Source organism: Mobula birostris, chromosome 1, assembly GCF_030028105.1.
Source record: "Mobula birostris isolate sMobBir1 chromosome 1, sMobBir1.hap1, whole genome shotgun sequence".
NCBI classification, from domain to species: Eukaryota; Metazoa; Chordata; class Chondrichthyes; order Myliobatiformes; family Myliobatidae; genus Mobula; species Mobula birostris.
This window is the reverse complement of record NC_092370.1, coordinates 201,525,353-202,096,920: the sequence shown is the minus strand read 5'-3', so window position 1 is coordinate 202,096,920 and position 571,568 is coordinate 201,525,353. Positions and strand designations below refer to the sequence as shown.

Below are 571,568 nucleotides of genomic sequence, written 5' to 3'. Positions count from 1 at the left end.
AAACTGCCAAACAATGCCACATTTCACAACAAGTTACGCTCCTGCCGAGTTACTAATTCACAGAACTTGACTTGATTCAGCCAAATCTTGAAGTGAAACACAAACACGTCAAAGAAAAAACAGAATCATTGTATTTGATAGGAATTTGTGATTTAACATCACCCATCACCCAGCCGTCTCTATTTCCTGAGGAGACTGAGGTCCGTTAACATCTGCCAGACGATGCTGAGGATGTTCTACGAGTCTGTGGTGGCCAGTGCTATCATGTTTGCTGTTGTGTGCTGGGGCAGCAGGCTGAGGGTAGCAGACACCAACAGAATCAACAAACTCATTCGAAGGCCAGTGATGTTTTGGGGATGGAACTGGACTCTCTGACGGTGGTGTCTGAAAAGAGGATGCTGTCTAAGTTGCATGCCATCTTCGACGATGTCTCCCATCCACTACATAATGTACTGGGTGGGCACAGGAGTACATTCAGCCAGAGACTCATCCCACGGAGATGCAGCACTGAGCGTCATAGGAAGTCATTCCTGCCTGTGGCCATCAAACTTTACAACTCCTCCCTTGGAAGGTCAGACACCCTAAACCGATAGGCTGGTCCTGGACTTAATTCATAATTTACTGGCATAATTTACATATTACTATTTAACTATTTATGGTTCTATTACTATTTATTATTTATGGAGCAACTGTAATGAAAATCAATTTCCCCCGGGTTTAATAAAGTATGACTGACTATGACTATCAAATCTGACAATGTAGTGACGGCAAGAAGTAAAAAAAAATCTCGTGAAGAATATGAGAGGAAATTATGTAAGCACGTCAATTCCAGCAAATGTATGCAAGAGTGCATCGAATATATGAGTGTATTCCTGAAATACTATGTGGGGAAATGGCAGTCTTATTGACTGGTATTAAAAAGGGACACCTTCAAGTCAGCAATCAAGTATGATCAAAATGAAATACTTTTCTTTGAAATAATCAGAATCAGGTTTAATATCACTGGCACGTCGTAAAATTTGCTGTTTCGCGACAGTAAACTGTGATTCAAGAATACTCTAAATTACAATGATATATATACTTAGTTATGCAGTGCGAATAGACAACAAAGATAGTGAGGAATGTTCTCAAAGGTGGTTTATTGTCCACTCAGAACTCTGATGGCGGAGTGGAAGAAGCTTTTTCTAAAACGCGCAGTTTTAATGTGTGTTTTAGACTCCTGTACCTCCTCCCTGATGGCAGCAATGAGAAGAGGGCAATGGCGGTTCTTAATTGTGGATGCCGCCTATTTGAGGCGTCGCCTTTTGAAGATATCCCGATGCTGGGGGTGATAATTTATATGAAAGAAGTGCAAGGCCCGCAGAGTTCCTCTTGCATTTTGTGTGCGTTGCTTGAATTTCCATCATCTGTAGTTTTCCTCGTCTTTACGACAGACCATTTACCGGACACAGCTCTGGAGCTAGCATAATGTAAAAATCTGGATCGTTTTGTTCTCAAAAAGGATGATGTGTGCTGGCATAGGTTGTGTGAACCGCGTCATCGATACGTGAAATGTTTCTTGGTGATCCATAATATACCTGACATGAAACGCACTTAGAAATACGAACTCGCAATATGATTACGCTTACTTTCATTACCTAAAGCAAATTAAGTCGTGGTTGAACCATTTGTCAGATGGGAACAATTACCAGATTCTCTGTGAGATACTGTGTTTCCGTTTACGTTTTTTAAAAGCTGACAATTGAGCAAAGTCGTGAGTAAAGCATCTTCTAAATAGGTAAGATTAGTCAACAACTGGCTATTCCTCGACATGTAGAAAAACATACAAAGCAGCACTGATGGCGATGATTGAAGGAGGCCATTCCGTCCATCGTTCCTGTGCGAGCTCTTTGAAAGTGCTAATTAAACTCAACTCCGTCCCCAAAGCCCTGCGGGGAGAAACATCACGATTAAGTAGAGCGTGGAAAGATTTAAGGGATGCCCCTCTTTCGAATTGAGAACGGCGATCGGTGTCGGCATTTTGCTTTGAAATTGCTGCAATTTAGTCTTAAATACTGCCTCGCCCCAGGATGCACTGTAGACAAACAGCCTTTTTAGAAGTAAGCGAATATTACAAAGCGCCCTGCGGTGAGCGCTTTTAGTTTTGAGCTTGTCACTAACAGATAAAAATTAGGAACCTTCCCACCACCGTGCATATTTTCTTTGCCAATTAGAGTATCCTAATTTGAATACGATCTTCAAAAAGATTTCGCCTTTGCATAGCCAGGGGATTAAAAATAATTGCGGCAAAGTCTAAATTAACTCTACTAATGGAAGAAATCTAAATTAACGAATGTATTCCAACTTCCTTTTGTAAATGGGAGGAGCAAGTGGGTTCAATAAACCATAGCCCTAAGATTGTTTCATAGTATTGCTGCATTTCGCGTGGAGTTACATTCTCCTTTTGGTTATCTAACGCAATATATGTCAGATGAATTGCATCACACATGAACACGGTAGGAAAGAATTTTAGAACGCCTTTGAGATGGCTTTATTAGAACAGCTTGTAGTCGAGCTCACCAGACATAAACGAACTACAGAAGATGGGAGGGGAGCTGGCCAAAATTGATTGGAAGGGGACACTAGCAGGGATGACGACAGAGTGCAATGGCTAGAGTTTTTGGGAGCAATTCGGAAGAGCAGTATAGATTCAACCCAAAAAAGTGCTCTAAAGTTTTGTGGCGACCAATCAACAAGGAAGCAGTGCATAAAACGAGCTACCTTTTCAAATGGGCCCACAAACAATATTTAAAAGTCAGAGCTTCTCTAAGTTTTGCGGCAACCAATCAGCCATGAGGGATTCATTAGAAAGAGAGAATACAAATAACACAACTGCAAGTGGAGCGGCTATTCCTTTGAATGTGTCAGTCTTTAGAGTAGCCTTAGCTCATCAGGCTTAGGGGAGATCAGGCTTGGGGAGGTAAAATATCTACTGACTTTCTCTTTTTGTTCTTGTTGATTCCTCAATTGTTAGGGCATAGTAGTGTAGTGACAATGGTTCCAGGGTGCCATGTTCTGTACTGTGTGTGGGGTCTGAGAAGTCTGGGAGACCTCCAGTCTCCCAGATAAACACATCTGCACGAGGTGCACCAAGTTGCAGCTCCTGAGGGAATGTATGAAGGAACTGGAGGTGCAGCTTGATGACCTTCAACCCACATAGGAGAAGGAGGAGGTGATAGATAGGAGCTACAGGGAGGTAGTCACCCCAAGGTTGCAGGAAACAGGCAACTGGGTGACTTTCAGGAGAAGGAAGGTGCAGTGTACACCTGTGGCCATTCCCTCAAGAAGAAAGTATACTACTTAGGAAACTGTTGAGGGGGAAAACAACCTACCAGCAGGGAGCCACGGTGACCAGGTCTCTGGCACTGAGTCTGGTGCTTTGGCTCAGAAGAACAGAGAGGTGAAGAGAACTGCAGTTTTGATCGGACATTCCATCGTCAGCTGAACTGAGACGAAATTCTGTGGGTGTGGTAGAGACACCCAGATGACATGTTGCCTCCCTGCTGCCAGGGAAGGGTTGGCTCAGATTGTGTCCAAGGCATTCTAAAGGGTAAGGGTGAGCAGTCAGATATCTTGGTGCATATTGGCACCAATGACAAAGGTAGATAAGGTGAGGAAGTAAGTAGGGAGATTGGTAGAGAGCTGGAAAACAGGATACCCAGGGTAATAATCTCTGGACTGCTGCCTGTGCCATGAGCCAGTGAGGGTAAGAATAGGGTGACTTGTCAGGTGAATGCATGGCTGAGGAATTGGATCTTTTTATGGATCTTTTAGATCTCTTCTGGGGAAGGTATGACCTGTACACCCAAACTCCAAGGGTCCAATATCCTCATGGGCAGGTTTGCTAGAGTTGTTTGGAAGGGTTTAACCTTATTCAGCAGGGGAATGGGAACTGAAGTAATAGTTCTGAGGCAATCTTTAGTGAGACTCCCAGTAAGGAGAGGCTGATGATAAGGCAAAATTGCAGTCAATAAGATAAGTTGCAATGTAAATGTGGACAAAATCAAAAAGGATGAATGCAGGACTGAAGGTGTTATATTTGAATGTGTGCAGTGTAGGTAATAAGGTAGATGAACTTGTAGCACAGTTACAGATTATAGGCATCAGTGAATCATGGCTGAATGAAGATTATAGGTAGGAGCTTAACGTCTGAGGATATACAGATATACGTTATATCAAAAGGACAGGCAATGTGGCAGAAGGGCCACATGGTTCTGTTGGTAAAAAATAAAATAAAATCATGAGAAAGAGGTGACATAAGGTCAGAAGATGTTGAATTGGTGAGGGTAGAGCCAAGGAACTGCAAGGTTAAAAAGACCCTGATGGGAGTTAGATACAGATGCCCAAACAGTAGTAAGGATGTGGTCTACAAATTACAATGGGAGATTGAAAATGCTTGCCAAAAGGGTAATGTTTAAAAAAAGTCATGAAGGATTTCAATATGCAGGTAGATTGGGAAAATCAGGTTGGTGTCATAAGGTGGTGGCTGGGAACGGGCCCAAGTGCAAGCCACAGACACTGAAGTACTAGAGACAGGACTAGGATACAGGGTGAGGGCTAGGACATGGACATGAAAACCAGGAACCCAGAACAGGACAGGACAAGAGAGCTAGGAGCCAGGGCTTGGTGTCCGAGCCAGAGACTGGACAAGGACTCAGAACCAGGGTCTTGCCTCTGGCTCGGCCCCTAGAACTAGGCAAGGACGTGACTTGGCTGGCTGGCAGGCAGGACGAGGCTTGGGGCAAGGCTTGGGGTCTTGAAGCTCCTCCTGGGCAGGGTGCGGATCTCCACCCAATGGAGGCAAGAGACAGGAAGGGACAGAACCCACCGCAGGGTAACGGCAATCTGGCCTGACTTACCCGACGGAGGCAAGGGACAGGAAGGGACAGAACCAACTGCAGGGTAACGGCAATCTGGCCTGCCTTACCCAGCGGAGGCAAGGGACAGGAAGGGGTCTAGGTACAGGGTGGCTCCAAAACAAGACTTCAGGCGAGACGAGGGTTATCGGCCAGACAAAGCAAGACTTCAGACAATGCAAGGCGAGACAAGAACTTTGGGTGGGGCGAGGCGAGGTGAGGCGAGGCAAGAGTTACCGGCAAGTCAAGACAAGGCTTCAGGCAAGGAAACAGGGGAAGGGATACAAGGAGTAAGGACAAGAACAATCCAGCAGCCACGCCCTGGTCTCTGGAGGTATTTATGCAGCCAGCCCCAACGAGAATCAGCTGCCTCAATTAGTGCTCAACAGGAGCCGAAACAGGGTAGACAGGAAAACCCGGAGTAAGGGTCGATGGACCGGACCGTGAACTGGAATGCGGACTTCACAGACCGGACCATGACAGTTGGTGCTGAATCCCAAGAGAGGGAAATTCTAGAATGTCAATGAGATGACTTTTTAGATTAGCTCATTGCTGGGCCCTCTAGGGGACCAGCTACTCTGGAATGGGTGATGTGCAATGAACCAGAATTAATTAGCGAGCTCAAGGTAAAAGAACCCTTAGGGGAAAATGACCATTGTATAATCAAATTCACTCCGAAATTTGAGAAGGAGAAGTTAAAGTCCGATATATCAGCAGAATGGGCAAATAAGTATCAGAGCACGACTGCGCAAGTATGTGGATGTCAGCCAGTGAGAAGAGTTTAAAAGGAAAAGTTTACTTCTTCAGTGGTTTGATCGGGGCATGACTGCGTAAGTGCTTGTACATCAGCCAGTGAGAACAGTGAGAAGAGTTTAAAGGGAGACAGCTCTATAGAGCGGGCGACAGAGTAGAGGGAGACTTAATGGTAAGACTCTTGGCTGTGTGGAGGATCAGAGGGATCTTGAGGTCCGAGTCCATAGGACACTCAAAGCTGCTGTGCAGGTTGACTCTGTACTTGAGAGAACATACAGTGCATTGGCCTTCATCAATCCTGTGTCATCGGGGGTGGGGGGGCACTGGTAGCGGACCCAAATGCAAGACAGACTCTGAAGTACAGGGATCTGGACGGGACTAGAGTTAGGGACAGGAATGGACACAGACTAGAAGTTGGGACAGGAACACAGACTTGGGCTAGGACTTTGGCTAGGAAAGCGGGACCAGGACAAGGAAATGGGAACTAGGAGCCTGGGCTTGGACTCCAAGCCAGAGACTGGACAAGGACCCAGAACCTGGGTCTTGACTCGGGCTCGGACCCCAGAACTAGGTGAGGCTTGGGTTCTTCGAGGCTCTTGGATGTGGCCAGGCTCGGCTCTTGGACCCGAATCGGTTAGGCCCTTGGGTACAGAGCCAGGACTCTTTCTTAGAGTGCAAGGCCAGGACCCTTCCTAGGACGTAGGGCTGGGATGCTTTTGCAGGGCCGGGCCCCTTCCTAGGATGCTGGGCGGGGATGCTTACTAGGATGCAGGGCCAGTGTGACTGCCAAGGTAAACTGCCGAGGAAACTGTCAGGGATTCATATGGGGAGGGGAAGAGAACAGTCCAGCCTCAGGGTAATGGCAAGGACAGCCTGACTTACCCAATGGAGGCAAGGACAGGAAAGTACAGATCCCACTGTAGGGTAACAGTAAAGACAGCCTGACTTACCCAATGGAGGCGAGGACGGGAAGAGAACAGTCCAGCCTCAGGGTAATGGCAAAGACGGCCTGACTTACCCCATGGAGGCAAGGACAGGAAAGGACAGATCCCACCATAGGGTGACAGCAAGGACAGCCTGACTTACCCCATAGAGGCAAGGACAGGAAGGGAGCTCAATCCAGGGTGGCTCCGAGTCTCAGGGCAGCCAGCAACCTTTGCTGGCTAGGGAAACAGCCAAAACCATATCTAGCTTGGAGTGGCAGACAGCCACTCAGCTGGCCCCAGGAATAGCCAAATCCATACCACGATGACTGCTCTAACTAGAGATAACAAGGCTCTATGAAGCAGTGGTCCTCCAACCAAGCCTAGAGATCACAAATGGCTGCTCTAGCCTTCCACTGGCCGGTTACTCCAAGGGGACACTGATGAGACAAACCAGCACCCATGCTTGACCGCAGGGCCACTTATATTCCCAGCCCCAAGACGAGAATCAGGTACCTATGATTAAGCCCAACTGAAACAAGGGACAGCCAGAAGACCTGGAGTCCGGAGTCTATGGACCGGACCGTGAACTGGAATGTGGACTTCATGGACCGGACCATGACATCGTGAGATTAAGTTTAAGAGCGGAGAGGTAATGTTGCTGCTATATAGGTCCCTGGTCAGACCCCACTTGGAGTATTGTGCTCAGTTCTGGTCGCTGCACTGTCAGAAGGATGTGGAAACCATAGAAAGGGTGTAGAGATTTACGAGGATGTTGCCTGGATTGGGGAGCATGCCTTATGAGAACAGGTTGAGTGAACTTGGCCTTTTTTTCCTTGGAGCGACGGAGGACAAGAGGTAACCTGATAGAGGTGTGTAAGATGATGAGAGGCATTGATTGTGTGGATAGTCAGTGGCTTTTTCCCAGGGCTGGAATGGCTAGCACGAGAGGGCACAGTTTTAAGGTGCTTGGAAGTAGGTACAGAGGAGATGTCAAGGGTAAGTTTTCTACACAGAGTGGTGAGTGCGTGGACTGGGTTGCTGGCGACGGTGGTAGAGGCGGATACTATAGGGTCTGTTAAGGGACTCCTGGACAGGTGCATGGAGCTCAGAAAAATAGAGGGCTATTGGTAACCCTCGGTAATTTCTAAGGTAAGGACATGTTCGGCACAGCTTTGTGGGCCGAAGGGCGTGTATTGTGATGTAGGTTTTCTATGTTTCTATGTGGCAGATGGAACACAGTGTAGGGAGGTTTATGGTCATGTCTTTGGTGGAAGGAACAAAAGTGTAGACTGTTTTCTAAATGGGCAGAAAATTCAAAAATCTGAGATGCGAAGAGACTTGGGATTCGTCATGCAGGATTCCCCGAAAGTAATTTGCAGGTTGAGTTGGTGGTGAGGAAGGCAAATGCAATGAAGGCAGAACTGGAATATAAAATCAAGAATGTAATGCCGGTGCTTTAGAAGGCATTGGTCAGACTGCGCTTGGAGTATTGTGAGCAGTTTTGGGTGTTGGCATTGAAGAGGTTCTCGAGAATGATCCCGGGAATGAAAGATTTAACGCACGAGGAGCGTAGATGGCTCTGGCTCTGGACGTTTAGAAGAATGATGGGGGGATTTCATTGAAACCTATCGAAAATTGAAAGGTCTGGAGAGAGTGATCGTGGAGAGGATGTTTCCAATAGTGGGGGAGTCCCGGACCAGAGGAAACAGACTCGGAATATAAGGACGTCCCAATAGAACAGAGATGAGGAATTTATTTAACCAGAGGGGGTGAATCTGTGGAATTCATATCCACAGACGGTTCGGGAGGATATATTTAAAGAGGAGGTTGACAGGTTATTGGTTATTCAAAGGTTGGAGGGAGAAGGCAGGAGACTGAGTTGAGAGGGATACCAAATCAGCCATAATGGAATGGCGGAGCTGACTCGACGGAAGGAAGGGCCTGATTCTTCTCCTTTGTCTTATTGTCTTATGTGTGGTTTCAGTACGCTTTTTAATCCTGGTTTACACCTGCACAAGTGTAAATTTCCAATGTCAAATCAATGACATTCTGGTCCAGTGTGGTAATATTCTCTTGTAGTCGAAAATAATATAATTATCTTAGTGCATAATGCATGCAAGACTAATGTGATTTCGGAAAATGAAAATGTCACTCACGGTGAAGTGCTACTCAGGCTTTTGAATTATTGTCTTCCCTTAATTATTCTGCTCGCAAATGAGATCGCACGCAGACACACACACAAAAAATCCATTTACATTGCTTTTCTACCGAGATACAATCTTGTGTTGGCTCAGCTCTCTCACTAAAGCTCATCAAGAATTTATCGGGGGGAGAGAGAAAAAACATGCCTTTGAGGTTTTTATCTTCAGTTCCATTCATGAATCTAAGATGAAAGGACCATGGGAAGGGACATGAAAAGGATCGTTTGTTCAAAGTGAGATTGCAATGGGGTTCCCGTATTGTACCCGACCGTATTCAAAGGGATTGGTGTGTAATTATGGCTTGTTACAACCAGCATATGTGTGCAGATAGACCTCACTATTTAGAAAAGATCTCGCAGAAAGTCAAAGGATTCATCAGTGTTTTGTATATAGAAAATATTTCAGGCAAAACGTCAAACTTCCTGTGTTGTTTAGATCAAACGGGGCATTCTTGGTCAGTTCCGGAATTGTTTTACATTTTACTGTCTTCGATAAGATGATCATGTCTAACATAGAGTTTATAAGATGTAGGAGCAAAATCGGGCGTTATGCTCTTCTTCCTCTTAATTTGATCAAAAATCTAGATTGTACGAATCGATGATCAACGCAGAAGGAACGCGCGATATGATACCTTGACCTGAAACCTCAGCTCCAAAGCGCTTCCGTGGATACTTAGCTGCTTCCATAACGCGCTTATTTGTTGTGTAGTTTGCGCTGTTTGTTATAATCGGCCGTGGGACACTGATCTGACATAAATCAAATTTCAGCCTTGTAGCTGCTGAATATATATATATATATTCAATTCATGTGGGTCAATAGAAAGAATTTATCCACTCTCCAACTCTATTATTAACACAAGAGATTCTGCAGATGCTGGAAATCCAGAGCATCAGATTCCTGTTGAAGGGTCTTGCCCAAAATGTCCACTGTTTATTCTTCTCAGTATGTGCTACCTGACCTGCTGAGTTCCTCTAGCATTTTGTGTGTTTTCTCAACGTTATCATTTACAAGGGATGATTGATAAGTTCGTGGCTTAAGGTAGAAGGCGTCAATTTTAGGAAACTTAGCACAATTTATAGTCCCCTCCTACATTTACACACTTAGTCCAGCGGTTGTGGAGCATACGGATCTTGGACCTCCAGAAAGTGTCCACAGCAGGGGTGATTGATAAGTTCGTGGCCTATGGTAGAGGGAGATGAGTTATACAGCTCTCGTTACATGCACATGCAGTTCAACTCTTTGAGTGGTTATGCAGAAAGTTTGAAGTTAATAACTCATCAGTTAATAACTCAGCAGGGGTGATTGATAAGTTCGTGGCCTAAGGTAGAAGGAGATGAGTTATTAACTTCAAACCTTCTGCATAATCACTCAAAGAGTTGACCTGCATGTGCATGTAACGAGAGCTGTATAACTCATCTCCTTCTACCCTAGGCCACAAACTTATCAATCACTCATCTGTGGATACTTTCTGGAGGTTCAAGATCCATATGCTCCACGACCACTGGACTAGGTGTGTAAATGTAGGAGGGGATTATGTTGAAAAATAAATGTGCTAGGTTTTCTGAAATTGACGCCTTCTACCTTAAGCCACGAACTTATCAATCACCGCTCGTACTTCACGCACAGTGTTTTTGATTTACAGATAACTCATTTACGTTCAGCTTCTATCCACCATACCCTAAAGCCTAGGACATTGTGTCAGGCAGATGCAGTTTGTTCATGGAACTCTCCTGAGCCCAAACAGCCATTCCACAACCACAGAGGGGCACATCATAAGTCTGAGCTGGCTGGACAAGAGCACTGACACAGTCCTGGATACCATTGTTCAAGAGAGATTTTAACTTTCTACATAATGATTCGGACTCCCATCCTGTCACAGACATTTAACAAATTCTATCCCATCCTGTCCTTTAACAGGATGGGATAGAGTTTGTTAAATGTGTCTACAAAAGTTTCCTTAATGAATATTTAGAGGTCCCAGCTGGAGAGAGAGTAAGGTACTGGATCTCTGTTTAGGGAACAAGACAGGGCAGGTGACAATGGTATGTGTAAGACAACACTTTTGATCTAGTGGTCGTAATTCCATTAGTTTCAAAGGAAATTATGGAGAAGGATAGGACAGTAGGTTAAGATTTTACATTTGAGAATGGCCATCAGAAAGCATCTAGCAAAGCAAAACACACAAAGTGCTGGAGGAACTCAGCAGGCCAGGCAGCATCTGTGCATCTGTATTTCCCTCGGAGTTCTATATAGACACCTTGTCTATAGAACTGAGGCAAAACAGCAGTGAGTTCTTGGGCCATATACTGTTTAGAGGAAAGGAGGTGCTTGCTGTCTTGAAGAAAATTAGGGTGGATAAGTCCTCAGAGCCTGACAAGGTGTCCCCTCAGACCTTGTGGAAGACTAGTGTAGAAAATGAAGGGGCTCTGGCAAGGTACTTAAAATGTCCTTAAACACAGTTGAGATGCCAGAGGACGAGAGGATAACTAATGTTGTTCCTATGTTCAAGAAAGGTTCTAAGAATAAACCAGGAAATTATAGGCTGGTGAGGCTGATGTCAGCAGTGGGTAAATTATTGGAAGATATTCTAAAACCAGAAATCAGAAAAGAACAATGCGGCTTTGTGGAAAACACTGGAACCAGAAATGCAATTTTCATGCTACAGATGATCTGTGAACAAGCCATTCAGATACAAAAAGACATCTACCTATGTTTTCACCCTGCCCTCAAGTTTACCTGGTCCATTTCTGACACCTCCCTCCCCTTTCTAGATCTTTCTGTCTCTATCTCTGGAGACAGCTTATCTACTGATGTCTACTATAAGCCTACTGACTCTCACAGCTATCTGGACTATTCCTCTTCTCACCCTGTCCCTTGCAAAAATGCCATCCCCTTCTCGCAATTCCTCTGTCTCCGCCGCATCTGCTCTCAGGATAAGGCTTTTCATTCCAGGACGAGGAAAATGTCCTCCTTTTTTAAAGAAAGGTGCTTCCCTTCCTCCACCATCAACTCTGCTCTCAAATGTATCTCCCCCATTTCACGCACATCTGCCCTCACTCCATCCTCCCGCCACCCCACTAGGAATAGGGTTCCCCTGGTCCTCACCTACCGCCCCACCAGCCTCCGGGTCTAACATATTATTCTCCATAACTTCCACCACCTCCAACGGGATCCCACCACAAAGCACATCTTTCCCCTCCCCCATCTCTCTGCTTTCCGCAGAGATCACTCCCTACACGACTCCCTTGTCCATTCGTCCCCCCTTTCCCTCCCCACTGATCTCCCTCCTGGCACTTATCCTTGTAAACAGAACAAGTGCTACACATGCCCTTACACTTCCTCCCTTACCACCATTCAGGGCCCCACACAGTCCTTCCAGGTGAGGCGACACTTCACCTGTGAGTCGGCTAGAGTGATATACTGCGTCCGGTGCTCCTGATGTGGCCTTACATATATTGGCGAGACCCGACGCAGACTGGGAGATCATTTTGCTGAACACCTATGCTCTGTCCGCCAGAGAAAGCAGGATCTCCCAGTGGTCACACATTTTAATTCCACATCCCATTCCCATTCTGACATGTCTATCCACGGCCTCCTCTACTGTAAAGATGAAGCCACACTCAGGTTGGAGGAACAACGCCTTATATTCTGTCTGGGTAGCCTCCAACCTGATGGCATGAACATTGACTTCTCAAACTTCCGCTAATGCCCCACCTCCCCCTCGTACCCCATCTGTTATTTATATACACACTTTCTTTCTCTTTCTCTCCTTTTTCTCCCTCTGTCCGTCTGACTATACCCCTTGCCCATCCTCTGGGTTTTCCCCCCCTCCCCCTTTTCCTTCTCCCTGGGCCTCCTGTCCCATGATCCTCTCATATCCCTTTTGCCAATCAGCTGTCCAGCTCTTGGCTCCATCCCTCCCCCTCCTGTCTTCTCCTATCATTTTGGATCTCCCTGCCCCCTCCCACTTTCAAATCTCTTACTAGCTCTTCCTTCAGTTAGTCCTGATGGAGGGTCTCGGCCTGAAACGTCGACTGTACCTCTTCCTAGAGATGCTGCCTGGCCTGCTGCATTCACCAGCAACTTTGATGTGTATTGCTTGAATTTCCAGCATCTGCAGAATTCCTCGTGTCTACCTATGTTTCATTGACTATACAAAAGCTTTTGACACTGTCAGACAGTGAGACCTTCTGGAAATGCTTCAAGATCTTGACATAGATGGGGAAGGTATATGTTTCTTAAGAAACGTATACTGGGACCAGACAGCATCCATCAGAATAGAAGGAGGAGTGAGTGAGTATGTGAGTATCATGAGAGGAGTCAGGCAAAGTTGTGTCTTTTCGCCAGACTTATTCAACCTGTATAGTGAAAATATCTTGATAAGTATCAAAGAGATCAAAGGATTCATAATTGGAGGCCATAATATAAATAACATCAGATATGCTGATGACATCATACTAATAGCTGACAACAAAGTCAACAAATTCAAATATCTTGGCAGCCTAATAACAAGTAATGGCAGGTGCGACACAGATATCAAATACAGAATAGCAATGGCGAAAGAAGCTTTCTAAAAAATGAAGACCATATTAACAGTCAGAAAGATGAGCACGTACACTAAAAACAGAATACTGCAGTGCTACATTTATTCTATCCTGACTTATGGAAGTGAATGCTGGACCATTTCTCCAGCAATGGAAAAGAGGCTAGAAGCAGCTGAATTATAGTTCTACAGGAGAATGTTAAAAATACCATGGGCCACACACACATCAAATGAAGAAGTTCTCAGAAGGGCCCAAGCAGTTCCATCACTCATAACAACAATAAGAGAAAGACAACATCATGCGGAAAGATGAACCAGAAAAACTCATGCTCTCTGGAAGGATTGAGGGGAGTAAACCTAGAGGAAGACCTCAGCTTATGTAAATCAAAAGCCTAGTCAGGTGGCTACACATCGAGGAAATGGAAGTCATCCAAAAAACGAAGGAAAGATCTATATGGAAAACCATGGTCACCAAAGTCTGCATCGGATATGGTACCCAGACAGACAGACATTCTAAGGGATCAGATTTATAAGTGCTTGCGTATACAGGACCTGCTTAGGGATAGCCAACATGACTATATGCATGGTAGGTCATATCTAGCTAATGTTATAGAGTTTTTTGAGCATATTACTAGGAAAGTTGATGCATGAAAGACAGTGGATGTTGTCCATATGGACTTCAGCAAGGCCTTTGACAATGTCCTGCATGGGAGGCTGGTCAAGCAGGTTCAGTCGCTTCACGTTCAGGATGAGTAGTAAATTGGATTCAACATTGGTTTAACAGGAGAAGCCAGGAGTGGTAGTAGATGACTGCTTCCCTGATTGGAAGCCTGTGATTATTGGTGTGCCTCAGGGATCAGTGCTGGGTCAGTTGTTGTTTGTCATAACAGTATATCAACAATCTGAGTTGAATTGACTTCATTACTTACATTTTTCATATACATGAGGAGTAAAAATCTTTACGTTACGTCTCCATCTAAATGTGCAATGTGCAATTTATAGTAATTTGTAATAAATGTACAACAGGACAGTCAATATAACATAGAAATACAATTGTATCAGCATGAGTTAATCAACGTGATGGCCTGGTGGAAGAAACTGTCCCAGAGCCTGTTGGTCCTGGCTTTTATGCTGCTGTACCCTTTCCTGGATGGTAGCAGCTAGAACAGTTTGTGGTTGGGGTGACTCTGATCCCCAATGATCCTTTGGGCCCTTTTTACACATCTGTTTTTGTAAATGTCCTGAATAGTGGGAAGCTCACATCTACAGATGCGCTAGGCTGTCTTCACCACTCTGTAGAGTCCTGCGATTGAGGGAAGTACAGTTCGCATACCAGGCAGTGATACAGGCAGTCAGGATGCTCTCAATTGTGCCCCTGTAGAAAGGTAATATGATAAACTGGATCAGCAAATTTGCAGGTGACAGCAAGAATGGCTATTAAAGCTTGCAGCAGGATCTGGACCAGCCGAAAAAAAGGAAGCTAAAACATAGCATATGGAACTTTTAGGTGTGAGGTGTTGCACTTTGGACAAACCAGGGTAGGAACCAGGACAAACCAGGATAAATGTTAGGGCACTGAAGGGTGTGGTAGAACAAAGGGATTTGGGAATTGCTTGAAAATGGCATCACAGGTAGATAGGGTAGATAGGGTTGTATAGAGAACTTTTGGCACATTGATCGTCATAAATCAAAAGTGAGTACATGAGTTGGGATGTTATGTTGAAGATGTATAATAGATGTTAGTGAGGCCAAATTTGGAGTATTGTGTGCAATTCTGGTCATCTACCTACAGGAAAGATATCAATAAGATTGAAAGGGTTCAAAGAAAATTTATAAGGATGTTGCTGAAACTTGAGGACCTGTATTATAGGGAAAGGCTGACTAGGTTGGGCCTTTTTCAATTCAATTCAAGTTTAATTGTCATTTAACCGTACATGAATACCCAGGAATACAACCAAGCAAGACAGCATTACTAAGGGGTCAAGATGCAAAATCACATTACCAACAGTCTCACACAGTAAGCACACATACGGTCACAATCACGTCATAAGAGTCCTGAAGCCCACCTCCCCTCCTCCCCCAACCCCCGTGATGATGCAGCCTGATGCATGCAAGTCAACAAACCCACACAGAATATCAGCAATATGCATGTATATATACAGTCCAGACCCCCCAGCCCGCCAACATCATCTGTTGACTAGTCCCTGACTTCCACTAGGTGAATCCGTGGTTTTGAAGCCCAGTCCTCCAATGTACAAAAGCACATATGGAATATTAATGAAAACACAACCAGACAAACGTATTTGATAGATGTATTCAAAATTACGAGGGATATAGAGAGGGTAAATGCAAACAGGCTTTTCCCACTGAGAATGGGCGAGACTAATACTAGAGGGTCATAGGTTAAAGTTGAAAGGTGAAATACTTAAGCAGAACCTGAGGGGGAACTTCTTCACTCAGAGTGTGATGTGAGCATGGAATGAGCCGTCATTGCAAGTGGTGGATGTAGGTTCATTTTCAGATTTACGAGAAGGTTGGGAGCCACATGAAGAGCTGTAGTCTAGGCAGAATAATAGTTTGGCATGGACTAGATGGGCCAAAGGGCCTGTTTCTGTGATGTAGTAATCTATGACTCTAAGTTGAAATTTTCCTTTTGTGAAACTGCATCAGTTCAATTATCAAATGAAATGCTCATGTGAACATAGAAACATAGAAAATAGATGCAAGAGTAGGCCATTCAGCCCTTCGAGCCTACACTGCCATTCAGTATGATCATGGCCAATCATCCAACTCAGAACCCTGTACCTGCCTTCTCTACATACCCCCTGATCCCTTTAGCCAAAAGGGTCATATCTAACTCCCTCTTAAATATAGCCAATGAACTGGCCTCAACTGTTTCCTGTGGCAGAGAATTCCACAGATTCACCACTCTCTGTGTAAAGGAGTTCTTCCTCATCTTGGTCCTAAAAGGCTTCCCCTTTATCCTTAAACTGTGACCTCTTGTTCTGGACTTCCCCAACATCAGGAACAATCTTCCTGCATCTAGCCTGTCCAATCCCTTTAGGACTTTATACGTTTCAATAAGATCCCCCCTCAATCTTCTAAATTCCAGCAAGTATAAGCCTAGTCGATCCAGTCTTTCATCATATGAAAGTCCTGCCATCCCAAGAATAAATCTGGTGAACCTTCTTTGTATTCCCTCTATGGCAAGAATGTCTTTCCTCAGATTAGGGGACCAAAACTGCACTCAATACTCCAGGTGTGGTCTCACCACGGCCTTGTACAACTGCTCCTGTACTCGAATCCTTTTGCTATGAATGCCAGCATACCATTCGCCTTTTTCACCGCCTGCTGTACCTGCATGCCCACTTTCAATGACTGGTGTACAATGACACCCAGGTCTCGTTGCACCTCCCCTTTTCCTAATTGGCCACCATTCAGATAATAATCTGTTTTCCTGTTCTTGCCACCAAAGTGGATAACCTCACATTTATCCACATTAAATTGCATCTGCCATGAATTTGCCCACTCACCTAACCTATCCAAGTCACCCTGCATTCTCTTAGCATCCTCCTCACAGTTAACACTGCCACCCAGCTTCGTGTCATCCACAAACTTGGAGACGCTGCATTTAATTCCCTCATCTAAGTCATTAATATATATTGTAAACAACTGGGGTCCCAGCACTGAGCCTTGCGGTACCCCACTAGTCACTGCCTGCCATTCTGGAAAGGTCCTGTTTACTGCCACTCTTTGCTTCCTGTGTGCCAACCAATTCTCTATCCGTTACAACCAAACATTAGCATATGCTTTATGTACTGTATATTTCTGTTAATAGTTGAAATGAAATGTGCTTTTCTGAAAGAGGTCCTGGAACTTTGACAGAATCTTGCCATATTTATTGTGGACACAAAGTATTTATTGCATTATTTATGAGTAATAACATTTTGGAGCATCATTATAAATAATTATCATTGAAGCAATTACCCCAAATGGTAGATTAGAAATATACAAGAAATAATGGTGGAGAGTCCATGCTTTTGTTGTTCAGTCATTAAGTCGAGTCTGACTCTTTGTGGCCTCATGGACCATAGGGTCCATAGGGATTTTTTGGCAAGATGCAGACCATCTCCCTTGAAGTCCAGTGCTGATCCCACTACACCACCAGCCGGCACTTGACCATGCTAGCCCATAATTAACTTCTGCTCATAAATCTTCACTCAACAACTGGAGATTAAGGCATTCTCATCACAGTGCCTGAAGAGGGCGCTGTTACATAAATTAAGCTGTTATGTTGAATTTATGACATTATCTTGTATTCATCATTGGGTGATAGTAGGTTTGAAAAGGAAACATGAAGTTGATTGGGACTTACAACAAGCAATTGTGTGACAAAAAGATCAACTCCAAGGATGTAATAACATTTGAGGGTTAGATCAGAAGCTCTCCTTTTTATGTGATAGAAAATTGTTAATATAAGATGATGTTCCCTAGCATGAGAGTATAGTTTTGTTCTCACTGGACTGTAACATGTATATATTGTAGATCTAGCAGACCATGTAGCCCCATAAACATATTATTAATGAAGCATCTCAAATTCCTTCACTGGAATGACTGGACTGTGAAATGACTACTGATGTAATTTTGACATTGAATTACATGAGGCGATTAAGGCAGAAAGGTTCTGAGGAGGATTGTAAGGGAGAGATTGGAAGGTGAAGATCCAGGGTGTTAATTCCAGAGTTAAGACCCTAGCCAATTTATAGCATAACCTCAAAGGTGGAGAAAAAACGCCTTGGGATGCACAGGAAGCAGAATTGCCATTGCACAGGAGTGACAAATCCTAGTCAAAGTGAGAACATGGAAACATTTTAAACAACGCTTTTGACATTGAGTTTAGAGTGAGCAGATTGTTTAACTCCCCATCACCCAACAACTGTATTAATCTGTTATTCTCTTAATCACAGGGCCATGAAAAACTGAATCCATTGCTTGTGTGGCCACTGGAGAGGTATCATGTACCAAAGAGGGAGCATCTAATCTTCTCTTTTTTGTTCCTTTTGCACTATTTGTCTTCTTCTCCACATATGCAATCTATAATTTTCCAGGTGAGCTAATGCATCACAAATTAAGGAATTATAAACAGTGTCCAATGAAGTGTTTTAAGGTTCTCCGAGAGGTTTGCCCTCTATTTACTTATTCCTTCTAATTAAGGCATAAGTGCAAGAAAATGCTAAGGCAAATTCATACCCAAGAGCTAAAGTTTTAAGGATTTCATCCTCTCCTTGGGCTGGGCAGGTCATGTCTTACTAATATTATTGAGTTTTTTGAGGAGGTGATGAAGATGATTGATGAAGGTAAGAAGGTGATGTTGTCTCCATGGACTTTAGTAAGACATTGGGCAAAGTACCCCAATGTAGGCTGATTCACAAGCCTACTATGTGAGATGGGATCCACAAAGACTGCATAGTTCAGATTCAGAATTGGCTGGGCCAAAGAAGACACAGGATAGTGGAGGAAGGGTGTTATTCTGCATTGGAAGTGCATGCCCACAGGTGTTCAGAAAGGATTTCTGCTGGTACCTCTGTTGTTTGTGTTACACACACACACATACACACAATTTTTGATGAAAAGGTAGATAGGTGGGTTAGTAAGTTTGCAGGTGACACAGTGATTGGTGGAGTTGTGGACAGTGAGGAAGGTTATTATAGGATCAGCAGGATATAGATAAGTTACAGATATGGTCAGAGACATGACAAATGGAGTTTAATCCAGGCAAGTGTGAGCTTTTGGACTTTTGAAGATCAAATATAAGGGGAAAGTATACAGTTGTACCATATACATAATTTTTTATTCCTTAGCCATACTTTAATAACTAACTTTATTTATATATAATTCTTTATAATTGTTGAATGTTGTTTTTTTATTGTATGTCATGCCCTAACCAACACACTGTAGCAAATTGCTATTACTTGTTCTGTAAATGTATATGGCCAATAAGGTCGACTCTTGATCCTTGATCCTTAATGGCAGGAAAATTAACAGCATTGATGTACAGAGAGATATTAAGGTCCAAGACCATTGCTCCCTGTAAGTGGCTGAGCAAGTAGATAGGGTGGTGAGGAAGGTGGACTGCATGCTTTTCTCTATTGGTTGGGGCACTGAGTGTAGGGATAAGGAAGTCACGGTGCAACTATTGGTTGGAGTGCATTTGAGTATTCTGGTCACCCATTATAGGAAGGTTGAGGAGTCATTGGAGAGAGTAGAGGAGGGCATTAATAAACAAAGGAATCTCGGGCACAAGTCCATCACTCTCTCAAAGTGGCAACACAAATAAATAGGATGGTAAGGAAGGCATACTTGTCTTCATTGACTGGGCCACTGTCTATAAATGTTGGCAAGTCATGTTGCAATTACATAAAACTTTGGTTAGGTCACATTTGGAGAACTGTGTGCATTTCTGGTTGCTGCACTATAAGAAGGACGTGGAGGTTTTGGAGAAGGTACAGGAGGTTCAGCACAATGGTGCATAGATTGGGATATATTATCTACAAGGAGAGAGATTAGACAGCTTGGATTGACTTCTCCAGAGCTTTGGAGGTTGAGAGTTGACTTGACAGAAGCATATAAAATAATGAGAAGCATGGATAAGATAGATAGTTAGAATATGTTTCCAGAGTGGAATTGTCAAATATCAGAGGGCATAGGTTTAAGATGAGAAGGATAAAATTTAAAGGAGATGTGCAAAGCATTTTTTTTCAACACAGTGGAGATGATAGAAGTAGATGTAATAGCAATGTCTAAGAGGCTCTTAGACACACAAACATGAACAGGCAGGGAACAGAGGGATATAGACTACGTGCAGGCAGTTGTAATTAGTTTATGGTGGCATCATGGTTGCTTGAGACTTGGCGAGCTGAAGGGCTTATTCCTGTGCTGACCTGTTCTAACAAAGGAAGAGGACCAATAAGTGTCTTACCAATGGAAGATTGCACTCCAAAAGTCCAAATTTTGGCATTGGAGCCAGAAAAAGGAGTTGCACAGAAAAATAACATCATTGGTTGAGTCACGGTAAAAAGAGTAGGGAATTGTCTGGACCAGTATCATAAAGGTCACCATTTGAACACACCAGCCTTCAAATTGGTGAATTAAGCATCTCTCACACAATATGTGTACTTGAAGAACAGTCACTAATTCAACCAATTTCTAGGCTGCTATGTAGAATTCGAAATGAAAATCTGATGACTTGCTTTGTGGAGGAGCGAACAGCCAATTAGCATTTTCAGATAAGCCTGAAGTAGAAGAGTTCAAAATCGTGGTCTATTTGGTCAATAGCATAACTTGCACACATAAAGATTTGACTGCAGGGATGAATAGGGTTACTTCAATGCTTCATCATTAAAACAAAGCAGCCTGAGAAAACTCCCAAGAGATCTATGATGTAACATGCTGGCTTGATGAATTAGTTCTCTCCTGTCCCCTGCTACATCAATACTCCTGCCTCAGAATAAATACGGCAAGAAGTAAGATTCCTATTGGAAAATATATTATGCAATCAGACTTTATTCCAGTAAATTGCTTTGAATAAAATGCCAAGAATAAAAGCAATAGTAGGGGTTAGCTGCCCAAGTATTCTGTCATGATTAAGTGGGTTTGGCAAAAAGTTGTTTTCAGTTAGACAGCTGCATTGTCAGAGGCAGATGGATATTGGGAAAGGATGGATTTAGGATGAGTTACCTGACCAAGTCTCCATCTGCTCATGACTAAACATATTTGAGATCAGTAATGGATGGTCTTTGAAGGAGAAATGATACACAGCAGATTCTGAAGTTCAGTGAAGTTCATGCTGAGGTTACTCTGCAGAATATCAGCTTCATCAGAAATTCCTTGCTTGGGAAGACAGAATTGACTTATCAGTAGTCTTGGGACCACAATTTCTGACTGTGTGCTTGACCTATTCAAATATTGATGTGACCCAGTGTTGTTCTTAATAAATCTTGGCAACAGTGCTTTTAAAAGCGTTGTGCTTTTAGGTCATTATATTCTCAGTGAAACATTGATTTAAAGGTCATAAACCAGACAGTTGACATAACTACAGTCATTTGGAAATCTTTGTCAGAGATATGAAGATAAATAGTTGCTCCCAGGAATAATATCACATGTCGAGAACTGCAAAAATGGTTTGAAATGTTTTACTTCTACATGTAAGACAGAAGGATGAAAGTTTAAATTGCAATGTTTCGATGACAGAAAATGATTAAAGCTTTATCATTGGAAAATCTTATACTGCAGTTCATTGAGTAATGTGAAGATTTGACAGAATCTGGTTAGCACTCTAATTTTCCTAATTCCTGTGGCACTGATAAGCAAATTGAATCATGATTTACCATGTAATTTATGGTGATATGGAATGTGTTAAAGGAATTCCTTTTGTCATTTTTTTCACTGGAGAATCTCACACTTAAACAGATCCAGGATGTCTGCCTTCAAATCTGCTTTAGTCCATATTCGTTATATAAACTGTCCAATCCCTCATCAGTATCACTTACCACAAGAAAGGCTATTTAAAGATTTTTTTCAGTGGGGCGTTGGGCTCACGATCTGAAGATCGTGGGTTCAAGTCTCGGCCAAGGCAGCATGTTGTGTCTTTGAGCAAGGTACTCAACCACACACTGCAACACTCACAACACGCTGGAGGAACTCAGCATGTCAGGCAGCATCCATGGAAAAGGTCGGTCGACATTTTGGGCCGGAACCCTTCGTCAGGACGGATGAAGGGTTCTGGCCTGAAACGTCGACTGATCTTTTCCACGGATGCTGCCCGACCTGCTGAGTTCCTCCAGCGTGTTGTGAGTGTTGCTTTGACGCCAGCATCTGCAGATTACTTTGTGTTAACCACACACTGCTCCAGTCCACCCAGCTGAAAATGGGTACCGGCAAAATGCCGGGGGTTAACCTCACAATAAACTGGTGTCCTACCCAGGGGGCGGGGGGAGGATGAGTCTCGTACTCTCAGTCACTTCACGCCACAGAAACTGGCATAAGCACCAGCCTGATGGGACACCAAGGCTCGGGACAGACTTTAACTTTTAACTTTAATAAGTTACATTCAGCTTATAGATAGGTATATAGATGCTTTATTGATCCAAAAGGAAATTACAGTGTCACAGTAGCATTACAAGTACACAGATATACAAATATACAAATACTAGAACAGAAGTAAGAAAAAAAAGTTACCTCAAACAGTCTAACAGGAGGGGGCCATCACTTCCCCAGCTATAGATTGACTTATATTGGAGCCTAATGGCCAAGGGTAAGAGTGAGGGTAAAAAGTGCTCTTTAGAGCAGCACAGTTGTTTTAAAGTTATTACATTAAAGCATTTTGATAAACCCTGAAATTTCATAGCAACTCATCTGCTACTGTAAACTTAGCAAAAGCCTGGCGGCACCTCAAGAGAAATGTTTTCAGCCATCCACTTTGCTTCTATAACGCATCATTTGAGTTGTATAAAGAGACCTAAGGACCTTTGCATGATTTCAAAGTCGCCATTTCAGACTGTTAGACCAAGGTTAATAGTTCTCAGATTCTAGCTGGCAATCGCCTTTTCTCTTCTGTGTGGAAAGAGTATGTGATCCCCATGTACTGCTCCCGCCTCAGCTCATCTGCACTGAGACCCGTACTCAAGTGTTTGATGTTCAGTACCTATAAAAAACACTCAGCCTCCCCCACCACCCCCAAGATTTTTATTGTTTTACAACATTAAATCACAGTAAATTTAATTTGTCTTTTTTTTTGTCACTGATCAACAGAAAAAGACACTTTCATGTCAAAGTGAAAACAGGTATCTACAAAGTGATTTAAATGAATTACAAATACAAAACACAAAATAATTGATTGCATAAATATTCATCCCCTTTAATATTACACGCCGGCTGGTGGCATAGTGGCATTAGCGCTGGACTTCAGAAGAAGGCTCCGGAGTTCGAATCCAGCCGGCTCCCTTGCACGCTTTTCATCCGCGTTGGGTTGAGTGTCAAGCTAGAAATTTGGCCTCTTAAAAATAAGAAAGCCTGCTAAAAAAACACCGTCATGACGGCGTCCCAATGACTCCACTCGGAGCTAAGGGCTTTCTTCTTCTTCTTAATATGACACACTAAATCATCACTGGAGCAGCCAGTTGGTTTTAGAAGTTACATAATTAATTAAATGGAGATCACCATGTGCAGTCAAGGTGTTTCAATTGATTGTAGTAAAAATACACCTGTATCTGTAAAGTCCAACTGCAGGTGAGTCAGTATGCTGGCAAAAACTACACTCTGAAGACAAAGGAACACTTTAAGCAACTCTGTAAAAAGTTTATTGAAAAACACAAGTCAGGAGATGGATACAAGAACATCTCCAAATTACTGAATATCCCTTGGAGTACAGTTAAATCATTCATCAAAAAATAAAAAGAATATGACACAGTTGTAAATCTGCCTAGAGCAGGCCATCCTCAAAAACTGAGTGACCGTGCAAGAAAGGGACTAGTAAGGAAGGCCACCAAGAGACCTATGACAACTCTGGAGGAGTTACAAGCTCTGGTGACTGAAATGGGAGAGACTGAGCATACAACAACTATTGCCTGGGTGCTTCACCAATAGCAACTTTATGGGAGAGTGGCAATGAGAAAGCCACTGTTGAAAAAAACCCACATGAGATCTTGGTTAGAGTTTGCTAGAAGGCATGTGGATTCTGATGTCAGATGAAAGATGGTTCTATGGTCTGATTAAACCAAAATTGAGCTTTTTGGCCATCAGAATAAACGCTATTTTTGGCATAAGCCAAACACCACACATCATCAAAAATTCACCATCCGAGGAGTCATGTGACGCAATGAAAGAGATGGCTGCTTAGAACAGTGCTCCGCGCCGGTGGTATATAATTATGCTTTAAAAATTTGCTTTCACAGTCTATTTTATCACTGTTGCAGCTCTAAAGTGTTACTCTCCATGTAAGATGCCAAAACAACTTAAAACAAAGGCTTCCGGAGATATTAAGAGGCATTTGAGGTTGCAGTGCTCTGGGCAGATGGCCTCCGATCAAAATGGCGGAGGGCCATCGTCTGAGGGAGACCAACATGAGGTGAGTCATGACTTGGCTGAATATATGTGGCTTTGAAAAAGATCTCGGATGACCTGGTAGGCCTTGAAGATATATGCCAATCTATATCATTAGTGGAGTCAAAGCTGTCATCACTGATAACCAGGCTTGCAGATGTCGAGAAGCGGGTTGACTATCTAGAAGCGGTGGATAAGGAACGAGGAGTCAACCCATTGGCTACCAAAGCGCATATTGACCAGCTAACAGATAAACTGGAGGACATGGAGAACCGTAATCAGCGCAACAATCTCCGATTCATCGGCGTTCCAGAGGGAAAAGAGGGGCAGGATATCATCGCGTTCATGGATAAACTAGTCGTGGAGCTTGTCGGCGATCGGGAGAATAAGCTTGAAATAGAACGCGCACACAGAGCACTGGGCCCTAGACCCAGTATCAGAGATAGGCCTCGGCCTGTCCTCGCAAGGTTCCTCAGGTCAAAGGATCGAGATTTTGTGCTGCAAGCGGCAAGGGTCAAGTGCAAGTTTTCCTGGGACAACAATCATGTTATGATCTTCCTGGACTTCTCCAGAACCATGCAAGTAAAACGAGGAAAGTTTAAAGAATGTAAGAAGGTGCTTCGGGGGTGGAATGTGAGCTTTGCGCTGCTTTACCCAGCCGAGCTAAGAATAGTGGCTAAGGACGGTTTCAAGTTTTTTGAGTGCCCATGTAAAGCAAGAAAATTTATTGAGGAGATGGGGGGTTTAACTACGCTAGTTAAATTCAGCAAGATGTGGGTCAGGTTGTGTTTGTTATTTTTAAAAATCTGATGGGATGTGGTATTTCTACAGGAAACACAATTATCAGCAAAGGAATCAGTAAAACTACTGGGGGGGGTTACAGATTGTGTTTTTTACAGTGCAGGGTCAACTATGAGCAAGGGTGTTATAACACTTATCAATAGGCAACTGCAGTTTAGATGTGAGAAACAGATCTAAGATGAAGCAGGGAGGATTCTTATTATTTTGGCAGAGGTACAGAAGCAAATATTATTTTAGCAAACATATGTGCACCTAATACAGAAGATGCAGGATTTTTTATAGATCTTGAAGGAAAGTTACATTCTATTGGATCTTATGATATCATACTTGGGAGAGATTTTAATTTGGTAATGGTTCCAAACATCAACCGTAGTAAGGTGTTGTCATATAGAACCTCAAAATTCACTGTGATAGTGCAAAAAATGTGTAAAGCCCTCGGGCTTGTGGATGTTTGGCGCTTTATGGATCAACCTCCAACTCTAGTGAGGAAGAAATTGATAGCTTTCTGAGGCCGTTAGGGTTACCTAAGTTGACGAAAGAACAACAACAATACCTTAATTCCACTATAACATTGGAAGAAATTATATCAGTGATTAAGACCTTACCTACTGGGAAAGCTCCTGGCCCAGATGGATTTACAGCGGAATTTTTTAAATGCTATGCGGAGGAGCTAGCTCCACTACTGCTGAATGTGTACAATGAGTCTATAGAGCGGGGTAATTTACCCCCTACTTTATCACTAGCGCTAATTACATTGATTCTGAAAGAGGGTAAAGACCTCTGTGAATGTGAGAATTATAGTCAATTTCCCTAATCCCAATAGATGTGAAAATTTTATCAAAGATCCTTGCAAACTGTTTAGACACAGTAATTACACAGTTGATACATATCAGGGATTTATCAGGGGCCGCGGCTCATCTGATAACATAAGGCGTCTTGTGTATATTATGTGGTCGGTGGCCGATAATCAGTCACCTATAGCAGCTATCTCACTTGATGCTGAAAAAAACATTTGATCGAGTGGAATGGGGCTATCTATTTAAGATTCTTCAATTTTTTTTGGATTTGGACCCATCTTTTTAAAATGGATTAGATAGTTATATAATAACCCTGAAGCAGCAGTTCAAACTAGTGGTTACATTTCACCTTACTTCTCTCTCAGAAGGGGTAGCCGACAGGGTTCCCCACTTTCCCCAATTTTGTTCTGTCTCTCTCTGGAGCCCCTGGCTGCAGCTATCAGAGAATGAGAACTTTATAGGGATATCTGTGGGAGGACAGGCTCATAAACTAATGCTTTATGCGGATGATATTTTAATATTTGTGTCGGACCCTAGTCGATCGGTGCCGTGTCTTTTTAACATTATAAAGTTTTACTCTAGATTCTCAGGTTATAAGGTTAATTGGACAAAATCGGAAGCACTACCATTGACTGCATACTCCCCTGCATCTGCTTTTTACCCAGGCCAATTTCACTGGCCAAAGAAGGGTATACAATATTTAGGTATTAATTTTCCCCCTCAACTGAAGGACTTAATAAAGGTAAATTTTGATCCATTATTGCAGAGACCCAGCTGGTGGTGTAGTGGCATCAGTGTCAGACTTCAGGTCCCGAGTTCAAATCCAGCCGGCTCCCCTGCACGCTTTCCATCCATGCCGGGTTATGAGCTGGCGATCTCTTTGGAAACTCACCCGGCAGAAGGCAATGGCAAACCACTGCTGTAACGTGCCTCGTACACGGTTCCCCACTACATCAGAGAGGCGTGGAGGGAAATCGTCCGCTAACCAGAAAAACTCTGGATGTGACGTGCCTTTCCTTCATTGCAGAGAATTTCATGTGATGTAGACAGATGGTCATCATTGTATCTGTCAATGTTGGGAAAAGTAAATGCTTCCAAAAGTTAATTATCTGTTCCAGTTGTTACCAGTTCAAATCCCATTAACATATCTTAAGCAATTTGATAAAATAATTAAGTCTTTTATTTGGAATGGTAAAGGCCCATGCTTAAACTTTAACAGATTACAATTGCCAGTTGAAGGGGTGGGGGGTGGGCTTAGGTTTGCCAAAGTTAATATACTATTACTATGCCTTTACCCTTAAGCATTTAGCACATTGATCTCTCCCTCCGGAGAGAGCGCCTCCTTGGTATAGTATTGAGTGTTCTGCTCTTCCTCCCATCCCTCCATTACAATGTTTGTCCATCAAGTTACCTCCTGAGGCAAGGTCTCACCCAATCATATCGCATATGCATTTGTTCTGGAATAAGCTAGCCAGATTATTTAAATTTAATGCATTTTTGAATGAAGCCTCAAGTATCTGGATGAATCCAAAGTTGTGTATTGATAAGTCCCCTTTCTTCTGGAGGGAATGGCAAGGGAAAGGTATAATTAAATTGAGAGATCTTTGTAATGGTGATAGTTTAAAATCTTTTAATCAATTAACCCAACAGTACGACATCTCTAGGTCACAATTTTGGAGATATCTTCAACTGCGTTATTTGCTACATACAGCTTTTGGTTCTACACAGCAACCCCCACAAGTTGCTACGATACCGTCTACTGTATTGGCTGTATATGGTCAAAGTCACGAAGCCCCAACTTATAATTCAGCTTTAACACAAATCTCCGGGGACAAATTTCTGTTTAGTTTTAAAAGAGCATGGGAAAAAGACTTGAGTGTGACTTTTGAGACAAGGGAGTGGGACAAAGTTTGCAAAAATGTCAAAACAATGTCAAGAGACCTGAGGGTGCGCCTTATTCAGTTTAAGATTCTACATCACTTTTATTGGACTCCAGCATGGTTACATAGATTAGGGTTGAAAAATATCCCTGAATGCTGGTGCTCTGAGGCGGATAAAGGGGACTTAGTACATGCTCTCTGGTCCTGTCTCAGAATTCAAGAATTTTGGATTATGATACGTAAGTATATTGGTGAAGTTTCAGGTATTTCCTTTCTGTCCTAGACTTCTTGTCTTGGGGGACACACTTGGGTTACTTGGGGATAAACACTCTCAAAATTGGATCCAGACAAGTGTAATGGTAGGAAGACAAATTATACTTAGAGGGTGGAGGGACTTGGGGGGACCATCATTTCAGGAGTGGGCCACAGAAATAGCCGAAGTGGCGGCTTTTGAACGCATGTCTTACAAACAGTTTGATAGATTGGACATCTATACACAAAAATGGGGCAAATATTTAGGTTTCCTGGGGGGAAATAGTGGTGAATGTGTGATGAAGCATATTGCTGAGCGGCAGCCTTTTATGTTATTAGAGGTCTAAATAGACACACATGGTTATTATATTGATATTTATTTCTGCCATGTTTGTTTTTTATTTTATGGATAATTTTATGTTTTGTAGGCTGTGATTTACATAATTTCAACACTGACTCAAGGGTTCGGGGGAAAATTTGCAAAAGAATTCAATAAAATTTAAATCATAAAAAAAACTCACCATCCCTGCACTGAAGCATGGTGGTGGCTGCGTCATGCTGTGAGGATGCTTCACTGCAGCAGGCCCTGGATGGCTTGTGAAAGTAGAGGGTAAAATGTGTGCAGCAAAATACAGGGAAATCCTGGAGGAAACCCTGATGCAGTCTGCAAGGGAGCTGTGACTTGGGAAAAGATTTGTTTTCCAGCAAGACAATGACCCCAAGCATAAAATCAAAGCTACACAGGAATGGTTTAAAAACAACAGAGTTAATATCCTGGACTGGCCAAGCCAGAGTCCAGACCTCAATCCAATTGAGAATTTGTGGGTGGACTGGAAAAGGGCTGTTCACTCATGATCCCCGTGCAATCTGACAGAGCTTGAGCAGTTTTGTAAAGAAGAATGGGGATAAATTACAGTGCCTAGATGTACAAAGCTGACAAAGATTTTTCCACACAGACTCAAGGCTATAATTGCTGCCAAAGGTGCCTCTACTAAATACTGACTTGAAGGGGTGAATACTTGTGCAATCAATTATTTTGTGTTTTATATTTGTAATTAATTTAGATCACTTTGTAGAGATTTGTTTTCACCTTGACATGAAAGAGTCTTTTTCTGTTGATCAGTGTAAAAAAAAGTCAAATTAAATTCACTGTCATTCAATGTTGTGAAACAATAAAACATGAAAACTTCAAGGGTGTGAATACACTTTATAGGCACTGTATCTAGACTGAACTATAGTATTCCAATGAATTCCCAGTTAGCCTTGTTCATTCTGCTGTCAATAAACTTGAAGTCATTCCGATTTCTGCTTCCCATGACTAAATTTAATCCAAGTCTCCTTTAATAATCGCCTCTGTGTTTAATAATCTATTACGGATTCCAGTTGAAGCAACATATCTATTTTAGCTGCCTTCCTGCTTTAGGATCAAGTTGGATTTCAGGTTTTGCATCATTAATGCTGGTAACAGAATTGTCAGAACTGAAGCAAACTAACCCTTTCGTGCAATCCAAATGAGTCACAGAGAATGACTAATTTGCATGTTAGAAATCGATTACACCAACAAGTGTTACACAAACTAGGGCAGCCCAGTAGTGCAGCTTATAGTTATTAAAACTTTGAAGTAGAATTAGGCCATTAAGCCCATTGAGTCTGCTCCACCACTCCATCAAGTTTGATTTATTATCCCCCTCAAACCCATTCTCCTGCCTTCTCCCTGTAGCCTTTGACGCCATGATTAATCAGGAATATATCAAGTTCCGCCTTAAATACCCCCAATGACTTGGCCTCCACAGCCATATGTGGCAATAAGTTTACAGATTCACCACCCTCTGGCTAAAGAAATTTTTCGTCATCTCTGTTCTAAATGGATATGCCTCTGTTCTGATGTTGCGCTGTCTAGCTTTAGACTCTCCCACCATAGCAACCGTCCTCTCCACATCTACTCTATCTAGGCCTTTCAATATTCTATTGGTTTCAATAAGATCCCCCCCCCCCAATTCTTCTAAACTCCAGCAAGTTCAGGCCCAGAGCCATCAAATGCTCCTCCGAATGCAGCGATCCACATCGACGGGTTTACTATACACCATCAGGATAGATCTACAGAGTCTCTCAAAAGCAGAGGTGAGGAGTATGCCTCATGATCAACTCTTCTTGGTGCACAAATATATCAGTGCTGTCCCAATTCTGCTCACCAGACCTGGAATATCTCACAGTAAAGTGCCGTCCTTTTTACCTACCACAGGAGTTCTCTGGGGTCATTTTGGTAACAGTTTACATTCCACCTCAGGCCAATGTCAAGTAGACTTTAGATGATCTGAGCAATGGGATCAACATGCACGAAACAGCGCACCCTAACACCTTCACCATCGTATTGGGAGATTTTAACCAGGCCAGTCTGAAAAAAATCACTAAGCAACTACCATCAACAGATCACTTGCAATACCAGAGGAAACAACACACTGGACCATTGCTACACCACCATCAAGAATACCTACCGTGCTATTCCACGCCCTCACTTTGGAAAGTCTGATCACCTGGCTGTACTTCTACTCCCTGAGTATAGGCAGAGACTGAAGACTGCAGCACTAGCAGTGAGGACCAAGAAGGTTTGGACAAGGGAAGCACAGGAGTGCCTACAGGACTGCTTTGAATCAGTGGGCTGGACTGTATTCGGGGATTCATCTTTGAATCTGGATGAGTATGCTGCAGTTGTTACCGACTTCATTAAAACTTGTGTGGATGAGTGTGTGCCGACAAAGACTTACTGTACATTCCTAAACCAAAAGCCATGGATGAACCAGGAGGAACATCACCTGCTGAAGGCTAGATCTGTGGCATTCAAGTCTGCCAACTCAGGCCTGTACCAGGAAACCAGGAATGTTTGCAGAGAGCTATTGCAAGGGTGAAGGGACAATTTCGAATGAGGTTGGAGGCAACATTGGATGCACAGTAACTCTGGCAGGGCCTGCAAGACATTACTTCCTACAAAGTGAAACCCAATATCATGAATGGCAGCGATGCTTCACTACCAGATGAACTCAACTCCTTCTATGCCCGCTTCGAAAGGGAGAACACAACTACAGCTGTGAAGATCCCTGCTGCACCTGATGACCCTGTGACCTCTGTTTCAGAGGCTGATGTTAGGTTGTCTTTAAAGAGAGTGAACCCTCGCAAGGCAGAAGGTCCCGATGGAGTACCTGGTAAGGCTCTGAAAACCTGTGCCAACCAACTGGTGGGAGTATTCAAGGACATTTTCAACCTCTCACTGCTACGGGCAGAAGTTCCCACTTGCTTCAAAAGGGCAACAATTATACCAGTGCCTAAGAAGAATAATGCAGGCTGCCTTAATGACTATCACCTGGTAGCACTCACATCAACAGTGATGAAATGCTTTGGGAAGATGGTTATGACTAAGACTGAACTCCTGTCTCAGCAAGGACCTGGGCCCATTGCAATTTGCCTATCGCCACAATAGGTCAATGGCAGATGCAATCTCAATGGCTCTCCACACGGCTTTAGACCACCTGGACAACACAAAACACCTATGTCAGGATGCTGTTCATCGACTGTAGCTCAGCATTTAATACCATCATTCACACAATCCTGATTGAGAAAGTTGCAGAACCTGGGCCTCTGTACCTCCCTCTGCAATTGGATCCTCGATTTCCTAACTGGAAGACCACAATCTGTGCGGATTGGTGATAACATATCCTCCTCGCTGACGATCAACACTGGTGCACCTCGGGGTGTGTGCTTAGCCCACTGCTCTACTCTCTAAATACATGTGGCTGTGTGGCTAGGATAGCTCAAATAGCATCTATAAATTTACTGTCGATACAACCACTGTTGGTAGAATCTCAGGTGGTGACGAGAGGCCGTACAGGATTGAGATATACCAACTAGTGGATTGATGCGGCAGCAACAACATGGCACTCAACGTCAGTAAGACAAAAGAGCTGACTGTGAACTTCAGGAAGGGTAAGACGAAGGAACACATACCATTCCTCATAGAGGGATCAGAAGTGGGGAGAGTGAGCAGTTTCAAGTTCCTAGGTGTCAAGATCTCTGAGGACCTAACCTGGTCCCAACATATCAATGTAGTTATAAAGAAGACAAGACAGCGGCTATACTTTATTAGGAGTTTGAAGAGATTTGGCATGTCAACAAATACACTCAAAAACTTCTATTGTTGTACCGTGGAGAACATTCTGACAGGCTGCATCACTGTCTGGTATGGGGGGTGGGGGGGCTACTGCACAGGACCAAAAGAAGCTGCAGAAGGTTGTAAATCTAGTCAGCTCCATCTCGGGTACTCATCTAGAAAGCCCAGGACATCTTTCGGGAGCAGTGTCTCAGAAAGGCAGAGTCCATTATTAAGGATCTCTAGCACCCAGGGCATGCCCTTTTCTCACTGTTACCATCAGGTAGGAGGTACAGAAGCCTGAAGGCACACACTCAGCGATTCAGGAACAGCTTCTTCCCCTGGGGGAGATGCGTTTAAGAGCAGAGTCTCGCAATTCCTCCGTCTCCGCCGCATCTGCTCTCAGGATGAGGCTTTTCATTCCAGGATGAGGGAGATGTCTTCCTTTTTTAAAGAAAGGGGCTTCCCTTCCTCCACTATCAACTCTGCTCTTAAACGCATCTCTCCCATTTCACGTACATCTGCTCTCACTCCATCCTCTCGCCACCCCACTAGGAATAGGGTTCCCCTGGTCCTCACCTACCACCCCACCAGCCTCCAGGTCCAACATATTATTCTCCGTAACTTCCGCCACCTCCAACGGGATCCCACCACTAAGCACATCTTTCCCTCCCCGCCTCTCTCTGCATTCCGCAGGGATCGCTCTCTACACAACTCCCTTGTCCATTCGTCCCCCCCAACCCTCCCCACTGATCTCCCTCCTGGCACTTATCCGTGTAAGCGGAACAAGTGCTACACATGCCCTTACACTTCCTCCCTTACCACCATTCAGGGCCCCAAACAGTCCTTCCAGGTGAGGCAACACTTCACCTGTGAGTCGACTGGGGTGATATACTGCGTCCGGTGCTCCCGATGTGGCCTTTTATATATTGGCGAGACCCGACGCAGACTGGGAGACTGCTTTGCTGAACATCTACGCTCTGTCCGCCAGAGAAAGCAGGATCTCCCAGTGGCCACACATTTTAATTCCACATCCCATTCCCGTTCTGACATGTCCATCCACGGCCTCCTCTACTGTAAAGATGAAGCCACACTCAGGTTGGAGGAACAACACCTTATATTCCGTCTAGGTAGCCTCCAACCTGATGGCATGAACATCGACTTCTCTAACTTCCGCTAAGGCCCCACCTCCCCCTCGTACCCCATCTGTTACTCATTTTTATGCACACATTCTTTCTCTCACTCTCCTTTTTCTCCCTCTGTCCCTCTGAATATACCTCTTGCCCATCCTCTGGGTCCCCCCCCCTTGTCTTTCTTCCCGGACCTCCTGTCCCATGATCCTCTCATATCCCCTTTTGCCTATCACCTGTCCAGCTCTTGGCTCTATCCCTCCCCCTCCTGTCTTCTCCTATCATTTTGGATCTCCTCCTCTCCCTCCAACTTTCAAATCCCTTACTCACTCTTCCTTCAGTTAGTCCTGACGAAGGGTCTTGGCCTGAAACGTCGACTGCACCTCTTCCTACAGATGCTGCCTGGCCTGCTGCGTTCACCAGCAACTTTGATGTGTGTTGCTTGAATTTCCAGCATCTGCAGAATTTCTGTTGTTAACTAGTTGACTATACAGTAAGTAATTTCCTTACTGGTTTCCTAATCCACTTAACTAATTTATTTTAAATCCAGAGTGAAAACAGATATAACCAATGCTCTCATGCTTCTTTTGAACTCCTTTCCATTACAGACTCAGAGAATTTTCATTTATTATGCCTTTAAGAAGCATATGAGCCCTTAAATAAAATTCAGACCTTTTAATATTTAAATGGAAATAGTAGCTCCACATAGAAATGAAAAGTGTAAAATAGATTCACTACTTATGCTTGCTTCTGGATAAAAGGAAAACCAGGAATTGCAAGTTCATTTACATGAAGTTTGAACACTGCCAACTTTGTCTAAATGACGATCAGTTTTAAATTGGAAAATAATTTTACTGAACATAGAAACATAGAAAACCTACAGCACAGTACAGGCCCTTTGGCCCACAAAGCTGTGCCAAACATGTTCTTACCTTAGAAATTACCTAGGCTTACCCGTAGCCCTCTATTTTTCTGAGCTCCATGTACCTGTCCAGGAGTCTCTTAAAAGACCCTATCGTATCTGCCTCCACCACCGTTGCCAGCAGCCCGTTCCATGCACTCACCACTCTCTACGTAAAAAACTTACCCCTGACATCTCATCTGTACCTACCTCCAAGCACCTTAGAACTGTGTTCTCTAGTGTTAGCCATTTCAGCCCTGGGAAAAAGCCTCTGACTATCCACACGATCAATGCCTCTCATCATCTTATACACCTTTATCAGGTCACCTCTCATCCTTAAGGAAAAAAGGCATGTGTGTATGATTTTTTAAAAATTTAATGAAGGAAACAATTATGTTAGCATTGAGAATATTTATGTTCATCAGGATCTAAGGATTCAATAAATGTATATTTCTGAAAGAATATTCTGATAAAATGGGCAATCCATAGAGTCATACAGCATGGAAGCAGATCCTTCAGTAGATCAAGTACCCATATATACAACCTCATTTTATTCTCCGATATTTCACAGATAAAATTCCATAATGCTGAATTTATGTATTCAGTTTCCTTTATCAGTTTTTTTTCTACAGCCACCAGATGAACATGGAAGTTCGTATTTACTTTTATTAAAACTAGCTCCTGATTATTCTTCCTGATATCACGATAGGAAAATTTGTGGTGTTTGTCAAGCAGCATTTTCAAAATAACTTGAAAGAAGTCTTGTTAGACGGTTTATAGAAAATACCAAGCATGCAGATACTGATCATCAATGATGCATGTCCGTATAATGGAGCTGGTTTTCATCTGTACTGCCTGAATGAAAATGTTAAAGACTGTAAAACCCACACATTGCATAAGCTGTAGTTTAACAGCCATTGGACATAAATCATTACTTATCAAGTATCAAAGTAAAAGCACCTGTTTACTGCAACGTGGAACCGATACAATGCATAGGTTCTGGGCTGTATCCAGACTCTGATTGAGAAATCACTAGTGCTTATTACATGATGTGGAATCTCTTCCATACAGAGAATATGGAGTTGAAGTCTGATTGTACTGAGGGACACCTGCTGCTACTCTTTTGCTGACAAATATCATGTTTTACTTTGCTTATCTTTATGATAAGGTAAGTATAGATATCACTATCAATTGTACATGAATTCCTTGTCAGAGCTCAGCAGGGATCTGAATTACTAATTAAGCAGAGTACAGAGTCAAGATGTGAGCCTAACTGTCCTTTATTTTAACCTGTTTATAATGCAGGTGGTAGTAAAGATCTCTGAGAAGAAATTTGTGAAGTTGGTTCACCCAGGCTGCCTTGTAATGATAAATAGGGAAACACACTAAACTACCATGTGATAGTCAAGATAATCATCATTTTACCTTTGACTCCCTTTCCCTTCCAGGAATAATTGCTTTTATCTTTTATGTGCACTTGCCAGATGCACAAAGATTGGAAACTAGTTCAAAACCATCTGAGTGAGTTATCAGGTAATTAAATTTTGAATGTGGTCAAGTTGGGGGTTGGGTGGGACTTTTCGAATTGAAAAAGTTAACAATTGATATCCTCAATGTTAGCAAATGATTTTTAATATGTTTCATTATGCATTCACACGTCATGACCATTGGTGGCAGGGTATCTTTGGGCTTCTCTCTTTCTCTATGCTTCTGAAAGGAACTAACATTTATTTTTTATGTTACATTCAACTTTTCAAACCAGCAGAATGTGTGATTTGAAAAAAAAAATTCAGAGGTGTGCTTTACAATTAGGTAGTTATTTTTAAAAGAGTAATAACTATTATCAAAGTGAAGATTAGCTGGTCTCTATTTAAAGTTCAAAGTTCTTCAAGGCATTTATCACGTTCATTGTGTAACTAAACGCCTTTGTTTTCTAAAGCATTTATTTGCCTTGAAGGTGTAATACACAAATTGAATATAATACTTCAGCCAAAGTAAAAAAAATCGTAATTAACATAACACGTTGGACTATTATGCTCCCATTTATAAGGCCTGGAACCTCACATGCATTAATGTCTGCTCGAGGAGTTGAGGGCAATTAACATAACAGCTTCAGAGATGTGTTCAGCATTGCTCCCAGATCTTTCTTCTTGCAGATGTATTAGATATTGTAACACTTGGTATGGGAGAATACACAGGTATGATCAGTAAATTTGCAGATGGCATGAAAATTGCTGTTGATTTGGATAGTGAGAAAGGTTTTCTAAGGTTGCAGAGGATATAAATCATTCAGTAAGTTGGATGGAGCATTGGCAGATGGTTAATTGTGACATGAGTGTGGTGGTGTATTTTAGGACACCAACCAGCCGTACGGCATGTACAACAAATAGTGGAGTGCTATGGAATATTGATAAACACAGAAACCTAGGGGTCCAAATCCATTGTTCGCTTAAAATGGAAAGGGAGGTTAAATAAGTGTGTTGAAGAATGAATATGGTCAGGGCATAGAATACAGAGTATAATATTATGTTGCAACTTAACGAAACACTTATTAAACTGCACTTGGGCTACTCTGTACAGAGGTGGTCAACTCAATGTGTGAAGGATTTCATTACACTGGAGGGAGTCACAAGGAGGTTCACCAGGATGTTGCCCGGATAGAGAGACTTTAATTATGTGCTATGCACGAGTGTATATTTGCACAAGTGCAATGAAAAGCATACTTGCAATAACATCATGGACACAGCAGTACAAACAGCAAGCAGTATTTACAAATCAAGCATTACTTAAACATAAATTATACATGTCTATAAGAAAGAACACAATTTTAGTGCAAAATGATCATCGTGTTGCTCAACTGTAGTGATTAGGGTTTTGTAGGTTGCTTCAAGAAATGAACAATTGAAGGGAAGTAGCTATTCTTGAACCTGTTGCTATGGGATTTCAGGCCTCTGTACTCCTTGCCCAATGACGACTGCAAGATGATGGCTCGTCCTGGGTGGTGGGGATCCTTGACGACAGGTGTTGCTTTCTTGAGACAGCACCTCCTGTAGATACTGCCGCTGGAGAGGACGGATTTGCCTGTGATGTACTGGGCAGAGCTCTCCACCCTCTATTGCTTCTTACATTCCTGTGCATTCAAGTTACTAGTCCAGATCACCTTGAAACCAGTCAGGATACTTCAGCCACGCATCTGTAGAAGTTTGTAAGCTGAAACTCCTTAACTTCCTCAGCAAATAAAGACTCTACTGCACTTGCCCTGTGATTACATCTTTGTGCTGGGCCCAGGACAGGTCATCTGGTATTTTAACACACAGGAATTTAAAGCTACTGACTCTTTCCACTGCCAATCTGATCCTCCCCCCATACAGACTGTTCAAGTTCAAGTTTATTGTCATTCAACCGCACCATTATATACCGCAAAATGAAACAATGTTCCTCTGGACGAAAGTGCATAAAACTCACACACAACTTCAGTAATATAACCACACATAAATTAATAAATAACAAGGTTCATTTATGGCACAAGTTAAAGAGTAAATAGTGAACATTACTGGCACTTCATTAAGGCATCCGTTAGTCTTGCGAGACCATGGATTTGCGCCTGGAAAGTCTTCACTCTCCAGGGCGCAGGCCTGGGCAAGGTTGTATGGAAGACCAGCAGTTGCCCATGCTGCAAGTCTCCCCTCTCCACGACACCAATGTTGTCCAAGGGAAGGGAATTAGGACCCGTACAGCTTGGCACCAGTGTCGTCGCAGAGCAATGTGTGATTAAGTGTCTTGCTCAAGGACACAACACGTTCCCTCAGCTGGGGCTCGAACTCACGACCTTCAGGTAGCTGGTCCAATGCCTTAACCACTTGGCCACGTGCTCACATCATGCGTGATGAGATTAGTGTGGTGGTAGGGAGCTCAGTAGTCTCACGGGCTTCTCCTCATCCTAACAGTAACATATCCTGATGTGTCCGTCTGAAGTCAACAACCAGCTCTTTGGTTTCATGGAGGATGAGTGAGAGGCTATTGCTGCAACGCCGCCCAACCAGGTGTCCTACCTCTCTTCGAAAGGCTGACTCATTTCCACCTGCCATTCATCGACACAACGGGAGTGTTTTCGGTGAACTTGAAGCCTGGGGTGCTGTGCTCAGCCACAGAGTTGTGTGTATAGAGAGCAGAGCAGGGGACTAAGCACACAGTCATGAGGTACATTGGTGTTGATGTTTAGTGAGAAGGTGATACGGTCAGCCCTCACTGATTGAAGTTGGCCGATAAGGATGCTGCAGAGGGAGGTAGGAGGCACAGGTCTTGAAACTTGATGACAGATTTGAACGGGATGACTGTGTTGAGTGCCGAACTGTAGTCAATGAACAGTAGCCTGATGTATGAGTTCCTGTTGTCCAGAAGATCCAGAGCAGGGGGAAGAACCTGAGAGATCACACCTGCTGTTGACCTGTTGTGGAGGTAGGCAAATCACAGCAGAACCAGATAATCTCTGAGATAGGAGTTGATTTGTGCCATATCATGCTCTCAAAGAACTTCATTATGGTTGGTTGTTCTGCACAAGTCTCTATTATGCAGCCAGGTACACCATCTGGACCAGACGCCTTTCACGGATTCACACTCCTGTAGGATGTCCTGACCCTGATGTAAGCCTCAGAGACAGAAATTGCAGGCTCACCTGGAGATATGGGGCTCATGTGGGCATGTTACATGGCAGTGTGCTCAGTCACAGTGGACTCTCCAGATCTAAACACAGATGTAATTTTCTGTCCTTTGCCTGTTTTTGTAATTGCAAGACACTGCTGGATACTGAGAACATCAAATGGTGCAGGACTGTCCCTCTGGTGAGCTGCCAATGGCTGTTGAGCTGGATTTGTTAAGTACCATGTTGCTGCCGACTGCAGCCATCCAGGGAGGAAAGCGCCAGAGGCTGTGCACGGAGACGGCGCACTATCCAATAAACGGTGCGAAAGATCTTCTTGGACGTTTTTCTTGTGGTTGCAAGATCCTATTTGACATTGGCAATGGAGAATACTGCAAGCCCGGTTCACCATTTCATTGATGAGGCCGACAACGGTTGGGGGGGGGGAAGTGGCTGCATGGCCTCAGTTATTGCATGGATCAGGCCCGCGTGCCACCAAGTCGACTACTGCATCTGCCCAGGGGAGGAGACGTCGCTGGTGGTGTGGGAGAGAGCTGGGTCCTCTCACTGGTGCTGCCCCCCAGTGTCTACTCAGTGGAAAATAAGCTGGATTGCATTCGTCTGCGACTGCACTGGCATATGACGAGGACTGCTGTGTGCATGTTCTTGTGGAAACGTTTCTACAGGACAACATCTCATGCACCATCAGTCTACAGGCCATGACACTGATGGACCTAGGCTGTATTTTTTTATTTTGTGACTGTGTAGCGATGTGCTACACACAGAGCTAGAAATAACGACACGCAGTCTGTAAGTTGCACTCGGGACTAGTTTAATCAATCTTCGTGGCACTGGCTTTTACGCAGTTCCGTTCCTGCCCTCTCTGGGTGGAAATGACGTCAGAGGTGCATTACAAAAGTCTCTTCCCATGCGCAGGCTTTCTCCCCTTGCTGGTGAAGAAGGCCCAGTGCCATTTTGGGGCTGGCCTCTCTGCTGACGTTTGCGCCATTTTGTGAGCCGGTTCACCTGCGTAGAAAGTTGGTCACCACATAACCGCCCCCCAGAACCGGCGATACACCTCCCAATGTCCACAGTCTGGATCAGTCTTTGTTTGGGCGGTCTGCCTCTGCGCCGCGGTGCCTGAACCTCGACCGGCTGCGCCAAGTCCACATGGGCCGGTTTGAGTCGGTCCACCATGAGAACCTTCTCTTCCCCCCCAGTGTCCAGAACGTACATGGATCCGTTGTTCCTGATCACCTTGAACGGCCCCTCGTACGGCCGCTGTAGCGGTGCCTAGTGTGCACCCCTTCACACAAATACAAACTTACATTTCTGCAGGTCTTTGGGTACGCAGGTCGGGATCTGTCCGTGCTGTGAAGTCGGTACAGGGGTCAGGTTGCCGAGCCTTTCGCGTAGTCTGTCCAGGACTGCTGTGGGTTCTTCCTCTTGCCCCCTTGGGGCTGGTATGAACTCTTCTGGGACAACCAGGGGTGCGCCGTACACCAACTCGGCCGACGAGGTGTGCAGATCCTCTTTGGGCGCCGTGTGGATTCCGAGCGGGACCCAGGGAAGCTCGTCCACCCAGTTAGGCCCTTTCAGGCGGGCCATGAGAATTGACTTCAGGTGACGGTGGAAGCGTTCCACTAGTCCGTTCGACTGTGGGTGGTAGACAGTTGTGTGGTGTAGCTGCGTTCCCAACAGGCTGGCCACAGCCGACCACAGGCTGGAGGTGGACTGGGCTCCCCTGTCGGAGGTAATGCGGACCGGTACCCCGAAGCCGGCTACCCAGGTTGCGATCAGTGCTTGGGCGCAGGATTCAGAGGTGGTGTCGGTGAGCGGGACCGCCTCTGGCCATCTGGTGAACCAGTCTACCATAGTTAGGAGGTACCACGCTCCTCGCGACACTGGCAGGGGCCCCACGATATCCACATGGATGTGGTCGAACCTCCGGCGGGTGGGATCGAACTGCTGCGGTGGAGCCTTGGTGTGCCGCTGCACCTTGGCTGTTTGGCACTGCATGCACGTTTTGGCCCATTCGCTGACCTGTTTGCGAAGTCTGTGCCACACGAACTTGCTGGAGACCATCCGGACAGTTGTCCTGATAGATGGGTGCGCCACGCCATGTATGGAGTTGAAAACTCGCTGCCGCCAGGCTGCCGGGAAGATGGGGCGAGGTTGGCCGGTAGCCACATCACACAGGGGGTCCTCTCACCTGGGCCTACGAGGAAGTCTTGCAGCTGCAAACCCGAGACTGCGGTCCTGTAGCTGGGCATCTCGTCTGCCTGCTGCGCCTCCGCCAGTGCTGCATAGTCCACCCCCGGGACAGGGCCTGGACAGCTGGTCTGGAGAGTGCGTCCGCCACAACATTGTCCCTTCCCGAGACATGCTGGATGTCCGTCGTGTACTTGGAGATGTAGGACACATGTCGCAGCTGGTGGGCCAACCAGGGATCAGACACCTTCGTGAACGTGAAGGTCAACCGTTTGTGGTCCATGAATGCGGTGAACGGCCTGCCTTCTAAGAAATATCTGAAACGCCGGATTGCCAGATATAGTGCCAACAACTCCCAGTCGAAGGCATTGTATTTGTGTTCGGGTGGCCGTAGGCGCCTGCTGAAGAATGCCAAGGGATGCCAGCGCCCCTCGATGAGTTGCTCCAGCAGCCCACCGACTGCTGTGTTGGATGCGTCCAATGTGAGGGCGGTTGGAACATCCGTTCTGGGGTGCACCAGCATCACAGTGTCTGCCAAGGCTTCCTTGGCTTTAATGAAAGTGGCCGCGGTCTCTTTGTCCCAGGTAATGTCCTTGGCTTTACCCAACATCAGAGTGAACAAAGGGCGCATGATATGGGCTGCTGAGGGGAGGAAGTGGTGGTAGAAGTTCACCATACCAACAAACTCCTGTAGGCCTTTGACTGTATTGGGCCGGGCGAAGCGGCAGATCGCGTCTACCTTAGCGGCCAGAGGTGTTGCCCCGTCTTTGGTAATCCTGTGGCCTAGGAAGTCGATGGTGTCGCATCCAAACTGGTATTTGGCCGGGTTGATCGTGAGGCCAAAATCACTCAGGCGGGAGTAGAGCTGGCGGAGGTGGGACAGATGCTCTTGACGACTACTGCTGGCTATGAGGATGTCGTCCAAATAGATGAATGCAAAGTCCAGATCGTGTCCCACCACGTCCATTAACCGCTGGAATGTCTGTGCGGCATTCTTTAGACCGAACGGCATTCGGAGGAATTCGAACAGGCTGAACGGGGTGATGAGTGCAGTTTTGGGGATGTCTTCAGGGTGTACCGGGATTTGATGGTATCCCCAGACGAGGTCTATTTTGGAAAAGACGCTTGCCCCATGCAGGTTTGCTGCAAAGTCCTGTATGTGCGGCACGGAGTAGCAGTCTGGAGTTGTATCCTCGTTCAGTCTGCGGTAGTCGCCGCATGGTCTCCAGCCCCTGGCTGCTTTGGTCACCATGTGCAGGGGGGAGGCCCATGGGCTGTCCGACCGCCGTACGATCCCCAATTCCTCCATCCTCTTGAACTCCTCCTTCGCCAGGCGGAGCTCGTCCGGGGGGAGCCTTTGTGCACAGGCGTGGAGCGGTGGTCTCTGGGTCAGAATGTGGTGCTGTACTCCGTGTCTGGGCATGGCTGCTGTGAACTGCAGTGCCAGAGCCGATGGAAAGTCCACCAGGATTCCGGTGAATTCGTTGTCAGACAGCATGGTGGAGTCCAGGTGTGGGGCCGGCAACTTGTCTTCACCCAGAGAGAACATCTGGAAAGTCTTGGCATGGACCAGTCTTTTCGCTTGCAAGTCGACCAGCAGGCTGTGAGCTCGCAAGAAGTCCGCCCCCAGGAGTGGATGGGCCACGGCGGCCAGTGTGAAGTCCCACGTGAATCGGCTGGCGCCGAACTGCAGCTGCACTGTGTGGGTGCCATAGGTCTGTATTGTACTGCCATTTGCGGCCCTCAGGATGGGTCCTGGCTCCCTGTTGTGGGTGTCGTACCCCGTCGGGGGTAAGACACTGATTTCCGCTCCAGTGTCGACCAAGAAGCGGCGTCCTGACTGTTTGTCCCAGATGTACAAGAGGCTGTCCTGGTGGCCAGCCACCGTAGCCATTAGTAGCGGCTGGCCCTGGCGTTTTCTGGGAACTTGCAGGGCGGGCGACAACAGCGGGCTTCTGTGCCCCACCGCTGGTGGTAGGAACACCATTGTTCATTGGCCTCCTCACTCCTGCCTCTGGGTTGTGTGCGCTCCGTTGCCGGGCCTGGTCTGGCCTGCTGTTAGGCGCGTGGCTTGGTAATCTGTCCAATGGACACCCTGCTCTCCCTCTTGGCTTTCCACAGCACGTCTGCCCAGGCCGCCACTTTCTGGGGGTCACTGAAATCTGCATCGGCCAGCAGCTGATGTATGTCCTCGGGCAGTTGCTCTAGGAAAACCTGCTCAAACATGAGGCAGGGCTTGTGTCCTTCAGCCAGAGCCAGCATCTCATTCATTAATGCTGACGGAGGCCTGTCTCCCAAACTGTCCAGGTGCAGCAAGTGGGCACCTCACTCATGCTGTGAGAGGCCAAAGGTCCCTATGGGCAGCGCTTTGAATGCTGCATATTTGCCTTCTTCCACGGGTGACTGTATGAAATCCTCAACCAGGGCGGTTGTCTCCCAGTCAAGGTAGCTCACCACATAATAGTAACGCATGGAATCAGAAGATATCTGCCGAATCTGGAACTGGGTATCTGCTTGGTCAAACCACACGCGTGGTTGCGGCGTCCAGAAAGTTGGCAGTTTTAGCGAAACTGCGTGAACAGATGAAGAGTCGATCATCTTTGGTCCAAATTCCGTTTGGACTGTCGGGGTCACCAATGTAGCGATGTGCTACACACAGAGCTAGAAATAATGACACGCAGTCTGTAAGTTGCACTCGAGACTAGTTTATTCAAACTTCGCGGCACTGGCTTTTACGTAGTTCCCTTCCCGCCCTCTCCGGGCGGAAATGACGTCAGAGGTGCATTACAAAAGTCTCTTCCCGCGCGCAGGCTTTCTTCCCCTTGCTGGTGAAGAAGGCCCAGCGCCATTTTGGGGCTGGCCTCTCTGCCGACACGTGCGCCATTTTGTGAGCCGGTTCGCCTGCGTAGAAAGTGGGTCACCACACCTGTATATTTTCCTGCTATCATAACTGTATGTGCTGTGTGAAATGTATGATTGCTAGTACTGTGTTTTGCACCTTGGCCCTGGAGAAACACTGTCACATTTGGCTGTATTCATGTGTATGGTTGAATGACAATTACACTTGAACTCGATAATTCTCCTTATCTAAGGCATTGAGCTCATCTGAGAGTGATGGGTCATTGTCATTTCGGCTACCCAATCTCACCCTGTGGGAAGTCATATTGTGCAAACCCTGCCACAGCTGCTGATCGTTCATCTGCCATTCCAGTTGAGTCCAGTTTTGCTTCTTTGTGCTCACAGTGGTCTTCCAGAGGTTATACCTGGACTACTTTTATGATTCTGGGTCGCCAACCCTAAAAGCCCAGATTTAGCCCTCAGCAGATTCTGAATCTCCTTGTTCATCCAAAGCTTGTGGTAGGGCAAGACTGAGAATGTTTTTGAAGGCAGACATTCATCCATGTATTTTCAGAGTGGCTGACGGCTGATGCATATTTAGCATGGAGTGAGAGTGGATAGGCTGGGCTTGTTTTACCTGGAGCAAAGCAGAAGACTGAAAAGGGACCTGATGATTAGGTTTAGGAGAGACATAGATAGGACCTAAGGGTGGCAGGATGGAGATACATCTCTACCAAAAGCGGTCTAAGGTGCTCCTTGCCTTGCTAGCCTGCAGGTCACCCTTGGGCAAGGGGTAGCTCCTGCTTAGCTTGCCCGACCAGGGTTACATGAAGCCATGTGAGCAGGTGGTGAATGGTCACATGAGCAGCTAATGCATAAAAAAAAGTCCTCATTATGTGATCACTGACGTCAGGCAGGAAATCTCTGAAGAGTATTGGTAATGACTGGCATCACCTGTTTTGTAAAGACACTGCCCAGAAGAAGGCAATGGCAAACCACTTCTGTAGAGAAAATTACTAAGAACAATCATGGCCATGAGACCATGATCGCCTACATCATATGACATGGCTCATAATGATGAGGATGATAAGATAGCGTATATACTGTAGTCAAACTCCTTCCCCCATGGTAGGGGTTATAACAAGCTGAAGATTCAAGATGAGAGAAAGGAGATATGAATGGGATATGAGGGGGAAGTTTTTGCAATTCAGAAATTAGTTGATATGTGGAATGAAGCCAAAGGATGTGAAGTATGCAGATGAAATAACTCCACTTAGGGGACACCTAGACAGACACTTAAAAAGGCATAGAAAGTCCTGATCTAATGCAGGCAAATGGGATGAGCATAAGTGTTGGCAAGGACATGGTGGGCCATTTCTGTAATATACAATTTGAAACAGGTCATGGAGTTTTAAAATTAGTGATTTGAGAGGATGGAAGCAATAGATGGATAACATTGAACAACACTGAGAAAGTTGGACCTTGGGACAATGAAGGAAAACTATATATAAAATATTACAAGAAATATTTAGCAAACCATCTGTTAAGTAAGGGAGCTCAACTCAAGATCAACTCATCAAAGCTGGATTTGAAATAACAGTGGCAAGATCGATAGATAGAAAAGCAGTTTCTCAGAGCATTGACAAGAGCCACAAATGGTAGCTTTAATTTACTAATATTGTAATGTTAGGAAAAAACATAAAAGATCCCGATTAACATTGGTCTATACTAGAAATATGGACTAGGAAATCTGAGCACCCATAGCTGCTTCCCCATTGTTGGGGTAGAAAGTAAAGAAAGAATTTGTTGCATGGAGAAGCCTCTTTTAACCCTACTAAAGGTATGGAGACGTACAGCAGGCTGAAGTAAATTTTATGCCAGTTTTAAGAAGGAACGCTCAGAAGTGTGCAAACTACATTTCACCTCACTGTAATAAAGCAGCTTTGGTTGCATTAGAACATGAATAGTACAGCACAGTACAGGGCTTCGACCCACAATGTTGCACCATCCTTTCAACCTTCTCTAAGATCAATCTAACCCCCTTGAACCTGTCTAAAAGTCTCTTAAATGTCCTTAATGCAGGGGTTGGGAACCCCTGCCCTAATGTATCAGCATCCACCACCAGCCCAGGTAGTACACTCCAGACAGACACCAATCTGTGTGAAAAAAAACTTCCTCTGACATTCTCCCAATACCAATCAACTTAATATTATCCCCTCCCATAGTTGCTATTGCGCCCCCCCCCCGTAAGAGACGCTTGCTGTCCACTCTGTCTATATCTCTTATCATGTTATACACCTCTTATGCTCCTAGCTCACTCGGCCTTTCCTCATAAGACATCCTCTATAATCCACGATTGTTTCAAAAGAGTTTCAGCTAAAAGAAAAAAATAATAATCATACAAGATTACAGTTTAAGATTTTAAAGAAATGGTGTCAAGTCCACATTAGCAACATCTTCATCACCATTTCCAACAGATGGAGCACTATCTGCCAAACATACTCTAATGCTGTTCACGCTGCACGTTAATTCAGAACATAATTTGTAGTCTCATTCGGATACCAGCAGAAACAACACTGCTAACTAGATAATGGTCAGTACTGGACAGTTATGCTTACATTTTTAAGTTATAATGTATGTTTTGGTGAATAAATTTTTTAGCTTTAAGTGGTTTCTACTTAAGTATTTTTAGATCTCTTTTTAAACTCTTTCACATCTGAATGCAGTTCTAAAAATGTTGAAATAGGTATAACACCAGTAGGAAGAGGGGATTGAACGGCTTGTGTCTGCTGGCCCTAGCACACTGCTTGTCTTTCTAATCTCACATAGAATGATAAAGCTGTTCGGCCCACCAAGTCTGTGCCAACCATACTATTCTCCCCTCATTCCCACCATTCAGTTTCCCCAAACTCTTACACAATTGAGAGCATTCAGAGTGGGCAATTATCCTAAAAATCTGCACGTCTCTGGGACATAGGAGGAAATGATGGCGACTGGAGAAAACCCGCATTATCACAGGGAAGATAAACAAACTTCTACAAATGGCACCACAGGTCAAGATTGAATCCCAGTTTCTGGAGCCACGAGATGGCAGTTCTAATATTTACTCCACTATCATCTTTTGTTGGCTTTCAGCGACTTTTGCACAAGTACGTCTAGACCTCTTTAAACTCATACTCTCAACACTTTTTTTTAGTGTGCATGCGCCGGTTGTGCATGCAGCCTGGTACAGCCAATCCGATCTATTCTTACTTTTTTCTTCATACCTTTTAATTTACGTTACTTTTTTGTATTTTTTCCCTCATGGTAACACGTTGAAGCTGCACCCTCTCTAACATGCTGGTAGAGAGAGTTTTATTTGGGTTTTCTTTAGCGCTGGAAATGGTTACATCCCGACACATGGGACAGAAACAAGGTCGCATTGTATATTCCACGGACCAGCAAAGACCAGCCAGCTTAGCGAACAGAGCGGTGGACAACCCTGCTGAAATCCGGAGGAAAACACACAGTGCAGTGAGAGCGGTAAGCGTAAAGGAATTGGGTGCTTACTGTTCTGGCTAACAACGGATGGTGCAAGCCGGGGTATATTACGATCGAGGAACGTGTTTGCAGACTGGATACTGAACTTTTTACTGTTGGACTTCGGCCACATTCCACCATGATACAACACTTGGTGGCACGGGAGGTCATTCCTGCCTGTGGCCATCGAACGTGCAGGTCTTTCCGTGGAGGGTCAGACACCCTGAGCCAATAGACTGGTCCTGGACTTATTTTCCATCTGACATAGTTTGCATTTTGGTGTTTGATTGTTGGGGTTTTTGTATTGCTATATTTACGCTCTATTCTTGGTTGGTGCGGCTGTAACGAAACCAAATTTCCCTCGGGATTAATAAAGTATATCTATCTATCTATCTTTAAAAAAACCTTTCATTCCTTCCCTTTTCCATGTGTCAAAGACATAGGTAATCTTTGGTAAGCAGTTAAAGCACTAGGAAGATACCATCAGAAATGTCTCCCTAGAATTTCCAAACTTACTGGCAAGATCGTAAACCAATGTCAATTTCCTCTCCCGAACTAACATTGGGAACACTTTTCCTAAATCTTCCTCACCAGATTTCCAAAGCAGGCACTTGATTCAGAGCTAAAAGCCAGTCCCTGTGCTGTTCTCTTCTATGTTCTGTATGTCATGGAACTAGAAAAGCACCAAGCCACAAGAGTTTCAAAAGGTTCCCCTGTTCGAAGGTTCACAGTCATTTATTATCAAAGCATGTACCCCTATACAACTCTGAGATTTGTCTTCTCCAGATAGCCCCAAAACAAAGAAAGAAGTTGAAGGTTGTTTAGAGAGAAACATCAAACTCACACCACCCTCTGTACAAAAGAGAATGGCATCCTGAACATCAAATCCCCCAAAGCCCCCCTCCCCTTATACAAAATGGAACAGAAGCATAAACATCAACACCCCCCCCCCAAAAATTCCTCCCCCACACAAAAAACTAACAGAACATCAGGTGTTCAGACAGGAACACCTAGCAGCCATGTGCAAGAAACGGAGGAATCTTCCTTTAACTCAATCAGCTCTCTCACCTGCCCCCATGAAGCTCCATTTAGTCCAAACATGGTGGAAAATCACCTCAGATCCCACAGAACTGTAGTGGAAACCCCAATGGGCTAACTAATGAAGTGGCTGTATATGAAACCCACGAGTACTTTTTGACTAGTTCTCCTCTAGTTCGATCAGATTACTTGCCCCATTGTCATGTTCTTTTGCCTTATACTACCATCTCTTGTATTGAATGTCATGATTTCTCACCTATTGAAGAATTTTTTGAACTCCTCATTATCTAAAGTCCCTTTACCCTGAGTTTTTTGAGGAGGTGGGTGAGGTAGAGTTGCAGATGTTGTACACAAGGATTTTAGCAAGGCTAGGGTCCCTCATGGGAGACTTTTCCAGAAGATTAAGATGCATGAGATCCATGGACATTTGGATACAGAACTGGCTTGCCCATAGAAGATGAAGGGTAGTGGTCTAGGCTGGATATCTGAGATTAGTGCTGTTCAGCAGGGATCTGTGCTAGGACCTCTGCTTTTTGTGAAATATGTATAAATGACCTGGATAAAATGTAGATGGACGGGTTAGGAAATCTGCAGATGATCTGAAGATTGTTGGTGTTTGGATGACACTAAAGACTGGGAAAGAATACAAGTGGATATAGATCAGTTGCAGATGTGCACAGAGAAATGGTCAAAAATGAAGTGTTGCACCTTGGTAGGTCAAATGCAATGAGGGCAAGATCCTTTACAGTGTTGGTGAACAGAGGGATCTTAGAGTCTAAATTCCACAACAAAATAGTGCCTATGAACCATGGCAAAATGTTGTGGGGTGCTTATAAATCTTCTAAATATACCTCTTCTGAATTACTCTCACTGAAGTTTTCAGTCTGTAATATCCCTTCGAGTGCTGTCGCAAGAAAGCAGCGTCCATCAGCAAGGACCCCCACCAGCCAGGCCATGCTCTCTTCTCACCGCTGCCATCAGGAAGAAGGTACAGGAGTCTCTAGTCCCACACTCTGGAACAGTTACAAACCCGCAACCATCAGGTTTTTGAACCAATGGGGATAACTCCTCTCAACTTCACTCACCCCATCACTGAACTGCTCCCGCAACCTATGGACTCATTTCGAGGACTCTTTATTTCATGTTCTTCTTATTTATTGTACATATATTTATTACTACTATTTCTTTTTTTCTTTTGTATTTGCAGTTTGTTGTCTTTTGCACACTGGTTATTTATACATCCTGTTAGGGGCGGTCTTTCATTGATTCTATTATATACCTTAGATTAGCTGTGTATGCCCACAAGAAAAGGAATCTCATTATTGTACAGTTCTGTGCAAAAGTCTTATGCACTCTAGATTTTTATGTAAATTTTGTTTTAGATGTGTATGTTTTGTCATCTGCATTAGTGTGTCAGGAGAAAGAACAAATTTTAGATTTCCATGCAATCATTTTCCAAAAAAATTGCAGATTACAGAGAAATATTTGTATTTAGTTAAAGTAAGTAACATATTAAGTTTCGTCGGCCATTATCCTCTGTCTTCTATGGGCAAGCCAGTTCTGAATCCAAACGGCCAATTCACTACGGATCCTATGCAGCTTAATCTTCTGGATTAGCCTCCCACGAAGGACCTTGTCAAATGCTTTACTAAAGTCCATGCAGACGATATCCACAGCTCTACCTTTATCCACCACCCTCAGCAACTTGCCAAAAAGCTCAATCAAGTAAGTGAGACATGACCTGCCCAACACAAAACCATGCTGCACTACCCAGGCCATGCCCTGTTCTCATCAGGGAAGGAGGTACAGAAGCCTGAAGGCACACATTTAATGATTCAGGAACAGCTTCTTTCCCTCTGCCATCCCATTCCTGAATGGACGTTAAAACCACAACACTACCTTATTACTTATTATTTCTGTTTTGTTTAATTTAACTGTTTGGTACACATACAGTGTATTTGATATACATACTTAATGTAATTCACAGATTTTTCTATATTATTATGCATTGCATTGTACTGCAGCCACAAAGTTAACAAATTTCATTACATGTGCCAGTGATATTAAACCTGATTCTACTTCTGGCTATCTCTAATTAGGCCATGGTTTTCCAAAAGCTCATAAATCTTACCTCTAAGAATTCTCTCCAGTAACTTCCCTATCGCTGATGTGAATCTCCCCAGTCTATAATTTTCAGTATTATCCCTGGTTCCTTTCTTGAGTAATGGGAAAATATTAACTACTCACTTGTCCTCCAGGACCTCGCCCATGGCTAAAAAGGACATGAAGATGTTGGCCAAGGACCCAGCAATCTCTTCTCTTGCTTCTCTCAATAACCTGGAGTATAATCCATTAGGCCCTGGGTACTTCTGCACCTACTGCTCTTTAAGATTTGCAGGGGGATGGGAACCAGAGTGCCAGAGCTGACAGTGTGGCTGGGGTGAAAATAAATGATGTTAGAAGTTCTAGCAAATCCGCTAATAGAAAGGTTGTGAGTGGTGGTAAAAATCTTCTGAGGTGTATATATTTCAATGCTAGGAGTATAGCGGGGAAGGCAGATGAGTTGAGGGCATGGATTGACACGTGGAATTATGACGTTATAGCAATTAGTGAAACTTGGCTACAGGAGGGGCAGGACTGGCAGCTTAATATTCCAGGGTTCCGATGTTTTAGATGTGATCGAGGCAGAGGAATGAAAGGTGGGGGAGTAGCATTGCTTGTCAGGGAAAATGTTACAGCAGTGCTCAGGCAGGACAGATTAGAGGGCTTGTCTACTGAGTCCTTATGGGTGGAGCTGAGAAACAGGAAAGGTATGGCCACATTAGTGGGATTGTATTACAGACCACCCAATAGTCAACGAGAATTGGAAGAGCAAATCTGCAGAGAGATAGCAGGCAACTGCAGGAAACATAAAGTTGTGGTGGTAGGGGATTTTAATTTTCCATATATTGATTGGGACTACCATGCTGTTAGGGGTCTAGATGGTTTAGAGTTTGTAAAATGTGTTCAGGAAAGTTTTCTAAATCAATATATAGAGAGACCAACTAGAGGGGATGCAATATTGGATTTCCTGTTAGGAAATGAGTTAGGACAAGAGACGGAAGTCTGTGTAGGGGAGTACTTTGGTTCCAGTGATCATAACACCATTAGTTTCAACTTGATCATGGAAAAGGATAGATTTGGTCCTAGGGTTGAGGTTCTGAACTGGAAGAAGGCCAAATTTGAAGAAATGGGAAAGGATCTAAAAAGCATGAATTGGGACAGGTTGTTCTCTGGCAAAGATGAGATCGGTAGGTGGGAAGCCTTCAAAGGAGAAATTTTGAGAGTGCAGAGTTTGTATGTTCCTGTCAGGATTAAAAGCAAAGTGAATAGGAATAAGGAACCTTGGTTCTCAAGGGATATTGCAACTCTGATAAAGAAGAAGAGGGAGTTGTATGACATGTATAGGAAACAGGGAATAAATAAGGTGCTTGAGGAGTATAAGAAGTGCAAGAAAATACTTAAGAAAGAAATCAGGAGGGCTAAAAGAAGACATGAGGTTGCCTTGGCAGTCAACGTGAAGGATAATCCAAAGAGCTTTTACAGGTGTATTAAGAGCAAAAGGATTGTAAGGGATAAAATTTGTCCTCTTGAAGACCAGAGTGGTCGGCTATGTGCGGAACCAAAGGAAATGGGGGAGATCTTAAATAGGTTTTTTGTGTCTGTATTTAGTAAGGAAACTGGCATGAACTCTATGGAATTAAGGGAAACAAGTAGTGAGATCATGGAAACTGTACAGATTGAAAAGGAGGAGGTGCCTGCTGTCTTGAGGAAAATTAAAGTGGATAAATCCCCGGGACCTGACAGGGTGTTCCCTCGGACCTTGAAGGAGACTAGTGTTGAAATTGCAGGGGCCCTGGAAGAAATATTTAAAATGTCGCTGTCTACAGGTGAGGTGCCTGAGGATTGGAGAGTGGCTCATGTTGTTCCGTTGTTTAAAAAAGGATCAAAAAGTAATCTGGGAAATTATAGGCCGGTAAGTTTAACGTCGGTAGTAGGTAAGTTATTGGAGGGAGTACTAAGAGACAGAATCTACAAGCATTTGGATAGACAGGGACTTATTAGGGAGAGTCAACATGGCTTTGTGCGTGGTAGGTCATGTTTGATCAATCTATTGGAGTTTTTCGAGGAGGTTACCAGGAAAGTGGATGAAGCGAAGGCAGTGGATATTGTTTACATGGACTTCAGTAAGGCCTTTGACAAGGTCCCGCATGGGAGGTTAGTTAGGAAAATTCATTCACTAAGTATACATGGAGAGGTGGTAAATTGGATTAGACATTGGCTCAATGGAAAAAGCCAAAGAGTGGTAGTAGGGAATTGCTTCTCTGAGTGGAGGCCTGTGACTAGTGGTGTGCCACAGGGATCAGTGCTGGGTCCATTGTTATTTGTCATCTATATCAATGATCTGGATGATAATGTGGTAAATTGGATCAGCAAATTTGCTGATGATACAAAGATTGGAGGTGTAGTAGACAGTGAGGAAGGTTTTCAGAGCCTGCAGAGGGACTTGGACCAGCTGGAAAAATGGGCTGAAAAATGGCAGATGGAGTTTAATACAGACAAGTGTGAGGTATTGCACGTTGGAAGGACAAACCAAGATAGAACATACAGGGTTAATGGTAAAGCACTGAGGAGTGCAGTAGGACAGAGGAATCTGGGAATACAGGTACAAAATTCCATAAAAGTGGTGTCACAGGTAGATAGGGTCGTAAAGAGAGCTTTTGGTACATTGGCCTTTATTAATCAAAGTATTGAGTATAAGAGCTGGAATGTTATGATGAGGTTGTATAAGGCATTGGTGAGGCCGAATCTGGAGTATTGTGTTCAGTTTTGGTCACCAAATTACAGGAAGGATATAAATAAGGTTGAAAGAGTCCAGAGAAGGTTTACAAGGATGTTGCTGGAACTTGAGAAACTCAGTTACAGAGAAAGGTTGAATAGGTGAGGACTTTATTCCCTGGAGCGTAGAAGAATGAGGGGAGATTTGATAGAGGTATATAAAATTATGATGGGTATAGATAGAGTGAATGCAAGCAGGCTTTTTCCACTGAGGCAAGGGGAGAAAAAAATCAGAGGACATGGGTTAAGGGTGAGGGGGAAAAAGTTTAAAGGGAACATGGAGGGGGGGCTTCTTCACACAGAGAGTGGTGGGAGTATGGAATGAGCTGCCAGACAAGGTGGTAAATGCGGGTTCTTTTTTAACATTTAAGAATAAATTGGACAGATACATGGTGTATGGAGGGATATGGTCCATGTGCAGGTCAGTGGGACTAGGCAGAAAATGGTTCAGCACAGCCAAGAAGGTCCAGAAGGGCTGTTTCTGTGCTGTAGTTTTTCTATGGTTTCTATGATTTCTAAGAGACTAAGAGTCCAAATACTACTTCCTCCTTTGCTTCAAAATCCCCTTGTGTATTAATACCACTGACACTGATTTCCCAGCCTTCACATTTTTTCCCTTGGTAAACACTGACGTAAAGATTCATTAAGGACCTCAGCACATCCTCCATACCTAAGCAAATGTTCCCCCCTTTATTTCTGAGTGGCGCCACACCCTCCCTAGTTACCCTCTTGCTCTTGGTGTATGTACAGAATGCCTTGGAGCTCTCTCTTTAATCCTACTTACCAAGGGCTTTTCACGGCCCCTCCTGGCTTTCCTAATTCTCTTTTTAAGTTCTTTTTCTGGCTTGTTTATAATCCTCAGGGGCGCTCAAGTTCAGCAGGTTGCTTCCTGGACAGGAGGGAGAAATTGGATAGTGCGGACTTGTTTTCCGCAGAGCAAAGGAAGCTCAGGAGTGGCCTGATAGAAGCATGTAAGATTGTGCATTATAAGCCATATGGCCAAAATCAAATTCAGGAGAGCATAGACTTATGGGTTTTAAACGAGAGCTTAGAGGCTACATATTTTTACATGAAGGGTGGCTGATAACCAGATTGCATTGCCAGAGGAGAGAATGGAAACAGACAAATTCATGATGTTTAAGAGATATTTAGATTAAAACAAGCAAGGCATAGAAGGATACAATTCTAATGTAGCAAATGGGTTTATTGTAGATGTCAGCATGGTCCTGGCGGGCAGAAAGGCCCGTGACTCGCCCTCTTTTATAGCGTCTCCAATATTTTTCTTTTGTCTGTTTTGGCGGAGGCGTGGAGGTGCAACTTCACTTTTGCAACAGATCTGGGTTCGTTTTCATTCTGTGCATACCAGGGGAGTGTTTATGCAGTTGCTGATGAAATTGGTCCTGCTGGGTGGGTCACACTTTTTGTTATATTTTGCATTGCCAGGTTTTATGCTGATGTGAGTGCACAACCTCGCTGAACAGCTAAACATGAATACATTTTAAAAGTTCACACAGTCAGTTCTGATCCCTTGGTATCTTGAAGGTTAACTTTGAAATATGCATGGATTTGCTTCTGATCGCCGTTTTTTATCAATCATGAACATGCAGCATTCTGAGAGTCAGCCTTAAATTCATTTTGTTCCCCTTCCTAACGAACAACAAATAGTAACGGAGAAGTTTCACCAGTGGTTAACATAGCATATTTCATGTTATGGTTAGCTTATAACTATTTTGAAATGTAGTAATAATTTTGTAACCAAATGATTTGAAATTGTTTACATTCGGACCGTTATTATAAATATTTTCCTACGTACCAAAGTTCAGTTATTTGGAAGTTATGGACTTTTATGCTTAAGGTAGATCCCGATAGCCTCCTTGGTGCGCGATACGTAATCTTGAGAAATCAAAAAACTGCACATGTTGAACATCCGAAACAAAATAAAAATAAAAATGCTGGAAAGGCTCAGGGGGTCAAGACGCATCCGTGAAAAGTGCGGGGAGTATTTCAGGAAGGCTTGAATGCTTCATTCTCTTTCTCTGTCCGTAGATGTTACTGATCTGCTGAGTGTTCTCAAGTTCATTATCATTCAACCATATCGCCTCCGGACCAAGGTGCACAACGCTGTACGTATAACTCACACACAACACAAAGGTCATACTACTACAAACAACTAAACTCGTAACAGAGATCCATTTTCTTTACAACTTGAAGAGTAAACAATATAAAGCTCCTGGCACTTCATGTGTGTTGAGACCTCGGTAATGGCAAGGAATTCAGTTGTTTCGCCGCCTGGGTTGCGGACAAAGAAGCTGTTTCCCGCCCTGACAATGCTTGCTCGAATGCTACGGCACTTTCTGCCTGATGGTAGGGGTTCAAAGTGGTTGTTAAAGAGGCAGAGATCGTTGACGTCGCTAAGGGACATACGTACGCAGCGCTCCCGACAAATAGCATTTTCATGTTAGCTTCAAATGCGCTCCTATGCTTAGGAATACTAACGTTTCAGTGCGGACAGTAATTAAATATAGGAGATAATTTTGTAAAATGGGTGAGGCAGTGCAATTTGGGATAGTACAATGCCCGGGTCATCTATGGCTTGAAATGTAACGAATGCGGATGTGGAAATCGTCTAATTTTAAAGCATGAGATTCTTGGAGCAAACAATGAACCAATCAAATGGGTGAACTGATATCTCAGGAATGTCCCACTGCGCAAGGTCTGGTTTAAAGGTGGGTACCCCTGCTCTTCATCCGGCAGCTGGGGCAGATTACCAAAGTGAAGCAGTATACAAGTGATTACCAAAGTGAAGCAGTATTCATTCGCTCCAGTAAGTATGAGGAATGCATTCACAGGAATCAGAGCACTCTGGCTTTAGAAAGCAACGTCCCAGAGCATTCTGCTGGTGTTAATTTTGGCTACGAAACAGCATTGTAGTTTTAAATTGTCCGGGAGCGATTGTCTGTTCCCACAGCGGAGGCGCTTACGTCTGGAAGCAAAGTTGGACTCCGGAGCAGCTGCGGCTGGGCAGAGCTGCGCTCACTGCGTTTCCGAGGCACTGGTACCGGTCAGCGGCTGCAGCTCGAGTCGGACTTCGGTGGCATTGGCCCCTAATTTCCTGGGCGTGAGCATCACCGGACAGCTAGGAAGTCGGTGTGAAGGATGTCGTCTTGTGGTAACTTCAGCAGCGTGCAGAAAGGTAGCAGCGTAAAGAGCAGCCTTCTACTGTTCACTGCGGGGCTGATCGGCAACATCATCGCGCTGGTGATACTCTGGAAGCACAAGAGGGAGAGCAAGGGGCAGGTGTCCGTCTTCTACATTCTCGTCACTGAGCTGGTGGTGACAGATCTACTAGGAAAGTGCCTGATTAGCCCAATAGTGTTCGTGTCCTACGCTACCAACCGTACATTGACAGCCCTGGCAGAACACGACAGCCTGTGTCTCTACTTCTCTGTCGCCATGTCCTTCTTCGGCTTGGCCTCGATGTTCTTCTTGTTTGCCATGGCAGTGGAGTGCTGGCTCTCTATAAGTCACCCTTTCTTGTATCAGAAGTACTTCACCAAGCGCCGAGTGGTCATCATTTTCCCCGCCGTGTACTTCTGCTGTCTGTTCATTTGTTTAATGCCTTTGCTGGGACTAGGCAGCATCAAACAGTACTGCCCGGGGACCTGGTGTTTCTTTGACATGACCAATAACAACAAGTCCTTCTCCGTGCTTTACGCGACTCTCATGGCGATCCTCATCGCCGCCGTGCTAGTGTGCAATAGTTCCGTGGCCATAACTTTAACCAAAATGTACCGGAGGCACAAGGAAATGGGCAGCAGCCGCGTGAAGCACTTCGAACGGCACCAGGAGCTGGACAACCTCGTCCTGTTGGTTCTCATGAACGTTATTTTCCTCATCTGTTCTCTGCCTCTCACGGTAAGTTGCCCCTTCCAGTCACACTTCTCTCCCGCCCTATCCCCACCAGCGCACCGTTCCCCTTCGCCTCTCACCGCCCCCTTCTAGTTTAAAAAACGTGGATCAAACGAAAGTAATACACTTAATACAAGCAAGCTCGTGTTTCTTCAGTAGCAGTTCTGCCGTTTGCAGAAGATCCCTTGACTTTTCCGTGGCGGATACATTTAGTATAGCCTCATGTTAATAGATGGAATAGGCTTAACTGCAATATTTGACTGGCCTCCAAGCTTGCAAATGCAGCAAAAAGTAGGAAGACTTGAGAATGACGCAAACTGGCGAAATGAGCTGCGTGAATTTAACCAGTGGTGCATTTTGGCGCGTAAAGAAAGGCAGCTTCAGCTAAATGCCGAAATGTTGAAAAGGTGCGCAGGTCACTCTTTGCAAGTGACAGGACAAGTTGAAATACGTCAAATGGGTACGCTGCTTGTTTCGTATAAGTATGGATGAAGAGGTTAAAACGTCTATATTAAAACATTGGTTACAGCTAAGCTGAAGTATATCGAAGTATTTGAAATATTTTGTTAAAGGTTTCAAGGAAGGTAGATATATACTAGCAATGAAAATTAAATTATCCTAAGACCCCAGAGAAATGAAAATTGTCCTTATTTGAATAGAATTAAATGAAGATTGAATGATGAGTTTCAACAGGTTCTGATGGGGCAAACAAGAGGAAACCCTTTCCAGTAACTAAAAAGTAAATAAGAGTAACCAACGCAGACAGATTTAAGATAAGTAGACAAAGTCTAAAGCACTTAAGGCATAATTTGATATGGTCTGGTTCGCTTTGTTTGAAAAGATTAAAAACACATTCCATATGGACGAAGATTTAAAGGAGGAAATTCGCAGTTAAATGAGTATCACCTGCCAACTTTATTAACACTAAGTGTCATAACCTTCAGATTTTCTTTGTATATGCTTAAAATGTAAACGACTTCAAGCTAATCCATTAACCAAACATTATAAGGCAAGTGAAACCTTCTCCCATAACGGAGATTAGCACGAGTGACTAATACAATCAAAATTTATTTTCTAGGCTTCAATATTTGTACAAAATCTCCAAATGCACTTTAGTCATCACTTTGCTGGTGCCGTGTAATGAACTGATTGAAAATTTCTGTTCTTAACCTTTGAAAAATAATGCACGGTATAAACGAAAGATCTCGTTTTCCGCTCATTTGGAATTTGTTGCAAACATTTTTTAATAGAAAGAATTTGCTTAATGCGTTAGAACCAAATATTCCAAAGTCAAACAGCGTTTGCACATAGGAATTAAAATTTCTAGAGACTCGACCCTAAATGTTGACAATTCCTTTCGTCCATGGTGCTCGGACCGCTGAGTTCCTCCGGCAGTTTGTTTCCACCCCCAGAATCCTGCATCTGCAGTCACTTTTGTCTCCAAAATCTCCTAATAAAGGTGTTGGAACCATTGGAACAAAACTTGGGGTTAAAGTACTGAAGAATTGACTTGATTTCTGACTGGGGAAAGATGTATCGGCAGTTCGTACCTAACTCCAAATTCAATAGCAGATTTTCTTATTCGTAGAACAGAAACGTTAACTAATTATTCCAGAATTATATATTATTTTCATTAGTGTAAGTATAGCTGCGAAATCAACGCACTTTAATACCATCATAACTACGATTTGGAAATCAGAAACAAAAATCAACCCACACCACAATGACACATTTTGACTCGAATATCCAAACAGTTAACTCTGACATTTAAAAAATAGGCTCAAAACGCCCTGAACCAATTCAGTGAAAACAAATCTGGCACATTCCTCTCTAGCCAAGTATGAATACCTCTTGCTACATCGCAGGGTTAATCAAAGCAAGGAATCTAACCATTGTTACTGCATTGAATCTGCACACGCCTTTGACGCAAGCGACAACTGTATCGGTGTTTGGGATTGATTAGCAAGAGCAAATTAAAGGAAGGAAGGGTAAAGGGGTTAAGGAACCAGTGCAGCCACCCATATATCATCCATATATCAGTTTGGATATGATGATCTAACAGAGCAAAGTCACAGTGGTCGGGTCTCTGGCACTGAGACTGGTTCTCTGATCAGAAGGGAAGAGGCGGGCGGGGGAGAGAAGAGGCAAGCTGTGGTGATAGGGGATTCGTTAGTTAGGGGATGGTGGAGGGGAAGAAGCTGTCCCTAAAACACTAAATATATGTCATCAGGCTCCTGTACCTCCCTAATGATAGCAATGAGAAGAGTGCATGTTTAGTCTGACATCGATAGTTCGAAAGTTATTGGAGTCGATCCTCGAGGTGCATAACAAGATAGGCCCAAGCCAGCATGGTTTCATGAAGGGAAGATCCTGCCTCACCAACCTATGGAATTTTTTGAGGTAATCTCAAATAAGATTGATAAGAGAGAGGCTGTGGATGTTGTGTATTTGGATTTTCAAAAGGCCTTCGATAAGGTGCCGCATAAGAGGCGGCTTAATAAGATGAGAGCCCATGGAATTACAGGAAAGATATTGAAATGGGTGGAGCATTGGCTGATAGGCAGAAAACAAAGGGTGGGAATAAAGGGATCCTATTCTGATTGGTTGCCGGTTACTAGTGGTGTTCCGCAGGGGTCGGTGTTGGGACCGCTTCTTTTTACAATGTATATCGATGATTTGGATTATGGATTAAATGGTTTTGTGGCTATGTTTGCAGATGACACCAAGATAGGTAGAGGAGCAGGAAGTGTCGAAGAAATGGAAAGGTTGCAGAGAGACGTGGTCAGTTTAGGAGAGTGGGCAAAGAAATGGCAGATGAGATACAACGTTGACAAATGTACGGTTGTACATTTCGGAAGAAGAAATAATCGGGCAGATTATTATTTAGATGGGGAGAAAATTCAAAAATCGGAAGAGCAAAGGGACTTGGGGGTCCTCGTGCAGGATACTCTAAAGGTTAACCACCAAGTTGGATTGGCGGTAAGGAAAGCGAATGCTATGTTGGCATTCATTTCAAGAGGAATAGTGTATGGGAATAAGGAGGTGTTGATGAGGCTCTATGGGGCATTGGTGAGACCTCATTTGGAATACTGTGTGCAGTTTTGGGGAAATTGGAACTAGATGGGAGAATAGTTTAGCTCATGGTGGAGTGGCAGAGCAGACTTGATGGGCCGAATGCCCTACTTCTGCTCCTTTGTCTTGTGATCTTGTGATCTTGTGATCTTGTGATGTCCTAGATGAAGGATGTCCTTAATTACGGGTGCCGCCGTTTTGAGGTTTCACCTTTTGAAGATGATCTTGATGCTGATGAGACGAGTGCCCATGATGGAGCTGGCAAAGTTTGCAACCCTCGGCAGTTTTTTTCAGATCTTGTGCAACGATCCCTCCATACCAGTTGATGATGCAATCAGTCGGAATGTTCTCCACGATATATCTCCAGAAATTTGCCAGAAAAATGTATCAATATCTTCTGCCCTTCTACGCCCTATAAACACAAGACTTTGCACTCCATTTTTCCCCATTATCTCCAAAGGAACTCCTTCTCAGTGCAGATCCTTTCCCCCATTCTCCATACCTATTTGCCGATGTACGTGCGTTTCAAAATCTCTGCGCAGTGTGAGGCACTCCCCCAGGAAGGCAACCGCCAAGGTACAAGTTGGAAGGTACTGCTCCCAGCAGTAGTATGTATGAAAGCCACTCAGGGACCACATTCACTCGGTAAAGGGCAAGAGGTCAAAAGGGTAGCACCTCAGTGATCCCTGAGATCTACCCACCTTGTGGTCAAAAAGCAAAGTTTTGCAGGATTGGACCATCAGCCGATTGTGTCAACTGATGTCCAACAGGTAAATTATAAATGCAGGATTTTTTATTATGCCTCATGAATATTCAAATCCTTCAGAGGCACTGTATCACCTTTCACATTTTATTGTCATTTTTTTCTAAAACGCCTCAAAGGCTTTAGGTTAATTATTAACATCCTTCTGTGACTGTGGAATAAGCAACCCACTTAAAATTAAGAAATTTAAATTTACTTCCAAGCAAATTCAATTCCTGTAGTTTAATGAAGTATGAGAAAAACAGCAAACAGCAGTTATTTCTGGATGTTGTCAGAAATAATTGTATGATTAATATGTTCTACATCTGTGTTGACATAATCATAGCCTTTGGATGTGTCAGAAGTTTGCTAACTCACTCAGAGTAATTGGTCGGCATAAAACCCATGCATGTGTTACTTCTCAAAAGCAGGTGTTAAAATCATTAATATAATTCACAATAATAAAATAAAATACTAATCTTCTTTGCATGTCCCACTCAACTGTCAATACACTTAACATGAAATATGTTGTTGATGTTAAGCAACAACTTTGTTAAGATCACATGTCATGATCAGTATTCATGTTGGCTCAGTTCTTTATTTTCATTAATGTCATTATGAAAACACATCTTTGTGTAAATTGGCTAGATAGTTGTCCAATAAGAGAGAGAGGCAGAAGAAAGGAAACTATTGGCCAGTTACTCTGACCTCAGTGGTTGGGAAAATGTTGAAGTTGATTATTAAGGTTGAGGTCTCAGGATACTTGGGGGCACATGATAAAACAAGTCGTATTCAGCATAGTTTCCCCAAGGGAGAATCTTGCCTGAAAAATCGGTTGAAAATCTTTGAAGAAGTAACAAGCAGGATAGACAAGGGAGAATCAGTTGATGTTGTGCACTTGGATTTTCAGAAAGCCTTTAATAAGGTGCCACACAAGAGGCTGCTTAACAAGCTGGGAGCCCATGGTATTGATTCCAGCATGGATAAAGCAGTGGCTGACTGGCAGGAGGCAAAGTGTGGGAATAAAAGGAGCCTTTTCTGGTTGGCTGCTGGTGACAAGTGGTGCTGGGACCGATTCTATTTGGGTTATACAGTGGCATGCAAAAGTTTGGGCACCCCGGTCAAAACTTCCGTTACTGTGAATAGCTAAGCGAGTAAAAGATGAACTAATTTCCAAAAGGTATAAAGTTAAAGATGACACATTTCTTTAATATTTTAAGCAAGAAAACTTTTTTATTTCCATCTTTTACAGTTTCAAAATAACAAAAAATGAAAAGAGCCTAAAGCAAAAGTTTGGGCACCCTGCATGGCAGTACTTAGTAACACCTCCTTTGGCAAGTATCACAGCTTGTAAACGCTTTCTGTAGCCAGCTAAGAGTCTTTCAATTCTTGTTTGGGGGATTTTCGCCTGTTCTTCCTTGCAAAAGGCCAAAAAGCTCTATTTATCTTCATCAGTCCACAGGACTTGTTTCCAAAATGCATCAGGCTTATTTAGATGTTCGTTTGCAAACTTCTGATGCTGAATTTTGTGGTGAGGATGCAGGAAAAGTTTTCTTCTGATGACTCTTCCATGAAGGTCATATTTGTGCAGGTGTCGCTGCACCGTAGAACAGTGCACCACCACTCCAGAGTCTGTTAAATCTTCCTGAAGGTCCTTTGCAGTCAAATGGAGGTTTTGATTTGCCTTTCTAGCCATCCTATGTGCAGTTCTCTCAAAGTGCACAACATCAACCGATTCTCCCTTGTCTATCCTGCTTGTTATTTCTTCAAAGATTTTCAACCGATTTTTCAGGCAAGATTCTCCCTTGGGGAAACTATGCTGAATACGACTTGTTTTATCATGTGCCCCCAAGTATCCTGAGACCTCAACCTTAATAATCAACTTCAACATTTTCCCAATCACTGAGGTCAGAGTAACTGGCCAATAGTTTCCTTTCTTCTGCCTCTCTCCCTTCTTGAAGAGTGGACAACTATCTAGCCAACTTACACAAAGATGTGTTTTCATAATGACGTTAATGAAAATAAAGGACTGAGCCAAAATGAATACTTGCTTAGCTATTCGCAGTAACAGAAATTTTGACTGGGGTGCCCAAACTTTTGCATGCCACTGAATATCAATGATTTGAATGATGGAATTGATGGCTTCATTGCAAAGTTTGCAGATGATATGAAGCTAGGTGGAGGGAGGGGCTGGTGGTTTGAGGAAGTAGAGAGGCTACAGAAGGCCTTAGACAGATTAGGAGAAAGGGCAAAGAAATGGCAGATAGAATGTAGTGCTGGGAAATGTATGGTCATGCACCTTGGTAGAAGAAATGAAATGGTTGACTATTTTCTTAATGGAGAGAAAATTCAAAAATCTGAGGTGCACAAGGGCACCCAGGAGACCTTGTTCAGGGTTCTCTAAAGGTTAATTTGCAGTTTGAGTCTGTGGTGAGGAAGGCAAAGGTGGGCATTCATTTCAAGAGGATTAGAATATAAAAGCAAAGATTTAACGTTGAGGCTTTATAAAGCACTGGTGAGGCCTCACTTGTATTGTGAACAGTTTTGGGCCTCTGTCTAAGAAAGGATATGATGATATTGGTGAGGGTACAATGGAAGTTTATGAAAATGATTCTGGAATTGAAAAACTTACCATCAGAGGAATGTTTGATGGCTCTGGACCTGTTCTCACTGGAATTCTGAAGAACGAAGAATGACCTCATTGAAACCAATCAAATGTTGAAAGGCCTTGATAGAGTGGATGTGCAGAGGATGCTTTCTGTGGTGGGAGAACCTAAGACCAGAGCATCTCCTCAGAATAGAGAAGCTTCCTTTTAGAACAGAGATGACAGGTAATTTCTTTAGCCACAGAGTGGTGAATGTGTGGGATTTGTAGCCACAGGCTGCTGTGGAGGCCAAGTCGTTGAGCATACTTAATCTATAGAAGCCCTTGAGATTCTCCTTCACTTTGTCTACTGGAACAACCACATCCTTTTTTTTAAAAGTCCTCCTGAATTTCTTCTTAAGTGTTGTCTTGCATTTCTTGCATTCTTCAAGTACTTCATTTGCTCCTTCCTGTCTATACCTGCTATGCACCTCCTTCTTCTACTTAACCAGGCCACTATATTTCTCAAAAACCAAGATTCCCTAAATCTGTTGTCCTTGCCTTTTAATTCTGACAGGAACATACAGACGCTATACTCTCAAAATTAAGTCATCCCGCATGCCAAGTATACCTTTGCCAGAAAACGACCAGCCTCAATCCACACTTGTCAGATCCTTTCTGATACCATTTCAATGAACCTTCCTCGCATCTAGGTTCTCAATCCGAGGGCCAGACCTATCCTTCTCCATAATTGCCTTGTAACTAATGGCAAAGTTCTCTAGATGCAAAATTTTCCCCTACACAAACCTCTGTCACCTGCTCTGTCTCATTCCCTAATAGAAGATCTAGTGTATCTGATTAGATGCATTACAAACACATTTCAATCTATCCGAAACAGCTGCTGTTTTATAAGCACGTAGGAGCAAGGAGGATCCTTTGATTTAATGATATTGGAACTACACTACACAGAGGATTATTACAGTTTATTGACTTTTTCAACTTCCTCATCAGAGGTGAGATTATCTGTGCATTTAGTCAGTTCATTCTGAAGAAATTAGTGGCATATGCATCTGGCACACAGCTGTTCAAAGCTGGACTAGATAAGCTAGATGGCCAGCAGATGGAAAATCATGTGATGAAGTGTAAAGCAGAAGATGGAATTTACAATTAAGTTGGCTCAGTTACTGTAAATATCATTGGCAGCAATAAAAGTTGCTGGAGTAGATTTGAGATCCTGTAAACTTATTTTAAAGAGTTTGGAAATAAGTTTTTTAAAACAAGACCCCAAAAGTAGTCTTTTCCGGATTATTCGTGGTGTCACACACCAGGGAGGTTATAGGAACGGGAGAATAGACCAATTGAATACATGTCAGACAGACTTTGCAAGGGGGAGGGATATATATTTCTGGGACACTGGAACCAGTTCTGATGAAGGTGGTATCTGGACGAGAGCAAGTAGCTTTCCCCGGGAAGAACTCAGATTAATGCCCCAGGAACAGTGTTGTCTAGGCTTTCTGGAAAGGGTTGAAACAGAAGCACCTGGGGTAAGGAAAGCAGTACAGAAGGAAAGTCAAAAGGGGAACTAGGATCGAAACAAAGGACAGGAAGGATGTTACAAAACTAGAAGATAGAGAAATTGAGACAATCTGTTGTATGTAAGCAGACCAAAGAGCTCCAAGGATGTCAGCTGGCTCTCTAAACCGTTTCAGTCATAAAATGTTTCAAAATACTGATGATCTAAAAAAATGAACAAGGAGATACTGAGACAATTAATCATTCTGGTCCATTTGAGAATCCAGTCCCAAAATGATATAGACGACTCTCAACTGGATTAGTAACCTATTCAGATCAATAGGGGTGGTTAATATACATCAGAATTTTGAGCCATGTCCACAATCCAAGAATAAGTAAAATAGCAACACGCATAAAAGTTGCTGGTGAACGCAGCAGGCCAGGCAGCACCTCTAGGAAGAGGTACAGTCGACGTTTCGGGCCGAGACCCTTCGTCAGGACTAACTGAAAGAAGAAATAGTGAGAGATTTGAAAGTGGGAAAGGGAAGGGGAGAACTGAAATGATAGGAGAAGACAGGAGAGGGAAGGAATGAAGCTAAGAGCTGGGAAGTTGATTGGCAAAAGGGATATGAGAGGATATGGGAGGCCTAGGGAGAAAAAGGAGGAGGGGGGAAGCCCAAATGATGGGCAAGGAGTATAGTGAGAAGGACAGAAGGAGAAAAAGGAGAGAGAGAAAAATATATATAATAATAAAAGATAAATAAATAACGGATGGGGTATGAAGGGGAGGTGGGGCATTAACAGAAGTTAGAGAAGACAATGTTCATGCCATCAGGTTGGAGGCTACTCAGATGGAATATAAGGTGTTGTTCTTCCAACCTGAGTGTGGCTTCATCTTGACAGTAGGGGAGGCCGTGGATAGACATATCAGAATGGGAATGGGACGTGGGATTAAAATGTGTGGCCACTGGGATACCCTGCTTTCTCTGGCGGACAGAGTGTAGGTGTTCAGTGAAATGGTCTCCCAGTCTGCGTCAGGTCTCGCCAATATATAGAAGGCCGCATTGGGAGCACCGGACGCAGTATATCACACCAGCCAATTCACAGGCGAAGTGTTGCCTCACCCGGAAGGACTGTCTGGGGCCCTGAATGGTGGTGAGGGAGGAAGTGTAAGGGCATGTGTAGTACTTGTTCCGCTTACAAGGATAAGTGCCGGGAGGGAGATCGGTGGGGAGGGATGGGGTTACGAATGGACAAAGGAGTCGTGTAGGGAGCGATCCCTGCGGCTTTCTACAGAGGGGGCTAAGGGAAAGATGTGTTTAGTGGTGGGATCCTGTTGGAGGTGGCAAAAGTTATGGAGAATTATATGTTGGACCCGGAGGCTGGTGGGGTGGTAGGTGAAGACAAGGGGAACCCTATTCCTAGTAGGGTGGCGGGAGGATGGAGTGAGAGCAGATGTACGTGAAATGGGGGAGATGCGTTTGAGAGCAGAGTTGATAGTGGAGGAAGGGAAGCCCCTTTCTTTAAAAAAGGAGGACATCTCCCTCATCCTGGAATGAAAAGCCTCATCCTGAGAGCAGATGCAGCGGAGACAGAGGAATTGCGAGAAGAGGGTGGCATTTTTGCAAGAGACAGGGCGAGAAGAGGAATAGTCCAGGTAGCTGTGAGAGTCTGTAGGCTTATAAACATAGAACATAGAATAGTACAGCACAGTACAGGCCCTTTGGCCCACAATGTTGTGCCGACCCTCAAACCCTGCCTCCCATATAAGCCCCCACCTTAAATTCCTCCATATACCTGTCTAGTAGTCTCTTAAACTTCACTAGTGTATCTGCCTCCACCACTGACTCAGGCAGTGCATTCCACGCACCAACCACTCTCTGAGTGAAAAAGCTTCCTCTAATATCCCCCTTGAACTTCCCACCCCTTACCTTAAAGCCATGTCCTATTGTATTGAGCAGTGGTGCCCTGGGGAAGAGGTGCTGGCTGCCCACTCTATCTATTCCTCTTATTATCTTGTACACCTCTATCATGTCTCCTCTCATCCTCCTTCTCTCCAAAGAGTAAAGCCCTAGCTCCTTTAATCTCTGATCATAATGCATACTTTCTAAACCAGGCAGCATCCTGGTAAATCTTCTCTGTACCCTTTCCAATGTTTCCACATCCTTCCTATAGTGAGGTGACCAGAAATGGACACAGTACTCCAAGTGTAGCCTAACCAGAGTTTTATAGAGCTGCATCATTACATCGCGACTCTTAAACTCTATCCCTCGACTTATGAAAGCTAACACCCCATAAGCTTTCTTAACTACCCTATCCACCTGTGAGGCAACTTTCAGGGATCTGTGGACATGTACCCCCAGATCCCTCTGCTCCTCCACACTACCAAGTATCCTGCCATTTACTTTGTACTCTGCCTTGGAGTTTGTCCTTCCAAAGTGTACCACCTCACACTTCTCCGGGTTGAACTCCATCTGCCACTTCTCAGCCCACTTCTGCATCCTATCAATGTCTCTCTGCAATCTTTGACAATCCCCTACACTATCTACAACACCACCAACCTTTGTGTCATCTGCAAACTTGCCAACCCACCCTTCTACCCCCACATCCAGTCCGTTAATAAAAATCACGCAAAGTAGAGGTCCCAGAACAGATCTGTATGGGACACCACTAGTCACAATCCTCCAATCTGAATGTACTCCCTCCACCACCACCCTCTGCCTTCTGCAGGCAAGCCAATTCTGAATCTACCTGGCCAAACTTCCCTGGATCCCATGCCTTCTGACTTTCTGAATAAGCCTACCATGTGCAACCTTGTCAAATGCCTTACTAAAATCCATATAGATCACATCTACTGCACTACCCTCATCTACATGCCTGGTCACCTCCTCAAAGAACCCTATCAGGCTTGTTAGACACAATCTCCCCTTCACAAAGCCATGCTGTCTGTCCCTGATCAGACCATGATTCTCTAAGTGCCAAGAGATCCTACCTCTAAGAATTTTTTTCCAACAGCTTTCCCACCACAGACGTAAGGCTCACTGGTCTATAATTACCCGGACTATCCCTACTACCTTTTTTGAACAAGGGGACAACATTCGCCTCCCTCCAATCCTCCCGTACCATTCTGTGGACAATGAGGACATAAAGACCCTAGCCGGAGGCTCAGCAATCTCTTCCCTCACCTCGTGCAGCAGTCTGGGGAATATTCTGTCAGGCCCCGGGGACTTACCCGTCCTAATGTATTTTAACAACTCCAATACCTCCTCTCCCTCAATATCAACATGCTCCAGAACATCAACCTCACTCATATTGTCCTCCCCATCATCAAGTTCCCTCTCATTGGTGAATACCGAAGAGAAGTATTCATTGAGGACCTCGCTCACTTCCACAGCCTCCAGGCACATCTTCCCACCTTTATCTCTAATCAGTCCTACCTTCACTCCTGTCATCCTTTTGTTCTTCACATAATTGAAGAATGCCTTGGGGTTTTCCTTTACCCTACTCGCCAAGGCCTTCTCATGCCCCCTTCTTGCTCTTCTCAGCCTCTTTCTTGCTTCCCTATATTCCTCAATAGACCCATCTGATCCTTGCTTCCTAAACCTCATATATGCTGCCTTCTTCCATCTGACTAGATTTTCCACCTCACTTGTCCGCCATGGTTCCTTCACCCTACCATTCTTTATCTTCCTCACCGGGACAAATTTATCCCGCAAGAGATCTCTAAACATCGACCATATGTCCATAGTACATTTCCCTGCAAAAACATCATCCCAATTCACACCCGCAAGTTCTAGCCTTATAGCCTCATAATTTGCCCTTCCCCCAATTAAAAATTTTCCTGTCCTCTCTGATTCTATCCTTCTCCATGATAATGCTAAAGGCCAGGGAGCGGTGGTCACTGTCCCCCAGATGCTCACCCACTGAGAGATTTGTGACCTGACCCGGTTCATTACCTAATACTAGATCTAGTATGGCATTCCCCCTAGTCAGCCTGTCCACATACTGTAACAGGAGTCCGTCCTGGACACACTTAACAAACTCTGCCCCATCTAAACCCTTGGAACTAATCAGGTGCCAATCAATATTAGGGAAGTTAAAGTCACCCATGATAACAACCTTGTTATTTCTGCACCTTTCCAAAATCTGCCTCCCAATCTGCTCCTCTGTATCTCTGCTGCTACCAGGGAGCCTATAGAATACCCCCAATAGAGTAACTGCTCCCTTCCTGTTCCTGACTTCCACCCATACTGACTCAAAAGATGATCCTGCTACATTACCCACCCTTTCTGTAGCTGTAATGGTATCCCTGACCAGTAATGCCACCCCTCCTCCCCTTTTTCCGCCTTCTCTATCCCTTTTAAGCACTGAAATCCAGGAATGTTGAGAATCCATTCCTGCCCTGGTGCCAGCCAAGTCTCTGTAATGGCCACTACATCATAATTCCATGTATGTCTCCAAGCTCTCAGTTCATTACCTTTGTTCCTGATGCTTCTTGCATTGAGGTACACACATTTCAGTCCTTCTACCATACTGTCTTTACACGGTTTATTCTGCTTCTCTTTGCTCAAAGCCTCTCTGTATGTTAGATCTGGCTTTACTCCATGCACTACTTTCACTGCTCTATCGCCCTGGGTCCCATCCCCCTTGCAAATTAGTTTAAACCCTCCCGAACCATGCTAGCAACCTACCTGCAAGGATATTGCTCCCCCTCCAGTTCAGGTGCAACCCATCCAATCTGTACAGGTCCCACCTTCCCCAGAAGAGATCCCAATGATCTGAAAACCTAAAACCCTGCTCCCTGCACCAACTCCTCAACCACGCATTCAACTGCCATCTCCTACAATTCTTACCATCACTGTCACGTAGCACTGGCAGCATTCCTGAGAACACCACCCTTGAGGTCCTGTTCTTCAGCCTTCTGCCGATTTCCCAAAACTCACACTTCAGGACCTCATCCCTCTTCCTGCCTATGTCGTTGGTCCCAACATGTATCACGACTTCCGGTTGCTTTCCCTCTCGTAGCAGGATGTTGTGCACCTGGTCAGAGACATCCCGGACCCTGGCACCCGGGAGGCAACAAACCATGTCTACTGATGTAGACATCAGTAGGGAATAAGTAAAATAGGACCTTTTTAATTGGTACTATCTCAAGACTTTAAATAGACTTTAATGCTTAATCCAATAAGGGCATATATGGCAACGAGTGAATTATCTATTTTTGTGAGAATGTGTATCCATGTAAAATGTTTATTAAGTAACTTGTCTACTTATGCTATGAAGTTTGAGTTTAGTTCAACTGGAACGAATAGTTGAAAACAAACCAACAATAAGAAATTGCATTATTATTAGGCAGTAGTTAGAGACAGAAGTGGCCAGTGGATATAAAGTACTTTCTTTGCGATTGTGTTGAAGAAATTTAACACAGAGACTATCATCCAGGAACTGGAGGAGAATGATAGCAGAGTTTCCTCAATAGGTGTCAGTTCCACCCTAACACATTGCTGATTATACTCTGCCGCTGAGAAATGTTCCCATATCATGTGAATAAAAATCACTACTTTAAAACATACAAAGTCCACTTATGCTCTATCTAAAGCTTGGAGGAAATAGCATCTTGACAACCTAATCCAAGGGAGGAGGGGTATATAAATATTTGGTGTAATAGAAGAGAATTCTCAGACAGAACAAATCAGTACTTTGAAAAAAAACTATAGTCAAATACTAACTGTTGACCACTGCAGCTCATCTGGAAGGAACTTTAAAGTTTCATTGCAGCTACTCAGGGTGTGTTTACAACGACAATACAGATAATCTAATTGAGCATTTGTAATTGGAATGGGACAGCTCTACTCACTTTATACTTAGAACTGTGAGGCTAAGTTCAGCTCCAATGCCGTATTTAAGTTATCTGACAACACCTCTGTTGTTGGCTGAATCGAAGGTGGTGACAAATCAGATTATGGGTGGGAGAATGAAAGTCTGGCTGAAGGCGTCAGAACAACAACCTCCCACTCACTGCCAGCAAAACCAAAGAGCTGATATTGATTCAGTTTGTCCAGCGTTTTTTTTTGCTCTAAACTTCAATATCTACTGTCTCTTGTGGCTTTATTTTTCTCATACCTCTCTCAATTATTGTTATAGGAGAAGTGGATGTTTTCAGGATTTTTCCCTTTATTAGTGGGCGAATGGAAATTCAAGGGAATTGGGCTGAAGAGGTCTTCCCATGAATCCTCATCTTTAAATATAACTATCAACAAATTTCACTGCCCACCTGATGCATATAAATAAGAAAATCATCTGACTTGTCATGTTTTTTCCCTGAAGAAATTGGAACACATATACTGTTTGGGTGTGACCAGGATGTATCATCATTTTAGACACATTGCTGTTCCAGTTAAAATATTGTGGTGATCCAATTTCATATTCTTATGTCAGAATTGAAAAGGAATGAGTAATTTTATATGAATCAAAAATACAAAAGCAATATGGAGAACAGCAATATCATGAGCCAATGATGTGCTTAGTTCTCATTTTAAATGTACATTGTACCGGCAATATTGCAATTTTGCACATCACTGTGCAATCTCCTTGACTGAGGTCACATCAGGATTCAGTTATGTGCAGTCCAGAGCCTAGAGAATAATTCTGTGCTGAACGAGAATAGAGAAAGGTGCAGGGACGGTCAGCAAAAAATCTTCAAAGTACGGAGGAGGTTCAATGAAATAATTTGCTGTCGTTGTTGCTAGCTTGAACAAAGCAAAATTTTTTGGACCAATGCCATTTTACTTGAATTCACTTCTCCCAGAATTGTCACCTTTCATGAAAACTTTGTTTGCTACAGTTACAATGTAATATGACTTAATTGAACATATTGTAATAGCAGACTTTCTCGTGTTTCAGCTTTATATAAACTACTGTTCAGACTTAGGCATAGAAGGATGTAGAACGGTACAGCACAGTACAGGCGATTTATGTGCAAACCTATGTCAACCTACTCCATGGTCAATCTAACCATTTGCTCCTACCCTGCCAATAGCTCTCCATTTTTTCTTATGGCCGTGTCTCTCTAATGTATCAGCCTCTACCACCACCCCTGGCAGTGCAATCCAGGCACTGTGCACTTGCTGTGTAAAAAAAATAAAACTTTGACATCCCCCCTAAACTTTCCTCCACTCACCTTAAACAGATCTTCTCTGGTAATCACCATTGTCATCCAGAGACCAAGGTGCTGGCTGGCCACTCTATCTACAGTTCTCATAAACTTATACACCTCTATTAAGATGCCTCTTATCCTCTGTCGCTCCAAAGAAAACAGCCCGAGTTCACTCAACCTTTCCTTAAGTCTTTCCTATCTATGTGTCATTCATTGTAGGTTTAATTCTTACTTTCCTAAATTACTGTGTGTTATATATGTGTAATGTTTACTTCTGTGCTTTACACCTAAGGACCAGAGAAACATTATCTTGTTTGGTGGTACACATATATGTAGTTAAATGACAATAAACTTGACGACTTGATGTACTTTATATGTTCTGTAATCCAGGCCTAATCCTGCTAAATCTTCTCTAAATTGCAACCCCCTCTAAAGCTTCATCGTGTTTCCTTATATGAGACATCCAGTCTACTCAGGAATTCCTAGGCCTATTTTGTTTAGTGTCTTCACTCAAAAAGATTTGTGCCACTCCTACTGTCTGTTCAAATTGCAAACATTGAAGTGCGAAGAAGTATTTACAATTGAAACCCCACCCAGCCCCACAACCTTGTATTTTACCTAGCTCACATCCACTTTACTCTTTTGAAATTGACAGAAGATCAGATTGTAAACATAGCCTGTAACTAAAGTGAGCTGCAAGTTTAGAAACAAATTCTCATGTATAGCAGGAGCACTGTAGACTTAGTCTCAGCTGAATTTTTAAGCTGTAAATAGTGTGCCTGAAAACTAAACATGGTATTTCTGTTTCTGTGGGTTTGAATAAATTAACAGTGTAATATTACAGATCAGCGCAAAGCACCAAATAAATTGCTTTCAGTTTGAAACTGGTTTTTCCAGTATGAAATCATTGATAGAAGTTTGCTATGTGCAGCATATCTAAGCAAAGGTATTCTAAGATAAAAATAAAGAAGTCAGAGCTATTTTTGCATGAGCGCACAGCAACTGGTATCATAGAAACGCAAACACAAGGAAATCTGCATATGCTGGAATTTCAAGCAACATACATCAAAGTTGCTGGTGAATGCAGCAGGCCAGGCAGCATCTCTAGGAAGAGGTATAGTCGACATTTCAGGCCGAGACCTTTTGTCAGGACTAGAAAGTTCATAGAAAGTTTATTTCCCTGGTTTTGATTGTGTGATATAGGTGATACTGTTTAGAATAGGAGAACAGGAGAATAACCTAAAATGTTTAGGTTAAAAATCATGGTTGATAAATTTTGCTGTGATCTGCAATGAGTTAATTAACATGAATTACTCCTGGACTGCAGTTTCATTGCATTTTTAAATCAATTTTTCAATTGACTAAATACATAAATAGCTTTTAACAATGAAAATTCTCAACGCAAAAGGATGAAAGAAAGTTGAAAATTTTCTGCAAGCAAGGTAATTGATTCAGGTTAGTAGTTTATATTAAGCCCACAAAGGGCAGAATTTTTGTGAACCTAAGGTATTAAGGGGTCTGGAGCTAAGTACAGCTAATGAGGATGATCGTGGTATCATTGAAGATGAAACTCTTGGCTGACTTCTTTGCTCAAATAAAACAGAGGAAAACACAAATATAACACCATGGTAGAAGAAAAGTATTGTTCTGAGATGAGGTTGCATAATAGTTAATGTACCAAAACCCTTTTAACACTATGGAATGAAGATTTATTTCATTTTAGCAAGATTGAAAGTAAACTAAAACACTGCAAACATCTTTGGAATCCACGGTGTTTACAACCATGCATTTTGTTTAGTTATTTCTATTAACATGTTGCAGAATCCTTTTCTACCACCTCTGATAAATAGCATTCTCTTTAAGACATTTCTTCTTGCATAATATTGTGAATGTCTAAAATCTATCAATCTTCTTAAATATTTTAGATTCGTGCATATATTGGTGCATTTGCTCCTGATGGCAAAGATGAAGAAGATTTGATTGCCCTAAAGTGTGCTTCGGTGAATTCGATTGTTGATCCATGGGTTTTCATAATTTTCAGAACATCTGTTTTCCGGAAACTACTTTTTGTATGTTTCAAACATACTTCCACAAGGATGAACTTACAGTCAGTGCCTGCTGTTGAAAATTAAAACACTGTTCTTGATAGTGGAATTATTTTATTGCCTTGCTATTTCTTTGATTTTTCAAGTTAAAATAAAAATGGAGGCTCTTCAAAAGTGGAAGAACAACGAACACTCAACAAAATTCCATAGTAATGGGCATTGCTTTTAAAGTTGGTAAAGACATTCCCAATAACTTTAAAGCTCTTAAAGTTGTGAAAGGCGTTACTCAAACTGGAGCAGAGAAAACTAAGATTAATTTATGCAGTTGTAACATTCTATCTGTAAGTTGCAACCTATTATTATTAAATGTTTCTATGTACCTATATATTCATAATGTTTGCATGCTTGTTAATGATTGTCTCTGGCTAAAGTATGAATCTATACAATTTCAATAATAATATGTTTAATGGACAATTTTTGTCTGTGTTCCAACTTGTCAGAATTGCTTTAAATCTGGATAAATCCCAATTTCAATTTGTCTAGTTCTGTTTGCTGACTTAATAATACACCTGAGATAGATATTTCAATCTATTTGGAGTTTTCACAGGACTCTAAAGGCATTTAGTGGGCACTAAAAATAATGTAAGTGCACCAGCAATGTTCTGCAAGATTTTTCAGATTTGAATCTTGTGATAGTGGGCTTAAAACTAAACATTAATGTGGTGTTGTGGAGCATTAGCATCACCATAATATGTCAACTCACGGTCTGGCACATGTATTGATATCAAGCCAGTGTATCATTCCAGCCTCAATGAACACACAGGCATGCTTGGAGCAGTACCATAAACACCTCAAACTGAGGTTGCAGTACAGGAGCTCACACATGCTAAGCTGCAAACACAGCATGCAAAAGACAGAGATAACCAATCCGACAACCAAAGGATCAGATCAAACATTGCAGTCCTGCCACATCTAATCATGAAACACGATGAACAATTAAACACCTAAAAGGAGAAGGAGCATCTAAAAATACTCCTATTCTCTGTGATGGCGTGGCCCTCCCTCTGAATGCTACGATATTCATAACCACTTTTTGCCGGAAGAGCTGTGGAAACTTGACCAGCTGTGTCCTGTTCGCGAAAGCAGAACTAATCAAAGCTGGCTATTTATATTTAAACCTATGCCTGTGCTTATTCCAATGAAAAGGTGGATTTGTAAGTTCACAGGCAATGGAGGCATTGTGAATATTGCTCTTGCCACTGTATGTAAAGAGTTTGTACGTTCTGTCAGTGACCTCGTGCATTTCCTCTGCATGCTCTGATTTCCTCCACATCCCAAAGATGTACAGATTAGCAAGTTAATTGATCATATGGGTGAAATTGGCAACGTGGGCTCATTTGGCTGGAAGGGCCTATTACCGTGTTGCGTCCCTAAAATAACAACAAAAAATTAAAAATAGATCACTTGGATGAAGAAATGACAAACAGAATTTGATCCAATCAAGGTGAGTGTGAGGTGTTGCACTTTGGAAGATCAATTGTAAAGGGACAGTACAGAGTTAATGGCAGGGTCCTTAACAACATTGATGTACAGAGGATCTAGTAAGCAGTCAATAGCTCCCTGAAAGTAGCTGCACAGGCTTATGGGGTGGTAAAGAAAGGCATTAGTCAGGCATTGAGTTCAAGAATCAGGATGTTATGTTGCAACTGTTTAGGTTACATTTGGTGTATTGCAATCAATTCTAGCTTCCCCTTTACAGGGAGGCATTGGAGAAAGTGCAGAAGCAGTTTACCAGAATGCTGCCTGGATTCAAGGGAATGTGCTCCAAGAAGAGATTGGACAATGCTGGGTTGTTTTCACTGGAGCAAGAGGTTGAGAACCTGATAGAAGGTGTAGGTAGACAGCCAGTAACTTTTTTCCAAGAGTCAAAATGTCTACTATTAAGCTGCATGTATTTAGGTTGAGAGGGGATCAGTTCAGAGGAGGTGTGCAGGGGCAAGATTTTTAATATAGAATGTAGTAGGCACCTTGAATGCACTGCCACAGGTGCTGGTAGAGATGAATACAACAGAGGCATCTTAGATGGGATACATGAATATGCAGAGAATGGAGGGATATGGACACTGTGAAGGCAGAAGAAATTAGTTACCTATTTAGTTTCGAGTTCAATTAGTTTGGCACAATATTTGTGAGGCAAAGAGCCAGTTGCTGTGCTTCATCGTTGGATGGTCTATTCTCTATTTTGAATTGCATTGGAGCAGAGATACCCGGCAGATGAATTGGTGACAAGATGAGGGGTAATGTCTTTGATCTTCCTTATTTTTAACCATGTTATTGACTTATCCAGGAAGATGCCAGACAAGTAATCTGGTAACAAGTAGTTAGTGGAGAAGACAAAACAAAAACTAGCTGATATAAATATTAGTGCTAAGAGAGTTGAATAAGGTCAGTTTGAATCTGAAACATGTCCAACCACTGGATCAACTTCTCATATAATTAGACTCTGTTATTTGACCATAATCATTTAAAATACTTCTAAGGAATATTTTAAAGATCATCATCTCTACAGGTACATTTCTCCATTAATATCATAAATAAGATTTCCCTGACAATCAATCTGAGAATCATTTGGAAATTTGAAGTTCCCAAATATAAAATCCAGAATAAACTATATCACATTGTAACACATTATAATTACATCATACATTATAATTACATTACGTATTATAATCATTTGGTTATGAATTTTAGAAATTAATGTAAACTTGGTGTAAAAGAACTGCTTTTATTTTGCAAAACCGGACCTTATTTACCTATTCCAAAAAATGGCTCCTAATGCTAATGTTAACCTCTAGGGGGTGCAGGAGAATTAATTTACGTTAACATTTCTTTCATCCTCAATCTGACGAACATGCTGTTTAACCATGAACAACGTAATAAATATACAATAAATTATAAAATAACAGTGGATTTTTCATGAAATTATTTTATATGATCTCTTGATTGTTTCAGCTGCAGTTAAGAAAGCCATAATATTTGTGTGAGAAGTGTTTGATCTCTCATTTGCTCTGGATTTTAATAAATCTGGTTTCATTCTCTGTACACTTTTGAAAATGTTTAGTTTCATTGGTGGCAGAAATGTGAGATTATCTATTTTGGTGAATAAAATATAATTTCAGTTATGAACATTTTTTTTCCAATTTTCAGTATCCATACCCTTGTTTCTTTCTCTTCCACCAATCCAGCCAGATTCATCTTTTCAATTGCTTTCCTTCACTTCCCCTCCATCACCAAGTTACCAAGACTCATTACAGTTACCTATCTGCCATATTTGGTTCCACCTATTACCTGCCAGTTTCTATCTCTATCTTTTCACTACCATCTCCCGCGATGCTCCATGTGCCTCTGCTTTTTCTTCAGTTGGTATTTGATTCTTTTCAACAACCAGTTTTCATTTCAACATCAACCCATCCATAGCATTTGGCAGCTTTGGGCCTGTACTCACTGGAATTTAGAAGAATGCAGGGGGATTTCATTGAAACCTACTGAATGTTGAAAGGACTAGATAATGTGGATGTGGAAAGCATGTTTCCTATGGTGGGAGTATCCAGAACTAGAGGGCACAGCCTCAAAATTGAGGGATGACCTTTCAGAACAGAGGTAAGGAGGAATTTTTTTTTTAGCCAGAGAGTAGTGAATCTGCGGAATGCTCTGCCACAGACTGCGGTGGAGACCAAGTCCATGGGCATATTTAAGACAGAACTTGATAGTTTCCTGATCGGTCAGGACATCAAAGGATATGGTGAGAAGGCAGGTGTATGGGGTTGAGTGGGATCTGGGTTCAGTCATGATGAAATGGCAGAACAGACGCGACAGGCTGAATGGCCTAATTCTGCCCCTATGTTTTATGGTCCTGCTTCCCCATTTGGCTCCATGTGCCCATCCATGCGCCCCAACTGGTTCCACCATTTACCTTCCAGCCTGTATCTCACTGCTTCTTCACACTTCTGTACACTGCTTATCTTCCCTTTGCATTCTGACTGATAAGGTCAGCGTGTTGAACACCACCCTGGCTCGATAATATGAAGCAGGGGGTGATGTTTGAAGGCTGATTCTCTCATTGGAGACCTATGACTTGTAGGCGCCCAGGGGTTAATAGTTCAACAGTTCCATTTAATATCAGAGAAATGTATACAATATACATCCTGAAATTCTTCATCATGAATACTGTGTACAAGTCTGGACACTCTGCCTAAGGAAGGATTACAGGTGTAATTGACAAAGTGCAGCAAGGGTTCTACAGACTTGAGATTATGGATTTGTTACCTGAAGAGATATGAATCAAATTGGGCCTATACTCTCTTGACCTAAATGAATGAGAGGTGAGCTCTTCGAGATGTTTTATTTCAAAAGCTTCCTTTACCAGGTGATCCCAGAAGCCATTGGCACAGCACAGTAGTTTTGTACCTTCAAAGTCAATCCTATGGCCATTGCGAATGCAGTGTTCTGCTATTGCTGATTTCTCCGGGTATCCCAAATGGATACACCTCCTGTGCTCCTTGATGTGGGTTTCCACTGAGCATCTCGCCTGGCCAATATACACTGCTCTGCTTTCACAGAGAATCCTGTAAGCGCTAATTGTCCTGAGTCCCAGGTCATCTTTGACCTGCATAAGCTGTGATTTGAGTTTCCATATGAGTTTGTGGATGGTATTAAGCTGGTATCCCCTCTGGATACTGATGATCTTGCCAGAAACTATGGAAACGTAGGAAAGACAGGCAGTAGTGATGGGTTCCTCCACGTTGTTAGGTTTCCTGGTTTTAATGTCGGCCCTTTATTAGCAAGTTTATTAGTGAAGAAGTGACTTGAGGAGGTGTGTGCATTTAGAGTTGGACTTCAGTTAGGACTCTCAGTCTTTCTCCAGGCATTTCCATGATTTCACCCCCCCCCCACCCCACACACACAAATCTCCACTGATAACTGAATAATTTTAAGAATATTCAGCAGGTTTCAATGCCAGGTCTTCACCATTCACCTTGCTCCCTCAAACTCACCTCCTGATGCTGAGCAGGCTGTCTCAGCAGAAGCCTCACCTTTATATCCCTGTGCCCTCTCCTCATGGAGTTCCAAGCCTATCATGATGTTGAGCTCTTCTTCAGTTGCCTCTGCTTCTGTGTCTCTTTCTTTGGCAAGGAGTCTCACCCCCCCCCCCACCATCACAACCTTTCCTTCATCATCAGATCCCAATCATCAACACTGTTTGCATGGATTTTGAAAATAATCTTATTTTGACCATTTTTAACATTGTTAACAGCACTGTGATTTGCAGTAACAACTTACATCAAGTTTAAATTGTAATTACTCAAAATTCCCCCTCCCTCTTTCTTTCTCCCTAGGCCTCCCAACCCATGATCCTCTCATATCCCTTTTGCCAATCACCTGTCCAAATCTTGGCTCCATCCCTCCCCCTCCTGTCTTCTCCTATCATTTCGGATCTCCCCCTCCCCCTCCCACTTTCAAATCTCTTACTAGCTCTTCTTTCAGTTCGTCCTGACGAAGGGTCTCTGCCCGAAACGTCGACTGTACCTCTTCCTAGAGATGCTGCCTGGCCTGCTGCGTTCACCAGCAACTTTGATGTGTGTTGCTTGAATTTCCAGCATCTGCAGAATTCCTGTTGTTTGCATTTCTCCAGAGAATAAGGTTGTACATTGGTAGGTCTGACAGAAAACACACCTGCATTGTCAAAGAGTGTGCAAAATTTTGGCAAGAACCTTAACAGCTTAGAGCCTATTTAAATCAGAATAGTTGGTAAACCTTATTTAAACTTTGGATTCAAATATGTGGCCAACATTTTAGGAGAATGTTGCAAAATGTTGGAGGAGCTCAGCAAGCCAGGTAGCACCTATGGAGAGGAACAAACAGCTGACGCTTTGCGCCGAGACCTTTCATCAGGCCTTTCAATATTTGATAGGTTTCAATGAGAATCCACACCCCACCCCCCAGCTCTTCTAACCTTCAGAGAGTACAGATCTAGAGCCTTCAAACACTCCTCATACATTAACCCTTTCATTCCCAGGATCATTCTAGTGATCATTGTCAATGCCATCATGTTCTTTGTTAGATGTAGGGCCCAAAATTGCTCACAATATTGCACAGGTGGTCTGACCAATGCTTTACAAAGCCTTAGCATTGCATCCTTACTCTTATATTCCATTCCTCCTGAAATGAATGCTAACATTATAATTGCCTTCCTTACTACTGACTCAACCTATGAGTTAATGCATTCGGAGTCCTAAGTCCTTTGCATTTCCAATTTCTGAATTTGCTCCCCATTTAAAAAAGAGTCTATGCCTTTATTCTTTCTACCAAATTTCATGACCATACACTTCCCTACATTGCCACTTCTTTGTCTATTCTGTTAATTTGTCCATCCTTCCATAGATTTCCTGCTTCCTCAAAAATACCTGCCCCTATCTTTGTATCATCCACAAACTTGGCCTCAAGTCCATCAGTTCAGTCACCTATCTCATTAACATATAATGTGAAGTGGACCCAACACCAACCCCTGTAGTTGCTCCACTGGTCATTAACAGCTGACCAGAAAAGGCCCCGTTTATTCCCATTCTTTGCCTTCTGACAGTCAGCCAATCTTCTCTCCATGTTGGTATCTTTTCTATAATACTTTGGGCTCTTTTATTTATTAGCAGCTTCTAGTCCAACACTTTGTCAAAGATCTTCTGAAATCCAAGTAAACAAGATCCATTGACTCCTTTGTCTATCCTGTTTGTTATTTCCTCAAAGGATTCTGACATTTTTGCCAGGCAGGATTTCCCCTTAAGGAAACCATGCCAACTTCAACCTATTTTATCATGTGCCCCATACCTCCAAACTTCATCCTTAATAATGAACTCTGACAGCTTGCCAACCACTCAAGTCAGGCCAACTGGCCAATAGTTTCCTGTTTTTGCCTCCTTCCCTTCTTAAAGCATGGAGTGACATTTGCAATTTTCCAGAACAATGGAACCATTGCAGAAGCAAGAATCGAATGATTCTGGAAAGATCATTCTCAGAATCAGGTTTCATATGTTGTGAAATTTGTTGTTTTTGCAACAGCAGTACAATGCAATACATAATAGTAGAGAGAAAACCAGAAAACATGCATTTTTTTATATATATATATACACACACACAGTTGAAGTCAGAAGTTTACATACACCTTAGCCAAATACACTTAAACTCAGTTTTTCACAATTCCTGACATTTAATCCTAGAAAACATCCCCTGTCTTAGGTCAGTTAGGATCACTACTTTATTTTAAGAATGTGAAATGTCAGAATAATAGTAGAGAGAATGATTTATTTCAGTTTTTATTTCTTTCCTCACTTTCCCAGTGGGTCAGAAGTTTGCATATACTTTGTTAGTATTTGGTAGCATTGCCTTTAATTTGTATACCTTGGGTCAAATGTTTTGGGTTGCCTTCCACAAGCTTCTCACAGTAAGTTGCTGGAATTTTGTTCCATTCCTCAAGACAGAACTGGTGTAACTGAGTCAGGTTTGTAGGCATCCTTGCTCGCACATGCTTTTTCAGTTCTGCCTACAAATTTTCTATTGGATTGAGGTCAGAAAATGATGTCAAGTCTGGTTCATCCTTGGGACTAATTTCCAAATGCCTGAAGGTACCATGTTCATCTGTACAAACAACAGTACGCAAGTATAAACACCATGGCACCACACAGCCGTCATATCGCCCAGGAAGGAGACGCATTCACTCTCCTAGAGGTGAATGTACTTTTGACGCGAAAAGTGCAAGTCAATCCCAGAACAACAGCGAAGGACCTTGTGAAGATGCTGAAGGAAACAGGTAGACAGGTATCTATATCCACAGTAAAACGAGTCCTATATCGACACAGCCTGAAAGGCTGCTCAGCAAGGAAGAAGCCACTGCTCCAAAACCGCCATAAAAACGCCAGACTACAGTTTGCAAGTGCACATGGGGACAAAGACCTTACTTTTTGGAGAAATGTCCTCTGCTCTGATGAAACAAAAATTGAACTGTTTGGCCATAATGACCATTGTCATGTTTGGAGGAAAAATGGTGAGGCTTGCAAGCCGAATAACACCATCCCAACTGTGAAGCATGAGGGCGGTAGCATCATGTTATGGGGGTGCTTTGCTGCAGGAGGGACTGGTGCACTTCACAAAATAGATGGCATCATGAGGAAGGAAGATTATGTGGATATATTGAAGCAATATCTCAAGACATCAGCCGGGAAGTTAAAGCTCAGTCGCAAATGGGTCTTCCAAATGGACAAAGACCCCAAGCATACCTCCAAAGTTGTGGCAAAATTGCTTAAGGATAACAAAGTCAAGGTGTTGGAGTGGCCATCACAAAGCCCTGACCTCAATCCAATAGAAAATTTGTGGTCAGAACTGAAAAAGTGTGTGCGAGCAAGGAGGCCTACAAACCTGACTCAGTTACACCAGCTCTGTCTGGAGGAATGGAACAAAATTCCAGCAACTTGTTGTGAGAAGCTTGTGGAAGGCTACCCAAAACACTTGACCCAAGTTAAACAATTTAAAGGCAATGCTACCAAATACTAACAAAACGTATGTAAACTTCTAACCCACTGGGAAAGTGATGAAAGAAATCAAAGCTGAAATAAAACATTCTCTCTACTATTATACTGATATTTCTTAAAATAGTGACCCTAACTGACCTAAGACAGGGAATGTTTTCTAGGATTAAATATCAGGAATTATGAAAAACTAAGTTTATATGTATTTGGCTAAGGTATGTAAACTTCTGACTCCCCAACTGTATATAACAGTTAAATTAAGTAAGTAGTGCAAAAATAAAAAAAAGTAGTGAGGTCGTGTTCATGGGTTCAATGTCCATTCAGAAATCAGATGGCAGAGGGGAGGAATCTGTTCCTGAATCATTAAGTGTGTGTCATGTACCTCCTTCCTGATGGTGACAATGAGAAGAGGGCACGTTCTGGGTGATGGGGGTCATTAATGATGGATGCTGCCTTTCTGAGGCATCACTCCTTGGTTATGTCCTGGATACTACAGAGGCTAATGCCCATTATGGAGCTGACTAATTCCTAATATTTAATCCTAGAAAACATTTCCTGTCTTAGGTCAGTTAGGGTCACTATCTTAAGAATGTGAAATGTTAGTATAATAGTAGAGAGAATGATTTATTTCAGCTTTTATTTCTTTCATCACTTTCCCAGTGGGTTAGAAGTTTACATACACTTTGTTAGTATTTGCTAGCATTGCCTTTAAATTGTTTAACTTGGATCAAGTTAAAAAACAATATGATTATACTGTGACAGGGTCCTGAATTACCCCTATGAACTGTGGTTTTGAAAAGAGAGAGAGACAAAGACTAACTGTTGGACAGTCACTTTAAGGAACGAGAAAGAACTGGCTAACTTTTGGATTTCTGCTGAGTTGGAGATGGCACCGAGCAGCTCGTAAGTTGCTATGGTGACCGAAGGCAGCATTATTTAATGGACAATCGATGTTATGATTTTCCAACAGGTTGTTGATATTTCTCAAGGACTTTTGCCTGCTTGCATTTCTTCAGAGAGAGAGGAAGGAGGAGTTATTTGAATGACAGTTGATGCTCAGCACGGGAAGATAAAATAGGAGGTCAGATGATAGACCTCAGACACATGTTTTGGACACTGAATGAGCATTGTGGTGCCCACAGAAAAAGTGGGTTTTGGAGGATCGATCAGGCGGATCGATCAGTCGCTCTTGCAGTGACAGTCAAGGATGGCATTTGCAACTGCAACCAAGGGCCAGCGGTGTTTCACAGGAATCAGTGGTGGGTAGCTTGCTGTTTGAGTTCACATTAATAATCTATATGTGAATTTAGGAAGTGTAATTCTTAAGTTTGCATATGACATTAAAACTGGTGGTGCTGTTCATAGTGGGAGTTGCCCTCATTAGTTGTAGAAATTAATGAAGTCGAGCTGTGGATGTTGTCTATGTGGATTTTAGAAAGGTATTCGACAAGCTATCTTGTGGGAAGCTCAGCCAGAGGATTGAAATCCACAGTGGGCTAACCATTTGGATTTATAACTGGCTTGCACATAGAACTTGGAGAATTGTGGTTAATGGCATTAATTCTGGCTGGGAGGTTTATGACTATTAGGGTTCCACAGTGATCTGTTCTAGGACCTTTTCTGTTTGTGATATATACCAATGACCCGGATGAAAATGTAAATAAGTGGGTTACTAGGTTTTACGATACAAAGGCTGATGGTGGTGTGGATAGCAAATAAGACTGCCAAAGGATACAGCAGGAAGTAGTTCAGGTGCAATTATGTGCAGAGAGAGGGTATATAGTCCGTAACCTGGCTGAATGTTAGGTGTTGCACTTTGTGAGATCAAATGTAAAGAGACAAACACTCATAAAATTACACAATTCATGGCCTTAACAGGAACAGACTGGACAAACAATGTATTATCCAAAATAGGTATTTGCAACCATCTAAATTATCGTGGGTGGAATATTTGGAACCAAGCTTTGACAACTTGCAAAGAACCTGTGAATGGACTTGATTACTTGTATAAGTAAGAATAAACTCGTCAGTGATTGCTAACATTAAGGTGGATAGCTCCCCAGGGCCTGATGGAATATACGCCAGGTCATTGATAGATGCAACAGATGGGGTTGCTGGGGTCCTTGACTGTGCCCTCCCTAGCCACAGGTGAGGTCCTGGAGGACTGATGCATAGCAATCTGCAATGAATGGCTGTTTGATGTGTAGAAAGATCTTGGGAGTCCAAGTCCCTAGCCATAGGTGAGGTCCTGGAGGATTGACGAGTAGCAATCCATAATGAATTGGCTGTTGGAATTGAGAATTGGCTTGCCCTAGAAGACAGAGGTTAGATGTTGATGGCACTTATTCTGGAGGGATCCTTAACAGTGTTGATGTGCAGAAGGATCTTGGGGGTCCAAGTCCATAACCACCTGAAAATGGCTACACAGGTTGAAAGGTTGGTAAAGAATGCATGTAACCTTTATTAGTTGAGCAATTGAGTTCAAGAGTCAGGAGGTTATGTTGCAGCTTATGGAACTCAAGTTAGGACAGATTTGGGATTTCTGCATTCGATTCTTGCACCCCATTATATGAAGGATGTCAAGGCTTTGGAGAGGGTGCAGAAGATGTTTACTAAGATGCTGTCTGGATTAGAGAGCACGTGTTATAAGGAGAGGTTAGACAGACTTGGCTGTTTCCTCTGGAGCAGCAGAGGCTGAGGCAAAATGTGATAGAAGTTTATAAGATTATGAGAGGCATGGAGTAGGCAGTGTTGAGATGTCTGATACCAGAGGATGTACATTAAAGTGAGGCGTCTAAATTCAAAGGAGATGTGTGTTCTTTTTTCACACAGAGAGCAGCAGATACCTAGAATGCACTGCCAGGGGGTGTTGGTGGAGGCAAATACCACAGAGGCATTCATGAGGCTCTTAGGTAGGTACAGAACTTAGGGGGATATGGATAGTGTGCAGGCAGAAGGGATTAGTTTAGTTTAACATTTGATTACTAACTTAGTTAATGCACTCCTCTATGTTCTATGTTAACCTCATTTTACAAATTGCACACAATTGCAACAAAGCAATCGCAACAGACATGCTACACAATAAGGGTTCCGTAACACTCACTAACATGTTCTCGCTTGTAAGTTGTGTCAGCCCAAAGCTGCTGACAGCAGCACAAGCTGACACTTTGTTGGAAGCAGTAACACTTCATGTTCCAGAAATGAAACAGACTTGCCATAATGGGAATGACCGTGGAAAAGTTCCACAGAGTTGTTATTATCCTCATAGCTAATTCTCCATCCCACATTCCACAATGTCCCTCATCGTTAAACCTCATGAATTTCAAGCTAAGGTTTCCATCTGAACTGAGCCTAGTTTAGCATTACCTGAACAGCAACAGAACAAAATTGAACTGTAATTTAGCGCTTACATCTGGCTGCCGAAGATCTGACACTTTGTTAACTTGTGAATCACTACACGACTCATCAAACATATGGCCTGCAGCTGCAAACTGTGCCCAGACAGCCATTTCTCCAGAAAGCACACATCAAAGTTGCTGGTGAACGCAGCAGGCCAGGCAGCATCTCTAGGAAGAGGTACAGTCGACATTTCGGGTCGAGACCCTTCGTCAGGACTAACTGAAGGAAGAGTTAGTAAGAGATTTGAAAGTGGGAGGGGGGAGGGGGAGATCCAAAATGATAGGAGGAGGCGGAGGGATGGAGCCAAGAGCTGGACAGATGATTGGCAAAGGGGATAAGAGAGGATCATGGGACACGAGGTCCAGGGAGAAAGACGGGGGTGGGGCGAACCCAGAGGATGGGCAAGGGGTATAGTCAGAGGGACAGAGGGAGAAAAGGGAGAGTGAGAGAAAGAATGTGCGTATAAAAATAAATAACGGATGGGGTACTAGTGGGAGGTGGGGCATTAGCAGAAGTTAGAGAAGTCAATGTTCATGCCATCAGGTTGGAGGCTACCGAGACGGAATATAAGGTGTTGTTCCTCCAACCTGAGTGTGGCTTCATCTTTACAGTAGAGGAGGCCGTGGATAGACGTGTCAGAATGGGAATGGGATGTGGAATTAAAATGTGTGGCCACTGGGAGATCCTGCTTTCTCTGGCGGACAGAGTGTAGGTGTTCAGCAAAACGATCTCCCAGTCTGCGTCGAGTCTCGCCAATATATAGAAGACCACATCGGGAGCACTGGACGCAGTATATTACCCCAGCCAACTCACAGGTGAAGTGTTGCCTCACCTGGAAGGACTGTCTGGGGCCCTGAATGATGGTAAGGGAGGAAGAGTAAGGGCATGTGTAGCACTTGTTCCGCTTACAAGGATAAGTGCCAGGAGGGAGATCAGTGGGGAGGGATGGGGGGGACAAATGGACAAGGGAGTCGTGTAGGGAGCGATCCCTGTGGACAGCAGAGGGGCGGGGAGGGAAAGATGTACTTAGTGGTTGGATCCCGTTGGAGATGGCGGATATTTTAATTCCACATCCCATTCCCATTCTGACATGTCTATCCATGGCCTCTTCTACTGTAAAGATGAAGCCACACTCAGGTTGGAGGAACAACACCTTATATTCCGTCTGGGTAGCCTCCAACCTGATGGCATGATCATTCACTTCTTTAACTTCCGCTAATGCCCCACCCCATCAGTTATTTGTTCCCCCCCCCTTGTCTTTCTCCCCGGACCTCCTGTCCCATGATCCTCTCGTATCCCTTTTGCCAATCACCTGTCCAGCTCTTGGCTCCATTCCTCTCCCTCCGGTCTTCTCCTATCATTTTGGATCTCCCCCTCCCCCCTCCCACTTTCAAATCTCTTACTAACTCTTCCTTCAGTTAGTCCTGACGAAGGGTCTCGGCCTGAAACGTCGACTGTACCTCTTCCTAGAGATGCTGCCTGGCCTGCTGCGTTCACCAGCAACTTTGATGTATGTTGTTTGAATTTCCAGCATCTGCAGAATTCCTGTTGTTTGCATTTCTCCAGAGAATAAGGTTGTACATTGGTAGGTCTGACAGAAAACACACCTCCATTGTCAAAGAGTGTGCAAAATTTTGGCAAGAACCTTAACAGCTTAGAGCCTATTTAAATCAGAATAGTCGGTAAATCTGATTTACACTTTGGATTCAAATATGTGGCCAACATTTTAGGAGACGGGAACAACCAAGCCGTGTTTCTAATGAGAGTAGGTGTTGTGGGAAGTGATAGTGAGGGTTATATCAAAAGGCACACCTTTAATTGGTGAATCAGAAGAGAATGTGGATGAGTGAAAAATGGGGTGTGAGAAGGGTTATTTGTAATGTCAATATTAGCATCTTCATGGATTCAGTCTCGCAATTGACCGCAGACTGACCACTGGCTGCAGTAATTACTGTAAGCACGATACTCCCAATCTAGGTAAAAGAAGCGGCCACAACATTAAACACTCACCTCGCAAGGTAGAGATATAAGCACATGAGTAAGTATTGTTTGGTGTTTGCATCGTGTGCCTATCAAATGCAAGCTGTGAGATGTTTGTGAGAGGATTATAGCAATGCTCTATTTGAGAGACTGTAGTGAATCAAGAGAAAATTCAGTGCAAAACTGATTGAAATACATTATTTGTAGGAAAATGAAGGGGATGAAGTGTTTTGAGCAATGGCTGAATGTGGATTAGCATTTTATATAATTCTTTATTTAACATGCTAGTAGAAGAATTGAGGGTGTTGGCACTATTTAAAAGACGCAAAATAAATATCTCCCAATTTAGAGAAATGAGCTATAATCAGAAGTGGTGGACAGTATGGAGAAGCTGCTTGAAAATCAGTGATTATTTTGACAGAGAAAAGATGTTCTGTTTCCTGACATTTCTCTTAATTTATTAGGAGTTAAATCTTTTTAATGATGAAGAAAATTTAAATTAGATTCTTAGGTTTATCAATGAAGAAAGGCATTGTCTCTTTCAACATTGAATAACACCTAATTAAATATTAGTCATTGTATATCATTTATATTGTTTGTTACTGATTTGCAGTACAAAGCACTTGTCATAACAATGTGGTTTAGAAAGTTTACAGACAGATATTCTAAGAAAACATTACAAATCAATTCATTAACCTGCAACAGAAGTAAAGAAACTTTAGCTTTACTAAACTTTAAAAGTCAGCTTTCTCACATTTCCATTCCATGACACCCGAGGAAGAGAAACATTTTTTTTCCCTAAAGATGTTTACATTACTACCCTCTTTTGTATGATTAAAGTCATGGTCTGGACTTTATCAAATTACGGTATTGCTTTGCACTGTTGTAACTATATGTTATAATTATGTGGTTTTTGTCAGTTTTAGTCTTGGTCTGTCCTGTGTTTCTGTGATATCATACTGGAGGAACATTGTATCATTTCTTAATGCATGCATTTCTAACTGACAATAAATGAGGACTGAGCGTCTTCATAATCTGATTTTCATATTTTACAATTTCGCCTTTCCCTCCAAATCAAAGAGGCAGCTAAGGAAAACCATGTGAATCAAAACTGTATTTGCCTCTTCATGGGATAGATCCTTTTGTCTGCCCTATTCAGCAACTCCATAATATATTGACAATATCACAGGGGCTGCTTCCTGCTCTTGAACAAAGGTTAGAGGTTTCATTGCCATCTCTGCAAGCCTCCATTCGGTTCTCAATTTCACATGATCCATGCCTGACTCTTCCTTTCCCTTTCTTGGTATCTCTGTCTCCAGTGACCATTACCCAAATGCAAACCTGGATATCTGGTGCAACCTGCCTTCTATGAGAACTCCGTTCCTTTCACCTTCCACATCGTTGCCTCCGTGGTGCCTTTCTTTTCCCTAAATGCAATTTCCTATCATTTCCCACACTTCTGCTCTCATCTCCTCTCCTCACATTCAGAGCCAGCACCAAGCTCATCTTGCTATACTCCCCCTTCAGCATTCAACCCATTTGCATTGCAATTCCTTCGACTCTTATAAAACTAATGCTCTGTTCCAAAATGGCTTCCCATTCAATCAGTGAAGGTGCAAAACTTGTCAATTTACCTGCTGGGACCCAAATATTCCTTCCAACTAAAACAGAGGGTCTATTGTATTTCTTCTACTTTATTATAGAACATTGGTGAAATCAAACCCAGACTGGATATCTGCTCTGCAAAGCACTTTTTTTTTGTTTGTATGAGTGAATCTAAGATTCCAGTTGACTGTCTCTATCACTGTCCTTTCCACTCCTTTTTGATTTGATCTTTTGCATGTTAAATTCAAGGAATAGCAACTTCTGTCCGTACTGGTTTCAATAAAGTCCTCAGGACTCAACATGGAATTCATCGATTCCAAATAATCAGCTTTTTTAATTTGCATCAGATCTGGCGCTGTGTTGACGAAAGGTCAGCAACTTAGAATGTTTTGCAGCCTCACTGCCACAAGCTGCCCACTCCCTCACCTCCATTCAGGGCTCAAAACATCCTTCCAGGTGAAGCAACACTTCACCTGTGAATCTGCTCCGGTCATCTATGGCGTCCAGTTCTTCTGATGTGGCCTTCTCTACATTGGTGAGACCTATTGTAAATTGGGGAACTGTAAATTGGTGCATCGAGCACCTCCTCTCCTTCTGCCACAAGCAGAATGTCCTGGTTGCCAAACATTTTAATTTCCTATTCCAACATGTCTGTCCATGACCTCCTCTTGTGCAAGAGAAGAGGCCACCCTCGGATCAATATCTTATATTCTGTCTGGATAGCGTCCAACCTGATGACATGAATATCGATTTATCCCTCTGATAAAAAAAATTCCCTACTTTTCTCTATTCCCCACTCTGACCTTTTACCTCTTCTCATGTGCCTATTAATTCCCCCTGGGTCCCCTCCTCCTTCCCTTTCTTCTATGATCCATTCTCCTCTCTGATCCGATTCCTTCTTCTCTAGCCCTTGACCCACCTGGCTTCACCTATCACCTTCCAGCTAGCCTCCATCCCCTCCACCACCTTTTTATTCTGTTGTCTTCTCCCTTTCTTTTCAGTCCTGAAGAGGGGTCTCAGCCCGAAATGTCGACAGTTTATACATTTCCATTGCTGCTGCCTGGCCAGCTGGGTTCCTCCGGCATTCTGTGCACGTTGCTTTGGGTTTCCAGCATCTGCAGACTTTCTTGTGTTTACGTTTATTCCATCGTTGGCTCACCACCTCTGATGCATATCTGGCTGAGCTTTGCCAGCAGTCTACAATTTTATTTTAGATTCAACAGTCTCACAGCACCAGAGGCAGTTCAATCCTGACTTTAGGTTCTGCACAGAGCTAGCACATTCACAATGGGGTGATATGGATTTCCTCAGGGTGCTCTAGTTCCCTCTCAAATTCCAAAAATGCGCAAGTTGGTAGCATAGCGGGCCGTTGTAAATTACATAGAAGCTGCAGGTAACTGACAGAATGGGTGGGGGGAGTAGGTCAATGAGAATGAAGGAAGAACTTTAAAACTAAAATGGGCTGCATGTAAGATTAGTATAAACAAGTGACTCACAGTGTCAACAGGTGGAAGTGCCTGCTTCTGTGTTGTATCTCTTTGAATTTAGAGACACAATGCTGATACTTCCTAGAAGACAAATATAATTCAGGGCACACCTTTTTAAGGTGATTGGAAGAACACCTAGGGGAGATGTTAGAGTGGAGAGTACCCGGAATGCCTGGCTTGTAAGTTATTTTTTACACAGAGAGTGGAGGGTAGCTGGAATTCTATGCTTTATCTCCCCATGAATCCAAATCAAATATACTGTCCCTTTGCCATCTCCAAAGAGATCCTACCACTAAGCACATCTTTACTTCCCTCACTCCCCACTCTCTGTCTGCAAGGATCGCTCTCTCTGTAATTCCTTCAGCAATTCATCCCTCCCACTAATCTCCCTCCGGCACTTAGCCCTGCAAGCTGACAAAGTGCTATACCTGCCCATTCACCTCCTCCTTCACCTACATTCAGGGCCCCAAACAACCTTCCAGGTGAGGCAATATTCTCCCAGGTGAACCTGCTGGGGTCGTCTACTGTATCTAGTGCTCCCAATATGGCTTCCCCTATAGTGTTGAGACCTGGGGACTGCTTCGTTAAGCACCTCTGCTCCATCTGCCAAAAGCGGAACTTGCCGGTGGCCGAACATTTCAATTCCCATTCCCATTCTGACATGTCATGTCGGTCCATGGCCTCCTCTTGTGCCATGATGAGGCCACCCTTGGGTGGAGGAGCACCTCCTTATATTCCATCTGGGTAGCCTCCAACCTGAAGGCATGAACATTGATTTTTCCTTTTGGTAAAAAAAAATTCCCCCCTCTTCCCCTGTTCTTCTATTTCCCACTCTGGCCTCTTACCTATTCTCACCTGGCTATCGCCTCCCCCTGGTGTCCCTCCTTCTTTTCTTTCTCCCATGGTCCACTCTCCTCTCCTATCAGATTCCTTTCATGCCCATCCCTTTATCTTTCACACCCACCTAGCTTCATCCGTCACCTTCTAGTTAGCTCTCTCCCCAACCCCCACCATTTTATTCTGGTTTCTTCCCCCTTCCGTTCCAGTCACGAAAAGGGGCCCAGCCAGAAAAGTCAACTGTTCGTTTCCATGGATGCTCTTTGACCTGCTGAGTTCCTCCAGCATTTTGTGTGTGGCGCTTTGGATTTCCAGCATCTTCAGAATTTCTTGTGCTTATGATTCTGTTCTTTAATCAGTGAAGGAAAAGTACTTATAAACAAGAAGTCTGAAGTCCACTTTTGAAATCTCTGATGATAGGATCTCTTGACCAACAGAGCTGTTGTGCCTTTTTAGGAATAATCTCAGTCCCGAACTCATAACCACATAAATGTGCTCACCAAGCGCCACCATTGGTTTTGGTTCTGCCATTTCCCCATCTTCATAGGCTGCCTCTCCAGACTGAGAATGATTTGTTTCTATTCTAGGTATTTGATATCTAACAAGAAAAAAGTGAAATCCACAGATGCTCCCACTTCTCCCATTGATGACCGGCGCGCCACCAAGAAGCTCCGACCTAAACCATCAAATACTCCGTTTCAGTCTGCTACATCTAAGGTAGGTACAGTTGGTAACATCGTGTTTTAATACGATTAAAAATTAATCGCTACTTAAATCGACAGAACTCGAACGGATTCTGGTCACGGTTCCCCTTTAAGAAAGCGGTAGCGGGGATGACGAGTTGGTTTATAAATTTATCTGAGGAAACGGGGCTTCCGAACAGGGCTTGCTGGCAAATGTACAGTCTCTGATAAATAAAATCGAAGATCTCAGGGCTAGAGTGCTGTGCCAGAGGGACATTAGGACCAGTTGCGGCTTTCTGTTTCACGGAATCTTATTTAACCCCTTCCATTCCGAAAGCAGCGATTCAACTTGATGGGTTCACAATACACCAAGATAGGACTGCCGAGGCAGAGGAAGTGGAGTATGCTTCATGATCAGTTCCTCGTGGTTACAAACGTGGCGATTCTGCCCCAATCCTGGAACACCTCGCGGTCAAGTGCCGTCCATTCTATCTGCCGCGGGAGATTTTGGCCATCATCTTGGTAGCGGTGTACGTTACACCTCAGGCTAGTGTCAAACAGGCTCCAGACGAATTGAGTGATGTAATCAACCGGCATGAAACAGCGCATCCCGACGCCTTCCCCTTCATTTTGGGGGACTTGAACCAGGGCAGCTTGAAGAAGACTCTAAATAATTATTATAAGCAAATCACTTTTAGTACCAGAAGGAACAACATAGTGGACCACTGTTACTATACTATGTCGTTTATCGTGCTGTGCCTCGTCCACACTTTGGTAAGTCTGATCACCTGGCTGTACTTCTACTCCCTGAGTATAGACAGAGACTGAAGACTGCAGCACCTGTAGTGAGGACCAAGCAGGCATGGACAAGGAAGCCCTATCACAAGCAAGAGGGAGTCCGGAGATGCTGGAAAACCAAGCAACACATATAAGATGCTGGAGGAAATCAGCAGACCAGGCAGCACCTATGGAAAAGAGTATAGTCGACATTTGGGGCCAAAACTATACTCTTTTCCTTAGCTACTGCCTGGCGTGAAGGATAAAGGAGGCACAGGAGTGCCTGCCGGTCTGCTTAGAATCAGGTGAACTGGACTGATTTCAGGGAATCATCTTCGAGTTTGAATGAGTATGCCTCAGCTGACAGACTTCATTAAAACCTGTGTGGATGAGTGTGTGCCTACGAGAACTTACTGTATACTGTATACCCAAATCAAAAGCTGTGGATGAACCAGGAGGTTCGTATTCTGCTGGGGACTAGATTTGTGGCATTTAAGTCTGGTGACCCAGGTCTGCAAAACCAGGTATGACATGCAGAGGGCTATTTCAAAATTTATGGAACAATTCTGATCTAGGTTGGAGGCGACATTGGATGCATGTCAACTCTGGCAGAGTTTACAGGCCATTAATTACTACAAGGTGAAAGCTAACACCATAAATGGCTGTGATGCTTCACTCCCAGATGAGCTCATTGCCTTTTATGCTCGCTTTGAAAGGGAGAAGAAAACTACAGCTATGAGGAACCCTGCAGCACCCGGTGACCCTGTGATCTCTGTCTCGGAGACCGACGTCAGGCTGCCTTTCAAGAAGATGAGCCCCCACAAGGCGACAGGCCCCAATGGAATACCTGGTAAGGCTCTGAAAACTTGTGTCAACCAAATGGCGGAGGTGTTCTAAGATATTTTCAACGTCTCATTGCTACAGTTGGAAGTTCTCACCTGCTTCAAAAGGGCAACAATTATACAAGTGTCCAAGAAGAGCAGGGTGACCTTCCTTAATTGACTATCATCCAGCAGCCCTTGTATCAATGATGATGAAGTGCTTTGAGAGGTCCATTATGGCTAGAATTAACTCCTGTCCCATCAAGACTGGACCCAATTTGCCTATCACCACAACAGATCAACAGTGGACACGATCTCATTGGCTTTTCATATGGCCTTGGATCACCTGGACACCTATGTCAGGATGCTGTTTATTGACCACAGCTTGGTGTTTAACACAATCATTTGTACAACTCTGATTGAAAAGCTGCAGAACCTAGGCCTATGTACCTCCCTCTGCAACTGCATCCTTAACTTCCCAACTGGAAGATCACAATCTGTACGGATCAGAAACAACATCTCCACTTTACCGACAATCAACACTGGCACATCACTGCTCTACTCTCTCTACACACATGACTGTGTGGCTAGGCCGAGATCAAATGCCATCTATAAACTTGCTGATGATACAACTATTGTTGGCAGAATTTCAGATGGTGAAATGGGACCGGGGGTGAGCTACTGCACAGGATGGAAGTAAACTGCAGAGAGTTGTAAGCTTCCAGCTCCATCATGGGCACTAGCCCCCACAGTATCCAGAATGTTCTTCAAGGAGCGATACCTCAAAAAGGCAGCGTCCATCATGAAGGATATCCACCCCCAAGGAAATGCCCTTTTCTCACTGCTACCATCAGCAAGGAGGTACAGAAGCCTTAAGGTACACACTCAATGATTCAGGAACAGCTTCTTCCCCTCTGACGTCTGATTTCTGAATGGACATTGAACCCATGAACACTATCTCACTTTTTAAAAATTTCTTTTTTTGCACTATTTAACTAACTTAATGTACTGTATATATGCTCGCTGTAATTCACATTTTTTCCTATTGTTATGTTTTGCATTGTACTGCTGCCACAAAGTTAACAGATTTCATGATATATGCTGGTGACATAAAAGCCGATTCTGATTCTAATTTCCAACACTCTCCTTATCTTCGTGGATAGTGCCCAGTCATCCATCAGTTTGTATTTTGTAGAAGCACTAAAACTGAACCTTTGCAATTACCTGCTCTTTATCTTCTACCCTTCTTGAATAATGGGACACATTTGAGGTTTCTTTTTAATCCACTGTGTCCTTTCTGGAACACTTCCAGGAAGCCAAGGTTCTCTGCAATCCAGTGGACCATGAACTCATCGGGACAAGTCCTTGCTGGAAGGAGCACTTTGAAAAATGCATCAGCAGATTCTCTATATTTAACTTAAATGTTCCACTTTGACCTAACTATAAAACAACAAAGTAGGAACAATCCCTTATTAGGTTCTTCAACATGATGGAAAAGTGCTCGAGTCCATGATTTCTTTATCTTCATTAAGTAAGCATGTCATCTAGTTATCTTGATTATCGCCAAGGAAGTTTCGAAGTGTCCCTCCCAGAGGTGCAATGCTGATTCTGTTACAAAACACAATGAACATTTATTTCACAGTGCAATGAAGTCCCAGGAAAATGCCAGAAGCAGTGCAAGTCACTGCCCAAAGCCTTTTTTGACTTCACAAAAGCCTTGGACAACATTAACCAAAAAAGTGGAGAATCGTTAAGATCGTTGCAACTCATTGCAAGCTTCTCTATGCAGATCAACACATTACTTTTGTTATAACTGTTCTACTCTTTTAAATATGAATTCTGTGTCTATCTCAATGCACTGTTGCAATGAATTACTTTTTTATGAACTGTATGCAGAACAAACCTTTCTCTATACCCCAGTACACATGACAATAATAAGCAATTTACCAACTTACATTCTTATGGGATAGAAAATTCCAAAGATTCATCAATTTGGGAGTGAAGATATTTCTCCTTTTCTCAGTCCAATTCTGAAACTCTATCTACATCCCTGGTCCTAGATTTCTCAGTCATGGGAAATGTCTTTCCTCCCTGTGGCCAAAGTCCTTTAACAATTTTTTCCTGTCAATAGAATCTCTTCTCATTCTTTTAAACTCAGAAAAATACAGTCCCAATCTATTTTCATGGAGCAAACATCCCATTCCAGGAACATCTACTGATTTTTTTCCATACTATGTTTCTCAAAACTATGTGCAATATCCAGGTGCTATTTTTACAGATTTAATTACAAAAAGCCTTATTGAAACCTTTTCACAATAAAGACAAACATTCCATTTACGTTCCTCATCTTCATCCCTTACAGCTCCTGCACATTGGTCTTGGATTTAACTCTCTTTCAATCTCAAGACAATTTCTCATCATTTAACAAATACTCATTTTTTCTGTTATGTGCACCTAAATGGCTGACTGCCTCATATTTTTATATTGTTCCATTTACCACGCTCTCAATCACTCACTCAGCTTGCATCTTCTTGAAGACTCTTTTACTACATCCAAAGTTCAAAGTAAAATTTATTATCAGAGTACATACATGTTAAAACATACGACCCCGAGATTCTTTTTCTCTGGGCATACTTAGCAAATCTAGAAAATAGTAACCGAAAACAATGGACAGCAAACTGTGCAAACGGAGAAATAAATGAAGAGCAATAAATAGCAAGCATGAAATTACAAATGAAAAGGGTCCTTAAGTGAGTGTAGTTATCCCTTTTTGTTCAGGAGCCCGATGGCTGAGGGGGGTAGTAACTGTTCTTGAACCTGATGGTGCGGAGTCCTGAGGCACCTGTACCTTCTACCTGATGGCAGTAGTGAGTAAACCCTGTGTGGTGAGGATGATGGATGCTGCTTTCCTACAGCAACGTTTCATGTAGATGAGCTCAGTGGTTGGGAGGGTTTTACCTGTGATGTACTGGGCCGAATCCACTACCTATTGTAGGATTTTACACTCAAAGATTTTGGCATTCCCATACCAGGCCATAATGCAACCAATCAGCACACTTTCCACCACATATCTATCGAAGTTTTTTCGAGGTTTTTGATGGCATGCCAAATCTCCGCATGTTCCTGAGGAAGTAGAGGCACTGTTCTGTTTTCTTCGCAATTATATTTATATGATGGGTCCAGGACAGGTCCTCTGAGATAGTGACACCCAGGAATGTAAAGTTACTGACCCTCTCCACCTCTGATCCCCCGATGATTACTGGCTTATAGACCTCTGCTTTCCCTCTCCTAAAGTCGACAATCAGTTCCTTGGTCTTTGTTATTACACCACTCAGCCACATTTTCAATCTCCTTTCTATACTTCTGATACAGTAATCCTCTTGCTTACTCACTAATAGTTCACTATCGTCAGCAAATTGGATTTTGAAATTTTGTTTCTTGAAACAAATTATTGATACTACTGTGAAAAGCTGGAGCCCAAGCACTGAACCATGCAGTACCCTATTAGACATAGTCTGCCAACCTGACAATGATCCGTTTATTCCAACTTTTTGAAGTTACCAAAATCACTATGGAGCAAATCCATTTAGTAAGAAGAAACAATCTGAGTTTCCAGTTGACTGCTTTTAAAATTCTCTATTCTAAACCTAATCTGAACTGTCTGCATCAATTGGAACCTTTAGCACGCAATAATGAATTCAACAATTTCAGGTATGTCCTTTCTCTATTTATATTAGAATTACCCAGTCTTGTCCAATTATCCATCTGTATTATAAGATATGGGAGCAAAATTAGGCCATTTGGCCCATCGGGTCTGCTCTAACATTTCATCACGGCTGATCCATTTTTCCTTTCAGTCCCAATTTCCTGCCTTCCACCCATATTCCCTTTGTGCCATGACCAATCAAGAATCTATCAACCTTTGCCTTAAATACACATATGGACTTGGCCTCCATGGCCACCTGTGGCACTGGATTCCACAGATTCACCACTCTCTGGATAAAGAAATTCCTCCTCATCTCTGTTCTAAAAGTACACCCTTCTATTTTGAGGCTGTGTCCTCTATTCCTAGACTCTCCCACCATAGGAAAGGTTCTCTCCACATTCACTCTACAAAGACCTTTCAATGTTTGATAGGTTTCAATTCAGTCACCCCTCATTCTTCTGAATTCTAATGAATACAGACCCAGAGCCATCAAACACTCCGTAAGATAAGCTATTCAATTGTGCAATTATTTTTGTGAACCTTCTTTGCACCCGCTCCAACATCAGCACATCCTTTCTCAGATAAGGGGTTCAAAACTGCTCACAATACTCCAAGTGAGGCCTCACCAGTGCTTTATAAGGCTTCAATATTGCATCTTTGCTTTTATATTCTAGTCTTCTTGAAATGAATGCCATACTTGCCTTCCTCACCACAGACTCAACCTGCCAATTAAGCTTTAGGAAATTCTACACAAGGACTCCCAAGTCCCTCTGTACCTCAGATTTTTTGAATTTTCTCTCTATTTAGAAAATAGTCTACCCTAACTAAAACTATTAAAACTTTAATCGTTAGTAACAGAAATGGTGATCAGATTGTCAGAAAATCTTCGCTAAATTTTCTTTCTACACATACACTGCCTGATCTTCTCTACAATAGTTCTAATCTATATTTCACAGCTTTTATGTCTCTTCATTGATTGTTTCTCTAAATGAACCTGTTATCCATCAACTAGATGGTTTTACAAACAGCGTATCGCATTGATAATCCTGACCTCACCTTATCAGAAACACTCCTTTTGTTCAATCAAACTTTCTCCCACCCTCTCAGTGACTTAAAGCCAATTTGTTTCTTACTTTTCTAGTTCAGACAAAGTGACTTGAACCTGAAACTTTAACTGTGCCCTCTTTTCACAAATGCTGCCTGGTCAGCTGAGCGTTCCAACCATTTTCTGCTCTTGTTGCACTGTATGCAGGGCCATTCTGACATTCATATGCTGGACAGAGTGTTCCATTGTTGCTGGAGATCAGGAAGCCCAACTGATTTAGGACTTTCTCATCAAAGCTCAAGTAGAGGCCACTGAAATAATTCCTCCTCTAAGCAGGAGGTCTGGATTTCTGGATACTTTGTCATTGACACAACTTCTTGGATGTTTTTTTAAAATTTCAGAGGTATTCAAGAATCAACCACATTAGTGTGGTACTAGAGTTATTTATATGAGACATGTTGTAAGGTCAGCCAATTCCTTTTTTTCCAAGGGATTTAGATAAGATTTTCTATTTTAGAAAATGGTATTTCAGATAAGAAATATCTGAAATATATTGTATTAATATATGTATTTTTGTCACAAGCTTTAAAACTCAGTTTTAGTTATTTCATTGAATTCAAATCTTCAGATGGCAGTAATGTGATTTGTATATTAATATCAGCCTCTGGCTTCTGTCTACTAATGTAACCAATGTGTTTCAGTTCTCCTGTTCCCATGTAGTATTCATTAACTATGCTGACAAAAACAACTTATGTTTAATGTATTTCATTTCCCTAACTTATTGCAGTAGCTGGGAGTGCATGTGCCACAAAAAGAAATTGCAGTAGTTTCATCAGACTTTTCAGGAGGGTTTGCTGCTCATTCCTTGGTTGAGTCTTCCTGGAAAAGCCATCCTCTCGAATTGGCGTACAAACTGTTCAGTTCAACACACTCAAAATGCTGGAGGAATTCAGCAGGCCAGGCAGCATCTATGGAAAAGAGTACATAATCGACGTTTCGGGCTGAGACACTCATCAGGATGTAAGAACTATTGACAAAACAACTGAATGGTTTCACAAACACGAGAATGAATTGTCTCTTCCTGATGAAGGATGTCGATGAAACGATCACTGTTTACTCTTTTCCATGGATGCTGCCTGGCCTGCTGAATTCCTCCAGCATTTTGTGTGCGTTGCTTTGGATTTCCAGCATCTGCAGATTTTCTCCTGTTTATGACTCATATCCTATGAATGCATTAAAAAAAAACAAGATACAGTAGGTGAAGACAGCCGTTGGTAGGTGGATACTTATTGCCAACTTAAAATTTAATCATTTGGCCCCAAATACTGCAACAGTATCTGTTTTCTTCAGGAACCGGTTGTTACTCACACCGACCCCGTTTGCTGCAAGTTTCATCCAAGCAACGAAACAGAAATGGTGTTTCTCATTGAAATTCTGAAAACCTAGTGGGGACGCGGGACAGGCAGATGTCAGGCGGGGCAGCGACCACATAGAGGGGGATAAAGGTGGATGTGGCCGGTAAAGGGGAATGTTGCTGGCGAGATGGACGAGCATTTAGTGCGTGGTGGGACTGGGGCAGCAGCTGGGCGATGAGAAGAGGTAGATGTCGGGAGCCGAATGGTGACCAAGTAGAGGGCAGTGGGCAGGTGATTACAGGGAGTGGGGTAAATGCGGGGAGGGGGCGGGGTAAATGCCTGGGGCGGGGCGAGGCGAGTGTGGGAGTTAGCGGGACGGTTGTTTACTCACTACGGGCAGCCAGTTCTCCGGGACAGGGAGATCTGACGTCAGCGAGTTTTCCGCCCTGGGTCGGGTATTCTGGAGTCACACGTGGTCCCGTTTAAAACGGTTCGCGTCCAGAGCGCCCGTGCTCCCGGTTTATCCCGCAGTTGCCTCAGGGAAGGTGCGTTAGAGACACCCAAGCCGCCTGGGCATCGGTGAGCGACTGTTTGGTCCTTCTCCTTCCCGAGTGGGTGAAGCAGGAATCGCGCCCCGGCCATGACCATTGAATCTTGCGAGAACAGGACAGATATTACCGAAAATGCGGGGCCCTTCGTCAGCGCCGCGATGTTCGCTACTGGGGTGCTGGGCAACGTACTGGCGCTTGTCATCCTCGCAATGCACAAGCGAGACCTCAAGAGCAAAATGTCGCTGTTCCACATCCTCGTGAGCAGCCTAATTATTACCGACTTGGTGGGAACTCTGATCATCAGTCCGATGGTACTGACCGCCTACGCCCGGGGCCGCACACTGTTGGCTCTGAGCTTATGCAGCTATTGTGCCTTCGCCATGGCTTTCTTCGGGCTCTGTTCCATGTTCATCCTGTTTGCTATGGCGGTAGAGCGCTGTCTCTCCCTCAGTTGTCCCTACTTCTACCAACGGCACGCCAGCAACCGCTGCGGGCTGATCACCATTCCGGCTATCTATATTTTCTGCCTTATCTTCTGTTCCCTACCCCTGCTGAAGTTTGGCATCAACGCGCAGTATTGCCCGGGCACCTGGTGTTTCATCAAGATGGAAGTTTGGAATGTGGAGGTGAAGCACCGCGTCTATTCCCTGTCCTACGCGGTTCTGATGAAGGTGCTGATCATCTCCATTCTACTGTGTAACATCTCCGTAATAGTCAACCTCTGCCGAATGTACCAAAGACAAAAGACCCGCCGGCACTCGAGTGCGCACCGAACAAGAAAGCATCAGCATTCCCAGTCCGAAGAAGTTGATCATCTCGTTCTTTTAGCCATAATGACAACAACGTTTGTTATTTGTTCTGTGCCTCTCACGGTGAGTGTTAATATTGTCTAATACAGTGCAGAACTTTTCCCAAAGGGGGATGTAAATATAAACATATTGTCACCCTGCCTACTTTCAGATTTTGTGCAGTTAGTATTCTAGATGCAAGAAAAATGGTGAGTAAAATTAGGAAAAAGAGGCCAGTCATTTGTTAAGGGCTGTGAAGTTGTATGTGTGTATGTATATACGTAACATTTTTAATCTGCAGTGATTCAGCTTGAGAAAGAAAACTTCAGAATTGCTTATTCATAGAAATTAATTCATTTGAAATTGGAGGTTGGAAAGTTAATTTATAGGGATATGCCATCAATAAGGATCTTAATGAGAGGTCAGGAGACATAAGGGCTAATGTGATTTTAGTATCATCATATATCATCTACTAATAAATTGGATTGCTCATTTTTGCATTGTCTCAGATTAGTTAAAACTTAAACTACTTGGTGATTTAACCAACTGAGAAATGCAAATACAAGCATATTTCCAATAATCACTAAGTATGAGTCTTCATCATGGCTTTCCCAATGATGGCCAGTCCTGATTCAGGACTTCAGTCTGAAACACTGACAATCCCTATCATCTCTACCTGCTTGACCTGCTGAGTTCCTCCAGAACTTTGTTTTTTCTACTGGATTACAGCATCTACAGTCTCTTGTATCTCCATGACCAGATCTAATGTATGAATATATAAATGTATATATTTTTATTGTTATGCAATTATCTACACAAATTATAGTAACTTATATTGCATTTTATAAAATGGTATTTAAAGGCTATCTAAAAGTTTCCTAATGATTAAAGTACTTTTTGAGCAAAAATGCACCTTAATGGTCTTATATTTGATTGCTTAAATCAGATTCAAAATGTGAGACATCATAATAGATCTGTAATATTTAGACTTTTCTTTGAAACTGATACAAATATTTGACCTTATATTTTTCCTTAGATTCGTGCATACATTGGAGCATTTCACAATGTCGAAAATGATGGAAATGATCTTGTGGCTCTCCGTTGCCTGTCTTTTAATTCAATTATTGATCCATGGGTTTTTATTATTCTCAATACAACTGTGTTTAGAAAGATATTGTCCAGGATATTATACTGTAAAATTACTTCTAAAAGAAAACAATTACATTGCAACACTGATAAAAGTATTGAAATACTCACATGAAGTCACTTTGGGACAGGTATTCCTGATACTTGAATTTACTGAAGGTTTTTTCCAAAACTTATTTACAACCAAACCATCATTTTGAGGGAAAGATGCACTTGATATCATGTGGGATTTGGCACATGAATTTGCTTTCTCGTATTTTCATCGAGTAAGAAGAAAGTTACCAATAAAGCAACAGATAAGGGACATGCACAGAGGTTTTTGACCTGTTGAGAGTCTGGCTTACATAAGCTGTGAAGCATCATAATTTTTCTCTCTGTGATTCTTCAAATGTTTGAGAAAATATTGTAATTTTGTAATTTTATTTTAAACCATGTACTCACTTTCAAGCTTTATTTTATAAATTTAATTTTTGCATTCCTCTGTTTAAAGGATAGCTTATATAGGTTGAATTAGCTTTCAAATTATTAAAACAAAATATAGTGAATGGGTCTATTTATATAAAGCCAATATTGGTTTTATAATCTACTTAAATTACACAAACAACAGGAATTCTGCAGATGCTGGAAATTCAAGCAACACACATAAAAGTTGCTGGTGAACGCAGCAGGCCAGGCAGCATCTGTAGGAAGAGGTGCAGTCGACGTTTCAGGCCGAGACCCTTCGTCAGGACTAACTGAAGGAAGAGTGAGTAAGGGATTTGAAAGTTGGAGGGGGAGGGGGAGATCCAAAATGATAGGAGAAGACAGGAGGGGGAGGGATGGAGCCAAGATCTGGACAGGTGATAGGCTGCCAGGGGCTGGACAGGTGATAGGCTATCACCTGTCCAGCTGTTGGCTCCATCCCTCCCCCTCCTGTCTTCTCCTACCATTTTGGATCTCCCCTTCCCCCTCCAACTTTCAAATCTCTTACTCACTCTTCCTTCAGTTAGTCCTGACGAAGGGTCTCGGCCTGAGACGTCGACTGCACCTCTTCCTACAGATGCTGCCTGGCCTGCTGCGTTCACCAGCAACTTTTATGTGTGTTACTTAAATTACAGTTTGTTCGATAATAATATGGACTGCCCTACCAAGGAACCAAATTTTGTTTAGTATTTTTGAGGGGAATAGATTATTGGCTATCAGTTGCTCTCTGTAGCTATGTAGAGATATATGAATTATCAGAAGGCTGCCTTTCACTCAAACCATGACCCTATCATTCCTCTCAGGTGGATATAGGGCAACACCAGAAGGCAAGTCAGTATTTCCTGCGACCTGTCTTATATTTTTAAAGCAATAAAGTAAGACAGATAATCTCTTATTATTTTGTTCCCTTTTTGTGTGTTACACAGAAGCTGGCAGCCTCATTTCCAGTACTACTATAATTAATACACTTCAAGAAACCTCACTGGTGATAAAACTTCATTTGAATGTTCTGAGATTTATCAAAAACACTATCTAAATGCAGGCCTTCTTTTATTAGATGATCTTCTGGACTTCAAATTGTGCTAAACCTTGAGATATCATTTCCTGTTGGAATTTTACAAAATTGTACTCACAGGCACATTTTTCCATAGCTGTTTAAACTAGAATGTTAGGAAACAATTTATGTGCTTTTATGGCAAAGAATTATTTTCTGCACCTCAAGTTGTCACTTCAGCTAATACAAAGAAAGTTCTACAGTCCAAGTCCTTTGGTGACAATAGTGCTGTAACTGGAGGGACAGTGTCACAACTCCAGTGAGCTGGATTCAAGCATGACATCCAGTGTCCTCTGTGGAGTTCTCCCTGTCACGGTGCAGGTTTTTTCCAGATGTTCCATTTCCTCCCATGTCCCAGAAATGTGGCAATCAGTAGGTTAATTAGTTACTATGAATTGCCTTAACGTGTAAGTGAGTAACAAAAGCTAGGGAGAGTTGATTGAAATGTGGGTAGAATAAAATGGGTAGTTGATGGTCAGCTTATACTTGGTGGGCCAAAGACTCACTTCTGTGCTTTATCTCTATGGCCCCAGCTCAATCATCACCGAGCCTGGATATGGTCAAGACCCAAGTGCTCTTATCAGTTCCCAATAGTTTGTTGTTGATTACAAAGTCTTCAAAACTTGTAAAGAATTCCTCCACTGACAGAGTCTTGCATGATTTTTGATCTTACTGGATCTGTTCTGTTATTGCAGAATTATTTGCGATGCCTTTGACTTCTACTTCTCCATCTAAGAAGCCGATCATTTAGCAGCATTGTCCCTGACTTCTGGAATTTTTTTGTACTTAATTTCCAACTTGCATCACTACCAAAAAGAACCTGTTAAAAAACACTCTTACGCATCTTAGATTTTCCTCAGTCATGGCTTTTCCGCTCAGTGCTGGTGTCTACAGGTTTTTGGTCTTTGAGGAATGAAGAGCAGGAAGCAAGTTTTGTTATTGACAGATAGATGTGTTTCCCAAAATAGAAAACAAAATTGAATTTGTTACTTTATTAGATCTCATAGAAAATTTTCATGTTATTTCATCTGTATTCAATAGATCTTTAAACCACTTGATAAATTCATTTCCATGCAATGTTATGTTGAAAAGCTGAGATCACAGTATACGTATACGATCATAACCTGTTATTCATTATTTTGATTTCATAATTCTTGTTAAATAGTTCATAGTATCTTAATAAATATATTCTTTTGTAACTGAGCACTTATAATTCAAGTTTTAAACAAAGTTTTAATCTTGGCTTTTATACATTTTATTGTAACCCTGCAAATATCTAGTTTTTCTTTTATATTTTGCACAGTGTGCACTGGTTCATTTTGGTTGGAGTAATATGTACAAATACTCAAGTTAAATCCTATCCTTCTATATTTCCTATACTTGATAAATAATATGAAATAAATATTCTATACATTTTAAATTAATGGCACACATGAACCAACTTCTGCCAGCCTTACCAAATGATGTATTTAAGTTTGAAGCACAAAGTGATAGTAATTTTGATTCATTATTAATTGATGAAAGTTTATCTGATTGTACAGAATGTATAATGTATTATGAATTAGGGACCAAATGAACAGTTTGTAATGATCATTTCCAGTATTTGAAATAAAACTAGTAAATGCCATCAGATCACTTAAGTTCTGTTTTAAAAGGACTTCTACTCAAGGTACATTTGTGTTTAATGTAAATTCCTTCTCTTGTCCTCTAGTTAAAATTTCTCTCAATTCTTGATCAATAATTGATATAGTGTATTTTTAAATGAAAAACTGTTACTGTTAAGTTGTACAAAAGTTTAACATGTTTCCTTTTGAAACTGTAATTTTGCAAATATATCTTGGAACTTCGTCTGCGATATAACAAGGTACAAATGAAAAACCAAGGTCTTTTCAAATGATTCTGCTTAGTTTTGTAAACTAATTGTAAAACAGAAAACCTACTTTATGATTAGATATTTTCTGGAGCCAGGCTGATATCAGCCTGATGAAATTACGTATTGCATATGCATTTCATAAGTTAAATATGAACTATGCAGTAAATTATAATTACTGGAATGTATGTACTCATAACATATCATATTGGAGGTTCATCTGTTGTACAGACAAAGTATGAATGATATTGTTTTAACAAACAAAGTCAATTGTTCCATAGATTTATGTGATTAAAACCACACACAGGATATTTATGTATTTCCAACATGTTATTTTTATATAATATTGCACTTCAAACAACTTTTCTAATAAATGCACAGGACTTTGGGTTTCTTCCCTTGTCACTAACTTCTCCAGGGTACTAGAGGGATTGATTTCTGGGAATGGATTTTTTTTTTGTAAAGCAGAGATTAAGCTATCTGAATTTCTATTAGTAGAGTTTAGGAGAATGAGAGATGATCTTATTGAAGCAAAGCAAGTTCATACAGGGGCTTGACAAAGTAGGTGCATGGATTATGCTATCAGTGGTTGGCTTCCTTGAACTAGGAGCCAGAGCCTCAAAATATAGAATCAGCTATTAATAGGAAAAGGCATTGCCTCTCCCAGAAGAACCTTTGGAATTCTTTACTCCTTAGGATTGAAGGCTTAGACACTGGAATTTTAGATGTTAGAAAATCAATGTAGGAGCAGAAAGTAAGTTTTGTTTCCAATGGGTGTTTTCCTAAAACAGGTAAAAACATGACTTACATCACTTAAGAAAATTCTCACTTTTATTGGCTCTCACAGACATGATATAGTATAGTATAGTATAGTCATACTTTATTGATCCCAGGGGAAATTGGTTTTCGTTACAGTTGCACCATGAATAATAAATAGTAATAAAACCATAAATAGTTAAATAGTAATATGTAAATTGTAAATTATGAAATAAGTCCAGGACTAGCCTATTGGCTCAGGGTGTCTGATCCTCCAAGGGAGGAGTTGTGAAGTTTGATGATCACAGGCAGGAATGACTTCCTGTGACGCTCTGTGCTGCATCTCGGTGGAATGAGTCTCTGGCAGAATGTACTCCTGTGCCCACCCAGTACATTATTTAGTGGATGGGAGACGTTGTCCAAGATGGCATGCAACTTAGACAGCATCCTCTTTTCAGACACCACCGTGAGAGAGTCCAGTTCCATCCCCACAACATCACTGGCCTTACGAATGAGTTTGTTGATTCCGTTGGTGTCTGCTACCCTCAGCCTGCTGCCCCAGCACACAACAGCAAACACGATCGCACTGGCCACCACAGACTCATAGAACACTCTCAGCATCGTCCAGCAGATGTTAAAGGACCTCAGTCTCCTCAGGAAATAGAGATGGCTCTGACCCTTCTTGTAGACAGCCTCAGTGTTCTTTGACCAGTCCAGTTTATTGTCAATTCATATCCCCAGGTATTTGTATTCCTCCACCATGTCCACACTGACCCCCTGGTTGGAAACAGGGGTCACCGGTACCTTAGCTCTCCTCAGGTCTACCACCAGCTCCTTAGTCTTTTTCACATTAAGCTGCAGATAATTCTGCTCACACCATGTGACAAAGTTTCCTACTGCAGCCCTGTACTCAGCCTCATCTCCCTTGCTGATGCATCCAACTATGGCAGAGTCATCTGAAAACTTCTGAAGAGGACAAGACTCTGTGCAGTAGTTGAAGTCTGAGGTGTAAATGGTGAAGAGAAAGGGAGACAAGACAGTTCCCTGTGGAGCCCCAGTGCTGCTGATCACTCTGTCGGACACACGGTGTTGCAAGCACACGTACTGTGGTCTGCCAGTCAGGTAATCAAGAATCCATGACACCAGGAAAACAACCACCTGCATCGCTGTCAGCTTCTCCCCCAGCAGAGCAGGGCGGATGGTGTTGAACGCACTGGAGAAGTCAAAAAACATGACCCTCACAGTGCTGGCTGGCTTGTCCAGGTGGGCGTAGACAAGGTTCAGCAGGTAGATGATGGCATCCTCAACTCCTAGTCGGGGCTGGCAGGCAAACTGGAGGGGATCTAAGTGTGGCCTGACCATAGGCCGGAGCAGCTCCAGAACAAGTCTGTCCAGGGTCTTCATGATGTGGGAGGTCAATGCCACCGGGCTGTAGTCATTGAGGCCACTGGGGCACGGCGTCTTCGGCACAGGGACGAGGCAGGACATCTTTCACAGTACAGGAATCCTCCAGAGCCCCAGGCTCAGGTTGAATACATGGCAAAGTACTCCACATAGCTGAGGGGCACAGGCTTTGAGCACCCTGGTACTGACACCATCTGGTCCTGCAGCCTTGCTTGGGTTGAGACGTTTTAGCTGTCTTCTCACCTGTTCAGCTGTGAAGCCCACTGTGGTGGTTTCGTGCGGTGAAGGGGTATAGTCATGAGAGCAGGGTAGGGGACTGTGAGGAGGGGCAGGAGGGGAGAGTGGAATATGTGTTGGTTGGGGGCCGACAACAGATGGCTCATGTGGGGGATGGGCTGGGGTCACAATGTCAAATCTGTTAAAGAACAGGTTAAGTTCATTGGCCCTGTCCACACTGCCTTCAGCTTCTTGTTCTTCAACTTAAAGCATTGTTTCGCATGTTCCACAATGAGTTATTTCCTTCTTCAGATGGCTTAAAATCTCACTTTCTTGGTGTATTTTCAGTAACTAAATTACATTAAAGAATAATCCATTGTTCTTTTGTGCATTACATCCAAGTATTCTACCAAACTAGTAAGTGTTGGATTTTGTACAACAAAAGGAATGTATCAGCTTCATTACTCTTGGAGATCTGCAGCAGCTGTATAGTAGCAAACAGTCTAGAGAAATCAAATAATGACAGTGGTGATTCTAAAATTCCAAAATTAATTATGTTATGTACGTATTACTAACTCACCACTTATAAAATAAACAATGGTTCCTCTGCCAGAATGGGGATTTAAATAAAATGTTAAGAGTAAAGCAGTTTCAATTTGAAAATTGAAAATAGAAGTAGAACATGCTGGAGATACTAGCAAGATAGTCATCGTACTTGAAGGCAGAAACAAATTACCATTCCAGATTGATAAGCTGGAAATGAAAGAAAACATCCGAGTTTTAGTCACAAAGAGGTGTGCAGAGCAAACAAATCATATGCTAATGATAGTTTGGAGACCACGAAAACACAAATAATATATAAACTATTCCGGTCATCCAAGAGAAGGTTATGAAGGGTTATTAATAGAAGTTCATCTGTCTGCTGGAGGGGTAAATAGAGGGATATGTGTGAGATCAGAAGTGAGAAATCAAACTGCCAAAACTTTGGGATGCAGGACACATCTGTTGCTACAAATCTGAAAAAGGCAATCCTGATTAAGGGTGTTGGCACGAAACATGGACTGCTTAACATGGGCTGGTTATTCCCCTCCATAGATGCTGCCTGACCAGCTGAGTTCTTCCAACATTTTGTGTGTTGCTCTGGATTTTCAGCAAATGCAGAAATACTTGTGTGTAAAAGACACTCTTAGTCATAGCCATAGTCATAGTGATACTTCATTGATCCTGGGGTAATTGGTTTTCATTGCAGTTGCACCACAAATAATAAATAGTAATAGAACCATAAATAGTTAAATAGTAATATGTAAATTATGCCAGTAAATTATGAAATAAGTCCAGGACCAGCCTATTAGCTCAGGGTGTCTGACCCTCCAAGGGAGGAGTTGTAAAGTTTGATGGCCACAGGCAGGAATGACTTCCTATGACGCTCTGTGCTGCATCTCGGTGGAATGAGTCTCTGGCTGAATGTGCTCCTGTGCCCACCCAGTACATCATGTAGTGGATGGGAGACATTGACCAAGATGGCATGCAACTTAGACAGCATCCTCTTTTCAGACACCACCGTGAGAGAGTCCAGTTCCATCCCCACAACATCACTGGCCTTACGAATGAGTTTGTTGATTCTGTTGGTGTCTGCTACCCTCAGCCTGCTGCCCCAGCACACAACAGCAAATATGATAGCACTGGCCACCACAGACTCGTAGAACATCCTCAGCATCATCCGGCAGATGTTAAAGGACCTCAGTCTCCTCAGGAAATAGAGACGGCTCCGACCCTTCTTGTAGACAGCCTCAGTGTTCTTTGACCAGTGTTCTTGATACCATCTGTGGAGTAAAGAACTGTGGGTTTATGATGTTACATCGGAACTGATCAGTTTTAACATAATCAGGAAAGGCTGATTTTCTCAATTCAATTAATTAATTATTAAGTCCTGAGGATCAAGGTGTCTAGACAAAAGATGTGATGCTATTCTTCAACCTCACGTTGGGCTTCATTGGAAAACAGTGCAGGAGGCCAAACATTGAGAAATCAGAGTTGAATTGGAATATAAAATTAAAGTGATAGGTAACTGGAAACTCAGGGTTATCTTCATGAATTGAACAGAGGTGATCTTCAAAGTCCTCAGCCTTTCTGAGTTTTTTCTCCAATGTAGAGGAGACACATCTTGTGTACAAAGTGCAATGCGCTAAATTCAAAGAAGTGCTTCACCCGAATCTTGGACAGTGAAAAGATAAAAGAGCAGATTTGTATTCCCTGGAGTTGTCTGGGGAAAGTGTGCAGTCATGGGAAATGGAGATGGGAGAACTGGGTGTTGCATTAGGAATGGCTGCTTTATATTACCACAAGGGTTGGGGAGTAGATACCTTCTCAGTGAAGGTGGGAGAACCACTAAGAATAACCTGTTGCATATGGAGGCTGGAAAAGTAAGGGAACCCTTGGCAGGGAGTGATCATGATATGATCAAATTCACCCTGCAGCTTAAGAAGAAGAAGCTAAAAATTGATGTATCATTAGTACAGTGGAGTAAAGGAAATTACAGAGGCACGAGAGAGGAGCTGGCCAAAGTTGATTGGAAAGGGACACTAGCAGGGATGAAGGCAGCACACATAAAATTTCCAGCATCTGCAGATTTACTCTTGTTTGTGGTGGGATGAAGGCAGAACAGCAATGTGTTTCTGGGGGAAATTTGGAAGGCGCTGGAAAGATACATTCCAAAGATGAATAAGTATTCTAAGGGGAGGATGAGGCAACCATGGCTGACAAGGGAAGTCAAAGATAGCAAAAAGCAAACTGTAGAGCACATAATATAGTAAAAGTTCATGGGAAATTAAAAGATTGGAAAGCTTTTAAAACTGTCAGAAGGCAACTAAAAAATACCATAAGGATATAAAAGATGAAAATACGAAGGTAAGCTAGCCAAAAATATCAAAGAGGATACCAAAAGTTTTTCAGATATATTAAAAGTAAAAAGAGGTGAAAGTGGATATTCGACCACTGGAAAATTACGCTGGAGAGGTAGTAATGGGGCAAATAAATGGTGGGAAAACTTCTTAAGTATTTTACATCAGTATTCACTGTAGAAGACTCTAGCAGTATGCCAGAAATTGGAGAGTGTCGGGGAGCAGAAGTGAGTGTAGTTGCTATTACTAAGGAGAAGGTGTTTGGAAAGCAGAAGGGTCTGAGGTAGGTAAGTCACCTAGACCAAATGGACTACACCCCAGGGTTCTGAAAGAGGTATGCAGTTGAAGGGAGTAATGATCTTTGAATATTACTATATTCTGGAATGGTTCTAGAGGACTGGAAAATTGCAAATGTAACTCCACTCTTTAAGAAGGGAGGGAGGCCAAAGAAAGGAAATTATAGATCAGTTAGCTGGACTTCAAGTAGTTGGGGTCAACATGTTTTCCATAAAGAGAAATCTTGCCTGACAAATCTTTTGGAATTCTTTGAGGAAATAACAGGCAGGATAGCCAAAGGAAGAGTCAATGGATGTTGTTTATTTGAATTTTCAGAAGGCCTTCAAAAAGGTACCACACATGAGGATGCTTAACAAGATAACAGCCCATGATATTACAGGAAATATACTAGCATGGATAGAAGACTGGCTGAAGGGCATGAGGCAATGAGTCAGAATAAAGGGACTATATTCTGTTTGGCTGCCAGTAGTGTGGTGTTCCACAGGTCAGTACTGGGACCACTTCTTTTCAATGATTTGGATGATGGAATTGATGGCTTTGTGGCCAAGTTTGCAGATGATACAAATACTGGTGGCGAGGCAGGCAATGCTATGGAAGCAGGGAGTATGTAGAAAGACTTGGACAGGTTGTTAGAATAGGCACAGAAGTGATAGATGGAATATAGTGTAGGGTCATGTATTTTGTAGAAGGAATAAAGGCATAGGCTGTTTCCTAAACAGGGAGAAAATTTAAAATTCAGAAGTGCAAAGGGACCTGGGAGTCCATGTCCAAGACTCCTTGCAGGTTAACTTGCAGGTTGAGTGGCTGGTAAGGGCAAATGCAATGTTAACATTCATTTTGTGAAGGCTAGAATGTAAGAGTAAGGATGTAATGCTGAGGTTTTATAAGGCATTGGACAGACCATACTTGGAGTATTGTGAGCAATTTTGGGCCCTTTATCTAGGAAAAGACATGCTGGCATTGGAAATGCTGGAGCTTAGAAGAATGAGGGAAGATCTCATTGAAACCTATCAAATATTGAAAGGCCTAGACAGAGTGGATGTGGAGAGGTTGTTTCCTATAGTGGATGAGTCTAGGACCTGAGGGCACAGCCTCAAACTAGAGCGATGTCCATTTAGAACAGAGATGAAGAATTTCTTTAGCTAGAGAGTGGTGAATCTGTGGAATTTATTGCTACAGATAGCTGTGCAGGCCAAATCGTTGAGTATATTTAAAGCAGAGTTTGATAGCTTCTTGTCTAGTCAGGACTTCAAAGGCTATGGGGAGAAGGCATGCGAATGGGAGTTAGATAATAAATCAGCCATGAAGAAATGGCAGAGCAGACTCGATATACCATGTGGCCCAACTCAGCTCCTATATCATAATGGGCTTATGGTGGGGCAAAAGGTGTGGAGATCCCTGTCCTTGAGCCAAGTGGCAGAGAAGAGCAGGAATTGGAACATTAAAGAGCCTTGTCAGTAGAAAACATTCAGAAGTACTGGTGTTAAAAAGCCTCACTTTCAGAATGGATATAAGAGAGGAAGGGTTGGAGAAAGCATCTCTATGTGAGTCTGTTGTGTTCCATTGTTTATTAATCCATTCCATGAGATGAAGATGAGACAAGTTGTGTGTGGACTGTGAAAGTGAGACCTTGTGGAAAGATAATGGAACATAAGGTTCTGTATAAATGCAGAAAGCAGTATTAATATGGTCATCAATGAAATAGAAAGAGAGTCGAGGGAGGGCAGTTTAAGAATGAAACAAGAACCTTCTCTTGGGCCTATTACATTACAGATAGGACTGACATAGTTTCGTCATTGTACAGCAAGGAATTGTTCGTCCATGAAGATGAACAATTGCCTTAGCAACCTCATAACATGCACTGCCATTAGGCAAACACTCATTAGGAAGAATGCAAATTTACTAAACATGAACACATTTATAAAAAAGAGTAATGCTTCAAAGAGATTCTCTGCTATCAATTGTTGGATGTGGCATATCTTCTTCCATTCATCTATTTGGATCAGTTCTTGCTCTCTATGGCATGGATTATGATAACAGAAAACTATATGTATGAAATATTGTAAGCAATAATTGTGGGAACAAGAAATTGTTGCCTATTCCTACTGAGATTTGTTGTAACAGATGATGGAAGCACATGATGGAAGGAAATAGATGCTTTTTTTTGGTTTAACCACTTAGTTGTTTTCTACAGCAGACCAAATTGTGTCCAATATGCTGATAATTCAGTAGGTCTGATGGCAGTGTGAATCTAATGTAACAAAATCTATTTTCTGTGGGGTATGTAACTTATCATTCACATTAACTGAGTGGGTCAGTTAATTTTTAAAATCAAGACAATTTCTTCTCAGCGTGGCAAGCATTTAAAGATCGCATGGATGAACTACAACAATTGTTCATCCCAGTTTGGCAAAAGAATAAACCGGGGAAGGTAGTGCACCCGTGGCTGACAAGGGAAATTAAGGATAGTATCAATTCCAAAGAAGAAACACACAAATTAGCCAGAAAAAAATGGCATACCTGAGGACTGGGAGAAATTCAGAGTCCAGCAGAGGAGGACAAAGGGCTTAATTAGGAAAGGGAAAAAAGATTATGAGAGAAAGCTGGCAGGGAACATAAAAACTGACTGTAAAAGTTTTTATAGATATGTGAAAAGAAAAAGATTGGTTAAGACAAATGTAGGTCCCTTACAGTCAGAAACAGGTGAATTGATCATGGGGAACAAGGACATGGCAGACCAATTGAATAACTACTTTGTTTCTGCCTTCACTAAGGAGGAGATAAATAATCTTCCGGAAGTAGTAGGGGACCGTGGGTCTAGTGAGATGGAGGAACTGAGGGAAATACATGTTAGTAGGGAAATGGTGTTAGGTAAATTGAAGGGATTAAAGGCAGATAAATCCCCAGGACCAGATGGTCTGCATCCCAGAGTGCTTAAGGAAGTAGCCCAAAGAAATAGTGGACGCATTAGTGATAATTTTTCAAAACTCTTTAGATTCTGGACTAGTTCCTGAGGATTGGAGGGTGGCTAATGTAACTCCGCTTTTTAAAAAAGGAGGGAGAGAGAAACCGGGGAATTATAGACTGGTAAGCCTGACATGGGTGGTGGGGAAAATGCTAGAGTCAGTTATCAAAGATGTGATAACAGCACATTTGGAAAGCGGTGAAATCATCGGACAAGGTCAGCATGGATTTGTGAAAGGAAAATCACGTCTGACGAATCTCATAGAATTTTTTGAGGATATAACTAGTAGAGTGGATAGGGGAGAACCAGTGGATGTGGTATATTTGGATTTTCAAAAGGCTTTTGACAAGGTCCCACACAGGAGATTAGTGTGCAAACTTAAAGCACACGGTATTGGGGTATGGTATTGATGTGGATAGAGAATTGGTTGGCAGACAGGAAGCAAAGAGTGGCAATAAACGGGACCTTTTCAGAATGGCAGGCAGTGACTAGTGGAGTACCACAAGGCTCAGTGCTGGGACCCCAGTTGTTTACAATATATATTAATGACTTAGACGAGGGAATTAAATGCAGCATCTCCAAGTTTGCGGATGACACGAAGCTGGGCGGCAGTGTTAGCTGTGAGGAGGATGCTAAGAGGATGCAGGGTGACTTGGATAGGTTAGGTGAGTGGGCAAATTCATGGCAGATGCAATTTAATGTGGATAAATGTGAGGTTATCCACTATGGTGGCAAGAACAGGAACACAGATTATTATCTGAATGGTGGCCGATTAGGAAAAGGGGAGGTGCAACAAGACCTGGGTGTCATTGTACACCACTCATTGAAAGTGGGCATGCAGGTACAGCAGGTGGTGAAAAAGGCGAGTGGTATGCTGGCATTCATAGCAAGAGGATTTGAGTACAGGAGCAGGGAGGTACTACTACAGTTGTACAAGGCCTTGGTGAGACCACGCCTAGAGTATTGTGTGCAGTTTTGGTCCCTTAATCTGAGGAAAGACATTCTTGCCATAGAGGGGGTACAAAGAAGGTTCACCAGATTGATTCCTGGGATGGCAGGACTTTCACATGATGAAAGACTGGATCGACTAGGCTTATACTCTCTGGAATTTAGAAGATTGAGGGGGGGATCTGATGGAAACGTATAAAATTCTAAAGGGATTGGACAGGCTAGATGCAGGAAGATTGTCCCGATGTTGGGGAAGTCCAAAACGTGGGGTCACAGTTTGAGGATAAAGGGGAAGCCTTTTAGGACCGAGATGAGGAAAAACTACTTCACACAGAGAGTGGTGAATCTGTGAAATTCTCTGCCTCAGAAAACAGTTGAGGCCAGTTCATTGGCTATATTTAAGAGGGAGTTAGATAAGGCCCTTGTGGCTAAAGGGATCGGGGGTATGGAGAGAAGGCAGGTACAGGGTTCTGAGTTGGATGATCAGCCATGATCGTACTGAATGGCCGTGCAGGCTCGAAAGGCCGAATGGCCTGCTCCTGCACTTATTTTCTATGTTTCTATATATATATATATATATATTGATATTCTTCTATGAAGACTATTTATTAGTTCATGCATTGTAAATGTAAATGTAGTTCATGCAGCCTCTCCGGTGAATGATATCTGTCAAGTACAGGACCGTGCACAATTCTGATTTAATGGAGATGGACGTGAGAGTACAGAGGAACATCTGGAAAACTTCTGAAATGCCACTTCGCTGCCGCTGTTACTGTGTGGTCCGGAATCTCCAGAGCAGAAGGCCCCAAATCCTCGGCTTTGCTTGTTTCAGCGGCTGGGGCTAGGTCGATGGTGCTCGGGAGGCTGTATCGGAGGGGATGGTCTGATGCTCGAAGTTTTCGGATGGACTGACTCGGTGTCGGCTGTGGTCAGCTGCTTCCAATGCATCGGCAAGTTGACGGTGCCTAGTGGTTTATGGCAGGGAGTTTCTCCCTTTTGCCGCCTGCTATCGGGGACTCGGGAGTCGATCGGGACTTGAGACTTTCTTTTTACCGTGCCCATGGTCTGTTCTTTATCAAATTATGGTATTGTTTTGCACCGCTGTAACTAAATGTTATAATTATGTGGTTCTGTCTGTGTTAGTCTTTGGTTTGTCCTGTTTTCTGTGATATCACTCTGGAGGAACATTGTATCATTTCTTAATGCATGTGTGAATTTCTAAATGACAATAAAAGAGGACTGAGTGTTCTCATAATCTAAATAAGTTTACAGAATAAGATTGAGATTCAGGTTTATTATCACTGACATTTGGTGTGATGTTTGTTGTTTTGCAACAGCAGTACAGCACAGCGCAAAGACATAAAAATCTATGAATTACAAAAATAAACAAGTTGTGCGATTAGAAGGAATAATGAGTTGATGTTATTGATTCATGGACCGGAAAATAAAAAGCTGTTCCTGAATCCTTGCATAGTGGTCTTCAGGGTCCATTACCTTCTTGCTGATGGTAGTAATGTGAACAAGGCATGTCCTGGACGGTTAGGGCCTTTCATCATAGATGCCACATTCTTGAGGCACTGCGTCTTGAAAATGTTCTTGAAGATGATTGTGCCATGATGGAGCTTGCTTAGTCTATAACCTCCGCAGCCTCTCGTGATCCTGTGCATTGGAGACTCCATACTAGGCTGGTTACTCACCACTGTACAGCTATAGAAATTTGCAAGTCTTTGGTGACATACCAAATCTCCTCAAATGCCGAACACTCTAGAGCTGCCGGAAAGCCTTCCTGATTGCATCAATCTGCTCCGATTTGTTGAACTTAAAGCTGCTTACCCTTTCCACCACTGACCCCTCAGTGAGAACTTCTTACCACTGACCCCTCAGTGAGAACTTTTCACTGCTGACCCCTCAGTGAGAACTTTCCACTGCTGATCCCTCAGTGAGAACTTCCCACTGCTGACCCCTCAGTGAGGACTTTCCACCACTGACCCCTCAGTGAGAACTTCTTACCACTGACCCCTCAGTGAGAACTTTTCACTGCTGACCCCTCAGTGAGAACTTTCCACTGCTGACCCCTCAGTGAGAACTTCCCACTGCTGACCCCTCAGTGTGGACTTTCCACAGCTGACCCCTCAGTGAGAACTTCTCACTGCTGACCCCTCAGTGAGGACTTTCCACAGCTGAACCCTCAGTAAGAACTTTCCACCGCTGACCCCTCAGTGAGAACTTTCCACCACTGACCCCTCAGTGAGAACTTCCCACCACTGACCCCTCAGTGAGAACTTCCCACTGCTGACCCCTCAGTAAGAACTTTCCACCGCTGACCCCTCAGTGAGAACTTCCCACTGCTGACCCCTCAGGGAGAACTTTCCACCGCTGACCCCTCAGTGAGAACTTCCCACTGCTGACCCCTCAGGGAGAACTTTCCACCACTGACCCCTCAGTGAGAACTTCCCACTGCTGACCCCGCAGTGAGAACTTTTCACTGCTGACCCCTCAGTGAGAACTTCACACTGCTGACCGCTCAGTGTGGACCTTCCACAGCTGACCCCTCAGTGAGAACTTTCCACCGCTGACCCCTCAGTGAGAACTTTCCACCACTGACCCTTCAGTGAGAACTTCCCACTGCTGACCCCTCAGTGAGAACTTTCCACTGCTGACCCCTCAGTGAGAACTTTCCACCGCTGACCCCTCAGTGAGAACTTCCCACCGCTGACCCCTCAGTAAGAACATTCCACCGCTGACCCCTCAGTGAGAACTTCCCACTGCTGACCCCTCAGTGAGGACTTTCCACCACTGACCCCTCAGTGAGAACTTCCCACCGCTGACCCCTCAGTGAGGACTTTCCACCACTGACCCCTCAGTGAGAACTTTCCACCACTGACCCCTCAGTGAGAACTTTCCACCACTGACCCCTCAGTGAGAACTTCCCACCGCTGACCCCTGAGTGAGGACTTTCCACAGCTGACCCCTCAGTGAGAACTTCCCACTGCTGACCCCTCAGTGAGGACTTTCCACCGCTGACCCCTCAGTGAGAACTTTCCACCACTGACCCCTCAGTGAGAACTTTCCACAGCTGACTCCTCAGTGAGAACTTTCCACCACTGACCCCTCAGTGAGAACTTTCCACTGCTGACCCCTCAGTGAGAACTTCCCACTGCTGACCCCTGAGTGAGGACTTTCCACAGCTGACCCCTCAGTGAGAACTTTCCACAGCTGACCCCTCAGGGAGAACTTTCCACCGCTGACCACTTAGTGAGAACTTTCCACCACTGACCCCTCAGTGAGAACTTTCCACTGCTGACCCCTCAGTGAGAACTTCCCACTGCTGACCCCTCAGTGAGAACTTTCCACTGCTGACCCCTCAGTGAGAACTTTCCACTGCTGACCCCTCAGTGTGGACTTTCCACAGCTGACCCCTCAGTGAGAACTTCCCACTGCTGACCCCTCAGGGAGAACTTTCCACCGCTGACCCCTTAGTGAGAACTTTCCACCACTGACCCCTCAGTGAGAACTTTCCACTGCTGACCCCTCAGTGAGAACTTCCCACTGCTGACCCCACAGTGAGAACTTTTCACTGCTGACCCCTATGTGAGAACTTCCCACTGCTGACCCCTCAGTGTGGACTTTCCAACACTGACCCCTCAGTGAGAACTTCCCACTGCTGATCCCTCAGTGAGGACTTTTCACTGCTGACCCCTCAGTGAGGACTTTCCACAGCTGACCCCTCAGTGAGAACTTTCTACTACTGTCCCCTCAGTGAGAACTTCCCACTGCTGACTCCTCAGTGAGGACTTTCCACCACTGACCCCTCAGTGAGAACTTTCCACCACTGACCCCTCTGTGAGAACTTCCCACTGCTGACCCCTCAGTGAGAACTTTCCACCACTGACCCCTCAGTGAGAACTTCCCACCGCTGACCCCTGAGTGAGGACTTTCCACAGCTGACCCCTCAGTGAGAACTTCCCACTGCTGACCCCTCAGTGAGGACTTTCCACCACTGACCCCTCAGTGAGAACTTTCCACCACTGACCCCTCAGTGAGAACTTTCCACAGCTGACCCCTCAGTGAGAACTTTCCACCACTGACCCCTCAGTGAGAACTTTCCACCACTGACCCCTCAGTGAGAACTTTCCACTGCTGACCCCTCAGTGAGAACTTCCCACTGCTGACCCCTCAGTGAGAACTTTCCACTGCTGACCCCTCAGTGAGAACTTTCCACTGCTGACCCCTCAGTAAGGACTTTCCACAGCTGACCCCTCAGTGAGAACTTCCCACTGCTGACCCCTCAGTGAGAACTTTCCACCGCTGACCCCTCAGTGAGAACTTTCCACTGCTGACCCCTCAGTAAGAACTTTCCACTGCTGACCCCTCAGTGTGGACTTTCCACAGCTGACCCCTCAGTGAGAACTTCCCACTGCTGACCCCTCAGGGAGAACTTTCCACCGCTGACCCCTTAGTGAGAACTTTCCACCACTGACCCCTCAGTGAGAACTTTCCACTGCTGACCCCTCAGTGAGAACTTCCCACTGCTGACCCCACAGTGAGAACTTTTCACTGCTGACCCCTATGTGAGAACTTCCCACTGCTGACCCCTCAGTGTGGACTTTCCAACACTGACCCCTCAGTGAGAACTTCCCACTGCTGATCCCTCAGTGAGGACTTTTCACTGCTGACCCCTCAGTGAGGACTTTCCACAGCTGACCCCTCAGTGAGAACTTCCCAGTACTGACCCCTCAGTGAGAACTTCCCACTGCTGACCCCTCAGTGAGAACTTTCCACTGCTGACTCCTCAGTGAGGACTTCCCAGTACTGACCCCTCAGTGAGAACTTCCCACTGCTGACCCCTCAGTGAGAACTTTCCACTGCTGACTCCTCAGTGAGAACTTCCCACGGCTGACCCCTCAGTGAGGACTTTCCACCACTGACCCCTCAGTGAGAACTTCCCACCGCTGACCCCTTAGTGAGAACTTTCCACCACTGACCCCTCAGTGAGAACTTCCCACTGCTGACCCCACAGTGAGAACTTCCCACCGCTGACCCCTGAGTGAGGACTTTCTACAGCTGACTCCTCAGTGAGAACTTCCCACGGCTGACTCCTCAGTGAGAACTTCCCACGGCTGACCCCTCAGTGAGGACTTTCCACAGCTGACCCCTCAGTGAGAACATTCCACTGCTGACCCCTCAGTGAGAACTTCCCAATACTGACCCCTCAGTGAGAACTTCCCACTGCTGACCCCTCAGTGAGAACTTCCCACTGCTGACCCCTCAGTAAGGACTTTCCACCGCTGACCCCTCAGTGAGGACTTTCCACCACTGACCCCTCAGTGAGAACTTTCCACCACTGACCCCTCAGTGAGAACTTTCCACAGCTGACCCCTCAGTGAGAACTTTCCACAGCTGACCCCTCAGGGAGAACTTTCCACCGCTGACCACTTAGTGAGAACTTTCCACCACTGACCCCTCAGTGAGAACTTTCCACTGCTGACCCCTCAGTGTGGACTTTCCACAGCTGACCCCTCAGTGAGAACTTCCCACTGCTGACCCCTCAGTGAGAACTTTCCACTGCTGACCCCTCAGTGAGAACTTTCCACCACTGACCCCTCAGTGTGGACTTTCCACAGCTGACCCCTCAGTGAGAACTTCCCACTGCTGACCCCACAGTGAGAACTTTTCACTGCTGACCCCTATGTGAGAACTTCCCACTGCTGCCCCTCAGTGTGGACTTTCCAACACTGACCCCTCAGTGAGAACTTCCCACTGCTGATCCCTCAGTGAGGACTTTTCACTGCTGACCCCTCAGTGAGGACTTTCCACAGCTGACCCCTCAGTGAGAACTTTCTACTACTGTCCCCTCAGTGAGAACTTCCCACTGCTGACCCCTCAGTGAGAACTTCCCACTGCTGACTCCTCAGTGAGGACTTTCCACCACTGACCCCTCAGTGAGAACTTTCCACCACTGACCCCTCAGTGAGAACTTCCCACTGCTGACCCCTCAGTGAGGACTTTCCACAGCTGACCCCTCAGTGAGAACTTCCCAGTACTGACCCCTCAGTGAGAACTTCCCACTGCTGACCCCTCAGTGAGAACTTTCCACTGCTGACTCCTCAGTGAGAACTTCCCACGGCTGACCCCTCAGTGAGGACTTTCCACTGCTGACCCCTCAGTGAGAACTTTCCACCGCTGACCCCTTAGTGAGAACTTTCCACCACTGACCCCTCAGTGAGAACTTCCCACTGCTGACCCCTCAGTGAGGACTTTCCACAGCTGACCCCTCAGTGAGGACTTTCCACCACTGACCCCTCAGTGAGAACATTCCACTGCTGACCCCTCAGTGAGAACTTTCCAATACTGACCCCTCAGTGAGAACTTCCCACTGCTGACCCCTCAGTGAGAACTTCCCACTGCTGACCCCTCAGTGAGGACTTTCCACCACTGACCCCTCAGTGAGAACTTTCCACTGCTGACCCCTCAGTAAGAACTTTCCACTGCTGACCCCTCAGTGTGGACTTTCCACAGCTGACCCCTCAGTGAGAACTTCCCACTGCTGACCCCTCAGGGAGAACTTTCCACCGCTGACCCCTTAGTGAGAACTTTCCACCACTGACCCCTCAGTGAGAACTTTCCACTGCTGACCCCTCAGTGAGAACTTCCCACTGCTGACCCCACAGTGAGAACTTTTCACTGCTGACCCCTATGTGAGAACTTCCCACTGCTGACCCCTCAGTGTGGACTTTCCAACACTGACCCCTCAGTGAGAACTTCCCACTGCTGATCCCTCAGTGAGGACTTTTCACTGCTGACCCCTCAGTGAGGACTTTCCACAGCTGACCCCTCAGTGAGAACTTCCCAGTACTGACCCCTCAGTGAGAACTTCCCACTGCTGACCCCTCAGTGAGAACTTTCCACTGCTGACTCCTCAGTGAAGACTTCCCAGTACTGACCCCTCAGTGAGAACTTCCCACTGCTGACCCCTCAGTGAGAACTTTCCACTGCTGACTCCTCAGTGAGAACTTCCCACGGCTGACCCCTCAGTGAGGACTTTCCACCACTGACCCCTCAGTGAGAACTTCCCACCGCTGACCCCTTAGTGAGAACTTTCCACCACTGACCCCTCAGTGAGAACTTCCCACTGCTGACCCCACAGTGAGAACTTCCCACCGCTGACCCCTGAGTGAGGACTTTCTACAGCTGACTCCTCAGTGAGAACTTCCCACGGCTGACTCCTCAGTGAGAACTTCCCACGGCTGACCCCTCAGTGAGGACTTTCCACAGCTGACCCCTCAGTGAGAACATTCCACTGCTGACCCCTCAGTGAGAACTTCCCAATACTGACCCCTCAGTGAGAACTTCCCACTGCTGACCCCTCAGTGAGAACTTCCCACTGTTGACCCCTCAGTGAGAACTTCCCACTGCTGACCCCTCAGTAAGGACTTTCCACCGCTGACCCCTCAGTGAGGACTTTCCACCACTGACCCCTCAGTGAGAACTTTCCACCACTGACCCCTCAGTGAGAACTTTCCACAGCTGACCCCTCAGTGAGAACTTTCCACAGCTGACCCCTCAGGGAGAACTTTCCACCGCTGACCACTTAGTGAGAACTTTCCACCACTGACCCCTCAGTGAGAACTTTCCACTGCTGACCCCTCAGTGTGGACTTTCCACAGCTGACCCCTCAGTGAGAACTTCCCACTGCTGACCCCTCAGTGAGAACTTTCCACTGCTGACCCCTCAGTGAGAACTTTCCACCACTGACCCCTCAGTGTGGACTTTCCACAGCTGACCCCTCAGTGAGAACTTCCCACTGCTGACCCCACAGTGAGAACTTTTCACTGCTGACCCCTATGTGAGAACTTCCCACTGCTGCCCCTCAGTGTGGACTTTCCAACACTGACCCCTCAGTGAGAACTTCCCACTGCTGATCCCTCAGTGAGGACTTTTCACTGCTGACCCCTCAGTGAGGACTTTCCACAGCTGACCCCTCAGTGAGAACTTTCTACTACTGTCCCCTCAGTGAGAACTTCCCACTGCTGACCCCTCAGTGAGAACTTCCCACTGCTGACTCCTCAGTGAGGACTTTCCACCACTGACCCCTCAGTGAGAACTTTCCACCACTGACCCCTCAGTGAGAACTTCCCACTGCTGACCCCTCAGTGAGGACTTTCCACAGCTGACCCCTCAGTGAGAACTTCCCAGTACTGACCCCTCAGTGAGAACTTCCCACTGCTGACCCCTCAGTGAGAACTTTCCACTGCTGACTCCTCAGTGAGAACTTCCCACGGCTGACCCCTCAGTGAGGACTTTCCACTGCTGACCCCTCAGTGAGAACTTCCCACTGCTGACCCCTCAGTGTGGACTTTCCAACACTGACCCCTCAGTGAGAACTTCCCACTGCTGATCCCTCAGTGAGGACTTTTCACTGCTGACCCCTCAGTGAGGACTTTCCACAGCTGACCCCTCAGTGAGAACTTCCCAGTACTGACCCCTCAGTGAGAACTTCCCACTGCTGACCCCTCAGTGAGAACTTTCCACTGCTGACTCCTCAGTGAGGACTTCCCAGTACTGACCCCTCAGTGAGAACTTCCCACTGCTGACCCCTCAGTGAGAACTTTCCACTGCTGACTCCTCAGTGAGAACTTCCCACGGCTGACCCCTCAGTGAGGACTTTCCACCACTGACCCCTCAGTGAGAACTTCCCACCGCTGACCCCTTAGTGAGAACTTTCCACCACTGACCCCTCAGTGAGAACTTCCCACTGCTGACCCCACAGTGAGAACTTCCCACCGCTGACCCCTGAGTGAGGACTTTCTACAGCTGACTCCTCAGTGAGAACTTCCCACGGCTGACTCCTCAGTGAGAACTTCCCACGGCTGACCCCTCAGTGAGGACTTTCCACAGCTGACCCCTCAGTGAGAACATTCCACTGCTGACCCCTCAGTGAGAACTTCCCAATACTGACCCCTCAGTGAGAACTTCCCACTGCTGACCCCTCAGTGAGAACTTCCCACTGCTGACCCCTCAGTGAGAACTTCCCACTGCTGACCCCTCAGTAAGGACTTTCCACCGCTGACCCCTCAGTGAGGACTTTCCACCACTGACCCCTCAGTGAGAACTTTCCACCACTGACCCCTCAGTGAGAACTTTCCACAGCTGACCCCTCAGTGAGAACTTTCCACAGCTGACCCCTCAGGGAGAACTTTCCACCGCTGACCACTTAGTGAGAACTTTCCACCACTGACCCCTCAGTGAGAACTTTCCACTGCTGACCCCTCAGTGTGGACTTTCCACAGCTGACCCCTCAGTGAGAACTTCCCACTGCTGACCCCTCAGTGAGAACTTTCCACTGCTGACCCCTCAGTGAGAACTTTCCACCACTGACCCCTCAGTGTGGACTTTCCACAGCTGACCCCTCAGTGAGAACTTCCCACTGCTGACCCCACAGTGAGAACTTTTCACTGCTGACCCCTATGTGAGAACTTCCCACTGCTGCCCCTCAGTGTGGACTTTCCAACACTGACCCCTCAGTGAGAACTTCCCACTGCTGATCCCTCAGTGAGGACTTTTCACTGCTGACCCCTCAGTGAGGACTTTCCACAGCTGACCCCTCAGTGAGAACTTTCTACTACTGTCCCCTCAGTGAGAACTTCCCACTGCTGACCCCTCAGTGAGAACTTCCCACTGCTGACTCCTCAGTGAGGACTTTCCACCACTGACCCCTCAGTGAGAACTTTCCACCACTGACCCCTCAGTGAGAACTTCCCACTGCTGACCCCTCAGTGAGGACTTTCCACAGCTGACCCCTCAGTGAGAACTTCCCAGTACTGACCCCTCAGTGAGAACTTCCCACTGCTGACCCCTCAGTGAGAACTTTCCACTGCTGACTCCTCAGTGAGAACTTCCCACGGCTGACCCCTCAGTGAGGACTTTCCACTGCTGACCCCTCAGTGAGAACTTTCCACCGCTGACCCCTTAGTGAGAACTTTCCACCACTGACCCCTCAGTGAGAACTTCCCACTGCTGACCCCTCAGTGAGGACTTTCCACAGCTGACCCCTCAGTGAGGACTTTCCACCACTGACCCCTCAGTGAGAACATTCCACTGCTGACCCCTCAGTGAGAACTTTCCAATACTGACCCCTCAGTGAGAACTTCCCACTGCTGACCCCTCAGTGAGAACTTCCCACTGCTGACCCCTCAGTGAGGACTTTCCACCACTGACCCCTCAGTGAGAACTTTCCACTGCTGACCCCTCAGTAAGAACTTTCCACTGCTGACCCCTCAGTGTGGACTTTCCACAGCTGACCCCTCAGTGAGAACTTCCCACTGCTGACCCCTCAGGGAGAACTTTCCACCGCTGACCCCTTAGTGAGAACTTTCCACCACTGACCCCTCAGTGAGAACTTTCCACTGCTGACCCCTCAGTGAGAACTTCCCACTGCTGACCCCACAGTGAGAACTTTTCACTGCTGACCCCTATGTGAGAACTTCCCACTGCTGACCCCTCAGTGTGGACTTTCCAACACTGACCCCTCAGTGAGAACTTCCCACTGCTGATCCCTCAGTGAGGACTTTTCACTGCTGACCCCTCAGTGAGGACTTTCCACAGCTGACCCCTCAGTGAGAACTTCCCAGTACTGACCCCTCAGTGAGAACTTCCCACTGCTGACCCCTCAGTGAGAACTTTCCACTGCTGACTCCTCAGTGAGGACTTCCCAGTACTGACCCCTCAGTGAGAACTTCCCACTGCTGACCCCTCAGTGAGAACTTTCCACTGCTGACTCCTCAGTGAGAACTTCCCACGGCTGACCCCTCAGTGAGGACTTTCCACCACTGACCCCTCAGTGAGAACTTCCCACCGCTGACCCCTTAGTGAGAACTTTCCACCACTGACCCCTCAGTGAGAACTTCCCACTGCTGACCCCACAGTGAGAACTTCCCACCGCTGACCCCTGAGTGAGGACTTTCTACAGCTGACTCCTCAGTGAGAACTTCCCACGGCTGACTCCTCAGTGAGAACTTCCCACGGCTGACCCCTCAGTGAGGACTTTCCACAGCTGACCCCTCAGTGAGAACATTCCACTGCTGACCCCTCAGTGAGAACTTCCCAATACTGACCCCTCAGTGAGAACTTCCCACTGCTGACCCCTCAGTGAGAACTTCCCACTGCTGACCCCTCAGTGAGAACTTCCCACTGCTGACCCCTCAGTAAGGACTTTCCACCGCTGACCCCTCAGTGAGGACTTTCCACCACTGACCCCTCAGTGAGAACTTTCCACCACTGACCCCTCAGTGAGAACTTTCCACAGCTGACCCCTCAGTGAGAACTTTCCACAGCTGACCCCTCAGGGAGAACTTTCCACCGCTGACCACTTAGTGAGAACTTTCCACCACTGACCCCTCAGTGAGAACTTTCCACTGCTGACCCCTCAGTGTGGACTTTCCACAGCTGACCCCTCAGTGAGAACTTCCCACTGCTGACCCCTCAGTGAGAACTTTCCACTGCTGACCCCTCAGTGAGAACTTTCCACCACTGACCCCTCAGTGTGGACTTTCCACAGCTGACCCCTCAGTGAGAACTTCCCACTGCTGACCCCACAGTGAGAACTTTTCACTGCTGACCCCTATGTGAGAACTTCCCACTGCTGCCCCTCAGTGTGGACTTTCCAACACTGACCCCTCAGTGAGAACTTCCCACTGCTGATCCCTCAGTGAGGACTTTTCACTGCTGACCCCTCAGTGAGGACTTTCCACAGCTGACCCCTCAGTGAGAACTTTCTACTACTGTCCCCTCAGTGAGAACTTCCCACTGCTGACCCCTCAGTGAGAACTTCCCACTGCTGACTCCTCAGTGAGGACTTTCCACCACTGACCCCTCAGTGAGAACTTTCCACCACTGACCCCTCAGTGAGAACTTCCCACTGCTGACCCCTCAGTGAGGACTTTCCACAGCTGACCCCTCAGTGAGAACTTCCCAGTACTGACCCCTCAGTGAGAACTTCCCACTGCTGACCCCTCAGTGAGAACTTTCCACTGCTGACTCCTCAGTGAGAACTTCCCACGGCTGACCCCTCAGTGAGGACTTTCCACTGCTGACCCCTCAGTGAGAACTTTCCACCGCTGACCCCTTAGTGAGAACTTTCCACCACTGACCCCTCAGTGAGAACTTCCCACTGCTGACCCCTCAGTGAGGACTTTCCACAGCTGACCCCTCAGTGAGGACTTTCCACCACTGACCCCTCAGTGAGAACATTCCACTGCTGACCCCTCAGTGAGAACTTTCCAATACTGACCCCTCAGTGAGAACTTCCCACTGCTGACCCCTCAGTGAGAACTTCCCACTGCTGACCCCTCAGTGAGGACTTTCCACCACTGACCCCTCAGTGAGAACTTTCCACCACTGACCCCTCAGTGAGAACTTCCCACCGCTGACCCCTCAGTGAGGACTTTTCACCAGTGACCCCTCAGTGAGAACTTTCCACCACTGACCCCTCAGTGAGAACTTTCCACTGCTGACCCCTCAGTGAGAATTTCCCACCGCTGACCTCTCACTGGCTACTGTGGAAGGCAAGGGAGGAGATTGCTGAGTCTGTGGCAATGATCTTTGCATCATCAATGGGACGGGAGAAGTTCTAGAAGGTTGGAGAGTTGCAGATGTTGTTCCCTTATTCAAGAAAGGCAGTAGAGATAGCCCAGGAAATTATCGACCAGTGAGTCTTACTTCAGTGGTTGGTAAGTTGTTGGAGAAGATCCTGAGAGGCAAGATTTATGAACATTTGGAGAGGCATAATATGCTTAGGAATAGTCAGCATGGCTTTGTCAAAGGCAGGTCATGCTTTGCAAGCCTGATTGAATTTTTTGAGGATGGGACTAAACACACTGATGAAGATAGAGCAGTAGATGTAATGTATATGGATTTCAGCAAGGCATTTGATAAGTTACCCCAAGCCAAGCTTATTGAGAAAGTAAGGAGGCATGGGATCCATGGGGACATTGCTTTGTGGATCCAGAACTGGCTTGCTCACACAAGGTAAAGAGAGGTTGTAGACAGGTCATATTCTGCATGGAGGTCGGTGACCAGTGGTGTGCCTCAGGGATCTGTTCTGGGACCCCTTCTCTTCGTGAACTTTATAAATGACCTGGATAAGGAAGTAGAGGGATGGATAGTAAATTTGCTGATGATACAAAGATTGGGGGTGTTGTGGATAGTGTGGAGGGCTGTCAGAAGTTACAGCGGGACATTGATAGGATGCAAAACTGGGCTGAGAAGTGGCAGATGGAGCTCAAACCAGATGTGTGAGGTGGTTCATTTTTGTAGGGCAAATATGATGGCAGAATATAGTACTAATGGTAAGACTCTCGGCAGTGTGGAGGATCAGAGGGATCTTGGGGTCAGAGTCCATAGGATATTCAAAGCTGCTGCGCAGGTTGACTCTGTGGTTAAGAAAGCATACGGTGTATTGGCCTTCATCAATCATGGGATTCAGTTCAAGAGCTGAGGGGTAATGTTGCAGCTATATAGAACCCTGGTCAGACCCCACTTGGAGTACTGTGCTCAGTTCTGGTCACCTCACTACAGGAAGGATGTGGAAACTATAGAAAGGGTGCAGAGGAGATTTACAAGGACGTTGCCTGGATTGGGAAGCATGCCTTATGAGAATAGGTTTAGTGAATGGCCTTTTTTCCTTGGAGCGATGGAGGATGAGAGGTGACCTGATAGAGGTGTATAAGATGATGAGAGGCATTGATCGTGTGAACAGTCAGAGGCTTTTTCCCAGGGCTGAAACAGCTAACACGAGAGGGCACAGTTTTAAGGTGCTTGGAAGCAGGTTACAGAGGAGATGTCAGGGGTAAGTTTATTACGCAGAGAGTGGTGAGTGCATGGAATGGGCTGCTGGTGATGGTGGTGGAGGCGGATACAATAGAGTCTCTTAAGAGACTCTTGGATAGGTACATGGAGCTTAGAAAAATAGAGGGCTATGGGTAACCCTTGGTAATTTCTAAAGTAAGTACATGTTTGGCACAGCATTGTGGGCCGAAGGGCCTGTATTGTGCTGCAGGTTTCTATGTTTCTCTGTTTCTATGACCCCTCGGTGAAGACTTTCCACCACTGACCCTTCAGTAAGGACTATGCTAGCTCTGCCTTTACCTGAAGGTGCGAAATAGTCCATGTAGTAGATGGTTAAGCCCTCGGGATGACTCAGATTCAGATTCATTTATCACATGTACATCAAAACATACAGTGAAAAACATTATTTGCCTTAACAACCAACACACCTACGGATGTCCGGGGCAGCCCACAAGTGGTTGTCACACATTCTGGCACCAACATAGAATGCCCACACTGTTCAGCAGAACAACACAAGCACAAGCGACAATGCCCCTTCCACACTCTCCCACTTACCTACCTGCCCACCTACTCACACACCCACAGAGAGGCCTCCAAACCGAGAAAGACTGCTAGATTCTCAGACTTGTAGACACTGGGCCTGCAACCTCCAGTTCCAGGCTCAGACTCAAAGAGATTGGGTCTCAGACCTCTGGACAAGCCCACCTGGGGGTTTCAGTCTTAAACCTTCAAGCTTCTGCCTCTGCAGTCACCAAGCAGTGGGATTCAACCTTTGGCTTTTCCCTCCTGACTTTGCTGACCTCTGGGCCTCTGCCCTCAGAGTTGTTTTGGCCTCCAGCCCAGTAACCACCAACCTTGGAATCACTGGTCTCCTCAGCACCTGTTGACCTGACCTCTGAGATCACTGGTCTTCAACCGTGGGGTGCTCTGACCTGGACTCCAAACATCAGCTCCTGCCCCAACTCTTCATTCATTGTTCCTGACCTTTAATACTCCACTATCCCTGCCCCTAAATCCTAACCTGGCCCTGGACTCCCTGTGCTACCTCCAAAACTATCCCAACTGATTCTGACCCACGGCTTTGACGGACATCACAGCTTGGCACTACCTTTACTGGAAGTGACTGAAGTGCTGTGTCCAGAGCTCTGGCATTGATATGCGGAATTGTCAGAAAATGTAAAATGCAATATTATGAGAAAAAAACCCGTTCCCTTCTCTCCTGTGCAAAAAAACACACTGCCCCAAAATTAAGCATCTATTTAGTGGACAACAGCCGTGTGTACAGCAGTGCCCAAATATGAAAATACCAATTCAGAATCAGTTTTATTATCACGGATTTCGGTGCTAGAAATCATATTGCTACATTAATTTCACTTAAACAAGATGGTTAGTCATCATAATGTTCTTTACATTAGTCACATGAAGAGTGAGAATTTGACATGTGCAGTTGACATTGTGGTCAGGTCTTCCTGTATAACACTGTGCAATGTGGCATTTTGATTTTCACAGAAAAATTTCAATTCTTATGTTCTACATTCTTGCTGCTGGTAGCATAGAGCCTAGCAAATGCAGTCTGTGTGGTCAGCTCTCACACTGACATGCAATGATACAAGCTGCAGCAGAAAGTTACTTATGAATCAATGGATCATGCAATGAGGAGAGGGCAATGGAAAGTGCTCCCCGCAGTTCAGAAGAACCTGGACATGTTTTCAATGGTAAACTGTACCTAAAGGAAGCATGGCCTAGCAAGGAGCAATGAAAATCTTCCAGTGTTCAGCATAAACAAAAAATTGCTGGAAATACTCAGCAGTTCAGGCAGCATCTGTGGAAGAAGAAGCTGACCTTTTGTTGGGCCTTTGACCTGAAATTTTTTGGCCCACTGTGTCTGGGCTGACCATGAATCACCAACATACACTAATCCATTACTCCACTTTTATTCTCTCCATATTCCCATCAGTTCCTCTCAGGTTCTATCTCTGCACTTAGGGATGACTAATAGTGACAATTACACAGTGGAGTTATTCAGATATCCATCATCTGCAGTTATTCATTTTCACATCCAGGCTTAAGGTCAGGAATGCTGGCAGGAGGTTGCCGGGAATTATCTGTAAGAAATTTGCTCACTTTTGGGGAGCAAATTCTCACGTACACTGAGTCTACTTCAGTATGGAGGTTGGAATAATTCCACGGCGAGGAAATTAGGAATGATTCTGACCTTAAACTCCACGGGAAAATAGTTAAGACACAAATGGGAATCTGTGCTTGAGATAATGGATCTTGGGAGGACAAAGAATGCAGCTTAAATGTTGACCCTTTTGGGAAAACAGTTAGTAGAGCTGAACAGTTCTGTGGTAAAACCCAAAGTATCATTTTTCAGAGTAGTCAAGGATCTAGGATCAATTTTATTTGCCACATACATCAACATGTACTAGGAATTTGCTGTGGTGTTTGGTCAGGGTTGACAAGCAACAGAAAACAATAATTCAACAATTATAGAGAATATATTATTATATAAAATATAAAGTTTGAGGTTAAAGTACAGATATGGAATAAAATGTGTATAAATACATAAATAGCAGCATGCATTTACAATGCATTATAAAAAGTGGTTTAAAGTGTTGACTGCAATGCTGTGATGGGCATTATAGCTAGAAGGGTGTGGGGTGGGGGCTCATTAGAATGGTTGATCAGATTAACTGCCTTGGGGAAGAAACCTTAAAGGTGATGTGCAATTTTTGGTTTAAAAGCCTTATAGTACTTTCCAAAAGGGAACTATTGAAAAAGGCAGTTTGCAGGGTGGGTAGTGCCTGCACTAATTTTTGCTACCCACTGCTTTGTAGGATACAAACAAGTTCTACAGTGATGATGGACTGCAGCCAATGACCTTTTCTGCTAACACGACAGTCCACTGTAGTTTTCAGATACTGTGAGAGACTGCTACACCAATCCAGACAGCAATGACTGATGTGAGGTTGCTCTTTATGATGGCAGTTTAGAAATGCACCAGTTCAGGAAAAGATGAAATTTTACCAACTGCTGCAAGATGTACACCCTTGACTGAGCCTTTTTGTTAATGAAGGAAATACAGTTCTCTCACATGAGGTCCTGCAAAATAATGATGTCTGGGTATCTGAACATTGAAACAATGCTAACTGTAGAGTTGTTAATGATGAGTGGGTGGAGAAGAGACACATTTTTCACAAAGTCAATATGAATCTCCATGTTTTCAAGGGCATTCAACACCAAGTTGTTGTGATTGTACCAGGACACTAGCTTGTTTACTCCCTGGTGCCACTTTGATTCATCACCTCTGGTGACTGGTCCAATGACAGTGGTGGTGTCCACAAGCTTTATCAGTTTATTGATGTGTCATTGATGTAGAGAGAAAGTAGGAGAGGGGGGAGAATGCACCCCTGAGTCACACCAGTGCTGAGAGAGTGAGATGTGGAGATGTGCTTGCCTGGTCTCACATACTGTCTCCTGCCAATATGTGATCCATCTGCAGGTGGGACCTGGTATGTTAAGCCTGGGGAGTTTTTTCTTGCAGAAGCTCCGGGGTGATGGGATTGAAGGCAGAACTGAAATCAACAAAGAGAATCCCAGCATAGGTACCAGGGGAATAGAGGCACTGCAATATGAAGTCCAGACAAATGGTAACTGCATCATCTGCAGATCTTTTGGCTTTGTAGGTGAACTGCAGTAGACCTAGAAAATTTTGTGCTATGGATTTGAGAAATGACGTGACCAGCCTTACGTGAGTTTTCATTGTGACCGACGTGAGTGCAACTATTCTGTAGTACAGTATTGAGTCCAGTGATTTTGAATTTTTGGGACTGGAATAAATACATATTGCTTCCAACATGCTGGAACAGTGCACAGTTTGAGAGAGTGGTTAAAAATGTGTGAAGACTGTAGACAGTTTGTGTTTAGCACAGAGGAGACCGAGCTGGATGGAAAATCTAATTGCAATTGAATATTGCCTGTCACATTGCTTTTGACATAATCCTAAGGGATTTAACGTCTCTTTTGGGAACAGGCACCAAGACAAACAGACAGTTCTGCCAAAGAGTCTGGCAATACATTTCTCAAAATGTGACACGATACCAAAGAATGTATGCAGAATTGCTAAGCCAATATTTAACTGCACAGCGTACTTTTGAAGTAGTGTGACTGGAATATTAGACCAGTGTTGTTTTCCTGACATATGCCTTTATTGAAATCTCTTGTGTGAAGCCTACAATTAAGTAATAGAAGTGCTGTTATAGATTGCCAGTAATCAAAGATTTGCATTATATATTGCTTTGCATAGAACATCAAATATCATCTAAACTTTATTTAAAGTTCTTCTAACAATTCACTGTAATTCCTGTTATGAAGCCATAAAACAACTGGGATACAAGCCTTTTACTTGTTTCCTAGTAATGAAATAGAAGACAGTTGAGAGTCCCCTGTGGAAATTAATGGCATTGATTTTCTGCCAGTAAAGAATCAATCCATATAAATTTTACATGTATAAGGTGAAAGAACACAATCTTCCTATATATTTGTAAGCTAATTTAAGTTTGTGTCCAAAAATGCTGAATATCCTGAAAGGATCCTCAATATTTTGTCAGTGGAACAATATATGTCCGTGTTTAACAAGTTGCTTCAAAAAGCAAACAAGTTTAAATTGTTTTCTGCTCTAATCTAGTTATACTTTATACTTTATTGTCGCCAAACAATTGATACTAGAATGTACAATCATCACAGCGATATTTGATTCTGTGCTTCCCGCTCCCTGGATTACAAATCAATAGTAAATATTAAAAATGTAATTTATAAATCATAAATAGAAAATAGAAAAATGGAAGGTAAGGTATTTAAAAAAAAACGAGAAGCAGGTCTGGATATTTGGAGGGTACGGCTCAGATCCAAGTCAGGATCCGTTCAGCTGTCTTATCACAGTTGGAAAGAAGCTGTTCCCAAATTCAGTGAAAATTCAGTTTTCACTGAATAGTTGAGGTTATGTCATCAGTATTATCAGCCAGACCAAAGAAAGTATTTTTAGTGGAAGCTAGCCACAAGAAAAGCTCAGGTGCAAATAACCAACAGAAATGTAATAACCTGAGGTACATGCAAGAACCTCAGTTTGAGCTATATGCTGAACTGTATAGATTGCAGGTCCCTGGTCTGGAAGGTGATATGAATTGCATCTTCTGTTGCCAATAAGTATGAATGGATGGTGATGTGCAGATAAGTATACTAATGTTTGTCACGGTGTCCATGTCTTGGGATGAAGACTTTTTCAAAACAGCGTACACAGGTGCTGGAATGGAAATGATGCTTTTTGTTCGCTAAAATTAAACTCTTTGACTGATTAAAAATTTCAAATGTCTTAACTTAATAGTTCTTTTTATGGTTTCCAACCCAGTACCTTAGATGTTCATAAGTACCAGGTTGTTGCTTTTCATTAATAAACTGCTGTATAATAAAACATTATCTCTGATGGACTTGAACTTTCCCTCTTTTTCTGTCTTTGCTGAAGTGATTTCAGTTTAGGTTTCTATGCAGAAATACTTTGCTCAACACTCTGAACTTATGCAGAACTAAGGTAAACAATTCCAGTTTTTCCAAGACTATTCATGAGAATCCTCTTCTCCAGGTCCATTCTGACAAATTCTATTCAGACTCTTCAAATAACATTTTAATAATTGCATACTTTGTTTTAGCAGAATTGTGAGACATTGAGATGATCAATAGAACTAGTTTTGCAGTATCAGATATTTTATGAATAAAATGCTTTCAGCTATTAACTGATTTTAGTTACACAGGCAGATGTGATACTACTCAATCAACTGTTGTATGTGGAGCATGTGGACTTCAGATGAATGAGTCCTTGTTCAAATCTTTGAAACATGCTGGCAAATCTCTAGATCTAAAACACCAACATTATACTGCACATCAAAACTCTCACAATCCTGTGGTGAGGGACACAGTGAAGGCGGATATCCTGTTCTGTATGTGAGAATCTGTAAGAACCTTGTTACTGGCAGTCACAAAATATAAGGAGTTTCCTGATACTGAAATAAAAATATGAATGCTGAACGATTAGTCATGATTGGCATTATATATTTATAAGCAGGAAATGAGTAGCAAATTACACACGGCAGAGGATCTAGATAAATAATAGTGGGGAATAAGGAAACAGCTCAAACTTCAAATAAGTATTTATATCTTTCACCACTGTAGAAGATACAGTAATTATGCCAAAATAATGCAGAATATCCTGCAAAGTAATTAATGATAGTACAGAAAAGCTACTGAATAACTTAACAGAATTGTACATCAATTTATAGAATTGTTGAGTTATACAGCACAGAAGCAGGCTCTTTGGACCAATTCATCCATGCCGACAAAGTTGTCTAACCGAGTTAGTCTCATTTAAATGTGTTTGGTCCATGTAAGCTTTTTCTATCCATGTATCTGTCCAAATATCTTTCAAATATTGCAATTGTACCTACCTCTACTACTACTGGCAGCTCATTCTACATACCTGCCACCTTCTGTGTGAAAAGTTTGCTCCTCAAATATCCTTTAAATCTTTCCCTTCTTAAATCTATGCCCACTAATTTTAAACTCCTCTATCCTGGGAAACAGACTGTGATCATTCATCTAACCTATGCTCCGCATGATTTTATATACCTCTGTAAGGTCACACCTCAGTCTCCTACACTCCAAAGAAAACAGCCCCAGCCTCTTCCATTTTTCCTGATACCTCACACTCTCCAGTCCCATCAACATCCTATGGATCGTTGCTGCACCTTTTCCTTCTTAAAGACATCCTTCCTACAGCTAAGCAAGCAGAACTATACACAATGATCCAAGTGTGCTCTCACCAATGTAACATTACAACATAACTCTTATGCTCAGTGCCCTGAACAATAAAGACAAGCATGCTAACCACACTCTTCAACACCCAGTCTATTGGTGTCACCACTTTCAGGAAACTATTCACTTTTACCTCCAGGACTCTCTGTTCTACAATAGCCCTGCCATGGTTTAACTTGCCAAAATGCAACATTTTGCACTTGCCTGAACTAACTTCCATCTAACATTCATCAGTTGATCTCGATCCTTTTGCAACAGAATCATAGAGTCAAAAGGTAAAAAGCATGGGGGAAAAGAAAATGGCTTTGGCCCAACTAGTCCATGCCAACCATGATCCCAGCAAGTTAATTCCAGTTATCAGCACATGGCCCACATCCCTCTAAACCCCTCCAAATGTCTTTTAAATGCTATTTTACTTGCCCCATCTGCTTTCTCTAGTTTTTAGTTTCCCTTCCCTGGGTTAGTATGCATTTCCCCTGTAGATAGGCATGATTTTTTTAATTTAGAGATACAGTGCAGAGCAGGCCCACCAAGCTGCACCGCCCAGCATCCCACTGATTCAACCCCTGGCATAATCACAGGACAACTTACAGTGACCAGTTAACCTACGTACTAGCTGGAATGTCTTTGGACTGTGAGAGGAAACCGGTGCACCAGGAGGAACCACATGGGAAAAACGTTTGCAAACTTGAACCTTTTGGACATTGCTTTTTTTGTCCGTCTTGTTGTTTGTGGTTTTTTTATTTTGTTCCTTTGTACATATTTACAGTGAATGCCCACAAGAAATAGAAACTCAGGATATATGGTGCCATATGTATAGATTGATAATAAATTTACTTTGAATTTTGAACTAAGATATTGCACCACTGAGCATGGGACGGGTAGTGCATCACTTGGCCTGAGAGGAGAAGGGGTTGGTGGTGTTGGAATTGACCCCCAAACTCTGATACCCCAAGCTGTAATAGTGCCGGGATAACTGCTACACTGCTGTGGCCAAATTCAAAAGCATTAGCACCTTCATCTCATCTCAGGGGATAAGTTTCATTACAGGCCTAGAGACTCCAATAGTATTTGACTACACTTCCTCCCACCCTGCCCCCAGTAAGGATTCCAATCCTTACCTCTCTCAATTCTACAAGCTTCACAGAGGCATCTCTTTACCATGACTTCCCTCTCCCATTATTGATTTTGAACTCACCTGTTTTTCACACATCAGCTCTCAAACCGTCCCTGCCAGACAGGGTAAAGGCAGAGTTTCCCTGGGCTACACCCTCCACCCCACCAGCCTCCACATTCAGCAGATCAGGCTTTACAATTTATACCATATTCAATGAAATCCACCCTTTCTCTTCCACTGTCAACATTTAGAAGGGTCTACTACCCTTGCCATTCCCTAGCCCGCTTGTCCACCACCACCAAACCCTTCTCCTCTCAGGCTAAGTTATGCACTACCTGTCCCATGCTAAGTGGTGCAACATCGAAGTTCAAAATTCAAAGTAAATCTATTATCAATCTATACACATGGCACCATATATCCTGAGTTTCTATTTCTTGTGGGCATTCACTGTAAATATGTACAAAGGCACAAGATAGAAAAACCACAAACAACAAGATGGATAAAAAAAGCAATGTCCAAAAGATGCAAATACAAAAAGAGAAAAACAAACAAAATAATAACAATAAATAAGCAATGAAGATGAAGTGTCCTTCAAAGTGAGTCCATAGATTGTGGAAACAGCTCAGTGTTGGGGTGAGTGAATTTGAATGAAGTTATCCCCACTGGTTCAAGAGCTTGATAGTTGAGGGGTAATAACTGTTCCTGAACCTCATAGTGGGCTGAACCTGTCCTCCTTCAAAGAACGGGGCTTCACTTCCTTCACCATTGATGCTTCCCCCACCTGCAGTTCCTCCATTTCCTAGACACCTGTGCTCACCCCATTTTCCTGCCATCTTGACAGGGATAGAGTTCCTCATGCCCTCACCTACCATCCATGAGCCCCCACATTCAACATGTCATTCTCTACAACTTTCACCACCTTCAGTGGAATCCTACCACCAAACAGATCTTTACCTCCCCCCCACCCCCCACCACCACTCTCCACTTTCCACAGGGATCACTCCCTCCGTGATTCCCTGGTCAATTTATCTATTCCCACTAATCCCCCCACCCCCCCAGCATATATTCCTGCAAGTGACAGACATACTACACCTGCCCATTTATCTCCTCTCTTACCTCCATTCAGGGCCCCAAACCGTCCTTCCAGGTGAGGCAATGCTTCACCTGCAAACCTGTGGGGGTTGTGTATTGTATCCGATGCTCTCAGTGTAGCCTCCTCTGCATTGGTGAGACGTGTGACAGCGGTCTTTGTAAATGTGTTCAATGGTGGGGAGGGCTTTGATTATGATGGACTGGGCTTTTCCATTCAAAGCGCTGGTATTTCCATACCAAGCCATGATGCAACCAACCAGTTTACTTTCCACTGTGCATTTATAGAAGTTTGGCAACGTTTTAGATGACATACCGAATTTTAGCAAACTTACAAGGAAGTCATAGCACTGCTGTGCTGTCTTACAAATAGCCAGAATTCGTGGTCCATGTAAGTACCAATAACATGGGTAAGACAAGTGTCAAGGTTCTACATAGGGAGTACAGGGAGTTAGATGCTAAGTTAAAGGGAAGGACCTCCAGGGTTCCGATCACAGGATTGCTTTCCGTGCCAAGTACTAGTGAGGCTAGAACTAGGATGATAATATGGAGTAATACGTGGCTAAGGAGTTGGTGTAGGAGGGAGGGCAAAGTTGAGGAAAGAGGACCAGGTGGAGACAACAGAGACTTATGGAGAAGAATAAAATGGATGAGTTCATGGCGCTAGCCAGGTGTCAGAGAACATTTTGGGAGTGCAGTGTTATGTGTTTCACTGGAACGGGCCTGCACGAGAACATACCCGATCAAAGCTTTTCCATGGACGGCTTCCAGACCGTTCGGGCTGACCGGAAGTGCACTGAGAGCGGTAAGCGTAAAGGAGTTGGGTGCTTACTGTTCTGGTTAACAACAGATGTTGCAATCCAGGTCATATTATGATCGAGGAATGTGTTTGTAGACCGGATATTGAACTTTTTGCTGTTGGACTTCAGCCATATTCCACCGAGATACAACACTGGGCGGCATGGGAGGTCATTCCTGCCTGTGGCCATCGAACTTGCAGCTCCTCCCATGGAGGGTCAGACACCCTGAGCCAATAGACTGGTCCTGGACTTATTTTCCATCTGGCGTAGTTTGCATTTTGTTGTTTGATTGTTTGTGGTTTTTGTATTGCTATATTTATGCTCTATTCTTGGTTGGTGCGGCTGTAACAAAACCAAATTTCCCTCAGGATCAATAAAGTATATCTATCTATCTATCTATAAGATTTTTGGATCATCGGTCTCTCTTCCAGGGAAGGTGGGACCTGTACAGAAGGGATAGTTTGCACCTGAACTGGAGGGGGACTAATATCATAGTGGGAAGGTTTGTTAATGTTGCATGGTGGGGTTTAAATTAGAGTTGCAGGGGGATGGGAACCAGAGTGTCAGAACAGTTAGTGGAGAGGTTGTGGAGGTAGAGGTTGGTAAGACTCCAAAGTCAGGAATCAAAAGGTTGAGCATGGTGCGGCAAAATGGAGAAGAGTGAATACAGGATTGAAGGTGTTGTATCTGAATGAGTGCAGTATACAGATTAAGGTAGATGAACTTGCCGCACAACTGCAGATTGGCAGGTATGATGTTGTAGGCATCACAGAATTATAGCTAAAAGATTATAACTGGGAGCTTAATATCCAAGGATACACATTGTATCGAAAGGATAGGGAAGAAGGTGGGGGGGGGCGGCGGCATTGCTCTGATGAATAAAATCAAATTATTAGAAAGAGGTGACATAGGGTCAGAAAGTGTAGAATCATTGTGGATAGAACTAAGGAACTGCAAGGGTAAAAGAACCTTGATGGGAGTTGTATACAGAGCCAAACAGTAGTAAGGATGTTGCCTACAAATTATGAGAGATAGAAAATGCATTCTAAAAGGGCAATGTTACTATAGTCATGAGGGTCTTCAATATGCAAATAGTTTGGGAAAATTAAGTTGGTGCTGGATTTCAGGAAAGGGAATTCCTAGAGTGTGCATGAGATGGCTTTTTAGAGTAACTTGTGGTTGAGCCCATTAGAGGATCAGCTATTCTGGACTGGGTGTTGTGCAATGAACCAGAATTGATTAGAGAGCTTAAGGTAAAAGCAGCATACGGGGAAGTTAACATAATATGATTGAATTCACCCTGAAATTTGAGAAGGATAAGCTAAAGTCAGATGTATCAGTATTACAGTGGAGTAAAGGGAATTACAGAGATATGAGGGAGGAGTTAGACAGAACTGATTGGGAAAGAACACTGGCAGGGATGATGGCAGAGAAGCAATGGCTAGAATTTCTGGAAGCAATTTGGAAGGCAAAGGATATATACATCCCAAAAAGGAAGAAGTATTCTAAAGGAAAGGTGACACAACTATGGCTAACAAGAGAAGTCAAATTGAACATTAAAGCCAAAGAGAAGGCATATAATAAAGATTAGTGGGAAGTTAGAGGATTAGGAAGTTTTGAAAACCCAACAGAAGACAATTTAAAAAGTCAATAAGAAAGTAAAAATGGAATATGAAATTAAGCTAGCCAATAATATTAAAGAGGATACCAAAAGTTTCTTCAGATAAATAAAGTGTAAAAGAGATATAAGAGTGAATATTGGACAGCTGGAAAATACTACAGAGGTGATAATGGGGGACAACAAAATGGCAGACAAACTGAGTATTTTGCATCAGTCTTCACTGTGGAAGACACTAGCAGTATGGTGGAAGTTCCAGTTGTCAGGGGGCATGAAGTGTGTGAAGTTACCATGATTAATGAGAAGGTCTGAATGTAGATAAGTCACCTGGACCAGATGGTGTACACTCCAGAGTTCTGAAAGAGGTGGAGCAGAGATCATGGATGCATTAGTAATGATCTTCCAAGAATCTCTATATTCTGGAATGGTTCCAGAAGTCTGGCCAATCGCAAATATCACTCCACTCTTTAAAAAGGGAGAGAGGTGGAAGAAAGGAAACTATAGGCTAGTTATTCTGACTTCAGTGGTTGGGAAGATGCTGGAGTAGATTATTAAGGATGAGGTCTCAGGGTACTTGGAAGCACATGATGAAATAGGCCGTAGGCAGCATGGTTTCCTCGAGGGAAAATCTTGCCTGACAAATCTGTTGAAATTCTTTAAAGTAGTTACAAACAAGATAGACAAAGGAGAATCAGTTGCTGTTTTGGACTTGGATTTTTAGAACAACTTTGATAAGGTGCCATAAATGAGTCTGCTTAACATGAGCCCATAGTATTACAAGCATGGATAAAAGGGTGGCTAATTGGCAGGAGGCAAAGAACGGGAATAAGGGGAGCCTTTTCTGGTTGGCCGCTGGTGACCAGTAGTGTTCCACAGGGGTCTGTGTTGGGACCAATTCTTTTCATGTTACATGTCAATGATTTGGATGATGGAATTGATGGCTTTGTGTCATAAGGTGGGGTGCTGGGAGCAGACCCAAATTCAAGACACAGACACTGAAGTACTAGGAACAGGACTTGACTAGAGAGTGGGGACAAGAACACAGACTTGGGCTAGGACATTGGCTAGGCAAGCAGGAACAGGACAAGGAACTGGGAACTAGGATCCTGGGCTTGGACTCCAAGCTGGATACTGGACAAGGACCCAGAACCTGCGTCTTGACTCAGGCTCGGACCCTGGAACTAGGTGAGGACATGACGTGGCTACAGGACTGGACATGGCTTGGGTTCTTTGAGGCGAGGACATGATGAGGCTTGGGTTCTTCGAGGCGAGGACATGACGAGGCTTGGGTTCAGACTCCAAGCCAGAGACTGGACAAGGACCCAGAACCTGGGTCTTGACCTGGGCTCAGATTCTGGAAATAGGCAAAGCCATGACGTGGTCTTGGGAGACAGGACTAGACGAGGCTACAGGACAGAACAAGAGGCACATGAGCAGGATGAGGGAACTCCAGCACAGGACAAGGCACATGGACGGGACGAGAACACGAAGCCCTGACTTGGTACTCAGGAACAACCAAGCCTTGGACTTGGGACAACAGGAACCTCGGAACCTTGGACTCGGGACGACAGGAACGCAGAACACAGAGCCTTGGTCTTGTGGAGGACAGGAACACAGAACCTTGGTCTAGAGCACAGGAACACAGAGCCTTGGCCTTGAGATACAGGAACACGGGGACACAGAACACAGAGCCAGGACCCCTCCTTGGGAACAGGACTTGGGGCCGGGACTCTACACAGAACGCTGAACACGATGAGACGGTTCTCAACACTAAGTAGCGGCAAACGGCCGGACCTACCTAGTGAAGGTGTGGACACAGAGACGGCCCCCCAACACTAGGTAGTGGCAAACGGCCAGACCTACCTAGCAAAGGTGTGGACACAGAGACAGTTCCAACTCAATGATAGACAGTTCCTTATCTTGACACAGCAAGGCTCTGGTCTTGCTCCAGTGGTAGGACTTAACAAGGTTGCGGGCAAAGGCTCCAGAAGGAAGGGGAAGGGAAGGGAACAGTCCAGCCTCAGAGTAGCGGCAAAGACAGCCTGGCTTACCCAAGAGGCAAGGACAGGAAGGGACAGATCCAACAACAAGGTAACAACAATGACAGCCTGACTTACCCCACAGAGGTAAGAACACGAGACAAACCAACACCCACACTCGAACCCAGAGCCACTTGTATTCCCAGCCCCAAGATGAGCATCAGGTGCCTATGATTAAGCTCAAATGAAACATGGGACAGCTGGAAGACCCAGGATCCAGAGTCCACAGACCAGACCGTGAACCGGAATGTGGACTTCACGGACTGGACCATGAAACTTTGTTGCAAAGTTTTCAGACAATATGAAGATAGCTGGAGGGACAAGTAGTTTTGAGGAACTAGAGAGGCAACAGAAAGATTAGACAGATTAGGACAATGGGCAAAGAACTGGCAGATGGAATATAGTGTCAGGAAGTGTATGGTCATGCACTTTTGTAGAAGAAATGAAGGGATTGACTATTTCCTAAATGGAGAGAAAATTCAAAAAACTGAGACACAAAGGGACTTGGGAGCCCTTGTGCAGAATTCCCTAAAGGGTAATTTGCAGGTTGAGTCTGTGGTGAGGAAGGCAAGTGTGATGTTAACATTCATTTCAAGAGGACTAGAATATAAAAGCAAGGATGTAATGTTGAAACTTTATAATGCACTGGTGACACAACACTTGGAACAGGTTTGTGCCCTTTACCTTAAAAGGGATGTTCTGAAACTGAAGAGGGTTCAAAGAAGGTTCACAAAAATGATTCCAGGATTGAATGGCTTATCATATGAAGAGCGTTTGATGGCTCTGGGCCTGTGTTTATTAAAATTCAGAAGAATGAGGGGTGACTGTCACAATGGGGTGCTGGGAACGGACCTAAATGCGAGACGCAGACACTGAAGTACAAGGAACAGGACTTGACTAGGTAAGGAGCAGGGACAAGAATGCAGACTTAGGCTAGGGAAAGCAGGACCAGGACTAGAAACCATGGACTAGCAGACAAGGCTTGGACTCCGAGCCCGAGACTGGACAAGGATCCAGAACCTGGGTCTTGCCTCTGGCTCAGACCCTAGAACCAGGCAAGGACATGACATGGCTTCAGGATAGGACGTGGCTGGGGCCTAGAGGCCTGAGCCTGGAGACAGGCTGGGGTCTTGGGTCTTGAGCTTGGCTGCAGGATCCTCAAGGCTGGGGTCTTGAGCTTGGCTGCAGGATCCTCAAGGCTTGAGTTCTTGGAGCTTCTCCTGGGCAGGACGCGGAACTCCACTCCACAGAGGCAAGACAGGGAGGGACAGACCCAAGCGCAGAGTAACAGCAATCAGCCTGGCTTACCCCACAGAGGGAAGGGACAGGAAAGGAGCTCAATCCAGGGTGGCTCTGAGTCTCAGGGCAGCCAGAAACCTTGGCTGGCTGCAGAAACAGCCAAATCCATACCACAATGACTACTCCAACAAGTGGCAACAAGGCTCCATAAAGCAGTGGTCCTCCAACCAGGCCTAGAGATTACAAATGGTTTCACTAGCCTTCCATCAGCAAGTTGCTCCAAGGAGGACTGACAAGACAAACCAGCAGCCCACACTCAACCCCAAGGCCACTTATATTCCAAGCTCCAAGATGGGAATCAGGTGCCTATGATTAACTCAACCAAACCAGGGACAGCTGGAAGACCCGGAGTCCTGAGTCCATGGACCGGACCGTGAACCGGAATGCGGATTTCACGGACCAGACCATGACAGTGACCTCATTGAAACCTATCAAATGGTGAAGGGCTTTGATAGAGTGGATGTGGAAAAGATATTTCACATGGTGGGGGAGTCTAAGACCAGAGGCTTCAGCCTCAGAGTAGAGAGGCATCCTTTTAGAACTGAGATGAGGAGGAATTTCTCTAGCCAGAGAGTGGTGAATCTGTGGAATTCTTTGCCACAGACAGCTGTGGAGGCCAAATCTTTATGTATATTTAAGGCAGAGGTTTGATAGGTTCCTGATTGGTCTGGTTACAAAGGGAGTATGGGGAGAAGGCAGGAAATTGGGGCTGAGAGAAAAACGGATCAGCCATGATGAAATGGTGGAGCAGACTTGATGGTCAAAATGGCCCAATTCTTCTCCTATATCTTACGGTCTTATGGTCTTAAATGCTGGAGCCAGGACAGGTCTTCTGAAATGATAATGACGAGGAGTTTGAAGTTGCTGTCCCTCTCTACTTCTGATCCCCTGATGGGAACTGGCTCAGGGACCTCTGGTTTCCTCCTCCTGTCGTCAATAATCAGCTCTTTGGTTTTGCTGACATTGAGTGAGATGCTGTTGTTGTGACATGACTCAGCCATGTTTTCAGACTCTCTCCTATATGCTGATTCATCACCTTTGATTCAGCCAATGACAGTGGTGGCATCAGTAAACCTAAATATGGCATTGGAGCTGTGCTTTGTCTCACAGTCATAAAAATACGGTGAGTAGAGCAGGAGGCTAAGCACATCGTGGTACACCTATGTTGATGGGGATTGTGGAGGAGATGTTGTTGCCAATCTGAACTGGCGCGGGTCTGCAAGTGAAGAAATCGGGGATCGATTTCCACAAGGAGGCATTGAGGCCTACATCATGAAACTCCTTGCAGTTAACTCCATTTTCTCACTCCACTTCCTGATCTGCTGACCATTTCATTTAGCCTTGACTCTTACCAATTTTACATGTCCCTTTTGTTTTCTCTCTATCCGCCCTCTTATTAACTGAAGAGCTTCATCAACAGCATATCATGATGGAAATTCCAGCTTGAGTTTACTATCTGTTTCTATGGCTACAACCTGCCCTCCTGTTTTCACTCCTGGTCTATAGTGTGCCTATTTAGGGCACTTACTTACTAAAGGATGCCTATGACTTAAGACAGCAGCATTGATTGTTTGCATTGATTTCTAGGATACAAAGTTTATCTTATGAATAGAGAATAAACAATCTCCTTGAAACAGATAATTTGGAAATAGATTAACAAGATAGCTATCAACAATCTTCAACAGACCTCTATCTAAATGTTCAAAAATAATGGGTTTGTCTCAACATAAACAACTAATTATTTGGAATTGACTTTAATTGAAATATCTTCATTCAAAGGAGTGTGATCTTCTTCAAGTTTCTACCTCAGCACACTATTGACCTTTAATTATTCAGAATCAGACTTATTATCGTTGACTTTTCTGTTATAAAATTTGTTGTTTTGCAAAGCAGTACGGCACAAAAACATGAAATTATTATCCATTACTAAATAAGGAAGTACATTAAATAAACAAGCAAACAAATGGTGGGAGGAGGAATAACAAAATAATGTTCATGTGTTCATGGGCTATTCAGAAAATCTGATGGCGAAGAAGTTGTTCCTAAATTATTATGGCTCTCCAGGTTGAAGTATCTCTTCCCTGATGGTTATAATAAGAAGAGGGCACGTTCCAGATGCTGAAGCCCCTAAGTGACGGATGCCACCCTCTTGAGGCACCACATTTTGAAGATATATCTGATGGTGGAGGCTTTTGCTCATGATAGAGCTGGCTGAATCTGCAAACCCCTATAACCTCCTGCCATCCCTTGCATTGGAGCTGCCAGACCAGACTACGATGAGACTAGTCAGAATGCCCTCCACCGTACATAGAATAGAGAACAGTACAGCATTGGACAGGCCCTTTGGTCATGGTGTGTGCCAGCTTTTTAAATCCAAGATCAATCTGTAGAAATTTGCAAGAGTTATTGTTATTTCCTCCAATCCTTAATGAAGTAGAGGCTGTGGTTTGCCTTCCTCATGATTGCATCAATATGTTGGGCCAGGACAAATCCTCTGAGATGTTGATGCCCAAGAACCTGAAACTACTCATCCATTCCAGTGCTGACTCCTCAATAAGGACCTGCTGACATTGACCGTGAGTATTTTTCATCCCGAAATCGATTAATCAATCAATAAGTTGAAAGGGTAGTGAATGCTAAAGAGGTTTTAGATTCTATCTGATCCATTATTTTATGTTTTAAGTTCTTATGAATGTAATTCAGTTTGGTTACAGATTGGCAATCATTCCTCATGCACTTAGAGATTGTCATTATTTAGTCTGCATGGAACGTCATGCAACATGAGATAAGATCGGAAATCAAAATTGAAATTACTGGAAATATTTAGCAGGCCAAGCAACATCTGCAGAAAAACAAGCAACGCTAATGCTCCATTCACCAGAAAAAGCAGAATCTCCCGGTGGCCACCCATTTCAATTCTACTTCTCATTCCCATCCAGATATGTCAATCCATGGCCTCCTCTATTGCTGTGATGAGGCCACACTCAGGTTGGAGGAGCAACACCTTTTATTCCATTTGGGTAGCCTCCAACCTGATGGCATGAACATTGACTTCTCAAACTTCTGGTGATCACCACCCCCCACCCCCACCTTCATCATTCCCCACTCATGTTTCCCTCTCTCACCTTATCTCTTCAACTGCCTATTTCTCCCCTCTGGTGCTCCTCCTCCTTCTCTTTCTTTCATGGTTCTCTGACTTCTCATCTTTTTTTCCAGTCCTGATGAAGGGTCTCAACCCGAAATATTGACAGTTTACTCTTTTCCATAGCTGCTGCCTGGCCTGCTGAGTTCCTCCAGCATTTTGTGTATTTTGCTTTGGATTTCCAGCATCTGCAGATTTACTCCTGTCTGTGACACTTCAGATTGATAACTTTTTGTCAAAACTTATAATGCCACAGGACAACCAGTTTAGGAGGCAAATTTGACTGAAGGGTTCATTGACCTGAAATGTTGGCTCTCTTTCTTTCTCTAAAGATAGTATCTGACCTGATGAGTCTATCCAGCATTTTCTGTGTTGGCTTTGGATTCCCAGAAGTAATGTTCTTTGGTCTTACAAGTTTTTTTTCTGTTTTCTAAGCCATCTGTCTCTTTTTCATAGCAAAAAGATTTCTATTATGAATCATCTGAAATATACAGTAAACTGCATCTTTTTGTTTTATTTATTAGAGGACTATGAGCCTAAACATAGACTGAAAAATTAGCGCAATCCTGCGCAAACTAGTGGGAGAATAAATTCTAGGCTTGTCATCTGTAAGTGTTCCAGTACTTTTAGTTTAGAAATAGAATATCATCCAATGTTACCATTTAGAGCTCAGTAAACTTCTACGCAGCTTGGAATGCTTGATACAGATATAGCCCATTTTCTCTTGAGTTCTGGGAAGCCATAACTGGGAGCACAAAGGAAGGTACTGCATCAATCCAAAAGCAAAATGCGGTTGGTGTTGGCAGTTCAAAATCACACAGAAAATATGCTGGGAATTCCTGGGAGGTCAGGCATGGTGTCTGAGACACAAACACTGTTAATATTTCAGATCATAGACCTTTCGTCTGAACCACAGGAGTGAGGTAAGTGGTAAAAGTGAATTGTGGATGTGTTGTGGGGGAAGAGTGGAACAGAGGAGGAGGACTGACATCAAAAGAGGCTCAGTGTTTCTTTATGAGGCACTGTTGACCCACGGGAAACCTAAGCCAACATTTAATGTTTACCTTCTTAGTTCTTGTAGCCCTTGAACTATTTCTGTTGAGGTTTGGCCAATTGGGAAGCACTAATTTCCTGCTTAGGCCTTCCTATCAGTCTTTGCTTATGTTGTTTATGTATAGTTCTTCATAAATTCTTCTGTGCTTCTTTATTTTTCTGCATATGCCTGTGAGAAAATGGATCTCAAGTTAGTATGTATGGTAATATATAATAATTTGTTAATGAATTTTACTTTGAATTGCTTTGATTTTGACTACCAATGAATTCCTGGCCATAAGCTGAAAGAGGTCATTGCTTTCATATTTACTGCCAAGAGAAGCAAGGTAAAATTGAGGATGCAAGTTATTTCATTCTTAGGCACGTACTACTGGAATCAAATTAATCAAAATTTGGCTCCTTAACAGATTACACTGTAGCATTGTGGGGACTGTTTTTTTTTTCACCTCGGACACTGTGAGGCTGGAAATTACACATACATAGCTTATGACATGACAGGAAAAAATACTGAATAAAGTTCCTTATTCTTCATCTTTACACATTTCCCCTTTGACCGGATGTTCCTGGCAGAAGCCAGGCCTCACTTATTCCAAAGGTTAGAATATATGTGGCCAGAGATGCAAGCCTAACAACTTGTGAGCTTGTTCTACCATTTCGTGATTGATCCTTCACTTCACTTACTGCTCAATTTTTCATCAGAAAATCTCCACTTTTAACCTACCAGCCTCTGTTTCCACATCCAACCTCCATTCACTCCACCTTGTTCCACCTTGTTCCACCTGACCAGCATCCCGCTCCTAAACTAGTTCCACCAATCACCTGCCAGGTCCTGCCTCATCCTTCCCCTTCACTTTGGCTAGCTTCCCTGTAAATTCTCAATCTTGGTGCAGAGTCTCAACCTGAAGTGTTGATGCCCTCTTCCTCCACAGACGCTGCATGACCCATTGTGTTCCTCTAACAGTTTGCTTTATGCCTTTTATAGCCTATTTCTATCAGGTTGATCTTCACTCCAAGGAATACAAACCACCCTGTCCAATCCCTCCCTATAACTAAAGTCATCCTGCTCCCCCATGCATCCTCTGCAGGCAACCATATGGGTCCTTTAGTGTGGCAACCGCAACTGCAGACAATAGTCCAACTGTGGACATCCAGTGTTTTGTAAAGTTGCAACATTATATAAGAAGTTAGGAAGGAAGCTTCTAATCGACTGAAACAGTTAGGCCAAGAGTATGCCTTGGCTCCAGAACCTGCCTTATATAAAAGACTTGTTGAAACTAAAACTAAATACGATCTCCTTTTAACTTATCCAATTGAAACCCAACTCTTAAAAGATAAAAGTCAATTTTATATTCATGGAGATATAACAGGTAAATTATTGGCTGATCAAATTAAAACCTTTTTAGCTAAACAGAGATTAAAGAAACATGCAAAGCTAGTGGTGACAGGACAACTGATTATTTAGAAATAAATTATACTTTTAGAGAATTTTACTCGAAACTTTATAGTTCTGAATCTTCTAAGGATAACACTGTAATGAACAATTTTTTAGATTAACTAAACATTCCTACAATTTCTGCCGACAATAGAAAGTTGTTGGAACAACCTATTTCTTTTGAGGAAATTGTTGAGGCTGTGCGCTCATTATATTTGAGGAAAGCTCCGGGTCCAGATGGATTTTCTGGAGAATTTTACAGGACCTTTTCCTCTCATTTATGTTCAGTTTTTTCGGATTCATTTAAGTCGGGCAGACTCCCTCGATCTTTTTATGAGGCTTCCATTTCTCTTATTCTTAAAAAGAGTAGGGATCCAACTGAATGCTCTTCTTATAGACCAATTTCTTTACTTAATGTTGATACTAAGATCCTATCTAAAGTTTTGGTCCATAGGACTGAAAATATTTTACCATCTGTCATTTCTGATAACCAAACTGGATTTATCAAAAATCGATATTCTCACTTTAATATTTGTCAGTTATTAAATGTTATTTATTCTCCTTCTAATACAATATCGGAATGTATGGTATCCCTAGGTGCTGAGAAAGCTTTCGACAGAGTTGAATGGAATTATTTATTTAAAACTTTAGAAAATTTCAATTTTGGACCCGTTTTCATTCAATGGATTAAATTACTTTATTTAGCTCCTTCTGCTAGGGTTATCACTAATTCTCATAATTCCAAACCATTTAAGCTTCAAGGTGGCACTAGACAAGGCTGTCCGTTGAGCCCTTTGCTTTTTGATCTGGCCTTAGAACCCTTAGCCATCGAGAATCTAGTGATATCACCGGTATTTTCAGGAGAGACACTATTCGTAAAGTCTCGCTGTACCCTGATGATCTGCTGCTGTTTATTTCTAATGTTGAGACTTCATTGCCCCATGCGCTTTCTTTACTCTCCTGTTTTAGCCAGTTCTCAGGTTATGAATTAAACCTATATAAAAGTGAACTTTTCCCTTTGAACAATTCGATACCAACAAATTCTAACCTTCCTTTTAAAATTGTTAGAAACCAATTTACCTACTTAGGTGTAACAATCACTAAAACCTATAATGTCTATTTAAAGAAAATTTTCTTACCCTATTGAATCATGTAAAAAGGATACTATCAAATTGGTCACCTCTCTCGTTATCGCTGATTGGTCGAATTAACTCTATCAAAATGAATATATTACCTAAATTTATATATCTTTTTCAGGCATTGCAGGTTTTTATTCCTAAATCCTTTTTTGATTCTCTTGACTCTATTATATCTTCTTATATATGGAAGAATAAGCATTCCAGATTAAACAAAATTCATCTTCAGAAAGATAAGAAGTATGGAGGATTAGCCTTACCAAACTTTAGATTTTATTATTGGGCAGTTAATATAAGAAATCTTACATTCTGGTTATATTACATAAATCATGACGATTGCCTGATGTGGGGTTTTTTGGAAGCTATCTCTGTTAATAAATTCTCTATTATTTCTCTTCTTGGATCCTCACACCCTTTGTCTCTGACTAAGTTAACTGATAATCCGGTATTTAAACACACTATGAGAATTTGGATACAATTCCGAAAATACTTTAGCTTTGTGACAGGATCCTGAATTACCCCTATGAACTGTTCTTTTGGAAAGAGAGAGAGAGAGAGAGATGAAGACTAACTTTTGGACTGTCACTTTAAGGCACTGGAAGTAACTTTTGGATTTCTGCTGAGTTGGAGAGAGAGATGGCACCAAGCAGCTCGTAAGTTGCTATGATAACCACGATGGACAATCGATGTTATGATTTTTTGGCAGCGTGCTTATACTCCTGAAGGACAATTGACTGCTTGCATTTCTTACACAGAGAAAGGAAGGAGGAATTATTTGAATGACAGTTGGTGCTCAGCACGGGAAGATAAGACCATAAGACAAAGGAGCAGAAGTAGGCCATTCGGCCCATCGAGTCTGCTCCGCCATTTTATCATGAGCTGATCCATTTTATCCTATTTAGTCCCACTGCCCCGCCTTCTCACCATAACCTTTGATGCCCTGGCTACTCAGATACCTATCAATCTCTGCCTTAAATACACCCAATGACTTGGCCTCCACTGCTGCCCGTGGCACCAAATTCCATAGATTCACCACCCTCTGACTAAAAAAATTTCTTCGCATTTCTGTTCTGAATGGGCGCCCTTCAGTCCTGAAGTCATGCCCTCTCGTACTAGACTCCCCCATCATGGGAAACAACCTTGCCACATCCACTCTGTCCATGCCTTTTAACATTCGAAATGTTTCTATGAGGTCTCCCCTCATTCTTCTAAACTCCAAGGAATACAGTCCAAGAGTGGACAAACGTTCCTCATATGTTAGCCCTCTCATTCCCGGAATCATTCTAGTGAATCTTCTCTGCACCCTCTCCAACGTCAGCACATCCTTTCTTAAATAAGGAGACCAAAACTGCCCACAGTACTCCAAGTGAGATCTCACCAGCACCTTATAGAGCCTCAACAACACATCCCTGCTCCTATACTCTATTCCTCTAGAAATGAATGCCAACATTGCATTCGCCTTCTTCACTACCGACTCAACCTGGAGGTTAACTTTAAGGGAATCCTGTACGAGGACTCCCAAGTCCTGTTGCATCTCAGAACTTTGAATTCTTTCCCCACTTAAATAATAGTCTGCCGGTTTATTTTTTCTGCCAAAGTGCATAACCACACACTTTCCAACATTGTACTTCATTTGCCACTTCTCTGCCCATTCTTCCAAACTATCCAAGTCTCTCTGCAGACTCTCCATTTCCTCAGCACTACCGGCCCCTCCACCTATCTTCGTATCGTCAGCAAACTTAGCCACAAAGCCATCTATTCCATAATCCAAATCGTTGATGTACAATGTAAAAAGAAGCGGCCCCAACACTGATCCCTGTGGAACACCACTGGTAACCGGCAGCCAACCAGGATAGGATCCCTTTATTCCCACTCTCTGTTTCCTGCCAATCAGCCAATGCTCTATCCACGTATGTAACTTTCCTGTAATTCCATGGGCTCTTATCTTGTTAAGTAGCCTCATGTGTGGCACCTTGTCAAAGGCCTTCTGAAAATCCAAATATACAACATCCACTGCATCTCCCTTGTCTAGCCTACTGGTAATCTCCTCAAAAAATTGTAATAGGTTTGTCAGGCAGGATTTCCTTTAAGGAATCCATGCTGAGTTCTGCCTATCTTGTCATATGCCTCCAGGTACTCTGTAACCTCATCCTTGACAATCGACTCCAACAACTTCCCAACCATCGATGTCAAGCTAACAGGTCTATAATTTCCTTTTTGATTCCTTGCCCCCTTCTTAAATAGAGGAGCGACATTTGCAATCTTCCAGTCTTCCGGAACCATGCCAGAATCTATCGACTTTTGAAAGATCATCGCTAATGCCTCCGCAATCTCCACAGCTACTTCCTTCAGAACACGAGGGTGCATTCCATCTGGTCCAGGAGATTTATCGAGCTTTAGCCTATTTAGCTTCCTGAGTACTTTCTCTGTTGTAATTGTGGCTGCGCAAACTTCCCTTCCCTGCCACCCTTGAGTGTCCGGTATCCTGCTGTCTTCCTCAGTGAAGACTGATGCAAAATACTTGTTCAGTTCCTTTGCCATCTCCTCATCTCCCATTACAATTTCTCCAGTATCATTTTCTATTGGTCCTATCTCTACTCTCACCTGTCTTTTACTCTTTATATACTTGAAAAAGCTTTTAGTATCCTCTTTGATATTATTTGCTAGTTTCCTTTCATAGTTAATCTTTTCTCTCTTAATGACCTTCTTGGTTTCCTTTTGTAAGGTTTTAAAAACTTCCCAATCCTCTGTCTTCCCACTAATTTTTGCTTCCTTGTATGCCCTCTCCTTTGCTTTAAGTTTGACTTTGACTTCTCTTGTCAATCACGGTTGCATCCTTTTTCCACTCGAAAATTTCTTCTTTTTTGGAATATACCTGTCTTGCACATTCCTCATTTCTCGCATAATCTCCAGCCACTGCTGCTCTGCCGTCTTTCCCGCCAGTGTCTCTTTCCAGTCAACTTTGGCCAGTTCCTCTCTCATGCCACTGTAATTTCCTTTACTCCACTGAAACACTGACACATCAGATTTCGGCTTCTCTTTTTCTAATTTCAAAGTGAAAACCACGAACTGAACTGAATTGAACTTTACTCATCATCGTAAGACTGTATCTTTTTACCCCTAGACTTAAAGAAGCTTGATTTTTCATACATATATTTCCACATTTATTGATTTACTTACTTGTATATAATCATTGCTAACCTGTTTGATTTATCTACATTTATATTACTGTATTGCGTAGTCACTAATAACTATTATTAGTTTATAGCAATACTGGACTCCAAAGTGTTTTCCATCTCTGCTGGTTCTTTATTCCCGTCACGGGGTATGTGGGGGACAGCTTATTGAGATTTTCTCTTTTGAGTCCCATTTTTTCTAATTTTTTTTAAACCCTCTATGATTGATGTGGCTTTTAAAGAATGGGACAGATTAGGTATTAAATGCTTTCAGGACTTGTTTGTGGAGGGAAGTCTTTTCTTGTTTGAACAACTGTCAACTAAATGTAGTTTACCCAAAATTCATTTTTTTTGATACCTACAAATAAGAGATTTTTTTACAGTCTCAAATAAGTACATTTCCTAAAAGTCCTGATAAGAATCTACTACATGTAATCTTTAATTTGAAACCCTTTTATAATGGATCTATATCTAATATTTATAAATGTTGCTGGGAATCAGAAGTTTCCTTTAGATAAAATTAAAAATCTTAGGGAACAAAATTTACAGACTTCAATTTCTGAGGAAACTTGGAATCAAATTTTTAAATTGGTTAATACTTCATTGTTATGTGCCCACTACTCTCTCCTACAATTTAAAGTGGTCCATAGGGCTCATATGACTAAGGATAAGTTGTCTCACTTTAGTTAGATATATCTCTGTATTGTGATAAATGTAATAATGGAGACCCTTCACTTCTTTCCAATATTTTCCAAGACTCGGGCATATCCAAAACATATGAATAAGTATTCCAAACTTTCTCGATACTTTTCAAGGTAAACTTTAAGCCTAAACCTTTGACCGCTTTATTTGGTATTGTTGGAGGGAAGGATGTTATTTTGGAGTCATCTGACTTGCACATTTTGGCCTTTATTTCTCTTATGACCTGAAGGACGCTCTTGCTTAAATGGAAAGATGTGGCCCCTCCTATTCACGCTCAATGGTTACGTGATGTGATGTCATGTTTAAACTTAGAGAAGATTCGATATACAATCTTTGAATCTAATCAAGACTTTCAAATATTGTGGGACCTTTTCTGAATTATTTTCAAAACGTTTGATTTGCTGTTAAAGCACAGATCATGACTAATATTTTTTTTCCTGTTTTTCTTTACTAATCAGCTTCGGTCTTGGTTGGGTTAGATTTTTTTTATATAATAAAATTACTATATTTCAATGTTATGAATTAATTAACTTGTATGAATATAGGGTAAGGAGTCTTTATATGCAATTTAGTATAATGTATTGATATATATATATATATATTTTCCTGTACTCTGTATTCTTATATATAAATGAATAAAAATATTGGAAAGATAAGGAAGGAAGCTAAAAAGCAGAACCTCAAGGTTGGTCAAGATTGACACCTGTGCCACATGACAGAGAGGGTAAAAATAGGATGATATGGCAGACGAATGCATGGCTGAAGACAGTGCAGAGTTAGTGAATCATTGGAATTTCTTCTGGAGTATGTATGACCTGTAGAAGAGGAATAGATTACACCTGAACTTAAGAGGAACCAATATCCTTGTGGGCAGGTTTGGTAGAGTTGTTGTTGAGGGTTTAAACTGAATTGGCAGGGGAAAGGGAACCAGGGATAGGTCAGATGATGGAGCAGTTGGTGGAAAGGTTGTTCCAATTTGTAGAGAGACTGTGAAGAACAATAAGCAATGAATATTGCATAAATGCAGTCGGTTAATGGGTTGAAATATGTTTATGTTAATGCAAAAAGTATGAAGAAGAAAGGTGATGAACCTAGAACATGGGACAGTAGATGGAACTACGAGGGGTGATTAATAAGTTTGTGGCCTAAGTAGGAAGGAGTCAATTTTAGAAAACCTAGTACATTTATTTTTCCTACATTTACACACTTAGTCCAGCCATCATGGAGCACACAGATCCCTTCTTTGTAGAAGTCGGCATCTTGGACCTCCAAAAGTGGTCTACAGCAGGGGTGATTGATAAGTTTATGGCCTAAGGTAGAAGGAGATAAGGAGAAACTTCAAACTTTCTGCATTTGCACTCAGAGTTGAACTGCATGTGTATGTAATGAGAGCTGTATAACTCGTCTCCTTCTACCTAAGGCCACAAACTTATCAATCACTGCTGCTGTGGACCACTTCTACAAAGAAGGGATCCGTATATGGACTAAGTGTGTACATGTAGGAGGGGACTATGTTGAAAAATAAATGTGCTAGGTTTTCTAAAATTGACTCCTTCTACCTTAGGCCACGAACTTATCAATCACCCCTCATACTTGGATGTCACAAGGACAGAAATGGCTGCTGCATCTTCTGGGGTTCAGATGTTTCTAAAGGGACAGAGGTGTTTCTATGGGTGACTTTAACTTCCCTAGTACTGATTGGCACCTCCTTAGTGCAAAAGGCTTAAATTAGAAGGATTTCTGAACAGTATGTTGACAGACCAACTAGAAGAAATACCAAAACATATCGAATACTAGGCAACGAACCTCACTAGGTGACAAATCTCTCGGTGGATGAGCATTTCAGAGACAGTGGCCACAACTCTCTGACCTTTAGCAGAGCCATGGATAAGGATAGGAGCAGGCAGTATGAAAAGTATTTAATTGGGGGAGGGCTAATTATAAGGGTATTAGGGATAAACTTGTGAGTGTGAATTGGGAACGGATGTTCTCAGAGAAATGCACAACAGAAATGTGGAGGTGATTTACAGAGCCTTTGTCTGGAGTTCTGGAAGGTTTGTCCCATTGAGACAGGGATAGTATAATTGGATAAGGAACCAAGGTTGACAGGAGAGTTAGAACATTTAGTCAAGAGGAAGAAGGAAGCGTACTTAAGATCCTGGAAGCAAATAACTGATTGGGCTCTTGAGAGTTATAAGGTGGCTAGGAAGGAGGATAATAAGGGCCTTAGGAGAGCTAGAAGGGGTCATGAGAAGTTCTTGGCAAGTGGAATTGTCAAAACCCCTAAGGCATTTTACGTGTACATGAAGATCAGGAGGATAACTAGAGTGAAGGCAAAACTGATGACGGTCAATGTACCAAAAGCACTCTTTACGACCTTATTCACCTATGATGCCACTTTCAAAGAATTATGGATCTGTATTCCCAGTTCCCTTTTTTCTAACACAATCCTCAGAGTCCTACCATCCATTGTGTATGTCTTACCCTGTTTTGTCCTCCCAAAGTGCAACACCTCACACTGGCCTGCATTAAATTCTGTCTTCCATTTATCAGCCCTTTTTTCCAGATTCCATTGCAAGCTTTGATTGCCTTCCTCACTGTCCACTACACACTCAAACTTGGTGTCATCTGCAAATTTGCCGATCCAGTTTACCACATTATCATCCAGATGGTTGGAATATCAACAGCACTAGTCACAAGCCTCCAGTCAGAAAGACAACCATCTACTATCACTCCTTATCACTATTGCAGAGAGTGGCGAGCACATGGAATACACTGCCACGGGTGGTTAAAGAAGCAGGTGCACTAAGGACACTTAAGAGGCTCTTAGATAGGCACATGGATAAAAGGAGAATGTAGGGTTACGAGGGAAGAGTTATCTTGATTTTAGAGTAGGTTAAAAGGTTGGCACACATCATGAGCCGAAGAACTGTAGTGTTCTGTACTGTTCTATGTTCTCTGTCCTATATTTCCCAATATTTACATTCAATGAAGTTATGAAGGTAAGCACTCCATATGCCTTCTTCTCTATCCTATACTTGTTGCTATTTACAGGAAACCTCAAAGTCCCTCTGTTTAACAACATTCATTGTATACATCCTATCCCTATTTGGCTTCCCAAAATGTGTCTCCTCACATTTGCTGGGATTATGTTCCATTTGCCAAAGCACTGACTACCTTGATATCTGAGTTACATCCTACTATGCCTCAGACAACCTTTCTCGCTATTCACCCTGCCAATTATTATTTTATTTTTATTTTGAGTAACAGGTCCTTCTGAGCCAATGAGTGCGCATTGCCCAATTACACCCATGTGATCAATTAACCTGCTAGCCATAAGACATAAGAGATCGAATCAGAATTAGGCCATTCATCCCACCATTTCATCATGGCTGGTCCATTTCCCCCTCAACCCCATTCTCCTGCCTTTTCCCTGTAACCCATCATGCCCTGACTTATCAAGAACATATTAACCACCGCCTTAAATACACCCAATTACCTGGCCTCTACATCCACCTGTGGCAATGAAGTCCATAGATTTACCACTCTCTGACTAAAAAAAAATCCTCCTCATCTCTGTTCTAAATGTATGTCCCTCTATCCTGAGGCTGTGCCCTCCAGTCCTAGACTCTCCCTCTATAGGAAATATCCTCTCCACATCCACTCTATCTAGGCCTTTGAACACTTGATAGTTTCCAATGAAATCCCCACCTCATTCTTCTAAGTTCCAATGAATACAGGCCCAAAGCAAATAAATTCTCCTCACATTATAACATTTTCATTCCCAGAATCATTCTCATGAACCTCCTCTGAACCCTCTCCAATGGCAGCTTTCTTTCTTCAATAAGCGGCCCAAAACTGCTCACAGTAGTCCAACTGTGGCCTCACCAGTGCTTTATAAAGCTTCAGTACTACATCCTTGATTTTATGTGTTAGTCTTTTTGAAATTAATGCTAAAGTTGCATTTGCTTTCCTCACTACTGATTCAGCCTGCAAGTTAACCTTTAGGGAATCCAGTACAAGGATTCCCCAAGTCCTTTTGCAACTTGGATTTCTGAATTTTCTCTCCATTTAGTGAAACAGTGACAGAATTTAATCCAGGTCACTAGTGATGTGATGGTGTTACACTAACTGCTATTCTAATATGTCACCCCTTTATGTCATTAGTGTAACATCATTACATCACTAGCGACCTGGGTTAAATTCTGCCACTATTTGTAAGGAGTTTGTATGTTCTCCCCATAACTGCATGGGTTACCTTCAGCTGTTCCAGTTTCCTCCCATATTCCAAAGACATACAGGTCAAAGGAGATAGGTGGAGGGGCAGGTGGTGCTGATGAAGCAGGGAGGTTGCAGAAGAACTTAGACAGATTAGGAGAATGGGCAAAGAAGAGGCAGATGGAATAGTGACGAGAAGTGTATGGCCATGCGCTTTGGTAGAAAGAACTAAAGCTTAAATAGTTTTCTAAATGGAGAGAAAATTCAGAAATCCAAGTTGCAAAAGGACTTGGGAGTCCTCGTACTGGATTCCCTAAAGGTTAACTTGCAGGTTGAGTCAGTAGTGAGGAAAGCAAATGCAATTTTAGCATTCATTTCAAAAATACGAACATATAAAAACAAGGATGTAGTACTGAAGCTTTATACGGCACATTTAAAGTTAGATTGGAAAGATGTATGGACAGGAAAGGAATGGAAGGTTATGGGCTGAGTGCAGGTTGGTGGGACTAGGTGAGAGTAAGAGTTCGGCACGGACTAGAAGGGCCGAGATGGCCTGTTTCCGTGCTGTAATTGTTATATGGTTATATCTATGAACTTACTGATCCTTTTACTTTCACATCCAAATTGCAATACATATCACCAACAAAAGGATCCCAATACCAGTCCCTGAGATGCACCACTTGACGCAGACTTCCAGTCTGTAGAGCATCCTTCCACAACTACCCTCTGCCTTCTATCACTGAATTGACTTAAATTTGTGATCCAGTTAGTCAGCTAGCCTTGGATTCCATGTGCCTTAATCTTCTGGACCAGCTATCATATGGGATCTTTCGGTACATCCTTAAATCTTTTCTTTTGATTGCCTGGTAACCTCCTCCCTTTACTGAGCTCAGAATGGAGTGTTTCAGAAATATATAGTGTTGAATACATAACTGTATTAGACAGGCCATATTGGTCATACACCTAACAGTAGGCTCAGCAAACAAGCATTCTATTCTAAACTCTCTTCTGGAAACAGATTGCAGGCAGGACTCCATGTGTACTCAAGTGATTAAGTAAGTTGTTTTATATGAAAACTAAAGAAGCGTTTTTATTGCTTATGGTTTACAAAAAGATAAATCTCCCAATTTTTGATTATTTACAAAGACCTTACTTGCTGCGGTGTGATTAGATCATGAGTGTGTAATGTTTGACTAATCTGATCTTAACCATTTCAGGATTTTTTAGAGAATAAATTTTCTGAAATATGCTCCTTCACAACCTGCACTTATCAGAAAATCATTCATCAATCTTCTTGGATTTTCATTAGCCTAGAACACCGTAGTTAACTTAACTTCCAGCTTGCTGAAACTGACAATATTTTGAAATTGTCCATGGAAGCTTATTGACTCAAAATAAACAGAAGGTTTTAATAAACTGGAATTAATTGTTTTTCTTCCAACCAAAAGCATTTTAAGACCTTTTTCAATCTGTTGTAAAAGGAATTTTGATTTAATATTGAAAAGTCTAGTGAATCAGTTTCATGGGAAAAGTCCAACCCTGCTTCCGGCATGCTTATTTCATGTGAAATTTCAAAACATCCTGGATTGGTTCCAGTATGATGAGGTTATCTGGTTCCGTTAAAATTGTTTATACTTTACTCAGAGTGCAAGCTTTGGAATTACTGTGGAAGTGAAAGTCTCCCACCAATGAAACCTATAACATTTCTCCATTATTTCTGATTGGCTCTGAAGGGAGGCTCATCTTCACTTCACAAGGTAAGTCGTGAGTTGGATAATTCCAGAACTGGGGAAAACCTAAGCCAGGAGTTCTCATTCCTCCCCTACGGCTGGAAGCTGCTTCAAGTAATTGAAGGCATAGCAAGCCCTCCATGGATGTGGTGTCCTAACTGTCTATGCAATCCAAGGCAGTATAATATGGACAGCAAGCTGTTGCCCATGCGACAGGCTTCTCCTCTCCACACAACTGAAGCAACAGCAGCAACCAACGCAGTTTGGCACCAGCAGTGTTGCAGGAGTTGCCAGTTAGCATTGAACTCAATGAAAGACTGTCTTAGGGACTCCAGCTCCAGACTTTACCTTGGGGTTTAGTCCTGAAACCTTCCCCATGAGAGGGTATACCCACAAAACAACGGAGGTTTGAAATCAGAGTTTTCCTTCTCTGAGATGAGCAGCCAACCATGGCTGACAAGCCCCATCTTCCTGAAATAATCGGTTTTAAAGCACGAGTAGCCCGACTTTGCCCTTTCTCCTGTCACAGCTTAGTATCTAGCTACACTTGAAGGTCAGGAGCTGGACTTGGTTGTCAGAGGCTATTTGAAATGCATGCCACTGGGAGCACTTAATAGGTAGTGGGAACTTGTCCTCATTACCCCGCAGCAACGACAACCTTAAGGAACCATCTGAAGATATAACCTACAGATCTTTAGAGGGGCATATAAAGGGGACCAGATAAGTAAGAAGCCACATCTCCCCAAATGTTTGTTCTAAATATTGGAAGATCTGCGTTGTGTTTAAGGGAGCCGAAGGTACAAAGGCCACTCAGGGCATCCCTGGAATTTGTTGAAAGAGAGTTTCTCTGCAAATCTTGGCAGTGTCAGAATGCGAAATGCCAAGCTATCAATACTAGAACTTACAATATTTACAATGATGTGCTTGAAGAGAGTGAGCATATATACAATTTGCTGATGAAACAAAGATGGGTATGAAGGCTAATTATGTGAGGATATGAAAAAATCCACTAAGAAATATAGATTTGTTGCAAGAGCAAGAAGAAGTCTGGCAGATTGAACATAAAGTGAGAAGGGAGAAATTATTCAATTTGGTAGGAAAATTAGAAAAGCAAAATATTGTTTGAATGGAAGCACTATTAGTGTATCCTTGAATATGAACCAGAGAAAGCTGGTATGCAGGTATGCAGCTTGTTATCAAGAAAGCAATCAGAATGTTGGGCTATATAACAAAGAGATTGAATAGAAAGCCATTGAAGACCTCACCTGGAGGACCGTGAACATGTTTGATTTGCTTACTTAAGGAGGGATATACTTGCTTTGAAGATAGTTCAGAGACAGTCATTATGCTGGTTCAGAGGGATGAAAGGGTTGTCTCATGAGGAAAGGTTGGATAGTACAGTATGTGCCTTTCCTCATTGGAATTCAGAAAAAAAAAGGTCTTTTTATTGAAATGTATAAGACTCTGAGGGGATTTACTGTGTGGATAATATGAAGAAGTTTTTTTTCTTGGTGGGTATATGTCGAACTAAAGGCACAGATTCAGAATCAGTGGATGGAAGTGAGGAGGAATTCCTTCTGTCAGAGGTTTGTAAAATCTTTGGAATTCTCTACTCCAGTGAACAATGGAGGCTGTTACTAATTATATTCAAAGCTGAAATCAATAGACATGAGCGCAAGAGGGGAGCTAAGATTTTTGAGAAATGGGTGGAAAATTGGGGTTGAGGCTAAGATCAGCCATGATTCTATGGAATGACTGAGAATGTTTGAGAGACCATTCAGCCTGTTCCTGCATCTATTTCTAATGTTCTTGTCTCTCATTTCCTTATGCAGTCCCTGATTAGATAAAGAATTAATGCATTCTCTGTGCTTTTCTCACATCTCTAATCCTGCATTCATTAATGCATATCCAAACTCAAAACATGAACTTAACATGCTGAAAGCCACAAATTACCATACAATAATGAAATTTCATCCATGTTAATAGCTTTTTGCTCCCAGCATCAAACTGTGCTGTAATCAAGTTGAGTTAGTAATGGAGCAATCAGTTGTTCCATAATATGAAAGATGATTGTTATGACAATGTGTCTGAGAGATTGGATCTACCATATGGCTCGGGATCAGATGTTTCTGTAAGCTGCTTTCTTCTAATCAACCCGCTCCAGAAGCTGCCTCTTGCTTTTCTGAAGCGGTTTTGTCCTGGACTTCTGCCTGTAAATCATGGTCAAAAATATAATTTTGCCCCAGAACATTAGGTGGGTTGTTTTTGGAAATATTGCTGGCAGAGCATTTCTGGAATTTGGCGATTGCTGAGCGGTCCCTATAGCATAAAAACTAGTTAAACTGGTTAGAAGTGGTTCTGAAGTGCCTCCAACATGGAATGTTAGCTCCAGCTCTTTTTTCACAGCTGCTGACTGCCTCCAGTATTTTATGTTTTTATTTTAGCTAAACTGACATTTATTTTCAATGTGTAAAAGAGAAACGTATGCATTAATATCACCATTAGATGGTGTATTGATGGAACTGATTATCAATACTTAACTGGCCAGACAACATCTATGGTAAAGAGAGGTCCTGATGAAGGGTCTTGGCCCGAAACCTCGAATGTTTACTCTTTTCCACAGATGCTGCCTGGTCTGTTGAGTTCCTATAGCATTTTGTGTGTGTTGCTTTGGATTTCCAGCATCTGTAGATTTTCTCCTGTTTATCGATAGTTAACTGTAGGATAACCAATATTAGGCTAATGTGCACTTAACATAGAACATAGAGCATTACAGCATAGTACAGACCTTTTGACCAACCAGTTAATCTACCCCAAGGTCAATCTAAACCTACTCTCCCACATAGCTCTCATTTTTCATTCATCCATCTATCTAAGGATTCCTTAAATGTCCCTAATGTATCTGCCTCTACCATATCTATGGCAGGTTGGTCCATGCACCCACTAGTCTCTACAAAGAATGCTTACCCCTCCCCCCATATTTTCCTTTAATCACCTTAAAATTATGCCCCCTCGTATTAGCTATTTCCACCCTGGGGAAGAAGTCTCTAGCTAGCCACTTAAACTATGGTTCTACAACAGGAACTCTGCAGATGCTGGAAATTCAAGCAACACACATCAAAGTTGCTGGTGAACGCAGCAGGCCAGGCAGCATCTCTAGGAAGAGGTGCAGTCGACGTTTCAGGCTGAGACCCTTCATCAGGACTAACTGAAGGAAGAGTGAGTAAGAGATTTGAAAGTTGGAGGGGGAGGGGGAGATACAAAATGATAGGAGAAGACGGGGGGGGGGATGGAGTCAAGAGCTGGACAGGTGATTGGCAAAAGGGGATATGAGAGGATCATGGGACAGGAGGTCCGGGGAGAAAGACAAGGGGGGGGTGCGACCCAGAGGATGGGCAAGAGGTATATTCAGAGGGACAGAGGGAGAAAAAGGAGAGTGAGAGAAAGAATGTGTGCATAAAAATGAGTAACAGATGGGATACGAGGGGGAGGTGGGGCCTTAGCGGAAGTTAGAGAAGTCGATGTTCATGCCATCAGGTTGGAGGCTACCCAGACGGAATATAAAGTGTCGTTCCTCCAACCTGAGTGTGGCTTCATCTTTACAGTAGAGGAGGCCGTGGATGGACATGTCAGAATGGGAATGGGATGTGGAATTAAAATGTGTGGCCACTGGGAGATCCTGTTTTCTCTGGCGGACAGAGCGTAGATGTTCAGCAAAGCGGTCTCCCAGTCTGCGTCGGGTCTCGCCAATATATAAAAGGCCACATCGGGAGCACTGGATGCAGTATATCACCCCAGTCGACTCACAGGTGAAGTGTTGCCTCACCTGGAAGGACTGTTTGGGGCCCTGAATGGTGGTAAGGGAGGAAGTGTAGGGGCATGTGTAGCACTTGTTCCGCTTACACGGATAAGTGCCAGGAGGGAGATCAGTGGGGAGGGATAGGGGGGGACGAATGGACAAGGGAGTTGTGTAGGGAGCGATCCCTGTGGAATGCAGAGAGAGTGGGGGGAGGGAAAGATGTGCTTAGTGGTGGAATCCCGTTGGAGGTGGCGGAAGTTACGGAGAATAATATGTTGGTCCGGAGATAGCTGACTCTCACAGCTATCTGGACTATTCCTCTTCTCACCCTGTCTCTTGCAAAAACGCCATCCCATTCTCGCAATTCCTCTGTCTCCGCCGCATCTGCTCTCAGGATGAGGCTTTTCATTCTAGGACGAGGGAGATGTCTCCCTTTTTTAAAGAAAGAGGCTTCCCTTCCTCCACTATCAACTCTGCTCTTAAACGCATCTCCCCCATTTCACGTACATCTGCTCTCACCCCATCCTCTCGCCACCCCACTAGGAATAGGTCCTCACCTACCACCCCACCAGCCTCCGGGTCCAACATATTATTCTCCATAACTTCCGCCACCTCCAACGGGATCCCACCACTAAGCACATCTTTCCCTTCCCCCCCCTCTCTCTGCATTCCGCAGGGATCGCTCCCTACACAACTCCCTTGTCCATTCGTCCCCCCCATCCCTCCCCACTGATCTCCCTCCTGGCACTTATCCGTGTAAGCGGAACAAGTGCTACACATGCCCCTACACTTCCTCCCTTACCACCATTCAGGGCCCCAAACAGTCCTTCCAGGTGAGGCAACACTTCACCTGTGAGTCGACTGGGGTGATATACTGCGTCCGGTGCTCCCGATGTGGCCTTTTATATATTGGCGAGACCCGACGCAGACTGGGAGACCGCTTTGCTGAACATCTACGCTCTGTCCGCCAGAGAAAGCAGGATCTCCCAGTGGCCACACATTTTAATTCCACATCCCATTCCCATTCTGACATGTCCATCCACGGCCTCCTCTACTGTAAAGATGAAGCCACACTCAGGTTGGAGGAACAACACCTTATATTCCGTCTGGGTAGCCTCCAACCTGATGGCATGAACATCGACTTCTCTAACTTCCGCTAAGGCCCCACCTCCCCCTCGTATCCCATCTGTTACTCATTTTTATGCACACATTCTTTCTCTCACTCTCCTTTTTCTCCCTCTGTCCCTTTGAATATACCTCTTGCCCATCCTCTGGGTCCCCCCCCCCTTGTCTTTCTCCCCGGACCTCCTGTCCCATGATCCTCTCGTATCCCCTTTTGCCAATCACCTGTCCAGCTCTTGGCTCCATCCCTCCCCCTCCTGTCTTCTCCTATCATTTTGTATCTCCCCCTCCCCCTTCAACATTCAAATCTCTTACTCACTCTTCCTTCAGTTAGTCCTGACGAAGGGTCTCGGCCTGAAATGTCGACTGCACCTCTTCCTAGAGATGCTGCCTGGCCTGCTGCGTTCACCAGCAACTTAAACTATGGTTCTTATCATCTTCTACACCTCTATCAAGTCAATTCTCATCCGCCTTTGCTCCAAATCAAAGGATGGGTTGAGCCCTAGCTTGCTCAACCTTTCTGCATAGGACATGCTCTATAACCTAAGCAGCATCCTGGTAAGTCTCTCTGCACCCTCTATAAAGCTTCCACATCCTTCCTATAATGAGGTGGCCAGAACAGAACACCATATTCCAAGTGTGGTCTAGCAAGGGTTTTACAGAGCTGCAATATTACGTTGTGGCTCTTGAACTCAATCCTCCAACTAATGAAGACCAACACACAAGTAAGCCTTCTAAGCAACTTTGAAAATCTGTGGATGAGGATCCCAAGATCCCTCTGTTCCTCCACACTGCTAAAGATTTTGCAATTAATCCTGTATTCTGCCTTCAAGTTCAACCTTCTAAAGTGAATCAATTAATACTTTTACGTGTTGAAATCTATCTGCCAACTCCTGACACTTTCTTCTCTATTCCCAGCTTTTGCCTTTAATTCCCGTTACTTTAAATCAGTGGTAGCATTTCAATCAAACGCTTTTGGAAATCAAACAGCTTTATAGCACTTGCCACGCAAAATGTTCACACCACAGATAAAAGCTTTTCCTTTAACTCCCATCATCAGAAGTAACTATTTCAAAATGTTAGTGAGTCATGAACTTTCCCCTCTGTGACCTGCAAGATGACTCAGGTAAAATCTGCTATGGGAAATGGAGGAAGAAGTTGGTGACATTTCATGTCAAAACCCTGCAATATGACCAAGATTGGAGAGGCGAGATAACCAGTGTAAAGAGGAAAGGCAGTGGGTTGAGATAGGTGGACTGGAAATGGGTGAAGGATGATAGAATAGATGGAGCCAGGTTGGAGAGGAGAAAGGATGGTGTTGGGAGACAAAGGCAGGTGGATAGATGGGGGCAGGCAAAAGAAAGGCAGATTGAGCCAGGTGGGTGGAGGGTGAGAGTGGAGATAGCTAGGACAGTGATAAGCATGAATACAAGGTTACCAGTTCTCGAATCTGATATGTAAAGAAGGGGAAAACCAATAGCAGGAAGGTGAAGGGGATATGGAGCAAGAACCACATGGGGGAGGAGGAATCTGTGGTTAAATGTGTGTATACAATCAGGACGGGGGGGGATGGGTGGAAGGAAAGAGGAAGATCAGAAGTGGGGAGGGGGGGAGAGATGAGTAAACACTGTCCGAGATATGCCTCTGAGATAAAATATGGAATTAAATAGAGCAGTGACAAATGAACTTCATACACAAATTCATAGCTAGGTATCACACCTGGGAAGAGAGCATAGAAACTAGAAAGTAGCTGCTGCACTCAAGGTTAATTTTGACACCCATAGCAGTGCTTCTGTTATTTTTTAAGCTTTTGCTAGATCTCTTTTTTCATGTGCAGAATCAGTAACCAATGCTGTAAGCAAGTTATTGGCCTTGAAATCATGTGTGCTTGCAAATTAACGTGCTGGGTTTAGGTACAGGCCAGACATTCTCAATGCAAGCAGCAAGATAATCATCTACAAATTTAGCAACAGGAACCATGTAAAAGGCTATGTTCTTTGGTTGCTGCTACTAGCTTTGCAGATAACCTTAAACGTTTCTGTATCTAGCCTGAGGAAATTCTCTTCATGATCATAACCCACATTGCCCACAACTTGCTTCGCTCATGGAGACTGGAATATACTCAGCCATGAAGAGAAATTGTTATTCACCCCTGGTGCTCTGAGTGGTGTGACATTTAGCACTGACCACCAATTGGGGGACCCTAAAGTAAAACAAAATCGCTGTTATCTGTCTATAGACATTACAGCTCAGAATTAGATTCAAGATCTTTATCACTAACATTAGTTGTGAAATTCCTTTTTTTCTGGCAAGCAGGTACAGTGCAATTGGTGATAAGACCCATTGGAAAGTGAATTTGAATTTTAATAAGCACTTCTTGGTTAACTAGAGCAGTTGTTAAAAAAAAGGCTGCGATGTGGCTGAAGGAGATTTATGTATTCAGAGATGTATTCATATACTACAGCCCCAACCCCACAATCATTTGCATTGATCCATTCCCATCTCATAAATGACCCCTTGTCAGACTCATAAATATACCACTGTGGCCCTGGACATTCGTCATAATGAAATCTTGGAATGACATAGTTTTTCAGTGTAAGTCACAGTTCACTCAGGCAGGGTCATCTGTCAAAACAGTAATTTCTGGACCTCTAATGACTCTATTTGTTGACTTTGAGTGATTACTTAGAACTAAAATCATAGATCATAAATTAGACAATCTTGCATCAGTTTCTGTTGGAAAATACCATCCACGGTATAGATGATGTCACTGTGATGTTGTGGAATTCACGCTCTCTCAGCCGTGGCGAAATGCCAGAGCAAACTCGATGGGCCAAATGACCTTATTCTGCTCCTATATCTTATGGCCTTATGGCTTAAGCACCTTTGCACTGCAGTGTTTGCATAAAGAACTCTGATATTACCTGCGGGGCTTTTTATCAGGTTGAAGATATTTCATTGGTTACTGAGCCAAGGGCTACATACACTTCCTACCCCATTGCTGGTGCATCTGGCATTGCCCTATCCATTCTGATGCCTCATCCAGTGCTTTCCCCCTTGAGTATTCATCATTTCCTTTCAGAAGTCATTACTGAGTCTGTTTCAACCACTCTGGTGTTAGTCATCTTAAAATCTATTAATGACATTATCAACCTTACACCTACTGAAATTTCTTTTTAGTTACTTGATCTTGATTTGAACTCTGTGCTTCAGTCTCTACTGATAACTTTGTTTTCAGAGAATCACATGTACATGAATGCTGTGGTTAGAATTTAATTTGCAACAGAAACTTGAAATTGATTTTTAACCACACTGCAGAAGACAACTATATTATTAAGATGTATCTCTGTGTGTCATGGAGAAAGCTTTAACTTCTTGGTTTTCCCAGAACAGGGATCTTCACTTGCACAATCCAATACAACAAGAAAGAGTTTGGGAATAATACTCCTTTGTTACTGCCTTTGTCATTGAGTATCAATCTAGACCTATTAGCATGGCTTTAATTGTTCATATCAAGATATATATAATTTACAAGATTAGATTTATCATGCCATGCGTGCATCTTAAAACCTCACTCAGGTTAATCACAGATAGTTTTCATTTCCTTTCATAGTGACGGAAGCAAACTTTGAACTCTCTCAGCTTTTAAGAACATATGTACGTAAATAGATTGTGATTGCAAACCTCAAAATAAGACTTAATACTGTTTAAAAGAAGTTTTACCCAATTAAATATGCTTGCAGTGGGACTTTCAATAAAAAGGATGCCATCATCTGAAAGGCTGTCATTAAAACCTTGTTTCATTATTGAGCAAAACTTCCAAAGACTTTTTGCATCAAAATTATATGAACAAACAAATCTATGACTGCTGGTGTCCCACAACCCCTGACTGAATTGTCGTCTGTCTTTTAATGTTAAACAAGAAGTCCAATCCCTGAGGGAAAAAAAGAGTAATTCAACAACAATGTATTTCTGACCGCACTCTTTCAAATCCATTAATTAAGACTTTGGACTCAGTTCCAACCCGACATATCTGACTCCAGTTCAGGATGAGATGGAAATGGGTCTGGACAGGAAATTGCTTCCAATCTCTTCCCACATCACTGTTCAGGATACTCTAAGTTCTCCCTGTAGAAGTAAGCAATCAAATATTTCCAATATGAAATGGTCTAAAATATAGTGGGATAGCTACAGGCTCTGTTTATCCCTTTCTGTGTCTGAAGACAATCACAGCTTGGCATAGTAGGAGTACCCAGCAGTGCAACTGACCTACCTTCAAAAAATGAATTATACTTTTCACAGGCATAGTGCCATTGGACCATAATTCCAATTTCTTTTGTATCCATGCTCCAAAGTGTTATTTTCCTTACTTGCTAATTGAGAAATTAAAGGGATTTGAAATAACACACATAAAAGTTGCTGATGAACGCAGCAGGCCAGGCAACATCTCTAGGAAGAGGTACCGTCGACGTTTTGGGCTAAGACCCTGCGTCAGGACTAACTGAAAGAAGAGCTAGTAAGAGATTTGAAAGTGGGATCTGATTTTGGATCTCCCCCTCCGCCTCCCACTTTCAAATCTCTTACAAGCTCTTCTTTCAGTTACTCCTGACGAAGGGTCTCAGCCTGAAGTGTCGGCTGTACCTCTTCCTAGAAATGCTGCCTGGCCTGCTGCGTTCCACCAGCAAATTTTATGTGTGTTGCTTGAAATTCCAGCATCTGTAGATTTCCTCGTGTTTGGGATTTGAAATGATAACTTTCACTTTTGCTGCTGCCAGATTATATTTTTTTCAGTTGTTAGCTATTAAGGATTTGAATAGCACAAATGCTCAGGCAAGGAACTCAGTGAGTGATAATGGCAAGCACAAAGCTACTTTGAGTTTTATTACAGAGGGATAGAGTACAAAAGCACAGGAGTCTTGCAGTGATTGTGCAGTTTGGATGGAAATACCGTAAGCAGCAGATCAAGAATCTTCACTGGAGAGAGAAAGCATTAACGTTCAGCTTTTATAAGCAAAACATGCAGATGCTGAACATCCGAAATAAATCAGAAGATGCTTAAAATAATTAACAGGTCAGGCATCAACCAGGCATCCAGGCCGATAAATGGTTCTTAACTTGAAATGTTAACTCTGTTTTCTCTTTCTATAAATGCTGCCTGATGTGCTTAACAATCCCAGAATTTTGTGTTTTATTTAACATGTCAGTTTAACAGCCTTTTATGAGAACTGGGAGATTTAAGAATGTATAACATGCAGAGAAAGGAAGGAAAGAGGGAACAAAACAAAAGATGGTGAAAGGCTAGAAAGTAGGAGAGATTAAATGTAAATTGAGAGGACCATCACAGGTGACAATGGGATAGAGATGGCAATGGGGCAAATAAAGAAGCATATGACATGCCTTGAGATAGTTTGAATTCAAGCAACAGTCATTTTCTGAAATACTTCAATACTGTTTGACAAGCTGTCACGTGCCAAACTGAAAGTCTACCTACTGCCCCTCAATCTTCCATCACATTTCATTCGAAGACAATGAGGACGGAGAACACAGAATATCATTGACACAGAAAGCTAAAGTCGTAGGTAGCCAAAAATTTAGTTATGCTTGTACAATTAGCAGAGTTATTTTGCATAGTAGGTGCCATGTGCATTTGACTTCCATGAGAAGCCTGATTCTTCATACAGAAGCCCCCTTGGATTAGTGAACTATGGCGAATGGCAAAATTCACTTAGCTCGGTTCTGACCCAGTACGTGAAGGGGCCCAAGCCAGGAGTATATTCACCAATACTGAGTCCTCCTGATCATCTGTTGGAATGGAGAGATGGATCGCTCAGAGTGAAGCTTTTAGGCTTAACTTGCTAGATTCTGCTTCAGTTCAAAAACAGGTTAGGAAATAGGGATAAAAGTAGAAAAATCTTTAATCTCAGTACTGAAAGTGAACAAACATTTCCCATAAGCAGAATGTTTTGTACGCACAAGGAAATCTGTAGATGTTGAATTTCAAGCAACACACATAAAAGTTGCTGGTGAACGCCTCGAGTGGTAGTGAGGGAGGACTATTCCTCTTCTCACCCTGTCTCTTGCAAAAATGCCATCCCCTTCTCACAATTCCTCCATCTCCGCCGCATCTGCTCTCAGGATGAGGCTTTTCATGCCAGGACGAGGGAGATGTCCTCCTTTTTTACAGAAAGGGGCTTCCCTTCCTTCACCATCAACTCTGCTCTCAAACGCATCTCCCCCATTTCACGCACATCTGCTCTCACTCCATCTTCCCGCTACCCCACCAGGAATAGGGTTCCCCTTGTCCTCACCTACCACCCCACTAGCCTCTGGGTCCAACATATAATTCTCCATAACTTCTGCCACCTCCAATGGGATCCCACCACTAAGCACATCTTTCCCTCCCCCCCACCCGCTTTCCGCAGGGATCGCTCCCTACGCGACTCCCTTGTCCATTCGTCTCCCCCATCCCTCCCCACCGATCTCCCTCCTGGCACTTATCCTTGTAAGCATAACAAGTGCTACATATGCCCTTACACTTCCTCCCTCACTACCATTCAGGGCCCCAGACAGTCCTTCCAGGTGAGGTGACATTTCACCTGTGAGTCGGCTGGGGTGATATACTGCGTCCGGTGCTCCCGATGCAGCCCTCTATATATTGGCGAGACCCAACGCAGACTGGGAGATCGTTTCGTTGAATACCTACGCTCTGTCCACCAGAGAAAGCAGGATCTCCCAGTGGCCACACATTTTAATTCCATGTCCCATTCCCATTCTGATATGTCTATCCACGGCCTCCTCTACTGTAAAGATGAAGCCACACTCAGGTTGAAGGAACAACACCTTATATTCCATCTGGGTAGCCTCCAACCTGATGGCATAAGCATTGACTTCTCTAACTTCCGCTAATGCCCCACCTCCCCCTCGTACCCCATCCGTTATTTATTTATTTATATTCACACATTCTTTTTCTCTCTCTCCTTCTTCTCCCTCTGCCCCTCTCACCATACCCCTTGCCCATCCTCTGGGCTTCCCCCCTCTCTTTCTTTCTCCCTCAGCCTCCTGTCCCATGATCCTCTCATATCCCTTTTCCAATCAACTGTCCAGCTCTTGGCTCCATCCCTCCCCCTCCTGTCTTCTCCTATCATTTCAGATCTCCCCCTCCCACTTTCAACTTTCTTACTAGCTCTTCTTTCAGTTAGTCCTGACAAAGGGTCTTGGCCCGAAACGTCAACTGTACCTCTTCCTAGAGATGCTGCCTGGCCTGTTGCATTCACCAGCAACTTTTAAGTTTTGTACACACTGTTGATTCCAGATATCCCCTTTTGCTTGGCTGTTTTCCTCCTACTGCAACAAAAAATTGAATGAACTCTGTTTCTCATTTAGTTGGGATATTCATTCCTGAACTAAAAGCCATCCCAACATCATCATATAGTGTAGATTAGATAAGTGAATAATAAATACTTTACATACTGCTTTGTTTTATTGTGTGTTATCTTTTGCTTCTATGCTTCAGTAGTTTGTAACTAAATGATATAACATGAGTTTGCTTTCATTGCAGAGTGATCTCTTTGATAACTCATAAAAGTGTTGTATGTCAGAAGCTGATGCTATGGCTAAGCCACCCACACTCACCACTGGAGTAAAGAAAATTGCAGACTAAGCTTTTGCAGATACCATGATATACATCAATTCACAGGTACTATTAGATGATGCAATGTTGCCTTGTTGACAGGTTAGAACTAGCAACACTCACAAACTGTCTGAGAAACTGACTGTTGATCAAGCCACACCCTTGGAATTCTTGGCTCTCAGAAACTTAGAAGTATTGAGAAAAGGTTAGGGCAACTACATTAGAAAAATAAAAACGAACTACTCGTAAATACTTTTTAAATGATTAGATACTTTAAAGCGGGGTGGCCAACCTTTTACATTCTATGCGTCAATTTTTTCATGCACGAGTTCAGATGCGCCATACAACTCTTGCACCCCCATTCAATTCTTGTAAAAATATGTTAATATCGTCATATTTAGCATTTTACATGGTATATTGATTTAATATAAAAACAAAATAAACATTACTTACCTTAATGAGACTTTTAACAATATATTTTGTCTTCTTTTGATTTCTTCCTTTCTCTTAATCACATATTCTTTCTGTAACTCAGACCCAAGCTCTAGCTTCAGTTTTCCTTCTATTTCAGTCTGATGTTGTGTTTTATAGTGTCTATTAAGATCATGTCTTCTATTATGCGAGGAAGTGTTTTCACAAACAATGCACAACAGTTTTCCTGACGGACCCGCTATAAGTTAGAACTCATTTTCCCACTGTTCATTGAATTCACGCTTACTATCACTTTCTGCTTTTCTTTTGCTCATTTTCTTGTGCACTGTGATGGGTAACTGAATGTAGAAGTAAGGCTTACTTTTCGAAAAAGTGAAAAACTGCAAATATTCACAAAGGACGAACAAAGCACAACTCCGTAGCGCACGAGTGTCAATTGTAAACTGACTGGCAAAAACCTGCGACGCACCGCTGGTGCAGACGCCTGGCACCTCAGGATCAAACAAGTATCAAACGTGTATTGAACAGTTATAGAGCAACTGCAGAACAAAAGTTCTTCTTTCCTAGTTTGACTCATCGAACTTTTTTTAATTGAAAACAGATTAATGTGGAAGAAGATAACATTCGCCAAAAGATGTGCACGAATTAATAAAATCGCTAAAAATAATTTCTAAGTTTTAGATTTATTCTCAGTAAAACCCATTTCTAGCTCTAAGCTACTTGAATTCCTGTTATAGATTTTTTTCTACAAATTGGTTTTTGGTTAGTACTTCTTGCATGAGTAGCCTTATTTTTTTTATTATTATCATTGAAGTGTAATGCGCCACTTCTAATCATCCAATGCGACACTTTTGGTGCATGCGCCATAGGTTGGCCATCCCTGCTTTAAAGCAAACAATAAAAAAATTTCATCTTAGTCTTTTTCATTTTGCTAGTAATGTTTCTTCTTCATTCAAATGAGTAGATTTGCTGTTCCTAACAGATACACAGTTGGCAGTGACCCTGGTGTAGCTGCAAGGTGATTCATGGTTCTGGCTTTGTCACTGGATTTCATGTGAAGGGCAGTGTTGGAGAACTGGATGGCCTACATTCCAGTATTGCATTTACTCACCTATTGTCCTAGGAATTTGCAACACTGAATATACGTACCTAGATTGATGAAGGGGGATATATGCATTATCCTTCTGTTCATTACATGAAAATAGCAATTTCACCTACAAACATTGACTTCAAATTCAATGCTCTTTGATGCCACATTTGGTTAAATGCTGCCTTGTTGTCAAGGCAACATTTGAATGAGCAAGATGGCACCAGTGATTAATGGTGACATCCTGCAGACATTCACAAAACTACTTCTTCTTCTCCTTCTTCTTTTAAGTATACTTCTCCCACTAATCCGTGTGTGATTGGGGCCTGTAATTTGCATTTTGATCCTGTGTTTTTCGGCTGACTGAGCGATCTGGCACTTTTGCTGTGTCTGAGTGGATTTGACGGGATTGAGAGCAAGGTTGAGAACGGAGTATGCAATTTAATGGTGGAGCATGAATCCATGATTGCCCCAATTCTTGACCAACTTGTCGATGAAAAAGCTGAGTAAAATTGAAGTCAATAAGGACAAGAGTGGAAGGCGAGCGGGTGTTCTTTGCCACATCTGCCTGAGTTTGACTCTTCTCCATCTCCCTTGCATGAGTCTTGGGTCATGGGCAAGGTTTGATCTGTGCAGTCTGTGGATTGGACTCATTCTTAGAGGACTCTGCAGTTCAAGTTATATTTGTTTCCGATTTCTGATTACTCCTTTTTTTATTGTTATTTTATCTGATTTTGATTGGGGCAGTTTGGCTCTGCTGCCTGCAGTGAGCAAATGGCCTAGTACTATATGGAATTGATTTAACTGAATATTCCCAGACTGTTACAAGGATTTTGCGGTTTGATGTTTAATCCTCTGTGTGTTATTCACTCGTTTTTTGCCGTTTGCATGATTTGTTGTTTTTTTGTGCATTGGGTGTTCGATGTTTACTTTGACGGGGTTCAGTTTCTTTGTTTCATGGCTGCCTTTGTACTGCACACGTACTTTAATAATAAATTAACTTTGAAGCTTTGATTCTGAAATTCAGCTCATTTGTCATTTGAACCAGGGCAGCCCTGTGGCGTGGAGCCAAGTGGATCTGGTGAAGACTGTGTCAACCATCCATAAGCAGGGTATTGGAAAATTCTGCCAATTGAAGGTAATATTCATTACTTTGCCAATGATTGAGAGAAGGCCTGATAGGATAATAATTGGCTGAACTGGATTTATTTTGCAGTTTTCAGACAGAACACGTGATCAGTTTTCCATTGTTGGGTAGCTGCCAGCCCTGTAACCGGAGTAGAAGAGATTGGCTTATTTTGGAATTTCTATTGCTGCTGTAAGCTTGACCTTATGCACTAGGATGACCAAGAGAGATGGGGGAGTGTTTACAGTACTGCTTAGAGTCGGTTCACTGGGCAATATTCAGGAATTCAACTTCAAATCTGAATGAATGCACCACTGTTGTCGTTGATTTCATCAGACTTGTGTGGATGAGTGTGTGCCTTTGAGAACATACCTGATATACCAAAACCAAAAGATGTGGATGAACCAGGAAACTCATAGTCTACTGATGGCTAGATCAGTGGCATTCAAGACTGGTGATACAGAACTATAATAGAGGTCCAGGTACAACCTATGGAAGGTTATTTTAAGAGCAAAATAAAATTCTGATTGACATTAGAGACGGAATTGGATGCACGATGGATCTGACGGAGTTTGCGGTTCATATACTTCCTACGAAGCGAAACATAACATCTTCAATAGCTGTAAGACTTCACTCCCAGATGAGCTCAACACTTTTTATGTTTTGAAACGGAGAATGAAACTACAGCCATGCAAATCCCTGTAGAATCTGGTCACCCTGTGAACTCTGTCTCAGAAGCTGACATCACAATATCTTACAGGTGGGAGAACCCTCACAAGGTGTCAGGCCCTGATGGTGTGGCTGGTAGGGCACTGAAAACCTGTGCCAACCAACTGGCAGGGATGTTCAAGGACACCTTCAATCTCTCACTGCTGCAGTCAGAGGTTCCTACCTACTTCTAAAGGGTGACAATCCTCAAGAAGAGCGGGGTGATCTGCTTCAATGACTATCAATCAGTTGCAGTCACATCTACTGTGATGAGTGCTTTGAGAAGTTGGTCATGGCCGGAATCAACTCCTGCCTAAGCAAGGACCTGGACCTGCTGCAATTTGCCTATCGCCACCACAGGTCCACAGTGGATACAATCTCACTGGCTCTGCACTCGACTTTGGATCACCTGGACAATAACAATACCCATGTCAGAATGCTGTTTATTGATTACAGCTCAGTGTTTAACACCATCATGCCCTCAGTACCAATGAATAAGCTCAAAAACCTGGGTCTCCATACCTCACTCTGTAATTGGATCCTTGACTTCCTCGTCAGGAGAACACAGTTAGCATGAAATGGAAATAATACCTACTCTTCACTGAGAATCAACACTGGCACACTTTAACGATGTGTGCTTAGCCCACCCTTCTACTCGCCTTACATACACTACTATGTGGCTAGACACAGCTCGAGCGCCATCTATAAATTTGCCAATGACACGATTATTGTTGGCATAATTTCAGATGGTGCCAAGGAAGTGTACAGGAGTGAGAAAGATCAGCTGGCTGAGTGGTGTCGCAACAGCAACCTTGCACTCATTGTCAGTAAGACCAAGGAATTGATGGTGGACTTCAGGAAGGGGGAAGTCAAGGGAACACACACCAGTCCTCATCGAGGGATCAGCAGTGGAAAGGGTGAGCAATTTCAAGTTCCTGGGCGTCACCATCTCTGAAGATCTATCCTGGGCCCAACATATTGATTCAATTGTAAAGAAGGCACGGCAGCAGCTATATTTCATTGGGAGTTTGAGGAGACTACAGGAGACCAAAGAATCAAACAAATTTCTGCAAATGTACCCTGGAGAGCATTCTCTACCAGCTTCATCATGGGCAATAGCCTCCCCAATGTTGAGGACATCTTCAAAAGGCATTGCCTTAAAAAGGCAGCAACCATCATTACAGACCCCCAACTCTTGGGACATGCCCTTTTCTTAGTGCTACCATCAGGAAGGGGTACAAGAGCCTGAAGACACTTACTCATCATTTTAGAAACAGCTTCTCTCCCTCTGCCATCAGATTTCTGAATGGACGAGGAACCCAAGTACATTACCTCACTTTTTTTTGTTCTCTTTTTGCACTACTTATTTAATTTAAGGTGTCCAAGACCTTTGCACTGTACTGTAGTAATTTTATGTATTGCACTGTACTGCTGGCGCAAAAAAAATCATGGCATATGTGAGTGTTGATAAACCTGATTCCACCCTCGTGCTTAACAGTTGGAGAGGGGTTCTTTTCACGAAATTCTGCACCCTTTTTTCTCCAAACATACCTTTGCTCATCGCAGCCAAAAAGTTCTATTCAAAAGGTTCAAAGGAACATCTAAACATGCCTGATGCATTTTGGAAACAAGTCCTGTGGACTGATGAAGTTAAAATAGAACTTTTTAAATACCAGCAAATTCTGGAAGCAAACATCACACTGTTTGTAAAAAAGATGAAAAGAGGATGGCTTCTATAACAGGATAATGATCCTAACCACACCTCAAAGTCCGCAATGGACTACCTCAAGAGTTGCAAGCCGAAGGTTTTGCCATGGCTCTCACAGACCCTCGACCTAAACATCATCGAGAATCTGTGGATAGACCTTAAAAGAGCAGTGCATACAAGACGACTCAAGAATCTGACAGAACTAGAAGGCTTTTGCAAGGAAGAATGGGTGAAAATCCCCCAAACAAGAACTGAAAGACTCTTAGCTGGCTACAAAAAGCATTTACAAGCTGTGATATTTGCCAAAGGCGGTGTTACTAAGTACTAACTTTTGCTTCGGGCCCTTTTCCTTTTTTGTCATTTTGAAACTGTAAAAGATGGAAATGAAAAAGTTTTCTTACTTAAAATATTCAAGAAATGTGTCATCTTTAACTTTATGCCTTTTGGAAATCAGCTCATCTTTTACTGGCATAGCTATTCACAGTCACAGAAATTTTGACCAGGGGTGCCCAAACTTTTGCATACCTCTGTATGTTGCCTCCCAGGTACTAGGGTCAGGGATGTTTCAGATCAAGTCCATGGCATTCCAAAGGGAGGTGGTACATATTGGCATCAATGACATCGGTATGAAAGGTGAAGAAGTCCTGAAGAGAGATTCTAGGAAAAGCTGAAAAACAGTAACTTGAGGGTAGTTATCTCTGGGATCGTTGCCCATGCCACACACAAGTGAGGGTAAGAATATGATGACCTGGCAGGTGAATGTGTGGCTGAGGAACTGGTGCAGGGGGGCGGGGCTTCAGATTTAAGGATCACTGGAAGTCCTTCTGGGGAAGGTACAACCTGCACAAAAGGGATGGGTTATACCTGAACCCCAAGGGGACCAATATCATATAACCATATAACAATTACAGCATGGAAACAGGCCATCTCGGCCCTTCTAGTCCGTGCCGAACTCCTACTCCCACCTAGTCCCGCCGACCTGCACTCAGCCCATAACCCTCCATTCCTTTCCTGTCCATATATCTATCCAATTTAACTTTAAATGACAACATCAAACCTGCCTCAACCACTTCTGCTGGAAGCTCGTTCCACACAGCTACCACTCTCTGAGTAAAGGAGTACCGCATCATGTTACCCCTAAACTTTTGCCCTTGAACTCCCAACTCATTCTTGAAGGCAGGTTTGCTGGAGCTGTTTGGGAGGATTTATACTAATTTGGCAGGGGATGGGAACTGGAGTGACAAGGCTGAGGATGAGGAGAGGTTTACAAACGGAGGTATTGTGTAGTGAGACTGCTAGCAAGGACAGACTGACGATAGGGTAAGATTGCAGTCAACTGAATGAGTTGCAATGTAAAAGGGTGAAAACAGGACTGAGGGTGTTCAGGAAACAGAAACAGGTAGATGAACTTGTAGCACAGTTTTACAATTGCCATGTATGATGTTGTGAGCATCACTGAATCATAGCTGAAAGAAAATTATAGTTGGGAGCTTAATGTCCAAGGATACACATTGTATTGAAAAAACAGACAGCTAGGCAGAGGAGGTGGTGTGGCTCTGTTGGTAAAAAAATGAAGTCAAATCATTAGAAAGAGGTGATCTAGGGTCAGAAGGTGTTGAATCATTGTGGGTAGAGCCAAGGAAATGCAAGGGTAAAAAGACCTTGATGGGAGTTATATACTGATCCAGAAATAGTAGTAAAGATGTGGTCTTCAAGATACAACGGGAGATAGAAAATGCATGCCAAAAGGGCAATGTTACAATAGTCATGAGGGATTTCAATATCCAGGTAGATTGGGAAAATCAGGTTGGTGCTGGATCCCAAGGGGGAGATTAGTAGAATGCCTACGAGATGTTTTTTATTGCAGCTCATGATTGAGCCCACTAGGGAACCAGCTATTCTGGACTGGATGTTGTGTAATGAACTGGAATTGATTAGAGAGCCTAAGGTAAAGGAGCCCTTAGGGGCCAGTGCTCATAATATGATAGAATTAACCCTGCAATTTGAGAAGGAGAAGCTAAGGTCAAATGTATCAGTATTACATTAGCATAAAGGGAATTACAGAGGCATGAGAGATGAGTTGGGCAATATTGATTGGAAATAGACACAGGCAGGAATAATGGCAGAGTGGCAACGTCTGGAATTTCTGGAGCAATTCAAAGGGCAAGGATATATACATCCCAAATAGGAAGAAGTATTCTAAAGGCTGGATGACTTATCTGCGGCTAACAGGAGAAATCAAAGCCAACATAAAAACCAAAGAGAGGGCATATAATAGAGCAAAGATTAGTGGGAAGTTAGAGGTTGGAAAGCTTTTGAAAAACAATGGAAGGCAACTAAAAAAGTCATACAGAAGGAAAAGCTGGAATACAAAGGTAAGCTAGCCAATAATATTGAAGAGGATACCAAAAGTTTCTTCAGATACATAAAGTATAAAAGAGGGTGGGGAGTAGATATCAAACACTGGAAAATGATGCTGGAGAGGTAGTAATGGGGGACAAGGAAATGGTGGATGAACTGAAGAAGTATTTTTCATCAATGTTCACTGTGGAAGACATCAGCAGAATGCCGGAATTTCAAGAGGGTCAGGGGGCAGCAGTGTGTGAAGTTGCCATTATTAGGGAGAAGGTGCTTGGGAAAGGGAAAGGTCTGAAGGTAAATAGGTCATCTGGACCAGATGGTATACACCCCAGGGTTCGGAAAAAGGTGTCTGAAGAGGTATGGAAATATTAGTAAAGATCTTTCAAGAATAAATTTATTCTGGCATCATTCTGGAGGAATGGAAAATTGCAAATATCACTCCACTCTTCAAGAAGGGAGAGAGGCAGAAGAAAGGAAATTATAGGCCAGTTAGTCTGACCTCAGTGGTTGGGAAGATATTAGAGTTGATTATTAAGGATGTGGTTTCGGAGTACTTGTAGGCACATAATAAAATAGGGTATAGTCAGCATGGTTTCCTTAAGGGAAAATCTTGCCTGTCAAATCTGTTGGAAATATTTGAAGAAATAACAAGCAGGATAGGCAATGGAGAATTGGTGGATGTTGCATTTCAGAAGGCCATTGACAAAGTGCCATACATGAGGCTGCTTAACAAGCTATGAGTTCATGGTACTACAGGAAAGATTCTGGCATGGGTAAAGGAGTGGCTGATTGGCATGAGGCAAAGATTGAGAATAAATGGAACTTTTTTTGTTTGGCTGCCGGTGACTAGTGTTGTTCCACAGTAGTCTGTGTTGGGACTGCTTCTTTTTACATTATATGTCAATGACTTGGATGATGGAATTGATGGCTTTGTTGCAAAGTTTGAAGAGGATACAAAGGTAGATGGAGGGGCAGGTAGGTTTGAGGAAGTAGAGAGGCTACAGAAAGACTTAGATACATTAGGAGAATGGACAAAGAAGTGGCAGATGGAATGCAGTGCCAGGAAGTTTGGGTCATGCACATTGGTAGAAGAAGTAAAAGCATAGATATTTTCTAGATGGAGAAAAAATTCAAAAGACAGAGATGCAAAGGGACTTAGGAGTCTGCGTGTAGTATTCCCTGAGATGTTAATTTGCAGGTTGATTCAGTAGTGAGGAAGGCAAATGTGATGTTGGCATTCATATTGAAGGGACTAAAATATAAAAGCAAGAATGTAATATTGAGACTTTATAAAGCACTGGACAGGCCCCACGTGGAGTATTCTGCACTGTTTTTGACCCCTTATCTTAGATAGGATTTGCTGATGTTGGAGAGGATTCAAAGCAGTTTCATAAAACTGATTCTCGGTTTAAAAGACTTGTCATATGAAGAGTGTTTGATGGCTCTGTGCCTCTGCTCACTGAAATTCAGAAGAATAAGCGATTACCTCGTTGAAACTATCAAATGTTGAAAGGCCTTGATAGAATGGATGTGGAGGTGATGTTTCCTATGGTGGTGGAGTCTAAGACCAGACTCAGAACTGCCTTAGAACAGAGGGACATACTTTTAAAACGGAGATGAGGAGGAATTTCTTTATCCAATGAGTAGCGAATCTGTGGAATTCATTGCCACAGGCAGCTGTGGAGGCCAAGTCATTGGGAATACTTAAGGCAGAGATTGACAGTTTCATGACTGGTCAGAGCATGAAGGGATACAGGGAGAAGGCAGGAAAATGGAGCTGATACGGAAAATGGATCCGCCATGATGAAATGGCAGAGCAGACTCGATGGGTTAATGGCCTAATTCTGCTGTTGTCTCTTGTGATCTTATAGTCTTATATTGATTCAAGGGGTGTGGGCTTTGCAGGCTGAGCTGGTGTTTCCCTAGTTGCTTGCTATGTTTCTACCTTGATTACCTTGGTAATGTGGTATGCAGGGTAATGTTCCATGCATTTCCAGCATTTACATTCATAGTCCATAAAAAGAGGTACAACTCAATTTAGTTCTGGTTGAAATGCAATATTAGTGGGTTCATTACAGAATAGAATTCTATAGATAAATGAAGAGATAGAAAAAAATAACATAGTGATTATTTTTCCATACAACATTTTTATTTCTAATATTTTTAAAGCAATATACAGTACACTCAGTGACCATGTTACTTATACCTCCTGTACCTAAAAAAGTGCTGTTTGTGGTCTTCTGTTGCTGTAGGCTATCCTCTTCAAGGTTTCACATGGTCTGCATTCAGCAATGCACTTCTGCACAGCACCATTGTAACGTGTTGCTATTTGAGTTACTATCGCCTTCCTGTTAGCTTGATCCAGTCTGGCCATTCTCCTCTGACCTCTCTCATTAACAAGGCATTTTTGTTCACAGAATTGCTACTCACTAGATGATTTCTTTTAGTTTTCCGCAGCATTTGCTGTAAACTCTAGTGACTGCTGTGTGTGAAAATCCTGGGAGATCAACAGTTTTCTGAGATACTCAAACCACCCTATCTGGTACCAACAATGATTTCACAGACAAAGTCTGTGAGGCATTGATTGAGTGGATACCCAGAGGCTTTTCCCCAGGGCTGAAATGGCTAACATAAGGGGGGCATATTTTAAGGTGTTTGGAAGTGGGTACCGAGGGGATGTCAGGGGTAAGTTATTCACACAGAGAGTGGTAGGAGTATGGAATGCACTGCTGCTGATGATGGATACAATAGTATATTTTAAGACACTCTTAGACAGGTGCATGGAGCTTAGAAAAATAGAGGGCTATGCGGTAGAGTAATTCTAGACAGTTTCTAGAGTAGGTTACATGGTCAGCACAACATTGTGGGCCAAAGAGTCTGTAATGTGCTGCAGATTTCCCTTCACTTTGATCACATTTCTTCACTGTTCTGATGTTTGGTCTGAATAACAACTGACCCTCTTGACCATGTATGACTGCATTTATGCATTGAGTTGCTGCCACATGATTGGCTGGTCAGAAATTTGCACTTTAATCAGGTGCACAGGTGCATGTAAAATCATGAATTATGGAACAATTGGCACTTAGTCAACAGGAATTGAGAGCTAATGGTTCTGAAAAGAAGTAAGATACATCCATATTGTTTCCACAGGAATGGAGAAAGATGAATTCTTATAGTCAAGAATCAAGTCATTAATTTACTTCTGTACCAGGTTGAGTAGAAAATAAAAATTTATTCTCTAATATGGGAAACTCTGCTACATGGAAGACTGAAACAAATTGTTACATATCTTATGAGAAAATTGGATATTTTTTCACAGAGGACAGTGTACAAGGCTTAGGAAGGAATTTTGGGTTATTTTTAAAATGCCTTCATAGCACAGTGATGTTAAAAATGTGTGCAGTTTTATTGGTTGAAAATGACATAACTGGTATCTTTGTAATCTTCTAATTTTTGTTTTACACACACTGGTTGCAAGTTATGCCAGTAAATTTCATTGCAAAGCTATAAGTTTACATTAAAGAATACTAAATGGCCAGCTCTTGGCTCCATCCCTCCCTCTCCAGTCTTCTCCTATCATTTTGGATCTCCCCTCCCCCTCCCACTTTCAAATCTCTTACTCTTCCTTCAGTTAGTCCTGACGAAGGGTCTCGGCCCGAAACGTCGACTGTACCTCTTCCTAGAGATGCTGCCTGGCCTGCTGCATTCACCAGCAACTTTGATGTGTGTTGCTAAATGTTAAATATCACTTTTAACTTTCTACACACTTTCACTTATCATTTGTCTCTGAGCCACAAAGCAAAGATAAAAGATTTGTTTACTGAAGGGGAACTCCAGTGAGAAGACAATTTACCACTAAGTAGTCTGGGAAGGCATGTCAATGCATCTTCAAAATTTATGCTGTAAGTCACCAAACCTGTCAAGAAATAACCAAGCTTGAACATTGTCATGCAATGGGGGGGTTATATGGGAGGCAGGGTTTGAGGGTCGGCACAACAATGTGGGCCGAAGGGCCTGTACTGCACTGTACTATTCTATGTTCTATGTTCTGTGTTCAATGATAAACAGTACCTTTTGCACATTTTGCTCAGATATGATCACTGCAATCAAGAGCCTGTAAATTCCCTTTTGAACTGCCTGTACGGCCTGGCATTTTTGCGATGTGAACTGAGGTCTCACAGGTGCAGAACGGTTGTGAAGTGGCGTGTACAGGCTGAATTGAGCTATTAGGGCCTGGGGCCAAGAGCGGGGCATGAGCCAATACTTGGCCATTGCTGGAGTGCACTTGAAGGCAATTCAATGCGGCAGAATTGAGGCGAGGTGAGCAGAGGCGAGACAAAACTGAGGTGGCAGGGCCCAGGGCCAGGCCTGAGAGTAGGAAAAGACTTGAAGTTTGACTAATTTAAGCGCTGGGCTGAATTCAAAACGTCAGGTACATGCCGAATCGAGTCCAGCCCTGAGCATGTCAAAACAACTTCCAAAAGTGAAGAACAACCTGAGGCTTGGCCAATTTAAATGTCAGGCCAGATTGAAAAGATTATGGTGTCAAGGCCGGAGCCAAAGGATGGGCTGGTATTCATGTCACCGTTTTGCAAGCTGTTTGCTTACTTTTACTGTTTGCACGACTTGTGTGTTTTTTTCTGCATATTTGGTGTTTGACAGCCTTTTTTAATGGATTCTATTGGATTTCTTTGTTTTGAAGCTGCCTGTAAGGAGACCAAATCTTAAGGTTGTATATAGTAGACAGACTTTGACAATTTGTACTTTGAACCTTGAAACCTTAGGCACCATGTGCAACACAATAGCCCTGCACAATTAAATGCTCTGAGGGGTCTTTCCTCCACTTGGCATATCATTGAAGGGCTGGAACTTCAGTAGCGGACAGGGGAGAGGAAGGAGAACAAGGACAAGCAATCAGTGAAAAGGGACCCAAAGGGAACTGACAAAGACAAAAGCATTGGAGCAAGGGGGCAAGGGGGGTCATTGTTGAAATATTAAACAGGACAAGCCTTCAAGAGGACTCAGGTATCAAAATGAGATGGATTACGTAAGCCAGTTTTCCATCAGTGACACTGCTACAGTCCTCACATGAATTGCGATAGCTTGTGGCTGCGTAGAGGTTCAGAGTGTTTGTGAGAATATCATGCATGAAATAATTTTAAGGATATTTTATTTTTGCTTTTCTTAGAGATACGGAGCTAGAGAGATAAATGCAAACAGAACATAAATACAAAAGAAAATGTATACTGAGCAAGTCATAGGGGGTTGAAGGGAGAGCAGTAGATAAAGTTTACAGAACTCACCCTCCCCACTTCCTAATAAGCACTATCTTCCTCATTGAGGTACAGTTCTAAATAAATCTTTGCCCAAGTTACCTTTACTTGTGTGCAAACCATAACAATGAGGTTGGAGAATGAGATGGACGCAGTATACACAAGCCTAGAGGTCAGTTGTATTGTGTATTTAACATTTCAGTAATATCTGAGTAATATTGTAAATATATTTTTGATTAAGCATGCTTTGTTGTTTACATAAATTATTATGGGTCATATTTAAAAGTAAGGAAGTGGCATACGCTATGATGCCACCATGTCATATGGCACACCTCACTAAAGTAAAAGCAAAGCGTATACATTCTTCTAGCTTTCTGTATTTTCTCTTTCAGTTAGTTTTATGTTTTGGAGTTACAAAACATAACAGTGGCAATGAGAATGTTTTAAAATTAACCCAAGATGACTACCTACCTGTTGAAGTGCAGAGAGATGTTCGAGATTTTAAAAAGCACACTTTTAACTACATATCAGGAGGAAACGGCAATAGACAAAGCAGTGTGAGGTGGCTTTCAAAACCATAAAGGAAGTGATGTGTTGAAACACTGTATTCACAAACTATAATCCATATCATCCAGTGACGCTTGCCTTGCACTACGATAGAGGTGCAGCCACCTCACATATTTGAGTGATAGATGTGAATGCTCCTTTGAATCACATTCCCTTACCACTGCAGGGAAAAGTTATACACAGATTGACAGAGAGGCTTTGAATCTGGTTTGGGGTATAAAATACTTCAACCAGTATCTGTGTGGGAGAGAGTTTACTCTCATTACTGATCATCAACCACTAGTGTCCATTTTCAATCCACAGAAAGATGTTCCACTAACCACAGCAGTATAAATACCAAGATGGGCTCCCTTTCTATGAAATTACAGTTACAAGATTGAATTAAAGAGGGTGACTGATCATGGAAATACTCTTGAAAAAGGAAATATCTGAAAATTTTACACAACAGTGGATATTCCTCAACATATCCTCCTTAATGCAAATTTAGAGTCTCCCTATTACAATAGAGATGAGCCAAAGCAAAACAAGAAAATAACTCACCTTGTCTCAAGTCGACATGGCAACCATAAATGGCTGGAATGCGCAGCAGAAATCCCAATTCTCCCATTTTAACCAGTGGAGGATGAACTTGCCCTTAACAGGGGTTGCCTTTTGTGGGGATTGAGAGTAGTTGTACCATTTAAGCTGAGAGCTAAAGTGTTGGAGCTACATACCAGTCATCTAGACGTGGTCAAAGTGAAAACATTGGCTCAAAGCTTTGTCTGGTGGCTTTGGATAGATCAGCAGATCAAGCAGAAGAAAGATATCCAGATCTATCAGAACCACTTCCAGAGTCAGCTTCTACAACCATCATGGAGGAGGCCCAAGAATCTGAGATTCTTCACAGCCACAAGTAACCCTCCCTTGTCAGGAAAGGCATTATCCCACAAGTGTAAGAAATCCTCAACAGCGATTAAATCTTTAAGCTTGAAAGGGACAATTTAAAATTGACTGCTGTGAATGTCTATGTAGTAGTTATTTTGTATAGTATGCTGTATATATAGTTGATCTGCATTCAAAATTGAGTTGCAGTTTATAGCTAAGCAGCAAGGAATGTGTGCGTTCAATATTTCAGTAACATTGAGTAATACTGTAAATATATTGTTTGATTAAGCACTCTTTGTGATTTACATAACTTGTTATGGGTTACATCACTGGTTACATTATGGATCTTTCCGTTGGCCCAATTAAAAATTGTGATTCATTAGTAAAGGCAAATGAAAATAAGGCAGGGACAAGCAGAGCAGCAATTGATGGAGTGGAACAGGGTTAGAGTGAGGAGATTTGGGCTCATTAGGCTTCAGTGAGAACAGGGTAGGGTGAAATAAGTATCTGGTAAGTTTCTTCTTCTTTCTTCTTCATTCTTGAAACATAATGGCACTAATGAAATGGGTAGGAAAAGGGTGGAGGTCCTGAAGAGAGAATTTAGGGAACTGAAAAGCAATACCTGCAGGGTAGTGATCTCTGGATTGCTGCCTGTGCCGGTGAGGGTAAGAATAGGCTGATTTGGCAGATGAATGTGTGGCTGAGGACCTGGTGCAGGGGCAGGGTTTCAGATTTCTTGATCATTAGGATCTCTTCTGGTGAATATATGACCTATACAAAATGGAAAGGTGACACATGAACCTAAGGGGACCAATATTCCTGTGGGCAGGTTTGCTAGAACTGTGGGGATGCTGGAGACTAATTTGCCAGGGGAATGGGAAACTGGATGATAGATTTGAGGATGGGGCAGTGGGCATACAAGCAGAGGCAGTGTGTAGTGAGGGTGTCAGGAAGAACAGGAAAATGACAGGGCAAAATTGAAATCAGTGAGATGACGCAGTGTAACAGGGGGACAAAATTGAAAAGGATGATGAATATAGGATTGAAAGTTCTATATTTGAATGCACGCAGTGTACTAAAGAGGTAGATGACCTTGCAGCACAGTTAGAAATTGGCAGGTATGACATTATGGGCATTTCTGAGCCATGGCTGAAAGAAGATCATAGTTTGGAGCTTAACATCCAAGGATTCACATTGTATCGAAAGGACAGGCAGGTAGGCAGAGCGGTGGTGGTGTGGCTCTATTGATAAAAAATGAAATCAAATCCTTAGAAAGAGGTTACATTGAATAGGAAGATGTAGAATCATTGTTGGTAAAGCTAAGAATTTGCAAGGGTAAAATGACCCTGATGGGAGTTATACACAGGCCTCCAAACAGTAGTCAGGATGTGGATTCAAATTACATTGGGAGGTAGAAAATGCACGTCAAAAAGGCGAGATCATGATTGTCATGGGAGGAGTTCAATATGCAGATAGATTGGGAAAATCATGTCGGTGCTGATTTTGGATCCCTGAAGAAAGAATTTGTAGAATGCCTGTGAGATGGCTTTTTAGAGCAGCTTGTGATTGAACCCACCAGGGGAAAGGCAGTTCTGGATTGTTTGTTAAATAATAAGCCGGATTTGATTAGAGAGCTTAAGGTAAAGGAACCAATAGGGAAAAAGTGAACATAATATGATGAAATTCACCCTGCAATTTGAAAGGGCAAAGGTAAAGCCAAATGCATCAGTATTACCATTGAGGAAAGGGAATTACAGAGGCAAGAGAGAAGAGCTGGCTGATGTTGATTGGAAGTGGACTCTCACTGGGATGACAGCAGAGCAGCAATGGCTGGAGTTTCTGGAAGCAATTTGGAAGGTGCAGGACAAAGACATCCCAAAGAAGAAGAAATATTCTAAAGGCAAGGTGACATAACAATGGCTGACAAGGGAAGTCAAAGCTAACACAAAAACCGAAGAGGGGCATATAATAGAGCAAAAATTAGTGGGAAAGAGGATTGGGAGGCTTTTAAAAACCAAATGAAGGCAATTTAAAAAGCCTTAAGGAGGGAAAGGATGAAATATGAAGGTAAGCTGTAGTATCAAAGAATATACCAAAGTTTTTTTAGGTATATAAAGAGAAAAACAGAGATAAGAGTAGACATTGGAAGCTGGAAAATGATGCTGGAGAGGTAGTAATGGGGTACAACAAAATGACGAAAGAACTGAATAAATATTTTTCATGAGTCTTCACTGTGGAAGACAGTAACAGTATGCCAGAAATTTGAGAGTGTCAGGGAGCAGAAGTGAGTGCAGTTGCTCTCACTAGAGAGAAGATAATTGGGAAGCAGAACGGTCTGAAGGTAAGTAAGTCACATGGACCAGATCAACTTCCCCAAGGTTCTGAAAGAGGTGGCTGAAGAGATTGTGGAGGCATTAGGAATAATCTTTCAAGAATCAATAGATACTTACATGGTTTTCCAGAAGAATGGAAAATTACGAATGTCACTCTTCAAGAAGGGAGTGAGGCAGAAGAAAGGAAGTTATTTGGCCAATGAACGGGAGAGGTTGGAGTCCATTGTTAATGATGAGATTTCAGGGTACTTGGGAACACGTGATTAAATAGGCCAAAGTCAGCATGGTTTTCTTAAGTGGAAATCCTGCCTGACAAGTCTGTTGGAATTCTTTGCAAAATTAACAAACAGGATAAACAAAGGAGAATCGGTGGATGTTGTGTACTTGGATTTTCAGAAGGCCTTTTACAAGGTGCAGCACATGAGGTTATTTGGCTACATAAGATCCCATGGTATAACAGGAAAGATACAATACCAGCATGGATAAAGCATTGGCTGATTGGCAGGAGACAAAGAATGGAAGTAAAGGGAGCCTTTTCTGATTGGCTGCTGGTGACCAATGATGTACCGCAGGGGTCGATGTTGAGACCATTTCTTTTTACGTCTTATTTCAATGATTTGGATGATAGAGTTGATGGATTTTCAGCTAAGTGTGCAGATGATTCAAAGATAGGTTGAGGGGCAGGTAGTGTTGAGGAAGAATTGAAACTGCAGAAGGACTTAGACAAATTAGGAGATTGGGCAAAGAAGTGGCAGATGAATACAGTGCCAGGAAGTGTGTGGCCATGCACTTTGGAAGAAGGAATAAAAGCTTAGACTATTTTCTTAATGGGGAGAATATTTAAAAATCCAAGGTGCAAAGGTACTTGGGAGTCGTCATGCAGGATTCCCTAAAAGTTAACTTACAGGTTGAGTCAGTGAAGAGGAAGTCAAGTGCAATGTCATCATTAATTTTGAGAGGACTTGAATATAAAAGCAAGGATGTAATGCTGAATCCTTATAAGTCATTAGTGATGCCACTCTAGGAGTATTGTGAGGATCTTTGGGCTCCTTCTCTAAGAAGTGTGCTGACATTGTGAAGGGTTCAAAAGTGGTTCATGAAAATTAATTTGGGAATGGAAAGGTTATCATATGAGGTGTTTGATGGCTCTGGGCCTGTAGTCACTGGAATTTAGAAGAATGAGGTGGATCTCATTGAAACCTATCGAATGTTGAGAGGCCTACATTGAGTGGATGTGGAGAGGATGTTTCCTTTGATGGGGGAATCTAGAACCAAAGGGCACAACCTCAGAAAGAGGGACATCCATTTGGATGGAGATGAGGAGGAATTTCTTTAGCCGAAGGGTGGTGAATCTGTGGAATTCTTTGCCACAGATGGATGTGGAGGCCAGGTCATTGTGTGTATTTGAGGTAGAGATTTAAAGGTTTTTGATTACTCAGGGCATGAAGAGATACTGGGAGAAGGCAGGAGATTGGGGTTGAGAGGGAACTAGATCAGCCATGATGAAATGGCAGAGTAAACTTGATGTGTCTACTGGCCTAATTCTGCTCCGACAGGACTGTGCAAAAGCCTTAGGATAGCCAGGGTGCCTAAGGCAAAGCACAGCACTGTACTAATTTTATGTTTTGCACTGTACTGCCGTCATAAAAAAAAATACAAATTTCATGACATCTGTGCACGATGATAAACCTGACTCTGATATGAGTCTCTATTGTGGACTGAGAGTGGGAAGGGGGCAGGGAGAGGGGAGAGAACAGGGAGCACCAGCGAGACATTCTATAATGATCAATCGTTTGGAATCAAGTTATCTTGCCTGGTGTCTTAGAATTGGGTGTGTCTACACCCAAGCCACCCTCCTGCCCTTGGCACTCCTTTTCTGCCACCTGTCCCACACCCTTCTCAGCATTCACCATTCGCAAAAGCTTTTGCTCTGGCCAGATTTCCAAACTGGCTCTCCACTTGTCCCACAAACCAGTTCCTGGCAAGTTTCCACAACAGGAAGCTATCACAACTGCCTGCTGAGACCTAGTCTTGGGTAGCGGATACCACATCACAGTGACACAAGTCACATGATACGTCATACTGATTGTCACATTCATTTAGGGCCTAGGCTGGGTGGGTTCCCAGGCACCCTTCCTGAACAATTTCTTTGTGGACAGCTTGTAATCTCATTGTTAAAGCAAATAAAAGTCATATTCTGCCCAAGTCTAAGCTTTGTCCTCTGCTGGTTTGAGTCAAGTACATTGATTCATGCTGACACTCCCTCCTGTTTCCGGTCAAGAGCACTTGGAATGCTTAAGTCTAGACAAAAAAGTCACAGGTCTACTGAGTTTGGTTTTCTGTTTTCTCCTCACCTATGATCTAATACACTGAGGAGCAATCCTTTTCACTTAAGCCAATTTGTATGATGACGGACTACAACTAATTCTAACAGAGATATTTATTTATTTAGAGATCCAGCACGGTAACAGAGCCTACCAGTCCAACGAGCCTATGCTGCCCAATTACACTTATGTGACTAATTGGATCTACTAACCCAAATGCCTTTGGAATGGGGGAGGAAACTGAGCACCCAGAGGAAACCTAAGGGGTCACAGGGAGAATGTACAAAGGCCTTACAGACAATGGTAGAAACTGAACCTCTACGTTACTGTGCTGCCCTTAACAAGTAATGAAGTACATCTGTGCTAGTTGTAAGCATGCAAACACTGAAATGTTAGACTCCTATATAAGTCATGTGATATTCCCCTTTGACCAATGTATACTATTTGTGGGAAAAAGTCCCAAAGGTTTTTTTTAAGTACTTTTATCACTTTCCTGCAGATGCTCTTTCAAGTTTATTATGAAGTCTCTTTAGCCAGAATATAGATGCCCCTTTTCACAAGTCAATGCTTTTAAACCAAGTTACAATCTTGGGAACTGTGATATTTTAATGCCGCTGCTGCAGAGTGTATTCTCACTGTTCAGCTGTCAACATCTTGGAATAACTTGATTGTTCCACTTAACAAATATCTGGTTAACAGCTGCAAAATAAACATGAGAAAATTCTCAGGAATTATGCAGCTACCAGGAAATAAAAACAATTAGAACAGTGGTACACTACGCACAACAACTTATAAAAGCTTGTTATCTATTATAGTAATGAGCCAGAGGAAGCATGCTTATTTTGATGTGCTGTGGTGGAGTTTGCAATTCACAGTAAATTCTACATAATATGGCCAACTTTAAATGAAAAGCACTTCAGTTCATGTTTTATTCCAATGAATTATTGCATCATAATTCCTGTACCAATGACCTAAAACAGTCTACACAATCATATAATCTTATAGGCCATTTGACCCATCATATCTATGCCAGTTCAATGAAAGGTCTATCCACTTGGTTTATTAATCTTTTATCATGAATATTATGTTCATTCATTTCACTTTTTAAATGTTACTGATTAATTAAAGAGGCCTTCAATTTCCAATCAAAATATGGATTTTATGGATTTGTAGTTATGTTTCTTTACTTAAGACTCCTTTGTTTAAATCAAAACTTTAGAAACTCAAAGGACAGCTTTGTGTTTCCAAGTGGACCATGGGAGAAAGAGAAGGAGGAGGGGCACCAGAGGGAGGTGATGGCAGGTGAGGAGAAGAGAAGAAGAGGGAAGCCAGAATTACATGCTCCACGCCTATCAGTTTCCTTTGTCTTCAGACCTTTGCCTCTTCCACCTATCACCTCCCAGCTTCTCACTTCATTCTCCCTCCCGCCCACCTGGTTTCACCTACCAGCTGTCAGCTTGTGTTCTTTCCCCTCCCCCCACCTTCTTATCCTGGTTTCTTCGCCCTTCCTTTCAAGTCCTGATGAGGGATCTCAGCCCAAAATGTAGACTATATAATCATTTCCATAGATGCTACCTGACCAGCTGAATTCCTCAAGCATTTTGTTTGTGTTGCTCTGGATCTGCAGAATCTCTTGTGTTTGCCGTGGAGGACATTGTATTTCGGGCTCCTCTATATGTTTATTACATGGGCTTAAATGCTTCTGTCAGCTGCACTACTCCAAGGGGAAGGATTGCAGTCCCTCCATACAGCACCAATCCTGAAATCATTTCTGAATCAGAATCAGGTTTAATATCACTGGCGTATGTCATGAATTTTGTTGCTTTGTGACAGCAGTACATTGCAATACACTAATAAAAAACTATAAATTACAATAAGAGGTGTGTGTATATATATATAAATTAACAACGAGAGGAAAAAATAGTGAGGTAGTGTTCATGGGTTCATTACCCACTCATAAATCTGATGGCAGAGGGGAAGAAGATGTTACAGAAATATTGAGTGTGTATCTTCAGGCTCCTGTACCTTCTCCTTGATGGCAGCAATGAGAAAAGGGCATGTCCTGCATGACGGGAGTCCTTAATAATGGATGCCGCCTTTTGAGGCCTCACCTTTTGAAGGTGTTCTGGATGCTGGGGAGGCTGGTGCCCATGATGGAGCTGGCTGAGTTCACAACTTTCTGTACCTTTTTCCGATCTTGTGCAGTGGCCACTCCATACCAGATGGGTATGCAACCAGTTAAGATATTCTCCACTGTACATCTGTTGAAATTTGCAAGTGTCTCTGGTAATATACATAGTTCCCGCAAAATCCTATTGAAATACAGCCACCTTCAGCTCTTCTTTGTAATTGCATCAATATGTTGGGCCCAGGATAGATCTTCAGAGGTGTTGACATCCAGAAACAGTTCACACTTTCGAGTGTTGATCCTTTGCTAAGGACTGGTGTATGTTCCATCAACTTCCCCTTCCGGAAATGCACAATCAATTCCTTGGTCTTATTGACATTGAGTGCAAGGTTGTTGTTGCAATGCCACTCAGTCAACTGACCTATTTTGATCTTATGCACCTCCTCATCACCATTTGAAATATTGCCAACAATAGCTGTGATTGATGGTGTTTGAGCTGTACCTGTCCACAGGTGTAGAGAGAGTAGAGCTAAGCATGCATCCTTGAGGTGTCCTAGGGTGGATTGTCAGTGAGGATGAGATGTTAATTCTGATCCACACTGACTGTGGTCTCCCAGCGAAGAAGTCAAGGATCCATTGGAAGGAGAGGTACTGAGGCCCAGTTTTGGAGCTTGATGCTTTGGTGCATCAGCAAATATTTCTGCTCCCTATACAAAGCATCCAAACATGCAATTGTAGCTGGGGCTCGGCATTATAAATGTTAATTAAAATATCTTTATTCTTGTACCACAAGGTTCTATTCAGAGTCCTGGATCCTGTGTTTTTTTGAACGATTTTCTCAACCTGCCATAGCACTTTCAATCAAACATTCACAGACTCTTCTAGATCTCTCAACTCTTGCAACTTTATAAATTTCCCTGGAATTTTTACAGTGATTACCTTCTAAGCATTAAAATCATTGTGAAGTAAGGAAAAATAAAATAAATTTACTTTTGTTCCCTTACCTACTCACTAATATTATGTCAGATAACAATCAATAAAACATGTATGCTTTTGTTGACCTTTTTCCATTACATGGTCTCCAGGATAAGAGAATAAATAAAAAAAATCATTTCAGCTGCATTGTTTACTGACCAGTGTATATTGGGAATGAACCCCGACCATTGCTTTGGTTCTAGTTCAATCAGCACATGAGTTGCATGGAAAAATTTCACTTGATCTTTAATTGCAGGCTGTAACAGATTCAGATGATTGCTTCAAATGGAACTGAGAAGGACTGAACATATTTTAGCTGAGTTCAGTTCAAGTAAAAGGATGAGTAATATGGAATTTTCTATGGAGGTATAAAGCTTGGAAGGTCTGAAGACAGTTGGTTATGATGCACTATAGGGTCTCCATGCAGGGTCTAACTTACCAAATAACCTTAGTGATATGTAATTCCTTTGTGGTACAGGCACACAGAGAGTTAGTCATCTGTATCTGCCATTAAGGATTGCTTATTGAGTTTATTTTAGAAGAATGATGCTGTATGAGGAATTATTGTGAAATGACTTGTACAGAGACAGAGAAAACTAATTTTCCAGCTGGAAAATTCCTTGTGCAATGTGTCATTCAGTTGACGTGCATTGCTAAATGAATCAGGATGTAGGGTGGAGTTCTCTCTTGTTCAAGAGAATCTTCAGAAGTCTTCTATTTTAAGTGTTCATTGTCCATCAAGGAAAACACTTCTATCAAATATTTAAATATCAAGATTTCTGGTAGCTTTCAGATTTGCATAAATATTTCTTTGATGAGTATCTGAAAGCAAGTTTTAGAAAATGCTTTTAAAAATAATTTTTACTTGCATTATATTCTCTGCCTAAATTTTAGATCTTGATTCACTTAGCTATTTTTCTAGTATTTAATTTAACTGACACACCTTTCGTGGATCCAAATGATTCAATAGTTGAATGGTTCAATTTGAACAGCAAACCAGAAAATTATTTCTGTTTAATATATCACCCCCCCAGAAAAAAAACACAGCAAATAACAAACCTTCATCAGTCTCAGTTGATACCACCATTTGTCTCCACCTTTCCAAAGATATTCCCTTTGATCTCTCATACTTGTTTTCATACTTTTCCAACTCAGATGATCATTCATTGATCTGAAACGTAAACTCTTTGTGTCTATTATCAAGGATGCTGCTTGACCTGTTGAATATTTCCGGCATTTTCTGCTTTGATAACAGAAAGAAGACTCATTGATTTAAAAGAAGATAACAGTTCTGGGCTCATCTCTAATCCATTCCTTACTGTGGGTTAGCACTCCATTGCAACCTTCGGTATTTCAAACACCAAGTTATATACCTTCTGTGTGCTTTAATCTGTAACAGATATTCCTGTTGTATAGTACTACAAGTCAATGCAGTCCTTAGTTTTAAGCCCCATTCTAATGACATTTGCACGTTCAGTCCAGGTCACGCAGAGCTAGCTATGTTAGACATAATTGTGGCCAAGCCTTATTTTAGATGCGTGGGGAAACTTCTGTTTTCCACAGAGAAATGTTAGCATCTGTACCAAATCAGCATGATTCTTGCCCAATGCCAGGACTCGGTGCCAACTCAAAAGCCACAGGGTTAACTTCAGGACAGACTAGCAACCAAAGACAAGAATGATGTCTGCTCAGGTGAACAGCACAGAAAATAGGACACAGTAATTGCTTTTAGCATAAAATTACTAAGAATGGTAAGATTTTTAACATTCAGTTTTGATGTATTAAAGACATCAAACTTGAGAAGATGGTTGATTAGAAACCGACTTCATAAGAAAATAAACAGGTTGATGGTTTAAGCAGATGCAAGGCAGGTGAAATTTAATGCAACCAAACAGATAGTCACCTGTGTTGATGGGAATAATGTAGCCATCCTAAGAAATGTAGAATTTGAAGGGAAGATGGCGGTGTGACGCAGTGTGCAGTGGCCACTCCGGAATGAATATCTGTTATTTGTTGAGTAGGATGCCATGCACAATCCTGATTTGACGGAGACGGACGTGAGAAGCACGGAGGAACACCTGGTGAAACTTCTGAAATGCCTGTTTCGCTGCCACTGCTACTGTGCGATCCAGAATCACTGGAGAGGAAGGCCCCGAATCCTCAGCTTTGCCTGTTGCTTGGCAGCTGGGGCCGGGGTCGAAGCACTTGGCAGAGATGGTGCTCGGCGCTCGGTGTTGAAGGGCTGGTCAGAGGCTCGAAGTTTTTGGATGGACTCAGACTCGGCTGTGGTCAGGTGCTTCCAGGGTTCTGCATCGGCAAGTTTGCGGCACTGGAGGTTCATGGCAGGGAGAATTTTTCTTCCTTCTACCGTCTGCATAAGATGATGGGGCTACCGGGACTTCGAGACTTTTTTTTTACCATGCCCATGGTCTGCTCTTATTGAATTATGGTATTGCTTTGCACTGTTGTAACTATATGTTATAATTATGTGGTTTTTGTCAGTTTTAGTCTTGGTCTGTCTTGTGTATCTGTGATATCATACTGGAGGAACATTGTATCATTTCTTAATGCATGCATTACTAAATGACAATAAACGAGGACTGAATGTCCTCATAATCTAATCTAATTTAAATACTGGATGTACAGGAGTTCTGAAGGACACTTAGAATTTGCTTTGATTTTATTACTGCAAAAGGGCAAAATCAAGAAGATTTGAAAAATCTTGAATTTGAAAAAGGATTTAATGTCTGAGACATGAGGAATTCTGCAGATGCTGGAAATTCAAGCAACACACATCAAATTTGCTGGTGAACGCAGCAGGGCAGGCAGCATCTCTAGGAAGAGGTACAGTTGACGTTTCAGGCCGAGACCCTTCAGTTAGTCCTGACGAAGGGTCTCGGCCTGAAACGTCGACTGTACCTCTCCCTAGAGATGCTGCCTGGCCTTAATGTCTGAGAAAAAGTTTTGGAAGACCTTTACTATATCAATAGTAGGCAACTTTTTAGTGGGAAGAGCCAGAGGAAACTTCTGACAACCATTCAGGAGAATCACACTGTATTTTGTCCAAACCATTCAGAAAAATATTTAAGTCCTAAGTGTGCCGTTCTGAGATTCCTGAGAACATTGGGTGAGCTGTCAGACAGGACAAAGACTGACCTCACAGTACAGCTGGGATAAGAAATGATTGGATTCATCATGTATCATTTTGGCTCCACAGTACCAGAATGATACCATGGATAAGCGGTATAGTGATATGGAGAGAAAAAGGATGAAGAATTTGTTATTCTTACAGCAGAGAATTGTAACACAAGATTTGATAAAGATGTCAAAATTAATGTAGATAAGGTTATAATGAGAAAGACTTCTTGTGGTAGAAAGTTTGATAACCAGGCAATAAGATTTAAATCAAATATGTTTCAATTGTAACTTTTCCCAGTTCCGATGAAAGGTCATCAACTTGAAATATTAATTCTGTTTCTTTGTTCAAAGCTGCTGCCTGAACTGTTTTCTATTTCCAGCATGTACTATTAATATCACAGATTTCCAGCATGGTTTTACTTCTCAAACACAAAATGGGAGGTGCTAGAGTCAAAGAGTCATAGAGAGGTACAATGCAGAAACAGGCCCTTCGGCCCATCTAGTCCATGCCGAAACCATTTAAACTACTTACTCCCATCGACCTGCACTGGGACCATAGCCCTCCCTACCCTAATATCCACGTACTTATCCAAACTTCTCTTAAATGTTGAGCTCACATGCACCAACTGTGCTGGCAGCTCATTCCACACTCTCACAATGCTCTGAGTGAAGATGTTTTCCCTCATGTTCCCCTTAAACTTTTCAGTTTTCACCCTTAACCCACAATCTCTGGTTGTAGTCCCACACAACCTCGTGAGAAAAAGCCTGCTTGCATTTACCCTATCTGTATCCCTCATAATTCTGTTCAAATCTCCTCTCGGTCTTCTACGTTCTAAAGAATTCTGTCCTAGCCTATTCAATCTTATAACTCAGGTCCTTCATACCCAGCAATATCCTTGTAAATTTTCTCTGTACCCTTTCAAACTTGTTTACATCTTTTCTGTAGGAGGGTAACCAAAACTGCACACAGTACTCCAACATCTTATACAACTTCAACATATCATCCCATCTCCTGTACTCAATACATTTATTTATGAAGGCCAATGTGCCAAAAGCTTTTTTATGACCCTATCTACCTGTGATGCCACTTTCAATGAATTACGTACATGTTTTCCCAGATCCCTTTGTTCTACCACGCTCCTCAGTGCCCTACCATTCACTGTGTAGGACCTGCCCTGTTGGTTCTAGCAAAGTGCAACACCTCACACTTGTCTGCATTAAATTCCCTCTGCCAGTTTTCCGCCCATTTTTCCAGCTGATGCAGATCCCCCTGCAAACCACGATAGCCTTCCTCACTATCCACTACACCCCCAATCTTGGTGCCATCCGCAAATTTGCTGATCCAGTTAACCACATTATCATCCAGGTATTGATATAGATGACAAACGACAAAGCACTGATTCCTGTGGCACACCACTAGTCACAGGCCTCTGGTCAGAGAGGCAACCCTCTACTACCACTCTCTGGCTTGTCCAACAAAACAAATGTCTAATCCAATTTACTACTTCATCCTAAAAGCCGAGCAACCATCTTGACCAGCCTACCACATGGGACCTTTTCAAATGATTGCTGAAGTCCATGACGACACCATCCACTTCATCTCCTTTCCTGGTAACTTCCTCAAAGAACTCTAGAAGATTGGTTAGACATGGTCTACCAAGCACAAAGCCATGCTGACTATCCTTAATCAGTCCATGTTTATCCAAATACTTGATATCCTGTCGCTAAGAATATATTCCAATAATTTTCCCACAACTGATGTCAAACTCACTGGCTTATAGCTTCCAGGTTTCTGTTTTAGGTCTTTTTTTAACAGCAGGTCAACATTGGTCATACCCCAATCCTCCGGTACTTCTCCTATCGCTAAGGATGATTTAAATATCTCTGCTAAGGATCCAGCAATTTCTGCACTTACCTCCCGTAGGGTCCGAAGGAAACTTTGCCAGACCCTGGGAATTTATCTGCCCTGATTTGCCTCAGGGTAGTAAGCACCTCTTCCTCTATAGTCTGTGCAGGGTAGATGAAATTGATGCTGCTTTGCCTCATTTCTATAGACTCTGAGTCCAATTCCTAAGTAAATACAGATACAGAGAATTCAATTAAGATCTCCCCCATCTGTTTTGGTTCCACACATGGATTACCATTCTGGTCTTCCAGAGGACTAATTATGTCCCTTGAATACTTTTGCACTGAACATATCTGTAGAATCCATTAGGATTCTCCTTCATCTTCTCTGCTAGAGTGACTTCATGCTTTATTTTAGCCTTCCTGATTTCTTTCTTAAGAGTTCTCTTGTATTTCTTTTAATCCATAAGCACCTGATTTGCTCTAGCTTCCCTACACCTGCCATGCACCTCCTTTTCTCTCTTAACTAGGGCCTCAATATCTTTTGAAAACCAAGGTTCCTGACACTTGTTATCTTTACTTTTTATTCTGACAGGCACACTCAATCTTTGTTTTTGAAGACCTCCCACTTACCAAGTACGCCTTTGCCAGAAAGCATACTTCTACATACTGACGAAGGAAACTTTCCTGAACACATTTGACAAACTCTATCCCTTCTAGCCCTGTGACAGTATGGGATTCCCAGTCAACATGTGGAAAGTTCAAATCACCTTCTACAACAACCTTATGAATCTTGCAGCAGTCTGAGGTCTCTTTACAAATTTGTGCCTCTAAATCCCTCGGACTGTTGGGTGGCCTGTAATATAGCCCCATTTACATAGTCATACCTTTCTTATGTCTCAGTTCCACCCATGATGCCTCAGGAGTTGAGTTTTCCAGCCCATCCTGACTGAGCACTTCCATGACCCTTTCCCCGACTTGTAGCGCCACTCTTTCTTTCCTTCAATCCCTCCCACTATGTCACCAGTAAAACAATGGAACCCTGGAATATTGAGTTGCCAGTCCTGATCCTCCTGCAACCAGGACTCACTAATGGCTGCAATGTCACAATTCCAGGTGTTGATCCATGGCCCGAGCTCATCCGCCTTTTGTCCAATATTTCTTGCATTGCTCAGGACACTAGTTGCACCCTTGCTCAACCTTTTGATTCCTGACTTGGTCTGAGGTTTTACCAACATCTGTCTCCACAAGTTCTCCACTAACTGTTCTGGCACCCTGGTTACCATCCCCCTGCAACCCTAATTTAATTTACTAATAAGTACTGTAGATTTTGTAATGAATTGAAATGCAGTTTTGTACTGGTGCTGATAGCAACTTTCAGAAGGGTCTCAGATGAATACCTGAAAGGGATAAAAGTACTAGCAATACAGCTGAGGGACTAAATGAATTGACTTTTAGAGAGCTGACATGAGGAGTCCAAATAATCTTATTCTGTGCTATACAAAAAGGACTGGTTGCACTTGAATCCCAGGGGGACCAATATCCTGGCGGGGAGATTTGCGAAGGCTACAGGGGAGACTTTAAACTAGAATGGCTGGGAGGTGGGAATCAAATTGAAGAGACTAGGAGAGAGGAGGTTAGTTCACAAATAGAGAAAGCTAGTAGACAGTGTATGAGGGAGGATAGGCAGGGGACAGAGAACGGGAGCACTCAGACCGAAGATGTAGGGGAGAAGGAAGAAAAAGATAACAAAGTTGTTTGCACCATTAGGGATAAACAGAGAGTAAGAGGTGGAGAGTTTCTAAAATGTATTTATTTTAATGCTAGGAGCATTGTAAGAAAGGTGGATGAGCTTAGCGCATGGATTGATACCTGGAAATATGATGATGTAGCTATTAGTGAAACATGGTTGCAGGAGGGGTGTGATTGGCAACTAAATATTCCTGGATTTCATAGCTTCATGTGGGATGGAATCAGAGGGGCAAGAGGGGGAGGTGTTGCATTGCTTTTCAGAGAACATATTACAGCGGTGCTTTGGCAGAAAAGATTAGAGGACTCGTCTAGGGAGGCTATTTGGGTGGAATTGAGGAATGGGAAAGGTGTAGTAATGCTTATAGAGGTGTATTATAGACCACCTAATGGGGAGCGAGAATTGGAGGAGCAAATTTGTAAGGAGATTGCAGATATTTGTAGTAAGCACAAGTTTGTGATTGTGGGAGATTTTAATTTTCCACACATAGACTGGAAAGCCCATTCTGTAAAAGGGCTGGATGGTTTGGAGTTTGTAAAATGTGTGCAAGATAGTTTTTTTGCGGCAGTACATAGAGGTACCAACAAGAGAAGGGGCAGTTTTGGATCTCCTGTTAGGGAATGAGATAGGTCAGGTGACAGAGGTATGTGTTGGGGAGCACTTTGGGTCCAGTGATCACAAAGCCATTAGTTTCAATATAATTAAGCAGAAGGATAGGACTGGACCCAGGGTTGAGATTTTTGATTGGAGAAAGGCTAACTTTGAGGAGATGTGAAAAGATTTAGAAGGAGTGGATTGGGACAATTTGTTTTATGAGAAGGATGTAATAGAGAAATGGAGGTCATTTATAGGTGAAATTTTGAGGGTACAGAATCTTTATGTTCCTGTTAGGTTGAAAGGAAAGATTAAAAGTTTGAGAGAGCTGTGGTTTTCAAGGGATATTAAAAACTTGGTTCGAAAAAGGAGAGAGATCTACAATAAATATAGGCAGCTTGAAGTAAATGAGGTGCTCGAGGAACATAAAAAATGGAAAAAGAATCTTAAGAAAGAAATTAGAAAAGCTAAAAGAAGATACGAGGCTGCTTTGCCAAGTAAGATTAAAATAAATCCAAAGAATTTCTACAGTTATATTAATAGCAAAAGGATAGTGAGGGATAAAATTGGTCCCTTAGAGAATCAGAGTGGACAGCTATGTGCAGAGCCAAAAGAGATGAGGGAGATTTTGAACAATTTCTTTTCTTTGGTATTCACTAAGGAGAAGGATATTGAATTGTGTAAGGTAAGGGATACAAGTAGGGTAGTTATGGAAACTATGATGATTAAAGAAGAGGAAGTACTGGAGCTTTTAAGGAATATAAAAGTGGATAAGTCTCTGGGTCCTGACAGGATATTCCCTAGGGCCTTGAGGGAAGTTAGTGTGGAAATAGCAGGGGCTCTGACAGAAATATTTCAAATGTCATTAGAAACGGGGATGGTGCCGGAGGATTGGCGTATTGCTCATGTTGTTCCATTGTTTAAAAAAGGGTTCTAAGAGTAAACCTAGCAATTATCGGCCTGTGAGTTTGACGTCAGTGGTGGGAAAATTGATGGAAAGTAATCTTAGAGATGGTATATATAATTATCTGGATTGAAAGGGTCTGATTAGGAACAGTCAACATGGATTTGTGCGTGGAAAGTCACGTTTGACAAATCTTATTGAATTTTTTGAAGAGGTTACCAGGAAAGTTGATGTGGGTAAAGCAGTGGATGTTGTCTATATGGACTTCAGTAAGGCCTTTGACAAGGCTCCACACGGAAGGTTAGTTAGGAAGGTTCAATCATTAGGTATTAATATTGAAGTAGTAAAATGGATTCAGCAGTGGCTGGATGGGAGATGCCAGAGAGTAATGGTGGATAACTGTTTGTCAGATTGGAGGCCGGTGACTAGTGGTGTGCCTCAGGGATCTGTACTGGGTCCAATGTTGTTTTGTCATATATATTAATGATCTGGATGATGGGGTGGTAAATTGGATTAGTAAGTATGCAGATGATACTAAGACAGGTGGAGTTGTGGATAATGAAGTAGGTTTTCAAAGCTTGCAGAGAGATTTAGGCCAGTTAGAAGAGTGGGCTGAAAGATGGCAGATGGAGTTTAATGCTGATAAGTGTGAAGTGCTACATTTTGGTAGGACTAATCAAAATAGGACATACATGGTAAATAGTAGGGCATTGAAGAATGCAGTAGAACAGAGGGATCTAGGAATAATGGTGCATAGTTCCCTGAAGGTGGAATCTCATACAGATAGGGTGGTGAAGAAAGCTTTTGGTATGCTGGCCTTTATAAATCAGAGCATTGAGTATAGGAGTTGGGATGTAATGTTGAAATTGTACAAGGGATGGTAAGGCTAAATTTGGAGTATTGTGTACAGTTCTGGTCACCGAATTATAGGAAAGATGTCAACAAAATAGAGAGAGTACAGAGAAGATTTACTGGAATGTTACCTGGGTTTGATCTCCTAAGTTACAGAGAAAGGTTGAACAAGTTGGGTCTTTATTCTTTGGAACGCAGAAGGTTGAGGGGGGACTTGATAGAGGTATTTAAAATTATGAGGGGGATAGATAGAGTTGACGTGGATAGGCTTTTTCCATTGAGAGTGGGGGAGATTCAAACAAGAGGACATGAGTTGAGAGTTAAAGGACAAAAGTTTAGGGGTAACATGAGGGGGAACTTCTTTACTCAGAGAGTGGTAGCTGTGTGGAATGAGCTTCCAGCAGAAGTGGTTGAGGCAGGTTCGATGCTGTCATTTAAAGTTAAATTGGATAGCTATATGGACAGGAAAGGAGTGGAGGGTTATGGGCTGACTGCAGGTCGGTGGGACTAGGTGAGAGTAAGAGTTCGGCACAGATTAGAAGGGCCGAGATGGCCTGTTTCCACGCTGTAATTGTTATATGGTTATATGGTTAAATATAATTCATATCAATTTCTACTGTATATATAAAGAAGAAAATGGATTAAATAATTTCTTACAAATAAGAGAGCTATGGTGTAAAAACAAATTATAGGATAACTGCCATTATTTTTCTATTGTTATAGAAGCTTATATTGTTGGGAATTATATCAGAATTTCATAATCACTCACCCTGTGAATCATAAATTGTGTAATTTGTTTTAAGTATACCAATTATGAGCTGTTATTAGTAACTATATAGACTAGACTTTCAGCTTCCCCTCCATTCTATGGCTGTATCCTTCTGAGGAGTTATCTAATCCGTCCAAAGGTAAAATGTTCAACAATTTTTCTCGGAAATGAAAAAAAATTATCAGCAGGAAGAAGCTTGGTTCATTGCCACAGTTAGCAATTTTGTCCGTTGAAAATTTATTTATAGATTCCTTCTTAATGGATTGATATTAGGCACATTTTGTCATTAGTTTAACTATTTGTTAACATAATAGTTGTAGCTGCAGTTGTAGAGAAAACATGCTTACAAATTGAATTGAAAATAAGTTTCTAAGGAATTCTGCACCTACACCATCTCAGCGCAAGCTGTGTGTGGTGCATGACATAGTGAAAACGGTACAACTACTAGATCAAGAAACAAATCCACAGCGTATGTGAACAGAGATATGTTAACACACCAACTATAATTTAAACAATACACACAAAATGCTGGAAGAACTCAGCAGGCCAGGCAGCATTCAAGGAAAAAAGAACAGTCGACGTTTCGGGCCGAATCCCTTTGGCAGGACTGTAATTTAAAATCAGAAATGCAGAAAATAATAATGAATGGTGTTTAAATAGGATTAAAGGAAGACAAAGATAAAGACAGAATTAACTTTTCAGTCACTTAGCAGAACAACAGGAGCAGTGACCAGATTGCAGAAATTAATTTGACATAAAACAACACTTAACTTATTTACTGCCTGTTACACCACTGGCGTTTTGGGCAAGAATGAAAATTCTCCATCTCAACATAGAGCAAGACTTAACTACTTACTGCCCATTACACCACTGGAGATGGGGCTGTAATGAAGGTCCTCAGTCTCAACATAAAACAAGATGAGAAACATAACTCATTTAAAAAGGAAGTAGAAGACGAGAGATCCAAACGAGTTTCTGAAATGTGTGGTTTGGCTTGGGCTGGAGGTAATACTATAGAAACATTCTTTAAGCTGGTTTCAAACTGCCTTGAACTCTCTACCCCTGAATTGTGAGTGGTCACTTGCTGCCTGAATTCATGGTGATACTGACAGATTTTTAAAGGAATAATGCAATAAGGGGCCTAGATGAGAGTGAAGTTGAGATCAAGGAGTGGTTATGACATTGAGCCGGGGAGCATGAAACAACATTAGGGGCTGAAATGTCCCACACCTGCTCCCGTACTTGATTTTCTTCTTCTCCTTTTTGCATGGTGGTATGGACAGGGGAGATGATGGTGGTATGGTCAGGGGAGATGATGGTGGTATGAACAGGGGAGATGATGGTGGTATGGACAGGGGAGATGATGGTGGTATGGACAAGGCAGATGATGGTGGTATGGACAGGGCAGATGATGGTGGTATGGACAGGGGAGCTGATGGTGGTATGGACAGGGGAGATGATGGTGGTATGGACAGGGGAGATGAAGGTGGTATGGACAGGGGAGATGATGGTGGTATGGACAGGGGAGATGATGGTGGTATGGACAGGGGAGATGATGGTGGTATGGACAGGGGAGATGATGGTGGTATGGACAAGGCGGATGATGGTGGTATGGACAGGGGAGATGATGGTGGTATGGACAGGGGAGATGATGGTGGTATGGACAAGGCAGATGATGGTGGTATGGACAGGGGAGATGATGGTGGTATGGACAAGGCAGATGATGGTGGTATGGACAGGGGAGATGAAGGTGGTATGGACAGGGAGGATGATGGTGGTATGGACAGGGGAGATGATGGCGGTATGAACAGGGCAGATGATGGTGGTATGGACAGGGGAGATGATGGTGGTAGGGACAGGGCAGATGATGGTAGACTTCTGGGCAGACAAAACACCATGGAATTCTGTGGCTCCTGTTGGCAAGATTTTTGTGAGGACCTGACTATGATGAACTTTCTTGTGGAGTATTTAACTCCGATAAGATTAATTTGTCCGTGGCAGCATTTCTATTGCCATCACCATTTTTGGCCCAGGCTAATGAAAGTTACACTCGGTTTGGCATGGGTCAGTCCAGGATTTTTGAGTGTTGTATCTCCAATGCCATCAGGTTTACAATTACTGAAATGTGTAGAAAAATGTTTTTTTTCAGCAGCTGTACCATGGAAGACGTAAAAACTACTGTAAATTACAACAATAAATTTCAAATGTGCCTTTGGTGCTGTTACCTGTAAGGTTATCATTGCACCTGTGAATAGACATAGTTATATATAAGGCAATGTGATAACAAACTTGAATGATTAGATTGTTCTACACGAAAATACTGAGATTCATTTCACCATAATATCTGGGGATCCATCAACTAATCATTTGAAATAAAAGTTTATTTATTCAACTAGTAGTTGAATAATTTCTTAATTGCTCCAGCATGTTATGTGTGTGTTGTTCAAGATTTCCAGCATCGACAGAATCTCTTGTGTTTATAATATTTCGACCCCAGATTGTTGCTTGACAGGAACTACCACTGTGTCTCAAGGGAATTCGAAAGGATCCACATATATTTGAAGACCAAGGTTCCATAAAACAAAGGGCAGGACCTGAAGAGCAGATGGCAGGAGAAAGAGCCAACTGACTGTTTAAACAATGTCAAGACCACCTGCAATGTAACCATCTAGTGACCCTTCCCACCAAGATCCAAGATCAGAAGAAAGCTTGTCAAGCACAGATGGTAGTGGAGGATCACAGGAAGAAGCACATTGCACATTCTCATCAAAGAAATTATCTCTGATGCATGTTTTCTTAGATCCATCCCTTAGCAAACTATTAACAATATCTCAGCCTGCAAGAGGTTGAGATAATGTTCTGAAAGCTCAAAATATCGAGGTCACTGGGGTAGACTAAATCTCCAAACAGCTATTCAAACATGGCAGGAAAGTATATCTGGTGCAAGCTTATAGCCTCATGTCCCTCATCTGAGAGGCTTGGAGCACAACAGGGGATTTTGGAGACTATAATAGTGACCAACCTCAAAAATGGAAATAAGACTAGTTGTCCGCAAAAGGGAAGACTAGCTCAGGGCTTCTCCTACGCTAATGACTACCACTGATATGAAGAATTGCTCCCAGATCTGCACTGCCAACTCTTCCCAAGAGGAGACACAAGAGATATGATATTCAGCACACAGCATACCAAAGAAAATACAGTGAGCAGTGTCAACCACTGTACATGGCATTTCTTAACTTCATTGGCCCCCTCAGAAATTCATTACCATTCTGAGTTTGCTACACGATGCCAGGCAAGACATGGTTCCTCCACAGATACAATCAGTCTGCAGATAGGGGTGGAACAGTCCGTATCATCAATCCAAACCTTTGCTTCTTCTTCCTTAGTGCAATATTGCACTTCACCTCCAACAAGCTTCCTGCTGGAGTGGACTCGGATAAGGCAAAGGGAAGAGGTGTGTGTGATATAGCAGTTCTGTCGAACTCATGCTCCCCTGACATGGAACACCTAACAGTCAAAATGCTGTCCATTCTATCTTCCTCAGGAGTTCTCCTGTGTAATTCTGGCTGCAGTGTATATACAGACAAGGAAAGATATGCAGATGCTGGAAATCAAAGCAACCCACACAAAATGCTGGAGGAACTCAGCAGGCCAGGCAGAATCTATCGGAAAAAAGAACAGTCGACATTTCAGGCCGAGGCCCTTCAGCAGGACTGGAGAAAAAAAAGTGAAGGGTAGATTTAAAAAGTGAGGGGAGAGGCAAGAGAAACACAAGGTGAGAGGTGAAATCTGGAGGGGAAAGGATGAAGTAAAGGGCTGAGAAGTTGATTGGTGAAAGAGATACAGGGTTGGAGAAGGGGGAGACTGACAAGAGAGAACAGAAGAAAGAAAAGGTGGGAGGAGAACAAGAGGGAGTCAACGGGCAGGCAAGGAGATAGGTTGAGAGAGGGAAACAGGAATGGGGAATGGTGAAGAGGTTGAGGGGTTAATTACCAGGAATTCGAGAAATCGATGTTCATGCCATCAAGTCTCCTAATCTACGCTGGGTCTCACCGATATACAGGAGCCACACCGGGAGAACCAGATACAGTAGATGACCCCAACAGACTCTCAGGTGGTGTCACCTCACCTGAAGGGGCTGTTTGGGGCCCTGAATGGTAGTGAGGGATGAGCTGTAGCGGCGGGTGTAGCACTAGTTCCTGTTGCAAGGATAACTGCCAGGAGGGACGGACGGACTAGGGAGTCACATAAGGAGCAATCCCTGTGGAAAGCATAAAGTGTCGGGGGAGGGAAAGATGTGCTTGGTGGTGAGATCCCGTTGGAGATGGCGCAAGTTGTGGAGAATTATGTGCGGGACACGGAGAATGGTGAGGCGGTAGGTGAGGACAAAAGGAATCCTGTCCCTGGTGGGGTGGCAGGAGGATGGGGTAAGAGCAGACATGTGAGAAATGGAAGAGATGCAATTGAGGGCAGTGTTGATGGTGGTGGAAGGGAAGCCCCTTTCTCTGAAAAAGGAGGACATCTCCTTCATTCTGGAATGTAAAGCCTCATCCTGAGAGCAGATGTGGCAAAGACGGAGGAACTGAGAGAAGGGGATGGCATTTTTACAAGTAAAAGTGTGGGAAGAGGTATAGTCCAGGTAGCTGTGAGAGTCTGTGGGTTTAAAATAGACATCAGGAGATAAACTGCCTCCAGAGAGAGAGACAGTGAGATCAAGAAAGGGGAGGGAGGTGTCAGAAATAGACCAGGTAAATTTGAGGGCAGGGTGGAAGTTGTAGGCAAAGTTGATGAAGTCGACACGCTCTGCTAGCACGAGAGGGCACCATTTTAAGGTGCTTGGAAGTAGGTACAGAGGAGATGTCAGGGGTACATTTTTTATGCAGAGAATGGTGAGTGCTTGGAATGGGCTGCTGGCGATGGTGGTGGAGGCGGATACGATAGGGTCTTTTAAGAGACTCCTGGACAGGTACATGTAGCTTAGAAATATAGAGGGCTATGGGTAACCCTCGGTAGTTTTTAAGGTAAGGACATGCTCAGCACAGCTTTGTGGGCCGAAGAGCCTGTATTGTGCTGTAGGTTTTCTATGTTTCTATGTATAGGGAATAAGACTCCATAGTGAAACTATGATGATGAGGACTAGAGAATTTGAAATTGTTGAAAAGATCCAGAGTGTGTGAAGTGTCATGGATGTGCTTTGTTAGGTTGCCAGTTCTGTATGAATGTCACAATATAATTTCACGTCCTTCCACAGTCCCACCTTTCATTCCCACTGAAGTTTACTCCTTCATTCTTTCAAATGTAATTGCGCTAACTTCACCAGTATTGCATCCAGCACTAAGGTCCTTTCTCTCGGAATTTCTTAGCCTCTCTTCTGAATTCTCTGTCCTTTAAGGTGTTAATTAAAAATACTCTACGTTGTTTTAAAAACTGGAGAAAATGCTGTTGTAGAAGGGCCGGTAGTGTCTGTGGTAAGAGGAGGAATTCCAATGACAGCATCTTGACACAATTTGACAGCTGCTTCTCTCCCCACAGATGCAAATTACCTAACTTCCTCTTTGTTATAAAATCACAGAAGCAGGTCCTTTGGCCCATCTAGTCCATGCTGGAAAAATGTAAAGAGTCAACGTTTTGGACTGAGACCCTTCTTCAGGACGTCCTGAAGAAGGGACTCAGGCCAAAACATCCACGATTTACTCTTTTCCATAGATGTTGACTGGCCTGCGGAGTTCCTCCAGTATTTTGTGTACGTTGCTCAGGATCTCCAGCAGCTGCAGATTTTCTCATGTTTGCGTTAGTCCATACTGGTTTTCCAACTACCTGCACCTGGTCTGTAGCCTTCCATTCCTCTGAAACATACCTATCCATTCTTCTCTTAAATGCTACAATTGAGCAAGCCTCCACCAATTCCACTGACAGCTAGTTCCACGATCTCGTCACCCTCCGAATGAACGAAGATTCCTCTTAAATATTTCACCTTTTACCCTAAACCTTAGCTTGCATGCATTCATAATCTATACCTTTCATAATTTTGTGCAGCTCTATAAGATCTCCCCCTCATTCTCCTGTGTCCCAAGGAATAAGGTCAACCTATCCCTGTAACTCAGGTTCTCAAGTCCTGGCAACATCAGTGTAATTTTCTCTGTGTTTTCCAAAATTCTCCCTTTTCTGCAGCTAGACTATTTTTTAGTTCTAATAAAGAGTCTGCAACTTGAAACATTAACACTGTGATGCTGCCTGAGTGACTGAGTGGTTTGCCTTTTCCACTTTTATTTTAGATATCCAGCATCTCCAGTTTCGAGCCCTGTCTAATTTGTTATTTCAACTGGAAAGTGATTTGCTTGGACATAGGCCAATTTAAGTAAATCAGAATTGACTTACTCCAGTGTTAAGTGCTTTTAACTGCCAAACACCATTCCAGCAATTATCTTACTAAACAGAAACAAATAAAAGAGACAGAAATGCAGTACCCAGCAGCTTGTAGATTGTATTGTAGATAGGGAAACTGAATTAGCATTAACCTTATTATTCAAAATGTTCTGAAATTACAGCTATGTTCCTACAGTGTTTATAATTTTTAAAAGCATTATTTTTAAAATGCTTATGAGAGCAGACCATTCGTGAATAAAATATGATTTGATATGCTTCCATTTGTTTTAATGGAAGTATGTGGGATTAAACTGTTACTGAGCAGAAATGATAGAGAAGTTTGTGATTAATTAAAATGGCACCTCTATGTGGATAGTTATTGACTCTAGGGCTGGCCAACGAACTGTCCACACAATTCCAAAATCTCACTATGAGTAATGTCAGAGGGAAACATTGTCAATTTCACAGGAAATACTTACCCTGAGTTTTTTGGAGACTTTGATCTTTCCTTAGGTGCACTTCTGCCTAATGTTATTCTTTATGCCACATTGCCTACCGAGCGACATTACCATTAATATTCTGGAGGGAAGGAAGTGTGGCATATGATCGCTAGTCATAGAGGGTGAGAAATCACGCTGCTCTCAAGCTGATTTATTAAACATCAACTGTTTATTCCCTTCCATAGATGCTGCCTGACTTGCTGAGTTCTGTCAGAATTTTGTGTGTGTTGCTCAGCATTTCCAGCATCTGCAGAATCTCTTGTGTTCAGGATCAAAATATTTACCATTTTTACATTTCCCACATATAGTTGCATTATCACTTTGAAACAGGGTCCCTAAGAAAACTAGGGAGGTTTATTTTTGTGGGTTAGAAAGAAGCTTTTGCATATAAAGTGAAAATTTCCCAGATCTCCTTTTGAGCAGATTTCAAAGGTCCTTCTATGCACAGCTAGTTAGGCCATGAGACGAATGGCATGGTACATTTTTACCAAGTGAGCCCCCTTTGAAGCATGTCGATTCAAATATTGCTCATGCAGATATTAAGAAGGAAATAGATGTGAAAAAAGCAAAGAAAATTGTTTGAAAAATATGAAAAATCAGTCTCCAAGATACATCTTGAGAGTCTGTTTCCTGGAATACTGAAATAGAACAAGAAAAATTCGCAAATACTCTCAAGAGGACAAAGTTAAGCGGGATGTTAGTGGCCAACATATTAAATTCTGCTACAAAACAGAACAGTGATCAACATTGGGATTACTATTACTTGAATTGCAAATACACTTGGACTAAGATGTTAACTGTCCTGTGCTATCACTGGGGGATCATCAGTTGATCTGCCACCTGTCTTCAGGAGTTTCGGCCCACTAGTGAACAAGACTCCCTCGAGGTGGTGGGCCAGCAGTGCTAAAGCACCACCTCCCACTGGTGAGCTTAAAAATTTGGCATCTGCCTCTATCAGAGTTGTTGGTCACTTCCATCCAACAGATAGTCTGCTCTTCAGGTGTCTATGCAACCACTGAAGGGTTTGCAAAATATGTATACACTGTCCGACTATCTGCCCCTCTGGACGTACTTGGTCCACACCCATGATAATCCTGTCTCTGCTGCCTCAGCTGCCTCAGCTACAGCCCCGCTGGTTGACTTGATCTCTCTTCTAGTGAAGCCAAGTTCATGCAGCCACTTCTGGAAAGTGAACACAATAAACCCACGGCAGCCTACTTCGAATGGATAGCATGAGACCTTCCACCCTCTGTCTCTGCACTCTGATCTTAATTCTGCATACTTGGTTAACTTACGCTCATGGGCTTCATCGATGTTGTCTTCCCAGGGGACTGTCAGTTCACCAATAACCACTTCTCGACTGGTGTCAGACCATACGATTATATCTGGATGCAAAGTGGTGAAAGCTATTTGCTCTGGGAAACAGCTTTTCCCATCCAGGTTGGCCTTGACACACCAATCATTGGCTGAAGAAAGTATACTTGATCGTGGGCCTGCGCTGTGCACCCTTGACTTGGAGCCTTCTTTCACAAGTGATATGCGGTGTTCTGTGCAGCATGGGGCATGAGATAAGTTGTGCTGCAGTACTCTCTGCTCAGCTGCTTCTGTTACAACTTTGAGAACATTGTTATGTCTCCAAGTGTACATGCCACTGGAAAGATTGACTCTGCATGCACTCAAAATATGTTGAAGTGTTCCCTTCTCACCACAAGCAGCACACCTGTCTGTCTTATCTTCATACCAGGTGCTGAGGTTGGCAGGCGTTGGGAGCAGGTCGTATGCTGCTCTCCATAGAAAAGAAATGCGGAGCAGTTCTATCTGCCACAGAATATTCCAAGATAGATGTTGTTGTTCAACACTTTCCCACCAGGCCCAAGCCCCTTGTTTGGCCAGGCCAGCTGTGTTAGCTAACCTCTCCTCCTCTTCTACCTCTCGTATTTCTTACATTACAAGCTCACGGCGCTCCTTACCTGTAGAAGATGACCACCACTTGTGGGTTGTCCATCCAAGTCCCTGGCGGCCTAGCTGGATAGCCCCAACCATCTCTTTGTGCTTCAATCTAAACTCTGCCTCATCAACTGCTACATGGGCTGACCACTTCCTGCCTGATCTGACATCCGCCTGGGTGTTCTTGATGACAGGGTCTTTTGAGTCTCAAAGCATCAAGAATGATCTTACCTTGGCTACCTTGACCTCTTCAACAAGGGATTGCACTGGGATAGCAAGCTTTGTCTGGCTACTGTGGATTGCAACATTGGTGAGACTGCTCGGTACTCCAAGCCACTTCTTCACGTAATTGTTGATCTTCCGTTCCATTGCCTCAACGTGGGACATTGCCACTTCATAGACAGTTAGTGGCCACATTATCCGTGGCATCAGTCCATACTGCAAGCACCACAATTTCAACTTGCCAGGCAAGCCACACTTATCAACAGACATCAGACCTCTGCTGATCTGTTCTCCTGCCTCTTGAGCCCTCCTGGTGCCTCCCAGCTCCTCTGTGTACCATCGCCTGAAGCTCTTAACTGGTTGGTCCTGAATGGATGGAATCTCCTCTCCACAAAGGGTGAAATGAAAGTCAACCAGCTTTCCTCTCCTAAGAACAAGGCTCCTTGACTTCTTGGTCTTGAACTTCATTCTTCCCCAATCCATTAGCTCTTCGAATCTATATAGTACACTTTCCACTGCCTCCGTGCTAGGATCCAAAAAGGTGAGATCATCCGTGAACGCTCGTATTGGTGGTAACTCCCCTCCGCCATCAAGTGTAGCACCTGGTCCTACTGATCCTGCAGCCCTCACAATGACCTCCATGGCTAACACAAAAAGGATGGGTGAAATATCACATCCCATTGGGATTCCAACATCCAAGCTCTGCCACCTAGTTGTAAACTGCTGAGTGGAAAACCTCATCCAGAAATCGTTTTAGTACTGCATAACAAAGTTCCTCACCTTAGCAGGAATCCATAGGAATTCCATCGCAAACTCAATCAGGGCCTGGGGAACAGAACCATACGCATTTGCAAGATCAAGCCAAACTACAGCCAGATTTCTTCTCAACCTTTTCGACTCCTGGATGGTATGCCTAGTATGTTCAAAGCATCCCGGGAAGCCTGGTATTCCTGCCTTCTGCACAGATGTATTTACCAATCCATTCTCTATCACAAATGAAAAAATGATTTCTGCTAGAATGCCAAATATAATCTTCCCCTTTACATTCAGGAGTGAAATTTGTCGGAACTGATTCAATGTAGTAGAATTCTCTTCCTTCAGGATGTATACTCCTTCAGCCTCACTCCATGACAAAGGAACAACACCTTGTCTCCACACCACCTTTAACAATCTCCACAAGTATTTCCTCAGCTCTTCACGCTTCTTGAACACATTATACGCACTCCATTAGGTCCTGGCACTGAGCCGGACCTTGCCTTTCTGATGAACCATTCGACTTCTGCCAGTTTGGGTTCTGACAGATCGAACTCCACTCCTGGCTTGGTAGGCTTCACAAGCCCTGAAATGTCAAGCAAAGGAGCTTCCCGCTGTTCATTAGAGTAAGTGCTTGCCAGGTGATCCTCAAGTTCTTGTTGAGAGACGTTAAGCTGCCCGCTCTTACTTTGTTCAAACAATTTCTTTGTGAACTGGTGAGGGTTCTCAAAGAACGACTTTCTTGCCTTCTCTCTCTTCTTTCTCTTTTTATGTTGTGACTCTGCACGATGGAGTGATGCTAACTTTAATCGAAAATGCTCTCGGAGATCAGCAAGCCCTGGCTTGTCACCCTCACTTGCTACCTTCCACCTCTGTCTCAATGATCTAAGCTCTCTCCTCAGCCTACTAATCTCCTTCTGGCACCTGCTTGATGTCTGTGTAGGCTTTGCTTTCTTCAGCTCAACCAAACCAAACTGGTACTTTCTAACATCGTAAATCATATCGCCCATCCCTTCCAACTTTCTCTTTGATGTTCCCCTGAGAGTGTTCTCCAACATCATACTGATATCCTCATCAAATACACGCCAAGCCTTCTCATCTGCCATTGCTGGCCACTTGACCTTCCTCTTCTTACCTCCACCTCCTCACCACCGCCACCATGCAAAGGATCTACCTGGTCACTGTGGCCTGAGACCTGACCTGGGTTATCTCTTGTCTGACCTGGGGTATGATGACTTTCTCCAGAGAGAATCGCTGTGGCTTGTGAATTAGTGGTTGAAAAGACCACATTATCTGTGCTTGGTGAAGTAATCTTATCTTCATCCACTAAGATGGAATAGCACCTCAACTTTGCTTGGTGGACTCATAAACTTTTAATGCTGGAAAACGCTCTCCCACACCAACACACTGGACATTCAGAGAATCTTATCCTAGCTCTTGGTAGTAGTCGTTCCCTGTAATTAATGTTTTATATTCTTTTTTAAGGGATTGAGTTTCAGTTCCTTGCTCTTTTTCTTCTTTGGATTTGACATGTTCCAGATTATTTATATATACATATATCACAAATCGTTTGTGTATGCCCACACAAAAATAATTAAAGTACATTCCTAACTCTAACAATGTGTTTAGCTGGAGACATTTGGGAGAAAAAGTAAACAGTAGTTTGAGTCTGCCAGCATATTTGTTTCATATCAGAAGACTGCATAATGTCACTGCTGACAGAGTCACTGCTTCACAACTGCAGCAATTCTGGTTCAATGCCAGTTTTCCCTGGCTGGGTGATCTCAAACGCTCACAATCTCAGGATATGGAATAATGCATTCAGGAATGAGTGTTATGGCTTGGTGTTTGGTTACACTCCTGCAAAGGGCTTTCAGATGTCTTAATAAGTTAGGAATATTGGATAAATGCAACATTACAGCTTTACAAATAGAGAAAGGAAAAGTTTTGTGATAACTAATACCAGTAAAATAATGAAATGGCTATACCTCTCATTCTCGGGACTTGGACATAGAGAAGCATCAGTGCTAGATCAGCAATTTTGTAGTTGTCAACTTCAAAGTAAAGTTTACAAAATCCCATATAGCATGCTGCAACAGGTTTGGATCTAGACCAAAATAACCAGTATTGTTCTTTTCTCTCTGAAGCGAAGGTATATCTTTCAAAAAATAAAAAAACTATATAATAGAATAGTCATATGCTTTCTTAATAAATACTTCTATTTCCCATGACATGGAATTGATACTGAAACCATAGCTTAAATACTGTACATGATAAAGTGAATAGGTTAACAATATTTTTTTAGGTACGGTTGTTCAATGCAATGCAATGATTGCTGATATTTTAATGACCACTGGTTGACTGATTTAATTCCATTCCAATTTATTGCTAAATCACTTCTATGACAACCTTTACCAACAGACTTTTGTGGCAATTGGGTTTAAAACTGTTATCATCAGCATGCACTAAAGTTGTTAACATGGCTTTGCTTGCTAATGAATGGCAAGTTGTGAAATGAGGTTGGCAGGACCAGCCTGTCGCACTCAGTTAACTCCTCTTAGGTTTGAGGGTATCTTGTTACCACTGAGGTTTTGAGGAGTCTCACATTCTTGAGCAGGAGGATGGATAAAAAGCTAGGCATGAAACTGTGGATAAAGCTTCTTTGCCTGAACCTACACAAACATAGTGTGTGTGTGTGTATGAAAGACTGAGAAAGTAAGTGTGTACCTTCTAACAGACTAAAGATAACCTAGTTTACTACATTGCATAGCTGGTTTGGATACCCTGTTAAAACCCAGTTATATGATAACAATGATGATTTCGTAGCAACTTGAGAAGAGGAACCGGGTTACAGGCACTGAGCAGGGGTGCATGGTGCAGAAGAGAAAGAGAGGGAAGGGAGCTGTAGTGATAAGGGACTCGATGGTGAGGGGAACAGACAGGACATTCCGTGACGTAAACAGGACACGCAGATGGTATGTTGCCTCACAGGTGCCAGGGTCAGGGATGTCTCAGATCGCGTCCACGACATTTTGGAGAGGGAAGGGGAGTAGCCGGATGTCTTGGTACATATTGGTACCAATGACATAGGAAGGAAAAGCAAGGAGGTCCTGAAAAGAGAATTAGGAGAGCTAGGTAGAAAGCTGAGAAGCAGGACCTCCCGGGTAGTAATTTCCAGATTGCTGCCTGTGCCACGTGTCAGTGAGTGTAGAAACAGGATGATTTGGCGGATGAATGTGCAGCTGAGAAGCTGGTGCAGGGGACAGGGCTTCAGGTTCTTTGATCTTTGGGATCTCTTCTGGGGGAGGTATGACCTGTTCAAAAGTGACGGGTTGCACCTGAACCCGAGGGGGACTGATATTCTTGCAGGCAGGTTTGTTAAGAGTTATTGGGGTGGGTTTAAACTAATTTGGCAAGGGGTGTGGGAACAGGAGTGAAGGGACTCAGGATAGGGTGGATGGTAATAAATTAGCAATAGCGTGCATTCAGATTGTCAGGAAGGCCAGGCAGGTGGTAGGACTTAATTGCAGCCAATAGGCCGAGAATCAAATCATTAGGGATGCAGAATCAGAAAGGACAGCAAATACAGTACTCAAGGTGTTGTTTCTAAATGCGTATAGTATAAGAAATAAGGTGGATGATCTTGTTGCAATATTACAGATTGCCAGCTATGATGTTGTGGCTATCACTGAATCGTGGCTGAAGGATGGTTGTCATTGGGAGATGAATGTCCAAGGTTACATGTTTTATCGGAGGGATAGGAAGGTAGGCAGAGGGGGTGGTGTGGCTCTACTGGTAAAGAATGGCATCAAATCAGTAGAAAGATGTGACATAGGATCAGAAGATATTAAATCCTTGTGGGTTGAGCTAAGAAACTGCAAGGGTAATAGGACTGTGATGGCAATTATATACAGGCCTTTCAACAGTGGCTGGGCTGTGGACCACAGATTACAACAGGAAATAGAAAAGGCGAGTCAAAAAGGCAATGTTATGCTAGTCATGAGAGATTTTAACCTGCAGGTTGATTGGGAAAATCAGGATGGTAATGGATCTCAGGAGAATGAGTTTGTTGAAGCCTAGGAGATAGCTTTTTAGAACAGTTTATCGTTGAGGCAACTAGGGGATCAGCTATACTGGACTGGGTGTTATGTAATGAACCAGAGGTGATTAGGGAGCTTAAGGTAAAAAAATCCTTAGGAACCAGTGATCACAATATGATGGTGTTCAACTTGAAATTTGATAGAGATAAAGTAAAGTAAAGTCTGATGTAGCAGTATTTCAGTGGAGTAAGGGAAATTAAAGTGGTATGAGAGAGAAGTTGGCCAAAGTAAATTGAAAGGAGATGCTGGCAGGGATGTCAGCAGAGCAGCAATGGTGTGTATTTCTGGGAAAAATGAGGAAGGTGCAGGACATGTGTATTCCAAAAATGAAGTAATACTCAAATGGTAAAATATACAACCGTGGCTGACAAGGGAAGTCAAAACTATTGTAAAAGCAAAAGAAAAGGCATGCAACAAAGCAAAAATTAGTGGAAAGATAGAGGATTGGGAAGTTTTTAAAAACCTACAGAGAGCAACTAAAATATTATTAGAAGGTAAAGATGAAATATGAAAGTAAGCCAGCAAATAATATCAAAGTGGATAGTAAAAGATTTTTCAAGTACGTTAAAAATAAAGAAGAAATGAGAGTGGATATAGGACTGCTAGAAAATGAAGCAGGAGAAATAATAACGAGGGACAAGGAGATGGCTGATGAACTAAATGATTATTTTGCGTCAGTCTTTACTGTGGAAGACACCAGCAGTATGCCAGATGTCGTAGTGTGTGATGGAAAAAAAGCGGGTGCAGTTATTGTTACAAGAGAGAAAGTTCTCAAAAAGCTGGAAGACCTGAAGGTACATAAAGTCACCCAGACCAGAGGAACTGCACCCTAGGTTTCTGAGAGAGGTAGCGTTAGAGATTGTTGTAGCATTAGAAATGATCTTTCAAAAATCATTGGACTCTGGCATGGTGCCACAAGACTGGAAAATTGCAAATGTCACTCCACTCTTTAAGAAGGCAGCAGAAAGAAAATTATAGACCAGTAAGCCTGACCTCAGTAGTTGGGAAGATGTTAGAGTTAATTGTTAAGGATGAGGTGATGGAGTACTTGGTGACACAGGACAAGATAGTACAAAGTCAGTTATGGTTTCCTTCAGGGGAAATCCTGCCTGACAAACCTATTGGAATTCTTTGAGGAGATTACAAGTAGGATAGACAAAGAGGATTCAGTGGATGTTGTATATTTGGAGTTTCAGAAGGCCTTTGACAAGGTGCCACACATGAGGCTGCTTACCAAGTTAAGAGCCCATGGTATTACAGGAAAGTCACTAACATGGTTAGAGCACTGGCTGTTTGGTAGGAGGCAGCAGTGGGAATAAAAGGATTCTTTTCTGTTTGGCTGCCAGTGACTAGTGGTGTTCCGCAAGTGACGGTGTTGGGACCACTTCTTTTTATGCTGTACATAAATGATTTTGATGATGGAACAAATGGCTTTGTTGCCAAGTTTGCAGATGATATGAAGATTGGTGGCGGGGTTGATAGTGTTGAGGAAACAGGTAGGATGCAGAAGGACTTTGACAGATTAGGAGAATGGGCCAGAAAGTAGCAAATGAAATACAATGTTGGAAAATGCATGATCATGCACTTCGGTAGTACTAATAAATGTACGGACTATTTTCTAAATCGAAAAAAAATCCAAAAATCTGAGATGCAAGGGGACTTGGAAGTCCTTGTGCAGAACACCCTAAAGGTTAACTTGCAGGTTGAGTTGGTGGTGAGGAAGGCAAATGCCACGTTAGCATTCATTTTGAGAGGTCTAGAATACAAGAGCAAGGATGTGATGCTGAGGCTTTATAAGGCACTGGTGAGGCCTCACCTTGAGTATTGTGAACAGTTTTGTGCCCCTCATCTTAGAAAAAATGTGTTGGCATTGGAGAGGGTCCAGAGTAGGTTCACAGGATGATCCAGGAATGAAAGGGTTATCATATGAGGAACATTTGATGGCTCTGGGTCTGTACTCGCTGGAATTCAGAAGGATAAGGGGGATCTCTCTGAAACTTTTCGAATGTTGAAAGGCCCAAACAGAGTAGATGTGGAAAGGATATTTCGAATGGTAGGAGAGTCTAAGACAAGAGGGCACAGCCTCAGGATAGAGGGGCGCCCTTTCAAAACAGAGATGCGGAGAAATTTCTTTAGCCAAAGGGTGATGAATTTGCTGCCACGTGCAGCTGTGGAGACCAGGTCATTGGGTATATTTAAGGTAGAGTTTGATAGGTTCTTGAATGGACATAGCATCAAAAGTTATGGGGAGAAGGCCAAGAACTGGCATTGAGGAGGAGATAGAAAAAAAGGATCAGCCATGATTGAACGGCGGAGCAGACTTGATGGGCCAGATGGCCTAATTCTAATCCTATGTCTTATTATCTTATGGAGTATGTATCCCACTGAGAGGAAAATTATCCAAACCCACACCTACCATTAAGTTGGGTCAATATCTGGATGAGGAAGTAGAGGGATGGGTTAGTAAATTTGCTGATAACACGAAGGTTGGAGGTGTTGTGGATAGTGTGGAGAGCTGTCAGAGGTTACAACAGGACATTGATAGGATGCAAAACTGGGCTGAGAAGTGGCAAATGGAGTTCAACCCAGATAAGTGTGAGGTGGGTCATCTTGGTAGGTCAAATATGATGGTAGTATCAATGGTAAGACTCTTGGCAGTATGGAGGATCAGAGGGATCTTGGGGTCTGAGTCCTTAGGACACTCAAAGCTCCTGCGCAGGTTGACTCTGTGGTTAAGAAGGCATACAGTGCATTGGCCTTCATCAATTGTGGGATTGAGTTTAAGAGCCAAGGAGTAATGTTGCAGTGATATAGGACCCTGGCCAGACCCCACTTGGAGTACTGTGCTCAGTTCTGGTCGCCTCACTACAGGAAACCATAGAAAGGGTGCAGAGGAGATTTACAAGGATGTTGCCTGGATTGGGGAGCATGCCTTATGAGAATAGGTTGAGTGAACTCAGCCTTTTTTGCTTGGAGTGATAAAGGATGAGAGGTGACCTGATAGATGATGAGAGGTATTAATCATGTGGATAATAGAGGCTTTCTCCCCCAGGGCTGAAATGGCTAGCATGAGAGGGCATAGTTTTAAGGTGCTTGGAAGTAGGTACAGAAGAGATGTCCGGGATAAGTTCTTTTTATGCAGAGACTGGTAAGGGTGTGGAATGGGCTGCCGGCGGCGGTGGTGGAGGTGGAAACGATAGGGTCTTTTAAGATAGCAGTCCCCAACCACCGGGCCACAAAGCATGTGCTACTGGGCTGCGAGGAAACGATATGAGTCAGCTGCACCTTTCCTCATTCCCTGACATGCCCACTGTTGAACTTGAATGCACGCGAGGTCATTACCCGCAAGTCATCCATGTCAGCGCGGGAAGATCATCAACTCCTCGAGCTTGCAAATGATGACGGGCTGAAAAGTATGTTTGACATAACATCTCTGCCAGCATTCTGGATCCAAAGTCAAGGCTAAATATCCTGAGGTAGCCATGAAAGCACTGAAAACGTTGCTTCCATTTCCGACATATCTCTTCAATGAATGCAACAGAAACGAAATTGCGGAATAGACTGGACATAAGGAACCTCCTTCGAGTATCGCTGTCTCCCATCACCCCTCGATGGGACCGTCTTGTTGCAGGAAACAAGCCCAGGTCTCCCACTGATTCAGCGATATTGGTGTATTGCAATGATTTTATATGTTCATACGGGGAAAATATGCGCTGTGTGTTTAATATCCAAACGTTACTTAAAATGTTATGATGCTATTGACTTATAAAACCATATAACAATTACAGCACGGAAACAGGCGATCTTGGTCCTTCTAGTCCGTGCTGAACGCTGCTCTCACCTAGTCCCACTGACCTGCACTCAGCCCATAACCCTCCATTCCTTTCCTGTCCATATACCTACCTATTTTTTCTTTAAATGATCATTTCGAACCTTCCTCTACCACTTCTACTGGAAGTTCATTCAACACTTAGTTCAAGCTCCCCTGTTCTCCCCTGATAATTGACTTATCACTATATTCATGCGAGGAAAATATGTGCTGAGTGTTTAATATTAAATTTGTTAGATAAAACCTTTTAGAAATGAAATTGAGTGTATTAACCACTTATCACCTATATTCCGGTCGTGATTAACACCTCCTCCCGAACAGAATCGCCAAAAACGATTTGTAGAAAAAAAATCAGCACGTACACGCATGTGCACACAGGTGCCCGCGCAATGCTTCATGGTCATGGTGGTTTTTCCTCGGGGTAAACACAACCTATTTGACTGCTACCCTTGTCTGTTGGCAACCCTACCCCCTCCCTCGGGGTCGGCCGGTTCGCAAGAATATTGTCAATAATAAACCAGTCCGCAGTGGAAAAAAGGTTGAGGAAGGTAAGGACATGTTCGGCACAGCTTTGTGGGCCGAAGGGCCTGTATTGTGCTGTTGGCTTTCTATGTTTCTATAAGCTCAGTACAAATGTGAAATGTGAAATAAGAATATGTTGATCTCAACAGTGAGTATACACATGACTATTATGATTCATTTTACCCTTGGGGTTTTGTTATGCAATTACCTTTACAGTTTAGTCTGTGGAGCAGTTGCCATAGTTGCATTTGCACAATTCTATGTACTTTATGCTTCCAACACAGTTCAGTGGAACACAACACTAAGTTTCAGTCTAAATCATTGCCTTTCACTCCTAACCCTTCTGATTACATGAATATTGCCTTAACATAGAAAACTAATAGGAACAGAAACAGAGCAATTTCACCCTAGGAAAGTCCTTTCTGTAATATTCTTCTTCTATTCAAATTAAACATATGCAATGAAGTCATACAAATTATATGCAGGCCTAATCATAAAATATTTATAATCTGCATTGGGCAAATACAGTCCACTACTAAAGTATTCAACCTGTGCCTGTGAAATAATCATCATCTGGGTCACAATCAATTGCTTGTGTTCATCAGTATTTATAAAATTATTTTTGAAAGTCTACACATTTCCACAACTTCTATAGTGTGTTTGTTAAAATCTGAAAAATTGGCATCCCTTAGTGGGTTGAGCAGCATCTTTAGGTCAAAACCTTGCACCAGGAGATTGAAGACAGATCAGGAAATAAAGAGTATGTGTAACCATTAGTAAGATATTTTGAAGTGCCTTTGAGACTTGCTCTATATTACCTGCTGCCATATTGTCTTTTGCTTACACCTCACTGTTGCCCCCGGCCCAGATTGTAAACTGCTAACCCTTCACTCTCCTCCCTAACCCCTCAATTCAGAGGAAGGGATACTGATGAGAACTGTTAACGTTTTTCTTTCCACAGATGCTGCTTCACTAGCTGAGCTCTTCCAGGATTTCTGCTACTGCTTCCGATTCCAGCATTTTTCCAAAATGAGAACATATGTTACAAGAAATATCTGTTACAAGGAATGTATTACAAGGCCATCTAAGCAATGACAATAGCTTGAATGCAAAGGGCTGGAGTTCATTTTGCTTGTTTTTTATAGAAAATGCTAAATTGTTTTGCAAGGTTAATCTAAGTTTATTATGCAGTAGGTTACATGCTTCAGGTAATATTCAGGTTCATGTTACGTTATCCATCAAATAAGATAAATGATAACATGAGGAACTGTGAATTCTGCTTTCTTATTATAATTCACTGTGCAGCTTATGCTGCGTCTTCTTGTCCTGAACTGGAGATCTGGGCAATGTCTTGGGCAAGAAATCTCCTTCAGGCTCTGCAGCTGATACTGCGTCATCCTCTTCCTCATCAGCATCACTCGTCAGTTCTGCCTTGTCTTCTCCCTCACAGGCATCAACCTGCTTTGCAGAACTCGGTGTCCTCTGCTTTGCAAATCCAGGACGTACAGTATCCATAATGGCCAGAAAGTCATAAGCAGTTTGTGGAGGTGTCCATTCCTTATCCTGCAGGAGATCTGCAAAAGCAAATTTACAAAAGCATCAAACTGGTTCCAGATGTACTCTCATAATCACAATTTAGGATTTTCTTCTCGCCCTGCAATATGATTTTTTAACAAAGTCAGGAAATGTTTGTGGTGTTTAGTTCAGGACTTTCAGCGAGAGCAATACTGCAAAATTGGGGTTATTCTAGCTGGAAAGCCATTCACAGTCCACAGCCTTAAGATATAACAATATGCCTCAGTATAAGCAAGTACATAGAGGAGATCCGGTAGTAGAATCTCCCCAAAACTGTTATAAATATAGTGATCAATATGTTAAGTGACAGCCTACTGTACTGTATGCTAAACCACATCAGATGGATCAATAGAGACTAGTATTTGTTTACAGAGTTAATCATACTTTATAGAAGTAAAATGATTAGTGCAGAATGAGAAATTTCTTTTAATAAGAAATGAAAATGCAGAACCTGAAGGGCAGTGAGTTCCTGCTGCCATGTGTTAGTGAGGCCAGGAATTGACAACAGGGACAGGTTGCATTTGGGCTTGAGGTAGACCAAAATCCTAGTGTTGAGATTCATTTCTGCAACCTGTGAAAGTTTAAACTAGATTGGCAGGGGTTTGGGGCTTGAGGGATGTCAGTGAGAAGGGTACATGCAGCAGCCGAAGAATGTAAGTCTAGCAATAAGGATAGGCATATTTTCAGTAAAAGGGCAGGTTGGACCACCATCTTAAATTGCAGCTCTTTCAATGTACATAATTTGACAGGTAAGGCGGATGAACTGAGGGCATGCATTGCCTCCAGGGTCAGAAACATTGTGACCATAACATAAATGTGGCTGAGAGAAGGTCAGGACTGGCAGTTCAAAATTCTGGGATACCAATGCTTTAGGTGTGACAGAGGAACAGGCAAAACTGGAGGAAATATGCCTTTTTTGATAAAGGTGGACATCCGTATAGTGTACAGTTTTGTCCATCCTTTCATAGGAAAAACATTGTTAAGCAGGAGAGGGTGCAGAAGAGAACTACAAGGATGCGACTAAGACTTTATTTTGACAATAACCTCAAGCACTACCATGTATCTTTAATAACTCAGCAACCTGGGTATGTGCATGCTTAAAGATGCTACAACTCTTGAAAAAATAACACATCTATTAAGCAATTTAACTCATAACCTCAGAATATTTCTCCAGGAGCACATCTATTAGATACTACAGTTGTTTATTGCAAGTAAATGTTTTGATGCCTGCCAAATACAATCAGCTTTGATAAAAATGCTGCAGCAAGCATTCGAAAACAGTCCCTCTTCAGCTTATTGTTCAAACATCTGCAGTCAGGCACATTAAGCACTATTAACATAAGTGAAAAAACGATTTATCTTCTGGTTTAGTTTCATCTTCAAACTCATTTATAACACTGGTCAGTCTTTTATAATATTAGTTACTCTCATCGTTACTTTCAAACCTGAAGATTTTGTACCTTTTTTTAATGAAAAGGCAAAAGTCTTAAAAAAAAAAGCATATGGCACATAGTTATGATTCATCAAAGAATTCATTGGAAGATACTTTCCAAAGTGTAATCTATTACTTCATGACACACAGCATGAAAGTTGGGATTTTCCTTCTGGATCCTGCATTTTTCAGACAAAGCTTGATTGGCTCTTTCAGCTTGTTGGGAAGTTTTATTTTTTTTTAAACTGTAATAACGTGCAATTGCATTACTTATACTAAAAAGTTGCACAATGGTGCATTGAGGAGAGCTTCTGCCGTCCAGCAATCTAAGTGCGATTTTGACATCCAGTGCTGTCCATATGGATCCTGCACATTTTCCCCTGTAGCTTTCGTCCAGTTTATTCCTGCGTCCCAAAGTTAATTTGCCACTGTAAATTGTTTCAAGTGACAGTCTGAGGAAGTGGATGGGAATGTGGAGTGAGTAAAACAAGTTAATTAGTGTAAATGGGGGTTTGATGATCTGAATAAACTCGGTGGCCACAGAGCCAGTTTCTGTGCTGTTATTATTCTATAACTCTACGACTTATCACTCAGTTGCTAACACAAAACAAAAGAAGTGAGTTGCTGGTTCTGCAGAGTCAGTGGGATACTACAGCAATACTAAGACGAAATCTGTAAAACATGCCTCAGCAATTGTGACATGAAGGAATAAGTAGCTTCCTTCAGATATGTTATCTTCTCTTAGTTTTGGATCATCCCTTATACAAGATATGATTTATAAATATCAGTCATAAAAGTACAATGAAAATAAAATCTAATTGTGCAGATGAATTAGTCGCTAATCTTAATATGGACAGAAGGTTTGTTTGCTGGATTTAATTAAATCAGTCTGTTGAAATTATAAATGAAATAGAATGCAAGAACAATCCAATAAACTAATGACATTAATTAAGTGTAGTATTGAGGCAAAATCACAGAATGATACACTAACAAACTTTGTGGTATAACTAGCTAGTGGTTTAATTGACACACAAGGAAGTGTAAGAAAGAATGCCTGTGCCTCGCTTGTCAATATGACCTTCCCTACTTCAACCCTGCTATCAACAGTTTTGTTCCAATTTTTACTTGGTCTGGAAAATCTATTTATTTGAGTTAGAATTTATTTTTTAAATTAATCTGGTAGCCAAATGCTAACAGCAGCTGACTCAGTTGGTTGAAACTCATGAATCAGTAGCTATGTTTCCAAGTTCCAATAAATGAGTATATAACCTAAGCTAGCACTGTAGTACAGCTTTGAAGGAATCTATCATTATCGAAATATCATTTTCCAATGAAATATTAAAACAACAGTGTCCATTTTAGTGAATAAAACAGATTACAAACATTATTTAGAAGTCAGCAGTGATTTTTCACTTCCCTGGGCTAAATTTCACCCCCGCCCCCACCAAACAATGTCACAAAAGCAGATGAACTGGACAGTCATTTCCTTTTGTTTACAGTACATAACTGTTTGTTTGCTTGCAAAAATATTTTACAGTTTGTAAAGCAATTTGAGAAGTGAAGCAACCCAAGATGTTCTTGCTCCGTTTTTCTTCAACTGCCAGCATATGTTTAAGACTCAGAATTGCAAAACCTGCAATACTATTTCAAAATTAACCCTTGGGACTTTCCTTGATTACCAAATCACAAGAATCTCGAAATAAGGTTTAGTATCAGCAGTGCAACATAACACAGAGAAACTTGATGGCAAATGCCTTGAGATACCACAACACAACAGCTTTAGATTGCAATGGCATTTCACAGGAGTGCTACTATGCTACTTAGGGATACACAATGGTGAATAATCAAAAGGCAGGGTAAAGAGAGTGGGTTTTAATAAACTTCTGAAAGAAGACAGAGCTTAAGGCATCAGCATCTGAAGGCAGCAGTCAACAATATTTTGATTAAATTTGAGGTTGATCAACAGACCAACCTCAGATTTAATCAAAGCAACTTTGATGGATATTTCAGAAGACTGCAGCGTGGAAAAGTGAGAAATCAGCCAGTAGTGTATGAGAACAGGCAAATGTAGGAGGTAACAAAAGCCAGACAGAGATTTCAAATACCAGATGACTTGAGATAGGTGTAGATGCTGGGGAGAAAGAATTTCTCAGTAACAACACAGATATGTGCTCTGAAAATCATCTCTGAGTTAAGTGTAACACTGAAGTTATGAACAGACTAACTCAGTTTCATACAAATGCCAAGAAGGAAGAAGAAATCAGTGTCAAGAACATGAACTGGAACTGAACGGCTTCAGATTTTCCACTATTTTCTCAGAGGTTTCTGCACATGTATTAATGGATATCAAACAAGTAACCCTCTAATACAGTCAGTGGAGGAGTCATGAGCAGATGGTGAGGTGCTATTGAATATGATATATATATGAAATTATCATCAGGTTTTCATAATGAGAGTGAAGACTAAGCCCGCTGTTAATATTGTTTATAATGCTGAATCCTTCCTAGTTGCTTCAGAAATAGTCATAAATATTCAAAATCTATTAAAAATTAAGTCTATTAAGTGATTAAGAATTAAAATTCTATCACACATAAAATCAAGTAAACTGTTAACTACTTGAAAATATATTATCTAATATTGTGCAGCCCTGTATTACATCCATATCATGACTTTTTCATAACATCCCCTCGAAAAAATTGACAGATTTGTTTACTTCACATATTGTGTTAACTTCCCTTAAAAACAATTCTTTTATTCTGTATCTCAATTATTGGTAGTTAAAAGTTCAAAGTAAATTTATTATCAAGATACATATATGTCACTATATACAGTACAACCCTGAGATTCATTTTCTTGCAGGCATACTCAGTACATCCAAGAACCATAAGAGAGTCAATGAAAGACTGCACTCATCAGTGCAGACAAGCAAACAATGTGCAAAAGACAACAAACTGTGCAAATAGAAAAAATACTAAAAATAGTAATAATGAGCAAGCAATAAATATTGAGAACATGAGACGAAGAGTCCTTGAAGATGAGTCCATTGGTTGTCGGAGCAGTTCAGTGATGGAGCAAGTGGAGCTGAGTGAAATGATCCCCATTCAAGTGCCTGATGGTTGAGGGGTAATAACTGTTCCTGAACCTGGTCGTGCGAGTCCTGATGCTCCTGTACCTTCTTCCTTATGGCAGCAGTAAGAAGAGAGCATGACCTGGGTGGTGGTGGGGGACCTCGATGATGGATACTCCAATAGTGCTCAGTGTAGATGAGCTCACTGGTTGGGACGACTTTACCTGCGATGGTCTGGGCCATATTCACTACTTTTTGTAGGATTTTCCATCAAGGCCATTGGTGTTTCCATACCAGGCTGTGACGCAGCCAGTCAATATACTCTCCATCACATATATCTATACAAGTTTGTCAAACTATTAGATGTCATGCCAAATCTTCACAAACTTCTAAGGAAGCAGAGGCGCTGCCATGTTTTCTTCATAAATGCACTTAAGAGCTGGGCCCAGGACAGGTCCTCTGAAATGATAACACCATGGAATTTGAAGTTTGCAACCCTCTCCACTCTTGATTCCCCGATGAGGGCTGGTTCCATGGATGTCCAGTTTCCTCTTCCTCCTGAAGTCAATAATCAGTTCCTTGGTCGTGCTGACATTGAGAGAGAGGTCATTGTGGCATCGCTTGGTCAGAATTTCAATCTCCCTCCTATATGCAGATTCGTCACCACCTTTGATTCTGTCAATGAGGGTGGTGTCATCAGCACATTTACATTTGGCACTGGAGCTGTGCTTAGCCACACAGTCACAAGTGGAAAGTGAGTAGAGCAGGGGTTAAGTACACAGCCGATGGTGCACCTGCACTGATGGAGACTGTGGACTATTGCCAATCCAAACTGATTAAGGTCTGCAAGTGAGGAAATAGAATTCCATATAAAATAAAAATACTTTTAAAACTTCTGTTGACCAAATGGAACAGTCTTCCCCATCATTGTGTGAGTAGGGTTTCTGGAAATTAAAATCAAAGTAGGCAATATTTTTCCTCATTGAATGGAATTGTGTCTGATTTGCAACCTAAATAAATATATCAATTGTTACTGCAAAACCCTTCAAGAAGATCTATTGCTTATTTTAAATTAACTTGCATGAATTGGCATTTGTAAATGGTGAATTAATTAAAGGCAAATTTCTATTCGCCAAACTGCCATAGAGCAGGGACACACTGGACTTACCATTATTCCTTCCATTTATTTCTCTCCATTCAAATTAAAGGGGTTCATTGTTCCAATGCAAAGTCCAACTGATGAAAGTTTTGTTTTTAGGCAAAAGAGATTTTCAATACTTGGAGATTTTTGGATGTGAAGTAGGCAATCACTTCTGTTTGCAGATAGTGACAGAAATCTGTAACTCACTTCTGTGAATGCCAATCGAAGCTATGTCAATAGTTAATTTAGGATTTAAAAAACAGAGCTTCTTCAGGGGTTTTGTGGTTTTAAAAAATGAATATATTTATTTAGATTGCAGATCAGTCACAATTCCATTCAATGAGGGAAAGCTTTGCCCATTTCCATTTTAATTTCCAGAATTCCTATTGGTACAGGTTTGGGGAAAATGATTCCATTTGGCCAATAAAAGTTTTAAATGGAACAAGCCTTCCAAGATGACCCCATTTGGAGGAGTCTGGTATATCTTAATAATCAATCCTGGTAGACTAAGTGACTGAGGAAGTGAGTGCTTTAGGTATTGATACCCTCTTTCCCTCACAGACAACATACCCTCTGATGAAGGTGACCTCATTTCATGTATAATAGCCCTTGAACCCCAAAAGCAGGTGGCAGGAATTGGCAACATTCAGAACAAGTATGTCCTGGCCTGTATCCAGCTATCTCTCAGCTTACTGCTAGAGCTACACAGGAGCAAACAGAAGAGCTGAGGATTTGGTGACAATATATGCCAAAAAAATTTAAGCATTGCTGATAATGTTTAGTTCTTGGAAAATAAGTATTTCACTTACTGTTGGGTTCCTCCTGTCCCTCCTGCACCTTCTTTAGCCAGTGAAGCACATTCACCCTTGAAATAATCTGCCCTTCAGGAAATGCAAATACATGGCTTCCAGAGCCAATCTTCACTAAGATGAGAGCTGGTAGCTGTGGAAGGTAGTTCAAGTATATTTGAAGAATCTCTTCTCCAACTTGTGTCTTTCGCCTTGGTGGTATAAAAATATAGTAAAAGTATTATTGATAAAATACCTTATCAGCAACACAATGAAAATGTTACATCTGATTTATGCTATTAATGAAAAATGATGCTGGTTGCATACTTGAAAGCACTTAACACAGAAGAAATTATTTTTAAATTGTTATTAATGAATAAACAGCAATTGTGATAATGAGATCTATTGGATTTTAGATGCACTGAACAGGTCACACAACATTCAGACTAAATCTATTACTTAAAAACTTTGATTAACAAATAGAAACATTTTTATGGTTGTACACTACAACAACCAGAGCAAAGACTGTCACCATACCAGTGTAAGACGTCTTCAATCGGAATGACTCATTTAATTATCATGTAAGTAAAATGTAACTAAATCTATTCAATGATGGTCCTTATGTCAGATTTATAATTTATGCATCAGCTGTGTTAAAAAATTCTCATACCCAATGGAAACTCAGTAATAAAAGATTTTAAAAATCAACAGATACACAGCTAATCGCTATAGATTTTTTTTGGGGTTACATTCAGGCAATGAGATTTCTTTTCATGAATACTTGCGCTTCAGCTGATAAAGCAGGGAGTCATACAGCATGGAAGTACACCCTTTGACTCAACTTATCCATGCTGACTGTGTTGCCCATTGAGCTAGTCCCATCTGCCTACATTTGACCCACAGCCCTCTAAACCTCTCCTATCCGTGTATTTACCTGGATGCCTTTTAAATGTTGCTAATGTGCCCCCGCACCTCAATCAAAGTCACACCACCCTTTGCACAAATAAGTTGCCCCTGATGTTTCTTTTAAAAGTCTTGCCTCTGATTTTAAGTCCATGTTTTCTTGTTTTTAACATCCCCTCTCTAGGAAAAAGTCTATGTGCCTGCACCCTGACTATGCCCCTCTATGAGGTCATCCCCTTAATCTCCTACTTTCCAGAGAATAAAGTCCTAGTTGATGTAATCTCTTCTTGTCCAGGCAACATTCTGATAACTCCTTGGCACTCTGTGTATTTTAATAGCATATTTCCAACAACAGGGAGACCAAAAGAGTACACAATAATCCGTGCTACATACCACAACATAACTTCCCACCTCCTATTTCTCAGTGCCCTGATTGATGAAGGCCAGTACGTGAAACACCTCATTCACCACCTCATTCATTAATAAATAAATCAATTATAGTACATGTATATTGAATAGATTAAAAAACATGCAAAAAAACAGAAAAACTGTATATTAATAAAAGTGAGATAGTGTCCCAAAAGCAGGTCCATTTAGGAATCAGATGGCAGAGGACAAGAAGCTGTTCCTGAGTCACTGAGTGTGAGTCTTCAGGCTTCTGTACCTCCTACCTGATGGTAACAGTGAGAAAAGGGCATGCCCTGGGTACTGGAGGTCCTTAATAATGGAAGCTGCCTTTCTGAGACACCGCTCCCTGAAGATGTCCTGGGTACTTTGTAGGCTAATACCCAAGAAGGAGCTGACTAGATTTACAATCCTCTGCAGCTTCTTTCGGTCCTGTGCAGTAGCAACCCCCCCTCCCATACCAGACAGTGATGCAGTCTGTCAGAATTCTCTCCACAGTACATCTATATAAGTTTTTGAGTGTATTTGTTGACATACCACATCTCCTCAAACTCCTAATAAAGTATAGCCGCTGTCTTGCCTTCTTTATACCTTCATCAATATGTTGGGACCAGGTTAGATCCTCAGAGATCTTGACACCCAGGAACCAGAAACTGCTCACTCTCTCCACTACTGATCCCTCTATGAGGATTGGTATGTGTTCCTTCGTCTTACCCTTCCTGAAGTCCACAGTCAGCTCTTTCGTCTTGCTGATGTTGAGTGCCAGGTTGTTGCTGCTGCACCACTCCAGTAGTTGGCATATCTCACTCCTGTACGCCCTCTCGTCACCACCTGAGATTCTACCAACAATGGTTGTATCGTCAGCAAATTTATAGATGGTATTTGAGCTATGCCTAGCCACACAGTCATGCGTATACAGCAGTGGGCTAAGCACACACCCAAGATGCACCAGTGTTGATCGTCGGCGAGGAGGATATGTTATCACCAATCCACACAGATTGTGGTCTTCCGGTTAGGAAGCCAAGGATCCAATTGCAGAGGGAGGTACAGAGGCCCAGGTTCTGCAACTTCTCAATCAGGATTGTGGGAATGATAGTATTAAACGCTGAGCTATAGTCGATGAACAGCATCCTGACATGGGTGTTTTTGTTGCCCAGGAGGTCTAAAGCTGCATGGAGGGCCATTGAGATTGCATCTGCCGTTGACCTATTATGGCAATAGGCAAATTTCAATGGGTCCAGGTCCTTGCTGAGGCAGGAGTTCAGTCTAGTCATAACCAACCTCTCAAAGCATTTCATCACTGTCGCTGTGAGTGCTACCAGACGATAGTCGTTAAGGCAGCCCACATTATTCTTCTTAGGCACTGGTATAATTGTTGCCTTTTTGAAGCAAGTGGGAACTTCCACCCATAACAGTGAGAGGTTGAAAATGTCCTTGGATACTCCCACCAGTTGGTTGGCACAGGTTTTCAGAGCCTTACCAGCTACTCTATCAGGACCTTCCACCTTGCGAGGGTTCACTCCCTTTAAAGACAGTCTAACATCGGCCTCTGAGACAGAGGTCACAGGGTCATCAGGTGCAGCAGGGATCTTCACAGCTGTAGTTATATCCTCCCTTTCAAAGCATGCATAGAAGGCATTGAGGTTCATCTGGTAGTGAAGCATCGCTGCCATTCATGCTATTGGGTTTCGCTTTGTAACAAGTAATGTCTTGCAAACCCTGCCAGAGTTGTCATACATCGGATGTCACCTACAACCTCATTTGAAATTGTCTCTATGCCCTTGAAATAGCCCTCTGCAGAGCATACCTGCCTTTCTGGTACAGGCCTGGATCGCCAGACTTGAATGCCACAGATCTGGCTTTCAGCAGACAACGTACCTCCTGGTTCATCCATGGCTTTTGGTTTGGGAATATGAAGTAAGTCTTTGTAGGCACACACTCATCCACACAGATTTTAATGAAGTTGATAACAACTGCAGCATATTCATCCAGACTCAAAGATTAATCCCTGAATACAGTCCAGTCCACCGATTCAAAGCAGTCCTGTAGGCACTCCTGTGCTTCCCTTGTCCATATCTTCTTGGTTCTCACTACTGGTGCTGTAATCTTCAGTCTCTGCCTATACTCAGGGAGTAGAAGTACAGCCAGGTGATCAGACTTCCCAAAGTGAGGGCGTGGAATAGCACGGTAGGCATTCTTGATGGTGGTGTAGCAATGGTCCAGTGTGTTGTTTCCTCTGGTATTGCAAGTGATCTGTTGATGGTAATTGCTTAGTGATTTTTTTCCAGACTGGCCTGGCTAAAATCTCCTAAAACAATGCTGAAGGCGTTAGGTTGCACTATTCGTGCATGTTGATCCCATTGGTCAAATCACCTAAAGCCTTATTGACATTGGCCTGAGGAGGAATGTACACTGCTACCAAAATGAACCCGGAATTAAAACATCAACTTCTGAAAAAGGAGGTTCTTACTTTTCTGTCCATTAAATAAATAATGAATTTAATGATTGGATATTGAGAAGATAGAAACCATAACCATAGAAACCATAGAAACTACAGCACAGAAACAGGCCCTTTGGCCCTTCTTGGCTGTGCCGAACCATTTTCTGCCTAGTCCCACTGACCTGCACACGGACCATATCCCTCCATACACCTCCCATCCATGTATCTGTCCAATTTATTCTTAAGTGTTAAAAAAGAACCCACATTTACCACCTCATCTGGCAGCTCATTCCATACTCCCACCACTCTCTGTGTGAAGGAACTACCCCCCCAATGTTCCCTTTAAACTTTTCCCCCCTCACCCTTAACCCATGTCCTCTGGTTTTTTTCTCCCCTTGCCTCAGTGGAAAAAGCCTGCTTGCATTCACTCTATCTATACCCATCATAATTTTATATACCTCTATCAAATCTCCCCTCATTCTTCTACGCTCCAGGGAATAAAGTCCTCACCTATTCAACCTTTCTCTGTAACTGAGTTTCTCAAGTCCCGGCAACATCCTTGTAAACCTTCTCTGCACTCTTTCAACCTTATTTATATCCTTCCTGTAATTTGGTGACCAAAACTGAACACAATACTCCAGATTCGGCCTCACCAATGCCTTATACAACCTCATCATAACATTCCAGCTCTTATACTCAATACTTCGATTAATAAAGGCCAATGTACCAAAAGCTCTCTTTACGACCCTAACTACCTGTGACGACACTTTTCGGGAATTTTGTATCTGTATTCCCAGATCCCTCTGTTCCACTGCACTCCTCAGTGCCTTACCATTAACCCTGTATGTTCTACGTTGGTTTGTCCTTCCAACGTGCAATACCTCACACTTGTCAGTATTAAACTCCATCTGCCATTTTTCAGCCCATTTTTCCAGCTGGTCCAAGTCCCTCTGCAGGCTCTGAAAACCTTCCTCACTGTCTACTACACCTCCAATCTTGTGTTAATTCATCAAATAACTTAAGTCCTAATGACCTGAAATCTAGAATGAAAGTATTGGAAAGAAAAACCTCCATGAATAGAACAAGCTGGTGTAAAAGGATCTAAAAATCACTGCTTGCATCTGTACTCTGCTTGGATGGATGACATTAGAATAAAATAATCTGAAAATGCATTTTGTTCAAGACACAAAGACATAAAATCTGCTTCTTTTATACCCATTGTTGCTGGTTAGACACAATTGAACTAAATTTAGTTTTTCAGGTAAAATTTCAGCATTCTTAACTGATAACACACATAACACATTTTACAGCTAAGGAGAACACTTATGTAGCTAAAGAACCAGCTTTTTTTTCCAATTTATTATAAAAATTAACAGGAATCAAGTCTTTGAATCACCTAAGCCAGTTAGGTTACTACGACAGAGGTTGCAACTCACAGATCAATCCAGCATGTGGTATAATTCTTCGTATGTCTTAATTTGGTAAATTCTGCAAGTTCTTCTTTGGCTTTCTCAGTTACCGTGTCATCATCATCAGTAAACAGAATGAGTAATGGTTTCAGTGGTCGGTAGAAAGTAGGGAGATTTTCCACTGTGAGCTCAGGCTACCATTGAAAAACAATTTGTTAAATAATACGATTGCAAAGACTTGCAATCATTAATAACAGACAAAGTCTACCTATACAATTATTAATTTTCAGTTTTAAGCTGATTTCCCAGTGCCAATGATAAATGTGCTTTACACATTTAAACACATGGCTAATATCAGAGCACAAATACAAAACCGAATGAAAGGTATAAATATATTAAACTTTCAATGGATTCTGTTTCAATTCTCATTGCTCAATGTACGTAATATAACAATAGCAGTTAACTAGAAGAGGTAGATTTGTCAGTCCATTTTGCTACTAGAGCCAAATTTTCATGGACTATTGGTTGACATATACTGACTGCCATTATCAAAGTGCGAACAAATTATTAACTATTAAATGACACTACAAATATTTATGTAAGTACATAATCAGAAACACAAATGACAAATTATAATGAGCAATAAAAATTGTTTGATATATTTTGAAATATTTTTAATTGAGTCTCTTTCTGACCAAGTAGATATAAAGGAAAAAGTCCTATGCAGTATTTCTGAAAAGGCGGATGTTCTGTTTGTCTCTTTGCAAAGATTGCTCAATGAGACACTATCACCACAAATTTTTATCAGATAATTTACTCATTTGTTGATGTGGGACCTTATTGTATACTGCCTCGATTATGTCTTTACCTGCATAAGAATGACAGCACAACTCAGCACTTGTAATACATTATGGGGTATCCTGAGGATGTGAAAAAGTATTACATAAATACAGTTTATTCTTGCTGCAAAATTGGGAATTGACCAACTGAACCAAACAATTTTAAGGATAAAGCTAAATCATAATACAAGTCCTAAGTAAAAATCATAGCACTTAATGAAAATATAGAAATGTGTTATATGTGGTGCACAGAGAAAACAACTGAATATAATCTGTTTAGACGTTAACATTTGGGAGTAAAAATACCTACAAATCTTTCCAACATTGAACTTTTGATTGCAGATACAATCTCTTTAGCGTGAAATTTCTCAAGCTGAACTCCTTCTATGTGAGACTTCTCATGCTTCGCAAACACAAGAGCTGGTGGGACCACACCAAACCTCTGGGAGCTTGATGAAAATCCAGCAATTAAAATCAAGAATCAAAATAAAGTACCGTTTATTGAACATAAGTAACTTCTATTTCTGAATTAACATAAAACAGTGTTCCTCCCCCCCACCCCCTCCAGCACCCCAGAGGATGTCATCAATGTCCCTTTCTTTATACAATATGTTGTACATATTTTTATACATCATTTCATTTTTGAGAATGTTTTAATCAAAATCATTCATACACAATTAACTGTAAAGCTAAAGAACAAAAATATATACATGACATTTTGAACAGAATTTAAAATCATTCTTTGTGAAATATGCCATATTCTATAGGCAAATATTGGTCATAACTTCAAGACAGATAATACAGTAAAACTTTATAACCTTGCATGTTGTTTTTAAAATGCTGATTTTACTAACTGCAGGCTATATAAAAAAAACCTCTATTTGCAGCTTAATGAAAAATTGTAGCACATTTTGCCAAGGCAATGACTGGCTGAGCCAGGGAGCAAATGCAACTCAGTTTACTACAGCAAGAGCTAGGAGCTAAATTGAATTCCATTGTGATGCAAACAAAACACAAAGCCATAAACTCCACCCTTCATCTCTGCTGAAAGTTCACTGACCACATCCTGCCAGAGTTGCTTTCCCTTTCTCCGCCAACTGTAAATACCAGCAGAGAAACAATTCCAAATATATTTTGATATTGTCCAATTCACTGTTACTGCTTCCCAGGACCTTGCAGCACAGTAAAATTAAAACCAGAGATTACAGAGAACAACATACACAAAGTACTAAAATAAGACCATAAGATCATAAGACATTGGAACAGAATAAGGCCACTTGGTCCAACAAGTCTGCTCCACCATTTCATCATTGCTGATATATTATCCCTCTCAACCCCATTCTCCTGTCTTCTCCTCATAACTTTTGACACCCCGACTAACCAAGAACCTATCAACTTCTCCTTTAAATATACTCAATGACTTGGCCTCCACAGCCACCCGTGGCAATGAATTCCACAGATTCACCATCCTCTGGCTGAAGAAGTTCCTTCTCACTTCTGTTCAAAATGGACATCCTTCTACTCCGAGGCTGTGCCTTCTCGTCCTAGACTCGCCCACGGTAGGAAACATCCTCTCCACATCCATCCTAACTAGGTTTCAGTGAGGTTCCCCACTCATTCTTCTAAACTCCAGTGATTACAGGCCCAGGGCCATCAAAAGAAAACCCACTGATGTTAACCCTTTAATTACCGGAATTATTCTTGCGAAGCTTCTCTGCACACAATCTCCAATGGTGGCACATATTTTCTTAAATAAGGGGCCCAAAACCCCTCACCGTATTCTAAGTATGGTCTGACAATGCCTTATAATGCCTCAGCATCACATCCTTGCTCTTATGTTCTAGTCTTCTCAAAATGAAAGCTAAGACTGCATTTGCCTTCCACACTGCCAACCCAACCTGCAAGATAACATTTAAGTAACCCTGCATAAAGGCCTCTGAGTCCCTTTGCACCTCTGATTTTTTTTAATTTTCTCCCTCTATAGAAAATAATTTACACCTTTATTCCATCTACCAAAGTGCGTGACCATACACTGTCCTACACTATATTCCATCTGCCATTCCTTTGCCCATTCTCCCAGTCCCTCTCAGTATTTCTGCAGACTCCCTAATTCCTCAGCACTACCAGACCCTCCACCTATCCTTTATCATCTGCAAATTTGGCCATAAAGCTACAATTCCATCATCGAAATCACTGACATATAATGTGAAAAGAAGTGGTCCCTACACCAATCCCTGCAGAACACCACTTGTCACTAGCAGCCAACCAAAATAGGCCCCTTTATTCCGACTCTTCACCTCCTGCCTATCAGTCAATCTTCTCTCCACGCTAGTAGCTTTCCCGTAATACCAAAGGCTCTCACCTTGTAAAGCAGCTTCAAGTGCAGCAACTTGTCAAAGGCCTTCTTAAAATCTAAGCAAACAACATCCACTGACTCTCCTTTGTCTATCTTGGCTGTTATTTCTTCAAAGAATTCCAACAGATTTATATGATTTGGCAAGATTTCCACTTAAGGAAACCATACTGATTTTGGCCTATTTTATCATGCGCCTCCAAGTACCCGGGAACTTGATCCTTAATAATGAACTCCAACAACTTCCCAACCTCTGAAGTCAGGCTAACTGATCTATAATTTCCTTTCATCTGCCTTCTTAAAGAGTGGTGTGACATTTGCGATTTTCCAGTCCTCCAAAACCATTCCAGAAGCCAGTGATTCTTGAAAGATCATTACTAATGCCTCCACAGTCTCTTCAGCTATCTCTTTTAGAAGTCTAGGATGTAGCCCATCTGATCCAGGTGACTTTTCTACCTTCAGACCTTTCAGCTTTCCAAGTACCTTCTCCTCTGCAATAGTAATTAAGCTGACCTCTGACCCAACACTCTCAAATTTCTGGCATACTGTGTCTTCCACAGTGAAGACTGATGAAGTTCATTCACCATCTGTTTGTCCCCCATTACTACCTCTCCAGCGTCATTTTCCAGTGGTCCAATATCCAATCCCATCTCTCCTTTACATTTTATATATCTGAAAGAACTTTTGATATCGTCGTTTGTATTATTGGCTAGCTTATCTTCATATTTCATCTTTTCTCTCTTTATTTCTTTTTAGTTCCCTTCTGTTGGTTTTTAAAGGATTCCCAATTTGGTAATTTTCCACTTTTTTTTGCTATATTATATGCCCTTTCATTTCCTTTTATGCTGTCTCTGACTTCCCTAGTTAGACACAGTTGCCTTAATTCTCCCTTTAGAATGCTTTTTCATCTTCGGGATGTTTCTATCCTGTGCATTCCAAATTGCCCCCAGAAACTCCAGCCATTGCTGTTCTGCCATCATATCTGCTAGTGTTCCCTTCCAATCAATTTTGGCCAGCTCCTCTCTCATGCTTATGTAACTCACTTTACTCCACTGTAACACTGATACTTCGGACTTTAGCTTCTCCCTCTCAAACAGGGAAAATTCTATCATAATACGATCACTGCCTCCTAAGGGTTCCTTTATCTTAAGCTCCCTAATCAAATCTGGTACATTACGCAACAACCAATCCAGAACTGCCTTTCCCATAGTGGGTTCAATCACAAGGTGCTCTAAAAGGCCATTTCAGAGGCATTCTGCAAATTCCTTCTCCTGGGATCCAGCACCAACCTGATTTTCCCAATCTACCTGCATATTGAAATCCTCCATGACTATTGTAGCATTGCAATTTTTATATCCCTTTTCTACCTCCCATTGTAATTTGTGTTTCACATCCTGGCTGTTGTACCTGCGGTTTCTTAACTCTACCACAAGGATTCTATATCTTCCGAACCTATGTTACCTCATTTATACATCACCAGAGCCAACCATCCCTCCACCGCCTACTTTCCTATCCTTTCAATACTATCTGTATCCTCGGATGTTATGCTCCCCAATTATGATTTTATGTCAGCCATGATTCAGTGATGCCCACATCATGCCTGCCAATATTGCCTACATTGTTCCATATACTGCAAGCATTCAAATAAAAACACTGTCAGTGCTGTATTCATCACCTTTTTCAATTTTGTCCCCATGTTACACTTCAAACTCATCACACTAACTGCAATTTTGCTGGTCCTTTCTCATAGTCTCACTACACAGTGCATATACCAACTGACCCATCCTCATCCCCATCACTCCGGTTCCCTTCCCCTGCCAAGTTCGTTTAAGCAATCCCCAACAGCTCTTGCAAACTTGCCAGCGAAGATATTGGTTGCCCTTGGGTTCAGGTGTAACCAGTCCTTTTTGCACAGGTCATACCTTCCCCAGAAGACATCCTAATGATCCATAAATATGAAACCCTGTCCCTTGCGCTGATTCCTCAGCCACGCATTCATCTGCCAACCCATCCTATTCTTACCCTCACCGGTGCGTGTCACAGGCAGCTATCCAAAAATTACTAGCCTGGAGGTCCTGTTTTTCATCTTTCTACTGAACTCCTTATATTCTCTCTTCAGGACCTCCTGAAGCCAGAATATAGGGAGTTAGGTAGAAAGTGGCAAAGTAGGACCTCCAGGGTAGTAATGTCTATTTCTCACACATATTCATGTGTCTTAGGCACTTTGACAAACATTACAAAAAAATTGTGTTGGATATAGCGCTTGTGTACAATATAATACAAGGGAGGTCCTACCATGCAACATTTGAAATGGCAACAAAATATTACAGCATTTTGAATATGATTTATTGCATAACTTGAAAGTAAGTTAAAGTCTCAGGCCCTAAGATATAGGAGCAGAATTCGGCCATTCGGCCCATCGAGTCTGCTCTACCATTTCATCAAGGCTCATCCATTCCCCTCTCAGCCCATTCTCCAGCCTTCTCTCCATAACCTTTGATACCATGACTATTCAAGAACCCATATTTAAGAACTCCACTTTAAATACTTTTAATGACTTGGCTCCAGAGCTGTCCATGGCAATGAATTCCACAGACTCACCACCCTCTGGCTAAATAAATTCTTCCTCATCTCAGCACTAAATGGATGGCCCTCTATCCTGACGCTGTGCCCTCTGATCCTAGACCCACCCACAATAAGAAACATCCTCTCCACATCCACTCTATTCCAGCACTAAATGGATGTCCCTCTATCCTGCCACCATGCCTTCTGATCCCAGACTTACCCACTATAGGAAACATCCTCTCCATATCCACTCTATCTCAGCCTGTCAATATTCAATAGGTCTCAATGAGATCGCCTCTTATTCTTCTAAACTCCAATGAGCACTGGCCCACAGCCATCAAGGGTTCCTCATACGTTAACTGCTTCTTTCCAGAATCATTCTTATTAATCCCCTCTGGACCTTCTCCAGTGTAAGCACATCCTATCTTAAATATAGATCGCTAATCAAAGTTACAATATATCTCAAAATTCGAAGTATAACCACAATCGTCATTTATCTGAAAAAAGAATGTTACAAAATAACTTACAGATATGGATAGTCATTCCCTATATAACATCCAGTGGCCACAATGCCCCGCAGGGAATTAGCTGCCTTAATAAAATCAACATGCTCTGAAAAAGATAAAGACAGAGGATTTATGACAATAGGCCTACGAAGCCATCAAAATATTATTAAAAGGTAGTGCACAGAATTGCAATTAGATCTCAGGATATTGCTGATATAACTGTACACATATTATAATAGGAAAGATGTCAACAAAATTGAGAGAGTACAGAGGAGGTTTACTAGAACGTTGCCTGGGTTTGATCTCCTAAGTTACAGAGAAAGGTTGAACAAGTTGGGTCTTTATTCTTTGGAGCGTAGAAGGTTGAGGGGGGACTTGATAGAGATATTTAAAATTATGAGGGGGATAGATAGAGATGATGTGGATAGGCTTTTTCCATTGAGAGTGGGGGAGTTTCAAACAAAAGGACATGAGTTGAGAGTTAAGGGGCAAAAGTTTAGGGGTAACATGAGGGGCAACTTCTTTACTCAAAGAGTGGTAGCTGTGTGGAATGAGCTTCCAGCAGAAGTGGTTGAGGCAGGTTCGATGTTGTCATTTAAAGATAAATTGGATAGCTATATGGACAGGAAAGGAATGGAGGGTTATGGGCTGAGTGCAGGTTGGTGGGACTAGGTGAGAGTAAGAGTTCGGCACGGACTAGAAGGGCCGAGATGGCCTGTTTCCGAGCTGTAATTGTTATATGGTTATATTCATCCATGTAGATTCTGTATAAACACAAGTAAACCACTTTTTAAGGTTTCGTACTGCCAATTTTTTTTTCTCTTACTGTAATTTGAGTTTGGCAGTTAAACAATTTTAACAAACTAGCAAAGACTCCAGATTTAGTAATTGTGATGTAGCAATTATGCTGAGACTAGCAACCCAGGGACTGTGAAATTAGATGCAAATAGAATGTTCCTCTGTTGATTTCTGTCTAATGATGGAAAGCTGCCTCCTCAGTTTGATCAGCAGTCCATGGGTCTCTTGATCAAGATTAAATGTTGGCTATCAATACTGTCGGAATTCCCACCAGTAACTAGAGACAAGAAATTACTGTGACTTTCCCAGATTCATCCATGCCCGGAGTACTACAGTGTACTTCAATCATTTCATTTGTCAGTCACCATTGGCAGAACGGCCTAAAGCATCACATTCAGTGATCAGTGACAGAAGTTAGAAGAATCAGCCAAAGATGAAGAACCTGAGAAGAATATTCAATAAGCAAAGCAACAGAGCGGTTACCTGGTGGTCCTGCTATTAAAAAGGAAAAGACATGTTCAAATAGAAAGAAAAGAAACTGCACATTAATCATGTACGATAGTGAAACACTCTGGTTCCGTTGACCATGTTAGTCTAGGGAAGACAATCTCCGGACCAGCCAAACGTGTGAAATTGAGGCGCGTGCCCACCCCAAAACCCACTATTTGTGTGGATGCTGCATCATTCATTACCTTGTTACAAATGAGTGCTACAAAATAACAGACAGTACACAATTAAAAGATTTCACTTTATAATTCTTAATTTGGCTAAAGGGTTAGTAAAGAAAGAACAAAAAAAGGGCCCATTTTAATGCAACAGTCTAATGGAGCTCACGGTTTCCCTGTCGCCGATCCTCCTTCGATCGAATCACAGCCCCACGCCTACAACCTCTTCCCTCCAGCATCTTCTCTCTTCATCCCCTTAACGAAAGCCCCAAGCCCAACCTTTGTGTCCCTCACCAGAGAAACCTCCCCTTAATCCGATGGCACACAATTCTCCTATCTCTCATCCTCAACAGTAACCCAAACAAGCAGCTTGCAGAGAACAGCACAAAAATCAAATACAGAACGAAATAACATTAAAAAAATATGGACCAGGGCATTACAATAGTAAGGTAGGATACAGTTTCAGTGTTTGGACTAGGGGTATAAATGATCAATCTTGCGAAACAAGTTCAAAGCAAATTTCATCAGCTGAGGCATTTAAATCAGGTTTATTATCACCAGCATGTGACGTGAAATTTGTTAAGCAGTTCAGTGCAATAGATAATATAGGAGAGAAAAAAACTAATAATAAATAAATAAATTACAGTATATGTATATTGAATAGATTTTAAAAACATGCAAAAAAACAGAAATACTGTATATTAAAAAAAGTGAGGTAGTGTCCAAGGGTTCAATGTCCATTTAGGAATTGAATGGCAGAGGGGAAGAAGCTGTTCCTGAATCGCTGAGTGTGTGCTTTCAGGCTTCTGTACCTCCTACCTGATGGTAACAGTGAAAAAAGTGCATGCCCTGGGTGCTGGAGGTCCTTAATAATGGACACTGACTTTCTGAGACACCGCTCCCTGAAGATGTCCTGTGTAATTTGTAGGCTAGTACCCAAGATGGAGCTGACTAGATTTACAATCCTCTGCAGCTCCTTTCAGTCCTGTGCAGTAGCCCCCTCCCCCCCCCATACCAGACAGTAATGCTGCCTGTCAGAATACTTTCCACGGTACAACTATAGAAGTTTTTGAGTGTATCTGTTGACATGCCAAATCTCTTCAAACTCCTAATGAAGTGCTGTCTTGCTTTCTTTATAATTACATTGGTATAGCTGCTGTCTTGCTTTCTTTATAACTACATCGATATGTTGGGACCACGTTAGATCCTCAGAGATCTTGACACCCAAGAACTTGAAACTGCTCACTCTCTCCACTTCTGATCCCTCTATGAGGATTGGTATGTGTTCCTTCATCTCACCCTTCCTGAGGTCCACAATCAGGTCTTTTGTCTTACTGACATTGAGTGCCAGGTTGTTGCTGTGGCACCACTCCACTAGTTGGCATATCTCACTCCTGTACGACCTCTCGTCACCACCTGAGATTCTACGAATAATGGTTGTATCATCAGCAAATTATTAATGATATTTGAGCTATGCCTAGCCACAAAGTCATGGGTATATAGAGAGTAGAGCAGTGGGCTAAGCACACACCCCTGAGGTGCACCAGTGTTGATCGTCGGCGAGGAGGATATGTTATCACCAACCTGCACAGATTGTGGTCTTCCGGTTAGGAAGTTGAGGATCCAATTGCAGAGGGAGGTACAGAGGCCCAGGTTCTGCAACTTTCTCAATCAGGATTGTGGGAATGATGGTATTAAATGCTGAGCTATAGTCGATGAACAGCATCCTGACATAGGTGTTTGTGTTGCCCAGGTGGTCTAAAGCCATGTAGAGAGTCATTGAGATTGTGTCTGCTGTTGACCTATTGTGACAATACACAAATTGCAATAGGTCCAGGTCCTTGCTGAGGCAGGAGTTCAGTCTAGTCATAACCAACCTCTCAAAGCATTTCATCACTGTCGCTGTGAATGCTACCGGGCGATAGTCATTAAAGCAGCTCACATTATTCTTCATAGGCACTGGTATAATTGTTGCCTTTTTGAAGCAAGTAGGAACTTCCGACTGTAGCAGTGAGAGGTTGAAAATGTCTTTGAATACTCCCGCCAGTTGGTTGGCACAGGCTTTCAGAGCCTTACCAGGTATTCCATCGGGACCTTACGCCTTGGGAGGGTTCATTTTCTTCAAAGACAGCCTAACATCAGCCTCTGACACAGAGATCACAGGGTCATTAAAATTCAACTCATTAAAACTGTTATATAAATCTAATAAAATTAATAAGGGGTATGAATTTACAAATTGGCATAAAATCCGTCATGTTTACCAACACTCATTATGGAAGCAAAGTTGCCATCTTTAACTTGGCCAACGCAAACCCTTGCCTACACTTGCATAGACTCTAAGCTGTGCTCAGAAGAAACTTAGTTCAGAGATATTTCAAGGGAAACAACAAATTCCGGCCAATCACCAAGGTCTAAAAACTGTGAATAGATAAACTTTTAAAAGAAACATAAGGTAATTTTGACAAAGACAAGCATTTCAAATTTAATAAGAAATAGTGAGCCAAATAAATGTTAGCAGAGATGGATGAAAAATGAGAATGGGATTCTGGTATGGAACAGATCTCAGGCAGTAGAGGTTTTGGACAAGCAGAAGTTCATTTATTGTGGAGTTTTGCATAGAATTAGAAAAATAAAAGCTAGAGACTACAAGGGTATAATTAAGTGTTTCAGTAATAATGGATCATTCATAAATCTGACAGCAGAGGAGAAAAAATTGATCCTGAGTTGTTGAGTTTATATCTTCAGGCTCCTGTACCTCGTCTCTGATGGTAGTAATGAGAAAAGGACATGTCCCAGAGGAGGGTCCTTAATGACAGATGCTGCCTCTTTAAGCTGTCCTTGATGGTAGGGAGAGCTGTATCCTTGAAATATCTGCAGCCACTTGTGATCCTGTGCATTTGAAGCTCCATGTCAGGCTGTAACACAACCAGTCAGAATGCTCTCCATCGGAGAGGGAGGAGGTGATAGCAGCGCACCACACGCGCGCAGCTCTCCGGTGAAAATGATATCATATCCATTAAATAGGGGCTGTGGACAATTCTGATTTGACGGAGGCAGACGTGAAAGCACAGAGGAACATCTGGAGAAATTTCTGAAACGCCAGTTTGCTGCCATTGTTACTGCGCAATTGAGAATGTTCCAGAGGGAAGGCCTCAAAATCTCCAGCTTTGCCTGCTGCTGGCGACCAAGAATGAGGTTGAATCGTTCAGATAGAGATGGTACTCGGTGTCAGAGGGTTGATCGGAGGCTCGAAGTTTTCGGATGACTCAGAGTTGGACTGTGGCTGGGCATGGCAGGGAGAGTTTTCTTCCTCCTCCTGTCTGTGTGAGATGTGGGGCTTTTGAGAAACTTGAACTCTTTTACTGTGCCATGGACTGTTCTTCATCAAGTTATGGTATTGTTGCATTGTTGTAACTATATGTTATAATTATGTGGTTTTGTTAGCTTTTTCCAGTCTTGGTCTGTCCTGTGTTTTGTGATATCACACCGGAGGAATATTGTATCATTCCTTAACGCATGCATTTCTAAATGACAATAAAAGAGGATTGCGTGTCCTCATAACCTAATCTAATCTAATCATAGGCATATAGAAATTTGCCAGAGTCTTTGGTGACGTAACAAATCTCCTCAGATTTCGAGCCACCGGCATGCTTTCTTCATGATGGCAACAATGTGTTCAGCCCAGAACCGACCCGTTGAGATGTTGACACCCTGGAATTTACAACTGTTCGGCCTTTCCACCACTGGTCCCTCAATGAAGATTGGTCTGTGTTCTCCTAACTTCACCTCCATGAAGTGTACAATCAGTTTCTTGGTCTTGCTGATGTTTATGTGAGATTGTTGTTGCAACGCCATGCAACCAGAGAAATTGTACCTGCTGTAGCCCTGTTGTACTCTCGGTGTTCTTGTGCATGAATTACAATAAGTTAGCATACAGATGCAGCAAATGGTTGGGCAGGCAAATAGCATATTGCTCTTTATAACCAAATGACAGGTATTTAGAAATATGGAAGAATTTTTATAATTGCACAGGAACCACGTGAGGTGTAGTTTTGATTTCCTTGTTAAGGAAACTATGTACTGGCATTGGAAGCAGTACAAGAGAGATTCATGAGTTGAATTCCTGTTATGAGAGGGTTGTCATATCAAAAGTGGCTGAAGAAGTTAGAACTATATTCTTTGTAGTATAGGAAAATGAGGAGTGGTCTTATTGAAAAGTACAAAATTATGAGGATCATGACATCATAAGTGTTGAGATGTTTCCACTAGTAGGAGAATCACAAACAAGAGAACGTTGTTACATGAAAAGAGGACAGTCATATAAAACTAACGTGCTTAGGACTTTCTTCTTCAGGAGTATGAATAATAACAAGAATGTTCTATCCTGAAGGGCTGTCGTGGCTAGATCTTTGTGGATAAAAACAGAAAATTCTGGAAACATTCAGTTGGTCAAGCAATAACTGTGGAGAAAGAAAGGCAAGTCTTGAAAAGAGCTCATGGGTTTTAAAGAGTCTTCAGAAAGTTATGGAATGAGTAGTTCACCACTAAAGAAGATACAGGAGTTTAAAGCACAGTAAAAAATATGCAGGTTGTAAATTAGGCAATGAGGAGGAAAGTATGAGAATCCGTTCTGAAAGCTCACAAGGATAACAAAAAGTAGTAGTGGATGTGAAATCAAAAAAGAATGGGAAATACTGCCATGATAGAGAGAGTCATCATTTCATAGCAGGCGTGGATTTTGACACTTTGCTGAGAATCAAACAGTACACAAAGATTACATACTATTGGGTTCAAAAAGCTAAGAAAGGGGTTGGATTTCTATTTGGTAATACAACATCACTGAACAATATCAGTGAAAATTAGCTGGCAACACTGTATCTGTAATATAACTGGAGTGGATGATCTGAGGTAAAGTTGAGGTCATTGAAATACATATTGAATATACTGCTAAACCTGAGATTTATCTAGGATTTAGGCCATGCCATTTATGAAAGTTGTCTTTTGATTCTGATTTCTATTAGCTTGCCTTTAGGAAACAAAGCAAAGCTCACTTCCTGTGTTATGCTTGAATATGATAGTGATTATCTACTCAGTGAGTTCACTTGAAGATTTATGTTTACCTTTGTCCAGGTCTGGACTGAATAATCCTACAACAGAAACGTTCTGATACAGTTTGAGGTCTCCACTTAGATAGGCTTCAATATCTTCTGTTGTTGTTAATTTGGCAGGATGAGCCAGCCTACTCCTAAAATGAAGAACAAATGGAAAGTGTCAAACAATGCCAAGAAATCACAGAACTTGGTAAATCATTAATATTTGTAAAGGTGCCAGAATAATTGAAAACTATATAAACACTCAACAGTAAATAATAACAATCAATGGCCCTTGTGGCTACGGGGGTCAGGGAGTATGGAGGGAAGGCTGGGGCGGGGTTCTGAGTTGGATGATCAGCCATGATCATAATAAATGGCGGTGCAGGCTCGAAGGGCCGAATGGCCTACTCCTGCACCTATTTTCTATGTTTCTATAGTCGAACTTACTCAGCAAAGAAATTAGCCATATTTTTACTTGCGTTCCTGATGCAGTAAGTTAGTAGGTCTTATACAATACTTAGCTTTCAAACCATGCTTCTTACAAATCTAAACCTAATGATTATCTTAACCAGTCATATAAAATTCTTCAAAATGGAATATGGTGGAGAGATACCTTCTGATGAACACAATGGTGCAACAGATTTGCCATATTTGCAGAATTTAAACAGAAAAGTGGTTATAGTAAGAAGCCAGTCATCAAATATAGTACTGAGCTACAGGTATATAAAAAGATAAGACAGAGATGACCAAACCATTTCTAAATATGGTCGGTTTTAGAGCATTCTGGAAAATGAATGCAGTCGAGAAGTTTAGGGAGGAAGTTCAGAGGCTTTGACAGCCCAAAATGTGGCCATCAAAGGCAGAGAGATCAATGATGAGGAGTTTCAAAAGGTCATCATTGCTGCAATGAAAATATCAGGAAAGAATATAGTACAAGATTACAAACTTAGGCCACAGTGAAGTCATGGCAGATTCAAAAATGAGGATGCAAACATTAAAATCAAGTTCAACAAGCACAGAAATGATTAGTTTAATATTTTAAAGTTTAGAATAGGACGTATGCCACTCCCATTTAGGGAAGGGTCAACTTCAATGGATGGAACATCTGGCTCAGGTAAACTGGAGACTGGCAGGGTGCAAGGTTTCAGCTACAATGCACACGTATTCCCAGTGAGGGAGAAGTGTAGTAAAATTAAAGACAATTCTCCATGGAAAATAAGAGAGTACAAGATAGATGTCAGGTTGCTTTCACAAATGAGAACAAGAAGTGAAGCCAAAAAAAAAAATTAGAAGCAAAGAGAGAGCATGACAAAATATTGGCAGCAAATATAGTGCCTTGAAGAATTATTCAGCTCCCAACCCTTTGTTCACGTAAATGAGAATTACAGCTGGGGATTGTGAACAATTTAACTGAAATGTTTTATTTGTGAATCACCTTGTTTTCACAGTAGAGCCCAAAAAAATGGAAAATTGTAAAGCATGAAAAATTTAAAATTCAAAAACTTAAATCTCAGCAGTTCAAAAGTAGTCATCCCCATTTGCGCAGTACTTAGTTGAAACACCTATTGCAGCTATTACAGCCAGTAGTCTTTTTGGATAAATCTCTAATATTAGCTGTGCACAACATGACGGAGCAAGATTTGTCCATTCCTCCTTGCAAAATTGCTCAAGCTGTGCCAAGTTAGTTGGGGAGTGGCAGTGGACAGCGATCTTGAGGCCTTGTCAGAGATGTTCGATTGGGTTAAGGTCAGGACTCTGACTGGGCGACTCAAGCACATCAATTTTCTTCAATTGAAGCCATTCCATGGTTGCTCTGACAGTATGCTTTGGGTCATTGTCCTGCTGAAAGACAAACTTCCTCTATAGTTCATGCTTTCTGGCAGAGGCTAGCAGGTTTATATACAAGATCTCTCTGTATTTAGCAGCATTCATTTTCCCATCAATCCTGACCAGATTTCCAGTCCCTTCTGCTGAAAAACATTCCCATAGCATGATGCAACACATTTCCAGCATCTGCAGAATACCTGTTGTTTGCCCATAGCATAATGCTACTTTGTAGTGGGGATGGTGTTACCTTGCTGATGTATAGTATTAGGTTTATGTTACATGCACCATTAAAAGAAAACATATCCTGGTTGTAAAGACTTTGCAAAGTGTCACTTAGAAAATACTGAAAAGACGTGGAAGAAGGGCTTGTGGTTGGATGAGATTAAAGTGGAACACTGGCCTCAATACTAAGCAGTAGGCATGGCGTAAATCTAATTTAGGTCTAGATTTATGTTTCAAAATTGTTGCATCTTGATTTGTAAAACTGGGCAACAGCAATGAACAATAATTTAGTTTGAATCACACTTAACCTATAACATGAAACTTTCAAGCAACCCCAAATGTTTTTTACTCAAATGCACAAAACAAAACTGCAATTTTTCTACTGTGATTAGATCCCTGAAGGAATATGCTAATGTAATGTAATTATGTCAAGTAGATGGGAGAATTGAACATTCTTAACAGCTGTATATCCTCCCATGCTGCACCCTTCAGATTATCAGCGACCATCAGCACTCTGTTAACATCCAATATATTGAAAAATAGGCTGGGGAGTGTCAGAATTAGTAAGGTGAAGGACCTTTTAACACCAAAACCTCAAAACAATGCTAATCACTATGCTTCCCACTAAACCATCTAAAAATAAAAATCAGATATGACAAATTTTCCCAGAAAAGTATTAGTACATCAGAGAAGTTAAGTAAATAAATGATTGTTTGCAGAAGTTCATGCCTCAAGGACATGCTGCATCAATCATCAAAGACGCCATAACCCAAGATACGCCCTCTTCTCATTGCTACTATTGAGGAGGAGGAACAGGAACCTGAAGACACACACTCAAATTTTTAGGAACAGCTTCTTCCCCTTTGCCATCAGATTTCTGAATGGTCAATGAACCCATGTACACTACCACAATAATTTTTTTCTTTTTTGCTCTCATTTTGCACTACTTTTTTTTCCTCATATACATTTTCTTATTGTAATTTGTTTTAATTATTATGCAGTGCAATTGCCCACCATTGAGAACATCTACCATAAACGCTGCCTGGGCAGGGCGAAAAGCATTATCAAGGATGCACCTCACCCTTACCATGGACTTTTTAAACTTCCCTCCCATCTGGTAGGTGCTACAGGGGCCTCCGTTCCCACACCAGCAGGCACAGGAAGAGCTTCTTCCCTGAGGCTGTGACCCTGCTGAACCTCACATCACAGCGCTAAGCAGTATTGTACCCATATTGTACTGTCTCAGTACTTTTATATTTCTGTGCTGCAGCACTTACTTTTTATTCGCAGTTATTTTGTAAATAATACTATTCTTTACATTTCTGGTTAGATGCTAACTGCATTTCACTGGCTTTGTATCTGTACTCGGCACAATGACAATAAAGTTGAATCTAATCTAATCGCACTGTACTGCTATCATAAAACAACATATTTAACTTGACTCTGTTCCTGACTTTTAGAGAATAGCAGATTATTTTCGATTTTAGCACTGGACATGCAAGTACACATCTTTATGGACAAGCTGATTGATTATGTTTAATTCGACCAACAAGATATAAAGGAAAAATTCCCTCTAATTTAGAGCTTAGATGGAAAACACACTTTCTGATTATAAAGCATGCACAATAAAATAAAAAAAACTACCCCGTACGAGTCAGTAATTTCAGTATTGTTCCCTGGTTTTGTAGGAGAAAAATGTTTGCATTCTAAACTGCAACTTCATTCATTTTAAATACTTATGCATTTATCAGACTAAAGCACACAGGATTTTTTTCTAAATCTTGTACAAGCCTGTATTTCTGGTATTACCTATTCATTTTAACTGATGGTATCAGGGCATGTACAATTAGGTATTTGCAAAAACGATGAATGCTTGGAATTCTTGGCTTTCCGCTAAAGATTCCCATGGGTGAGTCACCCAAATATCTTAACACTACAGAATATGCAGTTTAATAAATTGGAATGCTCTTAATGACTGTTTACCTTTTCCTTTTAAACTCTGAAGAATCCTAAAGTTTAGGTTAGAAACATCTTCATCTTTCTACTTGGACATGGGATGAAAGAAATTGCAGAGCAGTGGTTTGTGAATCTGTAACTGGGACTTAACAACACAGCTGAAGAAGGTGACTGCCACTGGCAAATTATATCCTTTTCACAGTTTCTGTAAACAAAGTTACTTTATTTTCCAAAAATGCCTCGTTAACAGAATTGCACTTTTTGGAAAGGATGCTCTAAACCTGGGTGTTGTCAACTGTGCTTCTAACTAAAAGGATGCTGCTGTCCAGTTTGCCAAGGCCAGTGGTTTTATATTTCCCTTGAATTATAACAGCATTGGAGATTTCGTTTGTTCAAAGGTTCACTCATTATCAAAGTATACAACTCTGAAGTTCTTCTTCTCCAGATAACCATGAAACCAAGAAAGAAAAGAACGGCAGCACGATCACCAACCGCCAAATCCCTCCTCCCCACACAAAAAAATGAAAATAAAACAGAACAGGCACATCAACCTCCCCAACACACAAAAAAATTAGAAAGATTGGGCAAACCGAACATAAAAAACTATAGACTGAAACAAAATCTATAGTCCAAGTCCATATCCAAGACCCAGAAAACCTGGGTAACATTCTCCAGGCGTAGCAGCTGGACTCTCCCCCTGAAGCAGCAGAGCGATCCCACCAGTAATCAAAAGCAGTCTCCCCTCTCCACAGCAGAGCAATCCCACAGCGATCAAAAGGCAGTTTCCCCTCTCTGCTAGCAGAGCGATCCCACCAGTAATCAAAGGGCAGTTTTCCCCTCTCTATAGCAGAGAGATTCTACCAGTAATCAAAATGTGGATCACCTTCCACATTTACCTCGATGTTTCAATCTCACTCATCACTTTAATCAGTGAACAATGGAAGCTTTAATTGACAGAATGAACAAAGGAAGCCTTAATCGAACCTTGGCTTGCACCCTGCAGCATTCTCACCACGAGGTTCGTGCACGCTGCCTCTGCCTCCCGGAATCGTCTCGGAGTCTGCAGAGCGCTGAAACAGTTCAAATGATCTTTGAACTGCAAATCACAGGCTCTTACAGTTCCAGGATCACATTGAAGATGAAAAACAAATGTACAAGACAGAAAAGAAGTAAAATATATGGTTTCATGATCTACCCAGAAGATGTCAACCAAAGGAGTGTCATACGCAGGTGTCATCTTGAATAAGGATTCTATTTTTCAGTTGAAAAACAGGTACTAGATTATGTCCAAAATCATCCTTTCATGGCTGCTGAAACAAAGGGTGGTTCCTTGTTTGCTAAACAATTTTGACAGATATACATCATAGCCACACAACTCACAATAAGTATTTTTATCTTCAGCATAGGAGAAGCCCTGCTGGAAACCCACTGTGGACAAGTTACAGTATGTGATAACCATGGAGCTTTCATTCTCTGAAGCTTAAGGCACTGAGCCAATGGTGGGTAAATAAAAACATAGAAGAATACAGCACATGAACAAGCCCCCTGGCCCATAATATCGTGCCGAACCAATTAAATTAGTAAGGAAAAGCCCACTAAATTAATCCCTCTTGCCTGCACAAGATTCAAGCTTATTTACCGTGTGTACACCAAAACCTTCAGTGAAGTGTGTTGTGTGTGTGTTAACAACCAACACATCAGAGTGTGTGCTAGGGGCAGCATTCCAATGTCACCATACATTGTGGTGCCAACATAGCACGCCTACAATACTCAGCAGAAAAACACAAAGCAAGCCCCTTTCCGCACTCCCACCCACACATATACACAACCTTTTAATCAGTGTCCATATTCTTCCATTCTATGCACGTTCATCTTTCACTTATTTGTTTAGAAATACAGCACGGAACAGCCGCTTCTGGCCCAAAGCCACACCACCCAGAAACCCACCTATTTAATCCTAGCCTAATCACAGGACAACTTACAGTGACCAATTAGCCTGCTAACCACTGCACCTTTGTTCTGTGACAGTAAACCAGAGCACCCGGAAGAATCCCATGCGCACAGGAGAAGAACTGGCACACTTTCTTACAGAGGACGCCAGATCTGAATTCCAGGCTCTGTCGCCCCAAGCTGTAATAGCATTGTGCTAACCGATATGCCACTGTGGAGCCCTTCAATCCGAGAACTTCCTGAATACCCCTGTCAGACTTGCCTCCACCCACCACGCCAGGCACCACATTCCAAACACCCACTACTCTCTGTTAACTAAAATATGCCCCATAGGTGTCCACTGAACTTAGCCCCCTCACCTTAAATGCATAGCTTCTAGTGTTAGTCAATTCAACTCTGAGAAAATACTGGCTATCTACTCCATCTATGACTCTCACAATAAGGCCATAAGACAAGAGAGCAGAATTAGGCCATTGGGTCCAATGAGTCTACTCCACCATTCGATCATGGCTAATTTATTTTCCCTGTTAACACCATTCTATTGTCCGGTGGGAGGAGAAGATGGTGGCGTGATGCAGCTAGCAGCGGCCACTCCAGTGGTGATGTCTGTTATTTGTCAAGTACAGTGCCGTGCACAATCCTGATTTGATGGAGACGGATGTGAGAGAACGGAGGAACATCTGGTGAAACTTCTGAAATGCCTGCTTCGCTGCTGCTGCTGCTACTGTGTGGTCCAGAATCTCCGGAGAAGGCCCCGAGTCCTCAGCTTTGTTTGTTGCTTGGTGGCCAGGGCGGGGTCAAAGCACTCAGCAGAGGATGGTGCTCGGAGAGGCTGGTCAGAGGCTCAAAGTTTTCGGACGGACTCAGAGTTGGCTGCGGTCGGGCACTTCCAATGCATCAGCAAGTTGTCAGCACTTGGAGGTTCATGGTAGGGAGAGTTTCTCCCTTCTGCCGACTGTGTTAGATGATGAGTCGATCGGGACTTTGAGACTTTTTTTTAACAATGCCCATGGTCTGCTCTCTATCAAATTATGGTATTGCTTTGCATTATTGTAACTATATGTTATAATTACATGGTTTTGTCAGTTTTAGTCTTGGTTTGTTCTGTTTTTTTGTGATATCGTTCTGGAGGAACATTGTATCATTTTTTAACGCATGCATTTCTAAATGACAATAAACAAGGACTGAGTGTCCTCATAATCTAATCTAATCTTTCCCCCAAAACCTTGGATACTAATCAAGAGCCTACCTGGGTGTATGTAATATAAACAGTGAGCACTAGGTGATAATAGTCATAAAAAAGAACAGACATGGCTGGCTACAACAGCAAGATAGACACATTCCATTGCATAACAGATGCTGAATCGACTGAGCAGTACTTTTAGCAAATGGAATGGCCAATGAAGAACAAGTACCAATTTTGCTCTGTGCACTGGATTTAAAGGCATACGGTTTGCCTAGAGGTTTAACTGCTTCACCCAAACCAGCTTAAATGAGCTTTGATGACATTGTGAAAGTAATACAGGAGCATTTAGAACCCAAAACCATTGCTGATTGCACAACACTTCAGATTCCATGAGTGAAATCAAGAGGAAGGTGAGTCCACTTCATCATACGTGGCAATATATCTGAGAAAGCCTCTGATATGTGAAATCAGGCAGTTACTCGCGAAATGTGACTTGGGAAGGGGTGCAAGCATTTGGCTTTTGAGTATAAAGAACCAGAATCTACGTGCGGGCATTAAGGTTATTGCATGAACTTGAATTGAAAGCAAAAAGCTGCTTGTAAAAGTAGATGCAAAGACCAAAGCCCAGCTGGATGAATGGAAGGGCAAAAAGAAAGAAGTCAATGGAAATAGGAAAACAGAAAATTTGTCAGATGATGTTGTGAATGTGAAAACCAAGAGGGGGAATCAGATCGTAAAGGGAGCAATAGAAGGATTCATAAAAATACTCCAGTGAACTAAATTTGCCTTCCCAAAATCAAGATGCACATCCTTAAAAGAAGGAAAAAAGAAAGGGGTGGGTGAAATAAGCACTATGAAACGTAATAGGATAAATGAGACCTAATTTCTTGAGAGATTAGCAATTTCAAAGATACTCACAAGAAATCATAAGAAAAAAAAGTGAGAAAAAGGAAGACAAGAAGTTGAAAAGGAGAGAAGCAAGGATCAAAGTAGATCCAGAGAGAAAAGGAGAAGAACGATGTCCAGAGCTGTCAGAAGAAAATTCCTGCAGTCCCAGAGTCAACTCCTGCAAACACCACAGAAGAGGCCCCAGAATCCGAGATTGTTTCATAACCACAATTCTCACCTACCAAGCAGTGACCCCCCCCCTTGTCAGCAAAGGCATTATCCCTTTAAAGTAAGCAAGCTTCAACAGCAATTAAATCTTTAGGCCTGAAGAGGGCAGTTTAAAAATTTCCTATGCTGTGGATGTCTGTTTAATATTTGTAATATATAGTATACAGTGTATATAGTTGAGATGCATTCTACATTGAGTTGGAGTTTGCAGCAAAGTAGGGAGAAGTGTGTGGTATTTGAATAATATTGTCAATATATTGTTTGATTAAGCATTTTTGTTTAAATATTTCATTCTGGATTATATGTTAAAATATGTGAATTACATACATGATGCAACCATGTGATACGTGCACAGCTCACTTAAGGTATAAACAACGTACACGCGTTATCTCCCAGCTCCTTTGTTTCCCTTTCAATTAGTTTTTATGCTTTGGAGTTACAACGCATAACACTATCAACTTCCACTTTAAACACAGCCATCTGTGGCAATGATTTCCACAGATTCAACATCTACCAGATCTCCTGTCAGTCTTTGCCATTCCAGAGAAAACAACCTCTCCAATTTGCACATACATCTATCCCATGGAAGCATCCTGGTAAACCCCTTTTTCACCCTCTCCAAAGCCTCCACATCCTTCCTATAATAAGGCGACCAGAAATGAATGCAATATTCCAAATGTGGCTTTATAAAGCTGCAACATGTCATGTTTCTTGAACTCAGTTCTTTGAGTAATAAAAGTGAGCATGTCATGTGTATCAAACATGAGAAATCAAGAGTAACACACATAAAATGCTGGAGGAACTTAGCAAGCCAGGCAGCATCTATGGAAAAGAGTAAGCACTCAACGTTTCAGGCTGAGACCTTTCATCAGGATTGGAAAACAAGGAGAGAAATCAGGGTAAGAAGGTGGGCTGGAAGAAGTACAAGATGGTAGGTGATAGGTGAAACTGGAAGAGAGGGAGGGGTGAATTAAAGAGCTGGGAGGTTGATTGGTGAAAGAGATAAAGGGCTGGAGAAGGGGAAATCTGATAGCAGAGCACAGAAGACTCTGAAAGAAAGGGGAATGTGAGGAGCACCCGAGGGAGGTAATGGGCAGGTAAGAAGATGTGAGAGAGAGAAGCATGAATGGGGAATGGCGATGGGAGAGGACAATTACCGAAAGTTCAAGAAATCGATGTTCATGCTATCAGGTTGGAGGTTACCCAGACGGAATACAATATGTTGCTCCTCCAACTTGCCTTTGGCCTCATTTGGGCAGTAAAGGAGGCCACGGCTAACATGTCAGAATGGGAATGGGAAGTAGAATTGAAATGGGTGTCCACTGGGAAACATAGAAAACCTACACCACAATACAGGTCCTTCGGCCCACAAAGCTGTGCCGAATATATCCTTACCTGAGAAATTACCCAGGGTTACCCATTGCCCTCTATTTTTCTGAGCTCCATATACCTATCCAGGAGTCTCTTAAAAGACCCTATTGTATCCACTTCCACCACTGTCGCCGGCAGCCCATTCCACACATTCACCACTCTCTGCATAAAAAACTTACCCCTGATTATCTCTTCTGTACCTACTTCCAAGCACCTTAAAAGTGTGCCTTCTTGTGCTAGCCATTTCAGCCCTGGGAAAAAGCCTCTGACTATCAATGCCTTTCATCATCTTATACACTTATCCGTAATTGTGCCTTTGTGGCAGATAGAGCGAAGGTGCTCAAGGAGGGAGATTGAAAATCTCTCTCAATGTCAGTAAGACCAAGGAACTGATAGCAGACTTCAGGAGAGCAGTAACCATTGGAGGATCAGAGGTACAGAGAGTCAATAACTTTAAATTCCTGGGTGTCACTATCTCAGAGGACCTGTCCTGGACCCATCATATAAACTTTATTGCGAAGAAAGCACGACAGCACCTTGACTTCCTCAGGACTTTGCGGAGATTCAACAAGTCATCGACAACCTTGGCAAACTGTACAGATGTGTGGTGGAAAGTGTGCTGTCAGGCTGCATTACAGCCTGGTATGGGAACACCAATGCCTCTTAGCAGAAAATCCTGCAAAAGGTACTGGATTCGGCCCAGTACATTACAGTTAAAACCCTCCCAACCACTAAGCACATCTACACAAAATATTGCCGTAGAAAATTAGCATCCATCACAAAGATCCTCACCACAAAGCCCATGCTCTTTTCTCACTGTTGCCATTAGATAGAAGGTACAGATGCTTCAGGATTCACACCACCAGGTTCAAGAACAACAAGCTCTTGAACAAAAGAAGATAACAACACCCATTAGTCCTGACGAAGGGTCTCGGCCTGAAATGTCGACTGTACCTCTTCCTAGAGATGCTGCCTGGCCTGCTGCGTTCACCAGTAACTTTGACGTGTGTTGCTTGAATTTCCAGCATCTGCAGAATTCCTGTTGTTTAAGGACTCTTATCTTGTTATTTCATGCTCATTATTTACCGCTATTTATCACTTGAATTTATTTATTGCTGGAACATAATTGTCCCGAACTCTGTGCATTTGGTCTTGGACCCCCTCCGCATGTCAGATGTGGACTTGCCCAAAAACAGCTGTTCCCAATTAACTCTCCCTAGTTTCTGCCTAATGCTCTCGTAATTAGGTCCAGGCTTATCCCTATCCATAGCAACTTTAAAACTTAAGGAGTTGTGATCACTATTCCCTAACTATTCTCCCACTGAAAGGATGGTCGCCTGGCCAGGCTCGTCCCAACACTAGATCCGGTATAGCTTCTCTTCATGTTGGGACTATATGTTGATTCCAGAAACCCTCCTGGATGAACCAAACAAATTTTACCACATCTAAACTTCTTGTATAAAGCAAGTGCCCGTCTATATTAGGGAAGTTGAAGTCATCCCTGACATCAGCCCAGCTATTTTTACACCCTTCTCTAATCTGCTCGGATGTCTGTTCCTCAATGAGTTGTACCCATGAAGACCCAAGTGGATAAGCCCTCCGTTACTTCCCCTCTGAGTGCAGCAGTTGTAAGGTCCTTGATTAATAATGCAACTCTACTCCTCCCACAACATTTACTTCCTTCCCCATCTTTTCTAAAACATCTAAACCCTGAAACATAAAGCACCCATTCCTTTCCCCCTTGCAACCAAATCTCTTTTGTGGCCACAACATAATAATTCTATGTAATGATCCATGATCGAAGTTCATCATTCTGACCCATAATACTCCTATAGCATTAAAATACACACACTTCAACTCACCAGTCCCACTGTGCCTGTTCTTTCCAGTTATTACATCTACCTTCCTCTCAATTGCTCCAATTTCTGACTTTGTGCTCCGGTTGCCATCCCACTGCCAAACGCTCCTGAGTAACACTAATGAACCTCTGACCAGGATGCAGGGTGCCCTTCAATTAAGATGCAACCTAGCCCTCTTGTACAGGTAACCACTGCCCCAGAATAGGGTTCAATCATCCAAGAACTTGAAATGTTGCTCCCTGAGCCAGTTCTTCAGCCACTCATTCATCTGTTCTTTCTATTCTAGCCTTGACTAGCACATGACACCAGAAGTAATCAAGAAATTACTACCTTTGAGGTGCTGCTTTTTAAGCCTCTTTCTTTACTTTTCAGGCTTAACCTGCCAGCAAAACCAGTCTTCCAGTCAGAAAGTTAATCGAGCAGATCTTCTTCCAGATTTCAGCAGCAGTGTTAGACATACCCATGTTCCTTCATAGAGGTCTAGTAGGCCAACACTAACACTGGCTTAAATTGACTGGCACCTTGTGTGCCACCTATGGTGCCAGCTGTCTCTGCACTGTGTCTATGGAATTCAACTGGGCACTGAATGTCCACTGATGTCCCATTATCAGATGGGATAATCTGCCTGCTGAGCCCACGTAGGGTAAACCTGGTAGAGAGACAGTGCAGTCCCATTGAAATTAACAGAAAGATATGGCTGCTCTAAAGATGATAAGCAGATCTGTATATAATTTAAAGCAATTAATTTAAATGTATTTAATTATTAGAGAGAGTGAGTTTGTAAAAGTGATTGACATTTTTAATTGCTAAATATTCTGCAATGTATGGGGCCACATCAATGAGCTGAAAGCTGAATTTCAAGAGGGAGGCCGCACTTGGAACCATCCTTGAAGAGATGGCAAGGTCCAGAGCAAACAAAAGATCCATACCAGAATATTAAAGCTAAGAATGATGACCCTACAATGATTCAAACATGAATAAGCAATCATTAAATGCATTGTACTATCAATATTTCTTCCTCATGCAGTAGGGATTGCCTTGGGACATTTTACTAAATGAACATTTTAAAATGTAAATTGTTCCTCAGCTCTGGAATTCCTCCCATAATCCTTATCACCTCTTTATTTCTAAATAATTTCTAAGATTTACCTTTCTGATCAAGCTTTAATCTCAGTTTATGGCCCCTTCTAAAGACCATGGGCTGTTTTAGTCTGTTAAAGATGACTATTAAGTACAAGTTATTGTCATTAAATTATTCACTAAGCCACAAAAAATGCACATAACATTTCACAATTTGACCATTTAACATGAGAAAGCAACAGCTGAGTCCTTTGACTGTGTGGTTAAGCACAGCTCTGATACTACATTCAAGTTTGCTGATGACACCACTGCTGTGGGCAGAGTCAAAGGTGGTCATAATTCAACCAGTTAATTATCTCTTTTAAGTTCAAGAATGGTCTTACACTTCCAAAGATATGGTTTTGGACAATCTCCCTTTGAAATAAAACTTCTGAAACTAAGTTACTAAGCGCAATTCCTGTTAATGTGGCCTTCTTAATCTGCAACCTTAGAAACCTCCAGGTCCACTATTTTAAAAAATACTTTCAATTATCTCAGAAGTTTTTTTTTACCATGCCCATGCTCTGCTCTTTATCGAATTATGGTATTGCTTTGCACTGTTGTAACTATATGTTATAATTATGTGGTTTTGTCAGTTTTAGTCTTGGTTTGTCCTGTGTTTTTTTTTGTGATATCATTCTGGAGGAACGTTGTATCATTTTTTAATGCATGCATTTCTAAATGACAATAAATTAGGACTGAGTGTCCTCATAATCTAAAAAAAAATTGTAGAGTGTTTCAGCAGAACCTATGAAACACCATTGTTCAAGATGTGAGATATACAAAGCATTTCTTAGAAAAGGTGGAATTGAAACAAAATACTCATTGAAATCAAGGGGAGGCATGGAAGTGTGGTGATTAGCACAATTCTTTACAGTACACATGACCTGGGTTCAATACCCACCACTGCAGGTAAAGAGCTTGCATGTTCTCCCCGAGACCGCATGTGTTTCCTCTGGGTGCTCCAATTTCCTCCCACTGTCCAAAGTTGTATCGGTTGGTAGGTTAATTAGTCATTGTATGTTGTCCCATGATTAGGCTAGGATTAAATAGGGGGGCTGCTGGGGAGCAGGCCTTGAAGGGCTGGAAGAGCCTATTCTGCACTGTTACCTCAATAAACAAATTTTTTTAAATCATTTAGATGACTGTTACTGAATACCATCAATCTTGCCTTTCTGTTTTCACTGAACAGTAAATCTATGCCAAAAATGGCCTACAGAACTGAATTGACTTTATTTCTTACATCCTTCACATACATGAGTAAAAATCTTCATGTTATGTCTCCGTCAAAATGTGCAATGTGCAACCATAGTAACTTATAATAATTTATAATAAATAGAACAGTCAATGGAACAGAAATACACTCAAATCAGAAAGATTTAGCCATGATAATGTATAATGGGCAGCAGTGAGGGTACACTAGTCGATATCCAAAGTGAGCTGCTGCTACTTTCCTTAATCAACCATCAAAACTGCCATATCCTCTGCCAGAACTTTAATGTTCGATGAGAACAGAATTGGGCCTTTCCCCACCATTATTTTCAACACAGTCAGGATGATGAGCACACAGAAAAAGCTGAATCAGGCAATAACAGAAGGAAGAAGCGAGAGTTAGGGATGAGAGAAGTAAGAAAACCTAACAGATATAAGTAGGCCAGAACCCTCATTTTGCCTAGTACTGCAACTTTTGGATGTGAAACCTTTCAAAGATTAAAGCTTGGCTTTGAGCTTGATTTGAAGGACACAGAATATAATGAGAAATGTTACAGATTAGGGGAAGTGTCTATAACCAGAGAGCACAGTTTATAGTAAGGGGTAGGAAGCTTTAGAGGAGCTTCAAGGAAGAATATTTTCACCCAGAGTGTGGCTGAAATCTGCACTGCACTCCTGAAGGAAAGGTGGACATAGGTAATCTGAGAGCTGTATTTAAGGGCTTCAAATGTATGGCATAGAAGGCTACTGGCCAAGTGCTAGTAAGTAGAATTAGCAAATGGTCATTATGGCCTAAAGTCCTGTTTCCATGCTGTATGATAACAAATAATTGATGAGGACTTTCATGTCCACTCAAGTTATCATAATTTAGTAAATGGTCTTGATTTTTCTGCGAGGGAAAAAGGAACAGCTTTAGCATCTCAGCTCATTTCCAATCACTCAGAGACTATTAATAAGCTTTTCAGCAGGATTTTCTAATATTCCACGTCAGTTCGAAATAGATCGAGAGAAAATAATAGAAAAAAAGGGAAAATGTACAAATCCGCTCATATGCCATATCTCAATATTAGTTTCCAAAAACATATATTGAATTTGCAGTTTTGAATAACTATGTAGTTTGGCACCCTGAAATTTATTGCCTTCTAGTTCAGGAATGGGAATGGTAAGAGTAGTGGAGGTATAAAAATGTTCGTGCAATCATTATGAATGTGAGCTTTGGTTATGAACAGGAATTGCTGAGCAAATAAACACACTTTAGCTCTGCCGTCATAAGATGGTCTAGATCAGGTAGGCAATATGGAGGAGTTGGGCTGAAAGGCCTGTTTCTGAGCCATATAACTCTGCCTCTAACTTTGTCTGTAATTTGGCATTGTTCCCATTCAGGATCTCAAAGATGAAGTTTCACATTAGGGTACGAATATATATGATCAATGAGACCAATGCTATATGAATTAAAAACCTCACTTAAGCTCATGATAAGATAACAATTTTATTGGCCTTGATGAATCCAGGGGTTAAGAAGCAAAGATCTCCCAGCAATTTACTTTACTCTTTACCACAAGCTGCTGATTTATAAGCTTATAACAGTTATCATTACTATGTTGCTATCTACAGCTATTTTACTATCATTGCTACAGGAAATCTTTTGATCTGTGATAACCTGTCCAAGGTGCTGAAGCCACATATGGCTTTTTGATTTACAGCCTGCATGATATCTGGTTTCTGTGTCAGAAGATTAAATTTAATTGGCTAGAGCACAGTAATTATACTGTATTTTCTATTATCCATTGCTAATACTAGACATAATTTAAAACCTTTTAGAAAGCGGTGACACAAAGCCAGGTGGTATATAGTTAACATAGGAAACAATGATATAAGAAACAGCTAGTATTCAATAAATTTCCATTGAAAGAGTTTGATACCCATAAACCGTGATCAGTTTTGAGGTCACAAGGTCCAACTGCAACAGAGAACACTATTTTAGAAAAGCAGTTATGATGTTTCACAGCAGGCTGCTGTGTGATATAAGTGGCCTGAAAAGAAGTCAACATGTTTAAACAGTCAATGACTGACTCCTCAGCATGTATATACAGTTGAAGTTAGTTTACATACCCCTTAGCCAAATACCTTTATGTTTAGTCTTTCACAATTCCTGACATTTAATCCTAGAAAATATTCCCTGTTTAGGTCAGTGAGGATCACAACTTTATTTTAAGAATGTGAAATGTCAGAATAATAGTAGAGAGAGTGATTTATTTCAGTTTTTATTTCTTTCATCACTTTCCCAGTGGGTTAGAAGTTTACATACACTTTGTTAGTATTTGGTAGCATTGCCTTTAAATTGTTTAACTTGGGTCAAGTGTTTTGGGTAGCCTTCCATAAACTTCTCACAATAAGGTGCTGGAATTTTGTTCCATTCCTCCAGACAGAACTGGTGTAACTGAGTCAGGTTTGTAGGCCTCCTTGCTCACACATGCTTTTTCAGTTCTGCCCACAAATTTTCTATTGGATTGAGGTCAGAAAATGATGTCAAGTCTGGTTCATCCTTGGGACTAATTTCCAAATGCCTGAAGGTACCATGTTCATCTGTACAAACAACAGTACGCAAGTATAAACACCATGGCACCACACAGCCGTCATATCGCCCAGGAAGGAGACGCATTCACTCTCCTAGAGGTGAATGTACTTTTGACGCGAAAAGTGCAAGTCAATCCCAGAACAACAGCGAAGGACCTTGTGAAGATGCTGAAGGAAACAGGTAGACAGGTATCTATATCCACAGTAAAACGAGTCCTATATCGACACAGCCTGAAAGGCTGCTCAGCAAGGAAGAAGCCACTGCTCCAAAACCGCCATAAAAACGCCAGACTACAGTTTGCAAGTGCACATGGGGACAAAGACCTTACTTTTTGGAGAAATGTCCTCTGCTCTGATGAAACAAAAATTGAACTGTTTGGCCATAATGACCATTGTCATGTTTGGAGGAAAAATGGTGAGGCTTGCAAGCCGAATAACACCATCCCAACTGTGAAGCATGGGGGCGGTAGCATCATGTTATGGGGGTGCTTTGCTGCAGGAGGGACTGGTGCACTTCACAAAATAGATGGCATCATGAGGAAGGAAGATTATGTGGATATATTGAAGCAATATCTCAAGACATCAGCCGGGAAGTTAAAGCTCAGTCGCAAATGGGTCTTCCAAATGGACAAAGACCCCAAGCATACCTCCAAAGTTGTGGCAAAATTGCTTAAGGACAACAAAGTCAAGGTGTTGGAGTGGCCATCACAAAGCCCTGACCTCAATCCAATAGAAAATTTGTGGTCAGAACTGAAAAAGTGTGTGCGAGCAAGGAGGCCTACAAACCTGACTCAGTTACACCAGCTCTGTCTGGAGGAATGGAACAAAATTCCAGCAACTTGTTGTGAGAAGCTTGTGGAAGGCTACCCAAAACACTTGACCCAAGTTAAACAATTTAAAGGCAATGCTACCAAATACTAACAAAACGTATGTAAACTTCTAACCCACTGGGAAAGTGATGAAAGAAATCAAAGCTGAAATAAAACATTCTCTCTACTATTATACTGATATTTCTTAAAATAGTGACCCTAACTGACCTAAGACAGGGAATGTTTTCTAGGATTAAATATCAGGAATTATGAAAAACTAAGTTTATATGTATTTGGCTAAGGTATGTAAACTTCTGACTCCCCAACTGTATATAACAGTTAAATTAAGTAAGTAGTGCAAAAATAAAAAAAAGTAGTGAGGTCGTGTTCATGGGTTCAATGTCCATTCAGAAATCAGATGGCAGAGGGGAGGAATCTGTTCCTGAATCATTAAGTGTGTGTCATGTACCTCCTTCCTGATGGTGACAATGAGAAGAGGGCACGTTCTGGGTGATGGGGGTCATTAATGATGGATGCTGCCTTTCTGAGGCATCACTCCTTGGTTATGTCCTGGATACTACAGAGGCTAATGCCCATTATGGAGCTGACTAATTCCTAATATTTAATCCTAGAAAACATTTCCTGTCTTAGGTCAGTTAGGGTCACTATCTTAAGAATGTGAAATGTTAGTATAATAGTAGAGAGAATGATTTATTTCAGCTTTTATTTCTTTCATCACTTTCCCAGTGGGTTCGAAGTTTACATACACTTTGTTAGTATTTGGTAGCATTGCCTTTAAATTGTTTAACTTGGGTCAAGTGTTTTGGGTAGCCTTCCATAAACTTCTCACAATAAGGTGCTGGAATTTTGTTCCATTCCTCCAGACAGAACTGGTGTAACTGAGTCAGGTTTGTAGGCCTCCTTGCTCACACATGCTTTTTCAGTTCTGCCCACAAATTTTCTATCAGATTGAGGTCAGGGCTTTGTGATGGCCACTCCAACACCTTGATTTTTTTGTCCTTAAGCAATTTTGCCACAACTTTGGAGGCATGCTTGGGGTCATTGTCCATTTGGAAGACCCATTTGCAACCGAGCTTTAACTTCCTGGCTGATGTCTTGTGATGTTGCTTCAATATATCCACATAATTTTCCTTCCTCGTGATGTCATCTATTTTGTGAAGTGCACCAGTCCCTCCTGCAGCAAAGCACCCTCACAACATGATGCTGCCACCCACATGCTTCACAGTTGGGATGGTGTTCTTTGGCTTGCAAGCCTCACCATTTTTCCTCCAAACATAACAATAGTCATTATGGCCAAACAGTTCAATTTTTGTTTCATCAGAGCAGAGGACATTTCTCCAAAAAGTAAGGTCTTTGTCCCCATGTAAACTTGCAAACTGTAGTCTGGCTTTTTTATGGCGGTTTTGGAGCAGTGGCTTCTTCCTTGCTGAGCAGCCCTTCAGGTTATGTTGATATAGAACTCGTTTTACTGTGAATATAGATATTGGTCTACCTGTTTCTTCCAGCGTCTTCACAAGGTCCTTTGCTGTTGTTCCGGGATTGATTTGCACTGCTCGCGCCAAAGTACGTTCATCTCTAGGAGACAGAATGCATCTCCTTCCTGAGCGGTATGACGGATACGTGGTCCCATGGTGTCTATACTTGTGTACTATTGTTTGTACAGATGAACGTGGTACCTTCAGGCGTTTGGAAATTGCTCCCAAGGATGAACCAGACTTGTGGAGGTCCACAATTTTTTTTTTCCCCTGAGGCCTTGGCTGATTTCTTTTGATTTTGTTTGTAAACTTCTGACCCACTGGAATTGTGATATAGTCAATTAAAAGTGAAATAATCTGTCTGTAAACAATTGTTGGAAAAATTACTCGTGTCATGCACAAAGTAGAGGTTCTCAACGTCATGCCAAAACTATAGTTTGCTAATATGAAATCTGTAGTGGTTAAACAATGAGTTTTAATGATTTCAACCTAAGTGTATGTACACTTCTGACTTCAACTGTAAACACATTTGTTCAATCCTGAAATGTACATGACCATAAGGCATTCTAATTTAGTGAAAAATTTAAAGAATATAAGCTTGTTATCTATATTTATACATTTAATGATTGTGTACATTTGGGTGGAGTAGCACACAGGCTATGAGAACAGAATTGGCTCCAATGTCATATATCTATCAGTTCCAGTGATCTAAAATATAGCTCGTGTTGGCAGAAGATCAAATTTATTACAAAACTGGAGTCAAAAACAAAGATTTATTTTGGTAACAGTGCAGAAACATAACCAGAAACGCCTTGTAGTTGACTTCCTTACCAGCTCCACTCAGTGCAAACCTTACTTAAGAACTGATTATAAACAAAAGGAAAGAAGGATTGGATTATGAGGCCAGACAGAGCAAACAGTTCTATTATTTGGTAGAGAAATCATTTGTCTCTGTACAAGGAAGAAGGCAGAGAAAACCTCTTGGATATTGTCACAAACGCAGGTCTAGACTGAGTAAGGATCTCAAAGAAATTAGTACATTAGTATTGAGAAATTAATGGGACTAAAAGGCAATTAATCTCAGAATCTGATGAACAAGCACCCAAGGTTTTAAAGTGGGTGATAATGCAACGAGTAAATAGTTGTCATCATTGAAAATTCCCTCAATTCCAAAATGATTTGCACAGATTGGAAATATAGCAAACGCAACCCAATTCTTTATGAAAAGAGGAAGAGGTGAAAAAACAAGATAAATAGGCCAGTTACCAGGGAAAACACTGGAATCTATTCTCAAAAAATAACAGGGTCCTAAGAAAATATAAACAGGAATGGGTAGTCAACAATAAATGAATGGAATCAGTCAGTTCTTTGAAATTGTAACTAGCAGAATTGATAAGGGTGAAACTGCGGATGTGATATATTTGTAAATTCAGAAGGTCTGCCCCTAAAGGGGTTGTTGGACAAATGCAAATAATATTGGGGTAAGATACTGGCATAAATGAAAGATTGGTTAATGGTCAGAAATTAGAAAGTAGGAATAAATCCATCTTTTTTTCAGATTGAGAAGCTATGACTAGTGAACTGTTGCAAGGATTGCTGCCACAGCCTCAACAGTTAACAATCAATATCAATAAATTAAATAAGTCATTCGAACATGATATATACAAGTTCATTGATGACGGAAAGCTAAGTGGCAATGTGGAGTAGGCAGGGGTGTAGAGAAGCTTCAGGAGGATATGAACAGGTTAAGTGAATGGGCAAGGACATGGCACATGGAACATCAGAAAAAATGTGAAGTCACCCACTACTAAAAAAAAATGAAATCACTTCCAAATGGTAGACTGAAAGGCATTTGTGATCAAAGTGATTTGAGCGTCTTGAAAACAAATTGCTGCAAGTTTATGGGATCAGTGAGAAATCAGTATACTAGTTTTTATTGCAAAAAGATTTGAGGACAAGGTTAGAAACATTACTCTAATTGTCGAGGTTTGGTGAGACTGCATTTGGAATATTGTGCAGAGGTCTGTCCTTTCAGTCTAAGGAAGAGGGAGATAAAGGAAAGGCAACAAATGTTTAACAAACTTGAATATTATTTTATCAGGATAGATTAAACAGATTTGCTTATACTCACTTGAGTTCGGAAGAATGGAGGATGATTTAAATAAAATGTATCATGGAATATTTTGCACGTGTTGAATTAATATTTCCTCCTGTTGAAATGTCACAGCCTCAAAATTAAGGGTTGGCCATTCAAGTCAGAGACAAGAATCTTTGGGGTTGTTCACCAAGAGGGCTGTGGAGGCTTAATCATTCAGTATATTCAAGGTGAGATTCATCAGTATTTTAGCTACCACAGGAGGAAAGTAGTGCTGTGGCAAAAGATTTTACTTAATGACATAGCAGAAGTAAAACGCTGAACAGATACTCCTGATTAAATTTCTTATAAGCTCAATTAACACTGTATGCAGTCTAGAAGTTTAGACATTAAGTTATCTAGGAAGGGATAGCAAATTGAAGTTCCAGCATAACAAATTGTGATATTAAAGTTATAAGGGTGGTATCTTGCAGGTAATTATCACAACCATGAAACCTGCTTATTTCTTGTCAAAACTTAACTGGCTCACTGATGCTCCTCAGAATGCAAACTCCTCCCCTTTCAGTAGGGCACTTCTAATAACTTAACAAAAGTAAATATACACAGCATTGCTCACATCAAAAACAAGAAGAATAAAATGTGTAAATGACTAGTTTGAGCATGGTTTACTTACAGCATAATGAACTTCAACAAGTTTTGTGTTCCCAACATTCCAGTGTAGAATAAAGGGTCCTCTCCATGACTATAAATTTTCACAGCAGGCAACTGTGTGGTGCTCTCAGTTGAACAGATATCTGGCCAGTCTCCACAGTTAACCCGGGCCAGTAAAACATCTTTTAGGTCTGTGCAACACAATTATTAAAACAATTTTATTACATCAACTTAAAATGAAAGAAAGAATGGGCAGTTAGGCTCTGAAGTTGTTATCCTGGAAGTACATGCACACTTGCAACTCTACAAAATTACCATTACTGTGGTAACTTCAAAATTTATTATATTTGAACATAAATTAGTAATCTAGGAGCCTTTTATTTTGAGCTGCACTAAAAGCATGTAATGAAGCTCACAGTAATGTTAATATGCATTAAGTTTGCTAATGTACTGTCAATCTGATGTGGCAAATTTAAATAGGCAATATCCATTATAAATATGGCAACAGCAACTTGGAAAGTTTTCAGCAGTACAAGATGAAAAGGTAAGAAGAGCAAAACTGAAGCACTAAAAGCTACATTAGCTTTCAAAGCATCTCATTTTTCTGTGGGTGGCTTTACATTAAAAGTAAAATAATAAAATGTTGGCATAAAATATTGACCTTTGTGTGATAAATTGAAGTATTGTTTATCAAACTGAAACATACGCACATATAACACAATTTATAAAATAACATTTTCTTTTGGGATTTTCCCCCAATCACGTGGATAGAATATAGCTCTTTTTCCTGTAAGTGTTATTTTTGTAAGGTCCAGGAAGACAATATGTAATAAGGAATGGGTAAAGAGAGAATGAACTTTATTAGGCATTGGAAATGTGTAGCTGTTTGATTCTATGCAATCTCAAAAATGATTAAACAGCATAGTTTACTTTCTTAGGGAAGCAATTTTCTCAGATTCTACATAAACTCCATCAACGTTCTGTGCTACTTACTAATGTATCTGTATTCCCCATCTATTCAACCTCAAAAAAAATGCACCTCTTATGAATTCCCTCAATTTTCATTACTTCTGTACTGGCTGTAGTTATACCTGTTCTTTGTTTAACACTGCCAGTATGTGCATCTATAATGAGACCCATGAACAAAGCAAACACAAAAAGAGAAATGATGTACGAGATCATGAAAAGGCAATGTAACTTCATTGGACACGTGATTAGGAAAAAGGAGTTAGAATGCACGGTAATTATGGGAAAGATTGAAGAGAAGAAAACAAGAGGAAGACAAAGACACATGATGATGGGAGACGGCAGCCAGAGAATTGGAAATGAATACCAATGAATTAATCCACTTGACCCGAAACAGGAGAGTGTGGGCCATAGCAGTCAAAGCTCAAACTGGGCACAGCACCTGATGATGATGATGATGACAATGAGACCTTCAGAATATTCTCTGTATCTGTAGATGCATCTTTATGACATCACAATAGTTCTCATTAAAAGATTCCATGTTCGGATCGTAATTGAAGGCTAACTAAGCCACAAAATTTGTTTTGAACATCCAATCAGTTTCTTACATATTTAACTGATGAACTGTTTTTAATTAATACACCACAAAAAAATAGCTAGGCAAATACAAATTCTATTCCTGTTTACTAGAACCACTATAATGACAAATTAATGCAGAGTCCTGATAAAGAGTCTCAGCCCAAAACATTGACTGTACTCTTTTCCATAGATGCTGCCTGGCCTGCTAAGTTCCTGTAACATTTTGTGTGTGTTGCTTGGATTTCCAGCATCTGCAGATTTACTCTTGTTTGAAATTAATGCATTTGATAGCTACATAGAGCAGATATTCATAATTATTATACAAATAATTACTGAATTCATCAATGAGTGACATTAATTATACTAATTACAACTAATTTCATAATAAAATTTTAATCAACTGTATATTCTGATTTAAGACACGAGAATATTGCAAACAATTAAAGCATTTTGTCACTAATGCTTGTGTCTTAACACAGTTTCAAATAAATGTTATTTTTCTTAAAGCTAACTGATGAACTCTGCAATAAATACTTTTAAATCTATTTAACACCATATCAATCCACAACTAATCCTAAGTTGTTTCCATAGAAACTATAGAAACTACAGCACAGAAACAGGCCTTTTGGCCCCTCTTCGCTGTACCGAACCATCTTCTGCCTAGTCCCACTGACCTGCACACGGACCATATCCCTCCATGCATCTCCCATCCATGTATCTGTCCAATTTATTCTTAAATGTTAAAAAAGAACCCGCATTTACCACCTCGTCTGGCAGCTCATTCCATACTCCCACCACTCTCTGTGTGAAGAAGCCCCCCCTAATGTTCCCTTTAAACTTCTCCCCCCTCACCCTTAACCCATGTCCTCTGGTTTTTTTCTCCCCTTGCCTCAGTGGAAAAAGCCCGCTTGCATTCACTCTTATCTATACCCATCATAATTTCATGTTTCATATCCGCTTTTGGTAACCTCGAATTGCAGTCGAAGCTATAGAGCAAACATGGCTCGGAGACAAATTGAAATATGCAAATATTTTTGGTGGAGTTCACCAAAGTAGGAATACTGTCCAGAACATTAAATTTATTACACCCACCAAAATAAACATGATCTCGGAGGGGTTGGATGAAAGAGCAGTTATGGGAGAGAGAGGAAAAACAGGGAGAAAAATGGAGAAAGAAACAAAATAAAGGAAGACTGAAATGTGTTAAAGCAAGGCACAAGAGGAGGAATGGAATGAAAGGAGTGTGACAAGGAAAAAAGTGAAGAGATTGATGGGGAAAGAGGAAGGAAGAGGAGAAGCACAAATTATAAACTGTTTCATTGGGAAAGAGGGAGATTTGTGGGGATGATAGCCAGCCTACCTATGCATCCTAGCTGGGAGAGGAATAAGGGGTGTGACTTAAATAAAATAAGATGAAGGGAAGGCACATAACAAAATATACGGGAATGGACAGTAGGAAAGGTCTGTAGGAAAGGTCTGTCACTCAAATGTGCTGGCATACAGTCAGTAGTTGGGTTGCTAGGTTTTCCCATGTTAAGGAAATTTGAATCCCTATTTCACTGTATGTTTCTACATTAGATTTTCACTTCTCTAACTATTTTCATTCTCCATTTACTACCCATTCCTACTGCTTCTTCATGAAAACCATGCAGCCTATGATTCTACATCTTTCCATCAACATTTTTCAGACTTTTTGAAAACTTCTGAAGTTGCAGTATTTATTTTTTCTGGAATGCATTGGCATCCCATAGATTATACCACCATCTGCTGGTGTATCTTTGCTATTCTCCACTCCTACTATTTTTTAAATTAACTAACAAATCGAAGCAATGAAAAAGACTAAGACCAGTGTGAGAATTGTGAAGGCACCTACTGGAAATGACAATTAACAAAACATAAGCAAATTCATTCCTTATTATCATTGTATCCATGAAAGCGTTCAAAATATTTCCAGTATAACTACTTGCTGCTGCAACTGAGTAGAAGGCACAGCTTCCAACCATTTGATTCTTGAACCAACAGGCAAAATACTAAGAACTAAAGTTTAGCAAAACTACGAATATTTTGAACATGACGCATTAAAATGGACTTTTCTTATCTTCTAATTGTATCCCTACTTGTAAAATATTTGTGTTCTTATGAATGTTGTTTATATGATGCTATCTCTCTTTAATGCAGCTACAATTAAGTTTCTCAATGCGCCTGTGTGTACACGTATTTGGGCATATAACAATCAACCCATGTAATGAATGTTTTCATTCTTTACAGTCTACAAAATACAAGTGACTCACAGTAAAGAATATCAAGCAAAACCATTCAGCTGACAATGTTATGCTGACCTTACAACCTACTCCAGGATCAATCCAACACATTGCCCTCCAGTTTTCATTCATCCATATGCCTATCAAAGTGTCTCTTCAATGTGTCTTATGTCTCTGGCTCTACCACCACCTCCAGCAGCATATTCCATGCACCCACAACCTACAACCCAAAACCTACCTCTGACATCCCCGCATATACTTTCCTCCGATTTTATTAAAAGTATGCATTCTCTATTTGCCATTTCCATGATGGGAAAATGCTGCTGACTCTCCACTCTATCAATGCTACTTACCATTATACACCTCTATTATCACTCAAACAACAGGAATTCTGCAGATGCTGGAAATTCAAGCAACACACATCAAAGTTGCTGGTGAACGCAGCAGGCCAGGCAGCATCTCTAGGAAGCGGTACAGTCGACGTTTCGGGCTGAGACCCTTCGTCAGGACTAACTGAAGGAAGACTGAGTAAGAGATTTGAAAGTTGGAGGGGGAGGGGGAGGGGGAGATCCAAAATGATAGGAGAAGACAGGAGGGGGAGGGATGGAGCCAAGAGCTGGACAGGTGATTGGCAAAAGGGATACGAGAGGATCATGGGACAGGAGGTCTGGGAAGAAAGACAAGGAGTGGGGGGGGGGGAACCCAGAGGATGGGCAAGGGGTATATTCAGAGGGACAGAGGGAGAAAAAGGAGAGTGAGAGAAAGAATGTGTGTATAAAAATAAGTAACAGATGGGGTACGAGGGGGAGGTGGGGCATTAGCGGAAGTTAGAGAAGTCGATGTTCATGCCATCAGGTTGGAGGCTACCCAGACAGAATATAAGGTGTTGTTCCTCCAACCTGAGCGTGGCTTCATCTTTACAGTAGAGGAGGCCGTGGATAGACATGTCAGAATGGGAATGGGATGTGGAGTTAAAATGTGTGGCCACTGGGAGATCCTGCTTTCTCTAGCAGACAGAGCGCAGGTGTTCAGCAAAGTGGTCTCCCAGTCTGCGTCGGGTCTCGCCAATATATAAAAGGCCACATCGGGAGCACCGGACGCAGTATATCACCCCAGCCGACTCACAGGTGAAGTGTCGCCTCACCAGGAAGGACTGTTTGGGGCCCTGAATGGTGGTAAGGGAGGAAGTGTAAGGGCATGTGTAGCACTTGTTCCACTTACGCGGATAAGTGCCAGGAGGGAGATCAGTGGGGAGGGATGGGGGGGACGAATGGACAAGGGAGTCGTGTAGGGAGCAATCCCTGTGGAAAGCAGAGGGGGGGGGGAGGGAAAGATGTGCTTAGTGGTGGGATCCCGTTGGATGTGGCGGAAGTTACGGATAATAATATGTTGGACCCGGAGGCTGGTGGGTGGTAGGTGAGGACCAGGGGAACCCTATTCCTAGTGGGGTGGCGGGAGGATGGAGTGAGAGCAGATGTACATGAAATGGGGGAGAAGCATTTAAAAGCAGAGTTGATAGTGGAGGAAGGGAAGCCCCTTTCTTTAAAAAAGGAAAACATCTCCCTCGTCCTAGAATGAAAAGCCTCATCCTGAGAGCAGATGCAGCGGAGACGGAGGAATTGCGAGAGGGGGATGGCGTTTTTGCAAGAGACAGGGTGAAAAGAGGAATAGTCCAGATAGCTGTGAGAGTCAGTAGGCTTATAGTCTATTATCACTCAGCCTCCTTTGCTCCAAAATGAAAAGCCTTAACCTATCCTGATAGGACGTGCTCCGCAATCCAGGCAGCATCCTGATAAATCTCCTCTGCACCCTCTGTAAAGCTTCCACGTCCTTCCTATAATGATGCAGCTGGAACTGAACACAATATTTCAAGTATGGTCTAACCAGAATTTTACAGAGATGCAACATGGTCTCGTGGCTCCTGAACTCAGTCCCCTGTGTCATGAAGGCCATCACACCCACCCTATCAACTTGCTTGGCAGCTTTGAGGGAGCTACTGATGTGGTCCCCAAGATCCCTCTGTTCCTCCACACTGCAAAGAACCCTGTACTCTGCCTTCAAGTTTGATTTTCTAAAGTCTATCACTTCATACTTAAATGGATTGAACTCCTTCTGCCACCTCTCAGCTCATCTCTACATCCAATCAATGTCCCAATGTAACCTACAATAGCCTTCAACACTATCCACCACACCACAAACCTTGTAAAGGCCAGATATTAAATCTTTGAAGAGCATGATGCAATTGAGTCCTTTTGTGTTGTGTATTTCATATTGCAGTAATATTTAAATATATTGTTCAATATGGCATTCTTTGTTGTTTATATAACTCCCTATGGGTTAAAAGTAAAAATACGCAAATAGCTTACGTACGTCATATGTCATCACACCACCATGTCATAAGCGTTCACCTTATTTAAAACTTAAAACAAACTATGGACATGTTATCCCGGGCCTCCATTGTTTTCTTTCAATTAGTTTTATGTTTTGGAGTTACAAAACATAACAGTGGTAATGAGTAAACTTTAAATCAAAACTGAAACAACTATCTACTGAATGAAGAGCAGCACACTTTCCTTGCAACAGAAGATAAACAGTCAAGTAAAAAAAAAGCACAGAACGATGATGTTTCTTTGGAAAAGTAGAGATGGTCAAGTGAAAAAAAAAAGACAGAAAACGGACTATATTCACAGGATCATAAACAGTAAGTACTAGGTGATAATAAAAACATTAATTTTTAAAAAGGCAGAAATGGGTGGCTATATTGGAAAGATAGATGATTTTGATTGCACAATAGATAACTGGTTCATATATACCGAGTGAATTGAGCAGTATTTTGAAGCAAATGAAATAGCCAATGAAAAATGAGTGCCAGCTATACTGAGTGTACCAGTGGGAAAGCATACAGTTTGCTTAGAAGTTTCACTGTTCCAGCTAAACAAGGTGAAATGAGCTTTTCTAATATAGTGAAAATTATGCAGGAACAGTTAGAAACAAAACCATTGTTGATTGCAGAATGTTTTAGGCTCCAAAAGCAGAATCAAAAGGAAGGGGAATGCATTTCAGCTTATGTGGCTGAATGTAAGAACTTATCTGAGCATTACCTAATGATGCACTGAGAGATCGTTTAATTTGATGACTCTTACAAGAAAGCATTCAAGAATGGCTCCTAACTGAACCACAACTTGTATTTAAAAGAGCAGCTGAAATCACCGTATCAATGGAAACAGCAGACAGAGACACAATTGAGTTACAGTCAGGAATGAAAGTGAGAATGAACAAAATTGCAGCATCTAAGCAGAACCCTGCCTGCCCGAACAAATTGCGTTATCATTGTGGGAGGGGCTCACGTACACCAGAGTGATGCAGATTTAAATGCAAAACTTGCAGAAAATACAACAAGGTAAAACACATACAAATAGCACGTCGGGCAGACAAAATTAAATGTTTTCCCTTTTGTTTCCTGGAGGCCACAATTACAAGATCAAATTCAAGAGGACGACTAACCATGGAAATAAAGGGAAGAGAAAAAGTCAAGCTGCAGTTTCAAAAAGAGCACTCATCTGCATGCTGCTGATGAAAAATCTGATAATGATGAGTGATATAGGACTGCGTAGCCCTGAGATTTAAAATGTGAAAACTAACAATAGGTAAGCAATCTGGCTTATACCAGAAATGAACTGCAAATTAATTAAGATGGAATTGGACACTGTTTCAGTCATTCCACAAAATGAATTTTAACAGCATTTCAAAGATACTGAGCTGAAGCCTGCAGATAGAAAATAGACCAGTATAGCACAGGAACAGGCTATTTGGCCCACAAAGTTGTGCCGAACGAGATAAAAAGCAAATCAAAACATCCAGACACTAACCCCTCCTATCTGCACTATCCATATCCCTCCATCTTCCTTACATGCATATGCCTATCCAAACATCTCTTAAAATCCTCTAATGTATTTGCCTCTAACAGCATACCAGGAAGCACATTCCAGGTACCACAACTCTGAGTAAAAAACTTACCCCTCACATCCCCCTTTAATCTACCCCCTCCCACCTTCAATGCATGCCCACTGGTATTACAGATTTCAACCCTGGGAAACAGATACTCTCTGTTCACTCAACCTACACCTCTCATAACCTTGTAAACCTCTGTCAGGTCTTCCCTTAGCCTTCGGCGCTCCAGAGAAAACAACCCAAGTTTATCCAGCTTCTTGTGATAGCACATGCCCCCTAAACCAGGCAGCATCTTGGTAAACCTCTTTTGCACCCTTTCCAAAGCCTCAAGGTATTTCCTATAGTGGGATGACCAAAGCTGTTTGTAATATTTCAGATATGGCCTGACCAGAATTTTGCAACTGTTTGATGTTTGAACTCATCACTTTTATTAATAAAAGTATGCATTCCATAAGCTTTCTTAACCACCTTATTGATCTGTGTAGCCACTTTCAAGGAGCTATGAACTTGGACCCCAAGATCTCTCTGCTCAGCAACATTGTTAAGGATCTTGCCCTTAACAGTGTGCTGTTTCCTTGCATTTGCCCTGCCACAGTGCAACGCCTCACTCTTATCTGGGTTTAATTCCATCTGCCATTTGTCTGCCCATATTTGTAACTGGTCCATATCATGCTTTATTCTTTACCAGTCTTCTATGCTATCTACAACTCCACCAATCTTGGTATCATTCACAAACACACCCATCTACATTTTCATCCAGTCACTTATTTACATCACAAAGAGCAGAGATTCCAGCACAGACCCTTGCAGAAGACCACTAATAACAGAACTCAGCTCAAACAAGTCCCTTCAACCACTTCAACCAGCATCGATTTCTTAGAGTTCCGGTAATTACTCCCCCTGTCCTTCACCGCCGCCCCCCCCCATTCCTATTTCCCTCTCTCACCTGATCTCCTTACCTGCCCATCACATCCTCCTCTCTTTTCCCTTTCTTCCATGGACTTCTATCCTCTCCTATCACATACCCCTTTCTCCAGCCCTGTGTCTCTTTCACCAATCAACTTCCCAGCTCTTTAATTCAACCCTCCCCCTTTCCCGGTTTCACCTATCACCTACCACTTTGTACTTCTTCCACCACCACCACCACGCCCCCCCCCCAACCTTCTTACTTTGACTTTGCATCTTTTTTCCAGTCCTGATTAAGGGTCGCGGCCCAAAACATCGCCCATTTACATTTTTTCATAGATGCTGCCTGGCCTGCTGAGTTCCACCAGCATTTTGTGTGTGTCCCTTCGACCACTACCCTCTGCCTTCTGTGCGCAAGGCAGTTCTAAATCCAAACAGCCAATTCACCGCATCTTAATCTTCCGGATAAGCCTCCCATGAGGGACTTTATCAAACAACTTACTGAAAATCCATATAGAGAATATCCTCTGCCCTACCTTCATCAACCTCTCTTGCCAATTTGTCAGACAACTTAATGACTGGTAAGGCTTGACCCACCACACACAAAGCCACAGGTTCCCAAATGCTCAAATATCCTATCCCTGAGACTTTTCTCCAGCAATTTCCATACAACTGATGCGAGACTCGCTAGTCTAAGATCCCAGGATTTTCTCTTGTTCCCTTCTTAAATAGAGGTACATTGCCACTCGCCAGTCCTCTGAGACCTCGCATTTGGCTAGAGAGGACATGCCTAGTAATTTCATCTCTTGCCCTCTTCAATAACCCGAGGTAAATCCCATCAGGCCCTGTGGACTTACTCACCTTAATACTCATTAGGAGGCCCAACACTTCCTTCAAAGCACCCCAGTGTGTGGTGAAAACTTCCCAGTGGATTATCCGCACCCAATTGCCCACCACTGAGAACATCTGCCATAAACGCTGCCTGGGCAGGGCGAAAAGCATTATCAAGGATGCATCTCACCCTAACCATGGACTTTTTACTCTCCTCCCATCCGGTAGGCGCTACAGGGGCCTCCGCTCCCGCACCAACAGGCACAGGAAGAGCCTCTTCCCTGAGGCTGTGATCTTGCTGAACCTCACATCACAGTGCTAAGCAGTATTGCACCCATATTATACTGTCTCAGTACTTTAAAATTTGTGTGCTGTAGCACTTACTTTCAGTTCGCAGTTATTTTGTAAATAACACTATTCTTTGCATTTCTGGTCAGATACTAACTGCATTTCAATAGCTTTGTATCTGTACTCAGCACAATGACAATAGAGCTGAATCTAATCAAATCTAATCTAAATCTAAACATTCTAATGTACTTATACACTCAGCTCTGATATTCAACTAAAAACTTATACTGGAGAAAAGATAATCCTGTGGGAATGACTTTGCAACAGTGAAATACAACATCTAACAAGCCACATTGGGCTTGAATGTGATACAACAAAGAAGGGCCCGCATTGTGCAGTTGAGGTTGGCTAAGACAACTACAACTTGATTGGCGATCCAACTACCAGTTGCAAGCCACATACCCTGCTGTAGAGTTAACTGAAAGCAAATTAAGCAAGGTACTGGATTATGCCACAGCAGTGCTCAAAGATGCACTGGCAAACTCAAACATATCAAGGGTAAAACAGTTTTAAATGAAAATACCACACCCAAGTTTTACAAAGCCCTTCAGGTTCCGTATACCATGCCAGATAAAGTAGCCAGTGAGCTAGATCAGAAGGAGGCTGAAGGAATTCCTTCCAAGGTTGAGTGGAGCCTATGGGCAATATGAGTGGTCCCACTAGCCAGTGGCAGCTTCTGCAGGGATTTTAAGGTCACCACCAACTCAGTAATGAAAGTAGATCAATACCCTCTGCCCAGGATAGAGGATAGTTTTGCAAGCCTTTTTGGAGGGAAATACTTCAGCAGAGAGGATTTAGCTGAGGCCTACCAAGAGATGGAGATGAAAGAAGAGTCCAAAGTGTTTCTCACAATAAACATTGTCAAAGGGCTTTATCATTTTGATAGGTCTACTTTTGGAGCTGCAAATGCACCTGCACTCTGGCAGAAAGCTATGGACCAGGTGTTGCAGGACTGCCTGGGCACTCAGTGTTACCTGGATGATATCATTGTTACTGGTGAGGACGAGAAAGGAACACCTCCAAATTCTCATGACAGTGTTAAGAAGTTTAAAAGATTGTGATCTCAGAGTACTACTTCCAAAACATAACAATTTGTCTTCAATGAAATAAATTAGATTCAACTTTATTGTCATTGTGCCAAGTACAGATACAAAGCTAATGAAATGCAGTTAGCATCTAACCAGAAATGCAAACAATAGTGTTATTTACAAAATAACTGTGAATAAATAGTAAATGCTACAGCACACAGATATAAAAGTACTGAGACAGTACAATATGGGTACAATACTGCTTAGCACTGTGATGTGAGGTTCAGCAGGGTCACAGCCTCAGGGAAGAAGCTCTTCCTGTGCTTGCTGCTGCGGGAGCGGAGGCTCCTGTAGCGCTTACCGGATGGGAGGAGAGTAAAAAGTCCATGGTTAGGGTGAGATGCATCCTTGATAATGCTTGTCGCCCTGCTCAGGCAGCGTTTACGGTAGATGTTCTCAATGGTGGGCAATTGGGTGCTGATAATCCGCTGGGCAGTTTTCACCACACGCTGGAGTGCTTTGCAGTCCGATACGGGACAATTGCCATACCACACTGAGATGCAGTTGGTGAGTATGCTCTCAATAGTACAGCGGTAAAAGTCCGTCAGTATCCTGAGACAGAGGTGAGCTTTCTTGATGCTCCGCAGGAAATAAAGACGCCGTTGCGCCTTTTTGATCAGGATGGAGGGGTTTAGGGACCAGGTGAGGTGCTCAGAAATGTGGACACCAAGGAATTTGAAGCTTGATACACACTCCACTACAGCTCCGTTGATGTAGATATAATTAACTTACTCAACAGATATACTGTAGATCATAGTAAGAATGCCAACTACTCAACTTGATGCTATTAAATCTCACAGCTGTTAATACATTTTAAAAGGCCACTACTTAAGGCATACACTTAAGCATTCGTGAAACGTTTTGGGATTTCTACGCCTATTATGGAGGCATTTCTCAGAATTACTCGTTGATGGAGTACTAATCACTAATTATTTTAATATATCTGCTGGTACACAGCACTGTGTGTTACTGTCTGTGTCAAGGGACAGAATGTTTTGTGAAACATGGACATTATTCCTCATAGCCTGGGATAGATTTTCAACCTTACTCATTAAAAAGCTTTTATTAAGCAAAATTTTAAAGGGTTTGAGGATTGAAAAATTAGCTATAAAGATATGATGATTTGGTTTTTGGTAACAATTCAGCGGTTCTAAAGATTGTTTGACTATTCTTATCTATAAATAATTTTGGCAATGTTATGAAAAAAAGTTTACGCCCAACATAATCATCTGAATGGTCCATTACTGTATTCAGTCACGTTAGCATGGATTTTAGAATAATCATAACTGCCAGTACTGAATATATATCTAATTATTATAAGCTTTTCTATTGGATGTATCAGAAACTGAGCTCACATAGAACTCGGCTGCAAAAGCTCAGCTCTGGTCAGTTTTGTTTTTAAAATGATCCTTGGGCTTTGGTTCAAAGTTCAAAGTTATTTTTTTTTAAATCAGAGTACATTCATGTCACCACATACAGCCCTGAGATTCCTTTTCTGTAAGCATACTTAGCAAATCTATAGAACATTAACTGTAAACCGTAAACATCAGGCACTGTAACCTGTAATTGCAAATACACATAAATAGCAATAAAAATGAGCATGAAATAACAATGTAAGGAAGAGCCCTTAATTGAGTCCTAAAATGAGTATAGCTATCCTCTTTTGTTCAAAGGTTGAGGGGTAGTAACAGTTCTTGAACTTGGTGGTGCGAGTCCTGAGGCACCTGTACCTTCTTCCTGATGGCAGCAGTGAGAAAAAGCATGGCTTGGGTGGTGAGGATCTTTGATGATGGATGCTGCTTTTCCATGGCAACAATTCATGTAGATGTGCTCAATTGCTGGGAAGGCTTTACCCATGATATACTGGGCCGAATCCACTGCCTGTTGTAGGAGTTTCCACTCAAAGGGTTTGGTGTTCCAATTCAGGTCATAATGCAACCAGTCAGCACACTTTCCACCACACATCTATAGAAGTTGAATTGGGGTTCCGGTGATGTCATCATTCAGAATGGCAACTTAAATCAATAGCTCCTCTGGAAAAACGCATACTTTCCCTGTTAATCCATCAAATATAGGATCTTTCCAAAATATCTGAATTGATAAGGGGGGGGGGGGCAAGAATGGGGAAAAAGAATGGAGATAAAAAAAGCATCACTGCGGAGCCTATGGAAGAGAGAGGTACAGCGCGTGGCTCTCCCACACGTGTGCGTGGCGGCAAGGCTGACGCTGGGCCTCGTTCAGGCGAAGCGGCAAATATGATAAGGATTCTGGAAGAGATAAGGGAAGTCCAAAAAGATAGCAACTAAATGATATAAAGTCAGAGCTTGCCAACGTCAATCAGAAAATAGCGATGGCAGAGACTCAAATTGAGAAGGTGGAAGATCGCATACAAAACATGGAACAGATACTAAGTAAGACGATAAAAATATTAAATCAACAGGAAGGTAAATTGCTTGACCAGGAGAGAAGATTGCAACAGAAAAATATCAGGATTTATAATGTTCCGAAGGAGTGGAGGGATTGTTGATGATAGACTTTGTAGAAAAGCTGCTGCGGGAAGCACTGGAGACTCCCCCGACTATGGAGATTGAAACTGAGAGGGCGCATCGCTCGCTCGTCCCGCGGCCCCCCGGAGACAGAGAAAGTAAGCTGCGCTCAATAGTACTTTGATTCAAGAGCAAGGCGGAGATTCTACGAAGGGCCTGGGGTAAGAAGAGGGTTTTTTGGAACGGGAGGTTAATATACTTTGATCATGATTACCCCCCCCCCCCCCAAGCGGTCCTACAGAGACGGAAGGAATATTGCGAAGCAAAATGAATATTAAAGCAAGAAAAGATTAAATTCCAAACCCCGTACCCTGCTAAACTGAGGGTATTTTACCAAGAAGGGATACAACTATATCAGACGGTGGAAGAGGCAACCACAGACATGAAGAACAGAGGACTGTCCATTAGCATGGTCAAACCAAGGGAAAGTCTGGCTGAGCAGTTATCCCGTTCTGCTTGGGAAATAGTAAGAGAACCTAGAAAGCAGGGGACAGGAACAGGACGAGAGAAGGATATTAGGAAGAGACTGTGAGTTCTCCGAGCACAGCCCTCACCTCCTCCAGAAGAGCCATAAGGTTTGGCTAACTTTAAAAGTGCTGATAAACTAAACGGAAGCAAAAATAGACGGTGATATACCTATCTCGAGAAATACGCATTATAATGTGGACTTTATATTACTCAATTTTTTTAAATTCATTCATTCAGTCCTTTTTCTCCACCTAAATGAGAATATACACATGGGAGTAATATACAGGGAAATCATTTCTGTGTAATGGACATAGATTTTTTAAACTTATTTTTATAGGTACTGCAGCAGGGGCCCTCAACTCACAGGTAGGAGGGACTATCCCCCACGGCTAGACTTTTCTTCCAGTCCAACCCAGGGTCATCTAGAGACCCCAGCCTTGGAATCACACCTTTGTTACCTTTTTTTTTTATTATTCCCGTTTCTTGGCTCTTATTTGTTCAGGGAGTAGATTGATTAAGTTATATTCTGCAGATTTCAATGATATACTAACAGATGAATACACATGGCTAAGGACAAAGTAAATTTCATTTCTTTTAATGTCAGTGGGCTGTTAAATCCAGTTAAGTGCAGTAAAATTCTATCAAAAAATGAAAAAGGAACAAGCTCATGCAGTATATTTACAGGAAACTCACTTAGGTGATAATGAGCATGGAAAATTAAAGAGAATGGGCTTCACTAATTTGTTTTTCTGCTCATATAAATCAGGACATTGAAGAGGAGTTGCTATTCTCATCTCAAGCAAGCTAAATTTTGAAAAGTATTCAAAATGGGAGATAAGGAGGGCAGATATATTCTGGTAAGGGGGAATATAGATGGAAATCCAGTTACTTTATTGAGTATATACGCACCCCCAGGAAGTGATTAGTTTCTTCCAGAAAATTACTAATATTATGGTAACGGAAACAGAAGGTCTCTGGATATGTGGGGGAGACTTAAATTTACAATTACAACCAAAGTTAGACTCTTCAAATAGAAAAACTTATGAAACAATGTCCTTACATAAGAAAGTTAACACTCTTTTTGAGGATGTTGGTCTAATTGATATATGGAAGGACCTTTTCCCCGACAGAAGGGATTACACTCATTATTCTCTCCCCCCCCCCCACCCATTCCGTATATACAAGAATAGACTATTTCATAACGTTTGGAAAAGATAGAGACAAAATAATCACCTGTGGAATTGGGACAATAGATGTAAGTGACCATGCACCTACATATTTATCTGTTGATTTTGACCTACAACCAAAGAATACTATTTGGGAACTAAATTCAAGTCTACTCAATGATCCCTATTTTAAGGAACAAATTAAAAAAGAAATTGGTCTTTACTTAAAATTCAATGATAATGGAGAGGTTTCACCTCCCATTCTATGGGATACTCTGAAGGCTGTCTTAAGAGGGAAAATTATAGTGATATCTTCATATAAGAAAAAAAAATAAGGAATAAAACATTAGAGGAATTACAAAATAAGCTGAAAGAACTAGGAAAAAAAAACACAAATTGAGTTTGGCACAGGATACACTAGAGGAAATTTTAAAAATTAGGAATGAAATTAATAGTTTGGCTACACAAATTAGAAAAAATTTAATGCTCCTGAAACAGAGACACTATGAAAATGGATCTAAATCTACGAAAATACTGGCATGGAAACTGAAAAAAAGATAGCAGAAAATACAATTCATAGAATTAGGAATCCAAGAACAAAAGTGATAAAAAAAAATAAGCTAAGTGAAATTCAAGAAGCCTTTGAAATGTTTTACAAAACTCTATATTCTGAAGTTCCAGTGGGAAGCATAACCCAAACTGACACCTTCCTGAATTCTTTAGAGTTCCCCGCTTTAAGCAAAGAACAAAATAGAACGATGACTGCTGACATAACTGAAGCTGAACTAAAAACTGCAATTAGTAGGCTTAAATTAAGCAAGTCACCAGGATCAGATGGATATACGGCAGAGTGGTATAAAGAGTTTAGAAGTGAGTTAATTCCTGTTTCACTCCCCACACTGAACTGGGCCCTAAGAAAGGTGCAAATGCCACCCAGCTGGAAGGAGGCGATAATCTCAGCTGTACCGAAAGAAGGCAAGGATAAAATGGAATGTGGGTCATTTAGACCAATATCTGTTCTTAATGTGGATTATAGAATATTTGCCTCCATCATGGCCAAACAATTGGAAGAGTTTCTACCCACACTGATACATAGTGATCAGACAGGTTTTATACAACAATGCCAAACACAAGACAATATACGAAGGACACTTCACATTATGGATCATATAAAAACATGAAATTGAAGCAATAGTGATAAACGTGGACGCTGAAAAGGCATTTGATTCGGTTAATTGGAGTTTTCTTTACAGAGTTTTACATAGATTTGGTCTACATGACACAATTATTAAAACTATGCAGGCATTATACGACAATCCTACTGCCAGGATTAAAATCAATGGATATTTATCTAATAGTTTTGCCCAGGAGGGGGGCACGAGACAGGGTTGTGCATGGTCACCGCTACTCTTCGCATTATATCTTGAACCATTAGCTCAGTACATCAGACAATGTGAAGATATCAGGGGAATTGCTATTGAAGGGATGGGGCATGGATTGGCCTGTTACGCAGATGACATTTTGATCTGTCTAGGGCAACCAACATGCTCTTTACCTGAATTGATGCAATCCTTTGAACAGTATGGCCAACTGTTGGGATACAGGGTCAACGTGGATAAAACCCAACTACTTTCATGTAACTATAGCCCGCCAAGAGAAATTGAAAGTAGATATTCTTGGGCATGGCAAGCAGAGTCCATCAAATATTTGGGCATCATTATGCCAAAAGATTTGTTAAAATTATCAGAATGCAATTATCAGCCTATATATAAAAAAATTAAGGAAGATATAATAAGATGGAACCTAATTCCTTTTCCTGGTCTCAGTTCAAGGATTGAATCTATTAAAATGAATATAATGCCCAGACTACTATATCTCTTTCAGACCCTACTAATAGAGATTAATCAAAATCAATTCAATGAATGGAACAAGATGCTATCAAGATATATATAGCAAGGTAAAAGGCCTAGGGTTCATCTCAAAACTTTGCAATTAGCCAAGGAAAAGGGGGGGATGGGGCCTACCTTCTCTTAGAGATTATTATTTTGCAGCACAGTTGAGAGCCGTGATATGCTGGTGCAACCCATCATATGACGCTCAATGGAAAAACATTGAGGAGAGGGTACTTTCCATCCCCATAAAGGCAATTTTGGCTGATAACAACCTACAAAGTTACATAAATAATATTGTCAACCCGTGGGTGAAATGGACTCTTAAAATATGGAAAACTATTATAAAAGAATATAAACTAGAGAGAGACATTGTAATTCTTAAATGGTATGCATATGACTCGAATTTTACACCGAATAAGCTGGATGCTAGATTTAAGGACTGGACAGCTAAAGGGATAACAGCTATTTGCAATTTAATGAAAGAAGGAACACTGTTCAGTTTTGAAATGCTCAAAGAGAAACACTTATTAGAAAAGCACGACTTCTACCGGTATTTACAGGTGCAACAGTATGTTAATAGGACAGTTAAAAATGTAACCAAGGCAAGCACATGTCTGATAGAGCTATTTAGAAAAGCACATAATTCAGACAATGGTAGTAGAATTATTTCAAGCGTGTATAAGGGTTTGTCAAATCTCAAAACACATTCGACTTCATATATTAAAACAAAATGGGAGAAGGAAGGAGGGATAATAATATCTGAGGAAGACTGGACAATAATATGGAGGTATCAATGGAAGTGTACCAGTTCACAGAAATGGAGGGAGTTCGGGTGGAAAACCTTGATAAGATATTTTATTACACCCTCTCAGAAATCCCATTACGATAGTAACCCCCCTGTTTGCTGCAGAAATTGTGGAAATCAAAATGCAAACCATTATCATATTTTCTGGGAATGTCACGTTATCAAAGACTGTTGGAGTGGGATATATAATGCCCTACAAGACATCTTTAAATGTGAAATACCCTTAGAGAGTAAGACCATATATTTTGGGTATATACCTCAAGAATGGTTGAAAAGAGATAAATATTTAATGAATGTACTGCTGGTGGCTGGTAAAAAGACTCTTACCAGGAAATGGTTATCATAGGAGAGCCCAACTTTAAATGTATGGATGGAAATTACAATGGACATTTACAAAATGGAGAAGATAACAGCATCTGTTAATCATAAGTTGGTACAATTTTATTCATACTGGAAAAAATGGTTTATCTACATAACACCTCATAGGCCTGATTTGGTTCTCACAAGTCAATGAATATGTTGTAAAAAAAAAGATCACTCCCTACTCTGTACGTAGTTTTCTTCTTTCGATTGTTCTTTCTTTCCTCTCTTTCTATAAGTGTATACCTCAGATAAATATTATGTGGAGATTTGTGACAAATATGATTATATGTAATATATATGTACAGTATCTGAAATACATCTTATGGAAATGTTTGTTTGATGATGAAATTCAATAAAAAATAAGTTACAAAAAAAAGTTGAATTGGGTTGGGTAGAATTCTGTCTTTATAAATATGACCTCCAAGAACAAGATCTTTAAGACCAAATTTATAAGGTCATGTCATCTGTTCATAGCTTGTTCAGTTTTATTTTATACTATCTGAGTCAGAGATGGGAAGGTTGACACTAATGTAAAGACAACACGGATAATAGCTGACGTTATGTATGTAAACCAGTTCACTGACTGTTGTGACACTAAGTATCCCTGTGAATAATCTGCTGAAATGCATGCATCATTTACTTCTGCAACTCTAGTTCCAAGAACAACAGGGGAAAAAAAGGCAACACATTATGATTCTTAACATAACAAGTTTCAAAACACAACACCAACTAGCTCTTTCCTAACAGATTGCTTCCCCTGTGTAGCCTATTCTAAGTACAGGCCTTTTCATTCAGGAGTATCTTACTCATTATGGGTCTCCATTCACCAACTGAATGACCTGTTGCTAGTTCTCGAATCTTCTAAACCCGAAACAAAGGGACTCTTCTCAGGGTTTGGAAATTGATGTGCACAACACTGGTTAGTCAGTCCACTACTGCCAACAGAGTTGTACTTTGTGCTTCTATGACCTTGCCCACTTCTTTGTTGAAATTCCAGTGAGTTTCCACTAATGTCCAGAATTAAATCCAAAGTACCGTTAACACTGTAGACTTCAAAAGCCCATTTGTTGGAATTTCAGATTTCAGAGTCTGATATTGGATGTGATGTTTCCCATATGTCTAACGGATCAAAGTGTAGAGGTTCTGAAATCAGCGCTGAAAACTCAGTCCAACATCCTCAGTATCTCCTCTCACCCAGAACATGGATAGCACTCCCTTCACCTCACTGGTCTTCTCAGCAACCTCCATTTTCAGTGCATCATCTCACATAATTTCTAAAACCCCCAAATACTGTATGTACTGGACACAACTTTGCCTCTTCATCTCTTCCAACATACCCATGGGACCATTCCATCTGGGATGCTCAGATGCACTATTTCATCTCCACCACGTGTCCCTTTACCAGGATATCCACAGGATATGAAGTACCCACCCCTTTTCCCCCTTCTCTACTGACCAGTACCACACACATCCTTGTAGAAGCAGCAAAAGAAAGTTCTCCCTACACCTTCCACTCTCTCTCTATGGATGTCATCTCACCTACTGTAATACCTCTATAAAACTTTCTGTTCTCTCCTGCAACCAGCTCAGAAGTTTGCTAGGCATTAAGTGTGATTCTGCCAAATAGCCTTTGGACAATGCAAGAATTTTTTGCTGCTATGTTAAGTTAAAGTAAAGTAGTTGTTTCCACAAAAAAATTGGCCATCTTTCCAAAGACCTTAGATACATTTCAATTGATGAACTCTTCTCTGACTCTTTTTCAGCAAGAGGACATTGTATTCTAACAGCTTGATCAAGACATTGCGCAAAGAACAAATTATAATCTGAATTTTATAAATGAGATACACTGCCTATAATAAACAATATTCAACCCCCTTGGAAATTTAATGTTTTATTGTTTTACAACATTGATTCACAATGGATTTAATTTGTTTTTTTAAACACTGATCATCAGAAAAGGTCTTTCATGTCAAAGTGAAAACAGACCTCTACAAAGTAACCTAAATTAATTACAAATAAAAATTACTAAATAATTGATTGCATAAGTAATTACTTTCCATAGGCACTGTAGATATTAATCCTAGCACATCTTCAGTACTTCTCCTGCATTACATTGTGGATCTTTGATGATTCATAAGGTATATTCCGTAGGTTCTGCTGCTTAATAGCCTGGAGCTTAAAAATTTCCATAATACATAAAATGCTACAAACTGCTTCGGTCTAATTGCATCACATTGCCCAAATTTATGTTGCCAAATATGCACTCTTTTGCTTGCCATATCCCAAATGGCTTGTGGATCCCTTTCTTTGCTTCAAAGTTCAAATGGCATTACTACATCCAAAGTTTCAGATCATTCTTGTTGCTTTCAATCAGATCACTGATATTTAATTTAAATTTGTTCAAGTATCCACAAATCTTTTGCCAGCCTCTAAGAATATAGACCTCAGTACAGGAGTTAATGTTTCTTAATTAATCTCCACTTCTTCCACATCTACATGCAAGGATATTAGTAATGATGATACTTTTCGCAAAGGTCCAACTCTAACTTCAACTTCTGTACGTTCATTAACTAGCATTAACTCTACTGTACTGGTTACCAACCATTTTTAGTGGCAAGAACTGATGCAGAATATTCACATCAAACAGCAGCTATAGCTTGCAACTCCACCCATACCTGCTATCCTATCCTCAGAACACAAAAGTTTCAAACCTTTCTATATTATTGTTCTCTTAGCCAACATGACTGAAAACTTTCTGTCCATGGTTAAATACAATTATCGCTTGCTGCTTGGCTAAAATTGACCTGTTTGCTTTTTTTGCCATCTGCCATTCTTTTACTATAAGGAACACTGCCTTTTTGAATAAGAATGATTTTGAAAATTTCCCATTCTCATCACTGATGCTACTATCCTCTTTCACCATGTACTACCTTTTAGTCAACCATATTCATATATTTGAGGCCTATTTCCAACATACAATATTTAGATAGTGTTCAGTCACTTAGCTTAAGCACTGCTGAAATTGCCATTTGGCTGTTTTTCTAGGAGAGTGATGATCTCAAAAGGAACACACATCAGTCCTCATTGAGGGGTCAGCAGCGAAAAGAATGAACAGCTTTGTGTTCCTGAGTGTCAACATCTCAGGGGATCTATCCTGGGCAACACATCGATACAATCACAAAGAAAGTACACCAGTGACTCTATTTTTGTTAGGAGTTTGAGGAGATTTGGTATGTCACCAAAGACGCTTGTAATTTCTATAGATGTACTGTGGAAACCATTCTGACTGGGTGCACCACTGTCTGGTATAGAGGCTCCAAGGTACAAGATTCCAAGAGATTGTGGAAATGTACTTTATTTGGTATTACCAAAATGGCATTTCTTGTCTGTAACAAAATGGAACCTGTATTGTACCATAGTGTTTTGCTGATAGTGTTCATGCAACATTATGTCGATGGACCTCGAGTATATGAGAAACTGCAGAAAGACAAGTAGATTCAGTTACTGGAAGAATGCCAAGAGCACTAATTAAACACACTAACAGAATGCACCCTGTCCTTGAACTGGCACAGGTAGGTAACACTTGTGTATAAAAGAGTGATGATGCTGTCTGCTTTTTCAGAGCTATCTCCAGTTCTTGTGCGGCGACGGCCTTCCATTGCAGCAAGTAAACTAAAGATGCTTATGATTGATCCACCCTGGGTTAATTATTGTTTGTTGTAAGACGTGAAAAGGTGCACAACAGGCTGCAGAGGACGGTAGGCTCAACCAAGAGCATCACAGACACAACCCTCCTCACCTCAAGGACTTCTTCAAAGTGCGTGCCTCAAGAGGTCAGCTCCCACACACCATCAGGAGCATGCCCTCTCCTCTTTACCATCAGGTACAGGAGCCTGATGACCTACATTCAACAACTTAGAAACAGCTTCTCCCCCTCCACCATCAGATTTCTGAATGGTCCATAAGTTCATGAACATCGCTCGTTACTCTTCCTTTTGCACAATGTATTTATTTTGTAATTAATAGTAAGTTTTATGTCTTCTGCACTGTACTGGACACAAAACAATACATTTTATGACATACAAGGCAGTGACAATAAAACTAATTCTGATTCTGTTGATAATTCTGTGGGGTTATAATGTGCCATAGGACTTGGCACTGAATCCATATTCAACATTGCACAATTGAAACTTTAGTCACTACTGAAATGACTATTATTTGGGTATTGAAGCAACACACATCAAAGTTGCTAGTGAGCGCAGCAGGCCAGGCAGCATCTCCAGGAAGAGGTACAGTCGATGTTTCGGGCCGAGACCCTTCATCAGGACTAACTGAAAGAAGAACTAGTAAGAGATTTGCTCTTCCTTCAGTTAGTCCTGACGAAGAGTCTCGGCCCAAAACGTCGACTGTACCTCTTCCTACAGATGCTGCCTGGCCTGCTGCGTTCACCAGCAACTTTGATGTGTGTTGCTTGAATTTCCAGCATCTGCAGAATTCCTCGTGTTTACATTATTTGGGTATTGTGTGGTTTTCTATTTTCTTGTAAGGTTATCTCAGCCAACTGGACAAGCACTTACTGTTGATCAAACAGTATGAAGCTCCATACCATATCACAATGACACTAATGAGCACAGGGAAGGGGAGGAACTTTGCAAAATAATTGCAATATTGTTGATAAACAACAAAGAACAAACACCTCCAGCTTTAACACAATATTTTTGACATTTTTGGAAATCAATGTGAGCCACGCAGCAGACTGCTTACAGGAAACAAAATAAATTATAATAAAAATGTTAACAGATTACCTGCAAGTCTGGTAGAAACTTCCACATAAGACTGAAAAAATACCATCGATACGGCATCCCCTACAATAATAAGATACATTAATAATTATAATGCAAAAGCTCTGCTTGCTAAAATATCATCCAGACTGTGGGCTCTCATTTAGTGGTGGAATCCATGTGGGAAACAAAATTTCAGTCACTCTCACAATGATTGCTTTCCCAGCCCTAGAAAAAACACTGGTCTTCACACTCCATTTCATTCTCTCTCCCCAGCCGCTCACAGTTCACTCTCCCCAACCACCCACCACCACCCCCCCAAACTCCCCACACTGAATTCTCAATTCAGTTCCCCTCTGAACTTCTACAATAAGGCCAATGTCATGGAGTCAAAAAATTTCTCTCCACCTACTGCAAGTGTTTCCCCAGCGGCACTGGAATAGTTGGAAACCCAAGACACTGAATCACTCAAGCTATCATTTAGCAAACTAATGAGTCCTATGGTCCATTTGAGAAGAATTTCTGGCAAGTTAAGAAACTCTATGACAAAAATTATATGCCAAGAAAATTAATTAGATTGCAAGTACATATGGATTACAGGCACAAGAGGTCAGAAATTAATTTGGCTACAACTCTACTCATTTTAAAAGAAAACTGGTCAGTTCTCTTGGATAAACAGCTTAAAATCAAAACTTTCATTTGTTTTAAAAGCGCACTTCATGGATTTAATTTAATTTTCCAACACAATTCTACAGTTGCATCTAGCTGGTCAAATTCCAACCAGTCAAATACCTTTACTTACATTGCCAATTTCTGGGTGAATGCATCTGCCAAGAAAGATTTGTATATATAATTGTGTATCAGCATGGAGGTCACTCCCAAAAATAACAGACATTGAGAAAACAAGGAGAATCTTGATTCGCAACTTTAAGACAAGGTAGATTCCAAAAATATCCCTAGGCAGTTCAGTGGACCTTTGTAAACTTTTTAAACTACGTTTTACACCAGACCAGACATAATCCATGAAGTACAATAGGGCAAGAGTTCCAAAAAAAGGTCACTCATGTATTAGCTCAAGACCCACTGCTAGCTTAGTAATCACGTGAACAGAAATTATAATTTGCTAACTGCAATCTTGCACTGTACAGACACAAAATAATCACAACCAGAAAGGTTACAGAAATGGAAACAATTTCAGTCTTTGCTTTGAAGGAACCACAAAATCTTCACAGTTCATGTACAGTTCACCAATTTAAGAGTCAACAGATCCCAGCAGTTGGTAAGCATCTGGTGTACAGTGCACTTTTGCAATGGTTTGCAGTTTTTTGTTACAGTTTTGTTTCCAGTATTGCCTCCTACTGTAAAGTCCAGATTTCCAGCAGATATACATGAGCATATAATGACTTCAAACATACAAATCAGAGAGCCTCTTTCTGCAGAGATTTAATATGCATCAGTGGTCCTGCTGTTGGATACACAAGAAGGAATATGTTTCTGCTGTATGATATTTCAATGTATCTGTGAGGTTTTCCTTATGGTTCTAAGTAGTAAAGCCAGAGCCTAATACATCAGCAAATCGGAGACCAGCTGTACTATCCAGATGGAGGTTAATTACAGCCCTAAAATTTGTCATGCTGCAGCTGGATTGAGGTGAAGGGGCAGAATAGGGAAACGGGAGAAAAAATATGATCCATTCTTTTAATTGCCATTCAGTGCTGATACTAAATAGTATACGTGTGGCATTCAGTTGCACATCATTCTTATGTGGCTGAGGAACTAAAGGAAATGTTTAATGGGTGAAGAATGAATTTGGAAAATAATAAAATTGTTCAAAAACATATGTTGTACTGTATTTATAGAACCCCAATAAACGTCAAATGATGGACAATGATTGACAGTGTAGTTCACTGTGAGTGTACAGAGGTCATAACAGGCCTGCTTTTTTCATTGTTTACCACCAGGGATTAAGCCAAATGTAGCCAGGGGTAATATTACACTCCATGCCTCAATAATCATCACTCAGGGCACTTTCTGTTTCTACAGAACTCCAGACTAGGGAGAAAAAGAGTAACCTGTGACTGAAGAGGATTAAGGAGTTAAGAAATGCAGATGCTTATGGATTAGTACAGCGACAAATAATCAGGGTGTGACCATAGCCAGAAGAAAGAAAAGGGTACAGGAAGGGAAAGAGACAAAGAGAGGTATGCAAGTTTCTTCAGCACATTAACCCTAAATAAACAGGCAGCAGGGACTGAGTGTCATTAGCTTAATTAGTTTAGCACAACATTGTGAGCACAAGGGCCTGTCCTCTGCTATATAAACAAGACAAAGAGTTTGACTCAACACACCACAACAAAAGTAGTACAGATGTTGATTTTTGTAGGCTAAAAAAGAACACTAATTCTAAGTGAATCTTATCTGTGCATGGAGCCAAAAGAGATAAGGGAGATCTTAAATGGATATTTTGTATCTGTATTTACTCAGGAGACAAATGCAGAGTCTATTGAACTAAGGCAAAATGGCCATGAGGTCACAGAGCATATACAAATTGCAGAGGAGGTGCTTGCTGTCTTGAGGCAAATGAGGGTGGATAAATCTCCAAGGCCTGACAAGGTGTCCTGTTGGATCTTGTGGGAGGTTGGTGCAGAAATTGCAGGGGTATTTAAAATGTCCTTAGCCACAGGTGAGGTGCTGGAGGATTGAAAGCACAGTGCCTATATAAAAAAAATACTCACCCCCTCCCCCAGGAAGTTTTCATTTTTTATTGTTTTACAACACTGAATCACAGGAACTTTCCTTTTTGACAACGATCAACAGAAAAAGACTCTTACATGTCAAAGCAAAAACAGATCTCTACCAAGTGATCTAAATTAATTACAAATATAAAAATATTGATTGCATAAGTATTCAACCCCCTCCCCCTTAATACGACACACCAAATCATCACTGGTGCAGCCAATTGGTTTTAAAAGTCACATAATTAGTTAAATGGAGATCACCATGTGCAGTCAAGTTTCAATTCCCAGTTTCTGTCCCTTAGTGTTCTTTTGACTCTATACTTCTCCAAGAGCTTTCATGAAAAATGGAAGAATTGCAGTATAGTTTTTTCCATAGAAGCTAACTTAAAGAATAATTAACTTATTAATTCATCTCAAATTAGTGATAAGAAACTCTTCCCAATATACTTTTTGCTTTATAGAATGTATGATGTTCCTAAATTATCAATGTTAAATGTCACAAGTGATAATGATAATATCTTAAGGTGTTAGTTCATCTTAATTTTGTACATGACATTTTGAATAAATAGCTACTGCAACTAAAACCAATCTTATTAGAATTCACTATAAATAACACATTTTTAAATGGCATGTGTATTTTGTTTGGTACTGTGACTAAGTTGAACACAACTTTAAGTATTAAAATATATTTCATGTGCAGAAAATACCCAAGATTGTAGAACCCAAGATTACAATTTTATCTAAAATCTATAAATATTTTATCACACATTGAGTCCTATCACCCCAAATAAATGTAGTCACTGTGTTAGAGTAAACATTATTTGGCAATTAAAGGGATATTTTACTAGTCCATTGGAATGAAAACTGGTGGATTTTAATCTGTGTCCTAATTATGCCAAATATCGAAGCAGATCATAATGCTAAATAGTCTGACAAATCAGCACAAAACACCATAGCCCTGTAACATCCACTCAGGGCTGGTGGTTTACAATCAGCTAATAGTTCACTGATAACCATTTCATTAATCATTGCATAGCGTTGTATGTGATGCAAGAGATAGAGTTGTCATGTTTCAGTGTACCTTCGGTGAAAGTGACCAATGAATGATCTAATCATACTTACTCCGAAGAGCCTCCTTTGCAAATAACATAAAATAATGACCGATGTTCCAAAAAGTAACAAACCCACTTGGTGAACTTAATGAATGGTGGAGGACCAGAAGGCCTACTGCTGCTCCTTTTAATGAAAACCTACCGCATTGCTGGTGGTCTACCAAGCCGTGAGTGAAATAACCCATTTCCATGAAAGGATCTAGACAATTGCAATCCAGCCAAATTAACCAGGTTGGGAAAAATCCAAAAACATGAAAGCACGTTAGTTTAAAGTTGCTTCGAAAGAGTAGGAGCAATGGTAGGACAAAGGGAATATTTTTCACATGGTGAAAACAGAATTGCAATGGTGAAAAGCTGTTGGCTAAGTCATTTAGCTAATGGATTAATAAGGCGCATTGGGGAGAGAGACAGAGGCAGAACAAATGAAATTATAAATGCTGTGAAGTGCAATTGACATCAGTGGGAAATGTATGCTGTATCAATTAGTTAAGTGGAAAAAACAAAAACTTACTTAGAAAAAATTCAAATATATTAACCTATTTTCTAGTTCAGCTGAAGCCTTCACACCTATATCTTCTCATTCCCTTTTGCAATCTTCAGTACTTAGCTAAAAATCCTGCTACCTTATCCTTTTATAATAAAATTCTGCTTCTTCATATATGTACTTACATCAATTACTTACAAGCAGTATAGAAGAGAACTACAACATGGGGAGTTGCCAACAAACTTTGAGGAAAACTTCTGTCTGTTAGTGCTGGAATTAAGTCCATATCACGTTCTCTCCATCTATTCCTGTATATAGCTTCTGCTACTTCGTCATCTTGAATAACTGAAGGGTGGAAAAATAATCATTAGATCCATCAGAGGCATACTGGAAACAAAATACCTCCATGAGTTAAATGGCACCATCTAATTTTCTGAAATAATATAACATCTATCTTGGGTCCACAATTTATAAAAGCATCTGTAAGGTAGGTCCTACTTAAGAGAAAAACACAATTAAAAGTTACTTCCTTCTATCTTCCCCCAACCTCCTACGAATGGAGATACTCCAGAAGAATGTGATAGGACAGAGTAGCAGGTATTCTGATCTTCTAACCTGAGTTGTAAATTTAATCAACAAAGTCTAACACTGAAGGGGCCTTTCTTTTCAAAGCAGAACATTGTATACAAACATTGTATTAAAAATTAATGCTTGAAATCATAGAAAACCTATGTAGCAGGAGTCCATTCAGCCACTTTGCCCATGTCAGTCACAAAAGAAATACCTGGCCAAATCTCACCCTCCAACACTTAGTCTGCACCCCTCCAGATCTCACATCAAAGGTCTTTTTCAATATGATGAAGGTTTCTACCTCTATCACTCATTTGGCAATGGATTACAGTCCCAGACCCAATTCCAGATAAAATTTTCTAATCCTTGCAAAACCCTCCATCCAGTGTAATCACGTCCCTTCCAAGGGTTCGGTGTCCAGAACAATGCGTCAAATAAGCTATGTTCAGTTATTACTTTATGCAGTTTGAGCAAAACTTTTTTGCTCTTTCATTCTGTACTTTATCAAACTAAAATATATCATACACAGTTTTAACCACATTATTGATTGATTGATCCTGCTACTTTTGAGGATCTGTGGACTTGTGTCCTGAAGTCCCTCTGCTCCTAAGCACCATTCAATATCCCCCCTTCTCCCATTTATAGTGTGTTCTCTTTCTGATTTGTACACCCCCAAAAGTATTGCCTCACATTTATCTGGATTAAACGCCATTAACACTTCCTATCCAATTGTCCAACCCATCCACATCTTCCTCCAAACAAAAGCTCTCCAATTGATTGTCAATTGTTCTTTTCCCTTTACTTTTTTCAACAATCTGTGATATGGTGAAAGAGGAAGATTTAAGAGGTTTAATATGTTTGTGCCTTCCAATGTTCCACAGAGGTGCTTCCTAACTACAATATCAGTACCATGGTCCTCTTTTGTGGCGAGTCACAAAGTATTCATTAAGAACTTTATCCACACGCTCTGCCTCTGTAAGCAAGTTAGCTTATTGAACCCTATGTTTTCTTTGGTTATCCTCTTTTCTTTCGTACTCATTTTTGGATTTTCTTTGATTTTACTGCTAGAATTTTTTTCTATATCCTCCCTTTGCTTTCCTATTTTCCTTACTAGATTCATTTTTAATACTTTTTCTACTCTTCCAAGCTTTCTGCTCTACAATGTTTTCACTACCTGATATAAACTTACTCTTTTTTGATATCTTACCCTCTATGCACCATGTTATATCAGAAGCTCTAATTCAGCATTCAACATTTTTCTGAACACCATTAATCTCCTCCCTGAATGCCTCCTCCTCTGGTCTGACCCTGATTTAACTTCAAGTCATATTTCCAATCCACTTTCAATAAACCACTAAAATTTACCATGAGGAGGAGGAGGAGAAGATGGTGGCGCAACAGCACGCAGCAGCCACTCTCGTGAATGATATCTGTTATCTGTCAAGTAGGGTGCTGTGTACAATCCTGATTTGATGGAGACAGACATGAGAGCGCGGAGCAACATCTGGAGAAACTTCTGAAATGCCTGCTTCGCTGGTACTGCTACTGTGTGATCCAGAATCTCCGGAGAAGGCCCCGAGACCTTGGCTTTGCTTGTTGCTTGGTGGCCGGGGCAGGGTCAGAGCGCTCGGCAGAAAAGTGTTAGGCGAGTCTCGGATGACAATTGCTAAAGGTTCAAGGGCAATATCAAATAATAATGGACTAAGAGGGCATCCCTGCCTAGTACCCCAAGATAAACGAAAAAAGGGAGATCTTTGATTGTTAGTACAAACCGAAGCTACAGGGGTATGATATATCAATTTAATCCAAGATATAAATATCGGACTAAAATTAAATTTCTCAAACACACTAAATAAATATGGCCATTCAACTTGATCAAAAGCTTTCTCAGCATTTAATGGAATAATACATTCCGGAGTGTTAAGTGAAGGAGTATAAACAATATTCATTAACCTCCTGATATTAAAAGATGAATAACGGTTTTTAATAAATCCTGTTTGGTCCACAGAGATAATTTGAGGTAATATCTTCTCTAACCTAGTTGCAAAAATTTTAGAAAAAATTTTTGAATCTACGTTCAAAAGAGATATCGGTCTATATGATGCACAATCAGTAAGGATCTTTATTCTTTTTAAGAATTAAAGAAATAGAAGCACCATAAAACAATTGTGGTAATTTACCTAATCTGATTGCTTCTTTGAACATTCTAGACAACCAAGGAGAGAGAATAGAGGAAAAAGACTTTTAAAAGTCCACTGTAAAACCATCAGGACCAGGTGCTTTGCCGGAATTCATTGAGGAAATAACAGTTGTTATTTCTTCCTCTGTAATAGGAGTTTCTAATGTTAAACAATCTTTGGGTGATAATTTCAGAAAGTTCAATTTCCTTAAAAAGTCATGCATGATGTTAGAATCATGAGGAAAATCCAGAATGGTATAAAGAGGTATAAAATTCTTGAAAAGTTTTGTTTATCTCATCATGATCAACTGTCAAAGTATCATCATGTTTAAGGATCTTAATAATTTGACGTTTAACCAAAGAAGTTTTCAATTGATTAGCTAATAATTTACCCGATTTATCACTATGAATGTAAAACTTACTTCTCATTTTCATTAATTGATTTTCAATCGAGGATGTTAATAATAATAAACCTAACATTTTTGGTATTACCCGTGGAAATGAAATACATAAATTATCATTATATGCAGATGATTTGTTATTATACATCTCTAATCCGGGGAAATCGAATCCCATTATTTTATCTTTGTTGGCTCAATTTAGTAACTTTTCTGGTTATAAATTGAACCTTAATAAGAGTGAACTATTTCCCCTAAATAAGCAGGTTCCTATTTATGGATGTTCACCATTTAAATTGGCTACTGATTCTATTACATATTTAGGGGTTAAAATCACAAAAAAGCATAAAGATTTATTCAAAGCTAATTTTTTACCTTTAATTGATCAGATTAAACTTTTGTTTACTAAATGGTCACCAATGTCTCTGTCATTGATCGGTCGGATCAATGCTATCAAGATGATTATTTTGCCTAAATTTTTAAATGTATTTCAAATGGTACCAATTTTTATTCCAAAATCCTTTTTTGGTAATGTTGATTCAAAAATTTCCTCATATATAGGGCAGAACAAAAACCTTAGGTTAGGAAAAAGACATTTACAGAAATCTAAAGAAGGATGGGGGGGGGGGGGTAGCTCTCCCGAACCTTAGATTTTACTATTGGGCAATTAACATTCGATATTCAAAATTTTGTTTATGGGACTTGGATGTAATTTCAAGTCCACATTGGGTAAATCTTGAATGTAATTCTTTACAAGGGTTTTCACTGGGTTCTATTTTATGGACTTTGCTCCCCTTTACTTTTTTAAATTGTATAAACAAATGGATAACCCAATAGTTAAACATATGGTTTCAATTTCCAAAATTTTTTGGGTTGAATCAATTTATTTTAGCAAGTCCACTATACTTAATTTCTTTTTTCAACCTTCCACTATGGATCAAGCATATTTAGACCGGAAAATCAAAGGTATAGTACGATTTTGTGATTCATTTTCAGATACTTGTTTTATGACCTTTGAACAATTATCTAATAAATATAATCTGCCTAGATCTCACTTTTTTTTAGATATTTACAGGTTAGAAATTTTTTATATACTGTTTCTCCTAACCTTCCAAATTTATATTCAATGGATATTTTGGAAAAAATTTTAGATTTAAATCCTTTTCAGAAAGGTGTTATAGCAATTATTTATAATACAATTATGAATATATGTCCTGAAGTGTCTAATAAAATTAAGACTGATTGGGAAAGAGAACTTAAGATTACTGTACTGATTGAAAAATGGGAAAAAATTCTTCAATTAGTTAATTCATCCTCTATATGTGCTAAACATATGTTGACACAGTTTAAAGTAGTGCACAGGGCTCATATATCTAAAGACAAATTATCTCGTTATTACTCTTATACAAATCCTATATGTGATAGATGCCATTCCAAGGTAGCTTTTTAACTCATATGTTCTGGTCATGTCCTTTATTGAAAAAATATTGGAAAGGTATTTTTGATATTATCTCAACTGTTTTGAACATTGACTTACAACCTCACCCAAATACTGCGATTTTTCGGTTACCAATGATAGAATCAAGTCATTTAACCTCTTCAGCTCGTCCAATGATTGCATTTCTTACATTAATGGCCAGAAGATCCATTTTGCTGAACTGGGAAGAGATTAATCCTCCTACCACATTTCATTGGTTCTCTCAAACTATGCTGCGTTTAAATTTGGAAAAAATTAGAGGTGTTGTTTATGATCCCGCTATTAAATTTGAAAAGACCTGGAGGCCATTTTTTCAACATTTTCATATGACTTAATTTGACCTTTTCCAAACTTATTCTATTTCTTTGTAATATTGGTTGAGAGGATCGGAGTCGTCGACACAAAGGTTTCTTTTTTTTTTAAAAAAATGATGTTACATAACAGCCCATGTCTTTTTTTTTAAGTTTAGTTGATTAATACTGTTTAGGTTAGTTTTTTTTGGGGGGGGGGGGTTATAGTTTTTTTTTCTTTTTCATGATTTTTTTAGATATTTTTCTTTGTTTTATATTGTTCATCTGTATCCTACATGATTGGGAGTTTTATCCTTTAAGTGTCAACTGGCTTTATAATTAACTATGCCAATTATAACAATGTATCCCAATAACTTTGTATCATTACTATGCAATGCTTATTATTATGAAACTAATAAAAAGATTGAAAAAGAAAAAAGCGCTCGGCAGAGATGGTGCTGGGTGTCGGAGGGCTGGTCAGAGGCTCGAAGTTTTCAGACAGACTCAGAGTCGGCTGTGGTCGGGTGCTTTCAATGCATCGGCAGTTGTCGGCGCCTGGAGGTTTATGGCAGGGAGAGTTTCTCCCTTTTGCCGCCTGCTATCGGGACTATTGGGAGTCGATCGGAACTTTGAGACTTCTTTTTTACGGTGCCCATGGTCTGCTCTTAATCAAATTATGGTATTGTTTTGTACTGCTGTAACTATATGTTATAATTATGTGGTCTTGTCAGTGTTCGTCTTTGGTTTGTCCTGTTTTTTTTTGAGATATCACTCTGGAGGAACATTGTATCATTTCTTAATGCATGCATTTCTAAATGACAATAAAAGAGGACTGAGTGTCCTCATAATCTAATCTAATCTAATCTAAACAATGTAAAACCTTTGCTCTGATTTGGACTATTTTGGGTCTGTTATATATAGTCAAAGAAAAGCTCTTCTGTATGAAGTTTAGGAGTTCTGTGCACCCTATCTTTTATTCTAAATGTAACCCAACTAATAACACAGTATCCTAATTGAAAGACCCTCTATCATTCTTCCAGTTTTCCACTTTTCAGAAATTTGCTCATCTTCCTCAAATTTGGAGGTCTGTGCTATATTCTTGACAGTGCATTTGCTTGTTTTTAGTTCATTACTTCTATCCATACAGCTCTCCTTCCATCAAAGCATCCTTTCTCATTACTACAAGAAATTTCAGAAGCCCAACATTCCCTCTCTTTGTTTGGGCACACTCTTTCTCCTTAAACATTCCTAGGAATGTTAAGCTGCCACTCCTGTCCCTATTTTCCTCACCATCAGGGACACCTTCAAGAAGCAAGGCCTCAAGAAGGCATCGTTCATTATTAAGAACCTCACCATCTCGGACAGACCCTCATCTCATCAGGAAGCAGCCTGACCACCCACACTCAACAATTCAGAAACAGCTTCTTCCCCCTCAGCATACATCTCTGACAGGACCTCATTGTTTTTGAACTACTTATTTAATTTGTAATAATTTTATGCCTTTGTATTACACTGCTGCCACAAAACAACAAATTTCTCAGCACTTAAGACAGTGATAATAAATCCGATTCTGAATTCTGTCCTTCTGTAAGCCATGTTTCAGTAATAGATAAAATATCATAGTTTTGAACCTTTCAGTGCCCCTAGCTCACCTATTTGTTGACTGCAATGTTTATTGGGTCCATACTATTAAGCAGTCAGACACCAGTTAGATCTATTTTCCATCCTTTCTTTGCTTTTGCATTCTAATCTCTCTCACTCATCTTCAGTCTTCCACTTCTGATTTTCCCTACCCATGAAGAATATTTGTCACCATCCTCTCAAAGTACAATCTATGTAGCCTATATCTTCCTTTGCTACCTTTCAGATCCTGCTCCTCCGCCTCTTTCCTAACCCCTGAAAATCTGCATGCAGAATCTCAATTTACATTATTGACGCCTCTGTGAACTATAACCACTGGAATAGTCTGCAGCTGCTAACCTTGATCTCTGGCAAATGCATCCTCTATAACTTTTCTCCACCCTCCCTAACTAGCTGAGGCAACCCTGGTTTCTGCTTTCATTACCCAGGGCACCCTTTCACCCATCAGTAATCAGTATCTGGCTTATTTCTTCTTGTGTGTTAGTTGTAGCCCAGTCCCTCGCTGATTACATTCTCTTGAACTCCAAGTAATCACCACCTGAAATGTACTATTTAAAAAGTACTCAGCATCACAGATGGAATGCATCAACATCAGCTGTTGATCAGGCTGCAAACCCCAGACTTCAACCTTTTCTCCAAATGACAATTCTTCCTGCACGCCGGATTATGCAGGATGGCCGATCTCATTAAGTATCAGAATCACGTCTTTTTCTCTTCCTTAGCACTTTTCAAAGAACCAAGTCAGCCCCTGTAGGTGTTACCAACTAGTTGTAGCTAGCAAGGCAAGTCTATAGCACTTTTCAAAGGCAAGGCAGTTCAAAGTGCTTTACATCGAACAAGATATAAAAATCAAACATCAAATTTCAGACAATATAAAGAGCATAAAATCACACAGAAAAATGAAGCAATAGAAGTCACAGTGCAGGAGATTCTAATTAAAAGTTACAACAGAAAGAAAAGTTTTAAGCCTCAGTTTGAAAGAGCTTAAAGTTGGGGCAGACTTCAGGTCCTCTGGAAGGTTATTCCAGATACCTGGAGCATGGCAACTAAAAGCGGCTTCAGTATATTTAGTTTTGACCCTGGGGACAGTAAGCAACCCTGCCCCAGACTAGAAATAGGGGACATAGTCTCAAGATTTAGGGGAGCAGATTTAGGACGAAGATGAGGAGGAACTGCTTTTCTCAGAGAGAGGTGAATCTGTGGAATTTTGTGCCCAATGAAGCAGTGGAGGCTACCTCAGTAAGCATATTTAAGACAAAGTTGGATAGTTGCATAGCAGGGGAATTAAGGGTTATGGGGAAAAGGCTACTCCTGCTCTTATTTCTTATGTTCTTATGTAGATGACCTGAGAGCTCGGGAAGGTTCATCGTGCAGCAAGAGTTTGGACAGGTACTTTGGCCCTAGACTATTCAGTACTTCATAAACCAGTAGTAATATTTTAAAGTCAGTCCGCTAATGGACAGGAAGCCAGTGTAGCACTCTGAGAACAGTTTTCTTGGTCTTAGTGAGGACTCTACCAGCAGCGTTCTGAATGAGCTCCAGCTGTCGGAGGGATTTTTTTTAACCAAAGCCTGTGAAAACGCCATTACAGTAGTCAAGCCTACTAAAAATTAATGTATGGACAAGTTTTTCTAGATCTTGCCAAGACATAAGCCTTTTAACTCTTGCTATATTTTTAAGATGTTAGTAGGCTGACTTTGTAATTGTTTTAAAGTGGCAGTTAAAATTTAAGTCGGAGTCCATCACAACACCAAGGTTTCTGGCTTGGTTTGTGGGCTGTAACAACAGGCATTCTAAGTGAGCTCTGACTTAATCGTTCTAGCCACCTAACTATGTAATTGCTACTTGTTTCTCTTGCACTGTTAAGGTTAATGCTAACAGCAAAACTCAACTAAATTCCAGAAAGAAATCAATTTAGATATAATAAGATTGGATGTTATCATTTTAAATTCACTTCCTTGCACTGGGTAAAAACATTGAGCTATGGGATATCACAGGGTAATGAACAGGTTCCATCCATAACCTGATTTTATCCATTTGCCAAAAAATACACAAAAATCACTCGATATGGTGATGATGTCTCCAAAGTATTGTAATGGATGGCATCAAAAGCACATGAGACAAATAACAACGATTACTTTAAAAAATTATTCATCGAAATGAACGTTTGCACATACGTCGAACATTTGAATTTAATAATGTTATGGGAAATTGTTCATTGGTGGGAGTGTCTATAAGTCAGGTTTTCATGACCCAAGGATGACCTGTATAATGAAATAGAAAGATGACACTGAACATTAAAAATATGATTAGCTGGCAAATGTGTCTTTATACAAAAATGATTCAGATTGAGATCAACCATGATGTCAAGAATACCTACAATAAATTTACCACCATCACCTTCTTAAAATCGAGGGTGTATTATATCTTCAAACAATCTATTCAAATAACTTACTTCACTAAAAGGAACTTCTACCACCCTGTTGTAATCTATTTAACCACCTGGTGGTTATGCAGTTTCGTTAAATTGACTGACATTAAGTATTTCATTTTCTGCAAATAAAAACAACTGTGTTATTATTAATGTGCCATTATTTTGCTCATAGGGTGCAGAATAAAATATCTGGGGAAAAATAAATGAAAACATGCCTTGTGCCATGAAATTGTTCCTTCCATAAAAATGTGTAAGTCAACCATTTATGATGTTCAGCAAGTAAGTTAAACACGGCATTCAAAATACATTTATTATCAAAGGATGTACATCTTGAGATTTGCTTCCTACCAGGCAGCCACGAAACAAAGAAAGCCAAAAGAACCCATTAAAAAAAAGACCATCAAACACCCAATTTGCAGGGAGAAAAAAAACAAGTCATGCAAACAATAAACACAAGCAAATAACATTCTGAAATGAAGTCCATAAAGAGGGACAGTCCCTAGAACCTTAGTTCAGCGCAGAGTGCAGCAGCGAGCTGAACCAGCCTGGCACTTGTCTCGGGCTTCAATGCCCGGACCAATCTGGCCCGGCTCCTACATCATCATCCAAACATCGGGTTCAGTCGCCTCAATACACTCTGGGGCCTGGGCCCCTCTGCCTCGATTCAGCCTGTCCCCGACCTTTCTAATTCGGCCCGGCGCTTAAAATCGATTGAACCTCGGGTCTTCCGCACTCCCGGCAACTGCTTCGCCTCACCCCAGTTCTGCCACACCGAATTGCCTCCAACTCCAAAGGGAAGTTAGAGATTACCAAGTCAAATATCTATAGGGAAGTTACAAGATTCTACAGAGATTCCTCTTTCCCAAATAAGATATCCTAAGCCTTTGTATTATAGCTAATATTAGAGTCTAAATTATTCAACTATGCCCAATTGCTAACTGTGGTATGGCACATCCACTATTCCAGGATTAAGAGCTGTCATTCCACAAGTATTTGATCATATCTAGTCACATTTCTATTTACAAGTATCAATCTTAACCCTAACTCAGATTGGGATCTTTTCACAGGAGTACATTCAGCCAGAGACTCATTTCTCCGAGATGCAGCCCAGAGCGTCATACGAAGTCATTCCTGCCTGTGGCCATTAAACTTTACAACTCCTCCCTTGGAGGGTCAGACACCCTGAGTCAATAGGCTGGTCCTAGACTTATTTCATAATTTACTGGCATAATTTACATATTACTATTTAACTATTTATGGTTCTATTACTATTTATTATTTATGGTGCAACTGTAACGAAAACCAATTTCCCCTGGGATCAATAAAGTATGACTATGACAAATCCTGGTTTTAACAACTAATCAATCATCAAGCTCTCTGATATGCAGCAAGATAGCCAGAAATTTTTTTCAGATTATGTAATTCAAACTAAAATAAGAAATACACAGCATTCAATCCCAAAGAAAACTGTATTCCAATCTCAAAATAATGCTGCAAAAAAATGAACTACTGGACCAAAAAATACTGAAATAATAGCTGGAAATGCTTCACATTAAGCCAAGCAATTAATCTCCTTTATAAATGATCAAAAATACTTTGATAATTTGCCTTCTTTTCTTGAATGGTTTTGCCATTGGATTTTACTAATTTGTGAACTGATGTACTGCACTATACCTCTGAAATCCACATCTTCACTTTCTTCTTCCTCATCTGTTTCAGAAGTTGGTATCGGTTTCCTTTCACTTTTAACTAGGTCAACAATTTCTTCAACAGATGTCACAACTAAATAGCTGATGGATGAATCCTAAACAAAAATCAATAAAACACATTAAAATAATGCAGTCTTTCACCTTCTATTAGTCAGGAAAATGAAAAAAAGGTATATTATTTGATGAAGGAGGTTTAAGTTTTCATATACATAACTTTAGCTTTGTTTTGTGAACATGACATTATAAAATTCTAAAGCTAAAATCACTGAAAGTGTGCTACTTCAGCCCAAAATCATACTCAAATCCAAACTACCTTGTGTACTAAGACCTTGCCATTTACATGCCCAACATTCCAAGCTGCACAATCATATTTAAACTGGAATTCTGCAAGCTGCAAATCCTCAGCATTTCCAAGAATTTAATCCTGCTGTTCTTCATATTTCCCAAGAACATGTATCGAATACCAGTTAATCATAACACATTACAACAAAAAAAGCATTCAATTTCCTCATAAATCCAGTATCCTTCACAAATTGCAACAAAAAGCTTGAAATTTGGCATTTTGTATATTTTACATCCAATTCTAGGCCACTCATGAATGACAATACAAAGTGCTGTTCCACGCATACGGAAATCTGGGTCACAATTGATAGCCTTGGATATTGCTTTCCATTACAAATCAACCATATTATTGTTCTATGATCAGTTCAATCAATACCTCAATTCTATTTAGGATATCAATTTAATTTGTAAAAATATCAATTGGTCCAAATGTCATACTATTCTCCTCAATTTATGAATTATTTTCTTTATTTAAATCTTCTCTCCCTTTCTCCCTTGAAAATACGCTTGACAGTAGGTCCTAACCTGACAATATATTACAGTACCCTGTTGTCTCAGGTCAGCTTAGACCAACACTGCTCCTTTTCAGAGAGGAACAAAATGCAAACAAATTTGCTACACTCAGCAACAGATCAGCTACACTAATGTTGTATGATTTAAATAAAGGTATATCATTTAACTTCTAGCAAGGCACCACACACAGTTTGCTTGACTGGGTCAGATAAGTCAGTTCCTCTTTTCTTTTGTGCACCTTACACAGGCTAAGTTACTTTTTTGTTGCTGTTCTTTCTCCTCCTTTCAGCATCCATGATAAACTGTCTTCAACACAAAGACTGATAGCTTTATTGAGTAATTATATCATTTTATGTAAATCAGAAGTTAGATGATATATTATTGATCTGAAATAATTCAAACAGTAGCTAATTTGTTGTTGCAATAGACTCCAACAGGGATTGCAGGAAATGTATCAGCTTGCTGTTTAACATTTCTATCAGTTAGGAAGCATTCTTTTCAAAGCTCTAGCTGGAAGGAAATTACCTGTGGGACTTGTCCACATTGCTGGATTTCTACACGTGCAGATAGATAGTGACATGCAGAATTAGCTCTCTGCATTTCCTGTCATTAATCAGAAAAGCTCAACAACAAAATGGGTCGGGGATTGTGCAAATCAGCTACGAATACATCTTTACTATGACATGGGCCTCATTAAAGAGCCTCATTACCCAAGATTCCCGTTTCTGTCAACAGTCATGCAATGCTGCCAGTTTACCCATTCGAGGGAATCATCCTGATGTATCTGTTGATTCCAAGTAATCAGGCACATTGTCTAAAATGGCTACTCATCTAGTTCTGTAAAGATGCCTTCACCAAGTTCACACTAGCAGATTTATTCCACTTTTCCACATTGAAGGGTTAAAAATTAAAGTTCTTTTTGAATGTGTTTAATTAACCAAAAAAAGATCAATGGCAACTCCTTTTGGCCTAACTAAACCTCTCATGGCACCTGATTAATAGAGTAGATCAAATGGCAAGGGAGCATATTAAATGGGGAAACAAGACGCAAGGTGAGCGGTTTCTAAAGAATAAGATCTAATCAATTGCAAGTTGTACAGAGGGATCAAGTGTCACAGGTCCAAAGACATTAGCAAAACTAAGTTTCGGAGGCAAGGGGCACTGGGGCTACAAGCAAAGGCAAGCAACAAAAATATAGCTTGGGGAAAGGGGAAAAGATCCTGTGGAGATCAGCAAGAAAATGGAGGGAGATATAGAACATGATTTCATGCAGCTCGGGATGCAAACAGTCAACTTCCAAATTACTAAAACAAATGTCATACTCCTTCAGCTGATCTGAATCCTACAGTCACACCTTCTGGCACATTGGGCTGGAGCTGGGCCCTGTTGAAGTTGAAAGCAAACAGTATCATTTACTAAAATATATTTTAAAAGAACAGTAAAATTCTTGAATTAAAAACTGTGTCATTAGATTTTGTTAAAACTTTCATTTATTCCGATGGTCGAAGCTGTAAATTTAAAAGCTGTCTCTTAATTTCTAATGATAAATATTCTACTTAGATTTTTTAAGAGTCACAGAATTGAAGTGATACAGCACATATACAAGTCTTTCAACCCACTGAATCCACTTCCACACTTTTGGCATGACTAGAGGGTAAGATGTATTGGACTGAAAATATTGCACAACACAGATCAAATCAGACATGGGATTTTAATTAGCCAATTTTCTAAACTTAAGGTACAAAGTACAGACAAAGGATCCAAATTGCTGAAAAGGATTGTAAGTGTCCTTTCCACTTCCTTCTGTAAAATAATTTGTTTGCTTCTAATTGCTTTTTACAGCAAACTTACCTTGGCACTAAAATAACTCCTGCTTTTCCAAGTAGCTGCCAGGCCAGGGATTCAGCAGTTATTCGGTCATACTCATAAGTCTCTCTTTGTGTGAAAAGAAATATAACTGGCATCCTTAATTGTGTATGAACTGTAGAGACTTCCTCTGGTCCAACAGAAGATTCTATCTGAAGAATTAGAGATGGGTAATATAAAAATCAGTATCAGCTTTAATGCGTCATGAAATTTGTTGTTTAGCAGCAGCTGTATGGTGTAGAAACATACAATTACTATAAATTAAAAAATAAATAAATAGTGCAAGAGAGAGGAAATATCTGTCGTTGTGTTCATGGACCATTCAGGAATCTGAAGACAGAGGAGAATTCGTTCCTAAAATGTTGAGTGTGAGTCTTCAGGCTCCTGTGCCTCCTCTATGCCAGAAATTAGAAGAGTGAATGTCCCGATGGCGAGGTTCCTTAGTGATGGATGCTGTCTTCTTGAAGATGTCCTCAATGGTGAGGAGTGCTGTGTCCATAGTGCAGCTGCCCGAGTCTACAGCCCTCTGCAGTTTCTTGCAATTTTGTGCATAGGAGCTTCCATACCAGGCTGTGATGCCACCAATCAGAATGTTCTCCGCTGCACATCTATAAGAAGTTTCAAGAGTCTTTGGTGAAATACCAAATCTACTCAAACTCATAACAAAGTAGAGCCACTAGCATGCCTTCCTAATTGCATCGGACCCAGGAAAAATCCTTCAAAATGTTGAACTTAAGGCTGCTCAGCCTTTCCACTGCCCATCCCTCCATGGGGACTGGTGGGTGTTCTTCCAGCCTCTCCTTCCTGAAGTCCACAATCAATTCCTTGGTCTTGTTGATGTTGAGTGCAAGATTGTTGTTGCAACACCTCTCAACCAGCCCAACTACTTAATTCCTGCCATGACTGTAGAGAGCGTGGAACAGAGAGCTGAGCACAATTCTTTCAGGTGTGCCTGTATATTGTATGTTGTAGCATTCTGAGACTTGGAATGTACAAGATGGTTTCACACTGAAATCCACATGCTTCTGATCGAGAAATGCACACTATACTTATTTTTCCTTTAGCACAATTAACATTAGGAAATTAAACAATTGTTGTGGATATTGGTTTCAAAACATATCTATATTGGGTTAAGAACTTATTAGAATTCCTTGCTGGTGGATGCAAGTTCAATACTTAGCTCACCACGAGTGGCGCCTCCAGTACTTTGAGGTAGGAATGTATATTCACAGTAGTTAGAGGCTGTTCAATTAAAGATCTCTTGCATGGCTGAGTCCTATCTGTTACCATCTTGCAATGACAGAACCAAAGCCTTGCTGACAGCTGATCTGAATCTTCCAGACTGCAAGTTAAAATTACAGATAAATCATAACGGAGATACAATAAAGTTATAACAACATTTTCAGCATTTTCTGTAACGATTAAATTTACAGAAACCCCGAGAATAAACACAGGTACTTCTGCTACTTGTACAGGAAAACAGGAATAGCAAAAAAGCTGTGAACCTGGGGAGTCCCTGACACACTAGTTGACTTCTACTTGAATTCATGGAGTTCTATTTAGCAGATCAGACCAACATGCCCACATTGCCCTGAAGAAACCTTTCAACATGGCAAGATCAGAGTGCATGGGTTTACGATTAGAATAAGATGACTGCGGATCCATGAGAGAAATGTTTTCAACCAGAGTGTGAATTAAATAATAGATGGGCATTTGATGATTGCCACTGATATAGAAACAAGTCCTTTTGCCTGCTATGCTGCACAATGCTTAAGATTCTATAATAATGACACGTGAAAGGACACGGAAACAGTATATTAGGATCAGTCAGTCTTTACCAATGTTTCTGTTCTGTTCTGTTGGATGAGCCTTTCTCATCCAAATCTCTTCACCATGCGTCCAGCCTCCCCTTAAGTGTTTGCTATTACCAACATAATGAGTTCCATATTGTCATCATTCTTTGCATAAGGAAGTTTATTCCAAATTCACTAATGAATGGCTCCACCATAAACAGAAACATTCTCTTTATAGCTGCTTTATCAAGACCGAGCTCACCCCAGGGCCTTCTTATTTCTGGATCTATTTAAACTCATGATAACGGTATTATTCTTATAAATCTTATCTGCACTTTCTTAAATACCACAATATCCTGCCATAATAAAGCATGGCACTCTTATGTGTGTCTAATTCAAGGAAAAATACAGTTTGGACAACTTTATTTTTCTCCAGACGCACTTGAATTAATATCTAACTAGTACTCCCTATGTCATAATGCAAACATCTAATTCTTCCTCCATGAAGCATGGACTCCATTTAATTTGCTATGCTTCGGATTGAAGCACACAGGGTTTTTATGAAGGATGGCATGCAGTGCGGAGGATTTTATTCTGGCAGAATAAGCACAGATTTCCATTACTCTAAACAGTCCCATACCCTTTACAAACAGAGGTCAACATTGATTGGTAACAGAAAATAAATAATTCTTATGAAAAGAGCATATGTTTTGCTTCCATAACAAGATATGTCACTTGGATCTATGGCAATCGTCATGTCATTTATTATGTGCTCCATTTCCCATGGTAGATTTAGCTTGTGCTTAAAATATAAAATCGTTTGTTTATTTGACTCAGGTCACATATTTATTCCTAGAACAAATAGCATACTTTCTGTCCTCCTACATTCATCCCAAGAAGATATCGATCAACCTGCTCTTTGAACCGCTACCGACATTATGTAATGGAGCTTCAACATCGATGAACAGCAAAGATATCAACCTTTCAGGCCAATAATGTTATACTTACCCTTCTCAAGGGCAAAGTTCACAGATCAAGCAACGTCACTATTTGAAAACATCACCTTTTTTCCCTCCAGTTAAATGATAAGATTTTTTTCCTTAATTCATCGCTAATGATAACTACTTTGTCATTGTAATTTCATACATTTGTTTAACAAGTATATTTTATTACCTATTTCAGCAGGACAATTGTTCAATTAATTAATTCACTCTAAAATTAAATTTGAAATTTTGAAAGTGTTGAACAGTAAGTTGATTTTTATTGCTTTTCCAATTAGGTCCATACTTACTCTAGGCCTTCTAAGACACTGTGTTCTGTAGTTAATACAAATTGATACTTGACACCGTAAACAAAAGCAGTTTCCATTATGGCTCTGTGCTCTATGACAAAGCATAAATAATATATTACCAATGAACATTTTTTAAAACCAAATTAGCTTTAATAAAATCTGGCTGCTGACATATCCTGGATAATGATGTATTTTGTCAGCATCTAACAATAACACTAATACCTAATTTAATTCTGGAGCAGTTGTGTGGAAATTAAATCAGGCTCAGGTGTCATACACTACTAAGTTAAGGTATCGTTCACACACTGCACTAAGTATCGTTTACGCACCACACTAAGTAAGGTATCGTTCATGCACCACACCAGTACAGTGTGTGCAAAGAGCATGTTTTGAGTCCAGGACCATGGACAGGTGTGGAAAACTGTTTGGGAGAATTAGTTGTGGGGTAAAGCTGGTGGTCTGTGGTGTGGGTCCATGGTTCAGAGTGTTTATCGCTCCTCTCCGCACCTTGTGGCACATTGGGCAGCAACCCTGCCATTTCTTTAGCAAAGAAATCTGCTTTTCGTCTGCCAGATTCGAACCCGGGACCACTCACCACACAGTCTGGTGCAGATGTCACGACACCACAGGCCAGCTAAGCCAGAATGTTACAAATGTTTTCAAAAGCAAGGGGAAAGAGTCTGAATGTCAGATGATCAGTAGCGGGGTGAACAAATGCTCTGTGGATGATGCCTGTAGGAGAGCCAGAGTGAATAGCTTAAAAGGGACTGCTCAATTTATAATACAAGGCAGAAGCGTACTCAGACAGGTCCTCTTCAAATCTTAGCCACTGTAACTGGAACTCGTTATTCTGTACCCTGTTATTGCCTTCCCTTGTACTATCTCAATGCACTGTTGTAATAAAATTATCTGTATGGATATCATGAAAAACAATTTTTCCACTGCACTTTGGGACATGTAACAATAATAAACCAATTTACCAAATTGCAAGTTCATTCTCCTGTTATTTGTCATTTGAATTACATGCCACACAAAAGCATGGCATTAAGCAATTTAATTTCCAGATATTTTAACTTACTTTATGGCTGCATAATAATTTTGAGTTAATAGCATCATCGCTCATATAAAAGATACCAATAGCTAATCATTTGGGACAGGCTGAAACCTTCCAGTAAAAATCTTTAAAATCATGCACTAAGACATAAATCACAATTTAATAGAAAAACAATTATCACATTAATATGCAATACAGAAACAGTGAAACTGCACAAAGGACTGAAATTAATTTCAAGATTTGGAAAGCATAATAGCTCCGCTTACTGGCTTATCTGAAAATAACTTGAAGTTACTACAGCATTGCTATTTAACAGCATTTTTAGTTAGTGCACCACCTGGTGGTGCGATAACCAGCTATCGTGGGTCACGTGAAATAAATTGCAATTGTTAGGAAATAACAGCATTTAACAAATAGTATTGTGTTTGATGTTAAAGGGTTTAATAAGAGACCTGAAGAGTAGTAAGTGTAAAGATGGCAGGGATAGCTAAGATTTACACGCTTTAAAAGTGTTATTGTTGGTATTTCAACTGTTGCATTAATTATAATTAATTCTGATGTTGCCTAATGCTCAAAAGTGCCTAATAATAGTGATGAAATTCCAACTCAATAGATTATATTCATTTTTAATTAATCACTATTAGCAAATCTGAAAAATTCTGCAATTAACTTTCTATAAATTGATTTATTAATATAAGTGATTTATTAATATCAATATTAATTTGATGTGTAGAAACTTCTCACAAAGGGAAGTGAATCTTTGATCCTTTCCCGAAAGAGTTGTTGAAGAAGATCATGGAGTATTTAAAGGGGATAGATTTTTGAAAGATCAGGGAATGGAGGGAAACTGCTATTTGTAGTAATCATCCATGATTATAACAAATGCAGGGCAGGCTTGAGGGACAAGGCCTTTGCCTGTTTCTATTTTCCTTTGTTCTCACTACCAGAGATGATTCTCTTTCATACTAACAATACTCTTTTTTTCCCCCACGTACAAACAATTCATATTCTTCTCTCCAAACATTCCAATACATGCTCCCGCTCAGTACATTGACTCTCCCTTTAATAAATGCTACTCAACCACGCTCTCACACAGAGCCTACACCTATTTTCACTCTCCTCTACTCTGCATCTAACATTTTACCAGAACACATATCCCCCACTCATATTATCAGAATCCTATTTCTACCAATATCTATTTTCTCTGTCTCAAAGTACCAGTACGTACCTTTTTCTCCCCCCACCCTATCCGCTAAGATTGAAAGGTTCACAAGAGAAAGCAACACATCGACATTGCCCTGACTGCATCACTGAGGTTTTGACACTACTGTAACAATCTGAAAAGATAAAGGATTGCAACAGAGCTATTTTTGATTAGCACACTGCTTATAATTGTGAGGTAGAGGCACATCAATCACCTTTCTGAATTTAGAGATTAATCTATTATCAATGTTTAATCTCTTCAATTTATAGTGAAGCTAGCCAATGAAAATGAGACAAGGAGAAAATGAAATTTACAAAATATGAAGATAGTGGAGGCAAGTTAAAACAAAGTAAGCATCACCAATATGTAAAGAAACTAAATAGGCTCTGTAAGAGCAATGAAACATTGTGCTGCAACTCAGCAGACTCAGGACTAATTCAACGCGGCATTTCAACCCAAAACATTGGCAATTACTTTTCTTCCATTGATGTTTCTTGACCCACTGAGTTCCTCCAGCAGATTGTCTGTCACTCCAGATTCCAGCATTTGCAGTCCCTTGTGTCTCCAGTGTCTATAATAAAAGTTCCCAAGTTGCAGAATGCAAACAGCTAAGAGGTGAGATCTCAAGGGGAATCATTAAACTACTCCAGGAGGTTGTCTGAGAACTTATCCCTTTGTTATACTGTTTTTAACTAGACAGACAGGTTAGAACTAGATATAGCTTTCATTCGATAGATAAATGATGAAGAAACTAACTGGTTATATTAATCATCACAGAGAAGTCTAAGATGGAAAATAGGGCACTGTCACAGAAAGCATTGCTAGTGACAAAGGTAATCACTGTGTTGGGCCAGAATGGAAAGGAAGCAATGAATCAGGAGGATGTAACATCAGAGCAATTTTCCCAGCTCTGGCTGAAACAAAATTTGGTTTAACTTAATATAATGAAAAATATGAAGAATTAAATTGGCTAACATTAGCAATCGTTATCAGGGTTGCAGTTGTATTGTGCACAATACTAAGAAACCAGATAAATAAAACGCAACATAAAGCTGCTTCAACAATACCTGGAACTCCTATTGCTGGTACAAATGAAACTATGACATCACCTCGTCCTTTCAAGTCATTTTCAATGTCATGAAGCTCCATCAATGAGGATACGTACTTTATTTCATTGAATAACAAAACACTATAATAGAGCAATACATACTTAGAGTCATCCAAGTGGCTCAGCATAAACTAAAGAGCTTTAAATTACTTGGGAAGCAACTCAGATTCCTTTCCCATTGAAATGACAGAGAAATCTTTGTGGTCTTAAAAAACAATTAATATAGTCTGCATTCTAATGATTACTGTAATTCCTCTATTTATTACTTTATGGTTAATTCAGGAATGTGGAGCACATAAATTGTTTCAGATACTACAATCAGTATGTTAGTTTAAATTAGGAAGACCCGGCTTCCATTTCATCATGCTGCTGCACCAAGGGAGAGATAAAGGCTACTAAATTGATCCCCCACACATTAGGAAAAGGGAAAACATTGCAAGCATTCCCAGTGTTATTCAGTAAGCTTACAATCGCAATGGAGAAAAAGACTCTTGCAGCCAAAACAACTGGCACTCGCTGCAAACACATTAGAGGTTGGACTAGTTATCACGGCTGGGTAGGCTGGGGCTTACAGAACCACAATCCAGAAAAAAAGTAAATTCTAGTTTGTAAGAAGCATCTAAATATATTGCTACGATGTTAGTAAAATATTTAGTTTTAAAAAATTGGATTCACACCAACTGTTTTATTTAAGGGAGTATTTGATCATTTACATTGTTTCCATCACTGTCCAAATGATAACATTTGCATTGTGAAAAAAGTGGCAAGTTGTAAAGAAGTCTAAGAGGAAAATGCTGGTAAAAATCATATATAACAGAAAAATAAATATTGGAGGGGAGAAGCAGGCTAACAGAGTTAAAGGACAAGAAAAATTATTAACTGGGAATTATAACCATTACTCAAGAATGGGAAAAAATTACTAAAAAGCCAGTGAACCAGGAACCAGCTGAGAACAAGAAATCATGGTCTTACAGTCAGATGAATTTAGCTTGATGCACTTTTAGTGGCATTTAAACTTTACTTTTAAGCAAAGATGAGTGTTGGAGATGATTCCAGAGGCAAAATGCACTTTTACTTCTTGGTGCAATATAATGTAATAGACACCAAAGTCCTTTGATTTCCATTTGTATCTCAAATGCCTGCTGTGCAAGATGTAATCAATTTTGTACCAAATTGCTGCAAACATTGATAAGTAAGTGGTACTGCCTCATCAGAAAATAGGGATTCATCACCTTCATGCCCTCCAGCAAACTTAATAAATGATATGTGTTGGTCTGTCCAGATGGCCATTATGAGTCAGTTTTGGTTACACTATTACATATTTTTAGACCAATTTCATAGTCTATAAGTCCTGTGGTACTATAAGATACAGTGACCTACAAAGAAAAGAGGTGAGTTACATATAGCTATGACGAAGGTTGAAATAACTTTAGTTTGAACAACTACTCCTAGTGTGGAGGGGATGTGGAAATGTCATTTACTCTCTCCACACAGAGTAAAGCTTGTCAGAAGCTGCATTGTTGACAGCAATTCAGTATTCTGTAGATCCTCAAGAAGATAAAGTATATGGGAAACAATGAATTTCTAGGATGACAACATAACTGTTCAGAACAGCCAGTGGAAAAACAAATGCTATCTAATGTATAGTAGTTCCATACCAAATGAATAACTGATGTGGATGCTGTCTTTTCCTTTACCTTAATACTAAAAAGAAACACATTGAAATGCAACTGTGTTTTCTGAATTAAAAGAATAAACATTGGCTTCTTATCCTTAGTAAGTTCTCATCTTTTTAATTAATAAAAAAAAACTTTTGATGAAGCAACACAGGGCTTCAATTTCTATTAAACAGAAACTAGAAATCTTAAGTTCCTATAACTATTTGCTCTTGTCCATTTTACAATAACTTCCAAAATGGAAGAAAATACTTGAACATACTTACAATAAAACGTTCGCTACAATTGCATCAACATCAAATAATGCATCAACTGCAAAGCTCCGAAGCATTATGTTACCCCTATTAAAGAGAAAAGAAACACAATTTTAAGCATCAGTTAGCAATCTTCATTACATAGAGCTTATTATAGTGGCCAGAAGTTTAAATATACTCCATCAGTGTTTGTTAGAAGTAAGACAGCAGAAAGACATTTTCAGTAAACTCTTAGATCAATTTTAGGTCCTGATATTTGTTGCTGATAAAGCAGAGTGGGGATTTGAGGAAACCACATTATCCTTCCTTAAACACTTTTCAGACTTAAAAGTTACCACTGATCTCCAATGATGTCAAATTGCAAACTTAGCTCATGGCTTTCGATGGAAAATACTGGTAATATGTTTTGCTATTGCTGTCTTTACATGCACAGACACATCTTTTCAATCTATACATTGTTATACCACCCAGTTTTGCCTTGCACTACCATTCCTTTTTGTCAATTAGTATCTTTCACCCTGTTATAAGGTATTTCCCTTTGTTCTTCCATGCCTTTTCCTTACTTAAGATTTCTTACACAAATCTAATGTTTTCTAGTGCTGATGAAAATCAACTATTCTGCAACATAACCTGTTACTTTCTCCTTATTTGCTGCCTGATCTGTTGACTATTTCCATTTTTTTTTCTGTTCTACATCACTGAGTATTGTGTTCAGTTGCTATATAGGGAGGCATCCAAGCCACATTAGATCAGAGAGTGAAATATAAATTAAGAAAACATATCAAAATTTGGCCCCATGCTTTGCCAGATGATGATATTCAATTATAATATAGAGAAAAGTCAGATCTAGGCAATTGACTTAGATTAAACAATTAAAAATATTACAGTCCATGCATTAAGTTCAAGTTTATCATTTTGAGGATACAAACCCAAAGCATGTGCCACAAAAAAGCAGCTTTGTAGCAGCATTGGCATGGAAAATTACAAACATTAATGACATAAACTTAAATAAATTGATTTAAACCAATTAAAGGAATATGTAGAGTAAATGCCAGGAGATTCTAAATGCAAGTATTACGATCTAATGCAGCGGTTCCCAACATGGAATCCACTGACCCCTTGCTTAATGGTATTGGTCCGCAATATAAAAAAGTTTTGGAAACCCCGGTCTAATAGAATAGATTCCTTAGGAATTGGACAGCAGCAAAATCCTTGGAGAACAACTGGATGTTTTAATGAGTGATCTATCTCTTCTTTTGTCTGAATAAGCCAATGGTCCCCAAAGGAATCAATAACATAAAGCAACAGCCCAACCACCTGCACCAAGAACAAGAGTTCCCCAAATACTTCCTCCCTTTTTTATATCTACTTAAAATTCTTTAAACACTGCATGGGAGTATTAAAATACATGTCCATTTACCAGAAAAGGTAGGCTTTCTTCAGATAATGGTCATTTTCACAATATTTTGGCACGTTTTCTATGTTGCAATCAACCTACAAAAAATTGCAGAATGCTTTAACAAGATAATACAAAAATATAAAAATTCTTACATAATAACACCTTACTGTTTAGTACTTATTCTTTATTCCAAAGAAACTCCATCAATTTTTTTCCTCCATGCTCCTAAATAGTAAGAATGCTCAGATCCATGCTTTTTTTTTTGATATCACTACAATAACCTCATTGTTCTTGAGAAGGTGTAAGAAGCTCTCCTTCTTAATAAAACAGCTGCAGTCCCTGTCATTGGACTTCATTAAGAAAATTGTATTTTTCTGAACCAAGGCTAACTTTTTAAATTTTAATCTTCTTTTCTCCCACTTATTGGTACTCATGCGTCAAAATTCCATTAACAGCACTTTATGATTAGTATGCACCGACCATTTATACCCCCTCTGCCAGAAACCTCCAATCAGTAGCTCCAAATATCAAGACAGTCAAGACTGACAACTCAGGAGTGCACAATATTTAAAAAGTACCAACAGTACCCTACCCACTTTGTATACCAGCCATTTGGGTTACAATGTGGTCACCTTTGTATCAATGAGCCAGTTATATTTCATTTTCATTGTTTTCTATTTTCATTTAGTATATAGTTAAATAAGCTTCTCGTATTAAAATCAAGAACATTTTCTTGCCTACACCTCTCTCTCCCATTTTTATAAATTTAGCATCCAAAATAAAAGCATTTCAAGTCACCTGAACCACTGTAACTCCATACTCCTTAAGTGAGTCTGATGACTTTTCCAGCTGTTGAAGGAATAAGTTGATTTCTGGGTTTACTGAAAAATAAAATCATGCTTAAGTCATTTAAACAACATTTCTTCTGTAATCAATAACAACTAGTAATAGATTGAAATGCTAGCCTGCAGGATGTACTTGTGATCTGCCAACATTACAATTTTAGAGGCAGGGCTATTCAACCAAGCCATGATAGAAAGTAGGGACGGGAAGGAAAATGGATTTATTCAGAACAATTAGTAACAACTAGAGGGTTCAATTATCATTAAACTGAAATTCAAACTAACTTTATTAAACTAGTTGCAAAGGAAACTAAAATTTGAAACTTACATTGATTCTTTTTAAGTGGATACTACAGACCAGTCAAAAGTAGAAAGAGCTATGTACAATTTTCCTCCAGGAGTTAAAATTCAATTTTAAAAGACAATTATATTGATTTTAAGTATAATTTTGGAGGAGTACTCTTTAAGGTTATGTGCTCAATCATCTACTTTGGGTACACTTTTTTTTATTTAATATATTGCTTGTCCTAGTATCAAACACTCAATAGTGCAGGTTGGGTACAACGTGAACCTCTTTTACATGAATCACAAACTGTTAGCAGGCATGTGCGTAAGAGGGCACAAGGCTATTACAAAGTCATTGGAGTTTAGAAATGGAGAATTTTTGTTACATTTGCTTGGCTACACCTGGAGTACCATGCTGAGTTTTGAGCTACTTAAAAAAAAACAAGCTAGGAGGCATTCAAAACAGGATTACCAGGATAATTTCTGGAACAAGAGGATTGTCCTGTCAAGAGAGGCTAAAGAGGGTGGTTTGTATTCTTTGGAGTTCAGAAAAAATAAAGAGTGATCTTATTGAAATTTATGAGATCCAAGCAGGCAAGACGACATGAATTTTGAGAAGTTTTTATTAGTGGGAGAGTTGGAACAATGGGACGTAGCTTCAAGATAAGGAGCCAGTCATTTAAAACCAAGGTATGTAAAAATTGTTCTTGGAGGGTAGTGAATCTCTGGAATTCTCTCACTGGAGAGTGAGGAGGCAAGCTTGTTGGACGTACTTTCAAATGAAAGAAGGTAAGTTTTTGAAAGATTGGGGGATTGAGGGCAAAGAGAAGGAATGAGTCCTGGAATATATCAGTAAGCATCATATTGAATGGCAGGGTAGGCTTGTACAGTCAGATGGACCACCTCCACTCCTACATTCTTGTGTTTCCAATACATTGCCTCAAAAATTATCCTTAAACCCAATCTTAGAAAATCAACTATGCCAAACCATTACTGGTAAATATTTCATGTTTTTTAAACTATGTGGCCTCCACATGAGACTTTTATAGTCAAGAGCATTTTTATACAACTTCAGCTACCATTTTCAAATCTTTAGGTTGATCAAAATTTACACTCAAGATGGAAAGACCAACTGACTACCATTTGCAAAAATTGACTAATGCATTGAATATACAAAATAAACAAGTGAGATAAGATTTCAATTTTAATGCAGAATTTTGCTTCAAATGCTCAATATGCAAATACTCACTTATTCTTTTGAAGTATATTAGAGAAGGTTTTCCCGTCTGCAGGATGCTGGCGAAGTGTTGCTGATTTGCATTGTGAGGGATCTTTACACCATCAAGGATACTTAACTGACCAGTGCACAACAAAAGTACATAAAGATAGTACTGCCCTTGAGCCATTTCAGTGGACGGCTGAAGGCAACAATGATCTCCGAATTGCTCATATAACTTGAATGAAATCCTCATCAAAATTTTTCCTTATTTCAATCTGAAAAAAAGAAATTAGCGATAACATGTATTCCACAAAGTCATTTTAACTGCCAGTTTATCATAAAGATAAATGATTATCATAAAGATAAATTATGTTACTAACACCAATGCATCAGAACCTACAAACTTGACACTGAAAAAGAGTTCACTTATTATAAAACATCAAAAACCAACACTAAATAACCCATTAATTGGAATACATGAGTATTTGTATTGAAATTTTTTTCTATTAAGAATATCAACCCTGCATTTCATATTTCCTTCCACAATAAATTCCCATTGGAGTTTAGAAGAACGCGGGGTGGGGGGGGGGGGAAAACGATCTCATTGAGACCTACTGAATGTTGAAGGGACTAGATAGGGTGAATGTGGAGAGGATGGATGTGGAAAGGATGTTTCCTATGGTGGGGGTATCCAGAACTCGTGGACACAGCCTCAAAATTGAGGGGCGACCTTTTAAAACGGAGGTAAAGAGGAATTCTTTTAGCCAGAGGGTCGTGAATCTGTGGAATGCTCTGCCACAGACTGTGGTGGATGCCAAGTCCATGGGTATATTTAAAGCAGAAGTTGATTCTTTCCTGATTGCTCAGGGCATCAAAGGGTATGGCAAGAAAGCAGGTGTATGAGGTTGAGTGGGATCCAGGATCAGCCATGATAGAATGGCAGGGCAGACTTGTCAGATTGAATGGCCTAATTCTGCCCCTATGTCTTATGAAGTAAGTGTGTGTGTGTGTGTGTGTGTGTGTGTGTGTGTGTGTGTGTGTGTGTGTGTGTGTGTGTGTGTGCGCACGCGCGCGCGCGTGTATAACTCCTGGTGGAGTCGTTGGGGGCGCTGTCATGACAAGCATTTTGCACCGATCTTTTTGGTATGCTCATCGTACGGCGTGTCTTCTGAAACCTGGCGGAGCCCATCCCGCTCCAGGTTTTTTTTTTACGAGGTTGAGTTGTTAGCTCGACACTCAACCCAGGCACAGATGGGGAGCGTGCAAAGGAGCCGGCCAGATTCGAACTCAGGACCTCTCGCCCTGAAGTCCAGCGCTAATGCCACTAGGCCACCAGCCGGCTTATGAAGCTGATACGTTGCTTCAATATGAAAATCATAATTAATCAACACTTATCTAATAAAAAGTAGAAAAAAAAAGTCGAGGAACTGATTGTGGACTTCAGGACGGGGGAAATTGGGAGAACACACACCAGTTCTCATTGAGGGGTTAGCAGTGGAAAGGTTGAGTAGTTCCAAGTTCCTTGGTGTCAACACCTGACAGGATCTACCCTGGGCCTAGCAGAATGATGCAATCGTGAAGAAGCATACTATCTCCTACGTCATTAGGAGATAGCATGTCGCTAAACACTAGCAAATTTCTACTCCTGCACCATGGAGAGCATTCTAACAGGCTGCATATGGAGAGGGCAATACACAGGATCGTAAGAGGCCTCAGAAGGTTGTAGATTCAACCATTTCCATCACGGGCACACAACACTGAGGACATCTTCAAAGGGCAGTGTCCAAGAGGGTGGTCTTCATCATTAAGGATCCTGACCATCCAGGAAATGTCCTTTTCTCGTTACTACCACTGGAGAGGGGGTAAAGGAACTTGAAAACCCACACCAAAGTTCAGGCAACACACATCAAAGTTGCTGGTGAACGCAGCAGGCCAGGCAGCATCTCTAGGAAGAAGTACAGTCGACGTTTCGGGCCGAGACCCTTCGTCAGGACCAACTGAAAGAACAGCTAGTAAGAGATTTGAAAGTGGGAGGGGGAGGGGGAGATCCAAAATGATAGGAGAAGACAGGAGGGGGAGGGATGGAGCCAAGAGCTGGACAGGTGATTGGCAAAAGGGATATGAGAAGATCATGGGACAGGAGGCCCAGGTAGAAAGACAAGGGGGAGGGGGGGGTTAAAACCCAGAGGATGGGCAAAGGGTATAGTGAGAGGGACAGAGGGAGAAAAAGGAGAAAGGGAAAAAGTGTGTATATAAATAAATTATGGATGGGGTACAAGGGGGAGGTGGAACATTAGCGGAAGTTTGAGAAGTCAATGTTCATGCCATCAGGTTGGAGGCTACCCAGACGGAATATAAGGTGTTGTTCCTCCAACCTGAGTGTGGCTTCATCTTTACAGTAGAGGAGGCTGTGGATAGACATATCAGAATGTGAATGGGATGTGGAATTAAAATATGTGGCCACTGGGAGATCCTGCTTTCTCTGGCGGACAGAGCGTAGGTGTTCAGCAAAACGATCTCCCAGTCTGCATCGGGTCTTGGCAATATATAGAAGGCCACATCGGGAGGACCAGACGCAGTATATCACCCCAGCCGACTCACAGGTGAAGTGTCACCTCACCTGGAAGGAGTGTCTGGGGCCCTGAATGGTGGTAAGGGAGGAAGTGTAAGGGCATGTGTAGCACCTGTTCCGCTTACAAGGATACGTGCCAGGAGGGAGATCAGTGGGGAGGGATGGGGGGACGGACGAATGGACAAGGGAGTTCATAGGGAGCGATCCCTGCGGAAAGCGGGGGAGGGGGGGAGGGAAAGATGTGCTTAGTGGTGGGATCCCGTTGGAGATGGCCAACCAAAGTTCAAACCAAAGTTCAGGAGCAGCTTCTTCTCCTCTGCCAACAGATGTCATTGTCCATGGACACATGAACAATACCTCATTACTCCTATTTTGCAGTGTTCATTCATTTATATTGTGACTTATACTAATTTGTTAATCCTGCACTGTATTCTGCCACACAAAAAAAAACAAACTTCATGACATTTGTTAGTGACAATAAACCTGGGCTTCTGAGCTCAGCTTCTGTAAAGATTTGATAAACTGGAAATAATTTTCCTTGTGATAAGAAACCAAAACAAAAATAATCTATCTCGCAGTCCATCAAAAGGTGGATCTAAAGGGATCATGTAGGGTATAAAGAGAAGACTGATAAAAGGGCACTGTGCAGATGGCTTTAGGTTACAAGTGCATGAGGTTAATCACCTGAGCATGTAAAGGGGTAAAGGTTTAAGGTCTTGGAGTGTTTCCATTCATTTAACCAACTCCAGAGATACAACGAGTTTTTCACCAAATACTCAACCCTTGGATTATACAGAGAATGGTAAGGAAAGCTCTTCAGAATGCAGCCAATCAAAGCTTTTAGAAAGCAGTTTTAGCAAAACTTGTCTCCTCTCTTATATGCAGCTCACCTATCAATGTGATCTTCCACACTGTCCCACTTTGATTTCTCCACTTCTAGTAGTCTTCCATTGAAACATGGCATTATCTTATGACACTTAACTCCATATTTCAAATCAGACCTATTTAACCCTCCAGGCTAAACACGGGGCTGAAAATAGAAAGCGCTGGAAACGTGCAACAGCTCCAGCAGATCAGTAAGGAAAGAAAGAAAAAAAAAGAATGAATGCTTCAATCTTTCAATTGGGTTGAATAAATTCAGGTTATAACTACTATCTCCAATGTTTCAGATAACATCAATTGGCAATGATTCTGCTAATGCCACTTACACTTTCTCAACACCTACTTTTGTTCTATTCATCCCATCGCTTTCCCATGTTAACTTAAACCAGCATCCTTTCCTTTTGTTTTTACTTCCCCTCCCCATTTTTTTAAAAAATCTAGTTTTCCCGTACTAAAGAATTGGTAACCTGAAACGTTACCTTGATTGTCTCGCTAGAAATGGTTTTTGCAGCATTTTCTAAATTTAAAAAATACTAGTGTGGTTCCAAGAGCAAAGGGTTCTAGAAAACCTGGTCACACGAGGAAATCTGCAGATGCTGGAATTTCAAGCAACACACATAAAAGTTGCTAGTCTTGACGAAGGGTCTCGGCCCGAAACGTCGACTGTACCTCTTCCTAGAGATGCTGCCTGGCCTGCTGCGTTCACTAGAAAACCGGGTGACTTTTTTCTTGGATCAAAGCTTTTACAACAGTAACAAAACCATTATAGCAAGAAGCAGCTCCCATTAGCAAATTGGTCGAGGGGATGCAGGTTTAAGATTCTGGCTAAATGATCATTGTGTAATTGTGCTCTGGAATATGTTGTCTGCAAGGGTGTTTGAAACAGAAACGGTGCCCTCGAAAAAAAGTGGATGGGTATTTATAAGAGAAAATAGTTTACGGGACTCATTCACAGGCGTGGATTGTACTTCTGAGAATTAGCCGAATTGATTGATTTATGACTAAACAACTACTACCCACACAAAAACTCAAGATGCTGTAAATACTCAGACAGAGAAGCAACATCAGCAGAGAGAAGAAAACAGAATTCATATTTCGGCAACACACATCAAAGTTGCTGGTGAACGCAGCAGGCCAGGCAGCATCTCTAGGAAGAAGTACAGTCGACGTTTCGGGCCGAGACCCTTTGTCAGGACTAACTGAAGGAAGAGTGAGTAAGAGATTTGAAAGTTGGGGGGGGGGGGAAAGAGATCCAAAATGATAGGAGAAGACAGGAGGGGGAGGGATGGAGCCAAGAGCTGGACAGGTGATAGGCAAAAGGGATATGAGAGGATCATGGGACAGGAGGCCTGGGAAGAAAGACAAGGGGGGGGAACCCAGAGGATGGGCAAGGGGTATATTCAGAGGGACAGAGGGAGAAAAAGGAGAGTGAGAGAAAGAATGTGTGTATAAAAGTAAGTAACAGATGGGGTACGAGGGGGAGGTGGGGCATTAGCGGAAGTTAGAGAAGTCGATGTTCATGCCATCAGGTTGGAGGCTACCCAGATGGAATATAAGGTGTTGTTCCTCCAACCTGAGTGTGGCTTCATCTTTACAGTAGAGGAAGCTGTGGATAGACATGTCAGAATGGGAATGGGATGTGGAATTAAAATGTGTGGCCACTGGGAGATCCTGCTTTCTCTGGCAGACAGAGCGTAGGTGTTCAGCAAAGCGGTCTCCCTGTCTGCGTCGGGTCTCGCCAATATATAAGAGGCCACATCAGGAGCACCGGACGCAGTATATCACCCCAGCCGACTCACAGGTGAAGTATTGCCTCACCTGGAAGGACTGTTTGGGGCCCTGAATGGTGGTAAGGGAGGAAGTGTAAGGGCATGTGTAGCACTTGTTCCGCTTACACGGATAAGTGCCAGGAGGGAGATCAGTGGGGAGGGATGGGGGGCACGAATGGACAAGGGAGTCGCGTAGGGAGTGATCCCTGCGGAAAGCGGTGGTGGGGGGGGGGGAAGGGAAAGATGTGTTAGTGGTGGGATCCCGTTGGAGGTGGCGGAGGTTACGGAGAATAATATGTTGGACCCGGAGGCTGTTGAGGTGGTAGGTGAGGGCCAGGTGAACCCTATTCCTAGTGGGGTGGCGGGAGGATGGAATGAGAGCAGATGTACGTGAAATGGGGGAGATGCGTTTAAGAGCAGAGTTGATAGTGGAGGAAGGGAAGCCCCTTTCTTTAAAAAAGGAGGACATCTCCCTCATCCTAGAATGAAAAGCCTCATCCTGAGAGCAGATGCGGCGGAGACGGAGGAATTGCGGGAAAGGATTGGCGTTTTTGCAAGAGACAGGGTGAAAAGAGGAATAGTCCAGATAGCTGTGAGAGTCAGTAGGCTTATAGTAGAGACAGAAAGATCTAGAAAGGGGAGGGAGGTGTTGGAGATGGACCAGGTAAACTTGAGGGCAGGGTGAAAGTAGGAGGCAAAGTTAATAAAGTCAACGAGCTCTGCATGCGTGCAGGAAGCAGCGCCACTGCAGTCGTCGATGTAGCGAAGGAAAAGTGGGGGACAGATACCAGAATAGACACGGAACATAGAGATTGTTCCACAAAGCCAACAAAGAGGCAAGCATAGCTAGGACCCATACGGGTGCCCATAGCTACACCTTTAGTTTGGAGGAAGTGGGAGGAGCCAAAGGAGAAATTATTAAGAGTAAGGACTAATTCCGCTAGACGGAGCAGAGTGGTGGTAGAGGGGAACTGATTACGTCTGGAATCCAAAAAGAAGTGGAGAGCTTTGAGACCTTCCTGATGGGGGATGGAAGTATATAGGGACTGGACATCCATGGTGACAATAAAGCGGTGAGGGCCAGGGTACTTAAAATCGTCGAAAAGTTTAACAGCGTGAGAAGTGTCACGAACATAGGTCGGAAGGGATTGAACAAGAGGGGATAAAACCGTGTCGAGGTATGCAGAAACGAGTTCGGTGGGGCACGAGCAAGCTGAGACAATAGGTCGGCCAGGACAGGCAGGTTATTTCGGCTCGATTGCCTACTACCAAACGTTCTGATGGATAGCCAACAAATTGAAACATTTAATTCCGTTTCGCTATCCGAAGTTATTACCTGGCCTGTTATTTTTTTCTGATTTTATTTCAGATTTTTGAGCGCCTTCGATTAATATCGTTCAGGATTCCGTTTAATTTTCAAGGCAATATAAAATATCACCACGTAGTTCAGAACTCAATGTACCAAAAAACAAAGAAAACACAAACGCTGCTTGCACAGCCCTACCTGGAGCTATTGCGCTCTATATCGGAACGTCCGACAGGCCAGATTAGTGGCAACTCGGCATCTCGTCTCCCATAGGAGCTGCTGCTGCGCTCGTTGACAACGCTTTCTATTCTTGGCTATTTCTGATGTCAATTAAACTGTTGCCCGCCGCTTCCGGTACTGGCACAGGCTTCTGACTACGTGTGCGCCCACCTCAAATTTCCCCCCCCCTCCCGGTCTGATTGACGTGAAGGGATGACAGGGCTTCCCCAATCAGAGACCGATGGGGGCGGGCTGGTCGGTGGCTGGCTGGATGTGTTTTTTTTGTTGTCGGAGCTGAGGCAGCGGACGGATGGCGAGTGTTTGTCCGTAGCAATCGCTGGATACTCGTGACCATGTCCCCGCAGAGCTCGGCTGCGAACGCGGGTCTGTTCTCATCATTGACGGCAGCTCCGGACAAGCCGATTGAGGCTGCGGTGCCCCCCTCAGTGGAGCTCGGCTTGACCGTGGTTTACACCGCTCTGTACTCTCTGCTTTTCCTATTCGTTTACCTGCAGCTCTGGTTGGTCTTGCACTATAAGCACAAGCGCTTCAGTTACCAGACCGTATTTTTGTTTCTCTGTCTGCTCTGGGCAGGGCTGAGGACTACCCTCTTTTCGTTTTACTTTAAAAATTGTGTCCAGGCCAATCAGTTGGAGCCTTTGCCTTACTGGCTGCTGTATTGTTTCCCTGTGTGTTTGCAGTTCTTCACGTTGTGTCTGCTAAATCTTTATTTTGCGCAGGTATGTTTTTTTAGAAAGAAAAATTAAAATAGAAATTAATTTTAATGCCTCCTACATGTTTTGGCGGATAATTGACATTATAATCTCTAGAAACCGCAGAGCATTAGCTAAAGCGTTGATGTACGAACTGTCTTTGTCCTTTTAATATAAAGATAACAGCCGGCTGTGTTCTGAGATGTAAATCATATTGTATAATGCAGATTTCAACTGTACTGGTTCCTGAGAGGGATGAAAACGTAAATATGAAAGACTTGTTTTGTTCTGGTGATATTTAAATCTCGACATTAGGAAAAAAAAGTATTTTAACCCGTTTCATTCCGATATTAGATAAATCCCACTTATGACGTTCATTGGTTTGACCGTCTCTTCGTCTCAATGTAACGCTCAGCTGTTTATTGTAAAATCTTTTTACCGTTTTTTTAAACCTTGAAGTTGCAACATTTTTCCCCATTCAATGGTTACTAAAATTACAAAATGAATAGTTCCCTAAAGTGGATAGAATTGTCAATTTGTTAATCTGATGGCATTAATTTTGTTTTTTTTTAATCTAAACAATTAATGGTGTCGTCTCGCGAATGAAGCGATTGAGGTATTGACTGGCAATTGGGAGGTAGTTGACAAACGGTTATTAAACTTTTGGGAAGGATTTGGTATAACAACCCGTTTTATGGCAATGACGTATGCACCCCAGTGTTCTGGTGTTCACGTATTTAGGATTGTCAGTTTGGTCCTGCAAAAAGGAACATTCTAAAACTTATAATTACAGGTAAGGAATCTATATCATGCAATTGCAGAATTATTGCATTATTTAAAGTTTTTTCGAGAATGAGTTTGGTATCTTGTTTGCGTGTCCTTGAACAGTTAATGTTAAGAAAATATTACAAGAGAAAATTGATTTATAGAGGCGATCCCGCGCCGAGTTTGGACCATTGGACATCCGGCCACTGCTCCTGATTTCAATTCAACTTTTATCGTGACTAGTTATCTCCAAAAGTTGCGCAAAATGTTGAAGTAATCAATAATAGATCTCGTATTTCAGGATTATATAAACCATTACGAAAGTGTACTTCCATGTAATTTAGTAACACTTCTATTTTTATAGAGAACCGGTGTAATAACTTTTGTCAGACATTGTACATTGGATTTATCAACCTGGTGTGTTAATATCAGTGCCCTATTGGAAAGCTGTATGCAAACCGTTGCTGTTATCTATTTGATCCGACAGAATTCCATGTTAATACCACACGTGTATGGAGACGCCCATTTCTTGCTTTCTGGACATTTCCAAACAGTTAGTCCCCACTTTCATCTCATTAAGAGCTGTTTCGAGTCTTCAAGGATCCAAGCTTTTGGCTTGCGTAGCGCTTGCATCTTGTCTGTATCCTGTGTGTTTAAATTTCTTTTCCCTGAAGAACAGTGGGTGTTGAGCATTACATGCTTCTAACGATTTTTGCAACAAAGGGAGGTTGGGGGTTGTTTCATGGTTAAGGGAGGAAACTGTTGGCTCCTTCAGCCGTGAGACTAATGCTGGGGCAAGCACCAGAGCATTTGACCTAGTCCTTCTGAGATCAAACAGAGGCCATAAGTGTGTTGGAGCTTTGCACAAACAGTGTTTGTTAAATAAACTTATTGAGAATAATAATTTGTAATTTGGCTTATAAACTGCAGTGCAACTGAAATTCTACAATACAACTGTTTAAACCCCGTTGCGTTTCTGCAAGTATTTTAATGCATTAATGGGATATCAAATAATACTGATATTAGATTGAAGCATTTATCTGCTTGGTAGACAATTATTGACACTGGTCTGTAGAAAGATATTGGTTCCGTGCTAGGAGTGGCCAGCGCTTAGCACTTGTCACTGGAACCTATCATAGTCTTTGATTTGTACTTGTAAAATGAGATGAAAATCAGGCATCAGATAACCTTTTACAGTTTTTGGATTGAATCTCAGTTTTTGCTGAGTGCAAATGTAGCTTTGAAATCTGTAAATTAGTATCTAAAGGACTAAAATCTTCTGAGCTATTGATGTTCTGTGTTTATTTACGTTATTACACAGTGCAAAGCTCTTTACAAACACTTCTACAGGTCTAAAGCTCCTTCCAATTATTAAGGCAAGAGTTTACATCTTCCGTCCTCACTGGGTGATGAAATAAATTACATTTGACTTGTGAATCCCTAAAACTGAAAACATTAAATGTTATTACAACAAAATGGTGCAAATGCTTGGCATGAGAGAAGAGCTTGCCAATGTAGTTTGGAGAAGGGTACTGGAAGGCATGACCGCAGAGCACAGATGGCTAAGTGTCTGGGACTAGATCACAAGGTGCAGGACAGGCATGTCCCATAGAGAAAAAAGTTCTTAAATGGCAAGATGACTGTGGCTGACAAAGGAAGTTAAAGACTGCATAACAGCCAAGGAATGGGCATAATAAGGTAGCAAAAGTGAGTGGGAAATTGGATGATTGGGAAGATATTAAAATCCAACAAAAGACAACTTTAAAAAAAGCTCTAATAAGGGAAAAGATTACATATGAGGGCAAACTAGCCAATAATATAACGCAGGATACCAAAAGTTTTTTTTTCAGTTGTATAAAGAGTAAAAGGGAGGTGAGTTGATATTGGACCACTGGAAAATGATGTAGGTGAGATAGTAGTGGGGGACAAAGAAGTGGCAGATGAACTCAATGGGTACTTTCTTCTGTCTTTACTGTGGAAGACACCAGTAGTGTGCTAGTGGTGCAGGGAATGCCATTGCTATCACAAAGGAAAAAGTGCTAGACAAACTCAAAGGTCTTAAGGTGGATAAGTCGCCTGGACCAGACGGACTACATCCCAGAGTCCTCAGAGGTTGCTGAAGAGATAACCGATAAATTGGTCATGATCTTTCAAGAATCATTTGATTCCGGCTTGGTCCCGGAGGACTGAAAAATTGCAAATGTCACTCCACTCCTTAAGGGAGGAAGGCAAAAGAAAGGAAATTATAGGTCAGTTAACCTAACCTCAGTGCTTGGAAAAGTGTTGGAATCCATTATTAAGGATGAGGTTTTGGGGTACTTTGAGACAAAATGATAAAATAAGTCAAAGTCAGCACGGTTTCTGTAAAGGGAAATCTTGCCTGACAGATCTGTTGGAGTTCTTCGAGGAACTAACAAGCAGCATGGACAAAGGAGAGGCAGTGGATGTCATTTACTTGTGTTTTCAGAAGGCATTTGATAAGGTGCCCCACAAGAGGCTGCTTAACAAGATAAAATCCCATGATGTTACAGGAAAGATACTGGCATGTGTAGAGGAATGGCTGGTAGGCAGGAGACAGCAAGTGGGAATAAAAGTGGCCTTTTCTGGTTGGCTGCCAGTGACCAGTGGTGCTCCTCAGGGGTCAGTATTGGGACCGCTACTTTTCACATTGTTTGTCAATGATTTGGATAATGGAATTGATAGTTTTGTGACAAGGTTTGCAGATGTTGAGAAGATGGGTGGAGGTGTAGGTAGTGCTGAAGAAGCAATGCGATTGCAGTGAGATTTAGACAAATTAGAAGAATGTGCAAAAAAGTAGCAGATGGAATACAGTGTTGGGAAATACTGTATACGATTATGCATTTTGGTAAAAGGAACAATAGTATGGACTATTATCTAAATGGGGAGAATGTTCAAACATAAAAGGTGCAGAGAGACATGGGAGTCCTCGTGCAAGATTCCCAGATGGTTAATTTGTGGGTTGAGCCTGTGGTAAAGAAGGCAAATGCAATATTGGCATTTATTTCAAGGGGAATAGAATATGAAAGCAAGGAGATAATGCTGAGGCGTTATAAGACACTAGTCAGGCTGCACGGAGTATTGTCAACAGTTCTGGGTCCCATATCTCAGAAAAGATGTGATCTCATTGGAGAGTCCAGAGGAGGTTTGTGAGGATGATTCTAGGAATGAAAGGGTTAATGTATGAGTAGCATTTGGCAGCTTTGGGCCTGTACTCACTGGAATTTAGAAGAATGCATGGGAACCTCATTGAAACCTATCAAATATTGAAAGGATGAGATAAGGTGGATATGGAGAGGATGTTTCCTATGGTGGGGGTATCCAGAACTAGAGGGCACAGCCTCAAAATTGAGGAGAAACCTTTCAGAACAGAGGTAAGGAATATTTTTTTTTAGCCAGAGAGTAGTGAATCTGTGGAATGCTCTGCTATAGTCTGCAGTGGAGGCCAAGTTTGTGGGTATATTTAAGGTGGAAGTTGATAGTTTCCTGATTGGTCGGGGCGTCAAAGGATATGGTGAGAAGGCAGGTGTATGGGGTTGAGTGGGATCTGGGATCAGCCATGATGAAATGGCAGAATAGACTCAATGGGTTGAATGACCTAATTCTGCTCCCATGTCTTATGGTCTGGGACTGCTAAACTGAATTACTGTTTTTTTGGCAAAGTCAAAAGGGGCCCTGAATGTAAGAAGAGTTAAACCTTGCATTGAAAACGAACAAAAAGCTTGCTGTTTTAACATGAATATTCCATCCCTTGTATTCAAAGGGATGTAATTTAAGTCTTCAAAACCCTGAATTAATACAATTATTAAAAATACAATCTCTTCTTTCTATGGGTTTAGGTATCACCATCTGAAATAGCACAACTTCTACCTATATGGAAAGCAAAGCTATCAGCTATGATTTTAAAACAGTCATGTCTATCCCATTCTTACTTGCATTTTAAAATTTGCTTTTCTTCAATGAGTGGGAAACAAATTTTTCATTTTTAAGTCTATAAACAGTTAACCCCACATTGCTAATTGTTGAATTACTGTATTCCTGTGAAATACATTAGACGCATTAGAAACATTTAAGATACCCTAGATAGGCACATGGATGATAGACAAGTAGAGGGTTATGTGGGTGGGGAAGGGTTAGATTGATCTTAGAGTAGGTTAAAAGGTTGGCATAACATTGTGGGTTAGAGGGCCTGTAAGGTGTTGCTATGTTCTATGCATGTTTAAATTATTCTGCTAAATAAAATGCATGTTGTTTTAAAGTACTGGTCTACTCCCTTGGCAACTGATATTTTTCTGAAGTGTGTAGAGCAGGAAGGGCGATATGGGAATGAGGAGAATAAAATGAGCTGGAGGAAGCAGGAGACGAGAAGGATAAATTTTCTCCATAAAACATTTGGATTCAATTTAATTTTGTCAATTTTAGCATCATTTTTACCATAGACTCTGAAAATCTTCAGCTAAGAAATTCACTTTCTTAAAACTCATTTGGCAGTCACTTTCCTCAAAAATAGCCAGCCGGCTCCTTTCCTTGCAAGCTTTCCAGCCATGCTGGGTTGAACTTGGAGTTAGCAATTTGGCCTCATAAAACAGTCAAACACTGAAGAAATGGCCAGGTTGCAGCCCCGTCTGATTAGCCAGTGGGGCATGGGAGGATAATACTTTCTTCAAAAGTCAACCCTAACCATTCAGAAGTGCTCCATCTCCTCTGTTCTTGGTTAATTAAAATTCCACACCCTTCCTAACTCACCAAGTTCAGATATCCTTCCTACAGATGTGCATGCTTGTACTTTTGCCCTAATGCGGACTAGAATCTCCAAATTTTATGTCAGCATTCATTTTCCATTTTTCCAGATTTTGGATTGCTGGAAACCATTTATAAGGAATTGTAGAAAAGGCAGCTGTAAATTTAGTGGTAAAATCAAAGGGTGAATGACCTCCTCTGTTTTTCTGAATTGAATCTGGCAATTTCCTTACATCACCCATTTAAGTTAATCATATTGGACACTCTAGGCTTTCCCATCTCCTTCCCATTTGCTCTTCACACCATGGCACTGCTAAGGGATTCCCTTATTTCGTTAAAATTTCTTCTTGCCCCAGCACGTTTCCTTCCCAGCAAAAACATTCTGCTGGAGGAGCTCAGTGTGTTGTCCAGTGTTTGTGGGGGGGTGGGAATTGTATTCAAGCCGGACATGTTGACTTTTCATATCTAAACTCTGCAATTCCAGGCACGCACCTTGACTAACTGAGTTCATCAGGTGAATTTTGTTGCTGCAGGTTCCAGCATTTAGCCTCTTGTCTCCACATTTGCTCCCCAAATTCATTTGCTATTTTCTAACAGAATTGTTTTATCTATAAATTCCAGAAATATGCTGTGGCTGTTGATTTCTGCTTATGTAAACATCCCTTCCTATTTTGCCTTTCTCAACCTTTTTGTCCTAGAGAAACACTTGAAATAATGTTCAGGTCTTGGGGTGGGGGGGGGGGGGGGATAAATAAATTATTATATCTATAACTCACATTACGTTAGTGTGATCAGTAAGTTGTAGATATACTAATCCAAAAATAATTGCCAATGCTCTTTTAAGCAGAGAATGAATTTCTAGCCAACCTTTCTTGGGGTGGGGCGGGGGCGGGGAACAGATAGTTAAGCTTAGCTTGCCTTTCTTGAAATCTTTTTCCCTTCCATAAATTTTTAAACTCGTATGGCAAACATAATAAATTTCTGTCAAATAACTGGCTTAAGCCAAAATGGGTTTTAATTTGTTAAAAGGTAGGTTTGGTAAATTTAAATTTTCTACTACACGGGTAGAGTTTGTTTACTCCATAAGTCAGTTGGCAATATGCAAGGGCAAGTTGAAGGTAATTTGGGAGGGAGAGGCTGATGTCATAGCCCAAGTTGGGGGAGTCTATTCAAAACTCAGAAAACACACTTCATGCTCCTTATCAGCCTATCACCCTCCCCTCCATGCAATACAGCACTCGCCAATTATCAACGGCTTCCCCTATCTCACATCAAAAACTGAGAATGGACTCAACCAAGTAAACATGGTCCTACTACACACTGCCATACTGAGCTGAGATTGCTAATGGCTCTACTCAGTCACTGTCCACCACTGCAAGCACTAGCATCATGCATTGCACAAAGTTCAAAAAACAATGTTTAGAGTTTTAATCACAATCTCTTGCGGAACCCCAGTTGAGAAACCCTGGTGCAGTGGTTGGAATGGCCAGAAGCAACATCTGATAAATTGTGTTGATACAATTTTCACAGATGTAGAGAGATTACATTCTGAAATTACACATCAAATGTGGAAAGTTGGAACAAAAAGGAAAAGCAAATTTGACTTTTTAGAAAGTTGTATGCTGTTCTAAATGTAGTTGTAATCAGTGCACTGATTATTTTTCACAAGTTGCATTTCTTAATGGTTTCAAAGTAAACATTGGTTATCAGTTAACTGTTTAGCTTGTGTAATTAACAAAGATCTTGCCTGATTTCATTGGGCAATTACTGCATAATTATCCTCCTAAGGATAATTAAGTGAAGAGTGACTACTATTAGAAATAAGCAGTCAGTCAGGAAACGGTTTTGCATTGGCTAAACATTTCGTATTCTGCTGTCTGCAAATTGGAATACTGTAGTTCCAATTTGTGGAATTATGTGACTTGCAAAATAAAATATTACATAATGCTCTGTACTGAGTCAATAGAAGTTGAATCCAGTTTCCGGCTCATTTCTACTGTAGCCAGACTTGCCTTCAGCAACTAACAAATCAAGATACAATTTGTTGGTGAATGTATTACATATTTACTACCCCTTTCCAACCCATACAAGTTGGTCCCATTGTCTATGCAAACTATTGAATACTTTCTGGGTTTAGATGAACACTCTAGGTCAATAATGAACTGTCAGCTTTGTTTTTTTTATTCATTTATAAGACGTAGACATCACCAGCATTTATTGCCCATCCCTAGTTGCCCTTGAGAAGATGGTGATGAGCTGCCTTCTTGAACCACTGCAGTCCCTGAGGTGTAGATACACTCACAGTGCTGTTAGGGAGGGAATTCCAGGATTTTGATCCAGCGACAAATGACTTGGCGATATGTTTCCAAGTCAGGACGGTGAGTGACTTGGAGGGGGATTCCCAAGTGGTGGTGTTCCCAGGTATCTGCTGTTCTCGTCCACCTAGATGGTAGTGGTCGTGGGTCTGGAAGGTGCAGCCTTAGGAACTTTGTGTTATTGCAGTGCATCTTGTAGATAGTACACACTGTTGCAGCTGTTTGTTGATGGTGGTGGATTGGATGCTCGTGGAAGGGGTACCAATCAAGTGGGCTGCCTTGTACTGGATGGTGTCAAGCTTGAGTGTTGATGGAGCTGAACTCATCCAGGTGAGTGGCAAGTATTCCATTGCACTCCTGACCCGAGCCTTGTAGATGGTGGACAGGATTTGGGGAGACAAGAAGTGAGTTGCACACCGCAGGATTCCTAGCCTTTAATCTGCTCTGGTAGTCAAGGCGTTTATGTGGCTAGATCAGCTCAGTTTCCTATCAATGGTAACCTCCAGGATGTAGATAGTAGGAGATTCAGTAGTGATGCCATTGAATGTCAAGGGATGATGGTTAGTGCCTCTCTTGTTGGAGATGGTCATTGTCCGGCACTTGCAAGGCTGGAATGTTACTTCCACTTGTCAGTCCAAACCTGGATATTGTCGAGCTCCTACTGCATTTGTGAAAACCAGAAACAATTTTACTTTTCAGGGGAAATGCTTACAAAGGTGATTGAGGTGGAGTTGGTCAGATTTGGAGGGGAAATTGGAGTTTATATGGAGATTTGGAATTTATATGTATATAAATTGCATCTCATGACTTTAGTGTGAACTCTTAATTCCTTGTATGTTGTTGTGCATCCAATCATCTGAGAGACTGCAACAAGTTGGATGGGTTGCTTATCCAGATTTTAGTGCTTTTGGTAAAGAACTATGGGGGAACTTTTGAACAGTATTAGGATCAATCATATCAATAAACCCTTTGAGGCAAGGTCATCATTATGTGCTATGTCATATGTGTGCAATCATGCTCTATGACCACGATTGTTCTTGGCAAATTCTACAGAGTGGCCTGCCTTTGCCGCCTTCTGGGCGGTCTCTTTATAAGACAGGTGACCCCAACCATTATCAATATTCTTCAGAGATTGTCTGCCTGGTGTCAGTGGTCACATAACCAGAGCTTGTGATGTGTACCAGCTACTCATTTAACCATCCACCAGCTGCTCCCATGGCTTTAGGTGACCCTGACTGAGGGACTAAACAGTGCTACACCTTGCCCGAGGGTGGCTGCAGGCTAGCAGAGGAAAGGAGTGCCTTGCACCTGCTTTGGTAGAGACATATCTCCAGTTTGCCACCCAGTAAAACAAGGTAGTCCCTGCATCATTATCCCTCTTCTGAAAGATATATTTTAATTATATATTTTAAACACATGCTTTACTGATGAGGTGATTAAGGAAGCGTTTTGTGTCATAGTGCATGATTTATTATCATTCATAGACAATGTATCAAGCCTTAATCCTTCAGATTAAGATTACTCAGATTTATTCCTCAGTAGTCCTGTTAGTATTTTAAATAATGAGCCCATGGGGCTTACTAGTTATGGAAGTTAATTGATGTCTGTTTATATTGGTGGTCAGAAGGAAGCAAAGGACGTCAGATAAAAAGTCTGTTTATTCATTACTCATGAAGGGTCTTTCTGTATTTGCCAATCCTTTGGAACACATTATTTTCAGAGGAAGCATTGTATCTTTTACCAGGAAGAACTCTACAGTCATTTCTTCACTTCAGTGTGTGATTGTTCACAACCCCAAAAGTTTTATTACCAGTTGACGCGTCTTATTTTTATGAATTGGTTTCAGAATTTGGAGCTTATAAACAATTGTTTTTTTTAACCTCATTATGGACCGTTGTCAGCAATACTTGAATCCACACGAGCTGCAGAGAGATTGAATTGGATTTGAGTATTTCCACACTTCCTTGAACTAGCAAATCTAGCAACCTGGTGTTTCATTAGAGAAACAAAGGTAGATTTATAAGTATTAGCAGATCCTATAATGTGCTTCCCCTTCTCCCTCTTTTGGTGTTATACTACCATTCCCTAAGTGTCAGTGAACTTTTCTCAGGGACTCTGCTTGTCGGTGCCCATGCTCGTGAAAAGTGACTTGTGTTGGTATCAAGCAGTAGTAAATCAAAGCAACTGGACTTGCTGTGTTGTCTAGAAGACGCTTTGCCACTCATCCAAGAGGCTTCTTCACTTCTAATCCATGGTGGGTAGTTCGCTGGCTTTTAAACTTGAGTTGTTTAAAGGTATAGCAATTGTAGAAGCTATCTTTGTCGAACCGGAAAACCCATCCCTGAACAGGGGGTGGGATACAACATTACCTATCAGCTACTTACAATGCAGTCCTCTCATCTCTACCCCGGCGACTCCACAACAGTTCACACATCCATTCATGCAAAAATAAGACTAATGACCCTCCCATTACCTCTACAACTCTTAAAGACCCTCATTTTCATTTTTAAAATCTTTTTATTGATATATAATCTTCTACAGCTATAAAATACAAACGTTCAACAAATTAGTATTTATATAATTAATAAAGCTGAAAAAAACTTGTATATGCTAATGAAAAAAAAATTATATAAGAAAAAGAAGGAAAAAGAGAACTCCAACTAACTAAAAAAAACACCCACTAACTACAAAAAAAAACCATTAGGAACCAACACCCGGAGCAATACATCTTAGAATCATCTATATATATATATATATATATATATCTATATATATTATGTATTAATTAAAAAAAATGCAAAATCACATTTATATAACATAAAATTGGAAGGAAACCATATAAATTAATTCTAATTAAATGATAATATTTGGCAAAAGAGCCCCACCTTCTCTCAAAATCGAATCAGGGATCAAAAGTTCTACTTCTAATTTTTTCCAAACTAAGACGTAACATTACTTGGGAAAATCATTGAATTAGTGTAGGAGCAGAGGTATCTTTCCACTTCAATAAAATAGCCCTTCTTGCCAACAATGTAACAAATGCAATTACATGTTGGTTTGAAAATGAAATACCCTGAATATGATGCGGAGCTATTCCAAATAGAGCAGTCAACATATTAGGTTGTAAATTAATTTTCAAAGCTTTAGAAGTTGTAGAAAATATTTCAATGAGGGACATGACCAGAACATATGTGACAGAGTAGCTACTTCATTTTTACACCTATCACAATAATTGTCTATATTAGGAAATATTTTGGATAACCTCTCATATAAAGACCCTCAGATGATTGCTATACCTTTAAACAACCCCGTTTATAAGACTGAAAACTACCCACACGGATTAGAAGAGAAGAAGCCTCTTGGATGAGTGGCGAAATGTCTTCTAGACAACACAGCAAGTCCAGTTGCCTTGATTTACTACTGTTTGATATACAATGACCTGGATGACTGAGAGCCTTCATGGATAATTGTGTTGGAACTTGTCCAAGCAAGAGATTAAGCTGTAATTAGGATAAAAACATGAAGTCAACTGGAACCCTCCATTGGAAATGTTTGTAAATGTCCACCTGACTGTCATTGCAGACCAGGAATCAAACTAGGAGTTCTGTTCATTGCTTAACATTGTGCATTTTCCAGCTGGACCATTGAGGTGTCAGTGAATGTTACAATGATATTAACTAACACTTCCTGATATGCAATAACGTGATATTGTATAAAGTACTGATGGGTAGAACATTAATTGACATTTCTAGATGCTTGGAATGGGAAGCTGAGTGACGCTGTTCGCAGCCCTCGAGTATCAGTGTAATAATTTTGTAGTACTCCAGAACTCCATAGAAATGATCATGACCCCAAACAATGCCTGTCACCTGCACATACCTTTTGTACATCTTCAACAAAGTCAGATTGGCAAGTTCTGTGAGTGATTGGGTTTTGGTATTTCTCGAAGATCAATGCAGCCAAGTATATACAAAGCATTAGCTAACCCCATGTTGCATGGTATCTAATGTGAATGATTATTAAAAGATTTTATGCAGCTTTTTAATTTGTACAGCTATCTGTAGGTAAACGGTGCTTTTTTATCCTTCCATTTGTGTTGAGGCTTGTCATGTCTTTTTTCAAAAATGTGCTGCACATGGTTAAATATAGTGCTGCAGCAGGGCACTGACGTGATTTCTAAAGACTGCATTAATTTAGCTATAGCAAAGATCCTCTTTAAGATTGGTTAAGAAGATGAGAACAATTAGATTCATTACAGCATGAACGCAAGAATGTGAAATTTACAAATTTAGGCAGTGAAATTTACAAAGCAACTGCCATTTTAAGTTGAGATTTGTGCTTTACATCAGGAAAAAAATAAGGGAATTTCCCTGAAGCATGACTGTTAGGAAATAGTTCAATAGCATTATCTCTTTCATACTTGCATTTCTACTCCAAGCACCTGATCCTAGTTCAGTATTCCTGTTCCTTCTAATGCCATTGTCTTTCTCCCTTGATAATTCCAATTGTGTATTATTTGGGAGAAGTTCCTTGGTTTCTTAACCCCCATTCTAATAATTTGTGGTGTGGGGTTTACTAGCAAGGCTGGTGCAAAGTCTAAAATTAATTTCACATGTTCTATTTGGATTCTTCTAACACGATTTGCCCTTCAGACCTAATTCTGCTCTTCTGCCCTCCCATTTCTAATATACCTTCAATCTGCTTACTTGATAATAAAGTTGAATTAATTGCAGAACATTGGCTTCCTTGAAGTATCTGGGCAGTGTTCAAATGCAAAGGAAATAATGTAGTCTTTATAAAACACTTGTTTGACCCTCATGGAACTGTGCCATGACCCACATTTTTAGGGATAAAATGTCAAAACTTTAAAGTACATGGGGGGAAATATTCTAAAACCTTACTAGGAGTGTTTAACTTTTTGGGGGAAGATGTAGGCATTGGACGACTTAAAAGAGAAAGTTCATGGGAGATTTAAGACTTATTCCAAATTGATTTATCCAGTGATAATCATTTAAATAAAATTACTAAAAGTGAAGTTGAAGGAAGACAAGACTAATGGGCTTATCATTATGTACCATGCCATATGATGTAGGCTATCATAGTCTATGATCCTGATTATTGGCAAATTCTATAGACAACTACTTGCACTTGCACTGTTGAACAGTGTTGGGATCAATCATGTCAATAAACCATTTGAAGCAAGGTCATCATTATGTGGCTTTCCATATGATGTAGGCAATCATGCTCTATGATCATGATTGTCTTTGACCAATTTGACAGTAGATTATGAGAACACTCAGTCCTCTTTTATTGTCATTTAGAAATGCATACATGCTTTAAGAAATGATACAATGTTGTTTCTCTGGAGTGATATCACAGAAAACAAGACAAACCAAAGACTAACACTGATAAAACCACATAATTATAACATATAGTTACAGCAGTGCAAAGCAATACCATAATTTGATGAAGAACAGTCCATAGGCACAGTAAAAAAAAATAGTCTCAAAGTCCCCGAGTTGATCGACTCCCGAGTCCCTGATAGCAGCGGCAAAAGGGAGAAACTCCCTGCCATAAACCTTCAGGCACCGTCAACTTGCCGATACCTTGGAAGCAGCCGACCCCAGCCGACCGTGGTCCATCCGTCCGAAAACTCCGAGCTTCCGAGCAGCCTGTCCGATACGGCCTCCTGAGCGCCATCCTCCGCCGAGCACCTTCAACCTCTCTCCAGCCGCTGAAACACGCAAAGCCGAGGATTTTGAGGCCTTCAGCTCCAGAGATTCCAGTTACCACACAGTAGCAGCGGTAGCAAAGCAGACATTTCAGAAGTTTTCCGGATGTTCTGCTATGCACTCTCGACTGTCTCCATCAAATCAGAATTATGCACATTGCTGCCTTCTGGGCAGTGCCTTAGTAAGACAGGTGACCCCAGCCATTATCAATACTCTTCAGTGATTGTCTGCCTAGCATCAGTGGTCACATCACCAGGACTTGTGATGTGCACCAGCTACTCATAGGATCATCCACCACCTGCTCCCATGGCTTCATGTGATGTTGATCGGGGTGGGTGGGCTAAACAGGTGATAGGACTTGTCCAAGGGTAATCTGCAGGCTAGCGGAAGGAAGGAGCATCTTACACCTCCTTTGATACCCAAGCCACCTGTGCTACTGCTGAAAAATTAATTTCATGGCATTTATACCTGGGGTATATATGCCTATTAAAAAAAATTTGAACTTGAGAATTTAAGGTAATGCATTGTGATCTGGAATTCACTGCCTGACAAGGTGGGAGTAGATTCAATGGTTTTGAAAGAAATCATAATTATTGGAGGGGAGGGTGTGTGTGTGTATCTGGAGAAATGCCAAGGAATGGCTATGGAAATGGTAAAATATCCTCTTATGATGACCATATAATACTGCATACCACCATAATGAACATCAAGCATCACTCTTCTGTTACAGCTTCCAATATTACATAAGCAATTTTGAATTAAATGTAACCAACGTAGCTGTACCCTACATTATCCACCCCCTTCTATGACAGTTGGCTTCAGAACTTCATTTTGCTAATAGTTTTCCTTCACGCTATGCTTGCCCTTCAAATTTGACCATGATTCAGCTCCAATCTCCAGATTCGTCATGTGCTTGAACAGAGTTAGGCCCTTCAACCATTCGTTCAGATCATGGCAGGCCTATGCTTCGAACCCATTAACTTTGTAGAACACAAGAAACAGGAGTAGGCCATCCGGCCCATCGAGCCTGCCCCACCATTCAATAAGATCATGGCTGATCTGTCTGTAAACTCAGCTCCATCTACCTGCCTTTTCTCCATAACCCTTAATTCCCCTACTATGTAAAACCTATCTAACTGTTTCTTAAATACATTTAGTGAAGAAGCCTCAACTGCTCCCCTGGGCAGAGAATTCCACAGATTCACCACTCTCTGGGGGAAAAACAGTTTCTCCTCATCTCCATCCTAAATCTTCTCCCCTGAATCTTGAGGCAATGTCCCCTAGTTCTAGTCTCATCTACCAATGGAAACAACTTTCCTACTTCTATCTTATCTATCCCTTTCAAAATGTTGTATGTTTCTATAAGATCCCCTCTCATTCTTCTGAATTCCAGAGAGTATAGTCCCAGGCGACTCAATCTCTCCTCATAGGTTAACCCCTTCATCCCTGGAATCAACCTGGTGAACCTCCTCTGCACTGCGTCCAAAGCCAGTATATCCTTCCTCAAGTATGGAGACCAGAACTGCACACAGTACTCCAGGTGCGGATTCACCAGTACCCTGTATAGTTGCAGCATAACCTCCCTGCTTTTGAATTCAATCCCTCTAGCAATGAAGGACAACTTTTTGCGATTCATGCACAAGCACTCACAAGTCCCTCGGCACAACAGCATGCTGCAATCTTTCACCATTTAAATCATAATCTGTTCTTCTATTATTCCTTCCAAAGTGGATGGTCTTGCAGTGACCAACGTTGTATTCCATCTGCCAGACCTTGACCTACTTACTTAACCTATCTTTATCCCTCTGCAGACTCTCCACATCCTCTGTACAATTTGCTTTTCCACTCAGTTTAGTGTCATCAGCAAATTTTGCTACGCTACACTCAGTCCCCTCTTGCAAATCATCAATGTAAATGGTAAACAGCTACAGGCCCAGCACCGACCCCTGCAGCACCCCACTCACAACTGACTGCCAACTGGAGAAACACCCATTTATACCAACTCTCTGTCTTCTATTCATTAACCAAACCACTATCCAAGCCAATACACTTCCTCCAACTCCATACATCCATATCTTATTTATAAGTCTCTTGTGCTGCACCTTATCGAACAACTGAAAATCCAAGTATACAACATCCACCTGTTCCCCTCTATCCACTGCACTCATTATGTCCTCAAAGAACTCCAGTTAGTTTGTCAAACAGGACCTGCCCTTTCTGAATCTATGCTGTGTCTGTCTAATGGAACCAATCCTTTCTAAATGTTTTGCTGTTTCTTCCTTAATGACAGCTTCAAGCATTGTAAACAAATAGTACTTTTTGGTCCTGAATTTCATTTCTCTTGGGTGGCTACAACATTTGCGTATCTTTTTTTAAAGAAAAGCTTAGTTCTTGCAAGCCCTTCTTCCTAATTTTAAGATCATCTTAAGATTCCAACATCAGATGAAATGGTTTCTTTTTGTATTACATTTTATAATTTTAAATACATCAACTGGATTGCACCCTTAATTCTAATGAACTTGGTCTAATTAAGCAGACTTTGATAACATTCATTGAACCTGCTATGCTATTCTGATGTAGTTTTCCTTTTGAGTAAAGTAAAGGCATCTGTTAGTCTTGCGAGACCATGGAGACCAAGTCTTCACTCTCCACGGCGCAGGCCTGGGGAAGGTTGTATGGAAGACTGGCAGTTGCCCATGCTGCAAGTCTCCCTTCTCCACGGCACTGATGTTGTCCAAGGGAAGGGCATTAGGACCCATACAGCTTGGCACTAGTGTCGCCGCAGAGCACTGTGTGATTAAGTGCCTTGCTCAAGGACACTCACACGCTGCCTTGGCTAGGGCTTGAACTCACGACCTTCAGATCGCTAGTTGAATGCCTTAACCACTTGGCCACGTGCCCACGTCCTTTTGAGTATTGTGCCCAAAACTAAACATTACTCAGAATAGAAACCAGTCAGCTCTGCAACCAAATTGCACTCTTAGTTTTAAATCTGAATCCCATGCTAAGTGCCAATATTTCACGAGCTTTCCTGGTTACTCATATCTGTGAACTCCTTTTCACATTTGAAACCTCAGTCCTGGAACACCTATTCAAATGCTGAAATCCATTTCCCATACCTCTAACAGTTATTCCTGGACAAAGTAGGTAGTTTTCCTTCCACCCGCCAGCATTAAATGGATCATCCTTGGCAAATTCTGTCAGCTCCCAATAGGTTCCACCACCAGGTACATAGTCTCTCACCTCCTTTCACATTTTGAAAGGGTCATCCCTTTTGCAACTCCCTGGTCAGTTCCTTCCCATTAAATAGCATGTTCCCATACAGCAGCAGGAGATGCAACTCCTATCTGTTCACTCTGCCCTACCAACACAGAAATCCATGTCTTTTGCTTCTACTTTTTCATCTCACCTCAGTCCCATTTGGAGAATCCAAATGCAGGTTGAGTGACTGCATTGTGAAGAACCTGTGCTCAGTCTGCAGGAGGCCATGAATCTGTTGCCTGATTCATTTCTTTCCCACTCTAACTTCAATGTAGCCTCCTACATTATTACAACAGCCAATACAAGTTCGAGGAGCAAATGCCTCATCTTCCAACTAGACACTTTGCAGCCTGAACTTGATATCAAGTTCTCTTACTTTAGATAACTTGTTGTTTATTCATTTGTCTGCCATTCTTTTTGACTTTCACATCTATATTCTAGTCTGCTGGGCATATTCTATCCAGTAAGATGGACTTTATAGAGGCATTCAAACATTTAAAACTTCTTAATACTTTAAAACATTAGCAACATGTTACACAGATAAAGGAGATTAACTGCCTTTTTCTGTCTATTGGAGAAAATATTCCACCTGTTCTACCAATCCATCCACCCCCCCCCCCATCTTCTCTGCTACCTATACCAACATTTTTACTCTTTCTAGGTTTTTGATGGGGTCCAAGGCATGAAACATTTCTTCATTCTGCCTTTCATGTGCATACCATCCAAATGTTGTTCCAGCATTTTCTGTTTGTACTTAAGATTTCTAGTCTCTACAGTTCTTTGATTTTTCTCAAGCTCATCTTTGAATCTTTCCAGCCTGGTTTCTTGCCTGTAATGATCAAAACTGCAAAATAGTATTCCCTTCCTGTTATCTTGACTATATTTCTTTTCTGCAACCTCAGAAGACTTTGGCTCATTTGACCTAGTTTGTATATTTCTCTTGTGTCTTTTTACATGATCAGCAAAACTAATATTTCTATGATTAACTAGAAGTGGCTGGATTATTTCCAATTGCAATTTCACACTCCATGGAATGACAAAATTTATTTCCCCGATCTCCTCGCCTCCTGGCAACTGCAGCATCAACCCCAATCAGTGTCATGTTTCAATTCCATCATGAACATGCCCTCACTTTCTCATCGGTGCATTGTTCCTGTTCTGTCAGAGCAAGCCTGATTTCTCACCTGTATAAACCAGACCTATCCACCTTGTACATTTTTCTTTTCCATTCTCTCATGCCATCATCTTCAAATTAAAATTACTGAAAACTAATCCTTGATCTCTTTAGATTGTAAGTGGAATTCTCATTCAATTTCTATCTAATTCTCACTTTTTAAAACCCTCCTTGAAATTACTTCTCTTGTTAAATATTGGAAAGATCATAGTCTTCATACGTGGCTCCCAGTTACAAGCTGTGTTTTAGTCTTCCAGCGATTTCAGTTGATGATTTAACCTTCCAGACTGTTTTACTTTATCTGTTTGAATTGTTATATTAGCCCACCTGTTCCTGATCTTCTTCAACATGCCTTTGCCACAGTTGAGTCTGAAGGTATCAATATTCTCTTAGCAAACGTTCCATCCACTAATTTAAACCAGCTGAACCAAAACTCTGTTCTGTATCAATTCTCCCTGGATAATCATTCTTGTGTTCGCTGTTGAAGATCAAATAACTAGAAGACACTAACACGTGTAGTAAAATTTCATCCCTATGTTATTCCCCTCTGATGCCTTGCATTCATCCCATTTGAACAAACGTCTGGTGTTTCCACCCTTTGTTCAACTGTTTGTGGTTGCGTGAGCCAGAGCAGATCTTTACACCAATCTGTCTTTCACTTTCTGCTCCCCTGTCCAACTTCCTTTGATCAAACTGGTAGTCAGTCCCCTGAGCTAACTTTGCCTTCACATTATTTTGATGGCATGCACATGAAAGGCAGAATATAAATGTATAGTTTTCTGACAGGAAGTATAAATTCTGTCTTCACATTTTTGTTTGAATCTAATGACTTCTAGGGCTTCCATCTCCTATTAAAAATACATTGTTTTGAAACATTGGGTTTTCTTCCTGGGCAGCATTAATAAATTCGCCTTGTATTTTGAGACCTTTCAACACTTAACGGTACTCAAATGTTCTTTACCTAGTAGCACTGATATTACAAAGAAATTATCTGTGTTTTTGTCCACTTTCCTCTTTGTACTTTTAATTGATGTTTTTCCTACTTTGTCATATTTGCCCTTGGAATCCTGTCTTCCTTTATATAATCTGTTCATGTCTTCTCTGGAACGATGAAGGGAAAATATCTCCACTTGGGTTGTACATGAGCAAAGCCTCCTGTTGGCCATTGCTTTAACAGCCTTCCTCCATTTTCTGAATCTTCATCCTGTACGCTGTCAAAGTACAGGAGCAAGATCCACTTATGTGACAAGGGTAGATTATAGCTTGTTTTACACAAACTTTGAATTCCACAATGTATTTTAGCACAACACATTTTCCAGATGTTCAGCACGCATTCCAAACTCCTTTTGGCAAAGTCAGATAATACTGCATTTATAAAGTCCTTGACTGCATTTTCAGCCTCTTTTGTCATTTAATGTCCCCTGCTCTACATATCATCCCTCCCTTTGTTCCCTGACTTAAAACTTTTCTTGTCAACTCATCCAAATTTAGATGAAATGTCATCATCCTAGATTGTAAGCAATTATTAACAATTTTAATAAATTGCATCTCACTGACGATCTAGACAAGTGCACCTCAAGGATATGTGCTTACCCACTGCTCTACACTCTTTTCACATGACTGTGGCTAGGCAAAGCCATCTATAAGTTTCCTGTGGCAGAATTTAAGACTGTGACAAGAAGGCTTACAGGAGTGAGATTGGCTGGTTAAGGGTTGTTTTACCCTTGCACTGTGTCAGCAAGACCAAGGAACTGATTGTAAACCTCAGAAAGGGGAAGTAGGAGAACACATCAGTCCTCATTGAGGGAGTCAGTGGTGGAAAGGGTGAGCAGCCATTTGCTGGGTATTGATATCCCAGAGGATCTATCCTGGACACAACATATTAATGTAAGCATGAAGAAGGCATGCCAGCAGTTCTACTTCATTGGGAGCTTGAGCAGATTTAGTACATCAATAAAGACCCTTAAATTTCTATTTATGTGGTGGACAGCATTCTAACAGGTTGCATCACTGCTTGTTGAGGTGGCTTTAGTGCACAGGATTTGCAAGAGTTTGCAGTGAGTATTAGATTCAACCAACTCCATTATAGGCAGAACACTCCTCACCAGGGTGTCTTCAGAGGTGTTGCCTCAAAGCCGCATATATCCTTAAAGACCCCCATGAACTGAAGCATGTCATTTCTCATTGCTAGCATCAGGGAGGAGGCACAGAATCCCGAAGATGCCTATTCAATGATTTAGAAACAGCTTCTTTCCCTCTGCCATCACGTTTCTGAATGGTACTTGATCACTACCTCATTATTTTTTGTTTGTACTATTTCATTGTTGTAATTAATAGATATTTGTCCTTGCACTGCATTGGCTGCAAAATGCAAGTTTCACATGTCAGCAATCATAATAAATCTGATTCTGATTTCTCGAGTTGGTAATTTTCAGTTTTTCCATTCAGAATTCCAGCAGTTCATGTACATTGCGTTCTTTGGGAGGAATTGCATTTCCTAATCTGAATATTTTGGAAACAATCCTACTCGCCAAACAAATTAAAGATGCTTAACTTTTTTCTATTTTACTGAAATGTTAAGCAATCCCTTTTAATCACTATTTTACTGTTTTCTATTTTTTGATTTTAGCCTTTTTAGAGGTTACAACTGGCATTGTCCTTGTAGATCCAAATCCCAAATGTTACATAGGATCATTCTCTCACCATGTCGATATCCTTGCCTAAAATATTCATAATAGGTGAACATGAACATGATGTTTTATTCCATGAAGCAATCGTATTGTCTTTCACTCAGTTTCACTCCAGCCACTAGAATTTTCTTCTCTCAGTTTATACAGTTTTTTTGGCATTTCATTAGAATGGCCTATCTGTTCATTGCTTTTGCATATAGATCTAAAATCGGGATATTTTTCTGCAGATTTGCATGTTCCTATGATCTAAACTTGGGGTTCAGGCTAAAACATTTTAAGTCATCTGACATTTCTACCTAATGCAGTTGTGTAGCATAATCTATATGTAAGTATGAATAAAATTGTGTAAGCAGAATGTGGAAATACAATAAAGCAAATATATTTTGAAATCATTACAATCAATGAGTTACCTATATTTCTAGAGATAAGGATGGTTTTACCCAGCTGCACCTTCTGCAGTTGAATCAAGATAAAGTGAGTCCTTCATGATCCATGACACATACTCTTCGCCATACTTCCATTCAGATATTTCCTCTTCACATAGCATTTGCTAACTTTTCAAAATTACCATTTCACCCAACAATTTGTAATATTTCAAGCCTCATAATGAAATGTTTCTTCCATGGTCTTTCTAATGTTTCATAGCTCTGTGATAGTTACTTCCATAAACCAACTTAATTTCTTCCTGTGTGGACATTACTGACATAGCACTAAAGAGCTACAACCAGCCACTGGGCTTTTCATAAATAGATACTTATCAATTTATGAATTTCCTAGAAACTGAAATGTCCTATATAAACGGCTTTTTTTTCCTCTTCCTTGCTTTCAATAACCCTCTCCAGTGGCTTGCTGTAACTAAATTTTCTCCTTCTTAACCAGGATACTCCTTTTTCTTCCCCCCTCCCCCCCACCCCACCACCCAACCCACTTGTTTCCTCCTGTTTCTTGGCTGCATTATAATGCTGGCCATTGTCACCTGCAGAAAACATGCCAATTTTTAGCTATGTCACATCTATTTCTGCCTAACCCTCAACCGTGTTATCTAATCCAAAGTGTTCTTATGAATAATTGAATACGATCACTTCAACCCTCCTATCACTTACTTATGTTTTTGTCTTCATTCCCAGTACTCCATAGTGAAGTAAACTAACTGCTTTGTCATTTCATTTGGTGTTACATTCATCCTCTCAAAAGACCACTTACATCCATGCCAAGCTTTTGGCCAACCCTCCTAATCTGTATTGAATTCACTGATCCAATGAAAGAAATTAGTAAATTGGCTTGAAGATTTAATGTCCTGTGCACAATTGTTTTGTACTATTGAATTCACTTTCTGATTGTTTCATTATTATAATGTGTATCTTTTTTGCAGGTTATTTTCAAGGCTAAAGCCAAATATTGTCCAGAACTTAACAAATACAAGTGAGTAGCAAATATGCATTCTGGAAATAGTTACATTAAAATGAGCATATTTCCAAAGAACATGATTTCACAAATTAGCATTTCTGTTACTTCATGAATTAAGTGGCCAAAAACATTTTTTTGTGAATTTGGCTTAAAATGTGTTGAAAATGATGTACAGTATGTCAGTGTTTGATTTGCAACATATTATAGCAGTTTCTACCCATCAGTAGACCATAAGACATAGGAGTAGAATTAGGCCATTTGGCTCATCGAATCTGCTCCACCATTCAATCATGGCTAGTCCTTTTTTCCCCCTCCCCCCCCCCCCCACCAGCCGCATTCCCCGGTCTTCTCCCCGTAACCTTTCATGCTTTGGCCAATCAAGAACCTATCAAGCTCTGCCTTAAATACACCTGGCCTCCACAGCTGCCTGTGGTAACAGATTCCACAAATTCACCACCCTCTGGCTAAAGAAATTTCTCCACATCTGTTTTGAAAGGGTGCCCCTCTATCCTGTAGCTGTATCCTCTTGCCCTATACTCCCCCACCACGGGGAGACAACCTTTCCACATCTAATGTCTAGACCTTCCAATGTTCAAAGTTTCCATGAGATCCCCCCCACACACACATCCTTTTAAATTCCAGTGAATAGAGACCCAGAGCTATCAAACATTCCTAGTATGATAACCCTTTCATTCCCAGAATCATCCTTGCAAACCTTCTTTGAACTCTCTCCAATGCCAGCCCATTTTTTTTAAGATGATGAGCCCAAAACTGTTCACAATACTCAAGGTGAGGCCTCACCAGTGCCTTATAAAGCTTTAGCGTCACATCCCTGCTCTTGTATTCAAGACCTCTTGAAATGAATGCTAACATTGCATTTGCCGCCTTCACCACCGACGCTACCTGCAACCTTATGTTTTGCACAAGGACTCCCAAGTCCCTTTGCATTTCAAATTTTTGGATTTTCTCCCCATTTAGAAAACAGTCCACACATTTATTTCTTCTACAGAAGTGCATGATCATGCATTTTCCAACATTGTATTTCATTTGCCACTTTCTTGCCTATCCTCCTAATCTGTGGCTAAGTCCTTCTGCAGTCTACCTGTTTCCTCAACCCTATCTGCCTCTCCACCCATCTCCATATCATCTGCAAACTGTCACCAATGCCACCTATTCATCTAAGTCACTAACATGCAGCATAAAAAGCAGTCCCAACACTGACCCCTGTGGAACACCACTAGTCACTGACAGCCAATTCAAAAAGGATCCTTTTATTCCCACTCACTGCCTCCTACCGATCAGCCAATGCTCTAACCATGCCAGTAAATTTCCTGTAAGACCATTGGCTGTTAACTTGGAAATCAGCCTCATATGTGGCACCTTGACAAAGGCCTTCTGAAAATCCAAGTAAGCAACATCCACTACATCCCCTTTATCTATCCTACTTGTTATCTCCTCAAAGAATTCCAACAGGTTCATCGGGTAAGATTTTCCCTTAAGGAAACCATGCTGACTTTGTCCTATCTTGTCCAGTGTCATTAAGTACTCCATAGTCTCATCCTTAACAATTGACTGCAACATCTTCCCAACCACTGAGGTCAGGCTAATTGGTCTATAATTTTCTTTCTGCTGCCTCTCTCCTTTCTTAGAGTGGAGTGCCATTTGCAATTATCCAGTCCCCTGACACCATGCCCAAGTCCAATGATTTTTGAAAGGTTATTACTAATACCTCCACAATCTCTACTGCCACCTCTTTCAGAACCCTAGGGTGCAGTTCCTCTGGTCCAGTTAACTTGGGTACCCTTGGGTCTTTCAGCTTTTTGAGCATCATCTTTCTTGTAATAGTAACTGCACTCACTTCTCTTCCCTCATACCCTTCAACATCTGGCACACTGCTAGTGTCTTCCACAGTGAAGACTGATGCAAAACACTCATTTAGTTCATCTGCCATTTCCTTGGCCCCTGTTGTTATTTTTCCAGCCTTGTTTTCTAATGGTCCTATATCTGCTCTCATCTCTTATTTTTTACATACTTGAAAGAGCCTTTACTATCCACTTTGATACTGTTTGCTAGTTTGTTTTCATATTTCATCTTTTCCCTCCTAATAATTTTAGTTGCTCTCTGTAGACTTCTAAAAGTTCCCAATGTTTTATCTTCCAACTAATTTTTGCTTATTATATGCCCTCACTTTTGCTTTAACATTAGCTTTGACTTCCCATGGTTGTACTATTTTGCCATTTGAGAATTTCTTCATTTTGGAATGCATCTGTCCTGCACCTTCCTCATTTTCCAGAAACCTGTGACATTGCTGCTGTCTTGGCATCCCTGCCAGCATCTCCTTCCAATTTAGTTTGGCCAATTCCTCTGTCATACCACTGTATTTCCTTATTCCGCTGAAATACTGCTACGTCAGACTTAACTTTCTCCCCATCAGATTTCAAGTTGAACTCAGTCATATTGTGATCGCTCTCTCCTTGGGGTCTTTCTAACTTAAACTCCTTAATTAGCTCCAATTGATTACATAACACCCAATCCAATATAATTCATCCCCTAGTGGGCTCAATAATGTACTGCTGTAAAAAGCCATCTCATAAGCATTCAACAAGCTCTCTCAAGATCCATTTCCAACCTGATTTTCCCAATTGACTTGCATGTTGAAATCTCCCATGACTATCATAACGTTGCCCTTTTGACATACCTTTTCTGTTTCCTGTCTTAATCTGTAGTCCACACCCCAGCTTCTGTTGGGAGGCCTGTATATAACTGCCATCAGAATCCTTTCACCCTTGAAGTTTCTTCACTCAATCCACAGTGGTTCAACATCTTCTGCTCCTATGTCACATCTTTCTACTGATTTGATGCCATTCTTTACCAGCAGAGCCAGGCCACCCCCTCTGCCTACCTTCCTATCCCTCCAATACAATGTGTAGCCTTGTACATTCAGCTCCCAACTACAACCGTCCTTGAGCCACGATTCAGTGATGGCCACAACATCATACCTGGCTATCTGTAATAGTGCAACAAGATCATCCACCTTATTTCTTGCATTCTGTGCTTTGAGATTTAACACTTCGTGTACTGTATTTGCTACCCTTTTTGATTCTGCATCCCTAATGCACTGATGCTCCTATCATCTGCCTGCCCTTCCTGACAGTCTGACTGCACACCATCTTGCTTTTATACCATCTGGCATATCCTGAGCCCCTTCATTCTGGTTCTCACCTCCCTGCCAAATTAGTTTAAACTTTTCCCAACAGCTCCAACAAACCTGCCCACGAGAATATTGATTCCCCTTGGGTTCAGGTGCAACCCACCCTTTTGTACAGGTCGTGCCTCCCCCAGAAGAGGTCCAATGATCTAAGAACCTGAAGCCCTGCCACCTTCACCAGCTTCTCAACCACACATTTAGCTGCCAGATCATCCTGTTTCTACCCTCACTGGCGCATTGCACAGGTAGCAATTCAGAAATTACTACCCTGGAGGTCCTGCTTCTCAGCTTTCTCCCTTGCTCTCTCATTTCTCTCTTGAAGCTTTCCAAGTGGGTGGTTATCAAAAAAGTGCTTTATTCATTACACTCTTGTGACTCTGTTTACTAAATTCAATTACTGAAATAGAATTTGTATGAAGCAGCATGTAACTAATACAAATTGTATTTACTAATGCTAATTCAGATTATTGATGTATGTATATAGAGCTTTCTCTAACTATTTTTTTCAATGCTCTCAGGATTCCATTACGGCTCACATTCTTGTTTGTTAGTATTCTATTTCTGGTGGTGAATTTCACATGTGCAGTACTTGTCCAAGGAAATGTGCCAGAAAACCAATTGAAATGGACAGTGTTTGCTCGAGTGCTCATCAATGATAGCCTTTTTGTACTTTGTGCCATATCATTAGCAGTGTGCATCTTCAAAATCGCAAAAATGTCATCTGCAAATGTTTATCTCGAGTCAAAGGTAAGGTTACTTTTCAAACGCATGCACTTTAAAAATGTACTTTAAATATTGTTAACATCTATTTGTCTCCCAATTTTTAATGCTTTTTAAAAATTAAACTGACATTTTCAGTAAAATTAATTTATGTATGTATTTATTTGTTTATTTCTATTTTGTACCTTCAACTTTGATTTTAAACCCACAATTTTTATTGGTAGCCAGATATTCTTGGGAGCCATTAAGCGGCAGAAATTGTCTAATTTTCATTATTACCACTATGTAGATTTCAAGAGAATTATGCCTCACTATTTGAATGGAAGGTGGCTCTCCCCTTACTATTAGTCATGGGAGTACCTTGATGCAGGCCACAAGTAAACAACATATTTGGTATCCTAGATAATTTAATTCTATTAATTATGGAAATTGTATAATAGTGTCAAATTCAGTTAATCACCAGGAGCTATACTCTGACCACTACACTATTGCACAATACCAGAAAGTTATAGTAAAAGCAGTAAATACTGGAAATGTTCAGCGAGTTGGACAGCATCTGTGGTGAAAGCAGTGTTAATGTTTCAGCTCACTGACTTTCCATCTCAGTCGTATCAAGTTTCTGAAACGAGCGTTTCTAAATTGCGGGTGGGAGGAGGGTAGTAGTGGAGAGAAAAAGGGAATGTCTGCAATGCAATAAATGGGTTGATAGTTGCTGATGCTATCAAATTAGAGGTAATGTAAGTTTGTTAATTGCTAATTATCCTGAAAGATAAGAAAATCAAATCGAAATGAGGTTTATAGGGTTTTAAATGCTGTGACTGAGATGCAGAGCATTGCATTTGCTGGACATCTGGAAAGAAAATAAATGCGAGAAAAAAAACCAGTAAATCAGACAATATTGATGAAAAGAGTAAATCTGAAATGTTGGTGATCTTGCAGGAGAACAAGTAAATAAATTACTTATATTGAATAGATTTTTAAGAAGTGCAAAAACTGAATTACTGTATTTTTTTTAAAGTGAGGTAGTGTTCATGGGTTCAATGTCCATTTAGAAATCAGATGGCAGAGGGGAAGAAGCTGTTCCTGTATGGCTGAGTGTGTTCCTTCAGCTTCTGTACCTCCTATCTGATGGTGATAGTGAGAAAAGGGCATGCCTAGGTACTGGACCTCCTAGGTGCTAGAGGTTGTTAATAATGGACGCTGCCTTTCTGAGACACCGCTCCCTGAAGATGTCCTGGGTATTTTATCGGCTAGTACCCAAGATGGAGCTGACTAGATTTACAACCTTCTACAGCTTCTCTCGGTCCTGTGCAGTAGCCCCTCCACACCAGACAGTGATGCAGCCTGTCCAGTGTTCTCCACGATACAACTATAGAAGTTTTCGAGTGTATATGTTGACGTGCCAAATCTCTTCAAGCTCCTAATAAAGTATAGCCACTGTCTTGCCTTCTTTATAACTACATCGATATGTTGGGACCAGGTTAAATCCTCAGAGATCTTGACACCAAGGAACTTGAAGTTGTTCACTCTCTCCACTTCTGATCCGTCTATGAGGATTGGTATGGTGTTCCTTTGTCTTACCCTTCCTGAAATCCATGCTATCTCTCCTGGAAAGTCACCGTTCTTACTTTATTTTTAAGGAACTCTTCATGCAGCAAATGCCTGATCAAGTTTGAATAGCCCTCACTAATGCACCTGTGAAGTACTATGGGGAGCTTGCTAAAATAGTTGATAGTCTACACAGCCAGGCGGTAGTACATAACTCCTCCTCTCTTCCCTGCCTCATTAAGCCTGATCAGCAAGGCACCCGACAAAGTCACCAGCAGCTGCGAAACAGACAATGTGGGCCACGTTTTCACAGTGCTCGCTTGGATATGAACGCTAGGAGGTGCTGACCACTTTGCAGCTTTGACAGTACCAGTGTATCGGGATATCAGAGGTCCGTGAACACCATGGATTCCAGCTGCCAGGGCTGTCTAGTCTTCATTACAGGCACCCTTTCAGGGCAACACCCCCTGTGTGACACTGGTGCTTAAGTGAATGTGCTGCCAGCATTGCTTATTGACAAGAAGGCAAAGAGCGACAAAACCTGTCAAACCTGAGGCTGTCAACGGCAGCAGGATCCAGACTGACTGGGACACAATGAGTGATGCTGTGCTTCAGTGGGCAACGTTACACATGCAACTTCATCCTGGCTACAGTGGCTAGACCTCTGCTCTGTGTTTGCCCAAGGACTATTCGTCAACCCTTATTTTAAAAAAGAACTGCTGGCTTGTAGATATCAAGGACTTTGGGTTGTTATCCTACTCCCCCAGTAAGTTCTCCACAATGACTGTCAAGTGCATGCACCACCATGTACGAGTTTATTCGACTGCTGGATGAATGCCCGAGCCTCACCAAGCCCACATTCTTTACTATCATCACAAAATATGGGGTTGAGCCCCGCATTTGCCATTAGTCCATGCCTGCGCATGTGGACTGAACCCTAAAAAGCTGGCAACAGTGAGGGCAGAGTTTGCCAACAAGGGAAGACTTGACATTGTACACTGGTCAAATAGCCCTACCTTGCTCCTCCATATGGTCCCTAAGACCATTGGTGGTTGCCACCAGTGTGGCAATTAACGTTGCCTTAATGACAATGTTCCCCCTACTTTGTAAAGACTAGTGTGTGCACACACCCCCCAGTGACAACAACATGTGCACACTGAATTTTATATAGCGGTATTCATTTTAACAGCTTGAGAAACATTGTCGATCAGAATTTTGATCTCCTCTGGGTTTGATCGTTTTCACTGTTGTTCATCAGCACTCTGAAAACAGATATCAGGCCTGTAGCGGGTAATGAAGGATTTTCTCGCTGGAGCTTTTTCACACCGTCAATATGTGATTTGTTTGCTGAACGTCACTTTAAAACGTCAAGTTTCCAAATATTACTCCACTTCCCACTTGCAAAAGTTGCTGGAGAATTTGTATCACGACAATACACATAGGCAACACCAGTTTCTGTATTGTACAAAAATATTTCTCATAGCTACACATTCCTGATCTCATGAGCTTTAGGTGTAGTAGTTTCTACTGTTCCATTAAACCATTATGCTTTAAATGAACTTGCAGTTCTTTTGTGTTTCTTTAGCATTAAGCATAGCGCCAAATTTGACACAGTGAATCAATTAATTGCTTCAATAAAAATAGGATAAATAAGCTTGTTCTAAAATATGCAGGTACATCATCGCAAACTCCACGTTGTCCACATCAGAAACGAGAAAAGGAAATGTGATTGTGTATGATAGCATAATTAACATGCTAACGAGGTAGAGTGTGACGGCCTTTTGTGCGTAGTTTTCCTTTGTGCATGCGCGCACCTTGGAGGGAACGTTGCTTAATGAGGCTACCACCCCCAATCATTACTCGGTCTCACACATCCAAGAATTTCTGGCACTTAACCAGAAAATTTTTTTCAAAGTCGATCTAGTTAGGGGCTACCATTGCGTGCCTGTGCTCAGAGGCCAGTCACGAAACACCTGTGATACCATTTTGCCTCTGAGTTTCTGCAAGTAACGTTTGGGCTGAAAAAATGCAGCACGGATTTTCCAGTGACTGTTGGACTCTGTATTAAAAAACTTCGATTTGCTTTTTGTTTACCTGGATGACATGCTTGTCGCCAAATCTGAACACGTATCTCATCTCTGCGCACTTTTCAAGTGCTTAACCAACAGTGACTGACTATTAACCCTGCTAAATGCCAGTTTGGTTTGGCAACCATTTACTTTCTTGGTCATCGCGTCACTGCAGAAGGTGTGAAACCCCTCCCATCAAAACTAACCGCTATTATGGATTTCCCACTGCACCACACTAAAAAGCTGCAGGAGTTTTTGGGTATGGTGAATTTCTATCACCACTTCATTCACGAGCTGCTGAACTTGTGCTCCCCTTGTACAGCATACTTAAAAGCAGCACTATACGAGGAAATGTGTGGCAGCTTCTCACCAGCCGCCAGCAGTTCTGTTCCCCCAAAAGGAAATACCGCCCGTTTGACCATGAGCTTCTCACTGTCTACCTGGCTGGCTGTCATTTGAATTTTCTTCTGTTTCACAGCATTCGTTGACCACAAGTCCCTCGTGCACACGATGGCCAAAATATTGGCCTATTGGTCTGCACAGCAGCGATGCCACCTGGCCTGCATGTCTGAATTCACAACTGCTATACAAGGAGTGAAATAATGCCGTGGCTAATTGCCTCCCACGGCCAGCCGTTGCGGCCATACTTGTGAGAGTTGGCTATGGCAGCCGACCAAGTTACAGACCCAAAGCCCCAGGCCTGTGGTTGGCTGACATTAAGTTCGAGGAAGCTGGGGTTTCTCTCCTGTGCGATGCCTCAACCGGTCACCCTCGCCCCATAGTGCCCACAAACTGATAGACTGTTTTTAACTCCATAAATGGCCTCTTGCATCTGGGCCAGAAGGCCTCACAGAAATTGGTTGCTCTGAAGTTTGTGTGGCATGGCCTTAGAAAGGATGTGCGTGATTGGACTGCAGCCTCTATGGAGTGCCAGCAAGCAAAACTTGACCAGCGCGTTCAGGTGCCATTTTGAGGTCCCCGAGTGACAGTTTTACCAGTCAATATGGACCTAGTTGGTCCTCTTCCTCCCCCCGCCCCCCCCATGGTTTCTCACACCACCTTACCATGGTGGACTGTAGAACCTTCAGATGGCCAAAGATCATCCCTCCAGCATTGACGACAGCCGCAGACGTGGCTCCGGCATTCATTAGCAACTGGGTTGCTCCGTTTGGTACCCCATCTGATATTTCCTTTGACCATGGTCCCCAGCTCATATCAGATCTCTGGGCTGCAATGGCCCATAACCTCAACGTTGGGCTACATCATACCACAGCGTGTCCCCTGCAGTCCAATGGCCTATGTGAGTGGTTTCACCGCTCCTTTAAAGCTGCTCTGAGGGTTCCCTGATGGACGAGTGTTGGCATGATCATCTCCCGTGGGTCCTGCTGGGGCTCAGAACAGCACCAAATGAGGACCTGCACTCCGTCGCTGAGGTGGTATATGGGCAGCTGTTACGAGTGCCAAGTAATTTTATTCCTGACGCCATGACCGCCTGGTCGGCCTCTCAACAGTGTTCATCCTGCTCAGTAAATTCAATTCCCTTGCACCTATTCCTACCTTCCATCATAGTGTGCAGCACTCTTGGATTCCTGTTAACTTGCATTCCACCTCATTTGTTTTCATCTGCCATGATGCATACCAACATCCCCTTAGGCCCATTGTGATGGCCCGTACCTGTTTTGGAATGGAGAGAAAAGACTCGTATCATAAGGTGGGTAAACCTGAAGTGTTTTGGGAGATCACTTCAACCCGCCCACCGAGTTTTGGAGTGTTCTGCTACTATCCCTTTGTCATCATGACATGACCATGGGTGTGTCAACACACCTCTGGACGAGCCAGAGGCACCTACTGTTCCAACATCCATGGACCATGGGACCCGAGCCGGATGGATCATCTGAGCTCCGGACGGGCTGTCAATGCTGATTTTAGTAAATTCTTGTCGGGGTGGGGGCTGTAATGGGAATGCAATTGGTGGAGACATACAGAATTCACAACCACCAACATTGAGTTGGGGTTCACTTTAAGAGGCAGGTCTGATGTGATTACATAAATACTTTTACCGCGCTTTGTCTTCAGTTTTTTGGAGTTCATAAAAGCAGTTGTCACAGTTTCTCTGAAGCAAAAAGCCACACACCATTTTGTTTGTGAAAACCTTCGGTATGTTCTCCCCGTCACCGCTTGGGTTTCCTCTATGCGCTTCTTTCTTTCCACGTTCCAAAGATGTACATGGGTTAGTGAGTTGGCGCTGGGAATTTGATAACACTTGCGGAGTGTCCAGTACAATCCCTGCTAACTTAATTTGTTGCAAATGATGCATTTCACTGTTTCAATGTACATGTGATAAATAAAGATAACCTAATCTGCAATTATGGTCAACGACTGCATTTTTGTCATCTTTTTGGGCATTTTCCAAATCTTGGTATTCAATAACTTCAGAATAAACAATATTTCCTGTTCTGTCTGAACTGGCCAGTATTGATAGATCATCAACCAATCCAGTTTTTCTCTCCACTGCTATTGCATAACCTGAGACTGTGGATGTCGGGATCTGGAGCAGCAAACAATCTGCTGAAAGAGCTCTGTGGGTTGTGCAGCATCTGTGGAAGGAGAGGAGTTGTTGAAGTGAGGAAATCTACAGATGCTGGAATTTCAAGCAACACACACAAAAAAATGCCGGTGAACGCAGCAGGCCAGGCAGCATCTATAGGAAGAGGTACAGTCGAGATTTCGGTCCTGATGAAGGGTCTCGGCCTGAAACATCGATTGTACCTCTTCCTATAGATGTTGCCTGGTCTGCTGCGTTCACCAGCATTTTTTGTGGAGGAGTTGACATTTCAGTTTGAAACCCTGGATCAAAATAAGAAATATTGACAATGCATTTCCACTCTCAGATGCTGCTTAACTTACTGAGTCCCTCCAGAACATTGTTTATTACTACACCTTTTCCTTCCACCCTCCCTTCTGTATCTTGATATTTACTTGATTCCTGGCTTTGCCTGGTGTTAATGAGAGGTCATTGATCTGCAGTGTAAATCCCCTTTCTCTCCGCTGTTACTAATTGGCCAGCTGGTTATTCCAGCACATTCTGAATTTCAGATTTCCAGCATCTGTCGTTTTTTTTTTGCTTTTCAGTTACCTAGAAACTGCAGTGGATTAACATTGAGAATTATCTGTTGAACCTCTGATTAACGTGTATTCCTTCTTCAGGGAACATCTGTTTGTCAGGCCATGATTGTGGGTGCTGCAGTGATCCTACTTTATATCTCCAGGGCTTCCTATAACCTGGTGGTTGTTTTCATGGCCCCAGAGGATAGGCCCAGTTCGTTCAACTATGGCTGGTACAATGTATCTGATCAGGTAAGCACAATAATGTAATTTTCTGCTTAAAACCAAAGCAGCTGTGTGGTTTTTGAGTCATCTTTGAGGGGTGATTTCACTTGCATATTCAGCAATAACTTTGAAGCCTGTTATTTAGGAGGCAGAGTATACCAAATGCTAGAAATACTCAATGCCAAAAATGTTCCTGATTCCAGCATTTATGGTCTGTTGAGTTGTTGGAAATGCTTAGCAGGTCAAACTGCATCTGCGGAAAGAGAAACAGTTGTAGTTTTATATCTCCTCAACCATCAGGCTCTTTAACCAGGGAGGATAATTTTACTCAACTTCACTCACCCCAGCCTATGGTTCCACAACCTATGGACTCACTTTCAAGAACTCTACAATCATGTCCCAATATTTATTGCTTTTTTAAATTTTCTTTGCACAGTTTGTCTTTTGTACCTTGTCTGTTTGTCCCTCTATGTGCAATTTAATTAACTCTATTGGTTCTATATAATTACTGTGAATGCCCACAAGAAAATGAATCTGGGTCATGTATGGTGACAAAGCTTGATAAACATAGTCTGAACTTTGACAGAACTGAAAAGGGGATACACTTGTCAAGCTGCAGGGAGGGTGGGGACGGGAATGTCTCTCATTAAAACCGGGGTGATGAGGATCAGCTGTAAAGAAAGATCAATGATTGAATGGCAGCAGTTACACAATGAGAACTAAGACACAAGAATGTGGGAGTTACAAAATGCTTAACAGGAGGAAAAGCTCATCAGGTCAGTCTGAAGAGTCTCACAAAGAAAATAAACTGAGCTGTGATGACAAATGGATGACTGATTTCTAAAGAAATTTTAAAAACTAGTAAAATTCAGTTCTAACTAGGTGGCTACAATGTGCGCAGACAGAAAATGGGGTGCTGTACGTTAAACTTGCATTGGGTCTGTCAAACAGTGCAGGAAGCCACGGATTGATGGGTCAGAGGAATGGAATGAAGAATTAAAACAGACAATTGGAAATTCTGGGTTGCCACTGTAGATTGCAAGCAAATGTTCCACTAAGCAATGGCCCAATCTGCATTCCATCAATGTGAACACTGAATGCAGTACATTGGGTTGGAAGGGGTGTAAGTGAATTGCTGCTTCATTTGCAAAGATTATTTGGCTCTGTGGATGGTAGGAACCGCAGAGATGAAAGAACTAGTGCTGCATTGCCTGTGGCTGGTGGAACATGCTGTAAGAAAAGGGGGCATTAGTAGCAATATAGGGAGTCACAATGGGAATGGTCCTTGTGAAATGCTGAAAGAGGTGGAGAGTGAAATGTGAACACAAAATACTTTGCAGATGCTGGGGTCAAAGCAACACTCACAACACGCTGGAGGAACTCAGCAGGTCGGGCAGCATCCGTGGAAACGATCAGTCAACGTTTCGGGCCGGAACCTGACAAACGAGGGGTTCCGGCCCGAAACGTTGACTGATCGTTTCCACGGATGCTGCCCAACCTGCTGAGTTCCTCCAGCGTGTTGGGAGAGTGAAATGTGTTAGGTGATGGAATTTCTTTGGAGGTGGCAACAAATGATCTGTTGAATGCCAGGCTGTTGGAGTGAAAGGTGAGGGCCAGGGAGATCTCTATCCTTACTCTCTCCCCTCTGGGACAGAGCAAGAGCATAGACATGGGAAATGGATGAGATGAAGTAGAGGACTTGAATGTTAGTAGATGAGAAAAAAGTGAGGCATGTACTGAAATTCCCATCAGAACAAAAATTAAATATTCCACCACAAAATGAGTCTTTGACCTGAAGCATTAACAGAATTAATTAAATAAATTGAAACAAGATGGTCTTTTACAAGTTAAGACTCCATTTTCAAACTACTTTAAATGTTCATTGATTTATCTTTTTTTCATTGCCTTTATTGGATTTTCCTTTGAATGTTGCATCTGACTCTTTTTCGATTGTACTAAACTGCATTAATGTTTACTTACAGGCTGATGTTGAAAAAGTCAGTGACCAAGCTTATGTGGCATTTGGAATCATTCTTTTCCTTTGGGAGCTCCTGCCTACAAGTTTGGTGGTATTCTTTTTCAGAGTGCAGAGGCCAAATCAAAATCTGGTATGAAATTGCTTTAACAGATTTTCTTGGAAGATAAGTTTTCCCTTTCATCTATCACATGCCTCTAGCAATGTTTATTTTAAATTGTTCAACGTGTAGTGCTAACACTCTTAATGCTTCCCCATTCTCCAGTGAATGCTCTTACAAATGGACGCAGGTAGAAAAATGAAGGCGTTGACCGTTCAGTTCCTAAAGCTTTCTCTGCCATTCAATCCAAGGCTGATTTTGCACTCATGTTTTTAACGCTTTATGTGCTTAACAAATCTCAGTCCTACAGAACTACAACTTTTTTTTTAGATTATGAGGGCACGCAGTCCTCTTTTATTGTCATTTAGTAATGCATGCATTAAGAAATGATACAATATTCCTCCGGTGTGATATCAAACTTGTAAACTTGACCTAGTATCAAGATCTGCTCTTAACCACTTCTCAAGCTTGCTATAACTTGAAGTTTGCTCAAAACTGTACTAAAGCACTACTTCACTACGTTTGATTGCTGGCCCTTCAGGTCTCAAATTAAGATTTTGTCAGTGCCATTTGTTTGCCCCAATTGTATCCATAAAGTACTTCTTTCTTCTCCCTGCATGAGATAATAAAACACAGGAGCAGAATTAGGCCATTTGGCCCATTGAGTCTGATCTGCCATTTCATCATGGCTGATGTACTTCCCCCTCAGCCCCAATCTCCTCCCTTCTCCCAGTATCCCTTCTTACCCTGACTAATCAAGAATCCGTGAGCCTCCGCCTTAAATATACCCGATGACCTGGACTCTACAGCCACCCGTGTCAATGAATTCAATAGATTCACCACTCTGGCTAAATAAATACCTCATCTCCATTATAAATTGATGTACCCTTATTCTGAGGCTGTGTCCTCTGGTCTTCGAGTTCCCCACCATCGGAAGCATTCTCTCCACATCCACTCTATCTAGGCCTTCCAACATTTGATAGGTTTCAATGAGATCTCTTCCCCAATCCCCATTCTTCTGAATTCCAGTGAGTATAGACCCAGAGCCTTCAAACACTCCTTGTGTGATGAGCCTTTCCATTCTGAAATCATTTTCCTGAACATCCTTTGAACCATGAACAATGTCAGCACACCCTTTCTTAGATAAAAGACCTATACCTGCTCTCAGTTCTCCAATTGAGGCCTCAGCAGTGTCTTAAACGCTGAACATTACACCCTTGCTTTTAATTTCTAGTCCTCTCAATGAATGCTAATATTGCATTTGCCTTACTCATCACTGACTCAACCTGTAAAGTAACCTATAGGGAATTCTGCACCTCAGATTTTTTTAAAATTTTCTCTCCATTTAGAAAATAGTCTTTTTATTTCTATCAAAATACATGACCATACACTTCCCGACACTGTATTCCATCTGCCACTTGTTTGTCCATTCTCCTAATCTGTCCAAGTTCTTCTGCAGCCTCTCTGCTTTCTCAACACTAACTGACCCTCCAACTATCTTCCTATCGTTCACAAACTTGGCCACAAAACCGTCAATTCCATCATCCAAATCATTGACATGTAATATAAAAGAATCAGTTGCAATACAGACTCCTGAGAAACACCACTAGTCACCGGCAGCCAACCAGAAAAGGCTGTCCTTTATTTCCACTCTTTGCCTCCTGCCAATCAGCCAACGCTAGTATCTTTCCTGTAGTACCATAGGTTTTTAACTTGTTAAGCAAATCTCATGTGTGGCTCCTTGTCAAAGGCCTTCTGAAAATCCAAGTTCACAACAGCCACCAATTCTCCTTTGTCTATCCTGCTTGTTATTTCTTCAAAGAATTCCAACAGATTTGTCAGGCAAGATTTTCCCTTAAGGAAACCACGCTGACTTTGGGTGTTTTATCATGTGCCTCCAAATACCCTGAAACCACATCCTTAACAATTGACTTGCACATATTCCCAACCACTGAGATCAGACTAACAGGCCTATCATTTCCTTTCTTCTGCCCCTCTCCCTTCCTGGACAATGGAGTGACATTTCCAATTTTCTAGTTCTCCAGAACCATTCCAGAATTGATTCTTGAAAGATCATTACTAATGCATCCACAGACTCCTCGGCCAGTTCTTTCAGAACCTTGGGGTGTACACCATTTGGTCCAGGTGGTATATTTACCTTCAGACCTTTCAGTTTCCCAAGCGCCTACTCCCAGTAATGGCAACATCACTCACTTCTGCCCCCTGACACTGTCATACTGCTAGTGTCTTCTACACTGCGGACTGACGCAAAAAAACTCATTCAGTTCATCTGCCATGTCATTGTCCCCCATTACTCCCTCTCCAGCATCATTTTTCAGTGGTTCAGTACCTTAGATTAGTTTTTTTTTTTTTTTTTTTTTTTTTTTTAAAGCATCCCATGGTTTTGCCATCCTAGCTATAGAATACTATACTTCGGGATGTATCTATCCTGCACCTTCTAAATTGCTCCCAGAAATTCCAGCCATTGCTGCTCTGCTGTCATCCCTGCTAGTGTCCCCTTCCAATCAATTTTAGCAAGCTGTCCTTTCATGCCCCTGTAATTCCCTTTACTCCACTGTAATACAGATACATCTGACTTGCTTGCTAGGTCCATTTCATGTCCTCCCTTTGCCCTTCTGATTTCCCTCACAGGTTTATTCTTGTCCTTTTTACAGTCATGGTGGATTTATGTCGCTTTTTTTCTGATCAGATTTCAATATCCATTGTCATGAAAGGTCCCCTAAACTTGTCAAGTTTACCCTTCACCCCAACAGGATTGTGCTGCCCCTGGATTCCTGATATCACTCAAGTTCCAACTTTCCATTCTTACCCCTTCTTTCAGACAAGCTCATTTACTTCTGCTGGATCCGGCCTAATTCCTCCAAAACTAATCCCTCTCCAGTTTAGGGTGCAAACTTGCAGACCTGTCCCATCCTTTTCCACCACTATCTTTAATAAAATAAAAAAAAATAAAAAAAGAAAGAAAGAATTAGTTACTAGAGCCAAGAAATCACTCAATTTCTTGCCCAGCCTCATTCGCTGGAGGGGATCAATATTGTACCCTCTATAGTGGTTGAAATTTAAAGTATTAAGGTCTGATTTGTTAAATGGGAAAATGATCACTTGTACACAACAGAACAATTTTTAAGTGTTGCTTTTAAACTGTCTTATCTAATGCTTGTACAGAACATGGCAGGATTGTGCAAATTTTCATTTTTGGTAAAATTGCTTTTGATAATTGTACAGCTTCTCCCATAGCTTTTTATGCTATTGAATCTGTTGCATTGATGTCTCTTACAGGGATCAGGAGGAATGATAAACAGTCACAGTTTCAGTTCCAGGGCATATTTTTTTGATAATCCAAGGCGGTATGATAGTGATGATGATTTAAGTCGAAGTAGTGGCTCAAGAGGAGAACGAGGAAGGTACGTAAAATTTAAGAGTGAAATCTTCAAACCCTGAAAGTGTGGCTTTTTTTAATCTTAGAAGCATTCCTGAAGAGTGGTCATTGCAATTCTTCAAAAACATTTTATTGTTACAAAATTTCCCTTTCTGGAAAGGTAGAAATGCACTTTAGCATGCTGGCGCTTATGAGCAGGAATAATTAACATTGTTTTCCAGTAGTTTTCGTACTCCAGTTTTGATTGGTTCTGAAATGTACTGGATATATACGGCTGTGAAACACAAAAACCTACTTCTCCATTTCTTCAGAAGTCTTTGACAAGAACAAAGTTAAACAATTTTGAACAGGCTCTTATTAACATTAACAGATTGTTACTGACATTAGTTTAATACATAGAACAGTACAGCACAGTACAGGCCCTTCGGCCCACAATGTTGTGCCGACCCTCAAACCCTTCCTCCCATATAAGCCCCCAACCTAAATTCCTCCAAATACCTGTCCAGTAGTCTCTTAAACTTCACTAGTGTATCTGCCTCCACCACTGACTCAGGCAGTGCATTCCACACACCAACCACTCTCTGAGTAAAAAACCTTCCTCTAATATCCTCCTTGAACTTCCCACCCCTTACCTTAAAGCCATGTCCTCTTGTGTTGAGCAGTGGTGCCCTAGGGAAGAGGCACTGGCTATCCACTCTATCTATTCCTCTTATTATCTTGTACACCTCTATCATGTCTCCTCTCATCCTCCTCCTCTCCAAAGAGTAAAGCCCTAGCTCCCTTAATCTCTGATCATAATGCATACTCTCTAAACCAGGCAGCATCCTGGTAAATCTCCTCTGTACCCTTTCCAATACTTCCACATCCTTCCTATAGTGAGGTGACCAGAACTGGACACAGTACTCCAAGTGTGGCCTAACCAGAGTTTTATAGAGCTGCATCATTACATCGCGACTCTTAAACTCTATCCCTCGACTTATGAAAGCTAACACCCCAAAAGCTTTCTTAACTACCCTATCCACCTGTGAGGCAACTTTCAGGGATCTGTGGACATGTACCCCCAGATCCCTCTGCTCCTCCACACTACCAAGTATCCTGCCATTTACTTTGTACGCTGCCTTGGAGTTTGTCCTTCCAAAGTGTACCGCCTCACACTTCTCAGGGTTGAATTCCATCTGCCACTTCTCAGCCCACTTCTGCATCCTATCAAAGTGTCTCTGCAATCTTTGACAATCCTCTACACTATCTACAACACCACCAACCTTTCTGTCGTCTGCAAACTTGCCAACCCACCCTTCTACACCCACATCCAGGTCGTTAATAAAAATCACAAAAAGTAGAGGTCCCAGAACAGATCCTTGTAGGACACCACTAGTCACAATCCTCCAATCTGAATGTACTCCCTCCACCACAACCCTCTGCCTTCTGCAGGCAAGCCAATTCTGAATCCACCTGGCCAAATTTCCCTGGATCCCATGCCTTCTGACTTTCTGAATAAGCCTACCATGTGGAACCTTGTCAAATGCCTTACTAAAATCCATGTAGATCACATCCACTGCACTACCCTCATCTATATGCCTGGTCACCTCCTCAAAGAACTCTATCAGGCTTGTTAAACAGGATCTGCCCTTCACAAAGCCATGCTGATCAGACCATGATTCTCTAAATGCACAGAGATCCTATCTCTAAGAATCTTTTCCAACAGCTTTCCCACCACAGGCGTAAGGCTCACTGGTCTATAATTACCCGGACTATCGCTACTACCTTTTTTGAACAAGGGGACAACATTTGCCTCCCTCCAATCCTCCGGTACCATTCCAGTGGACAACGAGGACATAAAGATCCTAGCCAGAGGCTCAGCAATCTCTTCCCTCGCTTCGTGGAGCAGCCTGGGGAATATTCCGTCAGGCCCCGGGGACTTAACCGTCCTAATGTATTTTAACAACTCCAACACCTCCTCTCCCTTAATATCAACATGCTTCAGAACATCAACCTCACTCATATTGTCCTCACTGTCATCAAGTTCCCTCTCATTGGTGAATACCAAAAAGAAGTATTTATTGAGGACCTCGCTCACTTCCACAGCCTCCAGGCACATCTTCCCACCTTTATCTCTAATCGGTCCTATCTTCACTCCTGTCATCCTTTTTTTTTCTTCACATAATTGAAGAATGCCTTGGGGTTTTCCTTTACCCTACTCGCCAAGGCCTTCTCATGCCCCCTTCTTGCTCTTCTCAGCCCCTTCTTAAGCTCCTTTCTTGCTTCCCTATATTCCTCAATAGACCCATCTGATCCTTGCTTCCTAAACCTCATGTATGCTGCCTTCTTCCACCTGACTAGATTTTCCACCTCACTTGTCACCCATGGTTCCTTCACCCTACCATTCTTTATCTTCCTCATCGGGACAAATTTATCCCTAACCTCCTGCAAGAGATCTCTAAACATCGACCACATGTCCATAGTACATTTCCTTGCAAAAACATCATCCTAATTCACACCCGTAAGTTCTAGCCTTATAGCCTCATAATTTGCCCTTCCCTAGTTAAAAATTTTCCTGTCCTCTCTGATTCTGTCCTTTTCCATGATAATGCTAAAGGCCAGGGAGCGGTGGTCACTGTCCCCCAGATGCTCACCCACTGAGAGATCTGTGACCTGACCAGGTTCATTACCTAGTACTAGATCTAGTATGGCATTCCCCCTAGTCGGCCTGTCCACATACTGTGACAGGAATCCGTCCTGGACACACTTAATAAACTCTGCCCCATCTAAACCCTTGGAACTAATCAGGTGCCAATCAATATTAGGGAAGTTAAAGTCACCCATGATAACAACCCTGTTATTTTTGCACTTTTCCAAAATCTGCCTCCCAATCTGCTCCTCTGTATCTCTGCTGCTACCAGGGAGCCTATAGAATACCCCCAGTAGAGTAACTGCTCCCTTCCTGTTCCTGACTTCCACCCATATTGACTCAAAAGATGATCCTGCTACATCACCCACCCTTTCTGTAGCTGTAATAGTATCCCTGACCAGTAATGCCACCCCTCCTCCCCTTTTTCCACCCTCTCTATCCCTTTTAAAGCACTGAAATCCAGGAATATTGAGAATCTATTCATGCCCTGGTGCCAGCCAAGTCTCTGTAATAGCCACTACATCATAATTCCATGTATGTATCCAAGCTCTCAGTTCATCACTTTTGTTCCTGATGCTTCTTGCATTCTTCATTAAATATTTGCAGTTCTCTGTATATCAATATTCAAAGTAACTACAGACAGTGTAAATAAACCTGACCTCTAAACTTCAGTTCAGCGTCACAATGTTTGACTTGACATCTACAGAATAAAAATTGAGACTATAGGTCTAAAATTACACATTCATTCTGCTTTTTGTTACTGACCAGTAATGAACGAATAACCATGAGATGATCTTAAAGGAAAATCTCCAATTGTGAGCATCCAGGGAGATCAGCACAATATCAAAATGAAATTTTGTATTCCAAGATTTTGTACCAGAATATGAAAGGCCGCACTAGTAACAAATGACACTTGCAAAGGACCATTGTAAATCTTCAATAAAATTCAGGCCAATTTATACTTGCAAGAGTTACTGAAATGCAACTTAATGGGGAAAAATAAAAATACTACTAAGAAACTAAAACAAATGCACTTTCAGGCCTGGAATCCAATGTTACACTTCTTGAGGATATCAAATCTATTATGAGCAAAATAAATGTGTAGTAGTTAAAGAACATTTATGTAGCAAATTAATTCACTATGCATCTTCTTCCTGATGAGTTTAAGTTGGATCTGTGTACTTTGGCAATTGATATCAAGGGGCAAGTGGCCTTTGTCCTCTGTCAAACTGCATATTGAGAGAAACAATTTGGAAAGAGAGAAGACAAATGGGTCTTCATGATGGTCTACCATGTTCAAGTGAAATCCCTTGTTCACTCTTGATGTAGCATTGTGGACAGACGCAAATTAACATACCTGATATTCCTAATACTGCCTAGGATAGATGTCAAAAGAGTTGGTATTACTGTTTATCATTAAGCACTCATCTGAGGAATATAATATTATTATATTTGTGATCTAGTTGTGTTGATGGAAAGGTGGAAAAACAGTATCAGACACTTCGTTCAAATATTAATTTGCATTTTGCATCTAGTTTGTACTGCAAAAGTTGCTGCTTTGTGCGATTAAATCATTTTCCTCCCACAGTGGTTGCGATGAATGCAGCAGCCTACTGGTGCTTCAGTTTGACACTGGTATCTGTTCATCTCAGATGGTGACAGATGAGCTGCAATGAGTAAGGCAGAAAGTGCTTCCTGCAGTAGGATTAGTCATACTTTGCAGCTATATACAGTAAAAAGCTAGGTAAAGGTGGGTGAGAGCAGAGGACCAAGAGCTTGGAAGTAAAATGCTCAAACTGACACATTACTACTATGGCCAGAGTTGTCTTCAAATTCATTCTTGCTTTGCATTCAGTTATCCTGTAGACATGCCCTTGTGTTCCCTTCTGAGAGTTTTCTGTACCAACACTCACCCCACCCAACCCCAGCAATAGAGTCATAGTCATAGAAAAGTACAGCACAGAAACTAGCCCTTGGCCCATCTAGACTGTGCCGAACCATTTAAACTGTCTACTCCCATCAATCTGTGCAGGGACCCAGAGCACTCCATGCCCCAACCATTGTACCTATCCAAAGTTCTCTTAAACATTGAAATTGAGCTTGCATCTACCACTTGTGCTAGCAGCTTGTTCCACACTGTCCAGACTCTGAGTGAAGAAGTTTCCCCTCGTGTTCCCCTTAAACTTTTCACCTTTCACTGTTAACCCATGACCTCTAGTTGTACTCCCACTCAACCTCAGTGGGGGGTAAAATAAAGTTTGCTTGCATTTACCCTATCTATACCCTTCATAATTTTGTCCATTTGTATCAAATCTCCTCTATTCTTTGGAACATAGAAGACTTAAAGCCCTAAATTATTCAATCTTTCCTTATAACTTGAGTCCTCTAGACCTGGCAACATCCTTGTAAATTTTCTCTGTACTCTTTCACCCTTGTTTACTTCTTTCCTGTAGGTAGCTGACCAAAACTGAACACACTACTCCAAGTTTGACCTCACCAATGTCTTGTACAACTTCAACACAACATCGCATGTTCTGTACTCGTACTTTAATTTATGAAGGCCAATGTGCCAAAAGCTTTCTTTACGACCATACCTACCTGTGACACCACTTTAAATGAATTATGAATGGACCAGTATTCCCAGATGCCTTTGTTCTACCACACTCCTCAGTGCCCTACTCCTCACTGTGTGAGACCTACCCTGGTTGGTCCTACCGAAGTGCAACACCCAGCCCTTGTCTATATTAAATTCCAGCTGACATTTTTCAACCCATTTTTCCAGCTGATCCAGATCCCTCTGCAAGCCACATTAGTCTTCCTTGCTGTTCAGTAGACCCCCAGTCTCTCATCCGCAAATTTGCTGATCCAGTTAACCATCCATAGCATTGGTTGATTATAGATGAGAAGCAATAACAGACCTAGCATTGATTCCTGCGGCACACCACTAGTCATAGTCCTCCAGTCAGAGTGGCAACCATCTACTACCACTCTCTGGCTTCTCCCACAAAGCCAATGTCTAATCCAGTTTACAACCTCATCTTGAATGCCAAGCAACTGAACCAACTGTGCTTACTGTAGCATTATCCCTGGATCTCCACTTATCTGTCACGCCATGAAATTTTTTTTTTTTGGAGGCCCATTTTGTAAGGAAAAATCAAATCCTTTATGCTAAATATAAGATAACCTGGAGATTAAAGTACATGAACAAATGTTACCATAATTAACTAGTCACATACCTAGATTATATTTATTAAATCTCCTGTTAAATCTGACCACAGGATTGGAGCAAGATTTAAATTGTCTTCAGTTAATGATCTTTGAATGGATTTATTGCTGAATGATCTGATTTATTTTCCCAATGCAGTCAATACAGAACAAAACTGTATTTGCTACAACTGTTTCCTATTTCCAAGTACATTCAATTTTCAGTTGTGCTGTACTCTTAAGCTTAAACTTGTAGCAAGATAAAACATTTGAATTTTTTACTATATGAAAAATGAAGCTAATTAATACTACACTTGAATTTCCAGCACTTGTTGGCGATCAGCAATTTTGTTTAAGAAATGATATTTTAAGTTCCTCCATAATAAATAGGATAATCCAAACAAGTCACTTAAAAAAGTAGTCCATTGGAATTTCAGCAAATCTGAAATGTTTCACTCACCCAGTGTCTCTAAACTACAAAAGGTGTATTTATTAGAATCTCTTCTATAAGAAGCCCAGATGGAGATGAGATTTCAATTTTGAAGATAAAATGTCGCACCCTCCGGCCCCTTCACACTCATTCTTTTAACAGGGGGATCTGTTGATTGTCTTTCCTTTAAGAGGGAGAGTAGACAATTACCATTTTTCCAGATCTTTGTTGTGCATGAGTTCAAAAATGTGCCTTAGGTCAAACCTGTCTGTAATGCCTTTGTAACTTAAGCATTAACTCTTGGATATAATATCATTAGGAAAGTAAATACTTTGGAATCACTTAAGAACACTAAATTTGGAGCAATAGATGGCATTGGAAAAGATTCCATAGTATATAATCAGGAAATTGAGGTCTTTGTTTTTGCAACATGAATTGAGGCGGCAGTTTGTATTTATTTCATTTTACTTTTAGGAAGTTGTGGTTCCCCACTTCCCCAGCACTTATTGTCATGCTCCATTAATAACAATAAGAACAGCAAATTGAGTCTAGAGCTCTACCTCACTGATGTCCAAACAACATTGTGATCTAACACTGTTTTCTCTTATCACCTCTTGACCATCACAACAAGATGCTGCAGGAATACATGGTTTCATCCTGTGATTTTCCTAGCCTATGCTTCTAAACTCGTGTTCAAACTTGCTGGAAGATATTTTTCCTCCCCACACGCAAAAGGGAGCTTTTCTCTTTTTCCACTACATTCCCATCTTCAAGATAAAGTATCCAGAAAATAAATAATTGTAACAATACAGGCGCATGCTTGGAGCGGGTCAGCTATCTGGCTGCCAAAGTAATTTGGGGAAAGAATAGAAAAGATAAAAATGTTAAAAATATTACCATCTAAAATTGTTCTTTTTAATTAGACTAAAAATCCCTTTCCTTTTTTTTCCTTTAAAGCATCCTATCCACAACACCACAAGGCACTGGTTGGTATGGAGCAACCCATAGGAATAGCAATTACACTGTAGTCTCTCACTTGCTGAACGGACCTCCAGCAGCTACAACACCACTGCTCTTCGCTTATGGTAATATCCAAAATAATCACCACCATAACTATTACTCAACGCCACAAAACTATTACTTGACACCCCAGAACTAGTATGAATCTGCAGTTAGTTTTGTGGAAATGCTTGCACATCAGTTTGCATGGACTGACCTCTTGTGTCAATACGAAAGAAATGCTGTCTGAATTCAATTTCTGGCATTGAGCGAAAGATCTTTGGAATTTCAGAGCTGCATCAATGACCATCAGCATACAAATGACCTGCACCATTGCAGCTTGCTTTGAGTATAGTAGGTTAGACTGTGTATTGCACTTTTTAGCCTGCACTTGCAATCTGAACCAAGTATTGGAATGATATCATTCTGGCTTTATTAATATCTATATATCTTGAGGGCTTTTTGGATTAATCTGGGCCAGGCAGATGCAATTATTCCTAATATGATCAATATGAACTTGGTTTTAATGTATCTATTAAGTGAGTTAACTTTAAATCAGCTATTTTAAACTAACCAAGACAGGCAGTTTAAAATGCATTAATGCTGTGATGCATGTATTTAAGGTATTCTTAAGACTTGGCAATTTCATTTGGACTTGTACGGTTTTGCCATGGTAATACAGTATTAATGAGTTGGTTATATATATCCAACTTCTACATTTAATGAGTTTTGCTTAAGTGACCAACTATGTAATATGATATAATATTTCAGTATTTACCATTTTGAAATCTTACAGAATGGGCTAGAGTTGTCTGACAAATAAACCTGGCAACTGTCAATGTGTTAATATTTCTATCTATAGCCTAAATTTGTGAGCATTACCTTAAACTATTTTGATATAGTCAAGTTGCATGTTTATTTTAGTGAAGTCAAATCTCATTACCCACATGGTAATTTGATTATCTGGGGTTTCTTTGTTCTTGAGGGCTAGTTTCTTCACACAAAGAAGAAATGCTTCTAGGCTCTGTGATGTAATTCCAAACATGTAATAACATGCACATCAGCATGTTTTGTACACATTTGAACTTTGAGAGATGGCCAGTTATTTAAGTATACTACACGATTATTGTAGGGCACAGATTAAAATAGACTTTTCAAAGTTTGCACACTTCCTGACTTTGTTAAAATAGTGCAGCTTAAATGTTAGTAAATGTAAATTATTGGTTATTAAACTTTCTGGATGTGCTGTATTTTTGTATGTAGTCACTGTTGGAAGCTGCACAATATATGTATGTATGTCTCAGGTCTTCAATGGAAAAACTTCAGCAACAATAAGATAAATCTATTAAATGGTCTTTTAAATCTGCACTTGAGTACTGAATTTGCACAATGTTCATCTTCAATCCTGCTATGTTTTTAAAAGCTTTCCAGCATGAGATTCAATTATTTCTAATGTAATGTACCTGGGCCAAAATCTTGTGGTTGTCAGTTTCAGGATTTAATTTAAATGTTATAGGTAACGGTCACTTAATATGGCCAAAAATATTTTGCCCATATTTTGCCCTATTTGGTGCATTAAGGATGACGTTTAGCAGTTTGTTTACATACCGAATGTACTTGATAGGTGTCATTTTAAATGGGGGATGCCTCAGTGTATATATAGTATTGTTCTTTTTGGCGTAAGGCAGGATAGATCAAGGAGCAGGATAATAACAAAAAATCAGCAATAGCTTCGTAATTCATTTTTGTATCTGTTAATTTTGTGCTATATTCTAAACAACCATTTGGTACATAAATTTGATTTTAAAATGTGCCCTACAGTACCATGTAAATTGTAAGATCTAGTCTTTTGGAAAATGGGTATACATGTTTGTCATTATACATGAATATATTTGTTTCTGTATGGAAAAAGTACTAATTCCTGAATTGCATTTATCATCCTAATTTTTAGTATGATTAAAACATTGGGGAGCATTGTAGACAGATGGTCTTCTGAAGAAACTATTCAAAACATTGTGTTTTGTTTCTCTAAGTTATCCCATGTTCTAGGTTGAATTGGGTGTGTTCAAGGGAGATGAGGGCCATAGATAAGGATTATCACATTGTTAATGGAAAAATAACTAGGTCATGCAAGATGCTCTAAGATTTGTATCATTCCATCAGGAAAAATTAATTTAGTGATTTAATTTTAATACCTGTTGATGTTCAGCAGCCATTTGTATCTTGCAGACTTGCATCTCTACCTTATCCTCAACAAAGCCTCTAGAATTTAAATCTACTGCATATGTAAATATTATCAAGATTAAACTGATGTAGAAGTAGAGTATCTTAGGAATGTTGATCCTATATGTGCACAGTATTGGAACTAAAATTTGGATCATTCAGCATAAATTAATTTAAAACTTTGAATACTAATCTTAGACATTAAAATTGTTTATTACTCCTCAAATTCATGTAGTCTTTCACTGCAGCATGCTTAATGAACCAAGAGCTTATTCTATTTTCCATCCAGTCCATGAGTGAATTATCTAACTGGCAATCCATCAGAGGATCAAATACTTAATCTCATTGCTGCATGAAGTCTTCTTCCATGAACCAGGATATGAACAAGCAAACAACTGTTACCCTCTTTGGCTTGATCTGTGATTTGTAAGTGATCAGCTTAGCTCTAGCTTTGTTGTCTAAATGATCATGTCACAAGGTCAAGCTCTCCAATTGGAACCCGATAAACTGTGATTTTTATCTTCCTTTCTGACATTAGAACAAGCAACATAATGACCATTTCAACACAGAATGATGCACTTTCTTTATTGAAAATATTTGTAAATTATTTTTCAGTAACACTTCAAAATTGAATGATTTGTAATGCTTAAATCTACAAAGTTTTGTCTGTGTAGCACTATTGAAAGGTATTGTACTGTTAATAATTTAACTGTAAATTTACCACTTCTGTTAACTGTGAAGCTATACTTGAGGCTTTGTTTTATTGTGACCAATGAATGTAATGAACTTACTATTAAAAAAGTTGTAACAAGCACTTCCATATTTAAATAAATGTTTTATGGCATTCGTAAAGGGAAGATGCTAATATTTAGTTGAAAGTCTTGAAGGTAACTTGAATTTATTGAATGATTTTTTAAAAATCTATGTGCAGCAGTTAAAACTAAAGCAGGTTAACTGGCATTATTTATATATGTGTGTATGTGCATCTATACAAAAATTTAAAAATTGGGGAATTCTACCTTTAGCAATGTAACACTGATTCGTTAGGTTGGTTCCTGCAGTCCTGGGATTGCAAATGAAGAAAGAGAGCCCATGTTCTGAACAACACCCAAATTCTGCAAATGCCCACCAGGTCAGGCTTTGTCTGTGTGAAGGGAAATGGAGCTAACATCTGACAAAAAGTGTCCTTGACCTGAAATATTCTCTTATCCAGAGATCAGGATGTCAGAATTGCAAAATCCAGAGGGAGGATAAAAGGGGAAGAGGTTAGTGACGCAATATCAGACGGACTACTGAGAAATCAAGTTAAATGAATGTGTAGAATTCAGTACCAAGGCCAAAAGTCTGCTCAATCTGAAGCTGAAGAGCTGTTCCACACTTGGATTAGCCTCTTGCATTGGGGGTGGGAGTCAAATATAGAATTCCAAGCAACAGGAAGTTTGGCGGTGACCTTCTGGACTGAATGCAGGTACTCCACAGGTAACACATTGAGCTATTCTTAGAAGTTCAGAAAATAAGAAGTGATAGAGTGCAAGTTCCAAAAGGGATTACTAAGCCTGATCCAGGGATGCTATTAATTCTATCTTGAAAAGCCAAAAATTGGACAACATAGTCCCAAGATAAGCCCAACTGATTGGGTATATATGATAGTTCTTTATAATGTCCTTCCACATGGTTGAGTGCTGGGTCATGGCCATTTCCAGCTAGTAGCTTCAAGTACAATTCAAAATAATCTTGAGTTTGCAGGATTTTCCTGTGCCTACATGGGTTTTCCTCCAGATGCTTGTATTTCCTTGCCAAAGCCATGCAGGTTTATAGGAAAATAAGCCACTAAATTGGTAAGTGGTTAAATCTGAGGGGTGGAAGAACTAATAGAAACCTGTACCTTCCTACCCGTGCGATTTTTCACCACTTTATACATCTGGCTTTGTGCCCCTTGGATTTTAACATGTGCAATAGATCAGATATAAATCTTTAGCAGCAGTTACTTACAGAACTCAAATTAGTACTCAAGTATTAAAAAAACACATTTTGAACATATTCTAAAACTTGCCACAAACCACACCAGATCTGCTTGTGTTTATAAGATTGTTGAAAATTTATTGCAATTGGAGTTTCCAAATTGGCTGTTGGAGATAAATAAGTTGAATCGATTAAAAAGCCACTGCACACATGCAATCCAGATATCAAACAATGTTTTAAACAAAATCATCCCATTTACATTGATTTGACCCCCAAACATTTACAGCTGAGTTGATATTTTTCTTATACAATGAGAAAATTGCTTCTACAGTTCTAAGTTTTTAAAAATTAGAATTATTTGTGTATCAGGTTGATAAATATGGATTGATTATTAACCATTTGTCAATTTTGCTTCAATGTTTTCAGGATACATCAGTGCTTTTGTCATTTTTTTTTTGCAAACCTTTTAATCGGGCATGCTACAATCTCCATGCAATTTAGGAATTAACTTGGTTATCATTCAAGTTAGAGTACTTAGGTGATCCTTTTGTCTTTGATAATTGCATTTATTTCAACAAATGTTGCTGCAACAGTGATGCAATTATCCTGAATAAAATTTAATTTGATGGATGAAACAAAATCAAAGTTAAGAACTTTTGGAGTGGAACAGTGCATTTTGTAAACTCAGTGGTCCAATGGTAACATTTCATCAGTGAAAATCCTACAAAAACATTCAATGCCTTTAATTTCTAAGTTGTAATTCACAGTTTGTCACAAATATCATTATGACATTGTTGGCTAAAGTAGCCATTTTTGTGTGCATGATTTCTGAAAACAGTTCTTCAACGACAGCGTTAAATTTGTTTTTACAGTATACAGTAGATTCTGGTTAATTGGGACTACTCAAAACAAAATCAAGAAAATAGCCAGGATTCCCTTTGTTTAATTGGGACACAATGCTACTTAATTAGAGCAGGAGACTGTGCCAGTCAGTTTCTATCTAGCATCAGTTGCGTGCTAATGTGGCTGTTGCACACTACACTGTGCTTGGAGTGTTCAGTTCTTAAATAGCATCAGCTGCATGTATTTGTGTTCAGAGAAGTGACTTGTCACTGATAATTGATGAGAAGTAAGCTGTAACACAATTTGGAACTGTTTTGCTCACCATGGTTTCAAGCATTCAGGATTGGAGAGCTGGAAATGAAAATGAAACTATTTCACTACAAGTTGGGAATTACAAAGAATTTGAAGGTATCAACAATCAGCTTGAATGTAAAATGAAAATGAGTTGAAAGTTGCAATCATGAAAAGCATTGTACGAAGGCAGTCCATTATCTGCAGTAGGCGTCTGCATTGATTTTGTTCATTTAGTCAATCAAAAAATGCATACACTGCATGAATTCTTCCATCAATATCTATTAGCTCTATAATACTGTAGTAGTATTAGTAGTGTTCTAATTTGTTCTCTATTTATTTAAATGACTACCTCTATAATTTATAACTGCCATAAATTATAGCAGTTATAAGTAGTTTGCCTATTTTACAGCTTTTGACTATCTCCATGAAACTTTGGCTGATTGGGGCAGTTCCTTAATTGAGCCAAAATGTACTGGGCCTGATGTGTCCCACCCAATTAACCAGAATCGACTGTATTTACAACAAGCTCTTGACTTTTCAAAACAAAAGCTCAAGGACTTTCAGTAGGAAAAAAAAGGTGTAGCAAGTTTGGTACCATCAATGTGTAGTTTTCAGTAGTTCTGTGAAATTCTGAAGCTCCCAGACACTGGTAGAAACCCTGGAACAAAAGATGGTTACTGATGTTTAGTGGTAGAGTAGCTACATGTATCCAACATTACTATCTGTAAACTTAAACTGAGCTATTAGTAATCACATTCCTACCCTACCAACAGAACTGCAGTGGAGCCGATCCAGTTCTGTCCCCATGTTCAATCTTAGGGGATGAAGTAATTCATAACACCCAGCCCCTATGATGACAGAACTCCTGGATAGGAGAAGAATTTCAGAAGCTGTATCTGTCAATTTTATGACAAGTATGCTAACCCTAACCCCACTTCTCTCATATAATAGAGAGAGAACATCATCCTGCTGTTTTTTTTTTTTTTTTTTGAAAACTGCACAGCATCTGTGGCCTCTCATTCTCCCTACCCACTCATTCTGAGAAATTTTCTATACTTGAAGTTGGAGGAAAACAGTTATTTAGTTCCAATTTAATATGTAGTGGTTTCTATTTTTAAAATGCCCTTACCTTCCAAAAGCATTAAAGAGCGCAACGATATCTTGGCGTGTTAGGTGGAAACTTTTAGATGGACCAGAGTCGGATATACTGTTTATCTGCTTCTCAGAGAAGAGGATCTTCAGTACAGTACCCAGCCCTTGTACCTAAAGTAATGAGAGTGTGTGAAAACATCTAGATGTAACTGAAGATTAAACTGTCATTTTCCTTCTTTCAGAGATCAGTACTGACCTGAAGTTTGCCCCAAAGTCTGCATTTGAAGCAACCAATACAGTCCATGATCCTTGTAATATTCTTGAAATGCAGCCGAAATTCTTCCTGTAATGAGAGAAATGCATATTATCTTCAGCAATAGCATGATGATTAAAAAATCAGATTGCTTAGGGTATGGATAGGCTCTTACAGTTGCTGAAATCAAATCCTAGAAAGTGCAGCAATAACCAGAACTTTAGATTATCTATGCCACCACTTTAGGGCAAAGCAGTGTGTCAGATGCCACCCCAGTGCATTAGGATGGGAATCTGGTTTATTGTCACTGACATGGGTCGTTGCTCTTGGTGCCCTTTGGACCTGATATTACAATCTAGCATTTGTGGATGTAAATTTTGCAATTAAATTGCAGCAATTATTTGAGTAGTGCAGAGCTCATTAGCGAATGCCATATGGAAATGTAGTTATCATAATAGCAAACAGTGCATCTGACCACCTGCCTTGCTGCTGGATCAGCAATAAGTCCAGCAGTGGAGTACAGATGTGCTGAGTAGAAAGACCAGAACCCCCACTTCATGCCAAGACTGACTGCCAATAATTTGCCTGATGTCATTCATATGGAGTAATTGTCCATGATTAAAAGGCCAAGTCCAGGGAAGTGGCTTGTATACTTTGCCTTAACATGTTCCTCCACACAGGTTAAGAAAACTAATAAAATGAATTATAAGCAATATCTGAACAGGTTTGGTCTCCATGCTAACAAAGGGAAGGTCTATATTCTCCCCAATTTAACCACTTATTTTCTCACTTTCTTAGGATGAAAGTTTGTTTCTCTCTACACAGATGCTGCCTGATCTGCTGGGTATCTGCAGCATACTTATAGCAGGCTGTTAAGGATACAGATCCTTAAAATCTGCTGGCTAAGGCCTTGGAGATGCACAAAGTCCACTCCACCTCACTGTGGCACCCAGCCTTCATCTAAATGGAACCCCAAAGCCACAGAGGCAAATGCAGCGAAAACAAAGGAACAGCAACTGTGATTAATCAAGTCCATTTTTGGCAGGAAGCAATAAAGTAGAAACCACTTTCCAAAGAGGGTGTAGAAAGTGTACTTGTATGAATCTTGGAAAGTCTGCTTAGCAGGTGCTGGGATTCATGTACAAAGAATGTTAAAGCAAGCAGATGGTTAAATAACTTAAGTCATAAAACACTGCACATCAAATTCTGTTGAAATAATGTGAAGCTTCTAAGTGGAGTACAGCCAGGCGTTTTAAGTCAAAGGAGAAACTGTTCTTTGAGAAGTGGTTAGGAACTCTCTGTCAGTTAGGATGATAGAAGGAAAAGGAGTTGGATGGGCATTTTCAGGCAAATCAATTTGCAGGGGGTGAATGAGGGAATGAGACTGATGGGAACAACAAATAAGCTGCTGGAAGAACTCGAGAGGTGTCCATGCAAACCAATGCATGATATTTTGGGTTGAGACCCACAGTCCTGATGCAAGATCATGATCTGAAATGTTGACCATCCCTCTGCCTCCACACGTGTTGCTTGAGCACCAGTATTATTCTAGCATTTATGCTTTGCTCTAGATTCCAGCATCTGCAGTCTCAGGTCTCTCTCGGTCTGAAGAGATAGCAGATTTGATGTGCTGTTTTGTAACAATCCTGTGATTTTTAGTATGACACTCAGAATTTGGGATACAAATCTACAATAGAAGGCTTATGATTATTTTACTAACGTATTTTTTTCTAAAGAATGGATAGAATTGTACTATTTATTGGTTAAATAAGCTTGAAATTGCTGGTGATAAAAATGCAATTTTCCTTAGCCACTTTGATCAGTGTTACTTCACCAGAAAATTGCCAAATTTAAATCCACTAACTTGCCTTATATCGGCAGAGTTCTTTAGTTTTTAAAATCTGATGCAAATGTTTTAATTGCACTTATTTATAATCCATAATCTTGCTATATTTGATTTATAAATTTATAATAGAAGCTTTTATAAAAGGAATAAATTAAATGTATTAGTCTAGACACCTAATTTTCTGGATGTGTACAATGCAGGTTCAGGACCAAGATATTAATCTGGCAACAGAACTGCTAAAATGTCGCAGGAGGAAAATTTTGTTCCAATTATGACTGAGTTTCCAGTCAATGCAATACCAGCAGTAGTTAGTCTTCAGCTGCTTATTCTACGATCAAACGCTTGTTGGCTTAGTTATTGTTAATATAAAAGGCAGTTTTAATATAGTCTTACCTTTAGATTTCCAGATTCCTTTTTCTCCCCAGCAAACAAGGAATGTTCATCAAAGTGTGAAGGGAATGATCTAAGGCAGAACACATTGTTACTAATTGATAAACTGTTACTCAGCAGTAATAGAGTACGATTGCCATTGTGTTACAAACCATCAGCAATCTGAATTTGCTTATTCATTGTAAAAGTGTTCTTAAATGTGTAACAATTATAAGCATATTTAATTTGACATGGTGCAACATCAGAGGCTTGTTACATGGACTCCAGAACATATTATTAACAAGGAAGAAACAGTGTTGGAAAAAGTGGAGGTGCAACAAAGAAACTAAATATCAATAACTTTTGTGGGGGGACCTTTTCAGGCAGATAACGTATGTAGGGAATCTGTGAGACCTTTGAAACTGTTAAAGATTTGGACATGAGCAGTAATGTGTTACTAAAATTTGTTGGTACTAAATTAGGAGAGATAGCAAGTTGAATGCTAATACAGTAAAGTGAAGAGATTAATGGGTAAAATGCTGGTACAGGTTAATGTCCAGAAATATGAAGTAGAAAGGGACACTAGAAAGTTTTCAGAAAGCAGAGGTTATTGAGGATAAGTAAACACCAGAAAGTAGTTTAAAACATGGATTTAAAGTTGTTGGGACAGTTTGTGCTTCCTTTTACCCAATGAAAAAAAAAGTAAAGTTTTTTTTATATAAAAGTGCAGAAGAAATCCTAATGTTAATTTTAAATATCACTTCTACTGTCAATGCTGTTAAAAACTGTTTACATGAACTTACATAAGGAAGATCAGTTCAAAAATTAAAATTCATATTTTAAAATTAAAATTTAGCCTGAAGAAATTCATTCATTAATGATGTCTAAAGAAAACAGAAGAGCCAAAGTGATCATATCAGGATAACAATCAGAATTTGAATTTAAAATATGTGAGGGAAATTGCTGATGTCACATTTGGCACAAGGCAGATTTTCAGAAAACTGGCCCACAAAAGAATGAATTATACTTGGAATTTACCCAATGTTATGAGTTACAGTTCCCTAGTAAATTTCTAGGAGCAACCAGCATTGCAAGTCTATCTGTGGGATATCCCTATCGTGCACTATCATTATCCAGGTTTCTAACAGATATGGGTTAGTTTGGATCAATTTTTCATTGCAACAATAATGGTCATCATCATAGCTTGTCACACCAGCCAGCCAGCCACTCACTCTACTGTTGTTTGGTTGATGTTGAGCAGGTCAGTGTCACCTAAATCAGGTGAGAGTGGGCAGCTGCGCAGAACGTGTTCAATGTTCTGCACCCTTTCACCACACTCACAGGATTCGCTGGTCTTTAAACCCCATTTCACCATAAAAGAACAATAATGGTAAGCTGTTCTGACAAAATTTCCTGAACACTGTACAAATTCATTTAACAGCTTTAGTGATACAGTTTCTCTAGGCAATTGTCTTGCAGAATTTTTGTATTTCAGCCTAACAACTTCATAGAACTTTGTTAATAAACCATATAATACTGTATACCAAATAATTGCTTACTTGGCCAAACTGAGAATTTCCAGAAGAAGATTTTTATATTTTGTATCCTGTGTTTCATTGCCTGTATAAAGTTGAAAGGCGGGGCGTTCAAAGAAGGGCAACACCTTGGATAAAGCCCGCAACTCCAGCAGGTACAAGAAATAAAGGTTTTGAATCCTGCGTGGTCCTTCTCCTTTGGTAATATGTGGATCAAATCTCTGCTTAAATTCTGTAATGTTATGCCCCCATTTCTTTTCATACCAGGTATCTGTAGAAAAAGAGTTTATATGACATTACATTAGATGTAAGAGGTGTGCACTCAACACACCTTATCTTCTTGCCTTTTTTCCCCCGGAAAAGTATTGATTTTTTTTTTTTGAAATATACTGTTAAAGCAGTAGTTCCAATGAGTTACTAAAGCAGGCATTTCTTATATTTTTTCTTTAGACAAAATAAAAGCAATATTAATCTTTGAAATATTTTAACATGTCCCAGAACACAAACACCCACATGAGGGAGCTTCACCTATAGGTTGACTGACAGTTTTTAAAATCAAAAGGAGACAACTCTGCCTCATGCCAAAAGATCCATTGTAATATTCTGTCCTTTACTTCTGGGAAGGAGGTTATTCCAGGAAACATCTGATATATGTTCAAGAAAGGAAACAATTCCCATTGTGCTAATTACAGTGGAGTTTCCCTGCAGTCTTGTCTGCGTCTAATGATTGTTCATAACAGCATACAGCATGCAAGCTATAATATTAACTGTGAAAAGCTGCAATATTTTTTTTACATTCCTGTATCTTTTTCATTATCTCTAATGCCTCCAAGAATTTACGCTGCCCCGCTTCTTATTTGTCAATGTTGTCATGTGTCCTTGCCCACATTTCACGCAACCAGAGAAGGACAGTCCCTTGCAACTGGACAGTGCAAGATGGCATACTCAAACCAGTTGAAGATGAGTGATTGCTTACCATTGTCCCAGTCATATTGAGACAGTAAAATTTTCATTAGGCCCACTTATGTACTCGTGGAGAAAATGAATTAAGTTTATCTCAGCATCACCAAGCAAAACCAAAACTCTCAATTATCTGACCAGGAAATTTATATTTTTTAGCATGCTGTAGATGTAAAGTTTAACTAAAAGTATCAGAAGAAGCATTCTGTATTTGGCAGATTGCCATCCTTGATTTGTGTGTGACAAATCATATGGGGAAGACGAGTGTTTGGTACATACCTTCTAACAGATATCGTGCACTAAGATGGATATTGATGCTGGTGTGGAGTCCTGAAATAGTTCGATAAAATGATCTCTTCTCTATGCACAAATCTGAAGTAGAAAATTTTAGTTTCATTCCTCAACAATAATTGATTTGTTAATCATAACATCATTGAAAATGTATGATATAATAAAGGGCACCTGGCCCATCACAGCTCTGCCAGTTTAAAATAAGCCTAATCACATCTTCTAGTGCTGGAACCATGGCACTGCAGGTCACAGTTCAAGTACAAATCGTAGTACTGTATTAAATTGAGAGTGTCTATTACATTTGCAGACGATAAGTTCACTAACTACTCTCTGCATGTATTTCTGTGCCTTAGTAAAGGAAAACATTGTATATTCCTTTTTACCCATCTTATTGACCTCTTCCACCACCTTGAAGAATCTGTAAACATATTCTCCCTTGTTCAATCATGCCAGGCAATATAGTCTCTTTCTCCTGCGTCCCCTTGCCAGGTTGCACTTCCCTCATACTTCACTGGATGAAGTGCCTTTCCTTCCATGTGCCCATATATTTTATATCTTCCTGTAGCCTAAGGCATCCCTTATTGCTGTCAATCAGATGGCCAATTTTATCTACAAACCTCCCTACATTAAAGATGAGCTTATTAGTTAGCAAAGGACCAAGTACTAAGCCCCACAGAACCCCTATGGTACCAGTTTTCCAGTTACAAAAAAAAACACCTTGTCAATCACTCATCGTTTGCTTCCAATTTACTGGGGATTTTAATATTTAAATATGTATAATGACCTGATGACACCTTAAATAGTTGTAGCTTCATTGATAAAAGTTTAACAGTTACTTTCACAATTGTAACTGTTAACGTTGTCTGCAAAAGTATTTGTTCATGGTCATGAAGATGCATTTACCTTGCAACCAATTGTAGAAGGCTCCACCTTTATAGGGAGGGAGAGAGGGAAAAAACATTTAATTAAATACTTCAACCATGTTTCAGTTTTAACATGAGCAAACACGAAGTCACTGAATTTTTAAATGATAAAGACTCCACTTGCATTGCTTACTGGGCTTAATCCAGGGGTATTGAAGTGATAAATTTCCCTTCTCCCTGGTTCATTCCCATTTTCTCCAAATAAAATCTTACTGCTAAATCAATTTTCCCTGACTACAATCATATGTTCTCTCATGAAACTGTTGAGAATGAATCGTAACACTGCTACCGTTTAACTATTCTACTTCGGCCGTTAGTTATGTGATGTTTTTAATACGTCAAAAGCTTCAATATAATTAACGTTATTAATTTAGGAGAAAATTAACATTTTGCTTTTGCTCATATCACTATTCAATGTATCACCATACCCTCTATCACCAAAAAGCCTAAATTACTAATCACTTAATTTCATACCATTTACTGCTATTGGCAAGGAGAAGCACTGTTTGGCAAGTTATAATAAAGCATTTCCATCAGTACACCAGATTAGAAAGGAACATTAGGAGAGCTGCTTTTCTTTATTTTGGGGAAATTCTTAATGCAACAAAAGAAGTTATCTATTTAAAAAATCTTGAAATGTGAAATAATCCACATGTTTCAACAACTTTGCCTCAAGGTCATTCCAAGTGGACTAATACAAAACAAAGTAGAAAAATGCACATAATTACAGTGTCACAACTACTAGTACCCACCAGCTTCAGAGATTTCCATATGTTGAATTTTTCCCCCAAGTTTGGCAAGTGAAATGGACCATATGTCCTTCTTCACTACTGCTTTTGTTTATGTTGAATAATATATATATTTCAATATATAACTAGCAATGACATTTTCAAGAAATCATTGATAAGAACTGGTAAATTACCCCAAAATGAAAAAAATATGTTTTGTTATGTGATAAAATGTATATTTTTTAAAAAGGTACAAAGTGTTGTTGCAATGCTCAAAGTCGGCATTGTCAAAGCCATCCAGAACTGTAGATGTAAGCCTGTGGCAATGATATCCCAGGACTGAGCAAAACAAATTACCTTCAGCACCTGCAGGAGAAAAATAAACAAATTACATAGAATGTTAAACTTTTTAAATTACATTTCATAAATAGATGTAATCAGTTTTCTACATACCAACCACAAAGTAGTACCCAACATTTGTATGCAGAATAATAAATGTTGATATATAATTACAAGGCAGCCAGCTATTTCAGCAAATAGTACAAATCAACAACATTTTAGGAACCCATTCTGCTCTCTGTGTACCAGCCTAGAAACTGGATTAGGGAAGATCTATTTGTGTCTAGAAGTGAATAATGTATAATTTTTGAGCATATTTTGCAATGCTTATACAGAATTTCTGCAAAACCTGCCCATTGTGAGAATCACTCCCATACGGCTGTCAGGTTTGCATTTTGTGCATACAGTGACATCATTGGTGGTTAAAAATCAGATCAAGTGTAATTTACCTCCTGCATGATCGTACAGTTCAACAGAGTGAACATAGTGAAACTTGTACAATTAAAAATGTTTCTCCAGAATATTGTTGTTATGTTTTAAATCATCCTCTATAGTTTGCAGTTTCCAGATCCCTCTGTGAAAGCCTGAAGCTACAGCTGATAATGGGCTTTTGAGAATACTTGTGGCCATGAGATGTTATCTGAGTACAAAGTGAAATCGTTCCCACCCTTCTCTGATATTATTCCATGGCAGTCTTGGCAGAATGCTGCTGCTGATCACTGTTTAGTGAGGAGCATTATCCTCCTAAAAGTATGGAGTCAGTCTTAAACGGTGTACATCACAGTAATAATTTTGTTTAGTGCATCAAAAAAGCGTGAAATCCAATTTATCGACTGCTATGCATTAATTGTTTTGTGAAAATCTATTAAAATAGCTGTTCTCATTCTTCATAATTTTCAATGTTTCTTTGTTACCACTTTGCCATTTTTGCTCAGTCATTTTTGAAAAGCTCTTTCAGATTAACATATCTTTCTTTTCTAATGAAAAAAGTCCTTGAAATTAACAGCATTCACAATTAGTCCTTTCTTAATGAACGTTTTTGATACATTCTTTTAATTGTTTCAACCATGTACTATAATGGGGTATCCAGAGCTGTATATGTAATTTCTTGTGATCTTCAGAAATTATATATTATTTATTTTCATCTGTGATATTCAGAGTCCCTATGCTTTATACTAAAAATTCCAATTGTCCATTACCATTTAATATACATTTTCACTATTCAAAAAGTTTGGAAGCTACTAAATTAATTTTCTTCCATTCTTGAATGCTGGCATTTCCATGATTCCTTTTGATGTCATATTCTATAGTGGGCTAATACTATTACTGGGGCATCACAGTAGTGCAGCAGTCAGCGTAATGCTTTACAGCGCCTCTGCTAAGGGTTCAATGCCCACTGTTGTCTGTAAGTTAGAACGTTACAGGCCCTTTGGCCCACAATGTTGTACTGACTTTTAGGGGAGGCATAGCAGTTAGTTTAACACTTTACAGTGCCAGCGATCAGGATTCAATTCCCGCCACTGTCTATAAGTAGTTTGTACGTTCTCCTTTTACTGCGTGAGTTTCCTTTGGGTGTTCCAGTTTCCTCCCACATTCCAAAGATGTTAGGGTTAGGGTCAGTGAGTTGCAGGCTTACTATATTGATACCAGAACTTCCGGGCTGACCCCCCCACCCCCACCCCGCACACCTTTGGACTGTGTTGGTCATTGATGCAAACACTGAATGTTTCGATATACATGTGACAAATAAAGTATATCTTTAGCGAAAGTTATAGAGGACACATGTACATTGAAACATTCAGTCATGTTCTTTTAGTCCTATTCACTTGCTTTATAATGAGTGGAATACTTCCACCGACCATGTTTTATATTTTCAGAATAAATCTCTTCATAAACTTCAATCAAGTCTTCTGAAAAATCTGTTTTTATATCTATTGTGTCTTTTTGTTAAAACTTGATAACTTATTTCCATAAAATGAAATTAGCATAAAGTGGCCTTGTCAAATCCATGTTTGTTCCATCTAATTAGTAATTACCTTCCTGGAACACAAAACAGTACAGGCCCTTTGGCCCACGCTGTTGTGCTGACCTATGTAAATTTAATCCATGACTGATCTAAACCTCTTACATAGCCCACAACATGGGCCGGTCTGAGAGTTTCTAAACGCATCAGCCTCAACCACCACCCCAGGCAGTACATCCCAAGTACTTACCATCTCAATGTTAAAACAAAACCTGCCTCTGATGTTTCCCTTAACTTTCATCCAATCACCTTACAAGTGTGTCCTATGGAATTAGCTATTGCTTCCTGTGAAAAAGCCACTGGCTATCCACTCTATCTATGCCTCTTGTAATCTTATACACCTCTGTCAAGTCGCTTCTCAATCTTCTTTGCTCCAAAGAGAAAAACCCGAGCTTTCTCAACCTGTCCTCATAAAACATGCTCTCTAATCCAGGCAGCATCCTGGTAAATCTCCTCTACAGCTTCAATAAAGCTTCCACAACTTTCCTATAATGAGGTGACCAGAACTGAAGACAGAGTTTTATAAAGCTCACAGCTCTTGAACTCAATCGCTTGACTAATGAAGACACCATATGCATTCTTAACCATCTTACCAACTTTCATGGCAACTTGAGGGATCTATGGACTTGGATCACAATATCTCTCTGTTCTTCCACATTGCTAAGAATCCTGACATTAATCATGTACTCTGCCTTGAAATTCAACCTTCCAAAGTGTATCACTTCACACTTTTCCAGATTGAACTCCATCTGCCCAGAGCTCACTAATTCCATCATTCAAAGTTTTTGTCCCAAAATAAGAAAATTTCTCTAACTGGTTTATACCATGCCAGTTTCAAATAAGATCCCTTCAATCTAATGGCATCCATCTAATTTCCACAAAATGTATGAATATACACCAGAAAATATAAATTTGCAGCAATTCTAGGTCACCCAGATCATCGAAGCTGTTTTGCCATTCCTGATCCAACTGGACTCACTATGATCTCAGAATCTGCTACTAAAGAAAATAATTTCATTCTATCTATCCCTAAAAATACCTTAGTTGTTTTAAATAACTTGATTAGATAACTCCTCCACCCACAGCCCTCAAACTTCCTAAAATTAAGTGGGGAAAAAAATCAACTTTTTAAAATTCCAGTTTAGAAATAAAACAGCCAAAATAGTCCTCCAAGAAAACTGGTGCTGAACCTTCAAACCAGTATTCCAAGCTAGGTCACCATTTCCTCACTTTTAGGCCTCGACCCACTGAGGTAAATATTATTTGTTCTTCTGTACAAGTTTTTAATGGATGTAGCCTTACAGACAACCAGATCCCTTTCTTACTTTTCTCTTGCCTCTCGGTAAATATTCTTGTTGGACTAAAGTGATAAACCTTACACTAACCAAGATTATTATTTTGTATCTCTCATTTTTTTGTTTTTATTTGAATGGGGTTTGGATTGATTATGATTTCAATTTTTTTAAAAAAAACCCTCTGATCTTTTACTGAAGATAAAATTTCCCTGTCACAAATTTTGTAGAAAGTACTGTTATTTGCTACGAAGTTCTACTATAGCTGTCAAAAACAATTCTAAATATAGTAATCCCAGTTATATTTAACTCACCTTTGCCAGGTATCAGTGGGTTGAATGGCCGTCCAATGGAGCTTGGCCTAATGAATAGAGAAATCGATGACTGCACAGATTTCTTACAGTAACTTGCTATGTATTGATTTGAACATACTTTATTCAAGGACTAGAGGCATTACTGATGCATTACTTACTTAAAACAATTTTCTTCATAGATACTATTCCAAATTTTCCATGTTTCTCTACCTTTATAGCCAGTATAGCGTTCAGGGTTGAGAAGCAGATCAACGTACTCAGCATCCGGAGATTGTTCATCTGAGGAACAAAGTTGCACTTCACTCAAGGTACTTCCATTTTAAAACAGTTTCTATAAGCCGATTGACATTGCAAGTCCACTCAATTGCAAAGATAGGATGGTTTGACTTTTAGATGTCCCAATGGTATATTAGCAGTACCAATCAACTAGATCCTCTTCCAGGAAGAGGATGGCATGAGGTCATAAATACTGATTAGGGTAAATGTTCTCCATTTTCCTGTACGTTTGGTGAAAGAGACTCTCTATCCCATTGCTCTAGAATGCAAGCAATGAAGACATTTGGGGGTATATAATGTCATCATACCCCGATTGTTTTTTTGCAATGATCCTCACAACAAATGCTTCAGTTGTCTTACACGCTTTCATACACAATGAACGTTTTCATTATTTTGCAAACAGCTGAATAACTGATAGATGGCTCAAAGAATCAAGTCTGTATGCATCACATACATGGTCAAATTTTCTTCCAGCTGTTCTAGCGAATTACAAAAGAAACTCTGGTGTGCATCTTAAATGAATTGTAAACATCAGCTGGTAGCGCCATTGCCTAAGTATAGCTGCAATAAGCTCCTTTATAAACACAGAATCAATACAATTGCTTATTCTAAAAATTAAACAACAAGTTAAACTCACCATCAATTTCACAGAAGTTGTCTGTGGAGTCGTCATGTCTGGTCCAGTCAAGCACTGCCTGTTTTGTTTCTTCACTGAAAGGTTAAAATATTTTAAAGTTGTTGATCAAATATGGTATGGATTAGGAGATGAGTCAAATAATGAAAATTATAGTCCTAAATTCTCTAAGGTTATTTGGAAATAGATCAAGGTGATTGGCAAATTATCTGGCATAAGGCCCAAAACATTTCAAATTACAGACCTTGCCTGCACTGACCCTTTCAGTGTTCTTCCAGGGGTGTTAGTCAGCAGGCAGAAGAGAGATTTCAGGAAAAAGGGATTGTTGCCAAGAACCCAGTGGAACAAAGTTGCATTTCACTCAGGGTTCGGATTTACTATCATTTTAGAACAGTTCCTGTAAGCTGACTGACATTGTAACACCACTCAATTGCAAAGACAGGACAGTTTGACGTTAATGGTATACTGTAGTAGCAGTACCATTCAACAAAAACAGAACTCCTTCCAGGAAGAGGATGACACCAGCACTGCTCTTGGTGAATGTTCTCCATTTTCATCCATGTTTCCATGACACTCAGAGAAGTGCTCAGGAAAGGGGAGAGCAGGATATTCTGGTTGAGTAGGAAGAGCAGAGCCTGAGCAAAAGAGGCACCAGGTTTCCTTACAGGGGCTGCAGAACATAATCGTAATAAAATTAACATGGTCCTTTGCCGCTAGATTGGTCTGCTGAGGCGTTGGGTTAAAATTGATGAGATATGATCACAGCCAACGTTCTATGCTTAACAGAAGGATCCTGGTTCCTTCTGGCACTTGTCCCTCTGACCTCCTGAAAACAGCGGGTCAAACCTCTGTAATCCATAGGTGACAAGGTTACAGAAGGTACATTAATAAACATATGTGTCTCCCAGGCTGAGGGCATTGTGTTACTGATGGCTTGCTAAGTCATCTCCAAGTCAGTCACTGGAGTTACATTTCAGCCTGACCAGGTAAGACCATAAGACATAGGAGCAGAATTAGGCCATTCAGCCCATCGAGTCCACTCCACCATTTCATCATGGCTGATCCCAGATCCCATTCAACCCCATACACCTACCGTCTCACCATATCATTTAATGCTCTGGCCAATCAGGAATCTCTCCACTTTAAATATATTCAATGACTTGGACTCCATCACAATCTGTGGCAGAGCATTCCACAGATTCACCACTCTTTGGCTAAAATATTTCCCCCTTATTTCTGTTCTAAAAGGTTGCCTCTCAATTTTGAAGCTGTGTACCCTCTAGTTCTGGGTACCCCCACCACAGGAAACATCCTCGCCACATCCACCTTATCTAGTCTGTTCAACTTTCAGTAGGTTTCAATAAGATCCCCACGCATTCTTCTAAATTCCAGTAAGTACAGGCCCAAAGCTGCCAAATGCTCCTCATATGTTAACCCTTTCAGTCCGGAAATAATCCTTGTGAACTTCCTCTGGACTCTCTCCAATGACAATACATTCTTTCTGAGATAAGGGCCCCAAAACTGTTGACAATTCTCCAAGTGCGGCCTGACTAGTGTCTTATAAAACCTCAGCATTATCTCCTTGTTCTTATATTCTATTCCACTTGAAATAAATGCCAACATTGCATTTGCCTTCTTTACCACAGACTCAACCTGCAAATTAACCATCTGGGAGACTTACATGAGGACACCTAATTACCTTTGCACTTCTGATGTTTGAAATTTCTCCCCATTTAGATAATAGTCTGCATTATTGTTTCTTTTACCAAAATGCATTATCATACATTTCCCAACACTGTATTCCACCTGCCACTTTTTGCTCATTTTTCCAATTTGTCTAGGTCTTGCTGCAATTGCATTACTTCCTCAGCACTACCTACCCCTCCACCCATCTTCGTATCATCCACAAACTTTGCCTCAAAGCCATCAATTCCACTATCTAAATCATTGACAAACAATGTGAAAAGTAGTGGTCCCAATACTGACCTCTGAGGAACACCACTAGACACTGGCAGCCAACCAGAAAAGGCTCCCTTTATTTCCACTCACTGCCTCCTGCCTGTCAGCCATTCCTCTATCCATGCCAGTATCTTCAATGTAACACTATAGGATTTTATCTTGTTAAGCAGCCTCATGTGAAGCACCTTATCAAATGTGTTCTGAAAATCTAAGTAAATGACATCATAGATCTGTGATTTTCGGGATTTTAAGGATCACAGGTTATCTACCAGACAGAGATCAGCTACAAAACCTATCAAGTAGTGAAAGGCCTTGACAGAGTGGATGTGGAGAGGACGTTTCCTATGGTTTGAAAGTCTCCGAACTGGACGTCACAGCCTCAGAATAGAGGGGCGTCCTTTTAGAATGGAGATGAGGAGGAATTTCTTTAGCCAGAGGGTGGTGAATCTGTGGAATTCTGTGCAACCTTCTCCCGGTGGAAGGGGTTAAATCGGTCTGTGTGATTTCGCAGACAGCTTATCCGAGACTAGACTGCATACATTTCTTTATGAACAACAATAAGATTAGAGTTTCATTTTAAGACAACAGGTTCTCTGTGCCATTCAAAGTACCTCAAAGAATTGTTAACAGCCCCAAGCTTCTCTGCCTCTTCACATTCAGCATCATGTTGAGAGATAGTATTTACCTCCTTGCTATACTGAAAGGTCACAGAATTGCACAGTCAATTTATGCATCATAGTATCATAAGGTAATATCAAATATTTTCAAAACTTTCATAATTACAGTCATTATTTTCTTATTGTTCTGATTGGAAGTACACGGTCAAGAAAAATGTAGTTTTGCTTAATTTACTCATAACTAGGCAAGTAGGGGAATAATATGTAACAATATTTACAAATAAAGAGTCCATTCCAGGTTTCTGCTTCTCTTGTTTTTTAATTTAACCTGCTACAATCTCAGAGTTATTTTTCTCACAAGGTAAAGGAATTTCTGTAAATCTGAGATCTCTAAGGTATAGGGGAATAGAAAATGTGTTGAGCACTGTATTCTAGATCTGCTTCCAGTCCAGGTTCATGAGAAAAAGGAGATGAAGAACAGTAGGTGAAATAAATTTTCAGAAAACATCCTCTCACCACGATAATGTGCAGAATCAGAATCAGGTTTATGATCGCCATCTTATATGGTGTGAAATGTGTTGTTTCAGGGCTGTAGCAAAGTGCAAAGACATTAAGTTACTGTAGATTACAAAATAAATAACTAGTGCAAAATAAAGGGAATAATGAGATCGTGTTCATAGACCATTCAAAAATCTGACACAGAGGGGAGGAAGTTATTCCTGAATTGTTGAATGTGTGTCTTCAGGCTCCTGTACCTGCTCTCTGGTGGTACCAACAAAAGGTAGACATGTCCAGGGTGTGAGGGTCCTTAATATGCACACATTTTAATGAAGTAAGAAAAGTGAGCAGAACCTAATCTCTTTCATAATGAAGTATTTTCATGGCTTATCTATTACAGTGAACATTTTAGCACTAGAATGTTTCATTTTGCTCCTCTTATTTTTCCACATTTTTCTCTTTAACTAGGATGTTTCATTAAATGAGCAATGAATACAAAGGGAAATAAGAGTTTTAGGCAGTTTGATATTAAAATTACGGTAGTCCTTAAGATCATTGAATACAATAATCATAACCCTTGTTACCCTTGTTTACACTGAGGGTGAGGTTCAAAACAAATATACTTTCCGCAGGTAGTTCAAAGCATTATTTAGTAAGTCAAACTGCAATGGACATGGAACATTTTCTTTATAAGTGCAAGAGCTTTCACAAGTTCCAATAATTCTATTCCCAGAATTGTACAGAAGAGTTTATTTATGTCATGATCTGAACCTTTGGGATTAAACTTTTGAAGAATGCAAAAATGTTGGCATGTATCATGGTCTAGAAGCACCGTTGATGGAAGTAGTTGTTTGCTATTAGGCAGATGGTTCTATGCCACTGAAGTACAGGTATGTATGGAACAATGAAATCAGAGCAATGTGCAGGAACACTTTGGATATTTGAGGAGGTGGGTGCCTGACCCAACTGCAGGAATAGCGGAGAAGGAACTCTAAGCATTAGCAGAGTGGACTTGGAGAGGTGGGGAAGGATTTGTAACTTCTGGTGTTACAGGGTTATTGAGAACCTGGAGTACAAACATTTAGAGTTTGCCGGTGCACTCTGCAAACAGCCAATTGAATCATACAAAAGAGCAAGCTGATACTTAGTTTGATGAGAGGATTGCTGCTGAAAGCAGAGCTAAAGAAAAGGTTGGGAAGATGAAGAGCACAACTAGAATTTATAGGGTTTAGCAAAGAAGATTAAAAAGTGCAAAATAAGGACAAAATATTAATGAATCATAGAGGAAAAATAAAAGTAGAGAAGAACAATAGAGAATTTAAATCTGTGTAAAGTGTTAACCCTAATCAAAGAGCATTATACTTCCTGCCCCGTAGTGTTGATCTGTCCTTATTTTAGATTTCCATCAACCGCAGAGCTATTTCACAATTCCAGCATTTGGAACTTCTTTTTCTTTATCTCTCACTCACTCTCTCTCTCACTCATTCTCAGACAAATCAGCCTTCACCACCACCCTCCCACAACCCCTGCACTGTGTGTTCTTAAAACTGACCCTTATTCTTCCACTCCTCCACCCTTTTCTGCAGCTTAACACGTTTGCTTTCCAACTTCCTCAGGTTTTGATGAGAGGCTATTGATCTCAAACATTAACTTGGTTACTCACTCTGTAGGTGCTGCTTGAACTACTGCACATTTCCCACATTTTTATTTAATGATTACCTTACAAGATGTATAAGATACACAACCTTGTAGAACTTTGACTTTTCAATTCATTATGTTCTAACACTGGAATTTATTGATAATCGTCAGAATATTTGTATTTTGTCTTCCCCTTTCATATCTATATGGCCTATGAACAGTAAATCATTAATTTTAATTGTATTTAGCAATATTTTTAAGAATGTGATCCTCTTATTTTCAGATAGGACAGGAATTCAAGTGAGGGATTTACATTTTGGCAGTGATCCAGTCATCCACAGGAAAAGGTAAAGGAAGTGTGGGAATATGAAACACTTGGTTCCTAAGTGAGAAAAGTTGATGAGAACATGTAAATTGAGAACACAGAAAGGGAAAGAGAGGCATAAGAGAAATGTGGTAGTGGTGGAGTTGCTGAATACAGAAGAAATGGGATTTAGTGTGGTCTTTTAGTTGAAATGTTGGTTGTGCATCATATTCAACAATGACAGGACACCTGTATGGGAGAGTTTTTGAAGTGGAAAAGCTGTTATACCGGGGCAGTTCCTCTCCATTGACCTCAGAAGTCCGGGTCCAGTACTACAAATAGTCGTCTTCTGGGTCTTGCAATGCCCTTCACTCTCCACGAAGCTTTGCAGAACCACCTTCCTGGCCATTGGATCTCTCTGTTGATCTCGTCCGCTGGAGTTGACTTTGCATGCTAAGACAGGCTTGTCCCTAGCTCACAGGATTACCAGGCCTGCCGGCTACCCTCAACTGGCTTAGCCCGCTTGTCGAAGCGGTGTAGCAGGGTATGGTCACTGTCGCATGCAAACAGCTACTCGGAGCTGTAGGTGAGACAGATGAAATACATGTAGAATAAATGGATAAATAGAAGGAATTGCAGGTGAGAGAAATTCAGCTTGTATGTGCACTTGTGCCAGCTGAAACTAGGTCACTGGTGTATACTTCATTTTTTTTATTACAAAGTGGCAGATACAGGCTGAATTGAGGTAGCAAGGCCAAGGCCTGAGAGCAAGGAATGACCCATTGTTTGGCCAATCCAAGTGCCATGCCAGGTTGGAAAGCTCAGGTACAGGCCAAACCAAGGCGGAGGGGCCCAGGCCTGAGAGTGCCTTGAATTGGCAGGCCCCAGATCCGGGAGCCAGGAACGGCCGGCTAGATTGAAAAGGTTAGGGTGTCGAGGCTGGAGGCAAGGAATGGGCCGGTGTTCAGCTTGCTGTTCCACAAGGTTTACTCATTCCTGCACTGAACTGAGACTGTGGCCTTCAAGTAACGAGCTCCTGAATCGGCTGCAGTGATGACTGGCTTCATGGCTATCGACTCACTTTCAGAACTTCAGTTCTGAATGTTATATGCTTATTTTTATTGTGTGCATGATATTTTCCTGCACACTGGGTATTTGATCGTCTTTTTATTAAATTGGTTCTATTGGGTTTCTTTGTTTTGAGGCTGCCTGTAAAGAGACAAATTTCAAGGTTGTATGTGGTATACATACTTTTATAATAAATATATTTTGTACATTGAAATGAGTAACTCAAAACCATACTCCACCAGCGTCAACAAGAATACTATCTGTTGGCTTGTATCTAAACAGTGGCTGAGTACAGATATTTGTTGTGTAAGCTTATTAACATGTATACTAGACCAAAGCCAATGATAAAGAACTTAGCACATAACTCGAGTTTAATAGATCTCGAAATAACATTACTACCCTGTTGCTTTATTCTTCATGTTGATGATCATTGGATATTCTGAAAGTCCAATCATTATAATCTTGAACAAGATTAAATACATTTTATTTTACTTTGTCCATAAGTCAATGGCAACAGTTCAGGAAGGCAGCTCCCCAACTCCTTCTCAAGGACAACTAGGCGGGGGTAATAAAAAATGCTTCAAAAATTAAACTATAAGAATAAAACTTAGTTCTAAAACATCATCTCAGGGTTAAAATAGAGTTTGAATGTAAAAGATATTTTAACCTTTAAGTAGTACAATGCAGAATGAAACAATATTGAAATTACTGCAAGTATCATACCTTAAAGCTTTCAGATCTAATTCCTGCTGGTAGATCATCCTGCAGAAAAATAATAATGCTTTATGTAAAATAAATTATAATGGAAAATATGCCATATGAATGACCCATAAGAAATAAATGTAAGTTTTTTTTATGGAGGGTTATAGATTTTCCATAAATTTTCAAACTAATTACGTGGCATCCCAAGCAGTTAATCTAGTCTTTTCTTTTTCCTAAATTTACTTTTCTCTCTTTCCTTGGTACATAATAAATTTTTTATGAAATTAATATCTTACTGGTTGGCAAAGTTTAACAGCACAGTCCCTCAGACCACAGTGGCTATTATCTGACCAGAAGGGGCAAGGCTTCTTTAAATTGACCTGGAAAAGTTAAAGAAACAGTTAAGTATACCCCTATCACAATAAATAATCAAAGGGCTTACATATAAACATGGCAGAAGGTGCAAAGGAGTTTACCTTGTAATATCTAAAATAGTCACTTTTGAGGAGCTCTTGTAGTTTAGAAAACAGCTTGTTGTTAAGTCCTTGAATAGTTTCAGCATCACAAGTGCAATCTTCAAGGTATCCAGTTTCCTGTATTTAAAATGTACAAATGAGTATAGCCTTGCAATTTGCAAATTTTCTGAAATACACCAAATGCCCAGTGAATAGACGCCATTTTCACTTTGCTTTCCCAGTCAAAAATCACTCAGAGGCTCAATGCCTGCTACAGCTCAGTTAGCAAAATGATCTTACTTTCACCATAACTAAGTGGCTTATCCAAGCTATTGAAACAACAGTCTTGATACTTGGTAGGAAGATGTACAGCATGATTGACCTGAAACTGAGGTATAAATCTATATGAGGTTGTTTTTAGTACGGAAGGGTAAAACAATATTTCAGTGACATAATGACAATCACAGCACAGTGCTAAGATGTTTGGCAATAGAGACTAATGGTGATGGAAGAAGACACTTCTTCACACTGAAATTAGCTAAACTTTGGGTTTTGCTACTATGAAAAGATGGTGGCAATGATGCTTTTTTTTCGCAAAAGAGCAAGAATCCACGGGGCTACAGGGAAAGAGTCAGGACTGGAAATAATTGGATTGATCTATTAGAAGCTATTACAAATCAGCAGGTAGGTTTGCAGTCGGAAACTTTTTAAAGGCAGAGTAAACTGACATTAAAAGGACAAGGCAACTGTCCTGTTAAAGGTATTTCATAACTTTATTCTGAAAACAGTGATCAAGCTTCCCATCACAAGTGCAAGGTGAAACATTTGAAACAATATAGGAACATTGACACAATTTGTCAAGGTTATGAATATATGACCAAGGAAGGAGCTAAAGTATTCAGGCCAAACAATGACGTTCTTATTTGTATTTCACTGTTCATCTGTCCATCAAACGTTTGCTAATAAGATTGGTAAAGTTAATAACTCATCTCCTTCTACCTTAGGCCACGAACTTATCAATCACCCCTGATGAGTTATTAACTTCAAACTTTCTACATAATCACTCAAAGAGTTGAACTGCATGTGCATGTAACGAGAGCTGTATAACTCATCTCTTTCTACCTTAAGCCACGAACTTATCAATCACTCATCTGTGGATACTTTCTGGAGGTCCAAGATCCGTGTGCTCCACGACTACTGGACTAAGTGTGTAAATGTAGGAGGGGACTATGTTGAAAAATAAATGTGCTAGGTTTTCTAAAATTGACCTCTTCTACCTTAGGCCATGAACTTATCGATCACCCCTCATAGCAGTGAGATCCTATCACTACCATTTTGTTAGATAAAAAAAACCAAGAACATTTTTAGAGTATGCCTCCAACCAATGAACTTTATGTGCAACAGTGCACTATCCAAAAATATGGGTTGTTTTTGATCAAGATAATTATAGTCTTCAAATTTGCAAGGTTGAATGTTCAATAAAGAAACTTAAATTCTAATCGATTTATTGAACGTAAGAAAATAGGGGTGCTTTTGACTTTCTGATGAATTCTCTAACATACTTTATTGCCTTAATAATCTATATGCTCTCCATGTTAAAGCTCAAACTCAAAAGGAAAAATTTGAACTATAAGAATCATGCTCAATCTTTTGAACATTAGACATACCACTGAGAAATTGCCCAATCCAAATGTAACACCTCTTAAGCTAAGACTTCTCTTTGACATTTACTACATGGTGTATTAATGATTGAATGAATTACTATCTTAATTTCCAGCCTTTACAATTCCCATTTTAATTTATACTGTTAAATATTTTGAAGTTCTTGGTAGAGTACAAACATGAAGGCTAAAAGAATTGGAGTGAAGGTTCATTTAGTGTTGCTTCCAAATTCAATTCTAAGTTTAATGCGGATTTGCTGATCTAGTAATAAACAATTAAATTAGCTTTAGTTGTTTGGGCTACAATTTATCAAAGAACAGAATCACAGAAAATTTATGACACAGAAGACAGCTATCCAGCTCAATGTGTCTGTTCTGATTAGGAATATGGTACCCTATCAAATCTCACCCTTGAGCACCAGAGTCATAATCTTGCAAGGTAAAGTTCCTCAATTATAGACCCAAATAGTGTACATTTTAAATGTTTGAGGTTGTCTGTCTCTGCCACCCTTTCAGCCAAGTGCTGTTGCTCCCTGGGTGAAAATCTTCTCCCTCATCTCTTTTCTAATTCTTCAATCAAATACCATAAATCTTTGCCAAGAGAAATACATCCTTCCTATTTACTCTATTGCAGTGGCTTATTATTTTGTACACCTCAATTAAATCTCCTCAGTCTTTTCAGGTACGAAGAAAACAACCTTAACCCAACTAATCTTTCTAATTATAGCTACGATTTTCCCGCTAACCTTTAAGAATCCCCTCTGCAACCTCTGTAGAGCAATCACATCTTTCCTGCAAATCAGTGCCCAGAATTGAGTGCAGTATTCAAGCTGTGATCTATTTTCTGCTATAGATAACTCTAGGTGAACCTTTATGCTCTCCTATTTTATGCCTTACTTAATAAAGGAAAACATCAGTTTGCCTTTCTAACCATTTTATCAGCAGGTCCCTAATGGCATATGGTCCCTAATTCTCTGCATCTCATTAATCTGCCCTGCTTTGTGCATTTTCCGTTCAAGGGCATTGGTGTTTCCATACCAGGCTGTGATGCAGCCAATCAATATACTGTACTCTCTTCAATGCACATCTATGGAAGTTTGTCAAAGTTTTAGATGATGCCAAATCTACACAAACTCCCAAGGAAGTAAAGGCGCTGTCATTCTTTCTTCGTAAATACCCAGGACTGGTCCTCCGAAATACTAAGCCCTAGGAATTTAAAGCTGCTGACCCGCTCCACCTCTGATCCTCCGATGAGGACTGGCACGCAGGCCTCCGGTTCCCTCCTCCTGAAGTCAATAATCAGCTCCTTGTTTTTGCTGACATTGAGTGAGAGGTTGTTGTTGCGGCACCACTCATCCAGATATTCTATTTCCCTTCTCTGTGCTGATACATCACCACCTTTGATTTGGCCTACAACAGTGGTATTGTCAACAAACTGAAATACAACATTGGAGCTGTGCTTAGCCACACAGTCATAAACGTAAAGCCGGTAGAGCGGGGGCTAAGCGCACAGCTTTGTGCTGCACCTGTGTTGATGGGGATCATGGCAGTGGCGCTGCTGGCAATCCGAACCGACTGCTGTCTGCAACTGAGGAAATCTGAGATCCAATTGCACAAGGAAGTACTAAGGCCAAGGTCTAGGAGCTTATTAGTTAGTTTTGAGAGGATGATGGCATTGAATGCCGAGAGATTATTTAAGGGCCTTCTCATTAATGAATCCTTGCAAACTACGTCTGGCCTTTCAGTGCATTTCATAATGAAACTTTATAGCATCCTTCAGAAATGATTTCAATAAAACCTGTACTTAAGCTAATCTAACTGGCCTGCAATGATTCGCGTTTTAAACGTTAATCGCTCTCAGTTACCGACCATTCCTGTACTCGAGTCAGAGTGGAGGCGATGAGCAGAGCCTTTGCAGTTTCCTCTCTTGCATTTCCAAATAGCCGTCCCGGCCTGGTATTACCTACTTATCATTACATTTAGCTTTTAAAAAGCTATGTTATTAAACTTTAAAGATTGGCCAGCGACGGATCCAACAGCATGAATTACTAAATCAGTGTGAGTGTGTGTGAGAGAGGAAGTGTGTGTGTGTGTGTTTGAGAAAGTGTGAGTGTAAGTGTGAGAAAGTGTGTAAGTGTGCGCTATCTATTTACCATCTGAAAAGAAAAATCTCTTTAGCCAAAGAGTTCCTAATAAATTAGATCACAGAAAGCCTTCAGGTGGGGGTAGAGGCTTTTCGAGATTGTTTTGGTGATTTAAACATGATAGATTTCAAAGTGAAGGGATTCACTCCTCTAAGAATGAAGCAACCTAACAATTTGTAAATTTTCAGCCTCAGATCCACCCCATCTAGACCGAGTTGTAAGTACACACACTACGCCTGATTCATTTAATCCCGACTGAGATTTGCCTGGTCACGTCGCACAGTCTGCTACGGGTTTAAAGCACTGGTGACACCTCGGTGTCGGAGCCTGTCGGAGCCTGTAGCATACAGACCCAAACCACACTAACATTACAGCCGAAAAGAGGTCGCATATCAACAAACTAAAATCCACCTACTTTGATCTCTCAGTACAGGAAACTCCTCTCCAAGTATCGAAGAACGTTCTACACCCTATGAAACACGTTATACGAAAATGAGTGAGCACGTTACCTGATAGGAAGATGTCTGCTCCTTTGAAACTATATCCTGTGTACCCTGGTGCACAAACATACAGAACAACATTAGAAAGACTGGACTCAACATCGTTAATTATTCCTGACCGGGATGGTAACTGCTCCGATCCAGACTCTGCAAAATGTAACGGATGAGAAAGAGCCAACATCCACCGCGAGCACAGAAACTTGACTCATTGAAGGTTTCCTTTTAAAGCCGAGGCCCCGCCTTGTAAACTTCACTTTACTTCCTAGTGTGTAACACCAAGCCCACACGTCGCAATACTCTCGGGCCAAATATGTCAAAGAAAGTCCAGTGGTGTCTCATTTTATTTTACAGAAGGCTGAATTGCGTGTAATTGTTTAACCTGCCGAATGTTCTGAAGTGCCCAGTTGTGTAAATGGACGCGGGAGATAAAGAAAGGGAACTTCCTTTAAACATTTTGAGGACGTGTATTACGTGCGTGCCGATCTCCGGTTTCGGGAATTGCACTCGAAGTGACGAAATAAGTTTTTAAATATTTGATTTACATGTACAGTATTCAGTCTGGTGTGTCATGCGGTAAAACTTGGACACAAATCTAAATGAAGTGTTATTTCACGGTTTCCTTGGTACATAAATATCGGCTATGACAATGTGTTGCCATACCTGCGACCGAGCCTGTTACCTTAACCCTACTACCAGAGAGATAGATTGAAATATATTCGTTTTAGCTCTTTACTCAGACGAGGCTGATTCCCAGTATGCTAGCTTACTAGAGTTAATAGTTAAAACAATATCGTGCATCTATGATATAAATTTAATATAAATTAAATTTTATAAGTATAAGTATAGATTTAATATCATTTAACTATTGCTGCTGTTTTTCAAAATATTCTATGGGGGTGAAAGTGTTTGACTGCACTGTCATTTTGCACAGGGATCAAACTTAGTTGGTGAAAATAGAATGGCAGTATGTCAGGGCTGCTGCTGCCAACACCTCCCAGTCTCCACCCAACCTGTATGGTTCACCTGCCGTCCATCCATCCAGGCTCAATGGCTGCAGCCTATTTAACCCCCATTTTCACCCACAGTCCTTGTTCAGGCATGGAACCAGCAGGCCTCAATCAGACACTCCTTTCTTACACTCTCCCTGACTAAAGTTTACTTTGTTGCCTGTTGTATTTAGTTTCTGTTCTCTCTTGTGGCCCCTTGTGCCTTGGTATTTTGTGGTCTATTATTAAAGTTATCATTCATGGCTGAATCTCCTCTGCTGTTCTGCTTTTGGGTCAAGCCTCCTCTCCGTCTCCTGACACAGCAGCTTGTGGCTTAAATTGGTTTATCCCATAAAATTCATCAATCTTGCATGGAAGGGATATCAGAATGTTTATGGGAATGCTTATTTGGTGCAGTAGAAAGAACTTATATCAGTTTGATGTTGATGCACCTTGTCAGGGTGATAAGAACACTGGTTTGCACACATACAATGGCATGCAAAAGTTTGGGCACCCCGGTCAAAATTTCTGTTACTGTGAATAGCTAAGCGAGTAAAAGATGAACTGATTTCCAAAAGGCATAAAGTTAAAAATGACACATTTCTTTAATATTTTAAGCAGCATTACTTTTTTATTTCCATCTTTTACAGTTTCAAAATAACAAAAAAAGAAAAGGGCCTGAAGCAAAAGTTTGGGCACCCTGCATGGCAGTATTTAGTAACACCCCCTTTGGCAAGTATCACAGCTTGTAAATGCTTTTTGTAGCCAGCTAAGAGTCTTTCAATTCCTGGTACTTAATTGAATTCATTCTTCCCTCTACCAGTAAATATTCCCCGTGCTACTGGCTACAACACAATCCCAAAGCATGATCGATCCACTCCTGTGCTTAACAGTTTGAGAGGGGTTCTTTTCATGAAATTCTGCACCTTTTTTATCCAAATATACCTTTGCTCATTGTAGCCAAGAAGTTCTATTTTAACTTCATCAGTCCACAGGACTTGTTTCAGGCTTGTTTAGATGTTCCTTTGAACCTTTGAATAGAACTTCAAAATCCACAATGGACTACCTCAAGGGTGCAAGCTGAAGGTTTTGCCGTGGCCCTCACAGTCCCCTGACCTAAACATCGTCAAGAATCTGTGGATAGACCTCAAAAGAGCAGTGCATGCAAGATGGCCGAAAAACCTCACAGAACTAGAAGCCTTTTGCAAGGAAGAATAGGCGAAAATCCCCCAAACAAGAATTAAAAGACTCTTAGATGGCTACAAAAAGCATTTACAAGCTGTGATACTTCCCAAGGGGGGTGTTACTAAGTACTGCCATGCAGGATGCCCAAACTTTTGCTTCGGGCCCTTTTCCTTTTTTGTTATTTTGAAACTGTAAAAGATGAAAATAAAAAAAGTAATGTTGCTCAAAATATTAAAGAAATGTGTCATCTTTAACTTTATGCCTTTTGGAAATCAGTTCATCTTTTACTCACTTAGCTATTCACAGTAACAAAAATTTTGACCAGGGGTGCCCAAACTTTTGTATGCCGCTGTATATAACATCTTTAACAGCTTGACTTTATAGTATGTAGTAAACATCCAAAGGTAGTCCACAGGAAAATTACCAACGAAACCTTTGCTTCTGACATGCAGAGTTATTAGGAGAGAAAAGAGACAAGACATATAGGAAAAGAGTGATATAATGAGAAGAAGTCTTACAGGGGAAGCTGTCAAGCCTAAACAGCCAAAATCACAATGAAAATTAAGGATTTGCAAAGGCCCAGATTTCAAGAATTACAAAGATCTCCAAAGTCATGCTGAATTTGCAGAGACGGAGATGAAGGCGGCCATGTGGGATTTAGAAACAATGAAAAGAACTTAAAATAAATCTAATGGTTACTCTGACCAAGGTCTAATAGAGAGCTGTGATCATCAGGATAATGAATAAATGGGATTTTCTGTAATGACTCTTTCTTGGAGGCTGGCCAAGAGGGTTTTGGAATAGTGTCTCTATGGGCCCTGAGGCACAACTGAGATTCAGTCATAGCTGAGCTGAGACAGGGATACGATGTAAAGTGTTAAAGAGATTAGGGCATCTCACATACACGGTTGGAAACTCAACAAACAAGTTGTTGACCCTTTGAAAAATTTCACTGAGCAATGTAATAGTTTGGAGTTTGTAATGGGATTTCAATTTTTTTTAAATTATAAACTCTCCACATTGCAACATAATCTGTGGAAAGTGAAAATAAATTAATTATATCCCATAGCAATCCTAGCCTTACACTTTCAATTTCAGAGCCTGACACACACAGATCTAAAGCACACAAGCATTCCACCAGAAAAGAAGAGATTGCACATCAATAAACTGAAATCCACCTGCTTTCACTGTATGGGAAACCATTCTCCAAGGATGGCAGTAAGATGAATAATGTTCTATGCCCCTTCGACCAGAGATGTTCCTTCTCTCCTATCCATCCTTCCACACTCTCCCTGCAACTTAAAACTAACTTGATTCCTCTCATTCCCAGACTTTGTCAAACAGACTTTGACTTGTAATTCTGTTGCACTTTCCACAGTTGTTGCCTGACTTGCTGAGTGTTTCCATTATTGTTTGCTTTTGTTTTAGATTTCCAACATCTGCAATGCAATTTTCTTTGAAAACAATTGCTTTATTCTTCCCAAAGTTTGTGCATGGAAAAGTATGAAGCGTCCAGTAGTGGGTAACTACCCAACAACACGGATGCAGTGAACAAATGATATATGGTGAGAAAGCTCATCTCAATATCATCATCCTGTTTGTAAAATGTATCCCTATGCCTACAGGTAACGCTGGCAAAAGACAGCACATGAATAAAGAAGAGATGACAGTGGGGGAAGTAGAAGCAAGACCCTGGGAGAAATCAGGATACGTGTGGAAAAGTCTCTGTTCAGAGATCAAAGTATATTTATTATCAAAGTACGTATACTATGTAGAACCTTGAGATTTGTGTTCTTGCAGGCAGTCACAAACCAGAAACACAATAGTACCCATTAAAACACACACACACACACACACACACACACAAAACATATACCCTCATATGTCCAATGTGTGGAAAAAAAGAACAAATATTTTAATAAAATACAATTATTATATTTCATTTCATAATTCAATCTTTTTTTTACATGATTGACTTGGAATATGGGATACTGTTATCATATTACTGTGATTTAAATGTAATGTAATTCATATTATTTTCTTCTATCCTTATGAATTTTGTATTTGTAGTCATGTAATTTATATAATAATATCAATAAAAATACTGAAAAAGAGAAAAGAACAAATCAGGCAAACAATAAAAAAGCAAAAACATAGCACACAGAACATGAACCTCAGTGTCGCTGAAAGTGAGTCCACAGTCACAGACCCAACTGAGCGCTGAGGCGAGTGAAGCTGGTACAGGAGCCCGTTAGTTACAGGTCACAGCCATGGAGATATCCTAGTAATGACTGAATAAGTCAAAATAAGAAGTAGGATGGTCCTGTAGAGTTGATCAACAGAGTAGGCCTGGACAGCAGGAGGAGGAGGAGGAGGAGGAGGAGGAGGAGGAGGAGGAGGAGGAGGAGGAGGAGGAGGAGGAGGAGGAGGAGGAGGAGGAGGAGGAGGAGGAGGAGGAGGAGGAGGAGGAGAGGAGGAGGAGGAGGAGGAGGAGGAGGAGGAGGAGGAGGAGGAGGAGGAGGAGGAGGAGGAGGAGGAGGAGGAGGAGGAGGAGGAGGAGGAGGAGGAGGAGGAGGAGGAGGAGGAGGAGGAGGAGGAGGAGGAGGAGGAGGAGGAGGAGGAGGAGGAGGAGGAGGAGGAGGAGGAGGAGGAGGAGGAGGAGGAGGAGGAGGAGGAGGAGGAGGAGGAGGAGGAGGAGGAGGAGGAGGAGGAGGAGGAGGAGGAGGAGGAGGAGGAGGAGGAGGAGGAGGAGGAGGAGGAGGAGGAGGAGGAGGAGGAGGAGGAGGAGGAGGAGAGGAGGAGGAGGAGAGGAGGAGGAGGAGAGGAGGAGGAGGAGGAGGAGGAGGAGAGGAGGAGGAGGAGGAGGAGGAGGAGGAGGAGGAGGAGGAGGAGGAGGAGGAGGAGGAGGAGGAGGAGGAGGAGGAGGAGGAGGAGGAGGAGGAGGAGGAGGAGGAGGAGGAGGAGGAGGAGGAGGAGGAGGAGGAGGAGGAGGAGGAGGAGGAGGAGGAGGAGGAGGAGGAGGAGGAGGAGGAGGAGGAGGAGGAGGAGGAGGAGGAGGAGGAGGAGGAGGAGGAGGAGGAGGAGGAGGAGGAGGAGGAGGAGGAGGAGGAGGAGGAGGAGGAGGAGGAGGAGGAGGAGGAGGAGGAGGAGGAGGAGGAGGAGGAGGAGGAGGAGGAGGAGGAGGAGAGGAGGAGGAGGAGGAGGAGGAGGAGGAGGAGGAGGAGGAGGAGGAGGAGGAGAGGAGGAGGAGGAGGAGGAGGAGGAGGAGGAGGAGGAGGAGGAGGAGGAGGAGGAGGAGGAGGAGGAGGAGGAGGAGGAGGAGGAGGAGGAGGAGGAGGAGGAGGAGGAGGAGGAGGAGGAGGAGGAGGAGGAGGAGGAGGAGGAGGAGGAGGAGGAGGAGGAGGAGGAGGAGGAGGAGGAGGAGGAGGAGGAGGAGGAGGAGGAGGAGGAGGAGGAGGAGGAGGAGGAGGAGGAGGAGGAGGAGGAGGAGGAGGAGGAGGAGGAGGAGGAGGAGGAGGAGGAGGAGGAGGAGGAGGAGGAGGAGGAGGAGGAGGAGGAGGAGGAGGAGGAGGAGGAGGAGGAGGAGGAGGAGGAGGAGGAGGAGGAGGAGGAGGAGGAGGAGGAGGAGGAGGAGGAGGAGGAGGAGGAGGAGGAGGAGGAGGAGGAGGAGGAGGAGGAGGAGGAGGGAGGAGGAGGAGGAGGAGGAGGAGGAGGAGGAGGAGGAGGAGGAGGAGGAGGAGGAGGAGGAGGAGGAGGAGGAGGAGGAGGAGGAGGAGGAGGAGGAGGAGGAGGAGGAGGAGGAGGAGGAGGAGGAGGAGGAGGAGGAGGAGGAGGAGGAGGAGGAGGAGGAGGAGGAGGAGGAGGAGGAGGAGGAGGAGGAGGAGGAGGAGGAGGAGGAGGAGGAGGAGGTGGAGGAGGAGGAGGAGGAGGAGGAGGAGGAGGAGGAGGAGGAGGAGGAGGAGGAGGAGGAGGAGGAGGAGGAGGAGGAGGAGGAGGAGGAGGAGGAGGAGGAGGAGGAGGAGGAGGAGGAGGAGGAGGAGGAGGAGGAGGAGGAGGAGGAGGAGGTGGAGGAGGAGGAGGAGGAGGAGGAGGAGGAGGAGGAGGAGGAGGAGGAGGAGGAGGAGGAGGAGGAGGAGGAGGAGGAGGAGGAGGAGGAGGAGGAGGAGGAGGAGGTGGAGGAGGAGGAGGAGGAGGAGGAGGAGGTGGAGGAGGAGGAGGAGGAGGAGGTGGAGGAGGAGGAGGAGGAGGAGGAGGAGGAGGAGGAGGAGGAGGAGGAGGAGGAGGAGGAGGAGGAGGAGGAGGAGGAGGAGGAGGAGGAGGAGGAGGAGGAGGAGGAGGAGGTGGAGGAGGAGGAGGAGGAGGAGGAGGAGGAGGAGGAGGAGGAGGAGGAGGAGGAGGAGGAGGAGGAGGAGGAGGAGGAGGAGGAGGAGGAGGAGGAGGAGGAGGAGGAGGAGGAGGAGGAGGAGGAGGAGGAGGAGGAGGAGGAGGAGGAGGAGGAGGAGGAGGAGGAGGAGGAGGAGGAGGAGGAGGAGGAGGAGGAGGAGGAGGAGGAGGAGGAGGAGGAGGAGGAGGAGGAGGAGGAGGAGGTGGAGGAGGAGGAGGAGGAGGAGGAGGAGGAGGAGGAGGAGGAGGAGGAGGAGGAGGAGGAGGAGGAGGAGGAGGAGGAGGAGGAGGAGGAGGAGGAGGAGGAGGAGGAGGAGGAGGAGGAGGAGGAGGAGGAGGAGGAGGAGGAGGAGGAGGAGGAGGAGGAGGAGGAGGAGGAGGAGGAGGAGGAGGAGGAGGAGGAGGAGGAGGAGGAGGAGGGAGGAGGAGGAGGAAGAGAAGAAGAAGAAGAAGAAGAAGAAGACGATGACGACCCTTAACCCTGAGTGGAGTCATCAGGACACCATCATGACGGCGTTTTTTTAGCTGGCTATCCTATTTTTACGAGGTCGAGTTGCTAGCACGACGCTCAACCCAGCACGGATGGAAAGCGTGCAAGGGAGCCGGCTGGATTTGAACTCGGGAGCCTTCGCTACACCACCATGCCACCAGCCAGCTTGATGAGTGGAATGTTTACAGATAATTGATAGTTTACAGATAATGATAGAGGTGTATAAGATAATGAGAGGCATTGATCGTGTGGATAGTCAGCAGCTTTTTCCCAGGGTTGAAGTGACTTACACGAAAGGGCACAGGTTTAAGGTGCTTGGAAGTAGGTACAGAGGGGATGTCAGGGGTAAGTTTTTTACGCAGAGAGTGGTGAGTGCGTGGAATGGGCTGCCGGCACTGTGGTGGAGGCAGATACAATAGGGTCTTTTAAGAGACTCCTGAATAGGTAAATGGAGCTTAGAAAAATAGAGGGCTATGGGTAACCCTAGGTAATTTCTAAAATAAGTACATGTTCGGCACAGCATCGTGGGCCAAAGGGCCTGTATTGTGCTGTAGGTTTTCTATGTTTCTACAATTCTACTCTATTTGTCATCATTTGCTTGAAATGGAAAATTGTCTCTATTTCATTGTTCCGAAGTATAATTTTGATCTAAAATAGTTTCACATTTAGTTATACTGTATTCTTTCAAGTCAGAACCTTCTAGGATGATCGTTATCAAAGTTACTCTCACCATAGTCCCTACACTCATATATGCCAGACACAGATGAAGGGGGGATGTCATGCTGGTCCTCATCATACTGATCTTCAAGAGTCAGATTCAAAAGCAGTGAGGTCTCTGGTGATTATGTCAGCTAATCCCAATCTCAAAATATCCCTGAATGAAGACTTCAGCAGTTGGCATGGTCCCATTCCTAAATATGGTGTTCTTCATAGTTTTTTACTGACTGTGTTATTAAAAATTATTAAAGTTAAAGTAAGTAGGTTGGAAATGTAAAAAAGCAATTGTTAAAAATTAGCTAATAAACCCTGATTAAAACATAAATAATATGAACATTAAACTTAACTTTAAAAAATTAGTGAGCTGGAAGTGAAGTCCCCAGCACTGCTGTTTTGATGTGCGATTGTTTCTGAATATAACTGCTGCCAATAGCTCAGCCTCAGTGTCCATGTTCTTTAAGAGCACATAAAGTGATGGAGTTCATGCCAGTAGAGCAAAACAGTGCTTTCAAAGCATTATTCCGTGAGTCCTGTATTTAGTATTGCGATACAAGGTATTTAAAATATATTGATCTCCTTGTACTTTATCTCAGTCCTTGTTTGCTAACTGCGGCCCTCATTTGCAAATTTTGAAATTCGACTTCCAGCTCCCAAGTACGTGTAAATGGATAAATGGTTGTCTCAAGGGCGATCTTCGTGGAACATCAATGTATGGCAACCTTGAATGACTATTTTCACATCACAGTAAACTAAACCTCTTTTTTTCTCTGACATAGCCAGTTTGTCATTTGTTCCATTTGTGATTTTGCTTTTAAAAATTTTATTGCTGTGAACTTTATATCATTTACATCCTTTCATTCCAAAAAAAAAGTCTAAATGGACTCATTTAGATGGAGATCGGAACAATGAACCAATCGGGTGAGCAGAAGAGAACAGTCATGGCATGGTGATATCACGATGCAGGGCTGACGCTTTTCCCTGAGAGCACACAGACTGTGCCCTACAGTTCAGACACGCGTTACCTCTAACCACCTCTATCTCCAATTGGCTCTTGTCGCTGGAAGTATAGGCTTTCCGTCATCGGGGTGTACTCTTGTTGCATTAGACGCTCGTTGTCAACTGCGGCCGCTCGACTCATCCCATCAGGCACCGCTTGGTTCCAGGCAACAACATGGCGGAGCCGAGAGAGAAGGCGCTGCAGGATTATAGGAAGAAATTACTGGAGCACAAGGAGATTGACGGCCGCTTAAAAGAACGTATGTTTTGTTAAAATGTTTTATTCTTCTTCCCTGGGTGGTGGGGTGTACGCGGCTTCCTGGACCTGTGCGATCGAGTGGTAGTAGCTCTAGCTCGGAGTCGCTTTGTCATGCATGAAGCCGGGCCGGGGCCCAGCTCCATCTCCAGCTTCAGCCTCCGCAAACCCAGTTCATTTGTCCTCTAATGTACTGAAATCAAATTGAGAAATTCTAATACAGGATATAAATACGAAACAGCTGGTTGGCCTGCTCCGGGCCCTGGTGGTTAAGGGTTGATCGCAACAGAAAAACAATACTCGACGTTGAGCTACTCTTGAGATAGGTTAACGTTACAGTGAGTTGAGTGAATTAAGAATCCCTTTACAACATCTGGCATTCTAATTCATTGATCCTTATGTGAAAAATAGAGGCTGTCAAGCCTCTCTGTTTTGAATCATTTATCCACTATTTCGGAGCACAAGTTCAGACTTTTCTTGTTGATACACTGCATTCAAAGCTACGATGATGTTACAAATTACACTGCTATCGTAAGTGCAAGTAACAGTAAATATCCACCTTAAATGGAGTGTATTATCAGAATTTTTAAAAATGTGAAACTGTGACAGTAAGTTGATAATATTCGCGACGTGAACCAGTAATTTTGTGAGAGGAAGATGGAAGCAGGCTTGTGAATTCAACAAACAACACACACAAAATGCTGGAGGAGCTCAGTAGGCAAATAATATTTGGGGGCTAACATCCTTTATGGTTTTTTTACTTCAGATTTCCAGTGACAGTTGCATTTTGCTTTCTATTATTTAAAATGCTCTGCAAAAAGCCTTCAACATTCATGGGAAAAATTTGATTACAACACTTTTGTAACAAAGATTACTAATATTCTATTTTAATCAAGTTTTTGGGTAAAATCATAGCTGGTTCATCCTTTTTCATCCATTAGATTATTAAGTCAGTTTTGAGTTTTAATGTTTGTATCAATATTTTGATGATTTGTGCATCACGGATTGAGGAATAAACCATTTTATATTTGACTTCACGGAGGAGGTAAAAAAAGCAACAAATATTATTAGGTCTTTGCTTTTGCCCTCCATGATTGTTGAAGGTTTCTCCTTCTATGTGGCTTCAACCTCTCAGGATTTTAGAAAATTCTTACACACACTTTTAATTGTAAACATTCCTCTGCAGGAAATGTATTTTGTTATGTGTGAGAAAGAGGTGTGCATAGACTCATATTTTCAAATGATTGTACCTTAGCTATTTTAATACATTTAAATTGTGAACAGTAAAGCACAGCTTTGCATGTCTGACTACATTTTTACAGGGAAAGATTAACTTTATTTGTGTGCATCGAAACAAAGTGAAATACGCGCTTGCATCAAACCAAATCAGCGAGGATTGTGCTGGCGGCACCCCACAAGTGTTGCAATACTTCTGGCACAAACATAGCATGCCCACAGTTTACTAACCCTAACTTGAACATATTTAGAATGTGGGAGGAAACCAGAGCACCACGCAGTCATGGGAGAACGTTCAAACTCCTTACAGATGGTAGTGCGAATTGAATGCCGATCTTATAGCCAGCACTGTAAAGCATTGTGTTGCGCACTATTCTAATAATATTTTAAGTTACAAAGTATCATTGTCTACAAAATGATTTGAATTTGCAAAATAGTATATGCACACAGATTTTTCAAGAAATCCCATTGTCAGTTAGTCAATATATTAAATGCTCCACCAGCTTCAGAAGTAGTGATATATACTATGAATTAAGTGTCCTGCCCAGTCCATTGCAAAATTATTTTCTAAATGATGTTACAAAAATTGATTTTTCTTTCACAGTTTCATTACTGCTGGTGAACTAATTTATCTATTACATTAATAGATATTGGAAATTTACATGTAAATGTTAGCTAAACAAAAATATTTGTTAACTTAGTTAACTCACCCAATTGGGGAAATATTAACGGAGCCTCAAATGACAAACTATATATTCAATGGACATGTCCTTCTAAATATTCATTGCAATAATACAACCTTTCTTTGTAATATATTGTTAAAGAATTTTGCTTTGTAGAATAATGTTCAATCTATTGTTTGCCTTAACTTTTAAATAACTATCCATTTAATCTCATTCTTTTCCCCTTTCCTTTCTGTGAGTTGTTTTTTTTTCATTTAATTGTCCTTTTCTTGTTTAAAAGTTACAAATTCTGTTTCCGTCAATAGGATATAAATTTAAACCGTACGGGTAGGATAAATTCTCAACATCTCTCAGGTTTTGTGACTTTATTTATAAAAGTTGTTAACATATTGAAGAAAGGACTTTTGTTTTCTCTTTTCACTTTATAATCCTTTTTCTTGAGTTGCACAATGAGCATAAGAAAGCAGAAACAGGGAAAGACCTTCATGCCTGCTCAGTTATGCAATGTGATCACCATTGATGTGGCCTAAAATCCACAACTCTGTAATTCTTCAAAACTGTATCTATTTTTTCTTTAAATATCACCAAATATTGTGGATTCTGATTAATTGGGATGAGTATATTTTGGCCCAATTAGGTAGCTGCCTCAATTTAATGGAAATAGTTAAAAAGGTATACAAAGACAAACTATTGTTTAACCAAGTAACACATTTTGCATTTAAATGAAATACAGAACAAATTAGAACACTATTAATACTATTACAGTTCTATAAAACTGTGATTTAGTTCCTAATATTTAATTGACAGAGGAATTTATCCAGTGTATGTTTATCTTGATTGAGCGCAGATACCTATTGTAGATAATGGACTACTTTAATCAATTACATCCTCCATATCTTCATTTTCATTGTAACATTTAAGATGATTGTCAAAACTTCAAATTCTTCGTAGTTCCGAACTTGTTGAAGTGGTGAAATTTCACTTTCACTCCCCACTGTATCTGGCATCTCCAAGCCTGAACGCTTGAAACCACATTGAGCAAAACAGAATTGTCTTCATTCTTATTTATTGCCAAATATCAGTGACAAGACTCACTGCTATTTGAACACAAGCACACACAAATGACGCTATTGAAAAACTGTTTGCTGTAAACACGGTGTAGTGCCTAAAAGCAGCTCAAGTGCACGTCTGACGCTAGTTAGAAACTGTTCAGCAACAGTCTCAATTAAGTGGTATAGTGTCCCAAACTAATGAAGGGAATCCCAGCTATTTTTTAAATTTAGATTTTATTCTTTAAGAGTTGTCCCAAATACAGGTGTCCCCCGCTTTTCGAATGTTCATTTTACGAAACCTCACTGTCACGAAAGACCTACATTAGTACCTTGTTTTCGCTTTCAGAAGGTGTCTTCACTGTTACGAAAAAAATCAGCGCTCGATAAAAAGCCGCGCATGCCCCGAGCAGCCGCTCTCCCCCGGATTCGGAATGGCATTGCTTTAACACATTGCATTGAGCAGCCATTTGCAAGATGAGTTCTGAGGTATTGGAAAAGCCTGAAAGAGCTCGTAAGGGTGTTACATTTAGCATAAAACTAGCCATAATTAAGTGTTTTGATCATGGTGAACGAAGCAAGGACAAAGTGAGTTTGGCTTGTGGAAGCTTGACGAAGATGATGTTGAAGAGGTTTTGGCATCCCATGACCAAGAACTGATAGATGATGCAATTGGAAGAGGAAAGGATGACAATCGAAACCGAATGCAGTAGCGAAATGAATGTGAAGCCACTGCGTGAGATTTTCGCTGCAATGATAAAGTGCGACTTTAATTTTGAAAGGGTACGTCGATTTAGGGGATATTTGCAAGATGGTTTGAGTCCTTACAAAGAACTGTATGATAGAAAAATGCGCGAGGCTGAGCAGTCAAGCAAGCCTTCCACATCAGCCACAACAGACGACAAACCTCGACCTTCGACATCGAGGTAGGTAGTCATAGGAGAAGATGAGCCGCCTGCTCTAATGGAAACAGCCGACGAGATGACACCCCAGTGTCCCACCGCCCCAACACCCAGGCCGCGGACAGATACAGTACCGATTCGCGGAGAATGCAGCAGCAGCCGGGAGACACACAGCACATTTTTAAGAAAAAAACCGAAATAAACATGCTAATTAATTAGGTGCCGCCCCACATGTAAATGTCGGCCCAGATCAGAGGCGATGCAGTCGGCGCTGATATGAGCCGACAATTACGTGTCGGGCAGCACCTAATTAATTAGCATGTTTATTTCGGCTTTTTTCTTAAAGATGTGCTGTGTGCCTCCTGGCTACCGCTGGACTCCATGCTTCGCAGCAATGTATCGGTCGGCAGCCTGGAGGGTGGGGGCCACTGCACCACCCCAACCTGCGACGACTCAGTCTGACACACCATCATCAGTGTGCTCGGCAAGCTGTTTTCCCGATTACGGTAAGTGATAATACACTGTACATACATTATTTCTACTTTATATCGGCTGTGTATTTTTACGTGTTACTTGGTATGATTTAGCAGCTTCATAGCTTAAAGGTTATTGGAGAGCGCTTGCGCCCCTTTTTTGCAGAGAGCGCTTGTGTCGTGTTTCTGTGGAGAGCGCTTGCATGAGATTTTCGCTTCAGCAAACAGTGCCGGCAATGATTGTGGAAAAGTATTTCTACTTTATATAGGCTGTGTATTAATCGTATCATTCCTGCTTTTACTGTATGTTACTGTTATTTTAGGTTTTATGTGTTATTTGGCATGATTTGGTAGGTTATTTTTGGGTCTGCGAACGCTCACAAAATTTTCCCATATAAATAAATGGTAATTGCTTCTTCGCTTTACGACATTCCGGCTTACGAACCATTTCATAGGAACGCTCTACCTTCGGATGGCGGGGGAAAACCTGTACACGCTTGCCCCAATTAACTGATGCCTCAGTTATCCGGAATCCTTTATAATCTAGTCTCTACAGCCCTCCAGGTAGAAAGTTTTCAGAAATCAACACATTCTGCAAAAAAGTTCCTCCGCCCCTCCGTTTTAAATCTCTACTAATTTAGATATCTTACACTAGTGGAAGTTACGCTGATCTTATGTTCAAAAAGATTACCCCTCATTCTTCTAAACTCTAAAACTCATTCTAAAAATAAAAATCCAGAGGAACACACATGTTGGACAATTTAATTTGGCCCCAGTGAAATGTCTCGGCCCAAAACTTTTGACTGACTCCAGAGATACTGCCTGACTAGAAAATACAGAATATTAATCCAACTTCTTCAGCTGCTGAGGAGATAACAAACCAAAACTGTCAGCAGTTCTCAGTGCAGCCTCAGTGGTATTTTGTACGAGTGTAGTAGCCCTTTTATAAATTCCAACCTGCTTGCAATATAGCATTTGTTTTTGTAATGACTTGCTGCATCTTCTAACCTTTTTCAAATGGTGCACTGGAACATCTAGATCCCTTTGTACATCACTCATTTGCAATTTTTCTGTGTTTAGATAACAGTCTACTTTTGAATTCCTTGTGCCATAGTGCATGACTTCGCATTTTCCCACATTAAACTCCATTTACCAAGTTTTCACCCACGCACTCAACAATCTGAGTGAGATATTCTCATTGCAACATGCCCTTCAACCTATCCTTATTCTTTATAGTCATAGCTGCCTGCACAGGTGTCATTGACCACAGCGTCTTCTGTGAAGTGGCTAAATGTCATTACTGTATTGTACCAGAGGCATTATCTTAATGTCTGTTAACATTGCTAAGCCATTTATCATAGATATTATCTTGCTTAGGTAGTAAAATCTAGTAAGTTCTGCGAATATTAGGCTGATGGGCCTTGGTGTTTTAAAAACTTGTCATGTCTACTATCTGTTTTGGAATAAGAAAAAAATGTGGGAATGAAACAATAGCATTTTAAGATATACATTTAGAAATTAATATACGGGCTTTTCTCTTTGGCAATCTTTTAGTTTGTATTAAGTTAATATGGCTGTATTTCCCTCATAATTATGATCAGTATTAAATACGATGATGACAGCAATATTGGCCATGGATCAGAGAGCAAAGAGTATGGAGTTATGGTATTTCATGTATAAAACAATGTTCTCTGGGGATTGGTATTTGTAACAATACTCATTCCAGTGTGTTTTAACTTATTGGAATTCAATGTGCTTTATATTAATTTCTTTATGAAATGGGCAGATACTGAAATGAAATTTAGTGAGAAGTTGGAAGCTTTAATATGAAGAAAGGTAATATGAACTAAATGAAACTATTTTAAATAGAGTTCAGGCAGAGGGAATAATGAAAGTGTTAAAATATCTTAAAAATTGAAGGCATTGAGAAAGTTGGTGAAAATATGACAGTTTGAATTTATTAATATAAAACTAGAGTACAAAACAAAAAAAAACACATTCTTTATAAAACACTACAAAGTTGTTCAGTTCTAGCACTGCACTTGGGAGGGGGTTGAGGCCTCGCTTTCTAAGAATCTCATCACGAATGTTCCTGTATAATCTTAAAAGCTTACACCTTACCTAGAAGTATTTCAAAAACTATGGTTGCTTCACAGACAAACTTTGTCTTTTGACTAGTAGTGAGAATCTTGGGCTGTATGCAGAATCTGGAGAAAAAATGGGTTAGTTTCTTTCAACATTCCCTCTAATATCACAAATGACCTGACTTGATCCAACCAAGCAGAGTCCACTGCCAAGAAGGCCCACCAGCGCCTTTACTCCTGAAAAAGCTAAAGAAATTTGGCCTGTCTCCTAAAACCCTCACTAATTTTTATAGATGCGCTGTAGAAAGCCTTCTTCTCGGGTGCATCACAACCTGGTATGGAAGTTGCCCTGTCCAAGACCGGAAGAAGCTGTAGAAGATCGTGAACACAACCCAGCACATCACACAAACCAATCTTCCGTCCTTGGACTCACTTTACACCGCACGCTGTCAGAGCAGTGCTACCAGGATAATCAAGGACATGACCCACCCAGCCAACAAACTTTTCATCCCTCTTCCCTCCGGGAGAAGGCTCAGGAGCTTGAAGACTTGTACGGCCAGATTTGGGAACAGCTTCTTTCCAACTGTGATAAGACTGCTGAACGGATCCTGACCTGGATCTGGGCCGTACCCTCCAGATATCCAGACCTGCCTCTCGTTTTTTTTGCACTACCTTACTTTCCTATTTCTATTTTCTATTTATGATTTATAATTTAAACTTTTAATACTTACTCTCGGTTTGTACTCCAGGGAGTGCGAAGCGCAGAATCAAATATTGCTGTGATGATTGTACACTCTAGTATCAATTGTTTGGCAATAATAAAGTAAGGTAATTTTTTTGACAGCTGCATAGACCAACCATTGCTCTGAACATGAAATTTTTAAACAGCCTGAAAACTGCATGCTGCTTTAACTGTTTCCTTTTGTAATAAACATATTATGAATATTCAGAATGAAAATTTAAAAATCACATGATTTTAATTGAAGGGTATAATGACATTTTCAAAATTATTTATAGAATTTTTCTCATCAAGCAAATACAAACCATAACTCACAACACAGATAAATGTCAGGCAGTCAAAACAACTGACAGCACAATGACAAAAGTGAAATGTTTTGACTAGATGGTGTCAGCATTCAGTGGGCTGGTGGTTTATTAACATTGAGCTACTGGCTTCCATTCTGTGTTTATTGTTACAATTTGTAACAGTGTTGTAACTTGAAACACTGGTGAAATAAATATGTTGAAATAAAAGTTGAGCTATGTTTATTACTTAGAAAATTTATGGATTATATTCATTAACACATAATTACAGGGTATCTTACAATTATATTGACATATATTTGAAATCATATTAGCATGTAAAAAGAAAATTTCAATTGTGTGGCAACAAAGACTGATTGGGAGCATTTCCGCCGCTGTACACTCGCGCAGCATAGAGGGAACAGTGATCTCTTTGGATCAGTGGAGATTTAAAAGATAATACAATATCATGAATGCTTGTGGTTATTAGGCCTGGGTAATCCATGGACATAGAGAATAAACCACAGTAACTTTTTTTTACATAATCTGGACAAAAGAACATGAGAAAATGAATAAATGGCAAAAATTTAGAAGATAATCAAATAATACACCTCAGGGTTTTCCCAAGAGGTATTTACATAAATTGTTCTACAATCAACACCCAAATACATGCGTGTTCGGTCAGTGATGGGACAGAGATGCTCTGAGAGACAGCTTTGACTCAACTAACAGAATGGGCTCTTAGTTATAAGAAAGTATGACATTATTTGGAGTAAAAATAACCGTGTGTTTATGGGAGAAGAGTATGGGACTGGGATTAAGCAGTTAACTTGACAAATGGCCTCTTCTTCAGCATCGTTTTAAGAGAGTATTTGAATTTCTGCTTTTTAGTTAACTAAACTGCAAAATTAATTTTCAAATTATTTTCCAATATATAGTGAGAGAGCAACTGAAGGAATTAACCAAGCAGTATGAAAAGTCTGAAAATGACCTCAAAGCTCTTCAAAGTGTGGGACAAGTAAGAGTTATATACTCATCACTCGTTCATGAACTTAAGTTGCATTTTTCTGCATTTCCATGTGAAATAAATAAAATTAATTAATTTTTCCTCAGATTGTTGGTGAAGTGTTGAAACAACTTACAGAAGAGAAATGTAAGTAACAATTTTTTTTACAGTTCACCTTATTATCCTTTATAATCAAACAATTTAAAATTATACAACTTTTTTCCCCTGTATAGTTATTGTAAAGGCTACAAATGGACCACGATATGTTGTTGGCTGTCGTCGACAGGTAAAGTATTAAAAAAAATTATTTAGGCAAAGTGTGTTTAAAACCGTCTATTTTTCTATATACCATTGGTTATTGTATATTTATTTTTAATATGTAAAGAAGAAATAATTGAGCAGTTAAGCTATCAATCCCCTCATCTTGCAAAAATCCTCATCCTACACTCAGTCTTTCATCTTGCTAAACTGATGAAGAATTTCTTGTTCAGGGCAAAGAGCACTGATGTTCATTGCTACCCAATATATTAGCTATGAGCACAAGTTAAATAATAAGATCTTACCAAGTGGTAAGATCAGTGACCTTACTCCCAAGTTCCCAATCTGGCATTCAGCTATCCTCTCCCAGTTTTTCTCCTGATATTAACTTCAACTTTCTAGTATTCTTGCAGCACTCCGAAGAACTGACCCCTGAACCGCCCCAACCTAAGATACTCAATGTATGTGAACTACCTACTTGATTCCATCAGAAGTATTCATGAAGTCTTGTTGTTCCTTCTCAGTTGCCCACCAAACTCCAGTCAAGACTTCCAAGGCCCACCTGGTTCCTTCAGTATAATGTAGTAACTGCATGGGCGCCTACTGCAGTCCAGTCTATACAAGCAGTCCCCAGATTACTTAAGGTTTCTTTCTGACAAATGTCCAGGAACCAATTTTTCTGCGTCAGATATCAGCAGTTTCAGTGAAGGTTGACTAACAAGAACAGCTATCTACTGTCTTTCGATGTAGTTACAATAGTACAGTAGCAGATTGTGCCACATCTATAATGGCTAGTTTTAATTACCTTAGAAGTATGACTGGATACTCCATTGTTTGATAAAGTATTTTACAAGTGTCAAGATACGGCCTTATCCATTTCAAAATAAGTCTCTTAAGTGCTCTCACGGGTTAATTACTGTGCAGAAGTTATATGTAAACAGTTTTAATTTTGAAAACTGGATACCTTTTGAACTAGTAGGCTGCTACCTTATTCCATAATCCCTGACCATGTTAATATTGCTGTAACTAACTTATCTTGAAAAATACTTTAAAGTTTATGTGAAAATTTGCAAAATAATGTTAGATTTCCCTAAGTCAGGTCTTCTATTACTTAGGGAGCCCCTGCATTGATGAGATTGGAGACACAAAATTTGGAGCTCTTTAGACTTGCTTGAACACAGTCTAGCCTGGCAACATTGTTTTACGAGAACTGGTGTAACTAAGCTTAATCACCTAAGTGTTAAAGTCTAATAAAGAGTTTTTATGTTGCCGAAGTCTGCAAATATTTGAATAAGTTCTGTATTTACAAATATTTTCATATCACTAACACTTTTGAATTATTTTACACTCTGAATATAGAAATACATATATTGATAGCATTGTAAGCCAATGTTTTACTAAAACAATCCTAAACTAATTCATTGTATCTGACTTCCAACAGCTTTGTACCTTGCTCTGGTTCAAATTTACTTTCCCTTAAAATAAATGTAGCAGTCTCTGCTCAGGCACTAGCATTAACAGAATATTTATTTATTTCCATTATATTTATGTGTATTCTGTTTCAATTCCTTCTCTTTTCCACACCAAAAGCCTGTTTCCACATGTATGTTATCAGAAATATCTGATTATTTCAATGGCATAAAACCGAATATGTGAAATACCAGTGTATTTTTATGAGTCATAGAGCAATATAGCAGGGAAACATGCCCTTCAACCCAAATAGTCTATGACCACAGCATCCTCCCTGCTAGTCCCAATAGCCTGCACTCGGTCCACAACCCTCCAAGCCTAACCCTTCCACGTACCTATCTAAATGCCTGTAAAATGTTGCAGTTGTACCCACTTCAAACGCTTCCTCTGTCAGCTTATTCCAGGTACTCACTACTGTTAGATCTGTTTTAAATCTGCGTCTGTGCCCTCCCACCAACCTTGGGGCGAAAAGACAATGACTGTCCACCTTATCCATACCACTCATGGTCTTAAGAAACTTCTGTTAGGTCAACCCTCATTCCAGAGAATAAAGAGCTAGCATGGCCAACCTTTCCTGTAACTCAAGTACTCTAATCCAGGCAGCATCTTCTTCTGCACTCCAGTTTGACAATGTCTTTCCTATAACAAGGTGACCAAAACTGTACTCAATACTAGAACTATACATAATAAACTTTGATGTTTTATATGGTACCTTCTCAAGTGTATTGTATATCAATTTGAGATTTAATATTGATTTTTGCCTGCAAAAATTATGGATGTGTGGTTTTTTTGTATCTATAAGAAAAGAACATATCCATTATTTAGAAACAGAATTCTTTTCAAATTGCATTACTCTACATGGGCATTATTACATTGTTGTAAAATGTGAGAAATGGAATACTTTCTGTAAAGGATCCAAAAACACTCATTTAAACATTTGCCCCAAAAGTATAGTCTGATTTATTATAAATAGCTACCTGTTTGGTATGGATGAGTTGTCATTTTAATTTGGATTTTTGAGTCTATGTACTAAACTAATGTAAACAGTGAAATGAGAAACATTTTGAACCAAATCTATGTGGGAGTATACTTTGCTTCTCACCAGCAGTAGAAACACAGTGTATTTGGTATGCATAGAAGCTGCCATTCACTAAAGTTTGTCCTGTCTTAACTTAAAATATCTTTTGTATTTCCTGAAAAACTTCACTAAAATACAAAACTAAAGAAGGATCTTTGTCAATGCCTTCAAAAAGTAATCCAGTTAGTCCTGTTTCCTTGTTCTTTCTACATTTTCCTTTTAGTTTACCAAATAATAATCAAAGTATCCTTTGAAGATTACTCCATAGCACCCTGTCAGGTACTTTTAAAAAAAGGCCTGTATTGCCTTTGTTAATTTGGTTTGTTATTTTAAAGCTGTCTTTTTCAGCCTTTCAAGGTGTTGAAATACATTGAAATCTTACACATTGCCATCAAATCTCTTAACTTTCTCTGCACTAACTCATCTTCACCAGTCCTGCACCAATCCGTCTTCTCTAATTTATCCCTAATCCCTGAAATTATTCGAACAATTGATTTAGGAACATCAGCAATTACTTCAAGTAATATACTATATTTAATGTACAATGTCTTGTTTCCAAATAATGTAATTGGGTAAAAAATTGCAGAAGGAAGATAATTATCTTTCATATATGTAGAATGATTATTAACTTTTTTTTTTACCTTTGAAGTTTGCCCTGTAGAAGCCAGTTCTTTTTTGTGTGGTATGAGGGAGGGTGTCGTGTTGGAGGAGGAAATTTGATTTTTCTAGTCCATTTAACATTCCTTTTCATTTCATATAAATACAGCTTGAAAAAAGCAAGTTGAAACCAGGGACTAGAGTTGCCCTGGATATGACGACTTTAACTATAATGAGGTAAGTGTTAGAATGGAAGTATTTTAATTAAATGGGGGGAAAAGGTCTCAATTAAGCAATATTTGAGCCTGAGAATATTAATAAGGCAATATTTGGATTTAAAGATTTGAATTCCTACAGCTAGCTAAACTGCCTACTTCCATCGCCCTTCACTGGGACCATAACCCTCCATATCCCTGCCATTCATGTACCTATTCAAACTTCTGTTAAATGTTGAAATCAAGCTTGCATACACAACTTGCGTTGGCAGCTCTTTCTACACTCTCACGACCCTCTGAGTGAAGAAGCTTCCCCCCCCCATATTCCCCTTAAACATTTTACCTTTCACCCTTAAACCATGACCTCTAGTTGTAGTCCCACCCAGCCTCAGTGGGGAAAGGCCATTTATCTATACCTGTCATAATTTTGTATATATCTATCAAATCTCTTCTCAATTTTCTATGTTCCAAGGAATTAAATATTAACCTATTCAATCTTTCCACGTAATGCAGGTCCTCCAGACCTGGCAACATTCTTGTAAATTTTCTCTGTACTTTTTCAACCTTATTTACATCTTTCCTATAGATAAAGTGACCAAAACTGCACACAATACTCCAAATTAGGCCTTACCAATGTCTTGTACAACTTCAACATAACATCCCATCTCCTGTACTCAGTACTTTGATTTATAAAGGCCAACGTGCTAGATGCTTTCTTCACAACCCTATCAAGCTTGGCGATTGTGATTTATTAAGGAATATTCGTGGGGTTGAGGAATAATCAATTTTTAAAAAAGTTTTTGCTTGGTATGAGGTGACATTTATAGATTCAAATACCTTTAGTTTGATCAATTGTAACAACTGAATTTTAAATGTTGTGTACTTGTGTAACAGGTACTTGCCAAGAGAAGTGGACCCATTGGTGTACAACATGTCTCATGAAGATCCAGGAAATGTTACATATTCAGAGATTGGTGGATTGGCTGAACAGATTCGAGAACTGAGAGAGGTTTGCCAAAAAAACATTGCATTGTGAATATATTGAACTGTGTTCTATGGAACTGATGGTGCTTGTAGACCTTCTGTTTTGCTGAAAATGAAATTCTGCAACACTTACAGGTAATAGAGTTACCACTTACAAACCCAGAATTGTTCCAGCGTGTGGGAATCATTCCTCCAAAAGGATGTTTACTTTATGGACCACCAGGTAAACAAATAACCTTTTTCCCATTAAATTCCACTTAGAAACTAATCTAATTAAGCCTGCCATATTGTTAACAATATGTTTATTTTGGTATATTTAAATATGCTGCAGCGCTAGGAAGAGTTACTTGCAGATTCATGTTGGGAGTTGTAATTTCTTCGGGGAAGGATAAGGGATATGGATTTGTAAAATGGCTCGGTATTCTGCATTTAGATGTAATAATTTTGGGTAACCAGAATAATTCATATACTTGCAATGTTAAGTTCCCTGGGCATTTTCCAAAAAAAGATCACCTAGTAGTGACATGGTAGAAATATATTGCTGCTGTGGCTCACTGAAATTGATTTGGATGTCGATCTGCATTCAACAAATACTGGATGCATCTTTACAAGAAGGAAAGATGTTGAGAGATGAGTCATCCTATTGAAATCAATTGTCTGAAGGCAAAGCCTGGAATAAAGACATGAGAGTGAAAAGTTTGTGAGATTGTTAGTTTGAGAAATGGTGTGTTGTAGAAAGGAATCTTAAAATTGCTAATTTTCCATTTATTATGATAAAAGTTTGAATTGGTTTAAAATATTTAGTGCAATGGAAAAATAATGTCTTAAAGTAATCTCTTTATAACAGTAATAATGTTTTATGTGTCATGAAGGAACAAAATGTAAAATGTACCTTTATTTCTTTTCAGGTACAGGAAAAACACTCTTAGCAAGAGCTGTTGCTCGTCAATTAGACTGCAATTTTTTAAAGGTACATATTTATAAGCAAGAAATGAATTGAATCTGCTCAAGCAACACATACAAAATGCTGAAGGAACTCAGCAGACCAGGCTGTATCTATAGAAAAGAGTACTGTCAATGTTTCAGGCCAAGACCCTTCATTGGGACTCACACCTGATGATGGGTCTCGGCCCAAAACATCGACTGTACTCTTTTCCCTAGATGCTGCCTGGCCTGCTGAGTTCCACCAGCATTTTGTAGGTGTTGCTTGGATTTCCAGCATCTGCAGATTTTCTCTTGTTTGTAATGGAATCTGCTTATTAGGTTGATCCTTTGGATGAGATGGATTGCCCTTGAAGAAAGATTGAATATTTTAAAGTTATAATTTCTTAGAGGGATTGACAAGATGGTTGAGGAATATAACAGTTTGAACTAGGGGTTCAGTCTCAAAATATGGAATTTGGCATTATAATAATATGTACTTTATTGATCCCGAGTGGGAAATTCTTTTGTTACAGCAACAATATCTAAAAACATGCTTAGCAGACTTCACTAATAAAGTACAAAATAATAATATACACAATAATTTACCAATGTGCAATAATAATGTATGAACTTATAAAACTGAGACTATCGTTCTATGATGTGTGTTCTCCTGTCGCACAGAGATGAACTGTTGTATATGCTTACTGCATTTGTTAGGAAAGATTTTCTGTAATGATCCTTGTGACAGCGGAGCTGAATGAGTCTGTTTGAAAGGGTGCGCTGCTGCTTATTCAGTAGGTTATGAAGAGAATGTGCCAGATTGTCCATAAAGGATTAACAGTTTGTTTAGTGACCTCCTCTCCACCACTAACTGAAAAGAGTCCGGGTTGTAGCCAACGATGAATCCAGCTTTTTTGATTAGTTTAATTAGTCATTTTGTATCATCAGCACTGATGTTGCTCCCCCAACATAAAGCTGCAAAGAAGACTGCACTCGCTATAACAGATTAGTAAAAGATCTCCAACATCTTGCTGCATCTCAGCTTCCTTAGAAAATAGAGTCTGCTCATCTCCTTATAAACTGCCTTGGTGTTGATTTTCCAGTCAAGTCTGTTGTTGCACGAACACCCAAGTATTTGTACTCCACCACCACTGCAACAACTCCTCCCAGAATGTATGCAGGACTCATCACAGTTTTTTTCCTGCTAAAATCAATTGCCCTCTTTCTGGTGAGCATCTCCTTTAGGACTGGGGTGAGTAATCATTTCTGCAGTCAAGAGTTGTGAAGCTTTAGAGTTCTAATTAATTGTGTATGGCAAGGATCAATAGATTTTTGGTGTATGAAAAGATTAAGTTAAGGTAGAAGATAACCTGGATCAAGCTGAAAAAATCGAATGGTGGCCTCTTATTATATATTTTGCGTATATCCTATTGAACTGAGTACGGTAATTCTGTTTTATTTTTAATAGGTCGTATCCAGCTCTATTGTTGATAAGTACATTGGTGAAAGTGCTCGTTTAATCAGAGAGATGTTCAACTATGCCAGAGATCACCAGCCATGTATCATTTTTATGGATGAGATTGATGCTATTGGTGAGCTTATTGCCTATGCCTTTTCAATTCAAATCATTAATTTTTACCATGAATTACTGTTCAAGTCAGTGTACAATCCTGATACAATACTATTCACCTGAAATGGGTGAAAACATAATACACAATAAAAGAAGTCGGGTTGAAGTTTTATAAAACACCATTGAGGCTGTTGGAAGACGGTCAGCTACTGTTTTGGTCAATGCTATTTGGGAGAATGTAGAGCCTTAAAGATTTGCTAGAATGGTTCCAGGGATACACTGTGGCTGTATTCTTCTCTCTCGAAGCAAACAAGGTTGAGAAAATATTTGACAGATGTGTATGCAAACTTGTTTTTAAGTGAGAGAATAGGATTCCTGTTGCAGGTGTTTCAATGACCAAGGGTGCAAATTTAAAGTAATGGACAAAAATTATAGGGGAATGCAAACAAAAACTTTTTTAATGCAGAGTAGTCATGATTTTGAAATTTCTGTCTTAAAGAAGTGGAAGTAGTCAATCAGTGATCACATATGAATTGGGTACATACACTCTTGAGGAAAATTAATTTTGAAGCTATGGGGAAAGACCATGGAAATGAAACTATCATTACTAAGTCACTGTGACATTAATAAGCTACATAACCTTCTTTGCCATAACAGTTCTATGATTTTATGAAAAATTAATCTTTTTACTTCTCTGAACTTCCATAAGAAGCAATAACGTAATTTCAAAACTAAGCCTTAAATAAACATGTTGGAATAATTTTTTTAGGTGGTCGCCGCTTCTCTGAAGGTACCTCTGCTGATCGTGAGATTCAACGAACGCTTATGGAGGTAAAAAGGGATCTAGTGCTTTCCTGGCATATATGACGGGTAAACTTCTCAGGCTTCCAGCTGGGTACAGGAATCGATTGTAACTGACGTTTCAATGACATACTCTGCCATCTTCATCAGGGATGATGCCTGGGCATGTCTAGACCAGTGGTATTTATACACCTGTAGTCAGTTTCTGCTGATTGGTAATCCTCAGCCAATCAGGTTTCCGCTCTCCCACCTTGTTCACAATCAAATTCTAGTTCTTACCTGGAGCAAGAGCTTCGTCTTTATTAAAATTCTTTTCCTCTAGTTTTATTTCAATGGCTTCCTTTACTTGGTGGTCCCAAAAACCATTGATGTGGTGCAATAGTTTTGTGCTGTCGAAGTCAATCCTATGGCTATTGCAAATTCAGTGTTCTGCTACCACTGATTTCTCTGAGTAACCTAAACAGATACATTTCCTCTGTGCCTTAATGCGGATTTTCACCATGTGTCCTGTCTGGCCAATGTACTGTGCTCCACGTTCACAGGGAATCCTGTAAACGCCAACTGATCCGACTCCCAGATCATCTTTGACCCGTGTAAGCTGTGATTTGAGCTTCCTTACGGGTTTGTGGGTGGTATTAATTTGGTATTTCTTCAGAATCCTGGTGATCCTTACAGAAACCATGGAAATATAGGGAAGACGGGGTAACGATGGGCTCCTCCTTGTTGTTAGGTTTACTGTTTTACCATCATCCCTTTTAAGGACCCGATTGATTTCCTTCACCTTGTAGCCATTCTGTAGGAACGTCGTGCATAATCGTCTTACTTCCTTGGGGACACTGTTTGTGTCCAAAATAGGTTTTGCACAGTTAAGGTAGAAAGAACCACTATGTTGGAAGGCATGATGGTGGCTATTATTGTTCAGGTACAAGTCCATGTGAGTGAGTTTCTGATAGGCGCCATGTCTGAGGCCACTGTTGTATTAGAATATCCAGGAACGGGAAGCAACCATTCTTATCCATCTCCACCTCCATTGTAAATTGAATGTTTGGGTGTATACTGTTCAGATTGCATTGGAACTGTTGGAGTACCTGAAGGAAAAGAAATTTTAACAAAGATGAAGGTCTTTCTCTAATTAAGAACCGGAATTCAACTATAAGCAAGGTGGGGGAGCAGAAACCTGATTGGATGAGGACCAACCAATCAAGAGGGAAGGACTATGGGGGTTTAAATACTGCTGGACTAGACATACCTAGGCATCATCCCTGATGAAGATGGCAAAGTTTGTCATCGAAACATCAGTTGTAATCGATAGCTGTACCTGGTTGGAAGCCCACAAAGAGTTTATTTGAATTATGGAGGTAATTTAGGCTGTAGAAAATGAGCGTTGTCCATCGTCAATTACCGTGCAGTCATTGTATATAGCTAAATGCAGTTTAATGTAAGTTTTAAGTAAAAAGAATGCTGGAGATAGTATCTCTTAAACACGTGATACTTGATGCACTAAGTTAATATTTCACTTCAATGACTTTTTATCAATAGTCTGCATGTTTTCCATAAACCACCAATTTTTTTGAAAGGTAATCAACTTGAAGCATTACTGCTGCAACTTTTTCACAGATGCTGCCTGATTAAATCCAACGCTCCTGCTTTATTTCACGTTTAAACTGTTTCAGGTTTTTTTGTTTTTCTAGTAAGCCTGTTTTATTCTTTACAAATCATCTAATTATGATTAGTATCAATTAATTTTCATAGTTAAGTACCAAAATTTTCCATACTAATCTAGCCATTACAGTGATACATAATTTTCTACAACTCTTAAACCATATTGCAGTTAATAATTCCCAACAATGGCTTTGTACAAATTATCATGTGAGCATGTTCTAATGGAGCACCAAAACAAGCATGCAGTTATCCAGTTCCTCTTCCTCCTCACTATTTGTATCCCTGTAAATTTGATTAAGATAAATAGTAATTTAATCCCAGGGGTTTTTATTCAGTATGATTTGCAGTTATAATTGCAGGTTAAAACTGAAGCTTGCGATTCTACCAAACATCTTTTCTCTTGCAGCACCCATTCATCCCATGAACTAAATTGTTGGGCCATATTAGAACTGTCCCTGTGGCTTTTCCTGACTTATACCTTTGTTGTCTAAAGGGTAAAAGGTTAATTTGATAATCTGCCCTTCATCGTTAATTTCCAACTCGTCCATGTGCCTTCAAGGGTGACACTACATTAGATTGTTAATATTCTTATGAACAATCGTGTGCTGTTGTTTACTGAACCCAATACCACCCCAACTGAGCCAACTCCTGAAACTGCAAATAATATTAGATATAAAAGGATTTGTATGATTAAAACCCTCTGCTACATAGGATCTGGTTTGCGAACTGTCGGGTGTTGCAATTTATTTCTGTATGTACTTGAAATGGTACATACTGTCCAGGTTTGAAATCTCTTCGTTTGAGGTGCCATGAACTTTGCATGGTCTAAGTTAACATTTTCTTCTTCCTCCTCTCCTGTCCCTCTCTCCCTCCCTTCCACTTGCTGTCTCCTATCCCCTATTCACTCCCTACACATACCTCTCATCATCTTCCATCACTCTTACCCTTGCCCTCCCCTCCTCTCTTCTCTTGTCACTCTCTCCCTCTAATTATAATAAAATTATTGTTTAGAATATTCAAAGAGCCTAATTAGTTCTGAACTGCATTGAAAGAGTGGAATTTGTGCAAATCCAGGTTCATACTTGTTTTGGAATTATATTTGTATAGCTCATCATATTGATGTTTTGGACCAAATTGAAATCTTAACTGCATTGAATTCTAGCTGTTGAATCAGATGGATGGCTTTGATACTCTTCACAGAGTTAAAATGATAATGGCTACAAACAGACCAGATACATTAGATCCCGCTTTGTTGCGCCCTGGAAGACTAGATAGAAAGATTCGTAAGTACTGTATAGAGAAAGAATTTAAATTGTTTTAGGAGGAATATTTTATATTAAATTTTACAATTATGACAACGCAATTTAAATCTGTACTGCTAGACATTGAACTTCCAAACGAGCAAGCAAGATTGGATATTTTGAAGATCCATGCTGCACCTATCACGAAACATGGTGAAATAGGTATGATATGTTTGCTTATTTTTTTTGTAAGACTGAAAATCTATTGGCTAGTAAAATATGTTGACTAGAATTGGGTTCAATGCAGAAATTTCTATTTAACAGTAAATGGCTGCATTTGGTGACTTCTAAAGCTACAATAAATGCTTCAACTTTGTTACTCACCTTAAAATTCTCTGTTTGCAAATGCTGAAGTGCAAATATTTGCATTCCATTCAAAATAAATATAAGCTATTTCATAATACAGCATAATATAGTTAATAACAGCACACTGAAGAAGTCTCCTCATATGGTGACAAAACGTTTACAAATGGATTGCCAAGACCAGAGACCAACGCAACCCAACCATCAGCCATGCAAGCTACGAATTTTCCAAGTTATTTCCAACATCTCAATTATTCTGCTGTTAATTAACCAGAATATTCAGTATGATATAGAATCCCCAGGCAGGGCCACAATATATGATTTTTTTTTCAAGTCACATTATATTCAATGAAAATTATTTGTAATATTCAGTATCATAGGATGTGATTGTGGTTTGTAGCAAGTTTATACATCTTGTGGATCCGATAAGACTTCCACCTGGACTTAGAAACCATAGAAAAACTACAGCACAGAAACAGGCCTTTTGGCCCTTCTTGGCCGTGCGGAATCATTTTCTGCCTAGTCCCACTGACCTGCACACAGACCATATCCCTCCATACACCTCCCATCCATGTATTTGTCCAATTTATTCTTAAATGTTAAAAAAGAACCTGCATTTACCACCTCGTCTGGCAGCTCATTCCACACTCCCACCACTCTCTGTGTGAAGAAGCTCCCCTAATGTTCCCTTTAAACTTCTCCCCCTTCACCCTTAACCCATGTCCTCTGTTATTTTTCCCCTTGCCTCAGTGGAAAAAGCCTGCTTGCATTCACTCTATCTGTACCCATCATAATTTTATATACCTCTATCAAATCTCCCCTCATTCTTCTACGCTCCAGGGAATAAAGTCCTAACCTATTCAACCTTGCTGTGTAACTGAGTTTCTCAAGTCCCGGCAACATCCTTGTAAACCTTCTCTGCACTCTTTCAACCTTATTTATATCCTTCCTGTAATTTGGTGACCAAAACTGAACACAGTACTCCAGATTTGGCCTCACCAATGCCTCATCATAACTTTCCAGCTCTTATATTTAATACTTTGATTAATAAAGGCCAATGTACCAAAAGCTCTTTTTCTGACCCTATCTACCTGTAATGCCACTTTTAGGGAATTTTGTATCTGTTTTCCCAGATCCCTCTGTTCTACTGCACTCCTCAGTGCCTTACCATTTACCCTGTATGTTCTACCTTGGTTTGTCCTTCTAAAGTGCAATACCTCACACTTGTCTGTATTAAACTCCATCTGCCATTTTTCAGCCCATTTTTCCAGCTGGTCCAAATCCCTCTGCAAGCTTTGAAAACCTTCCTCACTGTCCATTATACCTCCAATCTTTGTATCATCAGCAAATTTGCTGATCCAATTTACGACATTATCATCCAGATCATTGATATAGATGACAAATAACAATGGACCCAGCACTGATCCCTGTGGCACACCACTAGTCACAGGCCTCCACTCTGAGAAGCAATTCTCTACTACCACTCTTTGGCTTCTTCCATCGAGCCAATGTCTAATCCAATTTACCACCTCTCCATGTATACCTAGCAACTGAATTTTCCTAACTAACCTCCCATGCGGGACCTTGTCAAAGGCCATACTGAAGTCCATGTAGACAACATCCACTGCCTTCCCTTCATCCACTTTCCTGGTAACCTCCTCGAAAAACTCCAATAGATTGGTCAAACATGACCTACCAAGCGCAAAGCCATGTTGACTCTCCCTAATAAGTCCCTGTCTATCCAAATGCTTGTAGATTCTGTCTCTTAGTACTCCCTCCAATAACTTACTACCGACGTTAAACTTACTGGCCTATAATTTCCCGGATTACTTTTCGAACATTTTTTAAACAACGGAACAACATGAGCCACTCTCCAATCCTCCAGCACCTCACCTGTAGACACTGACATTTTAAATATATCTGCCAGGGCCCCTGCAATTTCAACACTAGTCTCCTTCAAGCTCCGAGGGAACACCCTGTCAGGTCCCAGGGATTTATCCACTTTAATTTTCCTCAAGACAGCAAGCACCTTCTCCTTTTCAATCTGTACAGTTTCCATGATCTCACTACTTGTTTCCTTTAATTCCATAGACTTCATGCCAGTTTCCTTAGTACATACAGACGCAGAAAAACCATTTAAGATCTCCTCCATTTCTTTTGGTTCCGCACATAGCCGACCACTCTGATCTTCAAGAGGACCAATTTTATCCCTTACAATCCTTTTACTCTTAATATACCTGTAAAAGCTCTTTGGATTATCCTTCATTTTGACTGCCAAGGCAACCTCATGTCTTTTAGCCCTCTTGATTTCCTTCTTAAGTATTTTCTTGAACTTTTTATACTCCTCAAGCACCTTATTTACTCACTGTTTCCTATACATGTCATACAACTCTTGTTCTTTATCAGAATTGCAATATCCCTTGGGAACCAAGATTCTTTATTCCTATTCACTTTGCCTTTAATCCTGACAGGAACATACAAGCTCTGCACTCTCAAAATTTCTCCTTTGAAGGCTTCCCACTTACTGATCACATCCTTGCCAGAGAACAACCTGTCCCAATCCACGCTTTTTAGATCCTTCCTCATTTCTTCAAATTTGGCCTTCTTCCAGTTTAGAACCTCAACCCTAGGACCAGATCTATCTTTATCCATGATCAAGTTGAAACTAATGGTGTTATGATCACTGGAACCAAAATGCTCCCCTATACACACTTCCATCACTTGTCCTAACTGGCTTCCTAATAGGAGATCTAATATTGCATCGTCTCTAGTTGGTACCTCTATATATTGATTTAGAAAACTTTCCTGAACACATTTTACAAACTCTAACCCATCTAGACCCTTAACAGTATGGGAGTCCCAATCAATATGTGGAAAATTAAAATCCCCTACCACCACAACTTTGTTTCCTGCAATTGCCTGCTATCTCTCTGCAGATTTGCTCCTCCAGTTCTCGCTGACTATAATACAACCCCACTAATGTGGCCATACCTTTCCTGTTTCTCAGCTCCACCCATAAGGACTCAGTAGACAAGCCCTCTAATCTGTCCTGCCTGAGCACTGCTGTAACATTTTCCCTGACAAGCAATGCTATCCCCCACCTTTCATTCCTCTGCCTCTTATAACACCTGAAACGTCGGAACCCTGGAATATTAAGCTGCCAGTCCTGCCCCTCCTGTAGCCAAGTTTCACTAATTGCTATAATGTCATAATTCCACGTGTCAATCCACGCCCTCAACTCGTCTGCCTTCCCCACAATACTCCTAGCGTTGAAATATATACACCTCAGAAGATTTTTACCACCACTCACAACCCTTCCCTCGCCTGACAGTGACCCAATTTCCTGTGCTCTGCTCCTTTGGCGTAACTACCTCCCTGTAGCTACTATCTATAATCTCCTCATTCTCCGGAATGATTCGGAGGTCATCCAGCTCCTGCTTCAGTTCCCTAACGTGGTTTGTTAGGAGCTGCAGCTGGATGCACTTCTTGCAGGTGTCATTGTCAGGGACACCGGAAGGCTCCCTGACTTCCCACATCCTGCAAGGGGAGCATTCCAACATCTTGCCTGGCATTCTCTCTACTCTGAACAAACTGGACAAAAAACTTACTGGAACCTACCCTGGCCTTTCCTGTTCTCACCGAAGCCTGTTGAGCCAAAGCCGTCCCACTCTGCTCCCTCTCACTCCACTGCCTGCTCACAATGCTGCCTGCTGTATATGGTGGTCTATTTTTAAACCTTGGCGCACTACTCCAAGCGCCTGCACAGTTCAGACCCTTCTCCCCGAGCAGTGTTTATATAAAAAAAAGACTTTTTGTACCCAGTTTCTTCACTCCCTTCTTTTCAGCTGCTTGCTTCGACTGAAACAAGAACCGTTGAAAATTCCTCTTTTTAAACCTTGGCGTGCTACGTCACGTGCCTGTGCAGTGCAGACCCTTCTCCCCGAGCAGCGTTTATATTAAAAAAAAGACTTTTTGTACCCGATTTCTTGACTCCCTTCTTCTCAGCTGCTTGCTTCGACTGAAACTTGTTACAGTACTGTGCAAAAGTCTTAGGCACCCTAGCTTTTTACATAAATGTTGTTTTAGATGTTCATTTTTTGTCCTCTGTATTAGTGTGCAACAATAAGGGGCAAATTTTAGATTTCCAAACATTTCATTTTCAAAAAAAAATTAAATATTACTGAGAAATTTTTGTATTTCATTAAACTAACGTATTTAATAGACCTCTTTGAGTAAAAACTTGATTACTTTGTAGGTAAATAGCCCAGTGCACGTTTAAAGAAAGATAACAAACAGGTGCTAATGATCAATTACATGAGTTAAATGAACTAAACTGATAAATTGAAACAGAAACGGATGTAGAAGGAACCAAACTGGGCAAAGGATAACCAAACAAAAAGTTGAGGGTGTGGCAGATGTGGCAACTAACCTTCAAATCGTCATTCTTACACCATGGCATGAGGCGGTCATCCTGCAACATCAAGATCCCTCAAACAGAAATTTCATAGCAGACATGAGTTTCAAGATGTGCTGTCCCAGCTCTTCCAAGGAAGCACAAAGAAATGGGCAAGGCTAAGGACCAGAAATGAAGTGGTTGGCCACGGAAATTGAGGACAACAGGCAAGAGATACATCAAACTGATGTCCCTTCTAAATTGGAAGAATTTCAGCACTGCCATCAGCTCTGAGCTCACAGAAACCACTGGAACCCAAGTACACCTCTCTGCAGTCTTGTCAGAAGTTGCCTTCAAGGAAGAGTTGCAATCAAAAAGCCATTCCTGTAAAGTGGAAACAAAGCAAAGAGACTTACCTATGCACAAAATCACAAGGACTGGGGTGCTGAACGAAGGCAGCAAGTGCTCTGGTCATGAGTCAAATTTTGAAATTTGTGGCTCAAGTAGGAGGTAGTTTGTCCGTGGAGGAGCTGGAGAGTGCTACATGGATGATTGTTTGCAGCCAACAGTGAAGCACGGCAGAGGTTCCCTGCAGGTTTGGGGTTTCATTTCTGCATATGGAGTTGGTGATCTGATCAGAATTAATGGAATCCTCAATGCTGAGAAGTACTCACAGATACTCATCTATCATGCAGTACCATCAGCAGGGCATCTCATTGGCTCCAACTTCATTATGCAGCTGAACAATGACCCCAAGCATACGGCCAAGATCATAAAGAACTATCCAGCAAAAAGAAGAACAAGGAGTTCTGCAACAGATGGTATGGTCTCGACAGAACTCTGATCTCAGCATCATCAGGGCTATCTGGAGAGACAGAAGCAAGCAAGACAGCCAAGGTCTGTAGCAATAGTGTGACAAGTTCTCAAATGCTTGGAACAATCTACCAGTTGATTTTCTTATAAAACTGCACAACAGCGTACCTAAGAGAATTGATGTAGCTTTAAAGGCAAAGGGTGGACACATCAAATATTGATTTGATTTATTTCTTTTTTTTTTACTATTTAATGCTCTTTATAGTAATTTTTTTGATATTTGGAAACTTTTCAATTCATTATTTTTGAAAGCATCTTCGCTTTACAGAATATTTTTATGTGTGCCTAAGACTTGCACCGTACTCTACAATGGTGCAAACAGCGTATTATGCAGTAATTTTGTCTAGCATTTTTGATGTAATTTTAACAAGTTCCTTGTGATTAAAGATAATGTTTGAAAATATTGAATCAAAGCATATTCCTTGTGACAGTCAAAAATAAACATTCTGTTTTCACAGATTTTGTTTCTTTTGAAGATGCTGATCAACTTAGAAGTAGAACATTTTCATTCCATATTTGGCTCTTAAGTGTGTCAGTGTGCTTTTTGAGATTCAGTATAATCTGCAAATCGGCTTGTAATAAGGATCTTGACAAAAATAATAGTTTTTGCATCGTTCACTTGCCACCTAGAAGCAAACAGTGGAAGGTATTCTTCATTGGCCCTGATGAAGGGTCTTGGCCCAAAACGTTGACTTTTTATTACCACCCAGAGATGCTGCCTGATTTGCTAAGTTCCTCCGGTATTTTGTGTGTGTTGCTCTGGATTTCCAACATCTGCAGAATCTCTTGTGTTTAAGATTCTTTTTAATTACATTTTGCTAGTGATTTTTATTTATCAGTGCTAATTTAATTCACCACATTTTCCCAGCTTATTCCACATATTTTGTTTACAGATTATGAAGCCGTTGTCAAGCTGTCAGATGGATTTAATGGTGCTGATTTAAGAAACGTTTGCACCGAAGCAGGTATGTTAAAAACTATTTCAAATTATAGTTATCATTGAAATATTATTAACATAACATTCTTGTGGTAAGCATAGCCAAATATTAATTTTCACAGAAATATGATGTATTGTGACTCCTCTTCACCTACCTCCTCTTCTCCAATCATCCTCATCAACAAACTCTCTGTATTCACATATTGCTGCAGTTTGACAGTAATTGTCTATTTTTATGTTTTCCCTCAGGTATGTTTGCAATACGCGCTGATCGTGATTACGTTATCCAGGAAGACTTTATGAAGGCTGTCCGAAAAGTGGCAGATTCTAAAAAGCTAGAATCTAAACTTGATTATAAACCTGTATAATGCAACCAGCATTTTTTAGAAACTGTGATTTAAATGGTGTATATGCACTAAAAGCGAGAAGAGCTGGATGTGTATACTGTTATTCATTACAAGTGTGTAATAGATGCTGCAGACCACTGAGTTTGGTGTTCTCCTGCACTATATATGTAATGATCCATTTTTAAGCCTTAAATTGGCTACTGGCAAAAATATTCTGTTAAAATCAATCTTGAAAATGTTGCTACTGAGGCATGCCTGTCTTAGTGTAATATAATACCTTGTATTCAAGTAAGACATTTCTCCACATGAACATTTATAGGTATTTGATTAATTTTGCCCATAAGTCAATAAAATATAAATTTATGAGAATGTGACCAGTTATTTGTTGAATATTTACATTAGGAGATCTCCTGTGGCTTTGTGCATAGTGAGTCAGTTTTTCTCATGACTACAAAGTTGTACTGGGATTTTGAGCACTGGGGAAGGAATGTAAGATATGGTAGAGCTGGAATAGATAAGTCTGGAGCTGTAGAATTTATGATAGTGGTCCCAGAGGCATCAAAACAGAATTTTTATTCTTAGTGCACTATAGTTTTGCCAATGTTTTAAAATATTTACATTTACAAAACAACATATAAAATATGCTCAAGTTTCTTCGTTTCTAAGATTGTATAGAAAGAGTTAACGTGGGCGCAAGTAGTTTTGAAGAAACCGTTATAGCTGAAAATAACAACTGAAGTAGAACTGAATTACTAAAAATTATCTTTGTGTTACCATCGAACACATGTTTTCAGTTTGCAGAGTAAAAATACTTTAAAATTTATAACATAAATAAATTTAAATCATTTCTGGGGAAAATGCTTTGATCTCTATTTTCCTTTGAAGGATTTCAAGAAAAATGGCCTCAAATTCTCATAGAATAAATGGATGTGTCCTTATTTATTATTTAATGCCTGGAAAGGCCCACATATTTCTATTGAAATTCTGCAAACTGCGTGTGTCGTCTATTTTTTAATGTTGGCCTTAACAAAAAATAGTCCCGGCATTTTGGAATAGATGAACTCTTGAAATAAAATTGTTAATAGCATTATAAAAACAATTCAGCCGGCCATGGTGTATAGAATGTGATTTGTTGGGATAATATTTCAATGCAACATCTTGTAAATATTAGTAATTTAGTTTCTGAGAAAAAAAGTAAATGCATGTTATTTTTAGGCTTACTCAATATAAAAGTTTAAATAAAGGGTAATTGAAGTAATGCTTATAAGAGGCATACTAAATTTAAGATCTTAAAATATGTTCCTTTTCAGGAGCAGAATTTTTTCAGAATCTCAACAAACACTGAAAAATCCTGCTGTGTGCAAATAGGCAGCCATTTTTTCTAGATTGTAACAGTGACTATAACTCAGATACTTCCCGAAGGTGTAAATGAGGTTATGGAAATGCTAATTTATTCCTATTTTTAACTGTACTCTAAGCTCGGGACCAATTCTGTATTTGATTTGATTGTAGTAAGGAAAAGGGAATGAGCCTTGATTGATCACTTTAAATAAAAATAAGGAGGCAACTTAAATAGAAAATAGCAATTGTGTAGCTTGAACTTATTAATCAGTTGGAGAATGTTAAGATAGGTGGCCAGAAGTTTTTCCGTAAAGATCTCTCCTTTGCAAAGTAACAAAAAATGTTTGAACCAGAAAAAAAATTATTGAAAAAGGAATCAGTAAGTCCTACAAGTTGTGTATTGTGTAATTGTCACAGATGTTCATTTTCTAAAGTCTTTTCAAACTCTTTAGATTTTTTTTTACAGTGAGTTAGTCTTATGATTTAGTGCCAAGATTTGGTGCCCTTGACCTGGAGTCCAATTCAACAGAAAGCACATTTTGCCTTTGTTCTTGTTACAGATTATTATTGTATTATCTCTTGCACTGTCTCGTTTAATTCTACAATTACTGAACAATGCAAGTCTGTTCATGCAGATTCTGCCCTGGACAATGGCAAGGATGTTGCAACTGAATTCAAAGCCCTTGGTTTAAAAAAGAGGAAATCTGCATGTGGAATGACTCAACTCTTTGTTGCCTAAAGTCGTGGTATGTTTGACAATAGCAGGTGTAACTGTGGTGTTCTCACTTAATCAGCCTGTCATCTTGCTGCTAAATTATAAGTAGGAAATGCTAGAAATACTTAGCAGATTGAGCAGCATCTGTAGGAAGAAAAATGGTTTCAGGTATGTTAAAAGGAGAGGGAGGCTCTGATTTTTGGAGGGATTATATAAGTGATAATGTTAGAGGTTCAGTGTGTTGTTTGAAAGAAGTTTTTCCGTAAAGATCTGAAACTAATATAGGCATATCCAACCTATGGAGATGATGAGCAGAAAGTGCTGTGGCATAGAATACAGGCAGCTGGGTGAAATTATGGAGGGTGTAGCATGAGAAACTGGCCAAGAAGTTGGATTAATTTCACAATAGGTGACAAAAGCATGGATGAAAGTTCAGTAGTTGTGAAGTATAAGCAGTGTGATGCAATATTATCATGGAATTGAAAGTAAGGGTTATTTGGGAGTGGGAAAATATAAGAGCATAGACATAAGAGCAGAAGTAGGTCACTTGGCCCATTGAAACTGCATTACCATTCAATGGCTGATCCTGTTTCTCCCTCCACAGCCCCCCCCCAGCCTTTTCCTCGTAACCTTTGATGCGTGTCCCATCAAGAACCTATTAAGCTCTGCCTTAAATACACCCTAAAATCTGGCCTCCACAGCTGCCTGTGGTAACAAATTCCCCAAACTCACCACTCTCTGGCTACAGAAATTTCTCCACATCTCTTTTAAATGGGTGCCCCTCTATCCTGAGCTGTCCTCTTGTCCTAGACTCCCCCACCATGGGAAACATCCTTTCCACATCTACTCTGTCTAGGCCTTTCAACATTTGAAAGGTTTCAACGAGATTCCCCCCACACCCCCACCCATGCTTCTAAATTCCAGCAAGTACAGACCCAAAGCTATCAAAAGTTCCTCGTATGATAACGCTTTTGTTTCTGGAATCATCCTTGTGAACCTTCTCTGAACCCTCTCCAAAGCCAGCACATCTTTTCTTAGATGAGAAGGCCAAAAGTGTTCAAATACTCAAGGTGAGGTTTTATAAAGCATCAGCACCTCATCCCTACTCCTGTATTCTAGACCTCTTGAAATGAATGCTAACATTGCGTTTGCCTTCCTCACCACAAAATCTATCTGCAAGTTAACCTTTAGGGTGCCCTGCACAAGGATTACCAACTCCTTTTTCATCTCAGAATTTTGGATTTTCTCCCTGTTTAGAAAATAATCTGACATTTATTTTTACTACCATATTGCCACTTTCTTGCCCATTCTAATCTAGGTACTTCCACAGCCTTCCTGTTTCTTGAATGGTCCCTGTCCCTCCACCAATCTTTGGATCATCTGCTAACTTGGCAACAAAGCCATCTATTCCATCATCTAAGTCATTGATATATAGCATAAATAGAAGTGGTCCCAACACTGACCCCTGTGGAGCACCACTAGTCATTGGCAGCCAACCAGAAAAGGATCCTTTTATTCCCATTCGCAGCCTCCTACCAACCAGTGAATGCTCTAACCATGACAGTAATTTCCTGTAATACTACGGTCTCTTGATAAGCGGCTTCATGTGTGGCACCTTGTCAAAGGTCTTCTGAAAGTCCAAATATATAACATCCACTGCATCTCCTTTATCTATCCTACATGTAATATCCTCAAAGAATTCCTTTCTAATATTTTTATTAATTTTACATATTAAAAATAGAGTACAAGAAAAAATATATATCAATACGTTATACTAAATCACATATAAAGACTCCTTACCCTATATTCATACAGATAAATTAATTTGTAACATTGAAATATAGTAATTTTATTATATAAAAAAAACTAACCCACTACCAAGACCAAAGCTGATTAGTAAAGGAAAAAATTATAGGTCGTCATCTGTGCTTTAACAGAAAATCAAAAGTTTTGAAAATAATTCAGAAAAGGTCCCCACAATGTTTGAAAGTCTTGGCTAGATTCAGAGATTGAACATCGAATCTTCTCTAAATTTAAACATGATATCACATTACCTAACCATTGAGCGTGAATAAGAGGGGCTGCATCTTTCCATTTAAGCAAGAGTGTCCTTCTGGCCATAAGAGACATAAAAGCCAAAATGTGCAAGTCAGATGACTCCAAAATAATATCCTTCCCTCCAACAATACCAAATAAAGCGGTCAAAGGTTTAGGCTTAAAGTTTACCTTGAAAAGTATCGAGAAAGTTTGGAATACTTCTTTCCAATATTTTCCAAGACTCGGGCATATCCAAAACATATGAATGAGTGAAGCTTCTCCATTATTACATTTATCACAATACAGAGATACATCTAAATAAAAATGAGACAACTTATCCTTGGTCATATGGACCACTTTAAATTGTAGGAGAGAGTTGTGGGCACATAACGATGAAGTGTTAACCAATTTAAAAATTTGATTCCAAGTTTCCTCAGAAATTGAAGTCTGTAAATCTTGTTCCCAAAGATTTTTAATTTTATCTAAAGGAGCACTTCACATTCCTAAAATCATATAATAAATATTAGATATAGATCCATTATAAAAAGGTTTCAAATTAAAAATTACATCTAGTAAATTCTTATCAGGACTTTTAGGAAATGTACTTATTTGAGACCGTAAAAAATCTCTTATTTGTAGGTATCGAAAAGAAATGAGTTTTGGGTAAACTATATTTAGTTGACAGTTGTTCAAACGAAAAGAGACTTCCCTCCACAAACAAGTCCTGAAAGCATTTAATACCTAATCTATCCTATTCTTTAAAAGCCACATCAATCATAGAGGGTTTTTAAAAAAATAATTAGAAAAAATGGGACTGGAAAGAGAAAATCTCAATAAGCCAAAGTATTTTCGGAATTGTATCCAAATTCTCATAGTATGTTTAACTACCAGATTAGCAGTTAACTTACGCAGAGACAAAGGAAGTGAGGATCCAGGAAGAGAAATAATAGAAAATTTATTAACAGAGTTAGCTTCTAAAAAAACCCACATCGGGCAATCCTTATGATTAGTGTAATATAACCAAAATGTATGATTTCTTATATTAATTGCCCAATAATAAAATCTAAAGTTTGGTAAGGCTAATCCTCCATTCTGTTTATCTTTCTGAAGATGAATTTTATTTAATCTAGAACGCTTATTCTTCCATATATAAGAGGATATAATAGAGTCAAGAATCAAAGAAAGATTTAGGAATAATAACAGACAATGCCTGAAAGAGATATATAAATTTAGGTAATATATTCATTTTAGTAGAGTTAATTTGGCCAATCAGTGATAACGAAAGAGGTGACCAATTTGATAGTATCCTTTCTACGTGATTCAATAGGGTAAGAAAATTTTCTTTAAATAGACACTTATAGTTTTTAGTAATTGTTACACCTAAGTAGGTAAATTGGTTTCTTACAATTTTAAAAGGAAGGTTAGAATTTGTTGGTATCAAATTATTCAAAAGGAAAAGTTCACTTTTATGTACGTTTAATTTGTAGCCTGAGAACTGGCTAAAATTGGAGAGTAAAGAAAGCGCATGGGGCAATAAAGTCTCAACATTAGAAATAAATAGCCGCAGATCATCAGGGTACAGCAAGACTTTATGAATAGCGTCTCTCCTTAAAATACCGGTGATATCACTAGATTTTTGAAAGGCAATGGCTAAGGGTTCTGAGGCCAGATCAAAAAGCAAAGGGCTCAATAGACAGCCTTGACTAGTGCCACGTTGAAGCTTAAATGGTTTGGAATTATGAGAATTAGGGATAACCCTAGCGGAAGGAGCTAAATAAAATAATTTAATCCATTGAATGAAAACGGGTTCAAAATTGAATTTTTCTAAAGTTTTAAATAAATAATTCCATTCAACTCTGTCGAAAGCTTTCTCAGCATCTAGGGATACCACACCTTATGATATCATGTTAGAAGGAGAATAAATAACATTTAATAACCGACAAATATTGAAGTGAGAATATCGATTTTTGATATCCAGTTTGGTTATCAGAAATGACAGATGGTAAAATATTTTCAATCCTATGGGCCAAAACTTTAGATAGGATCTTATTATCAACATTAAGTAAAGAAATTGGTCTATCAGAAGAGCATTCAGTTGGATCCTTATTCTTTTTAAGGATAAGTGAAAAGGAAGCCTTATAAAAAGATTGAGGGAGTCTGCCTGACTTGAATGAATCTGAAAAAACAACATAAATGAGGTATAAGCAGTGAGGAAAAGATCTTGTAAAACTCTCCAGAAAATCCATCTGGACCCAGAGCTTTCCTCAAATGTAATGAGTGCACATCCTCAACAATTTTCTCAAAAGAAATAGGTTGTTCCAACAACTTTCTGTTGTTGGCAGAAATTGTAGGAATGTTTAGTTGGTCTAAAAAATAGTTTATTACAGTTTTATCCTTAGAAGATTCAGAACTATAGGATTTAGAATAAAATTCTCTAAAAGTGTCATTTATTTCTAAATAATCACTATTAGCTTTGCATATTTCTTTAATCTGCTGTTTAGCTATAAAGGTTTTAATTTGATCAGCCAATAATTCACCTGTTTTATCTCCATGAATATAAAATTGACTTTTATCTTTTCAGAGTTGGGTATCAATTGGATAGTTTAAAAGGAGATCATGGTTAGTTTTAGTTTCAACATGTCTTTTATATAAGGCAGGTTCTGGAGCCAAAGTGTGCTCTTGGTCTAATTGTTTCAGCTGATTAACTAAATCACTTCTCTCTTTATTAGCTTTTTTCTTAATACTTGCAGTATAAGAAATAATTTGTCCTCTAGTATACGCCTTAAAGGCATCCCGTCTGATAAGACTAGAAGTTTCCTCTAACATATTCTCTTCAAAAAAAAGTAATTTGTCTCTCCATAAACTTTAAAAAATCTTTATCAGATAACAAAGTTAAATTAAATCGCCAAAACCTATTTGTTTGAAGAAGACCAGGGAGATTTAAAGATAGGAGCACAGGAGTGTAATCTGAGACAGCAGTCTCTTTATATGCACAGGATCGAACTGATGGAATCATTTGGCTATCAATAAAAAAAATCAATCCTGGAATATGTGTGATGAACATGAGAGAAAAATGAATATTCCTTGTCTACAGGATGAAAACAGATGCCAAGCATCAACAATGCCACATTTCATTAAAAAAGATTTAATAAACACAGCTGATCTATTTGGTATCATTAATTAGAAGATGAACTATCTAAAGCTGGATCTAAGCAACAATTAAAGTCTCCACCCATCACTAATGAGTACAGACTTAGATTCGGCAAAAATGAAAAAAAAAGGCTCAAAGAAACCTGGGTCATCTATATTCGGAGCATACACACTGGCAAATACCATTAGTTTGTTACTTAGTTTCCCTGATACTATAACAAAACGCCCATTAGTATCAGAAATTACTTTATGTTGAACAAAGGGAACTTTATTATCTGTAAGAATCGAAACTTCTCTGGCTTTGGCCTGAATCAAGGAATGGAAATGAGACTATCTCCATCGATTAAAAAGGCGTGAATTGTCAGACTTACATACATGGGTTTCTTGAAGAAAAACAATTGGTACCTTAAGTTTTTTAATACAGGCAAAAATCTTATTTCTTTTCACGGGTGATTAAGCCCTCTCACATTAAAACTAAGTAAATTAATACCTTGATCCATTTAAAAACTATTTATAAGAAAGGTTAAAGTAGCAATCAGAAAATTGTATATTAAACCCAAATAATACACCTTGAGATATATTAGCTAAGCAATGGAATTGACTAGATTCCCAAATCAGCTTCAAGAAAAAAGAATTCCCCATCCCCTTCCCTTCTCCCAAAGAGAGAAAATCGGTCAAAGAACAACCGCTATCTACCCCACTGAAAACATCCCCTTAGAAAGCCTGTTGGAACTGCTCCAAAGAATTCAAAGTTACTTACTGTTCCAGACTAAATAATATATAGTTAAAAAAAAACAAGCTTAGACAGGTTTATCAAACAGAAAGAGCAATTATTCATACTGAGAAGTATCAAACAGTCATTTTAAAAATATATAGTATTTCTGTTTTTGCAAGGTTTTTAATCTATATATATATATATACACACATTTTTTCAGTCTAAAAATTCTTGCACCTGTGCCTTCATACAAAACCATTTAAATGATCGATCTTTCATTGTGATTCTCAGGCGAGCTGGAAAACAAAGAGAAGGCTTAAAATTTCGGCTGTATAGCTCCGCCATAACTTTTTTAAACTTAACATGTTCTGCCATAACTTCTGATGAAAAATCTTCAACAATACGAATCTTCTGACCTTGGTAGTCAATCGTACCTTTTCCATGGGCATCACGAATCAGACGGTCCTTTATCTGAAATTTATGGAAACATATAATGACTGATCTTGGTTTTGATTTTGAAGTCGATCTGTAGATAGGCGATCTGTGAGCACGATCAATCAAAGGCAGAGACTTTATAATATCAGGGAATAATTCCATCAAAAAGTTTGCAAAAAATTCTTTAGGATTATCTCCTTCTGTTTACTACGTAAGTCCCAAGATTCGTAAGTTGTTCTTCCTACTTCTGTTTTCCAAATCAATAATCTTCTGTCTCAGTATTTTGTTGGACTTGGATTGTTTTTCATACAGCTTTTGCAAATCAACCATTCTCTCATCCAGTACAGTAATAACCTCTTCATGTTCCTTTATCTTCTTATCAAGCTCAGTTAGAGTTGCTCAAATATCGTCTAATTTCGTACCTATTTGTTTAATTTTAGGGCTGATTTGTTGCGAATCAGCCGACGCTTTTTTTCTGAACTGTTGAAACTCCTCAGTAAGCTTTTGAATAGCTTCCAGAGCTGCTTTGGTAGTCATAGTAATATAATATCCCATCTAACAGTAGTATTTCAAAAGGTTGGAAACAAAAGTAAGTAAATTAGGAGCACCAACAGAGAGCTGTTACTCCGTCAGCAGCTACCAGGCAAAAGTTCAAAGAATTCCAACAGGTTCGTCAGGCAAGATTTTTCCTGAAGGAAACCATGCTGACTTTGTCCTATCTTGTCCTATGTCACCAAGTACTCCTTAACCTCATCCTTAACAACTAACTCCAACATCTTCCCAACCACTGAGATCAGGTAACTGGTCTATAATTTCCTTACTGCTGCATTCCTCCTTTCTTAAAGAGTGGAGTGACATTTGCAATTTTCCACTCCTCTGGCACCTTGTCAGAGTCCAATGATTTTTGAAAGATGATTTCTAATGCCTCCACCGTCTCCACTGCTACCTCTTTCAGAACCCTAGGGTGCAGTTCACTTGGTCTGAGTGATTTATGTACCCTTGTGTCTTTCAGCTTTTTGAGCACCTCCTCCCTTGTAACTGCACTCCCTTCTCTTCGATCAACATCTGGCACACTGCTAGTGTCTTCCACTGTGAAGACTGATACAAAATAACTCATTTTGTTCATCTGTCATCTCCTTGGCCACTGTTATTATTTCTCTGGCCTCATTTTCTAGTGGTCCTATATCCAATATCCTATATATCCTATATCCTAATGCCCGACACAGGCCTCTCATGGTCTGAGTCGACGTTCCCTCCTTCCCTTCCTCCTATATCCACTCTCATCTCTCTTTTATTTTTTACATACTTGAAAAAGATTTTACGATCCACTTTGATACTGTTTGCTAGCCTGTTTTCATATTTCATCTTTTCCCTCTTATTGATTCTTTTAGTTGCTCTCTGTAGGTTTTTAAAAGCTTCCCAATCCCGTCTTCCCAATAATTTTTGCTTTATTACATACGACTATAATTTCCTTTATTCCACTGAAATACTGCTACGTCAGACTTTACTTTCACCATATCAAATTTCAAATTGATTTCAATTGTATTGTGATCACTGTCTCCTAAGGGTTCTTTTTACCTTAAGCTCCCTAATCAGCTCCGGTTCATTATATAACACCCAATCCAGTATAGCTGATCCCCTAGTAGTTCAATGCCATACTGCTCTAAAAAGCCATCTCATAGGCATTCTCTCTTGAGATCCATTTCCAACCTGACTTTCCCAATCGACCTGCATGTTGAAATCACCCATGACTGTCATAACATTGCCCTTTTGACACACCTTTTCTATTTCCCATTGTAATCTTTGGTCCACATCCCAGCTACTATTGGGAGGCCTTAATATAACTGCCTGTAAATACGGTACTAGAAATCATGGTCCAGAATAGGCTGTTGAGGTTCTAAACAGGCAGATGGCTTGAAAAATTTTAAAGGTGAATAGGTTGGAATTTATGGTAGAGGGCAATGGTGCATCAAAGTTGGAAACTAAATAATCCAATGATAAAGGGACACTGACATGTTTGAAAAACATCATAGGTAGAAGTGGGTATTGTGACATGGAAGCTGACTATGAGTGATATCATAAATGGAAGGTATAGAAGATGAGAGAAGGCGCAAAGAAAAATTCCTGAATAAGTTATTACTCCACAGTTAATAAAAAGAGGGCGGGTAAGGGAACCGCAAATGGAACTCTGGCTATAAATTTTAATGGCAAGTGTGATTAACTGATAAAACAGAACGCAACAGTTGGTGTAGTCTCCTATTTTAAAAAAAAAAGCACTGAAGAGAAACAAAAGCTGGCAGTGCTTTAATTAATTTCCAAATTTTGGACAGTGCCATTTGGATGTGGGAGATTTATAATTCTGATTGGGGTATTTAAGTATTATTTTGTATAAAGCTGTGGGATATTACAGTATACATAAGAACTTCAGAAGGAAACTGTGGATAAACCAACTGTATGAAGTTTTTACAAGGGACGAAGGTGCTGAGGACTATACATTTGCCAGTGATTCAGGGTGTGAATAAATGTGTCTTTTTTAAGATCAGTTCATAAGGGTGTTTTAGGATATATTTTATATCAGACTTCAATCTATTTCCATACTCTCGATGTCCCACTTTCTGTTTTTTAGATTCATTTCCACTTTCTACAATCAATTGGCTCACTGCTGTATTACGAATATTACTTTCTGCATATATTTCCACTGGGATAATAAACTAGGAGCAAAGGGTTGTTGATGGTCGACTGAACTAACTGCAGGAGATGGATGTCAGAAGTCTTTTGAGTCCAGTGGGTGGCAGATGGGGAGTGGTGACAATGGAGAAGGTGGAACTGAAATTCAGATTGGTTTATTATTGTCACATACATCGAGATACATCTAAAAGCTTCTCTTGCATACTGTTAATACAGATCAAATAAATGGACATAAATAAACAACAAATACTGATATTAAATATAATCAAACAGTGCATTGAGGGTAGAATAAGGTAAAACAGTAACAATACAGAATAAAGTGTAACGGCTACAGAGAAAGTGCAATGCAGGTAAACAATAATGAGGTAGACAGGTCAAGAGCCCACCTAGGGAACCATTCAAATGGTCTTATAATAGCAGGGTAGAAACTGTCCTTGAGCCCGCTCATATGTGCTTTCAGGTATGTGTTTTCTGCCTGATGGAAGAGCGTAGAAGAGAGAACGTTTGGGTTCTTTGAAAGCGCTGGCTGTTTTAAAGAGTCAGTGCAAAGTACAGAGAGAGTACGAGACATAGGAGCAGAGTTAACCGAATAGGCCCATTCAGTCTATTCTATCGTTCAATCAAGACTGATTTATTTTTCCCTCAGCCTCATTCTTTTGTCTCCTCTCTGTAACCGTTGACAGTCTTTGTAAGAAATTCCTCCTCATCTCTGTTCTAAAGAGATGTCCTCATATTCTGAGGTTGTAGTCTCTAGTTCTGGACTCTCCCACTATTGGAAACATCCTCTTTATGTCCACTCTAACTAAGCCTTTCAATACTCCAGAGGTTTCAATGAGATCTCCTCCTCATTCTTCTACACTCCAGCAAGCACAGGTCCAGAGCCATAATTTTTTAAGAATTAAACAAAATAAATTTTACTCATACTAAGATAATTATTTACAAGAATAAACCTTTCAATGCCTTTTCATTTTTTACATATATGGTCAATGTTTTTCATACTGTTCTATTGTATTCATACATATTAAGAGCACTGCTGCCACTTGTGTGCTGCTCTGGGTTGGTATACTAACTACCACAATAATTGAGAGGCTTCCTCCCTCCACCTGGCCCGTCCTTCTTCAGTAGAAGAACCCTACACCGTGGTCCTTCCCCACCAAGCCCTCACAGTGGCTGCACCAAGCTTCAGTGCATCCTCAGCACGTACTCCTGCATCCTGGAATGTACCAGTCGACAGCATTCTTCCACAAACATCTCAATGTGCTGATAGACCAACAAGTTTCAGGCCGGCCAAAGACCGTCTGCTTTGATGTTTGTCTCTATGTGTGTCCCATAGATCAGAGAATCCTCCATCATGCAAATACTTGGGATGAACCGCAACATAGGCTCTTTCATCTTTCTCCAAACCCAAAGAGGTGAGCTTCTGTCTCTTCCCCACTACAGTCATCCGGCAGGCAGTGAGATGTGGGAGTGTTGCTCTGGGTATACGGGAAGGATTTGACTGGGAGAGCCTTCCACCCCCACCCCCCACCACTGCCAGCCAGGCAAGGTCGTGGTGCCTGTTAGTGAGGCATTCCGCCAGATGGTCTGGACAGTCTGCTCGGGAAATCACCCCACTGTGTCTATCGAGCCCTTCTCCTGCAGTGTCTGCAGGATGTCCTGTACTGATCACTGCATGATGGACTTGTGGTCAAAGGTGTTGTTCCAGAAGAACTTGTCCACAAAGGACAGGTAGCACGACAATGTCCAGCTGACTGGGACATTTCATGGCAACGGGACCATACTCAATCCTTATAACATCAGGTACATACAGAACCTCTGCATGTAGTGGTACTTAGCACCCACGTATTTAGCTTCCAGAGCCATAAAATGCTCCTAATATGTTAACCCTTTCATTACTGAGATTATTCTCATAAACCCCATTTGGACTCTTTCCAATGGCAGCACATCCTTTCTTAGATACGGGATCCAGAACTGCTCGCAATACTCTCAAGTGCAGTCTGACCAATGCCTTATAAAGCCTCAGCATTACATCCTTAATTTTATTCAACATTCAACGTTGTTTAATGTAATTTCCAGTACACAAGTGTAAAGGATGTCAAAATAGTTGTTACTCTGGATCCAATGCAGCATAAAAAAAAAGATAAAGAAAGCAACAATAAAAAAAACATAAATATAAATACATCAGATAGCTTTTATACATAGATTGATTGTATGTCCATAAAGTGATGTTATTTACAGGAGTGACTGTACACAAGGTGACTAACAGGAAATGATAAAGTAGTGGTGGTTGGGAGTGTGGAGGTGTTGATCAGACTTACTGCTAGGGGAAAGTAACAATAGTAGTGGGACAAACAGTCCATGAGCAAGGTATGTATATTATAGTCTAGTCCTCTTGAAGTGAATGCTATTATTGCATTTACCTTCCTTTCATACCACCGATTCAAACTGCAAGTTAACCATTAGGAAATGCTGAATTAGGACTCCCTAGCACCTCCGATTTTTTAATTAGCACACCATTTAGAAAATAGTCTACAATTGTATTCCTTCTTCCAAAGCGCATGGCCATACACTTCCCTACACTGTATTCTATCTGCCACTTCTAATTTTTCAAGTCCTTCTGCAGACTCAGCTGCCTCAACACCGCCTGCCCCCCACCTACCTTTGTATCATGAACAAAGCCATCAATTCTGTCAACCAGATCATTAGAAAGTGAAAAGTAGCAGACCTAACTCCGCCCCTGCAAAACACCACTAGCAACTTGCAGCCAACTAGAAAAGGCCCCCATTATTCCCAATCCTCACATTCTGCCAGTCAGCCAATCTTCTCTCCGTGCTAGTGTCTTTGCTGAGATATCACGGGCTCTTCTCTTGTTTAAAAAAACATCCAGCAGCTTGTCAAAGGCCTTCTGGAAATCAAAGTAAACAACTCTCGTTGTCTGTTCTGCCTCCTAGTTCCTCAAAGAATCTCAGCAGATTTGTCAGGCTGAGATTTCCCATTAAAGAAACAATACTGACTTCCACTTATTTTATGTCCCTCTAAATACCCTGAAACCTCATCTTTAATAATGGACTCGAACACATTGGCAACCACCTCTGGCTAAATGGCCTACAACTTCCTGCTTTTTGCCTCCGGACATTCTTAGAGAGTGTGGTGACATTTGCAATTTTCCAGTCCTCCAGCACCATCTCAGAATCTATCAGTTCCTGAAACATCATTACTAATGCTTCATAGTCTCTTCAGCTACCTCTTTCAGACCCTGGGATGTAGTTCATCTGGTCCAGATGACTTATCTAATTTCATACTTTCCAGCTTCCCAAGCACTTTCTGCTTAGTAATGGAGACTATACTCACTTCTGACCCTTGACATCCTTGATTTTTTTGGAATGTGGCTTGCGTCTTCCACAGTGAAGACTGACTCAAAATACTTATTCAGTTCATCTGCCATATCTGTATTCCCCTTACTACCACCGCACCAGTATCATTTTCCAGAGGTCCAATGTCCACTCTTGCCTCTCTTTCACTCTTTATATATCTGGAAAAAACTTTTAGTATTCTATTTTATATTATCAGTTAGCATACCTTCATATTTAATCATTTCTCTCTTTATTGTTTTTTGTTGCCTTCTATTGACTTTTAAAAGCCTCCTAATCCTCTAGCTTCCCACTAATTTTTGTTATATTGTATGTCCTCTCTTTTGCTTTTACGCTGTCTGTTTTCCTTTGTCAGCAAAGTTACCTCATCGTCCTTTTAGAATGCTTCTTCTTTAGGATGAACCAATCTTGTGTCTTTTGAATTACTCCCAGAAACTCCAGTCATTGCTGCTCAACTGGCATCCCTGCTAGTGCCACATCCAACCAACATCTGCCAGCTCCTCTTCAATGCCTCTGTTTACTGTGATATTGTTACAGCCAATCCTCTCCTTCTCAAACTGTAAGGTGAATTATATCATATTGTGACCACTGTTTCGTAAGGATTCCTTTACTTTAAGCTCCCTAATCAAATCTGGTTCATTACACAACACACAACCCAGAATTACCCTTTCCCCTGGTGACCTTGACTGCAAGCTGCTCTAGAAAGCCATCTCACAGGTATTTTACAAATTCCCTCTTGTGCGATCCAGGAGACCTGAACCAGAAAACCTGTTTTTCCCAATACACCAACATATTGGAAACCCCATGACCATTGTTATCTTGCCCTTTTTGCATGCCCTTTCGATCTCCTATTGTAATTTGTATTCTATATCCTAGCTACTTTTGGAGGCCTGTGTATAAATGAGAGTCATTTTACCCTTACACTTTCTCAACTCTACCCACAAGGGTTCATCTACTGATCCTATGCCTTTTAAAGAATATGATTTATTTTTTTTAACCAACAAAGCCACTCCATCCCCTCTGCCTGTCCTTCTCATATGATTTGCATCCTTGGATTATAACTTGTCAAATGTGAATTTCTTTCAACCTCAACTCAGTGATGCCCATACTGTCATACCTGCCAATTTCTAACCGTGATACCAAAGTTGAGTGTTTGACTGGAATGGTAGGAATAAGGTTCTGTGTTTGATTGGGGCAGTGGGAGAGGGGATGGAGTTGGGTTTTTGACGAGAGATATTGGGATGGGCTGGGTTTCTGACTGGGGTGGTGGGGACTGGGTTGGGTTTCTGACTGGGGCAGTGGGGATGGGGTTGGGTTTCTGACTGGGGCGGTGGGGACGGGGTTGGGTTTCTGACTGGGGCGGTGGGGACGGGGTTGGGTTTCTGACTGGGACAATAGGGATGGGGTTGGGTTTCTGACTGGGACAATAGGGATGGGGTTGGGTTTCTGACTGGGGCGGTGGAGACGGGGTTGGGTTTCTGACTGGAGCGGTGGGGATGGGGTTGGGTTTCTGACTGGGGCGGTGGGGATGAGGTTGGGTTTCTGACTGGGACGGTGGGGACAGGAATGAGGTTGGGTTTCTGACTGGGACAGTGGGGATGAGGATGAGGTTGGGTTTCTGACTGGACAATGGTGATGGGGATGAGGTTGGGTTTCTGACTGGGATGGTGGGGATGAGGTTGGTTTCTGACTGGACAATGGGTATGGGGATGAGTTTGGGTTTCTGACTGGGACAATGGGGATGGGGATGAGGTTGGGTTTCTGACTGGACAGTGGGGATGGGGATGAGTTTGGGTTTCTGACTGGGACAATGGGGATGGGGATGAGGTTGGGTTTCTGACTGGGATGGTGGGGATGAGGTTGGTTTCTGACTGGGACGGCGGGGATGAGGTTGGGTTTCTGACTGGGACAGTGGGGATGAGGTTGGGTTTCTGACTGGGACAGTGGGGATGGGGATGAGGTTGGGTTTCTGACTGGACAATGGTGATGGGGATGAGGTTGGGTTTCTGACTGGGATGGTGGGGATGAGGTTGGTTTCTGACTGGACAATGGGTATGGGGATGAGTTTGGGTTTCTGACTGGGACAATGGGGATGGGGATGAGGTTGGGTTTCTGACTGGGATGGTGGGGATGAGGTTGGTTTCTGACTGGACAGTGGGGATGGGGATGAGGTTGGGTTTCTGACTGGGGCAGTGGGGATGAGGTTGGGTTTCTGACTGGGACGGCGGGGATGAGGTTGGGTTTCTGACTGGGGCGGTGGGGATGAGGATGAGGTTGGGTTTCTGACTGGACAATGGGGATAGGGATGGGGATGAGGTTGGGTTTCTGACTGGGATGGCGGGGATGAGGTTGGGTTTCTGACTGGGGCGGTGGGGATGAGGATGAGGTTGGGTTTCTGACTGGACAATGGGGATGGGGATGAGGTTGGGTTTCTGACTGGGACGGCGGGGATGAGGTTGGGTTTCTGACTGGGGCGGTGGGGATGAGGATGAGGTTGGGTTTCTGACTGGGACGGCGGGGATGAGGTTGGGTTTCTGACTGGGGCGGTGGGGATGAGGATGAGGTTGGGTTTCTGACTGGACAATGGGGATGGGGATGAGGTTGGGTTTCTGACTGTACAATGGGGATAGGGATGGGGATGAGGTTGGGTTTCTGACTGGGACAGTGGGGATGAGGTTGGGTTTCCGACTGGGACAGTGGGGATGGGGATGAGGTTGGGTTTCTGACTGGGACAATGGTGATAGGGATGGGGTTGAGGTTGGGATTCTGACTGGGACAATGGGGATAGGGATGGGGATGAGGTTGGGTTTCTGACTGGACAGTGGGGATGGGGATGAGGTTGGGTTTCTGACTGGGACAATGGGGATGGGGATGAGGTTGGGTTTCTGACTGGACAATGGGGATGGGGATGAGGTTGGGTTTCTGATTGGGACAATGGAGATGGGGATGAGGTTGGGTTTCTGACTGGACAATGGGGATGGGGATGAGGTTGGGTTTCTGACTGGACAATGGGGATAGGGATGGGGTTGGGTTTCTGACTGGACAATGGGGATAGGGATGGGGTTGGGTTTCTGACTGGGACAATGGGGATAAGGATGAGGTTGGGTTTCTGACTGGGACAATGGGGATAGGGATGGGGTTGGGTTTCTGACTGGACAATGCGGATAGGGATGGGGTTGGGTTTCTGACTGGACAATGGGGATAGGGATGGGGATGAGGTTGGGTTTCTGACTGGACAATGGGGATAGGGATGGGCTTGGGTTTCTGACTGGGACAATGGGGATAAGGATGAGGTTGGGTTTCTGACTGGACAATGGGGATAGGGATGGGGTTGGGTTTCTGACTGGACAATGGGGATAGGGATGGGGATGAGGTTGGGTTTCTGACTGGACAATGGGGATAGGGATGGGGTTGGGTTTCTGACTGGACAATGGGGATAGGGATGGGGATGAGGTTGGGTTTCTGCCTGGACAATGGGGATAGGGATGGGGTTGGGTTTCTGACTGGACAATGGGGATAAGGATGGGGTTGAGTTTCTGACTGGACAGTGGGGATGGGGATGAGGTTGGGTTTCTGACTGGACAATAGGGATGGGGATGAGGTTGGGTTTCTGACTGGGGCAATGGGGATAGGGATGGGGTTGGGTTTCTGACTGGACAGTGGGGATGGGGATGAGGTTGGGTTTCTGATTGGGACAATGGAGATGGGGATGAGGTTGGGTTTCTGACTGGACAATGGGGATGGGGATGAGGTTGGGTTTCTGACTGGACAATGGGGATAGGGATGGGGTTGGGTTTCTGACTGGACAATGGGGATAGGGATGGGGTTGGGTTTCTGACTGGGACAATGGGGATAAGGATGAGGTTGGGTTTCTGACTGGGACAATGGGGATAGGGATGGGGTTGGGTTTCTGACTGGACAATGCGGATAGGGATGGGGTTGGGTTTCTGACTGGACAATGGGGATAGGGATGGGGATGAGGTTGGGTTTCTGACTGGACAATGGGGATAGGGATGGGCTTGGGTTTCTGACTGGGACAATGGGGATAAGGATGAGGTTGGGTTTCTGACTGGACAATGGGGATAGGGATGGGGTTGGGTTTCTGACTGGACAATGGGGATAGGGATGGGGATGAGGTTGGGTTTCTGACTGGACAATGGGGATAGGGATGGGGTTGGGTTTCTGACTGGACAATGGGGATAGGGATGGGGATGAGGTTGGGTTTCTGACTGGACAATGGGGATAGGGATGGGGTTGGGTTTCTGACTGGACAATGGGGATAAGGATGGGGTTGAGTTTCTGACTGGGGCGGCGGTAACGCTGCGCTGGGTGAGGTGTCCAGGTCTCTCGCTGGAGTTTCGGGCAACGCGCGACGTTGCGTTTGTGCAACGTGATGACGTACTGTTGATGTTGCTCCCCAGCAGCATGGCGGTTTGTGTGGTTCACTACACGTAACAGAACCGCGAATAATCTTGATAATCTTGAAGAGGGATAAGAAACGTTTACTGTCCCGGGCAGGCCGTGAGATGGATGGGGTACACCTGGAGTTCCCGGCCTTGCCCTCTTCCAGGGAGGATGCAGGGGTAAGTAACCGAACCGGCGGCGAGTTCGGCCTCAAGTTGTGAACAAAGCCGGCTCGCGGGTTCAGGGAGTAGTTGCGGGCCGAGTCGGCAGAGGCCCCTCGTCGCCGAGCCACAGCAGCTCCACACCGGTGCAGACTGGTGACTGCTCGACCTGTTGTCACTGTCACTGGCCGGGCTTCACTGAATTTCTGCATGCCGTCTGCTGCTTGGTGGTCGTACTGACGGCTGCGCCTCAGGGAAACGGTTGAACTTTGCTGCACCAAGGAAACTATTTGGGGAATGTGGTTGGGTGCCTGTCAGTTCGTGGCGCCTTTTTCTTCAGTTGCCCCGTTTTGCTCCACTGCTAATTGGCAAATCACAACACCTAAGACCTAGGTCCAAAATAAAATCAAAAATAGTATATTTAATCGAAATTCAAAATTCCGTTTCTAATTCAGGCAGATCAGGAGAACCTTGGGAATTATTAAAAAGGCTGTAATAATTAATATATTTGATAGTTGCATTCTTTTTAAAGTGCCAGACAGCTGAATTGACCACTTGTGAAAAGAGAAGTTTGGTATTTATCGAACTTATGATCTGTTTCTTCTTCGTTAAAGCCATGGCAGTTGGGTTGTCGAGAGAGCCAGATATATATTTAAAGTATTTTAAAAATCCTTTATTCATGTATTTTGTTCTTGAAGGTGTTATCTGTCCGATTATACAGGAATTGTTTGCTATGCACATGCTGTAGTGATCATTTGATCATGAACTAGAGGACGCTGAATTAAAGTGCTGTTACAAGTATCAAAAATACAGTGAATGCTTAGAGTCCAGTTGTACTGCCAGAGATATCTAGTGGAGGTAGATTCAATGCTAGAATTCATATGGGAACTGGATAAATATTTAAATGAAAATAACTTAATGACTGGGATGGGGCCATGTGGAGAGGATGGAGGAATGGAACTGGCTTCCTGTTCTGTCATCATTCTCTGAATGCTAGTGCTGATGTAACAGCTCTTAACCTTTTAACTTATTTCCTGTAAGGAAACCTGATTGTGAGCAAGATCCTCATTATTCATAGTTGTGGAAGTAGAAAACATCAAACTTTTTTTTATTTGAATATCAAAAAATGTAAAGCCTGGAAGTATCAGCAAGTAGTGGATGGCATATTGTGCAATATGATACTGTAATGTATATCTGGGTATAGTGTTTGTGGTTTTGTTTATTTTGAGGGGATATAGTTGAGAAATGTACAGGGCTGAGTACTAAGGTGTCAAATAATGTACCCTTTCTGTAACTGTTGTGCTGTTTATTGTAGAAGCATATATATTTTTTCACAGTTATTACTGTTAATTCCTTTAACAGATTTTATAAGTTCAATAACACTTGGGTATTTTAAATTGTTTTATAAAGGTTTGTATTGATAGTGTAAAAGAGGGTAACAGAATATCTAGATCTAAAAAAGTTTTAAGTAATCTTGATTCTGAAGTTTAGACACAATTACTTAATTAGCATATAAAGGATAAGGTTAAAGGTAAATTGGGCCCAGAGAGAGCATGTTATTTATAACTGATGCTGCATATTGTTTTACAAAATATTTATGATGATATGACCATAAACAAAGCTTCCAAATTACAGTTGGGTAGCAAACTTGAGAAATACTTGAGATACTTGAGAAATGGCTGGCAGTATCTTAACTGGAGAGCGCTTTTTTCCTGCTGCTGTATTACTCTACTTTTTGGATTCATTGCATTCTTTTCATGAAAATAACATTTATTCCTGTTTTTATTGCTGTTGGTATTTTTACTTGCATAGTGTGTGACCCATTGCACATAAGTAAAACAGGTGTGTGTGTATATGTGTAATAATATATGTGTATATGTGAGTAAGTGCGTGTATACACACACACACACAAACCCCCACCCACCAACCACATTTCGGATTGAACTTAAGGTTTTTAAAAACATTAAATAAAAATGGCTGAAAACTGTCCCCAAAATTAGTATTGCATTGATTATTGGATTATTAAGCAGTTAAAGGTAAAATGGATCCAATAAGAGCATAGATTTGTCAAATTGTACATTTTAGAACTGATGTGAAAGAATTTCATTCAAATATCTAAGGGAATATCAGTCACATGTTGCTGTTGACCTGTATCAAAAGAGGCCTATATTGGTTTCAGGTTTGAGTGGTTAAGTAGTCTGCTTATGTACTTTTAACTTCCTGCACTATGTAATTTTCCAAAAGTTTGAATCCAGTGTGGTGCTTCAGTGCCATGATTTTTGATTCATGATTTGCTGTTACCAGTTGATTGCAAAAATATTAAAATTTATACTTTGAAGAATTGAGCGAGGTAAACAATTTATTAAAGTTTACTGGTTATAGTTTTTTAAAATTACTATTAAAGTTAGAATTTTTGTAAAAGTTAACATATTTCATATATGTAATATTGGCATTTTAATATTTCATTATGACAGCAAGAAAGGTCTTGATCGTTTTTAAGGTATTCGATTTCTATTAGCCATAAAGTATGGAGAGGTGACTGTAACATTTCATGAATGTAATGCATTTCATGAATGCAGTTAAGATTTTTATCCTGTAATTATTTTTTAAAGATCTTCTGCAGGTGTCTGCTTTTTATCCTCGAAGTAACCAGAAATAGCAATTTCCTCATTACGCAGATTATTATCAAGCTAGTTAACAACTTGCTATCATCTTTCTTCCTTTCTGTTTTATCTCTTTTCTATATTGTTCTTTGTCTTTGAATTTTCATTACCTGTTTAGATGTACCTGCCATTTTCCCAAGTGTCAGACACGAACATTAGTAGTAGTAAAATGGCAGTATGAAAGAGAGTAACTTAGCAGATGTTTTCTCTTATTCCTTGACTAGAATCTTACATAGAATCTTCATTATTCTGATTTACTTTAAATGATGAAGTCATCATCTGCCATCTTCAAAATTCATCCTGTTTACAAATAGTTCAGTAACACTTTTTAAGGAGAACAAATTGAATAATAATAAAGTCGGATTTTTTTTGGAGCTTGTTTATGCAAAATTATTTCATAAGGAATTCAGACTAGTTAAGTATGGTTTAAATATTCTTCTACAAATGACCCACAAGCCTTTCCCTGGATACTTGATGAAATTCACAATCTGAAATGAGGTTTGTGGAATTTGAAAGGACGATAAAGCAATTGGATCTTCATGATTTCAAGTCAGAGAGAGGAAACGAATGCTCATTTATCAGCAAAACTTCACAGCTGTATTATCTTACAACTGTTCTTTACTATTTTAGGATTGGATGTATCCAATGAGACGAGCAATGCAGGTATTCTTAAACATTTTGTATTTGCAAGAGGAGATGAATTAATGTTGATGAAATGAATGTTGTTTATAATCTGTAAGGTAAAAGTATAGTCTGAGTGATTTTTTTTAAGTTGTACATTTTTATAAATGAAATATTTTATAGATGAATTATGTGTGTATTATGGATCTAGTTAAAAGTGCATTGTACTTGCTAGAATAGGGATAACTAGAAGTAACCAGAATAACTGCGTGTCCCTATTTGCTGTCCTGACAAGAATGTCAGTCTGGCTATTCTCTCAGCTCCTTTGGCAAAATAATTTCAAGTAGAAGATTATTAATTTGTCATTGAATGACTGACTTTACATTAACATACAATGTTTTTATGACCCCTCTTCATTTATTTTTATTCTCTACAATTCCACCCCCCCCCCGCCCCCACTCTGCCACTCCTTCCAATTAATGCATGGTTAAGAGTCAATGATGGAAGATGAGATTTGGCAGGCCTACCCAACAACAGTGCCATTACATTAAAATGTGAAGTGACCAGGATAATCTGTTATGATGCTTGAATGTCCTTCCATGGTATAAATTCAGTAGTTTTGTTTTGGGTTGCTCCTGGGTATAATAATACCTTCTGCCAGGATTGGAATAGAAATAAGCAGACAGATTTCTGTTTAAAATTGATGGGAAGCTGATGAGAGAAGAATATTGTGAGAACAAGAATTGTTATACACCATGTGGGAAGACTTATTGTGGCTATTATTTGTCAGCAGTTTTCTTGTTTGGGTGTTGTTGAACAGAATATGTGGATTTTTTTTTGCATTATGACTGAGTAGAGTTTTGTGCTGTGAATTAAGGCGCAAAATACAGAAAATACAGGAATTCAATCCTTCCATAAAGAATACATAGCATTATTGCATTTGGTGATAATAGAAAGGAGAAACTTTAATCATAGAAACATTTTAAATGAATGTTGGGTTTTACTAAATCATTTAAAACTTGATATTTTCAGTCAAATAGCTCTTATCATTCCACTTGCCAATAAGAATCCACTGTGTGTGTTATTTAGTTTTTATCTATTGTGCCATTCTTAACTTTCTTTCACAGGAGATACTACCTGGCTTGTACTTGGGCCCATATTCTGCCGCTATGAAAAGTAAGGTATGAACTTTAATAAATAAAAGAAAAAGCACTGAACACATTGAAAGTTGCCAAGAGCAACTATGTCATTTTATAATTATAGGATTATACAAAATAGCATTCATTGTCTGTTGAAACCTAAACAAAATTGAATATTCTGACTTTTTATTCAGAATCAATCAATCAGTAAAAATCAATCAGTAATTGATTTTTAAAATCAGAATCAGGTTTATTATCACCTGCATGTAACATGAAAATTGTTAACTTAGTAGCAGCAGTTCAATGTAATACATAATATAGAAGAGAAAAACAAATAAATGAACAAGTAAATCAATTACAGTACACGTATATTAGTAGATTTTTTAAAAAATGTGCAAAAAACAGAAATACTGCACTTAAAAAAGTGAGGTAGTGTCCAAGGATTCAGTGTCCATTTATGAATCAGATGGCAGAGGGGAAGAAGCTGTTCCTGAATCACTGTGTGTGTGCCTTCAGGCTTCTGTACCTCCTACCTGATGGTAACAGTGAGAAAAGGGTATGCCCTGGGTGCTGGAGGTCCTTGGGGATCATGGATGCTGCCTTTGTGAGAAATCGCTCCCTGAAGATGTCCTGGGTACTTTGTAGGCTAGTTCCCAAGATGGAGCTGAATTGAGTAAAAGAGTGAGCTTAAAGATATACAATTCATTTGTAAAAATTTTTCATATGCCTGGAGTAAGAAAGCAAGGTAGTCTTGTTACTTATGTTGGGTTAAAATGTGGTGTTTAAACTGCAGCTCTGGGAATTGAAAGGAGATGAAGTTCTTTAACAGTGACCTAAACACTAGTTGCATATTTATACCCTGATAAATTAAATCTCTATTCCTCTTGTAGCATCAACAAACATGGAGCTCTTGGCTGCTGAGCCTTTTTATCTTTAAATAAACATGATGCTGCACCCATAGTGTGAGTTTGCGAAGTGTCGATACCCCACTATGCTGGAAGGGAAAACATCACCTGCAGAAAGCAGTGGTTGTTAAAGACTATTTGAGTCTACTAGTACTTTTATCTCTTTCAGTAAATAGTAGAACCACCCTTCAACTTCAAAATGACTCCAAAGCATTGATTTCTGAAATGAATGTAGTAGCCATTATCTGTAAGCTTAGTCCTAGTCTGTTACTTCACAGACAAAATATAAATACTATTTCAGTACTAGTAGAATGCACATTCAAAAGAACTCCATAGTAGGACTATGGTGAAATCTTGATCTTTTCATGTGTCACATGCAACACAAGCATTAGGGTTATTACCATATTGACGTTTTGAAACAGCTGGTGTATAGCTATGCCCTAGTTTGCACTGTTTTGAGTGTCAACATGTACCTGTCGACTTACATTGATTCCTTGTCTAGCAATAACTTGATTTCAAAATTAAAGTCAATTTTTGTTTTGAAATGGCCACTGTGTTCACCTTTCCTACCTCTAAAGCTTTACTAGCTCTAGAATTTGTGATTTCCCAATTTAATTGCAGTATCATTGTGCCATCACCTTTGTAAAGTCTGACACTGAAATTCTTTCCTGAACCTTTCCATTAGTCTTATCTCTTTAAGATTCTACTTGAAACTTATCTCTTTGATCAAGCTGTTGTTTACCTGTCCAAATATTTTGTTCAATAATTACTCCAGGGCAGTTTTGTGGCATTACATCTACACTATAAATGCAAATTTGAGTGACTGCTTAGACAATGTAATGCCTAAGTAATGTTGCAGAATTGTCAGTTTTGAGAAGAATCTAACCAATTGATGCTAGTCATGTCACATCAGATAAATCAGACAGGACTGATTTGGCTGAATGCCTGTTTGTGCTCTCAATCTTTATGCTGAAATTGTTTATTATCATATTCACAAGCATATGAATGCACAATGGCAATGAAAAACCTCCATAGTATCATACAAGCAGCATTTCTCAAGAAAAACATAAATATAAATGTACACAATTTTTTACAGGAAGGCAATTGGAATTTTTTAAAAAAAGTTCATTTTAGTGCAAACTGATCATAGTGCAAAATCCGAATCACAGTTTGATAATACTAACAGTTTAGCAATACTATGTTAATACTGTCTTAACCATACAGTTTAAGACTGTATAGTTAACTTGCAGATTCAGTCAGTGGTAAGGAAGGCAAATGCAAATATTAGCATTCAGAGAAAGTTCACAAGAATGATTCTGGAAATGAATGGGTTAACATATGGAGAACATTTGATAGCTCTGGGCCTGTTCTCGATGTAGTTTAGAAGAATGGAGGGGATTTTCATTGAAACCTGTCAAATATTGAAAGACCTATATATAGTGGATGTGAAGAAAATATTTTCTATAGTGGAGGAGTCTAGGCCAAAGGGCACAGCCTCAGAGTAGAAGGATGTCCCTCTAAAACAGATGAGGAGAAATTTCTTTAGCCACAGAGTGGTGATTCTGTGGAATTCATTGCCTTGGATGGCAGTGGAGACCAAGTGTATTTAAAGCAGAGGTTGATATGTTCTTGATTAGTGAGGTTGTTAAAGATTATGGGGAGAAGGCAGGAGAATGCGGTTGTGAAGGATAATAAATCAGCCATGATGGAATAGCGAAGCAGACTCAATGAGCCAAATGGTTTGATTCTGCTCTTGTGTCTTACAGTCTTAAGGAAGTAACTGTTCTTGAACCTGATGGTATTGGACTTCAGATTTCTGTACCTTTTGCCTGTTGTTAGCTCTAAAAAGATATCATAGCCCAAATGGTGAGGATCTTTGATAGGTGCTGCCGCCCTGAGGCACTGCCACGTGTAGACACTACCAATGGTGGCAAGGGATATATCTGTGATGTATTGGACATAGTTCACTACTCTCTGCAGCTTCTTCCATTCCTGCGCATTCAGATTGCTGTACCAGACCATGAAGCCAACAGTTAGGATACTTTCAAAAATATATCTGTAGAAGTTTTTGGTGACAAGCTGAACCTCGTTAATATCCTAATATTGTCAGAGTTGAATGTATTGTCATATACACAAGTACATATATGCACAGGTGCAATGAAAAACATGCAGCAGCAGTACAGGCAGATAGCATCATGTAGGCAGCATTCACAAGGAAAATTCTAATTTTACATAAATTATATGCAATTTTTATAAGAAACCATAATTAGAATAAAAAATTTCATAGTTCCAAGTTAATTTATTACCAAAGTACATGTATGTCACCATATACAACCCTGAGGTTCATTTCCTTGTGGCATACTCAATAAATCAAAGAAACATTATAGAATCATTGAAAGACCGCACCAACAGGGTAGACAAACAACCAATCTGCAAAAGACAATGAACTGCAAATACAAAAGAAAAATAATTAAACAATAAGTATCGAGAACATGAGATAAAGAATCCTTGAAAGTAAGTCCATTGATTGTAGGAACAGTTCAGTGATAGGACAAGTGAAACTATGTCAAGGTATCCCCACTGGTTCAAGAGCCTGCTGGTTGTGGGGTAATAACTGTTCCTGAACCTGGTAGTGTGAGTCCTGAGGCTTCTGCACCACCTTTCTGGTGGCATCAGCAAGAAGAGAGCATGGCTTGAGTGGTGGGGAGGGCTTTATCTGTGATGGACTGGGCTAATCCACTACTGTTCAAGGGCATTGGTGTTTCCACACCAGGCTATGATACAACCAGTAAATGTACTCTCCACTATGGAAGCTTGTCAAAGTTTTAGATGTCAAGCTGAATCTTTGCAAACTGATAAGGAAGTAGAGGCATTGCTGTGCTTTCTTCATAATTACACATATGCTGAGTGCAGGACAGATCCTCTGAAATGATAACACAGAGGATCCTCTCCACCTTTCATCCCCTGATAAAGACTGGCTCATGGATTTCCAGTTTCCTTCTCATGAAACAATGATCAGCTCCTTGGTCTTGCTGACACTGAGTGAGAGGTGGTTGTTGTGACACCACTCAGCCATATTTTCAATCCCACTCCTATATGCTGATTAATCATCACCTTTGATTTGGCTATCTACAGTGGTGTCATCAGAAAACTTTCTTTTTTCTTTTTCAATCTTTTTATTAGTTTCAACATCATACACATTAAAAAAATAAGTACAGAGCGACTGGGATTGTATTAATAATAATTATTTTATACAAGTATACAGTCAAGTAACACATAGTTAGTAAACCTCCCAAAATCTCACAAATTAGCAATAGAATATATAAAAAGTATACATAAAAATACAAAAATATCATAAAAAAAGCAGAAAAAGAAAAAAATATATATATCCCATTAGAAATAAAAAACTAATCTACCCAAACTAAAAGAGAGCTAAGGAAAAGAAAGAGAAAGGGCTATTATGATACCTCAGATAAAACCAATAGTGTCGCCACTTCTGCTCCTCTCCCCATATATTGAAATCACAAAATAGATTTGGAAAGGGTCAAATTACATCATGTGGAAATATTGAATAAATGGTCTCCAAGTCTCATCAAATTTAATAGATGGGTCATAAATGACACTTCTAATTTTTTCTAGATTTAAACAAGACATAGTTTGAGAAAACCAATGAAATTTAGTAGGAAGAAAACTTAAATATGGCATTAGCCTCACAGTCATAAGTATAAAGTGAGTAGAGCAGGGGACTAAGCCCACAGCCTTGTGGTCATAGTGGAATGTAGTCACATTAAATGTAGTGATTAGGGTTTAGCTGGTTACTTCAAGGACTGAATAGTTGAAAGGAAGTGTTAAGTGAAGTAGCTGAACATGAACCTGTTAGTCTTCAGGCTTCTGTACTTCTTGTCCAATGGTAGATGCTGGCATGCTTTCCTTCTGATTGCATCTGTGTGCTGGGCCCAGGACCGGTTATCCGATTTGTTAATGCCTAGGAATTTAAAGCTGCTGCACCACCAAATTTTACCCAGTGTAAACTGGCATTTGTCAGTTTATTTTGGGGGAATTAATGATGGAGATGGTCCTTCTGTTTATTATTATTTTCTTTTTCTTTTGTATTTGCACAATTTGTTGTCTTTTGCACATTGCTTGTTTGATTGTCTTTGTTAATTTTTCATTGATTATACTGTGTTTCTCTGTGTTTACTGTGAACACCCACAAGAAAATGATTCTCGGTAGTATATGGTGACATACGTGTAATTTGATAATAAATTTACTTTGAACTTTGAGTGTTGCTTGTCGTCCTTCCCCTTTCTGAAGTCAACAATGAGCTATCTTGTTTTGCTAATGCTGAGCAAGAGGTTTTTGTCACAGCACCACTCAACCAGGTGTCCCATCTCACTCTGGTAAGCTCACCCATCACCACCTATGATTCGTTTAACAACAGGAGTGTTGTTGGCAAATGTGAAGATGGCTTGAACTTGGGCTTTTTGCTGTTTGAAAATCATTCCATTTGTCTTTGTAGATGAAAGGTCTAAAATAAAACTTTTTGTTTGGTAGCTTCCCATTCTTGAAGAAAATGGAATAACTCACATTATATGTGTACGGCAAGATATTGAAGCAAACTTCATCAAGGCAAATTTCCAAGAGAAATTTAGGTAACTTTTATTTTAAATTTTTATGTTCACTTTTTGTTGCTGATTATTAAATAGTTGCAATTGAAATGTTTGTTTCGGTTCTTCGTGGAGTGATGTGTTTCTGCAGTGGCTTTTATAGAATTACTGAACCAAATATTATTTGCAGAAATATTTTAACAGATTTGAATTGTTTTTATTTCATGGTTTAAGTTTTAGCTGGTACTTAGCTAAATTTAACTACTTACCTGTCTCTTTTTAACTGCAAATCAAGTCATTTTTTTCACTTGTGAGAATCAATAGCATTGCAACAGAAGTAATGACTTTCCTTACTATTTTATTGTTATTACTATTCAATTATTTCTTCTAGTGCTCCTTGGGGGTACATCTGTTTAATATTTTAACAGGCGAGGCAGTGAGGCAGAAGCAGATATGCATACCAAGTGTTGCCCTCTATTCTAGTTTTAACAAACATACCTTCCCGTCAGGCAACTTTTTCTTAATCTTAGTGGAGCCAACTGAGGAAGTGCCAGAAAGATGAGCAGGTCACCTTAACAAAATTGGTGTTCTTGTCAGTCAAACTTTTTTAAAACAGCTTGTCAAACTTGTCCTATACTTCCATTTGAAAGCACTCTGAATTTTGGAGATTGTGTGGTGAAAAGGTAACACATGTCTTGAGTTTGAAATATTCTCTGTTTTGTCTTGTAGGTATTTAATTTTGGATATTGCTGATAATCCAGTGGAAAATATAATACGATATTTCCCTGTGGTAGGTAATTTTTCACAAATAAATAAGCTCTGCACAATTTCTCTTGAAATGGTATTTTGGCAGGAAAACATATCAGCAGAGTTATCCTAGAATGATCAGCAATCCAAGAGTTCTAGTTTTAAAGTACCTTTTAGTCATATTTGATGATTTTGTGACTATACAGGTTTGCCCCACCATCCGGAGGTAGAGCGTTCCTATGAAACAGTTCGTAAGCCAGAGTGTGGTAAAGCAAAGAAGCAATTACCATTTATTTATATGGAAAAAATTTGTGAGTGTTCACAGACCCAAAAAATAACCTATCCAATCATGCCAAATAACACATAAAACCTAAAATAACAGTAACATAGAGTAAAAGCAGGAATGATATGATAAATACACAGCCTATATAAAGTAGAAATACTTTTCTACAATCTTTCTTTCTTGTTCAATCTTTTTATTGGTTTCATAATAATAAACATAGCATGGTAATGATACAAAGTTATTGGGAATACATTGTTGTAATTGACATAGTTAAATATAAGCCCAGTTGACACTTAAATGTTAAAACTCCCAATCATACAGGATACAGATGAACAATATAAAACAAAGAAAAAATCTAAAAAAACATGAAAAAGGAAAAACAAATCTAAAAATGTAACCCCCCAAAAGTCCTAACCTAAACAGTGTTAATCAACTAAACTAAAAAAAGACATGGGCTGTTATGTAACATCATAAAAAAAAAGGAACCATTAATGTCAACGATTCCGTTCCTCTCAACAAATATTACAAAGAAATAGAATAAGTTTGGAAAAGGTCAAATTACATCATATGAAAATGTTGAATAAATGGCCTCCAAGTCTTTTCAAATTTAATAGAGGAATCTTAAACAACACTTCTAATTTTTTCCAAATTTAAACACAGCATAGTTTTAGAGAACCAATGAAATATGGTAGGAGGATTAATCTCTTTCCATTTCAGCAAAATGGATCTTCTAGCCATTAATGTAAGAAATGCAATCATCAGACGAGCTGAAGAAGTTAAATGACTTGATTCTATCATTGGTAACCCCAAAATGGCAGTAATTGGGTGAGGTTGTAAATCAATATTCAGAACAGTTGAGATAGTATCAAAAATATCTTTCCAATATTTTTTCAACAAAGGACATGACCAAAACATATGAGTTAAAGAAGCTATCTCGGAGTGAGATCTATCACATATAGAATTTGTATAAGAATAATAACGAGATAATTTATCTTTAGGCATATGAGCCCTATGCACGACTTTAAACTGTATCAACGTATGTTTAGCACATATAGAGGATGAATTAACTAATTGAAGAATTTTCTCCAGTAACCTTTAAGCTATGAAGCTGCCAAATCTACCAAATAATGCATAAAAATACACAGCCTATATTCAGTAGAAATAATGTATGTACAGCGTAGTATCACTTACCGGAATTGGGAAGACAGCACGGAGCACATCGATGATGGTGTGTTAGGCTGAATCGTCAGAGGTTGGGGTAGTGCAGTGGTCCCCAACCTCCAGGCCACTGACCAATACCGATCCGCAGAACATACAGGGGTACAGCTGGATCAAGTTTTTGGATCATTGGGACCTCTTTTGACGCAGGTATGACCTGTTCAAAAAGGACGGGTTACACTTGAATCCGAGGGGGACCAATATCCTGGCGGGGAGATTTGCGAGGGCTACTGAGGTGACTTTAAACTAGAATGGTTGGGGGGTGGGAATCAAATTAAAGAGACTGGGGAGAGAGGAGGCTAGTTAACAACAGGGGGATGGGAACAAGTGCAGAGAGACAGAGGGATGTAAAATGAGGGCAGATAAGTAGTAAGGTGAAAAGTAAAAGTGGCAGACCGGCAAATGCAGGGCAAAAATCAAAAAGGGCCACTTTTCAACATAATTGTATAAGGGCTAAGAGTGTTGTAAAAACGAGCCTGAAGGCTTTGTGTGTCAATGCAAGGAGCATTCGTAACAAGGTGGATGAATTAAAAGTGCAGATTGTTATTAATGAATATGATATAGTTGGGATCACAGAGACATGGCTGCAGGGTGACCAGGGATGGGAGCTCAACATTCAGGGGTGTTCAATATTCAGGAGGGATAGACATGAAAGAAAAGGAGGTGGGGTAGCATTGCTGGTTAGAGAGGAGATTAACGCAATAGAAAGGAAGGACATTAGCCAGGACGATGTGGAATCGATATGGGTAGAGCTGCATAACACTAAGGGGCAGAAAACACTGATGGGAGTTGTGTACCGGCCACCTAACAGTAGTAGTGAGGTTGGGGATGGTATTAAACAGGAAATTAGAAATGTGTGCAATAAAGGTACGGCAGTTATAATGGGTGACTTCACTCTACATATAGATTGGGTGAACCGAATTGGTAAGGGTGCTGAGGAAGAGGATCTCTTGGAATGTATGCGGGATGGTTTTTTGAACCAACATGTCAAGGAACCAACTAGAGAGCAGGCTATTCTAGACTGGGTATTGAGCAATGAGGAAGGGTTAATTAGCAATCTTGTCGTGAGAGGCCCCTTGGGTAAGAGTGACCATAATGTGATGGAATTCTTTATTAAGATGGAGAGTAACATAGTTAATTCAGAAACAAAGGTTCTGAACTTAAAGAAGGGTAACTTTGAAGGTATGAGACGTGAATTAGCTAAGATAGACTGGCAAATGACACTTAAAGGGTTGATGGTGGATATGCAATGGCAAGCATTTATAGATCGCATGGATGAACTACAACAGTTGTTCATCCCAGTTTGGCAAAAGAATAAATCAGGGAAGGTAGTGCACCCATGGCTGACAAGGGAAATTAGGGATAGTATCAATTCCAAAGAAGAAACGTACAAATTAGCCAGAAAAAGTGGCTTACCTGAGGACTGGGAGAAATTCAGAGTCCAGCAGAGGAGGACAAAGGGTTCAATTAGGAAGGGGAAAAAAGATTATGAGAGAAAACTGGCAGGGAACATAAAAACTGAATGTAAAAGCTTTTATAGATATGTGAAAAGAAAAAGATTGGTTAAGACAAATGTAGGTCCCCTACAGACAGAAACAGGTGAATTGATTATGGGGAGCAAGGACATGGCAGACCAATTGAATAACTACTTTTGTTCTGTCTTCACTAAGGAGGACAGAAATAATCTTCCGGAAATAGTAGGGGACAGAGGGTCCAGTGAGATGGAGGAACTGAAGGAAATACATGTTAGTAGGGAAGTGGTGTTAGGTAAATTGAAGGGATTAAAGGCAGATAAATCCCCAGGGCCAGATGGTCTGCATCCCAGAGTGCTTAAGGAAGTAGCCCAAGAAATAGTGGATGCATTAGTGATAATTTTTCAAAACACTTTAGATTCTGGACTAGTTCCTGAGGATTGGAGGATGGCTAATGTAACCCCACTTTTTAAAAATGGAGGGAGAGGGAAACCGGGGAATTATAGACCGGTTAGCCTGACATCGGTGGTGGGGAAACTGCTAGAGTCAGTTATCAAAGATGTGATAACAGCACATTTGGAAAGCGGTGAAATCATCGGACAAATCATGGATATGTGAAAGGAAAATCATGTCTGACGGATCTCATAGAATTTTTTGAGCATGTAACTAGTAGAGTGGATAGGGGAGAACCAGTGGATGTGGTATATTTGGATTTTCAAAAGGCTTTTGACAAGGTCCCACACAGGAGATTAGTGTGCAAACTTAAAGCACATGGTATTGGGGGTAAGGTATTGATGTGGATAGAGAATTGTTGGCAGACAGGAAGCAAAGAGTGGGAATAAACGGGACCTTTTCAGAATGGCAGGCAGTGACTAGTGGGGTACCGCAAGGCTCGGTGCTGGGACCCCAGTTGTTTACAATATAAATTAATGACTTAGATGAGGGAATTAAATGCAGCATCTCCAAGTTTGCGGATGACACGAAGCTGGGCGGCAGTGTTAGCTGTGAGGAGGATGCTAAGAGGATGCAGGGTGACTTGGATAGGTTAGGTGAGTGGGCAAATTCATGGCAGATGCAATTTAATGTGGATAAATGTGAGGTTATCCACTTTGGTAGCAAGAACAGGAAAACAGATTATTATCTGAATGGTGGCCGATTAGGAAAAGTGGAGGTGCAACGAGACCTGGGTGTCATTATACACCAGTCATTGAAAGTGGGCATGCAGGTACAGCAGGCGGTGAAAAAGGCAAATGGCATGCTGGCATTCATAGCAAGAGGATTCGAATACAGGAGCAGGGAGGTACTACTGCAGTTGTACAAGGCCTTGGTGAGACCACGCCTGGAGTATTGTGTGCAGTTTTGGTTCCCTAATCTGAGGAAAGACATCCTCGCCATAGAGGGAGTACAAAGAAGGTTCACCAGATTGATTCCTGAGATGGCAGGACTTCCATATGATGAAAGACTGGATCAACTAGGCTTATACTCACTGGAATTTAGAAGATTGAGGGGGGATCTTATTGAAACATATAAAATCCTAAAGGGATTGGACAGGCTAGATGCAGGAAGATTGTTCCCGATGTCGGGGAAGTCCAGAATGAGGGGAGAACAGTTTGAGGATAAAGGGGAAGCCTTTTAGGACCAGGATGAGGAAAAACTTCTTCACATGAGAGTGGTGAATCTGTGGAATTCTCTGCCACAGGAAACAGTTGAGGCCAGTTCATTGGCTATATTTAAGAGGGAGTTAGATATGGCCCTTGCGGCTAAAGGGATCAGGGGGTATGGGAGGATGGCCGGGTGGCACCTAATTAATTAGCTTGTTTATTTCGGCTTTTTTAATTAAAGATGTGTTGGGTGCGTCCTGGCTACCGCTGCATTCTCCATGGCAACGTATCGGTCCGTGGCCTGGGGGTTGGGGTGGTGGGACACTGGGGTGTCATCTCATCGTCGTCTGTTTCCATCAGGGCAGGCAGGTCATCTTCTTCTATGTCTACCTGCCTCGATGTCGAAGGTCGAGGTTCGTCGTCTGCTGTGGCTGATATGGAAGGCTTGATGAACGACAGTATGCTTGACTGCTTAGCCTTGCGCATTTTTCTATCATACGTTTCTTTGTAAGCACTTAAACCATCCTGCAAGTATGCCCTAAACTGACGTACCCTTTCAAAATTAAAGTTGTACTTTTCTGCAATCATTGCAGCGAAAATCTCACTCAGTTGTTTCACGTTCAGTTCCTGGACGACTTCACTTTTGGTCCGTTCGCTACTGCATTTGGTTTTGATTGTTATCCTTTCCTCCTCCAATTGCGTCAGCTGTTCATTTATCAGTTCTTGGTCATGGGATGCCAAAACCTCTTCAACATCATCTTCGTCAACTTCCATAAGCCAAACTCACTTTGTCCTTACTTCGTTCACCACGATCAAAACACTTAATTGTGTCTAGTTTTATGCTCAGTGTAACACCCTTACGAGCTCTTTTAGGCTTTTCCGATACCTTAGAACTCATCTTGCTAATAGCTGCTCACAGGCACGTGTTTAAGCAATGCCAGCTAGAATACAGTTCCGGGGGAGGAGCTTGGCTGCCTTTTATCGAGCGCTGCCTTTTTTCATAACAGTGAAAACACCTGTTAGCGAAAACAGGTAACTAATGTAAGTCTTTCGTAACAGCGAGGTTTCATAATGCGAACGTTCAAAAAGCGGGGGACACCTGTATATTGTTTTCTTATTTGGTTCACTTAGCTTTCCAAAAGTTTAGTTAACCTTTAAGCTAACAATAATCAAGTGTTTAACTTAATTACTGAATGTGCTTTGTGTATAGAGCGGTAGAGTTGAGATGCCATATGTCTTGTATGGCAGTTTTAAAAATACCGCCCAGAATTGATGGCATCTGTCTGTCTCGAAGGACAATGGAGTGTACACTATGGTTCAGTCTTTTTTGTAGAGTCGCAGCACCTGCTATTGCTGCACAGTCCAATTTTGGAGCGGCAGGTTTTGCTGTAGTTTCCACAAGTTAATGTTGTGCCAGGCTGTGGAGGTGATGCAAAAATTCCTCTTACCGTCAAAGACAGCCTGCAGCGCCTGTTACCTAAGCCAGTCGGTGAGGGCTTATCACTCGTAACTACTGCCTCTCGTGTTGGTCCTGTTGCTGCAAACAGCATCACTGGAATAACCTCTCCAGGGCACAAGCCTGGGCAGATGGTATGGAGATTCCGGGGTGCTCAGTTGTCAAGATCCCCCTCTCGGCCTCACTGGTGTAGTCCAAAGGAAAGCAAAGCAGTACATTTGGCACAAGAAGCTACTGGAAGGACGTTCAGTGATATCCAGCTGCCTTAGGGGCTCATCTCTGGATTTTCTTTCTGGGTTTACACCTGTAGCCTTCATCTCTCCTGAGGCTGCCCACAAGCAGTGGGGCTATTTACCCATAGCTAGAGATCTGGTACACAAGCTATTTGAGATGCATGTCATTGGAGCATTTAAAAGGTAGTGGGGACTTATCCCTACTCCCAGCTATGACAACCTTAAGGAACCAGAGTTAAGAAACTGCAAAGGTTTTTTAAAAAACCCAGATGGGAGTTATATGGAAGCCTCTGAACAGTAGCCTGTTGTGGGATACAAATTACAAGGGAGATAGAAGAAACATGTAAAAAGGGCAATGTTGCAATAGTCATGGGCGATTTCAACATGCAGGTAGATTGGAAAAATGGTTGGCATTGGATCCCAAGAGAGAGAATTTGTAGAAGACCTACAAGATGGCTTTTTAGGGCAACTTGTTGAGCCCACTAGGGGAAAGGCAATTCTGGATTGGGTGTTATGTAATGACCCAGATTTGATGAGGGAGCTTAAGATAAAGGAACCTTTAGGAGAGAGTGAACATAATATGATAGAATTCATCCTGCAGTTTGAGAGGGAGAAGCTAAAGTCAGATGTATCAGTATTATAGTGGAGTAAAGAGAAGTACAGAAGTATGACCAGGAGGTGGCCAGAGCTGATTGGAAATGGAGACCAGCAGGGATGATGGCAGAACAGTAAAGGCTGGTATTTGTAGGAGCTGTTCGGATGGCGCAGGATAGTTACATCCCAAAGATAGAGTAGTATTATTAAGGGAGAATGAAGCAGTGTGGCTGACAAGGGAAGTCAAAGAAAGCTCAAAAAGAAAAGAGAGGGCATATAATAGCAAAAATTGGTGGAAAGTTAAAGGATTGAGAAGCTTTTCAAGACCAACCGAAGGCAACTAAAATAAGCCATAAGGAAAGAAAAAATGAAATATGAAGGTAAGTTAGCCAGTAATATAAGAGAGGATACAAAAAGTTGTTTCAAATATATTAAAGAGCAGAAGATTTGGAAAGTGAATATTGGACCACTGGAAATGATGCTGGAGCGGTAGTAAAGGAGAGCAAAGAAATGGTAGGTGAACTTGATAAGTATTTGTGTCAGTCTTCACTGTGGAATACACTAGTAGTATGCCAGAAATTCAAGAATTTTAGGGCAGAAGTGACTGTTATTGCTGTAATCACTAGATTCCCATATGGTTTCAGAGGACTGGAAAATTACAAATGTCACTCCACTCTTTTGAAGGGAGGGAAGCAGAAGAAAGGAAATTATAGGCCAGTTAGCCTGACTTCAGTGGTTGGGAAGATGTTGGAGTCCATTATTAAGGATGAGCTTTTGGGATATATGGAGGCACATGATAAAACAGGCCAAAGTCAGCATGGTTTCCTTAAGGAGAAATCTTGTCTGACAATTCTGTTGGAATTCTTTGAGGAATTAACAGGCATGTTAGACAAAGGAGAGTTAATGGATGTTGTTTACTTGGATTTTCAGAAGGCCTTTGACAAGGTGCCCCACATGAGGCTGCATAACAAGATAAGAGCCCATGGAATTACAGGAAAGATACTAGCATAGAAAGATGATTGGCTGACTGGTGGGAGGCAGTGAGGGAATAAAGGGGGCCTTTTCTGGTTGGCTGCTGGTGACTCGTGGTGTTCTACAGGGGTCAGTGTTGGGACTGCTTTTTTTCACAGTATATGTCAGTGATTTGGATGATGAAATTGATGGCTTTGTGGCCAAGTTTGCGACAATACGAAAATAAGTGGAGGGGCAGGTAGTGTGATGGAAGCAGGGAGTTTGCAGAAGGACTTTGATAGTTTGGGAGAATGGACAAAAAAGTAGCAGATGGAATGAAGAGTAGAGCAGTGTATGGCCATGGACTTTGGTTGAAAAAATAAAGGCATAGACCATTTTCTAAATCGGGACCATTTTCTAATCAGAGTTGCAAAGGGACTCGGGAGTCCTCATGCAGGATTCCCTAAAGTTTAACTTGCAGGTTGAGTCGGTGGTAAAGAAGGCAAATGCAATATTGGCATTCATTTCTAGAGGACTAGAATATAAAAGCAGAAATGTAATGTTGAGGCTTAATAAGGCATTGGTCAGACCACTCTGGATATTGTGTGCAGTTTTGGGCCCCTTGTATATGAAAAGATTTGCTGGCATTGGAGAAGGTCCATAAGACCATAAGATGTTGGAACAGAATTAGGCCTTTCAGCCTGTTGAGTCTGCTCCACAATTCCATCATGGCTGATCCCAGATCCCACTCAACTCCATACATTTGTCTTTTCTCCATATCCTTTGATGCACTGACCGATCAGGAAATGATCAACTTCTGCTTTAAGTATACCCACGGACTTGACCTCCACTGTAGTCTGTGGCAGAACATTCCACAGATTCAGCATTCTCTGGCTAAAAAAATTCCTCCTTACCTCTATTCTAAAAGGGTGCACCTCAGTTTTGAGGTTGAGCCCTCTAATTCTGGATACCCCCACCATAGGAAACATCTTATCTAGACCTTTCAACATTTGGTAGGTTTCATTGAGATCCCCACACATTTTTCTAAATTCCAGTCAGTACAGGCCCAAAGCTTTCAAACGCTCCTCATATATTAACCTCTTCATTCCCGCAATCAACCTCGTGAACCTCCCCTGGACTCTCTGCAATGACAACACATCGTTTCTGAGATAAGGGGCCCAAAACTGTTGACAATACTACAAGTGCATTCTGACTAGTGTCTTATAAAGGCTCAGCATTATCTCCTTGCCAGAGGAGGTTCACAAGATTGATTCCGAGAATGAAAGGATTAATGTATGAGAGCGTTTGATAGCTCTGGGCCTATACTCACTGGAGGTTAGAAGAAAGAGAGGAGCTCTCATTGAAACCTATCGAATATTGAAAGGCCTAGACAGAGTGGATGTGAAGAAGATGTTTCCTATAGTAGCAGATGGACCTCTACCTCACTGAGGCCAAACAGCAGTTCTCTGACACCTCCTCTTACTTACCTCTGGAACAGGATCCCACCAAAAAACATCAAACCATTGTCTCCCATACCATCACCGCCCTTATCAACTCCGGAGACCTTCCATCCTCAGCTACAAAACTCATAATTCCCACACCCCGTACTGCTCTGTTTTACCTCCTCCCCAAGATCCACAAGCCTGACTGTCCCGGTAGACCCATAGTTTCTGCCTGCTCCTGCCCCACCAAACTTGTATCTGCCTATCTGGACTCCATTTTGTCACTCATAGTTCAGTCCCTCCCCACCTACATCCAGGATACATCCCATGCCCTCCACCTCTTCAATAACTTCCAGTTCCCCGGTCCCGATCGCTTCATTTTCACTATGGATGTCCAATCCTTATACACCTCCATTCCCCATCAAGAAGACAGCAAAGCCCTCTGCTACTTTCTGGACAATAGACCTCACCAGTTCCCCACCACCACTACCCTCCTCCGGTTGGCAGAACTGGTACTCACACTTAATAACTTCTCTTTTGGCTCTTCCCACTTTCTTCAGACCAAGGGTGTAGCTATAGGCACTCGCATGGGCCCCAGCTATGCCTGCCTATTCGTTGGTTATGTGGAACAGTCTATGCGCCAAACCTATACTGGTACTGCTCCCCAACTTTTCCTTCACTGCATTGATGACTACATTGGTGCTACTTCCTGCACCCATGCTGAGCTCGTCAATTTCATCGACTTTACTTCAAACTTCCACCCAGCCCTCAAATTCACTTGGTCTATCTCGGACACTTCTCTCCCCTTTCTCGATCTCTCGGTCTTCATCTCTGGAGACAGACTGTCCACTGACATATTCTATAAGCCCACTGACTCTCATAACTACCTCGACTATACCTCTTCCCACCCTGCCACATGCAAAATTGCCATTCCCTATTCCCAGTTCCTCTGCTCCATCTGCTCCCAGGATGAGGCTTTCCATTCCAGGACATCTCAAATGTCCTCTTTCTTTAAGGATTGTGGTTTCCCTTCTACGGTGATCAATGATGCCCTCACTCGCATCTCCTCCATTTCCCGCACTTTGGCCCTCACCCCATCCTCCGGCCACCACAACAGGGGCAGAGTTCCTCTTGTCCTCACCTACCACCCCACCAGCCTCCGGATCCAGCACATTATCCTCTGCAACTTCCGCCACCTTCAACAGGACCCCACCACTAAGCCCATCTTTCCCTCTCCACCCCTCTCTGCTTTCTGCAGGGATCGTTCCCTCCGCGACTCCTTGGTCCGCACGTCCCTCCCCAGGGATCTCCCACCTGGTACTTATCCCTGTAAGCGTAAGTGCTACACCTGTCCCTACACCTCCTCTCTTGCCACCATTCAGGGCCCCAAACAGTCCTTCCAGGTGAGGCAACACTTCACTTGTGAGTCTGTTGGGGTCATCTATTGCATCCGGTGCTCACGGTGCAGCCTCCTCTACATTGGTGAAATCTGATGCAGGTTGGGGGGGTCACTTCATCGAGCACCTCCGCTCCGTCCGCCACAACAGACAGGATCTCCCAGTAGCCACCCACTTCAACTCTGCTTCCCACTCCCATTCAGCTGTGACCATACATGGCCTCCTCTACTGCCGTGATGAGGCTAAACTCAGGTTGGAGGAGCAACACCTCATATACCGTCTAGGTAGTCTCCAACTTCCGGTAATTCCCTCCCCCTCCCTTCCCCTATTGCAGTTTCACTCTGCCCCCTCCCCCAGCTGCCTACCACCTCCCTTATGGTTCTGCTTCCTTCTACTACCCATTGTGCTTTCCCCTGTTCCTTCTTCACCTTTCCTGCCTATCCCCCCACTGCTTCCCCTCCCCCACCCCTTTATCTTTCCCCTTACTGGTTTTTCACCTGGAACCTACCAGCCTTCTCCTTACCACCCTCCCCCCATCTTATTATAGGGCCTCTGTTCCTTCCCTCTTCAGTCCTGACGAAGGGTTCTGGCCCAAAACGTTGACTGATCGTTTCCATAGATGCTGCCCGACCTACTGAGTTCCTCCAGCTTGTTGTGAGTGTTGTTTCCTATAGTGGATGTCTAGGATTACAGGGCACGTCCTCAGAATAGGAGGGTGTCCATTTAGAACAGAGATGAGGAGAAATTTCTTTAGCCAGAGGGTGGTGAATCTGTGGAGTTCATTGCCACAGATGGTTGTGGAGACCAAATCAATGAGTATATATAAAGTGGAGGTTGATAGGTTCTTGATTAGGCAGGGCATCAAAGATTACGGGGAGAGGGCAGGAGAATAGGGTTCAGAGGGTAATTAATCAGCCATGATAGAATGGCGCAGCAGACTTGATGGGCCAAGTGGCCTAATTCTACCCCTCTGTCTTATGGTCTTGTATGAAATGAACTGCTAGAGGAAGTGGTTGAGACGGTACGTTTACAACATTTAAAATGTATCTGGATTGGTACTTGGATAGGAAAGGTTATGGGCTGGACTTAGACATATGGGACTAGTTTAGATGGGAATCTTGGATGGTATCAACCAGTTGGGCTGAAGTTGCTGTTTCTGTACTGTATGACTTTATGTGGTTGTGCTCCGATTTGAAAGTTGTGTGTCCTTAGTCTGCATGTTCAGACTGATGGAAATCTCAGTAAATACTACCTTTTTATATGTACTGCAGAATACAAAACTGGCTTACAAAATCTTTCCTAACTGTCAGGAACCCTAATAATATTCTGGGAATATGTATACTGTCCTTCAAATGACATTGCAATTTTTCCCAAGCTACACCAGTTGAATTGTACACTGGATACCATCTATCCAGGGCTTTTTATTACTGTGGCAGTCCTATATATGTGAGCCCTTTTGTTATAAAGGCTGACTATCCATTAGATTTTATTTTCCTTTACTAAAATCTATCTGTCAAATGTAGTCTGTACATGGACCTTTGCTATTCCAGTTCCCATCATTTAAAATTGCTTGATTCATACTATTTACTGTAAAACAAAACATGCTTAGATAAAAACAGGTCACTTTTTTTCTATCACTTTATTAATGCTCTAAATTTATAATCTTGTATATACTTCTAATGCCACAATTATTTATCTAATTGGTACACTAGATAATACAATTCTCTGGTAAAATAAATCAAACACTGTACTAGAAATAGGAAATAAAATAAAATGCTGAAGAGACTGGGCAGATCAGGCAGCATCTGTGGAAAGAGAAACAGAATTCACATTTCAGGTTGAAGAACCATTGTCTGACTGGTTAATAGCAAGTAGGGAAAGTGGGATGGATAAGGCAATACCAGGGTATCCTGCAATAGAGGGAATTTATTTGATAGGTTAATAGAGGCAAATGGATAGAACCTGAACAAGAGAACTCGGAGAGCAGCTACTGTGTGAGAATGCAAAAGAATGTAAGTTGTAAAATGCAGAATGTTGGACATGTAGAGTAGGTCTGACTGTGCTAATGGGGAAAGAGAAACCAAGTTAATTTTACGGATGATTTGGCCAGTTTGTTACAGGTAAAAGAAAGTGAGTTTCCTGATGATACAGTATTTGAATCTGGAGAGTTGCTATATGTCCAGGTAGAGGTTCTTCAAGCTGATGCTGAGCCACATTATAACAGAGCAGGAGGTCACAGACACACCAAATTGGAAAAAAATCTGGGATATAGAATTAAAGTGGTGAGTAATAATTAGCTCAAGGACTGAATGTGGTGACCCAATTTGTATTTTGCTTTCCTTCATGTAAAGGGGACTGCGTTGTAAACATTGAATGTAGCTCACAAATTAATTCCTGCTTTACCTGAAAGAGTAGTTTGCGTGTCTGGGAGGAACGAGGTAAAAGAACAAGTGTTATGTCTCTTGTTGCTGCATGGCAAAATATTTGTAAGAAGTAGAGTGGGCCAGGAATTTAAGATATGAATTGCCCCTTCAGATTGTTAAAGTGGGAGAGATGAGGAAAGTGGCACTTGTGGTGGAAATTGCGTGGTCCAACATAAGGAACTGTACTTGAACCTATTGGAGCCTTCCAGACCTGATATAGAATTCTACAGTTTTAGTTAAGTCAGAACTGACCAGTCCATGCTTTTTTAGTATTTCTGCTTCCATTAGCGCTGCTGGGCATGTCCTGTTGCTCTGCATATCGCAACTTCTTTGTTTCTTTGTGTTCACACACTCTGTGCTCATTTCATAGAAACATAGAAAACCTACAGCACAATACAGGCCCTTTGGCCCACAAAGCTGTGCTGAACATGTCCTTACCTTAGAACTACCTAGGCTTACCCATAGCCCTCTATTTTTCTAAGCTCCATGTACCTATCCAGGAGCCACTTAAAAGATCCTATCGTTTCCACCTCCACCACTGCCGCCGGCAGCCCATTCCACGCACTCACCACTCTCTGCATAAAAAAAACTTTTACGCAGACATCTGACGTCTCCTCTGTACCTATTTCCAAGCACCTTAAAAATATGCCCTCTCGTGCTAGCCATTTCAGCCTTGGGATGAAGCCTCTGACTATCTACACAATCAATGCCTCTCATTATCTTGTACACCTTTATCAAGTCACCTCTCATCCCCCATCGCTCCAAGGAGAAAAGGCCGGGTTCACTCAACCTACTCTCATAAGGCATGCTCCTAATCCAGGCAACATCCTTGTAAATCTCCTCTGCAACCTTTCTATGGTTTCCACGTCTTTCCTGTAGTGAGGCGACCAGAATTGGGCACAGTACTCCAAGTGGGGTCTGACCAGGGTCCAATATAGCTGCAACATTACCTCTCAGCTCTTAAACTCAATCCCACAATTGATGAAGGCCAATGCACTGTATGCCTTTTTAACCACAGAGTCAACTTGCATAACAGCTTTGAATGTCCCATGAACTCGGTCCCCAAGATCCCTCTGATCCTCCACACTGCCAAGAGTCTTACCATTAATGCTAAATTCTGCCATCATATTTGACCTACCAAAATGAACCACCTCACACTTATCTGGGTTGAACTCTATCTGCCACTTCTCAGCCCAGTTTTGCATCCTATCAATGTCCCGCTGTAACTTCTGACAGCCCACCACACTATCCACAACACCCCCAACCTTTGTGTCATCAGCAAATTTACTAACCCATCCCTCCACTTCCTCATCCAGGTCATTTATAAAAATCACGAAGAGTAGGGGTCCCGGAACAGATCCCTGAGGCACACCACTGGTCACCGACCTCCATGCAGAATATGATCCATTTACAACCACTTCTGTGGGCAAGCCAGTTCTGGGTCCACAAAGCAATGTCCCCTTGGATCCTATGCCTCCTTACTTTCTCAATAAGCCTTGCATGGGGTACCTTATCAAATGCCTTGCTGAAATTCGTATACACTATATCTATGGCTCTACCTTTATCAATGTGTTTAGTCACATCCTCAAATATTCAATCAGGCTCGTAAGGCACGACCTTCCTTTGACAAAGCCATGCTGACTATTCCTAATCATATTATCCCTCTCCAAATGTTCATAAATCCTGCCTCAGGATCTTCTCCCATCAATTTACCAGCCACTGTATTAAGACTCACTGGCCTATAATTTCCTGGGCTATCTCTACTCCCTTTCTTGAATAAGGGAACAAAATCCGCAACCCTCCAGTCCTCTGAAACCTCTCCCGTCCTCATTGATCATGCAAAGATCATTACCAGAGGCTCAGTAATCTCCTCCCTCGCTTCCAACAGTAGCCTGGGGTACATCCCATCCGGTTCCGGTGACTTATCCAACTTGATGCTTTCCAAAAGCTCCAGCACATCCTTTTCCTTAATATCTACATGCTCAAGCTTTTCAGTCCGCTGTAAGTCATCCCTACAATCGCCAAGATCCTTTTCCGTAGTGAATACTGAAGCAAAGTATTCATTAGGTACCTCTGCTATCTCCTCGGGTTCCATTCACACTTTTCCACTGTCACACTTGATTGGTCCTATTCTCTCATGTTTTATCCTCTTGCTCTTCACATACTTGTAGAATGCCTTGGATATTTCCTTAATCCTGTCTGCCAAGGCTTTCTCATGGCCCCTTCTGGCTCTCCTAATTTCATTCTTAAACTCCTTCCTGCTAGCCTTATAACCTTCTAGATTTCTATCATTACCTACCTTTTGAACCTTTCGTAAGCTCTTCTTTTCTTCTTGACTAGATTTACAATAGCCTTTGTACATCACAGTTCCTGTACCCTACCATCCTTTCCTTGTCTCATTGGAACCCCACGCAAATATCCCCTGAACATTTACCACATTTCTTCCATACATTTCCCTGAGAACATCTGTTTCCAATTTATGCTTCCAAGTTCCTGCCTGATAGCCTCGTATTTCCTCTTACTCCAATTAAACGTTTCCCTAATTCTTATTAGTAAAATCTTTGTTCAGATTCTTTCTAACTGCCCTTTTAATACTTTGGCTTGATGAACTTATCGCAGTTTATCTCCACGTCAAACCTAGCCTTGCCTTTTCAGAAATTTAATATTGTTTGATCCATCACTTCCCCCACCAACTCTGTACCTTGCTCTTTTGCCAATCTTCACTGTACATTGTTAACTCTGTTGTCTCTCCACGGATGTTGCCTGGTGTGGATTCATACATATCTAATCCAGTTATTATCCCATTTACTGTCAATTGATCTTTAGTCTTCTATGCACTGGCAATTCAGGTATTCATCTACTTTTTAAATGTTGTGAAAGTACCTGTCTCCACCACCCACAATATTTTCCAGGTACTAAGCACTCTTGATGAAAATGTTCTTCCTTGGATCCCCTGTAAGATTCCTACTCTTCAAAGATAGTAATTTCTGGATTGCTGAGTGTGCCATGTGCCAGTGAAGGTAGAAAAGCAATGATTAGGTAAATTAATGCATGGCTGAGAACCTGGTGCAGGTGGCAGGGCTTCAGGTTCTGGGTTCATTGGGATCTTCTGGGGAAGGTATGACCTGTTCAAAAGTGACGGGCTGCACCTTAACCCAGGGAAAGCAATATTCTCCCAGCAGGTTTGTTAGAGCTGTTGGGGAGGGTTTAAGCTAATTTGGCTGGGGGTGGGAACTGGAGTGAAGGGACTTAGGACAGGATGGATGGTAAAAAAAAAACAAAGATAGCATGAAGTCAGGCTGTTAGGGTGGGCAGGCAGATTATAGGACATTATTGTAGCCAGCAGGTGCGTACTAGGCATGTAGACCATAAGACCATAAGACAAAGGAGCAGAAGTCGGCCATTCGGCCCATCGAGTCTGCTCCGCCATTTTATCATGAGCTGATCCATTCTCCCATTTAGTCCCACTCCCCCGCCTTCTCACCATAACCTTTGATGCCCTGCCTACTCAGATACCTATCAATCTCTGCCTTAAATACACCCAATGACTTGGCCTCCACTGCTGCCCGTGGCAACAAATTCCATAGATTCACCACCCTCTGACTAAAAAAATTTCTTTGCATTTCTGTTCTGAATGGGCGCCCTTCAATCCTTAAGTCATGCCCTCTTGTACTAGACTCCCCCATCATGGGAAACAACTTTGCCACATCCACTCTGTCCATGCCTTTTAACATTCGAAATGTTTCTATGAGGTCTCCCTTCATTTTTCTAAACTCCAAGGAATACAGTCCAAGAGCGGACAAATGTTCCTCATATGTTAACCCTCTCATTCCTGGAATGTAGAATCACAAAGGGTAGCAAATACAGTACACAGTAATGTACACAGTCAGGATAGATCTGTAGAGTCTCTCAAAAGCAGGGGTGAGGAGTATGCCTCATGTTCAACTCTTCTTGGTGCACAAATATATCAGTGCTGTCCCAATTCTGCTCACCAGACCTGGAATATCTAGCAGTAAGTGCCATCCTTTTTTACCTACAGTGGGAGATCGCCAGGATCTTTTTGGTAGAAGTATACATTCCACCTCAGGCCAATGTCAATCAGGCTTTAGATGATCTGAGCAGTGGAATTAACGTGCACAAAACAGCGCACCCTAACGCCTTCACCATCATCTTGGGGGATCTTAACCAGACCAGTCTGAAAAAATCACTTAGCAATTACCATCAACAGATCACGTGTAATACTAGAGGAAACAACACACTGGACCACTGTTACACCACCGTCAAGATTGCCTACCGTGCTATTCCACGCCCTCACTTTGGGAAGTCTGATCACCTGGCTGTACTTCTACTCCCTGAGTATAGGCAGAGACTGAAGACTGCAGCACCAGTAGTGAGGACCAAGAAGGTATGGACAAGGGAAGCACAGGAGCATTTACAGAACTGCTTTGAATTAGTGGACTGGTGTCACGTGACCAGCAACAATGAATATATAATTGAATCAGGTTTTAAAAACAAACATAAACATTTATTAAACTCTGCTCAACAATAGCGAAAGTATTCAAACGACTAACTTAACCAGAAGTTAACTGCTATACATAGAAACATAGAAACATAGAAAATAGGTGCAGGAGTAGGCCATTTGGCCCTTCGAGCCTGCACCGCCATTTATTATGATCATGGCTGATCATCCAACTCAGAACACCGCCCCAGCCTTCCCTCCATACCCCCTGACCCCCGTAGCCACAAGGGCCATATCTAACTCCCTCTTAAATATAGCCAATGAACTGGCCTCACTGTTTCCTGTGGCAGAGAATTCCACAGATTCACCACTCTCTGTGTGAAGAAGTTTTTCCTAATCTCAGTCCTAAAAGGCTTCCCCTCTATCCTCAAACTGTGACCCCACGTTCTGGACTTCCCCAACATCGGGAACAATCTTCCTGCATCTAGCCTGTCCAATCCCTTTAGGATCTTATACGTTTCAATCAGATCCCCCCTCATTCTTCTAAATTCCAACGAGTACAAGCCCAGTTCATCCATTCTTTCTTCATATGAAAGTCCTGCCATCCCAGGAATCAATCTGGTGAACCTTCTCTGTACTCCCTCTATGGCAAGGATGTCTTTCCTCAGATTAGGGGACCAAAACTGCACACAATACTCCAGGTGCGGTCTCACCAAGGCCTTGTACAACTGCAGTAGTACTTCCCTGCTCCTGTACTCAAATCCTCTCGCTATAAATGCCAGCATACCATTCGCCTTTTTCACCGCCTGCTGTACCTGCATGCCCACTTTCAATGACTGGTGTATAATGACACCCAGGTCACGTTGCACCTCCCCTTTTCCTAATTGGCCACCATTCAGATAATAATCTGTTTTCCTATTTTTGCCACCAAAGTGGACAACTTCACATTGATCCACATTAAATTGCATCTGCCATGAATTTGCCCACTCACCCAACCTATCCAAGTCACCCTGCATCCTCTTAACATCCTCCTCACAGCTAACACGGCAACTCTGGAACAGTTCTTAAAGTGGTAAATTCGAATACAGTCTTTAAGTGGTAAATTTGAAAGTCCAAGTGATTTACACAGTCAATAAGGAGAGACTTCTCGGGAAACGGATTTCTTTGAAGACGTGATGTTACTGCTGATCCTGTCCAAAGGATTCACGACGAAGAAAATAAAACGGCTTAAAGAAACTGACCTTTTCCTGATGAATGAACACTGCACAAACCTTTCTGATATCACAGGGGTTATCTCAGATGCAAGTCACTATTTCTGAACGAAGATTCAATAAGGTCGATCCTTTATGAAACTGCTGTATGACACCAACTTTCCTCAATCCTTCAGGTTCCCGTACTTTAGTAAAGTCTTCACTCTCCAAAACTAGACTTACAATAGAAAGTAAAACTCCACTTTAAAATGAAACTGCGTCATGAGTTGAATACATAGCGTAACAGAGTAACTGACGAATTAAACAACAAATCAACTGCGTAACAACAGGAGTTTCCCGTTATATACCTGTTGAGAACATGTCATCACGTGACCTCACTGGCGGGAAAATTACATCACCCCACCAGCGCAAGACTGTTACATAATGCTCACAAGATACTCAGTTACATCATGGTCATAAGACAGTCACAAGATACCCACGAGGTATGTAACACTGGTTTGTATTCAGGGATTCATCTTCGAATCTGGATGAGTGTGTGCCCACAGAGGCTTACTGTACGTTCCCAAACCAAAAACCGTGGATGAACCAGGAGATACGTTGTCTGCTGAAGGCTAGATCTGTGGCATTCAAGTCTGGCGATTCAGGCCTGTACCAGAAAACCAGGTATGATTTGTGGAGGGCTATTTCAACGGTGAAGAGACAGTTTCAAACGAGGTTGGAGGTGACATCGGATGTACGACAACTTTGGCAGGGTTTACAAGGCATTACTTGTTACAAAGCAAAACCCAATAGCATGAATGACAGCGATGCTTCGCTACCAGATGAACTCAATGCCTTTTATGCCTGCTTTGAATGGGAGAATATAACTACAGCTGTGAAGATCTCTGCTGCAGCTGATGACCCTGTGATCTCTGTCTCAGAGGCTGATGTTAGACTGCCTTTAAAGAGAGTGAACCCTCGCATGGCAGAAGGTCCTGATGGAGCACCTGGTAAGGCTCTGAAAACCTGTGCCAACCAACTGGTGAGAGTATTCAAGAACATCTTCAACTTCTTACTGCTGTGGGTGGAAGTTCCCACTTGCTTCAAAAAGGTAACAATTATACCAGTGCCTAAGAAGAATGAAGTGAGCGGCCTTAATGACTATCACCCAGTAACACTCACATCTGCAATGATGAAATGCTTTGAGAAGTTGATCATGACTAGACTGAACTCCTGCCTCAGCAGGGACCTGGACCCATTTGCCTATCACCACAATAGGTCAACAGCAGATGCGATCTCAGTGGCTCTCTACACGGCTTTAAACCACCTGGACAACACAAACACGTACGTCAGGATGCTGTTCATCGACCAAAGCTCAGCATTTAATACCATCATTCCCACAATCCTGATTGAGAAGTTACAGAACCTAGGCCCCTGTACCTCCCTCTGTAATTGGATCCTTAACTTCCTAACTGGAAGACCACAATCTCTGTGGATTGGTGATAACATCTCCTCCTCACTGATGATCAACACTGGTGCACCTCAGGGGTGTGTGCTTAGCCCACTGCTCTTCTCTCTCTGTACACATGACTGTGTGGCTAGGCATAGCTCAAATACCATCTATAAATTTGCTGATGATACAACCATTGTTGGTAGAATCTCAGATGGTGACGAGAGGATGTACAGGAGCAATATATGCCAACTAGTGGAGTGGTGTCGCAGCGACAATCTGGCACTCAAAATTAGTAAGACGAAAGAGCTGATTGTGGACTTCAGGAAGGGTAAGATGAAGGAACACAAACCAATCCTCATAGAGGGATCAAAAGGGGAGAGAGTGAGCAGTTTCAAATTCCTGGGTGTCAAGATCTCTGAGGACCTAACCTGGTCCCAAAATATTGATGCAGCTATAAAAAAGACTTCATTAGGAGTTTGAAGAGATTTGGTATGACACCGAATACACTCAAAAATTTCTACAGATGTACCATGCCAGAGCATTATGACAGGCTGCATCACTGTCTGGTATAGGGGGAACTACTGCACAGGACCGAAAGAAGCTGAAGAAGGTTGTAAATTTAGTTGGCTCCATCTTGGGTACTAGTCTACAAAGTACCCAGGACATCTTCAAGGAGTGGTGTCTCAGGAAGGCAGCATCCATTATTAAGGACCTCCAGCACCCAGGGCATGCTCTTTTCTCACTGTTACCATCAGGTAGGAGGTACAGAAGCCTGAAGGCACACACTCTGTGAGTCAAGAACAGCTTCTTCCCCTCTGCCATCTGATTCCTAGATGGACGTTGAACCCTTGAATACTACCTCACATTTTTTAATATATATTATTTCTGTTTTTTGCATGATTTTTAATCTATTCAATATATGTATACCATAATTGATTTACTTACTGATTTATTATTTTTTCTATATTATGTATTGCATTGAACTGCTGCTGTTAAGTTACAAAATTTCACGACACATGCTGGTGATAATAAAGCTTATTCTGATTCAGTGCACGGAATATAAAAAATAAGGTGGATGATCTTGTTGCACTATTTCAGATTGTCATGTATGATGGTGTGGCCATCACTGAATCATGGCTGAAGGATGGTTGTAGTTGGGAGCTAGATGTCCAAGACTACTTCCTACAGGGATAGGAAGGTAGGCAGAAGGAGTGGCGTGGCTCTGCTGGTAAAGAATGGCATTAAATCAGTAGGAAGATGTGACATAGGATTGGCAGATGCTGAACCCTTGTTGATTGAGTTAAGAAACTTAAAGGGTAAAAAGACCCTGATGGCAGTTATATACAAGCTTATAACAGTAGCTGGGCTGTGGGCCACAGATTACAACAGGAAATAGAAAAGGCATGTCAGATGGGCAATGTTATGATATTCATGGGAGATTTCAACTTGCAGGTTGATTGGGAAAAATAGGTTGGAAATGGATCTCAAGAGAGTAAGTTTGTTGAATGCATACGAGATGGATTTTTAGAGCAGTGTGTCATTGAGCCTACTAGGGGATCAGCTGTATTGGGTTGGGTGTTATGTGATGAACTGGAGCTGATTAGGGAGCTTAAGGTAAAGGAACCCTTAAGAACCAGTGATCACAATATGATTGACTTCAACTTGAAATTTGATAGGGAGAGAGTTAAGTGTGACATAGCAGTATTTGAATGGAGTAAAGGAAATTATTGGTATGCGAGAGGAGTTGGAAAAAGTAAGTTGTAAGGATTTGCTGGCAGGGATGACAGCAGAGCAGCAATGGCATGAGTTTCTGGGGAAAATGAAGAAGGTGCAGGATAGATGTACTGTATTCCGAAAACAAAGAAACACTCAAATAGCGAAACAGTACAACTGTGGCTGATAAGGGAAGTCAAAGCTAATGTAAAAACAAAAGAGAGGGCATACAACAAAGCAAAAATTAGTGTGAAAAGAGGATTGGGAAGCTTAGAGAGCAACTAAAAGAATCATTAAGAGCGAAAAGATGAAATATGAAAGAAAGCTTGCAAACAATATCAAAATGATAGTAAAAGCTTTTTCAAGTATGTAAAAAATAAGAGAGATGAGAGTGGATATAGGACCTATAGAAAATAAGGCTGGAGAAATAATAATGGAGGACAAGGAGATGGCAGATGAACTAAGTGATTATTTTGCATCAGTCTTCACTGTGGAAGACACTAGCAGTGTGCCAGATGTTGAAGGGTATGAGGGAAGAGAAGTGAGTGCAGTTACTGTTACAAGGGAGAAGGTGCTCAAAAAGCTGAAAGACCTAAGGGTACATAAGTCACCTGGACCAGATGAACTGCATCGTAGGGTTCTGAAAAAGGTAGCAGGAGAGATTGTGGAGGTATTAGTAATGATCTTTCAAAAATTATTGCACTCTGGCATGGTGCTAGAGGATTGGAAAACTGCAAATGTCATTCCACTCTGTAAGAAAGGAGGAAGCCAGCAGAAAGGAAATTATAGACCAGTTAGCCTGACCTCAGTGGTTGGGAAGATGTTGTAGTCAGTTGTTAAGGATGAGGCTATGAAGTACTTGGAGGCACAGGGTAAGATGGGACAGAGTCGGCATAGTTTCCTTGAGGAAAAATCTTTCCTGATAAATCTGTTGGAATTCTCTGAGGAGATTACACGTAGGATAGATAATGGGGATGCAGTGGATATTGTATATTTGGACTTTCAGAAGGCCTTTGACAAAGTGCCACACGTGAGGCTGTTTACCAAGTTAAGAGCCCATGGTATCACAGGAAAGTTACTGGCATTATTAGAGCATTGGCTGATTGGTAGGACACAGCGAGTGGGAATAAAAGGATCCTTTTCTGGTTGGCTGCCAGTTACTAGTTGTGTTCCACAGAGGTTGGTGTTGGGACAGCTTTTTTTTATATGCTGTATATCAATAATTTAGGTGATGGAATAGATGGCTTTGTTGCCCAGTTTACAGCTGATATGAAGATTGGTGGAGGGGTAGATAGTGTTGACGACACAGGTTAGATGCTGAAGGACTTAGATTAGGAGAATAGGCAAGAGATTGGCAAATACAATGTTGAAAGATGCATGGTCATGCACATTGGTAGAAGAAATAAATGTGCAGACTATTTTCTAAACAAGGAGAAAATCCAAAACTCTGAGATTCAAAGGGATTTGGGAGTCCTTGTGCAGAACACCCTAAAGGTTAACTTGCAGGTAGAGTCGGTGGTGAGGAAGGCAGATGCAATGTTAGCATTACTTTCAAGAGGTTTAGAATACAAGAGCAAGGATGTGGTGCTGAGGCTTTATAAGGCACTGGTGAGACCTCACCTTGAGTATTGTGAATAGTTTTGGGCTCCTCATCTAAGAAAAGATGTGCTGGCGTTGGAGAGGGTTCAGAGGAGGTTCATAAGGATGATTCCAGGAATGAAAGGGTTATCATACTAAGAATGCTTGACAGCTCTGGGTCTGTACTCGCTGGAATTTAGAAGGATGAGGGTGATCTCATTGAAACCTTTTGAATGTTGAAAGGCATAGAAGAGTAGACGTGGAAGGGATATTTCCCGTGGTGGGGGAGTCTAGGACAAGAGGACATTGGCTCAGGATAGAGGGGCGCCCATGTAAAACAGAGATGCAGAGAAATTTTTTTAGCCAGAGGGAGGTGATTTTGTGGAATTTATTATCACAGGCAGCTGTGGAGGATAGGTCATTGGGTGTATTTAAGGCAGAGCTTGATAGGTTCTTGATTGGACTCAGCATTATAGGTTACGGGAAGAAGGCCAGGGAGTGGGACTAAGGAGGGGAAAATAGGATCAGCCATGATTGAATGGCGGAGCAGACTCGGTAGGCTAAATGGCCTAATTCTGCACCCTGCTATTCATTGTGTATGTCTTACCCAGTTAGTCTTCCCAACTTGCATCACCTCACTCATACCAGGATTAAATTTACACTGCCAATCTACCCAATAATCAATATCGTGGTCATTATCAACAATGCCAATTTTTGTGACATCTGCGGACTTGGTAATTACACTATTTATATTCACACCTAAAGCATTAATTATTTGCTGAATACTTCCAGCTATTTCTGTTTTTATTACATGACACACCACTTTGTTGTAAATTGTAAATATGACAAAGAATTTGAAACTTCAGCATTGGTCTGCGTGGTTCATCACCTGCCACTTAGTCATATACAGCATGTAAACAGGTCCTTTGGCCCATAGCCTTCTAAACCTCTCCTATTCATTTATCTAAGTAGTTTTTAAACATTGATAATATGCTTGCATCAATCACTATTTCTGCCAGCTCATTTCAAATAGGCGCTACCGATTGCATGAAGAAGCTGCCCTTTTAAGTATCTTATCTCTGATCTTAAATCTATGCCCCGTTGATTTTAGCACCTCCCCCCCGAAAAAGATTAAAAGATTGTATTTTCATATTGTCTATGTCCCTCGTGATCTTATTTAACTCTAATATGTCACTTCTTAATGTTCTATGTTCCAGAGAATAAATTTGTAATCTATACCACCTGACCTTGTCATTTACACCCCAGTTTAAGCAATATCCCAGTAATTTTTTTCTGTGTTCTTTTTAGTTTAATAACATCTTTCCTATAGCAGGCTGGCTCAAACTACACAATACTCCCAAGTGCAGCCTCAGTGACATGCTGTAGCTGCAGCATAACTGACCAATTTTTATATTCTGCCTTGACTGCTAGTGTGCCAAGCACCTTCACCACCACCCTGTATCTTCCTGTGATGCTACTTTCAGCAAACTATATGCACTTGCATTCCTAATTCCTTCTGTTCCCATAACACCCTCTATGGCCCTACCATCTACTGTACAAGTCCTACCCTGGTTTAATCTCCTGAAGTACAATACCTCACAGTTATCTAGATTGAAAGCCTTCTTTTGAATTTGAGCATATAATTAATTGTCTCTTGTCTCTTCTGTCTGGCTTTTGACCACTGTAACCAAACAATTTATTTCGCCTTAAATTAAGTCACTCATCATTTTCTGGGTATTCACATGGTTTCGATACATAACCATTCCTCTGAATACTTTAGCTAAATGGTGACAGTTTGTTAAACATGATCTGTTTTGTACAAATCCAATTTAGATCTCCATAATCAGTTCAGATTTCTCTGTCAAGTAATTGTGTCAGTTTTTAATTTCAATAGCTTGTCCATGAGACCAGTTAACTGCCTGACCTCATCTTTGGATTTGAAGTGCTGTACTGTGCTTGAGCTGTGACTTAGCAAGGATTTGATTTAACTAGATTTTGTATTTGTCAAAAATAATGGCTCACAAATGATGGGCCAAATGACATGCCTATGAGTCAACACATTGAATATTAAAACATTGAAAATAAAATTGAAAGAATTAATTTACTTAGACTTTATTCAGTAGAATCTACTAAAATAATTCACAATTAATTTGTAATTACAACTTTAACAGCATATCTACTGCAGCCCTCCTACCAGTTATCAGCTGGTGGACTAATGCTTAGATGGAATAAGTAGGAAGAATTTTGTTCCCTTAGCGGATGAGTTGAACGGCAAAGAGCATACATTTAAAGTAACGTATGGCTGCCAACATCGCTGCCTGTCTCCCAGATGAGCTAAATCTGAACCACTGAGGAGAGCCGCCTGCACCTTGGTCATCTCTGAGGCTGAAGTTTGCAAGTGTTTCCAATGAGAGAACAACCGCAAGGCTGCGGGACCAGATGGCATCCCAGGACGGGTACTCAGAGTATGCGTGGCACAGTTGGCTGGCGTGTTTGCAGACATTTTTAATCTCTCCCTATCCCAATGTAGAGTCCATTGTCCCTGTACATAAAAAGACCAAGGTAACATGTCTGAACAACTGGTGTCCTGTCGCACTCACCTCAAAGCTAATGTTTTGAGAGGCTGGTCAACAACTACATCTGCAGCATGCTGCCACCCACACTGGACCCCCTACAACTCATGTACCAACACAGCCGATTGACAGATGACGCAATAGCCACAGCTCTACACACCTGGAGAGGAGGGATGTTTATATGAGAACGCTGTCCTTGGGCTACAGTTTAGCATTCAACACCATAATTCCTTCCAGGCTTGACAAGAAGCTCAGAGACCTCAGCCTTCACCCTGCCCCCCAGGGCTGTGTCCTAAGCCCCCTCCTTTACTCTCTGCACACTCCTGACTGTGTCTCCACCCACAGCTCCAATCTGCTAATTAAATTTGCAGGTGATACTACATTGATTGGTCTTGTCTCAAATAATGAGGCAGCCTATGTCGATCTGCTTCTTTACCAGAGCACTTTAGGTTCAGACTCAAGGAATAATTGTTAAATATAGTTTATTTAAAATTACATACTGTTTGTTAGCAAGCTTGCGTCGCTCAGTTGACGAAACAGAGTCCCTGCTCACAGAGCCTGGGAAAATCTGCAATCAAGTGAGCCCCCGAGTACGGTCTGGCTGCTGTTATAGGTCCATTATCACATACATACTTTGATAAGGGTAGACATAGAAGCTTTCTCATGCAACAAACACTTTGTTGTTCATACATTATTCTCACACACGACTTGTCAAGCTGCTAATAAGTCAGTTAGGTTTTAGCCCTTTTAATTCTGCATATAATTCCTCACGTACAGAGAAGACCCTGACACCTTGGTTTCAAGAAAACAACCTCTCCCTCAATGTTGCAGAAACAGGGGTGCTGGTTGTGGATAACAGGAGGAATGGAGACAGGCTTACCTCTACTGATATCAATGAATCTGGGGTTGAGAGGGTGAACAGCTTCAAGTTCCTCAGTGTACACATCACAGAGGATCTCACTTGGTCTGTACACACTGGCTGTGTGGTGAAAAAAGCACAAAAGTGCCTATTTCACCTCTAAGACAGTTGAAGAAGTTCGACATGAGTCCCCAAACCCAAAAGACTTTCTGCAGGGGCACTACTGAGAGGACCCTGACTGGCTGTATCACTGCCTGGTATGGGAACTGTACCTACCTTAATCACAGGACTGTAGAGAGCGGTGTGGACAGCCCAGCGCATCTGTGGATGTGAACCTCCCACTATTCAGGACATTTACAAAGACAGGTACATAAGGATCACTGGGGCCCCGAATCACCCTAACCACAAACTGTTCCATCTGCTGCCATCTGGGAAATGGTACTGTAGCATTAAAGCCAGGACCAACAGGCTCCGGGACAGCTTCTTCCACCAGACCATCAGACTGATTAATTCACACTGACGCAATTGCGTTTCTAAGCTATATTGACTTCTGTTGTATATCTTACTGTACATACTATTTATTACAAATTACTATAATTTGCACATTGCACATTCAGATGAAGATGTAACGTAAAGATTTTTACTCTTGCATGTGAAGGATGTAAGAAATAAAGTCAATTCAATTTAGTTGATGGAAGAGTTTGGAATTTTTTTCATGTTAAGTAGTAGGTTCAAGTTTATTATCATTCAACTGTACATTTGTATACAACATTCCTCTGGGACCAAGGTGGAAAACAGTGCATAGATCACATACAGCACATAAAATAATATTAACACAATAACATTAACCAGTAATAATAAAAAAAATCTGTAGATGTAGGAATCTGGAACTTGCTATCTGAAAGGGTGCTAGAAGCAGAAACTGTCATCTGATTTGAAATGTTCTTGTATGAATACTTGAGGAGCTATAACTTGGTGGTACAAGGTGGAATGAGTTTTTTGTAATCAGCATTGATACAGTGAGCCACATAACAACCTTTTTATTTTGAAAATGTTCTATATTTCTAGTCGTAGTTGTTAAGAGGACAGTATGCCTCAGCTTAGTGGAAATTATTGCTTCTACTTTACATAAGACCTTCAATACTACTAGGCTTTTCAACAAGCCTCCCTTGATCCCAGTTGGCCAAACATCCACTCCTGTCTACTGGGCATTCGTTGCTTTCCAGCCAGGCAGAACAGTCTCTAGTTAAATTATCCCAGGTCTTCTACGTGGGCCAGAAAATCTTTGCCTTCATTTCTGCCCTTATGATCTGCATGCATTTGAAATTTATTTAGGATTAAAGCCAGTATCTCAATATGGCTGAAGACATTATTACCTTCAGAGTTGGAAACAGTGCATTATAAATAGTGCTTGACACTTTTCACAGTTAATTCATCTTTGCACTTTATTGATTTGGAAAAATGTCAGTATTACTCTTCATGTTTAATCTTAATACCTTGTCATAAATGAATTCTTAACTGTTTGCACCTTAGAATGAAAGCAACTTCAGTCACAGAACAATAGAATTTTAGTTTTGTTTATTCATTGCCTTCACTTTGGAAGAATTTTGGTGAGAGGTTACCTGGGTGTATTCTAACCTTATTTTTTATTTTATCTCTTTAGACGAAAGAATTCATTGATGGATGCTTGAAAAATGGAGGTAAAGTTTCAGTTTGTTTAGATCACCTTTAATGTATTCTGAAGAAATGTGGAACATGATAATGTACCTGGTTGCTTTATTATTTTTCAGGAAAAGTTCTTTTACATGGAAATGCAGGTATTTCTCGAAGGTAGGAACATGATTAGCTTTTGGAGTTAAAATCTATTTTTCTTATCCTATATTAAAAGGTAATCTACTGACTTTTTTTTTCTGTTCTCCAGTGCAGCCTTGGTCATAGCATATGTTATGGAAACATTTGGAGTTAAGTATAGGTAAGAGGTGAATGAGTGTAAAAAATTAATCTGGATAATAATGTCAATGATGATCAGGTTTGGCTTTATTCCACTGACTTAGAAGCCATGAAATTTTGAGCAACTCTTATGTGGCAGCAATGCAGTATAGACATAAAAATTACTGTAAATTAAAAAATAAATGATGCAAAGAAAAATAACAAAGTAGTGTTCTACCTCCTCCCCAATAGTAGTCATGAGAAGAGGGCATACCATGGATGGAGAAGGTCCTTAATTGTGGATGCCAACATCTGAGGCACTGCTTCTTGAAGAAGGCATATATTGGAGAGGGTTGTGTCCATGGTGAAAGTTGGCTGAGTCCACTACCTTCTGCACCCTCTTGTGATCCTGTCCATTGGAGCCTCCACAACAGGCCAAGTGCATTGGCCTGTACATCTATTGAAATTTGCAAGTCTTTGGAGACATGCCGAATTTCCTCAAACTCCTAACAAAGAAGACTAACATGCCTAGCGCGCCTTGGTGATTGCGTTAATGTGATGGGCCTAGGATAGGTAATTCCTGATGCCCACAAACTTGATGTTGCTTGCCGTTCAGCTTCTGACCCCTCAATGAGGATTGATGTATGTTCTCCTGACTTCCCCTTCCTGATGTCCACAATCAAGTCCTTGGTCTTGTTGATGTTGAGTCTGAAATTGGTGTTGCCGTGTCACTCAACAAGCTTCACCCCTATGCACCTCCTTGTTCCCATCTAAGATTTTACCAATAACAGTAACGTCATCTGCAAATTTATACATGGAATTTAGCCACAGTCATAAGTGTGGCAAGAGTAGAGCAGTGGGCTAAGTATGCTTCTTTGAGATGCGCCTGTATTAGAATCTAACAATACTGATGCTGAAGAAGAGGAATATAAATATTGAACGCATCCAGTTCGTTATAATTTAGAGTAGAGCAAGTTTACATAAATTGAAGCCAATTAAAGCTAATTTGAACTGATTTCAATGTTGTTGTCTTACACAGCAATTAACATGTTATTACAATTGTTAATTGAGTAGTGTAGTTGAAAATTATTTTAATTTTTGCTGTTATGTTGTACTGTCAGTGTCTTTCCGGACAGGTTGAATGACTTGTATTGTGATTGTGGTCATGTAAGGTTTGTAGATTTTTTACAAAATCAGTGCTACTTGATAAATTACAGAAGCTGAGTTTAATGTTGCTTGGTTTCAAAACATCCGCTGCTTTGGTACCATGTAAATATACTGACCTGTAGGTCACAGCCAGTTTTCAAGTTTTTATTCATCATAGAACTAAAGAATTAAAATATGTTTTGAACAATATACTAACTAGTATTGCACTACTTCAAAAGTTTGCTTAAAAAATCAAGGATTCTGCTCACATTGTGCAGTGCACTGGAAAGTTTCCTTCCTGCCTACTGCTTTCAGTAGTCTGGTAGACAGGTTATTTAATGTATATATATTTCATAGCATTTTGTTTAGTTACTCTTGTCAGTTTTGAGTCAGTAGTCCAGAATTAATCCCACTGTCCTATTGTCATGCCATAGTATTGTCCTCCATGAGTAATGAATTTGACTTCAACTACTCCCTATAATGTTATACTCTGCTGCAACAATGTAGTTTATTCTATTTTCTTTTACTTTCAAAGTGAAAGCTCTATGCTATCTGACTATCTTCACCCTTATATTTGACATTAAATACGATTTTGTTTCTTATGAATGAGTCCATGTCAGGTTTTAAAATGGAACCAGCTCCAACCCAGGCAGTACACCATTTCTGACCAGGGATAAAGCAATTGAAATTTCCCTTGGGTGTTATTCCAAATTTTCCAGCTTGTGTTGTAATGTTAACCACTAATGAATCACATCTCAAGGTATCTATTATTTTCGTTAAACCTAACTGAAACGATCTGTGATCAGTAGCCTTTGCAGAGAGAAAACTAAATATTTCTCCAAGGAGACAGAGTTATTGAGTGAATCATTAATGGACTAGTTCACCTGTCTCAGGGAGTAGTGGGAAAAAGTTCGAAAGTAAATATGTATATGTTTGAATAGTGAGTAAGTATAATATATGTTTGAGAGATCTTCATGGATATGTTCATTTCTTTAGGGATGCCTTTACCTATGTTCAGGAAAGGAGATTTTGTATTAATCCAAATGCTGGATTTGTCCATCAGTTACAGGTATTTAGCCTTTAACATTTTATCAGAATTAATAGTTTGTAACAAATGTACAATTTATTTTAGTATTATGCTTATAAAGTTCACAGTAAAATTTATTATCAAGAGTACATACGTGTCACCACATACAACCCTGAGATTCTTTTTCTGTGGGTATATTTAGCAAATCTATAGAACTATAACTGTAAACAAACTGTGCAAATGCAGATATAAATAATGAGCATGAAATAACAATGTAACAGAGTCCTTAAATGAGCTATCCCCTTTTGTTCAAGAGTCTGAGGGTTGAGGGGGTAGTAACTGTTCTTGAACCTGGTGGTGCGAGTTCTGAGGCACCTGTACCTTCTACCTGATGGCAGTAGCAAGAAAAGAGTGTGGCTTGAGTGATGAAGATTTTCAATGATAGATATTGCTTTTCTACGGCAACGTTTCATGTAGATGCGCTCAATGGTTGGGAGGGTTTTACCTGTGATATATTCAGCTGAATCCACTACTTTTTGTAGGATTTTGCACTCAAAGGCATTGGTGTTCCCATACCAGGCTGTAATGCAGCAAGTCAGCACACTTTCCACCACACATCTATAGAAGTTCGCCAAGGTTTTCGATGACATGCCAAACCTCTGCAGACTCCTGAGGAAGTAAAGGCACTGTCATGCTTTCTTCACAATAATATTTAATGATGGGTCCAGGACAGGTTCTCTGAAATAGTGACATCCAGGAATGTAAAGTTGCTGACCCTCTCTCCCTCTGATCCTCCAATGATCACTGGTTCATGGACCTCTGGTTTCCCTCTCCTGAAGTCTACAATCATTTTCTTGGTCTTATTCACACTGAGTGAGTATTTTTTGTTATTACACCACTCAGCCAAATTTTCAGACGTCCTCCTGTTTACTGATTCATGATCCCCTGTGATACAGCCCACAACAGTTGATGTCATCAGCAAGCTTGTGTATGGTGTTGGAGTTATACTTAGCCGCATAGTTGTAGGTGTAAAGCGAGTATAGCAGGGGTCTGTGTACACGTCCCTGCGGTGCTCCCGTGCTGAGGGATATTGTGGAGGAGATATTTTTGCCAATCCGAACTGACTGGGGTCTACAAGTGGGAAATCTAGGATCCAATTGCACAAAGGGGTATTGAGGCCAGGGTCTTGGAGTTTACTGATTAGATTTGAGGGGACAATGGTTTTAAGTGCCAAGCTGTAATCGATAAAGAGCATCCTGATGTATGCATTTTTGCAGAAAGGGTAGGGATGGATAGAACTAAGGGTGTATCTGTGACTGTTTAAGACCAGGGTTATTATATGAATGGCACACACAAAATGCTGAAGGAACTCAGCAGGTCAGGCAGTATCTATGTAAATGAATAAATAGTCGACATTTTTGGCTGAGACCCTCCATCGTCTCTGTATAAATGAGTTGTTCATGGGGAAGTTGGAGGGAGAAAGATGTGAAGTGTTGAATTATAGCATGTCAGGGTGGGCAGAGGCAGAAACAGAGTACATATCAAAAATGATGAATTGCAACAAAGGTAACTAGTTATAATATAGACAGAAAAAAACAAGTTATTGGAGATTGGAGGATTCGGTATTGAAGTCCTATTCCTCAAGCCTGCAATGAACTTTATTTTTGCCATTTCCCAGTTCAAATGAAGGGTCCTGATCTGAAATGTTAATTGATTTCCTTTCTACAGATGCTGCCTAACCTGCTGAGTGTTTCCAGCATTGTCATATTTGAAACAAATGCAGTGTCTGCAATTCTATTAATTTTTAGACCAAAACAAAACTTTAATTATGAGAAAGACAAAACTGAAAGCACTGAAATAGCTGGTAAATTAGAATGGATTACTTAAATCTTGAACAAGGTACTGAGAGGAAATACAATCTGAAATTCTTGAGTGTATAATTTGGTCAAAGGAAAATAGAGAGGGGAAGAAACATAGATTAAAAGGGAGGAAATGTTTAATGGTTTAATGGTTCAATTTAATGTCAGGAGAAAAAAACCCAAAGATTGAATGACAGAAAAACGTTAGAACCCCAAAGCCCCTCTCCCCTTTCCACACACAAGAAGTGGCAAAGCAGTCTTCCCTCCCTCACTTGTTCCAGCAAAAAAAAACCTTCAGGTGTCCTTCCCCACCACTCACCACGCAAGCTTCCAGAGAGGACGATCTGCAGTCCATCAAAAACTACTGTCCGTCCCAACACTTCGATATCTCAACAGGCTCTTTCTCACACAAAGGTAGAGTGAAATTTGATGATTCCCAACTTGAAGACTGAGTTTCCATTTGTAATTCACTTTCTGGGCAAGAGGCACTAAATGAAGTGACTAACAGTGACTATTATTGAAAGGGTTTTTGCACGATGAATTGTGTTTCTGTTATATTTAATAGGTATTAATATGCAAATAGGACAACTTTATGAAGGTCATGTGAGAGATTAAAAGCAGGATAGATTGTGTGAAGCTACCTTTTGTGGAGTAACAAATAATCTAGTAACAGATAATTTACATCATTTCTCTTGCTCACCAGAAGTTGATAGCTGATTGGACAGTAATATTTTGCATTGTTGATGCATGTTATTTTTCTGGGAATTCTGGAGAATATAAGCAAGATGTATTAAGATGTGCTAACTAGATGTTTTAAATTTATTTGAAAGCTTAAAAAACTGACTCAAAAACTGTTCTATAAATAGGAATATGAAGCCATTTATTTAGCAAAATTGACAATAAAGATGATGTCACCACTCCAACTGGGCAGATCTGTTTCTGCACAAGGTTAGTAATTGATAAAAATGATTATGTTCACTGAAGATTATGTTATGGAATTTAAAGACGTTGGTAAATATTTATTTAAAATACCATTTTAAAATTGTGCAAATGACGCTTTGAATAAATACTTTCTTTAGTGAGTAGGGTTTTTAAGACCATTAAAATATAGTGATTAGAATGCCAAAAATGTGAAAATAGCTAGGACTTGGGAAATAACCGAAATACAACTCACAAATGGTCTGTTTAATTACATTTGATATAAAGGATCAATGTTGCAACAACTCAAGTCAGAGAACCACCTGGGAAAGAAAAAAAGCAACACATTCCTGAAAAGTTCTTAGTAGTTGTTCTTTTCAGTATTTTCGATGTATTGCAGAACATCACAAGCTGACAACTGGGAAATTTGGAGATAATTTACTCTTTAATACTTTGTTGGCAATATGCTCATTTCTTTCCTTCCTGAATGTTATAAAAAGAACTTTTCTTGTTGGCATCAGCAGCAGTCTTTTGGTGAGCCACAACCAGTTCTGATTCTGTGCCTTGAGTGAAAAGAACAGGACCGTTTACTGTACTTGAGAGACAGCTCCTCTAATCAGAATTAAGCATGAAGATGAGAATTTAATCCTTTCAGTCTGAAGGTGAAATTATTAGTGCTGAAGTGTTCTTGTATTCAATAGTGGCAATCCCTTCTTGTTCCTTGGGAGGGCCATGTTATCCTATTATTAAATTAGCTTCTTTGTTCAAAATCTTCAAGTTTCTGTTTTATGGTTTGGTTTTCATTATTTCCTTCCTTTGGCCAAAGGGCCTCTTTATTTAAATTGGACGCCTTTGTTTTCCAGGAAGCCTCTCATGATTAAAGCATATACTGTATAATGCAAAGTAGAAATTGTAAATCGCTGAGAATTCATAATGGAACCAGTGTCTGCTGAACTTGGTTTTGTACTGGACAGTAAAATATCTACCTATACTGCATTGTTCCTGTTTCTTCATAGAAGGGCTCTTGATGAAAATCCTCATGTGTCATCAGTTATGAAAGGGATATGAAAAGTTTTGCGTAATTTGCTTCATTTCCTCCTTAGGATTTAATTCTGAAGCTGCATACCAAGCCTTTGATTACAATCTTTCTAAAGATTGTCATTGTAAACTTTGACCTGGCAGTTTGTTCATTATTTCAATTGCTGCTGGCTTAAGCATCTAGTCTTCCAGTGATACGATCTCTGATTTGATTTTGGAAATATTCTTGTTCTGTTGTATGGTTGGTAATAGATATATAATCTATATGTAAATGCAACACAATCTTTTCCTTTTTTAGTTGTTCTCAGGATGTGAGCGCTACTGGAAATGCAGCATTTATCACCCATCCTTAATTGCCCTGAGAAGGCCATCTCCTTTTAACTGCTGGCAATCCTTCTGCTGATGGTATTCACACAAAAGTGTTAGGTAGGGTATTTCCTAGTTCTCAATGGCTGTTGACTTCTGCAGACCATATATCTGGTGTGGCCATCTCAACACAAAGATTAGCAAGATGTTTGCTTGAACATATAGAATTGATTCATTTGTGTGAAAATATATTTTTGAGTAATGTCAGTTGCTCTACTGATATTGCTTCATTATGCCATACTCAACAGTACCTGCAAGGCTCCTACTGGCAGTAATTTCTGCACTTAGACCCATGCAATAGTGCTTTGTTATTCAGTCAACTGTTTACATGGTGCTTGTTTATGGCTGTAAGCATTTGATTAGACTTTTTTAACTTAGAATTTCTGTTGATTCTTTCTCGGTTTACATCAATCAAAATCCCAGATTAATGGTGGATGATCCAGAGATTCCTGTTTAGATCTGTAAAAGCTTTCATTTTCCTTCTCTAAGACACCACCGAGTTTGATGGCTGTGGACGATGCTATAATGAAGTGGATTTACTTGTAGGATAGTCTTTCTTTCAATGTGTACACCCTTCATCAGATCAAGAATCTAACACTTTCCTCAAAGATAAATAACTTGCTTCCTCGTTTTTTTTTTAAAAAAAGCTGATTTGGCAGTCTACGGGAAGTTTTTAACACACATTGAAAAAAATGTCAATTTAGTAAATCTGGAGATAATTAACATCAAAAACCTGTTATGACATAGTATTTCCTATCAAGAATCTAACCAGGCTTGTAAGCTGAAAAATGTTTTGTTATCCTCATTCTATGTATATAGTAAACTAAACAACTTGGCTGAGCCATGAATGGCCACCTTTGTTATCATTGCTACAAGGACACATCTTGCTTCCCTTTTTGTCTGCAGTTAATAATGTGTAAAATTTTCAACTCTGTTTCTGGTTTTATTTAATGTTTTCCTCAAAAGAAGTTTAGAGATTTCAAATGGATCCTTCACATATGCAAAAACAATGCCAGTTATGGTAATGTTAATGTGCACAGTATTCTTGAGCTTCTGTTGCAGTAGATTAGACATGGGAAAAAGTGTGACACTCCCAGGTTCATTACTGAATAAGCTATGTAATTGAAGTTGAACATCTGAGAAATGATTCTGTATGCCTATCACTTTGGCTTAAATGACGTCTCCAAGTCAGAAACAGTACCAACAATCAAATCAGTTATCCGGTTGTTGATCAACAACCATGACAAAAATATTACTGAATTCTATACCAAATAAGTCACAAGCTAAGAAGAAGGTCTTCCTCTACAAGAATATTCTGAGAAGTACTAACCCTTTTTCTGATGTTTGTGGAAACTGAGCATCAAGGTTCACCATTATTTATTACCCAATCCTAAATTCTCTGGAAAAGGTGTTCTGTATTGCTGCAGTCAACATGACAAGATGTTACCTCCTTGTTGTTAGGTGAATAGTGACTATTGAAAAGGCAAAAAGAGTTGAAATGTTGTGTAACTTGGAGTTGGTACTGTTTGGATATTCTTCCTGCATTAGCTGTAGATGCTAGAGATTATGATATGTCGTCATGAAAATCTTGGCAAGTTGATACATTGAATTTCTAGTGGTATTTGTGGCAGCAGTGCTGTACTGGTTGGTATTGGACATAGTTTCTGGAGGGTCAATCTATCACTGCTTTATTCTGGATTCTATCAGGTACTAAATATTGTGGGAAAAGCACTTACCAAAATAGATGGAGCATATTCCAATACACTCAATTACTGTACATTTCCTTCAAGAACATTGGTTGGATGTCCAAGGTGCCCATTCAGACTCCAGGGCAGAAAACTTAAGAATTATGTGCCTCTTTTTGGAAATTATAATATTTGTACCTTCTGTGGGACAACCCTCAATGACTGTCTAATTTTGACTTGTGACAGTATATATTATCCTGTTAATCAAGATGGAATTCAGCTTCATCCTTCCACTGTGATCATTCTGATGGCACTTTGTAATATGTTGGACTATCCTTGGTATCAGTATTTTTGGTTTATAATTTTGGTTTATCATTTTACTAATGTTTATTTCAAAATAACCATTTAACAAAAACTAATTAATTTTCATTAAAAATGCAAATGGGTGGAATCATGTCAATTATGGGACTACCACCCATAAATTCTTAAGTTTTAATGTATATATTAAATGTGCATTGGAATGCACTGTTATATTTAAATTGTCATTGAAGAATGTGACTTGTGTAATAATGACATCCATTTTGTTTTACTTAGGAACATTGAAAAGAACACTGGAGGATGATGATGATTTTTCAAGTATGCAGGTGGCTGTAGCTCATGATGGGTAACCTGTAACTACAGAATTGCTTGTACTGGACATGATTGCTGTATTAAATATAAGTCAATAGAAGGATGAAGTGTTATTGAAGGTTATGAATACTAGAAGTTGATATTACACAGCACATTTACTTTATTTCCATTTCTCAGCTTTGTCTGGCTACTTCTGAGGAAGTGATGCTGGAACAGAAAACTTGCCCTTTGAGAACAACCTGGAGCAACATATGCCTGTGAAATTGTATAATAGTGATTTAATTCTGACCGGGAAGAGGAGCAAAATGGTTTTTTGATGGATTTACAAGTCTTCATATGCTAATTTTACTTTTTTTTTTACCAGGACTGCCATTTTGACAGTTAATAAGTACGCATGTGCTAATACATTGATGCACTTTTGATACTTGAATTTTGATTGTATGTAAGTTTGATAGGGAAATAATGCACTGTGTGCTTGATGTCAGACCCATACATGCAATTTATGTTACAAAGTGTTAATCTTTTTGTGTAATTTATTAAAACTTTCAATAAAGTTTTTTTTCTGATTAGTTTGTTAGTATTCTAACTACATCCTATTTTTAATTAATCCTTAACTATTTCTCAAGATGAGTTAGTAAAGTTTAATGGTCAACACTTAATGTCACCAACCGTAAAACTTCAATTTCTCTAAATTAAGGTAGGGGGCTGACTAATCTATGTTCAGTCATACTTAAAGTGTGCTTTAATTTCCAGTACCAAACATCTTAGGAAATCTTTAATATTTGCTTATACACAAATTACAACAATCTATGCAACATTTGACCTAAAATGTATTAGTGCTCAATTTCAAATGTGTATATATTTACAATTATACCAATAGTTATATTTTATTTGCCCTTTGCACAATGATACAATTAAATAAATACAATAAAAATTTACCCAATAAAGTTATTGAAAAAAAATTAAATAAAATAACCATCTCTAGATTAAAACTGTCCTAAAGAGCAGCCATAAATTCCAAAAAGCACACATTTTGTTTGTTTCATGTAATAGATATTTTTTTTTAAAAAAAACAATAAACACATACAAAATGCTGGAAGAATTCCCAAGATCCCCAACATTTTGTGTGTGTTGGTTGAATTTCCAGCATCTGTAGAGTTTCTCTTGTTCAAAATTACAAGATTCTGTTTTGCTCCATTAAAGGATCATTGAACAAAATAAGGCTGAAATATGCCTTCTTGGTCCTGTTAAATAGTACCCAAAATAACTGAGAAATTCAGCATACATAGAATTTTATAGCATTTTTCACCAACCATTAGTACATAAACATTAAAAGTACCAGGTTTCTATAACTTAACAGACACAGTAGTACAAAAGCAGAGCTTAACTATTTAGCCAAAAAAACACTCAAAATTAAACTTTTATTTTCACTGTAACAATTTTTACTCTTAAATCTTATTTTCCTATTGGAAATATAGTGCTTTGACAAGCTATAAACTACATACATTTATGCACTTTAAAAGTCCAATTGTTATTTCAGTATTTCAAAGATATTGCATATTTTATCTGTAACTGTACATTATGGGGATTAAATTAAGCATTTCCATTTCATGCTGAATTTATAAAACACAGGAAAAAATTAACAGCTTTAACTTACAAAACTTTGTACAGATTTCAATAACAAACTTTAGGGCAAATACATTTTCCTCATGTAATCTCAAATTCAGTAGGGATATCAAATTTAAGTCATTGGCTCCATTGCAACTAAAATATTAATTTTGTTTTAAACATGGATTAAAAAAAGTCATCAAGCAGTTCCAAATATGTGTAGAACTATAATGCTAATTCCATAAAAATTAGGGAGGAATTAGCTGTTGTACCTAATTTTGTAGATAAAATTTGAGATTACATTGAGAAAACATCTTATGGGTAAAATTAATTATCACCTGCTCCATGAGGTGATACTCATGAAGTTCATACAAATATAGCATCTACATATGCAAACAAACAAGATACAATATTCTTCCGTAAACAATATAAAATGTGTGCTTTGGATTAATTTTAATTACAAGACGAATTAAAATCTGACCTGATTCATAAATTACATTGATGTACAATTTTAATACCTAGATTTAGTTACCCTGCACCTTGTTATGATCGGATCAGCAGCAAAGTAGACAAGTCACTTTGTCAGGTCAGTATACGGAGCTCCATAAAGGCATGGCTTCACATGCTAATGAAAATCTCATCAATATATAAAAAAAATTGAAAACACCTACACAAAGCACTTAAAATCTCCACTTCAACTTGTAAAGTGCCCACAAGATCCATGCAGTGTCACAAGATTCTTTGACACCCTGGGACTGAACAGAATTGCGCTCAAAGTTTTCTGCAATTTTCACATTAACTTAAAGTAGAATTGATTCCAAGAGATATATAGCTGCATTTTCATTTAAACTTGGACCCCAGAGCAGTATAACAGGTACAATTATAAGTTAAGTCTCTTAAAGAACAAAAATAGATGCATAGAAGTGCCCTGTTTTGAACAAAAAAAGTCCTTTGGTACAATTATTTCCATTGCTACTTCTAAGAAACAAAGTTTTTTTTCACAAAACTAGTGCTTTTCATATTCCTTTGAGCTAAAGTTAACCATGCTGCAGTTCCCCCCCCCCCATCACCTACAAGACTGCTTAGTTTAAGAAAAAGACATAATTAAATTTCAGCTACATTCTTAGTACCATGAAACAGGTAAACATTGCTAATTGTATTGGAATATACTACATATCTTGCCAGTACTAAATAAATTTTATAATTAGATTACCCCCCCAAAAAAAAATCCTCCTAGAAATACAAATCTCATTCAGCAAATATCAGTCAAAAAATCTGCATTGCATGTAAAGCTCTTCTGTAACTTTAAAACCGAATTTTTGATAGAAGGCTTTGTTCTTTGGTAGACATTCTAAAGTAATTTTGTAGCAGTTGAGTTTCTTGCTGAGAAGTGTAAGGGCTGCAACTAACCTATAGTAACAGAACAGCAAAAATCAGGAGCTTAGAAACATGAATCATCTTCAATTGTACATAAAAGAGTCATTCCTTAAATTAAGGAATTACTCTAGGAAATATGGAGGTAGATTAACATGAAATATGTACTTATAATTTCATAAATAATTCAAATTCAAGGCAAATATGTAAGGTAACCATAATTAACTTTAATTTGAGGTACTTAACAAGAATAATTTCTTCATTAAGAAACTAAATACAGGAGGGATAATTTTGGAATATGAGAAGATCATTTAGCAAGTCAAATACAATAGGACTGTGGTAATACCATAAAAACAAGGGAATTGTAATATGATTATAATATTTCAATATATTTAGGAGTTCAGGTGTTGCCACTGTCATATTTTGTTCTTTACTGGTTTGCCATTCCTCAAGTACTAACAACCACCTTATCACCTGAACTAATCAGTCCTTAAAAGATGAAAGTGGTCTGCTGGGATTCAAATATAATCCTATCCACAGACAGCTGCAAGAAAAAGTTTGTGAACCCTTTGCAATTATCTGTTTTTCTACATTAATAACTCAAAATGTGGTCTGATCTTCATCTAAGGTGACAAAAATAGACAAACACAATCTGCCTAAATGAAACACTCATTGTACTTTTCATGCCTTTATTAAATACATTGTTTAATCATTCACAGTCCAGGCTAGAAAAAGTATGTGAACTCTTGTAGTTAATAACTGGTAGTACCTCCTTTAACAGAAATATCCTCTAAACATTTCCTGTAGCCGCTGATTAAACTTGCACAACAGCAGGGAGAAAGTTTAGGCCATTCCTCCATACAAAACTGTTTCAGTTCATTAATATTTCTGGGATCCTTGCATGAACAGGTCATGCCAGAGCATCTCAATTGGGTTAAGTCATAGTCACACTTTATTGATCCCGGGGGAAATTGGTTTTCGTTACAGTTGCTCTATAAATAATAAATAGTAATAGAACCATAAATAGTTAAATAGTAATATGCAATTTATGAAATAAGTCCAGGACCAGCCTGTCGGCTCAGGGTGTCTGACCCTCCAAGGGAGGAGTTGTAAAGTTTGATGGCCACAAGCAGGAATGACTTCCTATGACGCTCTGTGCTGCATCTCGGAGGAATGAGTCTCTGGCTGAATGTACTCCTGTGCCCACCCAATACATTATGTAGCGGATGGGAGACATTGTCCAAGATGGCATGCAACTTGGACAGCATCCTCTTTTCAGATACCACCGTGAGAGAGTCCAGTTCCATCCCCACAACATCACTGGCCTTACGAATGAGTTTGTTGATTCTGTTGGTGTCTGCTACCCTCAGCCTGCTGCCCCAGCACACAACAGCAAACATGATAGCACTGGCCACCACCGACTCATAGAACATCCTCAGTATCGTCCGGCAGATGTTAAAGGACCTCAGTCTCCTCAGGAAATAGAGATGGCTCTGACCCTTCTTGTAGACAGCCTCAGTGTTCTTAGACCAGTCCAGTTTATTGTCAATTCGTATCCCCAGGTATTTGTAATCCTCCACCATGTCCACACTGACCCCCTGGATGGAAACGGGGGTCGCCGGTACCTTAGCTGTCCTCAGATCTACCACCAGCTCCTTAGCCTTTTTCACATTAAGCTGCAGATAATTCTGCTCACACCATGTGACAAAGTTTCCTACCGTAGCCCTGTACTCAACCTCATCTCCCTTGCTGATGCATCCAACTATGGCAGAGTCATCCGAAAGCTTCTGAAGATGACAAGACTCTGGACTTAAGGTCTGGACTCTGACTTGGCCATTCCAAAACACAAATTTTCTTCTTTTTAAAACCATTCTGATATTGTCTTGTTGCATCATCCAACTTTTAAGCTTCAGGTGATGCTTGATACAATTTTGAATTCGTTGTTCCCTCACAATTGGAAGCTGTCCAGGCCCTGAAACATCAAAGCAGCCCCAAGCCATGATGCCTCTTCCACCATGCTTCACAGTTGGGATGAGGTTTTGGTGTTGGTATGCAGTGTTCTTTTTTCCTCCAAACAAAGCGATGTTGATTTCTGCCAAAATATTCAACTTCTGTCTCATCTGTCCACATTGTCCCAGAAGCATTGAGACACATCCAGGTGATCTTTTGCAATCTTAAAACGTGGAGCAATTTTATATATTAAATAAATAAATAAATCAAAGAGCTGTGGTTTCCTCAGTAGTGACTTCCATGAACATTTCCGTTCAGTACTCTTCTTATAGTGAACACATGACAGAGACTTTAGCAAATTTAGAGATTTCTGCAGGTCTTTTGTTATTACCCTTTTCACCTCCTTCAGCATTGTACGTAGGGCTCTTGGTGTGATCTTTGCAAGATGCCCACTCCTACGGAGAGTAGTCACAGTACTGAATTTCCTCCATTTGTAGACAATTTATAGCAAGGAACCTCTACAACCCCCACCTCTAAATGTCATTGATTGGAACACCTCACTCCAAATAGCTTTTGTAGAAGGCATTACCCTGGAGGTTCACATACCTTTTTGAACCTAGACTAGTGATTTAAATGGTGTACTCAGTGCTGACGACAAGTAGAATTGTTTGCATGTTATTAGTTCAGGCAGATTCTGCTGGTCTATTGTGACTTAGATAAAGATCAGACCACATTTTATAATTAATGCAGAAAACCAGTTAATTGCAAAGCGTTCACAAACTTTTTCTTACAACTGTACATACAAAATGTCAAAGTCAATGTTGAATGATTCCCCAGGCTTAAACTAGATGCACAGAGGTCAATTAAGTTGTGAACACATTTAGCCAAAATGAGCTAATTGTATATTAAGCCTAGATTTTGCTCCATAGCTCTGTATTAATAAGCTACAGAAGTAAAATATGCCTGGCTGGTGGCATAGTGGCATCAGTGCCGGACTTCGGAGCGAAGGCTCCCTTGCATGCTTTCCATCCGTACCTGGGTTGAGCAACTCGGCCTCCTAAAAATAAGAAAGCCTGCTAAAAAAAAAACGCTGTCACGACGACTCCACTCTGAGTTAAGGGCTTTCTTCTTTAGAAGTAAAATAGCAGGCATTTATGGATAATGGCATGGTGGCAGCCAAACGTTAAACAGAACACCTAAACCTCAAATTAACTGCTTTTCACAATCCTGAAGTCTCGTGATGAAGATTAGTCATTCAAATCATATGATTACATTTTTATTTATTCATCTTGGTAATATTGAGAGAATATATAATGAAATGAGAATAGATGATACAAGCCTGGGGAAGAGAAAAAACATCAAGCAGACCTGAAAGTACTGCCACTTCATACGCCTAACACTCACAAATACACAGAATAAACGATGCGACAATTAAGTCATTTTTGTATCCCTGTTAGATACAATATATGCAGAATAATTCCAAGGACTTATGGGACATCAACCTACTATATGGAAAAATGAAAAGCTCAGTAGGCCCTTCCAAATTATCCCAATCTAACATGGCATGAATTGTGCATACAAACTATCCATTCCTCCTTTTTCCAGAGTCACAAGATCTAGTGGGGAATATGGAGTAGGGTAGTGGTCGCCAACCGGTTGATCGCGCTCGACCGGTCGATCTTTGAGACTTTCCCAGTAGATCTCAAAAAAAAAATGAAAAATACACAAATACTGTTGTAATGTGAGCATTATAAAAATAAGTAATACTAATTAGCATAACGGTAATATAGCAATACCGCCGCTACTGAAAGCTGTTTGTAAAGAGAGATTGTTTCCGGGTTGTGGGGTTTTAGTTCCGTTCTTTCTGCCCAGTGCACGTGTGTAGCTCCCCCGCCATGCACCGCGGTAGAAAAGACCGGAAGTAAAACCCCCGCAACCAGGAAGCAACCTCTCTTTACAAACAGCTTTCCATAGTGGGGGTATTGCTATATTACCATTATCCTAATTTGTAGTAACTTATCTTTCTAATGCTCACATTAGAGCACTTCTCCCCCTTTAAATTCCAACATTCCCCAAATGTAAGTAACTGGGAAACAAAAAACAGTGGTGTCATTATCTTGCGTACCTCTGAAACTTATACTAGTGTCTCAGTAACAGTTTACCAATACAAAACACCTGAACAACGTGGCAGATTCAACATTCAGTCTAACAAAGGAAACTATCCATTCGAATATTCAGTCTGTCAGGAGGTTTGCGAGGGTGCTGTGCTGCAACAGATGAAAATTATGAAATCCAAGTACAGGAACCGTCTTACTGACAGACACCTCACAGACTGTCTCAAACTGGCTGTCTGTAGTTATGAGCCAAATTTCAGGGAACTAGCAGAAAGTATTCAGCCCCACTCACCACACTGAGTGCAACAGTCAATTTTTATTCATTTATTTTTCGTGTTGAAATAAAATTAAATAATGAAACGTAGATTTAAAGTTGTAATGTGAGCATTATAAAAATAAGTAATACTAATTATGATAATAGTAATATACCTGGAGTATTGTGTGCAGTTTTGGTCCCCTAATCTGAGGAAAGACATTCTTGCCATACAGGGAGTACAAAGAAGGTTCACCAGATTGATTCCTGAGATGGCAGGACTTCCATATGATGAAAGACTGGATCAACTAGGCTTATAGTCACTGGAATTTAGAAGATTGAGGGGGGGATCTTATTGAAACGTATAAAGTTCTAAAGGGATTGGACAGGCTAGATACAGGAAGATTGTTCCCGATGTTGGGGAAGTCCAGAACGAGGGGTCACAGTTTAAGGATAAAGGGGAAGCCTTTTAGGACTGAGATGAGGAAAAACTTCTTTACACAGAGAGTGGTGAATCTGTGGAATTCTCTGCCACAGGAAACAGTTGAGGCCAGTTCATTGGCTATAGTTAAGAGGGAGTTAGATATGGTCCTTGTGGCTAAAGGGATTGGGGGTATGGAGAGAAGGCAGGGACAGGGTTCTGAGTTGGATGATCAGCCATGATCATACTGAATGGCAGTGCAGGCTCAAAGGGCCAAATGGCCTACTCCTGCACCTATTTTCTATGTTTCTATAGCAATACTCCTGCTACGGAAAGCTGTTTGTAAAGAGAGGTTGTTTCCGGGTTGCAGGGTTTCACTTCCGGTCTTTTCTGCCCGGTGCACATGCGTGTGACTAACCGATTTAGTAGGTCGATCTTGCCTTTCACTAAGGCTGAGGTAGGGGATCTTGGGCTTAAAAAGGTTGGCGACCACTAGAGTAGGGTCTGAAACAGATTACAGATGGAGAGGAAAAAAAATTCTATTTCCATTTCACACCCTCAGATAACTAAGCCTGAGGGTCCATTATAATTGCTGCCTAGAAATTAGTGTGTGTTTAAGACCAACTTGTATTGAACAGTTGTGCAGCAAGTGGTATGCTAACACACCAAGATTTACTATCAGAAGTAGTGGAATTAATAGAGACACAATGAATAATTAGAAGCTGAAGCTAAAGGGGAAGGCGACTTCTACTTTAGGTGATATTAGTTTTAGGAATTTACTTATGAATTACAACTACTTAAAGTGAGAAATCAAAATGTGTGGCATCAATGAAGCTTGAAAACAGGAAATAAAAGGAAAGACAAGATAAAGAGGAAGTTTGGATTTAAAAAGCACTTGTTTGTAAGAATTTCAGTATTTTTTTGATTCCTCAAGTGCCTTCAATACCAAACAGCTCTCATTGCTAGTGGGGTGGGGGTGGGGGTGGGGGTGGGGGAGGAAGTAAAGCTCCGTTCAATGCAAGCTGGCACTTCAATTGTATCCTGGATAATGGACTACCTTACTGGCAGACCACAGTTTGTGCAACTTCAGAGCTGTGTGTCAGACATGGCTACAAAAGCAGCACTGGGGCCCCACAGGGGACTGTATTGGCTCCATTCTTGTTTATCCTGTACACCTTGGACTTTAGTTAAAACTGAGTCACACATTCTGCATTAATTCTCTGATGACTCAACAATAGCGAGGATGGGAGGATGAATACAGGGCCCTGGTCTGTTTCATGGTGCAAACTGAATCACCTGCAGCTCAACATCAGTAAGACAAAGAAGATGGTGATGGACTTTAGGAAGATCCAACCTGTACTGTTCTGTTACTATTGATGGTGAGGACCTACAAGTACCTGGAGGTGCACCTGGATGACGTACTTCAGTGGAGCAGCAACACACAGGCTGTGTACAAGAAGGGCCAAAGTCACCTCTACTTCCTGAGGAGACTGAGTTCTATAGTGTATGCAGGTGTCTCAATTGTATCAGTCAGTCAGCTGTCACCAGTACAATCTTCTATGCGGTGGTGTTCTGGGGCAATGGCATTAGCTTGGGTGATGCCAATAGGCTCAATAAACCAATTAGGCTGGCTCTGTTAGAGGAGTCAAACTGGACATACTGGAGGTTGTGGTAAAACAATGGAACTTCCGGAAAATCCTGGACAATGTTTCTCACCCTCTGCATGCTAGCTTAGCTGAAGAGAGGAGCACTTTCAGTTATAGACTAAGACAACTGCTCCAAAGAGCACTATGAGGTCATTCTTACCCTCGTCTATCAGGCTCTATAATGAGTTAACCTATAGCCAGGGAAGTGATGGCCCCCTCCTGTTACACTGTTATTAACTTCTATTTACCAGAGCTCTGTTTAAGCTCTACTTAGCGCTATTTAATCACACCCTGCAATCGTGGACATCCTGTGCAATACTACCACCACTTCTTATCTGGATGGTGTGAACGTGCACCCATTACTGTAATTCTTGCACTAACATCTTATCAGAGTGATCTTGGAATCTTTGATTTTAAATCTGGACATTAATTTTTTTAAGGTAACTTTTTTATTCTTTCTTCCCTTCTAATATTTGTATAGCTGTGCACTTGTAATGTTACCTTGACACTAATTTCATTTGGGATCAATAAAATATCTTTCACTGTCCTGAGAACCTTTATTCTTTGCATATCAATTTACTAAAAATATGCAAATATAAATCTGGCCCATAAGCTCCCAAATTGAAGCATCTTTGCCTGAATTGCAAACTAATTCCATAAGCAGATTGCCAAAGGGTTATATTCCAACTGTCCACAAGCCAAATTCTACACAAGTCAGAAATACCCATTTTCTATAGCTATCATTACCATCACTGGGCATATAGTTTCTATAATTCTTTCACCCTATTATCCATTAATAGATGCCATGAAATATTTTATGACTATTACTAGCTTGACAAATGCTTTAAAAAATGTATAGGAGAATTGATATTATGTTAGATTTCCTTTATCCAGGTGATTCGTAACCCAGAATTCACTCCTTATAATTTTGCCATTCAACCTTGAGATCTTTGCAACTACAATATCATTCTAGCAAATGAGAGATCAGACTGCTGTACATTCTGAGATGCTTTTCAAGAGTAGGAATAAACATACCGGTTTCTACAGGAAAACCAAAATGCATTGGGGAGGACATAAGCTTTAATCAACAGTTTATCAAGAGCAAGTCAAAGCAAAGAACAATGATGGGGAGCTGAAAATAAAGCTACATGCCATCTTATGGAAGGCAAAGTTGTTGATAACTAAACACCTAGATAATTTTATAGATTCAGCCAAAATAACATTTAATATCAAACTACATACTAGGTTTAAGTACTTACAATTTTCCCAGCTGCTTTCCTCTGTGTTCATCACTAACAACAACTTCTTCTATTCTCCCTCGCTAAATAAATGGAGGGAGAAAAGGCTTGAGTTCTTAAAAGGTTTCACATTAGATGTAGCCTAGAGTTAAGATTAACTATATACATAAAGAGTCATTTTAAACATTACTTGAGGAGCTGAACATAAAAGACTATGCATTAAACTCTGAAAAAAAGTGGAACTATCAAGAAACATTTACATTGCATTTCAATTGGGGAAGTTTAGGAGGAAAGCAGGGTAAGGAAAAGGAATTTAAACATTCGTGTCATTTCATCAATATATCTTCCAGTAGGCTATCAGATTCTTCACTTTTAGCTAAAATGCCCAAATTTAATTCTATTCAATTGGGCCAGCAGAACAAATATACATTGAATATTTTATTAACTGTAATTAGCAGGTTCTAGCTCTTAACAAAACAATATTGTAATATACTAGTTGAAGGCTTACCTTTGCACAGGTATGTATAAATTTATGTTCAATTATTAATGTTGCTGTAGCAATGACCTGTCCGACATGAGTGTCTTCAACAACAATATTATAGTAATCTCCAGTTTGCTTCATGTGTTCAAACTTTTCTGTAAAGTTTTAGGAGAAAGGCAGTAAAAATAATGGCCACAGGTCTATATTACAAGCCACTTTACCTTCAATTAACATTTGGTTATCATAAGTACTATATACTTGGGCGCAGAACATTAAAACACCCATCAAAGAATTGTATTTTAAACAATTTCTTAGTTAGTTTTACCCACGTCAGGCAAAGAAAGGTAACTTCCTAAAATTAGTGACTGGGGAAGTACAAAAAAAAACACTAGTTGAGATTACATATTTTGTGAACTTCCATCATTTTCTGGAGAGGAATAGCGAGGGAAATTCTCTCAACTCAATCATAGCAGAAAGCAATCTTCTGAAATTTCAAATATCAAAAATATTTCTAAGCTACATGAATAATGGGGTCAGGGATGAAAAGGACAGGGTGACACAGAAAGAAAACTGAGCAGCACCATACATTATTTATCTACCATACATTTGCTTGTAGTCTGCCCAAGGACAGATTCAGCCCTTCAATACTGCTCTGTCATTCCATCATGGCTGATTTATTAACCCTATCAACCCCATTCTCCTACCTTCTCCCCATAACCTTTGATGTCCTGATTAATCAAGAACCTATCAACCTCTGCTTTAAATATACTCACTGACTTGGCCTCCAATTCTGTCTGTGGCAATGAATTCCACAAATCCACCACCCTCTGGCTAAATAAATTCCTCTATCTTTTAACAGAAGGTCCCTATCTGAGGCTGTGCCCTCTGGTCCTAGACACCCCCATGATAGGAAACATGTTCTCCACATCCATTCTATCTAGGCCTTTCAATATTTGATAGGTATCAATGAGATCCTCCTCATTCTTCACACCAGCAAGTACAGGCTCACAGTCAAATACTCATGCGTTAACCCTTTTGTTTCTGAGATCATTCCTCTGGACCCTCTCCAATGCCAGCACATTCTCAAAGTGTTGTCTGAACAATGCCTCATCTTCATATTGTCTGCAAACTTGGCCACAAAGCCACTGATATAGACACAAAACGTGAAAAGAAGCTGTCCCAACACTGACCCCTGTGGAACACCACTAGTCATTGGCCGCCAACCAGAAATGGCCTCTTTTATTCCCACTCTTTGCTTCCTGCCAATCAGTTTGCATCTTTCTGGTCTGCTGCTCACTATTAACTAAAATACACCTTTGCTATCTCTGAAATCAAGTCTCCTATATCCATGACCAATCTGTAGACTACTATTATTCCGTGACAGATGATGCACAGTTACATTAGTTTGAAGAATGGTCATCCCTATTATTTTATAAATCATGCTACTGTTAATGTCTTCGATCCCACACAGCTTAATTTCCACATATATGTTAATCAAACTGCCAAAACCAACTCCCCATCAAAATTAAAGTGACAAACCTAACAATTCAATAACTACATCAAATCTTAAAGGTCTGTAGCCCCAACTTTTCTTGAAACAACTGCATGATAGAAAATTGAAAAAAACTGTCCTCATACTTTGAAACAAAAACAGATTACAGACAATTTAAAACAAAGGTTTCACAGTACTGGAGGACTGAAGTAAAACATATGACAATATATGAAAGTGCTAGCTTGCTTACTTATGAATTGTTCAGCTTCAACATCACCTACTTTCGTTAACTGTGCAAGTACCTTGAAAAAGCCTGTAAAAATTAAAATTGTGAGTTACATTACAGCAGGAGTTACCATTAAGTTCATTATCATGTTAAAGGAAACATTGCCATTACAACTTTATAGCAGTCATAGAGGAGATTTATGAGAATATTGCTCAGTCCAGAGAAATTTAGTTACAATGAGAGGTTACAAGGCTTAGGGTTCCTTTCTCTAGAAAGAAGGCAGCAGAGAACAAGCTGAAACACAAAATTATGAGAAGCTTAAATAAAGTAAACAGTTTGTACCAACAGGAAGTACCAACCGGGGGCACAGATTTGTCATCGTTATTAAGATCAGAGGGGATTGGAGAAAGATGTTCTTAGATACAAGCTTGGTGGGTCTGGAGCTTATAGTCTAAAAGTTTGATGCATGGCAAAACTGCTCATTATATTTCAAAACCACATGAACGAGCAGTTGATGAACTTCAAATTGTAAGTCAACAAGTTAACAACTGGAAAATTGGATGAGTCAGAGTAGTTCTTCATTTGGTATGGGCACAATGGACCAAATATTTTCCTCAGTCATAAATTTCTATGATCTTTGAAACTTCAATGGTAGTGTTCAAGTTGCAATCCCAACATGGTTGATGGAAGGACAATCACAAACAAGAGAAAATCTGCAGATACTGGAAATCCCAGCAACACACACAAAATCCTGGAGGAACTCAGCAGGCCAGGCAGCATCTATGGAAAAAGAGTACAATGTTTCGGGCCAAGACCCCTCAGCAGGACTGGAGAGAGAAAAAAAAAATGAGTAGAGTTAAAAGGAGAGGGGATGGGAGGGAGAAACACAAGGTAATAGGTGAAAGCAGGAGGAGGGAGAAGGAAGAGCTGAGAAGATGATTGGTGAAAGAGACACTGGGCTGGAGAAGGGGAGTTTAATAGGAGAGGACAGAAGGCATGAAAGGGGAAGCAGCACCACAGGGAGGCAAAGGGCAGGCAAGGAGACAAGGTGAGGTGGGGGAGAGGGATGGGGAATGGTGAAGGGGGCATCACATCTGTTTGACATGCTATTTCCTATATTTAGAGTTTTGTTGGACATACAAGGTGACTCATTGGGTAGGCAACTGTAGCCCTAGAATCCTCTTCTCAAAAGGAGCGTTCAAGAAAAATTGTACATAATACATGTGCTATTCCGCAGATGAAATAAAATTCAGTAGAACTATATGGATCTGGCATCGCAAGTAGCTAAGGGGAATAGCAAAGAAAAATTGCAAGTAAATTTTCTGATTACAATATGTATCATGATTCAGGTGAGATATTAAAGGGTTGGGAAAAGATTTTTGGACTCTTGTAAATAACGGGTTAAAATTGCTGCAGACTTCTGTTTGTTCTGTTCTGAGTAATCCACCTGTGCTGCTTTCAGACTAACAACCTTGGAGATGTTATGTTTTGTGGATTGAGTTCTGCTCATCTGTCACACACCTCCTGCTACACATGGCTTCGCAAGAATTGAGCTAAGCGCTCTTTGTCTCGTAAGCTAGTTCTATAAATTGTAACATATCTAAGTTAGACAAAGGTTCGATATGTACCCGCAATCTTCGTCTCACCTGCAGGTGTCAGGATGTGATAATCTAATTATACTTTGTCTCCAAACATGTGGAACAATGGTTGAAAATGAGGAATTATCTCATTGCACACATTGTCCCAGTTGTCTGAGCTTGACTGCCTTTTAGGGTGATTAAGGGTTCTTTGTCTCAAAATACCACAGTTGCTGGGTGTGTGACTATGGGGGTAGTTAAAAAATTGCTTCCTGCGTACGTGACAAAAATGGTATTAAAAACTCTGTCTCTGTGCTTTGGCAGAGAGACCTCTGGTATGGGCCCCCTGTGTGTGCCTAAGGAGGGCTCTCTCTCGTAGCCAGCTACTAATAAAAAGCTGTTGCTTTATCCTCCCTAGTACTGTGTGTTCTTGCATCGGGTAACCGGTAATAATTAGAAGTAAGGTTTAACACAAGTAGGAGCTAAATATACGAATAGGAAAAGGAGATGAAAAATAAACTGACAAAAAAAATTCTTATTTGCATAAACATTTAAGAAAATATCTGCTATTCAAAATAATTTCAAAAAAATTGGACTGTAAGAAAGCACTTTCAAAATGGCCAACCCCATTTTTAAAACTAGTTCAATGGATTCTTTGACTAAAAGTAGAACACTTCAGTCAAAATTACAAACATTCACAAGCAATCATATTAATATACATCTGTGGGCAACTGATAGATTTACAGCTTAAACAGTACCTCTGTTGAAGTCTGCAGTACAGAGAGGCCTCAGAATGAGTCCATCCCCTGGGCTCACTGGGGAAATCTCAGGCGAGAATTTCACCATATTTTGATTCCAGTCCAGCTCACTCAATAAGGTGGGGTCAAACAAGGGTGTATCGTCAAGAATCATGGCCCAAGCAGCACATAAATCAATACACTGTTTAAAAGAAACACACAAAACTGAAAAAAATTGAGACTTTACAGATATAACAACATGCAGTCAAGTGAAAAGAATTTTTTTTTAGTGATTTTAAAATGATATTTTTGTCATGATTACTGATAAATGCAAAACAGGCTCAGTTCTAAAATAATAAATTCTCCTGGTAATTAAATTTGAGGAGAGATCATCACTTTGTAATGGCATTTTTACAGTCAAAATCACAAGAGAAAATCTGCAGATGCTGGAAAGCCAAACAAGACACACAAAATGCTGGAGGAACTCAGCAGGCCAGGCAGCATCTTTGGATAACAGTATAGAATGTCATGTTTTTACAGTATTTTGGAACACTTACATTGTGTAATAAATACAAGAGATACAACTTCAACAAATAGTGTGCATACTAGAGTCATAGAATTGTACAACATAGAAATGGACCCTTTGGCTTATCACATCCATGTCAAAGTTCTCCAATCTAGGCAACATCCTGGTGAACTTTCCCTGCACTCTACATTGCCAATTACATCCTTCCTATTATGTGGCAAGCAGAACTGCATAATACTACTTAACCAGTATTTTGTAAAGTCGTAATCTAGCATTTTTTATAATTTCCTTTATCCCAAGCTTTGAAAACAAGCATGCCATATGCCCTTTTCACCACCACCCTATCTAGCTCTGCTGCACTTTCAGGTTACCAAGCATTCCTTAGTGCCCCTTACTGTGTAAATCCTACCCCTACTGGATTCCCAAAGCACATTATATCAGAGTTGCTGAGATTTAATTCCATTTGCCAACACTAAGCTGAACTCTCCATCATATCTCTATCCTGCTGAAGCTTCAGGTATCCTTCCTTACCATTCAAAACACCACCATTTTTTAAGTCATCTGCAAACTGGACACCACAGTAGTGTATCAGTTACTGCAATAATATTACAGCTCCAGAGTTCAATGCCTGCAAGGAGTACGTACATTCTCTCTGTGACCATGCGGCTTTTTGTCCAGGTGTAGTGGTTTCCACCTACATTCCAAAGATGTACCAGTTAGGTGGTTAACTGGTCACTGGACATGGTCCTGCCATTAGGATAGGGCAGTGCAGCTCAATGGGCCAGAAGGACCTGTTCTGCATTGTATTCTAAATAAACTACCAATCATACCTCTGGCATTCATGTCCAATTTATCATAAACCAATTTCTATGAAACACCAGCAACACACACAAAATGCTGGTGGAACACAGCAGGCCAAACAGCATCCATAGGAAGAAGCACAGTCGACATTTCCGGCCGAGACCCTTCATCAGGACTAACTGAAAGAAGAGATATTAAGAGATCTATGAACCACCATTGTTCAGACCTTCAATCAGAAAAGCATCCTTCCACAACTGCCTTCTACCTACCACCATAAAGGCAATTTTGGATCCAATCAGCCAGCTTCTTGTGTACTTCAATCTTCAGGGTCAGCCTACCAAACAGGACTTCCTCAAACGCCTTATTAAAGTCCATATATACAACACCTATTGCCATACCTTCAGTCTCATTTGTTACCTGGAGGAAACTCAGCCAAACTAATGAGGCAAGATTTCACCTGCCCAAATCCACACTAATTATCCCTGCCTCTGCAAGTGTACAGAAATCTGAGCCAACCCTATCTGTTGGACTTTCTCCAATAATTTCTCTGCCACCAACACACAGCTCATGAATATGCTGCTCCTTGGTTTGCCTTTGCAGCCTCTAGTCTTTTAGCACCTCACTATGGCTGCTGAAGATGGTAATATTTCCTTCAGAGCCGCGGCTATTTCCTCTCTTGCTTCCCGAAGAAACATGGGATACATCTCATCTGGCTCTAGGGATTTATTTAACAGACACTTCTCAATATGCACCTGCTCCAGATTATCCATTTACCCCTCCATGAACTCACTTTCTTCCTTGTCCTTCTTTGTAAATCCACTGTCGATAAATATTCACATAGGGCCTTTCACTTGTCACCTGGCCTTACAAAGATTACCAATTTGATTTGCAAGGAAATCCCCTCTTTCCTTATTATAGAATGTTTCAGGATTCTCCTTTCTCTTACTATTTCTCTCTTACATTAGAGCTATAAAGCTGCACAAAGCAGAAAAGGGACCACCATGATATCCATCTATGCTAATCTCATTCAACCACATCCCTCCAATCCAAGTAGCTATCCAAATGCCCTTTATATGCTCCATTGTATTGTATCTGTCTTATCACCTCCTCTGGCATTATGTTTCATACTCAAACATGAGGAATTCTGAAGATGCTGGAAATTCAAGCAACACACAAAGTTGCTGGTGAACGCAGCAGGCCAGGCAGCATCTCTAGGAAGAGGTGCAGTCGATGTTTCAGGCTGAGACCCTTCCACAGGACTAACTGAAGGAAGAGCTAGTAAGAGATTTGAAAGTGGGAGGGGGAGAGGCAGATCCAAAATGATAGGAGAAGACAGGAGGGGGAGGGATGGAGCCAAGAGCTGGACAGGTGATTGGCAAAAGGGATATGAGAGGATCATGGGACAGGAGGCCCAGGGAGAAGGAAAAGGGGGAGGGGGGAAAAACCCAGAGGATGGGCAAGGGGTACAGTCAGAGGGAGAAAAAGGAGAGTATTCCCCCACCTTTCCTTCGCTACATCGACGACTACATTGGCGCTGCTTCCTGCACGCATGCAGAGCTCGTTGACCCTATTAACTTTGCCTCCAACTTTCACCCTGCCCTCAAGTTTACCTGGTCCATTTCCGACACCTCCCTCCCCTTTCTAGATCTTTCTATCTCTGTCTCTGGAGACAACCTATCTACTGATATCTACTATAAGCCTACTGACTCTCACAGTTATCTGGACTATTCCTCTTCTCACCCTGTCTCTTGCAAAAATGCCATCCCCTTCTCGCAATTCCTCCGTCTCCGCTGCATCTGCTCTCAGGATGAGGCTTTTCATTCCAGGACAAGGAAGATGTCCTTCTTTTTTGAAGAAAGGGGCTTCCCTTCCTCCACCATCAACTCTGCTCTCAAATGCATCTCCCCCATTTCACACCCATCTGCTCTCATTCCATCCTCCTGCTATCCCACTAGGAATAGGGTTCCCCTGGTCCTCACCTACCACCCCACCAGCCTCCGGGTCCAACATATTATTATCCTTAACTTCTGCCACCTCCAACGGGAACCCACCACTAAGCACATCTTTCCCTCCCCCCCCTTGCTTTCCACAGGGATCTACGCGACTCCCTTGTCCATCCGTCCCCCCCATCCCTCCCCACTGATCTCCCTCCTGGCACTTATCCTTGTAAGCAGAACAAGTGCTACACATGCTTACACTTCCTCCCTTACCACCATTCAGGGCCCCAGACAGTCCTTCCAGGTGAGGCAACACTTCACCTGTGAGTCGGCTGGGGTGATATACTGCGTTTGGTGCTCCCGATGTGGCCTTCTATATATTGGCGAGACCCGACGCAGACTGGGAGACTGTTTTGCTGAACACCTACACTCTGTCCGCCAGAGAAAGCAGGATCTCCCAGTGGCCACACATTTTAATTCCGCATCCCATTCCCATCCTGACATGTCTATCTACAGCCTCCTCTACTGTAAAGATGAAGCCACACTCAGGGTGGAGGAACAACACCTTGTATTCCGTCTGGGTAGCCTCCAACCTGATGGCATGAACATTGATTTCTCTAACTTCCGCTAATGCCCCACCTCCCCCTCGTACCCCATCTGTTATTTATATGCACACATTTTCTCACTCTCCTTTTTCTCCCTCCGTCCCTCTGACTATACCCCTTGCCCATCCTCTGGGTTCCCCCCCCCTCCCCTTTTCCTTCTCCCTGGGCCTCCTGTCCCATGATCCTCTCATATCCCCTTTGCCAATCACTTGTCCAGCTCTTGGCTCCATCCCTCCCCCTCCTGTCTTCTCCTATCATTTTGGATCTCCCCCTCCCCCTCCAACTTTCAAATCTCTTACTAACTCTTCCTTCAGTTAGTCCTGACGAAGGGTCTTGGCCTGAAACGTCGACTGTACCTCTTCCCAGAGATGCTGCCTGGCCTGCTGTGTTCACCAGCAACTTTGATGTGTGATGTTTCATACTCATCCAGCTTTGTGTAAAAACCCTCCCATTCACCTTCAAAACAATGCCTTCTAATTTTAGACCCCCCTCCATCCTAGGAAATATACTCCATCTACCCTTTTTATGCCCAATTTTATAAATCTCTATAATGATCTATACTGCACTCTAAACATCTTACCGTGATGTGGCAACCAGAACTGTACACAATACTCCAAATACATCAACCAGTGTTTTCACAGCTGCAACGACAGCTCAACTCTTCTACCCAACAAACACCTCAGCCAATGAATACAATCATTCCAAATGTTTTCTTCACTACCCTTTCATCACGACACTGATGGAGTTGGGAACTTGGACTCAAGGTCCATTTGTATACCAACATCTCTTGGATCCCTGCTATTTACTGTATACAGAATACACAGTATATAGAATAGTACAGCACATTACAGGCCCTTCGGTCCACAATGTTGTGCCAACCCTCAAACCCTGCCTCCCATATAACCCCCCCAACCTTAAATTCCTCCATATACCCATCTAGTAGTCTTTTAAACTTCACTATCTGCCTCCACCACTGACTCGGGCAGTGCATTCCATGCACCAACCACTCTCTGAGTAAAAAACCTCCCTCTAGTATCCCCCTTGAACTTCCCACCCCTTACCTTAAAGCCATGTCCTCTTGTACTGAGCAGTGGTGCCCTGAAGAGGTGCTGGCTATCCACTCTATCTATTCCTCTTATTATCTTGTACACCTCTATCATGTCTCCTCTCCAAAGACTAAAGCCCTAGCTTCTTTAATCTCTGATCATAATGTATACTCTCTAAATCAGGCAGCATCCTGGTAAATCTCCTCTGTACTCTTTCCAATGCTTCCATATCCTTCCTATAGTGAGGCGACCAGAACTGGACACAGTACTCCAAGTGTGGCCTAACCAGAGTTTTATAGAACTGCGTCATTATATCACGACTCTTAAACTCTATCCCTCAACTTATGAAAGCTAACACCCCATAAGCTTTCTTAACTACCCTATCTACCTGTGAGGCAACTTTCAGGGATCTGTGGACATGTACCCCCAGATCCCTCTGCTCCTCCACACTATCAAGTATCCTGCCATTTACTTTGTACTCTGCCTTGGAGTTTGTCCTTCCAAAGTGTACCACCTCACACTTCTCCGGGTTGAACTCCATCTGCCACTTCTCAGCCCACTTCTGCATCCTATCAATGTCTCTCTGCATCTTCGACAATCCTCTACACTATCTACAACACCACCAACCTTCGTGTCGTCTGCAAACTTGCCATCCCACCCTTCTACCCCTACATCCACGTCGTTAATAAAAATCATGAAAAGTACAGGTCCCAGAACAGATCCTTGTGGGATACCACTAGTCACAACCCTCCAATCTGAATGTACTCCCTCCACCACGAACCTCTGCCTTCTGCAGGCAAGCCAATTCTGAATCCACCTGACCAAACTTCCCTGGATCCCATGTCTTCTGACTTTCTGAATAAGCCTACCATGTGGAACCTTGTCAAATGCCTTACTAAAATCCATGTAGATCACATCCACTGCACTACCCTCATCTATATGCCTGGTCACCTCCTCAAAGAACTCTATCAGGCTTGTTAGACACGATCTGCCCTTCACAAAGCCATGCTGACTGTCCCTGATCAGACCACGATTCTCTAAATGCCCAGAGATCCTATCTCTAAGAATCTTTTCCAACAACTTTCCCATCACAGACGCAAGGCTCACTGGTCTATAATTGCCCGGACTATCCCTGCTACCTTTTTTGAACAAGGGGACAACATTCGCCTCCCTCCAATCCTCTGGTACCATTCCCATGGACGAGGGCACAAAGATCCTAGCCAGAGGCTCAGCAATCTCTTCCCTCCCCTCATGAAGTAGCCTGGGGAATATTCCGTCAGGCCCCGGGGACTTATCCGTCCTAATGTATTTTAACAACGCCAGCACCTCCTCTCCCTTAATATCAATGCTTCAGAACATCAACCTCACTCATACTGTCCTCACCATCAAGTTCCCTCTCATTGGTGAATACCGAAGAGAAGTATTCATTAAGGACCTTGCTCACTTCCACAGCCTCCAGGCACATCTTCCCATCTTTATTTCTAATCGGTCCTACCTTCACTCCTGTCATCCTTTTGTTCTTCACATAATTGAAGAATGCCTTGGGGTTTTCCTTTACCCTGCTTGCCACGGCCTTCTCATGCCCCCTTCTTGCTCTTCTCAGCCCCTTAAGCTCCTTTCTTGCTTTCCTATATTCCTCAATAGACCCATCTGATCCTTGCTTCCTAAACCTCATGTATGCTGCCTTCTTTCACCTGACTAGATTTTCCACCTCACTTGTCACCCATGGTTCCTTCACCCTACCACTCTATCTTCCTCACCGGGACAAATTTATCCTTAACATCCTGCAAGAGATCTCTAAACATTGACCACATGTCCATAGTACATTTCCCTGCAAAAACATCATCCCAATTCACACCTGCAAGTTCTAGCCATATAGCCTCATAATTTGCCCTTCCCCAATTAAAAATTTTCCTGTCCTCTGATTCTATCCTTTTCCATGATAATGCTGAAGGTCAGGGAGTGGTGGTCACTGTCCCCCAGATGCTCACCCACTGAGAGATCTGTGACCTGACCCGGTTCATTACCTAGTACTAGATCTTGTATGGCATTCCCCCTAGTCGGCCTGTCCACATACTGTGACAGGAATCCGTCCTGGACACACTTAACAAACTCTGCCCCATCTAAACCCTTGGAACTAATCAGCTGCCAATCAATATTAGGGAAGTTAAAGTCACCCATGATAACAACCCTGTTATTTTTGCACCTTTCCAAGATCTGCCTCCCAATCTGCTCCTCTGTATCTCTGCTGCTATCAGGGGGCCTATAGCATACTCCCAATAGAGTAACTGCTCCCTTCTTCTTCCTGACTTCCACCCATACTGACTCAAAAGAGGATCCTGCTACATTACCCACCCTTTCTGTAGCTGTAATAGTATCCCTGACCAGCAATGCCACCCCTCCTCCCCATCCCTTTTAAAGCACTAAAATCCAGGAATATTGAGAATCCATTCTTGCCCTGGTGCCAGCCAAGTCTCTGTAATGGCCACTACATCATAATTCCATGTATGTATCGAATCTCTCAGGTCATCACCTTTGTTCCTGATGCTTCTTGCATTGAGGTATACACACTTTAGCCCTTCTACCTTTACACCATTTATTCTGCTTCTCTTTCCTCAAAGCCTCTCTATATGTTAGACCTGGCTTAACTCCATGCACTTCTTTCACTGCTCTATCGCTTTGGGTCCCATCCCCCTTGCAATTTAGTTTAAACCCACCCTACAGTTGAGTTATAACATACTGTTCTTCAAGAGAGTCACCTGATCCGATTTGTCTATACCTGCCCTATATATGTCCTTTGTTCTCATTAAATCAACAACCAAAGTTCCTTAATCTCGTCATTTTTGCTTTTCACACTTATTGGAACATGGCAATATATTGACATACTGCAAATGCAAAATACAATGAGTTAAACACATAATTTTTACGTTAAAATAAGCATTACAATTTGAGAATAATTAACAGTTCATTTCAGTTACCGGTTGCACTAAGAAAAATATTTTCTATAAACACCTTTTGTCTATTTAAAAACAACTGAATTTCATTAAAATATTTCCAAGTTCAAGTCAATATAGATTTCACCCTGAATGAAATTTCCATACAAACACAACTCAGTCTGCTCTGCCAGAACTCAGCAAGTCAAGCTAAGCGATACTGGCTTTCACTCCTCTCTTGTGCCAGTTTATTGTAACACTCAATTTCCCCCCCATTATGGATAATCAAAACCTTTACTTTTTCTATACTTCTACTGAAACGAATCATGGGCATGATCACTATGCACTGCTATTATGAATTTAATATACTTGCACTTTATATCCCAGGAGAAAAGATCAAAGATAGTGTTGTTCAAAGTGATACGGAGAGAAAGCATGTAAAACTTACAATTGTGAAGAAAGCTGTAATTCTACAAAAATAGATCAGGGTGAATCAGTGTCAATTGTGAGGGAACATTTCAGAGTTGATAATATCAAATATAACAGAACTTTCATGTTGTCTCTTGATAAGAGTGATTTACTTAGGACACTCCTAAACAAACTATTCTTGAACTTCAAACACTTGGTTGTGAGTGGTTTAAGCAGAATCATAGTGATTGGCAACTTGTATTTAGTCTATTATTGTATGAAGGTGTCAAAAACACTTCATTAGGATACTGTGAGACAAAGAATTCTCTAATTTCTTACCATGGACTTTTTACTCTCCTCCCATCCAGTAGGCGCCACAGGAGCCTCCTCTCCCGCACCAGCAGGCACAGGAAGGGCTTCTTCCCTGATGCTGTGACACTGCTGAACCTCACATCACAGCGCTAAGCAGTATTGCATTCGTATTGTACTGCCTCAGTACATTTATATTTCTGCGCTGTAGCACTTTTTTAAAATTCGCAGTTATTTTGTAAATAACACTATTCTTTGCATTTCTGGTCTGGTCAGATGCTAAATGCATTTCATTGGCTTTGTATCTGTACTTGGCACAATGACAATAAAGTTGAATCTAATCTAAGAGAGAGAGAGCAGCGCGCCGCACGTGCGCAGTCTTCTGGTGAAAATTGATATCGTATCCGTTAAATAGGGGTCATGGACAATTCTGATTTGATGGAAACAGATGCAAAAGCACAGAGGAACATCTGGAGAAATTTCTGAAACACCAGTTTGCTGCTGTTGTGACTGCGTGGTCAGGAATCTTCCAGAGGGAAGGCCTCAAAATCCCCGGCTTTGCCTGCTGTTGGCGACCCAGATTGAGGTCGAATCGTTTGGACAGAGATGGCGCTCAGTACTCAGTGTCAGAGAGCTGATCAGAGCTCGAAGTTTTCGGATGACTCAGATTCGGACTGTGGTCGGGCATGGCAGGGAGAGTTTTTCTTCCTTCTCCTGTCTGCATGAGGCGTGGGACACTTGAGAGACTTTGAACTTTTTACTGTGCTCATGGACTTCATAGTTATGGTATTGTTGCACTGTTGTAACTATATGTTATAATTATGTGGTTTTATTAGTTTTTTCAGTCTTGGTCTGTCCTGTGTTTTGTGATATCACACCAGAGGAGATAGTGTATCACTTCTTAATGCATGCATTACTAAATGACAATAAAAGAGGACTGCGTGTCTTCATAATCTAATCTAATGTCAGGCAACTATAGTCTTTCATATCTCACAGTTCCTGCTTTGTTTCATTTACCAGGATTTCCAGAATAATGGAGTAATGCACAAAAAACTAGTTTGTGACTGGTCAGTTGTAATATTATAGCACTCTTATCAAAAATAAACTAATTGAACAAAAATCAATTTTAAAAAGTATTAGGAGTATAAATAAGACCAATAAATAAAAGTTTCTTAGAAGCTTAATTTGTTCTCATAATTTTTCCCTTATCCTTCAAGGAACCACAGTTAAACATTTCTAACAATCATCATCCATAATCCAAATGTACATGTAACACCAACACTGTAGAGATCTGGGGAATTCAAATCAGAAATCTTCTGATGTATTTTACTCTCCCATTATTCACTGGCATTCAAAGTCAAGTGTAGAAATATGAACACAAGAAATTCTGCAGATGTTGGAAACCAAAAGCAACACACAAATGCTGGAGGAACTCAGCAGGTCAAGCATCAAAGATTCAAAGGTTCATTTATTATCCAAGCATGTATCCATATACAACTCTGAAATTTGTCTTCTCCAGATAGCCACAAAACAAAAATCCGACAGTCATCAGAGAAAAACACCAAAACCACTGCTCCCACACACAAAAAAGAACGACATCCTGATTGTCAACCCCCAAAACCCCCTTCCCCCCACACACAAAACAAAACAGGAAAATCAACCTTCCAAAAAACAATCCCTCCCCCACACAAAAAAGCTAACAGAACAGCAACCCCAAGCACCATCCCCTTGCACAATAAAACAGAAAAGGAATGGGTGATAAAAAACACAGAACATAAAACCACAAGTCTATAAATGTCCACAGTCCATAAATGCAATAGCCCAATCCATAAATGCAAAACCGCAATACCATCCTCCGATATCACCGACATCACATGAGGCAGAGAGGCCTACCTGGCTGCTACATGAGCCACATAGTGACAGGCTGCTCACAGACACATTCTCTGGCAGCAATCAAAAGGAAGGCATTCAGTGCTAAACCTTCACTCGCCTTCTGGATTTGTCTTGATGGATCAATCTTCCTCAACATTTTAATCAGCAATTAATGAGCGCTTTAACTGGCAAAATGGAGTCAAATATCGAGGTCATTTGAGTACAAGCTCGTTTCCCAGAATCTTCTTGGAGAATGCAAAGTGCCAGATCACTCAAACAATCTGCAAACTGTAAACTGTAGGCACTAGCAGTCCCAGAAACACGTTTAATGTGAAAAACAGATGTAAAAGTAAAACTGACAATTTTGTGAGCTATCTGGAAAATGTCAACCAAGGAAGCATTGTATGCTGGTGCCATCTGGCCCAAAAATGAATAAACACTCGACATTTCTGGCACAGACCCTTCATCAGAACTCGTGCACAAACATTTGAAATCTGTAGCAGTGTAACTATCAGTGATAACATTTACAGAGTTATTGTGTGACTCTAGATGGTTATACGAGATATGCAATTATTTGCAACTCTGATAACTGGCGTTGGTGATGTAAACCAGTTCCTGTGATACAAGTGAAAATTGTGTCTAATGTGTATAGATCTGATGGCTTCTTATGTCTGCAAAGGTACATAAAAGGTTTTAAGCAAGTCACAAATCACATCCAGCTGAACTGATTACATTTAATCTACATCCAATGCATTATGGGAAATACCAGATTGCCCAAGTATTGTGGAATTGATATCCAAGAGGAAAGTAAATACTAATATACAACATTCTCTTTACTTCTAATTTCAGACAACTACAAAGTTCCTGCTTTGTTTCCTGAACCAGGATTTTGAGAATAATGGAGCAACACACAAAAGACTAGAGGAAGTCAGGGATTAGGCAGCATCTACTAAAAGAAACAGTTTATATTTCAGGTTAAGACCCTTCATCTGGATTTTCAGAACGAAGGTGGCTCCCTTCAGCTAAGGCCATTATTTTGTTTTTTTTCTCCCTCCCCCCACCCCCCACAACAAATATTCCAGAACTCTGTATGCAGGCTTTGGATCTTTTAGGTCAGGGGTCCCCAACCACAGGGCCGCAAAGCATGTGCTACCAGGCCGCGAGGAAACGATATGTATCAGCTGCACCTTTCCTCATTCCCCGTCACGCCCACTGTTGAACTTGAACACATGCAAGGTCACTACCCACGCGAGGACATCAGTCGGTCTTTAACCTACAACTACTCGATGAGTGAAAAACAAATGTCGCTTGAGAGTTTCTTTGGAAGAGATGGCAGGGGACATAGAAGGCCTAACGATGATGATAATGCAGAGACAGCTGAGGCCGAGACTGCAAATAAAGCTTCCTTCAACAGAAAATACGACAAGTCGTACATAAAATATGGCTTTATTGCAACCAGTGACTCACACGCTCCAAGCCCCCTGTGTGTGATATATGGAGACAAGCTGTCTAATGAGGCAACGAAGCCTTCAAAACTGCTTTGGAACCTTGAGTCCAAGCACCCTGCACTTAAAGACAAACCCGCTGAGTTTTTTTTGAGCGGAAAAAACGTGAGCAAGCAAAACAGAAGCAAGTGCTGAGTGCCACCACCTCCACAAATGCTGCTGCTCTGAGAGCGTTGTACTTACTGGCTAGCCGTATTGCTAAGGCTAAGAAGCCTTTCACTGTTGGTGAAGAATTGACTCTGCCTGCTGCCAAGGACACGTGCCGTGAACTGTTGGGAGAAGCTGCAGCTGACAAGATGGCACAGGTTTCTCTTTCAGCTACCACAGTTTCAAGGAGAATTGACGACATTGAAGCACAACTTTTGGAACAGCTTAATGAGTCTGGTTTCACTACCCGAGTCAAAGAGGTTGCTCCTGAATGCCAGTCTACACACTGTGTCACACACAGGGAAATGCTGGCTAGCCGAAAAATGTCACCTGATCTTAACAGCGTACTGAGTGACGTTGTTTAAGTTATCAATCACATCAAAGCAAAAGCCCTTAACTCACATCTGTTTGAGCAGCTTTGTGAGGAAATGGGTGCAGAGCACAAACGCCTTCTCTTACACACTGAAGTCAGGTGGCTATCAAGGGGAACCCTGGCCAGGGTTTTTGAGTTAAGAGAGCAGCTACATCGATTTCTTTCAGGAAAAAAGTCACCACTGACAGCACACTTCAGTGACAAGGAGTGGATAGCAAAACTCGCTGATCTGTGTGACATCTTCAACCTGCTCAATGAACTCAATTTGTCACTTCAGGGGAGAATGACAACTGTCTCAAGTTAGCAGATAAAGTGTCTGCTTTCACAGCCAAACTGGAACTGTGGGGACAGCGAGCGGACAGGGGCATATTTGACATGTTCCCAACATTAGCTGGGAATTTAGGAGAGACTGAGGCTGCACTGTCCTTCTCACAGCTGGTGCGCGATCACCTTTCTTCAGTGTTGACAGAATTTGAGTGTTACTTCCCAACCGCAAATGACCCAAGACGTGCAAAGGAATAGGTCTGTAACCCATTTGTGAATGTCCCTGGTGAATAATCCATGTCAGCGCAGGAAGATGATCAACTCCTCAAGCTTGCAAATGACGGTGGGCTGAAAAGTATGTTTGACATAACATCTCTGCCGGCATTCTGGATCAAAGTCAAGGCTAAATATCCTGAGATAGCCATGAAAGCACTGAAAAATTTGCTTCCATTTCCAACATCATATCTCTGTGAAGCGGAGTTTTCTGCAATGAATGCAACCAAAACTAAATTGCGGAATAGACTGGACATAAGGAACCCCCTTATGACTTATAATTGACTTATCACTATATTCATGTGAGCAAAATATGCGCTGTGTTTAATATTAAATTCGTTTGATAAACCCTTTTAGAAACAAAATTGAGTGTATTAGCCACTGATAAGTGACTTATAGTTGACTTATCACCTATAGTCCAGTCGTGATTAACACCCGCGCCCCCCCCCCCCCCGGGTCACCGGTCCGCAAGAATATTGTCAATATTAAACTGGTCTGCGGTGCAAAAAAGGTTGGGGACCATTGTTTTAGGTAATCCACCATCACCTCTACCTTTGCAGAGACAGGTTTAACCACTGGGATACTAGGAAGCACGAGAGGAACTTATAAAGACATTAGTGAGAAAACAAAAGTCTATTACCATCACCCCTATAATTAACCTCCACTTGGTAAGCTTTTTGTTACTTGGTCAAGACTAACAATCCTGCTATTCTACTAAAAAAGTGGTCTGTATTGTGTGAAAGTACTCAGGAAGAACATGAATGCACTCATGGGATTACTGTTTTTATTAGCTACATAGCTGGTCACTTTTTCCAGGACATCATTTCAAAGGCAAGGTACAAGCTCCACAGAACTGCTTCCAAACTCTCCGCAAGAGCGCTCGTTCTTTCTGAACCATCTATTACCACATTTGACATTCATTACCTCCGCTTCACAAATGCAGCTTTCCTTCCCCAACTCCCCTCACTCAACTCCAAGTGCTAGATCTATACCAATCCAAAGCATGATTCCCATTGCTATCCCACATTAAATAGTAGCTTGCTCGCATTCTCAAGTAGCTTGATTCACCAAGTGACACAACAAATACTAAGGCTGCCGAACAGCAAATATATGAGCTTGTGTATAATTAGCACAAGGACCACAATAGTGCACCCACATGTGAATGATTTCCTCTGAGGAATACTTGCTGTCTTTCTCCTGCTGCAAAGACAGTTACTGGGCGAGTAGAAGGCAAGAAATATGAAGGCAGAAAAGGAAAAAAGGAATTATGCAAATGAAAAATATCATTTTATGAATGTTATACAATTTTCAAAAACTCATCCAAGGGATGTGATCATTTAATTGCCTATCACTTGGTACCCTAAGCTAGTCCCATTTGTCAGGATCGGACCATATACAGTACCTCTAAATCAGTGGTTCCGAACCTGGGGCCCTTTGCTGAACGGTAATGGTCAATGGCATAAAAAAAAGTTTGGGAACCCCAGCTCTAAAACTTTCCTATTCATGTACCTGCCCAAATATCTTCTAGAAGTTGTATTGTAGCCTATTCCATTTTCCACATTTGTGTAGAAAAATCGCCCAAGTTTCTTTCAAATCTTCCACTTTATATCTATACCCTCTGTTCATGACTCCACAACCCCAAGACTCAGTGCACTCATCTTATTTATGCCCCTCATGACTTTACATACCTCAATAATGGTAGGGGCCATGGGATAAAAAAGGTTAGGGGACCCCTGCTCTATTCTATCACTTCTCAGTCTTCTACGCTTCAAAGAATGAAGTCTTATCCTGTCCAACCCTTCCCTACAAGTCAGTCCCTCAAGTCCTGGCAGCATCCCTGTAAGTCTTTTCTGCACCATTTCTAGTTCACTAATATCTTTCCTACAGCAAGCGACCAAAACTGAACACAGTACTCCAAATGCAGCCTCACCAGTGACCTGCAAAACTAAACAACTATAAAAACTTAGATAAGCTTTCCATTGTGTCTTGGCATATGTGATAATACACCATTATCAATTAATTTCAAAACCTCAACTATTGTACTCTACACTCAGACTGAAGGCCAGCAAGCCAAAAGCCTTCTTTACCACATATCTACCTATGACTCCACTTTGATGGTACCTCTAAGGCCCACTTTGAACTCTATTCCACAACACCACCCAGTCCCCTGCCTACATTTATTTTATTTTTCCTGTCCACATTGATAGTTACACATTTCCCCCAGCCCCATGTTAAGTTCTGCTTGTCAGATTTTTGCCCACTCAATTAACCTCTTTGAAGCCCAAGTTCTCTTCACAAATTCAAAATTCAAAGTAAATTTATCATCAATGTATGCATATGTCATAAGATATTGGAGGATGAGGCCACTTGGCCCAGAGTCTGCTCTGGCATTTCATCATGGCTGTTTCATTCCCTGCCTTCTCCCTATAACCCTTCATTGAGAACCTATTAACCTCTGCCTTGAATATACTCAATGACTTGGCCTCCACCACCATCTGCAGCTATGGATCCACAGATTTGCCACCCTCTGGCTAAAGAAATTCCTCATCTCTATTCTAAATACAGATCACTCTATTTTGAGGTTGTGCCCTCTGGTTCTACACTCTTCCACAATAGGACACCAAGCTACCCTGAGACTTGCAGACACTCACAGCAGAGCAAAAAAAAAACAACAGAATCAATGAAAAACTATACACAAGGACTGACAAATAGCCATTGCACAAATACAAAAAGAAAACAAATTATAAACCTAGTCCCTGATCAATCTAACCCTTCCCTCCTAAATAGCCCATAACCCTCCATGTTTTATACAAGTGCCTTAGTCTCTTAAATGTCCCTACTGTATCATCTTCTACTATTATCCATGGCAGCACATTCTCTATGTAAGAAATCTACTCTAACATCTACCCTAAAGTTTCGCCCATTCACCTGAAACACGTGTCGAGTATTAGTCACTGCTGCCTTGGGAAAAAGGGCGTTGGCTATGCACTCTAGCTATACCCATCACAGTCTTATACACCTCTATCAAGCTGTCTTTTCCTCCTCTGCTTCAAAAAAAAAACCGTAGCTCATTCAAATCTTTTCTTGTAGACATGTCCTCTAATTCAGGGAGCATCCTGGTAAAATTCAACTGCACTCTCTCTAAAGCTTCCACATTCTTCTATAATGAGTTGACCTAAACTGAATAATATATACTTTTACGTGTGGCCTAACCCGAGTTTTATAGAGCTGCAAATTTACCTCATGGTTTTTGAACAATCCCCAACTAAAGAAGGCCAACACACCATACCATTTTTTAAAGAAAGATTAGCTTTGTTTGTCACATGTACATTGAATCAGAGTGAAATGCACTGTTACTGTCAACAACCAAGAGTCCGAGGATCATGTTGGAGGCAGCCCACAAATGCCGCCATGCTCTCAGCGCCAACATAGCATGCTCACAACTCACGAACCCTAACTGTATGTCTCTGGAACATGTGAGGAAACCCACACGGTCATGGGGCAAATGTACAATCTCCTTACATACAGTGGTATGAATCAAACCCCAATTAGTGATCACCCGCGTTGTAAACAACTGTGCTAACTGCTACATGACTATGCTGCCCTTACCATCCTACTAACTTGCATGGCAACCTTGAGCCATGCGATTTCAAATGCCAAGGACAAAATTGGGTCATACACTTTGTCATCATGTCAATTTAGACTCATTGCTGGGAATCCTGGAAATAAAATATTGACCCCACATTTGAGTTTATTAGATTAGAGAGTGTTATTTTTCTCATAGCTTAATTTCACTTTTGCTTGTTTGTATTTTTATATAATTACCTATGTGTATAATTATTCAGTAAATTTTCCAGTACCTGCAATATAGCTGAAACTGTATTTTTCTAGAAGCTTCTTAGTTTTTTTGTAGCAGGTGTCACGCCAATTGAATCTGGCTATTTCATAAGGTAATTGTTATTATTGGAATAGCTTGTTGTCTTTCTAGTTAGCTAGTTTTTGTACAAGACAACTATGATTTCTTTGCTCTATTTTCTTTGCTTCATTCTTATTACACATAAACAGCCATAAATGACAAAATTTTTACCTCATTCTTGATTTCCAAACATCCCTTGGGTTAACTAACAGGTTTAACCAGCTCTGACAAACACTACAAAAAATGTTGGCTGCCCCCCCCAACTGTTATTGAAAAGTTACAGACAAATATGTTCATTACACGAAGAAAACCCCTTTAGTGTGATTTTAATTCATAAGTGCAGCTATTCTAAAGAAAAGCCTTCGACTAATTCTAAGGAGCACCACCATTGAAAGCTATTATCAAGTAATAGCATATTTTACACAACTGCCTACAGTAAACATACAATAATATCCTTTTACACGTTAAAAGTAGTCACTGAGTAGGTTACCTGAGAACAGGCATCTCACATTCCATTACCATGGCTCACAGGACACCAGGCAAATTGCATGCTAGAAGTTGGTATGCCAAGACAGCCACACTCCACTAGTTCGGTTCTGTATTAGCTCTGCCTGGCTAGGAATAGTTGCCGCACCAACTTTGGTGGAACACAGCGTAAACCCTGTCAAAGCTGAGGAATGCCAGTGAACAGTTACCAGCAAGTAAGGGGCAAAAACACAGTGCCACCCAGCAGTCGAAGCCGAGCTAACATCGGCATCCGACAGGCCAGGGGCATAGACGGCCAGGATCACCTGCTAAACCAAGGGGCACGACAGCACAGCTGGTCATGAGTACCGTGGGGAGGAGGAGGGATGGCAAGGGACATGGTGACATATGGCAGGGCAGTAGCACTAAACGGGTCAGGAGTACGGTAACACCCCAGGGCTAGTGAAACGGTGACATTAAGCATGCGAAGAGCACCAGGCAGGCCAGGGACGCGGTGACACACGACCGGCCCTGAGTAAGCTGGCAAGGGGCACGGTGACAGCCCGGCGGGTTAGTGGCAAGGGGGGAGCCGGGACGGCCTCACTATTTCTGGCTATGGTTTGCAGAGGCCTGGCTCTAATGGGCGGGACACCACCGACAGGCCAACTTTGGCGCAACTTTGTATCAGCCCGACTCGAAACGACGGGGAAGCCCCCGGGGCCGCGGCGGCCCGCAAGACCAACCGGAGAAGGACCAGCAGCGGCTGGCTGCTGAGACCGCACAAAGTACCGGGGCCCCTGTACAGTAGGCAGGGGCCGCGCACTCACCCTCCCCAGGTTAACCGCTCTTCCGCCGGTTCTCGATGCGGATGAATGGCCCACGGGAGGAGTTTTAACCGTCCCTCGCTGACGTGGCAGAAGGCGGGAACGGAACGGGCAGCGGCGTGATGACGCAAGGTGCAGGGAGCGTGAGTGAGACGGACCCGGCTCCGGGACAGCTGCGGTGCGGGTGCGACCGGAATTGTACAACTTTGGCCGGGAGCATTGGTGACATACACACACTGATGCGGTTGAGCAAGCTGGTTTGTTTAATGTTTGCGTCACGAAACTTGGAGTGCAACTTTGCAAATAAATACATAGTGATTAGTAATTCCAGCCATTAAGTATATATCAGGCAGGCTGACATATAGAACAATACAGCGCAGGAGCTGGCCATTCGGCCCACGATATTGCGCCGAACCAGCTAAAAAAATTCCAAAACACCGAAACATTAATCCCGCCTACGTACACCATGTCCATAATCCGTCCATCTTCCATGTGCCTATCCAAATGTATCTTAAAAACCTGTAATGTATTCCCCTCTACCACCATACCAGGCATCCAGGGCTCTGAGTTAAAAAAAACTTACCCCTCATATCCCCCTTGAACCTACCCCTTCTCACTTTCAATGCATGCCCTCTGGTATTAGGCATGAAATACAGCAGAAGACTTGATTCCATGCCAGTGGGGAACCGCACCAATGTGAGGATGCTATTGTTTCACAGCATATGACATTTCAGAACGGCTTCCCCGGGCCTTTTAAATTCCCCGGCTGCTGCTGGAAGAGCGAGTTTTAATACGAAATCACAGTAATCTGAAATGAAAATACCTACTAGGGAAAGAGAAGCAGGTGTAATAAGCTTTCATCAGAATCAGGCAAAGTTCAGACATAAATTTTCTTTTTTAAAATGTTAAGGCTATGAGATAGGGTAGAAGGTTGAAAAGATTATATGTCAAAAGGTATGCTGGAGTAATGGTAAAGGGGTGATCAAACAAATTAAAAAACTATGGTTGTTAGGTTGGAGTGGTGGAACCACAAAGTCAAGGATCACTTCAAACAGAAACAGGCCCTTCAGCCCATCTAGTCCATGCCAAACTATTATTCTACCTAGTCCCATTGATGTACATCTGGACCATAGGCCTACATACTGCCCTCCATCCATGTACCTATCCAAATTTCTCTTAAATGTTGAAATTGAACCTGCATCCATCACTTCTGCTGGCAGCTTGTTCCACGCTCCCATCACTCTCTCAGTGAAGAAGTTCCCCTTCAATATTTCACCTTTCACACTTAACCCATGACCACTAGTTCTCCTTTCACCCAATCTCAGTGGAACAAGCCTGCTTGCATTTATCCTATCTATACCCCTCATTATTTTGTATACCTCTAACAAATCCCCCCTCATTCTTCTATGCTCTAAGGAATAAAGTCCGAGCCTATTCAACCTTTCTCTATCACTCAGGTCCCCAAGTCCTGGCAACAGTCTTGTTAATTTTCTCTGCACTCTTTCAATCTTATTGACATCTTTTCTGTAAGTAGTGACCAAAACTACACCCAATACTCCAAATTACACCTGACCATCATCTTACACAACTTCAACATAACATCCTAACTCCTGTATTCAATACTATGATTTATGAAGGCCAATGTGCCAAAATCTTTCTCTACAATCTGTGATGCTATTTTCAAGGAATTATAGATCCCTATTCCCAGATTCCTCTGTTCTATTGCATTTCTTAATGCTCTACTATTCACTTTGTAAGACCTGCTGTGGTTTGTCCTGCCAAAGTACATCTCGCACTTGTCTGCATTAAATTCCACCTGCCATTTTTCAGCCTGTTTTCCCAGCTGGTCCAGATCCCACTGCAAGCTCTGATAGTCTTCCTCACTGTCCACTGCACCCCCAATCTTGGTGTGATCTGCAAATTTACTGATCTATTTTCCACGTTATCATCCAGACCATTGATACCACTGTATAAAACAGTTGAATTTATTGGCCTGGATTTTGCAGAGTACTGTCATTGGCAGTCACTCTTCCGACTCTCCAATGCCCAATAGAAGCTGTTTCAGATCCACAAGAGCAAATTTACTCATGTAGTGTCGACAAACCAGGCTGACAAGGCATTGATAGATGCCTAGGAATTCAATAGCTCAAGAAATTGCTGCATACACCTTTATCTTCTTTTTAAAAAACTAAGAAACAATCAAACATTGTTAAAATGGAATTAAAAAAGACATTCAAAATATTTTAATGTTAGGCTTAAAAATACTTCAAGTTACCTAAATAATTACAATAAAAACTTTAAATCAGATTATTTGTTAACCTCAACAAATTCTTTGATGTATCCCTATTTTTTAGATTGCTAACTCCTTTATAAAAGGTAAGGAACTTATTAACTTCAGTTTGCTGACAAATGTCTCTCATAAGTTATTTAGGATTCATTTTATAATGTTCCAGCTTTTTAACCTGAAGCAGGTACAAGGCTTCCCATCCATTTTACAAACAAAAGGAAAACTGCAATGCTGGAAATCAAAGCAACACACACAAGATGTTGTAGGAACTCAGCAGGCCAGGAAAAGTGTAAACAGTCAATGTTTTGGGCTGAAACTCTTCACCAGGACTGGAAAAAAGAGATGAGCAGTCGGAATAAGGTGGGGGGAGGAGAGGAAGAAGTACAAGACAGTCGGTGATAGGTGAAACCGGGAGGGGGGAGGGTGAAGTAAAGAGCTGGGAAGTCAATTGATGAAAAAGATAAAGGGCTGGAGAAGGGGGAATCTGATAGGAGAGGACAGAAGGTCATGGAAGAAAGGGAAGGGGGAGGAGCACCAGAGGGAGGTGATGGGCAGGTAAGGAGATAAGATGAGAGAGGGAAATGGGAATCGGGAATGGTGAAGGAGAGGGAGGGGGGCAATTGCCGGAAGTTCGAGAAATCGATGTTCATGCCATCAGGTTGGAGGCTACCCAGACAGTATAAGGTGTTGCTCCTCCAATCTGAGTGTGGCCTCGTCACGGCACTAGAGGAGGCCATGGATTGACATGTTGGACTGGGAATAAGAAGTGGGATTGAAATGAGTGGCCACCGGGAGATCCTGCTTTTTCTGGCAAACAGAGCATAGGTGACAGGTGGACACTTTGCAATTCGCCTACCGGAGCAACAGGTCAATGGCAGATGCCATCTCTCTGGCCCTACATTCCTCCTTAGAACACCTGGAGAATAAAGACGCATACGTAAGGCTCCTTTTCATTGACTACAGCTCTGCCTTTAATACCATCATTCCAAATAAACTGATTCCTAAGCTCCAGAACCTGGGCCTTAGCACTCAGATCTTCAGCTGGATCTTCAACTTCCTCACAGACAGGACCCAGGCTGTAAAAATGGGGGACAAGCTCTCCTCTACAATCACTCTGAGAACCGGTGCCCCACAAGGCTGTGTACTCAGCCCCCTGTGTACTCACTGTACACCCATGATTGTGTAACCAAGTTTCCATCAGTCTCAACATATGTTTGCTGATGACACAACAATTGTAGGCCGTATCTCGGGTAATGATGAGTTTGAGTACAGAGAAGAAGTTAAGAACCTGGTGGCATGGTGTGAAGACAATGACCTATCCCTCAACGTCACCAAGACGAAGGAATTGGTTGTTGACTTCAGAAGGAGTAGCGGACCGCACAACCCCATTTACATTGGTGGTGCGCAAGTGGAACAGGTCAAAAGCTTTAAGTTCCTCGGGATCAATATCACAAATGACCTGACTTGGTCCAACCAAGCAGAGTTCACTGCCAAGAAGGCCCACCAGCGTCTTTACTTCCTGAGAAAACTAAAGAAGTTTGGCCTGTCCCCTAAAACCCTCACTGATTTTTATAGATGCACCGTAGAAAGCATTCTTCTAGGGTGCATCACAACCTGGTATGGAAGTTGTCCTGTCCAAGACCGAACGAAGCTGCAGAAGATCGTGAACACGGCGCAGCACATCACGCAAATCAATCTTCCGTCCGTGGACTCACTTTACACCGCACGCTGTCGGAGCAGTGCTGCCAGGATAATTAAGGACCTGACCCAACCAGCCAACACACTTTTTGTCCCTCTTCCCTCCGGGAGAAGGCTCAGGAGCTTGAAGACTCGTACGGCCAGATTTGGGAACAGCTTCTTTCCAACTGTGATAAGACTGCTGAACAGATCCTGACCTGGATCTGGGCCGTACCCTCCAAATATCCGGGCCCGCCTCTCGGTTTTTTTGCACTACCTTACTTCCTATTTTTCTATTTTCTATTTATGATTTATAATTTAAATTTTTAATATTTACTAATTTTAACATTTTTAATATTTAGTATTTGTAATCCAGGAAGTGGGAAGCGCAGAATCAAATATTGCTGTGATGATTGTACATTCTAGTACCAATTGTTTGGCGACAATAAAGTATAAGGTATAAAGTAGGTGCTTGGTGAAGCGCTCTCCCAATCTACATCGGGTCTCACTGACATACTGGAGGTCACACCGCGAGCACTGTATATAGTATATTACTCCATTTCTTTTTCAAATACATTTCTTTCAGTAGCACCATTTGCTGAACTAGTTCTGTCAAATCCATTCCTAAATATTTAAATCTTATATGATTATATTAGCCGGATCACTGCTCATGACTATATCAACAACACTCTGTAGCACTGATAGCACCTTCAATAAAAACGAGAGCCCAACATACAAGAGAACAATGACAATCAAATTTTGCCTCCAAACCTACAAGGAGTCATTGGGACAATTGATCAAAAGCTTAGTGAAGTGGGTTTCCAGGAGCAGCTGAGAAGGAGGAAAGAGAGGAACTTAAAATGCAATACTAGAATTTATGTATGTATATAAGGCATGGCACCTGCAGCATAACAAATATATTTTAATATATCTAAGGGGCCAGAGTTGGAGGACACTGGTCAATTTAAAAAAAAGCCATACATATAAGAGCAAAATAAGGCCATTCAGCCCAATAAGTCTGCTCCACCATTAAATCATGGCTATATGTATTTCTGAACCACTTTCTCCCGCCATCCCCTTGTAACCTTTAACCCCTTTACCCAATGACTTGGCCTCCCCAACTGTCCATGGTATCAAATTCCACAGATCCCTCATCTCAGTTCGAAAGGAATGACCCTTTATTCTGAAGCTGTGCCCTTAGCTCAGAGTTTCTACTAAAAGGAACATCTCCTTTATAGCCACTCTCAACCTATTGTCAGTCAGCCAATCCTTTATCACCCCTCTAACACGATAGGCTCTTATCTTGTTTAGCGGCCTTGTGTGGGATACCTGGTCTGATAATCTAAATAAATACCGTCCACTAATTTCCCTTTGTCTAATCTACTGTTGCCTCCTCAATTCACGGGGTTATTGGTGTGATAGACATTACAGGTAGTAAGAGTATAAAACGTAGAAAGACACAATTCCCATCCTTATCATATTAGAACACACAAAAATAAACAGAGGCCAGTTAATCAGAAACAAGAGAAAATCTGCAGATGCTGGAAATCGAAGCAACACACACAAAATACTCCTGGAACTCAGCAGGTCAGGCAGCATCTATGGAAAAGAGTAAACAGTCAATGGTTCAGGCTGAGATCCTTCATCAGAACTGTAAGATCGATTTCTCGAACCTGTCTCCCCAACCCCCCTTCACCATTCCCCATTCCCATTTCCCTCTCTCACCTTATCTTCTTACCTATCCATCTCCTCCTTCTTTCCTTTCTTCCATGGCCTCCTGTCCTCTCCCATCAGATTCCTCCTTTTCCAGCTCATCTCTTCGACCAGTCGAATTCCCAGCTCTTTACTTCACCCCTCCCCTATCCTAGTTTCACTTATCACCTACTACCTTGTATTTCTTCCTTCCCTGCCCCCACCTCTTACTCTGACTTCTCATCTTTTTTCTCCAACCTGATAAAGGGTCTCGACCCGAAACATCGCCTGTACTCTTTTCCACAGAACACTGACTTCCTGAAGAAGGTCAAGTCTACTTCCTCATTTTGTCACATCATGGCTGATTTGGTTTATTTTCGTGTGCTCGTAACAAATTTTTTTAAGCAAATTGCCAGAACCTCAGACTTGCTAGGTGTTGCAGTCAAACTTCTCTGAAATCTTTGCATTTAAAACACCCTGGAAAATGATGTTTCTTTACATTGCACTTCTCAATAGCTGACTCTTTCCAATGCTCCTTAGTTCTTTTGCTCAAGGAAATAGTTCCTTGGCTTGGTTAGACTTGGGGCTGATGTTGCTAGAGGTTCTAAAGAAGTCAGGAATAAGGTTCTCACCATGACTGAGAACCTTCTTATCAACACCTTGATGTCCCCATTGACCATCCACATAGATCCTGTGGCAAGTAATTCAGCTACTGAATCTTCAACAAAAACAAGAGAAAATCTGCAGATGCTGGAAATCCAAGCAACACACACACAAAATGCTGGAGGAATTCAGCGGGCCAGGAAAAGAGTACAATCAACGTTTCAGGTCAAAACCCTTCGGCAGGACTGGAGAAAAAAGCTGAGGAGTAGATTTAAAAGGTGGGGCGAGGGGGGAGAAAAGCACAAGGTGATAGGTGAAACCTGGAGGGGGAAGATGAAGTAAAGAGCTGGGAAGTTGATTGGTGGAAGAAACAGAAGGCCTTGAAAGAAAGAAAAGTGGGGAGAAGCACCAGAGGGAGGTAATGGGCAAGCAAGGAGATAAGGCGAGGGAGGGAAAAGGGGATGGGAAATGGTGAAGGAGGGAGGGGGAACCTCCTCCCTCACTACCATTCAGGGCCCAAGCAGTCCTTCCAGGTGAGGCAACACTTCACCCGTGAGTCTGTTGAGGTCATATACCATACTCTTTCTGGTGCTCCTGGTGTGGCCTCTTGTACATCGGTGAGGGAGAAGGTGTAGGGAAACGTGTAGCACTTGTTCCACTTGCAAGGATAAGTGCCAGGAGGGAGATCAGTGGAGAGGGATGAATGGACAAGGAAGTCATGCAGGGAGCAACTGCTGTGGAAAGCAGAAAGTTGGGGGAAGGGGAAGATGAGCTTGGTGGTGAGATCCCATTGGACGAAGCGGAAGTTTCGGAGAATGATGTGCTGGTGGGGTGGTAGATGTGGACAAGAGGAATCCAACCCCTGGTAGTGTGGCGGGATGATGGAGTAAGTGCAGACTCGCATAAAATGGAAGAGATGCTCTTGAGGGCTTCCAGATGAAGTGACACTTCACCTGTGAGTCTGCTGAGGTCATATACTGTGTCCGGTGCTCCCGGTATGGCCTCCTGCACATCGGTGAGACCCGACATAGATTGGGAGACTGCTTCACCGAGCATCTACGCTCCATCCACCAGAAAAAGTGGGATCTCCCAGTGGCCACCCATTTTAATTCCACTTCCCATTACGATATGTTGATCCTTGGCCTCCTGCACTGTCGTGATGAGGCCACACTTAGGTTGGAAGAACAACACGTTATATTCCATTTGGGTAGCCTACAAACTGATGGCATGAACATTGATTTCTCAAACTTCCAGTAATACTCCCCAACCCCCTCCCTCCTTCACCACTTCCCATCCCCTCCTCCCTCTCTCACCTTATCTCCTTGCCCACCCATTGCCTCCCTCTGGTGCTCCTTCACCCTTTTCTTTCTTAAGTGGTTTTCTGTCTCTTCCACCAATCAACTTCCCAGCTCTTTACTTCATCTTTCCCCCTCCAATTTTCACCTATCACCTTGTGTTTCTCTCTCCCCTTCCCCACCATTTAAATCTACTCCTCAGCTTTCTTCTCCAGTCCTGCCAAAGTGTTTCGGGCCGAGACGTCGACTGTACTCTTTTCCTGGATGCTGCCTGGTCTGCTGAGTTCCTCCAGCATTTTGTGTGTGTTGCTCCTGAATCCTCAAAATGTTTCAACTAATTATAATGCGCAAGTGAGAGCATGATGGAATAGTTCCCACCTGCCCAGTTGAATAAGAAGGTTGATACAATCTTGAACAAGCCAGCTCAGTGGACTGGCGCCACCCTAAACTTTCGTTTCCTCCGGTATCTGTAGTTGTAGCAAATCATAAACACGAGAGAGTCTGCAGATACTGGAAATCCAAAGCAACTCACATAAAATGATGGAGAAACTCAGCAGGTCAGGCAGCATCCATGGAAATGAATAGAGAAATAGAATTCGGGACCTTGGTCTCAGCCTGAAACATTGACTGTTTACTCATTTCCATAGATGCTGCTTGACCATCTAAGTTCCCTCAGCATCTATGGTTGCTGTTCATTTTGTAAGTAGCACAGAAGTAACCATAGATGGCTGCGTGATTATGTACCAAAACTGCTTGGCTACAAGCTAGAACTGAAGCAAAGATGAGACATTGACTGGTCCTACAACCTTCGCAATATACAATGTTTTCTTAGTATTTTCCTGATATGATGTGAAGTGTATTGACGTTGCTGAATATTGGCTTCTTTGGTGGTTGGGACCCTGGGAAGTAGTTAATTGCAGTTTTCAATTCTTCATCCTAAATTTAGTAGCAACGTGCTAGCTCCTACTTTTCAAAGGGCAGTGATGTTCTTGGAACCTCTTCCTCTTGGTTGTGAGATTGCTTAACATTGTTGCATGCTATTTAGTACATATCTAGTCTTTTACCAAGTTGGCATTTCAGTATTAGATAAGTATGCCCTTGCTCCTAACACTACTTTCTGCTCTCCTCACTGAGCTGGAGCTGATTCACTGGTTTGATTGTAAAAGGTAGAAATATTTGCTACTCTCATACGTGAAATGTTGAAGCGTGGCAGCATATTAAAGGACATTCTCAAGACTGAGCATTAATATCATGCCAAATTGATTATGACAATTATACCAAGACTAGCTTTTTGCACAGGAATTGAATGTAGCACACTACCACAGTCCTAAATGATCCTTCATAAATTCTTGCATAAAATAAAATAAGCCAGATGCACGCAGTCTTCGCACTGAAGCAGGCCCCTTGACCCATCATGTGCAAGTTGACTTATTTGTCCATCTACAATAATCCCATTTGCCTGCAAAATATCTGCAGCCTATTAAAGTGCCTATCTATATGTCTTTTAATTCCATCATCTCTCCTGGATGCATTTCCAGATATTAACCACTCTGTGCAAAAATCTTTTTCCTCAAGTCCCCCTTTGTACCTTTTTCCTCTCAAACTTATGCACTCTTTTTTTTGATACCCCTACTATAGGTAAAAGATTCTAACTATCTATCCTTTAAATCTTACATAGCTCTCTTAGATCATCCCAAAGCCTCCTCACCCCCAGGGAAAACAAACCAGCCTATCTTAACTCTCCTCATAACTGAAGTCTCTATCCTAGGTGACATCCTGGTGAATCTCCTTGGTACTCTTTCGAGCACAACCCCTACCTTTCTTCAGTGTGGTGTTCAAAATTGCACACAATACCCAAGTGTGGTTTAACCAGTATTTTGTAATCTATATCACCAGCTATCAAGACAAGAACGACATATATCTTTCTGAATTCACTCTTCCGAAGTCTGATATCATGTCCACAGTGGGTGACTGTGGGTTCAGGTGCAGTGGTGGCTGTCCAATTGGGTGGTGCCATTTCAATCCCCTTCCGTTCAAATGTACATAGAATGCATTAAACTCATTGGGAATGACTGTGCTGTTGTCAATGATGTTGCCTGTTGTAGTCTACTGTAGAATGTAGGGTGATTTTTCACCACTCTGTTTCGCTATGTTGGAACTATGGACTCCAATTCCAAAGCTCCTGTGTTCATCAACATGCCTTAGCATCCAACCAAAAACAATATTGCACCTAGATTCATTCGTCTTTCCAAAATGTATCAAATTGCATTGTTGGGATTAAATTCTATCTACTAAAGCTTCCCCTACCTTTCCATCTGATCTATATCCTACTATAACTGCAGATAATCTTCCTTGATATCCACAATATTGCTAACTTTCAATGTCGAAGAACACAACAATTCATATTCACAAAAGCATTCACAAGTCATCCTCAGATTTACTAAACATAACATCTACAATCACGTGTAAGTCACTAATATACATTACAAACAACAAAATCGCCAATCCCTGTGGTATATAACTGGTCACAGTCCTCCAATCAGAAAACTATTCCTCCACCACTACTGTCTCGCCTCCTTTTGAATCAAAATCAGCTCCCATGGAATTCCTTATACCTGTGTCTTTTGAACCAGCCTATTAAGTGTGACCTTATCAATTACTTTACTAAAGTCCATATTAATAAAATCACCCACTTACCAATGCAAAATAAAACTCTGTCAAATTAGAGAGACAAGATTTTCTCCATTTTGGCTACCTCTGTTCAGCCCTTGCCTTTCCAAATGCCTATAAGTCCAACCCTTTAGGAGTTTTCCCAAAGATTTTGCTACGATTGATGTAGGGTTCACCATCCTATAGTTATCTGACTTATTCCTGATTCCCTTTTTAAATAAAGGAAAAAAATAGCCAATTCTCCAGGCATCTGATTCTTTACCTGTGGCTAACAAAGAAGCAATAATTTTTGTCAGGGCCTTAGTTTTCTTTTCCTTTGCTTCTCATAGCTACCTGGAATAGATCTCATGCATCTATAGGGATTTATCAATCCATATATGGCACATGACATCCAACGCCTCCTCCTTAATAGTGATCTAATCCAGATGATCACTGTGCCCCTCCCTAATTCATTACCTGCATGTCCTTCTCCCTTGGGAACCACTCCTTCCCTCAGCCCAGTTTCCATGATTACTGATCCAATCTTCATTTCCATCTGTCTTCATCATAAAGCTCACTACATTAAAGTATTTGAACCTGCCAGTCCTCTCATGCTCCCTAACCTGCCTCTGTCCACTCTGCCCACTGAATTTGCTTAATTAACATCTACATTTTTCTCCCCACCAACTATGCTGCCCAACCCCCCGCCAAGTTAGTTGAAACGCTCCCAAGTAGTATGAGCAAACCTCCCTGCAAGGATATTGGTCCTCCTGCAGTTTAGGTGCAACCCCTCATCCTTGTACTGGTCCCACCTACCCTAGAAGCAAACCCAGTGCTCCGAGTTACCTAAAGCCCTCCCTCATGCACCATCTACCTTATTGGAGACATCCCTTACCCCAGAACAACATGATTTTGGAATCTTACTCTCAGTCACAGAAGCATCTGTCTGCTCCCCTCACTAATGAATCCCCCATAACTACTGTTCCCCTTCAGGGGTTCCTTCCCCTGTTGTGAATCAGAGCCAACTGTGGTGCCACAAACTCCATGAACTTGGCTACTGCTGCTGATCACACCCCCCCCCCCAACCACCACCAGTAACCAAACAGTATTTAATAATGATATACCTGTTTGAGAGTGTCTCCTGCACGTTCTCCATGCAATTACTGCCTTTTCTGGCAGTCATCCATCTCCATTCTTACATTATCTGCAGTGGGGCCAACTTGTTAAAACATACTATCTATCTTTTCCACATCCAGAAAATATACATAGGATATGACAGAGGAAATTGTTGAGCACTATGCCTTACTCACAGAGGCATTTGTCTAATCAATCATGATTGATTTCACCTTGTGAGTCATACGGTCTCCTTTGTTCATAACAAAATATAATTTTTAAACTACTTCCTGTGCAGCAATTTCTGTTTACTGTAGTGAGCCCTACAATTAGTTGGATTTTTAATAACAGTAACTGAGCAAATGCAGTTAATACATTTCTCTATTGTGTTTCCACAAAAAAAATGTTATTTGTGTGTAAAGTAATGTAGATCTGGCATTACTAATCATAAACTGGAATCAATGAAATATGAGCTTCGACCCCTTGTCATCTTCAAAATGCATTAAAATCAGAATCCATTGCTTTCATTTGCTTAAACAAATTGCAATTATGAGAATACATTTCAGGTGGAAAAAGCAGTTCAAGGCTTTTGTTTTATATAGAAAATAAGCACCAAACCAAAGGAGGAGTAATTCACAATATGTTCGAAGTATTTGCAACGAGGTGCGTTTTAATTGGGTGGGGTGGGAGCGGGAGCTAGAGTTCTGGGCAAATGATGGCACAACACGGATCTGACATGGAAAGCCAATGAAGCCAGATTTGTAGAGGGTGGCATGGTAGTACAGGCATGGCACATGGTGCAATCCTGGCGTGGCATGGTAGTGTAGGCATGGCATGGTATTGTGGGTGCAGCACTGTAAGGCACTGCATGGTGGAGTCGTCGTGGCGCACTGGTGCAGTGGTTAGCATAACGCATGCGCCATCCGTAAGAAAGGAATTTGATTTCGGCAGCTTTCTGTAAGGAGTTTGTACATTCTCACTATGATCACATAGGTTTCCTCTGGGTGCTCTGATTTCCTCCAATATTCCAAACTAACAGTTAGGGTTGGTGAGTTGTGGGTGTGCTGTGTTGTTGGTACCAATATGTATCACAACTCTGGCTGCTCACCCTCCCCTTTTAGAATGCTATCCCTGTTCCCCTCAATAACACTTTAGATACTCTTGGGAGGATGACCTAGCAGGGGAAGACTGCAGTATGCATTTCTCTAGAACGGCGTCAGACTCCGTGGCTCAGAGGAAAGGGGGAGAAGTGAAGAACCAGAGGATTCAATAGTTAGGGGAGCAGACAAGACATTTTGTGGACATGAAAAATACTCCCAGATAGTAAGTTGCCTCCCAGCTGCCAGGGTGAGAGACGTCTCAGCTCAGATCCACAGCATTCTGAAGAGAAGGGTGAGCAGCCAGAAGACATGGTACATATTGGTACCAATGACATAGGCAGGAAAAGGGATGATGTCCTGAAGAGAGAATTGAGGGATTTAGGTAGGAAGCTGAAAAGCAGGACCTCACGGGTAGTAATCTCTGGATTGCTGCTTGTACCACTCACTAGTGAGGGTAAGAATAGGATGATTTGGCAGATGAATGTGTGGCTGGAGAATTGGTACAAGGGGCAAGATTTCAAATTTGTTGATCATTGGGATTTCTTCTGCAGAAGGTATGACCTGTACAAAAAGGATGGATTATACCAGGACATGAGGGAGACCAGTACCCTTGCAGGCAGGTTTACTAGAGCTGTTGGGAGGAGTTTAAACTAGCTTGGCAGGGGGATGGGAACTAGAGTGATCAGTCAAAGGCTGGAGCAGTTGGTGTAAAGATAGATGCAGGTGCACAGGCATACCTAATAAAGTGGCCACTGAGTGTACATGAAGAACAGAAGGACGACTAGAGACGGAGTAGGAACGACCAGGAATAAAAGAGGAATTATGTGTCTGGTGTTGGAGGAGGTAGGGAAGGCCTTTGCTTCAGGATTCACCAGTGAGAGGGACCATGATGAATGTGAAGTCTGCACAGAACAGGCTGATGTGCAGGAACATGTTGATGTTAAGAAAGAGGATCTGCAGGAAAATTTGAAAAACATTAGGATATCTAAATTGATGGGCTGTACAGGATATACCCCAGATTACTATGAGAAACAAGGAAGAGACTGGAGTGCCTTTGGCAATGATCACTGCCTACAAGAGCAGTATCAGAAGACTGGAGGGTGGCAAATGTTAACTCCTTTGATCAAGAGAGGGAGTAGGATTAATCCTGGAAATTATAGACCAGTGTGTTTTATATCAGTGATGGGCAAACTTTTGGAGAAGAGTCTTAGTGACAGGATTTACGAGCATTTGGAGAAGCCCTGATTAGGGCTTTTGGGGGGGCAGGTCATGCCTCGCAGGCCTGACTGAATTCTTCCAGGAAGTCAGGGGGTTTGGGATCCAGGGAAACTTGGCTGCACAGATTCAGAATTGGCTTGCTCACAGAAGAGGGTGCTGGTAGATGGTGCGTATTTTGCCTGGAGGTCAACGGTCGTGGTTTTTCACAGGGATCTGTTCTGGGACCCTTACTCTTTGTGAGTTTTATTAATGACTTGGATGATGAAGTGGAAAGGTGGGTTAGTAAGTTTGCAGATGACATGAAGGTTTGTGGTATTGTGGCTATAAGGTTGTCTTAGGTTACACCTGGATATTGATAGGCCGCAGAGTTGGGCAGAGAAGTGACAGATGGAGTTCAATCCAGAAAACTGTGAAGTAATTCACTTTGGAAGGTCAAACATAAAACAGAATACAGGGTTAATCCTTAACAATGCGGAGGAACAGAGGGTTCTTGGGGTCCATGTCCATAGATCCTACAAAGTTGTGGCATAGGTTGATAGAGTGGTTAAGAAGGCGTATTGTGTGTTGACCTTCATAAATTGGGGATTGAATTCAAGAGCCAGGAGGAAATGTTACAGCTCTGTAGAACACTGGTTGGACCACACTTGGAATATTGTGTTCAGTTAGGTCAACTCATTATAAGAAGGAAGCTTTAGAGAGGGTGCAGAGGAAATTTACCAGGATGCTGCCTGGATTAGAGAGTATAGGCTGAGTGAGCTAAGGTTTTTGTCTTTGAAATGAAGGAGGTTTAAAGGTGACTTGATACAGATGTATAAGATCATAAGAGGCATAGATAAACAGTCAGACACTATTTCTAATACAAGGAGGACATAACTTTACAGTTTTGGAGGAAAGTATAGGAGGATGCCAGAGATAGGTTTTCTTTACACAGATTGAGGTAGGTGCATGGAACCCACTGCCAGAGTTGGTGGTGGAGGTAGATACATTAGGGGCATTTAAGAGACCCTTAGATAGGCACACAGATGAAAGAAAAATGGAGGGCTAATTGTGAAGGAAGGGTTAGATTGATCTTAGGGTGGGTTAAAGGGTTGGCACAACATTGTGAGCCGAAGGACTTGTACTATGTTATACTGTTTTATATTCTATATTCAACTTTTGGTGATTGATGTACAAGGACATCCAAGTCCCTCCATACACTGATAACTTCAGTTTCTCATCTTCTAAAAAATTATCTGCCTTTCTATTTCCCTTAACAAAATGTATGACCCTGATATTTTTCCACATGACATTCCATCTCTATCCATATGGTTAACCCAGCCCCAGCTTCCCGAATCTTCCCCAGCCCATACTACAACCCATGTTTGCATAATTTGCAAACTTGGATATAATTCACTTGATTGTCTAATGCAAATTATTCATTTAGATGGTGAACAGCTGGGGCCCAAGCACAGATACCCATGGGGCCCCTCTTGTTGCAGTTTCCCAATGCAAAAAAAAACTAGTAATTCTTTCTACCCCATAACTAATTTTCAATTCAGACCTATATAATATCCCCAATACTGTGCATTCTGTTTATCAAATGTTTTCTTGAAGTCCAAATACATCAGAACAATTGATTCAACTTTATTTATTCTGCTGGTGTGTATAGGGTGTCTAGGGAGGGGTAGCACCTCTGGTGAAGGGGCATGTCATGTCCATTCTGAGCAGCTCACTCCTTTTGTCCCTGCTGGACACTCATCTCTCACCTGTGGCTCCAAATAGCTGTTTGCACGTGACGGCAGCCACACTGCTTCGACAGGAAGGCTAAACCAGTGAGGGTAGCCAGTGGCCTCATTCCTCGGTGAGATAGGGACATGCCTGTCCCAGCTCCGGTAGACCGGGCGGATGAGATCTAGCGAGATCCCAGGGTCAGGAAGGCAGTACTACAATGCTCTGTGGAGAGAGAAGGGAACAACAAGGCATCCACTGCAACCAAGGAAAACCCCACTTTGTGACACTTGTTTCTTTCACTGGATTCTGACTTTTGAGGTCGAGATAGAGGAACTGGCCCATTACATCGGCTTTTCCACTTTAAAAACTCTCCCGCACAGGTTTCCTGTCATCGTCGGACGTGATGGACAGCCACCATTTATTCTGCTGGATTCCAACAAGTTTGCTAACCGTGATTCCTAAGTTCATACTTTCATATTGACTCTTAAATTTCATAAATTCATTTTGACTCTTCCCATTTTCTAAGCGTCCTGCTGCAATTTTGTTAATAATGGATTTCTGCAGTTTCCCTACCACTAATTTCAGGCTAACTGTCAGTAGTCCCTTGATTTCTCTGGGAATTTGAATCAGAGAGTTACACTGCAAAAGCCTTGCTGAAGTCTTTGTAAACTATTTCTACCACCCTGCCCTTGTCAATCAATTTTGTGATAAAGTATTTCCCATGCTTAATGCCATGCTGACTATCCGTAATCACACCTTGTCTTTCGAAATGCAGATAGATCCTATCTCACCATTAACTTTCCCATCACCTAGTGTTAGACTTGTTTTGTGAGAAAAGATTCTCAGACATAAAGTCAGTTCTTGTCTTTCGAAATGCAGATAGATCCTACCTCACCACTAATTTTACCACCACTGGTGTTAGTCTCACCAGCATGTTGTTCCCTGGTTTATCCTTGCAGCTCTTTTTAAATAAAGACACAGCATGAGCCACCCTCCAGCCTTCTGATACCTCACCTGCTCTAACGATGACACAAAAATCTCTAACAGGGCCTCAGCAATTTCTTCCTTTATTTCCCGCAATGTTTTGCATGATACAGATCCTGTTCTTATCAATACCTCGGCACTCCTTTGCAGGATTTTGAATTATTCCCCACCCTCTGGATTACTACTTTTTACAACCCTTTATAAAGCTTTTCCTTTGATCAAATACCAGCCAATACAATGAACCTCGCCTTTGGAGGAGGGATTGTAAACTGTGAATTTATTTTTGCAATGTTGTTCTGCAGGTTGTGGCACACTTATCCAAGGTGTGTAGCTTGCGCGATTTCAACAAGACTGATCTTCAAAATGATCAGCACAGTTGGGTAAGGCATTCTAAATCACAATAAGATTTTGTGAAATTTTATTTGAAATTCATCCTTTGTTTGTCTGATAATTCTACAGCCATGGATCTTATTACAGAACTGACAACTCTTGACAGAGAATTCTTCATCATTTTCACTTCCATCATTTTAGATCTACCTCTCTGTCCAGTGAAATAACAGTTTTTAAGACATTTTCTGTTGCTATTTTGTGTGATTTTTGATCGGGGCAGACTGGCTCTGTGGCCTGAAGTTAACAAATGACACAGGGCTGGATTGAACTAAACTCAGCTGAACTGAATTGGCCTCAACTGTAATGATGATTTTTGGTTTGGTGTTTTATATTCCATGTTTTTTGCTAGTTTTTTGCCATTTGTGTGATTCGTTTTTTTTTGCACATTGGGGTTTTGATGTTTTTCTTTGAATTGATTCCATGGTTTTCTTTCTTCGTTTTGTGGCTGTCTGTGGGAAGACGAATTTCAGGGTTGTATGCAGCATACATACTTTCATAATAAATCTACTTTGCGTCTTTGAATTCCATCACTTCAACACTTGCTGACTTATTCTCAGTTATTTTAGCCCTCACCTCCCTCACAGTCATTCACTTGTTCATTCGTTTGGTCTTCAGTCCCTAAACCTTTGTGTGGTTCAGTGTCTAACTATTCTTTCATATATTGAGCCTCTGGAACACTTTTGATGCGTCACTGCAGTAAGCATGCTTTATACATAGTTGCCGTTATCCTCTTTGAAAATCTATCAGCTGGACGCCAGATGGAAGTTAAGATTGTGTGGTCTTTAAGTTTCACTTTTTTTTTAACAGCATCAACTTGCAAAATATAGGTTTTTTTTAATTTGGGGAGTTATTCTGCAATACACCACAAGGTGGCAGTAGGTAATAATATTACAGTATAGGGACAGTTACAACTTGAAATTGTAACAAAGTTGCAAGATTTGCTTTTGTGATTTGGAAAAAAGGTATTTAAGTATGAGTGAGGTGGCCCACTCAGGATCCAATGATTAAAAAAGTGGGAAAACATAACATTTTTCATGCCTAATTAATTGAAACATAACAGAGTAATGTTTAAAAGATTAGTGTTAGTAGTGGTTACAGCCCAGTCCCACCACAGAGCACAGCAATATGGAGTGCTGTCACAGGAAAACATCATCCCCACCATCTAGGCCACACTCTCTTTTCACTGCTGCCATCGGGAAGAAGTTACAGGATGCTCAGAACCCACATCACCAGGTTCAGGAACAGTTATTACCCCTCAACAAACAGGCTTTTGAACGAGAGGGGATAACTTCACTCAACTTCAGTTGCCCTATCACTGAACTGTTCCCAAAACATATGGATTCACTTTCAAGGACACTTCATCTCACACTCTCGATATTTATTGCTTATTTGTTTATTATTACTAGTAGTATTATTATTCCCTTTTACACAGTTTATTGTCTTTTACACATTGGTTGTTCATCCCTGTCAGGTCTGGTTGTTCACTGATTGTATTGCGTTTCTTGGATTTATTGTGATTGCCCAGAAGAAAATGAATCTTAGGATTGTACACGGTGACATGTACGTACTTTGATAATACAGTAAATTTACTTTGAACTTGAGAAGAACCAACTGTAGATCACAGACAGTACCTCGTCTGCTATGTGATAATATGTGGATATCATCTGAAATATCTCTGCTTCTTGAACCTCTGGACCGGGATTTGCTGGATGTCTTTTGTTTCCAGTGCCCTAAGTTTGGCAGTTTTCTCCTAAAGCCTCTCAATTTCTTTCCTTTTTTAATATGCTCTTTGATTAATTAATAATCTTTGAGTAAAACAATTTTTGATGCATTGATAGCACTATATAAATGCGAACCGTATTAATGTACATACAGGCTTTGTGTGTTTACAGCACTTACTGTTAAAGTTTACAGCGTGGATGGTGAAACTTACTGTGGTGTAAGCAGTATCAGTGCAGTCTATCAATCTGTAGATAGATTGTGCGATCACTCAAGTCGAGTGTGTTGTCTGTTGGTGGGACTTCCAGTGGCTGTAGAGGCCAGCCTGGGATCCACAAACTCTGGAGCAGTGTGGGCAAGAGTAAGCGCTGGCTGTGCTTAGCGGCTGGTTGTTCAGTCTGTCCTTTCGCAGCTGCCACTTGTTCCCTGCGGCACAGCAGAGGTTTTTCTCATGTAATGCAGCTCCCTCCTGTACAGGTTTCTGTATTGATCTGTAATGAGAGGGGATCCAGCAGTTGTAAATGGTTGGTTCTTTGTGCTGGTCCATTGCACATTGGACAGATGCAAATGTCCTGAAGCATTGAATTGCCAACAGTAAAAGCAGTCTAAACTTTATGAACAATTCCTTATCCTGTAAAAGCTTTTCTATTCCTCTGCATTTCCCAGCATAATCTGCAACTAGTGAGGTAAGAAAATACATCTCAGAAGAGTTAGATAACAAAGACAGCAAGTAGCCTGCCTAGGAATTGTCTTCAAAAGGTCCAGAGCTAAGTTGCCTTTGCATCTCTGGGTTGGGGACGGGTGGGGGAGAGGAAACATCAATAAATCTCTTGCACCTCAATGTTTGGCACAGGACAGTTAGATATCACTGATTGCAGACCTGATCCATGCCCTAGTCTACACTCATCTCTGAAGAATGCCCAGTTGGATATAACAGTAGAAAGCATCTGAGGCATCCAAGAATTATGCTTGTAATTCAATGCCTTCAGGAAACAAGGAAACAATTGGTGGAAAGGTGACAACTTCCCTCTCCTCACATATCAGCCTCTCAACCAACAACACTCAAGTTAAATGCAATTTTTTTTTTGCATTTAGATCTTAGAAAAGTTGAATGATGCTTTAGATACTTATTTCACAAATAAAATTCAATGGAATGGTTGTGCAAAGATGAACTGCCCTTTCAACATTTAGTTCCAAGTATCTACTTAAGTATTTTTAACATCAGTTCCAGAAACAAATTATGAATGGCCCTCTGTAAAATGCTGAATCTCATTTGCTGGAGGGAATGGCTGTAGCTGGCTGCTGAATTAATTCTTTAAATTGGTTTTGCATGAGTGAAGGTTTTGTACGTTCTGTGAAATTTGTCGTAGAGGCAAAGCAAACTATGGGAATAAAACAAGTACTGTGGAACATTTCTTCTTGTTTTAGTTTGACACATTTCAGGCTCATTTTTCAACTCTGAGCTTTTATCTCAGCCTATGACTTTAAAAATGGCTTAAGGCAAAATGATGTTTTTTATAATTACAGGCAACAGGTAGGTAGACCATGACAGGCCACAGCAAAAATGACTGGAAACTGTACGTCAAAGAGAGACCGGGGCTGGGATGGAGTGACTAATAGGTCATTTAAATGTGAATAGCAATCCTGTTCTTTAATTGTTTAGAGCATTAGTTCAGAATGAGTCAAACATCTAATATGTTAAAGTTAAAAAGATACCCTGCAATTGTTCAAAATGTTTGATTTCAATTGATTATTTCTCAGCATTGTCCTCTGTCTGCCAAGTATTCTGCAAGATCTGCTGTTTTCTACTCCTTCCCACCGTGATTGTGGAAAAAAAGAACTCAGTGGTGCTCAGATTGCCCAGTAGGTGGGGCACTTTCAAATTATTTGGCTGTAGACGTCATTGGAATTAATGTCTAGTGAAATATAATTACGCAGGAGTCAGCTGAGTGAGTAATATGCAAGAATTTGACAAAACTGAAAACACAAGAAGTTATATTCAAATAACTACTCTATGTATATTAATTCAAAGAAGATGACCTTAGGAACATCATTGCTCAGGGGACTAAGGTTAATCCAAGCTCTTAATGGATGGGATGAAAGACTAATCCCTTTGATTAATTTTTGGATGCTGCACAAGTCAGTATGAAGCAAATTCAATTTAGTTCCCTGTTGAGATGGTTTTACAACAGAACACGCTGCTGATTTTTGGCAAGCATTGGCAATGTTGTTCAAAAGCCAAAATAATGCATTGTGCTGAAAATTAAAAATCACTGTACAGCCCAGCGGGAGGTAGGCAGGGAGAAAACAAATAGCAAATTTCTGCATTTACACTCTGCTTTTCATGTAGTTAACCAACTCAAGGAATTGCACAGGGATAATCTCAGACAAAAATCCAATGTCAAACTACAATACAAGATGTCAGGACACATGAGCAAATCTTTGGCCTGAGGTGTTAGTTTTTGGGAGTGTCCTGAAACAAGAACAGAGATGTATCCAAAACAGAGTAAAAAACACAAAAAGAGTATTGTACAAAAAAGGGAAGGGGGGGGGATGAAGTGATACATATTGAAAGCTATCAAAGCTTTCAATCGATCAGTTATTCTACAGCAGCGATTCAAGAGTCTGTAAAAAAGAAGCTGCTGGAGCAACTCACAGGTCCGGCAGGATCTGCAGAGGCAGAGAAATGGTCAAATTTTGTTTCAAGAACATTCATAATCCCTCTGTCTCTGCAGATGAGTTCTTGAAGCACTTTGCCTTTTTGCTTCAGTGCTTTTACACCTTTCCATCACTAAGTCAACATAAATATCAACAATAAATAATTCCATCTTTTTTCAACATGCCAGGAAAATGTAGCATACGCTAAATATAAGAGTAGATGCACTTGTCGCTATAGATGGTTACTGCATGCTGTAGACTGCACTTCTGCTTTATTGTATTAAGAATGCTTAGCAGTAAAAAAACTATTTAAACGTACTTTGTAATGTTAAAATTTAAACAGCATTTTAAAATAAATACACTATGAACTGTGAAAGATATGCAAATATAAATTGAGTCAAATTCATTGTCCACTTGGGATGGACGATGAAGGCAATGGGGCACCTATCATGGGGGGGGGCGGGTAGTGACAGAGAGGAGGAGAGGGGGAGAGGGAGGGGGAGAGGGCGGGGGAGAGAGTGGGGGAGAGGGGGAGAGGGAGAGAGAGAGATGGAGAGGGAGAAAGAGAGAAAGGAAGAAAAAAGAAAGAGAGAGAGAGAGAAAGAAAGAGAGAGGGATAAGTGACATGGACAAAGTGCAGAATGTGAGACAGGCATAATTGAGAGCTCCTCAATCACAACACTGGACATTGGATCATTTAAAACAATCACATTTGTGAATGTGGAGAGAATTTGGACTAAGCAAAAAATCCTGAAGTTTTTTAATCCTACCTCTGGTCTGAGAGTAACAGCTGAGGACAACATTACACCAGACTACCCAATGGCTGGCTTGTTAAAAATCACAGATTCTTATCAGCAGTACCCATGACACTGTCAAAGTCCCAAACAATAGCTCTTTGACATGTCTAAAGTCTGTTATTATTTAAAACACATTAATGTTAGATCAATGGCCAAACACTGGCAGATGGTCACCCAATCACTGTATCACAAGCAAATTGAGCTGATGTAGATTGACAGACCAGCAACCACTGAAGCTGAGGAGCTTTTCTCCTTCAATAGTCATAGACCGCTTCCTCTTCTAAAACCAGATAAAACATTTATTTCAGTATTATGTCACAAGATGACCAGCCAATGTGTAAGCAAAAAACTGTGAAATTGAAATTTCTTTAATTATCTGGAATTAGAAATGATAACAAAGCTAGCAAGTCACTTGGTTCACTGATGCCTTTTAAAGAAGAAATTTGCCATCCTGACAAAGTCTGACCTCAGACCCGCCAGTGTGGTTGATTCTAAAATGCCTAAAGCAAGTCACTCTGTGGTAACAAAACCGCAACAAAAACACAGAAAGAATTCAAAGGAGCATCAGCATTGACCAAGGTGCTAACTTTTGGTATTGCTCCCATAAATATGCAGTGACTGATGTCTAAATCAGACTAGCTGTCCCACAAACTAATTTATCAAAGTCAACAATGTCACACTACATGCCAGATTCCTCCTGAGGTACATTTGGTCTTACGGCAGGCCATACCCACAGATGTCCTGTATATCCAAACCCATGGCAGGACACTTAACAGCAATAATGTGCAGAGGGATCTGGAAGTACAAGTTAACAGCTTCCTAAAAATGGCAATACGAGTAGATAGATCGGAAGAGAAGGTATATTAACATGCTTGTCTTCATCACTATGTGTGGACTATAATACTCAGGAAGGCGTGAATAAGTTGTATAAAACTTTGGTTAGGCTGCACTTGGAGTACAGCGTGCGGTTCTTGTTGCACTATTACAAGAAGGAAGAGGAGGCTTTGGAGAAGGCTCAGAAGAGGTTTATCAGGACGCTGCTGGGTTAGAGGATGTGTGCTATAAGCAGAGGTTGGACAAGTGTTCTGTAGGGTGGAGGCTGAGGTGAGACCTAATAGAAATTTACAAAATTATAAGAGGCACAGGTGGGGCAGACAGTCAGAAACTCTCAGGAGATTGATATTTTGAATTATTACATTTGGAGTTTCTTGCACAAGCGATATCACCTGTTTGTGGTGGTTTAGGAATATTTGAGTAAGAATTATTCAAGAACTTGTCTAGAGTTTTATTTTGACATGAACTACAAAAGTCAAAACTATAGGTACAGAGGAGATGTCAGGGGTAAGTTTTTTTTAACGTAGAGGGTGGTGAGTGTGTGGAATGGGCTGCTGGTGACAGTGGTGGAGGCGGATAATAGGGTCTTTTAAGAGACTCCTGGACAGGTACATGGAGCTCAGAAAAATAGAGGGCTATGGTAACCCTAGGTAGTTTCTAAAGTAGGGACATGTCCGGCACAGCTTTGTGGGCCGAAGGGCCTGTATTGTGCTGTAGGTTTTCTATGTTTCTAAATTATTTCCTCTATTAAAACCTTGAGTCTCCAGATTGACAGTGTTTTCTTATCACTGAGGTACATTACGAAAACTGGCTTTAAGTGCTGAACACTGGAAAATTTCATGAGTTGGCAAACAAAAGAATTGTGGCATTTTATGATTTTTTGATATACACACACACCAGAAGAGTGGCTGGGCACCCTTCAGAACTCCAAGTTAATGACGACTATGACTCAGACACTGTGGCTTTGCTGCTGAGAGTATGGCCTGATGTAGTCACCAGAGCCAAGTTTTGGTTTAAGAGTGCAACAGTTCTCATCTTGCTGGCATCAAGTCTTCCAATTTTAGAAAAAGCAACAACACGAGATATTAAATAGTACAAATGTAATGCTCAAAAAGCTCTTGGATATAAAGTAGACGTCAAGAAAACAAACTATTTCATAAAGAGTTAAACAGGGTGGATGAAAAATTGATATTTTCCCCACAAGGGATGACTCAAAATTAATTCCAAAATTATCTTGAAAATCGTGACCATGAGTCACAACCTCAAAATAAGGGATGGATCATTCAGGACTAAGGTGAAAAGAAATTCTTTCCTCTAGAGGGTTGTAAATCTATGGAAATTACTACAAAGAGAACTGTGGAGAGCCAGTTTATGGATATTTTCAAAGTGTTTAGGTATCAGAATTAAGCTTATCATCACTAACATATGATTTGTTGTCTTGTAGCAGCAGTTTAACGCAAAGACATAAAACTATAAATTACAAAAATAACAGTTACTTCCCACAAGCTGCCAGCCTGAACAACATCTTCACCCGTTAACCCACCCCACCACCCTTCACTAGCACTACATACACATCACCTACCGCCATTCCAAGTTCAAGTTTATTATCATTCAATAGGAGAAATGTATACCGCCAAGTGATACAACGTTCCTCCGGATCAAGGTGTACAACACAATAAATGTAATTCACACACAACACCTCTGGGAGGGTGGAAGAGAGACTCCAATGATCCTCTCAGCAGCCCTTGCAATCCTTGATAGGGGCATATGGTCAGGTGCTTTGCATTCCCGTTCCAGATGGTGACACAGCTGGTCAGGACACTCTCAACGGTGCCCCTTTAAAAATTGAATGGGGTGGGGCATTATTCCCTCTAAGCTGCACGGCCACACGGTAACTGAAATGCACACAGCCTTTGTTGCTGCGCATTTTGGGAGTGCACGTAACGGACATCACTTGGTCCTTCAAGAAAGCACAGCAGCACCTCCACTTCCTGAGGAGATTGAGGCGTGCGAGGCCCCCCCCCCCAACATTCCCTCTAATTTTTCTTCACAACTGTGTGGACCAACCATTGCTCTGAATAGGAAATTTTTACACAGACTGAGTTTTCATTTATGTAATGTTAATACAATTTTGAAATTATGCTGATATAACTTTGAAACCTACTGTAGGTTAATTTAAGCAATGCACATAAAATGCTGAAGGAACTCAGCAGGCCAGGCAGCATCTAGGTTAAAGAGTACAGCCGATGTTTTGGGCCAAAACCCTTCATCAGGACTGGAGAAAAAAAGGTGAGGAGTCAGGGCTAGAAGGTGGGGGGAGGGAAGGAAGAAACACAAGGTGAGAGGTGAAACCGGGAAGGGAGGCAGGGCTGAAGTAAATATCTGGGAAGTTGATTGATGAAAGAGATACAGGGCTAGAGAAGGGAGAATCTGGTAGGAGAGGACAGAAGACCATGGAAGAAAGAAAAGGGGGAAGAGCACCAGAAGGAAGTGATGGGCAGGTAAGGAGATAAGGTGAGAGAGGAAAAAGGGAGTGGGGAATAGTGAAGAGGGTGGCATAACCAGAATTTTGAGAAATTGATGTTCATGCCCTCAGGTTGGAGGCTACACAGACAGAATATAAGGTGTTGTTCCTCCAACCTGAGTGTGGCCTTATCGTTCAATAGAGAAGGCCGTGGACTGACATGTTGGAATGGGAATGAGAATGAAAAGTAGAATTGAAATGGTTGGCGTCCAGGAGATCCCACTTTTTCTGGCAGATGGAGCATAGGTGCTCGGTGAAGCAGTCTCCCAACCTACATCGGGTCTCACTGATGTACAGGAGGCAGCACTGGATACAGTAGATGACCCCAACAACTTGCAGGTGAAGTGTCACCTCACCTGAAAGGACTGTTTGCGGCCCTGAATGGTAGTGAGAGGGGAGGTGTAGGGGCAGGTGTAGCACTTGTTCCACTTGCAAGAACAAGTATGAGGAGGGAGATCAGTGGGGAGGGACAAATGGACAAGGGGGTTGTGTAGGGAGTGATCCCTGCAGAAAGTGGAAAGAGAAGGGGAGGGAAAGATGTGCTTGATTGTGGAATCCCGTTGGAGATGGTGAACGTTACAGATAATTATGTGCTGGACACGGAGGCTGGTGGGGTGGCAGGTGAGGTCAAGAGGAACCCTATCCCTGCTGGGGTGGCGGAAGGATGGGGTGAGGGCAGACGTGTGTGAAATGGGCAAGATGCGGGTGAAGGCAGCGTTGATGGTGGAGGAAGGAAAGCCCCTTTCTTTGAAGAAGGAGGACATCTCATTAGTTCTGGAATGAAAAGCCTCAGTTCTCTCAGGAACTGAGAGAAGGGGATGGCATTTTACAAGTGACAAGATGGGAAGGGGATACAAATGAGAGGGTGGGAAGAGAATTGGGAGACTGCTTCACCAACCCCTATGCTCCATCCACCAGAAAAAGCGAGATCTTTCAATGGCCACCCATTTCAATTCTCCTTCCCACTCCCATTTCAATATGTCTATCCACGGCCTGCTCTACTGCCGCGATGAGGCCACACTCAGGTTGGAGGAGCAACACCTTATATTCCATTTGGGTAGCCTCGATTGAATTGACTTTATTACTTACATCCTTCAAATACATGAGGAGTAAAATTCTTTACGTTATGTCTCCATTCAAATGTGCAATATGCAATTAAGGTAATTTATAATAAATATTATGCACAACAGCGTAGTCAATGTAAATAACATAGAATTAAGTGGTCTGATGGCCCAATGGAAGAAGCTGTCCCGGAGCCTGTTAGTCCTAGCTTTTATGCTGCGGTACCGTTTCCTGGATGGTAACAGCTGGAACAGTTTGTAATTGGGGTGACCCTGGTCTCCAATGATCCTTCAGGCCCTTTTTACACACCTGCCTTTGTAAATGTCCTGAATAGTGGGAAGTTCACATCTACAGATGCGCTGGGCTGTCTGCACCACTCTCTGCAGAGTCTTGTGATTGAGTGAAGTACAGTTCCCATACCAGGCAGTGATGCAGCCAGTCAGGATGCTGTCTACTGTGCCCCTATAGAAAGTTCTTAGAACTTGGGGAGCAAACAAAACTTCTTTAACCGTCTGTGGTGAAAGAGGCGCTGTTGTGCCTTTTTCACCACACATCCAGTATGTACAGACACCGTGAGATCCCCGGTGATGTTTTTGCCGAGGAATTTAAAGCTGTTCATCCTCTCAATTGATATCAATAGGCGTTATCCCATCTCCATTCCTACTGTAGTCCACAACCAGCTCCTTAGTTTTTGCAATGTTGAGGAAAAGGTTGTTTTCTTGACACCAGTGTGTCTGGGTGAAGACTTCTGCTCTGTAGATTTGATTTCTCAAACTCCCGGTAATTTCCACCCCCCCCCCCCTTCACCATTCCCCATTCCCATTTCTGTCTCTCACCTTACCTGCCCATTACCTCCAAATGGTGCTCTTCCCCCTTTATCAGATTCCCCCTTCTCCAACCCTTTATCTCTTTCACCAATCAACTTCCTTGGTCTTTACTTCACCCATTCCCCTCTCTCAGTTTCACCTAACACCTACCACCTTGTACCTCTTCCTCTACTCTCTCCACCTTCTTGCTCTGACTACTCAATTTTTTTACCAGTACCAATGAAGGGTCTTGGCCTGAAACATCAACTGTTTACTCTTTTCCATAGACGATGCCTGGCCTTCTGAGTTCCTCTAGCATTTTGTTTATGTATGCTAATATAATTATGAAATACCCTGTAATTCACTGTGTATTAATGAATATAATTGATAAATTTTATAAATCAGGGTTTCCCAACCTTTTTTTTGCCATGGACCCCTACTATTAACTGAGGAGTCCATGGATCCCTGATTAAGAACCCCTGTTCTAAATAAAAAACATACCACAACCTTTACTTCGAAACATTTTAGAGATTAGACATACTTATATTGTCAGTGTTTCAAGTTACAACACTGTTACAAATTGTAACAATAAACACAGAACGGAAGTCGGTTGGGCTTGGCAATACCACTTATTGGAGTGACAAAGAGAAAGGTCTATTTGTATCCATAGGATCTGATGTCAATATTGCCCCTATTATTGGATTCATTCAAGTCAAGTCAAGTTTATTGTCATTTCGACCATCAGCTGCTGGTACAGTACACAGTAAAAATGAAACAACGTTCCTCCAGGACCCCGGTGCTATATGAAACAACACAAAACTACACTAGACTATGTGAGACAGCACAAGGCTACACTAGACCGCGTAAAACAACATAAAAACTGCACTAGGCTACAGACCTGCACAGCACTACATAAAGTGCACAGAACATTGCAGGGTAGTACAATTATTAATAAACAAGACAATAGGCACAGTAGAGGACAAATTACAATATAATAATAAATGATGTAGATGTCAGTCTAGACTCTGAGTATTGAGGAGTCTGATGGCTTGGGGGAAGAAACTGTTGCACAGTCTGGTTGTGGGAGCCCGAATGCTTTGGTACCCTTTGCCAGATGGAGAAGAGTTTGTGTGAGGGGTGTGTGGAGTCCTTCATAATACTGTTAGCTTTGCGGGGGCTGCGTGTAGTGTAGATGTCTGTAATAGCGGGAAGAGAGACCCCAATGATCTTCTCAGCTGACCTCACTATTCGCTGCAGGGTCTTGCGATTCGAGACGGTGCAATTCCCGAACCAGGCAGTGATGCAGCTGCTCAGGATGCTCTCAATACATCCTCTGTAGAATGTGGTGAGGATGGGGGGTGGGAGATGGACTTTTCTCAGCCTTCGCAGAAAGTAGAGATGCTGCTGGGCTTTCTTGGCTATGGAGCTGGTATTGAGGGACCAGGTGAGATTCTCCGCCAGGTGAACACCAAGAAATTTGGTGCCCTTAGCGATCTCAACAGAGCAGTCGTCAATGTTCAGCGGAGAGTGGTCGCTCCGTGCTCTCCTGAAGTCAAGAACCATCTCTTTTGTTCTGTTCACATTCAGAGACAGGTTGTGGACTCTGCATCAGTCTGTTAGCCACTGCACCTCCTCTCTGTATGCTGACTCGTCGCTCTTGCTGATGAAACCCACCACGGTCGTGTCATCGCGAACTTGATG

The 571,568-nt window shown here is 41.1% G+C and overlaps 8 protein-coding genes and 1 long non-coding RNA gene across 16 annotated transcripts; 6 read left to right on the top strand and 3 right to left on the bottom strand.

Annotated features, from left to right (window-relative positions):
* The first annotated feature begins 56,088 nt into the window (after positions 1-56,088).
* LOC140211584 (prostaglandin D2 receptor-like) lies at positions 56,089-77,558 on the top strand. The gene is made up of 2 exons (XM_072281500.1): positions 56,089-57,358; positions 74,344-77,558. The coding sequence occupies exons 1-2, from the start codon at positions 56,600-56,602 to the stop codon at positions 74,548-74,550; spliced, it is 966 nt and encodes a 321-aa protein (XP_072137601.1). The 5' UTR covers positions 56,089-56,599; the 3' UTR covers positions 74,551-77,558.
* A 23,588-nt stretch (positions 77,559-101,146) lies between these two features.
* On the top strand, positions 101,147-103,857 carry LOC140211533 (prostaglandin E2 receptor EP2 subtype-like). The gene is made up of 2 exons (XM_072281368.1): positions 101,147-102,157; positions 103,110-103,857. The coding sequence occupies exons 1-2, from the start codon at positions 101,375-101,377 to the stop codon at positions 103,332-103,334; spliced, it is 1,008 nt and encodes a 335-aa protein (XP_072137469.1). The 5' UTR covers positions 101,147-101,374; the 3' UTR covers positions 103,335-103,857.
* A 57,459-nt stretch (positions 103,858-161,316) lies between these two features.
* LOC140203130 (uncharacterized) lies at positions 161,317-224,922 on the top strand. Its single transcript, XR_011887291.1, has 3 exons — positions 161,317-161,381; positions 176,473-176,562; positions 224,844-224,922. It is a non-coding gene; the product is annotated as an uncharacterized lncRNA (long non-coding RNA).
* txndc16 (thioredoxin domain containing 16) lies at positions 224,425-331,019 on the bottom strand. 2 transcript variants are annotated; one of them, XM_072268911.1, is made up of 20 exons: positions 330,864-331,019; positions 324,167-324,411; positions 322,589-322,671; positions 321,812-321,885; positions 320,404-320,478; positions 318,421-318,542; positions 315,096-315,186; positions 313,197-313,353; positions 311,997-312,163; positions 311,468-311,528; positions 309,256-309,385; positions 298,791-298,937; positions 294,283-294,342; positions 271,330-271,498; positions 249,889-250,013; positions 243,327-243,411; positions 238,192-238,330; positions 237,070-237,236; positions 231,907-232,097; positions 224,425-225,456 (listed from the first exon to the last, which is right to left on the bottom strand). In XM_072268911.1, exons 2-20 carry the CDS (start codon positions 324,387-324,389, stop codon positions 225,170-225,172), a joined length of 2,553 nt encoding a protein of 850 aa, XP_072125012.1. In that variant the 5' UTR covers positions 324,390-324,411; positions 330,864-331,019; the 3' UTR covers positions 224,425-225,169. The 2 variants fall into 2 exon arrangements, with proteins under 2 accessions (XP_072125012.1, XP_072125022.1); XM_072268921.1 differs by lacking the exon at positions 330,864-331,019 and adding an exon at positions 327,599-327,742.
* Positions 331,020-331,181: 162 nt separating this feature from the next.
* Positions 331,182-380,494, top strand: gpr137c (G protein-coupled receptor 137c). Of its 3 annotated transcripts, XM_072268957.1 has the most exons (8): positions 331,182-331,624; positions 353,665-353,714; positions 357,426-357,654; positions 364,452-364,601; positions 366,557-366,682; positions 369,950-370,074; positions 377,270-377,397; positions 379,824-380,494. In XM_072268957.1, the coding sequence occupies exons 1-8, from the start codon at positions 331,238-331,240 to the stop codon at positions 379,832-379,834; spliced, it is 1,206 nt and encodes a 401-aa protein (XP_072125058.1). In that variant the 5' UTR covers positions 331,182-331,237; the 3' UTR covers positions 379,835-380,494. The 3 variants fall into 3 exon arrangements, with proteins under 3 accessions (XP_072125058.1, XP_072125067.1, XP_072125049.1); XM_072268966.1 differs by lacking the exon at positions 377,270-377,397; XM_072268948.1 differs by having other exon boundaries at positions 377,270-380,494.
* A 1,114-nt stretch (positions 380,495-381,608) lies between these two features.
* Positions 381,609-407,479, bottom strand: ero1a (endoplasmic reticulum oxidoreductase 1 alpha). Its single transcript, XM_072268935.1, has 15 exons — positions 407,064-407,479; positions 402,771-402,887; positions 402,591-402,674; positions 402,316-402,354; positions 398,079-398,164; positions 395,512-395,585; positions 394,757-394,877; positions 394,599-394,645; positions 389,883-389,909; positions 388,968-389,060; positions 387,753-387,999; positions 386,218-386,287; positions 383,982-384,068; positions 383,763-383,896; positions 381,609-383,291 (listed from the first exon to the last, which is right to left on the bottom strand). Exons 1-15 carry the CDS (start codon positions 407,154-407,156, stop codon positions 383,231-383,233), a joined length of 1,380 nt encoding a protein of 459 aa, XP_072125036.1. The 5' UTR covers positions 407,157-407,479; the 3' UTR covers positions 381,609-383,230.
* An 8,439-nt stretch (positions 407,480-415,918) lies between these two features.
* psmc6 (proteasome 26S subunit, ATPase 6) lies at positions 415,919-442,605 on the top strand. The gene is made up of 14 exons (XM_072268899.1): positions 415,919-416,071; positions 424,456-424,535; positions 424,631-424,670; positions 424,757-424,809; positions 428,096-428,163; positions 429,036-429,150; positions 429,261-429,348; positions 430,034-430,095; positions 431,518-431,641; positions 432,389-432,450; positions 435,245-435,365; positions 435,465-435,545; positions 441,846-441,917; positions 442,139-442,605. The coding sequence occupies exons 1-14, from the start codon at positions 415,987-415,989 to the stop codon at positions 442,255-442,257; spliced, it is 1,170 nt and encodes a 389-aa protein (XP_072125000.1). The 5' UTR covers positions 415,919-415,986; the 3' UTR covers positions 442,258-442,605.
* Positions 442,606-461,091: 18,486 nt separating this feature from the next.
* styx (serine/threonine/tyrosine interacting protein) lies at positions 461,092-509,994 on the top strand. Of its 2 annotated transcripts, XR_011887279.1 has the most exons (12): positions 461,092-461,271; positions 464,547-464,579; positions 465,665-465,718; positions 471,136-471,233; positions 471,918-471,978; positions 500,494-500,530; positions 500,621-500,660; positions 500,752-500,802; positions 502,902-502,974; positions 505,658-505,739; positions 507,046-507,173; positions 509,393-509,480. XR_011887279.1 is itself a non-coding variant. In XM_072268843.1 (11 exons), the coding sequence occupies exons 1-11, from the start codon at positions 461,215-461,217 to the stop codon at positions 509,464-509,466; spliced, it is 660 nt and encodes a 219-aa protein (XP_072124944.1). In that variant the 5' UTR covers positions 461,092-461,214; the 3' UTR covers positions 509,467-509,994. The 2 variants fall into 2 exon arrangements, 1 of the variants encoding a protein (XP_072124944.1); XM_072268843.1 differs by lacking the exon at positions 507,046-507,173 and having other exon boundaries at positions 509,393-509,994.
* A 291-nt stretch (positions 509,995-510,285) lies between these two features.
* gnpnat1 (glucosamine-phosphate N-acetyltransferase 1) lies at positions 510,286-561,677 on the bottom strand. 4 transcript variants are annotated; one of them, XM_072268879.1, is made up of 7 exons: positions 542,753-542,956; positions 541,951-542,130; positions 524,567-524,747; positions 522,256-522,318; positions 520,541-520,668; positions 520,054-520,115; positions 510,286-512,446 (listed from the first exon to the last, which is right to left on the bottom strand). In XM_072268879.1, exons 3-7 carry the CDS (start codon positions 524,718-524,720, stop codon positions 512,299-512,301), a joined length of 555 nt encoding a protein of 184 aa, XP_072124980.1. In that variant the 5' UTR covers positions 524,721-524,747; positions 541,951-542,130; positions 542,753-542,956; the 3' UTR covers positions 510,286-512,298. The 4 variants fall into 4 exon arrangements, with proteins under 4 accessions (XP_072124980.1, XP_072124987.1, XP_072124961.1 ...); XM_072268886.1 differs by lacking the exons at positions 541,951-542,130; positions 542,753-542,956 and adding an exon at positions 561,401-561,677; XM_072268860.1 differs by lacking the exon at positions 541,951-542,130 and having other exon boundaries at positions 542,753-542,955.
* Between the last annotated feature and the right edge of the window lie 9,891 nt (positions 561,678-571,568).

What these genes read in the sequence shown, in the direction of transcription:
- LOC140211584 (XM_072281500.1), top strand. Translation starts at nt 56,600, where the DNA reads ATGTCGTCTTGTGGTAACTTCAGCAGCGTGCAGAAAGGTAGCAGCGTA. An exon ending in TCTGTTCTCTGCCTCTCACG is followed by an intron (nt 57,359 to 74,343) that starts GTAAGTTGCCCC and finishes TAAATATTTTAG; the next exon opens with ATTCGTGCATATATTGGTGC.
- LOC140211533 (XM_072281368.1), top strand. Translation starts at nt 101,375, where the DNA reads ATGACCATTGAATCTTGCGAGAACAGGACAGATATTACCGAAAATGCG. An exon ending in TTTGTTCTGTGCCTCTCACG is followed by an intron (nt 102,158 to 103,109) that starts GTGAGTGTTAAT and finishes ATTTTTCCTTAG; the next exon opens with ATTCGTGCATACATTGGAGC.
- txndc16 (XM_072268911.1), bottom strand. Translation starts at nt 324,389, where the DNA reads ATGAGGATTTCATTCAAGTTATATGAGCAATTCGGAGATCATTGTTGC. An exon ending in ACCAGCAATAGGAGTTCCAG is followed by an intron (nt 315,187 to 318,420) that starts GTATTGTTGAAG and finishes GCTTTGTCATAG; the next exon opens with AGCACAGAGCCATAATGGAA. An exon ending in TGAAGATGTGGATTTCAGAG is followed by an intron (nt 298,938 to 309,255) that starts GTATAGTGCAGT and finishes TCCACCCTTCAG; the next exon opens with TTATTCAAGATGACGAAGTA.
- gpr137c (XM_072268948.1), top strand. Translation starts at nt 331,238, where the DNA reads ATGTCCCCGCAGAGCTCGGCTGCGAACGCGGGTCTGTTCTCATCATTG. An exon ending in TAAATCTTTATTTTGCGCAG is followed by an intron (nt 331,625 to 353,664) that starts GTATGTTTTTTT and finishes TCTTTTTTGCAG; the next exon opens with GTTATTTTCAAGGCTAAAGC. An exon ending in AGAGGCCAAATCAAAATCTG is followed by an intron (nt 366,683 to 369,949) that starts GTATGAAATTGC and finishes TGTCTCTTACAG; the next exon opens with GGATCAGGAGGAATGATAAA.
- ero1a (XM_072268935.1), bottom strand. Translation starts at nt 407,156, where the DNA reads ATGTTGAGTCCAGTCTTTCTAATGTTGTTCTGTATGTTTGTGCACCAG. An exon ending in TTAGATCTGAAAGCTTTAAG is followed by an intron (nt 398,165 to 402,315) that starts GTATGATACTTG and finishes GTGACCTTTCAG; the next exon opens with TATAGCAAGGAGGTAAATAC. An exon ending in GACTTTGGGGCAAACTTCAG is followed by an intron (nt 383,897 to 383,981) that starts GTCAGTACTGAT and finishes TCATTACTTTAG; the next exon opens with GTACAAGGGCTGGGTACTGT.
- psmc6 (XM_072268899.1), top strand. Translation starts at nt 415,987, where the DNA reads ATGGCGGAGCCGAGAGAGAAGGCGCTGCAGGATTATAGGAAGAAATTA. An exon ending in CTCTTCAAAGTGTGGGACAA is followed by an intron (nt 424,536 to 424,630) that starts GTAAGAGTTATA and finishes ATTTTTCCTCAG; the next exon opens with ATTGTTGGTGAAGTGTTGAA. An exon ending in TTTACTTTATGGACCACCAG is followed by an intron (nt 429,349 to 430,033) that starts GTAAACAAATAA and finishes ATTTCTTTTCAG; the next exon opens with GTACAGGAAAAACACTCTTA.
- styx (XM_072268843.1), top strand. Translation starts at nt 461,215, where the DNA reads ATGGATGGGGTACACCTGGAGTTCCCGGCCTTGCCCTCTTCCAGGGAG. An exon ending in TAATACGATATTTCCCTGTG is followed by an intron (nt 471,979 to 500,493) that starts GTAGGTAATTTT and finishes TTATCTCTTTAG; the next exon opens with ACGAAAGAATTCATTGATGG. An exon ending in ACATTTGGAGTTAAGTATAG is followed by an intron (nt 500,803 to 502,901) that starts GTAAGAGGTGAA and finishes TCATTTCTTTAG; the next exon opens with GGATGCCTTTACCTATGTTC.
- gnpnat1 (XM_072268886.1), bottom strand. Translation starts at nt 524,720, where the DNA reads ATGATTCTTGACGATACACCCTTGTTTGACCCCACCTTATTGAGTGAG. An exon ending in TACTGCAGACTTCAACAGAG is followed by an intron (nt 522,319 to 524,566) that starts GTACTGTTTAAG and finishes TAATTTTTACAG; the next exon opens with GCTTTTTCAAGGTACTTGCA. An exon ending in GGAAAGCAGCTGGGAAAATT is followed by an intron (nt 512,447 to 520,053) that starts GTAAGTACTTAA and finishes CTGTTACTATAG; the next exon opens with GTTAGTTGCAGCCCTTACAC.